General features: G+C 41.3%; 12 protein-coding genes and 2 long non-coding RNA genes across 22 annotated transcripts; 5 read left to right on the forward strand and 9 right to left on the reverse strand.

The window, feature by feature from the left end:
• Positions 1-30732: 30732 nt before the first annotated feature.
• Positions 30733-31795, reverse strand: LOC117486660. Its single transcript, XM_034135167.1, has 2 exons — positions 31790-31795; positions 30733-31575 (listed from the first exon to the last, which is right to left on the reverse strand). The coding sequence occupies exons 1-2, from the start codon at positions 31793-31795 to the stop codon at positions 30733-30735; spliced, it is 849 nt and encodes a 282-aa protein (XP_033991058.1).
• Positions 31796-201085: 169290 nt separating this feature from the next.
• On the forward strand, positions 201086-216640 carry LOC117486671 (F-box only protein 33). Of its 2 annotated transcripts, XR_004556303.1 has the most exons (7): positions 201086-201630; positions 205106-205216; positions 205906-206066; positions 206667-206875; positions 207094-207391; positions 208571-210712; positions 210779-216640. XR_004556303.1 is itself a non-coding variant. In XM_034135179.1 (6 exons), exons 1-6 carry the CDS (start codon positions 201197-201199, stop codon positions 208825-208827), a joined length of 1470 nt encoding a protein of 489 aa, XP_033991070.1. In that variant the 5' UTR covers positions 201086-201196; the 3' UTR covers positions 208828-216640. The 2 variants fall into 2 exon arrangements, 1 of the variants encoding a protein (XP_033991070.1); XM_034135179.1 differs by having other exon boundaries at positions 208571-216640.
• A 7268-nt stretch (positions 216641-223908) lies between these two features.
• On the forward strand, positions 223909-234903 carry pnn (pinin, desmosome associated protein). The gene is made up of 9 exons (XM_034135200.1): positions 223909-224042; positions 224504-224581; positions 225201-225272; positions 228451-228526; positions 228865-228959; positions 229236-229311; positions 231765-231920; positions 232575-232713; positions 233165-234903. Exons 1-9 carry the CDS (start codon positions 223930-223932, stop codon positions 234343-234345), a joined length of 1986 nt encoding a protein of 661 aa, XP_033991091.1. The 5' UTR covers positions 223909-223929; the 3' UTR covers positions 234346-234903.
• An 842-nt stretch (positions 234904-235745) lies between these two features.
• Positions 235746-241248, reverse strand: gemin2 (gem (nuclear organelle) associated protein 2). The gene is made up of 10 exons (XM_034135201.1): positions 240976-241248; positions 240207-240291; positions 239821-239910; positions 239186-239245; positions 238978-239097; positions 238640-238684; positions 238495-238563; positions 237033-237143; positions 236313-236371; positions 235746-236065 (listed from the first exon to the last, which is right to left on the reverse strand). The coding sequence occupies exons 1-10, from the start codon at positions 241095-241097 to the stop codon at positions 236026-236028; spliced, it is 801 nt and encodes a 266-aa protein (XP_033991092.1). The 5' UTR covers positions 241098-241248; the 3' UTR covers positions 235746-236025.
• Positions 241249-241607: 359 nt separating this feature from the next.
• Positions 241608-275534, forward strand: ctage5 (CTAGE family, member 5). The gene is given in 29 exon segments (XM_034135199.1): positions 241608-241777; positions 242087-242220; positions 242846-242932; positions 243048-243339; positions 248443-248703; positions 249369-249469; positions 251997-252128; positions 252487-252508; positions 253102-253190; positions 254868-254939; positions 255296-255406; positions 255494-255565; positions 255662-255766; positions 257692-257814; positions 259364-259531; positions 259625-259715; positions 259808-259875; positions 259966-260036; positions 261559-261660; positions 261757-261853; positions 264907-264974; positions 265115-265200; positions 268133-268246; positions 268755-268904; positions 270181-270266; positions 270268-270334; positions 270515-270567; positions 274013-274184; positions 274486-275534. Coding segments are annotated over 29 exon segments (3312 nt in total). The 5' UTR covers positions 241608-241656; the 3' UTR covers positions 274683-275534.
• Positions 275535-277019: 1485 nt separating this feature from the next.
• brms1la (BRMS1 like transcriptional repressor a) lies at positions 277020-283994 on the reverse strand. The gene is made up of 9 exons (XM_034135209.1): positions 283857-283994; positions 282666-282824; positions 282175-282265; positions 281947-282074; positions 281558-281637; positions 280492-280588; positions 280290-280379; positions 279680-279744; positions 277020-279302 (listed from the first exon to the last, which is right to left on the reverse strand). The coding sequence occupies exons 2-9, from the start codon at positions 282802-282804 to the stop codon at positions 279204-279206; spliced, it is 789 nt and encodes a 262-aa protein (XP_033991100.1). The 5' UTR covers positions 282805-282824; positions 283857-283994; the 3' UTR covers positions 277020-279203.
• A 155-nt stretch (positions 283995-284149) lies between these two features.
• Positions 284150-377148, forward strand: ralgapa1 (Ral GTPase activating protein catalytic subunit alpha 1). 6 transcript variants are annotated; one of them, XM_034135203.1, is made up of 46 exons: positions 284150-284761; positions 290978-291088; positions 291214-291263; positions 292405-292462; positions 293473-293516; positions 293658-293835; positions 293990-294105; positions 295337-295475; positions 296314-296522; positions 297147-297470; positions 297889-298062; positions 298578-298649; positions 298793-298941; positions 299289-299412; positions 299559-299705; positions 300274-300364; positions 300583-300747; positions 302223-302369; positions 306456-308291; positions 310721-310845; positions 310991-311225; positions 312445-312630; positions 313089-313253; positions 313335-313528; positions 313620-313718; positions 317925-318080; positions 320514-320642; positions 320771-320896; positions 323362-323420; positions 323738-323846; positions 326209-326319; positions 326600-326668; positions 326773-326910; positions 327819-328002; positions 330038-330156; positions 330645-330764; positions 331488-332112; positions 332933-333048; positions 333268-333392; positions 336212-336283; positions 336914-337037; positions 337242-337397; positions 342545-342703; positions 346424-346551; positions 368285-368409; positions 374349-377148. In XM_034135203.1, the coding sequence occupies exons 1-46, from the start codon at positions 284656-284658 to the stop codon at positions 374492-374494; spliced, it is 8340 nt and encodes a 2779-aa protein (XP_033991094.1). In that variant the 5' UTR covers positions 284150-284655; the 3' UTR covers positions 374495-377148. The 6 variants fall into 6 exon arrangements, with proteins under 6 accessions (XP_033991094.1, XP_033991097.1, XP_033991095.1 ...); XM_034135206.1 differs by having other exon boundaries at positions 306456-306659; XM_034135204.1 differs by having other exon boundaries at positions 293990-294096.
• Positions 377149-377979: 831 nt separating this feature from the next.
• LOC117486769 (insulinoma-associated protein 2) lies at positions 377980-380408 on the reverse strand. Its single transcript, XM_034135305.1, has one exon. The coding sequence runs from the start codon at positions 380391-380393 to the stop codon at positions 378459-378461; it is 1935 nt and encodes a 644-aa protein (XP_033991196.1). The 5' UTR covers positions 380394-380408; the 3' UTR covers positions 377980-378458.
• Positions 380409-386751: 6343 nt separating this feature from the next.
• LOC117486706 (calpain-1 catalytic subunit-like) lies at positions 386752-403805 on the reverse strand. Of its 2 annotated transcripts, none has more exons than XM_034135231.1 (22): positions 403706-403805; positions 402469-402722; positions 402219-402288; positions 401930-402045; positions 401690-401823; positions 401424-401598; positions 399112-399186; positions 398543-398628; positions 397403-397477; positions 397070-397230; positions 394754-394920; positions 394595-394606; positions 394277-394485; positions 393304-393352; positions 393101-393169; positions 392891-392948; positions 392744-392805; positions 392099-392167; positions 391892-391970; positions 391148-391264; positions 388581-388633; positions 386752-388360 (listed from the first exon to the last, which is right to left on the reverse strand). In XM_034135231.1, the coding sequence occupies exons 2-22, from the start codon at positions 402703-402705 to the stop codon at positions 388334-388336; spliced, it is 2100 nt and encodes a 699-aa protein (XP_033991122.1). In that variant the 5' UTR covers positions 402706-402722; positions 403706-403805; the 3' UTR covers positions 386752-388333. The 2 variants fall into 2 exon arrangements, with proteins under 2 accessions (XP_033991122.1, XP_033991123.1); XM_034135232.1 differs by having other exon boundaries at positions 403711-403804.
• A 6409-nt stretch (positions 403806-410214) lies between these two features.
• On the reverse strand, positions 410215-425668 carry LOC117486707 (calpain-1 catalytic subunit-like). The gene is made up of 22 exons (XM_034135233.1): positions 425563-425668; positions 424238-424492; positions 421351-421420; positions 421145-421263; positions 420742-420875; positions 420479-420653; positions 418934-419008; positions 418682-418767; positions 418121-418195; positions 417768-417928; positions 415974-416131; positions 415465-415476; positions 415152-415360; positions 415033-415072; positions 414836-414910; positions 413806-413863; positions 413574-413635; positions 412252-412320; positions 412038-412116; positions 411459-411575; positions 411297-411349; positions 410215-410840 (listed from the first exon to the last, which is right to left on the reverse strand). Exons 2-22 carry the CDS (start codon positions 424472-424474, stop codon positions 410814-410816), a joined length of 2091 nt encoding a protein of 696 aa, XP_033991124.1. The 5' UTR covers positions 424475-424492; positions 425563-425668; the 3' UTR covers positions 410215-410813.
• Positions 425669-450959: 25291 nt separating this feature from the next.
• LOC117486708 lies at positions 450960-456455 on the forward strand. The gene is made up of 14 exons (XM_034135234.1): positions 450960-451271; positions 451392-451478; positions 451678-452067; positions 452269-452370; positions 452546-452776; positions 452897-453075; positions 453200-453293; positions 453396-453734; positions 453837-453954; positions 454167-454258; positions 454350-454464; positions 454677-454946; positions 455092-455250; positions 455345-456455. The coding sequence occupies exons 5-14, from the start codon at positions 452744-452746 to the stop codon at positions 455548-455550; spliced, it is 1605 nt and encodes a 534-aa protein (XP_033991125.1). The 5' UTR covers positions 450960-451271; positions 451392-451478; positions 451678-452067; positions 452269-452370; positions 452546-452743; the 3' UTR covers positions 455551-456455.
• Positions 456456-459553: 3098 nt separating this feature from the next.
• On the reverse strand, positions 459554-461247 carry LOC117486710. Its single transcript, XR_004556307.1, has 4 exons — positions 461151-461247; positions 460977-461044; positions 460426-460469; positions 459554-459660 (listed from the first exon to the last, which is right to left on the reverse strand). It is a non-coding gene; the product is annotated as an uncharacterized LOC117486710 (long non-coding RNA).
• Positions 461248-461497: 250 nt separating this feature from the next.
• LOC117486709 lies at positions 461498-464263 on the reverse strand. Of its 2 annotated transcripts, XR_004556306.1 has the most exons (4): positions 464183-464263; positions 463144-463348; positions 462805-462970; positions 461498-461615 (listed from the first exon to the last, which is right to left on the reverse strand). It is a non-coding gene; the product is annotated as an uncharacterized LOC117486709 (long non-coding RNA). The 2 variants fall into 2 exon arrangements; XR_004556305.1 differs by lacking the exon at positions 464183-464263 and having other exon boundaries at positions 463144-463439.
• A 26477-nt stretch (positions 464264-490740) lies between these two features.
• LOC117486661 (calpain-A-like) lies at positions 490741-516316 on the reverse strand. The gene is made up of 19 exons (XM_034135169.1): positions 516080-516316; positions 515818-515887; positions 515517-515635; positions 515288-515421; positions 515036-515210; positions 503336-503410; positions 502709-502794; positions 501910-501984; positions 499515-499675; positions 496999-497165; positions 496666-496677; positions 496348-496556; positions 495938-495980; positions 495726-495794; positions 491700-491757; positions 491506-491567; positions 491301-491369; positions 491035-491113; positions 490741-490856 (listed from the first exon to the last, which is right to left on the reverse strand). The coding sequence occupies exons 1-19, from the start codon at positions 516314-516316 to the stop codon at positions 490741-490743; spliced, it is 2016 nt and encodes a 671-aa protein (XP_033991060.1).
• Positions 516317-576716: the final 60400 nt, after the last annotated feature.

The raw sequence follows: 576716 nt of genomic DNA on the forward strand, positions 1-576716 counted from the left end.
TGTTGGAAATGCAAATCGCACTGTACCAAAAAGGCTCTGCAGTTCATGGAGTCTCCGGAAAATCTCTCCGGAAGAGCCAGCCGTAAAGAGGAAGAAACAGCCTGGTTTGGGTTGACTGTGTCAGCAGGATTCTTGACAAGGAAACCCCCAGCTGTGGATGACGTCACCGGAGGAGCAGTCTGTAGGTGAGTGAAGAATTGATTCATCTCTGCAGTCAGCTGTTGCATCTGCGTAAAGATGGCTTCCTGAAACTCTGCCTGTCGTCCTCCCAGCTCTTTTATTCCCTGGTTGGCTATGCCCAGCTGTTCCTCGTGGTGATAAATATTCACGCCTTGTGCTGACAGGGCGGCGTGAAGCGTTCTTGGGTTGGCTGGGTCCATAATGGTCAGTTCGTTCTGTTACGAACTCAGGGTATAGGACCCAATTGCACTACCCAGGAGACAGAGGTAAAGTATTTGTAAGATACTTTATTTTCAAATAGATGAACAAAATAAACACTTTCTAATCTCTGTATGAGATGACAAAAAGAGAACAAACGAAAATCGCTCATGTAGTGAGGAACAAAAACATCTTGGTATCAAGGAGAGCATAGATCTGACCTAGGCATGAGACAAGACGAACTGACGAAGAACACATGGGGAATTTAAACACACGACAACAAGACACAGGTGGAAACAATCAGGGGCGGGGCTGGTGCTGATGAGCGCAGGAAACACACAAACAGTAGACAATCAGGAAGCCTGGAATGACAGGTAAACGGTGAGTGACAAAACAAAACAGGAAGTGGAAGACAATACAACCATAAAACAACATAAAATGTGACTAACTCAACATTTCTGTCGGTGCCCAACAATTGGCCCAGATACAGGTACTTTAGCTCTCAAGAAGTAGGCCATTTTAGCTTCATGCGCCACAAAGCAACTTTCATAGGAATGAACAAGGTCCCGCCCCCAACGCATGTACCCTTTGTTCAGACCTCTTTATTAATGTTCTTCAGTTACCACCAACCCTCTGAAAATGGCAATAATTTTACTGTAAGTGCGTGTGGCTATTAGTGCTGTTCCCTCTGTAAATTGGACTGTTTTCCAATGAGGCACATTTGCATACAAAGGAGCTGATTTTGCCCCAAATGTATGCATATTACCTTATAAAATATGTGATTATAGCGCAAGAGTCTGAATTACATGCTGCCCTTGGGTCATATGTGCACAGATTTAGCAGCGTGCCAAAAAACGCACAATGCTCTTTTGAACTTTCATTTTTGTGTGTTTTAAATGCAAAATAAACACATGTTATAACAACTCAAATAAGTTGCTCTCCTTTCTGTACCAATGTAATGAGGGTCAATTGAAATCCAGATAAATACATCATGAAGGTAAATCATGTTTGAGAGGAAATGGAGAGAATAAGGGAGAGTGTGTGTGTGTGTGTGTGTGTGTGTGTGTGTGTGTGTGTGTGTGTGTGTGTGTGTGTGTGTGTGTGTGTGTGTGTGTGTGTGTGTGTGTGTGTGTGTGTGTGTGTGTGTGTGTGTGTGTGTGTGTGTGTGTGTGTGTGTGTGTGTGTGTGTGTGTGTGTGTGTGTGTGTGTGTGTGTGTGTGTGTCATCTCATCAGAGCTCTGATAGCTTTCTGATCCCCACATTTCCTCCTGCAACCATCTCCCCCCCCCCCCCCCACACACTGCACAGGATGTAACGGCCATATCAATGCTAGACTGATTCATTCCTCAGTCATAATCCCATATTCATTCTCTACGGATATCTGGCTTAGAGGGAGAAAGAGTGCGGGAAAAGAAAGAAAGAAAGAAGATAAGGGAAGGAGCAACATCACAATGGTATGCCAAACATAATCTCCATCTGCTCGAATTGAAATAAAAAAACACGACAAATAACAAGACATGTAATCCCTTGTTAAGACTTTTTATAATGCCAGATCTTAATTGCTTGTTTTTTGCACCCCTCCCTCATTACCAATACACTTAAGACCCCCAACTGTTCCAATGGCACTATAAGCCAAAAGTGTATATATTGGTCATTCTAGGTTAGTCACTGTGTGGTCAATGAACGAACAGTATTGTTAAAAAAAAAAAAATGGATCTCCTGCCTCAAAGGTTTGATTAGGCGCAGTCAGGTATTTTGAATTAATTATTTTTTTATATAAAGATCAAAACACTCCACAATGGTTCAAGCAGACTGACCATGTAAACTCAGTACAATTGAATAGGTTCATTCAACTGATGCAACCCAAAGCAACGTGGTATTTTGGTGGAAATTGGGTCTTAGACATTGTGTTGAAAATAAACGTCTCCAAATCACGCATGTTTCTGTTGCAACTTCAGTCTGTTGTATTGCAGATTAAAGTAAGTAAATATGATTTTAATAGCATTAGGCTGATGATTTCTATCATTATTTGAATGATAAACTGCATAAAAAGCGCACCATGTGGCTGTAGATTGTGGTGCAGCATGTTCACATGGCTCTACACAAATCACACTAATAAACTTCGTCCATCCAAAAGTTGCGGCAGCTGAGTCTGAACCGAAGTGGAGGACTGACAGACCAGCAGTGTCCTCCCTAAAGCCAATAGAATATTACCAAAAAACGATTAGCCTTTTGAAAACATGGAGTGTAAAATGTGTTACATGTCAGTGTTAACTTGTCTTAGTGAACTTTATTATGTTTGCAGTATAACAGCTAATATTAAGCATTGAGCTGATTCAGTAGTCAATGGTCTTCAACAGGTGGATTGTAAAAGTCATATCCCATGGAAATAACAGTCTTGTGCTGTTAGTCATATTAATTTAATTCCACTTGTCAGAATACTGTTGTGCTCTTTTCAGTTTTGCCATAATTGGAATCAGAGTTTAAATAAGAAGAAGAAAGAAATCCAAGTGGTTTTATTGCCTGTAGAAATCGGTGTTGTGTGGTGGCATTGTGTGTGTGCGCGTGCGTGTCCAGAGTCAGGACTATCGGTTTTAGAATTAAGTCAAAAGAAAGAAACACAACATTGAGCTCCTGGTGGCCTGTTGCCTTGGTAATGAGGCGAGGCTGGGTTGTGAGATAACCAAATCTGTTGTATACGCACGCACGCACGCACGCACGCACGCACAAGCTGGGGACTACTTGAAGAGGGAGACAAATGTTTGTATAACAGTAATAAGTCAACAAGCAATACAAACACTCACATACTGAATGAGAAATGGAAATAAACACATTTTCTCTTATCGTTAAATGAAGGGTGAACTCAAGCACACGGAAGGTTGCAAATTCATCTAGATATCCTTATCGGACGGTGAGTAAGGGGTAATGTGCAGCAAGGCAGTCATTAATGAAAAAGAACACATGGTGATCATGATCCCTACGTGAAGCCAAACTTAAAATTCAAGCAACATAACTTAAAATGATGGCAGCACAGATCGAGGTTTCCTGTAACTGTCAAAGTTTGTTCACATTTTATTTTCCAATAACCGGTCTTTAAACACTGCCAGAGCCCATACGGGGTGTTTCTCAATGTCGAGTAAAGCTGCTCCAGAGCCACTATTTCAAGCATACTACGTCATCGAGTGCTGCCGAAGGACTGTTCCAATGTCCAGCATACTTGGAATTCTACCGAGTCCGGCGTACTTCTTAGCGAGAAATTTCGAGGCTGCACATGTGTAGACTCCGCGGTCTTAAAATCCCCACAATGCTTTGCGCACGGACCAATTTCCCCAAATCTGTGGCGGAAAATGTAAGGCGGGGCCTCTCATATGATGCACACCTGCACACTTGCTAGCGTGTTCCACTCTTCGTTTTCCGAATGCCAGGAAGTATTCTTGCCTCGCTTCTGAAGCAAGTGACTCGGAAGACATGTGCTACCAAGCAAGCATACTCGACATGGAAAAACACCCACGGTGTCTGAGGGTGTTTCTCAATCGCGAGTACGCTTGCTTGGTAGCACATGTCTGCCAAGCATCTTAGTATGCTAGTAGTATGCTTGAAATAGTGGCTCTGAAGCAGCTTTACTCGCGATTGAGAAACACCCCCTGTTAGTGTTCACTTCCTGTCTGTCTTCTTCTGTTGTTCCTGTTAGTGTTTACTTCCTGTCTGGCTTCTTCTGCTGTTCCTGTTATGACGTCCAGCACTCTAGCCTCATCCCAATACCCCTCCTCGACTCCTCTCTTCCCCTCCTCCGGGACTTGACCCCGGAAATCGATCAAGACATGCCATTTTGAAGGACGTCCCAATAGCTGAAATGCACACGGAGGAGTCGAGGAGGGGTGAGGGAGGAGGGGTGCGGGAGGAGGGGAAAGGGAGGAGACGAAAGGGAGGATACACGAAAGCAGACTACGCGGAAGTGTTTTCACTACTCGCGTATAAAAGCCCCGCCCCCACCTTCACAGCTGGTCGATTTCAACACAGGAAAACGAAGAACTGGAAGAATGAGTTGAAAAGCGTCACATAAATGTATAAGTGCTCACAGCTCCGTGGGAATTATTATGTGCAATTCATTTCTTAAGGTTATACTAACAATTTAAGTCATGTTTAATGATCTTGAACGTCACTAAAACATAGCTATTAATCTGTTACGCACCGCCCCCCCGGTACCGGGCGGATAAACGCGTCATTTGCAGGAAACAACGTCTAAGGAATCTTAATATTTAATAAACTATGAATGTTTTATATCCATGTAACGGGAAGAAACTCAGCTAACTGATCTTTTTAATTTTTTTTCTCCAAAAAAAACCCACAATGCTAACACTCAGCCTCTGAATTAGCCACGAGCGAAAAAATGTAACCTAAAACTGCACCTAAACTCACTCATAACTCCCTTATTACTTATCCTAGATGCAGAGCCAACCCCTCGTTTTGCATCTCCTGGAGACACAGAATCTGTGTAAAAAACCTCAACACTCAGTGATAAACATTTGCGATGCTATAAACGAAAGCGTACATCATAACATGTGGAGCTAGGTAGCTAGAAACGCTAACATGGCTTACCTTGGTCAAAACTGGTCTTCAATGGCATTAAAACGATACAAAAACGATGCTGCAGTTAATCCATAGGTTAATCCAATGTGTTTGTGTCCTCTTTGAAATGATTTCTGATAATCCATAAACAATAAAACTGCTTTTTCGTTTCCAAATGTCAGAGCGAGAGATCGGTCCACTCTGCTGCAAAATTACATGCGCGAAGCACCCACCTCTTTTCTTCACAACGTGTGTGTGTGGGGGACTCCCCCTTCGATTCTATTGGCTCTAACGCCGCGGTCAGAAAGAGGTGTCAACCATCAAAATCGACCAAGGGGGGCCAGAGATATGGAAAAAAAAACATTTTCACCCAAATCACCTCAGAGGTGGGGTGGTTTTGGCTAAACCTCTCTAAAAAGGTCAAATGTCACTTGTTTTGCATCAATCTTGATACAGGGTACTTATTATATGTTGTACTTTGGATTCCTAAAGCTTTTAGTCTACTAACCCATCATCCAAGGGTAGTTTTCCCTATAAGTAAAAAAGAATGGACGGACACTATAATTTACAGTTTTTTACTATGTAAAATCTGAATTTTCTTTAAAATAAAAAACATCTATATTGATTCTGACAATTCTACATCCAACTCACAGATGTAACCTTGCTTTGATAAAATAAATTATTCATATAACCCTTTTAGAAGTTAAGTTGTAGTCATTTGTTTTGGGCATGTTGTTTTCGAGCCTGAAACATGAAAAACAGGCTTGGTGCTTAACAGGTTAAGAAAGCTATTTCATGAATGGCTAGATCTTGATAAATAACAATTATTTGTATTGTTTTGTGTTAAGATATTCAGGAGTTAAATTATTTAAAATTCACAGTCCTGAATGTGGGTTTGTGGTGAATGTGGGGATCGACTACAGGACACACATGTTCAGAGTAAAGGCTTTCACATTACTATAATTATATTTGTATTTAAATGTTATGGAGCTAATTTCCTGCCATAACTCCACAAACAAACTAAACAGGTTTTACAAATGCCTCATGATTCACTAACAAACACAATGTGGTTTGCAAATACAAAACACCATCTACAAACTAATGCATTTAGTTTTGCAAAGAAAAAACGTATCTATCAAATAAACACATACCATTATTCTAATAAATCATGTTTCATAGACAAATTCAGCATAGGTTTTACAAGTACACACATTTTTTTTACAACTACAACACTTATTTTTACAAGTACAAAACTTGTTTTTACAACTACAACACTTTTTTTTACAAGTACAAAACTTGTTTTTACAACTACAAAACTTTTTCTTCTCACGGCGGAATATTACTGCCAAAAGTCACGTGACTCACTCACGTGACTTTTGGCAGTAATATTCCGCCGTGGTTGTGCTCATACACACTCACACATGCTCACTCACACATGCTCCACGGCAGCAGGGGGCACTACTGAGTCCATTGGGAAGGCGGGAGGTTGAGCAGAGCATGGAACAGCCCTTGCCAGCCTGATGACAGCGGTGTTTCTAGCGATCCAGCGATCTGAATTTAGCGATCACAACGAAAACAGCCAAGACACATATTGAGCCCAGAAAATGAATGTTCTTAGGGCTGTAAATATAATAAGCCTTTGTCTAAAATAGACAACATTGTAACTAAGGAGATTTAAACTATACAGCGATTCTGCACTCGGTCAATCAGCTGCTCTTCATTTTCTTTCCTGCTATATTCAATGAGTGATACAAATATTTTTTACCATACGTTCTGAATAAAACTGATACTGTTGGACTCGGTACTAGTTGACTGCTACCAGAAATAAAAGGAAGTACTTTACTGTGTACTTTGTGAGTAATCCTCTGTCAGAGTCCCCTCCATAGTACATAATGTTTTTTGCTATCTTTGATGAATGATAAAACGGTCATTCCAGAATTGGAGGACAATTTAGACACCAACATTTTTGAAAAATTAACCTTTCATTTTATTATTTTTTGTTATGTATTTAGGAAAAACAGATAATAAACCATAAAAAAAAGTGATTTGCCCAGCTAAGGCATCAAATGTATATTTTCCAATGAAGAATTAACCCTGTTACTCTAATTATAGTAACAGGGTTGCAAGTAACAGGGTTGAAAATAAATGCTAATTTTAGCTTTTACCTCAGGAATTAATGCTAGCTGCACAATGTAATGCTATTGTCAAGGAATGGACACACTTTATATTATATTTATATTTATATATATTTAACAAAAGAAAGATACATTTGAAATTAATTTGTTTTTGTCTCATAATTTGAGTAACAGGGTTGCGTTTGTATGAGTGCCACACTCCTTCAAGAGTGACAAGATTGGAAATATATTACAAATAAAAGAGAGGACTTAGTTTTGGTCTACCCATGGTAGTAGCACATGGCTTGCTGATGTCCTTTCCACTGTGTCATGCGACAAACAGTTTTTTCACTTCCTCTGCCAAGCTAAAAAGGTTTCGGTAACAGGGTTGCGCGCATGTTGAGGGACACACCTTCTGTGCAAAATTACTGTTATTTAAAATGTGTTTATGATTTAACAAATTGATTTTACCATTACAAGACACATATATCAATAGAATAATACCAAAAAAGTAAATAAAAACCCTATTTTAAATGTTATAGTTGACATGCAAGTTGGTCACCAAGAAGCTGGGACAAGAGAAAAGGGCAATTTTAGGGGGTGTTCGAGAGCTATTTGATATTTTAAATAATATTTTGAAACCACTTTTTCTACAACTTTATATGCATCTTGTCTCAAGACAAGTATATTTAACACAACAAGTGCATGTCTTAGCTTTTTGGGCATGGATTATTAGATTTTTTATATGGGGGACATGAAATGTCCTCCAATTCTGGAATGACCCAAAAATAAAATGTTACCATTAGTTCTTAATGAAATTGATACGGTTTGACTTTGTATTAGTAAGCCTACTACTAACAATACATTGAAGTACTTTTACTGTGTATTTTTTGAGAAATACTCTGTCAAAGTCCCCTCCTGAGAACAAAATCAAGCCACTTCTTCTAAGTTTGATGAGGGAAAAAAATATTTTTTGGGTGATTTAATGGGTGATGTAACATTAATGACAGACATAATATGAGGTCCTTGGCACTCTAGAGGGGTCATTTTGTGATCATGGGGCATCACCCTTACAGCATCAGGACAATATCATATGGAGTCAGATACTGGAAGTGGGCTGGAGGCGTTAACTGGGACTGATGGAAGGATGAGGCTGATGAGACTGAAGAATCTGCGAGGAACGAACTAGCGGCAGAGGAATAATTATATATTAAAAGACAGCAGCATCATAAGAGGGCAACCATGTGACAGAGTGTGTTACTTTGCTGAAGGATATTTGTGACCAGCTATCCATTCCAGGCCAGACTCTAAAGACTTTCCAAGGTGTGAAAATGCTGCTGCCGGAGTACTGACTGGAAGTATTGCTGATATTATGTCTACCATCCTCTTAAAATACTCTGTCCAACAATATCAGTCTCAGGAAGAAATGTTTTTTAACGCTTATTAAAAGAAAAACATGCATTCTTGTACTCAGGAGGGGACATTGACAGAGGATTACTGGAAAAGTACACAATAAGTACTTCATAGTACTTGTGGGGGTAGTTTCAGTAGTACTGAGTCCAACAGGATCAATCTCACGAAGAACTAATGGCAACAAAAAAGAATTCCCTCATCAAACTTAGCAGAAGTGGCTTGATTTTGTTCACAGGAGGGGACTTTGACAGAGTATTTCTCAAAAAATACACAGTAAAAGTACTTCAATGTATTGTTAGTAGTAGGCTTACTAATACAAAGTCAAACCGTATCAATTTCATTAAGAACTAATGGTAACATTTTATTTTTATCATTCATCAAAGATAGCAGAAAACATGCATTATGTACTATGGAGGGGACTCTGACAGAGGATTACTCACAAAGTACACAGTAAAGTACTTCATTTTATTTCTGGTAGCAGTCAACTAGTACCAAGTCCAACAGTGTCAGTTTTATTAAGAACTTGTGGTAAAAAATATTTGTATCACTCATTGAATATAGCAGGAATAAAAATGAAAACAGCTGATTGACCGAGTGCAGAATCGCTGTATACAGGGGCGGACTGGGACTACAAATCAGCCCGGGACTCTCGACCGGCCCACTTCGGTACCGCCGGCCCAACTCGGTACCGCAAGTAAGCGGCCCACCTCGGTGGTGCCGCAAGTAAATACCGCGAGGAAATTGTCGACGGGGGGGAAGGGGGGGTGAGCAGTGACTTATCCGACCGGCCCACTTCAGTACCGGCCCATCGGGATTCGTCCCGAACGTCCCCTGGCTGTATATATAGTTTAAATCTCCTTAGTTACAATGTTGTCCATTTTAGACAAAGGCTTATTATATTTACAGCCCCTAATAACATTTATTTTCTGGGCTCAATATGTGTCTTGGCTGTTTTCGTTGTGATCGCTAAATTCACCTTGTTTATAATATTATCACTATAACACCTGTCATCAGACTGGCAAGGGCTGTTCCATGCTCTGCTCAACCTCCCGTCTTCCCAATGGACTCAGTAGCGCCCCCTGCTGCCGTGTAGCATGTGTGAGTGAGCATGTGTGACTGTGTATGAGCCAGCCACGGCGGAATATTACTGCCAAAAGTCACGTGACTCACTCACGTGACTTTTGGCAGTAATATTCCGCCGTGAGAAGAAAAAGTTTTGTACTTGTAAAAAAAAGTTTTGTAGTTGTAAAACAAAGTGTTGTAGTTGTAAAACAAATTTGTGCACTTGTAAAAAAAAGTTGTGTACTTGTAAAACCTAAGCTGAAATGTTATGTGTTTGTTTGATAGATACGTTTTTTCTTTGCAAAACTAAATTCATTAGTTTGTAGATGGTGTTTTGTATTTGCAAACCACATTGTGTTTGTTAGTGAATCATAAGGCATTTGTAAAACCTGTTTAGTTTGTTTGTGGAGTTATGGCAGGAAATTAGCTCCATAAAATGTAGGCTACATTTTACACCAAAACGGAACACAAAAGCAGGACCAACCATCATACATTGAATTCCTTGACTAACAAGAGAAAGATTCATTCATTTAAATAAATATTTAACATCAAATGGGCCGGTTCTAAAGGGTTATTCAGTTAAGCCCGATGAGAGGGGATACAGCTGTGCACATGTCATCATTAACAGACGTCGTTTAAAAGTGACGTTTGAGTGAACGAGGACATCCCAATTAATACCTGAGGACTCCTCTGTCCTCGCGTCTCCTCCTTGTGTCTCTCGCTCGCATCTTACGGAGGCGGAGCTAAGACGCAAGGAAGGGACGCGAGTGAGAGAAAGGAGGAGTCGAGGAGGGGTATTGAGATGAGGCTTCTGTCTTTTAACCTCTTTCCTTCTCTTGCGCTCTTTTTCTTTTCTTTACTGGGGAGAGTTTAGCTGTCATGACTCCAAAGCACTCTAGACAAATATAAAAGTGAATGTTAAGTGTGTAAATGTTGTCATGGTGTTTTCTGACAGAAGAAAACTGATGTTTGATCAATTGAACAGACTTTTTTCCGCGGGTTGATATGACTGCACAAAGTCCCTTGATCGTCCTTAGCAGAGGTCTGTTGTAGAAGAATAAACCATAAACAACCTCTGGAATATTCAAATCGACCAATCAGAATCAAGTATTAAACTAAGCCGTGTGATAAAGTTATGATATTGAACATTATGCACTAAAATTGATAAAAACAACTCTACATAATGTCATATACTGTGTTGAGTTTTATACATAAATGATGTATCATTATTAATGCAAAAAATCCAGTATTTTGTTACACTTACTTTTTAGACAGATGTTAAGGATACACCTTTTTAGATCTTGGTTGATTTTAGGTATATACAGTGTATTCAAACTAAATTGAGGATTGCAGTCATTGCACATCTGGATCTGAAGTTATCAGCAAAAAGGAGCAAACAATAGTGATCTTTAACATGATATTTCTTGTTTTTATACTGGTTTTACAGCGGGAGAGTTCTGCTTACCAATTGGCTCTAGGTAGAATCCTGCTGAATCTCAGATTATCAGCGAGAAACATGCTTAGCAAGCATTATCTACTACAAGGGTCGCAGCCCCTGCGTAACGCAATTTTGTTTGCATCAGAGAAACACACATTTTGATGTGAAACTGCTTTATTTAGTATATTCAGCTGTTTTAATCACTTCGTCCATTTCTTTTTCGGAGAGGAGAAGACCTCTAGACATTTCTGCCACTGGTAGAAAGCTCCTGGCCAATGAGGGTATCCTTACTGGGAAAAACTCACAGCAATAGAAGACAACAACTCCCATGATCCAACGCTTGGTTATTATTTTAGTTAGAGACACCTAGCAGCAAAAAAAACTGATATTGTGGGTTCAAGGTAGGCTAAAACATAACAGACTTGAGTGCTTCAGGAAATTGCATTGAAACTTATTTGAACACTTAACCTTGTAGAATAGACAGATTAGTATTAGAAAATATCTGCACAATATCAGCTAATGCAGCTGAACCAATGCTTAGGCTGAAATATAAGCTCTGTGAAAGCATGTAGTCTCTAAAACTCAATTTACTCTGCAAAAAAGTGCTAAACTCAATATTGTTCCCTATGTTTAATAAGTAGAACCAGCTTCCATCATTTAGCAAACAAGTGGGGAAAAAATACTGTTGTTTTAGGACAACAAGAGATAATTTTCCGTAAAAGGCTGATCAGTTTAGATTACAATGTGTGCTAAAGGTTGCTAAGTGCCTGGGAATACAATTATACACATCCTTAATAATATCAATGTCAGAGAGGGAAAGGGGATGGAAGTCGTTAAAGAGAAGGAGAGTGGTGTTTCCAGTTGTGTGTCTTTGTGTGGGTAATATTGACTGAAGGCACATGGATTAATTTAAGTGCAATACGTCCTGCAGCTAAAATCAATCACAGACACGATGGGTGATCCAAACACGGCGTATTCCTGCTGGCCCAGTGTGCGGCGCTGATTCAGGGCCGGGCCTGTGGAGTTAAGTGGTTTTGACAAAAATCTTTACTTGTTGACACAGTGGGTTGTGCACAGGTTTGCGGGGCTGACATTCACAACAGTTTCATTGCTAAATGAAAAACGGAAAGCGGTGAGTTGTTACATAAGCTCTTTCTGTTTGGCTTTTTTACAACTGCCTCAAACAGTCTTTTTTTTTTCAATAAAATATTAAAGTCTCCCAGTCCGTGACTTTTCCTGAAAGGGTGTTATGTACTACCCTCTGTTGTTAAAAATTGTCAATATGAAGTCAGATTGAATTTATTTTTTCATTTATACCTATATACGCCAGCGGGTAATATTTACCTCATAGAAAATGCAACGTAAACATGACGTGTTGCTATAGCAACGCCTTTTGTCTACTGCGGTTCCTTTATAGATAGAGAGATAGATAGATAGATAGATAGATAGATTGAGAGTTATAGATAGAGAGAGAGATAGATAGACAGATAGATAGTTATAGATATATCGATAGAGTTATAGATAGATAGAGAGAGAGATAGAGAGATTTGTACCTAAACAAAACACAAGTCTAACACCAAGCGTTTAAATCAGCACTGATAGCGATATTTTATACTTCATGCTATCTGCACAAACTATATCATATGAAAAGCTGAGAGACCACAGATTCGGGGCGAGCCTACCTGAATGTGCGCGCAGGCCCACAGTATATAAGGCGGCTACGCCTCCCGACCGTCATCCTTTTTCTCTTCAGCGAGCAGACAACTGAAGCTAAAAGATAGATAGAAGAAAGTGAAAGAATATGGACTCACCACTCCTTGAACATCGGCCTTGCCCTACATGCCCGGGCTTAATTGCGGGCGCTGATCCCCACCGCTTGTGCTTCGAGTGTTTGGGGCTCCTGCATTGCGCCAACATTGCCTGGAACACTTCCAGGCGTATTATGTCTCGTCGGACCAGGAGGAGCTTGAGGTGGTCGAAATGGAGGACCAGGAGGTGACCGAGGAGGTGCCAGTCGTGTTTGCCATTCTGACGGGCCGGGCGGCCCCGTTTGTCGAGGAGGAAGAAGACGAGGACTTCTCGTTGTCGGGCGCTTCTGAGTCCGGCGTCCACGAGGGTCCATCGCGCAGATCAGCCCCTCAGGATTTCCCACTGGTGATGGCCATGGCGGCGGAGCGTGTGGGTCTACCGCTCCCCCCTCCGCTACCACCCAAACCGGTGAGCCGCCTCCATCAGGGGTTTTATGGCCCGGTTCAGCCAGCCCAGCCGGCCTTTGTTTCGCCCCCGTTGCCAGATATCTGGCAGTGTGTGGAGACGACGTGGCGGCACCCTCTGAAGACGAGGGCTCCGGTGGCTGGCATGGCAGGTTTGCTCAGGGTGCAGGGCCGCACGGACACAGCGTGTCCCGGTGTGCCCCCCCTCGATGAGAGCCTGGCGGCCCATCTGCTCCCACAGGCAGCAGGTTGGGCGGAGGGGAGAAGACCCCTGCCCCCGCTGCCTCGTGACCGTGAAACGCTGGAGTATCTTGATAAGATATTCCGGCTCGGGCCACAGCTGGCGGCGGTGGCCAATACTCTGGGCGTGTTAGGGGTCTCGCTGATCACCCCTCAGCAGGAAGCCCCCGCCTCCCCGTCTCAGGAAGACCGGAGTGATTATTCGGACCGCTGCATCGGGCAGATTGATAATCTGGTCCATGGTGTAGCCGCCACAGCTGGCCGTGTGATGTCCCTGGCCACAGTGGGATCACCCCACGTGTGGTTAGGACTCACGGCGCTCTCCAAGAAGGACCGTGATGATCTCCTTGGAGCCGCTTCAGCCGCTTAGAGGAGGAAAGAGCGCAGCTCAGCCGTATGCTGCCGCTGGCTCTCCCTCAGCGGGGTGAGCGTGAGGAGGAGAAAGAGGCGCAGGTACAGAGCGCCCACGGCTCCCGCTGCCTCTCCTGCTCCCTCGGCTGGTTCTACGGGGCGGGTTCAATTCCAGCACCCGCGGGGACAGGCCGGGCGATCCAGGGCTTCGGGATGGGGTGCACCGTCCTCCCGGAGATGACGGGCGGTGGGAGGAAGTGTCCCGGCGGAGATGGCTTTCTCCACCCAGGACGCGAGGGCGAATCCCGCCTCCTCCCTTTATGATGTGTCAATACTAGGGCTGTCAGTCGATTAATCGCATGATTGTCCATAGTTAATCGCGATTAATCGCAAATTAATCGCACATTTTGTATCTGTTCTAAATGTACCTTAGAGGGATATTTTTCAAGTTTTTAATACTCTTATCAACATATGAGTGGACAAATATGCTTTATATGTTTGTTTATTATCATTTGAACAATGACAAATATTCTCATGAATATTAAACACAACAACCTCTGAACATTACAAATATTCGCCTCAATTCAACCTGGAACCTCTCATACAATAATACAATACAAAGTGTGTGTGTGTGTGTGTGTGTGTGTGTGTGTGTGTGTGTGTGTGTGTGTGTGTGTGTGTGTGTGGTGTGTGTGTGTGTGTGTGTGTGTGTGTGTGTGTGTGTGTGTGTGTGTGTGTGTGTGTGTGTGTGTGTGTGTGTGTGTGTGTGTGTGTGTGTGTGTGTGTGTGTGTGTGTGTGAAATGCCACTGAAGTTCCCACTGTGGGTCAAAATAATGCGCTGTGACCCCGAGGTGACTGTCATTACTGAGTGAAGTCCAATAGTCTCCGGTGAGCGCAACTGTGGAAGTCTTTCTTAAATCCTCATCTACTTTCGCAAGTTGTAGCCACCCATTTAGCGATCTTTGTTCAAAGTTTGCTGCTCGTAGACGTGTCCAGGCGTCTCCCCCGCACACTTTCAAGTGTGGTCTGCTGCAAGCGGGCGGCAGGAGCGGGGCTGTCGGCATCAGCAGTGTGCTTGGATTGTATAGATGGCATTTTAAACTCGATGCGCTCTGAAACTACGGGGCGGCCGAGGACAAAAAATGCACATGCGTTAATCGCGTTAAAATAATTAGTGGCGTTAATTTTTTATTAAATTAACTTGACAGCCCTAGTCAATACTGAAGAATGCTTTTAATAAAAATGCTTGCATTTATCCCAGTCTAAGAGTCATTCCTCTCCACAATTACACACTTCACCATAATGTTGTCTGTACAGATTCCCCACTCGCCGCCCCAGTTGTAACTCCAGTAGAGGAGGCAACCAGCGAGCACTCATGTGAGTGTGATAAACCGCAGGAAGTGCTATCAAAGTGCTATGCAAGTGCAGGGGCATGACCGACGTGTTGTTGTTAGGAGACACACGCACCTAGCATAAAAACTCCGATTAATGCTTTTTTCCCTCTGAGTGGAAACTGCATTATGGCGGAGTGCGCGGGATCTCAGTGGAAAATCGGCCCTTTCTGTGTCAGGCCCCCATGGGCCAAACTTCCTTTTATGGAGGGTTTGGCGGCGGAGTGGGCCACCAGAGAGTTCCACAGCTGATTGCATGCCCCCTAAAGCAGTGTTACGGGGAATGGAAGCTCAGCTGTGTACTGACAGAGTGGATGGACAGGACACTGAAACTGGGTTATTCACTCCAGTTTTGCAGCATCCCTCCTCCATTCAGAGGCATAAGAGAGGCAAATCCATCATCCCAAGAGGTCCTGTTGCAAAAACAGGCGGTGTGTGTTGTGCACTCTCAGGACAGGGAGAAGGGGCACTATTCCATGTACTTCCTGGTTCCCAAGAAGACAGGAGAATTCAGGCCCATTCTGAATCTTCGCAGCCTGAATCGGCACATTGCCTGCAAGAAGTTCCATATGTTAACTATAAAACAGTTACTGGGGCTAGTGCAGCCGGGCGATTGGTTCACAACCATCGACCTGAAGGACGCTTACTTTCATGTCGAAATTGCTCCAAAGCACAGAAAGTATTTGCGTTTTGCCTTCCAGGGGGTAGCCTACGAGTACAACAGACTACCGTTCGGCTACTCCCTATCCCCACGCACGTTCAGCAAATGTGTTGCCACAGTGCTCCAGCCGCTGCGCGACCATGGCATGAGGGTGTTCTTTTATCTAGACGACCTCATAGTCATGGCCAGGTCCAGGGAATGGGCAATGTTTCACACAGCCCAATTGATCCTACACCTAACCAAGTTGGGTTTTGCGGTCAATTGGAAGAAGAGCTGCCCCATACAATGCCTTGCAAAAGTATTCACCCCCCGTGGCATTTTTCTTGTTTTATTGCATTAAAACATGTAATTTAATTTGATTTTTGTAGAATTTGTATTATTTGATGTACACAACATGCCTACAACTTTGAAGATGCAAAACATATTTTTTATTGTGAAACAAACAAGAAATAATAATGAAAAAGAAAAAACACCACGCCACTCCAAAACGTTTCAATGTTTCCCCTTAAACCATTCTAGCGTTGCTTTAGCAGTATGCTTTGGGTCATTGTCCTGCTGGAAGGTGAACCTCTGCCCAAGCCTCAAATCTCTGGCAGACTGAAACACAGTTTCCTCAACTATTTCCCTGTATTTAGCTCCATTCATCACTCCTTCTATTTTTACCAGCTTCCCAGTCCCTGCCGATGAGAAACATCTCCACAACATGATGCTGCCACCACCATGCTTCACTGTGGGGATGGTGTTCTGAGGGTGATCAGAGGTGTTGGGTTTGCGCCAGACATAGCGTTTACCTTGATGGCCAAAAGGTTCAATTTTAGTCTCATCCGACCACAGGACTTTCTTCCACATGTTTGGGGAGTCTTGCACATGCCTTTTGGCAAACTCCAAACATGTTTTCTTATTTTGTTTTGTGACTCTTCCATAAAGCCCAGCTCTGTGGAGTATACGGCTTACTGTGGTCCTATGTACAGATTCTCCTCTCTCTGCTGTGGAGCTTACCAGCTCCTCCAGGGTTATCCTCGGCCTCTGATCAATGCTCTCCTTGCATGGTGTGAGAGTTTTGGTGGGCGGCCCTCTCTTGGCAGGTTTGTTGTCGTGGCATATTTTTTCCATTTTAAAATAATGGATTTAATGGTGCTTCGTGATGTTCAAAGTTTGTGAGATTTTTTTATAACCCAACCCTGTCTCATACTTTTCCACAACTTTGTCCCTGACCTGTTTGGAGAGCTCTTTAGTCTTCATGGTGTCGTTTTCTTGCTTAGAAAGGCCACTTGCTGTGGTATGGAAGACGGAGGCCTTCTACAACAGTTGTATAATAATAATTAATTAATATAATAATTAGAGATAATGAGGCACTTGATTGCACACAGGTGAACTTTATTTAAATAATTGTGTGACTGAAGGTCTTTGTTTGGGCTAAATAGCAAAGGGGGTGAATACATATGCACACACCACTTTTCAGTTTTACATTTTTTGTTATGTTTTAAAACGTGCTCTTTTTTTCTTTCACTTCACCAATTTTGACTGACTTTGTGTGGGGTCTTGCCATAAAATCCCCCCAAAATGATTATATTATTTTTGGTTTTAATGCAAGAAAATAGGAAAAATGGCAAGGGGGGTGAATACTTTCGCAAGGCACCGTACCTCACCAGCAGGTAGAATATCTGGGGGTTTTGCTCGATGCAGGCAGACTACGTGCCACCCTGACAAAAAGCAGACAAGCATCCCTGCTTCGGGCAGTTTGCAGACTGCGTCAGGGGGCGGCGGTGACAGCTTTGACCATCATGCAGACTTTGGGTCTCATGGCGGCTGCTCACTTTGTGGTGCCACTCGGATTATTGCATACACGTCGCCTGCAGAGGTGGTTTATCGGCCTTCGTTTAGATCCCAAGAGGCACAAACAACGTCTGGTGACCATCCCCCCCTCAGTAGAGAGCAACCTCCGATTCTGGGGGTCCCCAGAGCATCTGCGGAGGGGGGCTCCACTGGGGTGAGTGACCTCCTACATCGCGGTCTTGACAGACGCATCCGTGACAGGATAGGGGGGGAGCTGCCTAGAGAGAGCTATAGGTGGTGGCTGGCCTCTGACAGAGGCTCGGCACAGCAACCTCCTAGAGCTGCAGGCAGTGATGTTGGTCCTACAGCACTTCAAACCCTTAATACAGGGCAAACATGTGCTTGTGAGGAGCGACAACCGCACCACAGTGGCGTACATCAACAGGCAGGGCGGGGTTTGCTCCGCAGCCTTGTTGACCGCAGCAGAGAACCTGTGGTTGTGGGCTTCACAGAAGGTGTTGCCTCTAAGGGCCCTGCACATCCCGGGACGGGAGAACGGGGGGGCCGACCTCATGTCGAGAAGCGGGCCCCTGCCAGACGAGTGGAGGCTTCACCCGGAGGTGGTGAAGCAGGTCTGGACTCAATTCGGGAGAGCAGAGGTGGACCTGTTCGCCAATCGGCGCAACAGCCACTGTGCCCTTTGGTTCTCCCTGGCCCGGTGGGACAATCCCTGCTTTACGCCTTTCCACCGCTGAACCTTATCCCCCCCCTCCTGGAGAGGCATCCTAGTGGCCCCAGTTCGCCGCTTGGCGCCGTGGTACGCGGAGGTGACACAGATGATGGTGGGCCAGCCCTGGACGATTCCTCAGGTCTGGGGGGTGCTGTCTCAGGAAGCAGGTGCAATAGGGGCGTTACCCACTCTGGGCCAACCTCTCCAGGCTTGGCTCCTGAGAGGGACAGGCTGAGACAGGTGGGGCTGTCTGATAACGTTATTGAGACTATCCAGGCAGCAAGAGCAGGATCCACCACAGCTTGTTACAGGCCAAAGTGGGCGGGATTCCAGCGGTGGTGTGAAGAAAGGAGTCTAGAGCTGCTATCGTGTACGTTGGGCTCTATTCTATCCTACTTACAGATACTGGTGGATAGGGGGCTGGCTCATTCCACAATTAAGGTGTATGCAGCAGCCATTTCGTCCTGCCATGAGGGATTTGGAGGCAGGTCAGCCTTCAGTCAGCCGCTTATGTCGCGGTTTTTGCAGGGGGTCAGGAGGCAGCTCCCAGTAGTGCACACCTCCTCCCCGCAATGGGACCTGCCGTTGGTGCTCGAGGCTCTGGTCACAGAACCATTTGAGCCTCTGGAGCTCTCCTCCCTGAAAGCACTGTCATGGAAGACAGCGTTGCTACTTGCCTTGACTTCGGCCAAGAGAGTGTCCGAGCTGACCACTCTGTCGGTGCACCCAAGTTGTCTTTTGCTCCCGGGTGACCGTAGCGGGGCGACACTCAGATGAGGGCTAGGAGCCAACTTCTCAGAAAAACTAACATCCACACACATCGGCCATGCCATAGGGAGTTCAATCAATCAATCAATCAATCAATCAATGTTTATTTATATAGCCCAATATCACAAATGTTACATTTGTCTCAGTGGACTTCACAGTTTGTACAGAATATCAGTATGACAATACGACACCCTCTGTCCTTACGTTTCACATCATACAAGGAAAAACTTCCAGAGAAAAACCCACAGTTTAAAGGGGAAATGAGAGAAACCTCAGGGAGAGCAACAGAGGAGGGATCCCTCTCCCAGGACGGACAGACGTGCAATAGATGCCGTGTGCATTTATAAATGCAAACCGAGTCAAGCCGACTCCGGAGGTGGCGGTATGCACCTTAAAGTTGTTTGAAATCCGCCAAAAAACCGAGAGAAGAAGAAGAAGAAAAAGAAGCCGACTCCGAGCTGTCCGACTTCAGGCGAGCTTTTTGAGACCTCCCCCGGCTGCGATCGGCTATTCTCGTCTACTTTCGAGGCGAGCCGCAGCTCGTCTCAAACAAGCCTAATGACTCACCCAGACTGTGAAACGACACAAGAGCTTTGTGTCTCTCTGTAGTTATTAGTCTCTTTGTGGTTGTTTTGTCTGACTTTTGGGATGTTTTTTTTAATCTGTTTTCGGTCATTTTATCTCTTTGTGTTTCCTCCTTCTGTCTGTCTCTGGGGTATTATTTTCTTTTGCGGTTAATTTTATCTCTGTTTTCGGTCATTTTTCTGTCTTTCTGGTCAATTTCTGTCTCTTTGGTGTCTCATTTTTTATCTTTTAGGTAATTTTCTGTCTTTTAGTGGTCATCTTGTCTGTCTTTGTAGTTAAGCTGTGTCTCTGTGAATTTGTATTTGATGTCATTTTGTCTCTCTTTTTGGTTATTTTGAGGTGGATTGTTGGACTTTGTGGTTATTTTGTCTATGGTTTTGTTCATTTTACCAATTTTCTTTTTCATTTTGAGGTCATTTTCTGTATCTTGTGTCCTTTTGTCTTTCTTTTGGGTATTTTGTATCCCTCTTTGTGGTCTTTCTGTCTTATTGGGGGCTGTTACGAAAAGCGGTGAGCTGTTATATAAACTTTTTCTGTGTGGCTTATTTACAGCTAAATAAAGAAACACCCAAGAGACCTCAACTGAATCTGAATTCCTTTATTCGTCCCACAAAGGGGAAATTGACATTGTTACAGCAAAGTATAGATAGAGTCGAAGAAAATAGAACACTTTTATATAAAAAGGCATGCCATAGTATTTAAAGTAAAATACATATACAACTCTTTGTGGTTGTTTTGTCTGACTTTGTCTGTGTCTTTGGTCATTTTATCTCTCATTGTGTTTTTGTGGTCATTTGTCGCTCCAAGGTAAATATCTTTCTCTTCGTGGCTTTTCTTTTTGTAGCTTTGTCCCATTTTGTCTAAATGGGGGCTGTTACAGAAAGCAATGGGTTGTTACACTTTTTTTTGGGAGGCTTTTTTGCTGCCTCATACATTCATTAAAATAAAAAAAAAACAGACCAGCTCTTCGTGGTAACGACATTGTCTCTCATTGTAGTTATGCTGTGTCTGTTTGATAAATGTGTGCGTCTTTTTTTGTCATTCGATCTCTATTTGGTCATTTACGGGTCATTACAGATGAAGCGTCTTATTTTGGACAGTTTAAAGTGCGAGGGTCGTGATCGGTTCATGCACGTTCCGTGATGGCCGGCCGGCCCCCAGTCAGACTTGATACCGCCCCCATGATAAATACATTTAATTATTGTGAAGCCAGCTGCAATGGATCATTGATCCACCAGGGGGTGCAGTGGGGTTCCACACTGGAGTCATGTGAAATCAACTTCTAAATAATAGATGTTGTTTAGTCGGAAAAAACGAACGAGCCGGCTCTCCCGATTTTTAATCCTAATTTAATCATCATCATTGATGTTTATGTTCGCCGAATTGACATGAAATCACTGACAAATATGAATATTCTGTATTCAACTTCATTGAAACGATCAGGATGGGTGTTATTTTTCCCCACAATGACCAAGTCGCTGCAAATGATCCCATGTATTACATGTACATGGCCACATTCTCAACAAAGTTACGTAACGAAACATTCTGTATTCCTTGCTTACTTTTTATTTAATGCTTTATAACAGCTGGAATAGTTCGTTTAGAACAGGCACCTCACTCGCAATCTGCTCCTCCGCAACGCCTACCACCTACCTCCGGCTGAAATTATGAATGTACAGTAAGGCATAGTAATCATAGATAACACGGCAGGGTCCGTTACAGTTTGTTTTCATCTGATTTCAAATATTTCAAATGTCTGAAGTTAATAAATACATTCTCAGTGTTCAAGTCAATAATAGTCATATAAGAAAAGTACTGATCTAATAACAGAGATTTTATAAGGACTTTTCAATGTTCGACATCGCTCATGTGAAATACAGTAAACTGGATGTTGTGGTGCCGAGAGGCGGGGTATCAAAAGTACAAGCTAAACTTTTATTTAGCATCTGAACACACTTGTAAACAACGTGATGCCCGGGAAGCGAAGACCCGGCGGAAACAGCTGGTCTGGTTCACTAAAATGTCCGTGTACAGTATATCTGGTACTAATGTATAGCGGATCTTTGTTAAGATCCATATGTCACGGATAGAACTATATATTGAGCTTTAAAACAAATGATATATATTATAATAAAATAAACACCGGCTGTTGTTATGCCTGCTGTAACGTTTACTTTCTCCGTTCTCCGCTTAAGTAATTATTACTTCCTGGTTAGCTTTCCGCTCGAAATTTAAATCTGAAAATGGCAAAATAACGGAGAAAAAAAACGTTCACAGAGAAGACGACAACAATTGTCACTTGCACTTGTCATTTAGCATCTGAACACACTTGTAAACAACGTGATGCCCGGGAAGCAAAGACCCGGCGGAAACAGCTGGTCTGGTTCACTAAAATGTCCGTGTACAGTATATCTGGTACTAATGTATAGCGGATCTTTGTTAAGATCCATATGTCAGTAGAGATGGGATGGCAGAAGGTGCTATATATATATATATATATAATTCCAAAGCTGGTAAAGACCTTTCAAATTTAGCAATAATAGTCATATAAGAAAAGTACTGATTTGTTCTTGAATCAACTTTTTTATGGAAAATGTTTTATGTAATTTTATTTCATTTTAAATAAAATGAAAGACATTCACAGTTAATGTAATTAGATATACATTATTAATGCCATACATTTTTAAATGTAATTAGATATACATTATTAATGCCATACATTTTTGCATAAATATTTATTCAGTATGATAGCTGTCTAACAGAAGTTAAATCCATTTCTCACTTATTCTGACAATGTACTTAACCCCAAATAAAAGAACCCAATAAAAATAGTTGTTAAATAATAGTGAAGTCACGTTGTAATAACAATAACTCATCTCTCTCGTTTTTTTTTTGTTTTCTTTGTGTGCTTTGCCAAAAGCCACTGTGTCAAGTGTCCTAGTTGGGTTACCGTAACGAACAGCAGCCGGCTCTCGATTTTTAATCCTAATTTAATCGTTTATGTTCGCCGAATTGACATGAAATCACTGACAAATATGAATATACTGTATTCAACTTCATTAAAATGTTATTAACGTGCCTAAACTCAGTAATTCACTAAAAATTACTGATCCCTCCGCGTCGCGGAGGGATCTTGATCCCTGGGTGTTATTTTTCCCCATAATGACCAAGTCGCTGCAAATTATCCCGCTTATTACATGGCCACATTCTCAACAAAGTAACGACATGACTCCCAATATTAATTAAAATGCTTTTATGGATTTAGAAAATATTTTTATTGATTTAAAACATAGTTCTATGTATTGATTTAAATTTACATGCATCCGCTAAGAAAAATAGTCCGTTGTTACCGTTTTTTAAACAGTCAGAATGAAACGGCAGCTCTCAGCTGTGTGTTCACACTCCTAACTCTGATCTTTCTTTTCCAACAGTTAAGTTAACTGTAGGTTACTCTGAGTGACAAGCTTACAGTTAGTGAAGTAACACTTTTTTTTTGTGAGTCACGACCTCGCTGTTTCATTCTAACATAACGCTCCAAATATGACTGTTTCCACTCGGACTTCAATACAGCAACACCATTGTTTGGTTTCCATGGTAGCGTGTCTCTTTAGTAGCGTGCACTCCTTTCCTGTAAATTACAGGTCCAGCCAGGCAAAACAGTAATATGAAATATGAGCGTTAGTTTTTAACTGAAATGATCAAATAAAGTCAAAATGTCACAGTGTTTACAAACATTGACCATACCGTTCACCAGCCCCCACCCCACTCTTTGTTTAAAACGAATTGGCCATCGGAATGTGTGTGTCCCAACCCCCCCCTGTGATATCTCTTCACAGGGGGGAGAGAGTTAGACGCTCGTGAATTGTCAACGGGGGGGGGCCTCTCTGCACGGAGGAGCCGCGGAGAAGTGAATCACAGTGATCTGCTATTTTAAAGTAAATTCAACACATATCGACCCTAAATATAGCATATATTAAGAACGAGAAAGTGTTAACATCGTTTTTTGTAAACATATGACCAATGTGCGAGGGTGATGACATCAGAGCATCGTCCTATGGGCTTAGCCCCGGACAGGTACAACAGGTATTCACTCAGAGGGGGGTAGTTACTCATTTACATGTCAAAAAGCAACATACAGTAGGCGGGTGGGGGATGGTGAACGTTTACATTTCTCTACAGCAGTGGTTCCCAAACTTTTTGTGCCCAAGGCACACCAAAGGACAAGTAAAAATCTCAAGGCACACCTATTGTGCGAAATAGCCCTTATAACACGTGTTATCACTCATATCATGTAAAATATCTGTAAATGTGCATAATTATTTACTAATGCCAAATAAAATGTATAGATAGAACAATCAGTGGTTCAAGTTAGTATATTCCTCAGTGTAACATATCCACTAGTTGCAAAGCTTAAACATTTTTATATATTTTTTTATTTTAAGGGAAAGGATGTTTTCACTACTCAGTTTGTCAACTATGTTACGGACAAACTTGATGTCATTACAATCATTTGATTAAGTCCTGCACTTCAAGTAAAATCAAATTTGAAAGGCTCTTGAGTCTATTCTACCATATATCCAAAGATTTTTTAAAGTTTAAAAAATAATTGTATTAAAGTTTTGTTTTTTCATGTGATATGTTCAGCACTGTCATTAAGTTTAGGGATATTTTGTATTATAAAACTACCATACAGGTCATTTTGATAGTTTTAAGAGATGTCATGTAAAACTCCAACCTGTGTAGATATACATTATACTATAAAGGATATCAGAAGCACTATTTTAGATATTTTAAATTTGAAAAAATGAGGTGCAACATAGTTGACAATGAAAGTCAAACATTTGACGCAAATAACATAGTTGACTGGACACATTATTAACCATCAGCACTATGTTAATTTCAAGGCAGAAGTGCAAAATTCCATTGATAATGATGTGTAATGACGTCTACATGTCGTACAAATTGTCAACTAGGTTACCTGTCAACTAAGTTACTACAGTTATTACAGTACTGGGTAACTCAGTTGACAGGTAACCTAGTTGACAATTTCCCTATTTTGACCCATCATTTCAATGGTAGGCCTTGCCTGGATGACCACATGTCATTTTCTTGAACAGGTTAACATCACATTTGCACATATAATTGAATTAAAATCATTAAACAATTGTAAACCATAACAATGTACGTAACATTGTTGATTGTCAATGAGTATATTAATTGACCATGTGCTATTATACATAAAATATTGTAAAAATGTAGAGGACAATCACCACAGTGTGTTCAAAATGTCTGCCAAAGAGGAACATGGCATCATGTGATGCTGGTGACATGGTATTGGGACAAACAATTTTTGAGTTAAAGGGGGAAGTTCTGTTAGAAACATAGTTGACAGAACTTTTGCGGACATTCATATATTAAGATATTTAAATTATTTAAAGGGGGAAATCAATTAAAAATATGTTATTATTCTTTAGTATTTAGACTTTTGAAATAAATGAATCATTTTTTAAATTTACTTTAATGGTTTTTATTCATTATTTTGAATCCAAGACACCCTCAACTGAAAAACGGACATAGCAAAAACTGACAATTTAAGAACATCATGACACATTTCAAGCTAAATAAAGCATAGGATGCACATAATGTTTGTGTGATATTATAACATGCTTTCCAATAATAGGCAAAATATGATATTTTTGAAGAAAATAGTTAGAATAATTATAATTATCATCAATGGACATCAATGGACATGGAATGTACCCTAAATTGTAGAATCACTCAGCAGTTACATACACCAAACCTTCCAGTTATATTCCTATCAATATTATGAAGGCTTTTACAGAAGGGTTTGGTCATATATAATTCATAGCCTGAATTATATAACATTTTATACCTAAAAACATGGTGAAAATTGATATTTTAGGGCTGTTGACAGTATTTTCTGATTTATGGAGTGATACAAAGAGATATCCAAAATCCCTTCTGTAAAAGCCTTAGATACTAATATGACTACAAAATGAAACAATAATTTTGATCCTGGCTTTATCCAAAGTTCAGATTTCGGTTCCTGAAATGTGTTAAAATATGCGCATATTTCATGAGATAATGGTTCATTTGGATATTTAAACATGCTATTCCAGAAAACTTGTAATACAAAAAACAATTGCCTTATTGTAAGTAATTAACTGGAGAAATATTTAGCTGATATCTTTAAGTTAAAAATACCCTATTCACCTGGGGTGTCTCGCCTTAATTAGATGTTTGATAAGTGCAGATCACATAGTAAAACACGTACACAGATACATTATTTTGTATTTTTATTAAATTCGACAATGTCAATTTCACTTTCCACTATGTCCACCGTTGTTTTTCACAACCAATGGCAGAACTTTATTGAGGCCTGTAATTAGTCAACTACAGGTCTCTTGAGTCAGTCTTTTTCTTCCAAAAAGCTTGTGACAAGATGTTATTGCTCTTGGGGCATTAAAAACAAGATTTTAACTTTAGTTTTTTATATAATATCTGCATTTTCTATTGTGAAAAACTAAGTCTTAGTTATTTAATATATAGCGCCATCTCCTGGTTAAACCCTGAAATTGGAGAATAGTGGGAGGGCCTAACATTCCTGAATACTGGTCTTTGGCAGGCAACTGGCTGGCAACTGGCTGGCAGTCGGCAGGAAGCTGTATGCTGGAGTCCAAAATAAGAGGCTCCATCTGTATGTCTCTCTTTTGGGTCACTCTGTGTCCCCTAAGGATCGTTGTACTTCTTTGGCTAATTGTTGAGTGGATCGACAACTTAACGAACAAGTGTGCAGGGAAACGGAGCTCCGCAATGTTTTTTGCCAGAAATACGACTGGACAGACTTGACTTTCAGAATTAGCCTCCATGGTGATAGAAAATGACTTACTATTAGAACTGAAAACTCAGATACGATTCAATGGAGTAATTGAACTCTTCTTAAGGAAAGAAAGGAGGGTGGACTTTGTCTACAAATAATCAAACGTGTTGGTGAGCATAGGCTATACAGATGTAGGACTCCACCCAGTGGATTCCAACCGAAAACCCAGCGGATTGGGAGATTAAAGCCCTGCCACTATTTCCTAAGAGGGCGTTGCCAAATTTCCCCATTTGTTCAATTTCAGGATTTAACCATGAGATGGCGCTTCATTCACAAATACAACTGGGTGTTGTAGACCTTAGTTTGTTTGCAATGTTTGCAGCTCTGCAGTTATGTTTGCTGAATACTGTAGCATTTAATCACTTATTTGTTATGGTTTTCACAGGCTACTATAATGAAAAAACATCAATATTTTAGATCAAATAAAGTATATCTAATCTTATTATCTTAATTGTAATTCAATATAGTCTTTATATATTAAATAATCATAATAATAATGTAAATGTTTACACTTCTTTATTTGTTATGCTCATACTTTTACATTTACAATAGTTTGCTTTAATATGCAGTATATGTTTTGTAATATTGTTGTGGTGTTTTTACACAGTACAGTAGATCGAAGTAAATCAACTCATACATTATCACGTATTATACAGTAATGTGTTGTATTATTAAGTAATATCATAAATTAACCCCATTATAGCAGATGCCACATTGAATGGATGAACACATTTATGCATCAATAATTACAACGGATGATTTCTAAATATAAATTGTACAAATTATATGTATTTAATACTAACATAATGATTCATTTTACTTTCAGATGATAATACTTTTCACTTGGGCTATTGACCATTTTGAATGCAGGACATTTTGCTTCTAACACGTCTTTTTACCTAGGTAAATAATCTGAATACTTCTTCCACCTCTGATTTTAACCTGTCACTGTTTTTAAAACTTTAATTAAATGTTTGATATTTCCAGAGACCCTTTCAGACCGGCAATGCTGCCCTGCATGTAATTCCGATTGTCCATCGGAAAGTGACAAAAGTCAAAAGTCTTCCATCCCCCTTGGGAGACTTTCTCCACACATTCCGATGGGCAATTATTTGAAACAAAGAGAGTCCGCAACATAGGCTAGTATCTCTTGTTAACAGAGGGGGGATGGTAGAGCTTTGTCACACCGATGATGGCCGACAGACCCTTTCAGGGTTAATGAATAATGGATAGGAGAAACTCTGCTGCACGGTCCCCTCGTCCCTTGGAAGAGGCGGAGAGGTGGGTGTTTGTCATCTGCTGGTGGCAAACCGGAGAGAATTACAGCAGCAGGAGCAAACGCTTGCCTCAGGGAGGGAGAAAAAGAGCCAGAGCGTCCACAGCTGAGAATAAACAGAAGGGCAACCATGGCAACCATGCGCGGGAAGTCTTCTTCGCTGCTTTTGTGGCAGACTACAGCTTCACTTACAGGCCTGGCATATGTACTACAGCGTCTCCAGCGCTTTCGAGCGGCAATGGCCGTGGCCGTGACCCAACCTCTCATTCCCCTGATAGGTGGAGAGTTGCCCATATAGGCGGAGCACCCCTTTTCTGACGTCAGAAAAATTCAAATCTGTATCAGCTCCGTTGCAGCCCCGTTTCTTTTTTTAAGTGTTAAAAAGGACTTCCAACTTGCCATTCTATATGAAAAGTGCTCCGAGATAACTTCTGTTATGAATAGGCTCTATAGAATTAAAATTGAATGTGTCATTAGCCTGCATTTGATGAAAAGTAGGCTACATGCTTACCAAGTTAAAATAACGAAGGGAACCGAGTCGTACTTGGTGAGAGCCGTTCTTTTTATCGCTGGTTCACTGCCTGCCATAAATCCACTCGCCTTTACGGGAACTTGCTTTCCTGAATGCAAATTTGCCATAGATGATGGCATAACGCATGCTGCTTGAGTAGTAGTTTGGCTGACTGATTTCTGGCAATACAGTCAATCATTATCATGGTGATTATTTCGCAGATAAACCTATTAACCCCGCCCCTTAAAAAAAAACGTCTCTTTTGAACGGCTCTCGGAAAGGAAACGGAGCCATAAGATCCGGCTCCCTTCAAAGAGCCGTAATTCTCATCACTATTAGCTGCACCTTTACCAGCTTTGATAACATCTGCACAATGACTATTTTTACTGTAGGTACTATAACTATATTTTGATGATAATACTTTTGTACTTTTACTTGAGGAACATTTTGATTGCAGGATTCTTCCTACACTCTAGTACAGCATTTCTCAAAGTGTGGGGCCCGCCGAGATGTGATAGGTGGGTCGTGAATGGACGCGATGAACGGGAGATTATTATTTTATTTTTTAATACATTTTTTGGACCTCAGGCCGGAATCTAACCTGGGTCCTCACGGGCGGTAGTAGACTGTTACCGCCGGAGCCTCACAACGGCGAGTGTTTGCGGTGGCGGATGCGGCGTCGGCGTACCGGCGCTGTGAAAGTTCACGGCCCACCTATGCCAGAGCACGGCCCACCTGCTGACTTCAACTGAAGGCAGCAGCCCACCAACGGCAGCAGCCCACGAGAAAAGTCCCGAATCTCCCGGTGGCCAATCCGAGCCTGCTCTCACACACACACAACGGTCCGACGCTACTAGGATGATTGACAGACGTTCCCGCCTCATTCTCCCCAGGAGAGGGAGAATGAGACGTAACGGTGGAAAGGCGTAAAGCAGCATCTTTGGCCATGGCTCGTATGCAACGCGTGTACCCCCAAAGGCGGGTCGTCGCTCAGAGCCATGGAGCACCACAGTGCGCAGTGGGTGTTGCGCCAGCTGGCAAACAGATCCGCTTCACGACCTCCGGGTGAAGCGCCCACTCACCTGGCAGGGGTCCGCCCCTCAGCATGAGTTCGGCCCCCCTGTTCTCCAGACCCGGAATGTGGAGGGCTCTCAGAGATAACACCACCTCTGCAGCCCATAACCACAATTTCCCCGCTGCCACTGTGGTGCCGTTGTCGCTCCTGACCATTACATGTTTTCCCTGGATTAAGGGTTTGAAATGTTGGAGGACTAATACTACTGCCCGCAGCTCTAAGAGGTCGCTGTGCCGTGTCTGTTACGGCCCGTCCACACAGCGGCGTGCAATGAATCTTCAACGCTTCTGCCCATTCACGTTGAATGGGGTGACGTCACGATTCGCCGAACTGCATTGTGGGAGCGAAGCGGAGCTTTGCTGGCGTTGCTCGCTGCAAAAGTTGAGCAATGTTCAACTTTTGAAGCTTCGGCGGAAGCGTCAGCCAATCAAATCATATGCCAGTACAAGCTCTAGCCAATTAAACCGCTGCTTGTGTGTTAGGGGCGGGAGATTCATGTGATTGGTTGTTGGTCGAGTTTCAGACACGCCCACCGGCAAGCTTCAACGCACGCCGCTGTGTGGACGTACCGTTAGAGACCAGCGCCCCCCTATAGCTTTCCCCAGACAAAAACGCAAATACTTTCTGTGTTTCGGAGCAATCTCAACATGAAAGTAAGCATCCCTCAGGTCGATGGTTGTCAATCAATCAATGTTTATTTATATAGCCCAATATCACAAATGTTACATTTGTCTCAGTGGACTTCACAGTTTGTACAGAATATCAGTATGACAATACGACACCCTCTGTCCTTAGACTCTCACATCGTACAAGGAAAAACTTCCGGAGAAAAACCCACAGTTTAAAGGGAAAAAATGGGAGAAACCTCGGGGAGAGCAACAGAGGAGGGATCCCTCTCCCAGACAGACGTGCAATAGATGCCATGTGTAAATTGAAAAGATAATACATTTACAACATAGGTAGTCCAAATGTTTGGAAATGCATGTGTCTATAATAAGAAGATGAATCCGCGAGGATGTCCATCCAGGACTTATGATCCAGGAACACAGCAGCAGGCACAGCCACGACTCAAGATCCAGGGCTCGCGATCCAGGACTGAGGACCACAGCAACACGATCAGCCATGACTCCGGATCCCGGCATATATAGACAAATTTGGGGAAGCTGGGTTATTCGGAACATGAGAGTACACAGGTGCAGACAGAGAGAAGGAAGAAGTAAGGTGTCCCCCAACAAACTAAGCCTATAGCAGCAAAACTAGGGGCTGAGTCTAATCAGCCCTAACTATAAGCTTTATCAAAAAGGAAGGTCTTAAGCGCACTCTTAAAAACGGATAGGGTGTCTGCCACCCGAACACAAACTGGAAGCTGATTCCACAAATGTGGAGCTTGATAAGAAAAGGCTCTGGCTCCCATTGTACTTTTAGAGACTCTAGGAACAACCAACAACCCTGCATTATTGGAACGCAATGCCCTTGTAGGACAGTAGGGTATAATGAGTTCTTTAAGGTAAGATGGCGCCTGCCCATTAAGGGCTTTGTAGGCGAGAAGAAGAATTTTAAATTCTATCCTGTGTTCTATAGGGAGCCAGTGTAAGGCAGCCAGAACAGGAGTAATGTGGTCCCTTTTCCTAACTCTGGTTAGTACACGTGCTGCAGCATTTTGAATCAGCTGAAGCGACTTAATTGACTTCTTGGTACACCCTGATAATAAAGAGTTACAATAATCCAGCCTTGAAGTAACAAATGCATGGACTAGTTTCTCTGCATCGTTTTGAGGCAAGATATGCCTGATTTTTGCAATGTTACGTAGATGGAAGTAGGCGGTCCTGGAAATTGATTTTATGTGGGCGTTAAAGGATAAATCCTGATCAAATATAACACCAAGATTCCTTACAGTCTCACTGGAGGCCAAATTAATGCCATCCATAGTTAGTATATCTTTAGATAATTTGTTTCGTAGATTCTTTGGGCCAAGTACAATAACTTCAGTTTTGGCCGTGTTTAACATCAAAAAGTTTAAGGTCATCCACGTTTTTAAGTCCTTGAGGCAGTCTTGATTGTAACCCAATCGCCTGGCTGCACCAGTCCCAGTAACTGTTTTATATTTAACCTCTGGAATTCTCTGCTTGCAATGTGGAGATTCAGATTGTGAATCCAGAAAAAAAAAAGGGCCGACTCTCCACTGAGGTCCTTGAACGCGCCGCGGCACACTCCTGTGGGAGCGCGTGCTCCGTCATGATGTTCTCACCCAAACAGTGAAAAACATCCAGCGGAATTCTTACACTTGGCGTTAATTGTTTCCCAACCCTGCTACACCGGCCATAATGTCCCTGTACCCGCATAGCGCATTCTCCGCCGGGACACTTCCCTCCGCTGTGGTCAATAAAGTGGCGGGGCGGACTCCGTTAACATGCAGCTGCGTTTCCACTCCCCGTAACATTGCGTCAGGGGATGTGCAATCAATTGTGGGGCCCCAGCAATAAAGCTGTGATATTCCCTGGTGACCCGTCCCGCCGCAAATGTTCCCGTGAAGGGAAAATTCGCCCCTGGGGGGTCGACACGGAAAGGGTCGACTCTCTACTGAGGTCTTTGAACGCAGCATGACGCACTCCCTCGCGAGTGCGCGCTCCGCCATGATGTTTTCACTCGAACAGTGAAAAACATCAAGTGGAAAAATATTTTTTTACACATTTATTTGGACTTTTTTATTTTTTTTATTCTTGAAAAAAATGTTCTTTATTAAATAATACATCTGATTTGTACAGCATTTTAGTAGGATAGTAGTATTTTAAAGTGTCAAAAATATAATAATCAGACCCTGCAATAAAATAAATCAAGTTTCACTTTAGTTTTTCAAGTAACTCAACTCAAACTCACTAACTCACTCACTCAGCATCATCAGACAGGTTATTTTTTAGGAATATGAGCATGCCCACATTTCCAGGTAGAAGCTGGGATGTTTGGGCGTTTACAATATCCCCTGCTGTGGAAAAAACTCTCTTGCTTGGTACTGATGTCGCTGGGACAGAGAGATATGCTTTGGCCATGGGTGACAGCAGTGGGTAAAACTGTGCATTGTCTCTCCACCACTTCAAAAACAATACAGTTTTTGCCAAGAAGGTGAGGCTTATTGACAGGGCGAGATATACATATGTGACCTGCTCTATCGAAATCAGTCGCATTGACCCGAAGACACATTTTGAGTTGTATACACTGTTGGAAAGAGGAGATTCCTAGCTTTCTAATGATATCAAGATTGTTTTTGTACTCCAAATATTAAGCAAAATATGTCACATTATATAATGACTGTCACCGAGTCATCATTTTGAGAAAAAGGCCTTCAAAGTTTCCTCTTCTCTGGAATCCATCGATCTGATTGATTATTAGCGGAGCAAATGATCAAAATAGTCCGGAGGGGAAATATTTCCGTTTGGATTACTGGTCTGGGGGAAGCTCGCGAGTGTGTGTGTGTGTTTGTGTATTTTTGCGTTTGTGTGTATTGTGTTTGTTTCCCGGGGAAAACACTCACGAGAAACACCGGCTGTTGTTATGCTTGCTGTGACGTTAAATGACTCCGTTCTCCGCTTGTAAATATGCCGTTACAAGCTTCATAGTTGTATTTATCATCTAAATTTGCCGAAACAAGTTTAATATTCTGAAAGCCAAGACTTTGTTTAATTGAAATCAGATGAAAACAAACTGTAACGGACCCCGCCGTGTTATCTAGATAACTATATGCCTTACATTCATAATTTCAGCCGGAGGGAGGGGAAGCCGCGCTACGGAAGAGCAGATTGCGAGCGAGAGGTGCCTGTCATCTTCCCTTCACAAGCTTCACAAATGTATTTATCGTGTGATTTTGGAAATAAAAGTTTCATATTCTGAAAGCCAAGACTTTGTTTATTTAAAATCAAACAAAACACCCGAACCCCGAAAAAATAGTTTTTTACGCAAATCCACGTTTATTTTGAAATGAGCCGTTGCGACATCCGACTGATTTCGATAGAGCGGGTCACATATACTGTTGGTACTTGTCAATGTCTCTAGGTATGTAAATGTAGCCCTGTAAATACGATTTTTGTTGTGTTATCTGTTGTTTTATGTTCATGTTGTAACCTACTTGCTGCCATGTTGGTCAGGTCTCCCTTGAAAAAGAGATCAATGATCTCAATGGGACCACCTGGTTGAATAAAGGTTTTGATGATTTTGTCAGTCTCACGACGATATCGAGACATTTATTTATCGCGATATTCGATATATCGTTACATCCCTATTATATGAATCACACAAACGACCTATTTTGGATTCAAAACGGCGAATTTCGCTGAAAGGTGACAAGTTTGCATCCCTGTGAGTATATAAGACAAAATAGCATGGAATTGATCATCTGTTTATGATACTATATATGTGTAGCATGCTGACTAGATCACCGGCCAAAGTGCTCCAACAAACGAGCTTTGCGGTCTTCGTCTGACAGACACAGCCGAAAACAGGCTTTTCATGCAAGTTATACAGTGACAAAACTGTCGCCTTCCTGAAAAGTGGAAATATTTCAACTCGAGTGGTATTACAGAAAAGGTGTTGTGCTCTTGAAAAAGTTGCTGGTCGCTGCACTTTTTCTGGAGGCAGCCACTTCGGACGGCATGCACTCTGTTCTTATTGGGATTTATTAGGGGAAGAAAAAAGGGGACCAGAAAACCTGGGAAAGCAGACAGGAACATAAACGATGAACTGACAAAGAACACTGGACAGGACAAGATACAGGGAGAAAAGGCATTTTAAAATGAAACACAAAATCATGACAGTATGTGGACACAGGCCCTAAATATCTGACTTTATACACAGAGGTTTATGTTTGAGAAACAAAGTTGAAGAAACAAAGTCAAGAGGGCCATTTTCGTAAGTATTTGACATCCCATATAATGTACATTTTATTTAGTTTGTGTATCATTACAGGATGTATTGCATTGGTTGACAAAACACTGAGTCAGCTGGACCCCAGGGGGGAGTTTTCAGGGAGCACTTCAGAACCAAAGAGATCCATTTGAAGCACAGTTTATAGTACTTTTCACTTTATTATATAACGCACAGACACTGAGTCAGCTAAAGCAGCAAAGGGGTGAACTTCCATTAGCTTCTGTCACTTTCAAACTAAGAATTTGTTATGATGTATTTCTGGTTCTATTGTGTGATTTTGACTGTATCGTTTTCGTATCTATTATCTTGTCAGGGGTTTTCGGACACTGAATCCGCCATTACTCTTGCTTTGCCAGAGGGTTCCTTTACATAAATAAACAGTCAGCCTGGAAGCTTGTATAACTTTTTTTACTGACAGTGTGTATATCAAAAAGTCAGCCAGAGCCTCAGTGACACCTGGGGTAGCATTGGAAAAGAGGGTTCTGTTTAAATTATAAAAAAGGAATGAAGCTGGAGACTTTTGGAGCAGCTGCCAGAGCATCAGCCCTGCCCTGGACCCAGCTACATTCAACATTGGAATTCATATTTATGTTCTGAAAAGTACAAATAGACACAGAGGCACTGCTGAGTCCAGGGTGTGTTCATGTTGATACAATTTGTTTACACTGAGGAGGAGATGTTTGCAATCAGAGACATGCAAGTTGAATGACACAGATTTAGAAACACGTGAAATTAGTTTTCCAGAAAGTCCTATAGCCAATACAATGTTATGAAGTTACCTGGAATCACTTTGGTATTATGTTAAAGCAGCTATTGATCGTGGAGCGGAAGTTGGCTGTTGGACAATGGAGGTCAAACTACCCGGAAAGTTTCTTTCTATGCGGAAAATACATGTTCTCGAATGCAAATCCTACATTAAGTCTTTCATCACTGTATGGCAGTGGCGAGCCGTGAGCTTTATACCTAGGCCGTATACTTCAGCGGAATATCAAAACAACGGCCCAGGGTGCAAAACGCATCAATGACAGCGACCCTCTACCACACAAAACAACACCTGTGAACCCAATTTGTGTTCTTTGACATTGAAAATGATATTGCATTGTGTTTGTTACTTTCATTGCAGTTGTATGTCTTAAGTGTAATTTGGCATGCTTTTATTTTGAAGGCGAGTTCACGCTGTTGACAGGAAGTTGTTGTTGCTATGGAAACAAGAACAGTTTCACAGCGGGCGGAACTCGTCATAAAGTCCGCGATAATAAAACCCACCCATTTAGAGGGAAGATATGATTGGTCAATTGTACTGTCATTTGACATTACTCTCTCGTTCAGTTACTATAGCAACCCTCTGTGAATCGCAGAGAGGCCCGCTATAGTAACTGACATTCAAACAGAGACTGAACAGGCAGATTCGAAGGATTTATTTCTTTGGAAATGTTATTTTATTAAATCAAGTTTTTTTTCGGTAAAACTAATGAAAAATATAACAAAAATAATATTAAAAAAATATATATTTAAAAAAAATATATATTTTTTTAATGTTTTTAAATATTATTTTTTGGAATATCTTAGGCCCTCACAGAGGGCCTAGAGGGCCCTGACGGCTCGCCACTGCTGTATGGGGATGTGGATTCAAGAGATCATTACAGGTATCCCCACACATACCATTGTAACATTATCTTTAATACATCTAACCAACTTGTGTCTGTCAGTATTGTTGCATAAACAAACACAAGGCCATCCTATTAGTGATAAACATCTCAGATCACTGTAAATAGAAATAGGAAGCAGAGAAAGAGAGGACTGTAAGAAAGGAGCCTGAAAGCAGGCGTATGTTGAGTTTCTGAGGGTAACCTTCAGTTTAATCACTCAGCGTTTCTCTAACAACAGCGCTGATTACTCAGCCTCGCTGAGACATTACCCTGCAATCAAAGCAGCCCGCCCCTACCATCTCTCCAATCAGCTTTCATCCATTTCTGAATTATGCTAATTTACTTTCTCATTAAGGGGCCAACATAAACAAATTACTATGTGTTAATCATTCAGCTGGTGTAGGTGTTAGGATGTTACCTGCATGGTTGGGACAGTTACTTTAAATAAAAATGTGCATTTTTATTCCGTTAAAATGCTGGTTGCTAAAATGTCACAAAATATAATTGATGTAACCTGATTACTTCCTGTTTGGTTCTGATTCCCTAAATATCAAATGCAATGCAAATGAAGACGAGAAAAGATAACTGGACTCCAATAGTGACCCAGTTTCACAGTATAAAACAAAACATCCAGAAAAATGTGTGTAGTTTCTATCTGCTGGCCATCTGTGTGCCCTGTCTTTTACGAATACCTTTCATGTTTTACCATTGGCTAAAATAATTCTGTGTCTAATCGTCTCAAATGAACGGAAGAGTATCAGGGTCACATGTGAAATTTATCTGAGATCTGACCAGAAGTAAATTGTTCCAAAAATAGTTGGAATTCCGAGAAAAAATTTGGAATGACTTTTCTCAAAAGTCTGACTTTAGTCTCAGAATTCAGAATTCTTTCTCACTATTAGTCAGATCTCAGATACATTTTACATGTAGCCCAAAATACATGTAAAAGACTAATATTGTGATTAATTACAGATTATTATTGTGATAACGCAATTCATTTTTGTATTGATTGACAGCACTGTTAACACATATTAAAGGTCCTGTTACAATCAAAACTATGAATGACTGACCAACATGTTCTTGTACCAACTTTACTATTTATTATAAAATGTACTATTCACGTTGACTGTTGAAAATCCCCCTGCCTATTTGGTCTTGTGGGAGGCGGGGCTTAGCTTCCACCTACCAGGCCACATCTGATCCCATTGAAAGGTCACCTATTAAATTAAATCTAACGATTCATTAGATAGGTTGAACTCAACTAGATACGTAACATCACGTGTCATTTGGACTCTGACGTAGTACGTAGTTTATACATCTCTCTTGTACGGCCAACTCCTCGAGTATGAAATCAAATCAAATCAGGTTTTATTTATAAAGCACATTTAAAAGCGATTTTTGGTCGAGCCAAAGTGCTGTACATGTAATAAAAACTACAAATTACTACAAAACACAATAAACGACAATAAATTACAACAGATATAACTTAAAAAACAAAATAAATTAAGAATAGAACACACGGAATAGTCAGGAGTCGTGCTCCGCTCTAACTAGAAAGCCAGAGAGAAGAAGTGTGTTTTTAGTTTTGATTTAAAAACCCCTAGGGTCTGGGCCGACCTCACATGGAGGGGCAGAGTGTTCCAGAGCCTAGGGCCAGCTGCTGCGAAGGCTCGGTGCCCTCGGGTTTTTAGCCTGGTCTTGGGCACTACCAGCAGCAGCTGGTCAGCAGACCTTAAAGCTCTGGCTGGGGTGTAGCGCTGGAGCAGTTCAGTTATATAGGCCGGAGCCAGCCCATTTAGGGCTTTAAAAACAAATAAAAGGATTTTAAAATCAATTCTGAACCGAACTGGAAGCCAGTGTAGTGAGGCCAGAATAGGGGTGATGTGGTCGCGCTTTTTGTGACCAGTCAGCAAACGTGCAGCAGCGTTTTGGACTAGCTGTAAGCGTTTGATTGAGGCCTGGTCCATACCCACATACACACATACAGAGTATGGGAATGTCGCTTGGTCCCTCATGTACAAAAAGGATGCTGAGCTCATCGAGAAAATACAGAGAAGGGCAACAAAGCTGGTTCCAGAACTAAAGGACCTACCATATCAAGAACGACTGCAAAGTCTTAAGATCCCGAGTATGTATTATAGAAGGGCGAGGGGAGATATGATCGAAGTTTTCAAATATCTCCACAACATCTACAAAACATCATGCCCACTACAACGGGATTATAACACCAGGACTCGTGGACACTGCCTCAAGTTGAAGAAACAGTACTCAAGACTGGCTATCCGCCGCAACTTTTTCAGCCTGCGTGTGGTTGACTTGTGGAATGATCTGCCAGAAAGCGTTGTCACATCCAAGACGGTTAACTGTCTCAAGTCCCGCCTTGACCATTACTGGTCAAACATCACCTTCACTTTGGACTATGTGACTGTTGCCAGCATCCATAGTATATAAAGAACAGTGATCTACTTATTTATGAGTGACTAAAAGGCCTTACCCCTAGATTTCACCGGGTCCGTCTGCGCTGCGTTGCGGTTTTGGTCCGGCCTCCTCCGGCGTCATACCCTACCAGGCGCGTTTCAGAAGCATTTCAGAAGCGGAGCGTCTTGCCTGCCGGCTCGCAGTTTTTGTTGATTTGGGCATATTTCCTGGACAGGCTACTTTGTACAGACAAAGTTAATAATAACTGTAATATTCCAGTTATAAACGACATGAATAAAAGATATGTTGCTGTATTTTAGTGGTAAAAAAATGCATTCATCATCATAATTATTCTATATATATAATTTACACAGTGCCTGTAAACCGGAGGAGAACGCTGGCATTTCTCCTCCTACTTGAAAGACTACGGAGGGATAGGGTCTGCAAAATTAGTTTGTGTGTGTGTATGCCTGCCCGACCTTACGTTACGGCTGCGCCGCGACAAAAATAGGATTCGATCCTGTTAGAGCAGAACACCTATTGTGGTGGCTGATAGCCACCCCCTCTGCTACGCGCCGTTCGTTGGATGAGGCTGAATCTCTATTAAATAAAGAAAGGAATTGAAAACACCGGAATCAAAAGTTATAACAATTATCTGAGTTTACTCTGGTAGGAAACCAAACACATATACAAGTTGTACAGAGTACTCCGGGCTTCAGGCTTGTGATGCGGTTTTACAGGTAGACAGACCAGCTTTCAGAAAACGAGAAGTATGGACTCCAGGTTTGTGATGCGGTTTACCGTCTCTAGCACCAGCTTTCAGCAAACCAGAAGCATTTTTCATACAAAAACAACAGTATTCATAATCATATTTTGGGGCGGAGATGTGTTGACTTTTCCCTTCCCCTTTTACTCCAAAGCGAATTAGAGAGTCCGTGAGGAGGAGCTGTGTGAGCTGCTCACATCCCCCAGGTGTTTTTACTGGTTGGATTCACTTCTGGTCGGGTTCAATACAGCGAATCAGAGTTCTGACCAGAACGTGAGATTCTAAAGTTTCACAAGGTCAAAGTCAATCTTATCTCTGCACCGGTATTCACTCCCTTACTTTCCCATGGGAGTTTTTCACATAAATTATTCTTTCTCATACAATTAAACCTTTGTGCACAAATATAATGATGTCCATAAGGACCTTGAAAAAAGAACATGTGTGTGCGCTGGTGAAAAGGAGCGGTGTGTGTGTGAAACAGGATCTCTGGGTCAGTGAGTTGTAAGAGAGAATATCATTTCTATATATGTGATTACTTAAAACCGTTGTGATTACTTAAAACAGTTGTGATTACTTAAAACAGTTCAAACAATACATGTTCACTAAAATACAATTCAAAATAATACATGTTTACTTCAATACAGTGTAGAATCATATCTTTTTACTTCAATCCCTCTTTTGATCTCACCTCACGAGATCAACATATAGCATTTGAAACATTACCACTGTCATTCTTTTCTACTGTGTCCCAACATTTATATAAATCCATCAGAATCTGGGATTTAGAGCACTTTAAACCTTTAGGAACAGTCCACAACAACAACTTCTTATGACAGTGGAGGGAGAATAAAATATGTCTAAAAAAGTTCGTCCTTGTCAGCTGAGTCATCGTACTCTTCCCCCTCCGACGCATAGGCCAACAAGGGCATTCGGTACGAAGGGGAAAGGGCACTTTTCCCTCAATGGTGGAACTGATGAGTCTAACACACAATGAGCGGATACAAGGCACACAACAACAACCACATGTCACTAAAATGGTAATAAAAGTAGTCACAGAAATTAGAAAAGACATTATTAAACTTTTCCCTCTTTTGGTAACACATAGTTCTGTAGAATAAAAAATACAAATCCCTTAAATTATGGGATATAAAAATAAAGTTGAAAGTTCCTCCAAAAAATGGATTGTTCAGACAAAGTTCCACACCGGCTATATCAACCTGTTTCAGCGGGAAATGGAGTTCCCTGTGCCGTCTTGGTTTGCCGTGTCTTCGTCCCCCCAGCCCGCTGACGGCGGCTTCTGAGCTGCCTTCTAGAGAGATGTGTCCGGATTGTCCTCTCCCGGCCCGCTGATGGCGGCCTCCGGGTCGATGCTGGAGAGATGTCCCGATCCTCTTCCTCCGGCCCGCTGATGGCGGCTTCCGGGTCGACTGCTGGAGAGATGTCCTCCCGATCCTCCTCCTCCGGTCCGCTGATGGCGCCTCCTGGGTCGACTGCCTTGACGAGAGCCAGATCTGTCCTGATGTCGTCTAGGGTCCTCGCAACGAGGGCCAAATCTGTCCTGATGTCGTCTAGGGTCCTCGCAGGTGTTTTTCCCGACCGCACACTGGCTCCAGTGGTACCAGTTGTCTCCCTTTCCATCTAGGCGGACGGCATGGGAGGTCCTTTGGGTCACTCTGTAGGGGCCGGAAAACCTGGGGTTGAGCCACTTAGGCCTGATGGCCTTCAACCAGACGTAATCTGCTGTGTTGGCCTTGTGTTTCTCGGGTCCCCCTTTGGCATCAGCAACCTGTGTGGAGAAGTCTCATACCAAGCCCTTAAGTTGCTGGAAATATGGTTTTGAACTCATCTCTTCTACTTCTTTAGTGTTTATTGGCGGCACCAACTAGACTGGAGTGTGGACAAGAGACTATGCAGAAAACAATAAACAAAACAAAAAAATAAATAAATAAATAAAAATAAAATAAATAAATAAAAAAATAGAACAAAAATAAAACAAAAAAGGAACAAACAAACAAAACAAAAAATAACCAAAGCTAGATTATTTTAAATGTATCAATTTCTCTTAAAAGCAACAAACAAAACAAAAAATAGCCAAAGCTAGTATTTTAAATTGATAAATTTCTCTTAAAAACGTAATAATCTCACATACATATTGTCTGATGTATATCCTATCCCCCCTTTTTCTGAAATAGAATGCCGTTAACGGTGTTCTTATTTTCAGAAATATCGAGCCTTATACATCAGTTATTAAATATCAGCTATATATTATATATTATTATTACTTATATATCAGGCATTAAATGTCAGCCTTCTTCCATGATTGACCTCGTTTATATTATCTGACTTATGTTGATACGTGTTCGTTTGTTTGTATTTATTTAATATACTGGGCAATTATTGTCTTTACTCTCAATGTCCTGTGTATTTTTAGAATATTGTAACACTCCCTGTTCGCCACCAGAGGGCAGCAGCTGACCATGAATGAAGTTGTCCCCGCTCACTGGTACTCAGCAACTCTGTCTCCACTCAGTACTTCTAATTATTACACAGATTTGACGTAAAAAATCACACAGAGTTTATTCCCTTATACAGTCTGTCCGGCTTTTTGTACGATGTTTATTACAACAGATAATTGCGGTTTTTAAGCGCACTTCGACACCCCTCTTTAGAGATGTGACGCTTACATGGAGTTTAATCCCAAACCACAAAAATCCTTTATCGTCACATTCAGCCTTCCAGACTATTACTTCGTACTGTTTTCACACACATTTTATCTCATACAGTCAGGCAAATTTTTATTGTGCGATATATTTCAACAGATAGCGTGACTTCCTGAAGCAAGCTTCTACAACCCCCTCACGGCGATTGCAGCTTCAGGCAAGGAGTCGAAATTCAGTCAACAAAATCTCTTTATCGTCACGTTTAATGAGCCTGATTAACCCCACAGCAGTTTTGTGATGAGATTCGGTCGTTCCAAATAATTAGTTGGAGGTCGCGTCTCTCTCCTCCTCTATCACCCACCATATAACAATTACAGCAATTTTATACATTTAAATCCTAATTTTAGAGGAGCCCTGCGCCGAGCCGCTTCTGGGCCGCTTCTGGGCCGCTTCTGGGCCGCTTCTGAGCCGCTTCTGAGCCGTAACGCGCCGCGTGTGGTGGAATAGCACCCATTGACTAGAGTGGCCGCGATCGCCGCGAGCACCGCGGCGCAGCCGTAACGCGCCGCAGACGGACCCGGTGGAATCTAGGGGTTAGGCCTATTACAGCCGTATCCTATTGATTGATTGATAACGTCACGAGGAAGATGAACAACCGGTCACCTGGATGCAAGTACTCTGTTTGTTTGATCCATTAACGTTACCTCAAACTTGCCTTCATCTGACTTGCATGCTCCCTTGCTCCAAGTATTGAACAATAATGGATTTACATTGGATTAATCTGAGCCTGTAGCAGAGATTTACGGGACTCGGGATTCGACTCGGACTCGCGCACTGATTGACTCGGACTCGTGAATTCTCGCGCGCGATGACTCGGACTCGAGAATCTTTTGCACACGATGATTCGGACTCGACTTGTACATTGACGCTCCGACTTGGACTCGGATTCTAGCAAGTTTTGTCTCGAGTCAGATGTACTCTGTCCTGGTGAGGTGAGTGCAAGTTCTGGGCCCGCCCCCAAGTACTGGGCGCGCCCCCGCTATTTCAGTCTAAGATGTCCAGAGACACACCCTGAATCGTGCTGTATGCTTTCACAGATGTTGCTTTGGGAAAGAGCAGCGCAAAATGCTCGTTATGTAGAAAACATATTGAAGAGAAGGCTCCATAACACATTACTCTAAGGATCGAGTTCAAACATATAGGTAGGCTGTCTTGAACACTATCATCAGAGTAATGTGATCAAATCAATAAATGTAAGATTCAGCCGATAACACGAAAGCACATGGCTACTACAGAATGTCTTAATTTTGCATGCTAAGTAGCCATGTGCTTTCTGGGGCTTAATCTTTATTGATATCATTTAAAAATTCCCTAAAATTATTATAATAATAATACTATTAGTAATAAGCTTTATATTTGTATAGGGGGAAAGTCTCCTCCGAAGGGGAGACTGTGGCTCAGTGGAAAGTGTGCTGGACTTCAAATCAGGGGGTAGCATGTTCGAGTCCCACTGCAGTCAGCATGTCGTTGTGTCCCTGGGCAAGACACTTCACCCCAAAATTGCTCCTGTGGGGATTGTCCACAGTACTGAATGTATGTAAGTCGCTTTGGATAAAAGCGTCTAACAAATGACATATAATGTAATGTATAGCACCCTTTATACAAGAATTGTAGCCAAACTCGCTTCACAGCAGTTCAATAGACAAATTAGTATAAAATGACAGGATAAAAGCAATGTAGCGTAGCTACAGCTACATTTCAACAAATATATCCACTAAGATTAATACATGAAGACGTGTGACTCGGATTTGACTTTGACTCTTCTTGGGTGCCGCGGACTTGGACTTGAACACAGGTGATGATGACTCGGACTCGACTCGGACACTCCCTAGGTGACTCAGACTTGGACTCGGACTCGACTTCGACTCTCCCTAGGTGACTCGGACTTGGACTCGACTTCGACTCTCCCTAGGTGACTCGGACTCGACTTCGACTCTCCCTAGGTCACTCGGACTCGACTTCGACTCTCCCTAGGTGATTCGGACTTGGACTCGGACTCAAAGAGTGGGGACTCGAGAGTGACTTGGACTTGTGAATTGGTGACTTGACTACAACACTTGCCCAAACGCCCACTCTCCTACTGCCATTTGACTACCTTGGAGTCAGACTAGGCTGAAAAACACTGACCATTTTCCTGTGTAGACAAAAGGCCCTTTTTACTGGATTTGTTTTCTTCAGTACTCTCATGGAAGCAACTGAAAGGACAGAAGAGACAGAAGGAGGGGAGGGAACAACATTGAAAGTACTGGATGCGTGTCTTTCTACAGCCGCCAAAACGACACCCTGATTAACAGTTAACCTTTAACACTAAAGCAAAGTCAAACGGCAAGATATCGTGTGATTTTGTGAGCCAGGCTCGTTGCCAGACAGCTCTGAAAACACCCAGGTTCCATTTAAACTCTGAGCCAGGTTGAGGCGGAAAGGTCACAGCACACACAGCAACTGTGTTACATTGAGGGCAAAATGGTTTGAGGAGTGAAAGGGCAGTAATTGTGCTCGGTTTTTAGAAAACAGTGGATTTAAAAAGGTCATGTAGACAAAGTGAAACTGTGCATGTGTTCGATTCAATGGCACAGGTGTAAGTGAGAAGTGGACTTGCTATCTATCTCAATTGTTGCATCTTTACTATCTCATAAATGTCTTTAAATGACTTTTTACACTGGCTGTGATTTCGGTTTCTTTGGAATCCTAACTACCGGCCAGAGTTCTCGCTCAGGCTTCCAAAGCTGTTGTTAAGTGCTGACAAACACACTGGTAATGATGTGATTTTATTATTTTTCATAACCATATGGAGACACAGCTGGCTCCTGGACACAACTGCCTTATTAAACACATTTTATTACTCTTGCTTCGTAAATCACGAAACATCCCATTAGCCAAAATACCAATGCTTGGGTCGTAATTTCACGCATACATGGGACATATTATGGCACCAAAAGAACGGACATTTTTCTCAGCACACACTCTGGACATTGACCATGGGTAAAATGGTTGCACAGAGAGAGAGAGAGAGAGAGAGAGAGAGAGAGATTTGTTTGACATGGTGCTAAAATTAAAATCAGTAACATTGTTAGTTAGTTAGTTAGTGTGGCTGAAACTTTCTCTCCCTCTTCTTCTCATACTCCCTGTCACTCTCCTTTAACTCCTCCGGTGACTTTATTTTATTTGAAGATTGTTTTTTTCCCGGCGCTTGGCCAGTTACCGGTGGTTTTAAAAACATTTTGGCGAATGGTTAGGTTGCGCGACAGTCTGTAGTGAAGGAGCGCGCTCCCGCTCACGGGAGACTGCTCGCGCTGCGCTCCGCAGCAAACAGTTTGCTTTTCACCCTACAACGACAACCGCCTCACAAAACGCTATGTTGTAGCGTTAATAAACGAAACAATTTAACACAATTGCTTGTCAAAATACCAATACCACAGGACCATTTTTCTTTTTTTAAGCAATATTTTTAGTGGCCCGAGCGGGCAAGTTGAAAGTACGTTATGCTGGCTGGGGTGTCTAAATAGTGCTTCCAGGCCAGCGGGCCATTTATAATGTTGAGCCCTGTACATCATATGAAAAGCTGAGAGTCCACAGATTCTATTGGTATACGTTTCATCCTTGTGCGATCAAAACTCACTGTTCAATAAAAGAACATTTCACCTTGAAAATCAATGCATTCTAATAGCGGGTCAATTTGACCCGGTGGCGGTTTTAGGTATACAAAAACCTCTGGCGGTTCTAGTGTTAAATGTTCTAAGCTTATAACAACGGCGGTTGCTAACAAGTGAGTAAACTACTAAATGTCATCACGCCAAACAGAAGTCCGCCTTTAGCTTAGCCACGGTGAAGTGCAGCCATGTGACAGTGAGTTCGTTTAGAGCCTAGCATTAGCTTTTTATGTCTGGCGATTGCATTTAGACTTCAAAAACTGCAAATTTGCTGCAATATACCAAAACCCAATGGAAAAATCCCTCTCTATTTTCCTCCATACCCAAATCTCTAAAAAAGGGGCTGCAACGGATCTGATAAAAACTGATCCAGATTTGAACACTTCACTGACGTCACAGAAGTGGCGCTACGGCTATTGGGCCAACTCTCCACCTATCAGGGGAATGTGGGGTTCATTGCCGCTCGAAAGCGCTGGAGACGCTGTAGTACATATGCCAGGCCTGTAAGTGGCGCTGTAGTCTGCCACAAAAGCAGCGAAGAAGACTTCCCACTCATAGTTACCATGGTTACCCTTCTGTTTATTCTCCGCTGTGGCTTTTTTTCTCCCTCCCCGAGGCAAGCGTTTGCTCCCGCTGCTTTAATTCGATGCAATCCCTCCCCGTCGAGGCAAGCACTGTAATTCTCTCCGGTTAGTCCACCGCTATGACAAACACCCACCTCTCCGCCTCTTCCAAGGAACGAGGGGACCATGCGGCAGAGTTTCAGTTTCAGTTTCTTTCGCCGGTCAAGATGTCCGTTAAAGTTTAAATCTTCCGGACAAAATTAGAAAAGTGCCGGTCAAAGGTCTTCTTTGTTATTTATTGAGCTTTAAAACAAATGAATAACGACTCTATAGGCCTATAATAGAATAAAACACGGAGGACGGAGATCTTTTTTTCTCCCCCTCTTGACTTGATCAGAGCACGGCTCCCCTCTCCTGCAGGGGGGCGTGGTCAGCTGCAGCTCACAGAATCAGCCCCGTAGACAGCAAACAGCACATAGAGCGAAATGAGGCATGGCTAAAATGCATGATCTGTTTGGTATTTTGAAAACAGAAACGTATAAATATACCTTATATAGGTATGGCCCTACAATATATCATTTAAATATAGCATGATAGGTCCACTTTAAGTTCTGCTATTCAGACAAGTCTTTGTTGAATCCTTAGTTATATTCGGTTAGAATCCCATTTGACTTTCCTGCATATGGGTCTACCTGTTCCAAAAATGGGGTTGTGACTTTTGTCCTGAATATAAGATAAATCAATAACCACTGTAAAGCTCATTAATATTGTGGTAGTTGCGTACAGTGCATCCGGAAAGTATTCATACCCCTTAACTTTTTTCACATTTTGTTATGTTAGAGCCTTATTTCAAAATGGATTAAATTATTTATTTTCCTCAACATTCCACACACAATACCCCATAATGACAAATAGAAAACGTTTTTTAAGAATTTTTCGCAAATGTGTTAAAAATAATAAAGTGAAATATCACATGTATTCACACCCTTTGCTTTGACACTGAAAATTGAGCTCAGACGTTTCCACTGATCATCCTTGAAATTATAGAAATGTTTCTATAACTTGACTGGAGTCCACCTGTAGTAAATTCAATTGATTGGACATGACTTGGAAAGGAACACACCTGTCTATATAAGGTCCCACAGTTGACAGTGAATATCAGAGCACAAACCAAGTCATGAGGTCCAAGGAATTGTCTGTAGGCCTCAGAGACAGGATTGTATCAAGGCACAGATCTGGGGAAGGGTACAGAAAAATGTCTGCAGCATTGAAGGTCCCAACGAGCACAGTGGTCTCCATTATTTGCAAATGGAAGATGTTTGAAACCACCAGGACTCTTCCTAGAGCTGGCCGCCGAAACCAAACTGTGCATCAGGGGAGAAGGGCCTTAGTCAGAGAGGTGACCAAGAACCCGATGGTCAGTCTGACAGAGCTCCAGTGTTCCTCTGTGGAGATGGGAGAACCTTCCAGAAGGACAACCATCTCTGCAGCACTCCACCAATCAGGCCTTTATGGTAGAGTGGCCAGAAGGAAGCCACTCCTCAGCAAAAGGCACATGAAAGCCCACATGGAGCACCTAGTCCTAGAGGACTCTTAGACCATGAGAAACCAAATTGTCTGGTCTGATGAAACCAAATTTGGCCTGAATGCCAAGCATCATGTCTGGAGGAAACTAGGCACCGCTCATCACCTGGCCAACACCATCCCTGAAGCATGGTGGTGGTAGCTTCATGCTGTGGGGATGAACTGGGAGACCAGTCAGGATCAAGGGAAAGATGAATGCAGCAATGTACAGGGAGATCCGTAATGAAAACCTGCTCCAGAGCGCTCTGGACCTCAGACTGGGGCGAAGGTTCACCCTTCAACAGGACAACAACCCTAAGCACACAGCCACGATAACAAAGGAGTGGCTTCAGGATAAGTCTGTGAATTTCCTTGAGTGGCCCAGCCAGAGCCCAGACTTGAACCGGATTGAATATCTCTGGAGAGATCTGAAAATGGCTGTGCACCGACGCTCCCCATCCAAGCTGATGGAGCTTGAGACAATCTGCAAAGAAGAATGGGAGAAACTGCCCAAAGATAGGTGTGCCAAGCGTGTAGCATCATACTCAAGAAGACTTGAGGCTGTAATTGCTGCCAAAGGTGCTTCAACAAAGTATTGAGTAAAGGGTGTGAATACTTATGTGTATGTGATATTTGAGTGTTTTATTTTTAATTCATTTGCAAAAATTATTTTAAAGCTTTTTTCACTTTGTCATTATGGGGTATTGTGTGTAGAATGTTGATAAAACAAATGAATTGAATCCAATTGAAATAAGGCTGTAACATACAACAATGTGGAAAAAGTGAAGGTATGAATACTTTCCGCATGCACTGTATATCAACAAATGATCATAAGGCATATTGCGATCAACCCTAAAATTAAACAGCTGCACGTCACATATAATCAGGTGATTTGACACTATGTATCTATTTGAATATGACTGGTAGTGGAGAAGTCCCTGGATAATTCAGCTCTCCACTCACACTGCTGATTATGATACACCTTTGTATTTCACACTTAATATGTATCTCAGCACTTCCTAATTTCCCTGAAGGGAACGTCCTCAACTCCGGAATAGTAATTTAAGAGATCACTAGCATCTGTATAAGTGGAGGACACGGATCTCTGCTGTAGCCAAATGTGATTTACCCAGACTGAGACACTTGTGTTTTCTGTTAAAGGACAATTATTTGTTCGATTCCACTCATGCTTCTCTCTCTTTTTGTCTGACAAGCGAACGCTCCGAAGTGACACCAGCGTTTCAGTTCAGTGAGATCGGCAGTTTTAAAATGCACTCATTCAAGTTGTGCTGGCCACTGACCACTGCAGAACAGTGACTGAGAGGTGTGACTGGAGAAAATCCCTAGTGGGGCCGCTGTAAGTGACTGAGGCAAAACGAGAGGGATGGAGGCAGGGATGAAGAGGGAGGAAAAAAACACTGTGGGCAATCCACTTATTTTCTGCTGCCTACAGTTCTACTCAAATGAATCCACAACATTGTAATCCTTCATCATTATTAAGTACATAATTGAGGCCATAACATCAACCTCCCTCCTAATGATCAATCTTACATTTACAAGCTGCACACTAAAGAGTTAGATTGGTAACAGAAGAAGAGACAGTATGGCTGTTATTGTACCAACAGGGTTACTTTATATGTATTCTGTTCCGATACCTCTGAGAAAATATAATCAGTAACCTAATCTGAATATCAAGGATATTCAGGCAGTAGCCTATACACCAGGGGTCGGCAACCTTTTTGATATGGAGTGTCATTCAGCGTGCCGACGCTCGTGAACTGTCAACAGGAGGGCCGGGGCTATGGGGATCTTCCATTTAAAGAAATGTTTAAAACTCAGTTAATGGGGCTCATTCACTGGCGCTTCCACAAACAACAACCAACATAATTGTTACATTCAAATGAAGTAGCCTACATTATTCAAGTTTACATTAACTTTGGATAATAACACGGGAGAAATGAGCGGAAGCGCTCTCTTTTCCTCTCTCCTGACAGCCTGTCAGTATCTCATGCAGCTCACTGATCCAGTAATGAGTGACCCGACAGTGAAGAATACATATATTTATAACTAGTTCCAGAGGTAGATCAAATAGCTAAGTGTGTTAGGTCTAACTCTTGTGTGTTTTGCTCCGCTCACCGGTCCGTCACAGCGGGTGGAGCTGCAGGATTTCTGCTTCACACACATTGCATACCGCTATTTTATTGTCATTTTCGGACACCTTAAAATACTGCCAGACTGGTGAAGCCATTTTGGCGAGCTTGTTTTGCCGCACACAGAGAAAAGTGTCATGTATTTTACGTCTCAGGTTCGGCATTTTTAGAGAGCACCGATCGATCGGCCAATATCGATCGCCACGCAAAAACTGCGGCATTTTTACAGCTCCTTATGGGTAATGCAATTTGTGAAGTGCTTTCCTCTGTGGTGAAACTATCAGCACTGCATTACAGAGGAAAGCGGCAGAAAGTCGCCTGGAGTTAAAGAGAGCGGGGCTGCGTTGCGTGCATGGCTTCCTTCTGCAGGTAACGGGGAGACGCGCTCTGGCGGCGGTCTCGTTCAGGATCCGAATATAACATTTAAATATTTTGCACACTTATTCCACTTATTCCTAGAGTGCCACTGGTTACGGTGCCGCATGCCAATGGTGGCACGCGTGCCAGGGGTTGCCGACCCCTGCTATACACCAACAATGGAACACATGCAGGGGCGGATCTACCGCGGTGGCATGGGGTGACAACTGCCACCCTAAAAAATAGCCTTGCCACCCCAGTTGGAATCTTTGTTTTGAAAGAAAAGTTGTGGCTCATCGGACATTTATGAGAGGAAATCTCTAATGTCCGAGTGCAAGTGAACGCAGCACAAGACGCGAGTCTTGTAACCCCTCCCCCGTCCCTGGCGCGAGCTTGGAAATATGATTGGCGGCGATTTCATTTGAATGGGGGGATGGCGCAAAACGAGAAGCATTCGGACTCAAGTAGACGGAAGGAATGAGGTATTTGCGGTCTACAATGACAGAGAAGAGACTGTGAAGTTTGGCTGTACTCAGCATTGAATCAAAACGCACTAAAGCTTTGGATCTTAATAAGTTTGTGAGGCGTTTTGCTGAACAAGATGGTAATCGCCGCATTCAGCTGTAATAGACATGCCAACTTGATGCTCTGCTCACGGATGACTCGATGAGCATAAAAAACTGTTAAGATGATGACCTTACGTGTGTATAACATTTTTCTTCTTTTTGGGGGTCTGCCCCCAAAAAACAGTTTTAAGTCCTGAGAAAGTCAAATAAGACTGTGTGTAAAACTACACTGCCCAGCCAAAAAAAAGTAACCACTTTCATTTAACTAGGCCAGTAGGTAAGGAATTTCCACTGGATAATAACTTACTGCAGCGATGAATATGTTTTAGCTGAATACACGTTTTTTTAACCCTAACTGGTGCAGTTAGTCACTTCTTTAATGTTTGTTATTTCTGATGTAAAGTCAAGGTTGAGTCGTGGGCGCTGAACTGTTCGTTTGAATCTTTTGAATGTTGATACATGATATAATTACTTGTCTTTCAAATTTGAAGGAGGGTGAGCAAGCATCTTGAGGAACATTCATCATTAACTCCTCCAAAAAATATAGTTTATTCAATAATAAATGAATATGTGAATCATAAAAGTGATTGACAGCTGATAGGAATGATATGATTGTTAATATTATCATATTCATACAGACAAACATCGATGAGACAGTTAATTAATGTACTTATTGCAGCAGTCTGCATATATTTGGTACCCCTGCTGGTCGAAGAGTGAAACAAACTCATTCAGTTATTGTTCAGTTAAAATTCATTAAATGATGTCTGCCACCTTATATATTTATATGTAAGGCTTTACTGATGTGCCACAATAATGTCACCTAATGTTATTGAGTTAAAATATTAATATTGTGGCTTTCCAAGTTAACATTGATTGATATGACTGCGATTAAATCAGCATATACTTCTGCCAGGGGATGCCACCCCTCAAAATCTCCTGCCACCCTCTTGCCACCCCATGGATATTTGTCTAGATCCGCCCCTGAACACATGAGCACATACTACAGTTTAAAAAAGCAGAAATAAAATCTGAGCTGACAGAAAATGCTCCGTTTTAGTTTAATACACACAGTTAAGCTCACACCAGAGGTTGCGCTAGACTTTTTCGCTGCCCGTCATTTTGACGGACAGGATCGTAAAATTACCCGTCGGCCTTTACACAACTCTGACGAGGGGGGGGGAGAAACAATAATCCACACAAACACACATTCAGACACACTGAAACACACTCACATTCGCATACACACGCCTACAACACACACGCACACCCAGAGTGTTTCAGTACTCAAAAATAAAATGCCAGATGGATAAATACAAATTACAGCACATAGCTGTCTAAGACAAACATAAAAAAGGGTGTCATTGCCACTTGCAGACATTTGCAGATCAAAAGGCTTATGAAATTGCAGTGCATCAGGTTTGATGACTGAAAGACTATCCTGCTTAACAACATTAAAGGGAGAGAGAGCACACTCGTGAACTGTCAACCGGGGGGGGGAAGAACATGCTCGTGAACTGTCAACGGGGGGGGGGCGCCGATCGTGAACTGTTAGCGCCGTGTTATGCATGCCCACAGCACCTCGCGGGAGCGCGCACAGCGTAAAGCCAAAACTCACAGACATATCAATGATTTGTACGGCAAAGTTAGGATTGGAAACGGTATCATTTCCTTTTTGGCGAGCATGCATAAGCCATGCGGGCATGCGGAGCCTCGCTGCGGGGAAACTTTGGCGCTGTTCCGAGTTTGTTCTAATCTGTCAAAATGATGGACTGCTTTCAGATCTTTCCGTCATTGTTAAAATAAATCCGTCATAGACGGAAAATATTCGGTTAACGCGACCTCTGGCTCACACACACTATTTTATGAACACATAGGTTCACGTACTGAATTTAAAAAAGACAGGAAGTAGAACAAGACAAGACACACAGATAACATTTCAAAATAAAACAGAAACATTACTGATATCCCACTGTGATGCTGAAAATAAAAAAAGGGGCTAAGAGTTACATTAAAGTATTTTGTCATTTTTCAACAAACAAAAACTTCTCATCAGTCTATAACAAAATATGCTACAATCACTCAAAACTACATCTTGACACAAGGGCTTAAAACAAATACAAAGGAGGCAAATGTGCGTGTGGCACTTATTCACCTTAATGATACAACAAGACACTGACAGTCCTGTCAGAACACAAAGATAGAATAGCAGACAGATGTGTGAAAATAACAAATAAAGCTGAAGTTAATGTGCCAAGGCTGGATACACAATACAACACAGGTAACGTTCTTTAATCACCCCCATCAAGTAAAGCAACCTGTAGTTTAATGGCTTGCAATAAGTGAGAAAATAAGGCAATAACTGTCACATTTCTTTTGTGAAAATGAAAATGATTTAAACCTGCTTTACAGGAATTCATGTGGGTTTATGTCACTCAGTCCATTCAGTTGGCAAAAGGTGGAATAGGCACTTATGGTCAATGATGATGGGCCGGGGCAGGGAATGGTTCTCTGTGGGTTCTGCCAGCAGAAGTGTGTGTGTGTGTGTGCAGATGTGTGTGTGTCAGAGCCCAGCGACGATCCAGGGTTAAATTAGACAGGACGTTCAATCACTGGACACACACACCATAGCACGGTGTTGAAGGAGCAGCTGGTTTCTCTTCACACCAACAGACCTGTCAGTGTGAGGTGACACGCAGCTACACCCACACACACACACACATACGTTATAAAAGTTCTCTCATCAATGTAGGTCAGTGGATGACTAACCAGCTGACTCACAGCTATCTTACGATAAACCAATCGCCTGCCAATTTGAGTTTGGGGAAAAAATTGTTTACTTGAGTGCGAAAAACGCTTAATTGGTTCTTGTATCAAATTTCTTCTTATTTCTTCTTACATCTAGTTCAGTGGGTAGTCATAATGATGATTTAATACTTTAATTATAGCACTGAGCACTTAATCAGAAACACCTGTTACTAGAAGCAGTTATAATATCAGACTGCTCTGGCAGCAGGATCTAGGAGGAATAGAGGAACCAATAATCATAATATAACTGATGATTTACCCAAAAAAGCACTTTATATCCAAAGTTCCTCCACCAGGATACGTAATATTGTTGTTTATACTGTGTGAAAATAATATAAAATGTATAGCCACCCTCTCGAGTCTCTGCCGGTTAGAAAGAAAAACAAGATGGCGTTTGCGTTGTAAATTCCACACTTAATCACCTACTGGTAAGAAAAGAACAAATACGTGCTTAAACCAAAGTTGTGTTATTTATTAAAGAGTTATAGCATTTAAAGGAATCAATCATATTTCCAGCTGGAAAGGACAGATAACCCATTCCACTGATGTGGTAAGGAAATCTGACCCTGTTACACAGAAAAGCAATGTCATTTATACAGAGGAGACAAAAGTGAGGAGGTCTCAGCTAGGGAATTGACATTACAGGCCATTGAAATGTTGGCCAGATGGGCGAAACTTGCATTCATGCTAATTACAAACCTAAGATCCATATGATAATTGCCTGACAATGGTCAAGGCGCCACCCGTCTATCTGTCTGAGAACATTTAGTAGCTACACAGCAAATTTGAAATCTAAAATTCAACACCCATGTAGTTAATTTTAACACAATGAAAGAGTTTATATGGAAACCACCAACAAAGTGTTAAATTAACACTTTCCAAAGTGTTGATAATATAACACTATCATAGTGTTACAATTCCAACACTAAGAGTGTAAGATGTGAACACCAACACTGAACACCAACACCGATAAGAACAACACTAACAGTGTTGGCTGCAGCTTCAATTTTACACTGTCCTGGTGTAGAGTAAAACTACAGTAGTGATACATCTTCTCCCATCTAGGCAAGGCATCTTTGTTTTACCCAGAACCGAACCCGGAAAAAACGTTTGAAAAAATTCCACCTGCGGGTATACCGACCCGATGCAGGACTCTGGTGTAGAGTAACACTACAGTAGTGAAACAATTGATCCCATCCAACACCTTTAAGAGTTAGAAATGTACACTGAGCTAGTGTTGAATGCACATTATACTGGTGTTGCATTTTGCATTAGCCTCAACCCTCTGGGAGTTCAAAATGAACACTAATCTAGTGTCAAATGTAGTGTATTGGTATTATGATGAACAACAAACTAGTGTTAAAAGTTACAATGCCCAATAAATCATTCCAGATATCAGCATATATGAAGTGCTTTATTTGAATGCTGGCATGTCTCTTAAGACTGACAAATTCTCACAATATTCAACATTCAATATTGTTCAACAGCAAAAATATATATGTACAAAAATAAAAAATAACCCTCTATGGCAGTTGAGGTCCAAAAAGGTTGTTTGTTGCCTGCCGTGCCAGGCAACAAACAACCTTTTTGGACCTCAACTGCTTCCTGAGGTTCCACACAGAATCGGAAATCAAAGTGTGCTCTGTCAAAAAGAGAAACACTGATTCAAACAATAATCCACACAAACACACATTCAGACACAGTGAAACGCACTCACATTCGCATACACACGCCCACAACACACACGCACAGTGTTTCAGTACTCAAAAAAAAAATGCCAGAGGGATAAATAAAAATTACAGCACATAGCTGTCTAAGACAACATAAAAAAGGGTGTCATTGCCACTTGCAGACATTTGCAGATCAAAACGCTTATGAAATTGCAGTGCATCAGGTTTGATGACTGAAAGACTATCCTGCTTAACAACATTAAAGGCATGAAGATGCTCAACAAATAAACTTTCCATGTCTATAACCAAAAAATGAATTTGAGCTCTCATCAGAAAAATACAAACAATCTGCCCAAACACTGGTATCTCATCCATCAAGTCTAAGCAGACAACAAGACCGGTGTGATACTCAATACCTTGACATTTGACCCAAGGTGTGACACTTACTTCACTAGACAGATCAAGCTGGAAATGTTCTGAAATAATCTCACCATTTTCAAGATCAGTCCACATTTCTGTTTTAACCTGTTAAGCACCAACCCTGTTTTTCATGTTTCAGGCTCGAAAATGACATGCCCAAAACAAATGACTACAACTTAACTTCTAAAAGGGTTATATGAATAATTTCTTTTATCAAAGCAAGGTTACATCTGTGAGTTGGATGTAGAAGTGTCAGAATCAATATAGATTTTTCTCAGTCAGAATAAATTCAGATGGAACATGGTAAAAAAAGGTAAATTCTTACCTCCGCCTAAAGAAAACCCATTACTTACAGTGAAAACCACCCTTGCATGATGGGATGGTAGACTAAAAGCTTTAGGAATCCAAAGTACAACATATAATAAGTACCCTGTATTGAGATTGATGCAAAACAAGTGACATTTGACCTTTTTAGCCAGGTTTAGAAAAAAAAACCCACCTCTGGGGTGATTTGGGTGTAAATGGGCGTTTTTACAGTTTCTCTGGAACCCATTGGTCGATTTTGGTGATTGTAATCTCTTCCTGACCATTAGAGCCAATAGAATCGAAGGGGGGTCTTCACATAGACACCAACATTAACACAAAAAGGTGGGGGCTTTGCGCATGCAGGCTTGCATCAGAGTGAAGGATCTCTCGCTCTGACATCTGGAAACGGAAAATAAGTTTTATTGCTTATGGATTATCAGAAATAATTTCAAAGAGGACACAGACACATTGGATTAACTGCAGCAGTTTTAATACCATTGAAGACCAGTTTTGACCAGAGAAAGACCAAGGTAAGCCATGTTAGCGTTTGTAGCTACCTAGCGCCAAATGTTTTGATGTACGTTTTCGTTTATAGAGTTGAGAATATGTATCACTGAATGTTGAGGTGGGCACCCATCGATTCTGTGTCTCCAGACGATGCTAATCGATGGGTTGGCTGTGCATCTAGGATAAGTAATAAGGGAGTTATGAGTGAGTTTCGGTGCAGTGATAGGTTAGCATTTTTTCCGCTCGTGGCTAATTCAGAGGCTGAGTGTTAGCATTCTGGGTTTTTTTTTAATTTTTTTTTAAAAAAAGATCAGTTAGCTGAGTTTCTTCCCGTTACATGGATATAAAACATTCATAGTTTATTAAATATTAAGATTCCTTAGACGTTGTTTCCTGCAAATGACGCGTTTATCCGCCCGGTACCGGGGGGGCGGTGCGTATGAGGTTAACAGGCCCAGACTCTATGTCTTTGATGGCAAGGGATTCCCAGTGATATGCAATAACTATTTGGTGTTTCTTTGCAAGGGATTTGGTTGTGTTCTTAAAGTTTTTTATGCAGGACTTAAAAAACTTGTGTTTGGCTTCATATCTCATAGTCCACACATGTACCAACGGACCAATTTGGCGAATGCATTCAGGATAGTGGATCATAAAGTGATGCTTTGGAATGAGATTCTTTAGAGGATACAGCTCTTTGAACAAACCATGATGCTCTGCTATAAGATGTTTAAAAAATATTGTCATTCCCTCAGTAATGCTGGACGAAAATAAAATATTGATGATATGCAACAGTAAATACCAGTGTCTGTTACCTTCTGGGATTACATCTTGGATTACATCACCAAACATGAGCGGAATGTTCCTGATAAAACACCGTGTTTGACTGGCATTGAGTCCAATGCCGTTGCCAGATTGTTCAAGGTTTATCCTTGTAGGACGGTTCTTTTTGTCCAAATAGCCAAAGTTGAACGCATAGACTCTTTGGAGAATGCCCTCACGAGAAATTAAATTGGCACCTAAATAGAAAAACAGCAGCTTGACTTCATATTGTGCTACACCTTCTAAGATGTCATGCATTATGTCAAACACAAAGTTATCACATATGTTGAAGTATGTCAAGGTATTGAGTATGCTGTTACGTTTGATACCATAACAATGGCCTTCACCTGGGTTCTGAATGAGATGACTAATGTTCCTCATTTAACAGTTCCTCATTTAACAGTTCTCAGTGAGACACATCCTACAGTAATGGTTTGCACAAGATTCCACATATCCAAGAAGATCATTTAAGCCTAGATTGTCACCTGTAATCTGTGCAATGGTACCATAGATTGGTTGCTCAGCAAACAACACTTTCATTCCATGTTCCAGTACTTTTATGTCCTCAACCAATGGACTAAGTATTCTGTCAATGCCATACTTTTTCGCGTCCTGAGAGTGAAACAATGAAATGAGGTGGATAATCATTAGAGAAGAATTCAGGCACGGTGGCAAGTTACGAAGAGTGAAATATAAACATCCAAGTTTATGAATGCCTTGTTTAGACCCTAATGGGTTTGCCGTTTCAAAATCGTCGTAATAAACTTTAATTTTAAGTGCATTACTGTACTTGGAATACAAAGGATGTTTTTTATAATACTGTCCATCAGAAAACTCCTGATACATGTCACTGTGTTTGGCGTCATGAATGTGTTGACATACTTCCTCATTCTTGAAAATAAACTCCAAGGTCTTCAAGATGGGTACATAAATGAAAGTGTTGTTGACTGGTACCTGTTCATATATTCCAGAGATTTAGTTTCTCTTTGAATCGAATCGAACACCCAAGTGCATTTCGACTGGTTCGACAACCCCCCATTTGTCACTGAAATATTTCCTCCATTTACTGTCTGTGTTAAAGTCAGTGAAAGAATTATGTACATTTTTGAAAACTTCCTCAACTGCGATGCGACTGGCATTATCAGGAGGCACTACACTCAACACTTGTTCCCTCAGATTTGTGTGAACTTCATCAACATACTCTTCCATGCTCTCAACAACGGACAATATAACACTATTGGCAACACCACTGCCCTGTAATTTGGCTATAATAGATGCACACATTTCTTTGAACTGAAAAAGAAAGGGGCCACATAATGTTGTGGTTATCTGCTTTCTATCACAATATCTCAATCTGTTTGAAATGGTCACAGAACACTAACGTCTAAATGTCGCTACTGCTGTTGGAGCCGTGGAGCCGTGCAATGTCATTCCTCCGGTGGTGGCCCTTGCGCACCCGGGTACTGACTGGGCTAGAACGGGAGCCAGACCCAAGGCCCCAACTCTTACTTCCACACCAAATCGGTCCCACTGTGCGGTGCAGCCATCCTGGTCCGAGGTAGTTCGTGGCGGAAGGAGCTGCTCTGCTGCAGCGACACCATGGCCTCGTCTGGAGACATATCAGCCACTGCATAAGAATGCCTACAAAAGAAATCTATCAGATTCTGCTGTAGCAACATTTATGGAAGAAATTCCATCAGTGCTTAGCTCATTAACATCTCACAGTCCAAGGGAGGACTCCTTTACTAACCTTACGCCCCCCCAAATAGATCATATGATTGATAGTGTTACAGGGGCGCTAAAAATAACACTGGACTCTATTGCCCCTTTTAAAATTAAGAAAATTAAACTAAGAAGACTAGCTCCATGGCATAACAATGAAACACGCGTAATAAAGCAGAGGACAAGGCAACTTGAAAGGAAATGGCGCTCCACCAAGCATGAAGAATTTCGGTTACTCTGGCTTGATAACCTTAAAAAATATAAGAAAGCACTACGCACTGCCAGAGCAGCTTATTATTCCTCCCTAATAGAAGAAAATAAAAACAATGCCAGGTTTCTTTTTAGTACAGTAGCCAGGCTGACCGAGAGTCACAGCTCCATTGAGTCTTCTATTCCTGCAGGGATGCAAACTCATCAGGTATGAAAAAGGTGACAAGGATCCGAGGCCCGAGCCCCCCGACCCCATGGAATATCGGCTTTAAAATTAGGAATAACAGAGGATTTTAGCAGTCACAACAACTAAAGCAGCAGTGTTAATAATAACAGAAACGCCAAAGAGTCACATCTAATATAAATATATAAAAGCATTTATTTTAATTGTGTAGCAGTCAGTTTATAATTATGGCAGCACTGTTGAGCATTTTGAAAATGTATTTTCATGCCTCTGTGCAAGGCTTAGTCTTTCTATCTTTATAACCACTGGTGTAAAGTAACTAAATTCATAAACTCAAGTACTATACTTGGGTACAATTTTGAGATACTTGTACTTTATTTAAGTATTTCAATGTTTTGCTACTTTGTTCTTCTTCTCCTCTACAGTTCAGAGGTAAATGGTGTACTTTTACTCCACTACATGTATTTAATACCTTTAGTTACTTTACAGATGTGGATGAATGATGTGAAATATAATCAAGTGTTAAATCAGACTTTAGTTCCACCTGGAGTAAATTCACAAGCTACCCTGCAGTATACAAAGTCATTCAAACTAGCTGCACCTTTACCAGCTTTGATAACATTTTAATGATCAATCATTATAAAACATATCATATATATTATTCTGAAATGGACCAATCTGCACAATCACTACTTTTACTGTCGGCACTTTAACTATATTTTGATGATAATACTTTTATACTTTTACTTGAGGAACATTTTGAATGCAGTACTTTTACTGTAACAGAGTATTCCTACACTCTGGTACTTCTACTTTTACTCAAGTACAAGACCTGAGTACTTCTACTTTTACTCAAGTACAAGATCTGAGTACTTCTACTTTTACTCTAGTACAAGATCTGAGTGCTTCTACTTTTACTCAAGTACAAGATCTGAGTACTTCTACTTTTAATCAAGTACAAGATCTGAGTGCTTCTACTTTTACTCAAGTACAAGATCTATACTTATACCACCTCCGTTTATAGCCTATGAAAAAAACTATTAGAAAACGAAGGCTAAAGCTAACGTTAGCAGATAGTGACAATGTATGCTAGTTAGCTAGCTCAACGATTCCTTAAATACTATTGCGACAGAAAAACTTTTCAGTGCACATCACGCTCTGCCGCTCCGACAGGGAGCTCTGCTCTGAACACCTGAACGGCCCGTTCTAACAGCTGTTCACCAGCGGTCCAGTCTGTGCCACAGTGACTCCGGACCACACAGTTAATATTAACGAACGCACCCGTAGGTAATGTAGCTGCTGAAGCTAGACCCTCATCGTGGAGCATCAGAGCCTTATTATACATCCATGAGCAGAGCCGACAGGCAGGAAGACTCGAGCACACAGGTCGCGCTTCATTATAATATATAAAAAAAGAACACCATGCGTGTCATGATGGCACATAACAGCTCGCGGCCGCAGATTACTCCGGGTCCCAGACCCCCCCATACCCCAAAAATATTGTTATTGCAGATCTACATGAATCACACAAACGACCTATTTTGGATTCAAAACGGCGAATGTCGCCGAAAGGTGACAAATTTGCATCCCTGATTCCTACGTCCATCAGTAGTAATTGTCACGATCTGTCTGTGTTGTGTTTGTCTTGTCTTGATCTGTCTTTGGTTTCCTGTTTTATTTTGAAAAGTGTTCACCCCCCGTCTTGCCTGTTGCTTTCTGTCTCTGGGTGTTTCTCAATCGCGAGTAAAGCTGCTTCACAGCCACTATTTCAAGCATACTACGTCATCGAGTGCCGCCGAAGTACTGTTCCAATCTCCAGCATACTTGGAAATCTACCGAGCCCGGCGTACTCCGTTTGGAGAAATATCGAGGCTGCACATGAGTAGACTCCGCGGTCTTAAAATCCCCACAATGCTTTGCGAACGGACCCATTTCCCCAAATCTGTGGCGGAAGATGTAAGGCGGGGCCTCTCATATGACGCACACCTGCACACTTGCTAGCGTGTTCCACACTTCGTTTTCCGAATGCCAGGAAGTATTCTTGACTCGCTTCTGAAGCAAGATGCTCGGCAGACATGTGCTACCAAGCAAGCGTACTCGCGATTGAGAAACACCCTCTGTGTTCCCTCCTGCCTGATTACCCGATTGTGTTCACCTTGTGCCCCTGTGTTTTCTCCTCCCTCCTCACCTGTGTCTTGTTTGTGTGATTAGTCTTGTGTGCATTTAAGTTCTGGTTTTTCTGTCTGTCATTGTTAGATCCTTGTTTGTCTTTGACTGTGTTCACGGGGAAGAGTTCTGTATGTTACTATTTAGCCTTGAAATAAAGGTATTTTCTGTTTATTCTGCATTTGGGTCCTGCCTGCTTCACTCAACCCTAACAGAAGGATCTAACCAAAAATGGACCCAGCAGACAGCCTGTACGAGGTGACGTACAATTTAACATGCTTAAAGAATGACTCTCGTAATGCCTCCAGTAGTGAAGAGAGGCAGTCTATTATCTCTACGGCACGCCAAGAAGTAACCTCAAGGCCCTGGTTAAGGGAGTTACTACCCGAGTGGGTGGAGGACTTTTTTGGTAGCTTTGAGGTCAAACCTGTTTCCCGGCCTGCTAGCCCCTGACATGCTAGCCCCCTGCCGGCCACAGTTCTCAACAAGGCTCGCAGTGTCCCGCCAACACCGGTTCCTGTCCCGCCATCCCCAGCTCCCAGTGCTCCCGATTCCTGTGCTCCTGCTCCGGCGATCCAGCTGACCCCGGAGGGGCCCCATCGCGGCCTACGCCGTCTTCCTGCCCGTCCTCCGGAGCTGTCCCGGCGCTGCCTTCCTGCCTGTCCTCCGGAGCTGTCCCGCCTCCGTCCTGCCCGTCCTCCGGAGCTGTCCCGCCTCCGTCCTGCCCGTCCTCCGGAGCTGTCCCGGCGCTGCCTTCCTGCCCGTCCTCCTGAGCTGTCCCGTCGCCGCCTTCTTGCCCGTCCTTGTGCCCGGCCCCCTGAGTTCCCCAGCCGCGGCCTTCGCCCTCGAGCCCGGCCCCCTGACTTTCCCAGCTGATGCCTTTGCCCTCGAGCCCGGCCCCCTGACTTTCCCAGCCGCGGCCTTCGCCCTCGAGCCCGGCCCCCTGACTTTCCCAGCCGATGCCTTCGCCCTCGAGCCCGGCCCGCTCACTTTCCCAGCCGCTGCCTTCTCCCTCGAGTCCGGCCCCCTAATTTACCCCGACGAGGCCTTCGGCCCCCTGAGTTTCCCGCCGCGGACTTCCCTGCTCTGTTGCTGTTCCCCCGGGCCGTCCGCACGAGTCCCCCTTCTTGGCCTCTACATTGCCCCCGGGCCGTCCGCCCTCGGCCTAACGGGAAAGAAGGCGCAGATTATTTTATGAACCATGGGCCAAGAGAGAGTCGTAAATAGTCATATTGTGTTCGGACTAGAAGTGGCTGGCTTAAAAAATTACAATTTCTTTGAACTGCCACAAAGCTACACCCAAGAGTGCATGCCTGCCCACAGGTCCCATGTCATGGCCATTTCTACTGATCATAATTCCATTGTTGAGGTATACTAAAATAGATTTATATTGTGCAATTTTCCAAACTCACATTGGTTTCTCATACAGCATCTCTGTATAGTATGTGTATTCACCGGTATTCACTCTCTGTCCTAAACGGCTTGTTGGAGCTCCTGCCCCCCGCTCCCTGTGTGCCCAGTGTGCTCTGATTGGTCGGGACGTTGCGAGGCTCGCTGCTCAGTGAGCTGGCTTACTGGTGTGGTTTCCGGGTCGGCGATACAGCGCGAAACTCATCCTGAGCACCAGAGATGGAGTACTCGAGTGCCGATTTTTGGGACTCTACTCGGACTCGCGCACTGATTGACGCTCCGACTTGGACTCTGACTCGAGCAAGTTTTCTCTGGAGCCTGATGTCCTCTATCCTGGCGTGTGCACCTGCGAGGCGAGTTGACGTACTGGGCCCCGCTATTCCAGTCTAAAGATGTCTAGAGACACACCCCGCATCGTGCTGTATGCTTTCACACATTCTGCTTCCACATTGGAAAAGAGCAGCGCAAAATGCTTGTTATGTGGAAAAAAGGGTTAGGGTTAAGAGAAGGCTCCGTAACACATTACTCTAAGGATCGAGTTCAGATATATAGGCTGTCTTGAACACTTGAAAACTCGCTCGAGGCTCTGGTCACAGAACCATTTCAGTAGGTATCTGACCCCCCCCGGACATAATGCACTTGTTTTTCCCATGCTCCTTAGAGACCCGGGGAACATGGTTTAACCAAAAGCCAGTCAGGGGCAGTGTGATGGGTCGATGTTGTTGGGCGTTTATGCATCAGGGCTCCGCCCACTGTACCCATAGAGTCCAGTAGAGGGCGGAGCCTGTGTAAGATATAACGAGGGGTTACGTATTGTAACCCTAGTTATATGAGCACAGGCGGAGCCCTCTACTCGGGGCCCTGTCTGTCCTATGCCGCTCGCTGAAGAGGGTGTAGGATGACAGTCAGGAGGCGAGGCCGCCTTTTATACCCCATGTCACCGAGTCATAATTTTGAGAAAAAGTTCTTCAAAGTTAAAAGTTTCCTTTTCTCTGGAATCCATCGATCTGATTGATTATTAGCGGCTAATAAATGACCAAAGTAGTACGGAGGAAACATATTTTCGTTTGTATTACTGGCCTGGGGGAAGCTTGCGAGTGTGTGTGTGTGTGTGTGTATTTTTGCGTTTGTGTGTATTGTGTTTGTTTCCCGGGGAAACACTCACAAGAAACACCGGCTGTTGTTATGCCTACTGTGACGTTAAGTTACTCCGTTCTCCGCTTGTAATTATGCCGTCACAAGCTTCAAAGTTGTATTTATCATCTGAATTTGCTGAAACAAGTTTCATATTCTGAAAGCCAAGACTTTGTTTATTTAAAATCAAACAAAACACCCGAACCCTGAAAAACTATTTTTTTTACACAAATCCACGCTTATTTTGAAATGAGCCGTTGCGACTTCCGACTGATTTCGATAGACCGGGTCACATATGTTCCCTCCATGCTCTAACTAGTAAAGACATTTAAAACCATCTGATGACTCTGTGCTCTCTGACCGGAGCCCTGCCGTGGTCCACAACACCAGTTTAAAGGGGTCCAATACCCAACACATGTCCTCTTTAACCTGTTAAGCCCGAGAGACCCCGGTACCGGGGCACTGCCGCAACCAGAGTTGGGTGTAACGCGTTACTAGGTAACGCGTTACTGTAATAATATTACTTTTGTCGGTAACGGAGTAGTGTAACGCGTTACTTTTATAATTCAGTAATCACACTACAGTTACTAACATTGCCCCGACACGCGTTACTTCGTTACTTTTATAAAATCAGTCATAATCACACTGACAGACAAGAGGGGTTTCCGCCGCAGGTTTATATGTACGTAATCTGCGCGACTTGCACGTCCACATCACCGCGTGCAGTGCTGCATAAACATGGCTGAGTCAGCGATAACTTTCGAGGGGTGGAGGTATGCCCATTATTATTATTATGAGTTCGTCCGAAGAATAGACAGGAATGTGACGGTGAGGTGCAAACTGTGTCCAGGCCAGAAGCTGTTATCCACTGCTGTAAACACCACGTCAAACCTCAACAAACACCTGCAAAGAACACATGCTAAGGTGAAGCTAATAGCTAAGGACCCCCAAACCCAGAGTGAGGAGGATGTTGTGAGTGCGCCGCCGCAAGAATTTGGAGGACCGGTAACCAAAGCAGAGATGGACAGGCTTGTAGCATCCTTCATAGTAGAGGTAATGTTGCCCATTTGCACAGTGGAATCACCATCGCATCGTTCAGAGATATACTGCGCAAAATACAGATAGCAGGAGACAGAGGACAGCCATGGTCAGAGCTATCTGAATCAGTCTTCCAATGGAAACTGACCTAAAGAGAACATTTGAAACTTTAGCAGTCTGCATGATCTGCCTGCAGGGAGGGGCTGGCCGGCCCTGCGAGTAAAGTAACGAGTTACTTTATGTAGAGAGTAACGAAGTAGTGTAATATATAACTTTTTTTTAAAGTAATATGTAATATGTAATATATTACTTTTTTTTAGTAACGACCCCATCTCTGGCCGCAACATCTTGCAGGAAACAGTGTCTGAGGGCATGTTCATTTAATAAAACTATGAATGTTTTATATCCATGTAACGGGAAGAAACTCATCAAACTGATAATTTTTTTTTTTTTTTTCAAAATAAAACCCACAATGCTAACACTGAGCCTCTGAATTAGCAACGAGCGAAAAATGCTAACACCTTACTGCACCGAAAATCGCTCACAAAACCTTATTTATATTTTCACCACATCCAACACATCGATTCACATCGTGAGGTGACAGAGAATCTATTGACACCTTGACATTACCACTGAATTATACGTATTTGCGACGTTATAAGCAAAAACGGACATCAAAACAGGTGACGCTAGGTAGCTAAAAATGCTAACATTTTTACCTTGGCTCTGTAGTCTCTCCAAAGTGGTCTTCAATGGCATTAAAACGATAAAAACGCTGCTGAAGTTAATCCATAGGTTAATCTAATGTGTCTGTGTCCCTTTGAAATGATTTCTGATAATCCATAAGCATTAAAACTGCTTTTCCGTTTCCAGATGTCAAAGCTAGAGATAGGTTCACTCTGATTGAAAATTACATGCGAAGCCCCCACCTTTTCTCTTCACAACGTGTGTGTGTGTGTAGGTGTCAACCATCAAAATTGAGCAAGGGGGGCCAGAGATATGGAAAATCCACCCAAATGACCCCAGAAGTGGTTTCTTTTTGCTAAATCTCTCTAAAAAGGTCAAATGTCACTTGTTTTGCATCAATCTTGATACAGGGTACTTATTATATGTTGTACTTTGGATTCTTAAAGCTTTTAGTCTACCTTACCATCATCCAAGAGTAGTTTTTACTATAAGTAAAAAATAATTTTTGGACGGACACTATAATTTACAGTTTTTTACTATGTAAAATCTGAATTTTCTTTAAAATAAAAAACATCTATATTGATTCTGACTTTTCTACATCCAACTCACAGGTTTATCATTACTTTGAGAAAAAAGATTATTAATTTAACCCTTTTAGAAGGGAAGATATGGTAATTTGTTCTGGGAATGTCATTTTCGAGCCTGAGACCTGAAAAACAGGCTCAGGGCTTAACAGGTTCAAACCTGTTTGGTTTGTGTAATCTCTCACAGTGTGCATCAAGACTTTGCTTAAAGGGCCCATGTCATGCTTTTCCGGTTATTACACGTCCCCTTGTGTGTTATGAAGGTTTTTATGCATGTAAACGGTCTGCAGAGTCAAAAACCCTCAAAGTACACCCTGTAGGGAGTAAAACTCTAACACAGAAAAGACCTCCCCAAAACGCCTCGTTGGAGATTTCTCATGTTCTTCCTGGGCATCGTGACGTCTGGATACCCAGTAGCCACGCCCAGAGCTATAACGCACCCTCTGCCAGCCAAGCATATATACTGTTGGAATCTCAGGTTCAGTTCAAAACAGTGCTAACTGGGCTAACGAAGTTGCTAGCGTTTACATATATCAACTACAATGTCAGCAGATGGCCTTACATGTTTCTCATAGCAGGAGAATGTCTGCATTCACACACAAAATACTCATAGACAGTATACTCCGGGTGATTTACTCTACGGTCAGTACATTATAGTTGGCGTTCCTAACCGAGCAACCGTTCATAGCGTGTATGCTACCGAGATAAACAACGACGCTACCGAGAGGTAGACATGCATTGTTTTCATGCCAGCTACAATGAATGACCGAACGTAGCAGACTACCCGTATACGATTGCAATTGTAAACACGTTCTTCCTAGCCTAATATGAACCACTAGCTTTTGTTCATAGTGGTTTTATTACACAGAACAAGCCATTGACACAGTGCTAACTGGGCTAACGAAGTTGCTAGCGTTTACATATCAAATACAATGTCAGCAGATGGCCTTACATGTTTCTCATAGCACGAGAATGTCTGCATTCACACACGAAATACTCATCTACAGTATACTCCGGGTGATTTACCGTACGGTCAGTCGCGAAACTTAATTACATTATAGTTGGCTTTCCTAGCATGTATGCTACAAAGCTAAACAACAAGGCTACCTATAGCTAGACATGCTAGGAAAAACGTTGTTTTTATGCAAGCTAAAAAGAATGACCGACACGTAGCAGACTACCGTATAAGATTGCAATTGTAAACACGTTATTGCTAGCCTAATATGAACCACTAGCTTTTGTTCATAGTAGGTTGGCATATTACACTGAACAACTAGCAAACGTAGGTTAGCTTATACAAAAACTGATGCTCCGCTCAGAGCCGAAAAAACACTGTGTTAGACATGGGCGGAGCCTCTCTGGTGGTTGACTAATCAGAACAGAGTGGCCGAGCTGACCAATCGGAGCACACTGGGCTCACAGGGAGGGGGGGGGCAGGAGCTCAAACAAGCCGTTTAGGGCAGAGAGTGAATACCGGTGAATACACATACTTTACAGAGATGCTGTATGCGAAACCAATGTGAGTTTGGAAAATTGCACAGTATAAATCTATTTTAGTATACCTCAACAATGGAATTATGATCAGTGGAAATGGACATGACATGGGCCCTTTAATATTGTCTACTTTGCCGCAAGATGATTCAGCCCCACACGACAGCAGGAAAAAACAAACACCCTTTATCAGCCAGTGGTTGGAGTTTCTCTTTGTTCAACTTCCTCTGAAAGGAAAACCACTAAGTGTAACCTTTTCACCAGCTGATATCCTGCCCACATGCGCTCGCTCGACCACTCATTTTCTCATTCACAGCCACTTTAACCTATATTATCCAGTCAAATAAAATGTCCGCACACATGCCCACCGAGTGACTCACACCTTGAAGGTCGGCAGGTCAGTTTAACCACTGAGAGGACAATGAGAAATCAACACTGAAACAAACGCTGCTCGCACCCTGCGAGCCTCATTATAGAATGTGTGTGTAAATCCAAGAGTTACCGTGATGATATGGTGACCTTGAGCTGCTCAACATGCAAATGGGCCACTGCTAATGGATACACGTTGAAAGAAGAGTGCTGCAGGAAAAGGTCCTCCAAAGGGCAGGTGGTACTAATATCACTGACGACGGCTCAGTTCTATCCAAGTGTGAGAGTGACAGCCAGATCAAAGCAGCTAAAGGGAATCCAGCCATCATTAATTTTATTACACCTGTGCTTACCCTACTGTAACAAATGTCCACCATGAATAAGTCCTATTCACTTTTTTCTCCTTTTACTGATATGGCAGTGGCAGCAGCTTGAACTTTAATTAACTGCACCTTTTTTTTCCTCTTTATTCTTTGGTTTTTAATGGTGGCTGCCGTCCAAATGTTACATTGTCGCCACCTGTTGGATTTCAACTAAATTTCCACTTACTAAATAAAATAATAAATTCATCCCAAACATTTCACACTGCTATAATTTCCTTATTTTCGAGAGAGCCTTAAAGCTTCTTTAAACTGCTGAAACCCCTAAAATCCAGAAAAGAATAGAGTGGTGCAGTGATGACGTATTTTTGTAGGCCGATCCTGAAGTTATCATCGCAAGGGCTCACTTGACAAGTAGCAATGGGATTTTACAATTGGATTTCAGAAAATTGCAGAAAATAAGCTCTGTGGCAAACACATGTTTATGATACTTAAAATATTTTTTCCACATATTAACACCACTTTATGATTTTGTTAATGTATATACGATCGCCAGAGGTAAACAGCTGACTTTAGGTTATAAACAAACAACATCACGGTAGTATGGCTGTGCGTCACCACTGCTAAGCTAAAGGAAGACTTGTGTTGGCGTGACAACGTTTGGTAGTGTCTTTAGCCAATTGTTAGCAACTGAAATCTTTTATGTCGTCGAAAAAAATCTGGAAAATAACCTTTTTGAGCAAGACCTTATTCCAGACATCTTTAAACACCTTCAAAACAATGCTGACTTCAAGACGAGGGAATAAGAAGTTGTAAAGTGCTAACTCATTCCAACTATTGTTTTTTTGCCAATCTGAAAATGTACTTAATGTGTGTAATTATCCCCCCAAATCAAGATTTTAAGAGACCTTTTCCATTTCTATCCAAATCGTTTTTAATTGTCAGTTTACCTTCCCCCACTTCCCACTCCTCCAATCTTGCTACAGTGTGCCTAACTGACAAAGCTCCACTTCCAGCCAATTCTCTCAAACCCAGAATCTTCATTCCAACCATGTAGGTTTATTTTTACTGTATGAATTAATGAATCAAGTTTCTTTTCGTTTCCTTCTCCCATGCTTCTCACTTCAAAACACTCCAAATCTACTTCCCTTGCTCCATCCCATAAGTCGCCCATCTGTTGAAAGTCGGCTTCATTGCTCGCTGCTCCACTCCATCATTATGTCTGATACTGGCACAGTTCTCCTCATTATAATTATAATAATAATAATATATTTTATTTATAAGCGCACTTTTCATGTGCGTAAACAAAACTCAAAGTGCTACAAAATTAAAAAGGGTGAAACAAAACAATAAAAACAATTAAAGGTGGGGTAGGTAATTTTGGAGAAACCAGCTCGAGATCGCTAGGATTTGAAAATACACAGCCGGAAAAAATCTGCCACTTCCTTACAGAGCCCCTCCTCCAACACACACGAACACGCACATGACCAATGAGGGCACGAGATAAGTGTGTGCACAGATGGAAAGCTGACAGGCATGTAGGCCATCCAGTTATTTTAGCCGGGCCGGCTAAAATGATTGGTCGTGCTTTTTACAGTACTACGGCTTCCACAGATGAATTTTTGTTATGGATTTTTTGTCAAAGCACTTAAGATATTCATTTCATTGGATGTTAAGAGCATTCCATGGAATATAACAAAAAGTGTATCTCGAGCCGGTTTCTCAAACTTACCTACCCCACCTTTAAAAACAATTAAAAACAATTAAAAAAACAATTAAAACAACATAATAAAAGATGTGACATTCATGCCGGCATGGCATAATGTGGGGGATTTCAAAATCTAGTTAAAGGCTATTCTAAAAAGATGCGTTTTTAGGCCTTTTTTAAAAGCATCCACAGTCTGTGGTGTCCTCAGCTGGTTTGGGAGGGCATTATAAACCTCTGTACTGGATGGTGGAAAACATTTTTGGAGTGTAGAAAAGTACATCTGGTTTCCCTTTAGTAGACTCCAATGTCCTCGACCACACAAAATGGCTAGCATAACAATCTAGAAGGGCGCGTTTGTAGTCATTTGAGAACAATCTGAAAATTGGGATAAGGTCAAGAGATGGATATGACAACAAAATAGGAAATGTCTGTTATATGACAGAAATATCTATGTTTTCTAAACGTTTTTTCTCCACAATTATTTCTCCTGACCTTGTTACAGAATCATTAAGAGAAATAATTGCTCCCTGGTTTAATCCCAGCATTCCAGTGGGATTACTGGTTTTAATTTAGCATGTCTTTCCAATGTTTGGTTTCCTAATTGGGAGATTGTGTGAACTAATGAGATATCGCATAAGCCGTTATATCTTAATTATTTTAACCTAATGAGTTTACAGTCTGAGACGATGTTAACATACAGTATACCATGTCTTTATTGGTATTGTCTCATAAGGGATTAGTCGTATCAACTGCGATGTAATTTATACTGTACTTTGTTGTCATAATGTCATTATAATCCACAGCAATGGTAATCAAACTGCAAGCTGGATTTGCTGCTTCAGTTTTCAGCACTAAATGAATAGGGAACAGTTTGTAGACATTCATTACTTTTTTTTTAACAATATAACATGGACATTCTAGTATAAACAGGTTTGACTGAGTCTAAGAATATTAAATAATCACCTGGAGCTACAACTCAAAATCAAACTGGGATTGGCTGAAAGGACAGATAGTTAGAGAATAACAAATCTATTTCTCTAGGGTATTCTTTATGGTATTGTTCCCAATCTATTGCTCGGCAAATATAATGAATTGATACAATTTTCTGTCAGTGTGGCAAAATCTGTCTCTCCCCACTTAAGTCTGTCAGCATTTAGAGGAACTCAATATTTCATTTAATTCAATTTGTATTTGTTCCGTTCATGGTATGCACAACTTAATGTATAACAATTATTTACAAAACATGTCTCTATAAACACACCATACCCGAAAAGGAGCAGGGAGAAGAAAATAATCTTATATTACCTGCCCCTTTCTCCAAAAAAAAAAAAAATAGAAATATCACTGTTGTTGTTACGCTTCCCGAGAAGTGACTGGAGATGAGAACCCGCTACGCAAACACTAGACGGAGACAGTAGTGAAGTGTCAAACAATAGTCTTTATTTGACCACGGCACAGGCAAGGTGTAGAGAGGAGCTCAGAGAAGACAGACGTGGAGCTGGATAGCTCAGGGGGAGACGGAGGTGCGGAGATGCACGGAGGGAGCACCGGCGTGGAGAGCCGGAGATCCAGAGCTGGCGAATGTAGACAGGATGAGCTGGTGTGCGTGGAGGCACGGAGGAAACACCGACGAGGAGAGCCGGGAATCCAGAGCTGGCGAACGTAGTCTGGATGAGCTGGTGTGCGTGGAGGCACGGAGGAAACACCGACGAGGAGAGCCGGGAATCCAGAGCTGGCGAACGTAGTCTGGATGAGCTGGTGTGCGTGGAAGCACGGAGGGAACTCAGACGAGGAGTCGGAGGCTAGACGTGGCAAGCAGAGCGGCAGGTGTGTGTAGGTCACTGAAGGATAAACGAAGAACTGGCGAAGTCTGAGGATGGGAACCAGGGTTTTAAGCAGGTGCAGGTGAGTAGTGGCAATCAGTGAGATTTACAACAGCAGTGGAGATGAGTTGGCGGGAATCAGAATGTAGGTCAGCCACGCCCAGCCAGGAAGACAAACAAACATAGAAGTGGCAAAGAAGGAGGAAGTACTGCAGATCCTCACAGTACCCCCCCCCTCAACGGGAGCCTCCTGGCGACCACCAGGCTTGTCTGGATGAGCCCTGTGAAAGGCCCTTATCATTACAGGGTCCAGGACTCGGGAGCGAGGGACCCAGCATCGCTCCTCGAGACCGTAACCCTCCCAGTCCACCAATACTGTAAGCCCCTGCCCCGGCGCCTGACGTCCATGAGACGGTGCACTGTGTAGGCAGGATGGTCATCAATGACTCGGGGGGGGAGGAGGGGGAACGGCCGGAGGGCTCAAGTCACTGGTGTGAACAGGCTTAATCTGGGAGACATGAAAAGTAGGATGGACTCTCAATGTTCTGGGAAGCTTCAGCCGGACTGCAGAGGGGTTAATAATCCTTTGAATGGAGAAGGGACCAATGAAGCGTGGAGACAACTTCTTCGATTCTGTGAGGAGAGGAATGTTCCTGGAAGATAACCAGACAGACTGACCTGGGACGTAAGGAGGAGCAGCTTGTCTGTGGCGGTTGGCCGACTGTTGGTTCCGAGCTGAAGTCAGGAGGAGAGCAGAGCGAGTGTCTCTCCAGATCTTTTGACAACGACGAATATGCTGCTGGACCGAGGGAACTGCTAGTTCTCTCTCCTCTTCAGGGAACAGGGGCGGCTGGTACCCCAAAGAAGCCTCAAACGGGGAGAGACCAGTAGCAGAACACGTTAGGGAATTATGCGAGTACTCAACCCAGGGAAGATGGGAGCTCCAGGTAGAGGGGTTACGGTCAACGATGCAGCGGAGGGCTGACTCCAGGTCCTGGTTGGTTCGCTCAGTCTGACCGTTTGACTGGGGATGATATCCGGATGTTAAACTGACAGAAGCTCCCAGGGATTGACAGAACTCCTTCCACACTCGAGAGGTGAATTGAGGACCGCGGTCAGAAACTATGTCAGAAGGGATTCCATGTAGCCGGAAAACGTGTACAGAGAGGAGTTGGGAGGTCTCCAAGGCTGAAGGGAGCTTAGGAAGAGCTACAAAGTGGGCAGACTTAGAGAATCTATCAACAATGGTGAGAATTGTGGTGTTACCCTGGGAGGGAGGCAGACCGGTAACAAAGTCCAAGGCGATATGTGACCAGGGACGACTAGGGATGGGTAGAGGCTGAAGCAATCCTGCAGGTGTTTGGTGGGAGGACTTACTCCTAGCACACGTGGGACAGGAAGAGACAAACTCCTGAGTGTCCTTGTTGACAGTTGGCCACCAGAAGTGTCTCTTAAGAAGAGAGCGTGTGCGGTTTACTCCGGGATGGATGGAGAACCGGGAACTGTGGACCCACTGTAGAACCTTGGAGCGAGCAGCATCGGGAACGAACTGACGGTTCGGAGGACCGTTACCAGGATCTGGTTGCTCTCTCAAAGCCTCCTGGATGGTGTTATTAATCTCCCAAGAGAGGGCGCCTACAACACAACTCTTGGGCAGGATTGAACCAGCAGAGGGCTCGGGAGAGTCAGAAGAGTACAGTCTGGATAGAGCATCGGGCTTAACATTCCGGGAACCTGGACGGTATGTGAGACTAAAATTGAAGCGACTGAAGAAGAGAGCCCATCTGGCCTGTCGAGAGTTCAGCCGTCTCGCTGACTGGATGTAGGCGAGGTTCTTGTGGTCTGTCCAGACCAGGAATGACTGCTTGCTGCCCTCGAGCCAGTGTCTCCACTCCTCTAACGCCAACTTTACTCCCAGAAGCTCCCTGTTTCCAACGTCATAATTGCGCTCAGCAGGAGAGAGGCGGCGTGAAAAGAAAGCACAAGGATGAAGGATGTTATTAGAACCAGCAGTTTGTGACAAGACAGCTCCCACCCCAGTGTCTGACGCATCAACCTCCACAATAAACTGCTTCTCAGAGTCTGGCTGGATGAGGATGGGAGCAGAGGTGAACAGGGACTTGAGTTTGAGAAAAGCCTCATTAGCCTCTGGGGTCCAGAAGAACTTAATGTTGACAGAGGTGAGTCTTGAGAGAGGTGCAGCAACCTTACTGAAGTTCCTGATGAAGCGGCGGTAAAAGTTGGCGAAGCCCAGAAACCTCTGAAGCTCCCTCCTCGTAGTAGGGGCTGGCCACTCGACCACAGCCTCGATCTTTCCAGAATCTGCCTCCACTCTGCCCTGACTAATGATATAGCCCAGGAAGCTGATCCGGTTCTGGTGGAACTCACACTTCTCAGCCTTGACATAGAGCTTGTTCTCCAGCAGTCTCTGAAGCACCAGGCGGACATGGTTCTCGTGTTCCTCCTGGTCTTTGGAGAAAATCAGGATGTCGTCTATGTATACAAAGACAAAGCGGTTAAGGAAATCACGCAGAACATCGTTGACCAGAGCCTGAAATACTGCTGGAGCGTTAGTGAGTCCAAAGGGCATGACTAGGTATTCAAAATGACCTAAGGGAGTGTTGAAAGCCGTCTTCCATTCATCCCCTTGACGGATACGGACCAGATGATAGGCGTTCCTAAGGTCAAGCTTGGTGAACAGGGTTGCCTCATGGAGAGGTTCAAAAGCAGAGGTGAGAAGGGGTAATGGGTACTTGTTCTTAACAGTAATGTTGTTTAACCCACGAAAGTCAATGCAAGGTCGCAGTGACTTATCCTTTTTGCCAACGAAGAAGAAACCGGCACCCACGGGAGAGGAGGAAGAACGAATAATCCCAGCAGCCACTGAGTCCGTGATATATAGCTCCATAGCCTCCTTCTCAGGACGGGACAGGTTGTAGAGGCGGCTGGTGGGTAGAGGAGCCCCAGGAAACAGATCTATAGAGCAGTCGTAGGGCCGATGAGGAGGAAGAGAGAGAGCCCTCTCCTTGCTGAAGACCAATCTCAGGTCGTGGTAGGTCGCAGGAACTCCAGTTAAGTCTACAGAAGCAGCAGAGTTTGGGCAGACAGAGACAGGAGGTACGGCAGATAACAGACAGTTAGCGAGACAGTGCTGATCCCATTCAATGATCTTTCCCTTGACCCAATCAATGTGTGGGTTGTGGGTGCGAAGCCACGGATAACCCAATACCAGAGGTGTGGAAGGTGCAGCGATTACCTTTAACTGGATGAGCTCTCTGGTTGCCGGAGGTGATCAATGTCAAAGGGGCTGACTGTGCTGTTACAGAGGAGATTATTTGTCCATTAAGTGCATAGGCTGTTAGAGGTTCATCTAACGGCTCCAGGCAGAGTCCCAGCTGTTCAGCTAGCTCACGGTCCAAAAAACTATCCTCAGCACCAGAATCAATGAGAGCTTGGATAGGCAAAGTCATAGAATTAACACAAATCTTGGCAGGTATTAGAAAACGGCACAAAGAAGGAGGTAGAGAAGATGGCTGTGGACTCGTCAGGACCCCCAATCTCACTGACGAGCTCCCACGTTTGGGCGTACAGGACAGTTGGCAATGACATGCCCAGCGTTGCCACAATACATGCATTGGCCAGCACACGCCCGACGTTGACGCTCCTCCGGAGATAGTCTAGCGCGACCCAGTTGCATAGCCTCCTCGTGAGAAGAGGTGCGCCCGCTGGGCGGCGAGAAAACGGAGGGAGACTTAAACACAGAGGGAACAGGGTAGGTGGAAAAACTGGGCTTACTGTGTGAGACAGGTGGATTCCGCTGTGTCCGCTCAGCTCTGCGCTCCCGCAAACGACAGTCCAGGCGGGACACCAAGGAAATCAGATCTTGGAGATCCGCTGGAACGTCTCGTGCAGCTAATTCATCCCGGAGCTGATCCTTTAATCCTCTCAAAAACACCGCCTTGAGAGCCGCCTCGTCCCATCGAGCCTCTGCAGCGAGTGTGTGAAACTCGATGGAATATTCGGCCACACTCCGGTTTCCCTGTTGTAAACCGAGCAGCTGATTCTCGGCGGAGCCAGAATAATTGGGATGATCAAAGACAGCAGAAAAACGCTCAGAGAAGCATTCAAAACGCAGATTGTCATAGTCCACTGAAGAGCTCAAAGCCTCTGCCCAGGTTAAAGCCTTGCCACGGAGCAAACTCAGAACATAATTAATCCGGGTAACATCAGCTGCAAACGAAACAGGACGCTGGCGAAAAACCTTGTTACATTGGAAAAGAAATCCTCTGCATCTCTCCACCTCACCGTGGAATGGCTCAGGGTCGGTGATGGGGAAATCCTGGCGTGGAGTAGGAGAAAAAGCTGGATTGGGAGTGGCAAGAGAAACTGCAGCCGAGGTAGTTAGAGCTGAGATCTGGCAAGCTAACTCAGAGACATGATGAGCCATGGATTGATTGCTCTCGACTAACGCCCGAATGAGCTGGTCGTGTTGACCCAGAAGGGAACCCTGACTAGACAGGGCATGATGGACTGTGGCGGGATCCGCTCCAGTGCCTGCGGGGTTCATTGTTGGCCAGTTCTTCTGTTACGCTTCCCGAGAAGTGACTGGAGATGAGAACCCGCTACGCAAACACTAGACGGAGACAGTGGTGAAGTGTCAAACAATAGTCTTTATTTGACCACGGCACAGGCAAGGTGTAGAGAGGAGCTCAGAGAAGACAGACGTGGAGCTGGATAGCTCAGGGGGAGACGGAGGTGCGGAGATGCACGGAGGGAGCACCGGCGTGGAGAGCCGGAGATCCAGAGCTGGCGAATGTAGACAGGATGAGCTGGTGTGCGTGGAGGCACGGAGGAAACACCGACGAGGAGAGCCGGGAATCCAGAGCTGGCGAACGTAGTCTGGATGAGCTGGTGTGCGTGGAGGCACGGAGGAAACACCGACGAGGAGAGCCGGGAATCCAGAGCTGGCGAACGTAGTCTGGATGAGCTGGTGTGCGTGGAAGCACGGAGGGAACTCAGACGAGGAGTCGGAGGCTGGACGTGGCAAGCAGAGCGGCAGGTGTGTGTAGGTCACTGAAGGATAAACGAAGAACTGGTGAAGTCTGAGGATGGGAACCAGGGTTTTAAGCAGGTGCAGGTGAGTAGTGGCAATCAGTGAGATTTACAACAGCAGTGGAGATGAGTTGGCGGGAATCAGAATGTAGGTCAGCCACGCCCAGCCAGGAAGACAAACAAACATAGAAGTGGCAAAGAAGGAGGAAGTACTGCAGATCCTCACAGTTGTTGCGGCCAGCGCCTTCTCTCCTCCACTAACCCTTCCGTCAATGTCTGTGTATACACAGGCGCCGATACCGTGGGTGCGTCGGGGCCCGAGCACCCACGGAGAATTCTGAGCACCCACATGCGCCAGTCGTGGCCAATTTTACATTGATTTGATATCAAACTCCATGGTTGGTACTGGATTGGATCAACCGGAGGAACTGCACTGCTGTGATTGGTTGTTTCGTTGTCAGTCGCCTGCTTCTAACCCTAACCACCAATCAGAGAGCTCAACCTGGCCTAGCATACACTGCGCGTTCATGTCAGATTAACCGCCAATGTAGACCAAAGCTGTCTGGAAACTTTACAAAAATTTACAAATTTGTGATTAAAAAAACAAAAACATCAAGCGATGCTACGAGTACCTCCAGCAGTGCCCAGTCAACTAATGTTAGTAACAACGGTAACGAAGATAACGTCAACCACAGCAGCGAGGATGTACGAAAAAAGGGACGGTCTTATCAGGCGAGTTGGAAAATAAAATTCCCCTGGATAGCCTATGACGCCACAAAAAACAAGGTATTTTGTGAGGTTTGCACTCCAGCTAAACGCATGAATGCCCCGCTTCCATCAACAACACATGATCAAGAATATTTGAAAGGTTTGGTACAAGATGGCTTGGACTTCCTGAAAGGCGATCAGGGAGAGCACTTGAGAATCATGTTGCCAGACATGACCAAACTAGTTAAACTCACACTGACTGTCCCTGTAACATCCTGCAGTTCAGAAAGGTCATTTTCGGGCCTGCGGCGACTTAAAAACTATCTGAGGTCACAATGGGGCAAGCAAGACTGACCCATGTTGCTGTATTGAACTCTCACAAGGATTTATCACGAAATGGGAATCTGGATTTAATCGCAGATGAATTCATCAAGCGCACGGCTGCGAGGAGTGCCACTTTCCAAATAAAGAAATAGGCTAACGTCAATGGTGAGTGAAATCAAATCCAATTTTGATATTTAGTAGCTGTGTGGGCCTATGTGTTGTTGGTTAATTGACTGTATTTTACTGTGTGGGCTTGTATGCTTTCTTTTTATGTGTAACAACAACATATAGCTGATAACTTATTTGACTGCGGTCTGTGTCTGGGTGGTGTCTAATTTGTGTTGGATTGTGCACTTGGCCTATGTTCATGTGAGCCTTTTCACTAAATAAGCTTGGTGGCATTGATTATTACTTTCCGTGCATTTCATGTTGTGTTTCGTTAGTTAAACCTTTGATCTCCAATCATATTTTTTAAATTATGAATGGCCTTGTCAATCAATCAATGAACGAGTGGAACTGTCAACTGCTTTAATGGCTAAATGGCTTTAAGTGCCACGGGCGCGAGTGCGTGTGTGTCGTGTTCGTTGTTAATTTCCTATGCGCTGAAATGCATGTGTTTCACTACTTATTCTAAATTCACATGGCAGTCATGTAGGCTATGGTTTTTGCATAAGGTTTATCTTGGGAGTCGAGGGTAGGACATTCAAATTTTTAGAGCACCGACCAGCAGTAACATAAATTGGCGCCTATGTGTGTATATGTATATTAGCTGTACTGACGCTCAGATGCCATTGGCTGGCAGATGTGTACTTACCAGTTTGTCATGCATTTCTTTATTACAACAGTACTACAGTATTTGTTTTATCTCCCCCTAAATACAGGTCAATTCTAGTGTTTTAAACAAAAATCCCAGATTTGTTATTGTAAGTGACGCAATTAAAAAAATGTAATCGATTGACACTATATTCCTCGCTGGAAACAGCATACTGCTATAAGAAAAACTGCTTGCAATAAACATGTCATGAATCTGATGTGGCTGTTTGTTATGTCCTTTCTCAAGTTAAAAGAGCTGCCCTTTTTGTGCTGTTATTAGCCTGATTAAAAAAATAAAACTACTTAACCTGCCAACTAAAATGTATATTTCCTTTTCCCAAATTCAGCAAGCTCTTAAACTGGCAATGGGGATTGGCAGCAGCTCTGAGGCTTGTTTATTATCCATTTATTGAAAGTACCTCTGTACTCTTTCCTTGTAATTTTAGGTGTGAAAAAAAAACTGACTAGCATTGATGGAGAAAGATCAGAATGTGACAGAAATACAGATGGAATAAAAGGCAGTTACATAAAAGCTATTTTCCTGCAAGTAAAGGATGTACAACAAGGAGACAGAATGTTGGGAAATAAAAAGGCACTTTCTTATCCAATTATTTGTAAGAAAAATAATGAAACTTTTTAGCATTTATTTGTCTGAACTGCTGCATTCTTTTTCCAGCTGAGTTTTAAATGAAATCGCTTGGTACGAGTCTTTCTTTAATTCACAAAAAATCATCTTGTACCTGTGATTCACAGCGGCTTCCTTATTATGTGAACAAAACCACTCCAGCAGACTTCAAAAAGGAGACACTCAGAGTGATTCTCCCTCTCCAATCATTTACATCTTCTTTCTCTTCAGTTGTAGACGTCTCTATATATCGCACACACAACGCATTACCTTCATTTTCATTACTCAGAGAGCCCTTCAGTGTGTGGGGAGAGAAACAGCTATGGCTTTTCAAGTGTCCATCAGCTGAAATTAGTAGGGGGAGGAGGAGGAGGAGGAGGAGGAGGAGGAAGGATGCAAAGAAAAAATGGAGGGTATAGCCTCAGAAAGTGTTCTGTGTAAATCAACATAAGTGAAAGACACTGAGAGGATGAAGAGGAGAAAAGACAACGTGATAGAGCCACTCAAATATCATTTGGCATCAATCACAGCAAAATAAAAAAGCAGAAGCTGAAGAAAACAAGAGTCCAGGAAGTATGTTAAACATTGTCTGTCTGTTGTTGAAACGTGTGGTAGATTAATACCTTCGTTGAGCTGAAATTGGTTTTGTGACCACTACAGAATCTTACCACGTGGATTATCACGTTTTGGATTGGAAACATGGCAGATTCATATACCTACACACACTCTCTGCCGCCTAATATATTGGGAGTAATTCAATCCCTACAGCAGCAGAGATCTGTCGGGTAATATTTATCTTAAAATTGGAGACACCCTTACATTACATTCCATATAGCTGACTCGTTTATCAAAAGCCACTTAAAATAAATGCAATAAACCATAAGGATACAAACACAGAAAATCAAGAAACGCTTCAATTCAAGTGGCGCAGTGATGAAGTATTCTTGTAGGCCCACCCGGAATTTAGCATCGCAACGAAAAGTAATGGGATTTCGGCATTGGATTTAGGAATATTGTAGAAAATAAGTGTTTCGGCCAACACCCTTTTGTGATACTTAATACGTTTTGTTCAGCAGGATCATCTCCACATATTTACACCACAAAATGCTAACATAATGCTATAGACCGTAATACATCACGGTCACATGGCTGTGCATCACCACTGTTAATTTAAAGGTGGACTTGTGTCGGCGTGATGCTGTTAGTAGTTTATTCAGTCTCTTAGTAAAAATGGGGGGTTACGTATTGTAACCCTAGTTATATAAGCACAGGCAAAGCCCTCTACTGGACTCTATGGGTACTACCTCTCAACCATACTATGCAAGCATTCCCCTACTGAGATATCTATAAACGTAGCCGGCCCCTCGGGGCGGGCCTACCTGAATGCGCGTGCACGCTCACCGTATAAAAGGCGGCCTCGCCTCCTGACTGTCATCCTACACCCTCTTCAGCGAGCAGCATAGGACAGACAGGGCCCCAAGTAGAGGGCTCCGCCTGTGCTTATATTACTAGGGTTACAATACGTAACCCCCCGTTATATCTTACACATGCTCCGCCCTCTACTGGACTCTATGGGTACAGTGGGTGGAGCCCTGATGCCTAAAGGCCCTGTTGTCCAACAACATCGACCCATCACACTGCCCCTGACCGGCTTTTGGTTAACAGCCACTGCACCGCAACTTCTTCTCCTCCGGTTGTGACCGTGGAGAAGTCGGGGCCGCAGCTTACTTGGCTGGTAGAGCACACTCAGACACGCTTACCTCCTGAAGAGTGAAGCATGAAAAATAGTGAGGAAGGCTCTCCCCGCCTGCCTATGGGCAGGCGGGGAGAGCCTTCCAGCCCTGCATGGGGCTTACTGCGCACCATGTTCCCCGGGTCCCTAAGGAGCATGGGAAAACATAAGTGCATTATGTCCAGATACCTACTGACCCACAAGTCTCTCTTGATTGAACTGATGGACAGACTGATATTACATCCATAGAGCCTTTACTACAGATCTTAAAGCAAATGATCTGTTTCTAAACAAAATCACTCTAAATGCATTGATTGCTGCTCTGATTGTCCTACCAATGCCCTTTACGTAAAACCACCATCATTGTCCTGATTGATATAGAAAGGACATCCCAGTATCCTTGAACAAGATACACTGATTAATCTAATGGCACAATCATCAAAGCTGGAGACTCAGAAAGGCCGGAGCAACTACAACAGTCTGATTCTGTTGGAGAATACAGGACTGATTGGCCTGGTACTGCTCCGTTTGTAGAGCATGACATGTTTCCTGCTGCTCTTTCCCTCCACCTTTTCCCTTTTAGCACTAGAGATGTGTGCAGTGTTTTGGTCGAGATGTAACTCAGTTCTGTTGGAAATGCTGACACCTTCCAATCAGTCAGGTAAGACGCATCATGCAGAATGCGGCAGTAGTACGCACCACCAGCTGATCATCCCGCCATCTGACGGCTCATCAGCGGATCAATCAACTGACCTTTAGGATCATCCATCATACTCAGACAAGTCAATTAAGCACTCTTTATAATGTGACAGCTCAAACTCCTCACCACCTGTACACAAGATGCTGCCCAAGCTGTTTCTCAATGTCTTTTCTTTCTTTCATTTTGTGTTCAATTATATATCTATGTTTTCCCATGCTGTTCTTTGGGGATCATCATTTCCACCACATTTAGCTGTACGTCTGTGTAGTACATGGAGTCCTGTTCTTTTTCAAAGTCAATATTCTACTAAAATATTGAGATTGGACACGACTGCAGTGAGGTATGGGGTTTAAACAATGAAGTGAATTAGTTAACTTTAATTAGGGAACATGACCAGGCTGTAAGGGTCCTCTGTGTGCACAAGTATCATTATTAAAAACTGTTAAGGATCATCAATATTAATAATAAAACTATTCATTAAATCAAATAGGGTTGATGATAACAGGCACTACAGTAGGTGCGATCTTTTAAAGGAGAGGTATCATGGCCATTTCCACTGATCATAATTCCATTGTTGAGGTCTACTAGAATAGATTTATATTGTGCATTTTTCCAAACTCACATTGGTTTCTCATACAGCATCTCTGTAAACTACGTGTATTCACTGAATTTCACTATCTGCCTTTAACGTTTAACGGCTCGTTGTAGCTCCAATAGCTCCAGCCCCCACCCTCCCTGTGAGCACAGTGTGCTCTGATTGGTCGGGACGTTGTGAATTGCGCTGAGCTCCGTGGAGGTGTTGTTTCCTTGTTTAGGATACACAGCGAAACACAGCCAAACTCATCCTGAGCACACACAAAGTCACAGCCGAAGTAAAAACAATAAGTGTGGCTTGATATTGAGTAAGAAAAAGGTTGATAAACGCTGTGAGAATGGGTCTGCAGAGAGAATTTCGCTGCGATCCCAACTGTCTGTTATCAGCCTGCAGCCAGGGAGGAGAAATCAGCAGAGCTGTCTGTGTGTGAGGAAGTCCGTGGATTGGTCAATTTCGTTCCTGGCCATTCACACGTCACAGTGCACAGGAAGTAAACAATGGACAATGACGTATCTCCAACGAGGCGTTTTGGGGAGGTATTTTCTGTGTTAGAGTTTTACTCACTACAGGGTGTACTTTGAGGGTTTTGACTCTGCACACCGTTTACATGCATAAAAACCTTCATAACACACAAGGGGACGGGTAATAACCGGAAAAGCATCACATGTGTTCTTTAATAATGATCCAAATAATTATTAATTATATAATTTAACACAATTATCTATGTCAATTAATATGACCTCATTTACACTGAGCCACGTCTTGGGGCACCACCCAGTTACGGAGGGAAATGATAGCCAATTAATGTAGTTTCATCACCATAGTTTCATAAAGAATAATAGACTAGAGGTATTGGATGAATTTGGATTAATAATCAAAGAAATACCAATAAACAAATGACAATGTCAATAGCTAGAATTGGTTGACAGACTTTTTCCCTACATCACTTCATCTTGTCTCCTCATCCCTTCCTATTCAAATTGTGCACTCTTGACTAAATGTCTCCCTCTAGGTACCATCTGGGTAGCCTTTAATCAGTCCGAGCGAAAATGTACTTAGGACAAGTTCTGAGTACTTTTTTCACCAAATCCCCATTTCACATTAATATGCAATTCCTTACTTCCAGGGACACATACAGTATGTCTTTGGCATGTACAATTAAAAGGTCAATTAAAAAAGCAATTCATTCTAAGGAACTTATGGAAATAACCTTTAAGGAGTTCCTACTTTATCCCCTGCTTATGGAATAGCAGTGGAAAAATGGAAGTTCGTAATGAAGCTGGATTCTCTAGAGACAATCCATGTTCAGGGAGGAAATGAGTTCTGCTCTGTTAGAAAGGTCTATAGCGAGGAACTTAAACCTCTTCCTTCCCATGGGAGACGCATTCTTGTATTGGATGGAAATGTATTTAACCTTCTCGCGACCGCTGGCTGCACGACTCTGGGGAAGAAATGCATTGTGGTCGAAGAGTTAAGAAAAAGGCAGATGTGGGTTCAGGGTGTATGGACAATAGTTTTGAATCATTATTGTTTTATTTATTTCCAGCCACCAACACAGTTGTCTCAGTATTATTGTAATAGAAATCACCATGTATTTAGATCAGGGGTCGGCAGTCGGCTCTCGAGCCGCATGCGGCTCTTTAAGCCCTCTACTCTGGCTCCCTTGAGCTTAGACAAAAATAAGAAGGAAATAAAATAAAAATATTTGTAGGACTATTTATATTTTGTGGCACGGTTGAAAATGTTTCGTATCTTGTATTTTGAGGTGATACTGTGACACATAAAATAAAAAAAAAAAATGGTTTTAATTAGGTCAACTAAAATATGCTTCATATCCTGCTACGGTCCCGCACCAGCGCCTTTTCTTGCAGGCGAATAACCTGACCCCCGGCTCGATGAGCGAACTATGGATAAATCAAAGAAAAGAAAAGTATCTGAGGGTTTAATTCTGCGTGGTTAAGAGTTATCTGCTTTCACAGCAAACGATGCTGGCTTACCGGTATGTTTGATATGTGGAGAGAAGTTGTCAAAGGTGCTGCAGCCTTTACGTATTGGAGAAAAAATGTAAATTATTTGAACAAATAACATCAGTTCAAAAACTGAGAAAATCAATGACAAATAACAGTTCAGAAATAGAGAAAATAAAAGTGCAATGGTGTCAATCCTTGCCTCAAATGGGCTGAGTTCCAAAGATATAGAAAAAGGGCCTACTATGCAATTGTGTTATCAATGGGCCAAGGTTAAAATTGTCAAATGTATTTAAATAACGTCACGTTCTACATCTTATAACAAATAACATCAGTCAATAATAACAAATAAAATCAATAACAAATAACATCAGTCAATAATAACAAATAAAATCAATAACAAATAACATCAGTCAATAATAACAAATAACATCAATAACAAATAACATCAGTTCAAAATAGAGAAAATCAATAACAAATCAATACATTCAGGAAATACATTCAGCAATGCAAATGACCAATTGAGTGCATGAGTCTCATCACTGGATTATTAGTGACTGCAATGAGCCTGTTTTGCACTACACATCTTTTCAAAACGCGGTTGCAGGCTTGATAATGCCACTCTCAAGTCGTGCTCAATGTTGAGCCTAGATCTGTATTTTGCCCTCCGTTTCAACTGAAATCCCTCTCACACAAAATACTGACGCTGCCGTTGGTGGGCTGCTGCCGTTGGTGGGCCGCTGGCTCTGGCATAGGTGGGCCGTGGACTTTCACAGCGCCGCTGCACCGGTACCGCAGCTGCCGCCGCAAACACCCGCCGTTGCGAGGCTCCGGCGCAGCGGCGCTGTGAAAGTCCACCACCATTGCGAATCTCCGGCTGTACTACCGCCCGCAAGGACCTAGGTTCGATTCCGGCCTGAGGTCCAAACCATTTATTAAAAAATAATCTCCCGTTCATCGCGTACATTTGCGACCCACCTATCACATCTCTGTGCCCCACCAGTGGGGCGGGCCCCACACTTTGCGAAACGCTGCCGTAAGCCATCAAATGTCGTAAGCGTTGTTGCTGTAAACGTTGTCCGGAAGCAATGAATGGAAACATGTTAGATATATCCTGGTGCAGTGATTGTTCCGTGAAGCACATTAAAGGGGACCTATCATGCAAAATGCACTTTTGTACGTCTTTTATACATGAATATGTGTCCCCGGTGTTCCAGGGAACTCACCAAGTGTCAGAAAACACAACCCTCTCTATTTTCCTCCATACCCAAATCTCTAAAAAAGGGGCTGCAACGGATCTGATAAAAACTGATCCAGATTTGAACACTGTCCTGACGTCAGGACAGTGGCGCTACGGCTATTGGGCCAACTCCACCAATCAGGAGGAGACAGCCACGGCCATTGCCGTTCGAAAGCGCTGGAGACGCTGTAGTATATATGCCAGGCCAGTAGATGGTGCTGTTCTCACAGAATCAGCCCTTGCAAAAACAGAGCTAGAAATTGTCAAATTGAGCAAAATGAGGCATGGCTAAAATGCATGATCTGTTTGGTATTTTGAAAAAAAAAGCATAAATATGCCTTATATAGGTATGGTCCTACACTATATTATTCAAATATAGCATGATAGGTCCACTTTAAAATACACTCCAGATATTCCTTCTGACTCCTAGCTAACGCCTTTAGCTCACCCATTTCATTAGCTAGTTATCTAACATTGTATGATATCTCTTCAGTTTACCCCTGCATCCTATCTGCTTCAGATTTCAGTATGCATAGCCGTTGTTCCGACCACCATGCTAGCCTAATTGAGCGTGATTAGCTGTCCCTGGTGTAAACAAGGCAGCCGCTGCACAACAGGCGTGAATGCAAAACAGCAGCAACTCAACGGTGGGAAAACTAACTAAATCTCTCCGTACTAAAAGGTTTAGTGAGGGCACAGCTTCATACGTTAGTAATATAAGTTACTAATAGCAAAATAACAAGATCAAATAACAAAGCTCAAAGTTGAAAATAGCACAAATCTAGCAGGAGCAACTGTAAAGGCCGCTACACACCCACCTGAGACCAAAGAACGCGTACCGAAGGCGTCCCGACTTTTACGTCAGCTGCGTCGCCTGCGTCGGCTACGCCGGCCGCTATGCCGCCCGCCTACGAACACACCGCAAATACTTCAGTCGACGAGTGGCAATAACTGTCCTTACCAGCAGGCAGCGGTAGTGTGAACAGCCAATCAGAGTGATTGCTTGGGCCGACTTTCTCTGACCTCCCGCGGGAGGTGTGAAAAGGTGCCGTAAAGAGACGACGGTGCAGGACACACCAACCTCAGTAGAGCGCCGCGAATGCCTGACTGCCTCTGACTGCCTCTGACTCCCAAAATTGGGTTGGTGTGTAGCCAGCTTAACACGTTGCATGCATGGATTCCATGAAGAAGAGTACAGATCTCATGTCAATCTTTTGAAGTTCTACTACAGCCTCATTAACAGCATGATGTCCCTATGGGGATTATTGCTCACAGATATTTTATTTCTATTTTAGTTTTAGGAATTGATGGCATAAAGTATCATGCAATTTAATCTTCCAGGCCTGAAAACTCCGGTGTAGTACTTTTTGTGAAACGTTTCGTTTTTCAAATTTACTTCATTACTTCACAAAGTTTTCTGGGGTTTGATCACAAACTTCAGGTCTATTGAACCATAATACTGCAGGAGGACTTGGCAGCAACACAAAATGAAACTTTCCCTGTCAAAACCTTCTCCGGAATAATTCTACAGCCCAATTACATTTTCTCACCACACAACCTAAGGTCCTGGCCCAGCCTGTGAGAGAATAATCTACAGAGTTAATGTATAATTAACTAGAAAGGCCAAAAGATGTATCTGGTTTTCAATTAGACTGTTATCTCCTGAGAACGGATCTAGTATTCAACTTCTTTCTATAGAATGGAGGGCACCGAGGTCAGTGAAATGAACGTCTCCATGTCTGAAGCAATCCCCCGAGAGTATTCATCCTCAGTTATTCACTGAGTTGAATATGACATCTTCCTCATGTTGAAGTTCCTCCAGTATCATCTTTTCTTTACAGTGAAACCCATCCTCGGAGTGCAGTGAATTTACAGTGTATGACACATACCTTGTTTGACAATAGGAAAAATGCAGTTTACTTACATTACATTTTACAAATTATATTGCAACGGAAACATAAAAAAGACAAATGGAAAATAATAGTTGTTTTAAATGTGCTAATATGTCACCAATCAGTAGGTGACTGTATGTAAAAATAGAACCAAGATGAAAGGATTTTTTCTCAATACACATATGAACTTTTTTAAAGCTGCTGAACACCATTGTCTATGTGGCTTTGTGATTATACTCCATCAGAATGACTTGGACTGGCAGTCTGTTAATAACTGCAATGACAATGTTTTACACTTGAACACTTAACATTTTAAATTGACATTTCAGGTTATTTATTTGTACCCATAGGTAGATTTGGCTTGCAGTAAAAAGACAAGGTATCCAATATGACACGCTTTAAACAACACAGACAAAAGGCAAATCTCTAAATTAGTAATCCAGGCTCCAGCACATACAAAAACATCTACAACAAACACAAACAATTTAATAGATAAACAGGGTGTTGCCTCCACAGCATTTGTACAATTACTACAATTTGTTAATCCAAGCGATGGCTGCTGGAACAAAGCTGTTTATATATCACTTTGTTCTACAAGTTGGGACTATTAAAATCTGCCCCAATGGAAAGCTGAAATGTACTTTGTAAAGTGTGGGAATCATCATTTAACGTGGAGTTAGATACCAGTATGATGTGGGTTTAGCTGGGACTCACCAATCAGTCTACTAGACCAGGCAATCGTAGATCATTTGTTCTCTTTTAAGACCAAACTATGAAACTTGAGAAAAATACAGAATGGACTTAATTAAAGCACAATAGAACAAGACCCTCAATGTGGAAATAGGACAGCTTCCTCAAACAAAACAAATGGTGGTGCACCTTTTCTTCACATGGTTTCAAATCCACCAAACTACAGCTGCTGAGGCTTGAGAACAGCCTTTCCTCCTTTGTGCACCAATTTGTTAATTGTTTAACTTTACATACACATTTTAAGGAAACGTGTTATCATTAGTAGGATTGTTGGGATGTTGGATAGGAGGGCGTATTTCTCAAAGAATTACAACATACTGTAGGAACGGAGGCCTGTACTACGAAGCTGGTTCAACCTAACCTGGATATGTTTGAGTTAGCCGGTTGGCCCAATCCAAAACATACGCGCTCTCGCTAAACTGTACTACGACGCTGGATATCAAGTGGATCGCTCAAGCCAGCCGTGTCCTATCTAGTTAGGTGCGCGTTCACATGAAAGGGGTGGTATTTGGAGCATTCGACCAATCTCAAACACGGAGAAGCGTACTGACAGCGCAGCGTCATACTTCCTGAATGAAAAATGAACTTTAATATTAGTCAAATATGAAGAAGTTAAACTTTAAACATCCATGACTTAAACACTTTATCCAGGATAAAAGCCACATAGCTGCACCTGCAAGGTGAATACAGCTGGTAAAAGAAAAAGCGTTTGAATGCGTACATTAACTAAAATTAATTACATTTGACTCGAGTGTTTCGTCAACTTAATGTGTTGCTTAAAATAATACTTCTGCATACAGTATGTGACACTGTGAGTGTTGCACGGCCAGATACGGCTCAAGAAGCTGACTCAAATAAGGAAATATATGATACATTATGATGTGATATGATATGAATGATAATGGGACACATCGACGTCTGCACTCACAGTGCCGCGGACTGTACGTAATGTTACTTTGATCCGGTTACTTATGTTGTGGCAGATATTTAAGTAAGCTTTCTTAACGCTAATGTTATAATAGTCAGATTGCTCTGAAGATAGGAGGGGATATTCTATTAATTTTCACGTTCACACAGTCAGTAGATTTTTGCCGGCCGTCTTTCCTGCAACGGCAGTTTTTCTGTATTTCCTCTATCCTGTAATATGACTTGATAGCTTTAAACTCCGCACACTGAGCTCTGATTGGTCAGCAGGCGGTGCTTTCACTGAGTTGATCTCTTAGCCTGCAACCTAACCTCCTCCCGAGGAGGTTAGCCGCTCAGCATAAGTTACCATGGAGATCTAGCCCGCTAAAAAGAGAACCAGCGTCAGAGTCCTGCACGGGTCTGATTTTCAAGACCCGCTCCCGCCCCGCACCCGCGACATGCAATACCGAACCCGCCCCGCCACCCGCACATATTGCCAATTAGTTCCGCGACACGACCCGTCGGCACAAGATCCGCAACCCGACCCGAACCCGCATATCCTATATGAGCAGTGAAAACGTACAATTATTAACACACGCATATGCATATTTGTCTCAAAAAGCGTGGGATGTTTTCTCCATCTAGGATGACACCAAAAGCCTCCCAGACGTTGGATTTCACTCTTGAGGAACTGTTATTGAAAATGCTGTATTCTCCGCTAGAGAGCTTCACCTCAAACAAAATTATTATTATTTGAATATATTTATTATGCAACACCCGCGACCCGACTCGCATCATCTTTGTTTCACCCAGAACCGAACCCGGAAAAAAGTGTTTGAAAAAATACCACCCGCGAATCACTTCTTTTACCCGCGGGTACCCGACCCGATGCAGGACTCTGGCTTATGTGCTTTCATGATACACTGGTTAGGGTAAATGAGCCAAACATCTTGCTTTTTGTCAATTGTGGGTGAAAATGCCCTCCCTTGACTTTGTGTCATTCGGTTTTGGGCCATGTACCCAAACCAGAAGTTGAACATCCACTACTGTTGCTCCTATTCTTGCACTGTCTAATTACCACCATCTCTTTCTCGATACATACCGTACTATCAGAAGTGATTTTACATTCACAAAACAGTTTTTTAGTAATCCGCTAATTCTCCACTCTCCTATCCACTCGACACAAAAACAAGACGACCCATTTGAGTGCTTAACTATGTTAAGGTTACATCTGCAGCATGCCCCTCAGCCAGGAAAGGGCTAAATAGAAAAGAAAAGGCTTAATTTATTTCAGCAGGTCTATAAAGCAGTTAGTCTGAAGCAAATCCCTTGGCTTGTTTAGCAAACAAATACGATTACTGCACTCAAGTTGGTGTCCAAAGTCCACATCTGATTAATTCTCAATATAAACGTTCTGCTGCACTCATGGTTGTCTCTGATGAATAAAATCTAAGCAGTGAGCATAAAAGTTTTATTGGAGGAAAATGGGTTGGAGGTGAATCAATGCTATCTATCTGTCCGTCTGTCTTTCTGGCTGCCAGTGTCTCATAATTAACCAACAATCCATTGGCTTGTTGATTTGGTATATTGATTCTGATTGGCTTATATCCCACGGGTTTGCTTTAAAAGCTCTTTCTGATTGTCTCGCACTCTCCGTCATCTGATTGGCCTGTCTCGCCTTAACGCTGCAGGCTGATTGGTCCTTTGCAGACAGCCGTCTAAAAGAAGTAAAAATGTTCTTTTGGCCATCTGGTGACTGTGTGTGTGTTTGTGTGTGTATAATATTACAAACTACGACCAGGCCAAACAACAGTAATTCTGACAGTGTGCCCTCACTCAGAAATGTTAGCCCATTTTAGCTCTACACTCAGTCTCACACACAACTCTAAGCCAAAGAAAGGCAGTGGCAAACTAAACACACACAACTCACTATCCAATACGGAAATACAAACTGAAACTACACATTGGATGACCGATCTTTAATAGTATTACCCAGGTCTCCAGACGCACTCCATTTCCACTTTTCATATCAGTGTGAGTCATCCCTAAGCCTGCTAATATTGGTGAGTTAACCCCAGACATAATTCAACTGCCTCGGTTTCACTGGGATCAACAATACAATCTGATACTACTATTATGTATAAGAAAGCACACAGTATTTAATCATATTAATTAGGGATGCTCCGATCGCCAATTTTGGGGCCGATCGCCGGAATCAGTATCGGCCGATACCGATCGCCGATCCGATCGAGTGGGCGGGGCCTAAATGGAAGATTTAAACATCACTTTAAATCTTCCATTTAAAGTGATGTTTAAAACTCAGTTAATGGGGCTCATTCACTGGAGCTTCCACAAACAACAATCAACTTAATCATTACATTCAAATGATGTACATTATTCAAGTTTACATTCACTTTGGATAATAACACGGGAGAAATGAGCGGAAGCGCTCTCTTTTCCTCTCTCCCTCTCTCTCTCCCCCTCTCTCTCCCCCCCTCTCTCCCTCTCCTGACAGCCTGTCAGTATCTCATGCAGCTCACTGATCCAGTAATGAGTGACCCGACAGTGAAGAATAAATATATTTATAACTAGTTTAGCTTGTTCCAGAGGTAGATGAAATAGCTAAGTGTGTTAGGTCTAACTCTTGTGTGTTTCGCTCCGCTCACCGGTCCGTCACAGCGGGTGGAGCTGCAGGATTTTTGCTTCACAGACACGTTGCATACCGCTATTTTACTGTCTTTTTCGGACACCTTAAAATAATGCCAGACCGGTGAAGCCATTTTGGCGAGCTTGTTTTGCCGCACACAGAGAAAAGTGTCATGTATTTTACGTCATGCGATCGGCTCTCGCGATCGGCATGTTTAGAGAGCACCGATCGATGGGTAGAGAGTGAGTATCGGCAGATCTCGATCGGTGACCGATCGATCGGAGCATCCCTAGTATTAATAGAGTGTTTTGGATATTCAATTAATGCAATTATTAAGTGCTGCTGTTAGGGCTGCATGTACATCATTGTGTCATTTAGAATAATTACAGGAAACTTCAAGAACATGGTAAAAACACCAGCTGCAGATAGCAAAACGTTATAAAAATTGTTCAAGTTCTGAGAAATTAGAAGACACACTGTCTAAGGAGTCAATACCAGGAAATGATGTAAATTATGTTATATTTGTGACTACTAAACACTAGGGATGTAACGATACCAAACACTCACGGTACGATAATATCGTGATTAAAAGTCCACGGTACGATATTTATCGCGATATTGAAAAATAAAGAAGAAAAAAATGGTGACTTTTTTTTTTTTACATTATATTTTGCCTTTTTTTTTTCACTTGAATTTTTTTTTCTTTATTGAATAATAAATCTGATTTGTACAGCATTTTAGTAGTATTTTAAAGTGTCAACAATATAATAATCAGACCCTGCAATAAAATAAATCAAGTTTCACTTTAGTTTTTCAAGTAACTCAACTCAAACTCACTAACTCACTCACTCAGCATCATCAGACAGGTTTTTAGGAATATGAGCATGTCCACATTTCCAGGTAGAAGCTGGGATGTTTGGGCGTTTACAATATCCCCTGCTGTGGAAAAAACTCTCTTGCTTGGTACTGATGTTGCTGGGACAGAGAGATATGCTTTGTCCATGGGTGACAGCAGTGGGTAAAACTGTGCATTGTCTCTCCACCACTTCAAAAACAATACAGTGTTTGCCAAGAAGGTGAGGCTTATTGACAGGGCGAGATATACATATACTGTTGGTACTTGTCAATGTCTCTAGGTATGTAAATGTAGCCCTGTAAATACGATGTCCTTTTGTGTTATCTGTTGTTTTATGTTCATGTTGTAACCTACTTGCTGCCATGTTGGACAGGTCTCTCTTGAAAAAGAGATCGATGATCTCAATGGGACCACCTGGTTAAATAAATGTTTAAAAAACAAAATGTGTTTAAAAAAAAAAAAATTATAGTTTTTTTTTAAATCGCGGTAGATTTTGTCAGTCTCACGACGGTATTGAAACCTTTATTTACCGCGATATCGCGATATTCGATATATCGTTACATCCCTACTAAACACTGTGCAAAACTAATATATTATGGCTTTGATTGCAATTAAAGCACGTCAATTTCCCTTTCTTACGTTATCCATAATCTATACAGTGATTCGGTTTTAGGAGACATACTATAACATGACACATTTTATGATCTAAAACAACATTTTACACACAAGCTAGCAAGCAAGATATCCTCTATAATCCTAGCAGCTTGTTTAAGTATTGACGGTAGCTCATTAAAGGGTATAATACCCTACTTCAAATGGTTCTCCTCCTTTTTTATGTCTCCCTCTGAAGTGTTAATTTAAAGTTGCTCAGTTTTTATGGGCTGGTAATTATCTGAGCTAAACTGATCTCATATCAGCTGGGGAAGTGACTTGTGGAGTAAAGACGTCAAGAAACTAAAACTGAGTTTATATTCAGCACTCTAAAATCCACATTTGTTTTGAAAGAACGTCATATAAGAAGCAACAGAAAACAACACAAGCAAGGTATGTGGTTTCAGCATTCAACAGCGTTGAAAGCAACTACCAATTCAACGATAGAAAATAATGCATTCCAACAATTACCTGGCATTCAAGGAACGAGTTTTATTTATAAGATGGTAACCATTTGATGCAGGGGTAAAAAAAAAAGAAGCCTGACAGTCAAGGCGCTGTGCCATTGACAATGTAGCCATTACACATTTTAATCTGAGACTGGGTTTCTGCCAGCAGTGTGTGTGTGTGTGTGTGTGTGTGTGTGTGTGTGTGTGTGTGTGTGTGTGTGTGTGTGTGTGTGTGTGTGTGTGTGTGTGTGTGTGTGTGTGGTGTGTGTGTGTGTGTGTGTGTGTGTGTGTGTGTGTGTGTGTGTGTGTGTGTGTGTGTGTGTGTGTGTGTGTGTGTGTGTGTGTGTGTGTGTGTGTGTGTGTGTGTACCATTCCAATTTAGACATCATTAGATTGTCTGTGATCAACAAAGTCAAAGTTGAAAGTCATCTGTGACTTTGTTTCTGGTGAGTGCCAAAGGGAGGCCGTGTGTGTGTGTGTGTGTGTGTGTGTGTGTGTGTGTGTGTGTGTGTGTGTGTGTGTGTGTGTGTGTGTGTGTGTGTGTGTGTGTGTGTGTGTGTGTGTGTGTGTGTGTGTGTGTGTGTGTGTGTGTGTGTGTGTGTGTGTGTGTTCATGCTTGCAGAGCTCAAAATGTCAACAGCATGGCATGAGGGCACAGACATTGAAAGCTGTTTCTCTAATGCCAGCGAGATGATGCCAAGCCACAGGCTGAGCAAGTGTGTGTGTCTGTGTGTGTGTGCTGTGTAAGAGTTAGAGCAGCTGTTTGAAAGGTCACACTATCCACAGAGGGAGCAGATGAATGGATGATGGCAGGCGGGAGTGAACTGGGGCTGATAAAGAGAGAAAGGGAGAGTTATACTTAGATCACAAGAGAGGAAGAGCCACTAAGTAAAGTTATTGATGAGTCAGCTTCTCTCGTGGTGTTTGTATCTTTTGACTTTGAATTCATTAACAGAAAAAGGGCATCACAAATTCTCATTTTTTTAAGGATCCAAGGAAATTACATATTTGAATCCTACTGCTATGGTTTAATGTGATAAATGTGAAATACATAGTACACAGTTTGATTACAAATGATGTCCTTAAAAAGGAATAGTTTGACATTTTCATTGGCAAGAGTGAGATAAGATAGATACTGATATTGTATTGGTATAGGGAAATCACATTTTCAACAAGCAGCCTATTAGCTTAGCATTAAATCTGGACAGAATGGGAAACAGCTAGCTTAGCTACAACCAGCAGCCTATTAGCTTAGCTTGAGAGTTTTTTCCAGAATATAAAACTCTTGCTTTAATGTTAATTGTGGAGAACATCACCTAATTTTCTTCAAATAAGCAACATACACACAAACATACTTAAAATGTATTCTCAGAATAACAATAAAATACCCTGCTAAGCTGTCTTTCTTGGCCTTGACACAACTTGGACTTGTTCTTAAAGGAGAGGTGTCATGGCCATTTCCACTGATCATAATTCCATTGTTGAGGTCTACTAGAATAGATTTATATTGTGCATTTTTCCAAACTCACATTGGTTTCTCATACAGCATCTCTGTAAACTACGTGTATTCACTGAATTTCACTCTCTGCCTTTAACGGCTCGTTGTAGCTCCAATAGCTCCAGCCCCCACCCTCCCTGTGAGGACAGTGTGCTCTGATTGGTCGGGACGTTGTGAATCGCGCTGAGCTCCGTGGAGGTGTTGTTTCCTTGTTTAGGATACATAGCGAAACACAGCCAAACTCATCCTGAGCACACACAAAGTCACAGCCGAAGTAAAAACAATAAGTGTGGCTTGATATTGAGTAAGAAAAAGGTTGATAAACTCTGTGAGAATGGGTCTGCAGAGAGAATTTTGCCGTGATCCCAACTGTCTGTTATCAGCCTGCAGCCAGGGAGGAGAAATCAGCAGAGCTGCCTGCTCCCTGCACACAGGTGTGTGTGTGAGGAAGTCCGTGGATTGGTCAATTTGGACCAGTCAGCGGGGGCTTAACGTAACAGCTCCGCGGACGTAACGTAACGGCTCCACGGATTGGTCCATTTTGTTCCGGGTACGGCTTGACATCATGCCGTACCCGGAAGAATCAAATGGACAATGACGTATCTCCAACGTGGCGTTTTGGGGAGGTATTTTCTGTGTTTTACTCGCTACAGGGTGTACTTTGAGGGTTTTGACTTTGCACACCGTTTACATGCATACAAACCTTCATAACACACAAGGGGACGGGTAATAACCGGAAAAGCATGACACCTCTCCTTTAACATGGATGTAATTTTTATTTTATTTGAATAAATAAGCAAAGATACTAATATTTTGGGATATATGACAGATCTTCCTTCCAAGTATTTCAAGAAGCTTTGTAATGCTATAGGCTTCCTGCAAAACTAGTCAAGTATATCCCAGTCCCACAATGCTCTGGGGATGCCAACATCATCTCAAGTGTTGTTCTAACTTTAATCTTGTACTGTTTGTCTGGTTATTTCATAATGTCTTATTACATAATGAGTTGTTACAGAATATATGATTACAGTAGTCACATTCTAAGGGTGTGCCAATCAAGTGAGAATGTAGAGGTTGCTTTTTCTAAATCTTGGTAACTTCTTTTTCTTTGGAATAATCCAGGGAGTAGAAGTTATATTCCTCTTCTAAACTGGGCTATTTTCAGCTGTGAAACAGTGTCAAGTAAGGCCCTAAGCAGGTGTGTTTTATACACCTGACAAGGTTAAAGAAACGTGAGGCAATATAATTCCTTCCTGACCCAAAACGGAGAGAATCTCCAGAGTAATGCCACCCTCAGTCCAGTAAAGAAGTGTGCCTGTTTACACACATGCATACTTTTTCCTGCACATTTAAACCCTCATGTCCTCTTGAATGCTGCACTTACACCAGGTGGTCTTAATTACATTTTCTATAATTACTGGCCCATTTGTAAACCCCTGTATTGCTCGAATATATTAGAGAAATCACCCCATAAAAAATGTATGAGAGTAATGATATTACATGAGCAGCTCCACAGTGGTACATTTACATGATAAACAACGTACGGCAAAACAAGTTGTTATTTATCAGCAGAGGCTGGTTAATAATATGGGCGTTTTCATTTGAACCGATTACCTTAGAGATTTGATTAGAATTACAAACTTATTATATCCTTATTAATCTAATCAACTCAAATTAAAATACTTTATTAATTCGAGGGGGAATTGGATTTCATGGCAGTGGCACCATATTAGAATAAAATAAATAAATATTGATATTGTTATAAGAAATTGAAGGGGAAATGTGCAATGAAAGTCCTTGTAGTCACTGGAACACTGTGTCTCACAGTGACTACAGCACAGAGACCCTCTGAAGACTCATGATGAAGACATGATGAAGACTCAGGCTCACTTTGAAGACATGATGAAGACTCAGGCTCATGATGAAGACTCAGGCTCATGCTGAAGACATGATGAAGACTCAGGCTCATGATGAAGACTCAGGCTTGTGGGGAAGACATGATGAAGACTCAGGCTCATGGTGAAGACATGATGAAGACGCTGGCTCATGGTGAAGACATGATGAAGACGCTGGCTCATGGTGAAGACATGATGAAGACTCAGGCTCATGATGAAGACTCAGGCTCATGGTGAAGACATGATGAAGACTCAGGCTCACTTTGAAGACATGATGAAGACTCAGGCTCATGCTGAAGACATGATGAAGACTCAGGCTCACTTTGAAGACATGATGAAGACTCAGGCTCATGATGAAGACTCAGGCTCATGCTGAAGACATGATGAAGACTCAGGCTCATGATGAAGACTCAGGCTCATGCTGAAGACATGATGAAGACTCAGGCTCATGATGAAGACTCAGGCTTGTGGGGAAGACATGATGAAGACTCAGGCTCATGGTGAAGACATGATGAAGACGCTGGCTCATGGTGAAGACATGATGAAGACGCTGGCTCATGGTGAAGACATGATGAAGACTCAGGCTCATGATGAAGACTCAGGCTCATGGTGAAGACTCAGGCTCATGCTGAAGACATGATGAAGACTCAGGCTCATGATGAAGACTCAGGCTTGTGGGGAAGACATGATGAAGACTCAGGCTCATGGTGAAGACATGATGAAGACGCTGGCTCATGGTGAAGACATGATGAAGACGCTGGCTCATGGTGAAGACATGATGAAGACTCAGGCTCATGATGAAGACTCAGGCTCATGGTGAAGACATGATGAAGACTCAGGCTCACTTTGAAGACATGATGAAGACTCAGGCTCATGCTGAAGACATGATGAAGACTCAGGCTCACTTTGAAGACATGATGAAGACTCAGGCTCATGATGAAGACTCAGGCTCATGCTGAAGACATGATGAAGACTCAGGCTCATGATGAAGACTCAGGCTCATGCTGAAGACATGATGAAGACTCAGGCTCATGATGAAGACTCAGGCTTGTGGGGAAGACATGATGAAGACTCAGGCTCATGGTGAAGACATGATGAAGACGCTGGCTCATGGTGAAGACATGATGAAGACGCTGGCTCATGGTGAAGACATGATGAAGACTCAGGCTCATGATGAAGACTCAGGCTCATGGTGAAGACATGATGAAGACTCAGGCTCATGGTGAAGACATGATGAAGACGCTGGCTCATGGTGAAGACATGATGAAGACTCAGGCTCATGGTGAAGACATGATGAAGACGCTGGCTCATGGTGAAGACATGATGAAGACTCAGGCTCATGGTGAAGACATGATGAAGACGCTGGCTCATGGTGAAGACATGATGAAGACGCTGGCTCATGGTGAAGACATGATGAAGACTCAGGCTCATGATGAAGACTCAGGCTCATGGTGAAGACATGATGAAGACTCAGGCTCACTTTGAAGACATGATGAAGACTCAGGCTCATGCTGAAGACATGATGGAGACTCAGGCTCACTTTGAAGACATGATGAAGACTCAGGCTCATGATGAAGACTCAGGCTCATGCTGAAGACATGATGAAGACTCAGGCTCATGATGAAGACAGGCTCATGCTGAAGACATGATGAAGACTCAGGCTCATGATGAAGACTCAGGCTTGTGGGGAAGACATGATGAAGACTCAGGCTCATGGTGAAGACATGATGAAGACGCTGGCTCATGGTGAAGACATAATGAAGACGCTGACTCATGGTGAAGACATGATGAAGACTCAGGCTCATGATGAAGACTCAGGCTCATGGTGAAGACATGATGAAGACGCTGGCTCATGGTGAAGACATGATGAAGACTCAGGCTCATGGTGAAGACATGATGAAGACGCTGGCTCATGGTGAAGACATGATGAAGACTCAGGCTCATGGTGAAGACATGATGAAGACGCTGGCTCATGGTGAAGACATGATGAAGACTCAGGCTCATGGTGAAGACATGATGAAGACGCTGGCTCATGGTGAAGACATGATGAAGACTCAGGCTCATGGTGAAGACATGATGAAGACTCAAGCTCATGGTGAAGACATGATGAAGACTCAGGCTCATGGTGAAGACATGATGAAGACGCTGGCTCATGGTGAAGTCATGATGAAAACTCAGGCCCATGGTGAAGACATGATGAAGACGCTGGCTTGTGGGGAAGACATGATGAAGACTCAGGCTCATGGTGAAGACATGATGAAGACTCAGGCTCATGATGAAGACATGATGAAGACTCGGGCTCATGGTGAAGACATGATGAAGACTCAGGCTCATGATGAAGACATGATGAAGACTCAGGCTCATGATGAAGACATGATGAAGACTCGGGCTCATGGTGAAGACATGATGAAGACTCAGGCTCATGGTGAAGACATGATGAAGACTCAGGCTCATGGTGAAGACATGATGAAGACTCAGGCTCATGGTGAAGACATGATGAAGACTCAGGCTCATGATGAAGACATGATGAAGACTCAGGCTTGTGCGGAAGATATGATGAAGACTCGGGCTCATGGTGAAGACATGATGAAGACTCGGGCTCATGGTGAAGACATGATGAAGAATCAGGCTCATGCTGAAGACATAATGAAGACTCAGGCTCATGGTGAAGACATGGTGAAGACATGATGAAGACGCTGGCTTGTGAGGAAGACATGATGAAGACTCAGACTCATGATGAAGACATGATGACACTTGACTTCTAGCTAATGTGACGACCCCTCCACACCACTAGGCGTTCCGTGGTCTCTCTCTCTCTTGTTTGCAGGTTCCAGTCCTGTGGGTGATCATGGACTGACGAGCTGCACGTGGGCAGCTCCTATAAGACAGCCCATCGTGTTTCTGGAGGGCCCTCTCATTCCTCTGGGCACTCTCTCCGTGCCAGCCTCGGGGGACCTGCTGCTGGCTTTTGTTCATTTATTGTTAACATCAATAAATCATTGTTAATTGGTCACACCTCGTCTCGACTCTCCAGTTTATGTTATAGCCCCAGAGCCGGGCCGTAACACTAATGTGTTAGCTAGGAGTTCATAAGGTCAATTTGATTAGCCAGTGACCTTATGTTGCCCATGATTATCAATAGGATGGTGAGCATCCCCTTCCGTTATGTTCATTACTTGATACTATAATCCTAAACCAAATAGGCGTTTTCAGCATTACAGAGAAACTACTGGCCCCAATTTTCATGAAACTTGGGGTGAATACAAACAAACTACAAAGCAGCCAGGATAGGTGTTTCCCTTGCTTTGACTTTACACTAAGCGCATCCAGCTCGCATGATCTCGGTACAATGATACAGATCCATTTTCCCCTTTGCACTACCCCTTTATAAAGATAGTGAATTATAGTGGAAGTTACATTTAGCAACCTCAATTGTGTGAATTATAAAGATAACCTTAAAATGTCAATGTAATCATTTATGGGAGTATTCTTTTTTTTTTTTTATCATTTTAAGGTCTCATTAGTCATATAGGGTAGAACGTTTTTCCTTAAAGATGTAACACACATGGTGAAGAAATCGAGCATAGGGAAATGTGAAATGTTAATTGTCCCTTTAAACTGAACTCATTTGATGAACCTGTAACTCACATCGTGACATTCTGTGAAGGTTTACATTCTATATATATCTTCTTGGCATTTACTCTCAATCGTGTGACATTTAGGGATTCAAGTTTTATAAAAGGTCTCAACTTGTGTTATTCTGAATGCCTATATGCTCTGCTTAGCAGAGAATGTATCTGCCACAAGATGCAGCACTTGTTGTTGTTACTCTCTCATTCCTTAATAGAGTGGTGTATTGATCACATATTCTTGTAGGCCTACATGGAAGGTTGCATCCCAATGCCTTCGACAAAAATCCACACGATTTGTGGCATATATGTTTATGATACTAACATGTTTTGTTCAGTAGGATAATACATATTATTGCCAGAGATAAAAAGCTAATGTTAGGCTAAATGAACCATTTCACCGTAATATGGCTCCGCATCACCACCGCTAAGCCAAAGGTGGTTAATGTCCAGTGTGATGGCGTTTAGCAGTCCCATTAGGTCACCCGTTATCAACCACTGTTTTTATGACACATAGAAGCTTGGACAAGTAGGGATATTTCAAAAGTGACAGATTTTATGACATATTACAAAATGTGAAAATCTCAGCTTGACCACAGACCTTATTTCAGGCATCTCACCAAAAACAAAACAAAAATAGAATTTGAGCCAAGGGAACTGGAAGTGGTTAAATGCTTACTAATTTCTGGGTTTAAGGACACATTCCTGCACTAATAATGTCTGAAATATACTGAACCTTATATTGAAGTCAGAATATTAACTGTTGAACCTTTGAGTAGCCTGGAGTTGCTGCGGCTGAATCCACATCGCCTCTGATCTGCGGATCATAGTAAGCGACTGTGAGTAATCCTATGTATACACCGAGGACTGCGGGGCCCTGCGGTGCCGTGTGCCTTCCCTTCACATCACACAGCTCCAAGTGCTCAGGAGACATCAGACTGACAAGTGTTACCACAGCGCTTGGGGTTTTACTCTAAGTTTCATGTCGGATTTCAGACGGAGCGGTTCAAAGGTGCCGCGCCCAGATGCGGCCGTCACCTCAGGTGGAAAGCCTGTCGCCATTTACAGTGCCCGCAAATGCCAGTGAAATGCCACCAAACACGAGACGTTTAATGTGAGTGTGTGTGTGCTGGTGTGTGTGTAAGGGAATGTTTACAGACTTGTATTGAAGCATTTGTGGATTGTCTAGTACTAATCTCTGTGTGTTGATTTGTTTCTCGACTGATCCATCGATAAAGTCTGTCTGATTTCTGTGCTAATCCCCATATTACACACACACACACAGGCACACACACACAGATTCCTTTGTAGATTTATCTCGCTGATAAACAATAAAACTGCTTAAACAGACGATTTAACTCGTACGCCGACACACAAACACCATCATCCGCTATCATCATCACGGTGACATACAGAGACAATAGGTATCTCCTGGTTGCTATGGAAACAGCCAGGTGATAATTCATATATGAAGGTTATCGCCTTTCCTCTCTCCCTCTTCTCGTTCATTTGAATTCCCTTTCACCTCTTCTTCATTCTCCAATTCTGATTTCCTTTCCCTTTATCTAATCTCTTCTTCTGGGCTCGTTTTTTGCTTCCTCTTTCTCTTACTTTTCTTCGGTTGCCATTCCCTTTTCCTTACCTCCTTCCTCCGTTTTATTATAATTCATTTCTGACCCATCAACACTTTAAATCTCTCCTTTTCACTTTACCTCCTACGTGTGCCCTTTGCTCGCCTCCTTGCTCCCTTCCTCCTGACTTACAATTTCCATATTTTCTCATATTCCTCCTCTTTCCCTCCTTGTTTGTCCACTTATCTTTTCCTCTCCTGTCTCCTTCACTTCTCTCCTCCCTTCTGTTATTATCAACATCCTCTCCTTGCTCCTTTTCCTATTGTTTCTCCCCTCCTCTCCTCTCCTTCTTCTCTCGGTTTATCCGCAATAATCCAGTTTATTTGTGTTTTCCCATTCCAAATACTGTCGCCTTGCATTACCTCAGAGCTTCTACTGGCCGTCCCCGAGGGTTATTTATGTTCTCGTCTCTATATGTGCTTGCTCTTTCCTCCTGCCACCACACGCTCAAAGAGCAGCAAAGGACTTAACATTCAGGCCCTCCAGGCATTTGGTCCTGGATATATGTGGAAGAATATTGTTTCTTAAATCTATTTTCCATCTGTTTTTATTTCATTCCTTAGGAGATGGGATTGAACATAAGCTCAACATTTACGCCCGGAGGCATTTTTAAGGGTTGTTTTCAGATATTGGATGGATATTGTGGTCTTTTTTCTTTGTTTGGGACGATGCTCTTCTGGCATCCTACCCTCTGGTCCTTGTGTAATGGAATAACAGCAGTCATAGTCAATATAGCCTGTCTTGTAGGCCAGTAGCTGCTGCTTCTCTTCCAAATATCCTTTCAGGACTTGTGTTTGTGAACGCTTTGTATTAAACTCATCTTGTATTGTTTGTTTCACTGGTGTCGTGAAGTTTCTTTGGTCCTGCAGGGTTGGGAATAAAAAAAGAGAAAAATCAGGCTGATACCGTTCACATAATTCACCAACACAGTGTCGTGCACATCCAAATGATAAAGGTTTCTAATCAATTATTTATTTCATTCAAAAAGGTGGAAGAAGATCTTTTACTTCTGCTGCAACTCTTACTACTATTTGTGAATCCAAGCTGAAGACTTTTCTTTTTGCCGCTGCTTTTCATATCTTACACATCACTTTTATTCATAATAATAATAATACAAAATAATAAAGCTTTAGTTGTAAAGCACTTTTCATGCAGCAGGTGCAGCTCAAAGTGCTTTACAAAATGGCACACATTACAAAATAAAACAAAGTACGAGAAATTCCCCTCAGATCAGATAGTCATGTATTTTATACCTGTTTTTCTATATTAGCTTGTCTTATGTCTATTTTATTCTCTTTCATTTGTAATGACTGTTATAATGTGTTTCCACTGCACTTCTTCTTTATGCTCTTAATGTTTTTCTTTTTTGTAAAGCACTTTGAATTACCTTGTGTTAAAAGGTGCTATATAAATAAACTTGCCTCGCCTCAAGCGAAAGTAGAAATACTACATTGTAAAAATACTCTGTTACAAACTAAATTCATTCAAAATCTTACCTAAGTAATATTACAAGTATTGGCATCAAAATATACTCAAAGCTGCCCTTTTGGATCCTAAAAATGTCGGATTCAGCATCTGCAATTATTCTTTAAACCATTTCAAAAGTGTCCAAATCAGTCAAGCCATTTCTGAACCATTGTACATATTTGTTATAATGCTAATTGATGGTAATCAACACAACTTATGCTCATGTGAACATTGCCCAACATGTGTAAGACAGTTAGCATCTGGCAGTTTCTATGTGCTGGGGACCCGTACTATTCTTTTCTAACACAAAACTTTGGTGTACTCAACATTTCAGGGTTTACTATGATGGCAAGTAGACTTAGTGTGTGTTCATGGAGAAAAAAGAATGTCAAACAAATATATAGTAGCACAACAGATGATTACAATCCAGGGGGGCGATGGTAGTTTGTCACACAACAGTGGAGATACATTTTGGTGGATGCTCTACCCAGCGCCCTATAGACTACATCACTGAATCAAGTTAAACTAGGGTCAAGTCTTGCAAGCCAAGTTTTGCTTGCCGACTTAGTGTATCCTTTTTGTGCTACTGCGACATATAAAGTATCAAAACTCAAAAAGATACATACAATGAGAAAAGAGTTTCCTAGAGTTTCCTGTCGTTGCCCGAGAAGACTGTTATAATAATACTGTAATAAAATACTGTACTTTTTACTCGCAGTGTTTCATCAAAATAAGGATGTGTGTACGGTAACTCTGTTATCAAAATATATTACATATCTGGCCTTGATATTAATCCTTTTTGATTTTGTATGTGATGAAGTTTTAAAAAATGGTTTCTTTAGTGTCTAGCCCTAACTGTTTCCTGTCTGTCCGATTTTCAATTTGATTCAGGAACTATTTTTAATGGGATTTCAGATACATTGCTCTCTTGATTTAATAAGTCCATCTTGGATCATTCAAAGTAGGCTTGATTTGAATAGGAAAATCACTGTTTTAAATCCGGCCCTATTGTGAATTGTGTGCTATTTTATTGCCTGGTATAAAAACAGACTTCCTTGTATTAACAATACAATAACAGTATATTCGAAACCACTATGTGCAGAATGAGTGTAGGGGTTCCAAAGGCAGGAGGCGAAGATGGAAAAATGATGTTGTTTTCATGAGAGAAGATGACAAACAAATGAAGAGAAAACTATTTCTGATTCCGTCTTTACCCGAGACGAACATCCGAGTTTTCCCCTTTCAACACATTTGATCAAATTCCGTCATTTACTGCTGTCTGCCAAATTCCCACTGTGGATTATTCATCTGCCTGTAGTTATGTTAGCCATCTTCTGACGCCGGAGAAGATTGAATTCCGGATCCCGTGATTGCCTCTTCTTTTTTTTTACTTCTGCACTACGGATCGAGAAAAGTCACCGAGGGCAAACCCAGAAATTAAAGTTCCAACAGAGGAGATTCAATATAATGTTGTTCCGTTCGCTCTGTCATAGTCATATTTCATTTAAATCATTCACACACATGCTGATTCATTGATTATATCTTGTCTCCTGCAGTCATGTTTCAGTCAAATGTTCCTTCTGTAATAGTGCAGCTGGCCTACTTATGGCCTGATTGAAACCTAATGAAATCTTTTAATGAGCAGTCTCTGTGTGACAGCCTCTGGAGGGCCGGGCTGAATGTGTGTCTGTTCGGGCACGCTGCAACAAATGTTATTCGTGCAGCTGAGAGCGTAGTGCCTAAATGTGTGTGTGTGTGTGTGTGTGTGTGAGCATCCAGTGTCTTCACAAAAGAAAAACACACATTTCTGTCACCGAGACCTAGGAGGGTTTCCGGGAAAACATAACACACCCAAGACAGTATTAGCTCATCTTTAAGTGAACCCCAGAATAATTAAAATGTGCTTTTATTCCCGTAATTTTTATTATATTGAAAATCATGGGTGATCTCCAGGATTGAAGCTGTCGATTGTGAGAATTAAATTGACTTGGTTTGGACTGTTACACAGAATAGTTGAAAGTTGTAACACAAACAGATGATCATCATGATGATCTGAAAATGAGCTGATCAGATTTTGGCAATTTTTGTGTTGTGCAACCATTATTATGATTATTAGTTGGCTAAAATACAGGCAATTTCCCTTAAAACGTGAGATTTAGTTCCCAGCTTAGTTGGCCTCAAAACACAAAAACCTAGAGAAAATAGTTGCCTAAGTTTTTCATTTTCAAGAAAATTGGCCATTCAATAGTGTTTTTATTTGTTAGACAGTGTATAGATTTTTTATCTTCATGGTCATCTGTATATTTTTCTCACTCTCTAATGCTGGTTTATTTCAATTTTGAGAAGTTTTGAAGTTTCTATTTTAGAATTGTTTATTTCTACACTTTAGACCGCGGCGGTAGTGTGTATTCTTAATTCAAAAGAGGCAACCGGAAGACAGACTGCGTGATATATACAAACAACAAATAGCGTGCGTTCCATTTTCACTCTCGTCCATCACAGACTGTTTCACATAACGACTTATAATCGAAAACATGTTTAGTGCGGTACTGGAAAATGAAAAATAATAGCCGTCTGTGGGTGTTTCTCAATCGCGAGTACGCTTGCTTGGTAGCACATGTCTGCCGAGCATCTTGCTTCAGAATCGAGTCAAGAATACTTCCTGGCATTCGGAAAACGAAGAGTGGAACACGCTAGCAAGTGTGCAGGTGTGCGTCATATGAGAGGCGCCCCGCCTTACATCTTCCGCCACAGATTTGGGGAAATTGGTCCGTGCGCAAAGTATTGTGGGGATTTTAAGACCGCGGAGTCTACTCATGTGCAGACTCGATATTTCTCCAAACGGAGTACGCCGGGCTCGGTAGATTTCCAAGTATGCTGGAGATTGGAACAGTACTTCGGCGGCACTCGATGACGTAGTATGCTTGAAATAGTGGCTCTGAAGCAGCTTTACTCGCGATTGAGAAACACCCTGTGTGTGCCTTCTTCACTTCCGTTTCGCTTCTCATGCACTGATTCGCTAAGCTGAACAGCCAATCAGAGTGATTTCTTTTGCCGACAGCCTCCCGATTCAACATGTTGAATCGGGAGCGGAAGGTGTCGGCGGACACGACGGTGCTGGACACACCAATCTGAGTAGGGCGACAGGACGCTCATCGACGGCCAGACATCTATCGACGGCCGATTTCGTGACGTGAGGCGACACAACAATCGTGTTCTTTGGTGTCCGTTTGGTGTGTCAGGGCCTTAAAATGTGTCCTCCCATCACCCCCCCCCCCCCCCTCCCCCTCCCCCCTCCTGCATGTCATTTGAGATTTTTGAAATGTTTTCTCTGTCTCTTCTTCCCTCATGGAGAGCAAGAGCACATAAGTAAAGAAGGTCTTATCCCCACGTGGTGACGAGTAGATAAGAATAGGAATTACAGAGGCATTCACTGGAGAGAAGGGGAGATGTGGAGTAAAAAGAGAGGGATTGAGTGATCCAGACAGAAGAAGAAGAAGGTGAGATAGATAAAGGAAAAAGAGGTGGAGGGGACACAAAGAAAGGGATATTCAAGCTGTGCCGTGCCGCTTTGGGCTCGCTTGTGAATTTATTTGGTATTTTTCGTCGCGCAGCCTGAACTTTACGGAAGCGTGACAACGGGGGGACTTCTTAGACGGTTCATCCGAGGACAGGGCCAATCCTTTCTCCCTCTAGGCCCATCTAAGCACAGCGTATACAGGATCTGATGAAATGTCCCCTCATGCAATAACTAGAAAATGTCACAGGCAGAAAATAAAAACAAGGCCAATCTTCTCCGCCGTCCCTGTAGCCTCTAATGGTTATGCAATGCCTGCTACATCATTATACGTGTCTATAAATGGGTAGAAGATGTAAATTCACTTAAATTATATTTGATACATTTATTTTCTCCAAAGGGACATTTGGTTTTGGAGAGGCAGTGATGGGGTTGGGTTTAGGGATTAGAAATCTGAGGGTTCTCCAACAAACTAAGCTTTAGTGTAGGGTTGCACAGTGTTTTCGTGGCCAATAATTACAGCTTCTCATGACTGATACGCGTAATATGGCTGGTGATTTCATATGTATAAAATAAATTCATAACCTGTAGTTTATTCTCACCAGGACATGTGGCGAAGGCGGATTGAGAAGATGGATGATGTCATATTCCTGAGCTAAACAAACGTAACTATCATCAATATTGTTAACCAACAAAAATTAGCAAAAGGTCTGACTATAAATGTTATTTTTTTTTCGATTTATATAAATGCTGTTAATGGATTACAAATTTTATTTACGTCAATCACAACAATAATCTGTGATACAAGCATCTTAACGAGTGGCGTATAACGAATTACATGATAAACTGGTACCAATAATCAGAGTTGTTTTCTTTATTTTATTATAACATGATTCCTGCATTATTGGCCTGAAGTTTGACAACTTTTGTCAAGGATTAGGTGTGCCGTTGCTCATATGCTTACTGACATCCAGTGGTCTCCAGTGCCATACATGAAGCGTGTGCCAGTTTCTCAGCTTTCTTAGCCTTTTTTACTGCCATACAATTTATGCCAAACATCCGCACTGGTATTACTGGAGCAACTTTGTCAAAGTTTCCCATATTAAATCACGTGCTTCAACGTTCAGAGCCCTAATTAAAATACATTACAAAATAACTTAATTGCAAATTGCAGTAGGGTTGTTTTCCTGTAAAACTGAAAAACATCCAAACTGGTAACAACATACTGTACTTGGCTCTCTTGTCAGCATGATGCCCTTGTCCCTTCTTGGTGGTTTTGGCGAATCGCAAACCAACTTTAGGAGTGTCTTGACATAGCCTTTTGAATGAAGGTATATTCTGTTAACTCTTCCTGCCTCCTGCATCTTGGTCCAGCCTGCTCAGTCTTATCGTTGACTTGAGTGCAGTACTGTGCTTGAAGTGAACTCTAGCCACTTACCAAAAAGAACAAAAGGATATTACACAGATATATTGCTTATATAACAGGGAACAATGCACTCGGACAGCAAGCTGTGCTATAATGCCTTATTAATATTTCATATGTGTGCTGGGGCTCAGCTGACCCGGGCACCCAACTGTATGACTGACCATTGTAAATATATTCTGTTCCCATCCGGACAAAGAATGACAGAAATAGAAGCAAGGCTCTCATCCATTATTCCACACAACTCAAACCAACACAAACTCAAGGGGGCACTTAAGCAGGCTGTTAGAGTGGTGTCTGGTTGATGACAGTTGCACTATGAGATACCATCAGAGATGATTTAGAGCAGGGGTGGGCATTTTACGGCCCGCGGGCCACATCCGGCCCGTTGGCCGGCCTTGGCCGGCCCGTGTGAGGTTGATCATAAATTATAACATAATGAAAAAAAACAGCAACCTTTTCAAAATAAAAGCAACACAGCTGTATTGCTTGCATGGCGTAAATACTTTTCTAACTGTGTTGCTTTTATTTTGAAAAGGAAACTGCTGTTTTTTTTATTTATTTACGTAAACGCTTATGCCGTGAACAGCTACGAGTGATGCTGGCCGGCTAGTCCTCGAAATGTCCGCTAAGGGCAAAAAAAGAAAGATCGATACTGAATGCCGCGTTTTCAACAAGACATGGACCGCTAAGTATTTATTTACAGAAGTGAAAGGTAAAGCTGTGTGTTTAGTTTGTGGTGCGCAGGTCGCTGTGTTCAAGGAGTACAATTTGAGTCGCCACTATGCTACCAAACACGCAGATAAATACAAGAACCTGTCTGAGGAAGAGCGGGCAAAGGGGTCGGATGCTTTGCTAGCTAAGCTGCAAAGCCAACAACACATTTTCACAAAACATTCCACATCCAGAGATGCAGCTGTCAAGACGAGTTATGTCTTAAAAGTTAACCGTTTTCGGACGAAGAGTTCATTAAGGAGTGTTTGTTGGACACTAATATGCCCGGAGAAAAAGGAGGCATTTGAGAAAGTGCCGCTCTCCTGACGCACTGTTACGAGGAGAATTGAGGACATCGCGGGAAATCTGGAGCTTCAGCTGCAGAACAGAGCGGTCAACTTTGACTTTTTGACGTGCTCAGAAGATGATGGTCCTCTTTGGATCTACCTACATATGTGAACAGACATTCTCAGTGATGAAGTTCAACAAATCCAGATACAGATCCTCTATCACTGATGATCACCTCTCAGCTGTCCTTCGCATATCCACCTCAGACATTGAACCAGATTTCCGTGCACTTGTTCAAGCCCAAGACAGACTGGATTTTTCTCACTGAACAAGTAAAATTAACTGAAAAACAAAAATCAAAAGCACTAATTTCTTTTTGTATAAAGCTGATTCATTTCTTATCTTTAACATACTGTAAAACACCTTTTCAGCATTGGTATATTGAGCAGAATTAAGTTCAACTTATTTTTGATTCGGCCCCCCAACACAGCTCGAGTTTCTGAAGTGGCCCCTTGTAAAAAATAATTGCCCACCCCTGATTTAGAGGGATGATTAAAGTGTTTATTGGATATGAAATGTAAGTGGACACCTGCTAGCCAATCTGTGTTCAGATTGAACAGCACTGAAATAAAAACCACAAGGGGCTGGTTTGTATGTTGCTGCAGTTACATGTTGAATAATAATAATAATAATAATAATAATAATAATAATACCCAGATTGAGTAATGCATCACCCTTGGGCTTGAAAACCTCACACAATGCTTTATAATACTGTTGGAAAGAAATATAACAGCCACAATCCTCTCATTGATGGTTATAAAAATACAAAAGACATTTAAAAACTTGCACTACAAAGTAAGAAACACTTGAATATTAAATTAGTTTATGTAGTATATTTTGGTTACAAATAGTTGCCAGATGGCTCTGCATGTTTTTGTTTTGTGATGGCATATATGCTACGTCGAGGCACTGATCTCTACATTAACAACAAGCTCTTAAGCCAGGGCATATTAGCCACTCTTTGACCACCCTACATGAGGCTATATTCCAATGTCCAAACATTTCTAAAAGAGTGTAAGTCAAATAGTCCATCTTCAAAAGAATGAGACGCAGTAAAAAGAAGGCCAGACAGGTATATATAACAAAAGTGAGCTTTTATTTAACGAAAAGTGATAGAAAAAATGGGGACCAGGCAAGGTTAAACAAGTTTGCCATTTTCATAAATCTCCAGTTCAAATAAACAGCCAGTTCTCAACTTGGGAGTGAATGTGTAGACTCGATGTCATGGTCTATAGAAGAAACAGAGAGAACTAAGACTCTTATGTAATATCATTAATCATTAAACCCCTGGTGTTAATATTTCCACGTGTTCCATTCTGTGTCTCTGAACATCAGAGAAACCAGATAACACACAGGTGATTATGTGTTGTTCATGGGTTCAGTGCACCAGCAGATTGTTCCACAATGTTCTGTACTCCAGTATCTTTGAGATCCTGCGTAGATTAGTGCAAGCTATCTGAGCTGATCTGCTTTGTTTCAACTCTGGATAAGACTATTTTAGGTCACAGCCGCAGAGCAGGCAGCATAACTGATGCAGTGTTGAACAGATTAAATCTATTGTGACCTGGGGCAACCTGAATGCTAGATGAGGCCATGTGTCCCTGTCTGTGGACACTGATGACCTCAACACAGATAATCTGGTGCCTGCTGGCCCTAGGAGAGTTTTAAGAGATAGAATGACACAAAGGTCCCTCTCAAACAAGCACTGCAAACCTTGAAATGTTTTAGAAATGACCCGGAGGAGCTCTATGTGAAAACACAGACGTCCGAATCATTTGGACTTGACATAAAACAGAATTGACCAAGTCAGCTCACTAGTGCAAAATCTGAGGTCCGATTGATCCATGGATGTATAAAGAAAACAGTTTACACTTGTTTTGTTTTCCTTGAACTCCCAACGGTTACGTCACGTACGCTCTCGGCTCAGTCAAATGAATAGAGAGGGAATATAACTCTGGGTTCAGCTATAAGCAACCTCCGCTACTTTTAGGTCCTAATGATCTAGGGCTATTCATGTGACTGTGAAGTTGATTTACCATTTAAAATAAACTATATGCAAGGGGAAAGCCTTCTTGGGCCTCTACGGCAAGCGAATGACTATGTTGATGACAACTTCCTGTGTTATAATTCTGAGATAAAGTAAGCATTCTGACATTAAAGTCAGAACTCTACATTTTAATCCTCTTCCGTACAACCCAGCTTGGTATTTTCGTTGAGGTTTTCTTTTCAAGGACCGCTCAGTTGTTTGTTTTCTACCAGTTTAATGCCGCATTAAATGGTCATTCGCTTGCCGTAAATGCTCTGGACGATGAGCAGCTCTATACTCACACATGGGCCCAAACCAAGTTCCCAGGAAGCATGCTGGGCGTTGAAGCTAATTTTCGTAGTGGACAAACGGTGGTATATCAACTTCCTGTCAGTCCTGTGATGCCATTGGGTCCAAGAACACTTTTCTTCCCTTGACTTTCCCCTGATTTTGATCAAAGAATTCAGACTTTTCTAGCAGAATTCGGACTTAATAAATTCACTTTTTGTGAGATCTCAAAAATGTTTTCACATGTGGCCTTAATCCTCTTCCTATGAATCCCATGATTCAACTGCAGATGTCAACCTTCACACAATTCAAGAAGTGGCACGAGACATTATACACATATTTATGACCAAATTACAAACTAATTAAACTAATAAAATCTGTTACTCCCTGCCTCCTACACATTCCCAGGAGTCATACCATGCCTAAATCAAACCGAGTACTTTCAGTAAGTGAGAACGATTCTGACAATGCAAGCATTCTCCAAAGTTCATATTAGAAAAACAACTACAGACAGATTTACCGTCTGTTTACTGCCCCTGCATTCCCTACTAACAATATACAAAGGAAACAGCTATGGCTTAGTGCTCCTCATATAATATATATACAGCTGTGTACTCAGTCTCCAACACAATGGTATTAAGTGTGTGTGTGTGTGTGTGTGTGTGTGTGTGTGTGTGTGTGTGTGTGTGTGTGTGTGTGTGTGTGTGTGTGTGTGTGTGTGTGTGTGTGTGTGTGTGTGTGTGTGTGTGTGTGTGTGTGTGTGTGTGTGTGTGTGTGTGTGTGTGTGTGTGTGTGTGTGTGTGTGGGCGACTCATGCTGGCTTTGGCGTGACTCTCCACAGCAATAACAAATAAAGTAGTGTTCTTTGCCAAGTATCTCAATATTGTATCAGGTATGTCATCATCTATCTCCATTTCTCTGTTTCTCTCCCCGTAGTGGATATTGATGTTGTTGATGCTGAGGACAATATTAGAGGCAATATCAACACTTCTCTAATCTCTAAGCAACAACCCCTGTTCTATGAGAAAGAATATAAATATATATTTGCCAGTCAAGAGACCAAACTAGATCAGTGTCTTTCCCACCATCCCAAATTGGAAAACGTCATGTTTATATGATGTGTAGTTGATGTTTTTAGTACGAATGGCACTGTGAATCATAACTAGAATGTCATGCTGTAGCCACTAAGCTGCAGAGCTGTGTGTGTATTTAGGTGGCCATTGTGTACTGTATCTACAGTATATGCATTCATGCTCCCATTTTCTCACATTACCATCTATGATGCGGGTTAATTGTGTTTGCACACACACACACACACACACACGCACACACGCACACGCACACACGCACACACACACACACACGCACACACGCACACACGCACACGCACACACGCACACACACACACACACACACAGATTTAGATTCACTTAAAATGTCTATGCATGTCTTCATGAGAAACAAGTGTGATTCATCAGATGCTAGGGTAAAGGTACTGTACATCCTAAGTAAGCATATACATACAGTATGTATATTACTCTATCATATATTCCTTTGTAATGATAGACTTACAATATGTGTCTATTTTTATGTGAACATAAATGCTGAAAAGAAGACAATGAAACATAGTTTGTACCACCAGATCAGTCATTCTTCCTTTTCATTGTTTGTAGGCAGCCTTGCAATACATTTTGAGAGACAACGCGTCACTTTTGTAGCTCCTTGCATGCTTACATTTGAGGTCAATGCTACTTAATGCAAAGGATGGGCATCCTATGCTACTAGCGGCCTCTGAAAAATCCCCAAAAGTACAGAAGTGTCAATCTTAAATGAAGTATTAGCAACTGCATGGCACATTCGTGGCGTTAAATGTTTTCATAAACACAATTAATTACTTCTGTGATATAGGCAAAACATTGTTCCAAATCTGTGGGCACATCTTGGTAAATATTGCTAGCAATAATTTGTTCCTTTGTTATCACTGTTAGCATTGTAAGAAAATAAGTGATATAATCTCCCTGCTATATATTTATTTACTGGCCAATGCCATGCATCAGCCAAGGTCAGCCGTTCTAAAGGATGACCTTGCCTTTTTCTTTTCTTTTTGCCAGAAACCTGCAGTGGCATCTCTGCTGCACCACACCTGTGAAATGATGAAGCTGCATTTTTTGCAGTTCACTCTCTTTCTGGCTTGAAGGCCCTTAAAAACCTTTATTGTCAATCTGCTTACACTACAGTATGAGTAAAGGGACAAAGAGTGCAGGACGTCCTACATTGTGGCTTATCAATCCATTAACACAAAACGTTATAAAGACTTAGAGTCCCTTTTCCACAGCAGCAGTCAGTAACCATTGATGTTGTAAACATTGAATTCTCTAATGCATTTAGCTTTTATGTGTATTAACCCTCGTATGCACATGTTGCTAATGGTGTGCAGTGAGGTGGAATATTAGTTAAGTTTAATACATTTCATTATTACAGCTTTGATCATCACAATCGGAGTGATAAATCATTGACGCCAGCAGAATCAGAAGGTTACACATTTGCATACTGTGAGAAGAGAGACGTAATTCAATTAGTTGATGTCTGATTACATGATGTGCGTTGTGTCGGTTTATTTGTGGAGGCCAGATTTCAATTTACACACTCACATATGCTGGATCAAAACGTTGTTTTTATTCATGTTTCATTAACTTGGCGTTCTTTTGAATAGGCTGCGATGTGTGAGGGCGTGTTGTGTCCATACAATTGGATGAATGTGAAAATGTGCATCTATAAATGTGCATGCGTTTAAATGGAGACTTTAGCATGCAGATATTAAACTGAATATTGAATGAGCTGCATTGTGATTTAGTTATGTAGTAACAAAGTCCTACAGCTTTAAATGATAAATAACTTAAACAAAGAGTTAAACTGTTTTATTTAGGCAGTGTATCGTACAGTTTATAAGTGTGTGTTGTTGTAACACTCTCTTATGCACCACACACTGCTGGAACCTCTGCTACCACAGTTACTAACTTACAGGCTTATAATCAATGCATGCTTTGATTAAAGAGCCCCTATATGTTTTTTGGGGTATCCCCTTTCCTGTAGTGGGTTCCCAAAGACCCCAAAATCCTTGTGTTCCCTCCAGAGGCAGTTTATATGTTCCGCCTGAAACGCCTCCATTGGACTCCTTTGTTTACCTCTGTAACATAGTGACATCACTATGTAGCACTCACTGGGCTCTGGTTTCAGACAGAGGGTGAAAAGAGGTGCTGCAGCACAGGCAGTATGAGAAAAATAAAGAGCTTTTTGAACATTAAAGCATGGAGACATGTCCCAGTAGAGACACTACATACTAATATGAACCTGAAAACGAGCATAAGTCCTTTAACCCTGTCATATCTCCAAAAAGCTTGTGAATTCTAGGGAGTGTTCTCTACAGAAAGAAGTAAAGAAATTGGACAAGCTTAAATGTACATTGACACTTAAAGTCAGAATCCAAATATCGTCGCCCTTAGTCTCTAGCATAGCGCTGAAACCGTTTTTTAAGTCTATTTTTTCTGTTTAAATAAAAAACAATTGTCCTAATTGTGTTTTTAATTGTTACTGTAATTTAATAAAACATGTGTTTAAAAAATGCTTACCAAATATTCTTGCCTCACCTTAGACTTCCTGACATTTGTACACTTTGCCAGAGTTTTTGATTAAAAAAGAACAAACAAAAAACCTTACAAATTGATTCTGAAGCTCTTCCCGAAAATCCGATGCCAAAATAAAACTATTAAAAAAAGTCATAGAGTGCAATCATTGCATATACTGCATCTAAGAGTTAGTTGGATAAGTTAGTATCTAACTGTTATAAACGTCTACATTCCTTTGGTTGCAAATAACAGTGAAAATCAACAAAGTGGACTTTATTCAGTGTTTATCGCTGTCACTGTGAAGATGGAGGACCAGCAGAGGTTTGGAGCTGGAACAGACATGCGTGATGAGGAGGAAGCCTGAGGCGAGGTTTGAGTTCCAGTCTCTCGGGTCTGTTTCCTGTCTCTCTGCTGCCCACTTCCTGTCTGTCCGTCACAGCACGACTGGAATTGGCTATGACACATGGCCTCCACGTGGACAGCGAGGGTCACATCACGGAGACTTTTGCGTTTTGTTTCACGACAGATTGTGCGCCTGGAGGCATGCGTGGTCTCCATCAAACAGGGGACAATTTCCGGAACAGCACTTCACTTGTCTTGTGTTTGGGCCTTGCGTGTCATCAGTTATTCTCTCTCGTACTGACAACTTCAAGCCTAAACTCTGTCTAATGAATTGGTACAACAGCGATTTGGTATAGAAACTAATGATTGTGTATTTTGTGATTGTCCTGTTCACTTTTTCTTTGATTGTATGTATGAGGTTGTATGGCTTAAAGGTAGGCTAGGTAAGAATGGAGAAACCAGCTTGAGTAAGCTAGAATTTGAAAGTACACAACCGAAAAAAAATCTGCCCCTTCCTTCAGACTTCCTTACAGAGCCCCTCCTCCAACACACACGAACGCGCACATGACCAATGAGGGCACGAGATAAGTTTGTGCACGAGATGGAAGGCTGACAGGCAGGTAGGCCATCCAGTTATCTGCCGCGGGCCGAGGCAGATAATTGGACTTGCTTTTTACAGCGCCACGGCTTCCACAGATGAAATATTTGCATATATTTATTGTCAAATCATTTCATTTATTCATTGCTATCGGGATGTTAAGAGCATTCCATGGAATATAACAAAAAGTGTTTCTGAAGTGAATTACCTACCCCACCTTTAATGTACAGTACTGTACATGTTTGGCTTTGCCCAAAAAATGTGTGATATACCACATTTTTCTCAAAACGACAGAATGAATGGACTTACTTTAGACAACCCTATAGAGAACTTAAGTCAATAATATTGTTATTTGATGTACTTTTGATATTCATAAATCCAAACGCATTAAAACAAACCCTAAATTGTATGTATTTCACTATGAGTTTCTTTACCTTTTTAAACCCCTTAAATTAATGAAATATAAAAATGCAATTAAACTGTTAAGCACAATTGAAGAATACGATTTATGTAAGAAGCACTAGCTCTTGTTGTATGTACCTTACTTTATTTTTTACTTTTATGTCTTGTCGAGTTTTGTTATGTTTATTCTTGTCTTGCACCTGTCCCTTTTCGATGTTTTTCTTTGAAGACTCTGATGGCCATGTTGTTTGTACATGCCTTTTTCAAATAAATATCTTTTTTTTTACAAGCCTAAATAATGTTCTTTGTAAGTATGATTGATGACTTTACTAGAGTTCACAATTAGAGTAGGTCAAATTGTGCATTAAGTGACTTTGTAAATGCAGATGCATTAGAGCCACCTCCACCTTTAACCTCCACAGATGCCTGCTTCCCCTGATGTGCTGCTCCTCCACCTGCTGTAGTGTCCTGGGGTTCTTCCAGTCCCATAGGGATCTTCGTTAATGACTACTACATGGATTTTAAGAGAAATCATTGTATTCAGCTCATTAACAATTATCCAATGTATTAAAACCTGTCTTGGTGCTATACTGCATTTCATATGGACATCATACGATATATGAAGATATATATTCCTGCATTTACTTCACTTAGTTTATAAAATGTTTTGTATGAATATAGTTAACTTCATTTGTATTTCTTGCACATTGGTCTTGCAAGATAAGATGCAAAAAAGTGTTCCACTTTTGCACTATTTTATTCTACTCTGTTTGTTCTTGCACTATGTTATTGTAATTAGTTGTATTGTTTATATCTTATATATATTTATTTTTGCATTGTTGGAGGAGCCTGGGACATTTCCATTGACATAATTACACTGTAGCTACTGTGCATAGGAAAATGAAGCCTCTGAATCTTGAATCATCAGCAGCTTTCATGCAGAGGTTCAAATTATTTGTAATATTTTAGACATACTGTATCATGCATGTTGGTTTCAAATTACAGTACATTTTTGGTCAAACTCCAAATACCCTCATCAGAATTCTATTCATTGGCAACAATGGGGAGATGATTATTTCACCAAAAAAAACATTCAATTTGTAAATAAATGATCTTTCCAGTATTTCCACCATGGTTCAACTCTTGCATGTTTCCAAAAGGTTTACATTTTTAGAGATAACAATGTGAGCACCAGTTTAAATATGGTATATGGAGAAATGAGAATATGTTCACCAGTTAAAGAGCCTAATCAATGGAGTTCTTTCTAGATTAAAACAAGAATGATTCTCAGAGAAGGCTGAACCCATGGTCAGTGGTGCATTTATGTCCCCCTGAAATGGTCCCAAGTCGTTCTCCCAACTACTGTGAGTTTTTGAATTATTTTTTCCCAGTATTTGCATGCAACAGAAAGAAAGAAAAGAGACAATTTGAGAAATGTGCACACATTATTTTTCCAACTTTCGAAGTTGTTCTGGGTTTGTAAACTTTCCCAAGTAGGAACATGTTTCCTATTATTCCGAAACTACATGAAAGAAGCACAAATGCCCTGTGACAATGGGAACAAAAGAAAAACCTATTTGATGTCCTGGGTTTCAGATCAGTTATATCTTACACAGGCTCCGCCCTCTACTGGACTCTATGAGTACTACCCTCAATCATGCTATGCGAGCATTCACATACTGAGATACATAAACGTAGCCGGCCAATCGGGGCGGGCCTACCTGAATGTACGCGCAAGCCCACAGTATATAAGGCGGCCACGCCTCGTGCCTGTCATCCTTTTCTCTTCAGCGAGCGAGCAACAACTGAAGCAGAGAAAGTAAACGTTTCAAAGAAGAAGAAAGAGTTATCATACCTTCATGGAGTCGCCACTTCTAGAGACCCGGGCCTGTCCTTCGTGCCCTGGCTTAATAGCGGGCGCCGATCCCCACCACCTCTGCTTCGAGTGTTTGGGGGACCAGGATATGGCGAGGCGGTGCCATTCACGTTCGCCATTCCAGCGGGGCGGATGGCTCAGTTTGCCGGGGAGGAGGATGACGAGGACTTCTCGTTGTCGGGCACTTCCGGGTCCATGGAAGTCCACCGCCCAGGTCTGTACTTCCCCCTGGTGATGACCATGGCGGCGGAGCGTGGCAGCCCATCTGCTCCCAGCAGGCAGCAGGCTGGGCAGAGAGCCTCTGCCCCGCTGCCGCGTGACAGGGCGTCTCGCTCATTGCTCTTCCGCAAGATGCCCCCACCTCACCGGATCAGAGCGATTATTTGGCCACAGCATTGGCCGAATGAATAGCTTGGTCTACGGTGTGTCTGTTGTGCACTTTCAGGAGAAAAAAAAGGGGCTTTACTCCATGTACTTCCTGGTTCCCAAGAAGACAGGAGAATTCAGACCCATTCTGGATCTTCGCAGCCTGAATCAGCACATTGCCTGCAAAAAGTTCCATATGTAAACCAATTACTGGAACTAGGGCAGCCGGGCGATTGGTTCACAACCATCGACCTGAAGGACGCTTACTTTCATGTCGAAAATTGCTCCAAAGCACAGAAAGTATTTGCGTTTTGCCTTCCAGGGGGTAGCCTACGAGTACAACAGACTACCGGTTGTGTGGCCACAGCGCTTCAGCCGCTTCGCGACCATGGAATGAGGGTTTTATAATACGACCTCATAGTCATGGCCAGGTCCAGGGAAGGGGCAAACACAGCCCAATTGATCCAAGTGGATTGTGGTCAATTGGAAGAAGAGCAGTCCCATACCTCACCAGCAGGTGGGGTATCTGGGGATTTTACTCGATGTAGGCAGACTATGTGCCACCCTGTCAGAGAGCAGACAGGCATCCTTGCTTCAGGCAGTTTGCAGACTGCGACAGGGGTCTATAACCAGGGGTGCACATAACAGGTACGCAGGTACGCATGCGCGGCAACAATCTGAAATGCGTACCGTCACTTGTGTCACAAAGCGCATTTGCGTACCGATGTACTTGTGAAGCTTTTCCAGAAGGCGGTTAGATCACCGGACGACAGAGTCGGTCTCCGTGTGCACAGACAGGGCTGCTGTTAATGTCGGTCTGTACAATGGAATTGTGCCAAAAACTACGCCAAACGGCTGCGGAGGGAGACTCCCCCCCCTTCAGTGGAGAACTGCGCTAAAACAGCCGATCACAACGTTCACGCTCTGTGGTCACAAAGTACTCCACTAGCCCCCCACCCGTCGACTTTCCTGAAGTACTCCACTCCCCCCCGATACAGAGGGTTTCATCAAATAACTTTGAGTGGAGCCAGAAGTTGGAGTACCAAACACTGACTCCAGGTACTCATCTGAGTACCTCACTGAGAAAGTTATTTGCACCCCTGTCTATAACCCTAGTTATAGTTCATCATGCAGACTCTGGGTCTCATGGCGGCTGCTCACCTCGTGGTACCGCTGGGGTTACTGCATATGCGTCGTTGCAGAGGTGGTTTGCCGGCCTTCGTTTAGATCCCAAGAGGCACAAACGGCGTCTGGTGACCATCCCCCCCCCCCCCCCCAGTGGAGGGCAACCTCCGATACTGGGGGTCCCCAAAGCATCTGCGGAGGGGAACTCCACTGGGGCACGGTGTTCAAGATGCACCCGTGACAGGATGGGGGGGACCTGCCTAGAGAGAGCTATAGGTGGTGGCTGACAGACGGGCGGGGAGAGCCTTCCTCACTATTTTCCATGCACACTCTGCACGAGGTAAACGTGTGTGAGTGTGCTCTATCCAAGCTCCGGCCCCGACTTCTCCACGGTCACAACCGGATGAGAGGAAGTTGGGGTGCGGTGGCTGTTAACCAAAGGCCGGTCAGGGGCAGTGTGATGGGTCGATGTTGTTGAACGACAGGGTGTTTATCCATCAGGGCTCCACCCACTGTACCCATAGAGTCCAGTAGAGGGCGGAGCCTGTGTAAGATATAATAGGGGGTTACGTATTGTAACCCTAGTTATATAAGCACAGGCGAAGCCCTCTATCTGGGGGGCCCTGTCGTTCCTATGCCGCTCGCTGTGTAGGATGACAGGCAGGAGGCGTGGCCGCCTTATATACTGTGGGCTTGCGCGTACATTCAGGTAGGCCTGCCCCGATTGGCCGGCTACGTTTATGTATCTCAGTATGTGAATGCTTGCATAGCATGATTGAGGGTAGTACCCATAGAGTCCAGTAGAGGGCGGAGCCTGTGCTTATATAACTAGAGTTACAATACGTAACCCCCCGTTTCAAAATGTAATTGGTTCTTCCTTGGCCCATGCTGCACCATTCCACCAAATTCCATGAAAATCGGACCAATTGTCGTCCCGTTATTCTGATGACAGACAAACCAAGCTGGAAAATATAACTCCCTCGCCTTCCTGGTATAATGCATCATTTTCAACATTCGCCTCACTGTCCTTGCTGACCGCACCTATAGGAAACAATACGGGAAGAAAACGTCTTAAGAAGTAAAGTACTGTTTTATTATTAAAAACCCAAATACCTGCTATTTCAGAGCCGCAGCGCTGGTCTGTAATGGACTCTGGCTACGGAGCTAAAGTGCTTTGACTAAGTGCTCCATCTGTCTCACTGTATCTAACACAGGTATAACTGCTGTTCCCGAAATAGAACAAAAGGACAAGCTGATGTTGGCAGAAGCTCTCCAAACATAAAGATAAATATACTGATAAGGATAGTGGGAAGACGTTTAGAACAGTACAAAGACATATTTATACACAGAAATATCGGAGGCAACGTAAAGTCTGGTCGTGTGATTTATTTCTGAAAGGATGAATAAAATGCACTGCACTCAAAGCCTATTTACATTTTGATCTGAAGGGAAATGGGTAATGTAAACAGTAATTTTTAGATACAGCCCCTTAACGTTGCTCTTGTGTGCTCTAAAAGCTCAAGTTTTGTCAAATTCAAAAGACCATTCAGTGGAATTACCAGCTTCAATTCAAAACTGTCACTGCAGCCTTGACAAACAACAATTTTCTCTGACAAGAAAGGAGAGAAGAACAAAGGAGACAAAAAAGTTGAACCAGAAGATGACATGGTATTTGATGTTCCGGGATAATCTTGTGACCTTGTATTATATCAACCAGCCTTTCATCCGATCCTTGAAAGCTTTCCACTTTTATTCAAGTGTTTTCATTTCAGCTACTTCCACAAAAAGTAATTTGTAAGTTATTACTCAATCTGGCAGGAGTGATTGATCACACAGCACATTACTCTCTTCCGTTTCACCACTAAAATGGACAATTAGGCAAGTTTCAGATGGAAAACAACCTGCCTCGTTTGCCAGGTCTGACAAACCTCAGACCAACTGTGACGATAAATTGTTTGTTATGATGGGACTTTAAATCTATCGGATAAGTGTGTCTGACTCCACACAAAGGGAGATGGGTTTGACTCATACTAGGCAATGACTCATCATAGCAGCAAAAGCACAGCTGGAATTGATGACATGACCCTGATGTTATACTCCTGGGAGACGCTAGCAGAGCAATTCTGAAATCTTTAATTTCTAGAAAATGCTGGTATCATTTGAACGGACAAACAGGAACATCAAATCAAAAGTGCCAAAAGTACTGGCAGGGTCTAAAGTTCAAACATATAAGGCTTAAAATCAAACATTTGATTTATTTTGAGCAAATAAGGTTGGGCCCATTGGTGGTTATCACTGCCATTGTATTGCCTAAGCCGGGCCAAATGGTAGCGTTAACCATTGTTTCTAAACTGAAAGAACTTAAAAAAATGTTCACAAGCAAAATAATGTATTTTATGCAACAGAAAAAATAATTTTTAACAGAACAAAACGACTTGGTTAGGTTCATGAAGTTGGGATTGTGGCGTTAAGTCAAACTTAACGTTGTGAAGACAAAAACTACAACAAACATACAGAATCAGTCAGTATTCACCCATTCAATGTAAGGTGCCTCCTGCTCCAAAAGGTAACATTCACACACCATTGAAGATACCATGGAAGCAAGTTGGGGTAAAGCATCTTGCCCAGGGACACATTGAAATGTTGTAGGGCTGGGTTGGACCCCCACCACCTTGTGATTGAAAGGAGATCACACCACCTCACAGTTGCCCTTGAAGATGTATTCTTTGGTTCGCAGCCAGGAGAAAGTTAAAAAGAGACGAATGGAGTCTCGGAAAGTTCAAATGAGTAATTTAATAAAGTAACGTTATTATTCCCGTATTATATTGATTTTAATTTCTTACACCCTCCCTCTGCACCTTTATCCTGAGTCACCTGACTTCCACCTTTGCTCCTGTTATACTACGGTCGTTATATGATAAAAAAAATACATTTAAGGCTGATAACCAAATATAACTCCACTTTAATAGATGAACCATTAAATCACTTGAGGACTTTTTAAAACGTTTTAATGCTACCCCACTTTACCATGACCAAATTAAAGAAAAAAAGGCAAATTACTAGGGTGAGTAACAATATTACCTAAATGTATTTTTAAAACATAAATTGGGTTAGGTTTATGGTTGGTGTTAAGGGTTAAAGGTTCTGATTCTGGCCAATGTGTTGTGTAATTACCAGTTTTTGATTGTTTGTTTGTTTGTTTGTTTATTTAAAGGACAGTACACATTAATCCACATTGGTGTAAATGAGCTAGTATTAGCCAGCAGGCTCATTTTCAACTGTTGTCCTTGGCAAGATGTTAAATAACCACAATTGTGTTGATAGATGGTCTGGAATGGACAATTATGTCCCCCAGTGGCCTGGGTAAGGTTCTGTAAGGTGGAGCACGCTCGTGAACACGCTCGTACACCATTAGCGCCGGAGCCTCGCTGCAGGGAAACTGTGGTGCTCGTAATTGCGCTGCATTTGCACATAATATGAGCCCCCCCCCCCCCCCCCCCCCCCCCCCCCCCCCCCCCCCACCGCAAGATGAGGCCCCACGCAGTCTGCGTGATCTGCATGTAGGGAGGGGCGGCCCTGCCTACCTTACATTAGGTCGTTATCCTAAGAAGGGCGCAACTTGAGATAGTTTGAACAATCTGAGCAGAATGTCTCCTGGACGCCTCCCTGGAAGCTATTTTGGACAACTGAGACAGTCTAGGCTATCACTTGAAATGCCTCTATAACACTGCAAGGACAAACATTGGGTGCTCAAGTTTTTAAGCGGCTTATAGGGAGACATTGCCACTGGGAATGACGTGCATCTGTGTTTTGATGAATGATAAAGTGTGTCTGAAAACCATATTTAGCTACTTTACAATTACATAAAACGTGTTGCAGAAAGTGATAATGCAAAGTTAGTCTGTAGTACACACACACATACACATATATACAGGAGCAAGCCTTGCAGGTAAGTGCCAAGGGGGGTTAGGTTAGGGTTTTGGGGAACGTGTGGCGCTCCGTAGGAGCGCAGCGTGGTGCACGGGCTCTCGGGTCAATATTTTGTGTTGCTTTTAAAAACAAGTGCTAGTAATAAAAATCACATCAACCCAAATGTTAAAATATGTATAATATAAAACAAATATGTAAAATGTAAAATACACACGGGTTAGTAGGCACACAGGGAGGGGAAATATCTTAAAATAAAGTCAACCAAGTGTCCCTAAAAGCGTTTCAAACCCAGGCCGAGGTCTAGAGAGGTGGTGCAGGTGAGACATGGGACACGCCTCGGATTATGTTTAAAAATACTTTATTAAGGGCTGATTTCAGGGTGTTTCCCTGCGGGAGGCTCCAATATCCATTTAAAATAAAATTGAAAGTAATATCTAAAATATAAATAAAATAATATAAACAATGTTTAAATAGGAAACGGGGGATTAATAACATACAAAATAATAAAATATATAATCTCCTCATTTGGAACCTAATGAAATAGGAAAACATGCAATACAGTGCAAACATAAAATAAACTGTGATATGTAAAATATAAATAATAATATATAAAATATAAGAAAAATATATAAAATGGTAGTAATAATAATAAACAAAGAAACCCATGCATTTAAAAATCATAAAGGAGTCCAGATGAGGAGGATTTATAAAATAAGGATAGGAAATATGTATAAAGAATGGGGTGGCAAGAGGGTGGCAGGAGATTTTGAGGGGTGGCATCTCCTGGCAGAAGTATATGCTGATTGCAGTCATATCAATCAATGTTAACTTGGAAAGCCACAATATTAATATTTTAACTCAATAACATTAGGTGACATTATTGTGGCACATCAGTAAAGCCTTACATATAAATATATAAGGTGGCAGACATCATTTAATACATTTTAACTGAACAATAACTGAATGAGTTTGTTTCACTCTTAGACCAGCAGGGGTACCAAATCTATGCAGACTGCTGCAATAAGTACATTAATGAACTGTCTCATCGATGTTTGTCTGAATGAATATGATAATATTAACAATCATGTTATTCCTATCAGCTGTCAATCACTGTTATGATTCACATATTCAGTGTTATTAAATAAACTATATTTTTTGGAGGAGTTAATGATGAATGCTCACCCTCCTTCAAATTTGAAAGACAAGTAATTATATCATGTATCAAAATTCAAAAGATTCAAAGGAACAGTTCAGCGCCCCACAACTTTACTGCAAACAGTTACAACTACTTTACATCAGAAAGAACAAACATTAAGTGACTAACTGTGTCACGATCTTATGAAGGACCCAAATGCAGCACTCGAGAAACCAAGGAGTATTGGTAATGTACTTTATTGGTAATACTACCAGAGCAGAGGAATACCAGCAGAACAGTATCAGCCGGATGATGTGCAGGCCGACGAACCAGAGGACAGCGGGCAGAAGGTGAGTCAGGGCCGGGCAGAGGGTCAGGGAGCAGGCGAGGCGGTCAACGTAGGTACAGGCAGGGTCAGACAGCAGGCAAGGCAGGATAGTCCAGGGACAGGCAGGATCAGGGAACAGGCAGAGCAGGCAGGTCAGGGACAGGCAGGGTCGGAACCGGGTGGGCAATCTGGTGACAAACGCGTGAAAGACTAGCATGAAGACAAAGTACGATCTGGCAATGGGTGTGTGTCTGGTGAGGGTTTAAATACTGGCAGTAAAGCTAATGGGTGCAGAAGAGAAAGAGAGTGAGCAAAAACGTGGGTGTGGTTAACAGGTGAGACAGGTGAATGGAAAACTACTGGTGAATGATGGAGCAGAACTGTGACAGAACCCCCCCCTTAATGGACGGCTCCTGACGTCCCTAAACACTAATCTACAGAGGAGGGTGGGAGGTGGGGTTAGTACTCATCTGAAAAAGTTCTTTCGGCCTCCTTCTCCTGCCCCCTGTGGGAATCGGCGTCCTCATCAGAAGCAGGCCCCTCACTGTCCTCCTCGGAAGAGCTGACAGTATGTGGAGAGACTCTCCTAGTGTCTCTGCCCGTCGATGTGATGGCCTTAGAAGGTTGCTCGGGATTGCGCTGATGGAACTCTCTGATGAGCCGGGGGTCCAACACATGACGAGCTGGAACCCAAGACCTCTCCTCAGGGCCGTAACCCTCCCAGTCTACCAGGTACTGGACTCCTCTCCCTCTGCGACGGGAACGAAGCAGTCGATGGAAAGTGTACGTAGGTCCGCCGTCAATCATCCGGGGGGGTGGTGGAGGAGGGACCGCAGGAACCAGTGCACTCTCTCGGACAGGTTTGATCCTGGAAACATGAAAGGTGGGATGGACCCGCAGAGTCCGAGGCAGTCTTAGCCTTACTGCTGCGGGATTGATTATCCTTATAATCTCAAATGGTCCAATGAACCTCGGTGCAAGCTTTTTCGACTCCACCCGTAAAGGAATATCCTGGGTGGACAGCCATACCTTTTGGCCCACCTGGTAGACGGGTGCCTTGGAACGTCGGCGGTTGGCAGAGGAGGCGTACCGGTTGGCCGAACGAACAAGAGTTATCCGGGCTTGATTCCAGGTCTGGCGACAGCGACGAATGAAAGCCTGAACGGACGGACAGGTAACCTCCCTCTCCAGGGCCGGAAACAGAGGGGGTTGGAACCCGTATGCACACTGAAATGGGGACAGCTTGGTGGCCGAACTGATCAAAGTGTTGTGGGCGTACTCGACCCAGAGCAGTTGTTTAGCCCAGGCCGCTGGGTGCTTGGAGACTATACAACGTAAAGCCGTCTCCATCTCCTGGTTCTTCCTTTCGGTCTGACCGTTGGACTGAGGATGGAAACCGGAAGACAGACTGACCGTGGCCCCAATGAGCGTGCAGAATTCCCTCCAGAACACCGAGGTAAATTGGGGACCACGATCGGAAACCACATCGGTAGGTAGCCCATGGAGCCGGAACACATGGAGCAGGACCAGCTCCGCCGTCTCTTTAGCTGAGGGGAGCTTGGGTATCGGCACAAAATGAGCCATCTTACTGAACCGGTCTACCACCGTCAAAATGGCAGTGTGCCCGTTGGACGGTGGCAGACCAGTAACAAAGTCCAGAGAAATGTGGGACCAGGGGCGATGAGGGATAGGCAGAGGTTGTAGGAGACCAGCAGGAGCTTGGTGAGAAGACTTGTGTTGATTGCACACAGGGCAGGCATTAACAAATTCCCTGGTGTCCTCCTTAAGTGTTGCCCACCAGAACCTTTGCTGGACTACCTCCCGGGTACGTTGGATACCAGGATGGCAGGTGAGTCTGGAGTTGTGGGCCCACTGGATAACATCAGACCTCAACATCTGCGGAACGAACAGGCGGTTCGGAGGACAGGCACTGGGTCCCGGCTGGTCATCCAGGGCGGCCTTGACCCTCTCCTCCACTTCCCAGGTAAGGGCGGCGACGAGCTGAGGAGTCGGAAGGATGGTGTCTGAGCCTCTGGGAATGTTACCTCCCTCCCCAAACTGACGAGACAGAGCGTCAGCCTTAATGTTCCGAGAACCAGGGCGGTAGGAGAGGGAGAAATTGAACCGAGTGAAAAATAGGGCCCATCTAGCCTGTCGGGAATTCAGTCTGCGGGCCGACCGGATGTATTCCAAATTCTTGTGGTCGGTCCACACCAGGAAAGGTTGACTGGTCCCCTCGAGCCAGTGACGCCACTCCTCCAGAGCCAACTTCACTGCTAGCAGCTCCCGGTTTCCAACATCATAGTTTATTTCCGCTGGTGTCAAACGCCTCGAAAAGAAAGCACAGGGATGGAGTTTTTGGCTGTCTGTTGCTCGCTGAGACAGGATGGCCCCCACCCCCATATCAGAAGCATCCACCTCCAAAACAAATTGTCTTTCAGGATCGGGTACTCGGAGGATGGGGGCGGAGGTAAACCTGGCCTTAAGGTTCTGGAACGCCTCCTCAGCCGAGGAGGACCACTGGAACATAACCTTAGAGGAGGTCAGGGCTGTGAGTGGAACGGCCAAGGTGCTGTATCCACGAATGAACCTCCGGTAGAAGTTGGCGAACCCGAGGAACTGTTGTAGCCGCTTCCGGGAGTCTGGAACCGGCCAGGAAGTGACTGCATCGACCTTGGAGGGATCCATCTCAATGCTCCCCTGTCCCACGATGTATCCCAGAAAAGAGACAGAGGATGTGTGAAACTCACACTTCTCCGTCTTAACAAACAGTGAGTTCTCCAGCAACCTCTTGAGAACCGCCTGGACGTGGTGCACGTGTTCCTTCAGAGTCTTGGAAAATATCAGGATGTCATCCAAGTAAATAAATACGTGTCGGTCCAACATGTCACGGAGCACGTCATTTACCAACGCCTGGAATACTGCAGGGGCGTTGGTAAGTCCAAAAGGCATCACCAGATACTCGTAGTGCCCCGAGGCAGTGTTGAAGGCGGTCTTCCACTCATCCCCCTCGCGAATACGTACCAAGTGGTACGCGTTACGCAAGTCCAGCTTGGTGAATATGGTTGCTCCCTGCAGCAACTCGAATGCAGAGGAGATAAGAGGCAGTGGGTATCGATTTTTTACAGTAATGTCATTAAGACCCCGAAAGTCGATACAGGGCCTTAGGGTCTTGTCCTTCTTCTCCACAAAGAAGAACCCCGCTCCAGCGGGTGATGAGGAAGGGCGAATAATCCCAGCCGCCAGAGAGTTATTGATGTACGTCTCCATGGAAACTCTTTCCGGAGCAGACAGGGAGTACAATCGACCCCTGGGAGGGCTGGTACCGGGATGTAGGTCGATGGCACAGTCGTAAGGCCGGTGTGGTGGTAGGGAAGTAGCCCTCGTCTTGCTGAATACTTCCTTAAAGTCCAGATATTCCGGTGGAACCCCTGTAACATCCGGAACTTGGCTGGGGTTCACCGAACGCTGAGGCGCGGCAGCCTGTTTCAGACAGATCTGATGACAAGAGGGGCTCCACCCCAAAATGGCTCCCGTCTCCCAGTCAATGTTAGGGTTGTGGCGGCGGAGCCATGGGTAACCCAGGATAAGCGGGATATGTGGAGACCGGAGAACATGAAACTGAATAGTTTCGTGATGGTTCCCGGACAGGAGCATGTGAACAGGTACAGTCTGATGAGTCACTGTCCCCAGCAGGTGACCGTCTAAGGCGCTGGCTGGAACTGGGCGAGATAAGGGAACCCGGTCTATTCCCAACTGCAGCATAAGCTCTTCGTCCATAATACTCGCGTCCGAACCAGAGTCAATAAAAACTGCAAGAGCCTGAGAGCTATCCGGTAATAGCAACCTGGCGTGGCTCAATGGTCTCTGAGCGGGAACAAATCCAGGGGTTTGGCTCACCAGTATGTTCCCCATTACTGCTGAGCCTTGCCTTTTACCGGGCAGCGAGAAACAAAATGGCCGGCCCGGCCGCAGTAGAGACATAGGTTACCTCGTCTGCGATGTTCACGTTCCTCCAAGGTGAGGCTGGTGCGACCCACCTGCATGGGCTCATCACCCCCTGGTTGCGGCTCTGGAGTAAGGGGAGGAGTCCCAGTCGAACTCGGATGTTATTCCTATCAGCTGTCAATCACTGTTATGATTCACATATTCAGTGTTATTAAATAAACTATATTTTTTGGAGGAGTTAATGATGAATGCTCACCCTCCTTCAAATTTGAAAGACAAGTAATTATATCATGTATCAAAATTCAAAAGATTCAAAGGAACAGTTCAGCGCCCCACAACTTTACTGCAAACAGTTACAACTACTTTACATCAGAAAGAACAAACATTAAGTGACTAACTGTGTCACGATCTTATGAAGGACCCAAATGCAGCACTCGAGAAACCAAGGAGTATTGGTAATGTACTTTATTGGTAATACTACCAGAGCAGAGGAATACCAGCAGAACAGTATCAGCCGGATGATGTGCAGGCCGACGAACCAGAGGACAGCGGGCAGAAGGTGAGTCAGGGCCGGGCAGAGGGTCAGGGAGCAGGCGAGGCGGTCAACGTAGGTACAGGCAGGGTCAGACAGCAGGCAAGGCAGGATAGTCCAGGGACAGGCAGGATCAGGGAACAGGCAGAGCAGGCAGGTCAGGGACAGGCAGGGTCGGAACCGGGTGGGCAATCTGGTGACAAACGCGTGAAAGACTAGCATGAAGACAAAGTACGATCTGGCAATGGGTGTGTGTCTGGTGAGGGTTTAAATACTGGCAGTAAAGCTAATGGGTGCAGAAGAGAAAGAGAGTGAGCAAAAACGTGGGTGTGGTTAACAGGTGAGACAGGTGAATGGAAAACTACTGGTGAATGATGGAGCAGAACTGTGACAAACTGCATCAGTTAGGGTTAAAAAAACATATACATCGCTGCAGTTATTATCCAGTGGAAAGTCCTTACCTACTGGCCTAGTTAAATCAAAGTGGTTACTTTTTTTTGGTTACTAGTTCTCTGTCATTGTAGACCGCAAATACCTCATTCCTTCCGTCTGCTTGCGTCCGAATGCTTCTCGTTTTGCGCCGTCCCGTTCAAATGAAATCGCCGCCAATCATATTTCCACGCTCGCACCAGGGCCGGGGGAGGGGTTACAAGGCTCGCGTCTTGTGCTGCATTCACTTGCACTCGGACATTAGAGACTTTCTCTCATAAATGTCCGATGAGCCACAACTTTTCTTTCAAAACAAAGCTGCCAACTGGGGTGGCAACTGGGGTGGCAAGGCATTTTTCTGAGGTGGCAGCTGCCACCCCGTGCCACCCCGTAGAACCGCCACTGACACACACATACACATATATACAGGAGCAAGCCTTGCAGGTAAGTGCCAAGGGTTAGGGTTAGGGTAAGGGTGTACCTTAGAGTGCACCCTTACCCTACCCAACAGAGTGTTGTTGTTAGTTCTATCCTGATTTGCTTGATGTTATGCGAGATACATTCTGTTAATTATTTAAACCAGAGATATTACCAATTATTTTGATGAATCAAGACCTTTTAATGCTAAGACCTTGAGACATTATTTATCAATTGCCTTTCAAGACTTTCTAAAGATCCATGTGAACCTGGGTTGCAGTGCATAGAAATGCCTTTTTCCAGGTTCACAAAGTGCTGTTTTATTAATCAGACAGCCCTCAACCACTCCTTTCCTCAAACACGTATTGTGATTGATCAAAGTGTGAGGGGTTCAATGCTCAATGTTCAATTAGCTGGGACAATAGACCTGGTTCCTACAACTTACTGGCAACAATGCAAAACTGGGAAGAAACCATGTTGTTATGTTACTGATCAGTTTAACAATCCCAAATCAGGGAAGTGACTCTTAAATGTTAAACGTTAAATTTCTGTCTGATATTTGCAAGATATAATCACAGACAAGAAGCAGGGAATGTTCAGCTAGCATATCAAATGTATTTCAGTGTATTGTGAAAATGTCGATGTAAGGTAAGGTAAGAACTTGGCTTATGGTAGCCAACACAAATCTGACTGTGACACTATCTTCTTTCAGTAGTTTCCAGGCATCGGAGGGGACAAGGGGTAAAAGACTTCATCGTCATTGAAGGCGCTCTCATTTCACTGTACGAGTTCGGAGGAGAATGAAAGAGAGAAAGGCTGTTTATGTGTGTGTGTGTGCATGAAAGAAAGAAAAGAAGGGAAGAGTGTGTTTTTGTGTGTGAGAGGATGAAATCATTAATTCCTGGCATTGAGGAAGGGGAGCTGGGCCAGGGTGAGGAGAGAGATTGTGAAACCAGAATGTTTTTGTGCAGATCAACAGTGCCCCCTGTGTCATAAACATGATATTGTATCTTCTCTTCCTGTTTTCTACCCATCCATCTATACGGTGCTTTTCTAGTTTATATTCTACCTAGATAGTCTACTTGTAAATGAAGCCATCATTATCTGTTTTTTATCAGAACTCAGAAAGCCCCCGAAGGACGCGCCAAGGAAGTGATGGAAAGAATAAAAACAGAGACACAGGGAGACGAGTTTCATCACCACAGTGATGAAGACATCAGTCTGTCCTCTGAGGGGACTTTGATATTACATTTGAACCCCAGCAGCAGCAGTCACAAAAGACAGGCAGAGAATACTCAGTCTATAAGGGGAGCAGGGAGCACTTTTCAATTCTTTACGTTGTTAAAGATTTATTAAGCCAACGTACCTGGATAAGTCTTAGCCATATTCCCTTTGAAGCATTTGTCTGGTTGTATTAGGGTTCATATCAGTGCAGTCAGATGCGGATAGCAAGAGCTACGTTCCTCAACCAAGGTTAACTCATCGTCTTTGACATGAAATCATAGAGATATATTGCCTGTTCCATGATGGGTCTTCAAACCACTCCAATCAAAGGTTACAGGTGACCAAGTGGACTCAAACAAAGGTCTATGGATTTACCTTTAACTTTATCAAGTTCAACAATCTACTCTTATACCAATGATAATAATACGTATTTTGTGAATACATGATAAATAGATGTTTTGTTATCATTAAACACAATTGACCTTGTCATATGATACCCCACCCCCCACTAGATAGGCAGTACACACAAGCAAGTAAAGTAAAATGTAATGTTGTATTTGTATAGCACGAGTAAGAGTAGAATAAGTGCAAATAAAAAGTCAGAATTCTAAGATTTAAGTCAGAATTCCGAGATTTTTCAGAAAAAACTTGATTATTTTTTCTCAGAATTCTGATTTTTTTCTCAAATCTGAATTTTTTTCTCAGAACTCAAAATAAATATTCACTTTTGGTCGGATCTCAAAATAAATGTCACATGTGGCTCTAATCCTCTTCCACAGTATATCCTTTTTTTTAAATAAACAGTTACAAAGTGCTTCACATATCCACACTAAAAATATAAAATGAATAAACTAAAAATAGTATACAAGAAACAGACAACACAAGAACTAAGAAGACAGCGATGACACGTTCATGTTTCAAATCCATAAAGATGGGTTTTTAGAATCTGCTGAAACAATACAGATGATTCAGGATTATTATTAAAAGGCAAGGATTTGATGGTCGGAGTGGCAGAGAAGTTGGGTTATGCATGCCATATAAACAGGATCCTATAGTTTAGTCTGAAATTGATCGTAAGCCAATGGAAGTAAGCTAATGTAATACGGACAGATAGTTCTAGTTAATAACCTGATAAACTGCATTTTAAACCAACTGTAAGGTATTTAGAGCAGCTTGACTGAGGCACGTGTTGAGAGAATTATAATATGTGGGGAAAATGATGGTTTGACTTCAAGATCGGTAAAGACAAGATAAATCTGCCTTTTCTTAGCTGAAGAAAACAGGACTAAAGAGCTAAAGTCAACTGCAGTCTAAATAACTAAGGCACCACCGGAATAAGGGGCTGAAAGAACAAAAGCAAGAAAATGAAAGGAGCACAGGTGCCATATTTCTGACTAAAGAAAAATGTGAAGAAGCACCAGCTGACCGGGGAGGTGTTGGAGTTGGAATGGGTGTCGATTAGGGACCCAATTTGGAAAATGTTGTCACTTTGTCAAAAATGTGTAATGTCTAGCCTGCTTAGTATACATTTGCCATGCCAGCAGCTTATGCTCCAGACATCACAGCTCAGTCAGAGTCAAATGGACACGCATACCCTACAGAACATCAGGTTTTGGACAACTGAGACAGTCTAGGCTATAACTTTAAATGCCGCTATAACACTGCAAGGACAAACATTGGGTGCTCGAGTTTTTAAGCGGCTTATAGGGAGACATTGCCACAAGGAATGACATGCATCTCTGTTGTCTGACAATTTGACATATTCATCATCAGACGAAAAAACATATTTAGCTACTTTGCAATTACACAAAACGTGATGATTGTTAATGTTAATCGGTGTGAGCAGAGCGGAAAATCCTAATGCAAGGTTGGTCTGTACACACACACACACACACACACACACACACACACACACACACACACACACACACACACACACACACACACACCACACACACACACACACACACACACACACACACACACACACACACACACACACACACACACACACACACACACACACACACACACACACAGATAAATGTATGAGTCACTGATAGACTCAGATGCTGTCTTTCAGAAAAAAATAAATGACTCCATTAAATATTCACATCATTGGCTTCACACCTCTCTTGAATTGAAATGTAAAAATACACTCACTCACACAGTGAGTGAGTGTGTGTTGTATATGTGTTGTATATGTGTGTTGTATATATTTAGCCTATTTAGCTGTTAATGCACGGCTGATAGCACGTACTGTAACATTCCATTCTGTAAAACTATCTCTCACACACACACAGTGTATTCATGGCGTTCTTGGACTAAATTAATTACCAAAGCCTTAATCCAAACCTCCCTCCGTGCTCTAAATGTATCCTCATCCCCTGACCTATGGCTTTGTTCAATGCGGAGGTCACTCCGTGGTTAAATCCATCAGTGGAGTGAGACTAATCGCGTGAATATTTAATGGTTCCATTTCTATGGATAACTGCCTCTGAGTCACTCAGTGCATTCAGTGCGTGTGTGTGAGAAAGAGACGGTTTGAACCAGGCCGTCTTTCAAAGAAACCCAGTGATTTCTTAATGAGATTGTTGAGCGGAGGCAGAAACTGTTGTGACCTTTACAAGTGAGGAAGTGTGCGGGGGAGATAAAGGAGAGACCAATTAATGCACAACTTTTCATGTAGGGAAATGAATCCCTCTGGTTTAGAGCGCAAAAAAAAGAACTTTCAGAACTTCTGACTGATGCGCCTGAATGAGCATTTTCTTTACATTCTTAGACAATAAAATCTTAATGTGTATCCTTGGGCTTCAACCATGAACATAATTCAACTGTATATTTAACCACAGCTAAAATCTTGTTTTGTTTAGTAGTTTAACTTGCTGAAGTGATGTAGAAGTGTACTCTAGGGCGTGGCAGTACACGGTGACATCACTATTGGGTGTGGTTACAGGTGTAACAAAGCATGGTGAGAGAACGAGAACAGCATTGGTTTCAGTTTTGAATCTTGCTACTTGAGTTGAGAAAGTGTCATACTTTGACTGTATTGAATTGTTTGCAGCAAATGGATGATTACTGGACTTGTTTGTCATGCTATTAACGACAAGTAACTTTTGTGTAAGGGCCAATGTGCAGCAACACGGTCATAAATGCCAAAAGAACACCAACATGATGATCAGGATCCAACGACGTGCAGTCAGGGGAGGCAGGGGAGGCAGAGCCTCACCTGTCATACTCCAATGTAACGGAAAAACAACTAAAGAAAAACTAAATGGTAATAATAATAAAATGTCTCCACTGATCTGTGTTGTAAGTGTGATTTCTGTATGATTCCAATCGCTTTTTATAGTCAAAATCAGCAAATTTGCCGAGCTCCGCTACGGGAGCGATGAGAAGTGAGGCAGGGACGTGCTCTGCCTCTCATAAGCCCACAGTAACTTGCTGGAGCACGGGCACTAATGTAGCGCGGGCACTTATTTTGTGAGCGCGCTCAAGCCAGTTACTGTGAGGTAAGGTGAGGCACAGATGAGATCTGCCTCACCTCAGAATGCGTCACCCCACAGAAACTGGCTGGAAAGCGGGCCCTAAGCGCATGCCTGTTACCATCTCACTGTAGGTCACCAATGTAATGTTTGTAGATCCCTTTATTACATTTATCCTCGCCATCCATAGTCTCTAAATAACTTATTTCACGTATATATGATATTTAGGCCCACTGGTCTCATCATACAACGGCAATGAAAAAAGCGCAGCCATAACCTCTGCCACACTGAAGGGGGCGCACGTGAGCCCACAGGTTCTTGTTGCTACTGTAATTCTACGCAGAGACGGTAGAGCAAACAACAAACTAGACTTTTGAAACTACAGGAAGATAAGGAGGACTTTTACAAAAAAGTAATAGAGATTGTTGTCCAGAAGGATAGCATGGACTTCATCTTCAAGTCAAGGTAAGACCACATTTCTAATGAAAATGGGATCTTACTAAGAAAGAAGAATCCAATATTTAGATTTTGGGTATCCTTTTGTTGAACGGTCTGTTTAAAATGAATCGAAGCATCGGACTAAAAAAGCTTTTGAAAATAACCGAATATTTCGATTAAGGTCAAAATATAATATTTGTAAATCTGACTCAGTGAGTCAGTGCCTGACCAGCCATGAACCTCACCGCACGTGACAGGATCCCGACGTGAAGCGGCACGTTATCCTGCTTATTACACGGCTACTTACTGAATAACCCAACGACCCGATTCACAAAATTGATCTAAAAATGATTTCATTGATTGTCCACAGCTGACGTTAAATTCGCCAAAATTCTTTCTGTGGATTAATATGGCTGCACATAGTCTCTAGATTTTCCCTAGCAGCGGTCTGTAGAATTAACAATGTCCAGATGGACCAATCAGATTTGAGTATTCAACTTAGCCCTGCAATAACATAAGTCATCTTATAAATAAAGTACATCAGGTCAGAATAATGACAGAGAGTTTGTGTGCTCTTTGCAGCAGAACAAAGCAGAAATGAGCATCATGAGACAGATCAGTTTAATGCAAGTTGTGAAAATGAAAGTACTTAGTTGGAACAAATCATTTCCCCACATATAGAGCAAATATAGAACACACTGACAGGCTTTTATACTCATGCAGGATAATTAAGTAATCCAAGGTTTTCCTGAGGCAGCATCATGAGCTTGAAATGGGTTCGTTTTCATTGCATGTTGAACACAAGTATATCGCTGTGCTCCTTTTATATACGCCCTATTGATTTGCACACACCAAGCAATAAATCAATCTTGCACTGAGGCAGCTTAAATCCTCCTACTTGTATTTTTTCCCACACCGTTTTCAGGTCAATAGTCTAATTTATTACCTTATAGTAAGATATAGTACTTTATATAAGTTGTTTATGCAGCTTCTTCTTCTTGCCCATAAATATAACATCGCTACAACCTGAAAGAAGCACATAGGCAATCACAATTTGTGCTTGTATAAGGTATAAATGTACCATTATTCTTCTATTGCCCTTATGTTGACTCACTATGAAAAATAAAGTCACTATAATAATCACATCAAAGGATCCTGCTATCCATGCTATGATGTTTAGCAATGTCTAAAAGTTGTAAGTTAACCTCAAAATTACTTCATTAGGAATGAATTGCTTTGGCTTTAATTGGTACGAGCCTCAACATTTTTTGACTAGACAATTCAATTGATCTACGCACTCACTGAGACTAGAGGGAAGTTAATGATTGGACTTGGCACTGCAGGAGGCCCGTAACTGGGTTAATATTGATACTATTCCAGTCCAGTTCTCTGTAGAAAAAGGTTGCAGCAAAATTGCAGGAGATTTTCCCTAATGCAGCAGCTCTGTCTGTAGGGGCTGGGCTTTGGAACTGAAGGGTCACCGGTTCAAGTCCCGATCGGACAAAAATATGGAGTGCGGACTGGTAGGTGGATAGGTGCCAGTTCAACTCCTGGGCACTGCCGAGGTGTCCTTAAGCAAGGCACCAAATCCACAACTGCTTCCTGACAACCTGGCAACCCCTTCGCTCTGGCCTATAAGAATGCATATGTTGGTGCATATCTGTATTCAGACTGTTACAACCTTATTCAAGGCTGCCAACAAAGAGGGAGGCCACACAGAGTTATATGCATTAAAGTCATTTATTTAACACAATTAAAGAACATAACTCTTAAATGGTTAAGTGTGTAAGAAGGAGAGTGATCAGTCATGTCAGCAGTGCTTGGATGTGTGGAAGTATGATGTAAGCATGTTGGATATTGCATCAAACCAAACAAAGGAAGAAGGCTGAGGTTGGTTAATAGGCTATTCCCATACATGTATGCATTTGTCATTTGTGTGTATTCGATAATAGAGTGAAAAACTGAATTTTCCGCATGGGATTTAATAAAGGGTCATCTGATCTCATCCACATGCAACCTTTATTCCACATGCTTTCATCAGTAAAAAGAATGAGCTTCAGGATACTCTCCAATCATGATCTGTTTTCTGCACTTGTAACATGATGTGCTAGGAAGATGTGCTTGGACCTACCTGTTTATTTTTCAATAATCTGTTGATATAGTGTGCTGAAGGTTAGGTGGAACACAGTTGGTGGATATACAAAAGACAATAACAGCAAACTCCTAGAGGAAAGTATATGCTTTGCTTTAAAAGAAAGCTGTTTAAATTGCTCAAGTTAAGTACATTACGTAAAATAACTAAACGTATTGATGTTTAGTTTCACACAGAACACAACCAGCTTCACATGGATGAAAGTCCAATGATTTTACCTTTACCAACAATCTATAAATCTGCCCATGTTTAGAGTTGGAGTTGGACAGCTAAGATGGCGATCAACATTAAAGGTCCCATGTCATGCTTTTCCAGTTATTACCCGTCCCCTTGTGTGTTATGAAGGTTTTTATGCATGTAAACGGTCTGCAGAGTCAAAAACCCTCAAAATACACCCTGTAGCGAGTAAAACTCTAACACAGAAAATACCTCCCCAAAACGCCTCGTTGGAGATTTCTCATTTTCCATTGTTTACTTCCTGGGTATCATGACGTAGGGATGGCCAGTAGCCACGCCCAGAGCTATGGCCGCACCCTCTGCCAGCCTTTCACGTAACAAAGCTTCCCAAACCTTTCAGGATTCATGCCGGATATGTACAGCGTAGGGCACTGAAGAATGATGCTGTTCCTACTTTGTTTGGACCAGCGGGAGATTCGGGTACACAACCTGTAAGTATTCATTGTTGTTTGTGTATTTATGATGTTTAAAACAAACAAGGTATCTACCACGACTGTTTAAATGGGTAAACGTTTTTCGGTCTACTACGTTGAAATGCTCTCCGCAGACCCATGCTCACAGCGTTATAAACCTTTTTCTTACTCAATATCAAGCCACACTTATTGTTTTTACTTCGGCTGTGAGTGTTTGTGTGTGCTCAGGATGAGTTTCGCTCGTTCTAGCTTTATCGCCAAGCCTGTCTGCTCCTCCAGCAGTGTGTGTGTATGTGTGTGTGCGAGCAGTGCTAACTGGGCTAACTAAGTTGCTAGCGTTTCCATATATCAACTCCAATGTTAGCAGATGGCCTTACATGTATCTCATAGTTGGAGAATGTCTGCAATCACACACGAAATACTCATAGACAGTATACTCCGGGTGATTTACCGTACGGTCAGTACATTATAGTTGGCGTTCCTGGCGTGTATGCTACCGAGCTACCGTTCATAGCGTGTATGCTACATAGCTAAACAAGAAGGCTAGCTAGAGCTAGACATGCTAGGGAAAACATTGTTTTCATGCCAGCTACAATGAATGACCGAACGTAGCAGACTACCCATATAAGATTGCAATTGTAAACATGTTCTTGCTAGCCTAGACTAGCTGTTGTTCATAGTAGATCGGCATATTACACTGAACAACTAGCAAACGTAGGTTAGCATATTAGCTGGCAAGCTAACTGTGTTGATTAGATAGATAGATTAGATAGATACACACTCCTACCACAACTACTACTAACGAATCTAAAACAACTAAGTTTCTCTAATATTTTGTGATTTGCATTTCATTTCGTCCAGCCAGATCAGGAAACTCCTGGCGTATCTGGCGGACAACACACACACGGGATGACCACTCTGATGCCTCGTCCTAAAAAGCCCCAGCACCAGCTTACAAAGCTGCGAGAGGCAAGATGCCGAAAACGCCTATAAGGGGAGGAATGGATGATATACAGTGTATATATGTATATTTACACATTTTGTACATTTCTAAAAATAAAGTTTGATGGAAATACTTAGTAGGCCTATCCTTTCTTCCCTGAATTATTTGCTCCTATAACATATCATTCATATATAGCAAACCATGATTTGATTTGTCATCAAACAGTAGTAGTTTATTACAGGTAAAAATGACTTACTCTTCTATAACAACAGTTGTAGGTACAGTTTGGTTAGTTAGCGTATAAAATATACGGGTGTACTGACGCCATTGTACTGATGTTCCGCTCAGAGCGAGCCGAAAAAAGCACTGTTAGACATGGGCGGAGCCTCTCTGGTGGTTGACTAATCAGAACAGAGTGGCCGAGCTGACCAATCGGAGCACACTGGGCTCACAGGGAGGGGGGGGCTAGAGCTCCAACGAGCCGTTTAGGACAGAGAGTGAATACCGGTGAATACACATACTTTACAGAGATGCTGTATGTGAAACCAATGTGAGTTTGGAAAATTGCACAGTATAAATCTATTTTAGTATACCTCAAAAATGGAATTATGATCAGTCAACTCGTCAGAAACCTATAGGGTGAGGTCACAGAGACTATGTTGATGTTTGATGTCCATGTCTACAACTCAAACATCTGACTTTTTTCCTTCTTTGCTCCTGTCATTATTACTACAGTTGCTGGAGATCAACCTGAGGAAGACATATCAAAAATGTTTGGATTACTCCCAATTAAATGCTATTAAGTAATAATATCCCCACCATCATGAACAAAGACAAATATGTGATTCCGATGATGATGAATACTTTTCAGATGGCATGAATCATACCTTGTATTGATGTGGGACCTAAAAAGACCACAAAGAAGGGAATGATTTCAGGTGTATATACATTTCCAATACTAATATGCAGACACATGGGAGCAGTATCACCCTTACCCCAATTGAGAGGGACCAAATCTAGTCTGACTCTAGTCTACATCAATGTCCCAGTGTGTTTGGTTTAGAGTAATACAGCTGCAAATCCTTCACAGAGCATACATCACACCCTTTGAATTTGTGAACACTACAACTGGCAAAGGACTGGATCCGACATAAACTTTGTAAACAACAAACACACTTTTCTGTTGGCTCTATTTGTAAGTCCTGTACCTTAAAAGCAACCCAAGCTGCTAGCATGGCTTCACATATAGTATCATACACATGAAGTCCTTCACCTTCTTGCTTTCAAAATCCATTAGCTGGCTGCGGAGCAGACTTGATATAATTATAGGCAATAGTAGCTAACACGTTTTGACCTCTGCTTCACCCAACAAGTGATGAAAGTCATTTTATCCTCTAGGACTGAGAAATATCACAGGAATCAGCCGCTGATCAAACTCATTTATTGCGCCATATAACTTGATAACCTTTTTTGCATGTAAGATTAAAGTTGAAATCAAGCAAACATTTTTCATTATCAAGGTTAGGATGATTAAAAGTAAGGCATATCTAGTATCCTTACAACGAGAAAAACATGTGTGTGTTTTTGTGTGTTGTCTGTTGGGAATAGGGGAGCAGAGGGCAGTTGCAGCTGTTTCTAATAGGTTTTTACAGTTTCTCTCTGGGGAACAGGGACACACACACAGTCATTATTGCTCTCATACCTTTCTCCAGGTATTTGTTTGCCTTTGCTCCACCTCACAACAAAGAAAATGGCTGAGCAATAGAAGAAGACAGACTGAGGGGGAGAGAGGGCAGAAACAAATCTCAAGAGAGGGAGGCTCCATTTTGTAGGCTTTCATCTGGAACACTCCACTGGGGGTTGGCAGCTGTTGGTAGAGCCATTTTTACAATTTTCGTGAGTTGAAAATGATAGTCGAAAAAATAAAGCAGTTGAGCCACAATTTTAGGAGGGAGAACCGGTTCCTAGTTGCTCCTTCGACGGTAACGCTAGCTTGACTGTTAGCAGAGCCTCAAATCCCCCCCCCCCCATATTTAAGCCCGTCACCTGTTGAAAGTCCAAGGCCCTCTACTCCGGTGTTATCCAGCCACAAAGGCAGCGATAATAACGCGTTAACCCCTGAAACATTTCCACAATAGGGTCAGTTATTATATAACCTTCACTAGCACCACATCCCTGGATCAAAAGATTACAATTTCAGATCTACGAGAGACCAATAATAGTGAAAGTAATGGTGTGCTGTTCACATTACATTAGACCAATGCACTTCCTGGTAATTCAGTAATTCATGTATGCATTGCTGTTTTTCTTGAGCAAAGAACACCTTTAATTTTGTTTATAGATATCTACAGCATGTATGGACTTTATGTTTTTCTTGCCATCCAAATATACCAGACGCTAGATATGTCAGATGTCTTGTGTTAGCACAAAAGCTCATCTGTGTCTGGAATCTTGAAACTATATGATTTTTTTTCCTTTTCTTTTTCAGCGCACAACATTTAAATACCTGATAAACCAAATGATGTTGTGGGCATGACACGGGAGAAAGGACAAGAAAAGCTGCAGCAAAGAGAGACATTTTTCCTAAATCATATTGTCTTTTGCAGCCGAGAAGCAAACGTTTTGTTAAAATAAATACCTAAGAAGCTGTGTTTAAACATGTGAGTTTGAATATAGAGTTATACTCTGACCTAAGTGGTGTGAAACAAGGAGAGTCAGGTAGCTTTGCTCTGCTACATCTCATTAGTCTCACTGACATTGTGTTGGCAGAGCGAGGAAGGATGCTGTCTGGGTGCATGGGAATCCATTTTAGAATATTCAAAGCAAAACAATTCATCCCAGCAAACAAGAGTGTCCCTGATATCTCTCCACAACATGCCTGGAGATAACCAGACATTTAAAAATTATGATTTGTTTTTAATTTCTCTAAATGCAATAGCTTTCTAACGACTGTGACACCCATGGGAGGGGGTAAATATTAAGAGGCAATAACACAAATCATAGCCTGCTAATGAATTATTCATTAAGAACATAGAAAATTAGGTAATTAAAATATAAATACAAATTAATCAGCTCCGTGTTTTTCTTCGGTGTATGAAAAAGTCAATTTCCTGGTTCATTGCAACGTGCTTAAGGGAAATAATAATTATCCAGATTACTGCTTTATAGTGAATTTAAAATAGATTTGCAGGCATAATTTATTAATCTGCCACTAAATCCATTTTTACCAAGCTACAGCATGTTGTTCACACTGAGCAACAAGACATGTTTTATTTGTAAGTTCGTCCATATACTCTTGAAAAAAGTCATCAATGATCAGTAAATAAATTGCAGGAGTTATTATGCACTGATCTGTTTTAACTTGTCATTCTTGTAAGTGCTAAAAAGGTAAAGGAGAACCTACCTCTGTAGCCTGATTAGAGCCTTCAGCTGATAAAATAAGTATAAAACTGGAAAATTATGTTTTTGATTTGAAACTTTAAAAAGAGAAACTGAAAAGAAAGCTCTATCAATTTTAAATCAAGGAAAAAGTGGATGCGTTTGTAGAACCAAATACAATTTGGCAGAGAAGTCTGCATCAAAACTATTACATCAAATATATGGAAAAAAAGACGAAAATTGAATTGGCCAGAAAGATAAGATAAAAAATAATCCTTTAATGATCATCTCAGTCAAAAAGAGGAAATGTATTCATTTGATTTTGGTGTTTTAAGATGGTTGTGAAGCAAGCCTTCTTCTATCAAATAATTATTGTCTAACATGCACACAAAACTATATAACACACTACAGGAAAGGAAAACCACAAAAAGCATAATTGGTACTCTTTAATAGTGTCAAAAGGAAAGTGAAAGAGCATACTGTAATTCATTCTAACATTACATTTTGAAACTGCTTATCCCAGATCTCTGTGTGTATTTGTAAATCATATATTTCCCTTTAAAAGTTAGAGTCGGGATGAGACCTGAGACATGTATTCGGCAAATGTATCTCAAGCATAGTTATCTGTTACTAAACAAACTTTTGAAAGTCTATTTCAATGCACCATTTTCAACAAATTAGATGAGAGGGCATATTATGTCATACATTTAACTTTGTGTAAAATGTAAGAAAAGGACGCCTTATTGGTTCATTAAAATGCGCTTTCAAACTGGAAATATTCTGATTCACATTTTGTAATCATGTGTGACATCAAATGGGTTTCTGGCATTGTACAAAGAGTGATTTTCGGCTATAACTATTACATTCATTGGGATGAGATCACCAAGCAGTGCTCATGGCATCATTTGTGCAATTGAGAGAGCACGCTAATGCAAATTACAAATGGTGTTACTGGACTCCAACCCCTAAAATGTTGTATTGTAATCTAGAGGGTGTGATGAGCCATTCACTGTGATGTCTACCAGCTACAATTAACTTTGAAATACCTCTGCTCTGTAAAGACTCCCCTATGGGCCTGTGTCCAGTGCCTTTCTGCCAGAAAAAAAGGCGCTGGCAGGGCGCCTCCTCCCATCGTTTAATCGAAAAACATTCCCAGCACTTTTTTGTTGCGTCTAGGACAACAATATCTCGACAATGTATCACCGCTGTTTTAAAACTGATAAGCATTGCTCCTTTGATTTTATCATCAGTTTGTGGCACTATATTATTGTTTGACATTGTTTTTTCACCATGTACACCCACTGGAAGATGCTTGCTCAATGCTTCAATGTTCAGTCCGATACCGTAGAGAGAGGACGTTCCGTGTATGGAGATAAAAGTACAACACTCACCGGCAACATCCAAGGTCCAGTCAGCCAATCTACTCGAACAAACTGGCTTTTCGACATTTATTATTATAGTTCCGTCTGACAGACACGTGCAAAAACAAGCTTCTCGACCAATTACCAATGTGACGTCACAGATGCTTTTCTGAAAAGTTAAGATCTTTATTAACTTGAAGCACTAAAAGAATCTGGGCCGCTTGTCATTGGAATCTATTGAAAAAAGACGATTTCGCTCAGGAAAAGTCACTATGTGGACACGGCCACTAAATGTCTTATTTGCTGCAGCCTTTGCCACCATCTACACAGATTCTCCCAAGAATGCTGCAGCCATTGCAGAAGCAACATAAGGTGCGTTCACACCGGAGTACTTTGGTGTACTTTTCCCACAATAGTTCATCAGAACTACGATATATTTGCGTTCACACCAAAAAGCCCCAGGAACTAAAGTAGCTCAAATGAGTTCGTCCGACCCGCTTTTCAGTCCCTGCTACAGAGCAGGGTCTGTCGTGGGAGAAAGTAGTTCGTACGTCTGATTGGCTGTGCGGAATGCAAACCACGCCCGTTTGACTCTGATTTTTTTTTTGGAAGCGGCCATTGTATTTGCTCGTTTACCCGAAGAGATTACTTTTGTGAAAGCAGTTATTATAGCAACACTAAATAAATCATCGGAGCGGTGGAATTGATGAGGATGTCTCGGCGCTTCTGGCGATTTACTCGGAGGACGCGAAGTGCGGCATTCAGAAGCTTCTACTGCATGCAGTTTCAGTGGATCAGCAAAGTTAGCAGACCTGGCAAAGTCATGTCGTGACGACTACGAAGGTAAAATAAAATACATGCACTGCACTGTTTTAATCTGCACAATACTGGTCTTAGATGTACTTTTATTTGCTCAGTAGATCGAGCTAGCCATGCTAGAACTTGCTAACGTTAGGTCCAAGCTGGCTAACAACATCTAGCTAGCTAGCTATTCTCAGCCGTGCCCGCTATGAACACGTATTGACTTGTGAATAAGTGTGCAATGTTCTGTAATTTGCTTCACTAACTCATGGCACTAATCGTGTGTTTCAGGCGAGGTGTTTCTCTCAGGATTAGAAACTAGTTTTCCCCTCCGGGATAAAACGATAATATAACGTTAGCAATTAGCATGCTAGCTGGACCTCTGTGGCTACACTGAATGCATAGAGGTAAACAATAGATTGTAGTTGCTATAATTTCAAGTAATTTGCAACATTCATTCTACATGTTAATGGTAAAAGCTTAAACAGTTGATTACCTGCATGCCACAAAGACTGATGTTCTAATATTTTTGCACATTTAAGTAGAAATGTAATTGAAATTCTATTTACTGCCTAAACATTGTTCCTTGTATTATCCTAAATAGTTTGACCTTGTTTCCTCAGAAGGCTTCTCAGACTACATGGAGGATCCCTCAGAGAAACACAGTTTCCACGTTCAGTTCCCCCCCGCTGAGAGTAGGCAGCTCCACACCCTGTGCCCGGTCAGCGGACACCATCAGGACTACCATCCTGACCGCTGCTGCCATATTGCAGCAAACAGGAGGGAACGGAGGTGAAAACACACTTTATACATTTAGATATGTGGAGCACAAAGAAAAGCATTGCTAAAAAACATTTAGCAGCTAAACTGTGGATAACAAGTAAACCACATTGGTTTGTTATTCAATATTCAAAAGCTTTTTGAATCATTACATGTCACTTGTTAGACGCTTTTATCCAAAGCTTACATACTCAATACTGTGGGCAATCCCCACAGGAGCACTTTGGGGTGAAGTGTCTCAGGGACACAACGACATGCTGACTGCAGTGGGGTTTGAACCTGTGCTCCCCTGATCCGAACACCAATGCACTTATCCACTGCGCCACACGCCTCCCTATCATGTCCTGAGAGCCCTCCATCCCCCAATTGCTAGTGCCTTCACCATTTAAAATGTTAATAGTCAAATCAAAGGTGTTCCCCATGTTCCTCCTGTTGTGTGCCTGCAGAGACAGATTTGGACAATGTTGTCTCGTTGTTGCGATTAAACTGATCTTGTATCTTGCATATTTCACCTTAGGAAAGTGGGCACGCGATGACAGCTTCCTTGACACCATCATGGCGATGGACCGCCGTGCCATGGTCAGCAAGGAGAATGAGGACCTGCGTGCCAAGGAGATGCACGACGAACGGCTGCTGCATTCACACAAGGCCCAGGAATCGAGGTGGAGCAACAAAATACCTTTCAGGCTGGGCTTCTGGCAGTGCTAAGCGAGCTGATTAAATCCAACAGGCCTTCAATACAAAAATTAAGAAAAACTTGTCGTCGTTGATAAACTGTACAATGACTTGTTGGGAGGCGTGTAGTGCAGTGGTCTGGTGCGTTGGTGTTCGGATCAGGGGAGCACAGGTTCAAACCCCACTGCAGTCAGGATGTCGTTGTGTCCCTGGGCAAGACACTTCACCCCAAATTGCCTACACCTGGGACAGTTCATTTTGTATTATTGTGATTATATATATATATATATATATATATATATATATATATATATATATATATATATATATATATATGCCACTGTTATTAATACTGACACCTAACTTTGCACTAAGGTGTGTCTGCTGCTGAGCCTACCTATTGTTATTATATATATATATATATTGCCACTGTTATTATATTGTGTTGATACTACTGACACTTATTGATCTGCTGCTGATAAATAAAAGAGAACCTACATGCACGGCACTAGCATCATGACTGTCTTTGTTTAAACCAGCAGCAGTGCACAGACTAACCTGTGTGTAACGTAGTTCTTCAGGTGTGTATGCTTAACATGTATGTATTTATCACAGTAAAGATGGTATACAACAGTTTTTAACCTCATCCCATTGTCTTTAACACACATTTAACATAATAATATACTCATTAATATACAAATATACAGTATGAGTACTGTTTTGATACTGACATTTAATCTTTGCACTAAGGTGTGTCTGCCCTACTGTAATTGTGTCTGTTGACTGGTAAATAAAGAGAACCAAATGCACTACAAAAGATCAGCTTTATTGTCAATTTACAATTTCCATGCTGTTCAGATGCCTCTCCCCAACGTTGCTTCCAGGCGAATTGTTCACCCAGAGAGAGCGCGGGACACGACGCGTTCCGTAGTATTCGCATATCTGGAAACACATACAAAGACACAAATTAGCCCTACATAACTCCATAAATCCAACATTAGATAGTATTAATGTAATTTAATGAACGTACCATTGCTGTTCTTTGGGCGTGATAACGATCATCATGCTCAGCTCTCCTACGGCGAAAATGTCCATAGCGTGTGCTTTTCGTGGTCCAATCCTTTTATTAAGGCTTCTTAACCGCCTTCGCCTCCGACTCAGCATTTCTATTGCATTTGAATGGTCTATTTGTATTTGTGGTTATTGGCTTAAATAACTCAGTTACGAAGCTGTATAACACGAGCACCAAAACGTCAACTCCATACCGTGCCTGAGGTCGGAAGGTAAACAGAAGCATACAGCGGAAGCGGAAGTTTTTTTTCTTCTTCACTCGGTTTTTTGGCGGATTGCAACTTTAAGGTGCATACCGCCACCTACTGTACTCGCCGTGAAGTTGTTTGCGGCCTGCCAGGAAAACCAAAGCAGAAGAAGAAGAAGTGACGTCAGCGGCTCATTTGCCTAATCCACCCCCAGGAACTCATTTTGGTGTGAACGCGATCTGCTTTAGTTCATCAGAACTAAAAGAACTCTCATGAACTAAAGTTCTCATGAACTACTGTGGGAAAAGTACTTGGTGTGAACGCGCCTATAGTGTGTCAATGCAGGTTTAGAGAATCCCAACCCAGTCTCACATCTAAACGTGTAATAACTACGTTGGTCCACAACTTGGGACGTAGTATTTCTACAAAAACGCCTCTGAAATTGTAGGATCCCTACGTTTTTTTTCACCATTCATTTCCAATGGCTGGCGTCTATGTCACGTGATCTTCAACTTTCTCTCCGCAGAAATAAAAAAACATGGCCGACCTTCGTTTTATTCTCGGTAGAAAAGGCCTATTTTAAGGTTAGTTTGACCATTAAAATGCGTTTTGATGTCATTTGATGCGAGAAATATGAGTTGTTATTTCAGATTATGTGTGCAGTGGATGTACATGATCTTTAGTTTGCTAGTTATTACGAAGAATACTTCAGGACATTGTGTAAATACAACATTTTCATTGTTACCAAGGTGGTTGCTAGAGACGCTGCTATCGATATTATGTCTGTTATGTTGTGTAACTGTTTAATGGTGTTATCTTTATTGCTACCCCCTTCCCCGTCAATTTATAGTAAACAGTGTCTCGGGCTTTGGCTATAGGGCGGCTTAAAGTATTTTGTCCGGCCGTTGTGAAGACTGGTTTGTTTATTGTCCTTGTTTTTGTTTTAAATAAAGCATATTCAATCGAGACATGCCAAACATGTGACGTCATATGACGCGTCGCATCTGCGCACAGGGAGCAGGGAGACCCGAGATCCGTATTCCCCGTATTTTTTAAATAAAGAGATTTTCAATCACGGGCGCGCATCAAACGTGTGACGTAATGTGGTATTAAAAGTATTAAAAGAGGTGAAAATCACTACAAGTCTGGGCATGTTGAGAGCTGTACATACACACTGAAGTAAGAAGATATGATTCTACACTGTATTGAAGTAAACATGTATTGTTTGAACTGTTTTATGTAATCACAACGGTTTATGGGTAATCATATATATAGGAATGTTGTTCTCACTTTTAAACTCACTGACCTAGAGATTCTGTTTTCACACACCAACCTTGAGTTCACTCCTAAAAGCAGATGTCGTCATTGAGGTCGTTAAAGACAACATTACATCCTCCTTATCACCGCTAAGACCAGGTGCTGTTTTTAAGTCGTTAAAAGACATCGTTAAATATGTGGAGAACTCATGGGAAAGAAATGAAGTTAAGATTCTAATCACAGATAGAGGTTGACTTTTGACCTTATGGAACTTTATGGTCCGAACTCTGATTGAACCAGACCAGAAGGGAATCCAGCCAGTCAGGACACTTGGGGGAGGTGGTCAGCTTAAACAGCTCCTCCCCAGGGGTTCTCTAATTCGCTTGGGAGAAAAGTGGGAAGGAAGAATCGACAAATCTCCGCCCCAAAGACAGATAGAAATACTGACGTTTGTGTGTGTAAAATTGCTTTTGGGTTTGGTGAGTTTGTTGGTCCTGATATCTGTGTCCGCATCGAATCACAAACTTGAAGTCCAATTTCTTCTCGTTTGATGAGTTTGTCTGGTCCTGACGCTTTTATCCGCATCGCATCACAAATCTAAAAGTCCGGAGTACTCGAGTACTCTGTATAACTTGTATATGTGTTTGGTTTCCTACTAGAAGTAAACTCAGATAATTTGTTATAACTTTGATTCCGGTGTTTTCAATTCCTTTCTTAATTTAATAGAGATCCAGCCTCATCCAACGAACGGCGCGTAGCAGAGGTATTCTACTCCAACAAGTGGTGACCCCGACGTTTGTGAGCTGATCTCTAGAAAGGGACACCGACAGCCAGGGGACAGAATCCAGTCCAGGGGGAGGACACAGAGATACTGGTGACAACTAAACCAATGGCCATATACGAAAGGTGAGCAGACACCTGTTTTGATTATCAAAAATCTGTGATTGATTATACTAAAAAATGTAGAGTTGTCAGCAGCGTTCTCAGTGTTTTTAGTCACGGTGGGAAATACAATACATATTCTAGTTAAATTAGATTATTAGTGCTTAGAGTCGGGTAGTTCAGTCCTTACCTAAGGCACAAAAGTGCTCATAAGAGGCGGGTATTCAGTCCCGTCCTATGACCCACTAACAACGAACGCTGTAACGCTGTAAAAGATGTATGGGGTAAATTCCCCGCAAGTCAAAATAACATTGATTAATGCGGTTAGCTTGCAGTGCGTCTATTAAAGGCTGCAAAAGGTGTAAAAAAGGGTTGCATTCCCCGCAGATCATGATAAGATTGATTAATGCGGTTACCTTTCGTGGTGCTTTAAATATATAAAAATGTCTGTAATTGTAATATGGTGGGTGATAGAGGAGGAGAGAGACGCGACCTCCAACTAATTATTTGGAACGACCGTATCTCATCACAAAACTGTTGTGGGGATAATCAGGCTCATTAAACGTGACGATAAAGAGATTTTGTTGACTGAGTTTTTAACTCTTGACCTGAAGTCGCAATCACCGTGAGGAGATTGTAGAAGCCTACTTCTGGAAGTCACGCTATCTGTTGAAATAAACATCGCACAATAAAAATTTGCCTGAATGTGATATGATAAGGTATGAGAAGCTCTGTGTGATTTTTTTAAAGTCAAATCTGTGTAATACTTGAGAGACAGAGAGCAACGAGAAGGTGGTATAATGTCTGAGACCCTACCTCCACCCTAAGGAGATAAGGGCTCACAAATGCCACTTATGAGTATCCCATCTAATACTCCTAAAGGAAAACACATTGTTAGACCTGATATTCAGGGATAAGGAATGTTGGAAATAGTAATGGAAGATATTGAAAATCTTAAACTGGATCAACCAACCATGTTAGTGAACCCTGCTAATATGGAGCTAAAACATGTAGAAAGAATAGCAGCAGCTCTGGCAAAGACAATAGGTCCTAGCATGCAAGCACAGAGCGATAATATGATAAGGGCTATTAAACTGACCCTTTTTGGAAATGGGATTTTCCGTTACATAACGGAAGACTCAATTCAGGCCTTAAAGAACGCTTTACAAACAAGTCAGGGAGTGTTAAATGTGGAGCTATGTTGCTCAAAAGGAAGCTTACACTTTTGGGAAGAGATCTCCACTTTCTCTGTCCTGAGGTGCTGCAGAATCAAAGCAGCATACAGGGTCAAAGACAGGCGTGACCTCTGGAGAGGAAGAAAATCTAAATCTGAACAGACCACAGAGCCCATTAAAAGGTTTTATGGCCTCTACAATGAGAGGAAGATCTGGAGATTGTAAGGAACTCTCCCTAAATATCCACCCCCACACCATTGAGGGGAAGAGTGTTCCTTTCACCAATAAACGAATCATCTCTTAACCAAGTCAGATTTCAAAATAGCCATACCTCAAGTTGTTAAGAAAAGAGGGAGATTCAAAAGGTTATCAATAATTGCCCAGTATATTAAATAAATACAAACAGACACGTATCAATATAAGTCAGATAATGTAGACGAGGTCAATCATGGAAGAAGGCTGACATTTAATGCCTGATATATAAGTAATAGTAATAATAAATATATAGCTGATATTAAATAACTGATGTATAAGGCTCGATATTTCTGAAAATGGGAACACCGTTAACGGCGTTCTATTTCAGTAAAAGGGGGACGAAGATATGGCAAACCAAGACGGCACAGGGAACTCCATTTCCCGCTGAAACAGGTTGATATAGCCGGTGTGGAACTTTGTCTGAACAATCCATTTTTTTTTTGAGGAACTTTCAACTTTATTTTTATATCCCACAATATAAGGGATTGGTATTTTTTATTCTACAGAACTATGTGTTACCAAAAGAGGGAAAAGTATGATAATGTCTTTTCTGATTTCTGTGGCTACTTTTATTGCCATTTTGGTGACATGTGGTTGTTGTTGTGTGCCTTGTATCTGCTCATTGTGTGTTAAGACTCATCAGTTCCACCATTGAGGGAAGAGTAAAGATGACTCAGCTGACAAGGACTTTGCTTTTTAGACATATTTTATTCTCCCTCCACTGTCATAATAAGTTGTTGTTGTGGACTGTTCCTAAAGGTTTAAAGTGCTCTATATCCCAACTTCTGATGGGTTTATATAAATGTTGGGACAGACACAGTAAGAAGAAAATTGACAGTGGTAATGTTTCAAGTGCTATATGTTGATCTCGTGAGGTGAGATCAAAAGAGGGATTGAAGTAAGAAGATATGATTCTACACTGTATTGAAGTAAACATGTATTGTTTGAACTGTTTTATGTAATCACAACGGTTTATGGGTAATCATATATATAGGAATGTTGTTCTCACTTTTAAACTCACTGACCTAGAGATTCTGTTTTCACACACCAACCTTGAGTTCACTCCTAAAAGCAGATGTCGTCATTGAGGTCGTTAAAGACAACATTACATCCTCCTTATCACCGCTAAGACCAGGTGCTGTTTTTAAGTCGTTAAAAGACATCGTTAAATATGTGGAGAACTCATGGGAAAGAAATGAAGTTAAGATTCTAATCACAGATAGAGGTTGACTTTTGACCTTATGGAACTTTATGGTCCGAACTCTGATTGAACCAGACCAGAAGGGAATCCAGCCAGTCAGGACACTTGGGGGAGGTGGTCAGCTTAAACAGCTCCTCCCAGGGGTTCTCTAATTCGCTTGGGAGAAAAGTGGGAAGGAAGAATCGACAAATCTCCGCCCCAAAGACAGATAGAAATACTGACGTTTGTGTGTGTAAAATTGCTTTTGGGTTTGGTGAGTTTGTTGGTCCTGATATCTGTGTCCGCATCGAATCACAAACTTGAAGTCCAATTTCTTCTCGTTTGATGAGTTTGTCTGGTCCTGACGCTTTTATCCGCATCGCATCACAAATCTAAAAGTCCGGAGTACTCGAGTACTCTGTATAACTTGTATATGTGTTTGGTTTCCTACTAGAAGTAAACTCAGATAATTTGTTATAACTTTGATTCCGGTGTTTTCAATTCCTTTCTTAATTTAATAGAGATCCAGCCTCATCCAACGAACGGCGCGTAGCAGAGGTATTCTACTCCAACAACACACATTTCATAGTCTTATATTTCAACAGTTTTATGACAAACTGTGACTTTTTTGACATGGAAATTATTATTTAAGATTGACAAACATCATATGTGTAATTCGTGGCACAATTCAAACGGGATCGAAAGATCATCTTTCTCTCTCCATTGACTTCAATGCATACTTTTTCCGAAATAAGGTCCCATGGAGGAACCCGGAAGTTTGACGGACATTACCCACAATCCTCTGTAGCAACCATAGACTGTATAAAAAAATTAAATAATACATTATTCCGAGTGTGCTTGATTTTCTCTTTGAAAGTCATCACATAACGGCATTGTAATACACGTTTCGGCTGCATTAAATATTACATATCTGCCGTAGTTAACTATCTATTTATAGATCCCTGATGACAAGACTTCTAGACAAACAGGAACTGCCGCCAAAACTGAAAACTTGACGTGGATCTTAAATATATAAGCAATTAAACAACATCTTACATTTCTTTTCACACAATACGTCTCCTTGCAGTATCAACACTAATTCGGCTGACTTTTATATTTGATCCAATTGGTAGATAGGCTGTATTTACGCCATAACGGTGCACAGCTGATAGAAAGGGACACCTACTGGTTAAAGCACGTTATTGCATTTTATAATTTTATTATTAGATATGAATAGGATCCCTATAAAGTATGTTCTTTACTCGTCGTTATTCTCTACTAATAGTTAATTAAAGACTGTATATAATGACTATTTTGCACATCCCATTCAAGATTTCAAGATTTTCTAAGGTTTATTGACATTAAAGACTGTATATAATGACTATTTTGCACATCCCTTTCAAGATTTCAAGATGTTCTAAGGTTTAGTGACATATCATATTATACACAACTACGGTGTAGTTATGCAATGAATGAAAAACTTGGGTCACAGGTTCCTCAACAGTGCATTACAAGACATCTATCAATATGTGTGCATACCTCCACCATTAAACTGTCATATTCTGCACATTTCTTATACTATCTACATACATCTTATAAGAGTAATACATATGTATAATATCAGTTAAAATAAGTGCTTCAACATAGTTAGCATTGCTGGAGGTATAAACACATATTGATAGATGTCTTGTAATGCACTGTTGAGGAACCTGCGACCCAAGTTTTTCATTCATTGCATAACTACACCATAGTTGTGTATAATAGATTTAAGCAATAGCTCACGACAGGCCGTGGTATATGGCCATTATATCACAGTTAAGGGGCGTGACACTAACAACAGCTAGTGAACAAAGAGCGTTGATCCATTATTTGGCTATTTATTTACATTAATTTGTATGTTGCCGTTTATTGTGCACCCACTGAAAACCTGTCCAGCATCAGTAGCATGGCTTACGTGGTTACTTGTATAGGTTGAGGTTGTTCTAGGCTGTTGCTTGGCGTGGCGAGAATATTGCTCCACTTTCTCCGGTCCCCGAGATTCGGCTTCCAGTAGCTCTGGAGAGAGCTTTCGCACCTGTGGCCACTAACGGTCATAATTTCTCTGCTTTGTTTCAAGACCCGCATCAGAAAACTTTTGAATGGTGATACTTTTCCAGTTGGTCTACCTGCTCTTCACGTAGCTCTACATGTCGTCGTTTAGGTGCTTTTTGTTCTGGAGATAGGCACTCCTCAATCCACTCCTCCATAGTAAGACCCCCCCCCCCCCCCCCCCCCCCCCCCCCCCGGAGGTCGCAGTTAATCTTAAATGTTTTTGCGGACCTTTTTGATTACAGATTTGAAAACATCGTTGCTTGCTTTAAAAGTAGCACAATTCATTATGTCAAACCTTGGAAAGTATCTAAATATCCCTGCCCTAATGCCAAAGGAACTGCACACTGAATATGTTTTTGCCGTTTGATGTCTATGTCTGGACCGTTGCGTAAAAAGTAGGGTTTCTGCCCCGTTACTTCTCCGCTGCTTTCTTGTTCCAGATTGAAAAGCAAACTGCAGGCAGTTTGCTTTTCAGCCCAACTGTATACTGTTTATCTCAGACGCGGAGGGATACTGACTTGTTGTGAAAAGTAACTTACAATTCTACCCGTGGTATACGCTCAGTATACCACGGCTAAGAACCAATCAGATTGCTTGATTTGACTTGTCCGTTTTATAAATGTCAATAAACCTTAGAAAATCTTGAAATCTTGAAAGGGATGTGCAAAATAGTCATTATATACAGTCTTTAATTAACTATTAGAAGAGAATAACGAGTAATGAATGTACTTTATAGGGATCCTATTAATATCTAATAATACAAATAATAAAATTCAATAACGTGCTTTAACCAGTAGGTGTCCCTTTCTATCAGCTGTGCACCGTTATGGTGTAAATACAGCCTATCTACCAATTGGATCAAATATAAAAGTCAGCCGAATTAGTGTTGATACTGCAAGGAGACGTATTGTGTGAAAATAAATCTAAGATGTTGTTTAACTGCTGACATATTTATGATCGGGGAGGCGTGTGGTGCAGAGGAATAGTGCGTTGGTGTTCGGATCAGGGGAGCACAGGTTCAAACCCCACTGCAGTCAGCCTGTCGTTGTGTCCCTGGGCAAGACACTTCACCCCAAATTGCTCCTGTGGGGATTGCCCACAGTATTGAGTATGTAAGTCGCTTTGGATAAAAGCGTCTAACAAGTGACATGTAATGTAATGTAATGATCCACGTCACGTTTTCAGTTTTGGCGGCAGTTCTTCCTGTTTTCAGATAATAAACACCATTTCCCAACGTGCATTGCGGCTAAACCGTCCAATCACCGAGCTGAGGATCTTGCATACTCTGTTTCCGGTGTTTATGACGATGTGATGTGAGATGTGAGATGTGAGACTGGGTTGGAGAATTGCACAGGGGAAAATAACGTATCTATGCCGCGGATTTGTTAAACTAATACGTTTGCGCTGTGGACCCAACACTATAAATTGACGGGGAAGGGGGGTAGCAAATAAAGATAACACCATTAAACAGTTACACAACATAACAGACATAATATCGATAGCAGCGTCCCTAGCAACCACCTTGGTAACAATGAAAACGTTGTATTTACACAATGTCCTGAAGTATTCTTCGTAATAACTAGCAAACTAAAGATCATGTACATCCACTGCACACATAATCTGAAATAAACAACTCATATTTCTCGCATCAAATGACATCAAAACGCATTTTAATGGCCAAACTAACCTTAAAATAGGCATTTTCTACCGAGAATAAAACGAAGGTCGGCCATGTTTTTTTATTTCTGCGGAGAGAAAGTTGAAGATCACGTGACATAGACGCCAGCCATTGGAAATGAATGGTGAAAAAAAACGTAGGGATCCTACAATTTCAGAGGCGTTTTTGTAGAAATACTACGTCCCAAGTTGTGGACCAACGTAGTTATTACACGTTTAGATGTGAGACTGGGTTGAGAATTCTGGAGCAATGATCTATAAGCAGGATACTCCTCTCACACGCAGAGCAGTGTTGTAGTCAAGTCACCAATTCACGAGTCCAAGTCACTCCCGAGTCCCCACTCTTCGAGTCCGAGTACAAGTCCGAGTCACCTAGGGAGAGTCGTAGTCGAGTCCGAGTCCAAGTCCGAGTCACCCAAGGAGTGTCCGAGTCGAGTCCGAGTCATCTGATACTTAAGCACTAGACACCCTTTAGCATCTATATTAGACGTAGCCTACTGGGCTTTTAACTGACTATAATGTAGGACCAATCTGCGGCAATACCCAGAGATTAACTGCTCCAGTACTGCGGTGATGTGGTATAAATACAGATGAAATCTGTTAATGTGTGGTTGAGAGGCTAAATTAAATTGACCTATTAACAAAGGACTTTCATCCAGGAGAGTGCTGTTTGTCAAAAACAGCCTGAAGTTATTTTAAGTTAGATTACAATACTCATTTTTAACCAAAACCACGTTAGTTTCGGTTATGTTCAGTCTGTTTCCTGTTATTTTCAAGATTCAGCCCTTTTGTTTCTCGGCATGTTTTACTTCCTGCCTTTGTTAATTTTCCCTCCCTTGTAAGTAAGCTAGTTTGCTGAGAAGCTGCTTTGTGAACAACTTTATGTCTAGGGCTTTTATTGTGAAACTCCACTCAAAGGCAAAAGGAAATACAACAAAAAGTGAGGTTTGACACCAACATAATGCTGGTGTCAGCAAACATTTTATATTTTGCCACTTTAAAATGTCCTGTTTTTAGATGGAAACACTTTACATTGAATGCACTGACAGCAACCTGAGGTTACCTGACTGTCCAATGGCTCATAGACTGCATTGGCAGAGGAGGCAAACTGATTAAACCAGGCTTGGAATTTTGTCATTTTAGGGGCAAGGCCATTTGGCCTTTGGTGTCACACATTTCTTTAGGGCACAAAGGCCACATTGCCAGGGCACAAAGGCCATTGAGGGAAACATTTGGATTTGGAGCTTACAAACAAATAACTTAACTTTCTGATAAGAAAAACACACGAATGAAAACAAATCACTTTTTTAATATCAATAATGTCAAACATTATAATCATATAGGCCTATGCCTCCTTAGTATTACCGTATATAAAATAAAATACTCTACTTTGAATAATTAGTGTTTGGTATGTTTTCTATCTACTACTTCTTCCATTCACAAATCCGAAATCAAATCAAAAAATCTAAAATTATAATAATATGTAACAAATATATTCAATTTCAGAGCAGAAGAGACAGCCTTCAAGTCTCAAACTCTGCACATAAATCATTCAGCAGTGCACAGTGAAGCTCCAACATTCAACTGTATGAACAAGCAATACTTTGAAATGCAAAAGTGTGTGTCTGTGTCTGTGTCTCTGTGTCTGTGTCTGTGTCTGTGTGTGTGTGTGTGTGTGTGTGTGTAACTCGAGCCTCAAATTCGCGTGACGCGTTCTCGCGGTAGCCAATCAGCAGTGAGGATCTCAGCCACTGACGAATCAGAAAACCAAAACATCAGCCGTTAGCTGTTAGCACACAGAGCTCACAGCTCCTCATATCTGTTCAGAAACTGAGGCCTGAGGCCTGTACTACGAATCCAGTTCATCCAAGTCAGCAGGCGGTGCTTTCACTGAGTTGATCTCTTCTCCTGGAACCTAACCTGCTCCGGAGCAGGGGCCTATACTACGAAGCAAGATTTTCGTTAAGCAAGCTAACTTCAGGGGTTTCCGGTCCTACGAAGCTGGTTCACTTTTTAGCGGGCTAGATCTCCACGGTAACTTATCCTGGAACCTAGTCTGCTCGGAAGCAGGATAGGTTCCAGGATAAGAGATCAACTCAGTGAAAGCACCGCCTGCTGACCAATCAGAGCTCAGTGTGCGGAGGAAATACAGTTTAAACTGCCGTTGCAGAAAAGACGGCCGGCCAAAATCACCGACTGTGTGAACGTGAAAATGAATAGAATATCACCTCCCATCTTCAGAGCAATCTGACTATTAGCCTATAACTATTATACTATTATTATACTATTATGTTAAGAAAGCTTAATTAAATATCTGCCACAACATAAGTAACCGGATCAAAGTAACATTACGTAGCCTACAGTCCGCGGCACTGTGAGTGCAGATCGACGTCGATGTGTCCCATTATCATTCATATCACATCATATCACATCATAATGTATCATATATTTCCTTATCTGAGTCAGCTTCTTGAGCCGTATCTGGCCGTGCAACACTCACAGTGTCACATACTGTATGCAGAAGTATTATTTTAAGCAACACATTAAGTTGATGAAACACTCGAGTCAAATGTAATTAAAGTCAGATCCACTCGTGTCTTAGACGGGGCAGCAGTGATATCATAAACCTGTTAATGTACGCATTCAAACACTTTTTCTTTTACCAGCTGTATTCACCTTGCAGGTGCAGCTATGTAGCTTTTATCCTGGATAAAGTGTTTAAGTCATGGATGTTTAAAGTTTAACTTCTTCATATTTGACTAATATTATAGTTGACTTTTCATTCAGGAAGTATGACGCTGCGCTGTCAGAACGCTTCTCCATGTTTGTGATTGGTTGAATGCTCCAGATACCACCCATTTTATGTGAACGCGCACCTAACTAGATAGGACACGGCTGGCTTGCGATCGAGTTGATAGCCAGCGTCGTAGGACAGTTTAGCGAGAGCGTTTTTTTTTTGGATTAAGTCAACCGGATAACTCAAAACATATCCAGGATATGTTGGACTAGATTCGTAGTATACCCCCCAGGTTTGCCGTTCAGCATAAGTTACCATGGAGATCTAGCCCGATAAGAAGTGAGCCAGCGTCGTAGGACCGGAAACCCAGAGTTTTCCCTGAAGTTAGCTCGCCAAGCGAAAATCTTTTTTTTGTTCCGGAGCAGGTTTGGATCCAGGATAAGAGATCAACTCAGTGAAAGCACCGCCTGCTGACCAATCAGAGTTCCGTGTGCGGAGTTTAAAGCGATCAAGTCATATTACAGGATAAAGGAAATACAGAAAAACTGCCGTTGCAGGAAAGATGGCCGGCAAAAATCAACTGACTGTGTGAACGTGAAAATGAATAGAATATCCCCTCCCATCTTCAGAGCAATCTGACTAATATAACATTACCGTTAAGAAAGCTTAATTAAATATCTGCCACAACACAAGTAACCGGATCAAAGTAACATTACGTAGCCTACAGTCCGCTGCACTTTGAGTGCAGACGTCGATGTGTCCCATTATCTCAATCTCAATCTCAATCTTTATTTATTTATATAGCACATTTAAAACAACCTTCAGTTGACCAAAGTGCTGTACAGGCAATAAATATTAAATAACACAATGGGAGTACAATAATAAAACAATAATTAAAAACATGATAAAAAGCACAATAACTAGAAAAATATTTTAAAAAACACATACAAATGTAAAAATGTAATGTTCAACTAGTATTAAAAGCCAGTGCAAAGAGGTGAGTTTTTAGCTGAGATTTAAAAAGTTCAATAGACTCAGCAGTCCGGATATGTACTGGGAGGCTGTTCCACAGTCTGGGAGCTGCAACACTGAAAGCCCTGTCACCTCGGGTTTTTTTCCTGCACCGAGGAACCACCAACATATTTTGCTGAGCTGATCGCAATGCTCTAGCTGGAGCATGGCGGTGCAACAACTCAGACAGGTAATGTGGTGCCAGTCCATGCAATGATTTAAAAACAACAAGTAAGTACTTGAACTGGATCCTGTAACTGACAGGAAGCCAATGAAGGTCTGCCAAAACGGGTGTGATGTGGTCATAACGTCTCTTCCCAGTAAGAAGGCGTGCAGCCGCATTTTGGACCAGCTGCAGGCGACGGATCAAACACTTATCAACACCAATATACAGGGAGTTACAATACTCTATTTTTTTTATATATCTGCTGTAATTTATTGTCTTTTATTGTGATTGTAGTAATGTGTTTTTATTACATGTACAGCACTTTGGCTCGACCAAAAATCGCTTTTAAATGTGCTTTATAAATAAAACTTGATTTGATTTGACAATAGTCTAAACGAGACGTTATAAATAGGTGGATTAGCTGTTCAAATTCCTTACTAGGAAGATAGGCCTTTACCTTCCCCAGAAGCCGCATCTGGAAGAAGCTTGTCTTGACAACTGAGCTTATTTGTGTGTCGAATTTAAAACAGTTGTCAAAGATGACTCCAAGATTTCTGACAGAGGGACGGCTGTAGGAGGCTAAGGGGCCGAGTACACTATTAAAGCCATCCAGGAGTTCAGACTGTCCAAATATTATAATCTCTGTCTTGTTTTCATTGAGAGTCAAGAAGTTGATTTCCATCCATGATTTTATGTCTTTCAGACAGCTAAGCAAGGCAATCCTAGATTCCTTATTTGCTTTTATAGGCAGGTATACCTGCAGATCATCTGCAAAGCAATGGTAAGAAATGTTATGCTTTTTAAAAATTAAATTATCATTCATATCACATCATATCACATCATAATGTATCATATATGTCCTCATCTGAGTCAGCTTCTTGAGCCGTATCTGGCTGTGCAACACTTGAAGTGTCACATACTGTATGCAGAAGTATTATTTTAAGTTTAAGTTTTCGAAACACTCGAGTCAAATGTAATTAAAGTCAGATCCACTCGTGTCTTAGCAGTGATATCATAAACCAGTTAATGTACGCATTCAAACACTTTGCTTTTTTTTTACCAGCTGTATTCACCTTGCAGGTGCAACTATGTGGCTTTTATCCTGGATAAAGTGTTTAAGTCATGGATGTTTAAAGTTTAACTTCTTCATATGTCTAATATTATAGTTTATTTTTCATTCAGGAAGTATGACGCTGCGCTATCAGTACACTTCTCCATGTTTGTGATTGGTCAAATGTTGCTAACCCCGCCCCTTTCACGTGAGTGTGCACTCAGCCGGACAGAGAAACCCTGGCTTGAGTTACCGAGTTGATAACCAGCGTCGTAGGACCGCTTAGTGAGAGTGCGTTTGTTTTGGATTAGGTAAGCCAGCTAACTCAAACATATCCAGGGTAGGTTGAACTGGATTCATAGTACAGGCCTCTGGACAAAAGTTAAACATGAACAAAACACAGACTGTATGTGTCATGGCGAATACAGTCGCTGCTTTATTTCTGTCTTTAGGACGTTGTTGTGAGTTTGGACGGAGCGGCTACAGGTTAGTTTAGCCTGATCGATCCGATCTCCATTCCGAAAACACGCATTTTAAAAGGTTTTTCGCCTGCACACTTGTCAAAGCATTAATTCATGGTTTTTACTAACCATTATCAGTATTGTGTTACTTCGGCATCATTTTGAAACGTGTATTACAATTAAATCACGGTAAAATATGTTAATGTTGTTGTAGTTGAGTCTACCACAGTATTTACATGGATATAAGCCCCGCCCCCTCTCCAGCGCGTTCTGTTTGAATGACAGGAGTAAACACAGCTGACAGCCGCAGTGAAACTCCAGCGATTAGAGCAATGCGAATATTCGCATCGCGTCCGGTGTGAACGCAGCATAATGCAGTTCAGAGACCAGACCACTGCTCTGACGCCTTTAAAGCAACTTCGAGATTTTAACAGTTTGAGGGGCACAAAGGCCAGACCGAGGGGCAACGACGGCCATGGCCATGAAATTCCTACCCTGGATTCAACAATCCCACTGATTCATTAATCTAAATGTTAGTGTTCACTGATGAGAAGCTGCCCTCATGAAAGACATGAGTTAAACCATCTGTTTTTTTAGTGCCAATTTTGCCCCACTGCCATTTCTCAAATAGATTGATTTTACTATGCTGTAAATTTCACTGCAGTCTATATAACGCTCGGAAGATCAGTGTAATAAAACGCCTCTTTCCAAACACAGTCAAAAGGATCTTAGAAATATTTTCAAGTTTAGGCTGCTTCTTCTGTTTTTGTTAGTTAAGAGTTTAGATTTGGAAGCGCAAGGATCACAAATATAACTCATATGTGCCCGAAAAGGATAACCAGTATGAAGGTCTTAACATGCTTTCAAATCAAATCAGGTTTTATTTATAAAGCACATTTAAAAGCGATTTTTGGTCGAGCCAAAGTGCTGTACATGTAATAAAAACACATTACTACAAATCACAATAAACGACAATAAATTACAACAGATATATCTTAAAAAACAAAATAAAAAAATAAAACACACGGAAAAGTCAGGAGTCGTGCTCCGCTCTAACTAGAAAGCCAGAGAGAAGAAGTGTGTTTTTAGTTTTGATTAAAAAACCCCTAGGGTCTGGGCCGACCTCACATGGAGGGGCAGAGTGTTCCAGAGCCTAGGGCCAGCTGCTGCGAAGGCTCGGTGCCCTCGGGTTTTTAGCCTGGTCTTGGGCACTACCAGCAGCAGCTGGTCAGCAGACCTTAAAGCTCTGGCTGGGGTGTAGCGCTGGAGCAGTTCAGCTATATAGGCCGGAGCCAGCCCATTTAGTGCTTTAAAAACAAATAAAAGGATTTTAAAATCAATTCTGAACCAAACTGGAAGCCAGTGTAGTGAGGCCAGAATAGGGGTGATGTGGTCGCGCTTTTTGTGGCCAGTCAGCAAACGTGCAGCAGCGTTTTGGACTAGCTGTAAGCGTTTGATTGAGGCCTGGTCCATACCCACATACAGAGCGTTACAATAGTCCAGTCTCGAGGTTACAAAGGCGTTGATAACCCTTTCTAAGTCTTTAAAAGATAAATACGACTTGGTTTTGGCCAATAGTCTTATTTTAAAAAAGCAGGATTTTACTACGGTGCTGACCTGCTTGTCGAATTTAAAAGTGCTGGTGAAGGTCACTCCAAGGTTCATGATCGAGGGGAGGATGTTTTTTTTTGATGGAGCCCAGAATATCAACCGGAGAGGCTGGAGGTTGCGGTCCAAAAAAAATGACCTCGGTCTTGCTCTCGTTGAGGTTGAGGAAGTTTTTGCTCAGCCAGGATTTTATCTCTGCTAAGCAGTCCATCAGCTGCTGTAGTGAGTGTGTGACATTTAGACATAACTCTAGATTACAAGGGAGCTTTTAAGAGCTCTGTTTGTCTGTTCATTAGTGAAATTATTTGACAGGAAAACTATCCTCTTGGGGGACAGGCCCAAACTACATAAAGAAACAGAAACATACCCTGAAGGAGCAACACAGTCTCACGGCATTTCGTGTTATAGTCACGAAATTAATCTCTTGATTCGTGTTCACCAACACGATTTCGCCATTTTTTTCGTGTCACACAGAAAGATTTTAAAAGCAATGTAAATAATAACAAATTACATTTAAAAAAATACAGATTTAAGTATTCTGACACAGAACGATTTTAGAAGCAATGTATTTATATTGGTAGTATGTTTCGTGCCTGCACCAAATAATAACAAATTAGAAGGAAAGAAAGATGACATAAAATACAGATTTCAGTATTCTGAGGCTCTGAGCCATTTCTTTTCCTCACTGACGGCAAAAAAACTCAGACATTATACAATTTAAAATAAAAGGGATAGGGTTAGGCTTAGGGTAAGATATTGAGTAAGAACATGTTTTTATGAACCACACAGCTTCTGGTCTTCCAAGACCCGACCGGACAAAAAGACGTGTTGCAGGCACGAAACATACTACCAATAGAAATACATTGCATTTAAAATCGTTCTGTGTGACACGAAAAAAAGGTGAAAATCGTGTTGGTGAACACGAATCAATAGATTAAATTAATTTCGTGACTAATAACACGAAATGCCGTGAGACTGGGTTGGAAGGAGACAGTTATTGAAAAGCATTGAGTAGCTTTAATGATTTTCCATAGATTTTCGAGTCTACCAACACAAGTGTTTTATTATGAAGCCTTTAATAATGTTTGCCTTGATTAATGGAAAAAACATTTATGTTTGCTCATTAAACAACACAACTACAGACAACAGGCGACTAGCCTAGCTTAGTTTAACATAAGGACAGGATTCGGAAGGGAAACGGTTAGCTAGCTATGTGCCAGAGCTAATTAGCTTAGCTTGGTGCAGTGACTCTGTAACTACTTGTATAAACCCAACTTGTTACTTTAACATTTATATGTATATGACAAATAACGTGTTAAAGTGAGCTTAAGAGGTACTTAGAGGCAACAAGCTAGCTGTTTCCCTTTTGTTCTCAGTTACATAAAGTAACAGTAAGCTAATCCCCTGCTAGCTCCAGCTTAATGTTTAGCTTACAGACATGAGAGTGTTGTAAATCAAGGAAGTCATTTAGAATGTCAAACTCATGTACGCATTTAATGCTCTATTACATCAAAAAGAGTGAATCCTTGTTGCTATTGTCTCTGAATTGATAATGTAGAAAAAACAAAAAGTCAACCAAAAAAATGAAATACAAAGACATTACCTTTGTTTGTAACGGAGGTGATCTCTGGGCCGTAGATCTCGGTCTCCGTTACATATTATATAGCTTCACTATTGGCGAAGCATATTAATTTGTTCCTCGGTAAAACATTGCACAGGAAGCATTTGATTTATAAAAGATGACAAGAGCTTGTGTGGCGTTCAAACCCGTTTATTGGTTGACGTCAGTATGAGAAACACATTAATCCTTGATGTCGGGGGGCTGGATTGGCACGCCAACCTATGGGTGAGCAAAGTGTGATTAGCGATTCTAGTAATTTATAAGCTGTTTAGACTAAGCAATATACATTTCTGTTATATATTTGTCATATCATCCCTGCAGTAGTTAACATCATAACACTCACCTCCACCTGTTCTCCCGTCTCCGGTCCCAGGGTCCGTCACCGTAAAGAGTCCCCGGGGAAACGGCAAACCCTGTTTTATCGTTCCGGGTGGGGTTATTGGGCAGGATGGAGGCAGGGGTGGTTTTATATCGTGTACATTGATGTTGTTGGTTTATAATATTTTTCCTTTCATACATTAATTAAGTATACTTTAATTCAGTGGTTCTCAACTGGTGGGTCGCGACCCAAAAGTGGGTCGCGGACCCGTTTCAAGTGGGTCGCGGATGTGTGAGTGAAGAAAAAAAAAGTTGAAAAAAGCAATTGGAATTTTTTTTTTTTTTTTTTTGGGAAAAAATGCAAACTTTTATTTTGAAGGACCGATTTTCTAACGCTGTGCATGCAGTAGGCGTTGGACTGGAAGTACCGGAGACCATAAATGGTTTTGAAAACTTCTGTCACGTACTGATCATCTTCTCAATAAAACATCTCTGCTGATGTTTTTTCGAGTCTTCTGGCCAATCAGAATCAAGATTGTTGCCAGAAGTCCCCATGGAGAATAACTGCGGTAGAACTATTCTTTATACATCCATGGGTACAACTCCAGATAAAAATGAACACATAATGAAATATGACCCCCGGTTTGATGATTGACAGGTCACAGAACAATGGGAGCTATCTACCCTTACCCACAATTTAAAGTAAGTCACACAGAATCTCCTCTTTACTCTTCTCTAAGCAAGCTGTCAGAACTAAGTGAAAAACAAACAATGGCATAAAATATTATTAATATGTCGGGTAGTAATAGATTTATTTATTTTCTTCTCAGAGTGTACCAGAATGCGTAGTTTATGTTAGTATTTCTAAAAATCTCCTGGGGGAGAATCCCCCCAGACCCCCCTGCTGGGGTTGGGTTTCAGCATGTGTGCCTTTTTATATAGTTCAGCTTTGATTCCATCATCTCATTAAACCTTTTTTTAAAGCATACTTTAGTTCTGTGAAGGGATATAAGGGATATATGCACTGTACTTCACTTTAAATAATATTGTATTCTGAAAAGCGTATATATTACAGCACGATTTTTTGTTGAATAGATTTGAGTGCTTCAAAATGTTGGGTCGCGATGTATTGACCAAGTAAAAAGTGGGTCCCGAGGCCTGACCAGTTGAGAACCACTGCTTTAATTAATAGATGTTTGTTATTTCCAAGTAATGTTTATTTTTCTTTAACTGGTTTTCATTATCTGAGCTAACCATCTGTGCACATACCACCCCTTTTGATGGTACGGTCCAATTGATGGGCCTATAAAGAGTGGCATGTTAGGCTCATTGAGAGAAAGGGATAGTGCTGGAGACAGTCATATGGGGAAATTGATGTTGTTTATCATGTACCAACTGTTACGTGCTCCCTTTTCTGTTGTCTTCTCTGTCTCTCTGCTGCGCAGGTACACCTGGTCCGCGCAGGTACACCTGGTCCGCCCCTGGCTCCGCCTCCCCCAGGTGTCCTAATTCCATTCAGCTGGGGACTTAAAAGGAGAAGCTGGAGGAGAAGAGGTCTCTCCCCCGATCCTGATGCCGGAAGACACTGTTCGGGAACAAGCTAGCTGGTGTTTCGGATCTGTAGCTTCTGTGTGTGATAATGATAAACTTGTGTGTTCTGGAAGATCTGTTAGCATAGTTTTTTCGCGGCTTTGTTTCACCCGTAGTGACTTGTTGGACTTTTGGGTAGGGGAGGGACGTCTGGGTCCTACGGCCCGTGGTGTGGCTGGCCCAAGGCCCCCTTCTGCTTTTGTTTATTTCTTCCAGACCTCGTTCTTTTGCCGGTTGGCCTATGTGTATTACGGCTGTAACCCACAAATAAATGGTCGCTGTTAAGTGCTGAATGTTTGGTGTGTTTTCTTTTATGTTGCGGGTCTCCCCACGAGCCACTACCACTGAGTAGAGGGCGGGTCGTAACACCAACGATGAATAAATTCCCACACCGGGTTGTATCAAGACATTCTGCCTCTGCCTCCTTACTTGGTCGGGCCGCTCAATTGTGAGCTTCACAAGCCTACATGTTTAAAATATCTGATTTGCTTGTCAAACAATCATTGTAATTTGATTCCTAGTGCTTTGTACACTTGTCCTTTTTGCTTTTAATTAAATTCACATGCTTGAACTCTTCCAGATTTCTTTGGAAAGACCTGTACAGGCTGTCAGTTACATACAGACTTTTGGCATGTGGACACACTGACTGACTGATGCTGGAAAGGCATTGAAGCACAGCAGTGGATTGTCCAACATGGCATTCACACAGCACAGCTGGCATGACTAGCAAGTCTTTGACAGCTGCACAAGGGCTGTTCACAGATCTGCACACATGAATATCATTCACTGCAAACCCAAAGCCAGCTCAGATGACAAGCATGTTGCCCAGTCAGATAAATGATAGAGTTTAAAAGCTGTTTAGTTGGCAAAAATAACCAAAACATTTACTCCACTTGGATTTAAGTACATAAAACGGCGTTCAATGACAAATCCTTGAGCTACAACTTAGTACTAATGGAATATGTTCCAGTGATTAATGTGGTTACAAACTTTCCTATTAGCATGGCCAGGAATCATGGTGTGTGTGGGCTCAAATGAAATCACTCGTCCAAGAACAGTATGTTGGGTTTAATTAGCGTTTAATCAATAGAAAAAATAAATAAAGGGTGAACAGCAGCATATGTCCTAGAACACACTTGTAACACAAACACACCAAAGCCATGTTGGACAAAAACATACAAAGTATTTTCCAACAAAAATATAACCAAAGATGCTTACAACAAACGATTCAGCATTACAAGCTGTGCAAATGGTATGTAATAGTATACCTTTACCAGTCTCCTAAGTGGAGTGGGTCTAATGTATTTATTGATATTTTTTGCTAATATTAGATAATCTACATAGTTTAAAAAAACAAATGTAAATTACATTAAAGTGGACCTATCATGCTATATTTGAATAATATAGTGTAGGACCATACCTATATAAGGCATATTTATACTTTTTTTTTTTCAAAATACCAAACAGATCATGCATTTTAGCCATGCCTCATTTCGCTCAATAGAGAGGCGAAGTCCCGCCCATCTACTTCCGCTCCATGGGACCTTATTTCGGAAAAATTATGTATTGAAGTCAATGGGGAGAGAAAACTTATCTTTCGATCCCGTTTGAATTGTGCCATGAATTACACATATGATGTTTGTCAATCTTAAAAAATCATTTCCATGTCAAAAAAGTCACAGTTTGTCGTAAAACTGTTGAAATATAAGACTATGAAAAATACGTAACTAGAAAGACTACAAATCCCAGAGTCGCGTAAGTGATGTCACAATTGTTTACCTCCACCATTCAGATACCTAAGATCAGCGCAATATAGATATAATCTATCTATATGGCGCTGGCTAAGATAAGATAACTTTAACAAGATGCCTGTGTGCTTAGTACCAGGTTGTTATTATACCAGCAATGGGTCTTGCTCGTTCTTTTGCTTCCCGTCTGATGAAACGACCAGGAGTGGCTTGATCAAGTTAGCTACCTAGCTAGTAGCTAGCACGTTAGTTAGCATTACAGCCTTGTCATTTTTATTAGCCTTAACATGAAGAAACATTAAGTAACCCAAAATGTTAAACAGTAAGAGTAGTAGTCATATTTCGTGAACCCTTTGAATAGTACTGTCACCGGTGTGATCATTCTATAATACACCATTTAATTCCGGGGGAGAAATGCTAACGCTAACGTTAGCATCGGCGATCTTTTCTACTTCATGCTATCTGCACAAATGGTTGACATTAAACATTAAAACGACCAGGCAGTTCAGAGAGAATCAAAGGAAGGCAGGCAGGCAGGCTTTGCATGACATTCTTCAGGACGTGTTTCATTGTGGTGATAGTCAATCGTTTGTTGACAAGACAGTAGTGACGGCCATCTTGGTGACGTGTGTGGTTGACCAGAGATGTAGTTCATTGAGCCTTTCACACAAACAAATGTGTTACTTCACAGTTTTATGACACATTTTAATTTTTTTGACTTGCAAAATTATCTTTTAAATTGACAAACATCATATGTGTAATTCGTGGCACAATTCAAACGGGATCGAAAGATAATCTTTCTCTCTCCATTGACTTCAATGCATAACTTTTCCGAAATAAGGTCCCATGGGGCTCAACCGGAAGGGGAGGGACTTCGCCACTCTATTTGAAAATGTTTAGCTCTGTTTTTGCAAGGGCTGATTCTGTGAGAACAGCACCACCTACAGGCCTGGCATATGTACTACAGCGTCTCCAGCGCTTTCGAACGGTAATGGCCGTGGCTGTCTCCTCCTGATTGGTGGAGTTGGCCCAATAGCCGTAGCGCCACTGTCCTGACGTCAGGACAGTGTTCAAATCTGGATCAGTTTTTATCAGATCCGTTGCAGCCCCTTTTTTAGAGATTTGGGTATGGAGGAAAATAGAGAGGGTTGTGTTTTCTGACACTTGGTGAGTTCCCTGGAACACCGGGGACACATATTCATGTATAAAAGACGTACAAAAGTGCATTTTGCATGATAGGTCCCCTTTAAGTAACTTAAAAAGATCATGTACTAAAAAAACATATCAAGCATTAGAGAAATTCGTTTTTTTAAATGTTATTTTGATATTCGCTTAAATTACACGGTTTAGCTAACGTTGTTGCTCGGTTCACTACCTTGGTTTTACATACATTTAGTCCAAGAAGCTGGACATTCATGTTAGTCCTGTGGAGAAACCTAGGTTAATTTTTAGGAGTCGTTAAAACAAAGAAACAAAATCCAACTATAGGATAGTACTTGCTGGCTGATAAGGAATCTGGCCCAGGCCGCAAGATAGGGTTTATTTCCTGAATTACTTTAAACTCTTATGAACTTCATCTTATTCTTAAGTCGCACGTTTACTAAACATGAACTTGACTCCATTAGAAACAGCTATCTAGATTTTATTAGTGAATTCATCTAAAAAAACAGACCTATCATCAAGTAAGAAACACAATAAACTGTACAGCTGTTTTTCATATAGAGTTATTGCTTTATGACATTAAGACAAAAACAATATTTTGTAAGATGAAATGATAATGACTGGTGAAAAAAAAAAAACTCAAAGCAAAATTCAAAGGAGTGAGCCTTCCTGTGTAATTCAATTTCAGAGTTGAACTCAAATTTTGGCCTTCACAAATTGACAACTTGACAAGATATACTGATGCTTAAAATTGCTATATGGCATCTTTTAAATTATATCTTGTTTTGTATAGACAAATGTTTTGTATTTTGGGGCATATGATAAATATCCACATTCCTTCGTTTATTTACATTTTTGTATTGCCTGGATGAATGTATTCAGTCTCCGTGCACACATTGATGCTAGACTGTTGGCGAGTGATGAATGGATGAGGTTGTGCACGCCTACACACTCCAGTGAGCTTGACCTTTCAACAGTGAGAAGGAGAGATTCACAGATTCCAGGTACAATAAACACTCAACCCACTAGTTTCGAGAACACATGGAGAGATGCTTTTTAACTAGGTAGTACAACAACACACACACTATTGACACGGTTACAGTATGTGGGACCCAGTTGCTTGTGGATGAATAAGCCAGTGGTTCCCAAACTTTTTGTGCCCAAGGCACACCAAAGGACAAGTACAAATCTCAAGGCACACCTATTGTGCAAAATAGCCCTTATAACACGTGTTATCACTCATATCATGTAAAATATCTGTGAATGTGCATAATTATTTACTAATGCCAAATAAAATGTGACAAAGACAACTATATTACTCATGAAATATTTATTAACGAAATATTTCAGGAATTAATTTGAAACGTTATCAAATTAGGCTTCATCAAAGCAGCAACACACTCATTTAAACCAGACAGGTCACAAAATTAAAAATTGTGGAGGATCAGGCTTTGGTGGTCGGCTCCCATCTCGGCGCACAGCTGGGAGAAGAGGCGAGATTTCAGGGGCCTTGATTTGATGTAATTCACCATCTGCACAGCCTGATTCAGCACCTCAGTCAACTCCGGGGGCATGGTTTTGGCAACTAATGCCTCTCTATGCAAAATGCAGTGGTTTGTCACGATATGTGGGTTTTGTGCTCTCACCTTAGCAATAAATCCTTTCACTCTCCCCGTCATGCTTGTCCCACCTGTGCAAAGACTGACGCACATATTCCAGGTCAGACTGTTCTCTTTTAAATAGTTATTAGTTACCCTGAATATTTCTTCTCCCGTAGTATGGCTTTCCATTTCTTTGCAGAAGAAAAACGTCTCTTTGATAGAGTCAGCATCAACATATCTGACGTTTGCCAGAAGTTGGGCAGCCCCACTTATGTCAGTAGATTCGTCTATTTGTAGGGAAAATCTGCCGCTCGCCTGCAGTGCCATAAGACAGGTAACTTTCATGATACTGTCTGCTGACAGTTTTTTTCCTCTTTTCTTTCGGTGGTGGGTTGTCGGCAGTCTCTGCACTGGTGGTTGGTGGTTTGCTCCGCACAAGAAAGCGCTCAATTTTCCCTCTTGCGTGTTTCTCTGTTTTAATGTTGTCCTTCAGCCTTCGATGTGTCACGGTCTTATAATTCCCACCTGCAACTGCGTTAACAGCGAAATATGGGGTTCTGTGAGGATTTTTTTTTAAATAATTGTTTTTAGGTATAGAGTTTGCCTCTGTATTATGAAATGAGTGCATACAAAGTACTGATATAGTAAATTAAAAAATAATTATTTTTGTGTAGTTGTATATTGCAATAATAACGTATGGTTGTCACAAAATCCCACGGCACACCCGGACTTGCCTCACGGCACACCGTTTGGGAACCACTGGAATAAGCTATAGGCAAGCATTTTTTAGAAGAGACTTATATATGCCTTAAAAATTGCATAATAGGAGACCTTTAAGTCTAAAGTCTGATTAACGTGTGGCCAAAATGGTTTGGATATTCACATTCTCATATACAGCTCGTCTAGTTAAAGGTCTCCTATTATACTATTTTTAGGCATATATTATAGGTCTCTGATATATAAAAAAACATGTCTCTGAAGTGTTTCGACAGGTATAGACAGGGGAAAATGTTACAGGGTTTTAGTTGAAGTATCCCTGAAGCTGGTTGTATATTTTCTTTTTATATTTTCTTTTAGATTATTTTATGTATGAATACGATCGGAATACTTTTTCTGAATAGAGATTGGGATGGTTAAATCATGCATATGCATTCTGTTTGATCTTGCATCCTGACAATTGTGAATTTGTGATTAAGACACTGGCGGCAGAGCCCATCACCAGTAATGGCACATTTACAGCTAATCCCCTCTGATGAGTCTCTGAAATCAATCCTGGTGCGTCTAAATGAAATATGATTTCCACTGCTTCCTGATGCACACTCACTCGCAGGCAAGCGTGAAAATCTATGTCCCCTATGAACCACAAAGGTCAATATCATATTTGATAATGAGAGGCTATTGAGTATACATGTCACATAAATGTGTGGTATTTTATTCATGTGGTAGTGAATATATTAAACACTAGCCTTTCACTTTTGTATACCCTTCTATTCCTCTCTTTGTCATGCTTGCTCTGTCTATTACATTACTTATCCACCACAGTGAGATATGCTGGGATAAAACCTTACATCACTAATAAATAATCAATCTAATGTTCCCATCTTTCTGCCTTCCTCTCTGCTCTAGGGCTTCTCATGCAAGAGATGAATGGAGCAAAAGTGAGGCCCAACACGGTTTGTTTAATAAAAAAAATCCCTTGGCTTCGCTTATAGGATCTTGCTGGTGAAGAACTGGGATAAAAGGTATAGTTGGGCAATTTAATCTGAACGAGGCTACTACCAGAATCTCTAAAGCAGCAGAGTACTGGTCCTTTAGCTTCGAGGTAGTCTTCCAACTAGCTGGTGACCGGAGGAAGCTGCCTTGTTTCTGTAGAATGCTCACTTCCTTGTTCTACTCTCGAACATACAAACCAAAAAACAGCAGCACAAAAAAAAAGGCAAAAATTCACACCAAAGAACATCACAGCAGCCTCTTTACTTCGGCCTTATTTGGTGCCAGTGACTGGTTGACATTTTGCAGTTTACTTGATGTGATTGGACAATGCTAAATTGTATCAGATTAAGCCTGGAACAAAATGTACTGTCGTTCCCTGAAACTAATGCATTATCCCAGACATTCTGGTCCGTACTGTGTCAAGTTCATCATCCCAATCTTTTATGATTTTATCAAAAGATACCTCGGTGAGATGGGAAATTACGGGCTACTTTTTTGAGATGAGACATTTCTGATTCGTCAGAATGTCGAAATTGAGTCTTTTTTTTCGTAACCCAGTTTTCGTAACCCAGTTTACCAGACATTGCCAAGTGAAAGGGAACTTACTTAAACAGAGGTGAAATGTTCTGGAAAGAGGCAAAAAAGTTCCATTAATTGTCAAATAATTTGTGTAACTGAGCTCATTATTTTAGTTGTTAACTGACAAATTGATGATGCTTTCATGTTGTTGGTTTTTGACGATATATAAATCGGTCTAAGCCATGTGTCTGTATTGTTGCTGGTGTTCGTGGGGTTTTCTATTGGCTTGGATCAAACTGGACCTTTAGTAGAAAAGCAATATCTTCCTTCTTTGTCATTCCCACCATTGTGGTTTCCTTAAGTTCCTCTACTTTCAACCTTCCTTCTCTTGTACTGATTGTACATCTGTCTTCATTGACTCCCTTCCACTCTGTCTCGTATTCATTCAATCAGAACATTTCTATTGGTGTCGAACAATACCAACACACCTGCACAGAAAACATTTCAATAAGCTACTAGATTTCTATAAGCTTTTGTATACTCTTTAACAAAAGCAGCACATAGTCCTTATTACTTCTTTTTTTTCGCGAGAACATTTAAGTTAATCATTTATACTTTCTTCCAAAGTTTGAAATGTTTGTGAACAACTCTTCCCTGAAGGCTGGCTGGAGGTGATGTTCTTTCAGAATCTTATAAAGCTGTTGTTTTGTTGACAGTGAGCAGGGAAACTGTATGATCTCATGAAATGAATTGGTTTGAGATTTTACACCCGGGTGTGCTTTGTTGCATAGCAGCACAAACATTCCCTGATTCAGCCAATGTGTCCATCTGTCCCTCTTCCCAAACAAAGGCTGTTTAATGCCTCACTGAACACAACACTTGTAATCAGTAATCTAGGCTGAAGACAAGACAAGCAAACCTTTTTATCTTTTGGATTGACTATAGATTTTTTGGGTTCATAAAAAGGGGACGTGTCCTTTTTAATATATAAAATATGAAGCCACAACCCCGGCCCTTGAACCTACACAATTAGAAAAGAATGCTGTCAATGCTTTTCCTTAAAAACTAATATACCCAAATCGCTGGTGGCCGCCCATAAAATGTGTCAGTAAGTCATTCTTTACATTGGGCAGGTGGCAGGAAGCAGTGCTAGGTCTTGGGCTATCATGCTATTCAGACTTCCTCCTCAATAAATAATGTGTCCTTTTGTTGTGAAGAGCATCTCAGTTACAACATACTGTATTACACCACCCACACACATTTAACACATTACCCAGATGCTGGGAAGTAAATCCCACATGCATTACAAATTGCATTACTATAGCAATACTATAACACTAGGAGTGGTTGAAGCAATTTAGCAAATAACTCCTCATGGGATTTATATTGAACACTGATGGACTCTATTTGCACTTAAAGCATTTTTCACTATGGTCCTATTTTAAAGGACGCTGTATTGTCAAGCCACAGGCTTATTTTAAACCCAATCATCCACTTGAAGAAGATGAAAACACCAGACATCCTGCAGTTGAAAAGTTCAAAACGGCTTGAATCCGAATAATTCACCACCATATATGTTTGGTTGTTAGCTATTTTGGTTATTTACATCTAAATTTAACCTCAAATGTTTTAAATGTTTTAAATGTGCACTCTAGTGTTATAATCAATTACTTATCGTTATGCGTATGAAATATTTAAACATTTGAAGATTCTCTCATTCATTCTCTCGGCGCTGTCCGTAAAATCAGTCACTGACACTGAGAGCAGTTGCTTACACTGCAAAAACTGAAACGTTGACTTGACATAACTAAATGTGTTTTGTCAACATATTTCACATAACTGTATTAGGTTAGTTAAAAGCTGAAATATCAAGTTTAAATACAAAATATTAGGTTCAACTTAATATTATTGCTTTCAACTAACCTAATACAGCTAAGTGAAATCTGTTGACATAATACATTAAATTCTTGTTCTGTGTAGAACAGAAACTTTACTTTTGCCTCTCAATGATACAATCTCCGTTTATATACTGTATATAAAAGGTATTGCTTGACATATTTTTGTCTGCACTAAACATTCGGTAGAATAAGGGGCCTCATTTATAAAGCCTTACGTAGGATTGGCGTGGGAAGGTTGCTTACGTAGGACAAAGCAAATACATACGCACCGACATTCCGATTCATAAAAGACTGCGTACCGGCGCAGGACTTGCGTACGGCACATCCTACGCCGGTTTCCCTTTATAAATCACAATCACCTCGAAATGCGGCGCAGCTTTTGCAGGCTTCACGTAACGCCCATATTTGCCTATAAATAGTCAAAGAAACGCCCATTCATTCATTCATTCATTCTGACTGACTGCATGAAGAAGATCGCAGGAAATTACGACCGAACAGCTAAAAAAGACATCTCACACCGTGTCAGATTTTGGTTCTTTTGGGGAGGTGGAGATAAATCATATTGTTTGGTGGATGCAGTTTGAACCAGAGTAGCAGCATGGAGGTCGGATCGTCACCAAAATAAATAAATAAGTGGTCCGAAAAAGGTTAATGACAAAAAAAATACACATAACCTTCCTCAGGCAGTGTGTTTGTCCCGGGGACAGGAGACACCCCCTTGATGAGAAACTGTAAGAAATGATCGGGGAATCCCTCCGGAGTGGAGTCATGACGACTGGATCTGAATTATTTTGTTGTATTTGGTGGTTTGTGTTCCAGCTGTCGATCAGCAACTATATATCCATAATCCACCAGTTAAAGGAAATACAACTAATGGGTTGTGTTGTATTAGCTGTACAATTTACCACATAGTGTTCTTAGTTTCCATACCTCCTGTGTTTTATGAGCGATTTATCAAGTAGGCTATTGGCGAACGGCATAAAACCTGGTTAAACGTGATAGTATATAAAACCATGCTCGTATCTACAACCTATAGAAATGCAAAACGGCGTCAGTTTAGACGTAATTCTGTCCTCCTGCTTACCGCATCATTTATGAGAATACATTTCTTAACAAGAGAACATAATCGAGGGGTGATCAATAATTTTAAGATTGGCTTTAATCAATTTGTGAAAATGAATTCTTCATATACGATAAATGAGAGGTAACATTTTATTTATGGTATTATTTCCACATATTTCTCTCCATTCTTCCTTCTGCCAACGGTGTCGCAGTTTCTCGTCTCCCGTTTGTGTGCTTAGTGCGTACGCATGGGTCAGAGTTTGCGTGGAGGACCGCACATTTTCCCGTCAAGTTAGTTTTTTATAAATCGCAAAAAGTGCGTAGAAACTGGTGTACGCCATCTTTTGTGCGTACGCACCGTTTATAAATGAGGCCCCTGGTCATTGTATAACAATGACCATGCTGAACAATGACACTGGTGAACCAAACGTGTATCATAAATGTGTGTATGCCACAGTGCTTATTTTATGCAATACAACAAACTCCAATGGAAAAGTCCAATTGCTTTTTGTTGAGGGAGCCCTTGCCATTCTTACTTCCGGGTTGGCCGACAAAAAAACTTCATCGGTACACCACTCTATTCAAAACCCATGATGACAAGTCTCCAAGTCCCATGTCCTAAATGTTGAGTTTCGAGTGCTCAACAACTCATAATGTAACTACATTTTTTCATGGGTCTCCCCTGCAATTTGACTGGATGCTGTCAGATTGGTCAATTGGACAAGAATTTGAAATGTTAACATTAATTAATGAAAAACTATACATTTGTGGCACACTTTTTACATAACATACTTGTATTTGTCTTTGGGCTTGGGGAAAGGTATAAAGTATTTTCAAGTCACATGGCTCAAGTCCAAGTGAAGTCATGAGTCTTTGCTGTAAAAATCCTTGTCGAGTCATTTTACTGTAGACTCTTAACTCATCAAATGTGTGACTTGAGTCTGATTTCATAATTTGATCAACTATTTTGTTTCTGCTTCCACATAGTAGATGCAGTTCTATCTCCAAACTAGATCTGCTGTCCTCTTATACGTGGCTCATATGTCCTCATATGAAATGAATATCCTCCAGTATTTCTTCTGGCATCTACATCTGATAGCACTCTGATCCTCAACACAAATCTAGTGGTATTGAGGTCGATTTCTTCCCCAGTTATTGACTATAGTAATAATTCAGTCTTCCCTGGAAAGATGCTTTACTGAGGATCAGTCGGTTCTATAAAATGTACACATTGGGGCTAATAACAACTCATTTCCTCCACTGTGCCTATGTCCTACCTTTGTGATAAACAACATGTTCATTTTGGAATTACCCTAAATTATCACTCTTTTGCTCATAAATCTAGACTAAGTCAGCAGTAGCACTCTCTACGATGATATACTTTATTTTGGTGATGTGGAAAAGCTTCTACTTCATGCTTAGCTTGATGGCCTGTTACCTGTCAAGCATCTTCACTAAGCTCTCAATCCTACAGTTCTTTAGACAGACAGGCCATTCAAGGAGCTGTCTGTGAACTTGTCTACTCTTGAAAATGACCATCTTCCACTCAACAGTCCTCAAACTGCACTCCCTCAAGTCCTTAAAAGTCCTTTTTGTTATCCCTCTACCATCCTACTTTTTCTGGCCGTCTCTTAACTTATACAGTGTAATTTATACTGTATAAGTTATAAGACAATTAAGAAAGAATGTTGTTCTCTTAAGGTTTACACAGTGTAAACCTTAAGAGAACAACATTCTTTCTTAATTGTGTTTTAAGCAAGACTAGACTTTCTTTTCCTTCCAGATAAATAGTTCCTAAGCAGGGGCGGTTCTAGGGGGGGGGGGCAACAGGGGCCAGTGCCCCCCTAACACTGACCAGGGACACCCCTGTGGCCCCCCTCCAAAAAAGGTTTACAATATTACGAGTTATTGGAACTAAATCAAATCAGAGTCCCAGATGTACAGTGGATATAAAACTGTTCATTACCTTATATAAAAGCAAATACTGTTTATGTTTTTTAATTAAATTGTCACTTAAAGTTATAAAACAAACAGATGATAGTGAAATTTGCACAGATATGAAATATAGGCTGTTTTTGACTAATGTTAGCTAGCATACTTCGCTAACTTACATTGCTAGCTTTATGGCTCTTCTCAACCAATTGCCTTCTGTTGTACCATATTTGTATTCAAGAGCCACATAGTCTTGCTGTTGTTTAACTATCTCAGACTAGTGTAAATTGCAAAGATATTAAATAACGGCTGATTTTACTTTTTTTTTGTCTATAGATATTGCCAAATTACCTAAACGTTGAGGGTTTTTTTCTGGGACAAACTCAGGAATCCTTTTTATGGCATTCATTTTATTAAAGTTTTAATTATAATGTTGTTTAAAATAATATAATATATAAGTAAATATTATAATTAAATATAATTATTATAATTATTGTTTGTATGTTTAGCTGTTTATTACATTTCTGTTGTCGTTCAAACATTTTACACCATATGAATGAATATACCTGAACTGGTATATAAATATTTAGCTTACTGCATAGTATAAATATGTGAAATTCCCCCAAAAAATCACTGTAAGAACTAATGTGCATTATAGGCTATCATTAGCCATGTACATAACACTACCAGGCACAATAATAATATATTTAGTATCGCCCTCATTTTCTTTGTTAGTCCTAGTTAAGTCTTTATGCTATTTTATTTGTATATCTTGTGTATTTTCTTCCCTCAATGTGGCAGCTATAGTATCAGAGGCATTAGTAGCAGTCTCTAATAGAGCTCTACTACCACCCAGTGCTAAAGAGTGGGCCTGCAGCAGGCTGACGCCAGGTGATTCAGCACAAAATGGATCAGTTTGGCTCAAAGACACAGGTTTAACAAAACTATTATCTGCCACATTACAGCTCAACAGGATTTCTTCATACCCTATTTGAATATGTTTTACCCAATTTCCCCCATCGTATTCTGATTCTGAAAATGATCCCACGCACATGTGTGGCTGTTTGCTTGGTGGAAGCAAAGCTGATTAATTTTTTTAGATTATGACAAGAACCTGTCTGCAAGCAATCAGACCAAGGTACGTTTTAACCGTTTGTTTTTTAGTTCTAATTGAAACTAATAATAAAACAGAAACGGGTCGTTTTTTTGTTTTTCAATTTTGCCCCAAAACCAAAAAACGAAAATTCAGCTCGTTTTTTCGTTTTTCTGTTCTTACTGTTAAAACAAGTATACCACTCAATGTTTCGTTTCCATAGGTGGGTGGGTCTCCAGTGCCTCCTTGCTTCTGATTGGCTAGTTTGCCCTATGCTTACGCTGTACTCTTCAAAATAAAGGTTCATACTCTTTGCCTAGACAGTGCAGTGCGTGTTTGCACAACATTGAATATATGGCTAGATGCAAAACATGCAGAAGACAGTCTGTCCGTGTGTGGGTGCGTATGTGTGTGCGCGTCTGTCGGTCTGTTGGTCTGTCTGTCTGTCTGTCTGTCTCGCGATCTGTCTATCTGGCTGTCTGTCTTGCACTGTCAGCCATGAATCCCTATCTTATAAAGTATGAGTATCTCTCTGTTTGATGTTACTGACACTGCTGAATTGATGCGGCCGTCTTTCTCGTTTGCGTGGTCAAGTCAGCATCGAGGTTTTTTTCTTCAAATCTATATTAAAATAGCTTGGAGGTTGAGGATTGATAAATATTATTTAGAGTACTTTAATGGCGCATTTCCACTACAGCGCGGAGCTCGCTTTAAGCGTGCCGTGTCGTGCCGTGCCCGTTTTTGGTTGCGCTTCCACTAGGCCTAGTTACTTTTTCACCTCTTTTCTGGCCCGACAAAATTGTGGTTCTATCGGGGCCAACAAACAGGGCTGAGTCGGGCTGAGTATGCTAAACTAGAGAGAGGAGCGCTGGCAAGGGGGCTACAACTACAACAAGATGGACATATTTGACCGTGATTTAATTGTAATACACGTTTCAAAATGATGCCGAAGTAACAACATACTGATACCGGTTAGTAAAAACCATGAATTAATGCTTTGTCAAGTCTGCAGACAGACGGCAGGCGAAAAACCTTTTAAAATGCGTGTTTTTCTAGATGGAGATTGGCTAAGCTAACGCAGTATATGCTCCGACCGTCCACACTCACAACAACGGCCTATACAGACATAAATAAAGCAGCGACTGTATTCACCATGACACAGGCAGTCTGTGGTGTGTACTTGTTTAACTTTTGTCGAGTTTCTGAACATATATAAGGAGCTGTGAGCTCTGAGTGCTAACAGCTAACGGCTGTGTTGTGTTTCTGGAGTTCTCATTGAAGATGACGTCACGGCTCCGCCTACCCCAGTTCCTAAACTGTAATGGAAGCGCAGCATGAAGTGAGTCGGCCCTGTTAAGGCCCAACGCGGCCAAGCCGTACCGAGCCGTACCGAGCGTGGCCGAGGCCGACCGTGTAGTGGAAATGCGCCATTACTGTGTACTCTGTCAAACTCCCCTCTTGAGTACAATAATGCATGTTTTCTGCTGATGAGAGATAAAATGATGTTCTGCCATAAATTCTTAATGAGAGTGATACTGTTTGACTCAGTATACTAATTTAACTACACCAACAAGCACTTTTTCAGGTATTCTTTTTCAAATTCCCCTCCTTAGTACAAGAATGCATATTAAATAAAAATGTGTCATGACTTATATTGTTGGACAGAGTATTTTAAGAGGATATGGTAGACATGATACCAGCACTACTTCCAGTCAGTACTCCAGCAGCAGCTTTTACCCCTTGGGAAATCTTCAGAGAATATCCTGCATAGCTGGTCTATCCTTCAGCAAAGTGACACACCCTGTCACTCTTGTTGGCCTCTTATGATGATGCTGTCTGTTGGAGCAGAACACTTCTGCTACGCGCCGTTCGTTGGATGAGGCTGGATCTCTATTAAATTAAGAAAGGAATTGAAAACACCGGAATCAAAGTTATAACAAATTATCTGAGTTTACTTCTAGTAGGAAACCAAACACATATACAAGTTATACAGAGTACTCGAGCACTCCGGACTTTTAGATTTGTGATGCGATGCGGATAAAAGCGTCAGGACCAGACAAACTCATCAAACGAGAAGAAATTGGACTTCAAGTTTGTGATGCGATGCGGACACAGATATCAGGACCAACAAACTCACCAAACCCAAAAGCATTTTTACACACACAAACATCAGTATTTCTATCTGTCTTTGGGGCGGAGATGGGTCATCTCTTCCTTCCCACTTTACTCCCAAGCGAATCAGACAGCCCCTGGGGAGGAGCTGTTTAAACTGACCACCTCCCCCAAGTGCCCTGATTGGCTGGATTCGCTTCTGGCCGAGGTCAATCAGAGTTTCGAACAGAGTGAGATCCCAAACCACACCAGGTCAAAAGTCAATGTTTATCTTTACCTTATCTTACTCTACATTCCTTTCCCAGGGGATATTTTCACCTAACCTTCCCTCCTTCCGACATTTAAACTCTTCTCCACTTATTTTACGATGTCTTTTAACGACTTAATGACCGCATCTGGCTTTTATGGATGATAAGAAGGATGTTGGTGTATTGAAACACAGAATCTCTGAGCCAGTGAATTTAAAAGTGAGAATAACATTCCTATTCTATATATAATTACCCAAACCGTTGTGATTACATAAAACAGTTCAAACAATACATGTTTACTTCAATACAGTGTAGAATCATATCTTCTCACTTCATGTCTTAACCTTTAACAGCCAGCGCCACCATTTGGTAGAGCACATTTTGTGTTTTGATATCTTGTTGAAAAATAAATAAAAAAGTGTAACTCCATCTGATTCAGCCAGCTCTATCGTTTGGTTGACATGTTATGCACAAAACAACCTCTAGATGTCACTGTGGTTCGAACAGAATGCCCTTCAGCTAGCTTCCACTGAGAAAGTTGGCATGCTAAAAATCACTCCTGAAGAAATCACTCTTTTTGGTCAACTTTTGTAAGGTAACCATATCATTGTTGACATATTTTAGTGTCAGAGCACTTACTGAACAGAATTATATAACTTGATGCACAAAACATTTTTGTAATAAGGGTGTAATTATTTTTTTGAAAATATGCTCAACCAACCGGTCGAATTGGCCTTCATATTGTAAACTAGCAATACGACTTTTTCAGAGTTTCAGAGATGTTTTCCAATAAAATATGGTAAATAAATGGCTAGATTCATGGTAATATTACTAAATCTAGTACTGCCTTATGAGTCTAAGAGTGAAAGAGTGATAATAATTGATATAGCACCTTTCATGCATGGCATACAGCTCAAAGTTGCACACAGATGAGCAAGTTAGGCCAACACAGGATACAGACATTTGCTGTTAGGCCAATTGTTTGTTGTTAGGCCAATTCAGCATATACAATAAGATGAGCTTGTTTTTTTATTATTATGAAAAACACCTAACATTATACTTTTTTCCATTTCTTTTTTTTTTTACAATTATAATTTATTATTTTTTATGAATATGGTTGTATATATTGCTCATCTCCCATAAAAGAAAAACATGTATTTGAGTTTGTGTATTATTTGAGTTTGATGCATACAAAATACTGTAGCCTACTGTATGATGATTGTTGAAAATGCACTTTTACCAAGGCCAGCACGACCAGTTGGTAGAGGCTCAAAAAAACAAAATTGTGGTCAGTCAAAAAAAATAAAAATGGTTTGTGGTTATTTGTGTCCTATTTGATAAAAAAATGCAAAGAAATAATTTTTCCATAGATTTCTTCTTTGTCTGGCAGTTAAAGGGTTAAAATATGATTATTTATCGGCCCCTAGTTCGTTCTTCGCAGATTCTTCAGTCTCATCAGCCTCATCTTTCCATCTGTCCCAGTCAACGCATCAGCCTCCAGCACACTTTCAGTGTCTGGCTCCATAGAGATATTGTCCTGATGCTGTACAAGGGTGATGCCCCATGATCAAAAAATGACCCCTGTAGAGTCTGAGTGCCACTGACCTCTACATGTCACTTGTTAGTTGCTTTTACCTTAAAGCGACTTACATACACTCAATACTGTGTAGACAATCCTCACAGGAGCTATTTGGGGTGAAGCCCAGGGACACAACGACATGCTGACTGCAGTGGGGATTGAACCAGTGCCCCCCTGATCCAAAGATCAACGCACGATCAGCCACAGCCTCCCTAGCCATATTATGTCTCTCATTAATAACCCCTTATAACGATTTTCTTTCCTTTATTCTCTTTTCTCTTCTCTTGACTGAATTAAAAAGTCCAGTCTTTAAGTAATATTTGAAGTTCTTTTCCTGCACCTTTTTAAGGCGATGTTTGCAATATGTATTCAAAGGTCACTTATTTAAATAAATGAATATCTGAGGTTAGCAAACAGATACTGCCTTTATCTAGAGAGCCAATGACACCCATGAAGAATTGATCCTCCTGCTAATCTTTTCATCTGCTGTATTAATACAATTGCCATGTGTTTTCAAATTGAAAATAAGGCACCAGAACATTATACAAAATATATATATATATTAAAAGGGACCCGTAAGGCTTAATCAATGTTATATATAGATCTTTATATAATATCAATATTATAATAAACTTCAACCAAAGTCAATTTCAGGAGTGGTGTTTGACACAGTTTACGTTCAATTTCAACTATTTTAGTCTTATATTGACTCAACCTTTTTAAATAATTTACTTTCATTTAGAAAAGGTTTTTCTGAGAAAAATGTACAAAAAGATTGAAAAATACAAGTTGAATAGAACGATGTGGATCTATTTTCTCTCACCTTGTAATTACACAATGAGAGAATCTATAATACGGCTTTGGACTTCACTCACCAAAAAACATTTGTTTTTATGTTTTGCATTTGTACTATTTTGTAGTCAATTTGGACAAATATCTGTCGAACTAAAAATATCCTATGATTGCATATGGTGTGAATATGTATACCCTGCCCACTCAGTATTATTTTAGGTACAATTTATATTTTAAATGTAATGAAAAAGCCAACTCAATAGTGTGTTAAAAATAGGCTTTAGGATATTGTAAAACAAAAAACTGCTATATAATGTATTCTTAACCCTCCTTTATCTTCACATTTGCTTTACACCCTCTATCCTTGGTGGTCATTTTGACCCCAGGAGTTTAAAGCTCAAGAAAATGATCATATTCAAAATTGTTACCAAAATGTACGTTTCAAGTACTTTATGTTTCTTAGTTGACTATCTAAATATCCATTTAAATCAAACACTACTAGCCATTTTCATTACATTAGCAGCACTAAACGTACCCTGTTTTTCACGTGGGGAGCGGGACAGGCGCGCCGGATTCATTTTAGAAGTGGGGGGGCCAAAAAAGTGCGTGTGTATGGCCCAATCCCAAACCACACCCTACACCAGGGGTAGGCAAGTAAGTTTGGCCGTGGGCCAATTTTTTGCTGAGCCACAAGATGGCGGGCCAGAACATAATCAAAGCCTAATTCAAGGAATTAATTTTGGTAAGAGGGCGCAGCGCCCCTGTTCCCCGGTTCAGAAAAAACTCTGATATCGCTGATAACCCTCCCCATCAACACTCTGATGCCCAGTCAGATCCGCTGATTGGTTCACTGATGATATAGGCACCCAATCCAGAGCCTCTGGATAGACCCGCCCAAAGGGAGGATCGTCGTCTCTAGCCCCATTTCAGTCCCATGTTAAAAGTCAGGGCTATTATCTGTATTTTAACAGACTTATCTTTTAAATTGAGGTGCATTTATTGTTCTCTTCAAAGTTAATTTTTTTCTGAAATTTTAGGGAGGATGGTCCTCCCTTTCCTCAATGGACGAGCCTCCACTGAGTGAGTTATTAACTAGGTAGCAGTGTTATTTAACATACTTTTATTCTGATAAGTATTGTCAAGTTCTCTGGGTTTTTGGCATTTATTTGAGTGTTTGCCCACATTTGAGAGGCTTGAGGGGCAACAGAGGACGCATGGACAACTGGAATCCTTTTTCCTTTTCTTTATTTCAACTTTTCAAGGACACATTAGGATTCTTTCAGGTTGAAAACCTTTAAAAAATACAAAATAAATAAATTACAGTATGTTTTGCTATCAGTAACCAAGTATTTTACTCAACTCAATGTATTTAATAGTTAAAGGGGACCTATCATGCAAAATGCACTTTTGTACGTCTTTTATAAATGAATATGTGTCCCCGGTGTTCCAGGGAACTCACCAAGTGTCAGAAAACACAACCCTCTCTATTTTTCTCCATACCCAAATCTCTAAAAAAGGGGCTGCAACGGATCTGATAAAAACTGATCCAGATTTGAACACTGTCCTGACGTCAGGACGGTGGCGCTACGGCTATTGGGCCAACTCTCCACCTATCAGGGGAATGTGGGGTTGGGCCATGGCCGGCCATTGCCGCTCGAAAGCGCTGGAGACGCTGTAGTACATATGCCAGGCCTGTAAGTGGCGCTGTAGTCTGCCACAAAAGCAGCGAAGAAGACTTCCCGCGCATGGTTGCCATGGTTACCCTTCTGTTTATTCTCCGCTGTGGCTTTTGTTCTCCCTCCCCGAGGCAAGCACTGTAATTCTCTCCGGTTAGTCCACCAGCAGATGACAAACACCCACCTCTCCGCCTCTCCGCCTCTTCCAAGGAACGACCGTGCGGCAGAGTTTCAGTTAGGTTTTCTTTCGCCGGTCAAGATGTCCGTTAAAGTTTAAATCTTCCGGACAAAATTAGAAAAGTGCCGGTCAAAGGTCTTCTTTGTTATTTATTGAGCTTTAAAACAAATGAATAACGACTCTATATAATAATATAAGAATAAAACACGGAGGACGGAGATCTCTTTTTCTCCCCCTCTTCTGACTTGATCAGAACACGCTCCCCTCTCCTGCAGGGGGGCGTGGTCAGCTGCAGCTCACAGAATCAGCCCCCTGCAAAAACAGGGCTGGAGAACAGCAAATAGAGTGAAATGAGGCATGGCTAAAATGCATGATCTGTTTGGTATTTTGAAAACAGAAACGTATAAATACACCTTATATAGGTATGGCCCTACAATATATCATTTAAATATAGCATGATAGGTGTCCTTTAAATAAGTACTTTAATTGACGTCAGTGCACCCCGCTGCCTGATTGTGCCTGTGCTGTATGTCATTCATTCTCAACATAGATAAAAGTACAATAAGCATTCTTCAGGTGTAGGTAGATTCTCTATTCGGACATTATAGCCTATATGTGCGACTGTCGGTCCGATGTTGTAAAAAAAAAAAAAATCTCAAAATATTTTTTGATTTTTTATTCTCAAAATGACGGGCCAAATATTATTGCTGGCGGGCCAACAATGGCCCGCGGGCCGCCTGTTGCCGACCCATGCCCTACACCCTACCCCTACACACTCCCCCTCCGTGACGGAGTGAACTCCGTGGAGTGACACTAGAGATGGCAAATCCGGATCATTTTACGGACTCAGGGTCTTCTGAGTCAGTCATTGAAGAGATCCGGATCATACGAGTCATTTGAGTCATATGAGTCAGCATGACCAAGACCGTAGAAATCCTATTGGTGAAACCGAAAAGTTGTTGCATTTCACGAGCATATTATTATTCCATATATTTTGAATATATATATATATTTGTATATATATATATATATATATATATAATATCTGCATGTATATTTTCTATTTCGACATGTATATTTTATTTTTATTTCTATTCTTGTATATTTTGTAGTTTTGTTTTATTGTAAAATGCCTTTTATGCTGCTGTAACAACAACAATTTCCCAATTTGGGATCAATAAAGTACTATCTATCTATCTATTAAACTGACGTTATATTAACCTCCGCTACACAGTGTATTTTGCTTTAATAAAAAATGTTGATCACAAAAAAAAGGGTTATTTTGCGATTTGGCAAATCTGAGTCTGCTCGTGCATGAGGACGAGTCTGCTGGATCTGCTGCTATATACGGCTCCGAGTCCGCACGAGTCTGCTCTGCTGTGTGTTGCACACACAGTGAGTCAGGATTTGCGAATCCGAGTCTGCTGTGGACTCGTGCATGACGACGAGTCTGCTGGATCTCTGGATCTGCTGCTATATGGTTACGGCTCCGAGTCCGCACGAGTCTGATCCGCTGTGTGTTGCAGCGAGTCAGGATTTGCGAATCTGCGAATCCGAGTCTGCTGTGTGGACTCGTGCATGACGACGAGTCTGCTGGATCTCTGGATCTGCTGCTATATACGGCTCTGAGTCCGCACGAGTCTGCTGTGTGTTGCAGCGAGTCAGGATTTGCGAATTTGCGAATCTGCGAGTCTGCTGTTGGAGCCGTCGGCTCCTCTGAGTCCCCACGAGTCTGCAGGAAGTTTCACTGATCCGCGTCCCCTCCTCTGAGCCAAACGATCACTTCTGGCAGCTATCCTGTATACTTGCTAAAGGGTAGGTCGATGGACTTGGGGTACGTTGTAATGTGATTTTACATGTTATAAAGAGAGTAGCGAGTGACGCAATTTATAGTTTTAATTTGTACGTCACACCAAGTGTGGGACTCAAGGACAGGGGTTGCGTTCGAATACTCCAAAAAAACAGCTCCTAAGTTCTAACCCTATCGTCTATTCCTTGACCTCGGAGTGAAACGTCATGGGGTTAAGGGATAGTGGATAGGAGAATTCAAAAGGATTTAGGAGAAGAGACTGCGGTACTTTAGAGAATCCGACTGCACTTTCACTATCCGACGTGTTTATGATGCGCCAGCGGAGGTCATAAATGTGCGCCTGCTGCGGTGGGGAAACTATGGAAACTACAGTTTTCTATACAGCGGACTACAACAGGGATGTTTAATAAGAACGAGGGACTACTGTAAACTCTGCACCGTGCTCTGATGCTGTTGTTTTATGCTTTATGAACGGGGACAACAGAGAAACATATTCTCCATGACCAAAGTTGGAATTTAAATAAAAAAGGAAAGTGAAACTTATGCTCGTCACCCTCTCCCTCCGGTCCACATTAATACAAATGATCCCAATACGTATGATTGTATGAACTATGAAAAGATCTTAAAAGCAATACAAATGTATTTATTATAAACGTTAGTCCTTAACATCTATCACTGTGTATATCACCATTCAAACATCTTTTAAAAGTTGAACAAACCCCACACAGCTTAGTAAAGACTGTGAAATGTTGACTTTATTTGATCATTTCAGTAAAAACTAACGTTCATATTTGACTTTTTGATTATAATACTGATGAACGTTCAAAACAAAGCACTTTGGCAACTTACCACATAGGCTACGTTTTGAACCGTAACTTTCATGATATCATTTCTCGTTCATAATCGATTGTTTCCGTGAACGGCCGACTGTTCTGTGACGGCAAATGCCGCGGCCGCAAGGCATTGTGGGGCAGCATTTTCTCCTCTCCTTTCGGTTAGGTAGGTCCAGTGGTTCCTAAGCTAAAGGAGGTTATAAAGGAAGTTTGAAACCTCCTTTCCTTTTAATTTAGAGAATTCGAACGGCACTTATCATGGCTGCCACTGAGGGACTTCCGGGTCATTTCACTCCGTTAGGAAGGTTCCTAAGCTAAATGGACTATTCGAATGCAACCTCGGGTTAATGGAGAGGGGAGACTCGTCATGACCAGCTCATTTCTAGGATCCGGGTTAATGATCCGGATGAATCAGGACTCGCCCATCTCTAATGCCCCTTTCACACCAACGCAACTCCGGTTCAAGCTCCGTGCTAGAGCTTTTCTGGTTCAGAACCGGTTCTTCGGTTTAGCGCCGGCTCTTTTCACACCGCTCAGAGCCCGACTGGTGCTGCCGCTGCTGCGTCATGACGTCACAGTTTACGTCGCTGAGTTTCTCCCCAACGCCGGAGCTCACCTCACAACAACGGGCCGGGGACTGCGTTGCTTTTAATCATACGAAGCCAGATTAAATTAAATAACGACTTCTCCAACCTTATACTTTTCTCCAGAGTGCCGTAGTTCATTGTTTATTAATGTGTTTCAGCGGCATTTACCGACCGCTGCAGTGCTGGCCGGCTGCTCTTCAACGGGAGTGTATTCTCCCGTTAGCTCCGGGTTAGCTCACACGGCTCTAAAGTATTCACTGTCTGACTGTCACACAAGCAGCTGATACATATCCCCAGTTCCCCTTAAGTGAATGTGTGTCAGTCTGAATTGACGCTGTTTGGTGTCAGTCTGAATTGACGCTGTTTGGCATCACAACGCTGTTATGAAAGTTTCTCTGGTATAACATGGGTGATGTTAGCATAGCAACCGAAGCTAAACTGACTACTTGCTAAGCAGTTTTCTACAGGCACATTTTACCGGCGTATTTTTCATTATGATTCTACTTGTGATAGTCGGACATGACAACCTGTGCAGCCCATGTATTGATTCCATCCGATAGCTGCTATAATAACAAACAAAACGTCTGCCTGCTCTCCACAATGATCAATAACAGCGAACGGATGGTCAAAGTAAGGTACAAATAAACAGAATCACACGAAGCCTGGTTAGTGTTGCCTGACTTTATAAAGTGTGTTTTTTTTAACAAGTGTGTGGTTGCGTTCTAGTCACTTTGCTCAGCACTACTGCTTGTTACAACTTTTATTTGCCGTACTCGCCTTAAGTGTTAGCTCAGGTTAATCTCGCCCCCCTCCGACGTAAACGTGACGTATGCGGTTCTTGCTTCTAGACCAGACCTGGGCATCGTACGGCCCCCGGGCCACATACGGCCCTTTGGTTGACTCTGACCGGCCCGTGTAAGGCTAATTGGAAATTACAAAATAAACATATTTTCTAACTTTACCTCTTACCTTTAAAGCTGCATTGCTTTTATTTTGAAGTTGTTTTTTATTCACGTGCATAATGACGCAATACGTATATCAAGACGTGCACATTATTGGATCCTTGTCACAAGACGACTTTAGCCCTCAAAAAAATGTCCGCTAAAAAAAGAAAGGTAGATGCTGAATGCAGGGTTTTCAACAAAAATTGGACTGCTAAGTATTTATTTACTGAAGTCGGAGGTAAAACCGTGTGTTTAGTTTGCGGGGAGCAGATCGCCGTGTTTAAGGAGTACAATGTGAGTCGACATTACGAGACGAAACACGCGGAGAAATATAAAAACTTGACTGACGCTGAAAGGGCGCGGACATCGGAAGCTTTGCTAGCTAAGCTGCAAAAGCAGCAAGGCTTTTTTACCAAGCTTCACACATCCAGTGATGCAGCAACCATGACCAGCTTTGTGATATCCCACAAAATTGCTAAAAACAGTAAGCCGTTCTCGGAGGGGGAGTTTGTCAAAGAGTGCTTGGTGGACTCTGCAGCACTAATATGCCCTGAAAAAAAAGCCGCATTTGAGCAAGTCCCGCTGTCCAGGCGAACCGTGACTAGAAGGATCGAGGACATTGCGGGGATTCTGGAGCTTCAGCTGCAACGTGAAGTGGCAAGTTACGACTTTTTCTCCTTGGCTTTGGACGAGAGCTGTGATGTCCGCGACACAGCCCAGTTACTCGTATTCGTCCGCGGGATAACACCGGACTTCAAGATTACGGAGGAGCTGGCAGCAATGCGGTCGATGAAAGGGACGACGACAGGGAGCGATCTGTTCACGGAGGTAAACGAGTGCATGGACACGCATACATATGTGAACAAACATTTTCAATTATGAAGTTTACGAAATCCAGGTATAGATCCTCTCTCACTGATGATCATCTGTCAGCTGTGCTTCGCATCTCCACCTCAGACATTCAACCTGACTTTGATGCACTCGTTAAAGCCCAGCAGAGACTAGATTTCTCTCACTGAACAAGAAAAGAGAACTTAAAAACACCAAATGAGGTGGTTAGACTACAAATGTTGGCATGTAAAGGCACCAACTAGCAGTGAACTGGGACACTTTCTTTGGAAGCCTTTTTCTCAAAATCACAGTTCAGTGATGTTTAGTGACAGTTCAATATGATGTATCTTGCTTAATATTTGGAGTACAAAGACAATATTGTGATGTCTTTAGAATGCTAAGAACCTCTTTCCAACAGTAAATGAAACTCAAAATGTGTTTGAGTGAATGTGACTGAAAATGTTCACTAATATGAGTCACAAATGGTGAAAAACGTTCATTTTGTTTACCATTGTTTTGGGAAATTTGATTTAATAAATGACATTTTTTTGTAAGGCAACCTCACTTTTTCATTGCTTAACTATAACATATACTCTTACCAGCTTGTCAAAACAATGCTATTTACTGCTTTTTATAAAGAAATACAATTAATATTATGCAGAATTGAGTTCAGCCTTTTGGCCCGGCCCTCCACAATATTTTCAGTTTCTCATGTGGCCCCATGGAAAAAATAATTGCCCACCCCTGTTCTAGACGGACAACTTTTTGGTGCTCGAAACGAACCGGATTCCGGAGCTATGACGCTGCTCCGCTGCGGTGTGAACAGGAAAACCCGGTGCTTTTCAAGCACCAGCACCGAACCGGCCCTGAAACACCGTTGGTGTGAAAGGGGTATAAGTGACACATGAGGCTCCCTCCTGTCAGATGGAGGGAGTAGATACAGCAGCAAGCTTTGGGACAAACTCCCCTCTCTCCGGCAGAAACAGGAAATGCCGTAACTGTATCAACGGTATCAAATCAGCATCTCTTTGACAACAAATGTAAATTAATAACTAAAATAAAACTCCAAACATCTCTAATTGTGTTACTTTTTTGTAAAGCTCTTTTAGTTTTAAACCTGATGTTTATAAGTTTCTTAGTTTTTGCAACAGTCTGTAAATATACACAACTTTATAATAAAATGCACACATTTACCTTTTTCTAGACTAAACACAGGTAGATCCTCAGTTAAAAAAATATGAGGTTATCATGAGGTTGTTCACATCGCAGTTTATCAGTGGATGTTTGCTGGAAGCACAATAACTGCATGTTTTGCATTGCTTTTAAATTTCAGTTAATATAGTGGTGAGAGACTCCCGATACATTAGATTTATAAGTTCATTAATTGTCTCATGATGCATATTTCCCGGTGAGCATGAAGCTTTTCAGAGTGGGGTTTTTCTCAGCTATGAGTTCTTTTGGAAATTGCTCTCCTTATCCGCATGCCCCCTGATTGCTAGGCCCTGTCGGGTTAGAAACTGCAGACAGCGCAGTTGCTCCATCATTCCATCTCTTCTTTTTTCCTGCTCAATACGCTGTTTGACAAGCTGTATGTTGACTGGTGTTTGACTGAAGAAAGCGCACTTTTTTTTAATACACTCTCTGTGGAAATTAGACTTTTGTGGCTGTCCAGGAGGCTTGGGCACTTTTTCCAGTTATTAACTCCGATATTAACAAAGCTATCATCTCCACATTTTGAGAAAGTTACAAGCCGTTTGACAGCAGCAAATCTGCATATTTCACAGAAGGCCCGTTTAGTGGTTTTGCAAAGAATTAACCACTCTCTGTTTTTGTACCATTCTGCGTTGAAGTACCTTTCTCTTTGCCCAAATAATCTAGCGGTCAGTTAGCTGCAGCTTTACCCGTCTCAATGTCCCGACAACAAACCTCCATGCAGTCGGAACCAGCCTGTTTCGGTTCAACGACGGCGGTGGCGGCGGTTTTGACAGTCTCTGCGGCCGCAGAGCTGCTGCTTTTGGGTTTATCTGGCTCTATGATTGATGAAGGTCCAGGCTCCGGAGACGTGGATGTCAGGGATGTGACCTTCCAGTTGTTAATTTAAGTTTAGATTGACTGTATTTAGTTTTCTTCTGCGCTGGTTCTTCTGACGTGTTTGCAAGTGTATATATTTTTTCTATCTAGGTTAACGGCTGAGACACACAGAACAACGTAACAAATAAAGTAAACAACGTAACAAATAAACAAATCTAAGCTTTTTTATTGGTTGTAATTTACATGGATACATTTGAATGGTGTGACAATGTCCTATTTGATTGGGTTAAAATGTACATATTCTTCCTGTTATGTCTGCCTGCTTTATTTTACCTAATGCAAAGTGACCTGCTCCATCGAAATCAGTCGCATTGACCCGAAGACACATTTTGAGTTGTATACACTGTTGGAAAGAGGAGATTGATAGCTTTCTAATGATATCAGGATTGTTGTTGTACTCCAAATATTAAGCAAAATATGTCACATTATATAATGACTGTTACAGAGTCATCATTTTGAGGGACCAAGATAACTTTCCATTTTTGGAAATGTTTCTGCTTGTGTTTGACAGACAACAGGAGCATCTGCATGGGGTATTCAGGGTGGACAATTTGACAGAGGATTTCTCTGAAAGTACAAAATAAAAGTATTTTATAGTCTTTGCGCTAGTAGTCTAACTACTGAGTCCAAAATGATCAGTCTTCGAACTTAAAAGTATTTGTATTGCTCGTCACATATAGCAGCAAGACAGGCATTGTTGTACCATGGAGGGGACTTTGACAGGAGAGTATCAAGAAGTACACAGTAAAAGTATTTCATAGTATTTGGGATAGTTGTAACTACAACTGATTCCAACTTCATCAGTCTTATGAAAAACGTATGGCCAAAAATAATGTTATCGCTCATCAAAGATAGCAGAAGCTTGTCATTTTTGCACTGTGTAAAGGCAAAGAGTTAGAACCTTTATTTTGAAGAGTACAGCGCAAGCATAGGGCAAACTAGCCAATCAGAAGCAAGGAGGCACTGGAGACACACCCACCTATGGAAACGAAACATTGAGTGGTATACTTGTTTTAACAGTAAGAACAGAAAAACGAAAAAACGAGCTGAATTGCCGTTTTTCCGTTTTGGGGCAAAATTGAAAAACAAAAAAATGACCCGTTTCTGTTTTTGTTTTTGTTTCAATTAGAACTAAAAAACAAACGGTTCAAACGTACCTTCGTCCAATCAGAGTGAGGAGATGGAGTTTGTAAGGATGTCATTGATTAGCAGGCTGCAACACAGGCGAAGGCTCCAGTTATTGGAAACCACCACTGAGATGCCTATACTGGCAAGCATAAAAAAATACTTTACTTTTTGTTTCTGTGTTTCTGCATTCACCAAATGTTTAACCACTTACCTCCTTTGTTCTTGTTTCTTCAGCCAGAAATTCATCATTGGGGAAGTACTTATCTTTACAACAGAGTAATGTGTGAAGCATCATTAAAATATCAACATGAGAGCTGCCATCAGACTCTGCAGGTGGAAGTAAAACAGATTATACTACAATGAAGCGGAGATTGATAGTTTTGGCTCGTCCCTCCTGTATTGTTATTCAGCAGCATTAAGCTCTTTGGTTTGATGTACTTTAGTTATTGAAAGAGGGGAAGATTTTTTGCCTTATGAGCTATACTTTAAGTATAAGCTCAACGACATGTTAGAAAGAAGCAAGTTGATCTGACTTAAACTCTGCAGTCGGTTCAATACAAGGACCAAACAAATAATATCTGCACAGACCAAATTGAGAACACTTCCGTAAGTTCACTTCCATGTAGAACACTGTAAACACACTATGTACAAGTGACAATGTCCGTGCCTTAAAGTGGACCTATCATGCTATATTTGAATAATATATTGTAGGGCCATACCTATATAAAACATGTCTGTGAAGTTTTTTTTCAAAATACCAAACAGATCATGCATTTTAGCCATGCCTCATTTTGCTCTATTTGCTCTTTTCCAGCCCTGTTTTTGCAAGGGCTGATTCTGTGAGAAGTCTTCTTCGCTGCTTTTGTGGCAGACTACAGCGCCACTTACAGGCCTGGCATATGTACTACAGCGTCTCCAGCGCTTTCGAGCGGCAATGGCCGTGGCCCAACCCCCCATTCCCCTGATAGGTGGAGAGTTGCCCATATAGGTGGAGCTCCCTGTTTCTGACGTCAGAACAATTTCAAATCTGTATCAGTCTGTATCAGATCCGTTGCAGCCCCGTTTTTAGAGATTTGGGTATGGAGGAAAAGAGAGAGGGTTGTGTTTTCTGACACTTGGTGAGTTCCCTGACACACCTGGGACACATATTCATGTATAAAAGACGTACAAAAGTGCATTTTGCATGATAGGTCCCCTTTGAAGCTAGGCAAATGTATAAGTGCTTTAACCTGCATTCTTTCTTATTGCCAGCAGGGGGCAAATCCAACAGTCGCAAAAAAAAGTCAAATTGTATAAAAGTCTATGAGAAAATTAACCTATTTCTAATTTAATGTATTACCTTAGTACATATGTTTCTAATGAATGTGTTGTCTCAATAGCTAATTTCAAACCCTATTTAATACAGCAAGGTGTTCATTTTGGAAATGATGGTCCAAATTGCGGTAAAATAGTCGATAAAGTAGCGTATACTTTAGGGCAGTGGCGGTTCTAGACCAATTTTACTGGGGGGGCCAGGCTGGGGCCAGTTATTTAAGGAGAGGGGCACAATAAAAGCGGGTTAAAAAGACAAAGACAGTATAAAGTAATTGTGTAAAATAAACATAAAATACAGTAATTGGTATTTGTTTTTTTATAAAGTTATTTGTTTTATTACATTTAAGTTACAGTCCTTTGTTTCAGTAGTTTTTTTCATTTAGAGTATTTGTTTTAGTAACTTTAAGTGACAATTTCATTAAAAAACATAAACAGTATTGGCTTTTATAGGGTAATGAACAGTTTTATCCCCACTGTACATCCGGGTCTCTGATTTGATTTAGTTCCAATAAATCGTAATATTGTAAACATTTTTTGGAGGGGGGCCACAGGGGGGTCCCTGGTCACTGTTAGGGGGGAACTGGCCCCTGTTGCCCCCTAGAACCGCCCCTGCTTTAGGGCAAGGCTACCTTGTGCTTAAGGTTGCTGCCACAGTGTTGGGTGATTTCATTGTGTTCATCTCACAACTTTGACTCTTTAAGTTTGTTTTTAGTTCATGAACGTTAATTGTAACATTTCGATTGCCTGAAAATGACTAGAAAACTCTTTACTTAGGTGATCAATCAAGTGAAGAGTATGAAAATTGTCATAATGTAAAATAAATAGCCATTGGAAATATGATGGAAATACATATACAATACATAATGGAAAACATTAACCAAAAGCAACGAATATTAATTATTCAGGTATGATACTATGAAATACAATACAACACACATACAGATCAATTGAAGACAAGGCACTATAAATGCATATTTTAAATATAAACTAGTATGTTCACCAGTCTGATGTACATTTTATTTGGGTTTTCTCTCTAAGCAGTAGATGGCAGCATTTTTCAGTTTAGATGACACCATAAAATGTGTTGGACTCAGTTGATGATGTCAGGGTTGCTCGTTTGTATGCATTGAACTACATTTTGATCTCAGCGAGTCCCATCTCAATTAATGTAAAGACTGTTGTCACATGAGGGCACTCAAGAAAAACTGGATCTTCTTTATTTAAAAAGCCAGTATTGTATATAAGTAAGCATGCTAAGTAGGACAGTATGTCCTAAGCAATGATGATTTTTAACAAAGACAAATACATATTTTATTCGACAATGTTACTTAAAACGTTCTCTCTCCCTCATGTATTGGGGTCACATCTGTGTCAAATAATAACTAACAAGGCAACTGGATGTACACTCAAAAAAACTGTTGAACAATATGGTTCAAATTCAGAACTTCACTTATACCTTAATGAAGCATTTGACTTAAAATAATTAAAGTTTATTTATTGTTATTCTTTTTCAGTTTGTTCCCCTGCCCTGCAGTTTTATCAAATTCAGATTAATACATGTTCAACATCTAGCATCTATTTATGTGTATTTATCTTATATGAGTGGGTAGTGGTGGTCTAATGGATAGTGAGGTGGGCTGAAGATCGGAAGGTTGTGAGTTCAAATTCTGCCTGGAACACCACCACTAGTGTGCCCTTGAGTAAGGCACTTAGCCCTCAGTTACTCCAGGGAGAATGTCCCTGTAATTGGTAATTGTAAATCGCTTTGGATAAAAGCGTCAGCTAAATGAAATGTAATGTAATATGACCCTTCTATTTTGTTGTTGTTGTTGATGAAACTGTGAAATCCTTACTTTTCATGTTGGAAGTGTGAATCTACAAACGTCTTTAATATGAATTTACATGTGCATCAATGATCAGATGATTTATAAATTATTTGATCAATCAGTTATTTTAGCAGCTTCATTGCTGCGTATGCATATCCACAATGTCATTACATTGTGAATTAATAATATTTTGTCAGTTTAAATGTATTGTAGCGACCCGGTATAGGGTGCTGTGTGGGTCACTCAAGCATCCCCCGTCTCTCTGCCAATCACAGAGCTGCACAGTAATGCTGGTCGGTGTGCGGGCCTGTGGTTGGGGGAGCAGAGGGGGAGGGCTGGAGAGTGTGTGACGTTGACCCTGCTGTGTGTGTGTGAGTTAGGGAGTGGAGATGTTGAACCTGCGACCTGTAACCTGTGACCTATGAACCTATATCTGTATGCTATCAAAGGAGTTATTAAACCTAATAACTTGAGGCCTGTTTCCGACTCCTATTGTGGAACGTTACAGTATTGTTGTTAGTTATATGGCTTAAGATGTGTGTTGGTTTTTGAAATAATACATTAGTTTCTTTAATAAAAGGCTGAGGTGAAGGTTTATAGATACAGTATGATTGCAGTGTGGTGCACAGCTGTCAGATAAAATACCAGGAATGTTAATGCTTTCCAGTGCAACAGCCTACTGCCTGAACATTTTGTGAGGTACGGTACTCTGTCCCCCCCCCCTCCCAGTGAGCTGTGGTGTTCCACAAGGAAGCATATTAGGTCCGTTACTGTTCCTAATTTATGCAAATGACATGTCATCAGCATGTGACTGCAACTTGTTCCTGTTCGCGGACGACTCAGCCCTCTGGTCTCTGGCAGGAGCAGATTGCAGGTTGAAAAAACCCTCAGCTCCGAGCTCGGCAGAATCTGCACCTGGCTCGCCGATAATAAATTATCATTACACCTGGGTAAAACAGAGTCCATTCTCTTCGGTTCGAAACATAATCTCAGCAAATCCGACGACTTCTCAGTTGCAGTGGGTGACATTATTGTCACTAGTAAGAAGGAAATTACATACCTAGGATCTATTCTTGAGGCAAACCTCTCCTGTGACAAAATGGCATCCAATATAATAAAAAAAGTCAATCAAAGAACTGGATTCCTATACCGGATCTCCTCTCTGGTTAACAAAAACACCCTGAAAACTCTGGCAGGAGCACTCATTCAAGGGTACTATGACTATGCTTGCACGTCATGGTACCATAGCACCTCCAAGGCGCTAAAAATAAAACTTCAAACATCGCAAAATAAACTGGTCAGACTACTGCTTGACCTTTCATCTAGAACCCACCTCACCTCTGCCCACTTTGACAACCTAGGATGGCTTAGAGTAGACGACAGAGTACAGCTACTTGCAATGGGCCTGGTCTACAAGATCCACTACACCTCTATGGTACCCATGTACATGTCAAAATTCTTCCCAAAGGTCAAGGAATACCATGATCATAACACCAGAGGGAGCTCCACAAATCATGTAAAACCCAGATTTGGCACAAAAAAGGGGGAATACACGTTTCGCAATTATGCCACATCAAGGTGGAACGCTCTTCCCACAACTGTAAAGGAAAGTAAAACTATACTTACCTTCAAAACCTCTCTTAAAGAGCACCTTCGGGGGAGAGCATTGCAAAACTGGCCCCGGTAATGGTACAAATCTCAACCTGTCGTACAATGGACAGCTTCCCCCCCCCCATCTATGTATATACTCGCATTTTAGACTCTGTTACTAACTGTATATCTGTAGACTTGGTATGTCTTAAATGTCCGGTTAGGATGTATTAGAATGAAATCTAAAATGAAAATTGAAAATTGTAAATAAGCCATCTGTATATAAAAAAACACCTGTATGTAAATTGTAAATAAGCCATCTGTATGTCAATTATGTCTTATATGTCTTAAATGATATGATGAATTGGAAATGGGGGACCCTGATGTAAACAAGACGAAAGTCTTTCTCTGGTCTGCATCCCCTTAACAATTGTATGTTTTGAGCTGTACTGTACTGTACCCAATATACAAGCTGTTAATAAACTTTTCAATCAATCAATCAATCAGGCATAGGAGTTTGTTAGGACTGCCAAACTGTTATCACTTTAACTTTGTTGTGCTGTGGTTATTTCCACCTTGTGTAATACGTGTTTAAAGTGGAGTGCATAGCCTGGATGGGTTGTAATCATAGACTGTATATATAAAGGTTGTAATCCATTGATTATTAAGGAGAAGAGTTGTGTCTGTGTTGATACAACCAATTCCAAAATAAATATCACGTGTGTGAGTTTTTCTACTGCAGCAAAACAGCGCCCTCCCGCGGGGGTATGGCAGTATGGCAAAAATAACAGCACTTCAGGACTAAACCATTCACTGACAACGTTGCGATGCAGTCACTAGTTACCAAAAAAAAATATTTTTAAATCACAAGAGCCGTCATATTGTTAAATAAATAATATCTTTAGGTTAAAATTCACAAACAGTGGTACTTTTGCGGCAAAGGGGATTTGTGTAACCTGCGTGAGGATTGTTTTGTTCCCCTTCATTGAAAAGTGGTGGTACGGTCCAATAGTATTGAAGGCAACGCTGAAAAAACGACTTGTTTTCACCCAGAGGAAGAAGCGTTGCTGTTATCTGCAGAAGCACCAATTTTTAAAAACGGTTGTACCATTTATTTTATAGCTGGTTGGTTCTCGCAAAGCAGCTTTTATTGCTTGCCATGGCTCTGTGTGAGGGTATCGGAGCCATGGCTTTGCCCAGCGAGCTTATCGTTCATATATTCTCCTTTCTGTCCGACCGAGACAAGCTCCGGGCCTCGTCCGTGTGCTCACGCTGGAGGGAGTGTCTCTTCTACCCCGCGCTGTGGACTGAGCTCAAGCTGCGGGTAGGTGGTGGATGTAACGGTGGCGGATCCACCTCAGAGGAGACCCCGAAGCTGGAGTTCCTCATGCGTAAGTTCGGTTCATTCGTGCGGGAGCTGCAACTGGAGCTTGCCCCGGTGGAGGGTTACCTTAGTCCCCTGAGCAACGACCCGTCCCCCCCCAGGATGGACCAGCCAGACGGCGACCCGCAGCTCTCCGAGCGATGGAGGGACGCCATGGCCACCTACTTGGATCAGGTGTTATGTGTGTTCTCCAGCACCCGTAACAACAGGTAATGTTACAGAAAAACTTGCTCTAAAATCACTTTCTGAGTGTTTATTTGTATTCAATGTCTGTAATTTCCATGACACCCTCTGCTTTTTTTTAAATCCGTAGTATTTGGTGCGTCGCAGCAAGCTAGCATAGTTAGCTATAAACAAACCCTGACATTAGCCGTTACGTAATAGGGTCATGTCTTTGCAGTGCAGTTAGCATCCGACGCTAAATGTCTCTGAGGGCATTATCAATACAACAGGAGGCATTTCTTTGTCTTTCCTTTACAGTTTTACTTTTACATAATGACATATTTGTGGTGTATGCATATGTGACGACGTTTAAACGCTTGCCTGCGTTTCTATTGTTGCCAGTTCTATTTTCTGCGTTGCATTGGGGTCTTCATACCAGCAGATACAATGCAGCACTGCTGGTGGCTAGAGAAGGCTTTGTTGGCTGTAACGTGCTGATATCAGCACACATATACAGTGTATATGTATATATTTAGCTCTGGAATGTCGTTACATACTGTTGGATATAATCACCTATGTGCTGCGTACTTACATTCTAGCCACTTTCTGCTGTGGAAGTTGTTTCCTGTCAAATGTTTATTTAAATGGAAAAGTTTCCTGTTTCAGTGCAGAACTCCTCTATATAATACCTTCTCCCACATTCTTTATTATTCTCTGCTTTGTAGTGTCAAAACAGCATTCATCCAATGTTGTGCAGTCCATGTCTTAGTTCTGCTGAGGGGGCTTGAAACCGTTTCAGTTGTCACACTTCTCCTCATTGAACAGCTAACAACAATTTCCATTAAAAAAACACTGACAAAAAAGACCTGTTTCCCACATTCATCCTGGAAAGTATCAACATTCAATACACCTGGATGTCAGTTGTCATACTGCACTGTATCAGTGGATCATTTTGTTTCACAAAGTAAACTTCCTCTTTAGAATATGTACATCTAATTTTGCATTGGTTGATACAGGATTTGTATCATTTACTTTGTGTACTAAAGAATAAAGTTGGCTTATTTCTTGTATAGAAAGGAAAGCCATGGCATGAAACGTAGTATTTAGTACATTAAAGTAGCATGTTGTAGTACACTGCTAGAACTCTAGAAAATAGATATTGCGGCAGGTCCTGTGTAGTTTCCTAGTTCCAGACTTCTATTAGCGCACCAGCAATACAAAATGTTGACTTGGCGAGTGAGCATTTTTAGCAGTATGTTATGAGAAAATGTGCCAGACTAGATTATGTTATTCAACATTTTGTATTAAGTCCCAACGTAACCAAAAACCAAGCCAAATGTTGCAACTCTTTTCCAATGCAAGTAGCTTAAATTGCTAGCTCCAAAAGTCCGACATTTTGGGAAAAGTTGGCTACACTGACTGTCTGTCACTTCAGGTATCCTTCCAAGCTAATTCCACAAAAAGGACGTGTAATAATAATAAAACAAAACAGCAAACTTGGCTATTGTTAGTACTTTCAGAAAGGCAATTACGGCTACGGCAAATTGCACGCAGGTTGTAAGGCAAGTCGACTTATTACAGTCCATCACCAGCGACATATACTTTGTCAAGGATTTTGATATATTGATAGAAATGTAATTTAAGAAATATAACAAAATACATTTTAAAATACATTTCCCACCGTATCTTAAGGAATCCATGTTATCATATGAGGATACTGAAGTTTTTCATTCAGCTAACATCAGTCCAACTCTTTTGGTACTGTAACATGTAAAAAAAAAAAAAAATGAGAATAGATAACCCATTGTTCCTTTACTAGTGGTTTTTAGTGATGGGAATTATGGCTCTTTGAAGGGAGCCGGATCTTATGGCTCCGTTCCTTTCAAAGAGCCGTTCAAAAGAGCCGTTCAAAAGAGCCGTTTTTTTAAGGTTACTAGGTTTATCTGCAAAATAATCACCAGGATAATGATTGACTGTATTGCCAGACCTAATGTCAATAATCGGCATTGTAAACATGACACAAGGTGGCGCCATATCCATGTCATCATGTCAGTGAATGTACTTTGAATTTACCCTCTGTATGTGTTAAGTAAATAAAGTTGCCTTGCCTTGAATGAAATTCACGCAACTCTTAATATTAGTAGTGTGTTTTTAAGTGGCGATGGAGATTATTTGTTGATCCTGCTTTAAAGGATATTTTGCCTTTACAAATGGTGCGCTTTATCACTGACTGGGTTTTGGTTGAAGTGAATCCAAATGCTGCTGCGTTTTCGCGTTTGGCTCATTTTCCATCCGAAAAACACGTTGTCTACCTGTCCTGTACCACTTGTTATGACTTCTCTCTCTCGCGTATTCCGTTAAGACCCACCCCATCTCACTCCTCGTGCTGAAACCTACCAAACAGAGTAGGGGCGGATCTTCACAGAATACGTTTGGGGAACAAAATCAAGCTTTTTAAAAGGCGAGTGGATTTTGGCAGGCAGTGAGTGCGGACCAACGATTGAACGATAACAAGAACGGCTCTCACCAAGTAGGACTCGGTTCCCCTCGTTCGTACCAAAGAGCCGTTCAAAAGAGTCGGCTCGTTCGCGACCGACACATCACTAGTGGTTTTGCACACTAAGTAGCTGCACATAAGACTGCTGTTGGTTTCTGCAGAGGCTCTTTGTGAAGCTTAGCCCTCTGTTCATTTACAGGAAGTGGGCTACATCTAACATAATGAACATTGTACCATACAGGTACAAGCCTACATCATTGTTGCACACACTTATTTCCCTCAATGTACAACTTTTATCTTCTAAACATCATTTTTAAAACCATAACAGACATTATGTAATCAGATGCATTAGATAATAAAGCAGCAGACAATATTGCAAAAGATAATGTCACATCTATTTTGGGCACCAGGATGTAAAGGTCTCTAGACAGAAGGTGCAGCAAAGTGCAAGCTCTCGCATGATAAGCAAATATCCATTTATATACAGAACCAAGCTAGAATACATTTCAGGAAATCACTACAGTTCCAGGCGAAGGCTGGTGAAGGACAGGAAATGGTTAAACATGAATCCTAGTGTAACTACTGTTGCTTCTGTTTACAATATCCCAGGATCCCTTTGGCACTCCTTTTAATATAATCATATTCACAAATTACATAAGATAACATTCACAAATGTTGACTCGGCAAACATATGACAATGACCATCCTTTTTGTGATTTTCTCAAGTTACAAAATGCATCATTGTTTTTCTTTAGTTCAGGGGTCTCAGTAATGACTATCATTGCACGCTGTTATTTGGTAAGAATATCACTTGCTTACCTGTTGATGTAGAAGGCAGAATACTGAGGTAAATCAACCCATCTGTTTGTAATGTATTATTTAGGGATGCTCCGATCGCCAACTTTGGGGCCGATCGGCCGATACTGATTCCGGCGATCGGAGCATCCCTAATATAAGCATATGTGCATCTATTATTAAAACCTTTTTTCCTACATTTCTGACATTGGCTCTTTATCTTTCTCCAGAAACCTGCGGAAGCTGAGTCTTTATGGAGACACCTGCGTTCTCCAGCAAGAGGGACTATTGGACAGCTCCAACCTGCACCAAATTCACCAGGGGGATAAAAAGATCAATGAGTAAGCCTGAGCATAGCCACATGCAATCAAACTAAAAAAATCATATCCTCCCTTTGACAATACATCTTCAAAATATATAGGACAGTTTGTCATCATCCAGTCAGCAGGTTCCCGGCATCACCACACCACAACACACTAAACTAAACACACTGAAATTGAATTGCAAATCCTGATGTAACATTTTTAAAATAATCCACTAAGCCAACTTCTCCTAGAACAATGTTAGAATATGTGGTCGAATCGGAAGTATTGTTCATGCTAGTGCTCTCAAATATGAGAAAGATAACATAGGGTTTCCTTATAATGGCCTTTCAACATTCACAGCCCATTGATCTAGAGCAGAACACACAGCATTTCAATTGCCTTTCCTCTTATCGCATCAGTATTTCCTATTCCTAGCAGCCAGTGAGGGTTTGTTTTGCAGCTCTGTGGTAGTGAGGTGGGTGGCATCGCATGAAAATATCATGTTGATTCATACGTTCTATGTTCTGCTTTGTAGGACTACCCGCACATCTTTCACTTGGCACAAATATATAGTGACCCTTTTTTAAATTCTTCATCCACAAGGTTTACCTGGAGAATCACATGTTCTTTTATTTGGGCATATACTGCTTTTATGGTGTCAAGAAGCTGTAATCCAGCTGCTAAAGTGAGTATGAGCTAATTCTCCTCCCCTGTGCTCTCTGCAGAATCCAGCAGTTGTTCATGGAGCTGCTGTCTAACAGCAGGCAGCTGAGGTGGTTGTCCTGTAGCTTCATGCTGGGTCTGGTGACTCCCTGTTCCTTCGCCTGTCTGTCAAACCCCTCAGCTGAGACCCTGCGACACCTCAGCCTACTGGACCACCAGCTGGGTATGTGTTGGTGTCATTCTGGATGGCTTTGACTGTAACAGTTTAAATGCAGTTATAAAATAAAAACAAATCGATTGTATTCATTTAAATTATTAGCAGTTGTTCTCATAGAACAGTGTTTTAGTGCCATTCTACATGTTCGGGAATATTCTATTGCTGCCAACAAGATATTCCAGTTAAATATTATCTGTGTTTGTTATTAAGCTTGAAAACAATTGATAGGAAGGCTATATAAAGAATTACACCAGCGAGGCATGTCGATTTTGTATTTCCAATAAAACATCAGTAGGCTTTTCAAAAACATGAATAAGTTGTAACACTTAAAACAAAGAGTTTCACTCAGGCCTTCATATTCTTATATAAAATAAAATGGAATAAAAACTATTTGTAAACAGACCAACATACATATAGGTCTGTGTGCCGACTTGTCTATTTTAATATACTTCAAATTGTGCTTAGTGGAATTATTTTCACCGGACATTATAACTTAACATTTTCGGACTGATTTTTTACGTCCAAGTCCGTCAAATACTGCCATAGATATTCATTAGTAATGTGTTATGTTTATTCAACCTTTGCCCTCTCCTGAATCTCCCTCAGGTCCCCTCATCTCACCCTCAGAGTTGAGTCGTCTGTCTAATCTTCGTTCTCTGGCTCTGGATTTCTCCGATTTGACGTCCGAACTCTGCGCTCTGCTAGCATCTCCGCGCCGAATTCCACTGCACCGCCTGTCCCTGCTGCTCAACGGCGCCGCCCTGGAGTTCAAACCGCTGGAAGGGACCGCTACCGAGGAAGATTGGAAATCCCTGGTAATGCAAGATGTTTCTTTGTTTCCCGATATCGGGATATGACAATATATATCAACTCAGATTTCTCATACCGTAATAAGTGTTTTTTCCTGGTTTTAAAGGCTGCATGACTGTAATAGGATGTCATTTTCTGAATTTACCAGACTCATCTAGCTGTTTTCTCCACACAGAAAAAAAAATGTGCACACCACCACTCAAGTTTGCCTACTCCTCCCCAGATTCGTTCGAGCACCAACTTGCGAGTGTACCTCATGGCCCTGGAGGTCGACAGCTCCGAGCTCCTCCGAGTCCTGAAGCCCAGCCTCCCTCTCGAGCGCCTCCACCTGGACAGTTACAGCACACTGGTGACCGACGGCACCTTGGAGCTCATCACTCAGCAGTACAAAAAAACACTGACTCACTTCCTGCTCCTGAGGGACGACCCCGACTTCCCCGACCTCAGCATCAATCGGAACGAAGACCCCTTGGTCCTGTTGGCATGGAGATGTACTCAGCTGGCTGTACTGGTGATACATGGTGAGTTTGGCTTGTTTTACATGAGGTCCCTGTATCCACATAGTGTTTCAATTTCGAGAGCCTTTGTCCTTTTTGCGTGAAGCAACTTCCAGAAAAAGAGCTGCTTCACCTTTTTTGTGCGCCCGCCATGAGCCCTTCCAGTTGAAAATATGTAAACATACCACCAGAAGCTGCTTTCAGCCGTGTTTTTTGGATGGAAAGTATCATTACAAAGAGGGAAAATGAAATCTCTTTGAGTGTATCGGCTGGTATGAGCTGGATGTTGCTGTCAGACTGAAGCTTGAGAGCAAGAATCTTTTTGGTTGGTGCTTATGAAAGGCTTACAAAGCTAAAGAAATAGTTTATCCAGTAGATAAAGAAATGCATAAGCATTCATCTGAAGTTTTGAGATTGATTTATTTCCACTATTCCCCCTTCTATTTGCTCAATTTGCTCACCCCGAGCTCCTTTAGGAAAAACGATAAGCTCATTAGCTGCTAAATGCTATGTTCCTGTTAGTCTCTAACTTTGGCTTTCTTGGGTTTTTTTTTCTACAGTTTCATTTTCACTGAAAACCGCTTCCTGCTATGTTTGGAAACTTAATAGAGTGAGAGTGAACCAAAGAGTGAAGTTGCTGACAGCAAAAGAAAAATGAGAAAAATAAACATGCTGAGGACCAACGCAGAGTTTATAATTTGTGGTTTTGTTCTATGCAAGACATCTTTACCACAACACATAATGTTATCCATTGTTCACTAATTAATGAGACTTTTGAGAGTTTTATGGATTGCATATCGTGTTTGGGATAACAGTCTTGAACATGAAAAAGATTTGCTTATTGTTAAAAGTGTTCAAATTCTACAAAACAGTTGGTCTAGACATTGTGATTTATATTTATACTCTAATTTGTCTTCATATGCCGTTTTACAGCCATTGTGTTTGTCTCGAATTTTTTCATTGATTCATTTTTGCAGCAATGTGAAATAAAGAAGATAAAATTAACAAAAGATTACCAAATCCTAATCACTGTGAATGTGGAACGATTATATCAGTCATCACTATTATGTTATAGTTTGTACCCCTTGCTAGGTTGAGTATAGAGTTGTGCAGTGATGACATCTATAAATCTTTAAAACAATTATTTATCCATAATATTGGCAAACTTAGTCCAACCTCCCTGACAAATATCTCTCTCCGTAGGTTACACTATTTGGTCCCATAACCTGGTGGCCATCTCTCGGCTGCGGGGCTCCAGCCTTCGCGTCCTGACCGTCTCCGAGGAGAGCATCGACTTCGACCCGGACCAGTCCGTGTGCATGGAGGGCGATCCGGTCCACAACCTGGTGAAGGAGGTCTCTCTGGGCCTCGGCCGCGGGTGGCACCCCTCCAGCCTGGTTTTGTCCGAACCCACCCAGCACTTCCACCGCGAGCTGCTCGCCTTCAGCATGGGCATGTAGGCAGGGCCAACACATCACAGCCTATACCGTGTCAAGACCAGGCCAGACCAAACACACCTCTGAATCGGTCCCCAAAGCAGGGAGAAATGTAAACTGGATCTTAAAACAATCCGTGAATTACATTTAAAGGATTGTTTTTATTATAGTTTTATTCTTTGTGTTTCTTTTCACAGGGTTTTTAGCACACCATCAAGTCCTACCATTTTCAAAACTATTCCCTTTTAAGGTGCTTTGTCTCTTTGATTATTTAGTCAGCCAGTGACTTGGGGAAAACAGATCATCAATCTTTGATGTTTTAAATATTCAACAATATCCCTTTAAAAGTGGTTATTCTAATAAAACGTGATATTTATTTAGTTTAAAGGCAAACCAATCTCTGGCCCTGGACCATATACAAGACTTGAATCATAAACCCTTTTTGTCTGCAAAAATGGGTTACTGCAGCTCCAAATGCTCAATCTGGTCTGGTCTTGATAGACAAGTATTCATAGCTCAATGTTTCTATTTCACCTTAAAAACCTCCAGAGCCTCTCTGTATGATGTTTTTATTTTCTTTATTTTTTTTGTTGACTGTTTCTCATCGCTCCCCGCTCTGTGTATAATCTTGTTTTTCCTGTGTGGTGGTTCCCTTGCCTGTATAGGCTTTGTGTGTATTTAAATACAGATATATTATTATTATTATCCTGCTCACAGCTAGGACAGGACAGGCAGGTTGAGTGATGGGCCGGTGGGATTTATTGGGGGAGTGTTTTGGGTGTGAACGTGTTTTCTTTTTTTCCGTCTTTCATTTAAAACCCTTTACTAGAGTGGAGCAGACTGACATACCAATGCAGAGCAAAGGTTAGAGTTTGTAAGCTAACCACTCAATCACTTCCTTGATAACGCATCCGTAGCTGCTTCTTCTGTTGCTCACAAAGAGCACCTAGTTCACTTGTCGAGCTAGATTGAGCCTTCGCAGCAAGGTAGGAATATCCACTGCGATACTATGACCCTGATATATGTAAATGGTTTTATCAAGGATTTAGAGCCCCTTACCAATGGTGTATTAGAGAATATTGTTACATACTTTTAGCCAACACACTCCCCACTTGCCGACTTTTTGAGAAACCTTGCTAGTGAATCAAATGGAGAGCCTCTTCTTCCGACAGACATTCAGAGTGCAACTATAAAATCCACCCACATCAAAACAAAGTCCCCCACTTTGTTGGATCTGTAGTAAGCTAGTGCAATCTTTCATCTTCTTCTACCTTTGGTCGCTTTAGGTCAAGACTTACTGACGGGTATCACTGGTTACAGAATATTCAAATGTGAAATACCAGTTTAAATAGAAGAAAGGAAGTGTGCATCACAACATGAAGGACTCTGAGATTAGACAACCTGCATAATCCGGAAGAGAAAGTAGGTCTTCATTTCATTATGCCATGAATAAATATATATTTTAAAATCTTAGACTCCTTCCAAAGTCTAAAACCAGTACTCTGAAGGCACGACTTCCCTGAGTACCAAACGGAGGCTTTGCAAGTATGCTACGAGTCTTTTGGCAGAAACTAGCAGTAGGTTTTTCTTCTTCTGGTGTAAAACATTTCATGAATAAGAACAGGGAAAAGTTAAGGAGGCACTGAATGTAACTTAACTCTGTTAGCCAGTCTGCCCTTTTATTTCAAGGCCTACTGTAAAGCTATACTTTCTTCAGAAATGTGCTTTATCTTGCCACAATAGTCATTGCTGCTGAATAACGCATTTGGAAATCGTACGATCCAATGGCAGCCAGCATTTCGATATCTTAGGTTCCAATGGCAGCCAGCATTTCGATATCTTAGGTTCCAATGGCAGCCAGCATTTGGATATTGTATGAGTCATGGCAGCCAGCGTTGGGATATCCCAGGTTCCAAAGGCAGCCATTATTTGGATATTTTAGGTTCCAATGGTTTCCAGCATTTCAATATCCTAGGTTCCAAAGGCAGCCATTATTTGGATATTTTAGGTTCCAATGGTTTCCAGCATTTCAATATCCTAGGTTCCAAAGGCAGCCAAAATGTGGATATTTTAGGTTCCAATGGTTTCCAGCATTTCAATATCCTAGGTTCCAATGGCAGCCAGCATTTGGATACCGTGGGTTCCAATGGCAGTGGCGGAATATTTTTTCCGCGGCACCTACAGCACAACAAGGTTTTGGTTTATGCCGTATTTCTGTGGTGAAACATATTTTGTCAGTCTCAGGTAGGCTTTTAACATCACTATGACCAGGACCGCTGCAGTGATGAGTAGGGTGTGTGTGAAACAATCATTAAGCGTTAGATACTGTCGTTATTTTTATTTGAATCTCCTTTTCGATTCACAGTTGCCTTGGAAACAGCCCCCTTGTTTTCTGGATACAGATGTTGTTGTTATTGATGATGTTGTTTATCTTGCCATCTTTTAATCCCTCGCCCCACCTCGGTTGGCAGGGATCAGCGAACCTTATCATACATTTGTTTTCAAAGATTAAGGTTGACTAAAGAATGGCAGTCTGCTCATTGCACATGTTTTATGATAACTCCAGGAGATGTTGTGGGGGAAAGGGAGTGACCTGCTGGGCCCGAATAATGTCTGAAACTGAATGTAGTCCGTTTTCCGGGGTGAAATACCTTTGGCCTGGCACAAGGGATATTGGGCATGAGTCGCTTGAATCGTCGGATTCTATCTTTTGGGAAGAGTGAGATGCCTCTGTTCTAACAAACAAAATAAATGTTATTCAGGCTCTTGAAGTTCAACCATGCCATGGTCAGCCCTTAAGCCGGGCTCTACCAACCACATATCTTCCTTATTGTACAACCAGTGGATAACTCTGTTCCATCTGGATATAATTGCTGTTGTACTTAAATCTTAATAGGGTATTTCTTGAACTTGAGTTCGGATCTCAGCATGTAAAGAGTTGGGTCGGGCAGTAGAGCGCCTAACTTTCACAAGTAAGTGCCGTCAACTAGCCATCGCTTGAAAAGTTAGCCTCCCAGAATGGCGTCAGCTAGCTTGTTTTGCACACCACAGCACTTTAGAAGTCGGGGCAATGGCATCAGAGACTGTGAAGGTCCATATCCAGGTCTGTAGTTTACAAGGTTGAAGTGCGTTTCTTTTCATAGACTGATATGGATCCTGAGTTATACAGTGTGCCAGCACTTTGCTTGGTTCGGAATGAATTGGATTGCAGTGGTGGTTGGGCTGTGTTTACCAAATGTTAGGTCATCTGTTATCAATGGTTCTACGGTGATAATCTCTCCTTGGTCCATATCTCAGGACAAATGCACTCTGGTACCAAGAGTTTCTTTTAAAGGCTGTATATAGAGCACTCAGAGGGGAGAGCAATGCCAACATAACACTTTCAGACTGAACATGTTTTCAAATATTTTTTCTCTTCCTCCCTTCCTTGGATGTTTCCTCTCGTGTAGTTTTTTAGAACTCTACATCGCTCCTTCATGTGAGAGATTCAAGCTGTTTGTATTGTGTATAGGCATCACCTGATAAGAAGGGAAACACTGCAACAGTAGAATGTCATTTCAAACTAGAATTGAGCTGGTGAAATAGAAATGTACGAAAAAAGAGGATTTTACAAACACCAGCCTCACCTTCTGTGTGCGCTTCCTCTTATGGATCCTTAAGTCTTAAGTCCCCACATGTTAAAACAAATGGTCTGTGGTTTCTCTCAGATTCAACGGAAAAAGAAACATCTTTATAGGAATAATATTCCCAATTGAAATACATTTAACTTCTTAACACTTTCGAGAGAAAAAGTATTTCTATAAGCAGGCGCCAGTACATATTCTCTATCAAAAGTTAACGTTTTGACAATTGCAATGTAGAAATATTCCCAAATCACAGAGTTGCTGAGATAAACACTATGTATGATGTGTGTGGGAGCAGAAGGGATCGCAAAACAACCTTTCCTACTGTTTTTCTTCACCAAAACCAAAATTATGCTGAACAACTTAATACTGGCAAAATTGGTCACAGTATGGGATAGCATTTTAAGCTACCATATGCAAAAAAATCCCTGGTCCATTTTTGTCATCCCTCACATATTAACATTAAGCAGTGTGTGCCTGAAAGCTTCCAGAGTGCGAGTGCTTTTCAAACCTCTGCTCTCCAAGTTATCAGCTTTGTGTCGTTTGTAGTCGTTGCTGTGATTGTTAGCTTAAGGAAACGCAGCATTAGAAGCTACAATAGCTAGTGTTTGGAGTGTGCCTGTATTTCTTGCGCTTTTCATCTAACTTTCAAGTAGAAATACGTTTCAGCATGGATACCGAGTGTATGTACAAGGGGAGGGCTTGCTCACGTTCAGGAGTGTAGTCTTATCACGGCAGGAAACGGCATCGTTCGTTCTCAGGGTACAATCGGCTTTCAATAAGAGTGGGAGGAAGAGGTGGGAAGGTCACGATAGCTCAGGCCTTTGATCTCACTTGTATGGACCGTAGGAGTCTCTGGATCTGTTCTCAATACCTTGATGTGTTTTTAAAGCTGCCAAAGACCAGAGTGGAACAAACAGACACAAGTCTATCTGAAGTGCCCAAACACACACAGGAGGCTGGTCCAGTATTCTCCTTCTTTCTCCTCACTCTCAGTGGCTCCTAGTCTACTAACTTATACCAATCTGTGGATAGACTATACTGTGCTGGACCAGGTCACAACAGTGTGAAAAGAGACCAAAGCGGACCTGGCCAACGTTGTGCTAGTTCAACTTCTAGTGGCCAATTCCTATCTTGGGATTTTGGGTCTACACTGCATATAGCAAAGAGAGGCCTTGAAGTCCAGTGCCGTATGTAAGGCTTATACTCCTCTCTTTGTTTTCACTGTGAGCGAATGTAGGAGGACGGGGTCATCTCTGAACACTTCAGGGACTAAACACTCCCTTCCATGCTTCCTGGAGCTACTTTCTGACAGATTTCATTGTAGCTTCACCAGCTGGGACACAGGCCAGCGTTCTGATCTGATGTGTTGCCTGTGTCCAAGGTCATACTTGATGGAAAGGTTTTTGGCGCCAGGCTTGCGGAGCTGTAACGTGATTTGCTGCTAGAAATCAGCCAGGGAATGGGACATTCCATGCAGGGGTCGCTCAGGCCGTCAGACTTGCAAACAGTGTACGTCTGCGTGAAAACTAAGAATCTATATAAATATTATTTTTTTATTTTAATTTAGAGCTCTGTTTTTTTTAAGGGTTACAAGACGCAGATGGTGTTGACTACACACCAGATTACCAGCTGGTCTGAGCAGAGTGGAGGACTCTCTAAAGGTTTACCGTGGTTCTAACGCGCTTTCTGCTGAAACCATTTCTGGGTCTTTTTTGTGTCTGGCACACAAAAAGTTACAAGTGTTAGAAACATACCATACGACTGTGCTAAATACAGTTAATGGACTCTTCTTCTCTTTAACACATTAAATCAACCATCTAGAGTAAAGTACATCGCAATACGGAAAGGGGAAGTGTGAAAACACCTGGTGTCTGGGAATTATTTATACATCATGTGCAGACAGAGGTTTGTGTATGGCCAAACTATACTGTGTGTACACAGGAAGACTGATGGAGCCTTACCTTTAACGAGTTCTGCCACAAAAAAGATGGTTTTACGGCTAGAAATGAGATGCCGGTTATACAGGAGACCATTACCAGCAGTTACTGTACATCAATGCCCGTTCAAGCTGACCCCTTTTGACATGTTGGTTTTTTCCATGCCCTTTAATATGCATTCATAGAGAAATATAGCCTGATGTGATGGCAGAGCTGTAGGGGAAACAGGGATCTGGGTACATCTGTCCTGGAGTTGGGTCGGACACTTACTCACCAATACAAATCCTATCGAAACAAACAAGAGTGTGTTATTTTAGTACCAAAGCAACAGACTGTGTCAGATCTGCATCAGTCTAAACGGGCTCACCGCTCAGACTCAATGCCAACTTGAGTTTTATAATGTCGACTCTCGGGACGTTTGCAGTGTTTTTGACACTTAAATAGATGGAAAAGAGCTAGTTTAGATGGTTCAAGGCCTAAAACAGTGACAGGATTAGGAGACCGGGCGTCCTCATCACAATGTGAGATTTCAGACGGGTATTTCTTGTGTTTTTACCTAACACCATAGACTACTACCATTACATGCAAGACTTTGAATAGGCTCACACAGGGCTGGACTCAGGCAGGAATGTGAGAAAACATCCTGATGCATGTTTCTGTTACTTGGGAGGAAAAACACTGGATGTGCATTGCACTGGTATAGAATAACAGATGTAGGTATGTATAATATCTCAGCGGAGGGGAGGTTCACACAGAGCAGAAAGGCTTTACTTGCCACATTTTATTTCTAGAGAAGAAACAACAAAACGGCACTGATAGCATAACCCGGCCAAACTCCTGTCAGTCGCCGCGGCGCACACCCCCGGGGGTCTGTGTAAGCGCCCGGCTGCATCAAGGAACTGATAGATATTCATGCTCAGTGTCAGCCAACTATCTTCGTTTAGATCTCAGCTACTGTGGCTCCGATGTTTCTGGCCTCTAAACAAAGTCTTTCTTGTCAAGTCTGGAGAGCCAAACCTCCCAATTAGCCCGGCAGGCAGGCCAGCCGCACAACTATGCAAGAGGAATGCATATAATCCACACGCTTCTCTATTATTTTGTTTGTTTTTCTTTCTTTCTCTCACTGTCACGCAGTAGAAATGAACTATTAAGAACTTACAATGACAATACTTGGCCTTATGATGATTTCTGAAATCTTATCATTTAGTTTTAAGATCTTTATTTTTTGTTTTTGATTCTGGTCAGCCAGCCCAGCGACAGCAGCGGTGACGGCGGGCTCACTCTTGGTCTCTGTGAGACCAGCTAGACGGCCCCAGTTTTATCGTGGTACGAATGTTGTGCATTTGTTTAAAATCAGGACAGTTTGCAATAACAGCAGTCTTACTAGTGGCCACAAAGGGGCACGAGCAGTGCTGACAGCGCCCGGCTGCGTCTTTAGAAAACCATAGAGGAAGAAATATAAACTATATAAATAGATATATATATTAACTCACACAGTGCATATTTGTATTAGGTATCAACAATGCATTACCGTGGTATACTTATGCAACACATGTCCGGGTTCAATTTATGAACATGAAGTATATTATAAAGATCACACAGACTTTGTAAATCAGAAGCTATGTTATCGTGTGTTTTATGCGGGAAAAATGGTTTTACCATCCTTAATGTTGAATATTCTGAGCGTTATGTTCCTGTGTGATTGTGTTTGTTTGTTAAAGTGAGCACATAGCAGTACCTTATTTCTGTAAGTAGGGAACCAGACGTAACCCAAACACAGCTGGACCAGATTTCAAATCACACGGAGCACATTTTAAATACCTTTTTGTTTCTTAAATGGCCTAATCTGATCTGTATTATTAATGGCATGGATTAAGACCAGCCAAGGAAGTTTCCACTCCAAAAAACTGTTTGTCCACATAAGAGAATGTTTTAGTTGAGAACTTGGCTTAATCTATGCCTGTGAAACCGCTCTTGATTAATTAAATGTAGACTAATATAAAACCCGGATTTGAAACCTTTCCAGCTGTTTTTTTTTTTTTTAATCTGCAGGGAAAGAGTCCTCTCCAGCTGAGAGGACAGATTTTATCTTAGTGAACAGTGTTGATCCATGGTTGTGTTTTTGAGAAAAGGGAGGGGACGTTACAAACCTCCATGTAAAACCTCTTTACAAGGTGTACACTTGAGGGGTCAACCTGCCGAATGTTGATTTGAATTAATGTTGAATGAATGCTTCTCTTCTTTTAGTCAATTAATAAAAGCATTACAAAGTTATTTGTTTCCATTGTGTTATTTATTTCCTGTTTCCAGCTTCAGCTCCATCAGCCCTTGTCCTAAGAATACTGTGGTAGACCTGTCAATCACAGTGTAGACCTGCCCTAAAGCATACCCTGATTAATGATCTATTTTACTTTTTGCATATTTTACAAAAAGAACATCATGCTGTATTCAAAAACTTAAACTAGAGTCTGAGACCATAAACTTGACAGGGAAGTGTTAAAGGTCCCCTATTATACTCTTTTTCATCAATATATTATAGGTCTCAGTTATATACAAAACATGTACCAAACAGATCATGCATTGTAGCATCCCATCTCTGTTTCAGTCCTGTTTCAAAAGTGCTGATTCTGTGTCTGTTACTTTAGGTGAAAATAAGGAGCCACTCCCCACGCCCGTCAGAGAGATTTGGTTAAAAAGAACACAATGGTGCTCTAGGAGGAGATTTTGGCTAATGGTTACACAACCCAAAAAAACATTATGACATCACAAAGTGGCCAAAATCTGATCAGCTCATTTTCAGACAGGTTTTTTATATAAATGGATCAGGACAAAAAGAGAGGGAATCTTTTTTCCTGAAACTTTCAGAATCTCCCTACACAGAGGGGACACATGTTTATGTATAAAAGACATGAAAAAGTGGATTTTGCATAATATTTGACCTTTAAGTTGGGTAACAAATCTAATGAGAAGTACTCAAATTAGAAAGAATTTCCACATTAGCTTCACTTTTAAATCCAGATCAGTAGAAATCACTGTATGAAGAAGGCTTATCTATGACCTTGAGGTTGCTGCTTGGCATATGTTTATAAAATTCCAATACTTTCTGGGGTTAAAAAATGTCACTGTTTTGTTTAGAGGGTGCATTGAATATGCACCAATTTAACCTGTATGTATTTATGGTTAAAGAAACCGATGTAACAGAATATGAGCTCTTCTCAATGAAAAGGAGTGATAACCATAGAGCATATCCTGCTGTATTTTAAATTTGACTCAACATGGGAACATAATCTGCTAAATGAGCATCATGCTGTATTGAAGAAGACTTGAAACTAGAAAATGTATTTCCTGCTGAAAATGTGTGTGAATGCTGTAAACTGTGTACACTTGTTGCTGAATTTAGCTGAAAAAGCTGAATATTTTATTAGTTGAATGGTCTCTGTAGCTGTTTTTAGCTACAAAAACCAAGTAAGTGTGTTAGCGGAGAAATTCAGAAAAATGAAATGTTTTGAATCAAAATCAATGACTTTGTTGAAAACTTGAAAGTGAAATGTTAAACTGGAAGAGTAGGAAAATAGTGAAGAAGCTTAATATTTAAAAGAAAAGGTTTAAAAAAGGTATAAATAACTAAATGTATAGCCTCAATGTCCTGAAATAGCTGAATAATGTAATAGTTGAATGGTTTCTGCAGCTGAAAGTAGGCTGAAGGAGTTAGATATTAAATGTAAGTAGTAGTGAATGAATGTTTACAAACACCTGTGTGTGTAAGCCCAGAGATCAAAGGTTACCATGGTGACGACGTTATCAAACATCTGCGTACGTGAGCCCAGAGATCAAAGGTTTCCATGGAGATGTGCTGTGAAAGGAGAGCCTTTCCATTGTTCTGAATGAGAAATAAACCTCTTACATTTCTAACTATAGTTTAAAAATGGTAGCTGCTTTCGTAAAATGTCAACGCGTGGAGGATGTCAGGACCATGAGGAGCGTCGGAATCTGCTTTTTGTGTACTTTCGGGTCCATAATGTGGCATTTTTGGCAGATTTACTAAAGGTGTGCAGCTGCTGCTCTGAGGACAGATCAGACTCGATTAATGGGCCTTAATGGTGACATGTTGAAAGTTGTTGTCACTTCATGCCCTCAGGAGGCATTTTGTTTAATTAAAAAAAAAAAAATTATTTTAATTGTTCAACGTAGGAGAGGTTTTCCTATGTTTTTCACAAAAAATGATGTCCAAGGAGTGTAGGGTTTGGGACTTATGGCAGTTAAAAAAAGAAAATGTAAGGCGAATTTCAAGCTGTCCTCCACTCTAGCTGTGACATCACGCACTCTAATGCTGCGTTCACACCGGACGCGATGCGATGTTTGGGGGCGGCGCGATTACATGTAAAGTCAATGCAGAGACGCGAATTCGCTCCGACGGCGCGCATGAAGCGGTGGACGCGGCGCGAATCACGCGATTGAGGCGATTGAACGGTGCCGCGTTAAACGCGAGAGTTCAATTTTTTCAACTCGAGCGTCAAATTCACGTGACGCGTTCTCGCGGAAGCCAATCAGCGGTGAGGATCTCAGCCTGCCGTCACTGACGTTCAACCATACAACATCAGCCGTTAGCTGTTAGCAGTTAGCACACAGAGCTCACAGCTCCTCATATCTGTTCAGAAACTAAACAAAAGTTAAACAAGTACAAACCACAGACTGTCTGTGTCATGGCGAATACAGTCGCTGCTTTATTTATGTCTGTAGGCCGTTGTTATGAGTGTGGAATGAGCATATACAACGTTAGCTTAGCCTGGTCGACCCGATCTTCATTCAGAAAACAAGCATTTTAAAAGGTTTTTCGCCTGCCGTCTTGTCTGCAGACTTGTCAAAGCAATAATTCATGGTTTTTACTAACCGATATCAGTATGTTGTTACTTCGGCATCATTTAGAAACGTGTATTACAATTTAATCACGGTAAAATATGTTCATTTTGTTGTAGTTGTAGCCCCCGCGTCTTGTTTGAATGATGCGAGTAAACACAGCTGACAGCCGCGGTGAAACGTCAGCGTTTAGAGCGATGCGATAGGAGCGATTAGAGCGAAGCGAATATTCGCATCGCGTCCGGTGTGACTGTGAACGCAGCATAAGCCTTAACGAGCTGCGCAATACACATTCATGTTAACATCTGAAGAAGGCCTCTTTACCAAGCTCCAAACTAAGTTAAATATCTCAAAAAGTGTAAAAGATATGACAAATCTGAAGAACAAGTTTTATAGCTGAAGGTCTTGTGATCATTTTAAAGTTGGAATGAATGTGGTAGGAGAAGCATTTGGCGCAAGGTGTAGGTAGAAGAGGATTTTAAGGTTCCTCCCATTGAGTTACATGTTAAAAAAAGAGTTTAAAAAGCTGAATATTTCAAAAAGTATAAAATATTTTGAAAAAGTTGAAAGTTTCCCATCATGTGCTGAAAAGGCTGAATAGTTTGATATTTGAATGGTTTCTGTAGCTGAAAGTATGCTGAAGTTATTGAGAGCCAAACTATTGGTTGAAATAATAATAATAAGAAGATTAAAGATTCGAAGAACTATATTGGAATGCTGTAAACAGCATTCGCACCAATAAGAAGAGGATTTTTTCATAGACTTCTATCAAATCTGACGCCCCCTGCTGCATATCGGAGTGAATGCAGATTTAAATCAGTTCTGCATTGGCTTTTCAGACCTGGATTATGATGCTTATAAGATTCTGTAACCTCCTGGGGTTTAGAAATGTTGCAATGTTGTTCAGGGAGATGTAGTGCATTTAAAATGTACAATACCTTATATGTATATGTCTGAAATGTAACTCCATTCGAGGAAGGGCGGTTGAGGAGGGAACATCAAATATCAGCTCTCCTCACAGGAAGGGAGTGGAAACAGCTCTGCAGTGCAGGGCATCCCTAGTGAGAGGGCAACATGAAACACTTGTAAATGAGCTTCAACCACTGTCACCATGACAACACAGCGATGGGAAATGCAGAGAAACGTGCTGGATAATGATGAGAGGATTAAGAGATACTGAAAGCACCAAACCAGGAGGAATGATGGGATTTCCTGTGCTCTTTACATCAGTAGAAATGTAAGATATTGTAAAAATATAAGACATACTAGGAAATATTAGGAGAAGACAGGTACCTCAAGTGCTTACCTTCCCAATTAATCATTTTTTGGTTTTAAAAATATGTCATTTTGAGTAAATGGCAGAATTATATTGAAATAATATGACAAAAAGGCTTTTCCTTCTTTTGCTTTTATTAATTATAGCAGTAAAGATATAAATATGTGTCACTCATCTTGACCACAACATTAGAAAAATGCTCACTGCTCATTTTGTTCTGTGTTCTGCTTTGTTTATAGCTCTGACAAAGAGCTTTATTTCACATTTGGGTAATCAGATGATGGTGTTATGTAATTAATCTGGAGCAATACCACATTGTTGCGATGAACAAACAATACACAGGGTGACAGCAGAATGTTGATTAATTATAAAGACTTGCTCAACTTCATTGGGGTGTGTCCGACAATAGGGAGGAATTATTTAGTGGGAATGCTGTTAACAGCATTCCAACTATATGTTCTTCTACGCACAAAATTCTTTATTCTTATTATTCCACCCGTTATTTTGCTGGTCTTCTTCTCCCACATTCCACATCGCAGAAACTCCGTTCAAACATCAAAACGTTCAGCTTGGTCGGGAATCGATTGCTATTACTTTTCTCATTCATAACTTTCATAATTCCCAAGATATATCCCATAATTCATCACATTTTTAACCATTGAAGTCAATGGAGAAAATCTTCAGACTTGAACAATCTTCATGCGACTTCAACTGCTAACTGTTCATTCATACTTTCACTCAGAAACCTCATTCCAACTTTAAAATGTTACACATCTTTCTGACATTATTCGTGTAACACAACTTTTAAATCTGATTCTTACTTTTAGAGATATTAAACATTGTTCAGACCTTGGTAAAGAGGCTTTCTTCAGATTTTAACATTAACTAGAGTGTGTGATGTCACAGCTAGAGGGTAGGAAATCTTGAAATTTGCCTTCATATTTTTTTTTTAAACTGCCATAATTCCCAAACCCTACATTCCTGAGACATAATTTTTCATGACAAACGTAGGAAAACATCTCGTAGCTTGAAAAATGACAAATAATTAAGCAAAAATAATTAAACAAAATGCCTCTTGAGGACATGAAGTGACAAAAACTTTCAACATGTCTCCATTAAAACTCATTGTAATTTCAGGCTGATATTTCCTCACAGCAGCAGCCGCACACCTTTAGTTAAACTGCCAAAAAGGCCACATTATTAACCCGAAAGTACACAAAAAGCACACTTCAGATACTCAACTTCCTTGACATGCTTCACGTTTTGAAATTTCACAGATATCTGTTATGGTTCTTCCACAAAACTTTCACATGTAAGAGGTTTATCTCTCATTCAGAACAATGCAAACCTTTGATCTCTACAGAGCTCGTTAGCTCAAATATAAACACCTGTGTCATGGAACACGATGATGTCATAACTCCAACTGACATGCTCAGAGCAGCAGACTTCAGATAATGGTTAATGGTCCTGCCCTCAACAGCTCTACGTCAATTATGGGGTGTCATCATATGCCGTTTCCATGGAAACGCATCCCTCACCATAAAAGACGATGTCGCTATACATTAACTCCTATGAAAATGTTCAAAAAGTGCTCAAACTTCGCATGTGTGCTAACAGTCCAGCCGTGAAGACATCTACGGGACAGTTTTGAGATTTCTTCAAATGCCGTTGCCATGGCAACACAATGCTCGCCATGAAACACGGTTTTCTCATAACTTCAGTGAAAATGCTCCAAATGGCCCAAAACTTCACAGGTTTGGTAACCATGCAGCCATCAACGCATCTAAGCGTATTATGGGGTGTCATCAAATGCTGTTGCCATGGCGACAGACAACTCGCCATGAAACACGATGTCGCTGTAAGTCCAATGGACACGGTCCAATCGTCCCCCAATCTTCACTTGTATATCACCGGTCCATGCCTCAACAGCTCTACGGCAAATCTGAGATCTCACCATATGCCGTTTCCATGGAAACGCATCCCTCGCCATAAAAGACGATGTCGCTTTACATTAACTCCTATGAAAATGTTCAAAAAGTGCTCAAACTTCACATGTGTGCTAACAGTCCAGCCGTGACGACATCTACGTGAGAGTTTTGAGATTTCTTCAAATGCTGTTGCCATGGTAACACAAGGCTCGCCATGAAACACGGTTTTCTCATAACTTCAGTGAAAATGCTCCAAACGGCCCAAAACTTCACAGGTTTGGTAACGATACAGCCATCCACACATCTAAGCGTATTGTGGGGTGTCATCAAATGCCATTGCCATGGCGACAGATCATTCGCCATCAAGTTAGTTTTTATTCTGCTGCTTTTCCAAGCCTTTTTACTTACTCTCATCACACATTCAAGCCCCCAGTGTTCATGTATAATTTCAATCTAAATTCTTCAATTTCTTCTTACACATTACATTTCAGCATAGCAATTCAGCGTCAGCTTTTCAGCATAAAGCATTCCCACTAGCAATTTCTTCAGGAATTGCATTCTCTAGTTAGTAATTACTGTTTAATATGTTTGCACAGTTGCAACTCATCAAAGTAATATTATGGAGTATGAGTTTATATTATTAAAACTTAACCTTTCATCTTGAAATGTCAAGCTTATTCTAACCATTTTTCTCTTAGCATAACTTCTCAAAATGCATTTATTGATCCCTTGTCCCTTGGTGAAATGTACAACTACACAGCAATATAATTATTACAAAAAAAGCTCCCCCTACCAGCTGCACATTATAGCAATGAACACATTAAAGCTATAATTATAAAACAGTAGCCTACTATCATGTGAAATGCTAAAAAAAAAAGAGGTTGTTTTGATTAGTTTAACTTTTGGTACAGTAAAATATATTGTTATTTGTGTACAACTTTTAATTGTAACTGAGTATTTCTAAATGTTGGTATTAATCAGAATCAGAATACCTTTATTAGTCCCACAGAGGGGACATTTACATAGTATTAGTACTTTTACAAGCAGTAAAAGATCTTCACTTCCTCCATCTTTTACTTCTGATAGAAGGCACATTCCAACAAAAACAGTTTATATGTTTCAACCATGATAGGAACCGGAGAGAAAACACCCAAGGACAGACACAGTAAAGAAGTCATCAAGAGAGTCCTAATCGAAGGTCCCCTTTTACTATTTTGCATCAAAGCATTATGAAATTAGATAATGCTTGCTTCCCTTCAGCTGTTTGTCTGGAAGTATTCTGAAAAAACAGGGTTTTATTATTTTTGGTTGTGAAGATTATTCCAAGTAGCAACATATGTAGTAAAAGTTAAGTTATCGATTTTAGGAGAAAACCTGAGCAGCAGATGGCGGCAACGTAACCTCGCGTGACAGCCACCGATAAACCAAAGAAGAAGAAAAAAGCAGCCGAAGGTAGAAGAAGAAGAGGAGGAAACACGTGATTCGCGCTAACTGGAAGCAAGATGGCGGTGGTAGTGCGGAGCTTGCAAGACCAGCTCGAAAAAGCAAAACAAAGCCTGAAAAGTGTGGACGATAATATTCGTAAATTAACTGGACGTGACCCTAATGAATCAAGGTAAAGAAGAATAAAGCCGACTGATTATTTAGCTTTTGGGGGTGTGTTTAGAGTTAAGCTAACTAGCTTAACTAGCTAGCATTCAAATGAGTAGCGACGTGTGTTAGCATTAGTCGGCTAGCTAATAAGCAAACATAGCCACCTCGTTTGATTGTGTTGTGCTAGCTGACCCCACACCTGTGTCCAAACTAATGCATGACAAGCACTACAGTCATAAACACTGCATTGAACACACAACTGGCTTAAACCATGGAGTGGAATATCAAACGCAGTATGCTAACTATTGCTAGGCCCATCATGCGTCGTCCGGTGTCCTGTTTAGTTGAAGCGAATAGCACTGTTTCTAAAACGTTAGCATTACCAAGGAATCAATGCTAACAGTTTCCGTTGGAGCTGAATTACCGGAACGAACAGGTTCTGGTTCTCGCATGCTCTTATCTTGTGTATTGCTGTGTTTACAGACCGGGTCAGATCCGTCGGATGAGCGGCCCCATGGCAGGCCCTGGTGGAGGTAGAGGCAGAGGGATGAACCTGCTCAGGTAACTACTACATTATATAGCATTCATTTTCATTCAGGAGGCTACTATCAAATGGTATGCAACCTTTGCGCTTTTTAATAAAATATCAAGCTTTTAAAATCGGGACCACGCTTTGGAATTGTATTGCTTGAAATGTGAGAATTGTTTCACTTTTACTACAATACAGCAGATATGTGATTGAAAATACACAACAGGGTTTTTAATGAAGACATGTTTATGCTAGATGTATGTCCATTAAAACTTGTAAATATGAATGAAGATAAAATATAACTATACTTTTCTAACTGCACCTCAAACTAAATCTTCAAAAACAACCATGAATTTGTTTCAAACTCTCTAAAATCGATCAGACATGTAGGATGTGCAATACAATCAATACATTTTTGTATAATCATGCATTTTTAGTAGTTTGAACTGAATGAATGAAAACCAATTGGGATTATTTAAGGTATTTCTGATTCTCATATACTTCATATTGAGTCTTCTATAGCTACCCTTTCTACAGTTTATTTAGTTATATTTGTGTGCAATGCCTTTTAAACATGCTACTGTAACAAACTATTTCCCAAATTGGAATATGGATTATGTATCGAGTGCCTGTCTCTGTGTATTTCCTCAGGCGTAGTCTCTCAGACATGGGAAGCAGCGCCCCCCCCGCCAAGCAGAGGGACATCGAAGGAGCCCTGCTCAGGTGAGATTTTTATTTTATTTGTTATACTTGTGTGTATTTAAGATCATATGTGCTGCAATCAAGCTTCTATTTTGTTGTTTTTTTCAATCCCCATCAACCTTCCATTGTATGTAGATAGAAATCAGCCTCTATGGCTAATCTGTCACATTTACATGATGGACTCAATTGTTCATGTTAAATAATGTGCCTTATCCCTTCTTAATTACATAAATAGAAATATTGCTTTGATGTGATTTTAATTGAATCGCTTTTAATTATTTGATTCAGAAATGCTCTTAGCAGAGATCACAGCTATGCTTTTAAATCACTTCTTAAAACTCATCTCTTTATTAAAGTCTTGAACTAATAATGCCACTGCTCGGTTTTACTCAACATCCATGTTTCATTTGTTTTTACTTTATTTAAATTTTTCCATTTTGATTATGTTGCTTTGGTTGAAATGTCGTATAGTTCAGTGTTCATCTCGTCAACGAAAACTAAGGAAAAATGTTCGTCAACGACCTTTTTTACATGACTGAGACGATGACGAGCTAAAAATAGATTCTAGATAATAAAAACTATGACGAAATGTATATTTAGTTTTCGTTGACGAGACGGGACTAAGGTGTTAATGGTGGACTATTGGACATTCAAAACGCAGGGTATTTCCCCCCAATTGTCCGTCTTGTCTGTCAAAATGCATCTTACATTTCTAACTTGCAATATCATTATTTCCGCTCTCTTCACTCCAGAAGAGCGATCTCCCTCTCTCTCTGTGTGCGAGGGGCGGGGCCTAACAGACTCGCTGCAGCGGCACACAGAGATCTGCCGGGGACGGAGCGTTCAGAGAGTATAAAAAAAACTCTACAAGGCTCGATGTGGACAAAGCTCGTTTGCCATTAGTGTTTTCGCGTAAGGGCATTGACACAAGCAGTCTGTCCAAACAGCCGGCCAAAAGGCGTCATATTCAGTCGGAGAAAAACAAAATTTTCGACTTCCTTAACTCGTAGCTCTGTTGCCCCAATTACGAGTGACGTTATCACATCAGGTGTGCAGAGGTGGGAGAAGTACTCAGATCTTGTAGTTAAGTAAAAAAAGTACCAGAGTGTATGAATACTCTGTTACAGTAAAAGTACTGCATTCTAAATGTTACTCAAGTAAAAGTATTGGCATCAAAATATAGGTAAAGTACCAAAAGTAGTCATTATGCAGATTGGTCCATTTCAGAATAATATATATGATATGTTTTATAATGATTGATCATTAAAGTGTTCTCAAAGCTGGTAAAGGTGCAGCTAGTTTGAATGACTTTGTATACTGCAGGGTAGCTTGTGAATTTACTCCAGGTGGAACTCAAGTCTGATTTAACACTTGATTATATTTCACATCATTCATCCACATCTGTAAAGTAACTAAAGGTATTAAATACATGTAGTGGAGTCAAAGTACACCATTTACCTCTGAAGTGTAGTGGAGTAGAAGTACTAAGTAGCAAAACATTTAAATATTCCAGTAAAGTACAAGAACCTCAACATTTTACTCGAGTACAGTACGATATAATAACATAATTATATATGTTATAAATAAAAATCAAATCCAGCCTGAAAACACACCTTTTTAAACTGGCGTATTCAATAACTTAATTCTGCTAAACTGATTGTTGTTTTTAAGTCTGTTAAGTATTACTGTGTGATCTTCTTTGTTGCTTGTTTTTAATTATGCTCTGTAAGGTGTCCTTGAGAGCTTTGAAAGGCGCCCATAAATAAAATGCATTATTATATATTTGATTTATTTTACATTTAAATAAAGTAATGTTCATTTGTTTAGTTTTTCCCTTTTTAAAAAATAACAAAAAGTACCGATAAGAATACCGTTAAAGTACCGGATCGATAAGCAGTATCGATAAGAGTAGTAGCACCGTTAAAACCTTAGCGATACCATCCCTAGATATTACACAAGTAAAGTGTTGAGTGAAATGTTGCTTTACGAATTTCAACACTTGATGCTGTCACCTTGATTCCAATTTCAGATAACTGAATTTGCCTAACTGAATTGGTTTAACCTGTTAAGCCCCATAGCTCCCGCCGGTGGGGGCTACAGGCTTTTTTCCCCTGTTTTTTTCCGGTGTCTCAGGGCTTCTTAAAATGTAATAAAGTATTAATGTGTCATACTCACTTAACGGGAAGAAACTCGGCTAACTGAAGATATGAACCATTTTTACCGAAACAAAACACAAGTCTCACAAGAAGCGTCTAAATGAGCCCTGAGCGAAAAAATGCTGACGCACTTAGCACAGAACTCTGGGTATAAATCGATCGATATACTTATCGGATCTGCACAAACAAGCTTAGCTAGCAAGCTGAGATTCCACAGATTCTAGAAATATAAGTATCACTGAGCGATCAGAACTTGCGACAGGGGAAGCAAAAGCAGACAACACACAACGTAGCTTTAGGTAGCAAAACACGGAGATATGCTCACCTTTTGCTGTTATTCTGATCAAAAGTTGTGTTCAATGGCATTACAACGAGAAAAACGTGGCTGAAGGTTATTCCAATGTGTCTGTCACTATAAGTAATGTTGTTGTTTTTTGGACGGACTAAATAATTGTCTTTACTATGTTCAATCTGAATTTACTTTAAAATAAAAAAAATCTATATTGATTCTGACTCTTCTACATCCAACTCACAGGTTTATCATTGCTTTGAGAAAAAAGATTATTAATGTACCCCTTTTTAGAAGTGAAGTTATGGTCATTTGTTCTGGGAATGTCATTTTCGAGCCTGAGACCTGGAAAACAGGCTCAGGGCTTAACAGGTTAGAGAGAAAACATTTTGGCTAAAAGTTGACTGTAATTTTTCATCGACTGAAACGTTTTGAGTTTTCGTCGACTAAAATAGACTAAAACTATGAAGGATAGAAATGACTAAAATGTGACAAACTAATAACCATTTTCGTCTAAAGACTAAGACTAAATCAAAAATAGCTGCCAAAATTAACACTGGTATAGTTTACGGGTTAGGGTGAGGATTTTTGACCTTGTGTTCTGTTGCCGCCTGAACGGCTTGTCAAGCACTTAACTTTGTTTTCAAAAATGTATTGTATAAATACAATTATTATTATGCGAGCAGCAGCAGCTGTATTTGCTTGTGTTGTGAAGTGTCTGTGTCTTACGGGTGTCTCACCTTGTTGTCTGCAGGTTGGCGGGGGACCAGAGGGCCAGGAGAGACGCGCGCCACGACAGCGACGCCGAGGATGATGACGATGTCAAAAAGGTTGAGAATACAGTTTATTTTACTCTGTGAAGTTAGCACTGTTGGTAAGTGCAGTCAGAGAGGGGGACAGAGGTATAAATGTCAAATCTAGAAGAAGTTATCAGAAAAAGACATTCACTGTTTTAAGATAAGATGAGCCTTTATTGATCCTCGTAGGGAAATTCAGCCGTCATAGCAACACAGATAGTACACACAGGATAATAAGCATAAAAAAGGATAAACCTGTAGTAATAGTATGAATCGAAATGACATGAGTTAAACAGGTGAATGTACATTTATACAGAAAAAAGTGTTGAAGGACAAACAGAGCTAACACTGTTTCCCCCTCCTTCCCTCAGCCGGCGTTGCAGTCGTCTGTTGTAGCTACCTCCAAGGAGAGAACACGCCGAGACCTCATCCAAGATCAGACCATCGATGAGAGGGGCAAACAGAGGTAGGCTGGCAGACAAAAACTTGGTAGTAAAAAGTTCATCAAGAAAAAAGAAAACGATGCTACTCATTTGTCTATTCAATAAATGTATTTATTTTTGTTTTAGTGCCATTTTAAGTACAAACCCTTTTTTATTCATCAGGATGATATGGTGAATTGCAATTATTTTAGCCACGTTAATCCTGACATGACATTTCCAAACCGTGCTGTGTGGGAATGGCCCAAACTATAATTGTATTATTAAAGCACAGCTGGAAATATAATTTATTTTCTGTTCAGGAATCGGCGTATGTTCGGCCTACTCATGGGGACCCTGCAAAAATTCAAACAGGAGTCAAACGTCTCAACAGATAAGGTGAGGAAAAAACACAGAATTTCTGAGTGAACTGGTGGTTTTCACTGAGTAATGTTTTTCTTTTGGACGGACACTATAATTTACATTTTTTTACTATGTTCAATCTGAATTTACTTTAAAGGGGGCCTATCATGCAAAATACACTTTGTGATGTCTTTTATACATAAATATGTGTCCCCGGTGCGTCGGGGAACTCACGCAGCGTCAGAAAATAAAACCCTCTCTTTTCCTCCGTACCCAAATCTTTTAAAAACGGGTGTACAACGAGCGGATACAGATTCCATCCACTGTGACATAATAGCGGCGGCGGACCCACAGAAAGTTGCTATCAGAAACAATGCCTGACGTGTTTTGGACGTCTTTGTTTACATTAGCAAGCTTCGCTAACACTCAGAGCTAACCTGTCCTAGAGAGCACATGTGTTTAAAAAGCAGGAAATAAAAAAAGAACTCGCCTTGTGATAAACCCGCAAGAGAAAAAGCATTTGAGCTCCATACTATTTCAGAAATAATCCTTGACGTGGTTTAAACAGGATGGCGTTTTATCACAGCAGAATTTAACTGAATTCTGATCAGGCATTAGCTCCGCCTCCTCTTATTTATTTTTTTCAAGCTAAGGACCCAAAATCTGCGTTTCTCTAACAGGGCTTCAAAAGAGAGGTATGAGCAGTATGAGGGATGGCTACAATGGGTGAACTGTTTGGTATTTTAAGCAAAACACTTCACAGACATGTTTTTATATAGGTATGGCCCTACAATATATTTAAGCAATAGCTCACGACAGGCCGTGGTATATGCTCATTATATCACAGCTAAGGGGCGTGGTTCCCCCTTAGCTGTGATATAATGAGCTTATACCACGGCCTGTCGTGAGCTATTGCTTTTATAAAACGGTTACCAAGTGTGGCAATATGAAAGAAAAATACACACTCTAATTTAAATAGTTTTTATTAGTAAATAATGATGTTCAAAATAAAATAGTCCCTCTGTTGCCTTCTGCACGAAACTATGCAACAACACTAACAACAGCTAGCGAATATATTAGACAGAGAGCGTTGATCCATTATTTGGCTATTTATTTACATTAATGTGTATGTTGCCGTTTATTGTGCAGCCACTGAAAACCTGTCCAGCATCAGTAGCATGGCTTACGTGGTTACTTGTATAGGTTGAGGTTGTTCTAGGCTGTTGCTTGGCGTGGCGAGAATATTGCTCCACTTTCTCCGGTCCCCGAGATTGGGCTTCCAGTAGCTCTGGAGAGAGCTTTCGCACCTGTGGCCACTAACGGTCATAATTTCTCTGCTTTGTTTCAAGACCCGCATCAGAAAGCTTTTGAATGGTGATACTTTTCCAGTTGGTCTACCTGCTCTTCACGTAGCTCTGCATGTCGTCGTTTAGGTGCTTTTTGTTCTGGAGATAGGCACTCCTCAATCCACTCCTCCATAGTAAGACCCCCCCCCCCCCCCGGAGGTTGAAGTTAATCTTAAATGTTTTGCGGACCTTTTTGATTACAGATTTGAAAACATCGTTGCTTGCTTTAAAAGTAGCACAATTCATTATGTCAAACCTTGGAAAGTATCTAAATATCCCTGACCTAATGCCAAAGGAACTGCACACTGAATATGTTTTTGATGTCTATGTCTGGACCGTTGCGTAAAAAGAAAAAAGATTATTAATTGACCCCTTTTTAGAAGTGAAGTTATGGTCATTTGTTCTGGGAATGTCATTTTCGAGCCTGAGACCTGGAAAACAGACTCGCGGCTTAACAGGTTAATAGAAGAACGTGTTTTTGTCATCAAACGAGGCAAAGACAACAAAAACATTTTAATCAGTTTGAAGCTTTCACTTATTTAGATGATCACTAATTTCTGAATAAATAAATCAGAGCCTTGGTGTCACAGTTGAATTGATTTATTTAAAACAAGGGACAGTGTACATTAATCAACATATAAAAAACTTGTGAATGTACTCGAATTAGCCAAAAAGCTAGTTTTCACCGATAGTCCCTTTGCCAGATGGTGATAGGCATCCTAAAAGCAAGAATAAAAATACCAATACATTGTTATACAAAAAAAATGTACATATTTACAATAGACGACATCACTGAATACAGGTAAGGTGTAAGTCATAATAAAGAAAACATTCACAATATGCACTCACTCACACACACCTACACCCACACATCACTGTTGGTTGTCAATGAGCCACTTTTTAACACTGTGCTTGAATGAGTAGTAGGATGAGGACTCTCTTATAGATTGTGGTATTGAATTCCATTGATGGGATGCGTTGAATGAAAAGACAGCCTGGCTAAATGCACTTCTTTTCCTAAATGGGATGGTGCAGTGTTTTTCTGTTTCGTAAAGCACCGTGTAAAAATGTGATTCTTGTGCAATAGAACTGTGCTGACCAATTCCCTTCTTAAGCCTGTCTCTGTCCATCTTCTTCCAACAGCTAAAGCGGCGCACAGAGATCGAGCAGAAGCTCGAGGTTCAGGCAGAGACTGAGAAAAAGAAGGTGGAGACTGATAAGAGGGAGCTCTTCGAGGAGAGGAGAGCCAAACAGACTGAGCTGAGACTGCTGGAGCAGAAAGTGGAATTAGCTCAGCTGGTAAGCAAATACTCAAAAACCATTTCAGAGCCAGTAGAAACCAACCGACATGCCTTTTTTGCTATTTAAAAAGATTGTTTAGGTTTGGTTATTGTCCGAAAAATGAATGCACACAGAGTAGTGCAGGGATGATGGATTTGTGTTGGCTGTCCTTGATGTTAGCATCGCAACAACGTGTCCTTTGTCAAAAAGCAATGGATATTTTGGAATATTATGATAACGTATGTTTGTTCATCATAATAATCTCTACATATAAAAGCGAACGCTAGGATATAAACAAACTACATCAGTCAGATGACTTCACGTGACCACCCCAAGCTAAAGGAGGCTAGCGACGCGTTCAATGACTTTCAGCAGTCTCATTTAGCCATTTGTTACCAACCATCATTTAAGGGTAAAAGATTCAGACATTCACCCGTCGGGTATTTACTGATGTTTTTTTATGTTGTAAAACAAAACCTAAACATCTCCCCAGCTTGAGTTAACCACAGACCTGTGGTCAGGTATCTAACCCAAAAGAAACATTGATTTTGACACAAGGGAATATACAGTACTTGACTGCTAATGCATTGTTTTGTTTGTGACTGTTTACAAAACAAATGTCAGAGTTTGTCCTTTGCCTGTTTTTTTACATTGTCTTTGTTCCATCCACAGCAAGAGGAGTGGACCAGCCACAACAACCATCTGGTGAAATACATCCGCACCAAGACCAAGCCTAACATCTTTTATGCGCCTGGGAAAATGTGCTCCGCCACACAGAAACTCCTCGACGAGTCCACCAAGAAACTCAATGGTGAGTAGGGGGCTTCTTTGCTAAAGTTTAAGAGTTTACATTTTTGGTTCTTGTAGTAGCGAAAATACTTTTTTAACCTATTTAATTTTTCTAGTTATTTGTTTGGACTGCACATGTTGTATTTTGTTATCGTCACTTCTGTCAATTGTCCTCTTGTTGTGGTTTCATGGTACTAAGTCAACTTGTTCACACGTGTACAGAGGGCTTTTGGAGACGGAAAGGGCAGGCTCATCCATTTTCTAATGTTTCAAGGTCCTAATTTAGTCAATTATTTTTGTACTTTATTTAACGATACAATTATTGGAAATCTTTATTGTTTCGGGAGTGTTTTTGACTGTCACTGTAACGGGCCAAAGCAAACATTTTTATTAAACGTTTATTTGTTACATCTCCTTTTAAAATCCATCATTTTCTAATCTGTAACATCTTGTTCTTTTTTGTTTCTCTTCAGCTGTGTTTGATGAGAGGCGCGAGGCTTTTGCCGAGCACCTCAGTAAGATGGAGTCCCGCCCCCGGCGACAGCCAAACCGCGACCAGGACGGCAACACCGCGGCAACGGGAATGGACCGCCCGGCGGAGGGTAAGCCAGCAGGTCAGGTAGTCAAGGTGACAGGTAACAGGGGGGATGCAGAGATGGAGGAAGACGAGGAGGAGGATGAGGAGATGGAGGAGAGGGAAAAGGAAGGGGCTAAAAAGGAGATTAATATGGAGGAGGGGGAGAAGGAAGTGTTGCAGAAGGTTGAGGAAGAGGTAGAGGGGATGGAGTTGAGTGAGGAGGTTAGGAAAGTGGATGAGGAGAAGGAAGGAGAGGGGGGGGTTAAAGCTGTAGAGGAGAAGGAGGCAAGCCCAGGGTCAGAGGAGATGGAGGGAGAGGGGGAGGGAGAGAAACAGAAAGAGGACAGGACTATGGTAGACGAGGGGGATGCAGAGAAGAATCTCCCAGAGATCCAGAATGAAAAGCCCCAGGAGACCCCGTCCTCCGAACCAAGCGCACCCAGCCAAGCAGCAGACAGCGGGCCCCAGCCCCCCCCCATCCTCCCTGCGGGGGAGCTAGCAGAAAAGCCCTCCGAGATCCCAGAACCCCAAAAAGCCTCCGTGGCTCCCGAACAGGAAGTGAGCCCGCCTGGCCTCGTGCTGCAGAACTCAGCCGCTGAGAGCCACGCTGCGGAGGGGAAACCGGAGGAGGCTCCCCAAAAACCAGCCGAGGCCCCCGCCATCACCCCCTCACCCGCAAAGAAGGGAGAGGAGGGCGGGAGAGGCAGGAAGAAGGCAAAGGAGCCAAAGAAGAGCCGCAACACCTCCTCTTCGTCCTCGGGCTCCTCCTCCAGCGGGAGCTCGTCCTCTTCCTCCGGGTCCAGCCACTCCTCGTCTTCCTCCTCTTCTTCGTCCGCGTCGTCAAAGAGTCGCAGCCGAGACCCCAGCAAGCGCAAGAGGAGGCCGTCGGAGAGGGCGAGGGACAGGAAGAAAGGGGAGGAGAGGAGTCAGCGCAAGAGAGGGGGGAGCAGCGGAGGAGGGAGGGACTCAAAGGCGTCCAAGGAGAAGAAGAAGAGGAGGAGCGATGAAGGGAGGGGCAGGTCCTCCCGCGGCGATAGGGAGCATAAAGATAGAGACAGGAAGGACAAGAGACGCTAATCTGCTTCTCGTTCAGCTGTACGGTGACGCTGGCACACTGAGGGGAAATCAACTTCACTTAACTACATAACGTTTTTAAACTAGCATTTTCCCTTAAAATGCCACTTAAAGGCCTGGAGGATTTTTCTCCAGAGTAGGGATTTAAAAGTTGATAGAAATGGAGGATAAGTGGTTATAATTTCCCTTTTTTATATTTGGCAAAAGAAGTGTACCTGATTGGACGCCTTGCTAAACAGGGTCAGATTTAGCTAGGGTATTCGAGACACTTGGCTTTTAAAAGGCTCTCTGGACAGATGGTGTTGAATGTTCTCCATCCTAACGCCATAGGCTGGGGTTGCCGGTGGTTACGGTAGCACCATTCACTCACAGTACTGTTATTTTTAAGTCGATGTGACAATGTTGTCAATCGACGTTTATTTCATTGTTGGATCAATGTGAAAGCCCTTGTACCTTCACCCTGCGGGGACATGTGTGATTTGCTGGTTTTTGAAAGTGTTTTTCCATTTTTTGTATGAACTGATAATCTGCTTCAAATTAAAGGTGAGGTATTGGTGGAAATAAGTGTGATGTGCTTTTATTCAAATCATATTAAGGCTGGGACTGCTTAAATGATCTCCCATTAAATATTTAGGCTGTTAAGTGTCAAATCACCAGGGGTTAAGGTAACCTCTTCCAATGCTTTATGTATGTTCAACAATCCATAAAACACATTTGTTATTAACAATGAGTTGAAACGGCAAAGCATAAAATACACTCATTTAAAATAAAAACTTAGAGCAAGAGATGGTTTGGGATTTTAGCTTGTCTATTAATTTAAAACAAACGAAATGTCAACTGTTATCATTCTGTCCGTAGATCACGTCTTTCTTTGTAAAGTCTGCATTTTAAGAGGTTATAAATCAAAATGTCTCATTCTAAAAGAGATCATAGAAGTTTTGGAAAGTAACTCGGCACATCTACTGAAGTATTGAACAAAGGTAAAATGACGAGGTGTTTATAAGATGAAGTATTGTACTTATTACATTACTTTCTATACAACCAATAAAGATTTAAACAAGCCCAAGAGTCTATACAAATGTAACTAGAAAACAGTTTAGTCAGACATATTTAATTGGCATCTATAAACATTTAGATGGTTTTTATTTTCTGCATTGGGTACTTTAAATATGAAGTAATTTTACTTAAAATGCAGGACTTTGATTTTTTACAGTGTGGTATTTTCACTTTGCTATAGGATCTGAATACTTCTTCCAACACTGCTGAAGTTTAAACTGGGTTGTTAGAGATAACTTGGATTCATAATCTGTGGGTGATCTAAAATTAGGCCTATTGCTTTGTCTAGCAAAGATCCAGAAGGAACATCGGTGACTATGCAGAGACCAACAATAAGCTCCACACACTTAGGCAAATGAGTTTAATAGAACAATCAAAAATAACATCTTCTGCTTTGGTTGCTGTCCAGTCATGAGCAGGGATCCACGCTAATTGCAAATATATTTACAGAGTGAGTTCATGATCCGTTTGGTTTATCCTCAACTTTCATCACGTCATGCAGAATCCTCACAGCTCTCTACGTGTCCTGGTTACATTATCTCCACCTTCAAATGTCCATAAGTACATCCTGCTGTCCAAAGGCTCTGACATTTTCCTCAACATTGACACAGTCCAAGAGTTAAATCCTCACTCGGGCTGGTCTGCCAGGTCACTCTGCTCAAAGTACCTACAGGAAAGACAAAGGGAAATAAGCATGTGTCAAGTGTTTAGCACGCAAGTATATCTGATAGTAATATTTAATTTAAATAGTATGTTGGTGTTTTCAAACATTCAAATTGTATTTTGGTCGTGTAGACTAGGCCTTACACTCTTTGCATTTGATTTATTACATGACCAAAGGCAGACAGCCTGATGTATTAAAATGTCATATGGACTGACAAAGAATAAACTACCCAGGACACAGTGCTCGTTACCTGGCAACAAGACAGACGAGTAGGTTCAGGGCAGGAAGTTTCTCATCCTCCTCACTCTCCTGTGGAATCAGAAGAAAAAAAAGTCATGCTGTGAGAAGACATTTAAAAAGTCTTACAGCCCCCAGGAAGTGTGCCGGCCGTTGCAGCAAGTCTGTGACATCATTTGGCCCAGAAAGACTTCTTCCCATTGACTTACATTGAGAAAAAAAATCAACTGTCATGAAAATCAACAGATATTTGTTGTTTCTAACTACTCAGTGTGGACCCTTAAATAGCCTTATTCACATCATTAGGTCCTAGAAGTTGTATAATCCAGAGTTACTTTGTCTGTCCATTCATTTGACTGAGCCGAGACTGGCCATGTGGATTGGAGGCGGGGCTTAAGAAAAACACATGCCGTTAGTCCAGATTATTTATTTTCTCACTAGTCAAGTGATTATTTTCTTCATGTGCCCGAAGAAACATTTATATGAATGAACAGGGCCTCGAACACTGTATCCAGTTCTCTTAAACATCAATGCTGTCTTCCTACAGAAATAACAATGTACCAATAAACCGATCACAGTTATCCCTTCCTGTATTTAGCACCAAAGAAAAAATTAGGGGAAAAAGGCAACTTGTATATTTCCACTTGAATTCACAGGAAAGAAAGGAGGACGGCACACAGGTATTACACCTCTGAGGAACGGCAGCATTACAGTCTCAGCAAGGGAATCGTACCAGCGCACTGCGGAGCTGAGCACACCTCCTGGCCAGCTGTCGGATGCAGGAGTGGGCTTCAGGCAGCAGGGGCTTCTCCAGGCAGGCCAGCAGAGCGTACAGCCAGCGACCCTGTGTGACACACACACACACACACACACACACACACACACACACACACACACACACACACACACACACACACACACACACACACACCACACACACACACACACACACACACACACACACACACACACACACACACACACACACACACACACACACACACACACACACACAGGAAATAAGTTCTGTTAAAGTCACCTTTCATATTTTAATCGTGGAAAGGGCTGCAAACTAAAACAAGAAGTATTTATTCCCCACATTCAGAAAACTAGTGCTTATTGCTGCTTTACAACGGTTAGAATAATTTAGCAATGGGGCTGTGTCCTACAATAGCATTTCAGGGAAGCCAAATTATATTATGGAGGTTGGGAGGGGAGGGTAATACTCTAAGAAAAAAGTCTAAAATTCCCAGATGAAAAAAAACGAATGAACTAGAAATTAAATCACAAGATAAATACAATGAATTGAGAGTCTTTTCCTCAGACTCTGGCCTGCTTACCACCCCCCGCACCAAACTGCGAACCTTCGGGGACAGAGCCTACAGTGTGGCAGCCCCCACCCTCTGGAACGCTCTCCCTGCGGAGATTTGCAACATCCCCACACTCGACGCCTTCAAAAGGGCCCTCAAGTCCCATCTGTTTGCAAAGGCTTTCGGCCCCTAATCGATCTGTTGTTTTGTCTGTCTGACTTTTGTTTTGTTATGTTTGTTTTTGCCCTATTACTGTAAAGCGACCTTGGGTCCCTTGAAAGGCGCTATATAAATGTAAATGCAAGCTATTATTATAGTCGTATCCATTTTGCACTGAATTTCAACATCCTGTCTTTGTCCAACTTAAAGGTGGGGTAGGTCATTTTGGAGAAACCAGTGCGCTAGAATTTGAAAGTACACAACCGGAAAAGATCTGCCCCTTCCTTCAGACTTCCTTGCAGAGCCCCTCCTCCAACACACACGAACGCGCACATGACCAATGAGGGCACGAGATAAGTTTGTGCACAGATGGAAGGCTGACAGGCAGGTAGGCCATCCAGTTATTTTAGCCGGGCCGGCTCAGATGATTGGTCGTGCTTTTTACAGTACTACGGCTTATACAGGTGACATTTTTTCATGTATTTATTGTCAAAGCATTTAATGTATTCATTGCTATCGGGATGTTAAGAGCATTCCATGGAATATAACAAAAAGTGTTTCTGAAATAAATTACATACCCCACCTTTAATAGCCGAGTGTTAACTTAATCAAAGACACTTTATAAGAATTGAGCACGGTTTCCAATTTACAACATGGCAATACGATCACAGCTTTGGACATTTGGAATTGGAAAACAATTAAAAAGCAGTGACTAACTAAACTCACCAACTGTGGAGCAAAGTCATTTTCCTCAAACCAGCCGACTAGAGTTTCCAACACCATCAGCACCGTGGTCTGCAGACAAGAGGAAACTATTAATCAGACTGTCAAAGTGTTTCAGAATAAAATGTTCACAGAGAGAGTTACTGACCTGGTTCAGCCTGCTGACAATCGTGAGGAAGGGAGGGAAGCCCACCTGAGCACAGACACATGCTTTCATTATTATCTTTTAATACATAGTTGAAAACTCGCCAATTTTGCGTTATTGACCGGCTCGCTGCACATTCTCCCTTATTAACAACATGCTTTTAAATAAATAAACAATGTAACTGTTATTTCTTTAGATCAAGCTTTAAAAGGCATAGCTAACATTTTTACAGATTTTTGAAGGCTGTTCTTCAAACTCCATGAGTTGTAACGCTTTGTAAGAAATTCTGTCAGCTAAATAACAATAGTTCATTTATCTTTTTCTTATCACTATAACCCAACCTTGCTGTAGTCCAGTGCCGGCTCTGCTTCAGCTGCTTCTGTCCGGCTGGATGAAGTGCCCAGATAGAGCGTCTCTCCAAAACAAAACTTCTTCCAGCCCTCCTCGTCTGTTATATCCGGCTGGACGACACACAGAAAATGTGTATTTATAACAAATGCTAAATCTCTTAATCAGTTTGCACCATCGTATATTTAAGATCCTCCTCACCATCTCCACGTTGTCGTCCAGAGTGTTGCTGCTCCAATGATTCCTGTTCTTTGCAATGCTCTAAGGGAAAAAGGCAGAACTGACGTATTTATGTCATAGAACATTTCTTCTTAATATCTTAAGCTTGTGTTAACCATAGGGCTGTGCAATTAATCGTATTTTAATCTCGATTACGATTTTGGCTTGCAACGATTACGAAAACAACGTAATCGAAATAAAACGATTATTATTATTTTTTTTTTTTTTATTTATTGGTTTTTCAGTTGAATTATACTTAAAGTTCAGGGTAATCAACTGTTAAAAACATATTGTTCACATTTTTTCATCGTTTTTAATAATCGTGATCTCAATTATTGACCAAAAATAATCGTGATTATGATTTTTGCCATAATCGAGCAGCCCTAGTTAACCACAGACCTTATTTCAGGCATCTAACCACAAAGATGTTCAATAAAAACGTTGACTTCTAGACGAGGAAATCGTGCTTAAATGCTGACTCATTCCTGGGTTTTAGGACGCATGCCTGAGCCATTATTTTTGTCATCCTCTGATATGGACCAAACCTTTCCAGCATTGCTTTTTATATATTTTATGGACTTGAGTAAAAAAAGGAAGACCGGGTTGTTTTAGTTCACCTGTCTGACATCTGAAAAGTTACTGACTTGGTGCTGCTGCCAACTGAGGCTGGGGCAGAACCCCACCGGAGCAGCATGGCACCCCGCCACCTGAGAGACAGAAACACCAGGAACAGTCAGACAATAGAAGGAATAGATACATTTTATATCATCTCACAAGCTAGCATTACCCATGTGTCCCTGTTCGCTCATTTTACACTTCATGTGGGCAGCCTACTTCTAGTAAAACAATTATTGGAATTGCATATTTAAAAAACAACCATTCATAAATGTATTATTTATTTTTACCTTAACCAAAGCTACATTTAAACAGAGACAAATTGCATTAGAATTATTATTTATTGCACTTTATGTTGAGGTTTTTCTGTTTGTGTACTTTTACTCACAGAGGCATTAATTGTTTGTTTCTTCTTCAGTTTCTTGGGGTCAATCTGAGCCACCACCACCTCTGGACACTGTGACGCCTCCAACCTGGAGAAAAGCAAAAACATTGGTATTTCATTAAAATATAAATACTTTCTAAAATATAGGTTATTAAATGTTGTTATTTTCCCTCAACAGGTACTTTTTCTAAATCTTGATCAAGTGGAGTGAGTAGGCATGATAAAATAAATAATAAGAGTATACTGTGGTTTATATTATTTCATCACCTGTCAAAGTTGTTATGTTTTATCATATCGAAGTTAAACGCCTCCCATGTTCAAATGTAAATAATAGTACAACAATTTGGTTTTGTTTGACTAAATTAATCTATTTGCAGTAATACTAATACGATGTAACAAAATGACTGTGAAATCAATGGTGTTCCATAGGAAAAAGGAGGAAAAGCAAGTAGCCCACAGTACTTCATTCAAGCAACTTGCTCTGGTGACGCACTTCGTAATACACACAAAAATAGTGAATACATACAAAGAAATGCACTTTAACAGCCATGTTGTCTTATTTGCAAGTTGAGTATTTTTCAACCAAGTGTAGAAATGGAAGCATGAAAACAATATTCATTGTAATACTGGCTTTCGAAACATCACGTGCCCTCTACTATCCACCATGTTTACAGTGTTTCCGGTGCCAGTATCAGTGTAATAGCGTTACACTGATACTGCACTATCATTAAGGTTGAAAGGGGAGTGTGTCTCTGTTCAGAGGGCGACTTACTGGACCTGTCGGAGGTATTCCCGGGGGTTTCTCGGGGGTCCTTTCAGGTCCAGCTCTTCTCCACTGGCTCCAAACTCAACGGGCAGCAGCCTCGGCATTAACTCCTCTACGTCAGACTTCATTTTTAAGCTAATACCTTACAACAACCTTAATGTAAACTGTCGCCAACTGCGAATGAAACGCCAACTTGCAACAGAAAACGACCAAAACAATGAACTTTTCACAGGTGTTGAAAAGTGCTCTCCAACTAGGTGGCCATCTTGGTTGGTTTGACACGCGGAGTGATGACGCCGTATTTGCGCGCGGCGTTTGTTGTCATGGTGATGAACGCCACACGTGTTGACATATTTTTAGATAAAGGCTGAAGTCCATAAAACACACGTTAAACTTTCCAAAACGCTGTTGCCATCTTTGTTTATTTATTTCACGGTGAAATGCCAATATAGATGATCTTCTCTAACATTTAACTGAAATAAAACCAAATAAAAACCTTTGACCAGTGACCAAGCAGCAGCTGGATGTTAATGATTATCCCAACGCTGGCCTTATATCTTATCTCAGCTCTCCCATTTACTATTGAGTCTTCATGACAGCAGCAGCTTAGAGGCAATGTCCACATGCCAGCGAAGCAGAGTTATTATGGACATCTTCTCTTGATACGCTCCTATTAAACCATCAACTATGGCTGTTTCAAAGGCCAACATTATTCTGTGGTGTACAGGCATAGCATTTGTGATTTTACCTCACTTGAATCTGGGAATGTTGTCCGACTACAAGATCTGTGGAGACTCTGAATGTGAAAGTAAGTGTCCATTTGCTAATATATCCTTAAAGTTTATGATGGTCCACTAAACAGTTTTCTAAACTATTTAATTATGATAATACGGTTATTATTTCGGTTGTCATTTAGTGTTTTGTTTATTTATTCTTTGCACACAGCATAAAACTGCATGAGACCGCTCTTAAAATTCAGGGAAATTCACAAATAAATACAACAAAACAAATAATGACAATAAGAAGCATGCAAAAAACCATACCATTACAGGAAATATTTAATTCAATCATTTACTATTTCAATCACTGATGAGTGTGTCTGTGTGTGTTTGTCTAGGCCTGATGAGTAGAGTGCAGGCCATCAGGGACCACCGTGGTAAGGACTGTCGTTTCCTTAGCTTTAGACGAGGAGACACCATCTTTGTTTACCACAAACTGACTGGAAGAAGGAACAAGCTCTGGGCCGGCAGTGTGAGTCTGATATATCCCCTCTTCTCTCTTTAGGCCGTAACCCAACACACACAACTCAAGCCCTCATCTCAGGTTGTAGGTTAACGAGATTAGTCGTGATTACAATACAGATACTACAGGTTCTCTGATTGGATCTCACACTCCAGTTCATTGATATAATGATATAATTATGTACTTAACAGACAGAATGAGTAGATAAATCACCACTTATTTTGTATCTTTTATTTTGAAAACCCCTTTACTTAGGCTATCCCCCTGTAAGAGAACAGTCTTTTTTGTAATGTATTAAGATAACGTTTATTTTTCCTTAATGAGTTGATATCAATTATCAAGTGGATAATATAATCCACAAAGACCAATGCAAAAGTACCACTTTAAAATGTATGTTTACCAGTGATTTGCACATAAGTTTCTTGAAAATAAGTCCATCCTCATGAGAAAAGCTTTAAAAATGATGAATCGACTAAAGAAATCTTAGTCGATAAAGTGCCCAATAAGGGGAAACCCCAGAAAAAAGTGCTTCCTTATCTGGGTTTTTCCTGTCCTTCTAATGACTATGTGCCGTTCATTCCATTCCTCTACAATGCTGCCTTGGCTTTACACAACTGCTTACTTTTGATTTCAGATTGACAAACAGTTTGGCTATTTCCCAAAGGATGCCGTGCAAGAGGAGCAGGTTTATGCTACTAAGGAGAACATAGTGGAAACACAGGTAAACAGGCATTGATTTCAGTAAACTGATATATGGTATATTATTTACCCTGAGTAAGTAGTTTTTGAATCTGTACAAGATGAAACCGAATTCCTTATTTCCTTTCTTCATTCAGGAATCTGATTTCTTCTGTATGGATGAGTATGGTTACCCCATTGACTCTAGTCATCTGGACAGTGATGAGGAGGATGTTGATCAGAACATACAAAACCAGGAGTCTGAAAGCACCCAAACCACACCATACAACGATGACACAAATACTGAAAGTCCTTCAACACCTGCAGTTGTTTCTACAGAATTTCCAATCTCAGCACAGGAAGAGGACGAAAATAAAAACGCTGGGGATGCTGGCGATGCCGGGACTCAAGAGGAAGTACAGGAGCCTCCAGGAACTCTGAAGGAACAAGGTGGGTCTGAACCCTCTTCCTGGTTGGGTTCTTCAGTGACAGGATGGTTAGGTCTAGCTAAAGAGGAAGAAGAAACTGGCATTTTGGTGGAAGGAGAGAACAAAAAAGAGACAAAGGAGATGCAGGCCGATGCTTCTGCTGCTTCTTCTGTGACAGGATGGCTGGGGTTGGGAGGAGAACCTATTGATGATGCTCAGGAAAGTAAAGAAGAAGACATGAAGACTGATCATTCTTTCACTTCAACCATGTCTGGGTGGCTTGGTTTTGGAGGGGAGGAAAAAACCGATCCCTCCACAGAAAAAGAGCGAGAAGAAGAGCCAGCAGATATGTTCAGAAGTAGGCGGATGTCTCTGGACCTAGAAGGTAGCCAGTTACATGAAGAAGAGAAGGAAGAAATGGGGACATTGGGTTGGCTAGGAAATGGACTCTCAAACACGCTGGGGTTTGGTCGGACTGATCAAGAGTCAGAAAAAGAGACAACACGTGAAAAAAAGGATAGGGGGGTAATCAAGGAGGAGGAACAACCGGTGTCAGGTTCTTGGTTGAATATGGGGATTGGGGACATTTTAGGCTACAGGAAAGACGAGAGTGAAGTGGATGAGAGTGAAGAAGGTAGGTTCAAGGAGACAGAAGAGAACAACACTTTAGACCAAGAGAATGTGGATACCAGTCAATCTCAAGATGAACTGACAGATGAGGTAAGAACAGAACCTAGCAGTGAATCAAAGGTTGAAGAAACTCCAACAGACCAAAATGATGGCAGTAATTCTATTGATATGGGTACTTTAGACACTAAGTATAGTGTCTTACCTGAAGATGCAGAATCCAAGGTTGATGTAAAAGATATTTCTCCAAAGACTATAAATGGTAAAGATCATCAGATGCCCAAATCAATAGAAAAAGGGGGTGAGGATAGCAACGGAGAGTCAGGAGAAGATTTCAGAGCTAAAAGTGACACTGATCAGGATTTTTTAACACAACCTAACCTCACTTTAGGGCCTGACTCGAGATTTTTGGAGTTAAATTTGAATGCCGCGGGACAATCTGTAGGCGAGGCTGAGGAGGGCACAACAAAGGGTGTCCTCGAGGAAGGGGTCAAGGTACCGATTCAGATCATAAACACGGAAGCATCCACCAATATAGTCGGGGCGCATAGTCAGGAAAGTGAAAGGAATATCGCAGAGATGGAGGTACTTGATGATTCAGATTCTATGATTAATAATAACACAGAAACCAAGGGGGAGTTGCACCCTTTGGAGAGCAGCTCTCAGGACATTGGGTCATCCCATTCTAGAAATAGCGGTACTGACACTCTGTATGAAAATGCCTCAGATATCGAGAGAAGAACGTTATCCACAAGTGAGAGCACAACACAGATGGAAAACAATGCAGGTCAGGACTCTCCAAATTTGCCACAGGAACACTCACAAAGTGATGGCGATTCACATGAGCTTAAGGAAACGGTTAAGGAAATTGAGAACGATCGTGAAAACAAAATCCAGCCAGTTCAAACTGAGAGAGAAACATTGGAGTTTGGAGAGAACATTCTAAATGAAAGTGGTCTAAAGTCAGCTATAGGCCTGGAAACAGACATTAAGACTGAGGAAGTAGGGGAGTTAAAGGTAGAGGGAAATCAGGACGAGGTAGCAGAGTTAAAGGAAGAGGAAAAACAGCAGGAAGTGGTGGAAATAAAGGAACAGGGCAAACAGGAGGAAGCAAAAGAGATACAGAAAGAAGGGAGCCAACAGGAAGTGCAGGAGATACAGAATGAGGAGAAACATCAGGAAGTAAAGGAGACAAAAGAAGAGAGGAAACAGGAGGAAGTGAAGGACATAAAGGATGATTCGGAGCAACAGGAAGTGAATGAGATACAGGAAGAGGAAGAACAGCAACAAGTGAAGGAGATACAGGAAGAGGGGATACAGGAGGAAGTGAAGAAGATAAAGGCAGAGGAGAAACAGGAGGAAGTGAAGAAGATAAAGGTAGAGGAGAAACAGGAGGAAGTAGAGGAAAACAAGGAAAAGGAAGAACAGGAGGAAGTGAAAGAGATACAGGAAGAGGGGATACAGGAGGAAGTGAAGGGAGATAACAGGAAGAGGGGATACAGGAGGAAGTGAAGGAGATACAGGAAGAGGGGATACAGGATGAAGTGAAAGGAGATACAGGAAGAGGGGATACAGGAGGAAGTGAAGGAGATACAGGAAGAGGGGATACAGGATGAAGTGAAGGAGATACAGGAAGAGGGGATACAGGAGGAAGTGAAGGAGATACAGGAAGAGGGGATACAGGATGAAGTGAAGGAGATACAGGAAGAGGGGGATACAGGAGGAAAGTGAAGGAGGAGTACAGGAAGAGGGGATACAGTGAGGAAGTGAAGGAGATACAGGAAGAGGGGATACAGGAGGAAGTGGAAGGAGATACAGGAAGAGGGGATACCGGATGAAGTGAAGGAGATACAGGAAGAGGGGGATACAGGAGGAAGTGAAGGAGATACAGGAAAGAGGGGATAGCAGGATGAAGTGAAGGAGATACAGTAGAGGGAATCGGAGGAGTAGAGTACATGAATAGGGATACAGGATGAAGTGAAGGAGATACAGGAAGAGGGGAAACAGGATGAAGTGAAGGAGATACAGCATGAGGGTAAACAGGATGAAATGAAGGAGATACAAGAAGAAGGGACACAGGAGGAAGTGAGAAGGAGATAGAGGAGGAAGGGACACAGGAGGAAGTAAAGGAGATCAAAGTAGAGGCGAAACAGGAGGAAGTGAAGGAGATAGAGGAGGAAGGGATACATGAAGTGAAGGAGATAGAGGACAAGGAGAAACGGGAGGATTTGAAGGAGATAAAAGAAGAGGCCAAACCGAAAGAGGAGGAGTTAGAGGAAAAGGCAAAGCAGTGGGAGGAAGAGGAAATGAAGGAAGAGGAGGAACTGGATGAGATGCAGGATAAGAATATAGAGAAGCAGCAAGAGATCGAGGTAGAGGAGGAAAAACACAAAGAACTGGAAGGGTCAAAAGAAGATAACGAAAGAGAGGAGTTAGAGAAGATGGAAGGAGTTAAGGAAATAGAAAAGAAAGAGGTTGAACAAACAGTACAGTCTCAATTTAAGGTTGAGATTGAAAACAACGTCACATTTGTACCTGACACTGAAAGAGACAATGAGCATCCAGAGAATGTGGAGGGCGACATAAGGAACAAAGAAGAAGAGGGGAGCCTCAAATGTCCAAACAATCTTTGTCCTCAAGCTGGTCAATACGGATTTGTGAGGGCCAAAGATGGAGGTGACTCTCCGAACACATTGGGGTTTGTTCGGACCGATAAGGATTCAGAGCAAGAGACCACACCTGAAAAAGAGGATAGGGAGTTAATCACAGAGGAGGAACAAACAGTGTCAGATTCTTGGTTGAATATGGGGATTGGGGACATTTTAGGCTTTAGGAAAGACGAGAGTCAAGTTGATGAGAGTGCAGAAGGTAGGTTCAAGGAGATAGAAGAGAAAACAACGTTAAAACAAGAGAATACCAGTCAATCTCACGGCGAACTGACAGATGAGGTAAGAACAGAACCTAGCAACGAATCAAAGGTTGAAGAAACTCCAACAGACCAAAATGATGGCAGTAATTCTATTGATATGGGTACTTTAGACAGTAAGTATAGTGTCTTACCTGAAGATGCAGAATCCAAGGTTGATGTAAAAGATATTTCTCCAAAGACTATAAATGGTCAATTTCATCAGATGTCCAAATCAATAGAAAACTGGGAGGAGGATAGTAACGGAGAGTCAGGAGAAGATTTCAGAGCTGAAAGCGACACTGATCAGGACTTTCGGACACAACATGACCTCACTTTAGGGCCTGACTCAAGTTTGGGGGAGTTCAATATAAACGCCGTTCAAGAAGGATTTGGGAGGGCCGGAGATGGAGGTGATTCTGCAGATAAGTTGAGCCAAATAAATGAAGGGGCAATCGAGACAGGAAAGCAAAATCCTGACAATTATCAAATATTAGCAGATAAGACAGGAGTGAGTCTAAAGGTACCATTCAAAGGCATAGTGAGAGATGATGATGGAATACAGGAGAAGGGGAAAAGGGATGATAATAGGAATGGAAAGCAGAATGAGGCAGAAAACATTGATCTGCTCGATTTAGGTGAAAGTGGCCAAAGCTGGGAAGAGAGGGAGATAAACGTGAAGCATAATAATATACAGGGGAACATTTTAGATGGCAATGCATTTGGTTCTGAAGACAGGAAAGAGGGAGGAATCGAGGTTCCAGATGTCGTAAACCGGGATATAATATCTGAACAAACTCTTCCGTCTGATAGTCAGAATCAAAAGGAAGCAGAGACCGGAAGCGGCGGAGCATTTGGACTTTTCAAAAATGCCTTTAGCTTTTTTAGCGAAACCCCCGTTGCCGAAACCAAAGAATCCAAAGAATCTACCCCAAATGTGGACTCCAACACAGGTGAGACATCTGAGGAACCAGCATCTCTTACCCTTGATCAAGAACTGGAATCAACCACTGATTCGAATCAGGTGCAAGAGTTGCCTTCTTCCATCACCATGCCGCAGCAGCAACTTCAGCCTTCTCTTACCTCTTCAGAGACATCGCTTCCGTCCCCAGAAAGCCACCTCCAAACAAAAACCCTCACCAAACTTTACAAGAACCTCCACGCCCACATGAGCGACGACGAGACGACTATTCTCGTGGAACTCTTTGGGCCACACAAGCTGCAGTTCTTGGATTACATTTTAGGAAGCTTGGGAACCGTGAACGATGACCCGGACAATGATGAATCCATATTGCTGGATATAGAAATACTTTTGCTTTATCACAGAGAGGCACTGGTCGCTCCTAGCATGAGGCTCGCGGACGCACCTCAGGAGGATAAAGAAAAGACCAAAGCTCTCATCGCACTTCAGAAACTAGAAATGCTTCTGGAAAGAGTGAGAGAGACTTTCAAATCAGGTGAATCAGTAGCATCAAGTATTGTATGACTACATGTCCTTAAAGATCAATAATTATATCCGATGTTGGTATGGGTTTGACTTGCTATGATCTCAATTAATCTCATTGAATGCATGTGTTTCCCTATTAAATGCAGCCGAGGCCAGCTGTGTCGGTGAATCCTGTTCAACTCGCATCAAAGATAAGGATCAGACAACTGAGGAAGATTTGTCTGTAGGCCTGGATGACAACGCTCAAAGAGATGATTGGATGAAAGTTGATAAGGAGAATGGAAGACTGAGTGGAGATACAGGAAATGAGATGTCGACTGAGGATGACAGAAAAGCAGAGAAGGGACAAAGAGGGGAAGAAGAGAGAGTGAAAGAGAATCAGCCAGGATCACCACAGCCTCTAGAAGGTATGGGTGAATCAAGTATCCGTTAATCAAAAAGGGTTCCAAGATGATTAAAAGATATATAGTGAGATATGAAAAGACCGAGGTCTGCTGATTCTTCAAGCTGCTACACACAATCTGGAACATTACGACAGGGCCACAGACTATAGATTTGTTTCACACTAGTACATTAATACATGAAACAGAGATTAACTCAAAATCAGAAAATGTTTTCCCATACCTGTAAAGCTATTTATCAATCTAGATTGTTTTGTTTTGAGTTGCCTTATTTTGGAGTTATCGGCCGTTTCTTCTCTTGAATACAATGGAACTAGATGGCACTTGGCTTGCGGTGCGCAAATGCTCAAAATACATTTAGGAACTCAACAGCAATGACTATTTTCCAGAAATCATGCAGTTTCAGGAAAGTTTTTATTTCTACCGTAAAACACTCGCCAACCATATCATCATGCCAAAGGAAGCGTGCGTAATTCAAACACTCGGCTACTCACTTCAAAACTATCTAGACTGATAAATTACACTACAGCTAAGAGGAAAGTTCTATATTTGAATAGAAGTGAATTATACCTTTTTAAATATAAATTATTTGAATTTTGATAATATATCATTGTGACAAAAAGGGGAAAGCATACATTTTTAATTCCATTATGTTTGTGACTCTATTCCAGGGATAATGAAGCACATTTTGGATTTAGTTCATCAGATCGCTGAAGACTCAACCACTCATGTTCATGCAGTGGAGGAGCTCCTTATATGGCTTATTGTACAGGTAAGAGTTAGCTGCACATTAACATACATGGAAGTATAAGTGTTTGTCATACAACTTCAAATTCACAGCTAAAACATATTGTATGTTAAAAAGGTCAAAATGCACTGAAGCCAACACAAATATGTGATTTATCAGTCTATTTCCACTGCTAGCGTTACAGTATTTGCAAAAATCACAATACTGTCAGTTCTGCTCAGCCACATTTCATTCAATGTTTTCCCCCTGCAGCATTGCAACCTACCTATACAGTCTACAATTGTAACTGAGGTCATAGCAGGATGCATTTTGTTTACTCAAACTATTGCCTGACCCAGTTTAAACTTTTTATCAGATAACCTAACATAAACCTCCTTCTTGCCTAATTGGTCATTTTTCTATAGGGCATTTTTGGGATCTTTTGAAATTGACAAAAGGTACCTAACTATACCGTACTAAGCCGTGCGAGGCCCTGCAGTGGAAATGTGCCATTAGACACCTTTAGAGGTTCACACAGCTGTGTTTTCACCCTGTATAGAGAGTATACTTCTTTAAAGCATTAAACATGTTGCTCTGACTCTCTCTCAGCTGTCAAACTTGCTGTGCTCCGTCATCATAACTCGCATTCCTCAGTGCTGGTGGCTCTATTACACACGTTGAGCCAGCTGGTAACCCACTTGCTCTAAAGGCAAAGTGTTTAAAATGTTTTTAGGAGTATATTAATTCTGTAGTTTCAAATGGACGAAAAGGAGGCCAGGTCGGTAAGTACATTTCAAAACATTTGGTGACAGTCGAATCTTCCCCTACAGTGTGTCCTACCTATGTCCTACTTTTGACTGGCCTGTTCAGACCGGCCTGTTATGCCTAAATGTCTGCCGCCGTAACTCAACACAAGTGACACATGTTTCGAGAAACATGGTTTATGTGAGAAAAACATTTTACGATTTAAGAATACAAAAATGATGTTAGATATTTGAGAAGTTATTAAAGACGACATTGAAAACTCTCTATTTAGTGACACCTGTTTCTTTTGGTGTCACTTTAAAAGTGCTCCGATGTGCCAGTGTGGCAGTTTACAATTGGTGACGTTGCGTGTGAACCATTTACACCGGTGGGGGTGTGAGCATATCTACAGACACCTGTATATACTCAACCTAGTTTATAGGTATTTATAACTTGTGTACATATATTGTATTATGTGTATGTTCATGTTTGGAGGCAATAGCAACCTAGTGGAATCTCTACGAGGAGGTTTTAGAGAGTATCCAACATCCAGCCACCCCTACGAAGTTGAATGTGACGTGGTCCACTCTTGAGCTTCGGTGTTGTGAATAGGCTGTGAAATCCGCCGCTAGCTAGCCCGGTTGATGGCTATCGTTTCTTAAATGTCCGTTTTTAAATGACAGATATCAATAAAATAACCAAATGACCTAATTCGGTAATGGAGGAACTTACGGCAAGCGACCGGTTGGCTATTAAAGCGGTCGACTTCCAGACGACGGCAGAGGCTTACTACAGTATCGCCGTGGAGAAAGTGAAGGATGTACGTTATGTGGCAGGTTTTGTTAGCATTTATTAACTAGCCAACTGACATAAGATTGTCAAGCGTTGGAAAATAGCTCAGTATTATAACTAAGTTCATATGTTGTTTTTATACAGCTCATGTTTGACTTCATGTGTGTAGTGCCAGTGCTGTTCACCAGCTGTCAGCACTACAGGGATATTTTAAGTCGCTTTTTCAGAATTGTTTGTAATATTGTTTAGCTAGTAATGGTTAGCTAGCTAATTGATAGTAACGTTAGTTTGTCTGAGCAGGTGATGTGCTTTCCTGCGGTGTTTTCTGTTGTTATTCTCTTTGCATGAGATCATTTGCGCTAGATAAGCCACTATCTAATTCGTTTAACAGGGAGTACTGTGATCCTTTACTAGTACAAGTACAAATGCTATGATCTTAAAGTACTCCATTACAAGTAAAAGTACAAACATAATATCAAAATATACTTAAAGTAAGTACTTGTGCGTAATGCCCCAATTCATTATCATATTAAATAGCTTGATAGTTATTTTTGTTGCATTGTGTACATCACAGCTGGTACAAGTGGAGCTACTTTTACTTTACTTACTTTATATAATACTGCTGGATATTTTAACCTATAATTTTATAGCAGAGATTATTTATATTTTGTAATAGCTAATAAAATAGATATGTAAAGAAACTTGTATCTAATGTTATCAAATAAATGTAGTGGGTATAAAATAGCATAACAAAATACTCAAGTAAAGTACAAGTACCCTTAAATCGCACTTCAGTACAGTACTTGAGTAAACATACTTAACTACATCACATGACTGGTAGGATTACTAGTCATGGCTTACTACTTGCGATACCAAATGATATAATATACATTCAGTGGTCAATTTGAATAACAATAACATTCACCACAATGATTGGGACTCCTCTCAGTTAAATAGATTAAACCAAGGTTCCCCCATCTCTTTTAACTATGTTTCAAATCCTAAATTAACCAGATTTCCTCCCCTCTTTGTTCAGGTTGTATTGGCACTGCCTGATGACATCAGACCCGGGCCAGACCTGTACGGGTTGCCGTGGGAACCGGTCATCGTGTCCGGTCTGGTGGGGCTGGTGACGATGCTGCTGTTCACCTGTAGATTGTACAGCTCTGTGAGTACACACACATGTACTGTTCATATAAACACATCATCATCACACAACACACAACCCACTTGTTCCTATGGTCCATTTATAAACCAATGTATCCCTTTTAGGGCTCAGCAATATATTAATATTATATCCATATTGTGATATGAGACAAGTTATTGTATTAGATAGTCTTTTCCTGGTTTTAAGAGGCTGCATTACAGTTAAGTGATGTATTTTCTAGATTTTACAAGACAGTCCTAGGTGGTCTGTTTGACGTTACCCACATAGCCATTAATTCCACATAACTAATGATTATTTATTAAGAATGAATCTCTTTAGTACTTCTTGCTCACCATTGCTTTCTTCTTATTTTTCACAGGTCAAAAGCAGAATGTATCGAAGTAAGTTCTGACTCATTTTTTCACAATATCTATTTTTTTTATGACTTAAAGGTGGGGTAGGTAAGTTTGAGAATCCGGCTCGAGATACACTTGTTGTTATATTCCATGGAATGCTCTTAACATCCCGATAGCAATGAATATCTTAAGTGCTTTGACAAAAAAATCCATAAAAAAATGTCATCTGTGGAAGCCGTAGTACTGTAAAAAGCACGACCAATCATTTTAGTCGGCCCGGCTAAAATAACTGGATGGCCTACCTGCCTGTCAGCCTTCCATCTGTGCACAAACTTATCTCGTGCCCTCATTGGTCATGTGCGCGTTCTTGTGTGTTGGAGGAGGGGCTCTGTAAGGAAGTGGCAGATTTTTTCCGGCTGTGTATTTTCAAATTCTAGCGATCTCGAGCTGGTTTCTCCAAAATTACCTACCCCACCTTTAACACAAATACATCACAAATTATTAGAGCTGTACGGAATCGTGAAAAGCTTTGTAGCTTAATTTATTGCAATTACATTTGCATTGCCTATGCAAACTCTCCCAGAAATAACAAAACAAAGATTTGAATGTGTTCTGAGCATTGTTTTGTGTGTTTTCAGGTAGAGAGCGGAGGATGGGTGAGCAGGTTACGCAGCTCCTGGATGAGAAGTGTAAAGTCCTGGAGACTCTCAGCAAATGTCAACAAGAGGTCTGTACTCGTGCTAAAGCTGACTGACACTGAGGCACTGTTTACACGGGAACGTAACGGAACCGCGGAAAAGGACCCCTCAAACGATAACGGGTCCCAAGGTGGATAGATCTGTGGACGGAACTCTCTGGGGGGGTCAAACTGCTCCGTGTGTACGACCTATACGCCATATCCCCGCCTCTCCGCACCTCTCCTGCTCACCCCCGTGGAGGTGAGCAGGAGAGGGGGAGGAAAAGAGAGGCTCCATGTATTATTCTTATATTATTACATGGCTTAGTTGAATACTCAATTCTGATTGGTCAATTCAGAACACGTGACACGTCGTTAATCCAGAACAGACAGACCGCTTTCAAGGACTTATTGACCGTTTGTTAAGGACGCTCACATCTGCACAAAGAAGTCCGTTAGATTTAACTGTATACAGTTTGGCCGAAAAGCAAACTGCCTGCAGTTTGCTTTTCAAACTGGGACAAGAAAACAGCGGAGAAGTAACGGGGCAGAAACCCTCCTTTTTACGCAACGGTCCAGACATAGACATCAAACGGCAAAACATATTCAGTTGCCAGTTACTTTTGCGTTAGGGCAGGGATATCTAGATACTTTCCAAGGTTTGACATATTGGATTGTGCTACTTTTAAAGCAAGCAACGATGTTTTCAAATCTGTAATCAAAAAGGTCCGCAAAAACGCTATCGAAGCAGTTCCTGCCGTTGCTACGTAGTTCAAACGGACTATTTTTCTTAGCGGATGCATGTAATTTTAAATCAATAATAGCCTACTATTTTTTAAATCAATAAAAACATTTTCTAAATCTATAAAAGCATTTCAATTAATATTGGGAATCATATCGTTACTTTGTTGAGAATGTGGCCATGTAATAAGCGGGATAATGTGCAGCGTGGCGGTCATTATGGGTAAAAGAACACCCGACAGGCAGATCAGGAGCCCGACGCGAAGCGGAGGGATCTTGATCAGCACATTATCCCTTACTTATTATATAGAGTCGTTATTAATTAGTTTTAAAGCTCAATAAATAACAAAAAAGACCTTTGACTGGCAATTTTCACATTTTGCCCGGAAGATTTAAACTTTAACGGACATGTTGACCGGCGAAAACAAATTCTAACGGAAACTCTGCCGCACGGTTCCCTCGTCCCTTGGAAGAGGCGGAGAGATGGGTGTTTTTCATCTGCTGGTGGACTACCGGGGAAATTTACAGCAGGAGCACACGCTTGCCTCGGGGAGGGAGACAAAGAGAAACAGCCAGAGCCCTGCCTCTCCCCACCTCTGCTGCTAAATCCAGCGCGGAGAATAAACAGAAAGGCAACCATGGCAACCATGCTCGGGAAGTCTTCTTCGCTGCTTTTGGTGTATTTTGTGGCGGAAGTACAGCGCCACTTACAGGCCCGGCATATGTACTACAGCATCTCCAGCGGGTCGAACGGTCTCGTGTGAACAGACACGTTAATTGAGCCGATTGCGTGTGAACGGAAGACTTTTTTGATATTGAATTCGGTTCGTTTTCGTTTGCGTTCCCGTGTAAATGGGGCCTGAGCCTGCACACACAACACTGTTTGTTCATCTGAAATTCATATAAAGTGTTTTGTTAATCGTGGCTTTAAGTTTAAGTGCTGCCCACATTTCATCAGATGTATTCCTCCCTTTGTGTCTTTTGCAGTACGATGAGGTGGAGAGCTCTCTGAGGGACAGTGGAGTCTTGGCACAGACTCAGAAGACAGAAGAGCTCGAGGTAAGGCACACGGGAAAAGAGAATTAAAAGGAGAATAATACATTGAAACTTCTTCAAAACCAGGAGAAAACTGCTAGACGGCATTATGTGTTGCTTCAAGAAATCTTTGTACATAAGACATTATTTATTTATTTTTTGTCTTTGTAAATGTACCCAAAAACCTCATGGCATTTTGTTGTGTCCACTTCATCCCAAACTGTCCTGAACTTGAAGTAACTGATTTCTTTTTTTTGCCATTATTTGTGAATGCTTTATTTAGCAATCATCATCTTTACAAGTCGATATGGCGTTCAATCCTCACTCACTCTCACTCTTTTGCTCACACTTGGACACATGTTGTTTTCCCGCTCCCCCAGGTCAAAGCCAGGCAGTTGGAAGAATCTAAAAGGGAGCTGGACAGAGATCTGGAAGAACTGAAGGAGCAACTGGAGCAGCATAGAGAACACAGGATAGAGCAGGAAAAAAGGGTAGGAAGACTCAAAGTGACATTCAAGTAAGGAATCCGATATTTAAGTGTGCGATTGATTGGATTGTTTTTGTGGTTATCCTTTCAGATAGCAGTGCTTGAAGAGAGCATGACAACATTTGAAGAAGAAACCAAAGACCTCCAGTCACAGGAAGAGCAGGTACTTGTTCCTGTCTTTTCCTTCTCTGCTCAGTCTGTTCCTTTATTTGCGTTTCACATGACTATGGGATATCAATCTCTGCCTCTTTATCTCCAGGCACAGACCACTCTGAAGGTGTACAGCATGAACAGTGACAGACTGCAGAGGAATCTGGAAACAGCCGGAGAGGAGAACACACTGATGCGGGAGAGCAACGCTCAGGTAGGGTTCATTACACACTTGGGTCGCCCTGAAAAAAGTGTTTTTATTCGACCAGTAGTCGTCAGTTCAAGCCGTAAGTTGACTAGTCCTCGCATGTTTATGTTATATTCCGATTATTAATATTATTATTTCTGACTTCACAAAATGGTTTCAGTTCCCGGCTGAGGTAGAACGTTATTAGTAACATCAATACTAGTATGTTGTTCTACCTATAAAGATAATATAACAGTGTAATAATGCCTTTGAATGTTACACGTGCAAAGCGCATGACAGAGAAAGCGATCCGCCAGTTAGCAACAATGCTAATGGAACAATCGCCACAACGATGCTTCATGTGTGCCGGAACAAGCAGCTTGGACAAACACTGAACCTTAATTTAATTTTCCCTCAACACAATATAACATAATTACCACATCTCAAACACATTTTATAAAAGTATAACAAAGTTGTAACGCCATCAAAATAACTAAACAAATGCAAAAAAAACAACAAAAGTGCAAATAAACTTTATTTCTAATTTACGCCTTGAGATCATACACAATTCAAACAGAATTATATATATATTATTGGTCATTTTATATAGATCAGTTACTGCTGAGTTTTTTCCTCCCATCCATTTTCGCATATTATGAGAAAGGAGCAACGGTTATGTCACCTTCTTTGGGTCGTAAACGTATCCAACACTTTGAATAGAATGAACAGGCACCGCTCTGATGAAGTGTGAGGGGTTTTGTGGCTGACGCGGCTAAAAACACGAGCGCCCAGATAGTTTACTTTTTTTCATAGGACTTTAGCCAACTAACTGTCAATTATTTGGGGGCAGCCCTAGCGTACACACACACACACACACACACACCCACACCCACCCACAAGCATACAGCTACTGTGCTTTAAAGCAGTGGTTCTCAACTGGTGGGTCGCGACCCAAAAGTGGGTCGCGGACCCGTTTCGAGTGGGTCGCAGATGTGTGAGGGAAGAAAATATTTTTTGGTGGAAAAAAAGTCAAACTTTTATTTTGAAGGTCCGATTTTCTAACGCTGTGCATGCAGTCGGCGTTGGACTGGAAGTACCGGAGACCATAACGGTTTTGAAAACTTCTGTCACGTAGTGATCATCTTCTCAATAAAACATCTTTGCTGATGTTTTTTTGAGTCTTCTGGCCAATCAGAATCAAGATTGTTGCCGGAAGTCCCCACGGAGAATAACTTTGCGGTATAACTATTCTTTATACATCCATGGGTACAACTTCAGATAAAAATGAACACATAATGAAATATGACCCCCGGTTTGATGATTGACAGGTCACAGAACAATGGGAGCTATCTACCCTTACCCACAATCTCCTCTTTGCTCTTCTCTCTGTGTGGAGCAGCAAGCTGTCAGAACAAAGTGAAAAACAAACAATGGCATACAATATTATTAATATGTCGGGTAGTAATACATTTATTTATTTTCTTCTCAGAGTGTACCAGAATGTGTAGTTTATATGTTAGTATTTCTAAAAATCTCCTGAGGGAGAATCCCCCCAGACCCCCTGCTGGGGTTGGGTTTCCATCATCTCATTAGACCTTTTTTAAAAGCATACTTTAGTTTTGTGAAGGGATATAAGGGATATATGCACTGTACTTCACTTTCATTAATATTGTCTGCTGAAAAGCGTATATATTACAGCACCATTTTTTGTTGAATAGATTTGAGTGGTTCAAAATGTCGGGTCGCGATTTATTGACAAAGGAAAAAGTGGGTCCCGAGGCCTGACCAGTTGAGAACCACTGCTTTAAAGCATGTGGAGTTGTTTTGCTTTTGTATGGTTAGAATAAGTTTGAGCTAGTTTGTTCCATTAAGTCCATCCAATCACATACTGTACTAGTTCATGTTTTTTTCTAAATGAAGTCTTCACCCTTGCTCTGTGTTGCTCCCTGCAGTTGAGGCAGCAGGTGGAGGGGTGGGCAGAGAGAGTGAGTGAGCTGGAGGCGGATATGAGCCGGTGTGAGGTGGCTCACAGCGGGATGCTGCAGGACGTCGCCACCAAGGACGAGCGCATCATGGTATGTTCTGTACTAGCATTCATATTAGTATGTTGCAGCCTGATGTATATGGTTGCAGCTGGAAACTCTGTGTTATTTATTTAATCTGATTTAAAAACTGGAAATATCTTGAACTACTATCCAAGAAGACTCCACGTTTTATTTCTATAACTCAGTTGAATATATATAAATATAAATGTTGCAGTCGTCGATGGTACTTACCTTTCTGAAAATAAAGCATCTTTAGTACATACAGAGGATAAAATGAAACATTTACCAGCAACTACTCACGTTATAAAACCAAGAAAAATAAATAAAACATAAATAAAATGACTTAAAAGCAATTCTAATAGAACAACAGATTTAAAGAGCAGGCAGTTTCCAGCCCTGATCCTCTCAGGAGGGAAGATGAACTTAAAGTTGTTTTATCTAACATTTCAGCATGCACATTTCTAAAAACCACTAGACCTATGTTTTTTTTTGTTGAGTCATGTGTTTGCATTATCCCCAAAAAATAATTCAAACCTGGATATATCTGCAATTTTTTAAGTAACCTTTTGTTTCATTTTCATTCTAATGGAGACTTTTTCCCCTCCAGTCCAAGTTGTGATTTTCTGCAAAATCTACCGTTTATCCAGTTTTAAGACACATTTTGTCTTACAAAAGTGATATACATTTGGCAAACCCCACACAGCTCAGTAAAGACTGTGAAATGTTGACTTTATTTGATCATTTCAGTAAAAACTAACGTTCATATTTCTCTTTTTGATTATAATACTGATGAACGTTCAAAACAAAGCACTTTGGCAACTTACCACATACGTTTTAAAATGCTTAATAAGCACCGTAATTTTCATGATATCATTTCTCGTTCATAATCGGTTGTTTCCGTGAACGGCCGACTGTTGTGTGACGGCAAATGCCGTGGCTGCAAGGCATTGTGGGGCAGCATTTTCTCCTTTTCTTTCGTAAAGGAAGGTCCAGTGGTTCCTAAGCTAAAGGAGGTTATAAAGGAAGTTTGAAACCTCCTTTCCTTTCATCTAGAGAATTGGAACGGCTCTTATCATGGCTGCCACTGAGGGACTTCCGGGTCATTTCACTCGGTTAGGAAGGTTCCTAAGCTAAATGGACTATTCGACCGCAACCTTAGTGTGTCATGGCTGCATTCATGATTTTTACAGTTTTTACTCACCTGGTCTGTTTGTCTTGGAGAGAATAAGACATTTGCATTCTGAGCAAATATTAGTGGCAACTCGGCTTAAAGCTCCCTGGGATGTCGGCTTTCTACCAATCTGCATTGGGGAAACATTGATTTTTAATGTGAAACTGCTTCATTAAGGGTTTTACTACTTTTAATCCAAGAGACTGTTAGTTTTGGGGAGGAGGGGACTTCTGTATGCGTATCATTCGGTTCTCAGTAAAAACCTCCTGATTGATATACAAGACACCTTCTTTTGTTTTTGCCCTAGTGGCTGAAAATGGCATATTGTGCATTACAGTGATCATATTAGTTCACATGACTTTGTGTTGTTTGGCATAAACGTAACACCTATTATGTGTACGCCTCCAGTCTTTGACAGATCGCCTGCTGAGTATGAAAGCTTGGGATTCAGAACTGGAGGAGGGGGAAGGTGAGGAAGGAGGAGAGAAGGAGACGTCCAACGGTACAGCCCAGAACGGAAAAGGAGACACACAAGGCCATCTGCAGAAAGTCCAGAAACTCATCTACGCTGCTAAGGTATTTGACACAAACGGACAAAAAACATTGACTTGATCGGAAACATCTTTCCTCTTCACTGAGTGCTGACTTTTTGTTTGTTATTGTGTGTAGCTGAATGCAGACCTCAAATCTGTCGATGAAGACAAGGACAGATTATTTGCCAAACTGGACGATGAAGTCAAAGCTAAAGAAGACCTGCAAGGTGAGGCAACTACACAACAATTTAGATTTCCAATTCCAAATGATGTATTTCATCTGTACAACATAAAAACGTCTGTGTTTTTTCCCCTTTAGTGAGCATTAAGGAGATGGAAAGTGAGAAGTCCTCTCTGCAATCAGAAGCTGAGACATACTCGGATCAGGTACCTGCCTCATATTAGTGTGATGTTTTATTTTATTCTTGTTTCACATTCATTTGCTTTGGGATTCATTTATTTTCTCCACGTGTTTAGGTCCAAAGATTACAACAGAAACTCCAGATTATGACAGAAATGTACCAGGAGAACGAGCTCAAGCTACACAGGTAGGCTACATGTTTAGTATCAGAAATGATTTTATTCATAGGAAATCCTGCCCACAGTTAAGCTCTCACACACTATTTTATGAACATAAAGGTTCACCTGCTGAATTAAAAAGAGAACAAATGAAGCAAAGAAAGTGAAAATCATAAAGCAGATTCAGGCAGTAGGCGTATAGATTCCCACTTAAAGTATTAGCCTACAGAACAGTACAGCTTAAGGTCCTTACACACCAAACTGACACCAAAGAACACCAAAGAACACTTCCCGACGGAACGTCGCCTCACGTCGCCTCACGTCTCCTGCGTCTTGGCCATGTTTGGCACTGGAACACACCGCAAAGACTTCAGCCGACGGCCAAGAAGCACGTACGAACTGCGCATGCGTGAGTGGCAATAACTCTCCTTACCAGCAGGCGGCGGTAGTGTGTATTCGTCATTCAAAAGAGGCAACAACCGGAAAACAGACTGCGTGACACACCGAGAGAAGAAGAACAGACTGCGTGATACACCGAGAGAAGAAGAACAGACTGCGTGATATAAACAAACAACAAATAGCGTGTGAGTTCCATTTTCACTCTACAGCGAGAAGCTCATGGGGCTTTCCCGAACCTGTGTCGAGAGCTGGAGTTAAATGAAATCTCAGATTTGCCTTCTTAATAGTTTGTTTGGGTCCCTCACTTCCGTTTCACTTCTCGTGCACTGATTCGCTAAGCTGAACAGCCAATCAGAGTGATTTCTTTGGCCGACAGCCAACATGTTGAATCGGCGGCGGAAGGTGTCGGCACGGCCGAAAAGACACGATGGTGCGGGACACACCAAGACACACCAATCTGAGTAGGGCGACACGACGCTCATCGGCGGCCCGACATCTATCGACGCCGAAAATGGGCTTGGTGTGTAAGGACCTTTACAGAGAAGAGATAACATCTGATCCTTTACAACAAACACTATATGCTCTTTGTAATCCTGCTAGTAATCCATCATTTTTAGAACAAATTAAATACAAAATGATATAACGTAACTGTACGTCCATAGGATTTCAAATATTGCAGAAAATAATCTCTGTGGCAAACCAATGATATTTACACCTTTTGTTCAACAGGATAATCTCCACACATTAACACCACTTTTATAATAGTCTAAGCATTAATGCAATCACCAAATCACCGTTTGGCTATAAACTAACTATATCACGGTGACATGACTTCACGCCACCACCGCTAAGCTAAAGGCGGCTGATGTTCGACGTGATGACGTTTAGAAGTCTCATTTAGGAACTTGTTAACACCAGTGGGGTATTAACTGACATATTTGATGTCGTAGAACAAAAAGTTAACATCTCTTTAGCTCGTGTTAATCAAAGACTTTGTTACAGGCATCTAAAAAAACACATTTAAAAAACCATTGACTTTGAGGGAACCTGTAAGTGCTGAAATGCTGAGTCATTTCCGGCTTTAGGACTTATTCCTGAAGAGCAAATACATGTTTTGGTAGTTTCAGGATGTTGACGAGTGTTTGTTTGCAGGCTTCTGACAGTGGAGGAGAAGGAACGCATGCAGAAAGAAGATAAGTTAAATAAGGCGGACAAAAACATTGCGATGGCCATGGAAGAACTTATCAACTACAGGTAGCTGCTCCGCTAAAGTATCCCTAAACACATTGACAGCGGACATGTGTGAGGATGCACATGTTAAGTCTCACCTGTGTGTCTCTCTTTCTTCAGACAACGAGCAGGAGAGATGGAGGAAGAGCTGGATAAAACCAAACAATCTTACCAGACTCAGATATCAGCACATGAGAAGAAAGCACACAATAACTGGGTAAGTAACACACCAAACGTGAGCAAATAAAAGTAGAGAGATGTTTATTTTTACAGCCAAATAGTTTTCAGAAACAGAATCAGAAACAGGTTCATTGCCAAGTAGGTTTACACATATGAGGAATTTCCCTTGGTGCATATATAAACACAGTAAAGAAGATACATTGCAAGAAGAGGACCACAAAACAATTATAAAAAACTATCTTGAGAAATCTATTTTAACATTAAAATATATCAATATTCACATGAAATATAGATACACCCGTTAAAAATAAAATAAAATATGTGCAGTATTGCTGAAGTGGAAAACTGGGCAAATATAACAGGTAGCTGGTACTGTGAAAAGTATGCAGGATTCGGAGGGTTGTGCATGACTGACAGTATTCAAATGAACACCATATTATTTGCATTGTGTGCATTCTTACTCCATTTCCATACTCTGACCTTAGATCTGGGATCGTTTTTTTAGTAGGGTTGTAGGTATCTGTAAGCAGTATTTGACCTGCAGTCGATGGCAAAAGACAGGAGAGCCAGTAGGAAGCTAAGCAATGTACAGCTGTGGGCAGGGCGGCAGAAAAAGGTATTTTAGCCACCTAAAATAAAGGCCCACATAACATAATCAATATCAGTCAGCTATCTTTAGAATGCTTTTACCTTCCCTGGTATTGATATTTTAGGCTTGAATCAATGTTGCTGTCTCCCTGGCCACAGCAGTACATTGCTTAACTTCCTCCTGGTGCTCCTGTCTGTTTCTACAAACCGGGGTTGTACCGACTGTCATCCACTGTTTATAGTGAGATAGAGATTATTATCTAATATATGCATCCGATGAAGCATTGCATGAAGTCTGTTGATGAATCAGAGGCTGTTGTTGGGGCTGCAAAAACGTTCTTTTATTGTAGTTTTGTAGGCAGACCATGCAGGCCAGCCCGATGGTCACCAAGGTTCATGTTTTAATAGCATTTTTACAAAAAAAGCCCACGTGAGCCTAACATGTGAAGAAATGGCTTAGACCTCAGAGAGTTAAACTTGGGCCTGCGACCATAGTTTTACTGTATTTTGTTTTGAAAATCCACAGCGGAGGTTTGTGTCGTACTATGCGGTGTATTTTGCATATCTCTCAGTAGCCAACGATCTGTGAGTCTGTTGGACATAAACTCTGTAATAAATGTAGTCTACATTTCATAAGAGGTGTAAAACCTGAGCATTTTAAATCGCATTTGAACAAAATGCTTATGATCTGTAGTTGTATTTGTATTGTTGATTTAATGTGTGAACGAGGCGATACAGAGAAGGTTAAGCTGTCATTATTAGGCTGTCATTTGTTATATACTGTTGGAGTGGTAAGCAGGCCTATTGGTTTTGGATATTTGTGGAGTTAAGGTGGTCCGCGAGTGTTTTTGTATTGGTTAAGTGGTCCTTGGTATGAAAAAGTTTGAGAAACACTGGTGTAGGCAGACCCAGAAGTTGGCATCACAAGGGCTCCCTCGACAAAAAGCAATGGGATTTTTCCATTGGATTTTGAAATATTGCAGAAATAAGATTGTTGACAAACACTCATTAATGATACTTACACATTCATATCTTAAACTGCACTGTAACTTTTATTCATGTATTTTTTTCTTTTAATGTTTATTTTATTATCTTTGCTTTTTAATGACTGTTTTTAAATGCCATTTTCTTAATGTCTTTCATTTTTGTAAAGCACTTTGAATTGCCTTGTGTTGAAAGGTGCTATATAAATAAACTTGCCTTGCCTTGCACATTATGATCAGCAGGATAATCTCCAAATATGAAAACCATTTTAGGATTTTTGAAGCATAAATGCATCGCCAAAAAGTACAAGGCTAATGTAAATGCATCATGTTCGCATTTTAGGATTTAAGGAATCCTTCCTGCAGCTCTTGATACGGATAAGTACAACGCCATTTCAAACGTTGAGCTCTGTATTCACATTACATCGAGCTTAACTGTTTGTTTAGACAGTGGTGGAAAGTACATTCATTCAAGTATTGTACATTTTTGAGATACTAGATGCTACTTCTTACTTCTTCTCCACCACAATTATTTTTACTCCACTATATTTATTTGAAAAGATAGGTTACTTTGCTCTAGTTTGAGTACTTGAGTATATTTTGATGCTTCCACTTCTCTACTTTTTACTCAAGTAACATTTGGAATGCCTGAATTTAACTAGTGACACAGTATTTATACACTGTGGTATTTCTACTTTTACTTAAAGGTCTCCTATCATGCATAATGCACTTTTGAATGTCCTTTATACATAAATATGTGTCCCCAGTGTGTAAGGAGACTCACAAAGTGTCAGAAAACAAAACCCTCTCTCTTTTCATCCGTACCCACATCTCTCAAAACGAGGGTACGACCGAGCTGATCCAGATTTACTGCGGTCATGACGTAATATTGGAAATGTGGGAAATGTGGACTGGCTTTACACCCGCGGCCCTATCAGAAACGTTGCTATCAGAAACAATGCGCAACGTGTTTTGGACGTAATATGGTCTTTGTTTACATTAGTAAGCATGCTAACACTCAGAGCTAACCTGTACTGGAGAGAGCATGTGTAAAAAAGCAGGAAATATGAAAAGGAAATCACCTTGTGGTAAACCGGCAAGAGAAAAAGCATTTGAGCTCCATACCGTTTCAGAAATAATCCTTGATGTGGTTTGGAACGTGATATGGCGTTTAATCACGGCAGCATTTAGCTGTATCTCGTAGAATTCTGAGCAGGCATTAGCTCCCCTTCCTCTTTTTTTTTTTTTCAAGCTAAGGACCCGAACCTGCAGTTATCTAGCAGGCCTGAAATAGAGGGATATGAGGGATGTCTAAAATGCATGATCTGTTTGGTATTTTGAGCAAAACACATCATAGATATGTTTTTTATATATTTGTATATATCTGAGACCCTTAATATATGCCTAAAAATAGCATGATAGGAGATCTTTAAGAGAAATATTTGTGGACTTCTTCATTCTCTGTCTGTATAAATGTACGATTGTCATCCTTGTGACTGATCTCGGTTTGTTGTTGCAGTTGGCCGCCCGAGCAGCAGAGAGAGAGCTGTCAGACATCCGGAGAGAGAACGCCCTCTTCAGACAGAAGTAATCAAACAGCAGATAAACTGTGTTCTGAATTCCTTAGAAATGTTTAAGATGTTTCCTGTGTTGTTTCTACAGTACAAACTGTATTGCATAGCCGGTTCTGCTCGTCACATGTTGACTTTAAGTGTGTTTGTTTACAGGCTGACAGACACGCAGTTTAAACTCGACGCCCTCGACAAAGATCCCTACGCCTTGGACAGCCTGGCTAGACCTCTGCCGTTCAGAGGTGAGCACACACACACAGAAACAAACACATGCTCGTGTAAAGAGGAGTTCTGGGAAATAGCTGTGAGGGAAATGTCAACAATGTTTTGGTTATCTCCAATTAAGAACCCACTTATACTATTAGGCAGAGGTGTGGACTCGAGTCACATGACTTGGACTCGATTCAGACTCGAGTCACCAATTTGATGACTTTGGACTCGACTTGACAAAATCACAAAACACTTGCGACTCGACTTGGACTTGAACACCAATGACTCGGGACTTGACTTGGACTTGAGCCCTCTGACTTGAGGTGACTTGATCATTTAATTCAGAGGTCTCCAACACACCGATCGCGAGATGCCGCTTGAAGAGCAGACTCCCGTCGGGGAGAGCAGAATCTCCAGCCGCTGCAACTCTTGCTGAGAATCCTTGCAGGCAGGGGCGGGACTTTATTTAGCTGGGCCACCATGCGGCCAATCATATGCGAGGACACACTAGGATCATACCATTATGTGAAAGAAGGGTGGGGGGCAGACGCTCCAAAGACAGCAGGTGTAGTGGTACGGGCCAGCTACACAGAGCCACGGGGAGACGGATTTAAATGCAAGCGCGTCGGAAAAAGTCAAGAAATTAGCGAAAACAGAAAAAAGAAGCAGCATCTGGCTGCATTTCAATGATATTGGAGAAAGCAAAGCTGAGTACAGGATTTGTCAAATGAAAATAACCTTCAGGATTTATTGTCAGAGGTGGGAGAAGTTCAGATCTTGTACTTGAGTAAAAGTACCAGAGTGTAGGAATACTCGGTTACAATAAAAAGTCCTGCATTCAAAATGTTACAAGTAAAAGTACAAAAGTATTATCATCAAAATATAGTTAAAGTACCACCTGCAGAGGGATCTAGATTCAGGTGTTCTTTTCCCCATGAGACCGCCTCGCTGCACATTATCCCTTGCATAAAGATAGATTGTGGGTCCCTTATAACATGCTGTACACAGTGGAAATAAACATTCTGGTTACCTCAACATCAGGGATCTTATCAATTAAACTCCTTCTGAATCAAACCGTCACGGTAGCCTTACCTTACTGATCCCTCTTACAATAGAAGAAAACACGTTACTTTACCAGCAGAGAGAAAATGGATTATTAAATTATTAATGTGACTAATAAAGAGCAGTTTAATTATTAAGTATTATTCTGTTGATGGGTGTCATTACATTTGTTGAAAAGCACATAAGGACTTGTTTAAGACTCGTTTTGTCAAAGTTTAGGACTTGGACTTGACTTGAACTTGCCCATCCTGACTTGAGACTTGACTTGGACTTGAGCGCAAAGACTTGAGACTTGACTTGGACTTGAGCGCAAAGACTTGAGACTTGACTTGAATTTGCCCATCCTGACTTGAGACTTGACTTGGACTTGAGCGCAAAGACTTGAGACTTGACTCGGACTTGAGCGCAAAGACTTGAGACTTGACTCGGACTTGCAAAACAATGACTTGGTCCCACCTCTGCTATTAGGAAATAAAAAAAGAATGATACTTATTCCTTGTAACGTAGCAATTATTAAACAAATTACAAGGAAATAGTTCAGAGAAAATAACTTGGCTAACTCACAGAAATGGGTCACAAAACATTTCGAATGACCCTGTGGTAATTAATGTACATATGAGTGTTAATGATGTATCTGCTATCAATCCTATGAGTACGGCAAACAAGCTACATCCATACTTGCCAACCTTGAGACCTCAGAAATCGGGAGCATTTCAAAACCACCGTGGGGGGGGGGGGGTTGCTAGTGGTACGCCGGAGCTGTTAGATTAACATTAACATGCTCATTGTAGTTGTAAGTGCACTGTCTTGCGGCCTGTAGCACCATCCTTGATGGAGCATATGTGTGGGCTGGAAAGGAGTGAGCAGAGGGTCGAGTTGTCGATTCTTGTTCTGTTTTCTGTGACTATCTTCCTCACCCTCTCAGACTTTCAGTTGCGCGCGCTGCTAAAGAGACGCGCTACCATGGAAACCAAACAATGGTGTAGCTGTATTAAAGTCCGAGTGGAAACAGTCGCGAGTAAATCTGATTTTGTCAGAAATCGGGAGAAATGCGGGAGAAATATGACCCCGGGAGGAAACCGGGAGAGGGCAATGAAATCAAGTCTCCCGCGAAAATCGGGAGGGTTGGCAAGTATGGCTACGTCGGCCCAGAACATTTCCATTAGGAGAAATGCGCTGTACTTTCAAAAACATTATACAAGTATAAAAACACAAATGTGCCAAAACACAGGCAAATTTGTTTAACATCTTCAACAACTTGACAACACATGGAGCAATTAGAAAACATTCTCCAACTCGGTGAAACATGCGCTGCTAATAAAAAACGGAAACAGGGACACTAAAAAGTGATGCACACAGCTGGGACCGGAGCACTTGTTGACGTTCGGGGATTATAAAGTAAATTATGAGTTAGTCTGTTTCATATCTGTAAGTGTTTTGTCAGTATATTTGAAATGATTAGGTTAGCTTGCTAGCTTACAGCAGATCTGCAATAATATCTGAAAGAATCATGTGATCACATTGTTAAAATAAGACAATACAATGTACATTTAAAGTTTCCAGTGACAGTTTGCAAATGTTTTAATCCTGAACCTTAACGGCGTTTTGGTCCCAGCTGTGTGCGTCACTTTTTAGTGTCCCCATTTCCTTTGGGTTCTCAGCTTCTTGCAGCGTTTTGTGTATGCAGCGTTAGTAAACCCCTGTAAAGTCATTGTTATTCCGTTTTTTGTTTTTTTATGATGTGTGGAATGTTAAGTTATTTGATGTATTTGACCTTTATCTCATGTCGTCATGGAGGCCCTGTAACCGTATCATTTCCTAAAATACAAAAACAAAACAAAAAAGAAACAAACACATGCACACATTCCCTGGCCTCACTAAACTCCCCCCCCCCACCTGCAGCTGAGAGGTCCCCATACGGGCCCTCCCCTCTGGGACGACCTGCCTCTGAAACCAGAGCCTTCCTGTCTCCTCCCACCTTAATGGACGGACCACCTGCTCGACTCTCTCCTAGAGGTACACACACACACACACACACACACACACACACACACACACACACACACACACACACACACACACACACACACACACACTAATGAGCAGTAGAGTTATCAAGAGTACACCCATCCCTCTGTTATTTCTTATATGTGATTTACTTTATCACTAGGACTTAGCTGATTAGAATTTGAAAAACATCTTCACATATGGAACATTTATTAATTCAGTCACATAGTAATCACCATAACACTGGCAGCATGTTGGAGAGGAGCAGCTGGCTGCAGCATGATCAACTGTAGAAGCTTAAACATGAGTAGCAAGGTGTGGAAACTGTGGAAACTCAATGAAAATAAAAACTGTGATGCGACGATGTCTTACATCTCATCTCCTGCTTAATTTTCTGATATTTTGTCTGTTGCCGATTGGTTCTTCCCTTTCTGTCTCCCTCTTTCTCTCACGCTTATCCTCCATTACCTCTCCTTTCCTCCTCGTCCTCTATTTCCTCCGGTCCTCTCCTCCACAGTGCCTCGCGGTCCAATGGAGCCCCCCGGGGGCCAAGGAGAGATGGAGCGGATCGGAGGTCCTCATTCAGACAGCGGCTCCATCTCTCCAACATGGGAGAGAGATCGCAGGGGCCCCCCACCAGGACCCCCTGGGCCACTAGGACCCCCAGGTGTGTGTGAGAAAGACAGTCGCAGTCGAATATCAAACGATATATTTTCTTAACCACTGTTTCTTGTCCTTGAGGGAGAATGCCATAAAGTCAAGGAATGATAGGAAGGAAATCATGAGGGAAAGAAAACCACGGTGCTAAGAGAATCTCACTACATTGGGATGGATGTTGTCTTCTGTTCTTCAAAAATAGCAACTTTTAGAAAAGCAACAATTGAGTGTGTGTAATGTCCAGTAGGTCAGGATTTAGATCAGAAATGGCCTCAGGTTGCCCCAAAACTACCCAGGTAAGTGCTCCAGTGTAAACGAGTGCTGTCAAAGTGAATGATTTCTAAATGTGTAAGAACGCAGCCTGACTGTGTGGCACCGTGTGTTCAGGCTCAGTCTTTGCTGTTCTAAAGGTGTTGGTCTGCACAGGTGTGGCTCATCACATGAATGACTCTGAAGCAGACCTCATTAAGGTTGTGCACGTGAATGTCTAAAGCTTGTTGATGGTGCATGTGTATTTTCTTGCATGCATTTTGACACTGGGGACTGCAGTTGTCTGTGAAGCTCTACTTTAAAACATGTTGTGTCATTTATCACATGAACCTGAGGGAACTCCACCTACTGAATTATCAACATGACACTATCACTGTTTGCGAGCTAGCATACGATCGCCGCTAGCTAGCAAACAGCGGCTATCGTTACTAGCTGGCTATCTAGCTAGCAATGTTATTCTTATCATTTTTTAATTAACGTTATTAGTGCGTTTTTCTGTTATTCAAAGTTACTGTTGGAAGAAGTACTCGGATCCTTTACCTAAGTAAAAGTACTCATACTATGGTCCTAAAATACTCCACTGCAATTAAAGTCCTGATTTCAATATCTTACATTAAAAGTACAAAGGTCTTGGCATCAAAATATAATACTTCATTTACAAGATGTAATACAGGTCATTTTGCAGTTTTCAGAATATTCTATAAATGAACTCAAGAAATATCCGCTATATGTACTCCAAGTATCAACAGTAAAAGTACTTTTCACAGTATTTTATTTTTACAGTAGTACAAAGTGAAACATTTACCTCTGGAATGTAGCGGAGTAAAGGAATTAAGTATCATTAATGGAAATACCCAAGTAAAGTACAAATATGTACAACAAAAAGTACTATGCTTGAGTATATTGACTTAGTTACTTTCCACCTCTGCTCATAGTGCACTCCACATGGCAGATGGAGTCCAGAAGAACACAGATTGAGACACAGCTTTAATGTCCACCCCCTCTTTGTCTCTCAGGGTACATGTTCCCTGAGCCAGGCGGTCCCATGTACAGGAGACCTCCCCCAGGAGCCCTCGGCCCACTGCCCCCACCTGGAGCTTTCCCCCCCCGGCCCTCTGCATCCTAGGGGTCTCCCCCCCGGACCCCCTCACCCAGGGCTAGACATGATGGGTGAGTCACTGCCATCTGTATATATATTGTATTGTATATCGTATTTCACTGTAAATAGGTGAACCAAGGACATGTGTGTGAACTCTTTGTGAACTAGACAAGATGGACACTAAACCAAAAGCACCCATGACCCGTGTCCTTGATCATGGCTCATTTCCTCTGTTCTCTATGTCAATGCAGATGGCTCCTACAGAGAGAACCACCTCGGCCCTGGGGAACAGGAGCACCGAGAGGTAAGAGCTGGCAGAAATCCTTCAAAGCTGGTGACATTTAAAGGGAAAAATCACGGCTTAGAAAGTCAAACATTTAGAAATAAAGGCAAATGAACTTGAATGTGCAAAAGCAGAAATTGAAGTCGTTTTGATATTATTAAAGATCTGCAGCACATCCATTTGGACCCAAGCAGAGCCTCCTGGAAATCAATAACCATTCACACTATGACCATGACTTGGTTCCTACGGGTCCTTGAAATACTTGAACAGGGAAATAACCAGGGCATTGAAAGTGTTTAAAAAAAGATATAAATAGGCAGAGGTCATTGAAAACTTGAGTTCACTGGCTGCGTTCTGGCTACAGCCGATTGGTTCTGGCTACAGCCGCTTGGTTCTGGCTACAACCGATTGGTTCTGGCTACAGCCGATTGGTTCTGGCTACAGCCGCTTGGTTCTGGCTACAACCGATTGGTTCTGGCTACAGCCGCTTGGTTCTGGCTACAACCGATTGGTTCTGGCTACAACCGATTGGTTCTGGCTACAGCCGCTTGGTTCTGGCTACAACCGATTGGTTCTGGCTACAGCCGATTGGTTCTGGCTACAGCCGATTGGTTCTGGCTACAGCCGACGTCAAATCGACTTCTTTCTGCGTAATGATATGACTGCACATTCTCTTAGGTTCAGAGTGTCCTCAGCAACTTCCGAATTTCCGAATTGACCAATCCGAAACGAGTATTCAAACAAGCCATGTAATGACCCCTGATAACTACCATTGATCAGTGTCTAAGGCCTCCTTCACACGGGAACGTTTGCGTTTATGCACAGTATGCGTATTCAAAAAAGTCTTCCGTTCACATGCATTCGTTTCATTTAACGTGTCTGTTCAAACGAGGCCGCTGGAAACGCTGTAGTACATATGCTGGGACTGTAAGTGGCGCTGTAACTTCCGCCAAAATACACCAAAAGCAGCGAAGAAGAGCAGCCCGAAGCAGCCCGCAGCAATGTTGCCATGGCTACCCTTCTGTTTATGCCCCGCGCGGGATTTAGCAACATGTAGTTCATGTAATTCTCCATGTCCACTTGTTGCTGATGGTTGTGGTAGAGGAGCTGTAGATTTTGCACTAATATCTGTAGCATGGTCAGTAGCAGTAGCACTAGCAGTAGCTACTGACAGGAGGAAGTGTGTGGCGATTGCTGGTATTCAGCGGGATATAGTCATTTCCTCAGCATATGGATAAATGCAACGGGGAAGTTAACTGAAAGAAACCGAATCTGTGGATATTGCATCGACCGACCAAGAAGCACGTCTCTGTGGAGAGGACGGCTCAGAAAGAGAGATATTCTCTACAAACACCGGGTGAGATCCTCCTCTGGGACACGCTGGTCCTCTGCCTACAAACATTTCTCTTTTTGCCGCCGACGGGCGCAGGAGCAATGAACAATAATGGCCTGGATTAGGCAGTAAAGACAAGTTTGGTGTATCGCAGAGCGGACTGTTTAATTTTGTTTGTGTTGTTTGGCTGGAAAATTGTCAATATAATGGATCAATGCATGAAATCTGACTCTGTTTATTTTGTTTAAGGAGTATATTGGGCGTTAACAATTCTGGTTTGCCTTTTATAATATTATTTCATTCAAGAACCCCTTGTGCGTTTAATTAACACAGCTATTTTTGATAGTTGCTACAGCAGTGAGCAGGAGAGGTGGGGAGAGGCGGGGCTATCGTTATTTTTTCAGGAAATATTCGTATAGAGGTGATTACACGGACTCGGTTGACCCCCCAGAGCGTTTCGTTTGCAAATCTATCCACCTTGGGACCCGTTATCGTTTGTGGGGTCAGTTTCTATCGGCCTCGTGTAAATAATAGGGCTATACGCACGCAAAACTATGCAGATACAAGCAGTTTTCTCCTCGTGTAAACGGCGCCTTCGGCTGCCTTTACACGGGAACGTTTGCGTTTATGCACAGTATGCGTTTTCAAAAAAGTCTTCCGTTCACATGCATTAGTTTCATTTAACGTGTCTGTTCAAACGAGACCGCTGGAAACGCTGTAGTACATATGCCGGGACTGTAAGTGGCGCTGTAACTTCCGCCACAAAATACACCAAAAGCAGCGAAGAAGACCCCGGAACAGCCCCGGAGCAATGTTGCCATGGCTACCGTTCTGTTTATGCCCCGCGGTGGATTTAGCAACATGTAGTAGTTCATGTAATTCTCCATGTCCACTTGTTGCTGATGGTTGTGGTAGAGGAGCTGTAGATTTTGCACTAACATCTGTAGCATGGTCAGTAGCAGTAGCACTAGCAGTAGCTACTGGCCATGCTACAGCAGTGAGCAGCACGGGGCGGGGCTATCGTTATTTTTTCAGGAAATATTCGTATAGAGGCGATTACACGGACTCGTTTGACCCCCCAGAGAGTTTCGTTTGCAAATCTATCCATCTTGGGACCCGTTAGTGGGGTCCGTTTGTTACGGCCTCGTGTAAATAATAGGGCTATACGTAAGAGAAACTATGCAGATACAAGCCGTTTCGTTCTCGTGTAAAGGGCCCCTTATGGCGCAGTTCCACTGCAGCGCGGAGCTCGCTTTAAGCGTGCCGTGTCGTGCCGTCCCCTTTTTTGGTTGTGCTTCCACTAGGCCAATTACCGGCGCGGCACGGCGCGGGGCCACTTTTTCACCTCTTTTCTGGCCCTAGAAAATTGTGGTTCTATCGGGGCCAACAAACAGGGCTGAGTCGGGCTGAGTATGCTAAACTAGAGAGAGGAGCGCTGGCAAGAGGGCTAGAACTACAACAAGATGGACATATTTGACCGTGATTTAATTGTAATACACGTTTCAAAATGATGCCGAAGTAACAACATACTGATACCGGTTAGTAAAAACCATGAATTAATGCTTTGTCAAGTCTGCAGACAGACGGCAGGCGAAAAACCTTTTAAAATGCGTGTTTTTCTAGATGGAGATTGGCTAAGCTAACGCAGTATATGCTCCGACCGTCCACACTCACAACAACGGCCTATACAGACATAAATAAAGCAGCGACTGTATTCACCATGACACAGGCAGTCTGTGGTTTGTACTTGTTTAACTTTTGTCGAGTTTCTGAACATATATAAGGAGCTGTGAGCTCTGAGTGCTAACAGCTAACGGCTGTGTTGTGTTTCTGGAGTTCTCATTGAAGATGACGTCACGGCTCCGCCTACACTGCGTTACTATAGTAACTGCCCCAGTTCCTAAACTGTAATGGAAGCGCAGCATGAAGTGAGTCGGCCCTGTTAAGGCCCAACGCGGCCAAGCCGTACCGAGCCGTACCGAGTGTGGCCGAGGCCGACCGTGTAGTGGAAATGCGCCATTAGTGTGTGTGTGTGTGTGTGTGTGTGTGTGTGTGTGTCCCTGTGTGTGTGTGTGTGTCCCTGTGTGTGTGTGTCCCTGTGTAACACCACTCTCTCTGTCTCTGTGTGAGCAGTCCGGTCCCGGTGATCGAAGGACCCCCCCTGACTCTGATCCAAGGATGGGTGGACGCCCCATGGGTCCGATGGGCCCCATGGACGGTCCCTTTCCTCGTCGGGCCCCCTACGGACCACCCCATCCTGATTTCTACCCCCCGAGGGGACCTGGGGGCCCTCCCATGATGCCTAGTAAGCCGTCACCTCTATCATCACAACATTTTATCACATTATCTCCAAATGTCTTCAGAGTTAAAGGAGCCCTATTCTGTAGTGTGTTATAGGTGTTTGTGCATATAAATGGTCTGCAACCCCCCCCCCCCCCCTGCCTGTAACATCTCCTTTAGACTCCTATGTTTACTACTCTTACATAGTGACATCATAATGCTCCAACACATTGTATGTGAACCTGAAGATGAGCAGAATTTGGCCCCTTTAACCCTCTATCTCTCTCTCTCTCTCTCTCTCTCTCTCTATCTCTCTCTCTCTCCAGTGTGGGCCCCTCTCACTCCAGGGATGTTCCCTCCTCGTTTCCCTCCCGGTCCTGGACTCCCTCCTCTTCACTACGCTCGGCCCCTTCCACCAGACGGCCCCCCACATCCCTCACTGGGTCTTCCCCCTCCTCAGCAGTCCCCCCCACACAGCCAGTCCCCACAGCAGCACCCCCCCTCGCCTGAAGACGCCATCTGAGCAGGTTTTCCACTTGGAGCTGTGGGGTGTTCCTGGTTAAAAGTTAACTCAGCGGGCGGTGGATTTCCCCTCGTTCTGAACAGACTAACCAGGAGGATGTTTTAAATAAAGGTTGTCAGCGCGGGGGGGGGGGAAACCATCGGCCTTTATGAGCCCTTTTTATTTCTGTCTGTCCGCTGCACACTCTTCCTCCTCTCTTCTCCTCCTCTCTTCTCTTTTCTCCAGCTTTATTCCCTGTGAACTAGTTCCTGTCGTTGTGGAGTCACAGTGGCAGCTGAATCAGTGTGTGTGTGTTAATGTTGCCATGAGAACCAGCAACCAGCAACATTTGCTTTATAAGGGTTAAAAGCGTGCATGTAGAAAGGCTGTGTGTGTGGGATGTCAGAGAATGGGAGTGTTTTTACAGAAAAAGACATCAAGTAACATTTCATTCCGAGAAAATCTAAATTGCCCAAAGCTATACATTACTATAAGAAAGAAAACATTTGTGTTGTACTAAACCTCTAATGACACTGATCTTAAACTCGATTCAAATGAATCCTATCCTGTCAAGTTTTGTTTTGTCCTAAATCTGAGAGGCGTATACTTCCAAAAAGATAAATTTTCTTAAAATATGATAAAGTGCATATCTGAATCTCCCTCCTGTGAGGATCGTTCCTTCATCGACAGCTTTGATTTCAAACAGCAGCGAGGAATCAATGAAAGTGACTTGTGTGTTCTGTCAGAGCGCTGTGACTCCTGCTGACCACCAGGGGGAAGGGAAGGACTGCAAGAGACAGACAAATAACACTCATGTGAATTTTGTAAAAAGTGATTAATAATAGATACAAATAAAGACTGTCAAATGATCAATGCTCTCATCTTTCAATATTGTATCAAGTGAAACGTGTTGTGCATGGAGGAACATCATCAGAGCCTTCATCCTATTGATCACAGCCATTGATCCATTTTTAAAGCCAGATTCAAACTTCTCAACTATGTTGACGACTTAAGAACAGCTACAAAAATAAGGTTTGCTAGAATAATCTTTCTCAGTTCCTTTGAAAAAACCGTTTCTTAATGAATGCTTTGAGGAGCATTGAGTGGCTCACTGCAGCCTCTTGTGGCTACAATGAGTATTACAACAACAATCCGTTTCCACAGAAGAGGTGATTGTGCTTTGATTGATTGATTGAAAAGTTTATTAACAGCTTGTATATTGGGTACAGTACAGTACAGCTCAAAACATACAATTGTTAAGGGGATGCAGACCAGAGAAAGACTTTCGTCTTGTTTACATCAGGGTCCCCCATTTCCAATTCATCATATCATTTAAGACATATAAGACATATTTGACATACAGATGGCTTATTTACAATTTACATACAGGTGGTTTTTTTACATACAGATGGCTTATTTACAATTTTCATTTTAGATTTCGTTCTAATACATCCTAACCGGACATTTAAGACATACCAAGTCTACAGATATACAGTTAGTAACAGAGTCTAAAATGCGAGTATATACATAGATGGGGGGGGGAAGCTGTCCATTGTACGACAGGTTGAGATTTGTACCATTACCGGGGCCAGTTTTGCAATGCTTTCCCCCGAAGGTGCTCTTTGTGCCTGTTCTTCAGTGATTAACACGGTACAGAAAAAACACTTTAGATCAGACTTAAAGAATTTATCACCAAAAACGGTATTTCTTTCTTCATTTTAGGACTTGGTAGACAATAGACGGTTTTCAAAGGAGACACTCTGTCTTCTCGCTCAGCGTAGAGGTCAGGGGATTCACTTAGGATATGGATTACTCCTGCTAGAAAGGACATTTTGGGACAGTTGCTCCATTTTGGAATGTTTCTTTTGAAAACACAAGTTAAAGTAAAATGTCCTATAAAATAGAATAATAACAACAAAATAATCCAAAGATAAAGTTGAATATCCAATAAAATACAAGTATTAAATGAACATATACAATAATATTTAAATAAAAAATAAAAGTAATAGTAAAATGTTCAGTTAAATAAAGTAGAATCAAAATATTTATATAAACATTAAAAGTCATAGTAAAAATGTCCAATTAAATTGAATAATTGTACATTATTTATATGAACATTAGAAGTTATGATTTTAATTTCTTATTCAATTAAAATAAATAATATTTATATAAACACAAGAAATTAAAGTAAAATGTCCAATTAAAATAAAATAGAATAAAGATATTTATATAAATATTAGAAGTTATAAATCCAATAAAAGAATACATTTTGAAAACATTTATTCAGTAAGTTACATAAAGTAAAGTTACAAATATTAAAAAGTAAGCCTTTTTCAATTACAGCTAAAAGACGCAATGTATTTATAAAACAACTTTTATTGTAAAACCCACACAATCAACACAAATATACCTGACACAATATTTAACATTAACAGTCAAAAAGAAAATCATTTTTTTGATTTGAACATCCCCAACAACCTAATGTTCAGAAAGCTGTTTAAGAAAAGAATATGAATAAATGGCAGTTTGTTCAGACTCCGTTCTAAACAGTGGGCTGTATGTAAAGACTCAGTATGGTCCTAGTGATGGAAGCATTTGAACGTTTATGAGCCATAATGCACACGTGACGTTTGAAGAGAGGGGGTAGATGCCTGTGAATACCAACTTTCAAATCATTCCTTGGGATTTGATTTGATTTGTCACTCAAGTTCCAAAATGATTTTGTTAGCATGACTCATCGCTTTTTCATCACTGGTTTGCAATGAGCAGTCCTTAAAGGCTGTCATATCAGAGTGTATGCTATGTGTTCATAATGTTACACTGCTTTACCTCGCTGCATCAGAACGCCCTTCAAAGCCCCCAGAAAAACAGGTCTACCCATCCCTTCATTGGTCATTTAGTTTGTTATTGTGACTTCCTAGGTAACAAACTAAACGACTAAATGTCAAAAAGAAATATAAATCTTTATTTTTTCTTTCTTAATGTACTCACTAAGTCTGTCTTGCACGTATGCAACGTATGCACATGTTTTTTTATATGTATCGCCTTATTTTCATTTGAACTATTGCTCTCACTAATTAGTCATTTGTCTCGACCACAATCACCGCAACCAAGGCGTCAAAAAGCAATATGCAACATGCAATCAATTCAACGTGAAGAGTAGGCACTGTGGAGTGCTGGATGCAAAACGGTACACAAATTAGAAAAACAACAACGTAATAATAAGTCTCATACAAGTCATTTAAACTGATCCACGTAAAAAAAGGTTTTAATGGCACAATGAACCACCGGTGTTTCCTATTATGGCGCCGGAAGCTTCCACAATCACCCTCTAGGTTTAGCGTTACAAATCTCACATTGTTTACAATAACATGCAAACATCTGGATCATGTGAAAAGAAACGTTATAAAAGTACAGAGGAGGACTATGGCCACATTGTGATCGGATTAAGTCAGAAGTTAGACTTTTTTCTTAGACTTCTGACTTCAGATCCAAACTCAATTCAGAGTCCTAATCCTCTTCTGTATAAAAGCTCCATTATCCCAAAGTAAAAATGTGATGTTCTTAAAGGCTCTTGAACAGCTGGTGTAAACCATGTGACTCGTGGTGCGTGTGTTGAATGGCGTTCATGTCAGAGATGTTACTGGTCAAACACATTTGTAAAAAATACTTTGATCACATTTACTCTCGGAAAAAAGACGGAAACCTGGGTCACGCAGTCATTTCTGAAGCCTCACAATGTGATGAACAGTTTCAGTGTTTCCGTCTCTTTCCTCCGATAATGAAGAACCGGTAAATGAAATATGAGTGGAAATGATGCTTCTCTTCCTGTTGTCCTGAACAAGGGATTCAAACCCTGAGTCTTTATTGTGTTTGCCTGTTGGCACGAGAGGCAGCTTACCGACTGGTGTCGCTGTTCGCTAAGGAGTGCAGAGGATTCAGGGGAAGGTCCAGCTATGAGCTCTTTCATGTTTGAGGAATAAACTCTGTCCATGTGATATATCAACAGGGACACTTCAGTTTGAAGCGGGGTTGAATGAGGAACTTATCCCTACTGTACGCTATATTTTGAATATTTTCACTGCTTCCTGAATCACTGCCTTTTCCAACTGTAGTCGTTATATCCGTTTATGCCGTCTTCAAAGCCACCAGACAAAACAGCGATATGAGCAAGAAAAACAAAATAGTTGTTTGTCTAATGTTGTCTCCAACAATTTGCTTGTTTGTGTTATTCTTGGGAATAATATCTGAGGAAACCCCGCTGTAAAATGAGCTTTTTTGTCCCTGTGGCTTTGATCAGCAAGCAAAACGTCTTGTTCCCCTCCGGAAAGAGTTGGCAAACGGTGAAAACAGTCTAAATGTGGCGTCCAGGTGGCTCAAATAAATGTTGCTGCTACCCCGCCAACAGCAGTAAAGCCAATCGACTGTTACAAGGGATACATTACTGTACCTTATATCTGGTGTATTGTCTGTGTGTTTGCATTCCTGTGTGTTTAATGTGCTTTGTAAAGTGTGTGTGGTGTGTGTGTGTGTGTGTGCTCCTCAGCAGTTGAGAATGGGCCTGTTTCTGTCTTGTCTGAATGGGAACACGGGGCTGTCGGAGTCGGACTTCCCTCTGTGCGGCCCCAGCGTGGCCACGGCCTGGAAAACCACACACACACACACACACACACACACACACACACACACACACACACACACACACACACACACACACACACACACACACACACACACACACACACACACACACACACACACACACACACACACACACACACACACACACACACACACACACACACACACACACACACACACACACACACACACACACACACACACACACACACACACACACACACACACACACACACACACACACACACACACACACACACACACACACACACACACACACGTTAAAAAAGATTCACAAACCCCAAAACACACCGATGCCAAAGCCCAGGGGACGAAGACACAGCTCGGGAAATGGACACACACACACATCTGCACACCTTTCTGATGGCGGTCCAGTCCTCCAGGATGTCCAGGTCGGGGAGCATGTAAACTATATATGGGCGTGGGCGGAGTTAAGGGCGGTGCCACATGGAGCAGGGATTAATGACATTCTAAATATAAGGACATATCCAGAGTGCAGCATTTTGGATTAGGCAGTTTAAATAAATGAAACTCAATCAGAAACACAGAAGGGAACTTTATTCCCCTCCAGCGCCATGTCAGATGTTCTCTCTTCTCTGTATGCTGATACTTTCAGTGGGAATCTATACGCCTACTGCCTGAATCTGCTTTGTGGTTTTCACTTCCTTTGCTTCATTTGTTCTGTTTTTAATTCAGCAGGTGAACCTTTATGTTCATCAAATAGTGTGTGTGAGCTTAACTGTGTGTTAAACTAAAACGCAGCATTTCTGTCAGCTCAGGTTTGATTTCTGCTTTTTGAAACTGCAGTATGTGCTCATGTGTTTCAGTGTGTGTGAACAAGCTACTGCCTGGATCTGCTACCCATTGGGCCATTTCAATCACACTTGTGTTAGTTGTGCAGCTCTGGTGTAAATACTCTGGTATATAAACGTGTGTGTAGAAGGTGTATTAGCAGTGGAAGGATATCAGACACCACTGAAGGTCTCCTCCTCTTCTTGTCTGGACTCAGAGCGTCTTTCTTCTTCTTCCTTCCCGACAGCTCGTCATTCCACAGCTCTGATAGAGAAACAGGCACATAGAAATGTATTGAGCATGATTTCAATATAGTATACACTGCTGAATGTGTGTGTTGTGTGGATGACATCACACGATGTATTGAGTGTGTCACCTGATGTGATGTCTATGCTGTGTCTGTCTTCCTCCAGTCTGCGGATCTTCTCCTCCAGTTCACTCTGGACGGTGTCCAACAGCAGCAGCTTCTCACTCTGCAAGCACAAGCACATTGACACATGTTTAGAAAGAGAAGTAATAGTTTGTAGCTTCATTCATAACACAGTGTTTCCCCTACCATTGTCTTGCCAACGGAGCCCCGCGCCCCCCCCCCGGAAATTCAAGGTGTTTAAAAAAAGAAATTATAATTTTTTTTTTTTTATATATATATTTATATATATAGCACCAAATTGCAACTAATCTATATCTACTGTCACTTTTCACATTGCACATGTGCTCTTTTATTAAATAAACTTAACGCTTTCATTTTAAGTTGTGAGTTTAGTGGTTTTGACCCTAAGAAACAGGCAGCACCCCCCCAAAGCAGTAACCCTAGGGGAAACACTGAACATATACAATTCTAAATTAACATTGAAAAGCGGGGGCAGCTTTTTAAGTCTATTTAGCCCGGTATTCTGCCACAGTTGTAGATCAGGATGAGCCTACAATCATATTATTGGTAATATACTTCTATGAAATGAAATACCATGATGTTTGGAATCGAGTGATTCAACCATTTTCGATAATTCCAGAGCGTTAAGTCCAAAACAAAACAAATACAAAATAATTTTCAACTTGTTAAATAATCTGCTTCAATGTGTTTTTGTACATTCAGACCTAAAAAAAACAACTAACAAATCTTTTTTTTTGTACACAAAGTAAGGCATGCTGCTGTATTGATATGATAAAAGTCGTTTTTCTTGTCTTAATATTTGCCGATGATGTGAATGTAGCTGCTGTGATGCAAGAAAATGTCAGACTTGATCATCATTGATCATTCACTTGAAATCATTTTTGTACCCTATCTATCTGAAATAAAAAAATATCACAAAAGATTTGGAAAAGCCCTAAAACACCACATAAATACACCCAAAACCTTTGTTTGTAATTGTGAAATAACACAACAGTGAAGAACTAAAGGTAAATAGTGAGTGAGTGAGTGTGTGTGTGTGTGTGTGTCTCACCTCCCAGTGCTGGCACGCTGCCTGGATCTCACACTCATACTTGTTTTTCACAGACTCCAGACACAGCTCTCTGTAGATGCCTGATGAAGACAGAGTGAAACACAGGAGAGTGAGCAAGGAAACGTGTACGTGTGTGTGTGTGTGTGTGTGTGTGTGTGTGTGTGTGTGTGTGTGTGTGTGTGTGTGTGTGTGTGTGTGTGTGTGTGTGTGTGTGTGTGTGTGTGTGTGTGTGTGTGTGTGTGTGTGTGTGTGTGTGTGTGTGTGTGTGTGTGTGTGTGTGTGTGTGTGTGTGTGGTGTGTGTGTGTGTGTGTGTGTGTGTGTGTGTGTGTGTGTGTGTGTGTGTGTGTGTGTGTGTGTGTGTGTGTGTGTGTGTGTGTTTAGAGCTTACCTGCCACCTTGGTGCGGACCTGCATGTTCTCCAGCAGCACGGCCAGAGGCTCCAGATACTCCGCCGCCCTGCCGGCCTCCACCTCCGTCAGCTTGCTGTTCACCTGACTGAGGCGCTCATGATACAGCCTGCACACAAACACACGTGTTACCATGGCAAATTACTTTGAATTACTTATAGTTAATAATGTTACAGTCTCAAGATAAAAATAATCTATTTCAGTCTCACTGGTCTTTGAGATCGGTGAACTGTTTCTCCAGGTTGGTCATTTCATCCAAACACTCCGTCCTCCTCCGCTCACAGTCCTCCTCGTCCATTTCTGGAACATGATCAAAACACACACAAACCTTTACATTAGGGAATAGGAACTGGGAAGCTGTTTAATGAGCAGATAAGGAAGCAAAACATGGTATACATTCACTATTTCTGCCAGGTTATGCTTCTGCCAGAGAGTTTTTATTATTTTGTTATGATTTACAATTTTGGGGGCAAAAACCAAATCAAAATTAGATCAAATTCTGAATAAAGTGTTTAAGTTGATGACGTTTAAAAAAAGTTACAATAACTGATTGCAGACGTAAATAAAAGATAATACTTCAGTGAGTGCTGAAGAACAACACATTCATACACTGAAATAATGTGTATTTGAACCGAAATCATTAACATTTCTACTGAATAAGAATGTTGTGCTGGTTTTATAGGGTTTCAGACTCTCTCACCAGAGCTGTCTCCATCCTCGGAGACAGAGGAGGTGTCGGAGTCCTCCTCCTCGGAGCTGGACGCCTCCTGCTCGTGCTCCTCCACCTCCATCTCCTCGGCCGTGCTCTCCTTCTTCTCCCGGTCCCGGTGCACCGGCATGGCAGCAGCTCCACTCCAGACTGGTAGACAGAGAGAAACAATGTCATTTAGCAGTTTCATAATTCCATTTTTTAAGGCATTAATTACAATTTTCTTTCTGAACACTACAACGGAGTTTCTTTCGCCAGACATGAAAATAGCATTATTTATTTATCTAGGCAGTTGCTCCATTTTAGAATTTGTTTTAATAAAATTGATTCAATATATTTATACAACCGTTAGAAGTTCAAGTCAAAACGTGCGATGACATTTTTTTATAACATTTTTATATGTATATAAACACAAGAAGGTAGAGTAAAAATGTGCACGTTGTAGTAAATCATATACAGCAATAAATGCATAAAATGTTATATATTAATGTACATATTACAATAAATACAGTGGTGTATTAGTATTAATGCAGATAAGAATAAGGAACACCTGATCAGATGTACAGTGACAAACTCGTCATGTTAGTGTTGTTTGATGAGTGCAATATCAATAATAGCATAAAGCATAATTTCAACACTTTGTTAGATTTACATGTATTTTTGTATATATTTATTTGACTGTGTATTAACCCCAGGCAGTGGTGCAGGGATAGCCACTGACATTTTCTTCCGATCGAAAGATGCCTGAAAACATATACATTCCGTCATTTATCTGCATACCTATAATCGATCATGTTGGAAAATAACGTCTTATACGTTGCGCGAAATGCTGTTATCTCAATGAGTATCCCTAAAAACGAGAATGAACCCGTTTGTCAGAATCAGAATCAGAGGAATTTGACTTGATGTCATGGTGCATACATAAAATATACTGTAGATGGCTTTGTTATATTGCTTGAGATAATATATTAAAAATATAAACTATGCAAAGCAGTTTTAATTGACTGGGAAATCGGGTTTCCTTTAAATAATAAAAATATACAAGTTAAATACACAATAACAAACGAAAACACATCAGTTAGCATTGCTTTAGCATGTTAGCTATTAAGATAGCAGGCACCTTAGCACGACTTGATACACACACATATTAACAAGGACGTTTTAAATAAAACCGTAACTCACAATATGGGGTCGTGCAAGACGTTTGCAAGAGTGTTTAAATAATTCAAAATAAGCTTGAACTTATTTTCCCTCGCTCGGTTAGAATGTCACTCGTGTGTCTCAGCTAAGCTAAAAACAAATGTTCGTTGGGCGCTCTTATTTGTGTTGGGAGCTGTAGTCTTATGTCTTGCCAATGTTCACATAACCTAAGTTCTAAAAACCTGCCGTGAACTACGTTACCCATCAGCCCTGTACCTTCAGGAGGAAAGCTCGAGCAAAACTTGTCTAAACGCGTTTAAAACGTTACCACTAGTTACATTTAAAACAACCTTTGTTTAAAAAGTATATTGCCGTTTTGTTACAATTATACAGTTCTTATTTCGAATAGAGTAAGTAAAGTTAGCTTATTGTTGAACTACTATGACGTTGAATTTATCTGGTATCCATTATTTTGTTTTCCCTCCTGCCTCCTCCGCCATGATGTTTTCTACTGAACAGCAGAGCTAAGTAGCTACTAGCTAACCAGCTAGTTTAGCCTTCAGGCTGCGGACTGTTGTGGAAGGGAGGTGCAATGGATGGATGCTTTGCCCCGCTACGTTTTACATATCTGTTTTAGTATGAACACAATGCGTCGACGTCAATTCACCCGTTGATAAACTCCGCGCTGTGGCGGAGGGCTGCTAGTTCGCAGCGTTAATACATCATCCAGGCGCGAGGGTTTGTCGGTATAGTTACAGATTATCTCGAGCTGTCTGAGCGGCTACACAGCTAGCTTCTCCCTACTGTCTACTATCGCATTCTTGTGTCTCCTGCCCCAGGAATGTTCTCCAAAAAGCCTCATGGGGACGTTAAAAAATCAACACAGAAAGTGTTGGACCCAAAGAAGGACGTGTTGACAAGACTGAAACATCTCAGAATAGTCATAGGTAAGTTACAATAATAATTAAGCAGCTAACAGGTTAGCTTATACCTGCCAATATGGGGATACAGGGAATGCCAAACCAAAACCTCATCGAAAATCACGGAATTAAAGTTGCCTTACAATGAACAGAGAGGCAGCCTTTATATAACAAACTTTAAGACCGGTTCAGATTTCTTTTAGTGTATACGCATCAATTCGGCGTCACACCTGTAGTTCATTGCATGTAATTTGTTCACTTTTATCCCAAATGTATGATTGTTTTTGCTTGTTATTTCTTCATCAGAACGACTATCCTTGACAGTATTGAGTTTTGTGTATACACACTTAAAGTAAATTATGTTTAAAAGTAAATAAGGCCAAGTGTATCCGCTGTCAACGGACTCTATTGAGGTATAGGAGGGTTTAAATGCGTGCTCCACACCTTGTCTAAGTGACAGCTCTATTCAATTGGCAGGTTTTGGAATGGAGTTTGGCTTATGGTCTCTGCATGGATGAAAATCGGATGTATTGCTTTTATTACCCGGTGATAACATTTGATTATGAAGCTGTCTGCAAAACATTTATGTTATTATTCATAATGGCTTGTTGTGATTTCTCCAGGGGCGTGCCTATTTAAAAGTTAGAAATACTGAGTGTGTTAAGATGTGTTGCAACACTATACTAATTGTAGCATTTTGATTGTATGGAATAAAGGAGGTTGCGATGGGTATGAATAAGTAATGGGTGTTTGAGTGCCTATGTGATTTCTGTGTGTGTATCTTTCACTGTTACACACTTGCTTTCACACATGTAGTACACACCCACACAAACAAACTCTGACCGGAGAGGGGAAACTGCCTCTACTATTTCCTCTCTGTGTCCAGTACAGTAGCTCAACTTCCTGTTTCTATTGTGAGAGCTTCTGGGCTGTGTGTGTGTGTCTGTGTGCGGCAGAGAGAGAAAGGGGTGTGCCCCTCTATGTGCACCAGAGGGAAAACAAGACCTTGATAACAATCACAGAGGAAGACTAACACACTTGCACTCACATTGTTTGAGGAGGTAAAACAACTCAGACAGCTGAACAAAATCTAACAACCCAGTTTTACTTATCATGGTGCCAGAAGACCATTATAAGAAAATGGTCACTTAAAGTTGTAGCACTGATGAGGAGAACTGAAGCAAGGCCACTTTAGAGATTTAAAATGACCTGACACAAGAGCCTCCCCTGAAAAATGTTAACCTTTGCCATTTTAGGAAGTGAGCACAAAGAGTGTTGGATACTTTTTGAGTAGTTCATACCTGAGGCCTGTACTACGAAGCCGGTTCAACATAACCTGGATATGTTTGAGTTAGCCGGTTGGCCCAATCCAAAACATACGCGCTCTCGCTAAACTGTACTACGACGCTGGTTATCAAGTGGATCGCTCAAGCCAGCCGTGTCCTATCTAGCTAGGTGCGCGTTCACATGAAAGGGATGGTATCTGGAGCATTCGACCAATCTCAAACACGGACAAGCGTACTGACAGCGCAGCGTCATACTTCCTGAATGAAAAGTGAACTTCAATATTAGTCAAATATGAAGAAGTTAAACTTTAAACATCCATGACTTAAACACTTTATCCAGGATAAAAGCCACATAGCTGCACCTGCAAGGTGAATACAGCTGGTAAAAGAAAAAGTGTTTGAATGCGTACATTAACAGGTTTATTAAATCACTGCCCCGTCCAAGACACGAGTGGATCTGACTTTAATTAGGAGAATTTGACTCGAGTGTTTCGTCAACTTAATGTGTTGCTTAAAATAATACTTCTGCATACAGTATGTGACACTGTGAGTGTTGCACGGCCAGATACGGCTCAGCTGACTCAAATAAGGAAATATATGATACATTATGATGTGATATGATGTGATATGAATGATAATGGGACACATCGACGTCTGCACTCACAGTGCCGCAGACTAATGTTACTCTGATCCGGTTACTTATGTTGTGGCAGATATTTAAGTAAGCTTTCTTAACGCTAATGTTATATTAGTCAGATTGCTCTGAAGATGGGAGGTGATATTCTATTCATTTTCACGTTCACACAGTCAGTTGATTTTGGCCGGCCGTCTTTCCTGCAACGGCAGTTTTTCTGTATTTCCTCTATCCTGTAATATGAATTGATCGCTTTAAACTCCGCACACGGAGCTCTGATTGGTCAGCAGGCGGTGCTTTCACTGAGTTGATCTCTTAGCCTGCCACCTAACCTGCTCCGGAGCAGGTTTGCCGCTCAGCATAAGTTACCATGGAAATCTAGCCTGCTAAAAAGAGAACCAGCGTCGTAGGACCGGAAAGCCCGAGATTTCCCTGAAGTTAGCCGGCTAAGCGAAAATCCAGCTTCGTAGTACAGGCCTCTGTTCTTAAAAAATGTTTGCACAAGAAGCGGTTTCATCCTTTTGCAATCCCTTTGATGCAATCGGGTTATTAAGTAACTGATCCCAAACCCTTTTGGCCCTGCTGCTGCTTGCACAGATATGTTCAGGAAACCATGACTACATGTCTATAGAAGGTTATAATCTAATCATCGTCTAAAAAGAAAGTATTGTTTACAGGCTTTTTCGCCTGGTTTAGAGTTGACCCTACATGCCAACTCCATCACATCGCATTACAAAGTCATTTCCTTCCATTATGATAAGTCAAAGTTAATCTTTCTGTTCCTACCTTAAGTTTCTTAAAGGGGACCTATCATGCAAAATGCACTTTTGTACATCTTTTCTACATGAATATGTGTCCCCGGTGTTCCAGGGAACTCACCAAGTGTCAGAAAACACAACCCTCTCTATTTTCCTCCATACCCAAATCTCTAAAAAAGGGGCTGCAACGGATCTGATAAAAACTGATCCAGATTTGAACACTGTCCTGACGTCAGGACAGTGGCGCTACGGCTATTGGGCCAACTCTCCACCTATCAGGAGGAGACAACCACGGCCATTGCCGTTCGAAAGCGCTGGAGATGCTGTAGTACATATGCCAGGCCTGTAGGTGGTGCTGTTCTCACAGAATCAGCCCTTGCAAAAACAGGGGTAAAAAAGTGAAATGAGGCATGGCTAAAAGGCATGATCTGTTTGGTATTTTGAAAAAAAAGTATAAATATGCCTTATATAGGTATGGTCCTACACTATATTATTATAATATAGCATGATAGGTCCACTTTAAGGAACTTGTTTTGCCGAAAGGGGCCTTATTATGCTTTTGGAGTTTCCACTTCCCTGTAGTGTGTTATATAGGTTTTTGTGCATTTAAATGGCCTGCAAAGGCTGAAATCCCTGTGTTCCCTCCAGAGAGAGTTTCTCTCCAACACACAATGCTTTGCGCACGGACCAATTTCCAAAATCTGTGGCGGAAAATGTAAGGCGGGGCCTATCATATGACGCACACCTGCACACTTGCTAGCCTGTTCCACTCTTTGTTTTCCGAATGCCAGGAAGTATTCTTGCCTCGCTTCTGAAGCAAGATGCTCGGCAGACATGTGCTACCAAGCAAGCGTACTCGCGATTGAGAAACACCCACAGAGTCTGAGATAAGGATCTTTCCTCACCTGCAACTGTGCAAGGTCACTGAGCATTTCCTGTGGTCTCTCTGGAGATCCGATGTTGGGCCACCGGTGTCTTTATTGGAGGGACAGAGTTGAAAGAGGCATTGAAGTGCGGAAAGGTTCCAGGGTCCTATTTGCAAGCAGGTCATTTGATTTAAGAATTGCCTTTGTAAAAATATTATTCTTTCCAATTAGGAAACCTATTTGCCATTGGGGCAGGCGAACACAAAGGAACTGTAGCTCTTGTCATCATACATTCAAACTGCTGAGGTCTGAACTGAAGTAGCATTCAGTGCTTCTACCAAATATTGCATTGTCAATTCACGTAAAAGGGCGACTCAAAAAGGTCATACTGCCTTGGTTCAAATATAAAGCTTTCACAGATCTTCATGTTGTGGTTAAAATGTGGTCGCGTTACAAATGTCAGTCTGTGGAGAAAAAGAGTACAAGGGCAACCAGTATGGCATAGGACACAGATGGCCTCTCTGTGTGTGTGTGTGTGTGTGTGTGTGTACCTGTGTGTGTGTGTGTGTGTGTGTGTGGTGTGTACGTGTGTGTGTGTGTGTGTGTGTGTACCTGTGTGTGTGTGTGTGTGTGTGTGTGTGTGTGTGTACCTGGGTGTCAGTGCATAGCCTGATGTGCTGCTACATGCTTGTGGGGCAGGGCAGTGACTTGGCTTGAGAACCAGAGGGTTGCCGGGTTAAGTCCCGATCCGACCAAGTACAGTGTGTGGCAACCCCCTCCCTCTAATGCATGTTTATAGGCCCTGATTGTGCATGGGTGCAATATAATGTAAAATAGCGAAACATTTCACTTTTATATGAATAGTCTATTTCCTAATGTGTATTTCTTTGACTTTTGACTCTAAACTATCATAGTGGTTGTAGTGGTAGTGTGTTTTATCTCCAGAAACCAATAGGTACACTTGTCATTCTTTATACAGAGTCTTTATCACTACAGTTTGACATTTCACAAGTGTGTTTAGAGAACCTAGATGCTGCAGTGAGGTCACGTTGCTCAAGTATATGTTTCCTGTGGTGAGAAGTCAGAAATACAGTCTTTACAAGACTGTAGCTGTGTTTATACTTCTAAATTTAAATAATTTAGTTCCCATTTACACGGGAACGCAAACGAACCGAATTCGATATAAAAAAAGTCTTGCGTTCACACGGATACGGCTCAATAAACGTGTCCCTTCACACGAGACCGCTCGACCCGCTGAAGACGCTGTAGTACATATGCCGGGCCTGTAAGTGGCGCTGTACTTCCGCCACAAAATACACCAAAAGCAGCGAAGAAGACCCCCGAGCATGGTTGCCGTGGTTGCCTGGTTGCCCTTCTTTTTATTCTCCGCGGTGGATTTAGCAACATGTAGTTCATGTAATTCTCCATGTCCACTTGTTGCTGATGGTTGTGGTAGAGGAGCTGTAGATTTTGCACTAACATCTGTAGCATGGTCAGTAGCAGTAGCTACTGACAGTAGCTACTGACCATGCTACAGCAGTGAGCAGCAGAGGTGGGGAGAGGCGGGGCTATGGCTTAATCGTTATCAGGAAAATGATCGTATAGGACGTACACACGGAGCGGTTTGGCCCCTCAGAGTGTTCCGTCCGCAGATCTATCCACCTTGGGACCCGTTATCGATTTAGGGGTCCGTTTCCGCGTTTCCGTTACGGCCTCGTGTGAACGAACGGGCTATACGAAAGAGAAAAGTAGCGGATAAAACCCGTTTCGTTCCTGTGTAAACAGCACCTTAGACCAGCGGTTTTCAAAGTGTGAGGCGCGCCTCCCCAGGGGGGCGCCAGAGAGCTTCAGGGGAGGCGCAGCGTGAGAAAAAAATTCTGCAGCCAGAGGATGATCTGCGTTTATTCCTGTCTGCATTGCATCCCTGCATCATCTGCCTGTGTGCATCAAAGACGCAGACTCATTGCTCTCACTAAAGTAGGGGAGAGTCATAAGGAGGCAAGGTTGACATTCAGTGTGTTGCCGGGAGCATATAAGGATTTATCCACCATGTTGAAAATGCTAAAACAAATATGTTTAAAACATAAAGATAAAAAGGTTTAAAAAAGTTATTGTTTAATGTTTTAAGGAGGTGACTCTACTCAGCCAATCAAATCGGCAGTCAGTGAGTCAGCACGATGGATTCAAACACACTCACAGAGACGAGACAAGAAGAGAGAAACAGTCGGAGTCATTTCAAATGGCGTGCTCAATAAAGAGAAAGGTAGACAGAGAAAACAGAGCATAATGACATGTTCTCTCACTGGACCTCTTTGAAGTGCAATTGAATACCCCTGCATTATAGGCAACAACAACAATAATAATAATAGCAATAATAATTGGGAGGGGGGGCGCGGCTGTTCTTATGTTGTCTGAGGGGAGGCTCACCTTCCCACACTTTGAAAACCTCTGCTTTAGACTAAACTGGTTTAAGTAATGATTTTAGAATCACACTACTTACATATTACACATATCTGTCAGACTAAAGTCATAATAGCTTCAGAACATTGTCAGAATTATGTCATAAGAGTGATCGAATAGAAAAAAGATTCTAGAGGAATCAAAGTGAATGTGCAGTTTGGAGTTAACCTTGGTGGTCTCCTGCGTTTTTCACTAAATGTTTGTTAGTTTTCATCTTTATTTCCCCTCTGATTTCCCAGAGAACGCAGAGCCGTCAGAGCTGAAACAGTTCTTCGACCTGAACTACTCGCATATCTACTATGTGTTCTTCGAGAACTTTGTCACCATTGAGGTCAGCCTCAAACAAAAAGGTACGTTTTACTCACGTTCAACACGATGTACTCTGATTGGTCAGCTTTTAGAAGTAAGGCAATGCTCTGTTGCTATTAAGACTCGATCACGGTGCTTTGTTCTCAAGTTAGTCTGTGTGTTTCAGGTCACAAGTCTCAGAGGGAGGAACTGGACTCAATTCTCTTCATATTCGAGGTAAAGTATTTCTATGTGACTGTGATGTAGTTTGTTTATAGCCTAACCATAGCTCTTTACTCCTGGTGTTTGCATTTACACTTCTAAAAACATAAAAGTGTAAGTGTCATAAACATTTGTTAGCCAAAGATCTTTTTTCTGCAATATTTATAAATTCCCTTACTTTTGTGTCTAGTTAGCCTTTGTGATGCTATGATGGTATAATACTTATGGGTAGGCCTACAAATAAACGTAATCACTTCACCATTCTATGGTTGTGAATACTGTTTTGAGAGATTGAGAGACCCCTAGTAGACTGTGTTAAAAATAGAAATCCAGAGAAGACTGTTTCTAAGAGGCAACATGACTTCAGAATGGAGCTCTGACTTCCTGTTGGTCAGTACCACAGCACCAGCTGACTCTGACCTCAGACTGAGAGCGCTGGCATTCAGCTGCACTGGACTGGGTGGTGGAGCTTAGAGTAGCCGGGATAAGATAGCACAGTCAGTATGTGTGACCTTCATTTGGCCCCACACAACTCAAAACAAGGCTGGGCAAGTACAGTGAGTACTTGAACAAAAGATTCAAGGTTTCCCCTGAGAGGCATTAGTTAGGAAAAAGATGGACAATAAAATAGAACATTACAATGATGAAATAAGGGATAATTACAGTGATCCAGTCATCATAGGGAAATAAAGGAGGGTTTCCTTTCCATATAATTACCAGCTAGCTGCAGCATAGCTGTATATATCAATCATATACATGATATTATTGATTTTACAATGATCGTATTGCTTGCACTATCAATTGTGAGTTCTAGTAGCAACATTTGGAACTGTGGTGATAGCAATGCAACAAATTGACCAATCAGAATTAAGTATTCAACTAAGCCGTGTAATAATACTTTTTAATCCTACACTGACTCAAATATATTAATATGGATTTTTTTGCAACCAACCAATACAATCAAAAATAAATCAATGGGACAGCAGTAAATAAATACGCTCATTACATAATGGGCACAGGATCAATTCCGACTCAGGGACCATTCACTGAAGTCATCCTCTCCATCTCCCCCTTTCAAATCTGTCTCTGTAATAAAGGCACAAAATGTCATCTTAAAAAGATGGTCCTTAACATCAAAATGTTTCTTTTCCTTTAGAAAATCCTCCAGCTCCTGCCAGAGCGAATCCAGAGCCGATGGCAGTTCCACAGCATCGGTAACTCGCACACAAGCACCCACAACCCTTTCAAACCCGCTACATACATAGCTGTGCAGAATGTGTGCTGCAGATCAGATCCCTGTCAACTAGTTTTGGTTAGAGTATATGGGTCATATTATGTAATGTGAGATACAAACCTAAACTTTGCAGAAGAAGAAAACAGAGTGCCGCTGTTGTTGTCCTGTAATCCTGCATGTTTGTTATATTATTGCCCGGGTTGCTTAGCTTCACCGACACCCCGAAGGATTAGTAGTGCTGGTATGGGTTTTATGTAAGCTTATTACACAGCTATGTGCTAAAGACCTGCAATATTCATTTTATATGATTTCATTGGTTAAAAGATTATTGTGTTGCTTCTGCTAAGAAATATAGTCTGTTCTACTGCGTACCAACTACTGGAACTGGGGCGACAGCAGCGTTACTTAAAATGTCGGCAGCACTGATTGAGGTTTTCTGTAACTTTCCAAGTCTGTCCATTTTATTTTCCATTAACCAGTCTTTAGACACTGCCAGAGCCCATAGTGTGTTCCCTTTAGTGTTCACTTCCTGTCTGTCTTCCTCTACTGTTTACTTCTCTGACGTCCAGCTCTCTGTCTTTAACCTCTCTTTTCACTTGCGCTATCTTTACTTGGGATAGTTTAGCCATCATAATTCCAAAGCTGCTCTCCACAAATATAAAAACGAATATTTAAAAGTATTCCACTGAGTTTTCCGATTTTTTTTTTTTGGGCCACCGCTGATGTGAATTGACCAGACCTCTTTTTCGTGGATTGATATGACTGCACTTAGTCCCTTGATCGCAGCATCCTATTTAGCAGTGGTCTGCTATTAAAAAATAACAAACCTCTGGTATGTCGTATTGGCCAATCAGAATCAAGTATTCAACTGAACACAGATGTTTCACCAGAACAAAAGCGTGTGCAAAATGAGCTTTTGGTGGTTTTAGAGCTGGCTAGCTTTATGCCATTTTACTGTAATTGAATGCTGACATGTGTTTCTTTCTTCAGGGCTGATCCTCAAGAAGCTGTTGCACACTGGGAATTCTTTGAAGGTACACCTTTGACCCGTCATTACCTCTGTCACAGCCCCTACATCCTCCTCAGACGACTCTTTTTAATTGAAAGTCTTACTAAAAAATGAATGAGTAAATGCTGCAAGTAAAATCTGGATCTTCTTCTCGTCTACATTATAGATCCGTCGTGAGGGCGTGCGCCTGTTCCTGCTGTGGATGCAGGCGCTGCAGAGTCATGCCGAGCGGGAGCAGCTCTGCATGTTCGCCTGTTTGATTCCTGGCTTCCCGGCTCCACTCTGCCACGGGACCCCACGCACTCTGGACACTCTGATCAACCCCCCGCTGAGTCTAACAGAGAGTTAGTACAAGTCTTTTACTGCTCCTAGAAATCGTTGATATCCTGGTCACTATTTTCATCCCCATACATTGATTCTACACAGAGACATATGACTTCACATTCAGCAGTATTCATTGTATTATGAATATAAAGTGACCCCGTTTCCCTCCTACAGCTCAGGTCACCCCAGAAGAGATCACCCCATTGGTTCCCCCCCAGTCAGGTGACAAGAACCAGGAAGACCTCACCGCTTACTTTTTAGAAGCGCTACTTAAATACATGGTAAACCAGGTATTATCATCATTCCTTACTAACACAAATTACACCATTGAACATGTTGTAATGCCTTACTAATACACGGGAAAAGCAGTTATTAGGTCTGTTATTTACTAGGGATGGGAATTTGAAAGCAAATGTATGTTAGAATATTCGACCCCCAAAAAAACGGTTAACCGAAATGTACATATCCTATAAAAAAAAATGTGGGAAACCCTAACCTTGAAAAAGTAAATAAATACATGTTCAAATAAGTATAGAAACCAAGTCGAATTTGTCAAATGTATTGAACTGGTGATCACAGTTTGAACAGTTGACAGCTATAGGCCTACAGCTTTCATGCTTAAAACATAACTTGGTTTTTAAATGAAAGAGGGATCATACACGAACAACATAACCGGTTAGGGTAACGTAACCCTATTACAACAGAGATCAACAACCTGTAACAGGGCCTCTGCACAGAATGCAGCTATTCAATACTCATTCTTGTTTAAGAATATGAGCATGTCTACTCGGGGGAGAGGCGGGTGCGGAGGTGATTCACAATCAGGCCAGCTGTAGAGAAGACCCTCTCAGCTGGAATTTGGGCATAAGATGAGGTTTGAGTCTGCGTGATCTGCGTGTAGGGAGGGGCAGCAGCCATATCATTAGCTAGAACTAGCTAGATCTGATGGATTTGGACATAGACGCGAGTGAAGTATAACCGGACGCGAGAGAGAGATCAGCACCTGCAGCTCTGCCCGCTGTGAGGGACCGGTGAGCGGAGCAAAACACACCTTTAGACCTAACACACTTAGCTATGGCACTGTCGTATACATTGAATTATTCCATTTGATAATATGTAATCAACTTCGGCACCCCTCCCAAAAAAAAAAAAATAAAAAATTATAATAACAATATTCATAACTCATATTCGAATACCTGAATTATTTTGAATATTCGATTAATTGTTCCCATCTCTATTATTTACTGATGTTTATCATATTGATGGTAGAGGGAAGTATTCTTCTAATCTCTTACTAGTATCACTAACTCCTTTAACACTAATGTCATCCCTTATTGACTTTATTTCTGTATTTCCTCTTCCTGCTGCTGCTATCATGCACACAGACACACACTGATAACAACATTCTTTTCTAAAAACAATGGTGCTCTTCCCGCTTGACCCTGATTAGTGTGCGTCATGGTCTCTGTATAACACAAGCTTGTTTGTCTGTGTGTGTGTGTGTGTCTGTGTGTCCACCAGGCCAAGTCTCTCGAGTGGCGCTGCAAAGACAACCATGAACGCGCCTTCAGCTTCCTCTTCGGTCACTTCAGGAAGTTTTACCTTCCTCACATCTTTCCCAACTTCGCCATGGAAACCAGCCTTTACAACCCCATACTGGGTCAGTTACATTAGCTCTTAAAGGGACAGTTTATATTTTTTTGAACTCTGGTTGTATGAGGCACTTATGTCAATGTCAATAACAGTGAAAGTGTTCGCTATATTCAGAAAATTGACAACACTTGACCTTGTGGTGAAGCAGCAATACAGTCTTTGTGTTTGACGGGGAACCATATATATAGTCTCCTCAAAGCCACCAAACTCAATTGTTTTTGTTTGTGTTAATGTGTGACTAAGGTTAGTCCAGATTCACCATTTCACAGATTAACACAAAAGTAACTAACCCCAATGAGGCGGTAAGCCAGCAACTCCCATATTTTGCAAGATAAATTGACAGTTTTCAGTCTGGTGGCTTTGATGAGAGCATAGATAACAGCTTCCATCCTTGTTGGAAAGAAAAAACTGTCTCACAAAAGATTTGGCTGTTAAAATATTTTAACTGTATTCCACACTTAATTAATTCCCCCTAAATCAGTAAGCACATGAAGATATTTTGGAAAATGTATTATTTACTATTTTTATTCAAGTTACACTCTGCATCTTCCGAGATACGATATTGCGCCTGTATTACACCCATGTTATACCTCTTATACTCATGTTACACACATGTTTCACTGTTATTACACCTTTGTATCTGATTATCTGTATAGGCCTATACTCCAGGTAATACACTGAATATGAATTAGTACATCATACAACTCCGCTTCAAACAAACTGTAATATCTCTTTCAAAACGACTGGACACTATAAATCCACAGTGCATCGGAACACATTGAATAGTGTCGTTGTATTATTGTAACCATAGATAGCATAACTAAAGATGCTCCTCCGCCCCACAGACGTGCCCCCGATGCGTCCTAAGCCTTACTACAGCGTGGTGCGCAGGGAGCAGGACGGGGGGGAAACGGTGTACTGCACCAAGGAGAGCTTCCTCCAGGCCCGGGTCATCTTCATCCGCTGGCTGGTTTCCTTCTGGCTGGAGCCGCGGCCCAACGCGCAAACACACATCCCGGGAACAGAGGGGGAGAACGTCCCCAAGAACATACAGGTTCATACACACTGTACACACTCTGCTGATAGAAAGCATGTGCCTACAATGGTTCACTGCACATGTCCAATGACCCAGATGAATCAAGGTCCTGTATACAGTACCAGTCAAAAGTTTGGACACACCTTCTCATTCAATGGTTTTTGTTTATTTTCATTTTGTTCTACTTTGTAGATTAATACTGAAGACATCAAAACTATGAAAGAACACATATGGAATTATCTAGTTAACAAAAAACTGTTAAAAAAAATCCAGAATATGATTTATATTTTAGATTCTTCAAAGTAGCCCGCTTTTGCTTTGATGCCAGCTTTGCACACGCTTTGCTTCTCCCTCTACTGTATTTACAGACACGTTTGACTCCAGCTTGACTTATTGTTGAACCTCCACTGATATTAGATCATCATTATTTTAAAGGCTTCACTTCTTGTTGTTGAGAAAAAACGACTATGTGTAAACTGCCAATGTAAAAGATCCATGTGATGTTCGGTGAAAAGGATATTAAATAATATCAAATTGTCCGATATTTACACAACAGCAAAATATGACAAAAAGTCACTTTTAAAAACATTTCCAAAGGACAGTATTTTCTGATTTCGCTGTATTGTCCCGCCCCCTCCACAGCGTGCAGCAGCAGGACTGGCGGCTCGCTCGGCAGGCAGCTCTGAGGACTGCGGCGGAGGCGGGCTCCGATTGGACGCCCACCTGGAAAGTAGCGGGTGCTTGTCTGGGTCGGGCGGGGGCAGCATGGGGCTGTCCGGGGGTCTGGGGTCCGGGTGCGAGCCGGAACAAAGCCACTCCAACACCTCCACACTGACGGAGAGAGAGCCCAGCTCCTCCTCGCTCTGCTCCATGGATGAAGAGCAGCTCACGGACATGGAGGTGGTGAGGAGGGTCCTGACCTCCTCCAGAACCAACGTCAACTTCATCACCGAGATCTTTAGACAGGTGAAGGAGAAAAGAAACCTTTTCAGGGAGTGGGGAGGGTCCTATGATTTCAATCTTAAATGTTAGGTTGTGTCTGCAGTACATTTAAATTAAATGTAAACACTTATTACTTATAGATATTTTTGTCCAAAGTCTTTTCGTTCAGAATACAAACTCATATTTTACAAAAAATACAAGTAAAACCAAATAAAGAAACAGGTCTTATCATATGCCTTACATTTTAAACGAGAGAAAAAAAGTCAAATAATAACAATAAGTTACATTGAAAATACTATCATATTTAATTTGATATCAAATGAAAGCTGATTACAAAGCAGTGCTGAGCAAAGGGGTCTGAGATATGTCCTCATATGGCTGCAGTAGATCAGGTGGATTTAATGGCCACATTCAAGTCACATCTTTCTTTCTCCACCTATAGGCCTTCCTCCTCCCCATGTGTGAAGCTGCGGCGATGCGTAAAGTGGTGCGTGTTTACCAGGAGTGGATCGCCATGGAGGGCAGGCCAGTGTTCATGAAGGAGCCGGAGGAGGGCCCCTACCCCCCCACTGGCAGCCTGGACTCAGGCTCCCAGCTCGGAGACAAGGAGGACGAGGCGAGTTGTATTAGTGTGTCTGGGAGAGAAGGGGGAAGGGGGGAAGGGGACACAAATAAGAAAATATTTCTGATTCAGAGTTGGGTTAAGTAGGTAACAAACACAAGGGATTTGCTTACGTTTAAATGGGCCGTAGATAAACACAGTAAGAAGAGTCAATTGTGGAAAAGGAGCAAACACTTTAATAAAAACTGTTTTGTGTGTGGGTTAGGGTTAAAAGGGATTAAAGTTACTTAGCAAACCTGTGTCAGCTATACTCAAAGTACATATTGCTTACTGTTTAAGATTTAACCTTACACTTTTTTTATTGACTCAAAAACGAGAAATATTTAACATTTACATTTCTTCAATTAACACTGGAGGTGGCGTGCAGTCCCAATTTTAAATATAATTTTTTCACAAATGATATATTTAGTAAGATAGAAAATGTGTTTCACAGAGAATGTGTGTGAATGCCTGAATGTGGTTAGGTCATTATATCTTACTTTAAATGTGTTCTCTTCTCTCTCCCTCAGGGAATGAACAGAGCAGTGGATGAGGAACTGCTGGAGTACAGCGTCCATGCTGGAGTTCAGACCACACTACAGGTGTGTCCCTCACACACACACACACACACACACACACACACACACACACACACACATCCCTTCATACACACACATTCTCAGTCTCATCGTTGCAGTGTCAAGTTGTTACATTTCCTAATTGTAGTATCTCGTCTCCTTCTCAGGTATTCATCACCCACTCCTCCAACGTCTTCCTTCTGGAGCCAGCCAACGACATCAAGATCCTTCTGGAGGAGCACGTGGACATGTGCAAGCGCGTCCTGAACATCTACCGCAGCCTCGTCATGCACGAGACCATGGACCAGAAAACATGGTAAAAGAAATACCTGAAAGATGATTTACCTCCTGTTTTTCCATCATCATTTCATTTGAGCTATTGTTTGTATTTTCCTATAAATTGGGATTTTTAACACTGTTTCAGGTTCCAAAAAAGACAAATGGGTTTTCTTGCCTGTTCCTGCACTGTTTGTATTTTATGTGCGTGTATTTTTAATTGTGCAAAAATTCTTTAAAAAGATCTTGTACAGGGACGACAACACAAACATTTAATGTCTTGATTCAAATACGTTTCAAAAATGCGATCTTATTGGGGGAAATCTGGGAAGGTAAAGAAATGATCTACATGACTTTATATGAATGAATAGTGTTCTTTGATTACAGGGAGCAGGCTTTACTGGTTATGCTGAGGGTGACGGAGTCTGTGATGAAAAGGCCTCCATCCATCATGCCTCAGGGCAAGAAGAACAACACGCTGTCAGGCAGGCTGGCCGGACCCATCTTTCAGGTACACATATTTTTACCAAAAAGAAAAACATGTTTTTGAGGTAAATTAGGTTTAATTGTGCCGAGAAGACTTGTATTGAGTTTCAATGAGTAGAACGCTGGATTCCAGCCTTTCCTAATGAGGCTCTCTGTCCTCTCTGTGCTCAGACGCTGATCGTGGCGTGGATCAAGGGGAATCTGAACGTGTACATCAGCAGAGAGCTGTGGGACGACCTGCTCTCCGTCCTCTCCTCTCTCACCTGCTGGGACGAGCTGGTCACTGAGTGGTCTCTCACCATGGAAACGCTCACCAAGGTACTACAGTGGTCTCGGCCATGTTATCCTCCAGATGTATGCCTAAACTGGGTATGGTTATAAGTTAATCAGATACGATTTCATTAGATATTTGCTCTCACACGTTGTCTGAAAGAGCTTTAGTTTACACTCACCGGCAGCAACACTACCGGTTGCTATGCTACAGCAAACAGGTTTTCTGTCTTTTTTTATCACTGTTTTTGTCTCAAAAACAAGCTTCTCCACCAATTTCTACAGTGACGTCACCAGTGCTTTTCTGAAGGTCAAAATATATATTTTTTTTAAAAAGGCGAGGCGCTCTGAAATGAAGCTGCAACGCTTTTTCTCCAGGCGGCCCCATGTGACGGCATGCGCTCTGTTCTTATTCAGTTTCAAGTCAGAATGCTGAGAAAAAAGTCCGACCTGACCACTTTCCTCACATGCTTTGGTTAATGTTTACTCTATGAAAACATTCTTCCTCTGCATGAGAAAGCTTTTTGCCTTGAGCAGTAGTTTAAGCCACACCAGTTCTGTTGCTGCCATCTGAATCAGTAATGTAACATTAAATGTGTGTGTGTGTGTGTCTCAGGTGTTGGCCAGGAACCTTTACACTGTGGATCTGAATGAGCTGCCTCTGGACAAACTGAGTGAACAGAAACAGAAGAAGCATAAAGGAAAAGGTCAGTGAGTCATTAGAGAGCAGTGGTGCAATGTAACAAAGTACTGTATGTTAGTAAATGTTTACAAATCTTATCTACCTAATCTCATCTGCACATTACACACTTTCTTTACACACAATATCAGTGCATAGTTACAGAAAGATGTCAAATATGTCATTACATATGTAACACTTAGTGTGCATAGAGAAATGAAGTCCCTCTCCATTCTCCTCCACCAGGCATTGGCTCAGAGGGTCAGCGGCAGATTCCAGACCGTTCCTTCTCCAAAGGCTGGAGCAGAGACCAGCCGGTGCAGGCGGTGGCCATGAGGCAGCGCAGCGCCACCACCGCCGGGTCACCTGGCATCGAGAAGGCCCGGAGCATCGTCCGCCAGAAGACTGTGGGTCAGTATCTCTCCCCTCACACCTCTGACCTTCTGCGGGGGAGATTAAAGAAAAGATAGTGCTATCAGGGCTGCCATCGACCAGTCAATTCAAGCCATTAATCGACTAGTCTTTGCGTTTAATCGGAATATTAATAACATTTTTTGTCTTCGCATAAAAGGTTTCCGTGAAAGGCTTTTACACGTACATAGCCCATTTGAGTCACGTAGCACAAGCTGTTAGCGACAAAGCAAACTGCAGAATCGCTTGAATAGTTAATGTGTGTCGAAACAAGCAGCAAGGACACCGTTAAATCAATTAACATGTAATCAATGAAATACACTTGTTGGAAGAAAATGCCGATTCACATTAAGCCCTCAACATGGAATGAAAACTTGAATCTTTCCTACGATGCCACTCTTCTCATATTATGAGAAAGAACTAACCATTGTCGAGAATAAGTGAGTTCTTTGTCTCGTTCACAAATGAAGCCGGCTTTTAAGAAGGTGTGCTCCGACAGCTAGACCTGGAAGGCACATCTTTGCTTGCAGTTTGCTTGTCACCTTCTCGAGGTCGTCCTTTAAACGTTCAAATGATCTCACACTATGGTTTCCCTGCCTGACATAATACCTTAATGTTCCAGGCGTAGCTCCCACATTAAGTGTGGGTGGTTTTCCAGCAAACGTGACAAAGCACACGCCCAGAGGACGTTTTTCTTCCTTCGACTAATAAATGAATGAAAAATTGCTCGACTAAGACCTTTTTAGCTAACTAATGTTTGGTCGACTATTAGTGCTCTCAGGCACTGTTCTGTGCAAGTGTTGAGGCACACGTGTGGCCCTTCTTTCCTGAGTGTATTTAAGAAGGCTTCTCCTTCTAAAGTTATTATTATTTGACGGGACATCTGCACTTTTTTATCCTCCTGCTGAAATGGACATGAGGTATGCATACTGTCAGGGCTGCAGAATTGCAGATTCTTTCCTTGCTTAAGCATCAAAGTCTAACATGTCTAACAGTCTAACTCCTCCTGTAGGAAATGAGTCCACGTCTGCTAACCAACATTCTTGCAGAGCTGCAGTTGTTTTGTCACATTTCTTCAGTTGACTATTGAACTGTATATTTCATAGACTTGGTCAGACTTGCATGTTGTTGTGACTGTAAGTAAACAGTGGGTCTGACAAATGTGGAGTATTGTGGTTCTAAGAGGAGACATGAGCTGTAGTGCGTCGAGCTGCCACGCCTCCCCCCGTCTTCCCTCCAGATCCTTCCCTTTCCCTGTTTCATTCTATTCCCTCCCTTTAACCGTCATCTTTCTTATATTTAAATCTCTATTTTCTGGTCATGTTTTCATCCCTTTCACTTTCCCATCCTCGCCCATACATCCACTTTTCGTCCCCTCACCTCTTCAACATTCCTCTCATTTACTTCCTCTCCTGTCTCACACTCTCCCCCCTTTTATTCTGTCCCTTCCTCGTCTCTTCTCCCCCCTCTTGCAGCGCTGCGTAGCTGCTCTACGGGGGACTCTCTGCTGTCCTCAGCCTTTATCCGCAGTGCTAAGAGTGCTCCCACTCTGGCTCCGCCTCTTCCTGTCCTCCTCCACCACCACCACCCTTTACTACCCCCCCTTGCTGACCAGCTGGCAGGTACACTCTCTTTGCACTGCCTGTCTGCCTGCCTGCCTGGAAGCGTTCTCTTCGTCTGTCAGAGATTGAAACTTGATGTCTGTCCTCTCGTCTCTATCGATTTGATTTGTTTCATTAGTGGAACAGTTTGCATGGAATCATAAAGTCCTTCCCCTTTGGACCTGTTACAGTGTGATTCTTTTCTTTTATGCTTTAACATCAAATATGTCTTTTTCTGGTGAAATACTCTCTTTGTTTAGTTTGCATGTGAAATATGGATGATCATAGTTATTTTATTTTCAATACTCTTTTTAACCATTCTTCTACACAGTTCCCCAATTTTGTATGTCTTTGTTTTAGCATTTGGTGGTAAACTTGAATTTTGCCAAATGAGAGAATAAAAAATGGCCTTGACGACCCTTTAGAATGACATCTGCAGTTGGTAGTTAAAGATATGCAATAACTGTTTTTTCTAAAATAATGAATCACAAATAAATCACATAACCAAGTTGGACCAAGAAAGCAGAGGAACTTTATATTTCCAGTCAATGCGGAGAAATGGGCACAAGCTGTTAGCAGTTAGCAAGTGAGCAACAGCACATCTAATCCATGACAATAGTCTGCACTTGTTAAGGAAAGGCATTTCTCTGAACCACGCCCAGTTTCTTGAGGAGTGAGAGACAGTGCATAGGGTCACCACTGTAGGAGCAGAGAGTGCTCACAGTGTGATAGCAGCAGAGAGAAAATGCCCTGTGTAGTACACATTCACACTCTGTGACGGCAGCTTTGTCAATGCTTCAGATAAGTGTAAAAAACAATTCTGATTTAAAGCCAATAATTCAAAAATGATTTCATAATAGAATAAACAGCCCTCTGATTTCTCTTACCAGTTTTTCTTTCAATTATATATTACAACACTACATATTTTTGTATTATCTCCCCCCTAAAAATACAAGTAAATCATTTGTTTTTGATTGACAGTGATATAAATGATGATTGATTTTATAGGTAGATGAACATAGGTTGTGTATGTCTCTGTTTCTGTTGACTTGATGCATGAAACTTGCCAGTGTTCCAGTCTGCTTGCTTGTCCCCTGCACATTTGACTAACCTGCCTGCTCACATGCATGTCCCTCTGTCCTTTAACCTGCTGCCTGCGTACATTTCAAATGACAAGCATTTATATCAACTTTGTTTCTACGCCCTCTTCGTTGAGTTCTCTATTACAGATGTGTGTGAAGTTTCATTTGCCTTGTATTCTTGGGATGGCATTTTATTCAATTCCCTTCTTTTTTGTATGCAATGGTGATGCTTTTACTTTATCATGTCTTCTGATCGATTCATTTTCTAACTATGATTTTCCTTATTCTTTGTGTGCGTTTTGTCATGAGGTCTAAAAGATCATTCAGGCTCTCTAAAAGTTGCCTTTTTTTTTAACTCTATCCAAGTGAAAACTGCCAAATTGACATAGCAAATGTTTTTACAGGCCAGTCAAATAATAAGCTTAACATATTTTCCGTACAAATCCAAAATGCGATTTATTGTTTGCTATCACAGCCACAATTCTGCTCTGAATCCTATTTATATTTGATTTCACTTTTAGGCTAAATCAAATAAGGACCAAGAGCTACATTATCTTCAAATATAATTATAAAATATAATACAAAATATATATATTTTTTATTTTTTTTAAACAAAATATTTTATTTAATTTTTTTTATATAATAAAAATTAAATTCTAAAATGTTTGAACCCCCAGAGGTGACAAAGGACTCAGTTTTCTACTTAAAAGTAGTAATGCCACATTTGAAAAGTAAATGTCCTGCTATAAGTACTGTAAAGTGTTATCACTAAATTATTACGCAAAAGTTAGATTTTATTGTTGGATTATAGCTGCTTAACTTTACTTAACTTAAATGTTGCATCTGGTTGATCTTATTTTTCCTAGTCTAAATACTGCCGGATAGTAATTTTACCAAAGGATCAACGTTTGTCCTAACCTGTAATATGCATCCCAAATAATCATGCTAAACTGTTTGTTGATTATACTTTTTTACAATACACTGTATCTAAATATTCAACTTAAAGAGCAACTTGCAGGTTAGAGACCCCAGTGAATAAATGTGTAGGAAAATGATGTATACACTAGATTTTCCCCAAAAGATACATAAATATACACTACAGTGACATCTGGCGTCGTTTTTGTAAGACATTTTTACTTCCGCATAAAAAAAGACCACCCGCGTGTGACGTCACATCAGGGAGAGTGGCCGGTCTATCGTATTAATAAACATGGTTCACAATGCTAGTTTTGACACAGAAGAGGTTGAAAATGTATATTCGTATGCATATGACGGACCACAACCTTAGAATTATGAGCCAAGAGACCAGGAGCAGCCAAGGATTAGAAGAAATAACGGCCATCGGAGAGAAATGGAGCTGTGGTGTGAGGAGAACCAGTGGAGAACTGGGCAGCTGTCTTGGTGACTGACCGGCGTTAGCTACAGTTAATGTTAGCTAACGTCGGTCACATCACAACATTGTAAAGTTAGCTATCATATATCAGGCTATAACTAAAGTAATATAGTAACGTTACTGGCAGGACTGTTGATACTGATCCATAACAGAAACTAATGCGCAAGTATCAGCCGTATCTCGCGTTACCTAATGCAACTCCACACTACGTCATACGCAGCGTCCACACGGTGGCGTGCGTTGAAGCTTGCCGGTGGGCGTGTCTGAAACTCGACCAACAACCAATCACATGAATCCCCCGCCCCGGACACACAAGCACGCGGTTTGATTGTCTAGAGCTTGTACTGGCATATGATTTGATTGGCTGATGCTTCCGTCGAAGCTTAAAAAGTTGAACTTTGCTCAACTTTTGAAGCGAGCAACGCGAGCAAACAGAAGCAACGCTACCACAATGCAGTTCGACAAAGCGTGACGTCACCCCATTCAAAGTGAATGGGCAGAAGCGTTGAAGCTTCTGCTTCCATGTGGACAAGCCCTGTGGATGTTACGGCCCGTCCACATGGCGTCAAATCATATGCCAGTACAAGCTCCAACCGCGTGCTTGTGTGTCCGGGGCGGGGGATTCATGTGATTGGTTGTTGGTCGAGTTTCAGACACGCCCCCCCCACCGGCAAGCTTCAACGCACGCCGCCGTGTGGACGCTGCGTTACGGTGCTGTGTACCGGAGGGGAGAGAGAGAGGAGCGAAGGGGGGGAGAGAGAGAGAGAGCAGCGAAGGGGGGGAGAGAGATGTAATACGGTTTCCTGATAAACGTTTAGTTTGATAGGCCTCAGCTGTGGAGAGTATGTGCTGCAGGGAGGTGGATGCACCTCGCACAACACACCCAGGAACGAAAGCTAGCTCCAGTCCTTTTCCTGTTAGGGAAACTGTGGACTCGATGTCCTGACAGGTCATCAGCTCACCATGATTAAAAATGGTGAAATGCAATGTAAAATTACCGAAAAAACACCAGCTCACTAAATCACAACCACTCAAACCAACTACAAACTACTACCGCGGATTGGGCAGAGAAGGAGTCCGAGAAAGTTGCTCCCCCATGTGACGTAATATGACGCAGTTTTTAGTAGCAGAGCTCAAAACGTCTCCTTTCCCTCTGAATTCCTGCCCTTATGTCTCGTAAAACATATCAAATCCTGCATTCACTTTTTTAATTGTAATTTTCAGGCAAGGTTAAGCATAAATCTAGTAAAAGAAACAACCTGCAAGTTGCTCTTTAAGTTAGGTGGAGTTAAGTAAGTTAAGCGGTGTAAAAAGTGAATATTCACCTCTGAATTGTAGAAGTAGAACTAATTGATAGCAGGAAATGGAAAATTACCTCAAGTACAGAAGCACATCATTTGAGTAAATGTGCTTATTTACTGTCCACCACAAAGAATCAAAGGAATACTATTCATATTTACTTTGCTTTATGTTTTGGGCTCTATGCGTTTGCAATCTTTTATTTTAGGTGTCTTTTTCGGTCTTTGTTTGTTTCATAACTGTGTTTGTGTATATTTGAGTTTACATGTCTCCTCTCCCTCATACCCCTGCACTAACCTCACTCTCCTTCCTCCATCTTCCTCCAACCCCCAGACCTCGAGGACCCGCCAATCACACTGACAACCCGCTCCTCTCGGATGCGCCACTCTTCCCAGAGCGACGAGGCTCCTCCCACTTCCTGCTCGGAGGTCTTCCAGGGAGTGGCTTGTGACCTGGAAGCCGCCGCCCCTTCCTCCCTCCCGAGGAGCAGCAGTGCCTCTGACGTCATGGAGCCCTTCATCGCCGAGCGGGTCAAAGGTGACGACCCCGAAACGAATCCCACTTTGATCCAAAACCCCCCCCACCAACACCTCTCCACAACTTCTTCTTTACTCGCAGTCAACAGCCACGCAGCTCGTCCACTCTCACAACCCCTCACCCACTCCCCCTCCCCTTTAACCTTGTCCAATGGCGTTGTCTCGTCCCCCTCAGAGGGACCAGAAAATGCTAGTGATTACGAGCAGTTCTGGCAGCAGATTGGCTCTGAAAGCAGAGGTTCTAGTTCAGATTGGGTTAGCGACTGGGATTCAGCATTCGCCTTGTCATCTGAAAAAGAGATTGATATAGAGGAAGGGGAAATGGGGGCCGGGGTTGAGGAGGACGATTTATTCTCCTCAATTAGGGACTACCTCACTAACAAAGGAAATGAGAAAAAGGAAGGATCAGCAGAGGGAGAAGTTCCTGGTCATGTAGTAGAAAACAGTGTTGTAACTTTGACAGTTCAAACAGGAATCGCTAGAACACAAATGGAATACACGGGTCAGGCAGGAGAGGTGAGACAGGTGGTGAGGGAGGACAGACAGGTAAGTCAATCAGTGAGGCACAGCAGTGTGGACTCCACTGAGGAGAATGAAGGTGAGGAGCGGAGCATCTACGAGTGTCTGGAGTTGCAGTGTCAGTGGCCGTCACCCAACGCTAGGGGCAATGCTAGCTTAGAAAGACAAGCTGCGGATAAAAAGGGAGCAGGAAGTACAGGGAAAGCAGAAGGAGGAGAAGGGAAATGTGATGGATTAAGGGAAACGGGTGAAGAGAAAAAAGAGGATGGGTCTATTTTAATAAAACCTGACACTAACATGTTAGAATCCAGCACCGAATCAAATCCAACTCCCCAAACTTCAGACCCGACAAAAACTAAAATGTCCCGCAGTAGCGCCAAGAGGCACTCCGGTGGTGTTCATGTCAGCTTCCGGCCCTCGACTGAGTCTGTGCAGTTCCACAACCCCTTGGAGAGTAAAGAGGCCCACTGGAAATCCAGGCTGCGGCGCCTCAGTCACTTCCATACATACAGCAACTCTGCCGGGGAGAGGGTGGTATCCGGAGCTGGAGCGGGCTCAGGGGCAAAGCAGGGAGCAGGGGGCTCAGGTAAGTTTGGCGCTGTGACTGGGATTAGTAGCCACAAAGCAGGGGTGCATGACAAATCAGCCTCTGGGACTTTTACGGATAACTGCGGGTCAGGAAATGCCGCAAATAGTGGGGGCCTGGAAAACTGGACTGGGACTGGAGGGGACAAGGACAAGCAAAGCCCCGGATCCTGCTCGGGATCCAACCCGGGCTCCGAGGCTCACGCAGAGCTGGCGTCCAGCAGCTCAGGTTTCTCCGGCGTGTCGTCGGGAGTTCGCGGGCGCCTGGGACGCTCCGCCTTGCGATCGCGAGCTTCCCGCTCACGCTCACAGGAGCCCGGCAGCACCGCCTCACGACACCACCAGGGGGCTCTTCTCGGCGGCGTTTATAAGTCTGTCGTCCACGCTTTGTCTTCGAAGCCACGGCCCCGAGGCCAGGGGTCCTCCCAAGGCTCTTCGCCCCAGAGGCAGGGACGCGCCGCCATGGGTGACGCGTCGCTCAGGGACCTGTACTCCCACGTCCTGGGCTACTTTGGGCGAAAGACGACAGGTGAGGGTTGCAACGAACGAACCGTCACAAAGGACACAACTTCTGGGAAGACATACTCACAAACACCAGCAACTCTCTTTTTCTTTTTGGCTGTTTTTTATCTGGTTTGTAATGATGGAATGATGTTTTTTTTTTTTGGCTGACACTCATCATCTTGCTGCTGGACTGAAATTCAAACTCCTTGTTGATGTTTTTCCTCTTGAACGTAGCCCCCCCTCCAGCCTGCCTCCTCTCAAGGACCCCCATCCCCTTACTCCCATACCTTCCCACCTGTTCCTCTACCTCGGAAGCCCCCTCCCTCCTCCCTTCCTCCTCCTATCCTCTTCCTTCTAAGGGCTTTGGGATTTTTTTAACCTTCTCTCCTTCATTCCCCTCTTCTCCACCACCTCCACCCTCTACTCGATGTTGCATGCGGCCTCCTCGCGCCTCCTTCGCCCTCCTCCCCAGAGTCCGGCCCCCTCTTCAGCTGCATGGGAGGACACGGCAGTTTACAAAAAAACACGACTGTCTGTAGCAAAGATAACATTTCAGATAAATAGAAAACAGACTTGTCTTTACACGAGAGGTGACAGAAAGCACGCAAACGTTTTTGTTGCATATACCATCAGAGCTTTCTTATTCATGTACATAAACAAAAAAGTATATCTCTTATAAAGTAATAAAAGCATAACGATTTTAGAGTAGCAAACATTAGTTTATATGTGAACATGCAGTTCATTCTTAAGCCACTAGAGTGCAGCATTGGACCTATGAGAATATTTATTATTCCTCACTTATCCACACAGAATTTGAATCCATAAGAATAGGTGTACACTTACGAAAAAAATGCCATGAGATATTATACAACATGAAAAATGCACAATTGATTCGTGATAAGGCATTTTCACAACAGCTTGTTCTCATCTCTGGCTTCAGAGCTTGGTTTAAATGATTTTGTCAATAAGATCACAGGTTCGATAGCACAGCAATTCATCACCTGAATCTATCTTGATGTGGAATCACTGTTTCCAAGGACCCTTTTCCCCTGTCTTATTTCCTACAAACAGTTTATCATTTGTCTACTTTTGTGCCAGATGTGTGGAATTTGCCAAAGTAGAATAATATTATTTAACAGGACTTTTCAATCAATCAATATTGAACTTGACTTGTATATTTTTGCAATCACATTAGTCTGGAGATCCATGCAGTCTGGAGTCCATGCAGATATGATGTGCTCTGACTGTCTGCTTGTCTGTCTGGCTGTGTGTTAAACCTCTTAAACTCGGCAAGCTAACTGTTATGCCTGATCCTAGTTCTATGAACACAGTTGGAGTCCTCTATAAGCTCAACTACACAGATCATAGCACTAACATGGATGATCTATGCTCATGAGATTACAAAACCACATTGTAATCCTGCTAGTTATTTCTATTTTTTTTAATGTTTTATTAACAAGATTTAAATGTATGGAAGGTAATACAGTTACCTTTTTTTGTTGGTATCCTGATTATGTAATCTTGTTACATGTAATCTGTTACTCTTGTAAGGGGGATATACTGTAATGTTAATTCTTGATAATAACACAGCCACAACTCAAAAGACTAAAAGGAATTGTTGCACTAGCCTCTGTGTTTGAGAACAGGCTAGCTTCTCCACTGAGTGATGTTTAATACACTTTTCAGTACATATTGAGTTTGAACGCAGCCTGTCTTGTTCTGTAGCAAGTGGAGGTTCCTTTAATCTTAACTGAAACTGTGCAACAAGGTGACATTTTCCTCAGCTAGGGGGCAGCAGAGTACAGATTTAATAACTAAGATGTATTGATCAACTCCCTGGTGTTTAGGTCTGGATGATCAGACTCAGGTTTTAAACATCAGTCTGTTCAGTAGGCAGCGTATTAAAGCTCTGATAGTTTACTGCTCTCTGCTCTGAGTTCATACACTCACACTGACTGCTGTCATTGCTACCAAGCTAACAACAACATGGTCAACATAACTGCACTAATGTAGCTCCCGATGTGCTGCCTGTTCGGCCCTAACAAGGTGAATCTCTCTCTCCGTGCATGGTGTGAATTAACTCCTGCATTGCTTCTCTGGTGGGTTTGCCTGCTGTGTTGTCGCTTTTATTTAACAATCAGTCTTTTGGCTTACTTCCAAGGCCGACAGTACATACACATCAGGACGGTTATTACATTTAAGACAAAAAATACCGTTTGTTGTATGGATATTGTAACATTTAATATAATTATCAGCAGCAATGACTTAAAAATGTCATCTTATCCCTGATATTCTGGTACACATATATTATTTTAGCGAACATCAGCAAATAAGACTTGATTATATCATGGAACTCATTTTTTTGTTTATTTTCATACGTTTTTTCATCATTTTTGTGCTTTTGTGTATTGTGGAACTCTCCATCTTTGACTATCATCCTATATCTGCCTCTAGCTAACAAAGAGGAGGTGGTCCATAAGGCTCGTCCCGTCTCCAGTGACGTGGGAAGCACCAACCCAAACTTCTCCGACCTCATGGATGAGTTTATCCAGGAGAGACTAAGGGCCAAAGGAACAGCCGTGAGTAACACACTGATTTCAAGTTTAAATAAAAGAAAAAGAAAAAGAGCAACCAATCACGGCGGATGATTGAAAAACAGTGTGTGATTTACTAAAGACAGGGAAATACATTAAAACTGTGCTTCTTTTCTTTTCCGACACACAGGGTCGCCGTGGCAGCAGCCCAGGAAGCCTGGAGGTTCCCCGGGACCTGCCGGAGCTCCTGGAGGCAGGTCACAGTCCTGGATTTCGGGCCTCAGACGATCACCGGCCTATCGATGACCCGGGCGTTCCCTCAGAGTGGACGTCCCCTGCGAGTGCCAGTGGCTCTGATGTCGTCAGCTCAGACAGCCAATCAGACTCCTTCAATGCCTTTCAGTACTCCACCTGCAAGTTTGACAGTAAGGAAGTACACCCGTTGTTTGTTTGTTTTTTCCTCCGCTGATTGGTTGTTCATGATCTGTCTGCAGATTATCTCATGTACTTCTGAACCCATCTCCCTAATATTTGTCCACAGTTATGAATGTATTATAAATAAGATGGTGCAGGGAATGAGTCCTAAACCCGGGAATGAGCTGGCATTTTAGCACTTCCGGTTCCAGTTTAGAATTGGTTTAGGTTTGGTTACATGCCAGAAACAGGATCTGTGGTGAACACGTTTTTTTGTATTGTGTTCTACAACATTAAATACATCAGTAAATACACCACCCGTAAAGGTCAGAAGCTTTACCTGTCTTAAAAACAGAGCTTCATAACAAGTGGCTAAATGAAACTACTAAACGTAATTGCAACAAAGATTAGCCGTCTTTAGCTTAGCTGTTTTTACGTGAAGTCATGTGATTGCCATGTAGTTAAAACATGTAAAAGTGGTGTTAATATGTGGTGATTATTTTGCTTAAAGGTGGGGTAGGTAAGTTTGAGAAACCGGCTCGAGATACACTTGTTGTTATATTCCATGGAATGCTCTTAACATCCCGATAGCAATGAATATCTTAAGTGCTTTGACAAAAAATCCATTAAAAAATGTCATCTGTGGAAGCCGTAGTACTGTAAAAAGCACGACCAATCATTTTAGCCGGCCCGGCTAAAATAACTGGATGGCCTACCTGCCTGTCAGCCTTCCATCTGTGCACAAACTTATCTCGTGCCCTCATTGGTCATGTGCGCGTTCGTGTGTGTTGGAGGAGGGGCTCTATAAGGAAGTGGCAGATTTGTTCCGGTTGTGTATTTTCAAATTCTAGCGATCTCGAGCCGGTTTCTCCAAAATTACATACCCCACCTTTAATAATGTGTAAGTATTATATAGTTGTGTTTATCACAGAACTTTTTTTCTGCAAAATGTCTAAATATCCAATACCGAATACCGGCTAACTTCTGGGAGCGGCCGCTGCCCAGCGCCCTTGAGCGCTTTGACGCAAGAGAAAGGGGCTATGTGGACACAGGCCCTTACTCTGTTGTAGGCCAGATATTGGTCTTGTCATAAATCGTCAATCCAAAAAGAAAAATCTTTGTAAGTTGCTGTTATGGGGTATAAATATATGTCCATTATTTGCATTGATTTGAAAATCTTGCAAGCCAAAGAAAGAACTTTATAATGATCAACTTTGTTCTTTGTTGTAGACTTCACTTACAGTTCAGAAGCTGGTGGAGGAGGAGGTGGATCTGGGGGAGGAGGGCGAGGAAGCTCATTGGACCAGGACAGCCTGGGAGGAGGCGGGGTCGGGGACGAACACGAAGTAGCAAGTTTGACGACACTTCACATCGACTCGGAGACCAGCAGCCTCAGCCACACCGTCACTGTCACTGGTATTCACTCAGAGATCTCTCTTGAAGCTTAATATCCACACCCACAGACTAAACATTACATACATATCATACACCGTGGATGTTAATTTATATATAATTGTTTAAATTAAAGAGGCCCTATTATGCTTAGGGATGGGGTTCCTGCAGTGTGTTATATAGGTTTTTGTGCATGTAAACTATCTGCAAAGGCTAAAATCCCTGTGTTCCCTTCAGAGGGAGTTTCTCTGAAAAATATGACATATCTTTTATAGATTAATGTCTAAATTTAACTTTTAAAGCCAGCAATGAGGTGTAGTGTCAGATTTTCAACACCCATCATTCACATTTCAATCACTTCAGAAGCAGCTCTACATTTTAGCCAGTAAATCCTGAATTTAGCAAGTAATTCTGTCTCCTGGACAGTTTTTCAAATGTGTTTTTCCTCTCCTCATGTGTGTAATATATCAATCTTTGTCCAGGTTCTGAAAGTGCGTCTCCCATGCATTCCCTCGGGGGTTCTCGCTCCCAGACACCCTCCCCGGCCACGCTGACAGCAGACCACGCTGACCACACACACTCACACTCACACCTACAGCTGGACCAGAAGCTCCACAACTCAATGCTGCAGACTCCAGATGACCTGGGTAAGAAAAACTCACACACTCTCAAATATGTACTTCTTTATCTGAGCAACACTAACTGATCCTTTCATTGACTGGTTATAGAAACCAGTGAGTTCCCAAGCGAGGACTGCAGCGTCATGGCGGGCGGCTCTCTGACCGGATGGCACGCAGATGTTGCCACTGTAATGTGGCGACGGATGCTGGGTATCCTGGGCGACGTCAACACAATCAAAGACCCAGAGATCCACGCTCAGGTCTTCGACTATCTGTGTGAACTGTGGCAAAACCTGGCCAAGGTGTGTAACCAACACACACTAATAACTATATCACTAACTAAGATGGGACACTTTCTATTAAGAGTTTTTAAAATGTATGTTTTCTTTCCAGATAAGAGATAATTTGGGCATTTCTCTGGACAACCAGTCGTCTCCCCGGCCCCCTGATCTGATCCCGCCTTTGAGAATCCTCACGCCCTGGCTTTTTAAGGTAGGCCTGACCATGGGATCACTACAGGACCCTTGATATTTAATGTAATCATTTATTTTCAACTAATTCAATATTAATATATACAGTTATGGTACAAGAACACAAAGTAAGTTCGAGCGTGAGGGTAAAAAGCATAGCTCATAAAAAATAGCCCTCTTTTGAGTTATCAAGGGACATCGTTTTGGGTCAATGACGTCAAATATTATTGCAAAATATGTACAAACTCTGTGAAACATACGTTTCAAAACAATCAAAACATTTGCAAATTTCATTTTAGGAACATTATTACAATAACAGAAAATGAAAAGAAGAACCAGCACCTTACCGTGGTGGAGAGGTTTATGTGCCCTGATGAACCTGGGGGCTGTGTTGTCTGGAACATTGTGTTCCTGGTAGGGTCTCCCATGGCAAATTGGGCCCACCACCTACGGGAAACAGCGATGGGGTCGGGTGCGCTGCCAGAAGGGTGGCAGTGAAAGCAGAGGGTCTCGACGGACCAGACCCGGGCGACAGAAGCTGGCTTTGGGGACGTGGAACGTCACCTCTCTTACCTCATTCACACCAACGGTGTTTCAGGGCCGGTTCGGAGCTGGAGCTTGAAAAGCACCGGGTTTTCTTGTTCACACCGCAGCGGAGCAGCCTCTTAGCTCCGGAATCCGGTTTGTTTCAAGCACCAAAAAATTGTCCGGCTAGAGCAAAAGCACCGCATACGTCACGCTTACGTCGAGGCGGGAGCAGGGGCGGGATCAACTCCTGAACAACAACAAAAAGCCCGAGTTTTATCCAGTTTGTACACAACGATGGAGAAACTTAACAAGCAGCAGTGGTCCACTGAAGAGACCAGCTACCTACTGGTCTTCCATTTCGTTTCGACAGAGCAAAACCAAAACGAGTAGCGCTTCAACACAATCGGCCATTGTTGTTGTTGTCGGTGTGAGCTGTGAGGGGTTCCGCGCGGTTTGGCTTTATGAAGCAGGCACGCAAACGGTTACGTCATGACGCAAACGATGACGCAATGACGCAGCACCAGTCGGACTCTGGGCGGTGTGAAAAGAGCCGGAGCTAAACCGAAGAACCGGTTCTGAACCTGAAAAGCTCTAGCACGGAGCTTGAACAGGAGTTGCGTTGGTGTGAAAGAGGTATCTGGGGGGGAAGGAGCCGGAGCTTGTGCGGGAGGCGGAGCGTTACCAGTTGGATCTGGTTGGGCTCACCTCTAAGCACAGCGTCGGCTCTGGAACCTTACTTCTGGATAGGGGTTGGACTCTATTCTTCTCCGGAGTTGCCCAAGGTGTGAGGCGCCGGGCGGGTGTGGGGATACTCACAAGCCCCCGGTTGGGTGCTTCTTTGTTGGAGTTTACCCCAGTGGACGAGAGGGTCGCCTCCCTACGCCTGCGGGTTATGGGGGGGGGAACTCTGAATGTTGTGTGTGCTTATGCACCAAACAGCAGTTCAGAGTATTCGGCCTTCTTGGAGACCCTGGAAAGAGTCCTGTATGGGGCTCCTGAAGGGGACTCCTTAGTCTTGCTGGGAGACTTCAACGCACATGTGGGCAATGATGGAGACACTTGGAGGGGCGTGATTGGGAGGCCCACCTGATCTGAACCGGAGTGGTGGTTTGTTACTGGATTTCTGTGCTAGTCATGGATTGGCCATAACAAACACCATGTTCAAACATAAGGATGCTCATAAGTGTACGTGGTACCAGAGCACCCTAGGCAGAAGGTCCATGATCGATTTCGTTATCGTATCATCGGACCTGAGGCCGTATGTTTTGGACACTCGGGTAAAGACAGGGGCGGAGCTGTCAACTGATCACCATCTGGCGGTGAGCTGGGTCGAGTGGCGGGGGAAGCCTCTGGACAGACCTGGTAAGCCCAAACGTGTAGTGCGGGTAAACTGGGAACGTCTGGAGGAGGCCCAAGTTCAGGAGGCCTTCAACTCACACCTCTTGCGGAGCTTTTCGGGCATCCCTGTGGAGGCTGGGGACATTGAACCAGAGTGGGCGGTGTTCAAAGCCTCTATTGCCGAAGCCGCGGCGGGGAGCTGTGGTCTCAAGGTCTTAGGTGCCTCAAGGGGCGGTAACCCTCGAACCTCCTGGTGGACACCGGTGGTCAGGGAAGCCGTCCGACTGAAAAAGGAGGCCTTCAGGGATTTGTTATCCCGGGGGAGTCCCGAGGCAGTTGCAAGGTACCAACAGGCCCGAAGGACAGCAGCCTCAGCCGTGGCCGAGGCAAAGCAGCGGGTGTGAGAGAAGTTTGGAGTAGACATGGAAAAGGACTTTTGGGTGGCACCAAAGTTGTTCTGGAAAACTGTCCAACACCTCAGGAGGGGGAAGCAGGGAACCATCCAAGCTGTGTACAGTAAGGATGGGATGCTGTTGACCTCAACTGATGGAGTGTTAGGGCTTTGGAAGGAACACTTTGAGGAACTCCTGAACCCGACAACTCTGCCCTCTATGGTAGAGGCAGAGCTGGAGGATGACGGGGGATCAACACCAATCTCCCGGGGGGAGGTCACTGAGATAGTCAAACAACTCCACAGTGGCAAAGCCCCGGGGGTGGATGAGATCCGCCCAGAAATGCTGAAGGCTCTGGGTGTTGAGGGACTGTCATGGTTGACACGTCTCATCAACGTTGCGTGGAAGTCGGAAATAGTACCGAAGGAGTGGCAGACTGGGGTGGTGGTTCCCCAAAAGGGTGATCAGAGGGTGTGTGCCAATTATAGAGGCATCACACTACTCAGCCTCCCCGGGAAAGTTTACTCTAAGGTACTCGAAAGGAGGGTCAGGCCGATTGTCGAACCTCAGATTGAGGAGGAACAATGCGGATTCCGTCCTGGTCGTGGAACGACGGATCAGCTTTTTACTCTCGCAAGGGAGTATGCTTATCCGGTTTACATGTGTTTTGTAGATTTGGAGAAGGCGTATGACCGGGTTCCAAGAGAGTTACTGTGGGAGGTGCTGCAGGAGTATGGGGTGAGGGGGTCTCTACTCAGGGCCATCCAATCTCTGTACTCCCAAAGCGAGAGCTGTGTCCGGGTCCTCGGCAGTAAGTCGGACCCATTTCCGGTGAAGGTTGGCCTCCGCCAGGGCTGCGCTTTGTCACCGATCCTGTTTGTAATATACATGGATAGGATTTCGAGGCGTAGTCGTGGGGGAGGGGGTCTGTAGTTCGGTGGACTAAGGATTGCACCACTGCTTTTTGCAGATGATGTGGTTCTAATGGCTTCATTGGTCTGCGACCTTCAGCACTCACTGGATCGGTTCGCAACCGAGTGTGAAGCGGCTGGGATGAGGATCAGCACCTCCAAATCTGAGGCCATGGTTCTCAGCAGGAAACCGATGGACTGTCCACTCCAAGTAGGGAATGAGGCCTTACCCCAAGTGAAGGAGTTCAAGTATCTCGGGGTCTTGTTCTCGAGTGAGGGAACAATGGAGCGTGAGATGGGCCGGAGAATCGGAGCAGCGGGAGCGGTACTGCAGTCGCTTTACCGCACTGTTGTGACGAAAAGAGAGCTGAGCCAGAAGGCAAAGCTCTCTGTCTACCGGGCCATTTTCATTCCTACCCTCACCTATGGTCATGAAGGATGGGTCATGACCAAAAGAACGAGATCGCGGATACAAGCGGCCGAGATGGGTTTTCTCCGCAGGGTGGCTGGCGTCTCCCTTAGGGATAAGGTGAGAAGTTCAGTCATCCGGGAGGGACTCAGAGCTGAACCGCTCCTCCTTCGTGTCGAAAGGAGCCAGTTGAGGTGGTTCGGGCACCTAGTAAGGATGCCACCTGGGCGCCTCCCTAGGGAGGTGTTCCAGGCACGTCCAGCTGGGAGGAGACCGAGGGGCACACCTAGGACCAGGTGGAGGGATTATATATCTTCGCTGGCCTGGGAGCGCCTTGGAATCCCCCAGTCAGAGCTGGTTGATGTGGCCAGGGAAAGGAAAGTTTGGGGCTCTCTGCTGGAACTGCTACCTCCGCAACCCGACCACGGATAAGCGGGAGAAGATGGATGGATGGATGGATGGAATTTGCCATGTTTTTAATGTATTTATTTTGATAAACAGAACTCAAAATGCATTTGTTTGCTAAAAATCATTAAGACAGTTTAAACATCCATAGAGACAGTTATGCATCCAGAACCAGGCCGGTTAAGCCCTTATCTTGCATGGATACGTTTATCATCGTATGTATTTATTGTGTGTGTTTCCTCCAGGCCACCAAGCTGACTGAGCGTTACAAGCAAGGGAAGCTTCACGCCTACAAGCTGATCTGCAGGATCATGAAGAGACGGCAAGATGTTTCCCCAAACACTGACTTCCTCACACACTTCTACAACATCATGCATCAGGGACTGCTGCACCAAGACCAGGTGGAGTGTGTGTGGCTGTCTGACAAAACAATTATGTAGAGCAAAGTTTGTAAGAAAAAAACCCATTCAGATCAAGCAGGGATTTGTTTGTGCAAATGCTCTCTAGTCGGCGCTGCTATTGTTATATATTATTATTTTTTTTTTCCACAATACTTTATGAAAAAAATTCAGCCTTTTGAAATGTTGAAAAAACTAAACATAAAACACAAGAGTTTAGAAAATGCTGGAACATTTATATAAAATCAAACATGCTTTATCTGAATATAAAAATATAAAAATGATGACTGCTATTGTGATATATATTGTTTTCCACAATATTTTTATTTAAATGTATAACAACATAAAATACAGCCTTTTAAATTAATAAGGTCAAATTAAATCACAATTTTTTTTGCTGCATTCACTCAGGAGACAAACTAAAAACAAAAGGAAATTAAGAAAAAGTAAAAAATGTTAATCGAGTACACAGTGGAGTACTGTATATTAAAGGTGGGGTAGGTAAGTTTGAGAAACCGGCTCGAGATACACTTTTTGTTATATTCCATGGAATGCTCTTAACATCCCGATAGCAATGAATATCTCAAGTGCTTTGACAAAAAATCCATAAAAAAATGTCATCTGTGGAAGCCGTAGTACTGTTAAAAAGCACGACCAATCATTTTAGCCGGCCCGGCTAAAATAACTGGATGGCCTACCTGCCTGTCAGCCTTCCATCTGTGCACAAACTTATCTCGTGCCCTCATTGGTCATGTGCGCGTTCGTGTGTGTTGGAGGAGGGGCTCTGTAAGGAAGTGGCAGATTTGTTCCGGCTGTGTATTTTCAAATTCTAGCGCACTCGAGCTGGTTTCTCCAAAATTACCTACCCCACCTTTAATTGTTAAGGGTTCAAAATGTTTATAGGAAAACATATATAAGTCCACAAGCTCGCGTTGTTACTGCAACTAGTTGCCAGATTCATCGTCGGTTAAATCCAAATCTTTAACATAATTAATAAAGGGCCTCCTTATGTTGTCAAATAAATTCTGCCTTTAATATGTAAGATATCCTCTCAAATTGATTGCTTGTAACATCTGTCGTGAGCCTTTTGCCAAATCAATGTAATACATATTTTGACTTAAAGCATGTCTCGTTTTTAAAACATGTATTTATGTTTCGTCCAGTACAATTTGTTTTTAACCTGTTAAGCCCGAGAGACCCCGGTACCGGGGCACTGCCGCAACATCTTGCAGGAAACAGTGTCTGAGGGCATGTTCATTTAATAAAACTATGAATGTTTTATATCCATGTAACGGGAAGAAACTCATCTAACTGATCATTTTTATTTTTTTTTCAAAAGAAAACCCACAATGCTAACACTGAGCCTCTGAATCAGCAACGAGCGAAAAATGCTAACACCTTACTGCACCGAAAATCACTCACAAAACCTTATTATTTATCTTTTCACCACATCCAACACATCGATTCACATCGTGAGGTGACACAGAATCGATTGACATCGACATTATCACTGAATTATACGTATTTGCGACGTTATAAGCAAAAACGGACATCAAAACAGGTGACGCTAGGTAGCTAAAAATGCTAACATTTTTATCTTGGCTCTGTCGTCTCTCCAAAGTGGTCTTCAATGGCATTAAAACGATAAAAACGCTGCTGAAGTTAATCCATAGGTTAATCCAATGTGTCTGTGTCCCTTTGAAATGATTTCTGATAATCCATAAGCATTAAAACTGCTTTTCCGTTTCTAGATGTCAAAGCTAGAGATAGGTTCACTCTGATGGAAAGTTACATGCGCAAAGCCCCCACCTTTTCTCTTCACAATGAGTGTGTGAGGGGGACTCCCCCTTCGATTATATTGGCTCTAACGGTCAGAAAGAGGTGTCAACCATCAAAATCGAGCAAGGGAAGCCAGAGATATGGAAAATCCACCCAAATGACCCCAGAAGTGGTTTATTTTTGCTAAATCTCTCTAAAAAGGTCAAATGTAACTTGTTTTGCATCAATCTTGATACAGGGTATTTATTATATGTTGTACTTTGGATTCCTAAAGCTTTTAGTCTACTAACCCATCATCCAAGGGTGGTTTTCACTATAAGTAAAACAAAATTTTTGGACGGACACTATAATTTACAGTTTTTTACTATGTTCAATCTGAATTTTCTTTAAAATAAAAAACATCTATATTGATTCTGACTTTTCTACATCCAACTCACAGGTTTATCATTACTTTGAGAAAAAAGATTATTAATTTAAGCCTTTTAGAAGGGAAGATATGGTCATTTGTTCTGGGAATGTCATTTTCGAGCCTGAGACCTGAAAAACAGGCTCAGGGCTTAACAGGTTAAAAAGTCTTCTCTACTGTACTACATACTTATTGCCAGAATATTTTTCTGTCTATAGCTGTATTTTTTAAACAACATAATGTTTCTGCAGGACATTGTGAACACCATCATAAAACACTGCAGTCCCCGCTTCTTCAGTATCGGTCTCCCTGGAGCCACCATGTTGATCCTGGACTTCATCATCGCAGCGTCAAGAGTCACCGCATGCTCATCGCTCAACGTAAGAAACAGGATCACACTCATATGCAGCAATTATTATATAGTATATATTACATAGTGTCATGATTTCCTGTGTCCTTCTGTCTTCTATCTTTGTGTCTTTTCTCCACCCCTCCTCCTCTATCCCAGGCCCCCAGGGTGGAGGCCCAGATCCTGCTGGGTTCTCTGGTATGTTTCCCAAACTTCTACGAGGAGCTTCCAGCCCTCCACCCCACCACAGCTGATGTGGTGCTCACCAAGTTCCCTGACGTCAAGGTAGATAGTAGCAATAGCCGCGTTCACACCGGAGTACTTTCCCCACAATAGTTCATCAGAACTCAGATATATTTGCGTTCACACCAAAAAGCCCCCTGAACTAAATTAGTTCATCAGAACCATTTGTACCCCCTTTTCAGTCCCTGCTAGAGAGCAGGGACTTTCGTGGGAGAAAAAGGTTCCTATGTCTGATTGGCTGGGCGGAATGCAAACCACGCCCCGTAAAACTCCCAAAAGAGTTTTGTGAAGCTGCCATTTTATTATCCTCGCATTAGCATTATTAGCATTAGCATTAGCTCAGCGCACAAACGCAGAGAGACTAACTTATGGCAACACAAAAGAAAACATGGGAGCGGTGGAGATGAGGAGGTGTCTGCATTCTGGCGATTTACTCGGAAGGCTTCAGTAGAAGCTGCTGGGAGTCCCAGCAGCTTCTACTGTTCTACTTCTACAGCTTCCCAATTCCGGGGACTTCCGGCCGGGGACTCCGGGTGGCAGTATACGCCGTGAAGTGGTTTGCGGCCTGCCAGTAAACCCAAAGCAGAAGAAGAAGAAGAAGTCAGCGGCTTCATTTGCCTAATCCACCCCCAGGAACTCATTGCGGTGTGAACGCGATCTGCTTTAGTTCATCAGAACTAAAAGAGTTATCATGAACTGAGTTCTCATGAACTATTGTGGGAAAAGAACTTGGTGTGAACGCCCCTAATAATAATTAGGGATGAACCGATGCATCGGCCATACATTAGTGACTTGTTGACCATGTTTATGTTTTGCTTGGCTATGTGACTGGGAGATTTAACTTGAGTGTAATTTCATTAAAGGTCACCTATTATGCAAACTCCACTTTTTCATGTATTTTATACATAAACATGTGTCCCCTCTGTGTAAAGAGATTCTGAAAAAATATTTGCTCTCTTTTTGTCCTGATCCATTTATATAAAAACCTGAAAATGAGCTGATCAGATTTTGGCCACTTTATGATGTCATAACGTTTTTTTGGCTTGTGTAACCATTAGCCAATAACCAACCAAGGTTGAATCTAGAATCTCCTCCTAGAGCACCATTGTGTTCTTTTTAACCAAATATCTCTCAGAGGGGCGTGGGGAGTGGCTCCTTATTTTCATCTAAAGTAACAAACCCAGAATCAGCACTTTTGGAACAGGGCTGAAACAGAGGGGATTATGGGATGCTACAATGATCTGTTTGGTATTTCGAGCCAAACACTTCAGAGACATGTTTTGTATATATCTGAGACCTATAATATATTGATGAAAAACAGTATAATAGGGGACCTTTAAATTAAAAGGGACAACATTTAAAGTCTGTCATTTTGAACAGACTTTAAATGCTATCCTTAACAGCGGTCTGCTATCCTTAGCAACGGTCTGCTGTCCTTAGCAACGGTCTGCTGTCCTTAACAGCGGTTTGCTATCCTTAGCAACGGTCTGCTATCCTTAGCAACGGTCTGCTGTCCTTAGCAATGGTCTGCTGTCCTTAACAGCGGTCTGCTATCCCTAGCAACAGTCTGCTATCGTTAGCAACGGTCTGCTGTCCTTAACAGTGGTCTGCTATCCTTAGCAACGGTCTGCTATCCTTAGCAACGGCCTGCTATCCTTAGCAACGGTCTGCTATCCTTAGCAACGGTCTGCTATCCTTAGCAATGGTCTGCTGTCCTTAAAGGTGGTCTGCTATCCTTGGTAACAGTCTGCTGTCCTTGGCAGCGGTCTGATAGCGAAAAGAGCAGACCACAGAATGTTCAAAATTGACCAATCGGCATCGAGTACTCAACAAAGCAATGTAACAAACAGGTTCTGAGTTTGTTATAAAAGAAGATATGCTTTATAGGAAAAGTTCCTACGAAATGTTTTGATAAACAAACAAAAACAATTCTCTAGGTAGAAAGATGATAACAGTAATGACGTAAAAGTTGTATCATTACAATATCCTTACCACCTTCTAACATGTCAGGATACTTTAAAACTGCCCCCATCTCTGTGTGTAATCCAGGTCAGTCAAAACCCTGTAACACATCAGGCTGCTGTCAGCGGGGGGTTATAGAACCAAACTATTAGGTTAATGTCTCATTACTCATTCTTGTACCAGTCCAGAGCTATTGCAGTGATGTTGTTATTGTTGTTGTCGCCGTGTAAACAGATAATGCCATGCGTGGCAGCACCTCAGCCCCGCTCACTGGTTCCTTACAAAGCACATACTTGTTCTGAATCACTGAGCGGACATTAGCAGCGACCAGAGGGACGGGACCAGCGAGTGTGTTTGAAAGTTGATGTAATCCCATGCATCACTTTTCTCACTATCTGAAAAACCAATGCAAGTTTGAGTCTTTGTGACACACACCTAACTTTGTGTGTGGGACCTGTAGAAGAAGTTGCGACATGCATGTAGATATGTCTGATGTCTTGTATTGTGTGAATTCACTGTCTTTTTGTGTATGCTTTGCTTTTTAGGAGCACATTATCAAAACCATCCTGACCTCTGCCAGGGACGAACCCTCTGCTCCTGCTAGGTAACATATTTCATTTTTTAATATCATAGTTTGTGGTATAGAGTTGGATAGCTTTTATTTAAATGTGTTTCTATTTTTTAGTCCCCCAACATTTAGAAGAAGACGTATATTATTAATTCCAGAAGGGGAAATCTAGTTTTCACTCTGTTGTTATCCACCTTATGCTTGGCTTGCTTTAGGGCGCTTCCACATTTGATATTCCTAATATCTACGTGTGTAAAGCATGTTTACATATATGTGGAGTTTTGCAGGACTATCTATTACTGTGTGTGTATAACAGCATCACATGCTCACACAGTGTGTTTGTGTTCCTTCAGGTGTGTGGCTCTGTGCAGTCTGGGGATCTGGCTGTGTGAGGAGCTGGCTCACGGGACTCAGCACCCGCAGATAAAAGACGCTCTCAATGTCATCTGCGTCACTCTGAAGGTCAGTGACTATTCAAAATATAGCTTATTTAATGGTCATTGAAGGGTTGCATTTCATTTGGAATCCAATACGTTTTTATATTATTAAACAACATATTTGTTTTTTTATACCCAGATATTTTTAAGATTATGACATAATCTTTTAATGATAACAAGATTTTTTTTTTTTATATTAATCATACATCATATATAAAACACAATATTTGAATATTGTAACAAGATATTTGAATATTTAAACAGCATATGTTTATTATCAAAAATGTATTTTCATATTATGATAAGATATTTTCATTTGATAACAATACATTGTCAGGTCAAAACAAGATATTGTCCTTCATAAACATCATATTTTATGTTATAAAAATAATTTTAAACATTATACAAATATATTTCCATATTTAAATCGATATTTTAGCTTTTGACCAGATATTTGTAATGTCAAAACATTTTAATGTTGCTCTTGTATGCATAATTATAACAATATTATCCACCATGCTCAATTTAGTCTCACCATTGTCTCAACTCAAGAATGAATTAGAACATCATCAAGGAGAGTCAAATACGACTTTTATTTTTCCTCTGCACACCTTTCCTCATTCAAACCCCGAGTGTGACATCAATAGCTAGTAATATTAATAAACTGTTATAATAACAAAAACTTCCAATACAAACGAATACTGATATATTTTTCTTCTTGAATGTAATTCACAATCCTCTTTTTAAACAATGGTTTAATACCACACAATGAGAGCTGCATTGCTAGTGTTGTGTAGCCAAAGAGTGATAAACAAACATTTTCTTGTAAATTGCCTCAGTTGGTATTGTCTGTTTCAGGCCTGTGGATCAGAAACACTGTCCAACATTCACTGTCTCATCTGCCGCCAAGTGGCTCTAGATGGACACACACACATACCTCTTCCACCTTGGAATCCCTAGCCCGTGTATCGGCAGCCAATGGCCAGCTACAACATCACATCAACACACACACACACACACTAGCATTCACTGACTCCTGGGAGCAAACCCTGGACAGTCAATATGTTTGGTCCTCCTTCAGATAGGACACTAATCCAGAGGGAATGCTGCAAGCTGTGCACACATCTTGTCCACTTGCATCTCTTGCCTTCATACCAGCAGCCAGTAGCCCCACACACAGGCCCAGTGACATTCAAACACACACACACACAATCACACACACATAAACAAAGCTGTAGGGATTGTCATATTTCCATGTGGAGCCACTTCCTGCCGTCTTGTTCCCGCTACCCGCTCCTCCTCGTATCTAGAAGCATTTTTAGTTTCCATGTTGTAATCCTCATTGTAGCATCTGTTATTTATTTCTCTTGTCACTAATTGACCTGCATGCTATTGTATAAATAAAAGAAAGATTAACACCCTTATAATATATAACATTAATAATAATAATAATGGGTTTAATTTATAAACGCACTTCATATCTGAGTTCAGATCCCGAAGTGCTACAAGCATTTAGCATGGAACTAAATAAAAACAGTACACAACACGGTAGAATGATTAAAAAGCAGTAAAAACAAACAATGAAATAATAAAAGGGTAGTAATAAATAAAAGGTCTAGGGAAAGGCTCTATTGAACAGATGGGCTTTGAGGCCTTTTTGAAAAGCCTCCACGGTCTGTGCTCTCATGTGGTCGGGGAGAGCCTTCCACAGTCTGGGAGCAGCCGAGCAGAAAGCCCGGTCTCCCATAGTACGGAGCTTGGTCCTGGGGGGTTTGAGGAGGTTGGTTTTGCTGGAGCGGGAGGTCCGCAAGGAAGTATGAGGGGTGAGGAGTTCCTTGAGGTAGGGGGGGGGGCAGTTCCATGGATATACATTACAAGAATAAAGGATCACAATAAATTCGATTTGATAATATAGGATTATGACAAACGTATTTGTTGCCCCAGTTAAGAAGCAGTTGTGCATTATAGATTGATGCAGGAATGAGTCCTAAAACCCGGGAATGAGTTAGCATTTTAAGCTCTTAAGCTTCCATTATTTTAAAGTCAATTTATTTTTAAATGTTTTTTTTGGTTAGATGCCTTAAATAAGGAATGTGGTAAATATTCAGGATTCTTTTACGTTTTGTTCTAAAATATGTGTATGAAGAACTCAGATTTTATACTTTAAAAAAGTGGCGTTCCTTAATTGTAAAACAATTACAAGTAGAGACCTGCATTCAAATCTTTCTTAAGTATACTTTTAAGCCAATACTTTCATACTTTTACTTAAGTACCAAAAATTAGAGTACTTGTTTCCCGAATCATATATATTATTAAATGAGTGGATAAAATAATGCGTTTGCTCCAAAAACCTGTGAATGAACTCACTTATTTGATTGTGTTGGCAGTACCCCAATAAGAATGTAGCCCTGGTGGCGTCGGACATCCTGCACCTCCTGATCAGCCACGTGGATTATCTTCAGGAATTCCCCCCCGACACTCCAAAGAAGATCGTAGAGGTGAGACTTTATTTGTTATATAGATATATATATGTATATAAAAATACTTAGATAAACAAGTAGTAGGTATTTATCTAATGCAGTTTAACACGTATAGTTGTATTCCAACAGTTTCTGATTATAGGTGTGTAGATTATCTAGTGAGAAATGAAGTCAGATGTAATATAATATTTTCTTATTTTTGGATTTATTTTTACATGATTAAATTCTAACCAGAAGTAATCATTGTAACAGTTCTGATGTAGAAAAACAATTCTTCTCTGATTTGATTTGTTCTTAGATTCTGATCGCCACCATCACACACTTGCTGCCTACTACCGAGACTTCTCCTCATGAGCTGGATAAAAGGGTAACACACACATTCACTTTCCCATCTTTCACTGTATTCCTCTTTCTGCTTAGAAACTCACCTTTTACCCATGTGTATGTTTATTGTGTGCCTGTGTGTGTCAGCTGGTGGTGTCCCTCCTGCTGTGTCTGCTGGACTGGGTGATGGCTCTGCCTCCAAAGACTCTCCTCCAGCCCGTTCAGACCAGAAGCCCCCCGGAGAAGGAGCAGCCCACCAAGACCCTGCTCAGCTGTATTTATAAGGTACGAATGTGTGTGTGTGTCTCATCATCTTTAACATAAGGTCAATTATGCTCTTCAAACTATAGGGAAAAATCATATATTAAAGGGACAATTGAACCGATAATCACAATTAAATCCTCTAACATGTAGTGCTTGTTATCAATTTAGAATTTTAGAGTTTTGATGTGACTTGCTGAGGGCGGCAGATATCGGCCGTAGAGATGTCGGCTCTATCTCCAAAACACATTTCTGCCAACACTCACACAAAAACGTTAAATTGTAAAAAAAATCTAAACACTCGTACAGTTGGATTTATTAGAGGCATTACCTCTTTGTAGAGGTAATGCCTCTACAAAGAGGCATTACCTCTTTGTAGAGGTAATGCCTAACCCATCTAGAGTAACAAGAGGGGAGCAATTTGCTGACATTTTGACATGTTGACTGAAAGGATGTTTAAAGGGAACTGGATACAGTGTCGTAGGCGGGAGGAAAGTTGCTCAGTGGCGCATGGAGCCAGAATGCCCTGACTATGCAATTTACTGACGTCTCTTTCCCAATGTTTCTTAATGGGCAAATTATTTTTGGGCCGAATGACGTCACATACTGATATGGAAGTTGTAGTACCAACGGTTGACCCCCAGACACCCATTTACCTCCTGAGCCACAGCCACCCAATATCTCTGCATACAATACATACAAGTATTTGTTATAACAGCAACACTCTTCACATTCTGTTATTAATGTTAACCTGGTCATAACTTACACTTAGCACACTGTTAAGCATACATTCCCCCAAAACTAATCCTATATTGAAGATAAGTGTTCATCACATAAAGTGTAAGCATCAGGGAAGTAAAGCTGAACATGGGCTATTAATGAGGCTCAATGGAGTTAAATCTGATGTCCCTTTCCTTTTTGAAATATTCCAGGTGTTACACGGCTGTGTGTATGGAGCCCAGTCGTTCAACAGTCCTAAGTATTACCCGCTGCAGATGTCCGACCTGCTGAGTCCGGACTACGACCCGTTCCTGCCGCTAGAGAGCCTCCGAGAACCAGAACCGCTGCACAGCCCGGACTCTGAGCGCTCCAGCAAACTGCAGCCTGTCACCGAAGGTAGAATATCACACACTCAGAGGACACACAAAACACAACATTTACATGATCATTTGGTATCTTTTGTGAATGAGCATGAGGATATGTATTTTGCTTTTCACACGGTCAGAAACATTACAAAAATACAACCAGCAGAAACCTATATCCAGCAGGGTTGGGATTTTTTTTTTAAATATGGTGATTTTTCAGAAATTGTTCCCCTTTACCAAATCAAAAGTAGGTCATTTGGGATAATCTTGCAATTTTTGATAACTGAGGTGATTTCTTCGTAATTGTAGTTATTTTCAGAAATGAGGGAATTTTTTTTTTTATTGAATCATCATGAGAAATGGGATAAAAATGTACTTTGAAAAATACAATGATTTTTCAAAAGTCATTGAATTTTCAAAAGTGAAGTTAATTTTCAGATATTAAGTAATTTTTTTTAAATCACCTCATTTCTGAAAAACCCTACCCTTTAATGTATTTCATTACAAATACTAGTTACCTAAATATAATCAGTAACCTTATCAGAGTATACTTGTTTTGTATCCTGATTACGTCACCCCGTTACGACTCTGTAATACCTCTCTGTATGTAAAGTGATGTATTGGCACGCACGCTGACGTGTGTGTGTGTGTGTGTGTGTGTGTGTGTGTGTGTGTGTGTGTGTGTGTGTGTGTGTGTGTGTGTGTGTGTGTGTGTGTGTGTGTGTGTGTGTGTGTGTGTGTGTGTGTGTGTGTGTGTGTGTGTGTGTGTGTGTGTGTGTGTGTGTGTGTGTGGTGTGTGTGTGTGTGTGTGTGTGTGTGGTGTGTGTGTGTGTGTGTGTGTGTGTGTGTGTGTGTGTGTGTGTGTGTGTGTGTGTGTGTGTGTGTGTGTGTGTGTGTGTGTGTGTGTGTGTGTGTGTGTGTGTGTGTGTGTACCTGTCTGTCTGTATCCGTGTGAGAGTGTGTATTGTCCCCTGCTGTGATCCACCAGGATCAGCGTCTCGGCTAATGACCGGAGCACCACGATAGACCACGCTTCACTTCTCCTCTCTCCCTCTTTATTTCCATCTTCTCTTCCTTTCCTCTGTTATTCTTTTAGCTTCAATCTCTACTAATATTATTTATTATTTTCATTTTTTACTGAAATGTCCTTTCCCTTCCTCCTCCTAAAGCTCTCCTGAGGTTCAGGGAGATGTTGAGAATGTCTGGTCAATACATATCTGTACTCTACACACAGCCCTGCCAATAACAAGCTATAGTGTGCGTGTGTGTGTGTGTCACAGTGTGTGTGTCACAGTGTGTGTGTCACAGTGTGTGTGTCACAGTGTGTGTGTCACAGTGTGTGTGTCACAGTGTGTGTGTAATGATGTTGATTAGCCAGGATCTGCTGGCAGCACAGTGTGTGATGGCATTGGCTTCTGCTCAGCATGAGGCAAACTATGTACGAGCTGAATGTGTTTGTTTAGACCTCTTCCTGAAGTTTTCTCCTAACTTGCAAGTATAAAAAGTAAAGGTCTTTACACAGTGGGGCGTTTTGTCTGCACGTATCTTTAAGCATTTTTTTTGTCATTCTTTTTTGCTCAACAAGAATATATCAATGTTTTGTGAGAACACCATTTCTTTTCTGGGTTTATTGATGTCACGAAAAATGTATATATACGGAAAAGGATAAGGGCCACATTTTTTAGATCAGACCAAACATTTTTGTAAAAGATGAGATTAAAGTCAGAATTCCGTGTAAAAAGTAAGAATTCCAAGATATATAATAATATCATATTTTTGGAATTCTGACATTAATCTCAGAATTCTGTCTTTATCTCATTAAAAAAAAATGAATGCACGTGGCCCTTATCCTCCTCCTTAGATATCATGTTAAAAATACATATACAATAATATTCCAATTACTCCAGCGCTTCGCAAAATAATGTATTTTCTGTTTTCAACGCTCCACACACCAATTAGGTTCTTTTGTCAAAAAAGAGACAGTAAACAAAGACTGTACACTTTTAATATTTGCTGATTTAAATGTATTGTTCTAAAAAAACATGTCCTCTGTCCTCTTTCTGCAGTGCGAAGCCGAATTCAGCATGGCCTGGTCTCCATCGCAGCCAGCACTGTAATCACACACCTAGTCAACCATCTAGGCCATTACCCCATGTCCGGAGGGCCTGCCACTCTGTCCAGCCAGGTACTGTGGGATTGCTGCTAATAATACCAGTGTGATGTACTCTACGGAGTGATGCAGGGAGGACTTACAATTGTAGGCAACCTAAAAGTTAGCATTGCACTGGTTCCTCCAACGGGAACACCAATTTATAGACGCACAACTTTGGAATCCAAACCACTGAGATGATTTTCTTTGTGTTTGGCATGATGCCGTGAAATGTGCCCGACAACCGTTGAGTCTCATTTAGCCACTTGTTAGCACGCACCCTGTTTAGAAACTGGTGTTAACAATCAACCTTGTTTCAGACATCGAATTAAAACGAGGCAAAAAAAACGCAAAGTCCAACTATGCTGAATCATTACCGGGTTTTAGGACTCATTCCTTCACAAATCTATATGCTGATGGGACGTGTTTGTCCTTCGGGGAATACACATCATAAACCAGTCTTGATGCTTTAATCAGATCTTACATCTTTTGCTGTAACAACACACTTTTCTATGTTGTTCTAGGTGTGTGAAAACCAAGATAACCCGTTCTGTGAGAGTGCAGATCTCGGACCGGAGCTTTTCCATTCCCCTAACCTGCAGTTCCTGGTTCTGAACGGCTCCACGCTGCTCTCCGTGTATCAGGTAACCTCAATCAAAAGAAAGGGGCTGGAGAAATCTGACACTTAACCTATAAAACAAAACCAAGGTTGCACTAAAATACAGCCACTAACATTATCTGAACATCATGGTAGTTAAAGCGTCTTCATTTGTATTTAGCCATGTAAGAATGGAAATGTTACTTAGTAAGTTAACATGCCTACATTGCATATTTTCTTTTGTTAATTGCCTTAATGACGCCGCAACTGCCCGCCAAGAACTGGTACAGAATGTAACCGCAAAACGACCGACAAACACAAGACGCTGAAACAAATCACCGGTGCTGGATGAGTAGCTTTGGCTTCCGGTCCTTTTAGAACTTAGTTTCTTTATTAGAGATGCACACATGTCACATTTCTGTTTGGAGTCATATTTTGGCCAATATCGAAACCAATGTTTGCCGTAGCAATTTAGCTGATAGCGATATAGACGCCTATGTTTTAGTGTTTTTTTATTTTTTTCATATTAAGCCTTGTGTAGTGTACATTTGTTTAATTGTTTGTTATTATTTTATATTAAATGAACCCTCTCTACCCTGAGTTGATTGATCAAGTTAAAATCATTTTAGTTTTTCTGATCAAAGTTCTATCAAGTGTAAAGAAGGTGTAACTATGAGGAAGACGCTTTAGGGCAGTTGAGCTGTGTGGTTGTTTGAAGATTCATATTTGGTGGTCTTTAGTCTAAACGCTGTCCTCCTCTTTGTCCCAGATCCGCTCAGAGTCCGGTGTTCCAGGAGGCGGGATGACGGCCGGTTTGTCCTCCGCCCCCGCCTGCGTCCGCGTCATCGTCCGAGACGTGGCGGGGAAACACTCCTGGGACTCTGCCGTTCTCTACGGACCCCCGCCCTGCTCCCCGAACAGCCCCACACACACATTCATGCCACACACACAATCCCCTCACGGCGGCAATCTTCATTTACGCACTCCACCGGGAGGTCCGGCGAAAAAGATGGGACTGAAGAAAGAAGACAGCGAAGAGGAGGGCGGGCAGGAGGATATCGAGGCAGCAGAGGAGGGACGGAGAGGGACGGAGGGTGAAAGGCAGGAGTTACAGGGGGAAGGAGAGGAGGAGAGGAGAGACACCGAGGAGGGGATGGGAGATGGAGGAGAAGATGATGAAGAAGAAGAGGAGGAGGAGGGGATAGAGCATAGGATGGATGGTGAGCGGGATCAGGGCGAGTCGGGCCTGGAGCAGTTTCCCGCGCCGCCATTGGCTAAACGGGTGTGTCGGGAGGCGGTGCCAGCGTGGGACTCGCTGAGGGAGGGGGACGACTCGCTGGATGAAATGCTGCAGTACCTGGGGTACTCGAGCCCCGAGTGTCTACAGAGAGCAGGTACACACACACACACACACACACACACACACACACACACACACACACACACACTATGGACTTCCTATTAGAAATGTTCTGCATTAGTTACTCAATCTGAAGTCTAGGTTTTACAATAAAACAAATACTGGGCAAACATGCATTATCATGAACCTTTTGTAGCTACATTGACTGAAAAACTAGCTAGCTGGAGAATGACACGTTGATTCAAACAGAACACGGAAGTGTCCAGGCTGTATGTCAGTTCTGCCGAACTCTCCCTAAGACTGCAAATGTAACTGCTAGTTAAATATGTTGTATGGTGAACTCCCCTGTTAGCTTGCAATGCACATCTGTCATCTGACTTGTTGCACATTAAAAGGTCAGCGGTATTCAAGGACAAAGTTGGAATAATTGTAACTAAGTATTTCAGGAGCCGCTCTCTCCAAAGTAAAACAACGGCAACATAAGCCCAGAGCCATTTTACCACATGTCTTGTGAATGTAGCTCTAGACTGTCCATAAACATATCTGTCTTCATGCCAAATCAGAGGCGCCACCTGAACATTTGGATGAATTTCACAGCTTTTACTGTCTGACTGATCAGACCTAGCAGTGACTTAAGATCTACTTCAATTATGTATATCTAAATGAATAGTAATTCGCTCAGAAATCACTTCCGTTGCTCAGCAACCTATTGAGGCAGAGTTTCAATGAGAAATCTCCAGATTGACATCCCTCAACTAGTCGTGTATAAATATAGGAACGTGTTACTGTCAATTTCATCTGTTGTCCTGGATCTTCAAAGAGAATGAAAGCTTTGTCCCCTGATTGGTCCTTAGGCATGCCGCTCAACATCCCGGCCCCTCCTCCAGCGTGTGTGTCAGAAAAGCAAGAGAACGACGTGATCAACGCCATCCTGAAGCAGAGCGCTGCCGAAAGAGAGTTTGTCCTCCATGTACGTTGTGTCCAATGCATCGATTTCAATATTTATTATCTTTTTCAATCTTTCAATCCAAAGCAAAAATATCAGAATGTGCTGTTTCCAGTCCTGCTTTAAAACAGATGACATCACTAAAAAGAGTCTCTCACTCATAGCTCTCGCATATAAAATACATTTCTATTTATTTTATATTTTCCTAACATTTGTTTTTGCTTGAACTGTTGAATGTGTCAGAGAGGAGAGGATCTGAACATGAGGGCGGTGCAGCAGCCGGAGCCGGACACTGAGACGCCTCAGTCCGCCTTCTACTACTGCAGACTGCTCATCAACATCCTGGGCCTCAACTCCTGGGAGAAGAGGTGAGGACGCGCACACACACACACACGCACGCACGCACACGCACACGCACGCACGCGCGCACACACACACACGCACACGCACACGCACACGCACGCACACACACACGCGCACACGCACACGCACACGCACACATGTAACTAAATGTTTTGGAAGTTTTTTTTTTCATTTCGAAAAGGTCTGTGTATATTTCAGAGTGTAACCCTGTCTAATAAAAACTTAGCTGACCTTATTTTAAAAAGTGTATTAGTATTTTTGACATTCACTGTTTTCGAGACAAGAACATTTCAGCTGCTGAGTTAGTAACAGGGTACAGAATGCATAGAGATAAAGAGTAGTGAAAGTCTATCAGAGGTATTCATATCCGAATATATATATATATATATATATATATATATATATATATATATATATATATATATAATAAATAATATGAGCTTCATCAAAATGGAAAGTCTTAAGCCTATATCAGCACAACTATGGGCGGATTCAAGGTTAGCCTGAGCCAGCCCTATAAGCCTTCTCAAAAAGGAAAGTCTAAATAATAACAAAGAATTTGCCAAAAATGTAAAAACATGTTGTGGGTCCTACTGCCCAACTACCTAAAGTATAAACTATTGTAACGTCAATCTTCTGAAAGTCTCACAAATCGAGGGTTACTTAATAAACATGACCTCTTCAAAAGCAAAAATCCCAATTTAAAATAGCTGTTGTTTTACTACAGGTCATCTTGACATGTCAGACACAACTGAAAAATGTAATTCTTCTGTATCTATATCCGACAAGCACTTCTGTTTGTACACTGGCGACTGGACCGTGGAAATAAAGAATACGGCACATCATTCAAACACAACATTATTTCACGCACGACACCCCACTACCTCTTCACACAGAAAAGGACAGGACCCTATTCTTTAACCGAAACAAAAGCCTTTCATTGGAATAGTCCAGGCATCGGTGGAGAGGCCGAAGCCACCAACCTCCGCACCGCTGATATAAAAACGGAGACCTGGGCGGTGAGGCTTGGAGTGGACTGATAATGACACGTCATTCTTTTCACTCTCACACAGGGAGAAAAAGAGTGAAAGAGCGGGAGAGAAAGAGAGAGAGACGGCAATTTGCTCTTTATTAAACTGATACTTGGTAATGGCCTCATTCTCTGCTCTCAAAGACTCCATTTACACCCTGGATTATTGGGAAAAGCATAAAAGGGGACACACACACACACACACACACACACACTACTGTCAGTATCTTCGTGTCTGATGTCCAATTTGAATACCTGGAGAGACGTAAGGGGACAATAATAGATGATTAGACACTCTCTTCCTTTTTTTTATCCATATATCCCGCCATTCTCTTCCCTATTAATGCACTTGTTTTCTTTTTCGCCTCATGCACATGTGCTTTCTTCTGATTTGCCTCTTTTTCAACCATCTTTTTCAACTACTGCCCTTTATTCTAACTCCAAATGGCTTGAGTTCGATCAATAGAGTACTAAACTCATTATCACACTCTCGTCCACACACACACACAAAGGAGGCCATTGTGCAGGCTGAATGCAGGAGGTGTAATTCCCTGGATAAAGTATGAAGAGAGATGAGTGTCCATTAGCTGGCCAGATATATTTAAAGTGATACCTCGGCATTGTGTGTTCCAGGCCAGAGTCATTGAGAAGATGAAATGCTGTTCGGTGTGAGTGTGGAAAACGTTGTCTAATTGGCTCAAAATACTTTGTTGAATGTGAATCTTTTCTCTCGTTTGCATTCATCAGGCTTTGGGGTTGTTCTTAGGGAGATAAACATGTATAAAGGACTTCCCACACATGTATTGCAGCAACATGGATCACAGCTTTTTTCGTTTGTAAGGCATACATGTGTTTTAGTATTCCTAGTTTATTCGTTTTTTCCTAAAAATCTTTCGTGCAATATGCCAGCAAAAGTCTCTCTAAGAGATTCTTTTTTTTTTTTTTTTGGAGGGTGACAATGACAATACACTTTCAAATCTTCATTCTAAAACCCAATAGGATGTTTACATGTTAAAACAAAGACATACATGGGACATAAATATGAGACATAATTGCAAAGAGAGAAAGAAGAAGAAGGGAGGTGAAATGGCGCTGCCACAGGCGGCTGCCTGCTGCAGTTGCTCCGTAACATTGTCTGTTTTGATCTGCTCTTTTTACGGCACTGTTAGTGTGCAGTTTTATTATTATGCTGCTGTGTTTATTGTGTCTTTGTAACTCTGGCACAACCATTTCCTTCGGGATAAATAAAGTCCTCTCTTATCTAAAGTCCCCTGACAATCTGAGCTTATGGCAGCATAACTAGGGGCTGGTTCAAGGTAAGCCTGGGCCAGCCCTAACTATAAGCTTTAGTAAAAAGGAAGGTCTTAAGCCTAAAGCAGTTATTGATAGCCTGATAAAAGCAATTATGTTTGAAGCTTTCAAAACATTTAGTCTGTGGAGCCAGCTCCGCCTTTGTTTTAAGGAGGCCAATACCCTCTCCACATTTAAGATTAGTACTTTTAAATAGAGCTGATAGGTCAGCTGGTTTAAGGTTAGCCTGGGCTTGTTGTTTCGAAAGCTTAAAACGTCACCGCTTTTATTCGGATATGAATACCTCTGATTGATCTGTTTTTCTCATCCTCTTTTTTTAAACCTTGAACTCTTCGGGTCTTTTTCACTAGAATTCCTTATTTTACTAGGAAGCAGTGACAAAAACAAGCAAACAGCCAATTAAGTTGAAGGGTAGAAGATGGTGGAGAAGCAGGTTTAACCAATTCTTTGGAGAGTGGTTCCTAACCTGTTTCTGTGTTACAGGAGTAACTTCCATTTGTTGAGGAAGAATGAGAAGTTACTGAGAGAGCTGAAGAACCTGGACTCACGGCAATGGTAAGAAAATATGATCATTCCTACCTCCTTTTAAAAAAATCTCTTTTAATCTTTTCTACTTTTCCACTATTTATTATTTAATTTTAGGGCTGCACAATTATATGTAACTGTCAATCAAATGGGAATATGGTCTATTGCAGGAAACACAATATTTGTTAAAATGCCTTTTGTTAATGAAGTATTTTGGAACTGCTGAGATATCCCGGCCTAAAGATTCTATTTGACAGACTCAAACAACTTTGCTACAGATCCCCTTTAAAAATCACAGCATGATATTTTAATATATGTTTAAATGATATTGATAATAATGATGCAAAAATGATCACTTTCTTCTTTTTAGTAATCACAATATCAGTCAGAAATAATCGCAAATAATACATTTTCTTAAATTGCGCAGCCTTATTTTATTCCCTCTCTGACGTTTTTTCCTTAACATTCTATAAATATTAATTTAAATGCATTTAAAAAGTCTGACGAATAGTGTTCAGAGGGTTCGTAACAGTTATAATATATATCGTGTCATGCCTTTACTCTATATATATATATATGATATATTATATTCCTCTGTCTGCAACTGATATTCCGCAGCTGTCCTCTCGGTAGTGATTGGTTTCCTTCTTTTCCTTCTAGCCGGGAGACTCATAAAATAGCTGTATTTTATGTGGCGGAGGGCCAAGAGGACAAACACTCTATACTGACCAACACCGCGGGCAGCCAGGCGTACGAGGACTTTGTCTCCGGACTGGGCTGGGAGGTAAGAACACTTTCATCCACACAAGTGTACCAGCAGCAGGAACTGAGCCCGAGTGAAGGGGGGAGTAGTGAAGCAAGTAAACACACATTATTAATACGAGGCATGAGTTCGCTTCACGTCACGGGAACACATCTTACGACAGCACTAAGATCAAAAGGGAGTTCATATTTGTATACATCCTGATGGTGTGTGTTTCCCCTTCAGGTGGACCTCACCACCCACTGTGGCTTCATGGGAGGCCTCCAGAGGAACCGCAGCACGGGCCAGACCACGCCTTACTACGCCACCTCCACTACAGAGGTCATCTACCACGTCTCCACCCGCATGCCCCACGACCAGGACCACAACCTCACCAAGAAGGTAACGCAGAACCTTTCAGGAAAAGTATAGAAGTTTCCACGGTTTAATATCCTCTGTGCAGTTAAGGGAAAGGCCACTTACTAATTTATACACACTGATGTTTCAAAATGTTCTGATTTGCTTGACAGTTGAATGAATATGTCTCTTCTTTGTGTCAAGCACTCTACATTTGACGATCCAATCATATGCTGCGCTTCCTTCTTTCTAAATGCAGTCGAGTGAGCCTCTGTAGTGGCAAAGACACGGTTATTAGTACAAATAATCCTCCATGCTTCTTGTCTCTCTGGGTGTCTTTTATCCAACTTTTTTTTTATATGGATTATCAAATTGCACTTTTAAAAACCTGAGTGAAAACCTAAAGTTTGTGGAAAAAAACTGATATACGCATCAACAAAAATGTACCGCAAATTTGTGCACTAGAAACGGCTTTAACAATTAAAGGAAGACTTTCTGGTCAAATTGCTTTCTTTCCATATGATATATAAAATATATATATTTAATTCCATTCCTCAATGGAAGGTGGGTGTCTCTAATTTCAGCCACTTCCTTGTGAAATCTTTTTGCTCCAGAAGATTTTGATGTTCCAGCCATCAAATGAGATGTCTTCCACACAGGATACAATCCAAATGAATTATATTTATGTTTATGAATGTATTGCCAAAAATGCGCAATAGCCTGTAAGATATGGAACCAGTGTTAATTTGGGCAGCTATTTTAGATTTAGTCTTAGTCTTTAGACGAAAATGGTTATTAGTTTTAGTCACATTTTAGTCCTTTTTATCCTTCATAGTTTTAGTCCAGTTTTAGTCGATGAAAAATCATTACATTTTAGTCAACTTTTAGTCATGTGTTCTCTCTTCAAACCAATTCAGTTATCTGAAATTGGAATCAAGGTGACAGCATCAAGTGTTAAAATTCGTAAAGCAACATTTCACTCAACACTTTACTTGTGTAATATCTAGGGATGGGTATCGCTAAGGTTTTAACGGTGCTACTACTCTTATCGATACTGCTTATCGATCCGGTACTTTAACGGTATTCTTATCGGTACTTTGTTATTTTTTTAAAGGGAAAAACTAAACAAATGTAAACCAAATTAACATTGCTTTATTTAAATGTAAAATAAATAAAATATATTATAATTATGTTATTATATTTTACTGTACTTGAGTAAAATGTTGAGGTACTTGTACTTTACTGGAGTATTTAAATGTTTTGCTACTTAGTACTTCTACTCCACTACAAGTCAGAGGTAAATGATGTACTTTTACTCCACTACATGTATTTAATCCCTTTAGTTACTTTACAGATGTGGATGAATGATGTGAAATATAATCAAGTGTTAAATCAGACTTGAGTTCCACCTGGAGTAAATCCACAAGCTACCCTGCAGTATACAAAGTCATTACAACTAGCTGCACCTTTACCAGCTTTGAGAACACTTTAATGATCAATCATTATAAAACATATCATATATATTATTCTGAAATGGACCAATCTGCACAATAATTACTTTTGGTACTTTACCTATATTTTGATGCTAAAATGTCTACTTTTACTTGAGTAACATTTAGAATGCAGTACTTTTACTGTAACAGAATATTCCTACAATTACGTTACTCGTAATTGGGGCAACAGAGCTACGAGTTAAGGAAGTCGAAAATGGTGCATTTCTCCGACTAAATATGATGCCTTTTGGCCAGCTGTTTGGACAGACTGCTCGTTACCGCGCTTACGCGTAAACACTAATGGCAAACGAGCTTTGTAGAGTGTCACTATACTTTTGAATGCTCCATCCCCGGCAGAAAACGAAATGAACACTGTATGGAACTAATAGAACATTTATCTAGATAAGTCTCAAACATCTACACGGACCCGGAGGCAGGCCTGAATCAGTGGGTGGGCATTTGTTTTTCGAGGGCAGGCCCAGGGTAAAAATAATAGGTAGCAAGGGCACATCAGTTTGTTGATCTTGCTGATTAAATGTGATATGTCCGTATCTGTATGTGACATATGTGCGTCTGGATTTCACTGAACTGAAAATGGCATAGTTGCAGACATATATTCGAATTCATCTGGTTTTGAATAAGCAGAGCAATTCCGGGGCGATTCTCCCCCACGATTGTTTTATAAAAAAGGATCTATTGAAGTACGTAAATAATCTCGTCGAACCAATCCTTTATAACCGCATAATGGTAGTGGAAGAAAAAAGGATACATTTTGCAGATGGTCTCTAAATCCGTTAAAATGTGCGATGCACTTGTATTGAAACCTGGCTTATGTTCTTCCCTTACAATGTGTTTTTGTTTTCTGCCTCCCAATCCCTATATTTGCATCCAATGAACATATGTGGCTGCACACACACCTATCTGTTTGTGTTGGCGTGTCTAAAGCACACCGATGTTTCCAATAACTCTGAGCAGCAATCATGTCCGTGTTTGTGCGCGGTGCGGGTCGTATCAGCGTCCAGGCAGGCACTTTGATTGTGTGTTAGGGGGACACTTGTGTGTTAGTGTGTGTGTATGTGTGTGCGTCTCTGTGTGTGTCTCTGTGTGTGTACACCTGTCAACCCTCAGGCATTAGGCGCCCTGCACATGGCCATAATGTCCCTTTAATCAGATCATACTTCCTGCTTCTCGGCCTATCACGTCGCTGCAGGCTCCTGATTGGATTATCAGCGCCTGGTCCGACACCATCCGTCTCCCTGATCAGCTGATGGCCCCATCAAACACACACACACACACACACACACACACACACACACACACACACACACACACACACACACACACACACACACACAAGCACAAACACACATACACGCACACACACACACACACACACACACACACACACACACAAGCACAAACACACATACACGCACACAGACTATAAACCTGTATTTAACTTGACACAAACACACATCCACTAAGGGCTTTATTCACATCGGCCTGCACAAATAACCACGCGGCTATAAATGTGCGTTAATGTTGGACACAGACACACACACACATTACACTCGCACATGGTACAGGCTTACAAACACTCACAGTTTGACAAATGTGACCACAAAGAGGTTAAAGTGACAGACATACACATGTCCATACTGGCAGGCATTCATCCTCCTACTACACACACACACACACACACACACACACAGACACAGACACACACACACACACACACACACACACACACACACACACACACACACACACACACACACACACACACACACACACACACACAGCTCTCACTCTTTGCTGTGTGTTCTGTTTCCTCTCATACTACATCTGCTTGAAAAAGGATTAAAGCTGCATTACAGCAACTGATTGTGGAATCAAAGATGACGGCAATCCGATCTTCATTGTTGAAATATTTAAGAATGTAGAGATATTGATCAGAGACGCACATCAGACAGATTCCACCTTTCCTTATTCACACTGTGCCACTTTATTGTTCTGAAATTCAAAAATACAGCGTCATGGTCATAATGAGAATATCTTTAAATGTGATATGTGTCAGAAGATTCTGACATTAAAGTCATAATTCTGAAATGTATTTTCACGAATTCCCATAATTCTCAGAATTATGACTTTATTCTATGAATAATGACATTAATCTCTAAATTCAGGTTTATTCCCCCCAAATTCTAACTTTAATCTCAGAACTCAAAGTCTCTTTTGGTCAGATCTCAAAACAAAATGTGGCCCTAATCCTGTTCCGTAATAAATACACATGTTTTCCCTTACATATTTGCGACTTTGCCTAATCTGTATCATTAGTCAAAGGTAAAGTCAGGTTAATTAAAGCAATTACTATATTTAAAGTTCAAGTAGTGTCATTATGGCACTTCCAAACATGATGATTAACTAATGCACCATGTGAATCATTTTAACGAATAGACGTCACCTTGATACTTACGCATTTGATTACTTAAATTAAGACAATTATTTTGTGCAAATGCAGCATTATCTGATGAGAAATCTACAGACACAAATGAACACGTTCTTTTCCACTTGTTGAACATGTAATGGAAGCAAAATATCTCTGTTTTTGCTTTAAATCAACCTCAGACTTGCTGTATATGGCAATTAGTTGAGTTGCATGCGTGGAAATAAAACAACATTAAAAACATGTAATAAAATGCTGTGGTTCACCGTCGAAAGAAATATGTATGCAAACCATACGTCATCATCCCTAATGGGCATCACTCAAACATTAAATAATGGCTATTTTCTACATTACATCCATAATACACTGCTATTACACCAGCATCACACATTACTACACCCCTATTACTCTGTTATTACACCAATGTTACATAGTTATTACACCCGTATTATACCCATGCTACGCTGCTACTACACCCATATTACACCCATGTTTCTCCACTACTACACCCTTATTGCACCCACATTTCACTGTTATTACACCCATTTTACAAATGGACACAGCCTGTCCAATGACTATATCCCAGAGGATACAAAAAACCTTTAAGAGTAAAACATCTTCACAGGTAAAAAGAAACACACAACTGATTGCAATTTTCATAAAAAATAAATAAAAACTGTCTCCGGGCCGAGGCCAACAGCAACAGACATCTGAAGGTGTGAGACAACGCAGACAAGTAGAGAGAAGTGTGTGTGTGTGTGTTGCCAGGCATCAAGGTTAATGACAGAGCTGTCAGTGGCCCTTACTGTAGCCCACTGAGCAATTGTGAAACACGCACACACACACACACACACACACACACACACACACACACACACACACACATACACACACACACACACACACACACACACACACACACACACACACACACACACACACACACACACTCAGAATCGCACAGCACCAGATTTGATCCCATCTGTCTTCCAGCCCATACTCCATCTTTCCGGGGCTTCACTAGGTCTTCGTGTCCACTCTCCATCTTCACTCCATCACCCCCAGGGCCACCTTTACAGCCCGTACACACACAAGATAAAAACCCTTGGGTTTATGATGAATATCAGGCTCATTGCACCGGACCCTGAGTGTGTGTGGTTGTTGTTGACTGAGTTTGAGTTTGTGTTGTTTATACTGCAACAGATGTTTATTCCAGTTTTGATTCAGGTGTAATTCCTCTTGTCTCCCTGCAGCTAAGACACCTGGGTAATGACGAGGTCCACATCGTTTGGTCGGAACATTCTAGAGACTACCGGCGAGGGATCATCCCCACCGAGTTCGGAGACGTGCTAATCATCATCTACCCCATGAAGAACCACATGTACTCCATCCACATACTGAAAAAACCTGAGGTAAGAATGCGTTTAGTTTCGTCAGTGTTCCCTGAATACTTTAACATTGGGACAAAGTTCCTGCAGGACATTTAAATGTGTCATTAAAACCCAGGATGATAATGCCGTCCCCCTCTGGGCTAATCAGGGAAAACGACCCTCGTCACCTGTTGCAGTAATTGTGACTCATTGGCCAATCAGTGTAATGCCATCGCACAGTGGCACAGCTCTATTGATGGCACTCCTGCATCTATTAGATGGCTTTTTATGAAACTTGCTCCAATCATTCATGATCCCCAGAGTATGATCCCCACTGAGTCCTCCTCTCATGCCACCATCACATTTATGGTCTTTAGGGAAATATTTCAACAACTATTGTATGGTTATTCATAAAATGTTGTAAATAATCAATTGCCCACAAGACAAATGACATCCTTATCGGGTGGCGGTACTTTGTGTTCAGGCCTAATCGGTACTAATTTCAAACAAACAATCACCTCTTCATTTTTGGTGACAAAAAAAGATGAGATTTCTTTCTTTTTTCAATGTGCAGAACATTTATGCAGAACTTTATTTTTTTGCGTTTTGAAGAGCATGCTGACTCTGTAAACCAAGATAATGACCATGGCAAACATTATACCTGCTAAAACATGTGTTCGTCATTCTGAACCACAATTATTTCTGCTCATAAGCCAGTTTTATTACGGCCACTATGTTTTATAAACAGAACAACAAATGAAGAGAGACCAATCAGTCATCCAAATTAAACAATAATTATATAATTTAGAAATGAACACTCTATAACATCATTTCAACTGCAGATTAACATGGATTTCATATAGATTTTCAGTCAGTAAGCAGTTTGGTTATTGTTCTCAGCTCAGAGTGAGTGCTCTTTATTTTTGTTGGTACATTGGGGGTGTGTCCGAGTTAGCGCTCCGTGTTTATTGTGGGATCTTTGCTTACTGAGCTACTACAGAGTTCAACACAGAGGAGGAGGTGAGACGGAGTAGTGTTGCAGTGTGTGTGGCTGTCACACTTCTGCCCTGGGAACTATTTCTTTTTACAAATAACAAGTCATCAAAATACAACTTTAGTCAATTATAAGAAAAGACAAGCCTTGACTTTTTATTAGGGGACCATAGCTTTGCCAAGGAATAATGAAATAAGAATTGAGTTTAGGGGTGCAACAACTAATCGACTTAATCAATTAAAATCGATGACCAAATTAGTTGCCAACTAATTCAGTCGTCGATTCGTTGGTGACGTCATCACGTGTGTTTTACGCGCCGTTAAGCTCAGACGTTATCGGTCTTTTTATCGGTACTGGAGACATTTAAAAAAGATATGTCATATGTATTAATGCTACATAAACATTATATCACAGTCTTAGTGTCGCCAACTCGTTTCTAATATGCAAAAAGACAAAAAAATGCGTCTGATGTATTTTCGATCTTTCCAATCCAGACGAGAGATCTCTCTCCCGTCTGTGTGCGAGGGGGCGGGGCAGTTTACACACACGCAGCTGCTACATGCAGCAACACACACACGGAGGAGATGGCGGAGAGAAGCGCTCCGAGGTGTGGTTAAACTTTACCCGTCTCGATGTGGACAATGCTCGTTGCCAATAGTGCAATAAGAGTTTAGCATGTAAGGGCGGTAACACGAGCAATTTGTCTAAACAAGTGCACCACATCCAGACGGAGAAATGCACCGGGTTCGACTGTCTCTCTAGTAGCTCTGTAGCCCCATCCACGAGTAACGTTTCCACGTCAGGTATTATGTATGCTAGCAGCAACACACGGAGCTAACTCAATGATACAAACATGGGTTAATGATTAGAGGGAACTGAGTTATTTATTTTGTTAAAGTTTCAGCTATTCTGTTTACAGTTCTGTCATCACATTATTTAATACGATTTGTTAAAACATTGTTGTTTCTTTTGATGTGAAATATTATTTATTTAATTTAAATAAAAAACAATGTTAATTTTGTTCACAATTTGTTTAGTTAATTTAATAATATCTGTATTTTTGAATCAAGTATTCATCTTTATTGTCTTCATTGTTAGTTTCCACATGCCTAAAACAACCTCAAGCTAAATCTAAAAGTTGATGGCTAAAAAAGAGCGTTTGAGAAATTGTGCAAGGCATAATAGTCCGAATAGTCGATTAATCGTTTCATTAATCGATAGATGAATCGATTATCAAATGAGTCGTTTGTTGCAGCCCTAATTGAGTTGCACAGTGTTTTGCTCCATACTTGAATGTTCTGTAGCAGACATTACAGATGCATCCAGCTTGACGAAACAATCCTAAAGAGAGTGTTCCCCTGCGTTTTGCTGCTCTGGTTAATGTATCAGTGTAAAACACAGACATTAATACCACAGCACTGATAGCATAATTCTATTTCAAACAAGACCTAACACAATCAAATGCTGCTTTTTCTGTATGACATAGATACCACAGCACTAATAACATAACCTCATTCTGTTTCATTCATTCTACAAAGCAAAAACTATTGAATTATCAAAAAAAGCAGTTAGATAAGATATTCTTTGTGTGGTCGTCCTGAAAGCACTGCATTCGGTCATAGAGTGCATGGCTAAGAGACCTGGTCTGAGAATGAATTCAATAAAAAGGCTTCACATTATTCTCTTTGCTAGATTCCACAAGCAATGACTTACATTACATTTGACTTGTCAAAGTTGGTTGACTAAAACCTAGTGGCTCTTAAAGATTATTCATGAGAATATCTAGAATTGCAGTTCTTCAGGAGACTTGTATTGGCAGTAGATTCATTATTAACTGGAAAAGCTCACTCAGAAGAGTGCAGATCTCCTTCAGGTGACTCTCTTCCAAAAAGAGAAGAATTCAATCTCACTTAATTGTCCCTCCAGACTCCGTTACAGTAAGATGACGCCAAAGATAACACACACGAGGATTTATTCATCTCGTATCGGGCCTTCCATTAGTGGAACACAACATATCTGGCATGGAGTTAATCTGCAGTCGCATTGGTCCAAATGAGATCAAACTTTTCAATGGATGTCAGTTTTCTGAGCCCAGAGACAGGCCAAAAGGAGGCCTGCAAAAGGATAGCTAAGACCTGTTTTAGGCCTAGCCAACAGAGTGGTCTAATAATGAGTCCTAAAACACAGAAATGAGTTTACTTTCATGTTAGCCTTATTTCAAACCTGTTTTTTTATGCGTTTATGGTTAGAAACCTGAAATAAGGTCTGGGGTTAAGCTCAAGAGAGTAACTCGTTTTCTTCCTACGACATCAAATATGTCAGTAAACACCCTGTCTGAAGCTTCTATGTGTCACAAAAATGGCGGTTGCTAACAAGTGACTAAATAATCGCCGCATAAGTCCGCCTTTAGCTTAGCGTTGGTGATGCACAGCCATGCGACCGCAATGTAGGTTTCTAAATCCTTACGTTGGCTTTTAAGTTCTGCCGATTGCCTGAAAGCTTCAGAAATTAGTGTGAATAAAACCAATGGGGAAATCCCATCGCTTTTGGTGAAAGCTAACGTTCGGATTTAGAGAGAATGTATGGTAGCTACCTAGCTAAACGTTGTATTAAATAGTATAGTTTGTGCAAGATTTCCCTCTGGTGCTCTGTGTCCAGAAGAGTATGTGTGAGAGTGCGACTATCTGCCCGCACTCGGATGACCAAACCCAGCTGATCTATTGTTCCTGCTTTAATAACTATTTCACGACTTCTCTTTGTGTCTCTAGGTGCCATTCTTCGGTCCACTGTTTGACGGTGCCGTAGTGGACATGAACATCTTGCCCACCATGGTCCGGGCCACAGCCATCAACGCCAGTCGAGCTCTCAAATCACTGATTCCACTCTACCAGAACTTGTATCCTTTCTAAGCCCTACTGAGCAAAAGCAAAGCTAGACGCCAAAGGTAGGTCGCACTTCTTTCTCTTTCAGGGCTTCCGCCTCATGGTCAGCTCTTTAAAAGTGAGTTGTTTCTAGGTTTAAACTTGGATATACCTGTGCCATTGTGCTGAAGTCCTCACAGATGTAGCGAGAGTGTCGCCTCTCACTCAGCTCGAGTGTTAAGAATAACAAATCAATGTCCAGTGGGGTCGGGCTTTCAGAGTATAAGTGCTAGTTTGATGGAGCTGTATTTAGTCTGCTCTGAAGTGCCATATATCAAGTGTGTATGCATCTGTGTGTGCAGGAGAGAAAGAGAAATGGACAGACAGGTGTGTGTGTGTGTGCAGTCTGTCTGCTTGATCCGATGCGATGGTAGTTTGGTATGAACAAGCCCGACGGTCAATACTTATCGATGACTCTCCTCCCTAGCGCGGCTTCTAAACGAGGGGGCTTTGCTCTCTGCTCTCAAACACACACACACACGTCCACACTTCTACACACTCTTTATTCTAGAAGCGCGAACAGACGATTACACCTGATAGCTCCACAGAGGCACTGTCATGCACATGCAGACAGGCAGAATCACACACACACACACACACACACACACACACACACACACACACACACACACACACACACACACACACACACACACACACACACACACACACACACACACACACACACACACACACACACACACACACACCACACAGTGTCCCCTGTTGAGGCGAGCCGAGCTTCTCACTGATCGTTGGAATTTCTTCTAAGCAGCACTTAAAGCAATTAGATTTCCTAATGGTACTTTCTTCCTGTCTGCCCGCCTGTTCTTTTCTCCTTCCCCCTAATTCCTGCTCCTCAAATCCAAATACATGGCTTGTATTGGTGTCTTCGTGCCTGTACATGGTAAAAACTACAAATGGTATTCCACCAACTTAATTTGAAATCCTTGTTTGGTACAGATCCTCTTAAAAACATACATAATAAAAAAATGTATATATTTTTTTCAATGATAATTAGAAGAACTTTTCAAAAATGTTCATTCCCTCTAATCATTTCGCAATTGCATTGTCTGTCAAATGACGCAATTAGTTATTTATTCCAAAGCGCCAAGTCCCGTGCTGATTTCAAAAGACATTTCTTGCCCATAATGCAGCATTGTTGGGGACAAAATGTAGTTCTGTCCCCTGGACACATCAATGGCCAGTTGACTTGTTCCTTTCAGATTCAAATCCCTTAGTGCTCAGATAAGATTTCTATTTGTTAAGCGATTGTTTTACATGAGCTAAATCGCAATGTATTAAAAAAAAACTGTTGTCACAAACACGTACTCAGACGGGTCTATTTACTTTACATGTTTTCGATTCAATGTTTTTTCAGGGGGCTTTATTTAGAACTTACAGCAGATAGACAGACAACTGTGATTGGGTGGGGAAAACATGTGCTAAGGGTAAACAGCCACAGGTTGGATTTGAACCCCGGCCACTGCAGTAATCACTTTCCACCCTTTATCTATTTTTCTTACCTAAATAAAAAGTCTTCCTATCCTTACTTTTATTTATATCCTCTGTATCTCATATTCATTCTCCTACCTCCTTCCTGTCCTCTCTTTCTTTTGTCCTGCTTCACTTTGTTCCTCCTCTCCTTCGTCTGTTCTCTACTTTGGCTCCTGTTCTCCTCCCTCCCTTTTCTCCTTCTTCAAGGAGTGTGTGTGTGTGTGTGTGTGTGTGTGTGTTGTGCAATTAATCGTATTGTAATCTCGATTACGATTTTGGCTTGCAACGATTACGAAAACAACGTAATCAAAATAAAACGATTATTATTTTTATAAAAAAAAAAAAAAATGTAATTATTATAATTTTTTTAATTTTTTTTTTTGGTTTTTCAGTTGAATTATACTTAAAGTTCAGGGTAATCAACTGTTAAAAACATACTGTTCACATTTTTGTTTCAATAAATGGATGTTTTCAAAGTAAATGGATAATCGTTTTTAATAATCGTGATATCAATTATTGACCCAAATAATCGTGATTAGGATTTTTGCCATAATCGCACAGCCCTAGTGTGTGTGCAGCGATCCGCTTCAACACGTGTATTTCGGTTTATTCACGGCATTCATTTAGTTATTCTACAGTATTGTTGTTTTATAGTTATTTGTTAATGTAACCCAATTTGTGTTCTTTGAAATTGAAAAGGATATCGCATTGTGTTTGTTACTTTCGTTGCAGTTGTATACGTCTTAAGTGTAATTTGGCTTGGCTTCCTATTTTGTATGGACATGCTTTTATTTTGAAGGAGAGATAGCGCTGTTGACAGGAAGTTGTTGTTGCTATGGAAACAACGTGACGGAGTATAACGGAGAAAAGTCATATCTACATATAAAGACGGAGAAAGTAAACGATAAAGTGTATGGTTAAGTGTTAGCACCCCCCGAAGAGGCACAAGCTCTTACGTTGATATTGGAGATTTCAATAAATTGGGTTTTTACATTGTGTGTGTGTGTGTGTGTGTGTGCCCGGTGACACATGTGCCGCGCAGGCCTGTTCGGGTATTTGTGTGTGTCTGCCGGTGTCCTGGTGTGTATTGATTGGTAGTAGCAGCAGGTCGATGACTGTGACAGGCTGAATTACAGTAATCAGTCATTATTGACTCCCCATCTCTGCGACACACACACACACACACACACACACACACACACACACACACACACACACACACACACACACACACACACACACACACACACACACACACACACACACACTTTGTCACTCCTTGTTTCTTCTCTCTCTTCTGTCCCTCCAGTCCTGCCTCTCTGTCTTTACATCCATCTCTTGGTATGGCTCTGCCCCCCCTTATCATCGTTTCTCCTTTTTCCCCTCACTAATTCCTTCCCTGTATTTTCTCTCCTGTCTCTCTAACTCCCTTTATCTCCCTCCATCTCGGTCTGCCTTTCCTCTTTGTTCAGATTTCTCGACCCGTTCTCCTCGCTGCTCATTCTCATCGTCCTTAACCTCCAGAAAGTCTGACATCATGATGTCATTACAATCCTTAACAGTCAATGCTAAAGTTATAAGAGTTGATGAAGGATAAGACCATTAAATATCAGTAAAGTTTGGGGGGGGTACTAAAAAAACATAAAAGCATCCCAAAAGAAACAGAGATTTTGAATACAAGTAAAGAAAAGCCCAGCAGTTGGGTTAACGTGAAACATGATAGGGTGTGTATTTGCTTTGTAAAGAGTATTTCTTGCATCACTTATTTGGAATCTTAAGTATATTGATTGTTGTACTGTTGTCAGGGCCTGGGATTTAAGAGTTTCATTGGCATTACGTACACTATTAACAGAGATAATAAAAGCATCGAATCTTGAATTTTGAGCAACAGTCTCTGAAGCATCTGTTCTAATTCATGGATGCATCATAATATGGTAATTCAACTAAAGCAGAGATATGATGCCCTTCGCAGTTAGGTGGAAACAATATTGCTATAATATCTGGTATAAATCCAATATCCCTTAATAGCTTTTATTTCATCAAACATTCCTGGAGATTATCACACTTACTGCACATAGGGGTTCGATGCCCTTATGATTGCTGCACTGTGACATCAAGCATCCTCACATAGGGGCTGACACAGAAGCAAATTATGGGGGGGGGTGGGGGGAGATGGGAAGAAGGCTGGCAGGGCTCAGCGTGTCAGCGGTTAACTGGCATTTTAGTCTTCTTTCTTTTTCTGTCTATCTACGTCTGTCTTCCTCTCTGTCTCCTGGCCCTCAGGGCAGTCCATCTGCCTCCTCTCTCTCTCTGATCTTTCATTCACCATGACTAGAGCCATCCAGCAACACACACACACACACACACACACACGCGCACACACACACACACACACACACACACACACACACACACACACACACACACACACACACACACACACACACACACACACACACACACATGCATACATGAACATAGTGCCAGGCTACTGGGGCAGCTGTGTGTAAGCACAGCTCTATCTCACATATCAGCTCATTGCAGCAAGAAAAACAATCCAAGACTCCCTCACACACACACACTCCACACACACACACACACACGCGCACACAGCCCCAATCCATATAAGCCTCGCTATATACACACAAAGGTTTGTAAAACTTCCCTACCCTCTGCTGTCTCCTATAGAGTGGTACAGGAATGAGTCCCAAAAAGGTGGATATTAGTGAGCATTTGACCAGATCCGGGTTTCCTCGTCTTAGTCAACGTTTTTTTGATCATGTTATAGGTTGAAGGCCTGTAATAAGCTGATCCGCCATTAGCTTAGCAGTGGTAACGTGAAGTTATGTTACTGTGATGTAGTTCTTTTATAGCCTAACGTTAGCTTCTTTATTCAATCAATTGCAATTACGTTACAAAAATCATAAACAAATGTGTAACTATCATAAACCGTTGTTTGCCATCACACTATCCAATAATAACTTCCCGGTTGGCCTACAAAAATACTTAATTACTGCAGCAGTCTATTAGGGTTGGGTGGAGAAAATCTAATCGTGTAATAATGGAGATTCTTATCCCATTAGCAGCGATCCACAACTTCCAAAAATCGATCTTTGAATTATAAAATGAGTTATTTTTTCTACAAAAGAAGCCAGATATCGCTTCTGATGGACAGTAAGCCTACACTCCAGATCAAGCTTTTTTTTGCAATAGCGATGCAAATGGTGCAGTATCATTTTGGTGAGTGCAGAGAGCGATGGGTTCCTCCTGCAGCCCACCACAGTGGGATCAGCCCCTCTCTGTAGATCAGAGCAGATGAAAGTAAGGAGTGATATATTGGTTTCACCACTCCTTACGTGAGTAGCTCCCTCTGTACGGGTCCTATCAGGAAAATGTTAAGTTCCATCTTAACACCTAAAAAAGAGTGATACGGAGTGGACCCTAAGGGAGTATTTTAAGAGAAATATCAAGCCTAAAAGTGTCCAGTAAGACAAGAAAACGTATGTACTCAACATCTAAAAAAAATAAAATGTAATACATCGTTTTCATTAACATGATACTGACACATTTGTGCATTTATCAGCAGCTGAAAATAAGGCACTGTTGACTTCTGACTACATTTGTGAGTCATTTTTTTAAGGCTTATTTTCTAATTAGAAGGTTGACAGAAAGGACATCAGGAAGTCTAGCGAGATGATGCGAGAGTATGCATTTCAAAGCATAGTCAATAGCATAACAGGCTAATTATAGGAAGTACATGCTGATTGGTCGGATTCAGTAGGGGTGTGAATCATTGGGTAGCTAATGATATGATACAGAATGGAATCATGATACAGTACTTAATGGAGTTTTAATGCGTGTGTATGTTTTATCAACTGATTGTAATCATTTAAACACACAAAGACAAAAAACCTGAGAAAATGCAATAATAACACTTTTTAATTTAAAGTAATTATCTTGAATAATCACAAAGTTATACCAAAAATCTGTAAAATTGTTAAATAACATTGTTACGCTAAGGACAGCTGCTTTATTTATCAGAAATGTTCAAAATGAACGGTACAAAAAGTAACATGTAAAACTAGTACTTTGTATTTTTCAACTAATGGCACAATGATGCCTGACTAATTAAGTAGCAATATCCAGGCTCTTGAGTAGGAAAACGATAGAAGATAAGATACAATTGTCAATTTTTACAATAATACAATGAGTCAGGTATTTACGGAGTGTTAAGGACGACAACAACATTGACTGAAGTGGGTCATTTTTTTATCCATATGAACATATTTCTACTTAAGATCTATTTTTTCCCCGAGTTAAAGTGCAATCAAAGTTTGTGACCACAGAACCTCTGTGCACTGCTCACCTCTCTGGGCCAAGACTCTCCATCTCCTACAGCTGCTCCACCATCTGATAACATCTGAGAGACATGTGCATGTGAGAGGTCGCTGTGTGTGTGTGTGTTGTGTGTGTGTGTCCGTGTGTGTGTGTTGGGTGGTAGATGCATGGTAGTTTGGTGTTTAGTGTACGAATGTGTGTGAAAGAGAGCAAGCCGTGGCCGTCCTCCATCTGCTCCTGGGTGATTGTGGTGCCGGGGAACAATGTTGGAGAGACGCTAAGCTGCCACACACACACACACACACACACACACACACACACACACACACACACACACACACACACACACACACACACACACACACACACACACACACACACACACACACACACACACACACACACACACACACACACACACACACACACACACACACACACACACACACACAATCCAGCAAGTGTGTGTTTGTGTGCATGAATTTCTAAATCTTTACCAGTCCATATACACTTCACGGTGTGTGTGTTGCATGTGTATATATTTCACTCCTCTCAGTGTGTGTGTGTGTGTGTGGACATCCCCTCTAGTAGTTGATTGGCAGAGATAGCTGCACTGAGGCTGGGGTCAGCATATGGCTCAGTGTGATAGCGATGCTGTGTGTGTGTGTGTCGCTGCCTTTCCCTCTTTTTCACACTCTGTTCCCAGAGAAATGATGGCAGCTCTGGGCATGTAGCGCTATTATCCCCCATGTCCACACACACACACACACACACACACACACACACACACACACACACACACACACACACACACACACACACACACACACACACACGCAGCCAACACGCCTAGCGGCCTGCCTCTCTCTGCCAGCTCCCACAATAGAGCCCATTGTCCCACTAAGGCTACAATCTGCAGTGTGTGACAAGGAGTGTGTGTGTGTTCCTCACCACGGTGGAGAGGTGAGGGCGAAACCTTAGAAATTGAAGACATTTTGTTATTGCTGACGCTGAAATGGGGTCATGTTATCCTCCACCTCCTCTGAGCTCCTCTCCAGCCGTCACACATGGAGGCAAAATGCGTTTGACATGAGAGGAAGACGCCTTGATGGAACCGTGAGATTAGGAAATAACCAGGGTTAGGAGGGTTACTTTTACTCTGCTACAATCAATAGTTACATGTAAACTAGTGTGATCTTACCCCAATATCAAATGCAGTGAAAGAGAACACAGGTGTCCTCTGCTCAGAGCTTTTATTATAGGAAAACCTGCCTTTCATTAAAGAGGACATATTATTTTGAAAAGAGGTGCTGCAGCACAGGCAGTATGAGAAAGATAAAGAGCTTTTTGAACATTAAAGCATGGAGACATGTCACAGTAGAGCAGGGCTCTCCAACACGGCGAGCTACTGAAAAGCTGCCCGCGAGCTACCGGTAGCTCGCGGGCAGCTTTTCAGTAGCTCGCCGCTCGATTATCAATTATAGCATAGTAAGGTTTGCTTCTTGATTTTTCGGCCGCGGCTGGACAATAACGTTTTTTTATTTTAGAAATGTTTCTGTTACACGAATATCAAATTGGTCGGTGACGCAGATATCTAGGAACAGACGTGACAGCAGCACAGCGACACCACACACGGAGCAGCCTGCTTTCTCCACCAGCACCAGCACCAGTCCAGAACCAACAGCAGAATGACCCGCTCTGAATCAGGCCCTGTCGCTGTGGCTCAGAGACACACAGGGAGGGGTTTGTGTTTTTTGAAAAACACTCGTTATCGTCATGTCAGGTTTTTGGTGGATTTAATCAAGTCTTGGATTGCAGAGTATGAATGTCCTCTTGCTATTTTCAGTTGATAAATACGTAAAGTTTGTGAAAGCAGGAGGAAAGCTTCCGCGATCACCGTCTCCTCCGTTCCTCCAAACCCCGCCCCTCCCTGAAAATAATGAGTGACAGGCTGACAGTGACCCGATAGAAACGTTATTATTCACTTAATCACTGATTGAGATATGATGAAGCTAACTTAATCTCATACATTCATAGGATTTATGTAACAGTAAGACAGAGAATATAAGTGTGCACCCACATGCACTATTTTAGTTTTTATAATGCTGTTGTAAATACTCCTGTTGTCTGCTGTGTTCAGACTCAAGTCATGTGTGTGATGCCACATTCAGGACATTCAGTGTCTTTTTTTTAACAGAAGAAAAGAAGCTGCAGCTAGACTGCAGAAGCATTCGTTTTTTGTTTATGAGGATGGAACCATTTTCACACACAGATTAGGAGGCTAGACCTATACAATTGATTTATTATGGTTTATAATTTAATGTCAAGACGAAGAAGAAAAAGAAGAAGATGGCTGAACTGTTCAGTGTCAATCCTGTGGAGATGGAGGTTATAAATCTCCAAAATCATGTTCAGCTTAAGTCTCAGCAAAACTCACAACATTTCTGGAGCCTTGTAGACACCGAAAACTATAAGAACATTCACCAAGCAGCACTGAACATGTCTGCTTTATTTGGCTCTACATACCTTTGTGAAGCAGCTTTTTCTGACATGAATGAAATCTAAATACAGAACAAGACTGACTGATGAACATTTAAATGACTCTATTAGAGTGAACCTAAGTGGGTACACTCCAGCATACACCTGTATGGTGGACTCATGCAGTGCCATTCATCTCACTGACTGTGAAAAAGAGTGAATGCACTTATTTTATACATGTGCCATAAGATGCTTGTAAGGTGGTGATTAAGGACATTTATGCCAATTGTCAGTGATGCACTTATTATGAGGGCCATAATAATATGGGAGACATTGTCGTTTTCTTGGACCTTGATGTGAAGTTAAGATTTTTGATAAGCTTTAGGTATTGCAATTTCACACGTGTACAAAAGTATAGCTTAATTGAACTGATGAGTGATATGTGAATAAATGTAAGCGATGTGATGCAAGTAGCTCTTGGCCACTTTCATTTTTTCAAAGTAGCTCTCAGATGAAGAAAGGTTGGAGACCCCTGCTGTAGAGACACTAAATACTAATATGAACCTGAACATCTGAAGAATAGGGCCCCTTTCAATTACATTTCAAAAGTTACAAAATGTGCAGGTAAAGGTACAAAACATAAAGATTTAGTTTTAGTGTTAATAAAAACATGTAAAAAAAATACATTTATCTTTGTATTAATATGTCGATGCAGTTTTGGAGAGTTGGAGGTTTGATAGTGACATAAAAACATATTTAAAGACAACTGCTTGGACTTTGGGACAATTAAGTAAATATGTTTCTCTTCTTTCGGCCATGTTTTAAACCTAATGATTTATCTTAGAAGTAATTGGTAGATTAATACAAATAATCACCATTTTTACAGCCCTTTTTTCATAAATACAAATAGTGACAACAATCAAATGTCACATACTCAAGTCAGTTAGTTATTCATGAATTAAATATAACATTCTGCTTATTACACTTGAGCAATCAAAAAGTAAAAATAAATAAATCAAGTGAAAAAACTAATGAGCAAATTAAAACCACAGAATAAGAAAATATAAATTAAGCAAATTAAATAAATAAATGGATAAACATAAAAGCACTCAGCATTCCAGTAGCGTTGTACATTTCTTTCACACATACATTTTTGGAAGATATATACATTTTCTCCCAAGCTTGAGACATCATCCACCTGCAGGAGTGCAAAGTCAATTAAAGTTAACCCTATTGATATGAGAACATATTTTCTATTATATAATCATATTGTTATTATTTATAAGTTTGACAAATGAAGAAACATAAATGAACAGTCAAAGTACAAAGGAAATGAGTCTTTTTGAATTGAGGAATAGAGGTCCTGCACATTGTAAATACGGATACATTTAAATGCATGATGCCCATCCACTCTGAAATCACAGCGTCCTCTGAGCATCCTCCTGCAAATTGACAGCAGATCAGCGCGGCTCGTTGAGTGGTGTTTGATGCTTTAAAATACGATCAGGCTTGGGTTAAGGGTGTGTGTGTGTTGGGGGGGGGGGGTGAGGAAATGAATGTGTGCAGAGGGGAGGTGATTGTGGTTAATTGTTTCCCGTCGGGCAGATAGAGGAAATGAAAAGAAAAGGGTGAGGAGGAGGAGGGGTCACAGCTAATCTCTCCCGCTTCTCCCTTGGGGGGGGGGGGGGGAGATGTGTGTGAGTGTGTTGGTGTGTGTGAGAGGCTTTCCGGAGCTTTCACATGTTAGCACCATGGTGTGTGTGTGACACGGCAACATCTGCATCATTTCCTAATACAGCGGTACGTCTGCTATGTGATTTCATGTTTGATTATTAGTCGATTATTTTTCAAGCAGATCAACATGATAGGGTTTTAAAATATTTGTTTAACATAGAACAGCTGAGGACTCAAGGAAAATCATTAACAATCTATGACAAAATAATATATATATATTTAAAATATGAGCATAGTTACGGTTCACAGTGCATATACAAGAGGTGAGACAAAAGAATGGACATTGTACGGGTATCACTGTTTACGATATAGACACAGCTCTATCATAGACTCACAACGTCTACTGGCAGAAGTGTCTCACACACACACACTGACATTTTAACTTTGTGTAACATCAAACTCAAGTTACATTACATTTAGTTATGGCTTTTTATCCAACCGACTTACAATAAGTGCAATAAACTATAAATAACAGCAAGAAGCTCCGTCTCTGCACTGCGACTCTTATGCACTTTCTACGTGTAACATTCAATTTATATCTCAAAGGGTCATTACACAACAATTGTATTTAATATTTGATGTGAAGCACAACGTATCATGCTGTTATTATAACGATCTTTATCAGCCTTTGAAACTCAAACCGTTTGGGGAGAAAAAATCCATTGTATTAAAGGTAGGGTAGGTAAGTTTGAGAAACCGGCTCGAGATCGCTAGAATTTGAAAATACACAACCGGAGAAAATCTGCCCCTTCCTTCAGACTTATAGAGCCCCTCCTCCAACACACACGAACGTGCACATGACCAATGAGGGCACGAGATAAGTTTGTGCACAGATGGAAGGCTGACAGGCAGGTAGGCCATCCAATCATTTTAGCCGGGCCGGCTAAAATGATTGGTCGTGCTTTTTACAGTACTACGGCTTCCACAGATGACACTTTTTTATGGATTTTTTGTCAAAGCACTTAAAATATTCATTGCTATCGGGATGTTAAGAGCATTCCATGGAATATAACAAAAAGTGTATCTCGAGCCGGTTTCTCAAACTTACCATACCCTACCTTTAATAATAATAATATATTATAAAAGTGAGACGATTGGTTGACTAATCGTCTGAATTGACAACTATTGGTCGACTAGAACAATCTTTATTCGAGGGCAGCCCTTTTTTTTGTTTTGGTGTTTGATTGTAATAGCCAAGGTGCAGTAACAGGTGGATTTAGAGTCTGCAACGTGTAGAATTTGAGCAGTCCTGATCTCAATGAGGAGCTTTTTTTACCATTCACATGTCCCTCTAGTCTATGCCTTCAGCACAGAGTGGATGCACCTGAATCATAGAAGAAGAACAGACACCTTTCTGCTCTGTGAGAAGCCTCACGTTATCTATTACTCGTTTCCTTTTTTTTGGGTCTAATTTCCGAAACACATGATCCACGGTGTGTGTGTGTGTGTGTGTGTGTGTGTGTGTGTGTGTGTGTGTGTGTGTGTGTGTGTGTGTGTGTGTGTGTGTGTGTGTGTGTGTGTGTGTGTGTGTGTGTGTGTGTGTGTGTGTGTGTGTGTGTGTGTGTGTGTGTGTGTGTGTGTGTGTGTGTGTGTGTGTGTGTGTGTGTGTGTGTGTGTGTGTGTGTGTGTGTGTGGTGTGTGTGTGTGTGTGTGTGTGTGTGTGTGTGTGTGTGTGTGTGTGTGTGTGTCATGTACGCACGCGGCTTGTCACCGAGAGCTGTGCGGACACATGAGTTGGAGCCATCAGTGGCTTGATGACGCCTTGTTGGAGCAGACCCCCCTCTGACTGGTAAACAAGCTAAGCTGCAGCGTGCGTGTGTGAATGCAGTTTGAGGCGGGGGGTGTGAATGTAAGTATTTTGATGTGACGAGGTGTTTAAGATTCAGGTGGGATGTCCATGAGAGTACAGAACGGCACACTGACACACAGCTTCAATTTGGCCCTGAAAAGACAGGAAGTGGAGTATATAGTGCACACTCTGGGATGTAAATAGGTATTTGATGATTGATCAAACTCTTTATAACTTAACCAAAAGCTACTCCAACAGGTTTTTGTATGACCAAAAAAAACCTTTTATCCACATTATTGATCACGAGTTGCATTGAATTACTTATATACTATTATGTGTTTCTTATTGGGGCTAATGCAATTAATATATTTTTTTTTATGATGTAGTCTAATGTATATTACTTGTTTCGTCCAACCAATAGTACGAACCCCTCTTGCTCTTCTTCCTTCTTTTTCTCCTTCCTGCTGTGTGTGTGTGTGTGTGTGTTGTGTGTGTGTGTGTGTGATATGAATATTGAGCCTGCAGATAGGGACCAAGATCCGTCTCCTTAATCTGAGAATTATTATCAGGTCCTGTGTGACGCTCACTGGCACCCTGCTGTGTTTGTGCACTTTGCTGTGTGTGTGTGCGTTAAATAAAGCTTGTAATTGCGCTGGCAGCTTTAGGGCTCCCCAGTGGGGTGTGTGTGTATTCTTTCTCAAACACACACGTCAAAGGGTGAAATAATGGAGTGTCAAGGAGCCAATTAATGTATCACGTCTGTTTTCTCCTCCATGTGTTTCTCTGCAATGGGTTTAAGAGCAGATGATTAGGGGTAAACTAGATTTTGAGTGTGTGTGTGTGTGTGTATGTATGTTCGGCCCCTGACAATAAGTAGTGCATTAGACCTACCTATCTCTGCCCCCATCTTTGGCGTACGTGGACACACACACACTCGTAATGAAATCACAAAGCCTCCATATCATTGCTATCGCAGAAAGATATAAACCCATTAGCTTTTGTCCTTTGGGCATGGACACACACACACACACACACACACACACACACACACACACACACACACACACACACACACACACACACACACCCATTGTCAGACACGCACAGGTTTATCATTACACGCTGTAAAGCTTTTCCAATTGTATTATCCCTCTGATGTCCTTCTCTCTGTTGTCTGTTCCAATGCCTGGGGTGGAGAGGACAGATAGGGTGTGTGAGATGCAAAGTGAGATATTGTGTGTGTGTGTTTCTGAGGATAGGTGTCTTGAAATGCAGAAAATAGATCATATATAGGTTATACGTACGAGTCGAGATCTTGCTCACCCTGTCAGTGTTCTTTTCTAATCGAGGACCGGCTAGCTGCACACTATCCAGCTTATTACACGTCTGCATACTAAATAAACGAAATACTTAACTCACAATATTGGCTTAAAATGGTAATTGGTTTAAACATTGAAATAAGTCGGTTCCACTGTGTACCAACGGCTGGAACTGCAGCGACAGCAGTGTAACTTCAAATGATGTCAGCACTGATGGAGGTTTTCTGTGACTGTCCAAGTCTGTTCACTTTCCTTTTCCATCAAACCATTGTTTAGACATTGACAGAGCCCATTCCTGTTCCTGTTACTGTTCACTTCCATCTTCTTCTGTTGATTTTGCTGACGTCCAGCGCTCGGCCTTTTGACCTCTTTCCTTCCCGTCTTCTCTTTTTCGTTTCTTGACTGGGGTCAGTTTTGCCCGGACTTCATTCTGCGGATTGATATGACTGCACATAATATTGTCCCTTGATCAGAGCATCCTCCTTGGCTACGGGCTGTTATCCTTAGCAACGGTCTGCTAGCAAAAAGTGTTGGACTGAAAATTGAAATTGACCAATCAGAATAATGAATTCAACTTAGCCATGTAATAAATATACATGTTGCTTTGTTAACCTTCAAAAAACACATAGACAACGTTGTAGCTGGAGCTGCAACCAATGATCCTCTAATTCTTTCTCTGTTTTCTATCATTATCTAAAAATGTGCAGTCTCTTTACAGGGACATTCCATCGTTTGATTTCGTTTTTAAATCCTGTTTTACTTTGACTTGCCCTAAATCACAGTAATATGCATTTCTATAGATTTTGTCCAGTAATTGTGACACAGCACTTTTACGCCTTTGAATTAGAATTCGCCCACATGTGTTTATCAGTAGCGATAAGCACTAACACGCACTGACGTACCGTTGATTAATTTGGGTTTCAGTATTTGATACCCAAGAACATTTGATCACAGCCATATATAGTAAAGCAATACTGTGTTTTACCTTCAGGGTAGGAAATAATATATGTTTTCACCGGACAATTTTTGCCCTCAATGTTTGAAAATGTAAAGAACTTTCACGCAATAATTATTCTTCCCTTTATTGTGGTTTATGGGGCAAATAGCTTGAATTTGGGGGACATTTTGCCCAAACTTTTTTCTCAAACACGGTTTACAAGTTCTTTTCATTTGAATAATAACATCTTTTAGTAGAAGTTATGTCTCTTATTCCCAATTGGGACGAACAGAATGACTCTTTAACCCTCGTTGGTTTACAAACTGGATGGGTAACCTACTTGGGAACAGGAAGGAATTCACCCACAAACTATTTCAAAATACATTTATAAAATATCTTTATATATGAAATTTAACCAGGTGACCATTTCTGGAAAGAGTCTGGAAATGTACATTTCTACTTTAATAAAATGTATTTTCTTCCTTTAACAAACTGTAATGTAAACACCATATATTGTCATTCTATCACGCGGGGTGAAAATGTGAAGAACCATTAAATGAATAGCTTATTGATTCAATTGAGTGGGGTTTAAAGCTCTTATTAGGCCCTTTACATTCATAAGAAAAGCAGCATATTTACATCAGCCCACACACACACACACACACACACACACACACACACACACACACACACACACACACACACACACACACACACACCACACACACACACACACACACACACACACACACACACACACACACACACACACACACCCCAGCGGTGGTCCCAGCTCCTAATGCGCTCTTTCTCCTCCCCCCCTCCTCCTCAGTCTCCAGTGATGGCGGGAGTCGAAGCTCCGCCACAATGACCGGCGCTGTGGGGGAGAGAGGGAGAGAAAAGGGAATACAATAGAGAGAGAGAGGGAGACAGAGTAGGGACAAACACTTCACTCTCTCCTCTCTTTTCAGCCACACACAAGAAAATGAGTTTGTGACTTGATACAAAAGAGCCTTTTTATCCGCCCCCCCCTGCTCTGTCTCTCTCTTCTCCGCTTTCTCCCCCTTATAATTTCCCCTCTTTTCTTTTTTCTCTCCAAAAGAGAGATATCTTTTCTGCTAATGACTTAATAAGAGGAGCAGTCTGAAATTCAATTACAGTAGATTTCATAGCCACGGCTGCCATTTGGATGGACGGACGGACGGACGGAGGGACGGACGGACGGAGGGACGGACGGACGGACGGACGTGTGAAAGTCTATTTGCTCTGATCTCTCGTTGGTTTCTACGTTTTGATGCTCTTCATTTTATTCAGATACGGACCACAAAATGCCTAACAGAGCAGGATTCAATCTGGGAACATGTTTCAAGTATTCAAATTAAGAAAATGTCACACAACCTAAAAGTAAACGTGTTTTCGTGGGTCGAAAAAAACTTGCTCTCTGAGCTAACCAGCGTTTCTATGCTAACAATTCTACAATATTACGTTTAAATCCGCATAATATTGTGTTTCTGGCACCTATATTGAAAAAAAATAAACCTCTGAGCTGGTAACATAGCTAATGAAAACGAATGCTCCTCCGATTAACGGAAAATTCCCATATGGCGTACGTCCTCAAATAACTTAAATGTTCCCTGCTTCCATTGTGTCTGAAGGTAGGTGCTTGTCTCTTTCCGAAAATAATACGCTTGTTGTTGTGGACAAGCATCTTTGTCTCTCAGCTAGCTCACGTTGATTAGATTGTGGCGTAAAGGGGAAAGCGTGATCACTTGCGTTACCCTGAAGATGACTTTAAAGAATGCTCCTAAGAACCCGTATAAAATCACCATGACTTGAATTGGAAAAAGCTGCTTTCGCACTAAGACCCGATTCGGAATATCAGGCGACTGTGGCTCAGGGGGGAAATGGGCGTCTACCATTCAGTGATTGGGTGGTTCGATCCCCAGCCCCTGCAATCAACATGTCTAAAGTGGGCTAGATAAATAACCCCAAATGGCTCCTCTAGGCCATTCTAGGCTCAATATTAAAGTGTATGTAAATCTCTTTGGATAAACAAAATATCCAAACAGAATATTATTTTAACGTGACTATTCAGAATATTGGGCCAAACTAAAAGGTGACGTATCGTATCAGCCAGCCCCCTGGTGGCTAGCTGGTGTTTGTGACACAGTGCCATCAGGCCACAGGCAGAGACCCCACGCTGAGAGGAAGAGAGGGGGAGATAAAGAAGGCATACGAACACAGAGTGAAGGAAAGTAAAGTGATGTTCCCATCAGTTATCTCAGCGGTGGTGCCATGCCTGTGTACTTATTTCTCCGTCTCCTCCTTGTCCTTTCCTTCAGTCCGCCCTGCCTCTGTGCTCTGTCCAGCTGGAGTCCTGTAACCCTTTCACCTTCTCAGAAATGACGCAACACTGGACTTTTAGAATCAGAATACTTGATCTATCCTGGGGAATAGTGGGTTTCTTATTAAAGATATAAGTCATTAAATACAAATATGTATAAATGTAAGAAGTTAAAGTAAAAATGTGCAATAAAAAGATAAATAAAAAAGGATATCTTTATAAAAATAATTACATTTTCTGTAAAAAAAAAGTTGTATTCAATGTTTAAAGGTGGGGTAGGTAAGTTTGAGAAACCGGCTCGAGATACACTTTTTGTTATATTCCATGGAATGCTCTTAACATCCCGATAGCAATGAATATCTTAAGTGCTTTGACAAAAAATCCATAAAAAAATGTCATCTGTGGAAGCCGTAGTACTGTAAAAAGTATGACCAATCATTTTAGCCGGCCCGGCTAAAATAACTGGATGGCCTACCTGCCTGTCAGCCTTCCATCAGTGCACAAACTTATCTCGTGCCCTCATTGGTCATGTGCGCGTTCGTGTGTGTTGGAGGAGGGGCTCTATAAGGAAGTGGCAGATTTTCTCCGGTTGTTTATTTTCAAATTCTAGCGATCTTGAGCCGGTTTATCAAACTTACCTACCTACCTTTAAATGTGCAATAAAAATATAAATAAAAACAATATTTCTATAAACATAAGTAAAATGTTCTATAGAAAAATCTAATGTTTATATAAACATGAAATAAAAAATTGCAACAAAAAGATAAATAGATAAGGATATTTATATAAATATAAGTAAAATGTTTTTTGAAATATATATATATAAATATTTCCAAAAACATTTTACTGTTATATTTATAATATAAACGTAATGTAAAAATGTGCAATAAAGATAAATAAAAAAGATATTTATATAAACATCAGAACAATTTTCTTTAAAATCATATAATATAATATTTATATAAACATAAGAAGTTAAATAAAAAATGTGCACGTTGTACTAAAATATGTTACAAGTATAAAAAAATGTACTTCCATATTTGCTAATATTAAGGCAGTGCATTTATTATAAACCCTTCAGGGGCTGTTTCCCAAGCTGCTTCTTCATTCAGCCAGACACTCTGTAAACAGGATATAGAGATCATTGTGTGTTTTCGGTAATACATACAAGTTATCTGTCCTAATTGCACAGACAGACATTTCACCTCAGAGGGAAGTGTGATGCAGAGGAGGGGGGGGGGGGCAGGAAAAGGCAAACGGCGAGATCACACAGAGGCTCTGCGCTGTGTGTGTGACTGCTGCTCTTTTCTCCGCTCTCTCCGGGTAACACACACACACACACTGCATCATGTTGCTACTTAAACATCCTCCTCTCCCTGTCTCACCCGCTGTCCTCCCCTTCACCTCCACTATGACCTGCTCTAGGATTCTCACCCTTCTTCCGCTTTACCCTTCCACTTCCCTCTCCTGTCTTTTTACAAGTTCCTCCCTCAGCTTCTCACTGTCTTGCACTTCTAGCCTCCCTCTCTCCCTCTGCTGCTCCCTCCCTTCCCTTCTCAGTTTGACTTTAGTAAGACCTTTTGAAACAAGTGTTGCATTCGAATAGTATTGTTTGCTTAGGAAAGATTCTAACGGAGTGAAATGACCCGGAAATACCTTAAAGCAGCCATGATAAAAGCTGTTTGATTTCTCTAGATGATGGAAAGCAGCTTCAATCTTTTGAAGGATACAAAGGACTCTCCTTCATGAAAGAAAAGGAGGTAATGCCTTCCCAAAATGACTGTGACCCCAACATTTAAAGTGACGCTGCAAAGGGTGGTTCCACATTATCTTATTTTGTGTTGGTACTTCCGCTTACATTTCCTAGCGTCGCCAGCTTTATCAACCTTTACATGTCAAAGAAACTGCTCACAAGCTTTTGAATTAAATGTACTTAAGTAATTACACTTTTTAATGCGAGAAACTAACCATTTCGAGACTAAAGATGTGATATGGAATTACGGCAATGTATGGATTGTGAGAAGTTGCTAACTGTTTGAGAGCAGCCGGTCAGCTAAAAAATGCACTCAACAATGTTTTTATAATTACTCTCACGCCAGAATGGTAGACACAGGTCCGCACTGCAAATGTATTCATAGGATATAAAATATGAATTCAAATTTTTATTATGAGAGCCAGCAATATGGCCATGGCCGTAGCCAGGGGTTAAATTGGGCCGGGGCTGTCCGGGGCTCAGCCCCAGCCCATAGGACGATGCTCTGACGTCATCACCCTCGCACATTTGTCATATGTTTACAAAAAACGATATATATATATGTTCAAACTTTTTTTTTAATATAGACTATATTTAGGGTCGATATGTGTTGACTTTACTTTAAAATAGCAGATCTCTGTGACCGGATATAGTTTTTCGGCTTAGTGAACGTGTGTCTGCTCCGATCAGGAGCTGCAGCACCGCCCGGACTCCGCGGCTCCTCCTTGCAGAGAGTCTGCAGCAGTGTGTGTGTGTGTGTGTGTGTAGAAGGAAAGTTAGTGCCGCCAAACGACCCGACCGGTCCTGTAACACGGAGCCCGTTTCCTAAACCATGCTAAATGTATGTGTGTGTGCATAAAGCTGAGTTATGATCGGTCATAATTAAATAGTTTACAGTGAGATTTACTCACATACTTTTGGCCATACTCGTGCAGCCCTACAAATGAACTGAGATTACCACACAAATGTTCTTTAGCAAGTGTGCAGAGCAATGTTGATATAAAATATAAATTTGAAGGTTGGATATTTGTAAAAAATATGTTAATAATTTAAGATGTAATTTATTTATTTGTAGTACTCTCTATTTTTATTGTGTCATTTGGTGGCATCAATGTGGGCATTTGATACAGATAATGGAGCAGATACTTTAGGGCCTCATATACAGTATAGCCCTTAAGGTCAAATAATCAGACACCCTAACCCTAACCCCCCCCGCACCTTCAAACAGAGCCCCCCCACATATCAAATCCCAATTTAACCCCTGGCCGTAGCTAGATAGATAGCTTGTTGGAATGGTAGCTAACATAAGCTAGCTAATTAGTCATATAGCCAACTTGAATTAATATGTTAGGTAAATAGCTAACGCAAGCTTGCTAGCTTGTTTGATATATAGATATCTAACATTCACTAGCCAGCATGTTAAATAGATAGCTACAGTCTCTTGTCAGATAGCTTACGTTCGCTAGTTAGCTAACACTTGCTAGCTAAATAGAAAACTGACAGTTTAATTACATCAAGCTCTAAGTTTACTTGGTATAAAACATTTCATCACTTTGGACCTTTGTCTACCCTTCTGGCAGTGAAAGTTATTCAGAATCAGAAACGGGTTTATTGCCAGGTAGGTTGACACGTACGAGGAATTTGACTTGATGTCATGGTGCATACATAAAATATAAAACAAAAAATCTAAAAAAGGTACACAGATAGCGAACTATATTAAGAACACTGTAAAAAAATATATAGATAGATAGCAATAAAATAAAGCAGTAATTTACAGCGAAATAGAATGCAGTGAATTATAGAATATAAAATATGAAATATGTGCAGTAAGCAGTATTTGAACATTGTGTGCATTAATGTAATGCGTATAGAGTCTGGGTTGTGGCTGAGGTAAAGTGTCAGTGGGGGGGCCGGGCCTTGTTTAAGAGGCCGGTAGCGGAGGGGAAGAAACTGTTCAGGTGGAGAGAGGTTTTGGTCCTGATGGAGCACAGCTTCCTGCCAGAGGGGAGGGGGGTGAACAGTTTGTGTCCAGGGTGGGAGGGGTCGGCCACTATCTTCTTATAAAAAGTCGACCAGAGCTACAAAGTTTAATAGCATATTTGAGTAATAATAGGTTTATTTCACTTTCTTGCTCTCTTTTCCACTCATTCCCCAGTCTCTCCTCTACCCTTCCTCCTTTCTGTTTGATTCCGCCAGCGCAGTCTGTCCCTCCACTTTAAAGGAGCCATATTGTTGTTATTATCATTGTCTCTAACTGGATCAGTTACCATTAGACCTGAATCTTTCTCTTCTGAGGCCCATAGAGCGCCTCTCTAACCCAATAGAAAACCCATGGGAGCTATTTCAGAGGGTCGACCATTCACAACGCACCCCCCCCCCCCCCCCACCACACACACACACACACACACACACACACACACACACACACACACACACACACACACACACACACACACAGATTTCATTCTGAAGATTCATTGGCCTAATCCCATCACAAACACGGACACATGCACTTACATACACACCGTGCCTGTTCACAAACCACTCTTATAAAACACACACACACTCTCATTGCAAATCTTCAGTTATTGGAGCAAATGGTAATGTTATTGGGAGATGATGGCCCTGAGTTGTGAGTGTGTGTTTGTGTGTGTGTCCGAGAGACTGCATATGGCTGTCATTATGGCTGGATGAATGAGTAGGACTAAGGACGAGAGGGTAAATGTCATTCTATCAATGAGGTTATCTCTAATAGATGGACAGTTGAAGTCCTGGTTTCCATTTACTCTGCAGAATCCCTGCGCCTCTCTCTTTGAATTCGATGCTGAGAGGACTTTTTTTTCTTTCTCTTTTTTCATTTTTCTTTTTTATTTGGACCGCCGCATTCTCCGAAGATTCACATAGAAAACGCCATTAAGGCGCTTATTAATGGTATTTCTTTATTTTGTTTTCATTGTTTACCTTTTCTTCAGTTCTTTATTTTACATCGTCGAATCTCTTATTTTATTTTATATTTTTTGCTCATGATTTAGTTCAAATTTATTTGAGATATTTATTTATTTATAGATCAAGTAACCTTTCAACACACACTATGGTTTCTCCAGCAAACTTTTATTGCGTTTGCTTATATTTGATAGTAACAAGGATTCAGCTTTATAAAATAAAGTCTATATATAACCCATAATCCTTTCCAAAAATATTTGATATAATGTTTTTGTATTCATTTTTTTATTGAATAGATTGATTAATGATAAATGAAGCTAGCAGACTGTTGCTAAGGAGGACACTCTGACTAAGGACTATGTGCTGTCATATCCATCCGCAGAAAAAGGTCCAGTCAATTTTATCTCAACAATGGCCAAAAAACGAGTTTTCTTCCATCAGAAAACACCATGGAATTCTTTTTAATGTTTTTTTCGAGGTTTGATAACTGTTTCCTACCAGATTTGATATTTTTGCTCCTTCCATGTTTTGTTGGCGTCTGTCTCTTTGTTGCTTGACCTTGACCTTTGACCTCAGCTATGAGGAGCGAGCCCGATACCTGGAGACCATCGTGCAGCACCACCAGGAGCCGACCACCTTCGAAGATTACGCAGCTCGAGTGTACAGCCCGGCTCCCTGCACTCACCTGCCCTCTGACTCAGGTAAAACACAAATATGATACCGCTCAAACAGTATCACCTGTCAATCAAAACCTTGGGGCTAGGCTTTCACATTCATTGTCGAGGACGTAAATAAAAAATATGAAGACATTAGTATAGTCAAACTAAACATAAGTATTTAGGCTTAATACTTGTGTTAATTTGTGCTGACTGTCATTTCTTATCCGTATGTTTTGGATTTATTGTGTCCTTTATTTGCTTCCGTACACACACACACACACACACACACACACACACACACACACACACACACACACACACACACACACACACACACACACACACAGTGTGTTATATTCCACTGAATGACTCTCATATGTATCCTGTTAACTTTATTAGACACAGACTGATCATTTTTGTCTGTAACGTGTCCGGTTCAGTCGTATTAAAAATAGTGTGCTTTCCCTTTGACTCGCACATAATACAATTATTTAACGTGGCGATAATTTACAATAAAGTTAATTCTGCAGCTAAGGAGGTTCATGAAGCATAAAGGAACATGAGGACATAATGCTTTACTCTCTATTCTGGTCAAACAGAATATGTATATATCTAATCCCTGTTGTTTTTATTGTCCAACTGCCCGTGATCTGACAAATATGAATAGTACAATAACAACCTGCTTTGAGGCTGAATAACCATAAACACAACCTAAAATGATGATTGTATTGTGTGGTAGTAAAATCCCACACTTTAGTGGGTTGTCAGTGTGTTTCTCAGCCCCAAATGTCATCTCAGAACACAGGATCAATATGCCAGTCAGATAACAGGATGTTATTTGCCTGATTTCTTGTCTTAAAGGTGGGGTAGGTAATTCACTTCAGAAACACTTTTTGTTATATTCCATGGAATGCTCTTAACATCCCGATAGCAATGAATATATTAAATGCTTTGACAATAAATACATAAAAAAATGTCATCTGTGGAAGCCGTAGTACTGTAAAAAGCACGACCAATCATTTTAGCCGGCCCGGCTAAAATAACTGGATGGCCTACCTGCCTGTCAGCCTTCCATCTGTGCACAAACTTATCTCGTGCCCTCATTGGTCATGTGCGCGTTCGTGTGTGTTGGAGGAGGGGCTCTGTAAGGAAGTCTGAAGGAAGGGGAAGATTTTTTTCGGCTGCGTAGTTTCAAATTCTAGCGAGCTGGTTTCTCCATTCTTACCTACCCTACCTTTAATAGGTGCATAATGACTAAAGTTAATCATTGAAATGATCATTTAAAGACGGCATAATAATCCTGTGCTCTGAATCAAACCTTGCTCAAATTACTACTGCCCCCCCCCCCGACTCATATCTCTCTCTATATATATCTATCTCTATCTATTTATCTCCCTATATTAACTTACAGATGCCCCTCCCTTAACAGCACAGTGATCAAACATTTTTCTCTCTTTCTGTTATTATTATTATTTTTTTTCATTTTTCTTCCTATTTTTTTTCTATTTTATTTTGTGTTTTTCTTTCCTTTTTGTTCCCCCCCCTCCTTTAGATCGTTTTGTCTCACTTGCCTATAGCTAAAAGGTAAGCCTGGTCACATGATTGACTCGCCCCTCTCTGATTGGCTCTCCCTTTTCTCAGCCTAACCTGTGCTTCTCTCTGATTCCTCTGCCACGTTGTGTTTGAAATGTTTTCTCTTCCTGTGTTCTCCACCAGCAGGTCTGCATGTATCTATGGTTACAAACGATTTCAAAGGAAGTGTCTTTTCCATCTCAGCTGTGGGTAGCAGTTTGGTATGACTCATGTGGAGAGATGTATTCGCTTGGTTGTTAGCTCTAAAAACATCAACATTTATTATTGACATTCCAACATTAATTTAAAAAAGAAGACGTAAAAAAAAAAAGGTTCTCGCTTTCTTTTTTTAATGATCCAATATGTCAAATATTCACACTTCTTTTTAGCTCTGTTTTGGTCTCCATCACCTCCTCGGAAATCTGTCTCTTTAGCTACGTCCCCACAAAGAAACAGGGCTGAACCAGAGGGGCTTATGGCATTCCACAATGCGTGATACTTGGATTAGATCAAACATGTGAACAGGTAGCTACTTATACATGTGAAACCCTGTTAATACCAACCTGGACTCAGTCAGGATGAAAATGAGACTTCCTTTTTATAACAACGTGACATTTCTGCTGATTTGCCTGTTTACTAACGCGTGTTCCTGTTTGTTCTGTTAACCTGCACTGAAACCTAACCTCTAACCTGTTGTACGCTCCTCTTCCTGGTTCACTACACACACACACACACACACACACACACACACACACACACACACACACACACACACACACACGCACACACGCTATAGGTATCTCAGTGGTTGGTTTAGGCAGAATGAGTGTATTTAAAGCGACCAGTTTGACCGTGTTGCACAGTGCTTTGTGTGTTTACATCTTTCCATTCTGTCTCTTTACATGTGTGGCCATTTCTTATTCTATGTTTTTATTCATTTTCTTTTTGATTTCTTTCCTTCACTCTCCTAAACTGCTCCCTTTCCCTTTCCTCTTTCATCATTGTTTTCCTTTTTCCTTCTCTGTATTGTCTGTACATGTTTCCCTTTTTCTATGTTTCATTTCCCTTTCCTTCTTTCCTGTATCCTCCATGCTTCCACCTTCTCCTCCCTTTCCTTCTTTCCTGTATCCTCCATGCTTCCACCTTCTCCTCCCTTTCCTTCTTTCCTGTATCCTCCATGCTTCCACCTTCTCCTCCCTTTCCTTCTTTCCTGTATCCTCCATGCTTCCACCTTCTCCTCCCTTTCCTTCTTTCCTGTATCCTCCATGCTTCCACCTTCCTCCTCCCTTTCCTTCTTTCCTGTATCCTCCATGCTTCCACCTTCTCCTCCCTTTCCTTCTTTCCTGTATCCTCCATGCTTCCACCTTCTCCTCCCTTTCCTTCTTTCCTGTATCCTCCATGCTTCCACCTTCTCCTCCCTTTCCTTCTTCCTGTATCCTCCATGCTTCCACCTTCTCCTCCCTTTCCTTCTTTCCTGTATCCTCCGTGCTTCCACCTTCTCCTCCCTTTCCTTCTTCCTGTATCCTCCATGCTTCCACCTTCTCCTGCCCTTTCCTTCTTTCCTGTATCCTCCATGCTTCCACCCTCTCCTCCCCTTTCCTTCTTTCCTGTATCCTCCATGCTTCCACATTTCTCCTCCCTTTCCTTTCTTCCTGTATCCTCCGTGCTTCCACCTTCTCCTCCCTTTCCTTCTTTCCTTTATCCTCCGTGCTTCCACCTTCTCCTCCCTTTCCTTCTTTCCTGTATCCTCCGTGGCTTCACCTTCTCCTCCCTTTCCTTCTTTCCTGTATCCTCCGTGCTTCCACCTTCTCCTCCCTTTCCTTCTTTCCTGTATCCTCCATGCTTCCACCTTCTCCTCCCTTTCCTTCTTTCCTGTATACTCCGTGCTTCCACCTTCTCCTCCCTTTCCTTCTTTCCTGTATCCTCCGTGCTTCCACCTTCTCCTCCCTTTCCTTCTTTCCTGTATCCTCCGTGCTTCCACCTTCTCCTCCCTTTCCTTCTTTCCTGTATCCTCCGTGCTTCCACCTTCTCCTCCCTTTCCTTCTTTCCTGTTATCCTCCGTGCTTCCACTTCTCCTCCCTTTCCTTCTTTCCTGTATCCCTCCGTGCTTCCACCTTCTCCTCCCTTTCTTTCCTGTATCCTCCGTGCTTCCACCTTCTCCTCCCTTCCTTCTTTCCTGTATCCTCCGTGCTTCCACCTTCTCCTCCCTTTCCTTCTTTCCTGTATCCTCCGTGCTTCCACCTTCTCCTCCCTTTCCTTCTTTCCTGTACCCTCCGTGCTTCCACCTTCTCCTCCCTTTCCTTCTTTCCTGTATCCTCCATGCTTCCACCTTCTCCTCCCTTTCCTTCTTTCCTGTATCCTCCATGCTTCCACCTTCTCCTCCCTTTCCTTCTTTCCTGTACCCTCCGTGCTTCCACCTTCTCCTCCCTTTCCTTCTTTCCTGTATCCTCCATGCTTCCACCTTCTCCTCCCTTTCCTTCTTTCCTGTATCGTCCATGCTTCCACCTTCTCGCCTCGCCTTTTACTGGCCCTCCTTTCCTTCTTCCTTTTGTTTCCTCTCCAATCCTTAACTCTTCTCTCCTTTCCTTTTTCTTTCCTCTCCTATCCCTTTTTGCCTTTTATTTCATTTCCTTTACTCTCAAATCCTTACTTCTTGTTTCCTCTCATTTCTTTTCCTACACTTTCTTTCCTCACTTCTCTTTTGTTACTTTCTCCTCTCCTCTCCTCTCCTCTCCTCTCCTCTCCTCTCCTCTCATCCTCCTCCTCCTCCTCCCCTCCTGTAGAGGAGCACAGTGTCATGTGTATGATGGTCCCTAAAGCAGTAGACAGCGTTAACCTGCTCAGGGTGAAGGGGAAGGGTCTGAAGCAGAAGGTGCTCCATGCTAGCTGTGAATGGTATGATTCATGGACGTTTAGATAGAAAACCCTGTAGGTATTCTCCCTCATGTAGGATGTACGTTTTGAAGTATCACCTTTAGACCCAATAGTCACATTTCCTTGTTTTTATAGTTACATTTTAAGGTGTAGTTTGCCAACAGCTCAAGTAGAAATTGCTATTTATTGTTGTCTTTTATTAAAGTATTTACAATCAATGAAAACATAGAGGGTTACAAAACTGGAAATACTAAACAAACAAACAAACAAACAAAATGTACACAGCAAGAAGTACAGAAGATCATATGCTCTGTACAGTGAAATAGATTGTTTTAGTATTGGCAGAGCTGTATATTATATATATTAAATGCTATCGAGTATATTAAAATTTAAATATAGATTTTTATTTTCTTCTTTTCTTTGCACTTTTACACATTGTTATTGCTTACATGGCATACAGAGTCAAATGGAATACAGTTGAAGATACAATTACAAACCACAAAGCAGAAGAAGAGGGGGAAAAATATACAGATAATAAACATACATTTATTTCAGATAATGACAAAAAACACTAATATGTGAAAGTCCATTTGACAGGAAGCCAGTTTAAAGACCTCAGAACAGGAGTGATGTGATCCACTTCCTTAGTGTCAAGGCCCTGACACACCAGGCCGAAATCACCCGTTTTCTTTAGTCGGACAACGAAGCGTGCCCTGTCGCCCAAACTCAATTTGGTGTGTCCCGCACCGTCAGCTGTGACACGCCTTATTTGGCCTTTCATGGCCGACGCACGGTCGATTCAACATGTTGAATCGACCGAGCGTCGGCCACAGGCAGTCGGACAAAGAAATCACTCTGATTGGCTGTTCAGCTAGCGAATCAGTGCATGAGAAGCAAAACGGTTGCTTGAGAATGTCTTCCACAAGCAACACTCCAATGGCTGATAGCTCCAGTACCGCACGAAACATGTTTTCGATGGACGAGAGTGAAAATGGAACGCACACGCTATTTGTTGTTTGTTTAGATCACGCAGTCTGTTCTTCTTCTCTGTCTTCCGGTTGTTGCCTCTTTTGAATGACGAATACACACTACCTACCATGCGCAGTTCGTACGTGCTCGGCTGAAGTCTTTGCGGTGTGTTCCAGTGCGACACATGGCCAAGACGCAGGAGAACACGGCGACGCAACAGTCGGCGTTGGCGAGTTCTCTGGTGATTGCTTGGTGTGTCAGGGTCTTTAGCGAGCAGCAGCGTCCTGAATCAGCTGCAGCTGCCTTTATTATTTTTAAACAAATACACCTTCTGTTTGTCTTGTTTGTCTAGGCTTTCTGTCCTGTGTGTGTCCATCACTCTGTCCTGTGTGTGTCCATCACTCTGTCCTGTGTGTGTCCATCACTCTGTCCTGTCTGTGTGCCTAAGTAGATCATGATTGGACGTGATGTCATTTTCTTATTGCTGTATTATATAGTCTCCTATCTTACTCTCTTATTTGCCTCCTCCCTCTCCTCCTTTATCCCTCCCTCCTCCCCTTCTTCAGGCTCCTGCCTCGAGATTCTTCGGGGAGAAAGTCCGGCTCTTGGGGAGGCCGGGAGCGACTCGGCGTCCCCCATGTCGCCTCGGACTAGCAAGAGCCGCATGTCGATGAAGCTGCGACGCTCCTCCGGATCGGCCAATAAGACTTAAAGCCCTCACTGTAACTTTCTTTTGAAAATGGCTGATTATATCCTCGCAGTTGCTCCAGCATGCTGACCTTTGCCACAGTAGAAACAAGTGCAGTATTAGTTTATAACAATCTGTGCCATTTTAGAAAAGGGTTAGAGCAGAGGAATAAAAGCAGAAGTTGCTATCTGTATATTTGTACTATAGTCAGTCCATGTGTGCGCAGACAGAACCACGAGTTTTGATATAAAATTAAAAAAAGATCAGAACGTGTGCATCTGTAGTGTTGCATGGAGGAAGCAAGATAAAAGTATATTTTTGTTCTCAGCACAGCTTTAGGCTTGAGTGGGTTTCTATTAGTATGAATTGTATATAGAAACTCATTCATTTGCTTACAATGAAAGAAAGATGTTTTGTTGTGGATGCTTTAAAGCCAAAAAGTGAAGAGAATCAGTGTTAAATAGTTGAATTATTTGTCAAAATAGAACACAAGAGGCAGCACTTCCATTTAGTTTTGTTTTGCTTATGCTGTAAAATGTGGACAAGCACTGATGATTTTTGTCTTGAAATGTGTTTGGACCCGAACAAGAACATTGCTGTATTTTATTTGTCACTTTGTCATCTGATGCAATGGAACCACAGCTATTATTTTTGTTCCTATATTCTGTATATCTATATATGTATGGGTATAGATATATATATATAGTAGCTATATGAACATCTAATGGGATGTGTACAGTGGGTGTATATACTGAGAATAGCTGCCAAAGACCTCAGACCAGGTATCTGCTTAAAATGGATAGACACTACAAGATTTCATTTCTTTTTTAGATTTGCAAGGCAATTTAATTTCAGGTCACGGACTCTTCTTTACTTCAATGTTGCCACATTGGGGAAGTGTTAGGCCATCATTGTCCTCGTTTTTCATTGAGTATATAATGTACGGAAGAGGATTAGTGCCACATGTGAAAAAAAAAATTGCGATCGGACCTAAAGGGATTTATTTTCTTTTGTTCTGACTTGAAAATGAAAATATTGAGATTCAATTCAGAATTCTGAGATCAAATTCAGAAACAAAATCTGAATTCTGAGAAAATGTATTGAATTCTATGAAAAATCTGAATTCTGAGAGTACATTTAGAATTCTGAGAAAATGTCAGAATTCTGAGATTAATTTAAGAATTCTTTCAAAAAAGTCAAAACTATATATTAAAAAAAATTACTTTTGGTCCGATCTCAAAACATTTCCCTCATGTGGTTCTAATCCTCTTCTGTGCTTTGTGGCAGGTTTTGTTATTGAAAAGATAACTTCACCACCTTAGTGGTTTAAAGGTGGAAACAGTGTGTACAAAGGAGAGATAGTGTACAGCCAAAGAGGGGGGGAAAGCAAAGATACTTATCATAATTTAGATATTAATTCTTATGTTATTTTTTTTTTTATAACTCCACTCTTATATTGAGACTCATCCCCCTGCTCCATTCTTGACGAAGGGGACCCGTATGTAATCACAATCTATAAAAAGTAACACTACCAGTTATGTTTTTAACATCCTTATTTCAGCACTCCGTCAGTTAGCTCTACTAAAAACCGAATTGTCTAACATTGTTTAAGGTTTTTCTTTAGCTGCTGTTCCTCCATTTATTTTACATGATGGCTTCTTCTGTATTTAAACTCAAGTTTATTTGATGTTACTGTTTTTATTTCAGCCATAGATTCTCTGTAGAAATGAAAGGGATTGTTACACTTTTTGCACCTCTGTGTGTGGTGAATATAACTTTATTCGTGAATATTTGAATTCTGCTGAACTCTGAGTTGGCGCTTTAAATTATTGCTGTTACAATAATAATAATTATTGCTGCGGTTGGAGCACCATTGATTGGTGGTCACTCTGATCTGTTCATGCTGTACCTCTCACTCCATCCTGATTGGACACGCTGAGCCTCACACTCCCTTTGGATTAAACATACCTGTGCTTGATTATGAGTTATGGTGCTGCTTTCAAAATCCCATGGAGAAGATGGGACATTTCCAATTAGTTTTACAGATTGTAAATAATACGGAGGATTATAGTGTTTTATAATGACCTCGAAATGATTTGCTTACTCTAAACGTAATTAGCAGCAACCAAAATGTATTAAAACAAATTATTAACCTTTCATCATTACAAACTATTCATAGAAACTTTCCTGGACTGTTTATCTGGAGGATTTTGACTCTGAAAGTCTACAGATAAAGGATTAAGGCCACATGTGAAAATGTATTTCTGAGAAGAATTGAAGATTTAAAAAAACAAACACATTTGTACTTTTTGGAATTGTGAATAATCTCAGAATTAAAAAAATGTTTCAACGCGACCCTAAACCAAACTTTGCTTGTCTAAATAAGGGGTACAAAATTCAGATTAAATTTTTTTCCTTTATATATATAACATTCGGAAAGCTCTGTGGCCTGTTGTCCAGAGTGCATGTGCACTGACTGTACATACTGCATGACACCAGCTCAGCACTTCCTGCATGTGTTGATCATGTAACAGCTGTATTACGCTCAAACACACACACACACACTCACTCCATGTCACACCTGTACTATGTAAACCTGTAACGTCTCTTTTGGACACAGACAGAGAGCGTGGATGTGCGATGATGGGATTTGACAATAAATGATTCGTACCACTTGCCTGCCAGACCCATTCATTTATCGTGTGTGTATACAGCTTCAAAAGTATATGAATCAGTCCATTGATCATACTGTCTCACCATTTATTGACAATCATTTCAATTAAAATGCACATGAAACATGTCAAAATAGTAAAAGCTTCATAGAATCACAAATACACTTTAGCATCATGAAGGAAATATGTCAACAGTTATATATAATCAATAAAGATGAAATACTTTTTTTTTAAACTATTAGCATTAAATGTTCCTTTTTTGTATGAAAATATTTTTTAGCTGAGAAACGTACTGGCACATTTACTATAAAAGGCATATTACAGTCAATCTTCTTTTGTATTGTTCACTGTACATGAAATAGTCTTTGTAACAGAGTTAGGACATTGATTCTGTCTCCAGTTATAACGCAGCTTCAATATAATCTGATTACTTTGCCACAGGAATGTGTTGGGATGTCTGCCACGTTAGCCTGTCTATCTGCTTCAGTATATTCCATGTAAAATGACCCCGTCTTGCTCGAATTAGTTATAATCAAAATGGCCTTTTCTGTCAAACTTCCCTCTGTCCCCACTCTCCAGTCTAACAGCTGCTTCGGGCATGTCGGAGAAGCTGGAGAGATGGCTTCCTCTGTGCCAATACGGATAAGAAACAATATTGTCTATGAGAATTATTATAGAGACAATTATTGATATTTCATGTATAGCTCACTGTAAATTGCATCAGTAATAATAATCTTGCTGTTAGTTTATTTCATTATTTTAGATCTGCCACCTGAATGATAATGTCCCATTGTTAAAGTTGTATTTATTATTTTCATATTACAATACTGCTTGTAGTATAGACTGATCATCCTGTTGAAGATTACATTAGGTGTTTTTTAGTACATGACATCAGTGGTTGTGGAACATTTTTCCAAGTTTCTGTAGATCTTTACTTAGTTTCAGCACCATGGGCAGTGTCAGTTGAGCTGAGAGCATCGCGTATAGTTGTGTAGTTTCAGCAACAAAGTTTTGTTTCCGTTTGCTTTTGAATGGGTTCATTATTCTAGTATCACTATATTCTAAATGGGCCTTTTTGAAACAAAGTCAAGATGATTACTGACCTTTAAACAGAAACAGTGACTCCACTTCCTGTCGCACACTGATACACATTTTGCTTTTTGACCACAACAAAAATAAACTTTGCTTTACAATAAGCTTAAATTAATCATTTCTTTAATGTGAATGGATATAACTAAAAGTCAAATTCCATAGAGTCTCCCTTATGACTATCAATGAAGGAATGTTTTCACCAAATCAGAGTCTTTTACAGCGTATTATGGTCGCACGGTCATCTGCAGCAGCATCACCTGCCGGTTCTCGGTCGGGTGAGACTTATTGATGTGTCTCGCGAGACCCGGGGAGCTGAAGAAAGTTGACGGACATTGCTTGCACGTGAAGATCTGCTGCTGCTCGCTCTCTCCAGTGCCGCTCTCGTCTCCTTGCGCGTGGAATACTTCATGTCTGAGTCCTCCTCCCAAAGTTCCCGCCAGTAACTCATCCCTCATCGCGTGCCACATACGGTGCTTGTCCCTGATTTCACCCGACGGGAAGCGCGCGCCGCACAGGTGACACAGAAACACCTGGCCGCTGGTCTCGCGCGCCTGGTTATAAGGTGGTGGAGGCGGTGACGCTCGTGCTGTCATCTCGTGCGCGGCAAGGTGTTTCTTCAGGTAAGCTTGTCTGCGGAATTTCTTCCCGCAATACCTGCAGTCGTAAACCTCCTCTTCCGTTAGGGACTGCACGAACGGTAAAGCGGGAAGCGGGAAGGACGGCCGCTGCTGCTGCGACAGGTCCACGCTCTCTTCCGGATTACCGTTCAATAGAAACAGGCTCGAGGGTGGGCTGTCTGCCGCTCTCACCTCCAAACAACTTTCCACCGGGTTCCGGTAATGTAGAGAGTGCTCATAGTGAGGAGGAGCAAGACTGTCGGTGTCGGGGCTGTTTCGGGACCGGCCATGGAGCATCAACAGGGAGGGCTCGCGCCTCATGCGGGAGCTGTCCGGTGCTCCGTGGTGCTGGTTAATGCGCAGCAGCTCGTTCTCTTTGCCCTCCATGTCAACCGGCTGCCGCTCGTGCTGAATGAGCCCTCGTGTCTCCTTTAACGGCTGACTCTTGTTTGTTTGAGTCTCTCCTCCCTGGTTGTTCACCGGGCGAGGTTTGTGCCAGCGGCGGTGGGACGCCAGGTTTGCGGGGCAGCTGAAGACTTTGTCGCACTCCGGACACCGGTACTCCACGCGCACTATGCGGGAGCACTTGTGCTGCGCGAGGGAGAAGGGGTCGAGGTACTCCTCTTTACAGAGCTGGCAGATGAACTCTCCAAGCGGCTTGTTCCCGCTGAGAGCAGACTTCTCGCGCTGTCTCCTCAGCTCGGGGCTCTCCTTTTTGATCCGCAGACCCAAAACCGGCGAGGTCGTGACCTCATCCTCGAAGTTTAGTTTCCGGTTGACTTTTGGTTTCTTTGGCGGGTTTGACTGTTTGTTGTGTCTGTTGTTGTTCAAGCGTTGGTCCTGTTCGAGGAAGGCGCGTTTCCTCGCTGCTTGGTGCTGGTTCATCAGTGTCAGGGGCGGGAACAGGTGCCCCATACTCGGGTCATATTTGTCGTGGTGACCGTAGGACGGTGCTTGGCGGCTGCTGCTCGCCAGGAGTCTCTCGATAGAAGCGGAGGTCGGAGTGGAGCTCACCAGGAACGGCAGCTCCGGTAACTCCAACACCGGGGGTGATGTGAGGCATTTACCGGTTAAAAACGGCTGCTTCTCTCCTTCCTCGTGTTGTTCCAGCAGCCTCGTGCCGACCGGTTTAACGGGGCTGCAAGACGTTATTGTCAATTCGCGTGGGGGTATAGGAGGAGGCGGGAAGAAGCAGGAGAAATCTCTTTCGGGAGTCAGAACGTCCACCTCGCTCACCTGCTCCTCGGTCTCGGGTAACTGCGCGCTGCGGTCGGCTTCTGCCTCCAGCGCCGACTCCACCTGCGGGCTCCACGCCTCTCCTACACCGGCGGAGTCCTCGCGGGATACCGGGAACCGTCCGTCTGTCCGTTCAAATAGGACACCGTTCAACACGTCGGTCTGGTTCACTGACTCCGGTTCGATCCCTTTTGAGTTATTGTTGTTCCTGTCACCGTATGTTCCAGGTTGGTTATTGCTGGTATTTCGTGACCGGTATGACCCCGAACATCGCCGGGTTCTCTTCACCAAAAATCCTCGAGGCATGATGACGATGATGCTCCACCAAGCGCGAGAGAACAACAACTCTTGTCTCGAGCTCACTTTCAAGTACAGCTTTGAAGTGTCAGAGAGAGAGGGAGAGAGAGGGGGGCAGGTGTGACGAGAGAGAGAGAATCCCTGCCCTGGTGAGGAACACTACACACTTAGATATATTTTGTACAAGAAAAGTCCAACAAAATATAAAGGCTAATTAGAGTTAGCCTCTTCAATTTTGGAAACTAATAGGCATATTGGGGACGAAGTGGAACGACCATTGACTAAAAGAAAAATATTTAGTCACTGCGATGAATTTCAGAAGGAGATTCGGTTCAGTTTTACAAAATGTACTTTATATTTTCCTATCTTTTATAAACACAACTAAGAAGACTCTTTAAATGCTTAATCTAAAATGATGAAGTCCAATTAGGCTTTCCTGGTATAATTGTGAGCTATCAACCCACGTGCATCAAGATAAACGTATCAATGTTTTTCTTTATTTTTAATAATAATTTAATTGGATATCGTAAAATACACCGTAGACATTTTTTCCCCAAAATATACAGGCTTATTAGTAGGCTAATTGGAGTATTACTTTTTCAAACGAATGTTAAAGTGAATATTTAAAGCATCGAGCAATGACTGAAAGCGTTATTTAACAACTGCGAGGAACTTCAGCGGAGATTCGGTTCAGTTTTACTCCAAAAATAACTTCATAAACGATGTCATTCTATTTTAATAAGAACAACTAAGAAAACACGTGCCTTCACTTTAAATTCTTAAATGATGACATCTAATGAGGCTTTCAGCCTGTGTTTCGAGCTATCAACCAACATACATGAACATGAAGTTATGCGTATCAATGTTATTTTTTTATTACGATGTTTCATACCATGTGATACACAGCTAGTTGAGTCAACTGTTTATTTTTTAAGCAGAACTAATTTTATATTTTATCTGACCATTCTAATCTCGTAATTCCGTCAGGATGTGGCTCACGTGGTTCTTGAAATAAAAATCCAGCTGCAATATATTGTATTAATATTGTTGACATTTTTGAGGACTGCAGTTTTTACTCTAATAATTTATATAAGGAAAAGTTGGGTTCACATTTCATTCCAGTGTGTTTTATCTGCCATTTCTCCTGCTGAATTCCCACGGTGATGATGAGCGTCTGTCAGTGATATTTCCCCCTCGTATTTCCTCAAAACAATGCCCTTTTTACCTTTCACCGATATGTTTGTATTTAAGAGTAGATCAGATGTGTGTGTTGGAGTCCGTGCAGTGAAACAGCATCCGTGGGGATTCAGATAGCCACACATCATATCTTTTTAAGAACACTTGACCGATCCCTGCTGAAGTGTCTGATTATCTGCGTCTTTGTTGGCGGTGGGAATACCTCGGGCATAGCTTTCCCTGTGTGTGTGTGTGTGTGTGTGTGTGTGTGTGTGTGTGTGTGTGTGTGTGTGTGTGTGTGTGTGTGTGTGTGTGTGTGTGTATGAGGTGTATCTGCTCTGGCTGATAAGAGATCGGAGAGAGATTCATCTATCCATCCATCCTCTCCCCCCGGGCTTGGCCGGCCCCTCTGCGGGGACAGGCGCTCTCTAGCTCGGCCAGTGGGCTCCGGCCAGCCGGCGTCGCTCCCTGGAAATCAATCAAGGGGGCTGAGCGTGAGAACGGGCTTCAGGGTCGGGCTGTTGGCTGGGCGAGGGGCCGCCTGGGGAATAGAAACGAGAGGGGCGGCGGAGGGTCCAACACTACAAAACTAATTAAGCCCCAAGCCTCGTGGATCCTTAGTTTGGTTGGTTTTCACTGTAACCGACAGCTGCTGATGTCTAGACTATGAGCAACTGACCCAGGTTCAGCCTGTATTGACCTGACTGAGTGGGACAGTATTATGGCCAGGGTGGGATTTTCACGGCGGCCATGACGGCCATGGCCGTCGTAGCCCCTCGGTCTGGCCGATATGCCCCACAAATAATTGTAAGTCCTACGGCTACCATGGCCTTTGGGCCCCTCACACTGTTAAAATCTCGAAGTTGCTTTAAAAGCGTCAGAACAGTGGTTTCTGAACTGCATTATGTTGCGTTCACAACGGACGCGATGCGAATATTCGCATTGCTCTAATCGCTGGAGTTTCACCGCGACTGTTAGCTGTGTTTACTCCTGTCATTCAAACAGGACGCGCTGGAGAGGGGGCGGGGCTTATATCCATGTAAATACTGTGGGTTAGGCTACAAACCACAGACTGTCTGTGTCATGGCGAATACAGTCGCTGGTTTATTTATGTCTGTATAGGCCGTTGTTGTGAGTGTGGACGGTCGGAGCATATACAACGTTAGTTTAGCCGATCTCCATTCAGAAAACACGCATTTTAAAACGTTTTTCGCCTGCCGTCTTGTCTGCAGACATGTTGTCAAAGCATTAATTCATGGTTTTTACTCACCGGTATCAGTATGTTGTTACCAGTGGCGTAACAAGGTTGTGATTGGCCCCGGTGCAAATATTGTTTTGGGCCCCCCCCCCCCCATCGCCCCAAACATAAGCGCACGCTGATGCGCTCACACACGCACGGACATACACTAGGGATGGGAATTTGAAAGCAAATGTATATTCGAATATTCGACCCCCAAAAAACGGTTAACCGGTTAACCAAAATGTACATACAGTGTATCCTATAAAAAAAAAATTGGGTCAAAAAAAAATGTCTAACTTTTTTTCGAAAAATCTTTTTTCAATAACTTTTGGAAATAAATAAATACATGTTCAAATAAGTATAGAAACCAAGTCGAATTTGTCAAATGTATTGAACTGGTGATCACAGTTTGACAGCTATAGGCCTACAGCAGGGCTATTCAATTGGCGGCCCGCGGGCCAAATCCGGCCCCTGGGTGATATTTACTGGCCCTTTGAGAATAATGTTAGAACTACTTTTCTTTTTTTTTGGGCCAGAGTGCCTTTATTCCAGAGAGGGTGTTAAATTGAGAGATAGAGGGGAAGACATTGCCTGAAAACTTCGGCGGGCTCTGGTTTCGAACCCACCTAGCTACTGTAGTGACAAACTGTCATTTATTGCATCTCTGCGTGAACCCTCTCAGCTGGAACGGAGGTTGCGGGTATAGCAAGGTATAGTATGTATATATATAAGTTTAATTTGGCATAGTTTGCACTCTACACCGCACTCACTAACCTGGTCGAAATATTTCTACACATTACTCCTTTTTGACGCCATGTCTGTAGAGTGTAAATAATTACCGGACTATGACTGAACTAGCTAGATCTGATGGATTTGGACATAAACGCGAGTGAAGTACCGGACGCGAGAGAGAGAGATCAGCACCTGCAGCTCTGCCCGCTGTGAGGGACCGGTGAGCGGAGCAAAACACACCTTTAGACGTCACCTAACACATTTAGCTATGGCACTGTCGTATACATTGAATTATTCAATTTGATAATATGTAATCAACTTAGGCATCCCTCCCAAAACAAAAAAAAAATTTGAATACCTGAATAATTATTCGAATACCTGAATAATTTCGAATATTCGATTAATTGTTCCCATCCCTAACATACACAACCACTCAGAAGCGCCACATGTATAGGCTATCAACAACAGCCTGCCCTGGCCTCAGACCACCACAGACTGATAACGGCACAGCGAACTAAGAAGAGGATTAAACCTGTTTCCTTGATGTTTGTCTCTGGGGAATGGGCCGGTAGGCCTACATAGACCGGTTGCTATAATATAGCTTTTGATCTTGGCGTCGGGGGTCTCAATAGCGCCATAGAGTCCCCTATCGGTTGGGGCCCTTGGGGGAACTGTTGAACCACCGCCGGGCACAGCCAAATCCAGACACAGCCACGGCCACGGATACAGCTTCACTTGTGGAGCTAGATGGCAATGATGGTGGTGAGGCAGGTGAGCTATCGTTAGCCTCCGGCTGCCGCTGCACGTGAACATTGCTAACATTAGCGCTCGATTTCGAGGACAATGTATGACAAAAAAAACGGTCTCATTTTGTCAGTTTAGCTGTTACATCTCCTTGTTCTCTCTTGTCCTTTCTCTTTTGAGCGCTGCTCTTGTGCTTTGGTTTGCTGTACATTATAAATGCAAGCTATTACATTTTTTATAATGCTACCGAACTTGCTGCTGCAGCTACAGTACAGTACAGGTTGATTAAACGGTTCGCTCGTCACATGACATGAAAGGGAGCAAGGTCATTGGACAGACAAATTACAAATTAATTCAGGTTGCTTGGTTACTTTGAAGACTGCGTGAACCGGTCAATGCTTTTATTTTATTTTTTTGCATGGGCCCCTTGCCGGCTCTGGGCCCCGGTGCGTTGCACCGGCTGCACCGTCGATAGTTACGCCACTGGTTGTTACTTCGGTATCATTTTGAAACGTGTATTACAATTAAATCACAGTAAAATATGTTCATTTTGTTGTAGTTGTAGCCCCCTTGCCAGCCATTCTCTCACTAGTTTAGCATATTCAGCCCGGTTGTTGGCCCGGAAAGAACCTGGATTTTGGAGAGCCAGAAAAACTGTGAAACAGTACCCGTTAGCCGGAACTACCCCTAGTGGAAACGCAACAAAAAACGGGCCGGGTTTGGCACGGCACGCTTAAACCGTGCTACGCCGCTGCAGTGGAAATGCGCCATAAGTGACTGGAGCCTTTAACCCGCCATTAAAGTATGGAAGCTCATTGGCCTCGGAAAAAATAGATCAGATGTTACGATTGACTACTACAGAAGATGATTAGGGCCATATTAGAAACATTTTTGGGGATGTGACCAAAAGTACAAATTAAAAAAAGAGTTCTGACAACAACGTATTAGATGATGTGTCAAAAAAAGGACTTTAACATGGTGACTTTTCTTTCTTATATCATCATTTTAACTCGCTCTCTAATTATATATCATCATTTTGACCTAAAAGTCACAATTGTGAATTATTTGACATTCATTTTTAACGCATAATTGACTGACACTTGGTCGACGTGTACTTCCACATTTATTTATTCACTTGTTGTTTATGCACCTCACAGGATAAAATGTTCCTTCAAAATGTAAATCAAATGGAAAAGATTGAATAAAAACCCATATTTTAGGGAGAAAAGCTAATGGCAGGCTGGTGTAAGGAAGGACAGGAAGGAGCTTTCAGACATTATCAAACAGGGAACATATTCTCAGTCAATGTCCTGTAAAACAAATATGGATCCACAGACAGTCTGAGGAGGCTGTTGGCTGGAGGACGTGTGTGTGTGTGTGTGTGTCTGTGTGTGTTTGCGTGCATGTCCGTGTGCACGCATGTGTGTGTCATGAGTGGGCAGTGAGGTGGATAATCTCTCAGACTGCTGAAAATGACTCTATTGATCAGTGCTTCTCAGTCACACATCTTTAAGTACTGCAGTATTATACAGCTGCTGTCTGCCTGGGTTTAAAGGGAGTAAATATCAGGGCTGAGGGACTGTGTTTGTACATTGAGAATTTGGAAAATACACTTTATTATTTCACCTGGTTGTTATTGGAACTCTTAACAGTTTAGTTTAATGAATTCATGGTTATTAAGTCACATTTTCATTGGCTTGTCATTGCTCTTAAGTCATGAGCATATTAACTGATATCATTAATGAATCCTCATCAAGTCATTAATCCTATCATATTGAGAGTAATAGATCATGTCTCAGTGTGAAGGCTGTGTTGGGTGGCAGTGGATAATTGTCATGTTTTAAAAAAGAGGTCACCTGTCGCCATCTAGTGGTACAGATTTCCAAGACCCACATTATAGTTTGTAGCTGCTTTGTTGGCCTTTGCATTTAGAGAAATAAAATCATGCCACGTTAAAAAACTGCTATAAAAATATATAGTGATTTCATTTTTCAACTTTATTAGTCTTGATAACAACTATCAGATATTAATTTATTATCAGAATGTTAACTCTTTAAATAGCCGTTAGTTTACATAATGCACTTTTTGTTTGGTGAAGAAAAGAAAATCCCACAAAAACGGTATAATATGGCAGCATTATAGGTTACGTTGCTCGCTGCAGTTTCAGCCGTTGCTACGCAGCAAAACTGACTTATTTTTCATAGCTGAAGCTATAGATCATATTTAAATTAATAAGACCATTTTTATCAATAGCTTAAATAGCTTTTATATCAGGTCAATTTCAACACCAAACACCCGTTGTGGTGCTTCTCAGTTAAATGAGTAATTGGTGCATTTGTAGTCAAATGGATTGCTTGTGATAGTCCTGCGATAGCCACGATTTATCTGTGTGCCACATTCAGGGAGCCTCTTTCCTAAGGGATTTCTATTTAAAGAAATCTGCAAAGAAAGAAAGAAATATTTATAATCTACAACTGTTTGGAAAATGTCTTTATTTTGTAAAGTACAAAGTCTATTCCCACCAAAAACATAAAATGTATCCCATCATGAAGATCAGCTTATAGACTTAACAATTAGCCATGCTAGCACCAGTCTGAGGCTGTTTGTTTGTGCACAGTGGTGCTTTGAGCTAATGTCAGCATGCCATTGTCCCAATGTTAATATGCTATTACTGATTTGCATATTAGCGTGCCAAGATTTGCCAGTTAGAAATGTATATATATCAAAAATGTTTGGTTTGGACAATTATAAGTATGTCCAGATGGTGGGGCTAGATGTAAAGGTAAGGGATCACCAATGTGAATACAACATTTTAAAAAAGTATTCAGGGAGAATGCATGTCTGAACCAAATTTCATTGAAAATCCATCCAACAGTTGTCTAAGAAATGTAATCAACAAATGTATTATGCTACATACTGGTGGCACCATGGATATTAACATAAATATAGACAATCCATCAAATAGTTGTTGGGATATAAAATAGAGGACTGACCAGAGCTAGCATGGCTAAAAACACACACAAAATCCACAGTCACAGTATAACACAAAGATATTGAGATATACGATATATGTTAAAATCACAGTTTTCTTAACACCCATTACCCATAATTGTTGATTTGATACAATTGTTGTGGTCATCTTCCAGTTCTGTTTTTAATAAAACTGTGCTTTGTTGCTCAAATCTGTAATACATTGATTGAAATCAGATTTTCAGTTTGAACAGTATTTTTAACTAACGTAAGAAGTCTAAGCTTAGTTAGATTGACAATCATAAAGACAACATTTTCTGTTGCTTTAGTGACTACACCGCCCACCTCATGGCTAATCCAGAACTGGGCAGAGGCCAAGTGTCAGTTGCAGGGGAGTGTTCGGGTGATGACAGCTGTGACAGACACTTGTAGGTTTTGGAACATCAGCGTACACTTCTCCTTTGTTCACACAAGTTAGAGATGTTAATGTTTTGTTATGCAACATTAAATATGTCAGTAAATACCCCACTTGTGTTTTTCCAAAGCTGTCTTGTGTCTCCAAAAACACTGGTTGCGAGCAGGTGGCTAATTGACATTACTAAACATCTGCAAGTGGTTGTAAAATGTAGTCATGTTGTGTGTTGTTGGTTTGTAGCCTAACATTAACTTTTTACTTCCTTATGTACACACAAATCATAAAAACCACATGTGTAAGTAACGTTTGTTTGCCACAGAGATTATTTTCTGAATCAGTCCAATTGAAAACATCTCATTGGCTATTTGTCCATAGAACCAGAGCAATGCTTACTTTCGGGGTTTGCGTATACCAAATATGTCATGCATGTTCTTGTCAGCTTGTCTCACTTTTTGGAAAAGCTTGCAAAACCAATTCCTAAAGAAAATGTTTATTAATCTAATATTTGCCCTAAACCCTAAGAAATATACCTAAAGTTACCTCAAAACTTCAAACAGAAATGATTATTTTCTGTGTGAACATACATTTGTATGAACATAGGATTGTAAAACAAACTTTTCTTCAGCTTTATGTGCTGCTGTGATTCCAAGTGCATCCTGCCGCCATTTCAGTTTAAGTGTACATCGAAAGGTACATCCACTGCAAATTAAGGAAGGGTAAAGTATTATTTCATTGCATTTCATCACAGAAAATTAAAAGTGTAGTACCAGAATCCAACATTCTCTAGAACAAACTCTTAATATTGAATCGTATTGAAACAGACATTATTTTCTGCCAATATGAGGTTCCACCCTTAGTTTCAGATCAACAGCTGGGCAGGTTTGAATATTAAAAATCTCTGAAAATGTTATTTTTTTACCTCTGATTCAAGAAGAGTCATGTTCATCCCATTAGACAACTGGCCAAAGATTTCTGTTGAGAAAGACACACATTGTATTACAGCACTCACTCAACTGTAAATGAAACAGTAACTGTACAGTATCTGTCAGGGTGTCAAGAAATTCTAGCATTTACTTGTATTTTGGGGGGGAGATAAAACAAATACCCGTGTGGTGTTGTCATAAAAAAATGCATGACAAACTGGTAAGAAAGTATTTTATTTTATTATAACATGATTTCTGAATTGTTGTCATATTGACAAACCGCTGTTACAGAGAGCCCCTGTGGTCCCCCTCTGTATAATGTGGCTACACAGAACATATGCTCAGTATGTTGCTACCGCTAACATACTGCGAGCACTATCTGTTCCTACAGTGGTAACCGTGTCCACTATCCCCCACTCCTGTGTAACTTCAAGAAACTGGAGCATGGTTCAGCAAAAAACATTTCCTCTGTTTTCACCACACCTAACGCGAACAAGTGCAGTTGCCATTTCTTATCGATTAGGTCTGCTGTCACAGTGAGGTAGTGTGAGTGGTCTCCAGTCAGTGCAACACATGTAGCTTGTGTCGATGTAGCCCCTTCCTTTTCTATTTCACTGCCATTCAAAAAATCCGATCTGGAATAAAGGGGTCAATCTGAGTGATATAATTACTTTGCAGGGATTTTTTTTCGTTTTTTTTTTTTTAACTCTGCATGTGTCATGTCTGTTTTTTACTTCCTGTCTTTGTGTGTTTTCCTGCCTGTTTTGATTGTCTGTCCAGGGTTGCGAATAGTCCAAAAATCAGCTCCTATCGTCTATCCCTTGACCTCTGAGTGAAACGTCACAGGGTTAAGGGATAGTGGATAGGAGAATTCAAAAGGACTTAGGAGAAGAGACTGCGGTACTTTAGAGAATCCGACTGCACTTTCACTATCCGACGTGTTTATGATGCGCCAGCGGACGTCATAAATGTGCGTCTGCTGCTGTGGGGAAACTATGGAAACTACAGTTTTCTATACAGCGGACTACAACATGGATGTTTAATAAGAACGAGGGACTACTGTAAACTCATCTAGAGACTCTGCACCGTGCTCTGATGCTGTTGTTTTATGCTTTATGAACGGGGACAACAGAGAAACATATTCTTCATGACCAAAGTTGGAATTGAAATAAAAAAGGAAAGTGAAACTTATGCTCGTCACCCTCTCCCTCCGGTCCACATTAATACAAATGATCCCAATACGTATTATTGTATGAAAATATCTCAAAATAAATACAAATGTATTTATTATAAACGTTAGTCCTTAACATCTATCACTGTGTATATCACCATTCAAACATCTTTTAAAAGTTGAACAAACCCCACACAGCTCAGTAAAGACTGTGAAATGTTGACTTTATTTGATCATTTCAGTAAAAACTAACGTTCATATTTCTCTTTTTGATTATAATACTGATGAACGTTCAAAACAAAGCACTTTCATGATATCATTTCTCGGTCATAATCGGTTGTTTCCTTGAACGGCCGACTGTTGTGTGATGGCAAATGCTGCGGCCGCAAGGCATTCTGGGGCAGCATTTTCTCCTTTCCTTTCGTAAAGGAAGGTCCAGTGGTTCCTAAGCTAAAGGAGGTTATAAAGGAAGTTTGAAACCTCCTTTCCTATCATCAATTTGAACGGTTCTTATCATGGCTGCCACTGAGGTACTTCCGGGTCATTTCACTCTGTTAGGAAGGTTCCTAAGCAAAACGGACTATTCGACCGCAACCCCGGTCTCGTTAGTTTCCCCATCAGACCTTCTGTATTCCTACATTTATCTTCTCATTTGTTCAGCATTTAAGTCCTAATTTTAGTTAGTCTTTGTCGGATTCTTGTATGTTGTACTGTAAAGTTCGGTTCGGTTCCATTTGCCTTGCCTTTCCTTGCCATGCTTTGTCTTAAATTGAAGTCTTAAAAGTTCCTGTTGTTTACAATTGAGTCCCACCTAGCTCAGCTTTAGTTTTGTAGTCAACTTAACAGAGTCGAGCAGAACTGTCGGCCCTCAGCTGAAAATAATTAGGCTGGACCAGTGTTCTCTGCCATGTAAGGCCAGGAAGATAGAGAGACAGCGATCTGTAAAGTATCAAAATAACTTAACTCTAGATTCAGTTTACTGCTTACCCTGTTTAGGCAAAAACATTTACAGAATGGCTGTGCATGAAAACTGACTTTGGCATGCAGCGTAAACACTTTATCTGCTCTGTATTTACATTGTTTGGTCCCTTGGTTAAGCGCTCAATAACCCTTCAGGACTGCAGTTCCAGCTTCCGGGAGCCTCTCTGTGTTTTCCAGTATTACTGCTCAAAAGAATTTCCAGTACACATTCAACATTTCATTGAAAACCATCCGCTAGTTCTTGAGAACTGTCACTTTAAACCACAAGAGTACATCTGGTAGTCCATGTTTTGTCTATTGAGGTCATTTTAAATTGTGACAGCACAAGAGAGAGACTCAAAGTTAAATATAATACGAGTTTAGGTACTATTTAGTGTTGTTTCGCGTCATCGGTTACCCATCTGTACTTACGGCTCATGCAGTCGAAGCGCAGCACCATACTGATGAAGCTCTCCAGGGTGATGTGTCCAGAGGAGGCTCCGTAGCGCAGAGCCAACAAGTTCAGCATGTCATCGCTGACCCTCTTTCCTGACCGTTAAAAATAGGACAAGAGTTTAGGTATGGCTTGATAAGGGCTGCAAAAAACTATTGTGATTAAGAAACCGTTTACCAACAGCCTGCCTTGTGGAGGGGTTTGTTTGCTCTCTGTGTTAACATTTGGATTATACAAAATGCAAACGGGCAGCAGTGGGTTTAAGTAATTCAATGTTCAAGGTAAATGTCAGTCAAACACAAAAGCAGGGATTCACATTACACAATCGGAGTAAAGCTCTGTTTTTCTTTCGTTGACAGACAAGCATGCTGTACTATACTTAGTCAAAACTTTACCAAATCCTTCCTTTAAGATTCTCTGCTACATGCTTAAACTTGTCTGCTGCAGCTAAATACATCTTTTATACTTCGTGCCTGGAGGCCAAATGCATTTCTTTCATTGTAGACTTAAGACTAAAGCCCAGTAAAAAAGCAAAAATGTTGACAAATCCGTTAGCCATGCCATTCCGGAGCACCTTGGGGTTAAGTATCTTGCCCAAGAAAACATCGACATGTTGACTGCAGGGGCTGGGATCCAACCCATAATCTTCCAGTTGAAAGACGACCCCACAACCTAACAGCCCTAGTTGCAAAAAAGAACACACACAATAGGCTGATTGTTACCTGAAGCCATGACAGCATTCCTCAGCTCGCTCAGTAACAGTGTTCCTGTCTTTGAAACATCAGTGCGGAAGAAAATGTCCTGGTAAAACAGAAGACAGTGGGTTTTGTAGAACACAGTAAGAACATATGAACTCTCAATCAGGAAAGAATCTAACTCTATCACTCAAAGTTGTTGGTTTTCGTGAACCTTTTCTTGGTTATTTTTACCTTGTACGTGACGACCCTCTTCCAGAGGCGAATAAATTCCTCTCCATTCAGTTTGCCAGTGACTGATGTCTAACCAAAAATGAAGGTATATAACTTTACTAGATGTTGTTTCATGTCTCAGCCTGACCTTTAAATCTGTTCATGAGAGTGAAACTAGCAAAAGGGCGGGCAGGTTTTGGCAGGTACACTACTACTACTACATTTACTGTGAGAGATTTCCCCTTAAGCAGTATGTAAACTGATGTTCTCATTTATAGTGTTCGTTTCAATGTCTTACGTGCCTCCCTGCATATTCCTTAAAAGCGTTGATACCATTATCCCAATCCTGATCCTTCATCGACAAATCAGAGTCGGAATGCCCGTACTTCATTATAGCTTTTGCTAATATGAAGTGAATGAGCACATGTCAGATCCATTAGGAAACCACCAGTCATGCTATGTCATGCCTGGCCTTTAAATGTGTTCATGAGTGTGAAACTAGCAAAAGGGCAGGCAGGTTTTGGCAGGTACTCAACACTATGTGTTTTATGCAACTGCATTCACTGTGAGAGACCGCCTTAATAAAAAAAACGATATGGAGAAAAATGTCAAGCATGCAATGTATTCTATACAACAATACTCAAGGAATAAGACATTAGAGGATACATCCATCAGAGCAACCATGCTGCGACAGGCATCAATGCTGAAGCCTCCAGATTTCATGTCTCCTAAATAAAAGTAGAAAAGAAACAGGACTTTTAATTGAGCTCAAACCTCCTAGTGCGTGCTACTCAAGACTTTAATATTTGAAACCTTTTAGAATGTTTTCATTTAGAAGCCTCTGAAGCTGCTCAGCATCCACTTCTTCGTACTGGGAATGAGAACAAGAAAATACTTATTTAGTATTTGGCTCACATGTTGGCTGTCATAACTTACCTTTATATTTAAAGGTAGTTAAAATCACTGCATATAGAAAAGTCTCTGTAACTGTCCTTTTCTTTGCAAAGGGTCTACATCAATTACCTTGTCAGAGTATTGACGGAAAAAGATTTTCTTCTTTTCGTCGTTCTCCTCATTTTCAGTTCCTTTGTCCTGCAATACATTGAGTGCTTTCAGCTCGAGATGAACCAATGCAATAATGTTCAAATTATACAGTTTTGTCTCGTATGCTACAAATGTTAACAACATAATAATATAATCTATCTATCTATTGAAATCTTGCACACCTCTTCCATCGCTTCCTCCTGTTCGTGGTCATGGCCATCAGAATTTTCACTGAAAGGAAAGACAAGAGACATCAGGACATTGCTTGTGGCCAGTTCTGGTCAACAAGAACAGCAAGAGATAGTAAATTAAGTGTAAGGTGTTACAATTTGACATAATAGTTACTAGTCCTATGAACACTCTGTTACTTTAATAAATGTTGGGCTCAGCTTGTTAGTAATACTTCAACCCCTAAATAATAATCTGTACATCAATCACCGACCTGATGGTAACTTCAATGAGCGAAAAAAAGGTGCCTCTGCAGTTTACCAATCAGTAAAAGGTCCAGTTGAATGGAAGTAAACCCAAATCCTGATTGGCTGGTGATCGTAGGTTAACCCACTCACCCTTTTAATAGCTAACCATTCCAAATAAGCTTCTCCTCTCGCTTTCCCCAGCGAGAAGAGCTGTCTGGTCAGACGTCTCACGCTAAGTAATTGAGAACCAGGGTTCAAGGCTCAAGGTTCAAGGCTTGTATTTGTCATACGTACATAGCTACAGTGTAGTTATGACGATGAAAATCTTAGGTCACAGGCTCCACCAACAGTGTAACACAATAAAACAGAAAAAGATAAGTGAGTAAATACAAAAAAGAAAATAGTAAAATTGTGAAATAGTGCAATAAGAGTCTAAGTGATTGGAATATGTTACGCAAGTAACCTAACGTTTTGATATCGTTTTCGGATGATACAAATGATCAGTTCAGGGTTGAAGTATACCTTAAACAGGTGTGATGGAGTACTCAATAATCAGTGGTTCTCTGTGCTTTGCAGTTGTAATGTAGATTTAATGCACTGTCAATTGATTGAAGTGTTCAAGTAACTTCCCCAACACTGCTTGCGGAACTACCATTTACTCTTTGATAGGCTCATATTATGTGTTGCGTATATATTTGTACAAGCCTTTAAAGAGTTATTGTATGTTTAGAATGCTTACTGGACGTGGGTCTCTGACTTGGAGAGGATGGTCAGGATGAAGGAGGCAGTCTCATTGGGATTAAAGGTGGACGGTACGATCAGGTACTCGCCAGGCTTTAGCATCAGGAACCCCATCACCTCACGTGCATTTGCGTAGGTTTTAGTTTGGTAGACAGGTCTGTTCTTGTTGAAGAACGAGGCTGGGAACTTTCCCTTCAGTGACTTGTACTGTAAAACCAGTCATAAATAATGTATAAACATGTTGTTTTATATTATAGCTTTACAATTTAGGTGGGCATGAACTGTGTATGAGGATCGGGATAAAAATCGTACTTACTTCTTCAGTCACCTTTGAATAAATAAGAGGAAAATAAATTAGTTTAAAGTTTGACGTATACCAACATTCTAAAAAAATAGGCTCTTAGTGAGTGAATGTTGTTTTCTTTGTAGAATGTCATGAGCCACATACTATAAATGCAAAATGTGTAATATTTACCTCAAATACAGAGAATCCAATGTGGAGACTTTGGACCAGACGTCTGTTCCTCTTGTCAGGCTTTTGCATCAGAGATACCAGCATGTTCTTCTCACCCTGTTTCCCAGAACATTCACTGAGTACTTCATCAATCTTGACCCGGTACTGCGGATTTGTCCAGAAAAGGTCTGGAAGGCAAAGATATATATAAAAAAAAGGTCTATTAGTTTACTACACGGCTTAGTTGAATACTTGATTCTGATTGGTCAATTTAGACATTCAGCCCTTTTTCGATAGCAGAACGTTGCTCAGGACGCTCTGATCAAGGATCTGATCAGGAGGTTAACACTCAAGGGAACATGATGTGACTGACTTGGATTGAATCAATTAAATGATTTTAAAAATCAATATTGTGAGTCAAATCTTTCAATCATTTAGTAAGTAGCCCTGTAATAGGTGGGTCATTAATGAGAAAAGAACCCATTCCGGGTGAGCTATACCCTGTAGCAGCACATTATCCCTGACATGGTAATATGTTAGTGAGGGCTTGTTGGGGAGATTTTAAAGCCAGACAATTAGAATTTAATAATATTATACGTCCTGTTTCTCTTTTGAAGCCAGGAAAAGGCTAGTCACTGTGACCTTTTTACCTGTGCTAGACTATGGTGATTTGTTGTATATGAATGCACCTGCCCATTGCCTGGAAAGGTTAGATGCCGCCTATCACAGTGCTCTGAGATTTGTTACTAACTGTAAAGTACTTACTCATCACTGTACCCTGTATGCCAAGGCAGGTCTGCCTTCACTTACTGGTCGGAGGCTCAGTCATTGGTACATGTTCATCTACAAAGCCATGCTGGGTAAACTACCTTCTTATATCTGCTCTTTGATCTCACGGACAGTGGCAAGTAGCTATTGCCTGAGATCACAGGATGTGTTTTTATTACATGTGCCAAGTGCTAGGACTGTTTTAGGTACTAAAGCTTTTATGTGCGCTGCTCCTCTGGCTTGGAACACCATGCAACAAATATTGAAACTGAGCATTTTGATTCCCTTGCATCGTTTTAAAGCACGGCTGGATGAAATATTATTGGATACCTGTAAATGTAAATAGGTTGCTAATGTATACCCCTGTAATTATGTTGTGATGTCCTTTTGTTTTCTGTTTGTTTTTATATGTGTAACTAAATGTGCCGCAGGTCTCCCTTGTAAAAGAGATCGTTGATCTCAATGGGATTTTTTAACCTGGATAAATAAAGGCTACAAACAAACAAACAAACAATACATAATTAAAGTTCACTTATTATGCTATATAATATATCACATTAATCTCCCGCCCCGGACACACAAGAACGCGGTTTGATTGGCTAGCGCTTGTACTGGCATATGATTTGATTGGCTGGCGCTTCCGTCGACGCTTGAAAAGTTGAAAAGTTTTCTCAACTTTCAGCATGAGCAATGGAGGCAAAGCGAGGCAAAGCGAGGCAAAGCGAGGCAAAGCGAAGCAACGGAACCACAATGCAGTTCGTCAAAGCGTGACGTCACCCCATTCAAAGTGAATGGGAAGCGTCTCCGTTGAAGCACGCAACGTGTGTATAGTCCGTAAATGTAACCCGAGCTGCTGATGGCTCCGCCCCTTTGGAGCTGCTGCTGACCACGCCCCTTTGAAGCGTCCGCATGCAAGCAGTGAGCTCTGTGAAGAGAAGAGTGTCTACCAGCAGATACTCAGCTGAATGCTGCCATGATTAAACCCCATATCATGTTCCAAACCACATCAAGCATTATTTCTGAAACAGTATGGAGCTCAAAGGCTTTCTCTCTCGTGGGTTTACCACAAGGTGAGTACCTTTTTTATATCCGGCTTCTTTACACATACTCTCTCCAGTACAGCGTTAGCTCTGAGTGTTAGCGATGCTTGCTAATGTAAACACACCATATTACTCCCAAAACACGTTGCGCATTGTTTCTGATACAGTATAGCGACGTTCCTGATAGGGGATGATAGGTTAGGTCGGAACGTTGCCAGGAGTTCAACGTAAAGCCAGCCCACATTTTAGTAATGTTGTCATGACCGCATTAAATCTGGATCAGCTCCGTTGGAGGAAAAGAGAGGGTTTTATTTTCTGACACTTTGTGAGACTCCTTACACACCGGGGACACATATTTATGAATAAAATACATCAAAAAGTGCATAATAGAATACCTTTAAGTTGCGATTGAATTATGTATTTTTACAATTCAATTTAAAAAAGATCACACTTTAAAAATACATTTTTGAATTGGCTCAAATCATGTCTCCACATTCTGCAGTTTTGAATAAATCCAGATTGTAAATACCCAGGTTATTCATGCATCCTCCGGCAGTTGTTCCTGCAACCCATCGGCCCTCATAGAAGGAGGTCTTCCAGTGGCAAGATGTATTTCCATCAAGGAAGTCGGGACACAGACAGCAGATGTCCAGATCACTATAGAACCTACAGAAGTCTTCCAGGGTCATCCTGGTGACATCAGAGATCCATTTAGATGACTCATTGTTGTTTTAGTTCATTCACTTCATCCATAAAATTATTTAAGTAAGACAATGTTTACAATCAGCGCTTTTCGTTGCTACTCTGTATTTGTAGAAAGAAATTACTTAACTTTGTCAAATCTACATTGAGGCATGCTTACCAGAACTCCCCATTATCAGCCACAGAAAGGAACATCTCGCGTTCTTGAGGACTCACGGTCTGCCACAAAGGAGACCTTAAGAGAAGATTTATCAGTGAAGCATCCTTATTATACATGTTCCTTCACATTACAGTAAGAGTCAAGTAACGTTTCTTGAAGTGGGCACAAGTTCCAAAACGTGCGCCTCGTGGGGGTGGCCGGGATTTTTTGAACAGATGCTTTTGAGGAAGAAATATACAGTATTTCCGCTTGGGCTTAAACTCAACAATTTTGCAGTTAAAATAACTATAAACTATAAATATGGGCTCCATTGTTTTTGGAGCATAATGCATACTAGGCACTTATTGTCAGGATATCTCAGCCTCCATTACGTTGCCTTTCTTTTTAAATTTGCCGTTTTGGAAACCTCCAACAATATACAGTACATATATTAAATAATTTGAGCAGTCTTTAAAGGGGCCTTAATAAGAAGCAGTTCTGCCATCATGATTCCATAATTCAGTTGGGTTCATTGGATACCTTAGTTATTGGTAATTTAGCACACTTCAAAACCAATGCCGTTTCTGGTAAAAATAAAATACATTATTTTTCATTACAACTGATAAAGCCTTAGAGATATGAACGTAGAAGGTCTGTCAAAACTTGGCATCCCTAGCAATGGTCTGCTGTAAAATGGTACAACCAGTTTATTAAAGGTTGTTATAAAATGGTTGTGCGAGTTTGCAGTGAAAGGCTTCAGAAAGGATCCCATTGCTCTGATCAGAATTTCCACAAGCGTGTTACATTACATTACATGTTACTTGTTAGACGCTTTTATCCAGAGCGACTTACATACTCAATACTATGGGCAATCCCCACAGGAGCAATTTGGGGTGAAGTGTCTCAGGGACACAACAACATGCTGACTGCAGTGGGGTTTGAACCTGTGACCCCCTGATCCCAACACCAAGGCTATATCCACTGCGCCACACGCCTCCATGTTAAAACACGATGAACAAAAGCTAATGTAGTAATTTGCCTTTGTGCTACAATAAACATGTATGCAATACTATTTTGTCATTGAAAATAAATCTCAGTTTATTTCCCAAGGCAACAGATCAAAGCAATGTCTCTGTGAAACAGTCACTGTGTCATTTTTACTTGTCACTCCAGTCTCCGATCCACTCTTTTTCGCCCCAGGGGTTCCACAAACGCACCAGGTGTACCGGTTGCCCTTGGCTCGTCATCTGATCAGCATGACCAGAGGAAACACACAGTTATTTGATATGAAAATAATTACACTTTACTACGAGTTTACAGTAGAGGCCAGCCTAAAGGTGCTATAAACGGCAATGTGCATATGGGGGGGGGGGGGGTGTTGAAGGTGTGGGAGAGAAACACAGGGATTTTAGCCTTTGCAGACCATTTACGTGCACAAAAACCTATATAACACTACAGGAAAGGGAAAACCCCAATAAGCAGAATAAGGCCGCTTTAACACTCTACGCGTACTTTGTTAGCACTGTTAGCATCGTTAGCAGCTCTGTTGTAGCACTGTGAGAGCCGTGGGGAAGCAATCCCAGCTGAGAATAATACATATGCTCTGAATGTCGTGTATTGCACCTTTAAGCTTTTATTATCTCAAAACTCTGAATATCAACAAAAGACATTTGCAGGACCTAAATTATGTATACTGGATATAATGATAATATAATAAAAAAAACCTTCACCTGTTTCACACCTGTGACAGTGTAGGCATGTCCTTGGACGATTCCATTTGGTAAAACCGTGTTGGCAGATGTGGCCTAGAAGATTTAGATACATGTTATTATTGGAGTCAGAATAGTGCATAATTATCACTCGATAAATTAAGTAAACAGAAGACCATCATTTGATATTGTTTTGAGCCAAATATAATGTTAGAATAATGTGAAGAATAGAATGGCACCTGTAGAGAGCAGACCTCCGCTGAGGCAGTTTCGATAAGGGAATAATAATTTGTACAGATCCGCTCCAAAACGAAATGGGTTCTGCCTGGGCTCATAGTCACATACTATACCGGTTCACCAAGTTTCAATAAATCAAGCCGGTAGATTTCCGTAATCCTACTTACAAAGAAAGAAACCAACTAACCGAACCTAAAACATAACTAATCTTTAAAAATAATATACTGGATTACCCTGAGTGACAGGTGCATCAACCACACACACTGTATAATTAGACTGCGCCCACTGGCACGCTATCTTTAATCTCTTTATTTAAATGTAAAATCTGTCACTAGCCTCTAGTTATCATAATGTAGGGACATTTGTCACGGTCGCACCGATATGCTCATTTAATCAAACGGATGTACACATATAGCAAACAGGAGAGTCATCAGGTGTGTTCATCTGGTATCCTAATTACTCTGGGTAGGATGTTGAGCTGATAGGAGTTACAGTTTTTTACTTAGAAGCAATAATGCAGCACAATATGATCAATACATTCTCTGACAGGCTGTCTCTCGTTCACTGGCAGGGCATTGCCGTGGAAATGCTTTAATCTTTGAACACGCCTGTCGGATTTATCAAGTGGTGATCTAAAGATGTTCAGAAACGATGCAGGAATCGGGTACAAGAATCCAAAAATGTAATAGATAAACAGTTAAAATAGTCAGCTAAAAGTGAGCTAAAATTTATGGATATTCTTTGTTGTACCTTAACAATACAACTAATGCTATTAATACTAACTCAGCAGGGGAATTGTTAGCATCGGGACGCACACCCAAGTTTCAGTCACACAGTCAACATTTCTCTGAATTTTCGAGTTCACACATACTGTACAGAATCAAAAGCAGCAGTATGTTCCTTGCTTGACAATTAAGTAGTCATTTCCTGAATGATATCCCTTGTCATTGTCATATCAACTATGTACTTCTGTTAGCTGCAGGGATTAAGAAAAATGGGTACCACTTTACAATAAGACTACCCTTATAAAGGGTTTACGAATAGTTTGTAATTCATTTATTAATTAGGTTGTGAACACTTTATAAATCATTAATAAGCTTTTATAACACATGAGATAAACAGGGCAACTGTGACCGGTTGCTTGCCAAATAGTGAGCCCACATTTATCTGTACTGCTAAGCCTTGGCTACTTAGCGTATACTTTTTGTTCTTCATCAGCCAGCATCCTTAGTATCTGTTGCTCACTGAGTTGATTCTCGCTAAGTAGCCAATATAAGGCTTAGTCATCTTGCCAAATAGTGAGCCCACATTTATCTGCACTGCTAAGCCTTATTAGAAATGGTAGTAACTCATTAATAAATGGTGATTTGTTTCACACTTTACAATAAGGCTCCCTTTTGGCAACTATAAATGTTAGTAACTCGTAAATAAATGGTCATAAGAGATGCCAAGAAACATCAAGATGGATGGGGGGAATCAACTCAGTGAACAACAGATACCAAGGATAGGCTACCATAGCTTACTTCGTCTTCTTCATCAGCCAGCTTCCTTGGTATCTGTTGTTCACCAAGTTGATTCTCGCTAAGTAGCCATATAATAAGCCAATATAAGGCTTAGTCATCTTGCCAAATAGTGAGCCTGTGTTGATGTATGAAAAGGATGTTAGAACTGGTCTATGAATGGTTCTTAATGATTAATAAAGTGTTTACAACCTAATTAATAACCTAATTATAAACCCTTTATGAATCCTTTATAAGGGTAGTCTTATTGTAAAGTGGTACCGAAAAATGTGTCAAACCCCTGATTTATTGAGACTTGGCAGTCCCCATGTAAACAGGCAGTTATCGACACACATAAATCACCATAGTAATGCTTTCAGTTATCTGTTGTGACAAGTGAAAACGTTAAAGCAGCCAGAAAGATACTTTAATAATCTTTCTAACTATGACATTCTAACCATGTACTTGGGCCATGATCATTTTAGCCTTAAGATGCTTTGGTGAATCGGGGCTTTGGTCTATTGGACAACCCAAAAGGTTTGAGCACATGAAGCAAAGGGAGCTAGTCAGTGTTGGTTATGGTATATTTGTTCTTACCCCCTGAGGTGTACCACAGCCCATCAGTGACTTGGATTGGCCAGCTCTGCACATCAACTCCCACAGATGTGGGGGAGGTTCTGTCAGATCAATACACATGTGAACTCCACCGGTGAAGTCCACTAAAGCCTCGGCAGGAGTTCCAGCATTCATGTCTAAGTAGGAACCGCACACTCTGACAGAAGTGGGCGTGAAATTAATGACACATATCGACTTCTGAGAAAATGCATTTCAGGAATGAGAAACATAACATTGTTTTTCCATACTTTGCATAAGCTTTCTCCAGCAAAGCAGGCCAGAACTCAGTTGGGTCTTTGGAGTGAACAAAGACCAGTCTGCCATCGATAGTTGGTAGTTTGTCATCAATGACAACATCAACCCATCTTCCAAACCTCCAGAACTGAGTAGTTGTGAAAGGAGATAATATAAATAATTAAATAGCAATATATGACAAGATGAGATGGGTTATCATTTAGGATATACAGATGGCAAGGTTGTTGATGTACCCTGAAGTGGAATATTCCGCAGTACTCCTCATTAAATGTTTGAGGTGGAACAACCTGCCTAAGGATGAAGTCCTGGAATGTCAGAGCTCCGATTGATGCAAGAAACCAGCAGTTTCCTGAGAGGGAAATGGACATTTGTTTTCAGGAAGGTGTATAAGAAGGAGAAGGCATGACAGTTAAATGTGAACAGAAGGGTTTCCAGATTACAACCTATTGACAATGCTAACACAGCTTGAAAAACAATTTATGGATTATGGATTTATGGTTATAAATAAAGCAGTTTCCATACCAAGCATGCCTTGACCAAAGTCAAACCTGGAGACCCCATCAACTTCAAACATTGGATTGGGAACCATTTTCTGAAAGAGAGGAATTGTTGACATTACTCGTTAAGAACAACTAGCACAAGAGCTAACACAAATGACTTGTGCCAGCCCAACATTAACAAGGATCAACATTAAACACGTATGAACGGATGAACAGTTGAACATTTAGCAGAGAGAAACATGTGATTTGAAATTGAAAGCTGAAACACTCACATGTGGTCTCAGCCACACCACTCGCTTCAGGTCATCAGCCTCCAGTAACCCAGTCCCGATGGACCTCGCGTCAGGGGGGAACATGTCGTCGATGTACCGTACCCGTTTAATCATACAGTACTGTTTCAGCTGCTCAAAGTCTTGGTCCAGAAACTTCTGAGGGTTAGTGACGATCCCATTACCATCTTTCAGGTGACGGGCGTTGATGATGTTCATACACACACCTGGATGAGGCATTCTGCAGGGTTTGAACTCTGTTCAGAAAAGGGAGCATTTTAAAATGAGAAAGGGTTCTTTGAAAAAAGTTGGCTTTGGATGTTGATGTGAAATACATTAGAAAGAGTTGACATATCGCCCATCATCCATAGCTGTTTCATTTCCTTTGTCCACCATGCCATGTGCGTGGGGCATACAAACAGCAGATTAAACCAGATCATTATAACCAACGTAAGATTTGGATAAATACGACAAATAATTAGCATGTAACTGTTCAATTTGATCCAAAGGCATTGATCCTTGGCATTTGGACTTCAAGTTTGAAACAAAAAACATGAAAAACACTGTGAGACGCCTTCGTCTACCCTCATAAGACCCCCATACTGATCTTTTATTTTGCTAAGCAAAATATGTCCAACTGCACTTAATGTTTGGCATCATAGATCAAAGCAGCACAGACTCTTCCAAAGAAAATAAACCAAACTATTTGTTGTCCTCTGTAACATTTAAGACATTCATATCATATTAGTTTGTGTCCTAAACCAACTAATTATTATCTGAGTTTGCAAAGACCTGCATGCCAGGGCATTTGGACCCTAAAAGTCAATATGCATGTTAATACCTGTCTTACGATGTATGTAAGTAGCGTTTGGTATTACATGACATTTTTTGTTCTGTGTTGTGTTTTGCTGTTTGTTGTAGCTGCCACGTTATTGGCATATATAAAAAAGAAAAGAATGAAAGACTATACATTTACGCTGCCACATAGCTTTGTGAAAAAAGAACACTTAAAACCAACGCATGACTGAATAGAAAGGAATAAAATAAGACTTAAATAACAATCATACAAAAATAACCCATTATACTGAGATGTGTAGTGCAGGCCCCTTATACCATTGTAGTGTCTCTAAGGAGGAACAGTTAGAACTGGGACTACAACTAGGATAATATCAGTTGCTAAACAATTTGAGAAAGTGTAAATCGACTTGTTACCTGGCATGTTAACTACAAAAAATCTTACCTCACCAGCTGGAAAGAGAAAGTGTTGGGTCTTGGTGAAAGAGCAAGTATGAGAAAAGACGCCCCAGTTTTTGTATTAAACCTGTAGCAAACGCCTCAGGCTGCTTCTGTCAAGACGGGATGTTCTTTTTAGAACTGCACCTACTGTAAGTGTACAGGCAGATGAGAGCTAGACAGACAGGAGGATAAGGGAGGGGAGGGTGATTAGATAAGAGCGACTGACAACATTTCATTAGCTTCATTGTTTTATCCTTTTATTCCATTTATTTTTCCTTTTATTACCATGCTCCTTGACTCTCCTCTCAACCCCCCTTTAGACCACAAAGGTTGTTATCAGTATTATTATTATTATTATCGAACACTCATTTGTCAATATTAAGCCTGTCGATGTTGTTATCATTATCATATTGTTGTTCATACTAAGGGTGTTGCTGTTGATGCTATACTAATTACTAACTTATTATTATTCTACTTACATAAATATATATATTTGTTCTCCTTTCTTCACGAAACGCACAGTAACACCCACAACCCCCACAATCCCCTGCCCTCCTGTGCATTGTGATATAAAGTGGCACGGGCCCCAACTCAGACCATCATTCGGAGCACCCATGGTGTAGGCATGTCCAGTGCGGTGAAGGGATCCATTTGTACCTCCCAAACCCAAAACCACAACATCAACAACAATTGGTTTTATAAAATGAAACTTATACATTATTGGGGAAAGAAAAAAGTGGGACAAAGCTCGATCACGCAGAGTAAACGCCCTCCTAGGGGTCAGGACGTTGCCCCCCAAAGCATCAGCCACCGCCAGTCAACTCTGAACAAAAATCCATTAAAAAGGTACTGCAGGGTGAGCAAACCCCCTCCTGAGGGTCTGAGGGTTGCCCATGAACAGATCAGCATCCACTGAACAAGGTTTGGGTGTAGGAGGACTTCTGGCCTCCCTGTCACTGCACCCCACCACCCACAATTTGGGCTTACTCCTTTAAGGCCCTGCTACTATCATTTGTATTCTACATTTGTCATTTATTACTGTTTTATGTTGTCTAATCTCTCTAACACAGACAAGCAAACACACACACCATTTTTCTTGTCTCCATGTATATTTTGTCATTTGTTATTTGTCTTTACTTGTAAATTCACCTTACTGTCGTATGTGTATCTGTGACACTGTACTTGTACACACTTGTCTTGTAACTCCTATATTACTAAATAACAATCTAAAAAAAACCGAAGTGTTGGGTTTCAGTGAAAGAGCAACTATGAGAAATGATGCCCAAGTCTTTGTATTAAACCTGCAAACGCCTCAGGCTGCTTCTGTCAGGATGGAATGTTCTCGATGTTTAGAACTGTACCTACTGTAAGTATACAGGCAGATGAGAGCGAGACAGACGGGAGGAAAAGGGGAGGGGAAGATAATTACACAAGAGTGACTGACAACATTTCATTAGCCAACTTTTCACGTTCCAAAACTGTGCTTGTCACATTAACACCTTTTCTGTGCACGTAAAGACATAATTTGCTCAGGGTTGGCTGCCTTGCATTGGCAGAAAAACTAAGACCTTTGTTAGGCCCTTTATTTGAACTCCAGAGAGTGACCAAATGCCATCATTGTGTGACGTTTATAATCTGTTATTTTACACCTAAGGCTACTGGTGATTATGGTTGGAAGGAGTGTACCCAAGCATGCATCAGGTGAGAGGTGAGGAACACCCACATATGTTGATTGATATGCATTGACAAATAGGTGTTTCACATGCACTTTGACTTTCATTCAAAAAGTCTATGATGCAATGTGTAACGCCACCTAAGAAAGATGATGGGATTTTGTGAATTGAGATGCAGAAAACAAGACATTCTTAAGTGCAGTTTGCCTGAAGTTGGATGTATTTTCATGTCAAGTGAGAGAGTAATGAGTCTCACTGTGTTTTATGTTTTTCGTTTCAAATTAGAAACCCCTTTTATCATAGTATATGTTTCATCAAAAATCTGTCGTATAAAATGTTTTATCTGCATTTGTTCGGGTGTACTTTGATGATCTTGTGTCTGCTGAATAAAGTGCCTGAAATGAGAATGGACATTTTGGACTGGTGCACCCATTTTGATTGATATCAGAGGATTACATTGGCTTTACAATTATTAATCTGCTTGTGGGTCAGATAGAAACAGCTACATCAGCTAGTCATTCATTTGCATGGCACACACTTGCACATGAAACTGACTGAGGGGTTAGGGTTGTGACCACCGAGCAACCTCCGAAAGAACAAGGGTCTCGACTCAAATACTGTTTCCAGTTCTCTTTATATAGTCTTTTTGCACTACTTTTTATTTTGTATTTTCGTATTTTATTATATATGTTGCATTGTTGGAGGAGCTCAGGTCAGAAGAATTTCATTGCCATTTCTACACTGTAGCTTTGTGCATATGACAATAACACCTTTGAATTTGAATCCTTTATACATTCATGAGGTTGCCGCCAGGTTACTCCATAAACTTCATCACCTGACCTACGCCTTTTCTCCTGTCCTGAATACTCTGGTTGTTAGAGATCAGTGTTTTCTTCTTGTATTGCTAATTATGCTGTTCAACCCTCTTTACAGATGATAAATCAGACTAGTTGTTGTTGCAGCTCCTTTCTGACCCACATCTTTCAAGCCGATTACCACACATGACATGTACCAGCTGATGAATTGAAACCCCACACAAGGCATTATGTTGACATTATGACTGTATTACACTATGTACATGTTAAGCATTATTGTAAACGTTTTTATTTATTTTAATGCTTTTATTTTTCATTTTAAAATGCATCAACTGTTAAAATAACATTGTCTGATTCTGATGAAACCAGGTGGCTGTACTGTCATTAGCCACAAGAGGGCAGAATTGCAACAGTACTAGATGGAGAACAGGTAATCCTATAGATCAGGGGTGTCAAACTCAATTTCATGCGGGCCACATTCACATAAAGGTTGCACTCAAAGGGCCGGTTGTAACTATATAAATATATAATATATATATAAAATAATGTATTATATTACATTATTGCCTCTGAATTGGATTATTATCGGATAGGATAATAACTTAGTAATTAACTACTTCTGAAAGCAGAAGTCCACGGCAAATAATTGCAAGTCTCTTCAGTGCGCATGTCACAAAACAAGATGCATTGTGGGACATGTCGTATATGGGCAACGTGCTTCTGTAAAGTGGCATGTAACCGTATAATAAACTTATTATATTCTTTGCAAGCTCTTGCTGGGCCACATAAAATGAAGTCGCAGGCCGGATTTGGCCCCCGGGCCTTGAGTTTGAGACCCCTGCTATAGATAGACTGTATAAAGGTAATACCCCCGACACAACCTGTACTTACTTCCTCCCTCTGGTAACGGATTTTATATTTTGTTAATACACTTGTGGTTTTGGCCTTACAGAGGCTGTGACTGTAGTTTCTTCACAGCTGAAATACACATGTCTGATGTCAATCATCTGGTAAACCTGTTGCTCAATCATGCCTCTGTGTTGTCGGTCGGGAACAGCTGTTGATACGAGAAGTAGTGATTTGCTGTTTTACATGGCGGGAGCCTAACGACAGTTATTGTAACACTCGCTAGTTCCTGTCATGGGCCAGCACGCCTCTGTCGGACACTTACTGAAGAAAGGGTGAGTGACAAAGTTGTATTCTCCCGACAGAGAACGGGATCATATTTATTTGAATCATTGCCATATATGTGCAGAACAAGTTACATATTATATGGTGTCAGTTAAAGGTGGGGTAGGTAAGTTTGAGAAACCGGCTCGAGATACACTTTTTGTTATATTCCATGGAATGCTCTTAACATCCCGATAGCAATGAATATCTTAAGTGCTTTGACAAAAAATCCATAAAAAAATCCGGCTAAAATAACTGGATGGCCTACCTGCCTGTCAGCCTTCCATCTGTGCACAAACTTATCTCGTCCCCTCATTGGTCATGTGCGCGTTCGTGTGTGTTGGAGGAGGGGCTCTGTCAGGAAGTGGCAGATTTTCTCCGGCTGTGTATTTTCAAATTCTAGCGATCTCGAGCTGGTTTCTCCAAAATTACCTACCCCACCTCTAAATGTATAATCTACAATAAAATATCGATAAAATGTCTTTAACGATGTCTAAAGTTACTGATAAGTCACGTGTTTCCTGCTTGGGGCGCAGAAATCTTTGGCCATTGACTCTTGTTATAAGTGGTGCATGCGCAGTCCGCACCTCTTCAATGCAACAGATAGGAGCAGCTCGGGGCGCACCCAACTGCGCCCAAAGCAGCTGTTGACACCGCCAACAACTAGGGGGCAGCAGGAGCACCAGAGTGAGTGATTTACGTTTGAATGAGAGAGAGTTAGACGGAGACGGAGTGTAAACAAAACTAGATAGCGAATATGGAGAAGGAAAATGATGTTTCATCACTTAAAGAAACACCCTTTGAGAGGACACTGGAGGGAAAGCTAAAAGTAAAAGAGCTCGGACCTGATCAGCCTGACATAGGCAGGAGTTAAGGACAGAGGAAGGCAGTATACCTGCTCTTTTTCAAGGAGCTGGTTTGGCAAGAAGGCTGGGCTAACTACCTGTAGCAACACCAGTGCTATATTTTGCTTCCCCTGCCTCCCTTTTCAAACGTCAGGATCAGACCAGTCTATGGACCAGACCCAGCATGGATCCAGACAGATGTGAGTGACTTAAAGCACATATCAGAAAAAACTAAAAAGCATGAACAAACTAGAGTCCACATGGATAATGCTATGCGACTAGCCATGTTTAGGAAAGTAAACACTGCTGTCCCATAAGTGCTACAGGATAGGGATCTGTAACCATAATAAGGAGGTTGACAAAAGCAGGCACTAAAATAATAGACTGTATCAAGCAGAGGTGTGGACTCGAGTCAGACTTGAGTCACCAATTTGATGACTTTGGACAAAATCACAAAACACTTGCGACTCGACTTGGACTTGAACAGCAATGACTCGGGACTTGACTTGGACTTGAGCCTTCTGACTTGAGGTGACTTGATACTTTAATTCAGGGGTCTCCACTCCAACACGTTGATCGCGAGCTGCCGGTAGAAAAGCAGACTCCCGTCAGGGAGAGCAGAATCTTCAGACGCTCCTACTCTTGTTGAGAATCCATGCAGGGAGGGGCGGGACTTTATTTTTGCTGGGCCACCATGCGGCCAATCATATGCAAGGACACACTAGGATCATACTGTACCATTATGTGAAAGAAGGGTGGGGGGCAGACGCTCCAAAGACAGCAAGTGTAGTGGTACAGGCCAGCTACACAGAGCGTCAGAGAAACGGGGAGCCGTCGGAAAAAGTCAAGAAATGAGCGAAAACCACAACATCTGGCTGCATTTCAATGATATTGGAGAAAGCAAAGCTGAGTGCAGGATTTGTAAAATGAAAATAACCTTCAGAGGAGGGTTTTTCTTTTGGTAACCACTCAGGATTTATTGCCAGAGGTGGGAGGAGTTCAGATCTTGACTGTACTTTTACATTACATTACATTACATGTCATTTGTTATACGCTTTTATCCAAAGCGACTTACATACATTCAATACTGTGGACAATCCCCACAGGAGCAATTTGGGGTGACCGCCTCGCTGCACATTATCCCTTGCATACACAGTGGAAATAAACATTCTGGTCACCTTAACATCAGGGATCTTATCAATTAAACTCCTTCTGAATCAAACCGTCACAGTAGCCTATTTATCCCTCTTAAATTAGAAAAAAACACGTTACTTCACCAGCAGAGAGAACATTGATTATTAAATTATTAATGTGACTAATAAAGAGCAGTTTGATTATTAAGTATTATTCTGTTGATGGATGTCATTACATTTGGTGAATAGCACATAATGACTCACTTGTTTAAGACTCGGTTTATCAAAGTTTAGGACTTGACTTGAACTTGCCCATCCTGACTTGAGACTTGACTCGGACTTGAGCGCAAAGACCTGAGACTTAAGGCCCTGACACACCAGGCCGAAATCGGCCGTTTTCGTTAGTCGGACGACGAAGCGTGCCCTGTCGCCCAAACTCAATTTGGTGTGTCCCGCACCGTCAGCCGTGACACGCCTTATTTGGCCTTTCATGGCCGACGCACGGTCGATTCAACATGTTGAATCGGTCGTGCGTCGGCCACAGGCAGTCGGACAAAGAAATCACTCTGATTGGCTGTTCAGCTAGCGAATCAGTGCATGAGAAGCTAAATGGTTGCTTGAGAATGTCTTCCACAAGCAACACTCCAATGGCTGATAGCTCCAGTACCGCACGAAACATGTTTTCGATGGACGAGAGTGAAAATGGAACGCAGACGCTATTTGTTGTTTGTTTAGATCACGCAATCTGTTCTTCTTCTCTGTCTTCCGGTTGTTGCCTATTTTGAATGACGAATACACACTACCGCCGCCTGCTGGTAAGGAGAGTTATTGCCACTCAAGCATGCGCAGTTCGTACGTGCTCGGCTGAAGTCTTTGCGGTGTGTGCCAGTGCGACACATGGCCAAGACGCAGGAGAACACGGCGACGCAACAGTCGGCGTCGGCGAGTTCTCTGGTGATTGCTTGGTGTGTCAGGGTCTTTACTTGTGACTTGAGTGCAAAGACTTGGTCCCACCTCTGGTATCAAATGCTGTGTGCCTTTGAGCAAGCCCTGCGTTGTAATATGACATATGTTTTGAGTTTGTGTATAAGTTTGCTTACAATGCACCAGCCACCACTGCCTGTGCCCCATTATCATCATCTCCCTGTGTATTTAGTTCGTCTTTGTACCTCCGAGTCAAGTGTTCGAGTACTTTTTATTCCCAGTGTTTAGTGTTTGTGTACCTGCTTTGCCTACTTCTCGTGTGTTGTGGTTGCCTGTCTGAGTGATCCGGCATGTACCGACGTTTTGCAAAAAACTACTGCCTTTGTTTCTGAGCGCTGTTGAGTCTGTTGCCTGTGTTCACTGCAGTCATTACATAATTGTTACAAAATGTATTAGCTCATTATGTAATATGACAAATCAAAGAAAACACTTTTTTGAAATATCTACTCCTGTATTTCTTGAAGAATTGTTCCGTCCATCTCCCTTGTTGGGTTAAGTGTACATGGAAATGTACATCCACTGAAAATACAGAACAGACATGTTTTTCTATAATGAATCATTATGAATAAATGTTGATTGTTGGCTGCATTATCAGAATTAAAATCTGAATTAGAAAACTATTTATTTATTGACATTTACTTTTATATAAACTTAAAAAGTTTAAGTCAGAATGTGTAATAAAAAGATAAAATAGAGTAAATATATTCATATAAACCTTAGCAGTAAAATTTCCAATAAAAGATTAAATAAAATGGAATACAAATGTAAGAATAATGACACCATCAGCATTTCACTTGGTTTCTTCACTACATTTGGGGTATTAACAAAAGTTGGTCTATTGCCACTTTTAATAACATTATGTCCATTTTTATCCGAGACAAGTATTTATTTCTTCTGTCTTCTAGTCTATCCCAAAAATGGTGGTATGTAAAACAATCTTAAATGAGCTTCTAAAAGAAGAATACATTTCATTACCTCCGACTCCTGAAGAGTGATGGCTTGTCCCCCAGACAATTGTTTAAAGATTTCTGTTGAGTAATACATGCTTCGTAAATCAATTGTCATAAGTCATATGTATTCTAAATATGTCTTCATCAACATGTTTAGAAAGCAAGAATGGATGTCTCCGGTACTTACTGTACATGCATTCGAAGCGGAGGATGAGACTGATGAAGCTCTCCAGAGTCAGGTGTCCAGAGGAGGCTCCGTAGCGCAGCGCCATCAAACTCAGCATATCATCCTTCACCTTAATGCCTGTTCAACAAGATGTAGGAGTTTTGGCATTTAGTTATTTTGAGGATATTACATGTTTTGCACAAGCCACATTTTCACTTGCACTATTTGACCACACTGAATGAATTGAAACGTTGACTTTAATTAAATCTGGAAAATAAAAAATATTAGGTTCAAGTTGATATTATTGCTTCCAACCGACCTAATACAATTATGTGGAATCCGTTGACGTAATACATTTAATTAAAGTCAACTTTTACTTTTTAACAGGTTAGCCCTTGTTTGTATCACTTATTTTGTCTTTTCCCGGCAATTCTTACAAGAAATAGCAATTATGATTGCAAAACATACACTCCTGCACACTGCCCTTTTTTCATGCTTTAATATGAATGTTTCTGTAGAGAGACCTTTATCCGATTATTTATCATCAATAAAAGAGGAAAGTCTGTCTATCGAATGAAATTTTGAATTTAAGCTTTGTACCTAAAGCTAGGAAAGCGTTCCTCAGCTCGTTCGTTGACAGTGTTCCAGTTCGTGAAACGTCAGTGCGGAAGAAAATGTCCTGGTAAAAGAAGAAAGCACCATCAATGATCATCCCATATCTGTATTTAAATGTCCTACGGTAGAATAAAGAGACTACTATATAGCAATTCCAAAATATATTATAACAATTTATTTTTTACAACACTCCTTTTACCTTGTACATGAGGACCTTCTTCCACAGACGAACAAATTCCTCCCCATTCAGTTTGCCGGTGATTGATGTCTAAACAAACATTAAAGGTCACATATCATGCAATTTTTAGGCATTAGCATAGGTCTCAGATATATAAAAATGAATAAAAAACATGTCTATGAAGGGGGCGGGGCTTATGCCTGCTCATGCGGGACCCGGCAGATACTGTCAAAAATAAATGCTGCGGTGATGAAACGCCAAAACCACATCCAGGATCATTTCTGAAACAGTACGGAGCTCAAAGGCTTTCTCTCTTGCTGGTTTACCACAAGGTGACTTTATATTTCCTGCTTCTTCACATATGTGCTCTCCAGTACAGCTTAGCTCTGAGTGTTGGCATGCTTGCGAATGTAAACAAAAACCATATTACATCCAAAACACGTCGAGCATTGATTCTGATAGCGAGTTTCTAATAGGGCCGTGGGTCCACCACGTTGGTGCCATCCGATATGAGGTAAATAACATCAATGGCAAATCTGGATCAGCTTGTTGTAGCCCCGTTTTCAGAGATTTGCGCACGGAGGAAAAGAGAGAGGGTTTTATTTTCTGACACTTTGTGAGTTCCCTGACACGCCGGGGACACATCTGTATGTATAAAAGACATCAAAAGGTGCATTTTGCATGATAGGTCCCCTTTAAGGTATTAAGAGCTGTATATGATGATTCATGCTTTAGCCTTTCATTTAATATGTTTATTAGAGGTAAATAAATAAAAAGTATAAATCTTTACTTTATTATTAATTTAAAGGGGACCTATCATGCAAAATGCACTTTTGTACGTCTTTTATACATGAATATGTGTCCCCGGTGTTCCAGGGAACTCACCAAGTGTCAGAAAACACAACCCTCTCTATTTTCCTCCATACCCAAATCTCTAAAAAAGGGGCTGCAACGGATCTGATAAAAACTGATCCAGATTTGAACACTGTCCTGACGTCAGGACGGTGGCGCTACGGCTATTGGGCCAACTCCACCAATCAGGAGGAGACAGCCACGGCCATTGCCGTTCGAAAGCGCTGGAGACGCTGTAGTACATATGCCAGGCCTGTAGATGGTGCTGTTCTCACTGAATCTGCCCTTGCAGAGCAGAGCTAAAAAAAAGGGCAAATTGAGCGAAATGAGGCATGGCTAAAATGCATGAAAACAGAAACGTATAAATATACCTTATATAGGTATGGCCCTACAATATATAATTTAAATATACCATGATAGGTCCACTTTAAATTAATTTGGTATCAATACCGAAATCAACATCAATGTTATCAAATGCATCAACAGGATACATCCATCAGAGCGACCATGCTGCGACAGGCATCAATGGTAAAGCCTCCAGATTTCAAATCTCCTAAAGAAGAAGAGAAGAAAAAAAAGAAAAAGCATCATTAGGCATGGTTACTTTGGCCTTTACTCTGCAATAGCAGTGCCCATTTCACTTTAGATAATGACCATACTGTATATTAAGACTCTTGTTTTGTTTTTTTATAAAACCTGCTCATATGATTTTACAGTTCAAACCTTTCAGGACGTTTTCATTCAGAAGCCTCTGCAGCTGCTCAGCATCCACCTCTTCGTACTGGAAATGGATGAAAGCAAGATTAAATAGACTGATGTAAACTTGTCCAAATATTTTGTAAGTGAGTATGCTGTTAGCCACAAGCTAAAAGAAAACAAGATTGACCTGTCCATACGTCCAGCTAGCGAATACTGTTACCGTATTTGGCTAACATTGGTCTTGCTGCAATCACAAAAATCAGGCTAAATCAGCAGGACATGTTAGCCTCTTAGCTAAAGGCCAAATCATTCAGTTGCTTTTGCTGTGGTGCAAATTACATTATCCGCCATAAGCGACCTTAAGGTTATGAAAGGCGCTATATAAATTCAAGTTATTATTATTATGTCAGCAAAGGAAGTGTTCAGTTAGCATGTGCTTTGACTACACGTATGCTGACGTTTAGTTCCACAGTCCAGTACCGTTCGTGTTGTAAGTACCTTAAGCTGGTTTGCCAAGAAGAAGATAACAAAACAAACGATTGTTTTCAAATTAGTTTGTGTAAGGAGGTCCCCGGTTACCGAAATGTACATCATTTGTCTTGAAATGAATACAAAGACAGCCAAATTGCTCTTGGCAAACAACGTAATAACATCGTCACCAAGTGGAGTGGTATGTGGACTAGCATAAGCGCATGTAAGGAACACCAGGCCGGATGAATTGAACGGTTAGCGCATCGACGTTACAGCAGCTCCCTTCGAAACAATTAAGATATGTTTGGAGGCTTAACACTAATGCTGATGTTGCTCTGTCAGCCTACATCCAGCAGACACAAAAAAACACAAGCAATTCAGTCATGTTCCTGTCCACCTGATGAATGGACCTATGTGGACTGTTTAATCAAAACAATCAGCTGAAAAACACAAAAATGCTAAAAGGGAACTGCAGTAATCACATGTTCACTATGTGTATTTATTAGATATTCAAAGAAGTAATCAATGACAATTCCATTTTTCAATTAGGTATTTAGCTAGGCAGTGAGAATGAAAATATTACCTTGTCGGAGTTTTGGCGGAAAAAGGATATCTTATTCTCGTCGTCCTGTTCATTTTTGACTTGTTTGATGTTGAACTTAAATAAAGATAAAGTGCAAGAGATTAATTTTACCCCAAATGACATTTATAAAAAGTTATAGTTAAGGACATAGAATCAGAATAATAAACAACAATGGAATATCATTATATCTTACACACCCTTTCAGTTGGCTCATCTTGAGGGTCACCAGAGTTCTCACTGTCAGGAAAGATTTAGCAGGTTTTATTGTCTGATGTACAAAGCGAGTTGGTTAATGGTAGTAGAGAGAGGGACTTACTAGACCATGGCCTCTGCCTTGGACATGATGGTCAGGATGAAGGAGGCCTTCTCATTTGCATTGAAGGTGGACGGTACGATCAGGTACTCACCAGGCCTCAGCATCAGGAACTCCATCACCTCACGTGCATTAATGTAGGTTTTACTTTGGGCAACTGGTGCGTGGCTACTGAAGAAGGAGGCTGGGAACTTCCCCTTCTGCGCCTTGTACTGTAGTCATAAATAAAGAGGGTTAACCCTAACCCTAACTCTTTAAATCAGTCACCTGAGCTGCAAAATGTGGATGGAGGTTTAATAAGGGAAACATTTCTTACCTTGTCTTTCACCTTGAGGGAAATCAGTAGAGTTCATGTTGGCGACAAAAAGGAATTCATTTAATATATTAGCGTCAAATGTTCAATTAAATTACTGTATTTTTCTAACAAGCATATGCTTTCACACACATAGAAAGCAGACACTGCCTAAGTCTTAGATCTACCTCACTAACCAACTCTTGTGTAACCCAAAAACGGGTTATATGGACTTTTACTGTTGTCCTCAGGTTACTGTGGTTACATTTGATTTACTGCGACCCTCTGATTCCTTTGACTTTCATTGAGATGTTCTGTCAATTGATAAACGTTGAAAGTATTCTAAACCTGATTAAGATATTTATTCCTTTACTCATTCATTCTCTCTATGGACGCTCTATGGACTTCAGCAAGACGTTATAGTTGTTTTCACTTAATCTGACAACCTCAGCTGCCTTCCATATCTACTGATTGTATATCCATAATAGTCCTTATACTTTGACAACAAAAGCAAAAGGAACAACAGTATTTACCTCAAATACACAGAGACCAATGTGGAGGCTTTGAACCAGGTGTCTGTTTCTCTTGTCAGGCTTTTGCATGAGAGACACCAGCACATTTTTCTCTCCATTGTTCTCCGGACTTTGACCGCCAATCTTGACCCGATACTGTGGATTGGTCCAGTAACTGTCTGCAAGACAAAGAGAGTACGATTTATTTGCATGTATAATTTTGTAAATAGTCTGATATGTGATTTGATATATTATCAAGGTTAAATTAAAACGTTTTAGGGTTTACTGATGAACAACAAAATGGAGTAACAAGGCAAATTGAAGTTTAAATTGTCAACTATCTATTACTGAATCTACATTATCATAGCTTGTGGAAACAAAGAAATGTGAATTGTTTGGTTATTCTGTGCTTTACAAGATTCTAAGTCAAGCTTTCCCATGAAGAACAGAACATAACTCTTTATCACACACAAATTGAAATTTGATCCCTGCATTTTAACCAATCTAGTAATAGGAGTGGACAAATATTGTACAGCGCTCAGGGAGCAGTAGGGAGGGTCTGGTGCATTGCTCAAAAGGCACCACAGGGGGGTGGTTGTGCTGGATGTGTTGGGGGGCGTGTCTCTTCTGCCTGGGGCACCCAGAGTGTCTTGCAGCGCCACTGCCGGCGACCCTCTGGTTCCCAGCCAAGCCATTATTGATTCAGGTACTGCCGCCCCAGAATGCTCCAATGCTCTTACATAAAGGTTAGGGTTGGGGCTAAGATTAAGACTAACCCTAGTCTTGTTTAGTCACTTCCTAGACAAAAGGGACATTAAAAAAACTAAGCAGGAAAAAGGAGTGTGACCTCTGTTGTCAAATTATGTTATCTGGTGATTCGACAGGTGTAATTTGTTTTCCTAGTCCTTTAAAGAGTAATCGATCACATAATATGGCACATTTTATCCAGCCTTATTAATTGTAAGTCCAGATATCCTTAAAGGACACATGTCATGCTTTTCCGGTTATTACCCGTCCCCTTGTGTGTTATGAAGGTTTTTATGCATGTAAACGGTGTGCAGAGTCAAAACCCTCAAAGTACACCCTGTAGCGAGTAAAACTCTAACACAGAAAATACCTCCCCAAAACGCCTCGTTGGAGATACGTCACTGCCCATTTGATTCTTCCATTTGATTCCGGGTACGGCATGACATCATGCCGTACCCGGAACGAAATGGACCAATCCGTGGAGCCGTTACGTTACGTCCGCGGAGCCGTTACGTTAAGCCCCCGCTGATTGGTCCAAATTGACCAATCCACGGACTTCCTCACACACACACACTCAGTGCAGGCAGCTCTGCTGATTTCTCCTCCCTGGCTGCAGGCTGATAACAGACAGTTGGGATCGCGGCAGAATTCTCTCTGCAGACCCATTCTCACAGCGTTTATCAACCTTTTTCTTACTCAATATCAAGCCACACTTATTGTTTTTACTTCGGCTGTGAGTTTGTGTGTGCTCAGGATGAGTTTGGCTGTGTTTCGCTGTGTATGCTAAACAAGGAAACAACACCTCCACGGAGCTCAGCGCGATTCACAACGTCCCGACCAATCAGAGCACACTGTGCTCACAGGGAGGGTGGGGGCTGGAGCTATTGGAGCTACAACAATCGTTAAAGGCAGAGAGTGAAATTCAGTGAATACACGTAGTTTACAGAGATGCTGTATGAGAAACCAATGTGAGTTTGGAAAAATGCACAATATAAATCTATTCTAGTAGACCTCAACAATGGAATTATGATCAGTGGAAATGGCCATGACATGGGCCCTTTAAAGTACCTCTATTATTCATGCATCCTCCAGCAGTTGTTCCTGCAACCCATCGGCCATCATTCATGTAGGTCTTCCAGTGACAGGACGAGTTTCCATCAAGGTAGTCTGGACTCAGGGAGCAGATGTCCAGATCTGTGTAGAACTCACACAAGTCTTCCAGGCTCATCCTGTGGAGATTCATTTGACGTAATATATTTGCCCTCTGGATATGATGCTGGAACTATGAAACCCTAACCTGACATATTTTCAATAGGTACAGATTAATTATCTTTCTTTCCAAAGAGTTTTGAAGTAGTTGCTACTGTATATTCAAATCCAGGTGCATAAAAAGGTTTCAACATTTAATTTAATTGGCTTACCAAAATTCTCCATCATCAGCAACTGAAAGGCACATTTCCCGATCTTTGGAACTCACGGTTTGCCACAGAGGAGACCTTAAAGAGGGACAATATTTTATTTCAGTTGATTCTAGACATTCAGGGGCATGTTATTACAGAAACATAATATGTCCTGGAGATTAGAACATTAGGCCTCTCCCCATGTTCTGCTTATATGCAAATACAGTGGCACAGTACAAAGCTTAGGTTTTAAATGACAGAACTACTTTATAATATCCATAACCAAATGACTGTTTCAAGTCCTTAATAGGTTACCTATGGGAATGTACAGAAAAGGTAACACAAGTGATTTTTTATAAAAATAAAAAAAGGATCCTGGCTCTCACGCTTCATTCTTGAAAGACCTTTTTAATCCTTCTAAATACTACCTTTAGGAATGCACCACAAAGGCCATTGCATTGCGTATATTCCAATACAGCAAAAGACCCATGGCTGCTGCCAATCTTTATTTATATTATCATATGGAAAACAATCTCAATATGTCTTCAAATAAGAGCCATGTCTCTCTGAAGTTGTTCTCACCGATCGCTCCAGTCTCTGTTCCACTCTCCTGTGCCCCAGGGGTTCCACAAACGCACCAGGTTTATTTGTTTCCCTCGGCTCATCATCTGAACAGTCATCATGGCAGACAGCACCACAATTATGTATCATACACTCATCAAAATGCAATAAATGATTCCAAATTATTAATGCAAAGGTAGTAAAAGCTTAAAAACCTATTTAATAGCTGTTGTTTATGTTATCTTCTGCAATGTCTTCCGTTTATTTCCTTACCTGTTTCACACCCGTAACAGTGTAGGCATGGCCTTGGACCAATCCATTCGGTAAAACGGCGTTGGCAGATGTTTCCTACAAGCCAAAAACATTTATCATTGATGAAGTTAATGGATTGTACACAAGTGAAAACTCGTCCAAACAGAACTCAATTACTAATTCTTACAGTAGTCTAGAAATGATTTGACTGTGAAGTAATTCACAGTCAAATTATAACCTATATAATAAAGGTTAGCTAAATGTAAAATTACAGAAAATAAATGTGGTTGGACCAAAGAAATATTTTTTAAAAGTTGGAATATAAAGTTACAGAGAAGATCTACTTTCATGTGTGTACAGCCAACAGCCATCACATAAAGAATATAAATGGGAGGCAAGTCTTGACCATTGATACTGGACTTCAAAATGGCGCCCATTCATTTGAATGAAAAATGCTCCATAAGTGCATACAAATTGCCAAAAAGTGTTGCTTTTCCTCAAGGTACGTTACTTACTGCTCATGATTAGTAGTGTTTTCTATGCCAAAACCTATTCCGTCTATAGACTTTACATTGGTATGATGTTTTGCAAATAAAGCGCTACTATAGGCTCTTGGAATGTTTTGCAAATATAATCTATCAACCAGAGTAGGGTTATAAATGAAGAACCGCAAAACCCAAATGTTCATGGGATATGAGTAAACATTTTGAAGTTATGGCAAAATTGCAGCTAAACTTCTGCTACAACATAGTTGAATAATATCCAGCCAGTGATGGTTTTGTGTGGTAAATGTGTCCTTACTAGGGATGGGTATCGTTTGAAATGTATCGATTCCGGTTCTGCTTATCGATTCCGGTTCTTATCGATTCCCTGTTTCGCTTCCAAAATTGTAAAAGAAAGAGGTCAAACGTTTAGATAACAAAAATATCTTTATTCTTTTAAGCTTTAACTGACATTTTTACAAATAAAAAATATACATGCAATACAAATGTATTGCACAATAGCTGTGCCTTATTTTAACTGAGCTATGCCTGTGGCAAGCTATTAACAGGCATTACACTGTGCCTTGTCTTTTTATTTGTTAGTGTAGTGGAGCCTCACTTTAGAGCGTTTACCGCGATCCATCTTTGGTGTTATGAAGTGACTGAGCTCGTGAACTGTCTACGGGAGGGCGGGGGGAGCCTCGCTGCGGGGCATCTGTGGACCTCTGTCGCCTGTCAGCGCAACTTACATGATGCCGTTAAAAATTAAGGGCGGTGCCGGCCGTCAGCGTACCGAGCCGGCCGTCATCGGCCCGCTGACGACCCGCTGACGACCCGCTGACGACCCGCTGACGACCCGCTGACGACCGGCCGTTCTGTGATTCTCCAGAACACACAGATGGCCAGTCCGCCCTTCCACCGGGTCACTGCGGCCAGACGGACGCGGTGGAATACAGGGTCTACCGCGTTTAGGAACCGTTAAGCAGAACCGAAATTGTGTATTTTGTATGGGTACCCGGTACCCGGCATTTTCTAATCGGTTCTCATCTAGAACCGAGTTTCGGTTCCCAACCTTAGTCCTTACCCCCTGAGCTGTACCACAGCCCATTAGAGACTTGGTTTGGCTAGCTCTGCATATCAGCTCCCACAGGTTTGTGGGGGGATTTGACAGCGCGATCGACATGTGAATACCACCAGTGAAGTCCATCATGGCCTCGGCAGGAGTTCCAGCATTCATGTCAGTATAGGAACCACACACTCTACAAAATGGATTTGAAAATATTGTTACAGATACTCCAATTCATGCTGAGATACAAAAAATGTTGAGAAACAATGTCATTGTCATACTTGGCATAGGCTTTCTCCATCAAAGCAGGCCAGAACTCATTTTGGTCTTTGGAGCGGACAAAGATCAGTCTGCCATCAATTGTTGGTAGCTTGTCATCAATGATGACGTCAACCCATCTTCCGAATCTCCAAAACTGATCGGTTAAACCAAGACGGAATGAAATATCCATTTAATACCAAGTAACTATTCAAAGTAAAACATCGCATTGTGTGTCTCATTATTTAAGTTCTGTGTCAATGCGCAGTCATTCATTATTTTTGCAAAAATATTCCTTTTACTCATTGCACACATTTCTTCAAAAGTGCGGTCCACAAGAGTTTGGGAATTGTCTTTTGGCATATTAAGTTTGATTACAATCATAGTTCAATGAAAAAATAAGAAATATTTGTTGTGAATATTTACCCTGAAGTGGAACATCCCGCAGTATTTCCCATTAAATGTTTGCTCAAGAGGGACGACTTTACAGAGGATGTCATTTTGGAAGGTCAGTGCTCCAATAGAGGCCAGAAACCAGCAGTTTTCTGGTTAAAAAAACATATTGAGCCAATGAGTTGTTGAGACAAGAAAGCATATTATTAGAAAGATCAAGACAGAAGAAATGTCTTTACCAACTAGTCCTTGACCAATGTCAAACCTGGAGACCCCGTCAAGTACAAAGGCTGGATAAGGAGCCATTTTCTGAAACAGGGGGAGTGTTGAAGAGTGAACAACGAAAATACATTCACATTTTTATGCAATGAAATTACCAATGATTCTTCATTTAGAGTTAGACATATGAACATATGAGTATTGTTAACATTACATATCAATACAAAAAATGTTACATATCAATACAGTCCTGTAAATATTAGGTTTCTATACCACAAAACTGCATTCTTAATTGTGTTTTGAGGAATATTTTGTTCTCATCGCTTAGGTTTTCTTATTACAACTATTACAAATACAAAGTCTGCAATAATCCAATTTGAGAGTTGATTGGTATGGGTCAAACAAACACACTTTCACACACACTGTAACCCTGAATCCAACTGAGTAGATTGGTTTAAATTAACAACCTCAAGGTTTAAAATGTGTGACTGTTATTATGTGAACATAAAGGTTCATAATGTAAGGAAAGCACAGGTTATTTATAACTGATTAGGCTGTATGGTGGGGTCGTCCATTTTTGTTACCAGATAGTTGAAAATGAGAACAGTGGTAGTAAGATTTTTTTTATCTCCGGAATTGGTCTAGCTCTATGCTGATGACAGACTTCTATTTATGACTAACTTGATAAAACACACATATAAACTCTCATCTATAGCAAGCCGTGTATGGCAAGCCATTTGAGTATTTATTCCATATCCTTGATATCAGATGGCAGCTGCCTACAGTTGGCTCTTTGATTTCACTTGTTAGATATATGGTCAAACTAGTTTGGCACTCTGCTTTACTAGTTAAATAAAACATTACACTAGTCACTCTTTTTCAGCAACTAGTGGCACTTTTGTCCGACTAGTTACCACATAAGCCTTACTAGTGACGCCAGGAGCAGCACTAGTAGCACCAAAGTTACTAGTAAATTCTAGCGATCTCGAGCCGGTTTCTCAAACTTACCTACCCTACCTTTAAAGTGGACCTATCATGCTATATTTGAATAATATATTGTAGGGCCATACCTATGTAAAACATGTCTGTGAAGTTTGTTTTTCAAAATACCAAACAGATCATGCATTTTAGCCATGCCTAATTTTGCTCTATTTTGCTCTCCTCCAGCCCTGTCTTTGCATGAGCTGCAGCTGACCACGCCCCCCTGCAAAGGTGGGGGACGAGGCACGAGCGTCATGTTACCATGCTGTTACCATGCTGTTACCATGCTGTTACCATGCCGCGGCAACCTCTCATTCCCCTGATAGGTGGAGAGTTGGCCATATAGGTGGAGCTCCTCGTTCCTGACGTCAGAGAATTTTCAAATCTGTATCAGTCTGTATCAGATCCGTTGCAGCCCCGTTTTTAGAGATTTGGGTATGGAGGAAAAGAGGGAGGGTTGTGTTTTCTGACACACCGGGGACACATATTCATGTATAAAAGACGTACAAAAGTGCATTTTGCATGATAGGTCCCCTTTAACCTCTTAAGGACGACGGTCCCCCCATTGGACCCCTCCCACCGTTTTTTTTTCGAGACAATGTCTCAGGGCTTCTTAACATTTATGAAACTATTAATGTGTAGCACCAGATTAACGGGAAGAATCTCAGCTAACTGAAGATATGAACCATTTTTACCAAAACAAAACACAAGTCTCATAAGAAGCGTCTAAATGACCCCTGAGCAAAACAATTCTAACGCACTGCGGCACACAATTCAAGATAAAGATACCCTTATTACTTATCGTAGCTGCACATACAATATAGCCGATTAAAGCTGAGACTCCACAGATTATTTAGGTATAGTATCATCACTGAGCGATCCGAACTTGCGACAGGGGAAGCAAACACAGACATCACAACACGTACCTTTACGGAGCATTTACGGCAGATCGTCTCACCGTAGCTGTCAATTAGGTCAAAAGACGTGTTCAATGGCATTAAAAAAAAAAAAAAATGCTACAACTGTTGATCCATAGGTTGATAATGTACCTGTGCCTTTGAAAAAAATATTTATAATCCATAATTCCATTTTTATGTAAAAATCGGAGCGAAAAAGTTAGCTGCTAATGGTAGCCACCAGAGTGTATGCAGCTTCCGGTTTTGGTCACGCGTCACTCTCACTCCTTATTTGTTAACGTTTTGGTGTGTATATAACTTTCCCTCGATTCCATTGGCTCTAGCTGTTATAAAGAGATTTCATTCATCAAAATCGAGCAAGGGGGGCCAGAGATAGGTCAAATCCACCCAAATGACCCCAGAAGTGGGGTTTTTTGGCTAAATCTCTCTAAAAAGGTGAAATTTCACTTGTTTTGCATTAATCTTGATACAGGGTACTTATTATATGTTGTACTTTGGATTCCTAAAGCTTTTAGTCTACTAACCCATCATCCAAGGGTAGTTTTCACTATAAGTAAAAAATAATTTTTGGACAGACACTATAATTTACAGTTTTTTACTATGTAAAATCTGAATTTTCTTTAAAATAAAAAACATCTATATTGATTCTGACTTTTCTACATCCAACTCACAGGTTTATCATTACTTTGAGAATAAAGATTATTAATTTAACCCTTTTAGAAGGGAAGATATGGTAATTTGTTCTGGGAATGTCATTTTCGAGCCTGAGACCTGAAAAACAGGCTCAGGGCTTAACAGGTAAGCATATAATAATGTTGAAATGTGCTAAATATATACACTGCAAAAACAAAAAACAAAAAAAACAAAAGAGGAGTAAAAGTAGCTCACGACTAGTCAACTAGTAAAGTCAAAATAAACTCCTACTATTTACGTGAGCATTTTGGCATACACTAGCTAAAAGCACTGTAGGAAACTGCCGGCTTCTGTTGAGCTCTTCCAAAACACTCACCGCTGGTCTCAGCCACACCACTCGCTTCAGGTCAGAAGGCCTCAGTATCCCTTCGCCGATAGATTTCCTGTCGGGGGGGAACATGTCGTCGATGTACCGCACTCCTCGAATGTTGCAATACTGTTCCAGCTGCTGGTAGTCTTGGTTTAAAAACCTCTCAGGGTTGGCAAAGCAACCATAACCGTCCTGCCTTTGACGGGCCTCCATAATGTTCAGACACACACCGGGGGGAGGCATCGCTGCAGTGTTCGGGCTCTGGTGAGGAAAATGGGAAGCAGAACCATTTTGACATGCAATCATTTTGTATATGCATTTAAGAGATGGGAAAGAGGTTTAAGAAAAAACAGCATCGGGTGAAATGAATTGACCATACTGTAACACTTCAATGCTTCATTGGATCTCAGCTTTCTCATTTGCTGTCTAACATCTTCCACATTTATTCAGTCAGGTTGAGATTAACACCCAAACCAATTTTTCTAAGAATTACATTTACATACTCAGAGGTCAAAAGGAGTAACAATGTGATCACATTGCAAGTACTGTGAATTACATGTATGCTTAGAACAGGAATAACAAGTAATGTAATGTGACATTTAAAAAACTAATTATAAAAAGGGATACGATAATAGGAATGTTTCGAAAAAATAAAATAAAAAGAAAAGTCAATTCTTGACGAAGTGGCATGTTAACATGACGATGAATGACAAATGCAAATTAAACACGTTTTTACACACCTTAAAACTATAAAACAGAGGACAAATGGTGTGACATTCTATCAAATGTACAATTAATAAGCAAATAATAGGCTAAGGTTTGCCTTATTTGTAAATACCAGTATTTTAAAATCTGTATTTTAGAGTAAAATATGATTTGCAGTTATGTTAGTAATACAGGCCATGGGGATTAAAAAGCCATGTGGCACATGATTAATATATATTATTAATATTAATTATATCATTCAGTGACCTATTTGTTCCCCATATAGAAACATTGCCTTACATTTCTTTCTCTACTTTTTATTTTATTTGTCACACATCTGTATCAGTGTCACACTGACATTACATGAGCATATCAAATTAAATTAAATAATACAAATGTTTTGTAATGTATGAAGCACATTACACTGGTAGTACTAGTTTTAGAATGATATATCCAGGAGGTCACTAAACATCCTCATAACATATCACTGCACAGTATAGTGCAGCACTATTTCTCAACATTGTCACAGTCCTAAGATTTTAAATAGAACATTTTAACATGCCTGATTTCCTGCACCAAAATGCATTGCTCTATATGGCTATATCATTGGCTTTCGAAAATCTTACCTCAAAGGCAGGAGAGAGGAAGTGGATCTGCAGGTCAAAGCCGGAGAGGTTTTGTCTCCTTTAAACAGCCTGTGAACACCTGATGCTACCCGAGCTGACAAGCTGTGATTTTCTTGAAACTGCAGAAGTGAATATACATATCTTGAAACCTGACCTTATCTCCATAGCGGATCTTTACAGTGGTTGTCAATGATTAGCCAAAAGAATACAGCGTCACATTAATAGTAGGTTGCAGTAAAATTCCGCTGAAGGTGTTTACAAAAGTGTAATACCCCTTTAAACTGTGGGTTTTCTCCGGAAGTTTTTCCTTGTACGATGTGAGGGTCTAAGGACAGAGGGTGTCGTATTGTCATACTGATATTCTGTACAAACTGTGAAGTCCACTGAGACAAATGTAACATTTGTGATATTGGGCTATATAAATAAACATTGATTGATTGATTGATTGATAATACTGGGATCAAGGTCCCTTCTTTATTATATTGCCATTAATTGCAAAACATAAATTAACCAACATTTACGACAGCCAATTAGATGCAGTCATCACTTTTCGTTAGATCTAATCAATAACAGTATAAACTTTATATCAGTCTACTACTGAAACTGTCAGAAATGATTTAATATTTAGTTTGAACAGTCGCTCAGCTTTAGAGTGGAAAATAAGTATCCAATTTATGATCACTTTAAAACCAACTCCTACATAGGGAAAACGCTGTTTAATATGAATTGGGGTATATTTGAATAGAAACAAAGCGTTCATGCGTGCGGGTACAAAAATAGGTCACTATCAATTTTTCACTTTGTTTACTGTTACTTTGTCTGCATTATGTCTTGCTGAGATAAAGCTTGATGTTTGTCTTTATTTTTCTGCTTGACATCAAATATTGTCATAACAATGTAATATGAGTGTAATATGGTTGTTATATAGGTGTAATTATTCAATTTGTATTCTACTCTTTATTCGATCATTTGAACAGATACATTTGTTTTGAGGCATTACAAAGAAATAATACAAATAAACAGATAAAAAGGTGTTTGATATGGTTGGGATAACAATGTAATATGGGGGTTATAAGTGTGAAGTGCGGGTAAACGAGTGTTGTAACAGTGTAACATGGATGCAATATGGGTGTAGTATAGGTGTAACTATACAATTTGCATTCTACTTTTATTTCAACATTCCGACAGATATATTTTAGGCCTATGCTAAAAAAACTATAATAAGGATGCTTGGAAAAAAAGGTGTAATATGGTTGTGAAAATGTTTTAATATGGCGATAATAACTGTGCAGAATGGGTGAACAATGGGTGCAATAACAGTGTAATGGGTGTTATTATACAACTTTTATTCTGCTCTTTACTCTGCTTTCCATGCCTCGTGTTTTACTAGCTGAGGTATTGGTTAAGCATAATGGCCTTTTGAGATTAATATATATTACATTACTTACTTTGTATCCTGCTGCTGGATTTCTGAACCTACACTTATATGTCAATGTGTGGTTATAAGTTGATTTATATTTTGGATTTGTTATTCATTTCAGTCTGTAAAGTACTACTTACAAAAGCTGTCAGAAAATGTAGAGGAGTAAAAAGTCATATATATAATTCTGAAATTGACCAATCTGCATGATGACTGTACTTTTACATTTGGTACTTCAAGTATATGCTGACGCTAATACTTTTGTACTTTTACTTGAGTAACCTTTTGAATGCAGGAGTTTTACTTGTAACAGAGTACTCTTGTATTTCTACTTCAACTCAAGTACAAGATCTGAGTACTTCTCCCACCTCTGGGAATTAGTTTAACTTAAAAAATAGCATTGTTAATTTCCTTTTGGTAAATCTTTCCCTGTTAATCACATCAATGCAAATCTTATCTCCCTCTAAAGTCGATAGACTTACACAGAAGTAACATGGAAGGTTTGAATAGTACTGATAACACAGTTAGAAACACAACAAAGGCTCTATTCATATTTTATGACCAATAGGCTGATAAAGAATGTATATCAGTTGATGATATTAATATTACTGCTATCAATATTAAATGTAGGTGGACAGTCAGTTCCGAGGAAAGCTGAGTAGGCATTATCTAATATTGAGTTTTGTTTTAATCTACATATAAAATTAATAAAATAAACAGCTAACATTGGTATTTTGGATATTTTCTTTCCATTAGCTCCCGCTGCAATGCAATCCCTCCCCGTCGAGGCAAGCACTGTAATTCTCTCCTGTTAGTCCACCAGCAGATGACAAACACCCACCTCTCCGCCTCTTCCAAGGAACGAGGGGACCGTGCGGCAGAGTTTCAGTTTCAGTTTGTTTCGCCGGTCAAGATGTCCGTTAAAGTTTAAATCTTCCGGACAAAATTAGAAAAGTGCCGGTCAAAGGTCTTCTTTGTTATTTATTGAGCTTTAAAACAAATGAATAACGACTCTATATAATAAAACACGGAGGACGGAGATCTCTTTTTCTCCCCCTCTTCTGACAGCCCAGCAGCTGATCAGAGCACGTCTCTCCTCTCCTGCAGGGGGGCGTGGTCTCACAGAATCAGCCCCGTAGACAGCAAACAGCACATAGAGCGAAATGAGGCATGGCTAAAATGCATGATCTGTTTGGTATTTTGAAAACAGAAACGTATAAATATACCTTATATAGGTATGGCCCTACAATATATCATTTAAATATAGCATGATAGGTCCACTTTAATGTAAAAATGCTCAGGTAAAGTACAAGTACCTCACTTTTTTTACTTGAGTAAAGTACTTGATGTACCATTCTTGATCCCTCAAATCTCTACATTTTCAAATTGGCTCAATCTATTCACCATATTCTGCTATTGAGGAGACAGTTCTGCATTAAACCAGAAATCCTGGAGGTACCTATATTATTAACGCATCCTCCAGCAGTTATTTCTGCAACCCATCGTGTAACATCCTGTCATGTCTGCTAATGCAGTGGTTCTCAACCTTTTTACACCAAGTACCACCTGAGAAAATAGTTGGCTCTCCAAGTACCACCATATGACCAATGTTAAAATACAGTCTATGCACAGTTCATGCAGGACTCGGAGGCAAATGTATTAATAATAACATTATTTGTTGTCAGCCACAGCTACATGTACAAAGGGCAGTCTCTCTCTCTCAGGGCCGGCTCTAGACAATTTGCAGCCCTAGGCGAGATTTTAGCTGGCGCCCCCGCCCCCAGCCAGAGAATCGTACAGTAGAAAAGATAAAGATCAATAGAGTATCCAAGGAATACACAATAAAGTAAAATGCTTCAATCTGGTGCACTTTGAGCATAATTACTACTAGATCTATGGGGGTACAACTCTAAAACACCCACATGAAAAAGATCGGTTTACATTTTAATAACCAAATAAGTATGTGAACATAACCAATCACCTACCATAGCCAATAACAAATGAATGTAACTTATTTTATTTTTGTTGTTCATCATCTTATTTTACCTAGTTAAAATTTATTTATTTATGCATATTTTTTTATCTCTCCAGTTTTAAACGATATTTTTGGTTACTGTCCTATAGTATACATTGAAATGATTTCAAACCTGTTCATCCCAATAATTATAAAGGAGTGCCTTGGAAATATGTGTTTACATCAATTGTGATCAAACCGTTTGAGACCCACTGAGATAACTTAGACTAAAGTGAACTATCTAAACACTCTAGCCTCATCCCAATACCCCTCCTCGACTCCTCTCTTCCCCTCCTCCTCGACTTGACCCGGAAATCGATCAAGACACGCCATTTTGAAGGACGTCCCAATAGCTGAAATGCACACGGAGGAGTCGAGGAGGGGTGAGGGAGGAGGGGTGCGGGAGGAGACGAAAGGGAGGATACACGAGAGCAGACTACGCGGAAGTGTTTTCACTACTCGCGTATATAAGCCCCGCCCCCACCTTCACAGCTGGTCGATTTCAACACAGGAAAACGGAGAACTGGAAGAATGAGTGGAAAAGCGTCACATAAATGTATAAGTGCTCACAGCTCCGTGGGAATTATTATGTGCAATTCATTTCTTAAGGTTATACTAACAATTTAAGTCATGTTTAATGATCTTGAACGTCACTAAAACATAGCTATTAAGAAAGCTATTTCATAAATGGCTAGATCTTGATAAATAAAAATGATTTGTATTGTTTTTGTGTTAAGATATTCAGGAGTTAAATTATTTAAAATGCACAGTCCTGAATGTGGGTTTGTGGTGAATGTGGGGATCTACAGGACACACATGTTCAGAGTAAAGGCTTTCACATTACTATAATTATATTTGTATTTAAATGTAGGCTACATTTTACACCAAAACGGAACACAAAAGCAGGACCAACCATCATACATTGAATTCCTTGAATCTTTCTCTTGTTAGTCAAGGACCTTGACTAACAAGAGAAAGATTCATAATTTAAATAAATATTTAACAACAAATGGGCCGGTTCTAAAGGGTTTTTCAGTTAAACCCAATGAGAGGGGATACAGCTGTGCACATGTCATCATTAACAGACGTCGTTTAAAAGTGACGTTTGAGGGAACGAGGACATCCCAATTAATACCTGAGGACTCCTCTGTCCTCGCGTCACCTCCTCGTGTCTCTCGCTCGCATCTTACGGAGGCGGAGCTAAGACGCAAGGAAGGGACGCGAGTGAGGGAAAGGAGGAGTCGAGGAGGGGTATTGAGATGAGGCTTCAGAGTCCTTTACCTGTTGTGCACCGACAGAAATGTTAAGGGAGTTTCATTTTCATGTTGTTTTATGTTTGTTTTGTCACTCACCATTTACCTGTCATTCCAGGCTTCCTGATTATCTACCTCTTGTGTGTCTCCCGTGCTCATCAGCACCAGCCCCGCCCCTGATTGTTTCCACCTGTGTCTTGTTGTCGTGTGTTTTAAATTCCCCAGTCTCGCATGTGTTTTTCGTCAGTTCGTCTTGTCTCATGCCTAGGTCAGATCTATGCTCTCCTTGATACCAAGATGTTTTTGTTCCTCACTACGTGAGCGTTTTTCTTTTGTTCACTTTTTGTCATCTCATACAGAGATTAGAAAGTGTTTATTTCTGTTCTTCTTTTCAAAATAAAGTATCTTACAAATACTTTACCTCTGTCTCCTGGGTCGTGCAATTGGGTCCTATACCTTGAGTTTCTGAGTTCGTAACATTACCTCACTGAGCGGTAGTTATCAGCCTCTCAGTCTGACAGGAGAGGACTCTCCCTCCACATTATTGTAGAAACATCTTCTTCTTATATCCGTTAGAGCAGCTAGCACCAGATTCTAATAACAACAGCGCCGGTACCGGTGCGCTCTTCGCTCGCTCCCACGCTCACTCGCCCTTTGGCTGTGAGCTGCGGGCGCCTGATAAGCCAACATCCCCCATCTTCATCACTTACAGCGCCCATCGTACAGGGCAAATGAAAAGTGTAACCGGGGGGAAAAGGGTGTTACATTTTCTTAATTATGAATATTGTTACATCAAGGCCGAAAATTAGGATGAGCACCAACGCTAAAAAAAATGTGTTTCCCTCCCAGAGCTACCAGCGCAGCGCCCCCCAGATCTGGCGCCCTAGGCGAACATCTATAACGCCAGTGCTATGGGCCGGCCCTGCTCTCTCTATCTCACTCATCACTCCCTCACTCACTCACACACTCACTCACACACACACCACAAGTGAGAATATAAAGAACAAAATAACTTGTTCTCACACAACAAATGACAACTGTCCATGTCATTTCCTATACCAAAGTTTGAATGTAGGCCTCCTGCAACAACCTACATTGTAACAGAAAATGTCCTCTTGGGAATTCAGTTCCACAATAATAATGAAAGCCTCCAGGAGCAGATGAGCCTAAAGGCCCAGACACACCAAACTGACACCAAAGAACACGTCCCGACGGACCCGATTGTTGTGTCGCCTCACGTCTCCTGTGTCTTGGTCAACAGTCGCACTGGAACACACCGCAAAGACTTCAGCCGACGGCCAAGTAGCACGTACGCACTGCGCATGCGTGAGTGGTAATAACTCTCCTTACCAGCAGGCGGCGGTAGTGTGTATTCATCATTCAAAAGAGGCAACAACCGGAAGACAGACTGCGTGACACACCGAGAGAAGAAGAACAGACTGCGTGATGTAAACAAACAACAAATAGCGTGTGAGTTCCATTTTCACTCTACAGCGAAAAGCTCATGGGGCTTTCCCGAACCTGTGTCGAGGGCAGAGGCTGGTTCACTTCTTAGCGGGCTAGATCTCCATGGTAACTTATGCTGAACGGCTAGCCTGGAGCCTATACTACGAAGCAGGATTTTCGCTTAGCAAGCTAACTTCCTGGATTTCCGGTCCTACGACGCTGGTTCACTTCTTAGCGGGCCAGATAACTTATTCTGAACGGCTAGCCTCCGGAGCAGGATAGGTTCCAGGATAAAAGCACTGCCTGCTGACCAATCAGAGCTCAGTGTGCGGAGTTTAAAGCGATCAATTCATATGACAGGAGAAAGGAAATACAGTTTAAACTGCCGTTGCAGGAAAGACGGCCGGCCAAAGTCACCGCTTGTGTGAACGTGAAAATTAATAGAATATCACCTCCCATCTTCAGAGCAATCTGACTATTATAACATTAGCGTTAAGAAAGCTTACTTAAATATCTGCCACAACTTAAGTAACCGGATCAAAGTAACATTACGTAGCCTACAGTCCGCGGCACTGTGAGTGCAGACGTCGATGTGAGTGCAGACGTCGATGTGTCCCATTATCATTCATATCACATCATAATGTATCATATATTTCCTTATCTGAGTCAGCTTCTTGAGCCGTATCTGGCGTGCAACACTCACAGTGTCACATACTGTATGCAGAAGTATTATTTTAAGCAACACATTAAGTTGACGAAACACTCGAGTCAAATGTAATTAAAGTCAGATCCACTCGTGTCTTAGACGGGGCAGCAGTGATATCATAAAACTGTTAATGAACGTATTCAAACACTTTTTCTTTGACCAGCTGTATGCACCTTGCAGGTGCAACTATGTGGCTTTTATCCTGGATAAAGTGTTTAAGTCATGGATGTTTAAAGTTTAACGTCTTCATATTTGTCTAATATTAGTTGACTTTTCATTCAGGAAATATATGACGCGCTGCGCTGTCAGTACACGGCTTGTCCATGTTTGTGATTGGTCGATCACTCCAAATACCACCCCTTTTATGTGAACGTGCACCTAACTAGATAGGACACGGCTGGCTTGAGCGATCGAGTTGATAGCCAGCGTCGTAGGACAGTTTAGCGAGAGCGGGTTTTTTTTTTTATTAAGTCAAACGGATAACTCAAAACATATCCAGGATATGTTGAACTAGATTCGTAGTATAGGCCACTGGCTAGCCGTTCAGCACAAGTTACCATGGAGATCTAGCCCGCTAAGAAGTGAACCAGCCTCTGCCCTCGACACAGGTTCGGGAAAGCCTCATGAGCTTTTCGCTGTAGAGTGAAAATGGAACTCACACGCTATTTGTTGTTTGTTTACATCACGCAGTCTGTTCTTCTTCTCTCAGTGTGTCACGCAGTCTGTTTTCCGGTTGTTGCCTCTTTTGAATGACGAATACACACTACCGCCGCCTGCTGGTAAGGAGAGTTATTACCACTCACGCATGCGCAGTGCGTACGTGCTACTTGGCCGTCGGCTGAAGTCTTTGCGGTGTGTTCCAGTGTGACCATAGACTGTATATATAAATGGACGTAGGGTCCGTGACGTCACCCTTAGGATTCTGCAGAGTTGCCGAGAAGCCCTTAGTAGGCGGAGTCGGCCACTAACGGCTCGACAGTGACGTCTGAGTCTAACTCCCGCCTGCTCCAAATAAGGGCAAAGAGGCGGAGCCGAGGCGGGACCTGCTGCCTCCAGCTGGGAAGTAACAGAGCTAGCTCAAGCTAAGAAGCTAAGCTAACATGCTCCCCATCTCCACACTGCCGTCACATTTTACGTTTCTAAGGTAAGCGGACATGAAACTATTCAGCAAAACTATAAATAATAATCTAAGTTATTGAGTTTTTAGCATAATACTTCAGAATCTTAAAATCCCTTAACGTTTGTATGCAATGTGCTAAATGCAACACTGGAATCAAGCAAATTAATATGTTTGCATGACATTAGTTATTTATACTAACAGCTAGTTAGTGCTCTTACCTGTGAGGCCTCCTCCAAACAGCATTATAACCAGACTGTATCATTAAAACTATAAGTACCAGTTCTAGATCCTTGACTTTAGACAAACAATTCAAAAGACAAAATGTATTTAAAGACCAATCTTTATTTGAAGGTGCCTCTTAACCTGAGATATTAGTTATACAGTAATAGTATTCACAATCTAAAAAAACTGAGCAACTCAACAGTCAACTTTATATTTCTTATTGTCTAAAGCATTTATTATTTTCATTTTCCCCCACTCGTATTCAGTGTGGATGGATTGAGACAGCGTGGTGTCCAGAGAGCTGCAGAGACTTCAGAGAGAAACCTCCGTGTGATGGACGTCCAGTCTGTTGGTTTGGAGAGGACTGAGGGTCTTTCCTCTGCGAGGAGGACCAGGCCTGATGGAGGAGCCCATGCATAGCTGATACCAACTGCACAGGCCTTGTCTGTCACTTTATTTGACTAAATGTGTTTACTTATACATTTAATAGGTTTACACCTTCTGTCCATATGTGCTTTTTTATTTAAAACATGTTTGATTAACTTTTGGTTCAGATTTCAATAAATTGAATTTGTATTTGCACTCCTTTTGTCCATTATTCTTACTGAAAATGTTAGATTACACATTCACATCTGACTGAAGATTGGCCCCATTTATTTGTGACGTTGCAAACTCTGCGGTACAAGGTACATGTTGTGAAGCTCATAAAGTGAGGCAAATAGAATTAATCAGCTGATGGAGTGTAGATGTGGAAATAGGTGCATTCGATCAGCTGACTTCACAATAAAAGTAGTTTCTTAGTGAATGTCCTGTACTGGTCTTAAAATCTCATAACATCAGCTTTTAATTTTCCTCTTGGATGTTCTTCTTGACCCTCAGAGAAAGAGGAGATGCTGAATCGTGTCTTTCAGGCATGTCCTTTCCTAACAAAAATTACAGGAAACATAAAACATATTATTGCAGAACAAGTGTGTTATTTATGAAAGAGGTGTGCTTGTGTTTAGGGGCTGAAGATATAATTATTTTGTAATTGTAATGTTTTATTTTATTTCAACAGTGAGCTACAAAGACAATCAGATTATGAATGAACAGTATGACATTCATCAACATTGAAATATATTTTATTATCAAAATAATATTTAACTGTTATCAAAACTTAGTGCAACTGTAGAAGCTTGCTCTGTTCTCTCACTGAAATCATAACTTTTACCACGTTTTTTACAGAGAATATTGAGAGATAAATAGTAGCAGTTCTCACTAATAGCTTTGCCTTCAATACCTTTAAATTAGAAAGCTGACAAAGTAATATTGCTTGTTAACATGTAACCCTTTGCATGGAAAAAAACCTCAACTTCACTGATGTGTAGGTGATCTAGTATTTAGTATTGTTTAATGGAATGTATATCAGTGTATTAAAGTCAATACTTCATTTATTTAAACCAATATCTTTCTTGATTCTTTGTACAGTATGAAAAAAGAGTATTTGTACCTGTGCTGAAGTTCACTGCTGTGAGGAGTCCAGTTCTGTCTCTCACTCTCTGGTCCAGCCTGTCTGCATCACCTGGAAACTTTAAACAAACAGATATATATGTAAAGAACCATGTGTACAAACAATATAACTTATTATCTTCTGTTGAACATGTTGGATTGTGTATTGGCCGAGTCAGGGTCCTTTTTATTTTACTGTAACTTTGGAAGTTGTGTTACCAATGCTTACTGTTTATTTGATACCAATTTGGTAATGCAATTAATAAAAACAACAAGGTTTGGGTTCGTTCTTCAGATGACTGTGACGTTAACGTGTAAGCTCAATAATGAACTCCAGCTCAACCAACCATATTGTAATATCTAAGTAATCATCTTGAAATATGACATTAATAATTGTAATATACACACATCTTATTGTGAGGTTGATTTCACATACACTACTTCGACGTTAGCTTGTCTACATACTTGAGCATAGCCAATTTAAATTAACCTTAGCAATGCATACAGTTCCTACCTACATAATAACATATCTCTCTAAGTTACAAGGATGACCTTATTTTACCAACCTCAAACAGAAGCCTTTTGTTCTACAGTACTATCTCACTTAACGCTTAACACTTGTCTATTTCATTTTAACCTTTATATATACAGTCTATGGTTTTAAGTTAACTTGGAGGATACGATTAGCATCGTTAGCACCGATGTAGCTACCACTCGCTTACACGCTAACCCAAGCCTTAACATTCATTACGTAGCTGATTAAAATCATAAACACATAAATAAAGTACTCGAATTTCACTTACCGCAAAACGGCATTCATGCACCGTCTGTTTTAACCGCAGAGCGAGTCACAATAGTCCGATATATAAGCATGAAGAACAAACAAACACGGCCGGGGTCAAGTTGTGTTCCCTGGATGAACTGGGCAGGCAGAGTCCCTGTAGCTTCACGGACGGAGCAGCTAGCAGAGAGACAAGAAGCTAACAGCAGCAGTCACTTGACAGAGCTGTCACTCAATGTGACCACGCCCTAATTTATGCAAAAACTTTAAGACCTAATATAAATAAAAGGGTCATGTTAGAAAACAATTCACTCACAGATCCATAATCATGAAGGTGGAATCTAACTATATCTATAATAATATTTATTGGATCCATGGGTAGAAACATGTTTTTTTAGGCTGTAAAATTGGACATTTTAACATGGGGGTCTATGGAAATTGCTCCTTTCTGCAGTCAGCGCCTATCGGCCAATATATGAACTGCAGTTTGTGGCACTTCCGTATTGGCGTCCCGGCTCTTCCCCAGAGTTTGCCGCTTGAGTGCGACACATGGCCAAGACGCAGGAGACGTGAGGCGACACAACAATCGGGTCCGTCTTGACGTGTTCTTTGGTGTCAGTTTGGTGTGTCTGGGCCTTTAGGCTCATCTGCTCCTGGAGGCTTTCATTATTATTGTGGAACTGAATTCCCAAGAGGACATTTTCTGTTACAATGTAGGTTGTTGCAGGAGGCCTACATTCAAACTTTGGTATAGGAAATGACATGTACAGTTGTCATTTGTTGTGTGAGAACAAGTTATTATTTTGTTCTTTATATTCTCACTTGTGGTGTGTGTGTGAGTGAGTGATGAGTGAGAGAGAGAGAGAGACTGCCCTTTGTACATGTAGCTGTGGCTGACAATAAATAATGTTATTATGAATACATTTGCCTCCGAGTCCTGCATGAACTGTGCATAGACTGTATTTTAACATTGGTCATATGGTGGTACTTGGAGAGCCAACTATTTTCTCAGGTTGTACTTGGTGTAAAAAGGTTGAGAACCACTGCATTAGCAGACATGACAGGATGTTACACGATGGGTTGCAGGAATAACTGCTGGAGGATGCGTTAATAATATAGGTACCTCCAGGATTTCTGGTTTAATGCAGAACTGTCTCCTCAATAGCAGAATATGTTGAATAGATTGAGCCAATTTGAAAATGTAGAGATTTGAGGGATCAAGAATGGTACATCAAGTACTTTACTTAAGTAAAAAAAGTGAGGGACTTGTACTTGAGCATTTTTACATTAAGCTAATTTATACTTTTACTGATGATGCAAATGTACTTTTTACTCCTCTACATTTATTTAACATATTTAGTTGTATAAAGTAATCAAATAAAACCCAACCAAGTGCAGCATTGAAGTAATGAACACATAAATGCAAAAATAATGTTTTTAAAATAATCAAAAAAGATCTGATTCTTTAAATAGCCATTTTGCGTAACAACTTAATTTACTTTAAAGTATTTTTTAATGCTAATACTTTTTTGCTTTACTAAATTACGAATGTAGGAATTTTACTTGTAATTGAGGAATTGTACACTGTATTATTGCTTAAAGTGAATATTTTTGAGTCTTTCTTCCACCTCTGTGTACAGCACAGTCTTTGCCGCAACACTATCAGAAATAGTATCATCATAAAGTGCTCTTATGTTCACGCCTTGTGTTGAATATACTACTAAACATACTTTATGTTTTTTCTATTTAACTATTATTTGCACAATGAGCGTTCAGCTGAGTCACCCAAAAACATTTCATACAGTATTTTGCTTCCATAACAAGTGTTCTTTTCGACTAATGGAAAGAAAATATCCAAAATACCAATGTTAGCTGTTTATTTTATTAATTTTATATGTAGATTAAAACAAAACTCAATATTAGATAATGCCTACTCAGCTTTCCTTGGAACTGACTGTCCACCTACATTTAATATTGATAGCAGTAATATTAATATCATCAACTGATATACATTCTTTATCAGCCTATTGGTCATAAAATATGAATAGAGCCTTTGTTGTGTTTCTAATTGTGTTATCAGTACTAATCAAACCTTCCATGTTACTTCTGTGTAAGTCTATCGACTTTAGAGGGAGATAAGATTTGCATTGATGTGATTAACAGGGAAAGATTTACCAAAAGGAAATTAACAATGCTATTTTTTAAGTTAAACTAATTCCCAGAGGTGGGAGAAGTACTCAGATCTTGTACTTGAGTTGAAGTAGAAATACAAGAGTACTCTGTTACAAGTAAAACTCCTGCATTCAAAAGGTTACTCAAGTAAAACTCCTCTACATTTTCTGACAGCTTTTGTAAGTAGTACTTTACAGACTGAAATTAATAACAAATCCAAAATATAAATCAACTTATAACCACACATTGACATATAAGTGTCTCTCTGGCTCCATTTACATTTAAACTTCCCACTCTAAAAGTGTCCATTGCGAGTGAGATATTAAAAGCAAAAATAAAAACAAATAAATTAAACACACACATTGAGGCTTTTGAAATCACCGCTGCCCATTTGCTTCCTTACTTTCATCACAAGTTTTTTTAGTCTAAAAATGTCCTGTTCAGTCAAGCCAGACTCCTCTTTTTGGCTCATGTGTAGTCTTGCTGAGGCACAAAAAACAGCCAAATCTGGGAAGTAGTCTTCTACTATGACCCCATGTTGGTTTTTTGTCTGCACCAGGTAATTTCTTATCATTTCAGTCGTGTATAAAAAAACCTGGCACATCGCTGCTGTCAGACACACATTCATCCCAACAAGTCCTCCAACTCATACGACCAAATGGGCCGATTGTTCAAGCCCTCATTACGACCAAATGTGTCGTTTGTTCAAGCGCTTAATACGACCTATAATTACGTTTGAACGTTTTCGCCCTCTAGTGCTCCCGTTGAATGCAAACGTTACAGATGGTCGTTTATTCACAAATAACCCTCTCTGTAAAATCCTAAATTGTAGGATAGTTTGGCCATTAAAACGCTTTTTGATTAGATTTCTAGCGAGAAGTGTATATTGTACTTTTAGAATCCACGTCCAGTCGATATGTAGGATCTATAGTTTGATAGATATTACGAAGATGATTTGAGGTATGCGGTAGCTTCCATGTAAAGTTACGGGTTGAAAACAGTATTTCCGGTCTCGACGTTTTCATAATAAAACCAATGATCAAATGATTTAACAGTGATATCTGCAGTACTCATCCACTAAAAAACATCAGTTTATCCTTGTTAATTATACAACATTAATTGGTTTAAATTGTGTGCAATGCTTTTGTGTTTTTCCCATAGGTTTTTCTCTTTCGATTCTGAGAGACACATTTCTTTTTTCAGAGGTTTTGATAGGCTAAAATCACGCCGCAATGCATGGTGTTTATGCGATATGAAATCGGAAAACATTTAAAAAAAATAATACTTTATTCCGAGTGTACTTGCTTTTCTCTTTGGAAGTCATCACATAACGGCCTTGTAATACACGGTTCGGCTGCATTAAATATTACACATCTGCCGTAGTTCTTTATTTATAGAGCCCTGATGAGAAGACTTCTGGACAAACAGGAAGAAGTGCAGCCGAAACTGAATATGTGACGTGAATCATAAATATATCAGCAATTACACAACATCTTACATTTATTTTCACAAAATACGTCTCCTTGCAGTATCAACATTAATTCGGCTGACTTTTATATTTGATCCAATTGGTAGATAGGTCATATTTACACCATAACGGTGTACAGCTGATAGAAAGGGACACCTAGTGGTTAAAAAACGTTACTGAATTCTTTTGTTGAAATTATGTTATATTTTGTTGAAATTATGTTATATTTGATGAAAACAATATTAAGAGTACATACTTTCATCGGGGGAAATTAGAAGGTCAATGATAGAAATATATAGAATAGATAATATCAAGAAGATACTGTAGTGATCTCTACAATAAAACAGTTTAGTGCAGGACGTCCAAAGATATTAATAGGAGGATGTGCAAAACAGACAAACTAATAAGGCTTTATTTAAACATGAAAGAATACTTTAAGTGAAGGTCTTCTTTTGAATAAGAAAAAAAACGTTAGGGGTATCCACAGATAAATATTAAGTCTGACAAAGGACAATCACCTTCCCTGAATTTGACTCAGGTGTAACTAAAGTCTGATTTAAGGGTTGTTTATATTTCACATCATTAATCAGAATCTGCAAAGTAACTCAAATAAATGTAGTGGAGTAAAAATACCAGGTTAACCTCTGAATTGTAGTGGAGTAGAACAAAGTAGTACATGCTGCTGTAACAAAAACATTTCCCAACTTGGGATCAATAAAGTATATCTTATCTTATCTTAAGATGATCGATGGCTACTGCCATATTTGCAAAATCTGCCTCTGAACCTTGACAAGTGCATGTTTCAGGCTTATCAATGAACAACAGGAGGGGTCACAGACACAAGCAATTTTCACCCATTTATTAATTATATGTTTTAAATTTGATAACACCACTGTGTTTCGTATCGTAAAGCTTTTGATTAAACTTTTGTTTATTTTTGTTTGTTTTTATTATGCCTCCTGTAGCACCTTGGGATTGCTAACAGCAATGAAAGGTGCTTTATAAATCGAATTTATTATTATTATTATTATGTGTTTCGTATCCCCTAAACCTCCAGGGTGTACACAGTTTAATACTGGCAACTTCTAATTGTGGGAAATACGAAAACGTCTTATGAAACTACAATTCCCAGTAGAGACTTGCCATAGAACATGTTGCAAAACACACAATAGAGTGGCGAAGTCACGCCCATCTACTTCCGGTCCATGGGACCTTATTTCGGAAAAATAATGTATTGAAGTCAATGGAGAGAGAAAACGTATCTTTCGATCCCGTTTGAATTGTGCCATGAATTACACGTTTGTCAATCTTAAAAAATCATTTCCATGTCAAAAAAGTCACAGTTTGTCGTAAAACTGTTGAAATATAAGACTATGAAAAATACGCAACTAGAAAGACTACAAATCCCAGAGTCGCGTAAGTGATGTCACAATTGTTTTCCTCCACTAAGAGATAGCTAAGATCAGCGCCATATAGATAGAATCTATCTATATGGCGCTGGCTAAGATAAGATAACTTTAACAAGATGCCTGTGTGCTTAGTACCAGGTTGTTATCATACCAGCAATGGGTCTTGCTCGTTCTTTCGCTTCCCGTCTGATGAAAGGACCAGGAGTGTCTGGATCAAGCTAGCTAGTAGCTAGCACGTTAGTTAGCATTACAGCCTTGTCATTTTTATTAGCCTTAACATGAAGTAACATTAAGTAACCCAAAATGTTAAACAGTAAGAGTAGTAGTCATATTTCGTGAACCCTTTGAATAGTACTGTCACCGGTGTGATCATTCTATAATACACAATTTAAGCCCGGGGGAGAAATGCTAACGCTAACGCTAGCATCGGCGATCTTCTCTACTTCATGCTATCTGCACAAATGGTTGACATTAAACATTAAAAAGACCAGGCAGTTCAGAGAGAATCAAAGGAAGGCAGGCAGGCAGCTTTGCATGACATTCTTCAGGACGTGTTTCATTGTGGTGATAGTGAGGGTAGCAGAGGTGGGACCAAGTCATTGTTTTGCAAGTCCGAGTCAAGTCTCAAGTCTTTGCGCTCAAGTCCGAGTCAAGTCTCAAGTCTTTGCGCTCAAGTCCAAGTCAAGTCTCAAGTCAGGATGGGCAAGTTCAAGTCAAGTCCAAGTCCTAAACTTTGACAAAACGAGTCTTAAACAAGTCCTTATGTGCTTTTCAACAAATGTAATGACATCGATCAACAGAATCATACTTAATAATCAAACTGCTCTTTATTAGTCCCATTAATCATTTAATAATCAATTTTCTCTCTGCTGGTAAAGTAACCTGTTTTTTTCTATTTTGAGAGGGATCAGTAAGGTAAGGCTACCGTGACCGTTTGATTCAGAAGGAGTTTAATGTATAAGATCCCTGATGTTTATTTCCACTGTGTACAACATGTTATAAGGGACCCACAATCTATCTTTATGCAAGGGATAATGTGCAGCGAGGCGTTCTCTATGGGGAAAAGAACACCTGAATCTAGATCCCTCTGCAGGTGGTACTTTAACTATATTTTGATGCTAATACTTTTGTACTTTTACTTTGATTAACATTTTGAATGCAGGACTTTTTATTGTAACCGAGTATTCCTACACTCTACAGTGCCAGGGGTGGGCATTTTACGGCCCGCGGGCCACATCCGGCCCGTTGGCCGGCCTTGGCCGGCCCGTGTGAGGTTGATCATAAATTATAACATAATGAAAAAAAACAGCAACCTTTTCAAAATAAAAGCAACACAGCTGTATTGCTTGCATGGCGTAAATACTTTTCTAACTGTGTTGCTTTTATTTTGAAAAGGGAGCTGCTGTTTTTTTAATTTATTTACGTAAACGCGCATGCCGTAACAGCTACGAGTGATGCTGGCCGGCTAGTCCTCGAAATGTCCGCTAAGGGCAAAAAAAGAAAGATCGATACTGAATGCCGCATTTTCAACAAGACATGGACCGCTAAGTATTTATTTACAGAAGTGAAAGGTAAAGCTGTGTGTTTAGTTTGTGGTGCGCAGGTCGCTGTGTTCAAGGAGTACAATTTGAGTCGCCACTATGCTACCAAACACGCAGATAAATACAAGAACCTGTCTGAGGAAGAGCGGGCAAAGGGGTCGGATGCTTTGCTAGCTAAGCTGCAAAGCCAACAACACATTTCCACAAAACATTCCACATCCAGAGATGCAGCTGTCAAGACGAGTTATGTCTTAAAAGTTAACCGTTTTCGGACGAAGAGTTCATTAAGGAGTGTTTGTCACTAATATGCCCGGAGAAAAAGGAGGCATTTGAGAAAGTGCCGCTCTCCCGACGCACTGTTACGAGGAGAATTGAGGACATCGCGGGAAATCTGGAGCTTCAGCTGCAGAACAGAGCGGTCAACTTTGACTTTTTTTCCTTGGCTTTGGATGAGAGCTGCGATGTACGTGACACTGCCCAGCTACTCATCTTCCTACGTGGGGTAACTACAGACTTCAAAATCACGGAGGAGCTGGCAGCCATGCAGTCAATGAAAGGTACAACAACAGGGAGTGATTTGTTCACGGAGGTAAATGCATGTGTGTAAAAAAGTTGGGACTGAAATGGGACAAGCTGGCAGGCGTGACAACGGATGGTTGTCCAAATCTGACAGGGAAAAATGTTGGACTATTGAAGAGAATGCAGGATAAAGTGACAGAAATTAACCCTGAGCAGAAATAGGTATGTTTGCATTGTATTATACATCAGGAAGTGTTGTGTAAGTCAGTGTTAAAAATTAACCATGTTGTTGATGTTGTAACTAAAATAGTTAACTTCATCAGGGCAAGAGCATTGAATCACAGACAGTTTGTTGCACTTTTGGAGGAAAGTGAGACTGAACATCGTGACATACCCTACCATGCAGCTGTCAGGTGGCTCAGCCTGGGCAAAGTGCTGAAAAGAGTATGGGACCTGAGAGAAGAGATTCAAGACTTCTGTGTGAAGAAAGGAAACGACATCCCACAGCTTTCAGATGCAGACTGGATGGCAGACCTTGGTTTTGCTGTAGATGTGACTGCACTAATGAGTGAACTAAATGTCAAACTGCAAGGCAAGGGCCTTTTTGTGCATGACATGTACAGTGCAGTGAAGGCTTTCATGAGAAAGCTGCAGCTTCTCTCAAGCCAAATGGAGGACAACATTCTCACGCACTTTCCAACACTGAAGGAAGCCACACCATCAGCTGATCACCTCCAGAGGTACTCATCCATGTTAGAAGCACTGCATGGTGAGTTTTCAAGGCGATTTAAAGACTTCAAAACAGTTGAGAATGAAATGAACATGATCTTTTCCCCATTTACATGCCATGTGGATGATGCACCCAGTGATGTTCAGCTTGAACTCATTGACCTGCAGTCTGACACACTTCTGTCAGAGCACTTTAGGTCAGTCTCACTGCCTGAGTTTTACTCTTCCCTGAAAGAGGAGAACTTTCCACACATCAGGAGACGTGCTCAGAAGATGATGGTCCTCTTTGGATCTACCTACATATGTGAACAGACATTCTCAGTGATGAAGTTCAACAAATCCAGATACAGATCCTCTATCACTGATGATCACCTCTCAGCTGTCCTTCGCATATCCACCTCAGACATTGAACCAGATTTCCGTGCACTTGTTCAAGCCCAAGACAGACTGGATTTTTCTCACTGAACAAGTCAAATTAACTGAAAAACAAAAATCAAAAGCACTCATTTCTTTTTGTATAAAGCTGATTCATTTCTTATCTTTAACATACTGTAAAACACCTTTTCAGTATTGGTATATTGAGCAGAATTAAGTTCAACTTATTTTTGATTCGGCCCCCCAACACAGCTCGAGTTTCTGAAGTGGCCCCTTGTAAAAAATAATTGCCCACCCCTGCTCTACACTGTACTTTTACTCAAGTACAAGATCTGAACTTCTCCCACCTCTGACAATAAATCCTGAGTGGTTACCAAAAAAAAAGGTTCTGAAGGTTATTTTCATTTTACAAATCCTGCACTCATCTTTGCTTTCTCCAATATCATTGAAATGCAGCCAGATGCTGCTTCTTTTTTCGGTTTTCGTAAATTTCTTGACTTTTTCCGACGCGCTTGCATTTAAATCCGGCTCCCCGTCGCTCTGTGTAGCTGGCCTGTACCACTACACCTGCTGTCTTTGGAGCGTCTGCCCCCCACCCTTCTTTCACATAATGGTATGATCCTAGTGTGTCCTCGCATATGATTGGCCGCATGGTGGCTCAGCAAAATAAAGTCCCGCCCCTGCCTGCATGGATTCACAGCAAGAGTAGGTGCGGCTGGAGATTCTGCTCTCCCCGACGGGAGTCTGCTCTTCTAGCGGCATCTCGCGATCGGCGTATTGGAGACCCCTGAATTAAATTATCAAGTCACCTCAAGTCAGAAGGCTCAAGTCCAAGTCAAGTCCCGAGTCATTGGTGTTCAAGTCCAAGTCGAGTCGCAAGTGTTTTATGATTTTGTCAAGTCGAGTCCAAAGTCATCAAATTGGTGACTCGAGTCTGACTCGAGTCCAAGTCATGTGACTCGAGTCCACACCTCTGGAGGGTAGTCAATCGTTTTGTTGACAAGACAGTAGTGACGGCCATCTTGGTGACGTGTGTTGTTCTGTGAGACCAGAGATGTAGTTCATTGAGCGTTTCACACAAACAAATGTGTTACTTCACAGTTTTACGACACATTTTTTTTTTTTACTTGCAAAATTATCTTTTAAATTGACAAACATCATATGTGTAATTCGTGGCACAATTCAAACGGGATCAAAAGATAATCTTTCTCTCTCCATTGACTTGACTTCCGAAATAAGGTCCCATGGAGGTCCACCGGAAGGGGAGGGACTTCGCCACTCTATAAACCCCACAGCGGGCGGAACTTGTCATAAAGTCCGCGAAAATAAAGCCCACCCATTTAGAGGGAAGATATGATTGGTCAATTGTACTGTCATTTGACATTACTCTCTCATTGAGTTACTATAGCTGGCCCTCTGTGAATGTACAGAGGGACCAACAAGCTCTCCCACCGCAGAGACGGCATTTAACCCTTCACATTCCAACAAAAACTGAACAGGCCGATTCAAAGGATTTATTTATTTGGAAATGTTATTTTAAATACAATTAAATCAAGTTATTTTTGGTAAAACTAATGAAAAATGTAACAAACATTTTTTTTTTTTCATTTTTTTTTTTTTTTAATGTTTTCAAATATTATTTTTTAGAATATCTTAGGCCCTCACAGAGGGCCTAGAGGGCCCTGACGGCTCGCCACTGCAGGAGAAAGGAAATACAGTTTAGACCGCCGTTGCAGGAAAGACGGCCGGCAAAAATCAACTGACTGTGTGAATGTGAAAATGAATAGAATATCCCCTCCCATCTTCAGAGCAATCTGACTAATATAACATTATACCGTTAAGAAAGCTTAATTAAATATCTGCCACAACATAAGTAACCGGATCAAAGTAACATTACGTAGCCTACAGTCCGCCGCACTGTGAGTGCAGACGTCGATGTGTCCTATTATCATTCATATCAAATCATATCACATCATAATGTATCATATATTTCCTTATTTGAGTCAGCTTCTTGACCCGTATCTGGCCGTGCAACACTTACAGTGTCACATACTGTATGCAGAAGTATTATTTTAAGCAACACATTAAGTTGACGAAACACTCGAGTCAAATGTAATTAAAGTCAGATCCACTCGTGTCTTAGACGGGGCAGTGATATCATAAACCTGTTAATGTACGCATTCAAACACTTTTTCTTTGACCAGCTGTATTCACCTTGCAGGTGCAGCTATGTGGCTTTTATCCTGGATAAAGTGTTTAAGTCATGGATGTTTAAAGTTTAACGTCTTCATATTTGTCTAATATTATAGTTGACTTTTCATTCAGGAAGTATGACGCGCTGCGCTGTCAGTACGCTTGTCCATGTGAACGTGCACCTAACTAGATAGGGCAAAGCTGGTTTACAGTTTTTCTCGATTGCTAACACACCTTTTTTTTTAATTGCTCAGTTTCTCAGTACACTAAACACAATTCACAAAACCACACACCCAAAGTGCAAAACACCTAATTTCTCCTGCTAAGTGAAGAACTGCACTCAAAACTACATAAACACTTACCAAATGCAAACCTTTGCACCAAATATAACACACTTAATTCATAATACTAGATTGTTTGACCACCCAACTACACACTGCTGAGCATAATCTAAAGCATTTTCATCTGTTATGGGCTATGCTCTGTACACAGAGGTTTCTGCAGAGAAAGATTGCTTGCTTATACAGAAATACAGTAAATGAAGAAATACAAATGAAAAATCACATTTTATTCAAAAATAACATTATGCAACATGCATCTCAGCACATGGTTACTATGCTTCGGATCTCTCGAAGTGTGATGCGTTGTTTGCTAAAACCCAGTTTGTAACTGCTGCTTCCTGTGCCTCATTGAAAATCCTTAACCTTCCACCTGCACCTCTTTGTTTCTCAGTCCTTCAGATAAACAACAAAGATATAGTGGTTGGTCAATGTCTGTGTTGCATACAAGTAAGTTTACCACAGTAAATTGTGCAGGATTTTTGTACAGTTATAGTATGCAACATGCCAACAATTCAATTACGGTAATGAAGTAAATACATTTCACACAACAGATATAAGCACCCACTGATATATCATGAATTATGCAGAGCTAAAAACAGGTAACTAACCTGTTTTCAAGTTTAAGTGTCCGGATTACAGAGGCAACAGTACATCGGCTTAGATTAGGCTGAACCCTCTGTCCAGCCTCTCTCATCCTCAAACCGTGGTTGATAACATTTCATTTCATTAGAGAGTATTCTTCTTTGTCCACGTCCTCTCCCTCCAGCTCTACCTCTACCTCTCATTCTTCGTCCTCTCACTCTCAGCCCAGCTCTTCCTCTTCCTCTTGCTCTTGCTTCCATGTTGGCTTCCATTGTTGCTGTAAGAAAGTACTCACCTGTGGTCTTTTTATAGTGCTAACATCCTGATTGATGAGCCAACAATTATGCTATCAGGTGTTTGGTCAGGTGGAACGTGTTTCTTGATCATTGGTCCATGTGTGAGGCATTTTGAATATCTGTGTTTTAAACCTGCTAACACGTGACTTTATGTCAGATTCCTGTGTTTTACGTGGAGAAACGTGTGCAGTGGTTTCCAAAAAGTGCCATGTTGATTTGCAAATTGTGTGAAAAGCTGAAAACGTGTTTAGAGTTTTAGAGATTTGAGCTGATGTTTTGCTCTTTGAGTGTCAGTTAAAATAATTGTGCTTTATGTATAATTTTAGTGTGTTAGCAATCGAGAAAAACTGTAAGTTAACGAGTTGATAACCGGCGTCGTAGGACAGTTTAGCGAGAGCGCGTTTGTTTTGGATTAGGTAAACCGGGTAACTCAAACATATCCAGGATATGTTGAACTGGATAGTACAGGCCTCTGGAGTTAAATGAAATCTCAGATTTGCCTTCTTAATCGTTTGTTTGGGTCCCTCACTTCCGTTTCGCTTCTCATGCACTGATTCGCTAAGCTGAACAGCCAATCAGAGTGATTTATTTTGCCCGGTGTGTCCGTGCAAATATATATATATAAATATATATATATAAATATTGTTGGAGTAGAATACCTCTGCTACGCGCCGTTCGTTGGATGAGGCTGGATCTCTATTAAATTAAGAAAGGAATTGAAAACACCGGAATCAAAGTTATAACAAATTATCTGAGTTTACTTCTAGTAGGAAACCAAACACATATACAAGTTATACAGAGTACTCGAGTACTCCGGGCTTCTAGATTTGTGATGCGATGCGGACAAATGCGTCAGGACCCGCCAACTCATCAAACCAAAAAGAAATTGGACTTCAGGTTTGTGATGCGATACGGACACAGTTCTCAGGACCTGCCACTCACCAAACCCAAAAGCAATTTTACACACACAAACGTCAGTATTTCTATCTGTCTTTGGGGCGGAGATTTGTCGATTCTTCCTTCCCACTTTTCTCCCAAGCGAATTAGAGAACCCCTGGGGAGGAGCTGTTTAAACTGCTAACCTCCCCCAAGTGTCCTGATTGGCTGGATTCGCTTCTGGCCTGGTTCAATCAGAGTTCGGACCATAAAGTTCCATAAGGTCAAAAGTCAATGTTTATCTTTACCTTATCTTACTCTACATTCCTTTCCCAGGGGATATTTTCACCTAACCTTCCCTCCTTCCGACATTTAAACTCTTCCTCACCTATTTAATGATGTGTCTTTAACGACTTAATGACCGCATCTGGCTCTTAGAGATGATAACAGCCAATGTTGGTGTGTGAAACACAGAATCTCTGGATCAGTGAGTTTAAAAGTGAGAATAACATTCTTTTTCTAAGTGATTATCAAAACCCGTTCAAACAATACATGTTTACTTCAATACAGTGTAGAATCATATCTTCTTACTTCAATATATATATACGCGGCCGCTGCGGTGGTGGGGGGACCCCCTCCGGAGGCGGCCGCTGCTGTTGACAGCAACGCTGCTCCTGAGCAGCCGGCGGTGGCGCGCGGTGTGATGCCTCGCACGCGGAGCGGTGCTGCTGCTGTGTCCGTGCGGTGTTGTTGAACAGGGTGTGGGTGATAGTGATTATGTTCAGGAAAGGGAGGTGGTGGTTTTGTGTGAAGTAGAAGAAAAGGAGGATGGGAGAGAAAAAGATTAAAAAAAAAAAAAAAAAATGGTGAACAAAACATTAAAAAAAACCTGAGATAATCAATGAACCACAAGGTGATTTGGCAACACACTCTTACTCCCAACGCGTCCAGGAGCGACGCTTGGTCAGAATTCCGTGGCGTCCAGTTGTGACGCGCCGAGTTTCCATCAGCGTCATAAACGGATGCAAAGAGCTTTCAACTGATTGCAATGTATTCCCATCGGCGTCGGTATTTGACGCTTAGGGAAGCACGGCATTCGTTTGTGTCGGCAGCTGTTAAAGGCAATGTGAGCGTCCATTCCCATTGGATAACGGAGAATTGTACACCCGGAAGTAAGTATTCTCCTTACTGTCGATTGATTTGACAGTGATATCTCCATTACTCATCCACTCAAAAACACCAGATTACCTTTGTTAATTAAACGACATTGATAGGTTTAAATTGTGTACAATGCTTTTGTGTTTTTCCCCTACAATTCTGAGACAACTTGTTTTCTCTGAAATGTGGAGCGCCAAAGAGACTACACTACCCACAATCCCCAGCTATTGTTGTGACGACTTTTGAGTTTTGGATGGCCGAAGACACTACACTACCCACAATCCCCAGCTATTGTTGTTACGACTTCTGTCCGCTTTGCGATTACATTACCCACAATCCTCAGGTACCGTCGTAAAGACGGCATACCTTTGCACTTTACGTGACCAAACCTGGATGAGAGAGTCGCAGTTCTTCAGAATCAAGGTAAGAGCATGGGTAACACATAGTTATAGGAAATAAACTTAGCCACGAATAATAATAATAATAATAATAATAATCTAATCGGCGCCAATGTTGCTTCTGGCACCTTTCTGAGGGGTATAGTAACTAAATAATATAGGGTATTACCTAAATATAACAAATGAACTCGCCTGAGCTAGCTTGCTAGCTAGCTAGCTAGAACACGCACTGCAATTTCTCCATAGAATTTTGGAAAATAGCTCGAAATAAGGTCTGTGGTTGACACACATTTAAGAGACGGATCACGTTTTGTTCAGCCGGATAATCTCCACTCTACTAGGGTATTACCTAAATATAACAAATGAACTCGCCTGAGCTAGCTAGCTAGCTCAGAGACGGATCACGTTTTGTTCAGCCGGATAATCTCCACATGTCTACTCTGCTTTTATAATTTTCGAATCGTAATACTATTAATAATACTTTGTATACATGTGTTTTTAGTATTAATAGTAATAATACTTTTATAATTTTTGTACAAATTACTTATTTAAATGACTGGTGGCAGTGATTTTGCTGTGCGATGGTGTGAAAATACCTTTAATGACAACAGTAGTAAGCATTAATTGGTTATTAGCCAAGTAGAAAATTGTAAACAACAACAATTACACTGGCATTGTTATTTTATTTTTGAGTTTCTAAATTATGTTGTTTTCTCTCAACAGATCCTGCAATTTGTTCTCCAAAAAACAACCCTTTGTTTTTCCAAACTCCAAACAACCCAAAGGCACTTTTAAGAGCCAAGTCTGTCTTGTTAAACTGTCCTTGCTGTGTTGTACTTGATAGTCTCTTCCTATCTCTCTATTTATTTCTCTGTCTAACTCTATTGTCAGTCTTTCTTCTGTGTCTCTGTCTGTGTCTCTTCACTATAATGAGTGATTCTGATCTTGAGGATCTCCTGAGAAGCGCAGATGAGCTGGTTGAGCAGAAAGAGTTAAGGGATGACCTACGGAGTGCTGATGATTTGCTTTGTACTGCTACTGCTGCTGTTGTTGCTGCTTCCACTTGGAAGCGGCAACAACAGCAGCAGTAGCAGCAGCAGCAACAGTGCCAGCAGTGTCAATGATGTGCTGGAAGAAGAGAGACAGTGAGGGAAACTTGATCTTTGCAAGACCACGTTCAACCCGGAATGTCTCAAATCAGGGTCAGTATAAGATATATATTTCTAGGCACTTGAGTATATGAAATGAATGAAAACATAACTCTTGGTAAGGGAAAAGTAGTACAATTTAATGGTATAAAATAAATGTTTTTTCTGATACAGCTGGCTGCAGTCGTAACACTGATCCCCCCGTTGCTGCTCCTGACTGTGATCTGATCTTTGCTCCAGTTATCGCTCCAGAGACTGTTGGTATGTACTTCATTTGGTCTGGTTAGCCCGAAACACATATTCATACTTGTATCTTTATGTGATACGTACTTCATTTTTAAACTTCATAATTTGCTAGAATTAAAAACACAGTAGTTACAGCTTTCAAAACCACTCCATCCAGTATGTTTTAAAGAAAACTAATTATTGTGCTTTGGACTTTATTGTACCGTTTTAACAGAGGGGTTTCTACGAGATCTCCAGCAGTCTCTGAGCGATACTACAGGAGATGAGGTGGTAGCACAAACCCCAAGTGCTTCTCTGCTGGCATCGACCAACTGGAGCACTCGAAAAAGTTTTTTTTCAGAGAGCTGGAGGGCAGCGAGACCACATCTAGTTAACACCGTAGTGGCCCAAGCAAATGTGGGAACACACATTTGCCAACAGTGTTGGGGCAAAACGTCTGTTGTCCGGTGCCGGGATTGCCGACCACATCCCTTCTTCTGTGCTGACTGTGATGTCAGCATGCACTCCAGACACCCCCTCCACAACAGAGATGCTACTACTGCAGGTTACTTCCAGCCATTGGCCCCAACAACACATGTACTAAATATGGCCCTTTGCTCCTGTGGTAAGTTCTGGTTTGTGAATGTACATTTTCTTGCTGGACTTGTTGAGAATTTCATTTTGAAAATGTGAGCTTCCCAGCAGTGTGCTTAAGTCTCTTTTTAATGTTCTGATGTAAAGTTAAATCCTAAATATGTCACATAACAATGTAGTATTTTTCAAAAGAGACAAATTATTTTTAATTCCCATTTGAATTTTTTTCCAGTGCGGTTTGTACCTGTGGAGATCCCGGACAAAATCTGTGGTTGTGCATCAGAGTCATTGAGCCTCAAGCCAGGAAAGACTGTGACTGTGATCACAATGAATGGTAAGAATGGGAAGAATGTTTGTCTTGTTTCTTAAGATAGATGTTATTGAAGTTTCTTCTTGATAATATCCAACCCTTCTCAAAGACATGTGGGATAGCTTGTCTATTAAACCTTAACATGGGTATTGAGTAAAGAATACCAAATGTATTAAAAACACCTTGTCTGTTTTTCAAGGACGACATGAGCTAAGCATGCCAGAGTTGGCTTGTGAAGCATGCGCTGCGACATGGACGACTGGGGTTGACGACCTTCTTCGGAGTGACTACTGGCCAGCTACCCTTCACTTCGCCACCATTTATGCCACAGATGTTTTCTTCTCATTTGAAGAAATGAAAATGGCTGCACCTGGACTATCCTTTCAGGCATTTAAGGATGCTCGATCAGCGAACGTTGCGCTTCGGCCGTGTGAGTATTGAAGTTACTTGTCCTTTTTGATCTATTTGTATTGTACAAATTGTAAGCTGTGTCCTTATAATTTATAATTTATTTTTGACATTATCTGTTGATGTCCTTATTTTGTTATAGACTGGGAAGATCTCAACTGACAGCTTCATCAAAAGTTTCTTTGAGTGGGAGGCTGTGCGTTATGAGGTCGACATCATGTGCAAGGAGGAGCCCTTCACCTGTCCTGCGTGTAGCCCTGATATGCTTGCAGTTTCCGTGGATGGAAACCGCAAGCATTACCGTTTCAAGAATGCAGCTAGGTACTATAGAAAATATATAATGTCACAGTATTTGAACAAATAACGAAACAAAACTATCTTGATGTGAACCAATCAATCAATCAATAATCTGAGATGTCATACATTGCTCCTTTGATTTATTTAGATCTGAGGAACAGGCCATCTTTGACGGTGTCTTTATAGCCAGGGATGAAGACGTCTCAAGATTTGTGGACTATATACACACCACAACCAAACATGTAATATTGCAGACTCTAATTATGTATAATATAATATCCTAATGAAGGGTTTGGTTAGGTTAGTCTTTGCACCATTTTCATCAATACATTTTTATATATTAGGTCTCCGGAAGAGGTGTTTGTGGAGGACAGTGGTCGGCAGCCAGAGAGACCTCCCAAAAATCAGCCGGCAAGCTGGATGAGGAGGGACTAGAGCTTGCCGTCTGTCGACATGGAGTGCTCCTCTGTGCTCTCAATATGTACAGGGGAGAAATCTTTGCTTATCCCCTGTACCTACAGAAAAAGCTGGCCAGTAGTATGTTCTTTTGCATGGATGTGACCTGCAAATATTGGCCCTACCTCCAGAGAATCACAAAAAGCTGTCCAGAGCTCCAGCATCTTCTCGACATGAAGCCCTTTCTCTCAGTGTTTCATGCCAAAGTGCATGACTTCAAATGTGAAGTAAGGAATTGTTACCATGTGACACAATCACTTTATGTAAAAACCTCCTTGTGAATAGTGACAAGTTGTAACGAGTCGTACTTTTGAATATATTTTAAACAGGTGAAATGGAGTGGGGCATATCAAGAGGGGGCTGGACTAACCCTAGGGGAGGAGGTGGAACAGGTCAATGCCTTCCTCTCTCGGATAGCAGTGACCACAAAACACATGTCAAAAGCAGGTGAGTTACGATAGAACCTTTACTGTCAGTTTTCAAAAAATGTTCAGAAAGGCACAGATTACACTAACAAATTACACCAACAACAGAAACTCATAAAAGCTCATTGACGGTTATGACCATAGAACACCATTTAGGATGGCAATATAGTATAAACCCCAGTTACAGTATAAGAAGTAAGAGGAATAGTAATAATGTGATATTCTCTTTTGCAGGACGTACAGACATGCTGACGCTGATGGCCATGCGCTGGAATCAGCAAAAAGTCAGCAACTTGGCCACCTCACTGTCCCGCAGATATCTGAAGGTAATAACATAGTTTTAGAAGAATTATTTGTGGCTGCAGCCTAAATGTAGATTTCTGTATTTATTTGTCTTTAATTGTTTGACGTTTGTAGACCACAAAAGCTCTGGAAAAGCAATTGCAGAACCTGGAGTCCATGAAGGCTGAGTTGGCAGTGACTGAAAAGCAGCTGGAAGACTGGGTCAGAGATGTGAATGAGTGGGCAGAAAGTGAGGACAATCTTAATGACGTTTTTCAACTTTTTTGTAGTCATGATTTATCAATTTATTTTAAATCTTCAGAATTAGTGATAACCCTCTATTGACATTTGCATTACTTATTTTTCATGAAGCATATGTAATAAAATAATATTAAAACATTTGATCAAATGTCACTGTTATTGTGAATTACTGTGCTTAATACACCTATTTCCTCTAAAAAGCAACAACAAACAACCCAAGGGATGCTGCTGCCTTGGCCAGCAAGATCGAAATGCTGACAGTAAGTGTCAAGAGACGTTCGCAGCGTCTCTACAAAGACACAGACAGCAACAAAGGTCGTTCCCGGATCCGCCGCAAGATCAGGGATGAGAAAGGGGTCCTGACAGCCACAGTTGAGAAATACAACTCAATGGTTCCAAGCACAGAAGCGCTGTGCCTCGAAGCCATTCTGTCTGTGGAGAAAGCTTGGCCATGGCAGCTACCAAACAGTGGTAAGTACACCAGTCTGCTGAATGCTCACAGCAAATGTGGAAAACCTTCATGTCTGATATATAAATCTATTTAAGACTTCATAGATTCTTTGAATCTTGATCTTTCATACACATTCATTCATGTTTTCTCATAAATGCTTTCCAGACTCTTTCGACCTCAGGACAAAGAGAAGAGCATTCGACCTTGTCATGGCAGTGAAGAGACTACAGGAGGAGAAGAAGATTCTCGTCACAGAAATGAACCAACACTGGAAGGTCCTTTCAACCCGCAGTGATTCCCTGAAAAAGATGTCCTGCCTGCAAAGTACAGTATATATTACATTTTTACTTTGCATGACTTTACACATCAGTGATAGGTGATGAAGTAACTCATATTGTCTTTATCTTATACATTTAAGATTCACCATTGGGCCTGAGCGAAGACGGGATGAAAGGTCTCCAGAGCATGTTTAGGAAAAAGCAGCACGACATCGGAGAAATGAAGACTCATGCTAGACGATGCTATCTGCAGCTTTTGACTGGAGCAGAGACCATCAGCTTCTTGCAAAGTCTTTCAGATGAGTCTTCTGACTGCGACTCTGACAGCTCTGATGACACACGGTGAAGCCCCCTCCAGACTACCTTCTATTTAACATCTACATGCTCCCCCTCTGTGAAATACTCCGCCAACATGGTCTCAACTTCCACTCCTATGCCGACGACACCCAACTCTACATCAGTACCAATCCATCATCCCAGCTGTCACTAGTCAACTGCCTCCGCAACATCCAAACCTGGATGTCAACAAACCTACTGAAATTCAACAAAAACAAAACAGAGCTCATGGTTGTGGCCCCAAAAACACTGCTCCGGGAGGTTGGAGATCTGCTCCTCACCGTCGATGGCTGCTCCATCCAGCCTGGGCGTCACTCTGGACTCTAGCCTCACCTTCAACTCCCACATCAGGTCTACTGTCAAAACTGCTTTTTTTCACCTTCGAAACATCTCCAGACTCCGACCCTCTCTCCCCGACCCCGTTGCAGAAACATTAATACATACCTTCATCTCCTCACGCCTGGACTACTGCAATGGAGTTCTGTTCGGGGTCACCTGCAAAGCCCTGGACAGGCTCCAGTACGTCCAGAACTCTGCAGCCAGGCTCCTCACCCGCACCAAGCCCTGGCAACACATCACCCCCATCCTCCTCCACCTTCACTGGCTCCCGGTCAAGTCACGCATCCAGTACAAACTCCTCCTGCTAACCTACACATCTCTCCACTCCCTAGCCCCTGCATACGTCTCTGACCTCTTTCAGCCCTACACCCCCTCTCGTCAGCTGCGGTCCTCCAAAAAAAAAAAATGACACATTTCTTAATGTCTTAATATGTATGTCCAGTAAGTTATTCTTCCGGTTGTTGATATGCTGTTGAAGGCATTTTCTATCATTTCATTTTATTCAGATGTTATTACATGTCTACTCTGAAACACTATGTAAACAAGGTCCCATAACAATAAAGTTGATAAAAATTGTTTTGACTGTTCACTCATGTTCTGTTTGTATCTCTGTTTAGCAAACACACATACTGATTAGCACCATGAGGGGGCAGATACACCTTTTTGTCTGATGTTTTAAAATATGTGCAATAATATAGCTATATCCTGTATATATCACATTTAAAACAACCTTCAGTTGACCAAAGTGCTGTACAAGCAATAACTACAATATTAAATAACCCAATGGGAGTACAATAATAAAACAATAATTAAAAACATGATAAAAAGCACAATAACTAGAAACATTTTTTTTTAAACATACAAATGTAAAAATGTAATGTTCAACTAGTATTAAAAGTAATGACTAACATGAATAAAACATCTTCAGGTGTTATATATACATATCTGTCCTACACTAATAATGAAACAGATAAAATGGCATTGTATTCTGTGTACCTCATTTGTTTGATCCTCATAAATTACCTTTCAAACACCTCATCAGTTGCCTGTTTTTGACTTAGCCTACATAATTAGCCTACACCTGGTACAATGCCTTAGCCTCATATAGTCCATATTTAGCTTGATAATAGTAGTTAGATATGTAAATTAACATAATGTGTTTTTGATAGCATTGTATACCATGTGTACTTTATACGTCTGTATTATTCACCTAGTGGTTAAAGCACGTTATTACACGTTTACAGTCATTGCAATGCCGGTAAGGTTGTGTTGCTAATCTCTGCTGCATGTTTTGTTGAATGGGTTACATTTGATGAAAACATTTAAATATTAAGAGTACATACAAATAGGGGGAAAGTAGAAGGTCAATGATAGAAATATAGAATAGAAATATAGAATAGAAAATATCAACAAGATAGGCTACTGTAAGTGATCTCTACAATAAAAGTTTAGTGCCGGATGTACACAGATATTAATAGGAGGATGTGCAAATCAGGCAAACTAATCAGGCTTTATTAAAACATTAAATAATACTTTAAGTTAAGGTCTTTTAAATACATGTAAGCAAAAAGCTTTGGTAAATCTACAGATAAATATTAAGCCTGACAAAGTACTTAAAGTCTAATATTCAGGGTTGCCAACTTTGGGTACCTGGCTGGAGTGAGATTTTGATATCATGGGTTTAATTACACATATGCGCACTAAATGACTGCTATCATGTCAGTAGCGGGACCTTAGCATATATATTGGATATATATACAATATATGCAAATACACAATATTGGACACAGACTATAAAGGGCACAAAGTTTCATTCACTAATGAAAGTCAAACACATGTTTGTTTCCACTATTTTATTGTGCCTGTAAGCAAAATAAGCAAATAATTGACTTATCGTACGATAAATAAAAATGAACTCGATAAATTGCCATTTACATGAGGATGTGACAAGCAGTTTGAAAGGATGTACTTGAATTATTATTATATATTATCATTATGTCAGTGGTCTAAAATGGTCATACAACGGTGCCGACAATATTATCGTTTATCGCAATAATTTCCGGGAAAATGTATCCAACAAAATAAATTATCGTGAGAGGCCTATACATGAAACACACACACACACACAAATCTACAGACTTACTCCAAACTGCCAAATATATTAATTAACACACTCTCACTCTCATATACTCTTTGACTCTATTTTGGCCTAGTAGAACAATAAGCAGCAGACTTTTACTTTTGATCATTTCTACTGGATCTTAGATCTGCGCATGCGCAATACGGGTCGGGGATTGACCAACCGGCTCCCACTGCTCTGCTGTCTGTTAACGTTGTTAAGAGTGGTGGGGGCGGGGAGGGAGCGGATTGACAGCTTGAGCAGCTGTCAACTCAACATTGTAAATAACCAACCAAAAAGGATCGCCGGTTCATCTTGTTTTTGGCGTGAGAATAGTTTGGGCAGCGTGAGAGCGTGAGATTGAGAGTGAAAGCGTGTGTCACACGCCAGATGCGTGAGAGTTGGCAACTGCATAATTTGTTTTGGGACTTGACAATCAACTTTCCTGCAATGTTAACTACGTTTAAGCACTTATTTTAACTGACATTACATATTAATTATACTCTTATAAGATGTATGTAGATAGTATAAGAAATGTGCAGAATATGACTGTTTAATGGTGGAGGTATAAACATATTGATAGATCTCTTGTAATGCACTGTTGACGAACCTGCGAGGTTTGTCATTCATTGCATAACTACACCGTAGTTGTGTATATGATATGTCAATAAACCTTAGAACATCTTGAAAGGGATGTGCCAAATAGGTTAAGGTTACCCTCTGAATTGTGGTGGAGTAGAATTACAAAGTAACAATAAATACTGCTGACAGTTAATGTATCAACGTCTCCATTACAAGTTTCAAAAACTAAACCTTTCTTATTTACACTATTGTCTTTGATTTATTTCCCAAATTATGTTTGTGAATTTAATGATTGTCAAATACAGTTCAACTGGGGAGTAAAACTGTTATAGCAAACCAGATAAGTCACATGTTGACCTGACAAATCTACATTTTCAAATAGTGCTTTTAACAGGAGCCAAATTGTGCTACATTTCAGGTGAATACTTTGATAGTAGGTTTAGAATAAGTTTCTAGGTTTTAACATAATGTTTCTCATATGGTCCGTTGCTGCAGGACTGTCACATATCGTCTTTTAGAGATGCTCCTGATGTTCCGGTCCCTGGCATTTAGAAGATCTGGTCTGCGTTTCCACGTTTTGGGGCAAATTCAAATTGTACCAGTATTATTCATGACATATACAGAAGACCATAACAAAAATTGATATCTATCTTGTGTTTTAAGACTGAGGCAGCCCGAAAATAATGATTGTCACATTTGCATTAACATACCAAAACTAAAACATTTTAAATGGCTTTACCCTATTGAGAAATAATTGTACAAAAAATACACAACAGAAACAACAATTTATTGAAACAATTTATTGAAAAAATGTATTGTGTGTGTGTGTGTGGTGTGTGGTGTGTGTGTGTGTGTATGTGTGTGTGTGTGTGTGTGTGTGTGTGTGTGTGTGTGCGTGTGTGTGTGTGTGTGTGCGTGTGTGTGTGTGTGTGTATGTGTCTGTGTGTGTGTGTGTGTGTTGTGTGTATGTGTGTGTGTGTGTGTGTTTGTGTCTGTGTGTCTGTGTCTGTGTGTGTGTGTTATTATGTTGAGCTGCTATAGTTTTGGGCAGGCTCCCATGTGTCCTCCCAGTCCTTGCCACTGCAAAACACACATAAAGAACAGTTGAATAATTATTAATATGTCATGCTATATATATTTCTGATGCTTAATCAGGCAAGTAAGTCAATTTAAAATAGGATTTGAAACATTAGCTTCAGCTCAATGTCCCTCTTCGACTCCTCTCTCCCCCTCCTCCGGGACTTGACCCGGAAATCAATCAAGACACGCCATGTTGAAGGACGTCACAATCGCTTCAACGCAAACGGAGGAGTCGAGGAGGGGTGAGGGAGGAGGCTTCCAGAGGAGACGAAAGGTAGGATACACGAGAGCACACTACTCGCGCATCAGACCTCCGCCCCCAGCTGCACAGCCTCTGCTCACTGCAGCTGATCTTACCGTTAAAGGAGTCATTAAATGTTTAAAGTGCTTCATTAAGAGTAAAATATATTAAATCTCTTAAACGAATCAGGAGATCGAACTCTATAAAGACATTAAAGTGTGTGAAATATACTTACAAATTCTATAATAATTTTTTGATTATAAAATAATAACGTACTGTTCTTACTTGTGGTTTGTGATGCATGTGTGGTAGACCCACAGCACGTCAAACATTTAGGATATATACAAATACGGGTAGCATAACTAATACATATGTTAGTGATTTGTGTCTCTCTTCTGTAGGACAAATTACATAACAACATACAATACAAAAGTATTCAATTGAGATGAGCCTACTGTATCAGTGTATAAACCCTTTGCTTCCAGTACAACACATACATGTATGGTCATTAAGGAAAAACTTACCACTTGGAGCATGGTGTCCAGCGAATTTTCACTTCTTGTCTTTGCTGAAAGGCATGATATGAAATGGACAGAAATATTAATGAGAGATACTTTACAAAGTTAGGTGATACAACTTTACAGAACATTATTTGTACCATTTATAGACCATCAATAAGGTTAGATTTCTACACATAAACAATACTAACAGACAACAGCATCTGAAACCAGAGATACAGAAGAATCCACTATCGTACCAGTATGGAGCAGCTTCTTTAAGACTGGGAGTTTCCTACAACACAAGGTTATAAGGTGATGCAAAACGTAGTCCTGTAATGCTTACAATGACAACAAAAGGTGCAGTGTCGAGGATGGATTGAGGAACCTCACTGCTCCATACTTGTACGATAGTGGATACTTGTGTATCTCTGGATTCAGAGGCGTTATATGTTAGTATCGTTTGGGCTCTGTGCAGATATCTCACTGATGGTCTGTAGACGGTACCAATAATGTTCTGTACGTTTTTATGTTATTTAACAAGAAAAACAAAAAGGAAGAAATTATAACACACTTACATTAAAAACTCTTCTTTCCCCAATGCTCTCATAGAGGAACACCTTCTGGGTCCTGTGTTTCCTGCATTCTAAAAATAAATAACACCATTTTAATAATTAGGTAATAAGTCTTCCAAACAATCATTTAAAGAAATGTATTGTATAGTATATAGTATAGTATAGTGCAAATCAAACCTTTTCGACTTTTCTTTGACGGTGGAGGCGGTGGAGGAGAAGACAAGGAGGAGAGAGAAGGCTGGGAGCATGGAGGAGGTGGAGGAGAAGACAAGGGGGGGAGAGAAGGCTGGGAGCATGGAGGAGGTGGATGAGAAGACAAGGGGGGGAGAGAAGGCTGGGAGCATGGAGGCGGTGGAGGAGAAGACAAGGGGGAGAGAGAAGGCTGGGAGCATGGAGGCGGTGGAGGAGAAGACAAGGGGGAGAGAGAAGGCTGGGAGCATGGAGGAGGTGGAGGAAGAGAAAAAAGATGGAGAGTAAATGTCTCCGGAAGCTCTGGCTCTGGCTCTGGCTCTGGCTCTGGCTCTGGCTCTGGCTCTGGCTCCGTCTCTGTCCCTCGCTCCGTCTCTCGCTCTGGCTCTTGCTCTGGTCCAGGGGGGGCTGGTGGACCAGCAGATGTCGATGCAGCTTGTTGTGCAGCACACACTGCAAATGTTGAAAATAATACAAGGGAAAATTAACAGAACACATTTTAAGGAAGACTTATTTTTGGCCTTACTTGCAAGAAATTAATTAAATGCATTGAATTTCCCTCTTATTAGAAATCAACCAGGTAGTTCTTAAGTGAATGAAATGCAGGTAGTGTGAAAATAATGTTTTTAAGCTACCACAGCTGACTGTAGACATATTGCTATGTTTCTCATATCAGTGTTTAACACAACAACTTATCGTATTTAGTTAAGACCATGATCATAATAAAAATGTAGTTGCAGTCTGGAGCAGCTTCTCTCATTAAACTAGAAATAATTTAAAACTTGCAGATAAATACATTAAATCTGTAATGAAACATGGTGATAAGACTTTTGACAGGTTGTTGCCGGGTATGTTTTTGCAAAGAACCACGTGCGTCTCACAGAAGAAAATAGGCATGACTTTTCGGATGCCCAGATAAAAAGCATAAGCCGTAATGATAAGCACACGTGCAGCGTACGGCACCATGTGTGTCCTGGACATTAGGGTGCGAGGTAGGAGTGTCATGATGTCTAATTTCATTGAATGTCTTTTGCCTCAACTCGTCTCTCGAGGTGTCTCCTCCTCTTCTCCCATCTCATGTGAGAGGGATTAAGACATGAAGAGAGGAGGCAAGAGTTACAAACTGGGAAAACAGAGCAGCCTCATATCTTTATGATGCCTGCAGAGATGTGTTTGTATTACAGACACATGCATAACGTGCATGCTTGCTAACTACAGGTGAGTAATGTCGACATTTGCATTCAATTCAACCCTTTAAATATTTGTGTATAGCACATTTCAATGTTGTCCAAAGTGCTGTACAGGCTTAAAACACAATACAAAATAAAGAAATATGCATACAAATAATTAATTATAAATAAAAACTAAAAAGTAGGTAACTGCAATACCATTAGTGTGGTACCCTCATATTAGTATCTTAGTGTTCACAGTGATAACATGCTGGCCCTGACAAGCCCATGTTGACAGCCTTTGTTCTATAATACAGCATAGGTTGTATTATATAAAAAAGGCTCAGGGGGGGGATGACATTTTAATGATATAACGGGATAGATGTAACAGAAGTGTGAATTTGATGAATGCATTGACACAAAGCCCATGGACGACTACACAATGAGATAATAAAGTACAAGTATGATCTTACTTTTCAGGAGGTACTCATAGAGTTTCCTCATTTTGAGTAGGATCTCCCTAACGACCCCATCAGCATTTCCAAAATGGTGGACCAGATCCCCACGGATCTCCCCACTGCGGCCCTTATTGGAAAGGAAAAGGACCGGGCTGGAGCCAAGGGTGTGTAGTTTAAGAACCTGCAAGAATTGGAGCGAAAAAGATTGCATACAGGCACATTGATCAATGATACAAATCTTTTTAAAGCCAGAAAAATGGTTTCACATTCACTGAGGGCAAGGCTGTTTGACAAATAAGATATGTAATCGTCTGAGAGGCCAAACATCTTAAATAATAAGTCATTTAAACTCACAGATAGCTCGGCCGACTTAACGGTCCTGCTGGCGTTCCTGTTGCTCTTCACAGAAGCCCCCCAGCTAGAGTCCTTTAATTCCGCTTCTTTTTTTTAAAATGTTTTATTTATTTGAAGGGGGCAGACACACACCACACATGTTTTACGCCCAAGGGAATTTGGGGCCTGGCAGGAGGGGCACAGTTGTTTTTTGGGCTTTGTCATTCTGCAAATGAAAGTTAAACATAGAGGGATTATCTCAAAAATGTTTGCTGTCAGTTGATCAATTTGTTCTCAAATACACAAATATGTTATTAAGTTCATGCTCTATATTAAATGCAATTGGAGAGACAGAAGATACAGTCTAATATGCTGTGAATACTTGAGATAGTGCGCAAACTTCCAATGGTTTGAATCAAATTAATATATTCATATGTGAATATTCAATATATTCAAACACAAATGACAAGTGGGGTTTTTGTATAATAGAATGTAACATTTAAACGCCAATTAACATTCTGTTAATAATTAGGCTAATGTGTACTGACTTCTAATGTACTGTGTAATTTGTTCACATATAAACATCATGACATTAAATTATGGCATTCCTTCTTGATGACAGCTTATGGTAAAAAAAACAAATGACCAGCAACCGCAGTGACGCGTCCTAAACATTTTACGTCATTACACCGAACATGTAAAACACTCCCGCTAAGTAATAAATAATAAATAAATAATAATAATTACAAATACTTTCGCTCCAGAGAGTCCTCTTTGTTTTGATGAGCGATACAACTAACAGTGCTAGCTCCTTTGATGACTACGACATTGTACTAACACAGCTAGCTAGCCACACGGTGGCTAATGCTAGCTTCTAAATGATCCGTTATTACAAAAAAGAAAATAACTGTTACAGACTACATTTTCTTTAAGTTTCTCGTACTGTCTTACGAATCCTGCTGCCTGGGTGGGACTTGAATACATAACCCAAATATTTTATTTGAGTTATATTTGAATATTGTCGAAAATTAAGTGAGCAGTCGAGTTTATTACAGCTTACCTTGCTGGTGTCTCAAGGTTCCGAGCAATGTATCACGTGAACTACGTGACCTCGAGACCTGGCCTTGCGAAGATAGCTGAGGATTGTGGGTAGTGTAGTGTCTTCGGCCATCCAAAACTCAAAACTACTTGTTTCTCAGAATTGAAGGGGAAAACGTGACAAAAGCATTTTACACTAAAGCCTATCAATGTCGTTTCATTAACAAGGATAATCTGGTGGTTTTTAGTTAATAAGTAGTGCAGATATCACCTATTTATGTTTAATCCAATCACAGAGCTTGTTGACTTATCACGAGGTTTTGTCGCAAAGCGGACAGACAATCACAACAATAGCTGGGGATTGTGGGTAGTGTAGTCTCTTTGGCGCTCCACATTTCAGAGAAAACAAGTTGTCTCAGAATTGTAGGGGAAAAACACAAAGCATTGTACACAATTTAAACCTATCAATGTCGTTTAATTAACAAAGGTAATCTGGTGTTTTTGAGTGGATGAGTAATGGAGATATCACTGTCAAATCAATCGACAGTAAGGAGAATACTTACTTCCGGGTGTACAATTCTCCGTTATCCAATGGGAATGGACGCTCACATTGCCTTTAACAGCTGCCGACACAAACGAATGCCGTGCTTCCCTAAGCGTCAAATACCGACGCCGATGGGAATACATTGCAATCAGTTGAAAGCTCTTTGCATCCGTTTATGACGCTGATGGAAACTCGGCGCGTCACAACTGGACGCCACGGAATTCTGACCAAGCGTCGCTCCTGGACGCGTTGGGAGTGAGAGTGTGTTGGATTTGGCAAAAGAAAATGTAGAGACAGGTGAAGTCAGTAAAACAAAGGAGGAAGATATGGATAGTGAAACGCATATGGAAAAAACAGGAGAGGAGAAGAAAACATGGGGTGAGCAGGTGGAGGTTGCTGAGATGCAGGGGCGGACTGGGACTAAAATTCAGCCCTGGAAACTGACCCAGTCCGGCCACATGAAATGTCAAATGTTAGAAATCCGCTGTTTATTATTTAAAGTTTTACGTCCGATTCGCTCCTTTTTTCCTCTCTGTACACAGCTCCAGTTTGGGCATTGGCCTGTCATCAGATTTAATTTTTAGTTGCTGCTGTAGCGGAAGTTTAGTCAAATTATTTTTGATGAAACCCTCCATAATTGCACTTGCTTCAGTTGCTTGCTACTTTATAAGGGCGGTGATGACAGTTACAGTACGAACTGAAGTTGAGGCAAGGGAAGCCAGCCGCCTCTGGATTGGCCTTAGCATGGCCCTGACCAATCACAGGTTGGCAGGGGCATGACGTGAGCCTCATCTGATTGGTCAATCCCTCAATTTTTTCAAGGGAAGCCAATTTCGGCTAGCCTCCTCTCGCAACAGAGAGTGCAATCTATTGTTTCACCATAACATCTAGAGGGGCGCTGTTTCACTCTTTGTAAAATACTCAATGAGAATGGGGGAGAGATGGGCCGGCAGCAACACACAATACAGAATAATTACCGAAACTAAACGAAGTGTTTTTATTCATTTATTAAAATTATAACTACAATCCAAAAAAAAACCTTGGCCTCCAGGAGAAAACGCCACTGAGTTCAAGGGATCATTCTCACCCACCTCTTGCTCTTGCCCTGCAGTTGTATGTGCCAGTTGAGCTGGTTCTTCCACCAGCTCAACTCTGTCCCACATCATGAACGCAGGAGGCTGGCTGTATATCTGAACTCGCGCCCTCATCATTCTCTTCATCATCTTGCACTTGTTCTAAGCTGCTGATGATAGTGCTTGTAGCAGCACTGCTGCCAAAAAGGTCTGTCAATTTGCGACATTTATATGCTTCACCTGCGAGTGACTTCACCTTTTTTTCTCTTGCCTTCTCGGCCCCACCTTTTTCCTTTCGTTTTCTTTGATTTGTATCCATGTTTATTCATTCTCCCTGTCTGCCGCGGCGTCTAATCAAGCCCCCAGGAAGTGCGCTGGACTCAGATGAAAATATTCGTGGTGGCCAAACTTCGGTACTACACTTCCGTTTGGTTGCCAGGCCCGGAAACACTTTTTCCCATTGACTTACATGGGGAAAGAGTGGTTTGTAAATCGTTGGATAATTTTTTTTAAACTAAATAAACTACCCAGTATGAACACTTGTATAGCCCTTATTAAAAACATTCGTTCCTCAAGTTGTAAAAATGTGCTAATAACGTTATTCTGAGAGTTATTTCCCTCTGCATTATGAACGCGCATCTAACCCACGGGACCGCGCCGCCCGGCACGTTCATGTGATGTGACGTGTTCAGTACTACATGAGTTTTACCTCTACCCATGGATGCACAATAATAACGGACCCATATCGCCTTACCGTTCGGGTGTTCAGAGCAGAGCTCCCTGTTGGAGCGGCAGAGCGTGATGTGAACAGAAAAATGTTTCTGTCGCAATATTATTTAAGGAATCGTTGAGCTAGCTAACTAGCATACATTGTCACTATCTGCTAACATTAGCTTTAGCCTTCGTTTTCTAATAGTTTTTTTCATAGGCTATAAACAGAGGTGGTATAAGTATAGATCTTGTACTTGATTAAAAGTAGAAGTCCTCAGATCTTGTACTAGACAGTAAAAGTAGAAGTACTCAGATCTTGTACTAGAGTAAAAGTAGAAGTACTCAGATCTGGTACTTCAGTCAAAGTAGAAGTACTCAGATATTGTACTTGAGTAAAAGTCGAAGTACTCAGATCTTGTACTTGAGTAAAACAGAAGTACTCAGATCTTGTACTAGAATAAAAGTAGAAGTACCAGAGTGTAGGAATACTCTGTTACAGTAAAATTCCTGCATTCAAAATGTTCCTCAAGTAAAAGTAGAAAAGTATTCTCATCAACATATACTTAAAGTAGCGACAGTAAAAGTAGTCATTGTGCAGATTGGTCCATTTCAGAATAATATATATGATATGTTTTATAATGATTGATCATTACAGTGTTCTCAAAGCTGGTAAAGGTGCAGCTAGTTTGAATGACTTTGTATACTGCAGGGTAGTATGTTATCAGCGTAATATAAAAGTACATAACGATTTATGGTCACATTAGCATAATTACTAGCTAGCCGCTAACTGCTAACTGCTGCGGCCGCCTCGTTAATATCAAATCCATCATAACAATCCAGTACCATGCTAATCCAATGTGTCTGTGTCACTTTGAAAGGATTACTGATAATCCATCATTGCATTTTTATGTAAAAAACGGAGATTTCATATTATTTTTATTTTTATAAACCTCTCTAAAAAGGTCAAATGTCACTTGTTTTGCATCAATCTTGATACAGGGTACTTATTATATGTTGTAGTTTGGATTCCTAAAGCTTTTAGTCTACCATCCCATCATTCAAGGGTGGTTTTCACTATAAGTAATGTTTTTTTTTTAGGCGGAGGTAAGACTTTACCTTTTTTTACAATGTTCCATCTGAATTTACTCTGACACAGAAACATCTATATTGATTCTGACTCTTCTACATCCAACTCACAGATGTAACCTTGCTTTGAGAAAAAAGATTATTAATTTAACCTGGTCCCACATCAGAGAGAATAGAATCTCATCAGCTAGACTAGATCGTTTTTATTGTTTTAAGCATCATTTTAACACTTTTAAAATGTGCAGTATATCACCTGCTGGTTTTACGGATCACTCTTTGCTTTTATGTAATGTTTTTATTAGAAATGTTTTGCCAAGAAGTGCATATTGGCATTTTAACTCGGTTTTAACATTTGATAAACATTTTAAAGAGGCCCTTATTTATTTCTGGAGTGTTTTTAGGCAGAGGAAGGGAGATTTGAGCAGTCTTAGGCAGTGGTGGGACCATGGTAAGACTGAGATAAGATTGCTCTGCCAACAGCACACCCTCAATGTCACACAAGGCAAGGCAAGGCAAGGCAAGTTTATTTATATAGCACCTTTCAACACAAGGCAATTCAAAGTGCTTTCAAAAAATGAAAGACATTAAGAAAATGGCATTTAAAATCAGTCATTAAAAAGAAAAGATAATAAAATAAACATTAAAAGAAAAAAATACATGGATAAAACACAAGGCATCATCAGATCTATGAAAGACCTGGAGAGCAGGGGCGGATCTAGAAAAATATTCATGGGGTGGCAAGAGGGTGGCAGGAGATTTTGAGGGGTGGCAGAAGTATATGCTGATTTAATTGCAGTCATATCAATCAATGTTAACAATCAATGTTAGACCCCCACAAAGAAAAAAATATATATACACAGATACAAGGTGTTGAGGTTAAGGATGGCAGCTTCCTCATACGTTGCACTCGGAGAGAAATAGTTGAGACGGAGACGATGAACTGTTAAGCCCTTAGGCATGGTTTATTTTACTCTGCACTGCAGGTGCATCCTTTCGCTCAGCCGAGCTAACTTAGAATAACAACACCTATTGCCTCACAGTGGTACAATAATAACATGACATCCCTTTGACATCCCTTTGTGAGCTTGAGTACAGAATATACAGAATATATATATTTAACAACTGAGGACATATGTACACATTTCCCTTAACACAAGGTTATCACGTTAACAGTTTTCTATGCTCATCGAGTCATTCGTGAGCAGAGCATCAAGTTGGCTATAACAGCGGAATGCGGCGATTTCCATGTTGTTCAGCAAAACGCCTCACAAACTTATTGAGATCCAAAGCTTTACTGCGTTTGGATTCAATGCTGAGTACAGCCAAACTTGACAGTCTCTTTTCTGTCATGGTAGACCGCAAATAACTCTTAATGATCCTAAGAGTTGAACAACTTTTTTCACAGGATGCACTGCTCACCGGTAAAACTACTGCTATTTTACACAATCTGGACAACTCGTAAAAAACATCCTGGTATGGGTCCAAAAATTGAGCAAACTCCATCAGAGTGGTAGGACTCCCCTTTTCCTTCTTCTTTCTTTCTAGTACTCTCCTCGTCTGATGTAATTCGTGTTTAAGATCCTCAATATTAGAATCATAGGCATTAGCCAATAAAAGAACAGCCTCCTCTCTCAAAAAAGTAGCACTTGATGGATTTAGTGCCTGGACACCTTGCATTATGTTGCACTTTGTGTGAGAAAAGCGTCTTCCTATTTCTCCAATCATGTTATCCATAACTGGATAGTACACATTGACGCAAAAAGAGCGTTTGCCATCTGGAACTACATGCTGTCCCAAAGTGGAAGGGATGACACTATCTTGAAGGGTCCTTGTTGTCTGTCTTGACCTCTTTGGCTTTCGCTGAGCTGTTTCAATGCTACTTCTTTCACACAAAACAAGTGCTTCACTCCACACTTCATCAAAGGAGGCTCCACTGCGATATTGTACCAGTGTCTCTTTAAGTGCTTCAACTAGTTCCACGGCCTTAGCCAAGTCCAATGTTTTAGACTGGAGCATGTCTGACAAAAATGTAGAGTCACTCAAGACCTTTCGGAACAGTACAAGGCATCCAACAAAATTCAGATCAATCTGAATTCTGAACCCTGGCTTCAACAGCTCTATGTGGATGGTTCTCAGAGGAAATCTCTTCAAGCAGCTGTACTATTGCAGGTAACCTATCCATAACATTGCGACATGCTACATGCCTGCAGGCCCAACGTGTATCACTAAGGTGCTTGCCCCACGGGAACGCATACGACAAAACGCATAGGATTAACGCAATCACAATCGCAAAAAAGCTTCCGTCCACTCGCAATATACACCGGATAGTGTCTGTTCACACGAGACAGCTCCGTTTAGCTCCAACCACTGGAAAAAGCTGCAGTACATATGCCGAGCCTGTACGTGGTGCTGTAACTTCCTCCACAAAAAGCAGCGAAGAAGCATGGTTGTCATGGCTGCCCTTCTGTTTATTCTCCGCGGTGGGGGCCGAGGGAACCGGGCAGAGTTTTTCGCCGGTCAACGTGTGTTAAAGTTTAAATCTTCCGGACAAAATTATAAAAGTGCCGGTCAAAGGTCTTCTTTGTTATTTATTAAGCTTTAAAACAAATGAATAACGGAGCCTGTCCTCTCTTTTTCCTCTCTTCTGACAGCGTCAGTGTCTGTCTCATGCAGCAGCTGATCCAGTAATGAGTGACCCGGCCGACAGTAAAAAATAAACATATTTATAACTAGTTTAGGTAGTTTGAGAGGTAGGCTAATTAAAATAGCTAAGGGTGATGATCTGACTTGAAGTGTGTGTTTTGCTCAGCGGGAGGAGCTGCGTGTCTCCGCCCTGTCAGATTAGACTTCACTCGCGTTTATGTCCATATCGAGATAAAGATAAATAATCTGAATTCAGTGTGCAGTTTACTTTGACGCAGCAGAGGTGGGGGGAGGCAGGGCTATTGCGTCATCATTATCACAAAATGATCGTATAGAGGCGATCACACGGAGCCGTATAACCCCCCAGAGCGCTCCGTTCCCATCTATCCACCTTTGGACCCGTTATCGTTTGCGGGGGCCGTTTCTATCGTTTAGTTACGGCCTCGTGTGGCAAAAAGGGCTATATGCAAGAGAAATATGCGGATTCAACCCGTTTTCGTCCTCGTGGGGCACCAGCCTAAGCCTTTGGAGTTCCCTTGGTGCACCGTCAAACATCTCCCGCTGCACTTCCAGCCATTTGTTGTGTACATAAGACCCAGATATGAACACATACAATCGTTCCATCAATGAGAAGAAGTTTCCCGCACTTTTGACAGAGTCTACTATGACTAAGTTTAAGCAGTGTGCACTGCAATGCACATAGAAAGCATTTTGGGCTACTTCTTTTATTTTCGCTTGAACACCAGCATGTGCCCCGCTCATCACTGCAGCGCCATCGCAGCCCTGACCGACAAGGTTTTCTTTATACTCCAGCCCATGTTTCTCAAGAAAACAAATAATCTTACCACTTAACGCAGCAGCATCCAGGCCTTCTGCCACGTCAAACTCCAGAAAGCTCTCGTGAACAACACCATTGTAATAGTATCTCAGAACAAATGAAATTTGCTCTTTTTTCTGAAGATCTTTAGTTTCGTCTACAATAACTGCAAACTGCCTGCTCTTTTTAACCTCTTGAATGATTTCTTCCTTAACCATTGCAGCCAAACATTCCAGTATCTCGTTTTGGATAGTTTTACTGGTGTATGTTGCATTTTTAGCTTGCTGTTCAAATCTTTTTTTAATCATAGGATCATGGTTTCCCAGCAAATCTAACATAGCTAAAGAAACACCTTTTTTTTCTGAGTCAGGATTCTCCCTGTGACCCCGCTGGGCTGTGTTTTCTGTGGCACTTAGAATCAGAATCTCAGCTAGTGTTTTAATGTAGTTTTGATTTTCAATCACCTGTTTCTTATTTTGATCATCCATTATTCCCATCATTGAGGTATTTCTGTCACTCATTTTCTTGTTTTCTCCCCATGCAAACATTGCATATACATGGCTTTCAGATCGGGCATGAGAACAGAAACCACTGTCTTTCATTGTGGCCTTTTTCCAGTTACGATACCCGTCAATTGAAGTGAAAACAGTCTTGGGGGCATCAGGTAAAGAGAAATGTCTACAGGGGAAACAATACACTGAATCATTGGACTGTGAGTACTCAAGCCATGAATGAGTTTTGTACCAGTCCGTTCTGTAGCTTCTTCTGGCTCCTCCCTGAAGGGTCTTGGGGAAACTCTCCCGTGTCGGCTGAGCTGGCTCCTCACACCTGGACTTGGATATGTCTAGAAAATGGGAGTAAAACATATTCAAACTGTAATAGAGCTTAACTGATACACATTATAATCAACTAATTATAACACAGTTTGGAGCTGTCATTTATTCAATATGTGTTTAACCTACTGGCTTTGTTAATGCGTCCAGCACAACATTTTGGCCTGGGTGTGTATTGTTTATTGTTTTGGGTAATTTTTGAATTTCAACCTCAGCTGCTATAATAGGTCTAAAATACATTGTACACAAAATACTCACTATCTACCCTTTTCCTCATACTCAAAACTATCTAAGTAAAGCAAACATAATTTTTTTGAATTCATAATATATTTATTAGACTGAGGCTAGCCCTGTCTCTTAAAGGACACCGATCATGCTATATTTAAATGATATATTGTAGGGCCATACCTATATAAGGTATATTTATACGTTTCTGTTTTCAAAATACCAAACAGATCATGCATTTTAGCCATGCCTCATTTCGCTCTATTTGCTGTTCTCCAGCCCTGTTTTTGCAGGGGGCTGATTCTGTGAGCTGCAGCTGACCACGCCCCCCTGCAGGAGAGGGGAGCGTGCTCTGATCAAGTCAGAAGAGGGGGAGAAAAATAGATCTCCGTCCTCCGTGTTTTATTATATTATTATATAGAGTTGTTATTCATTTGTTTTAAAGCTCAATAAATAACAAAGAAGACCTTTGACCGGCACTTTTCTAATTTTGTCCGGAAGATTTAAACTTTAACGGACATCTTGACCGGCGAAAGAAAACCTAACTGAAACTCTGCCGCACGGTCCCCTCGTTCCTTGGAAGAGGCGGAGAGGTGGGTGTTTGTCATCTGCTGGTGGACTAACCGGAGAGAATTACAGTGCTTGCCTCGACGGGGAGGGATTGCATTGAATTACAGCAGCAGGAGCAAACGCTTGCCTCGGGGAGGGAGAAAAAAAGCCACAGCGGAGAATAAACAGAAGGGGAACCATGGCAACCATGCGCGGGAAGTCTTCTTCGCTGCTTTTGTGGCAGACTACAGCGCCACTTACAGGCCTGGCATATGTACTACAGCGTCTCCAGCGCTTTCGAGCGGCAATGGCCGGCCGTGGCCCAACCCCACATTCCCCTGATAGGTGGAGAGTTGGCCCAATAGCCGTAGCGCCACCGTCCTGACGTCAGGACAGTGTTCAAATCTGGATCAGTTTTTATCAGATCCGTTGCAGCCCCTTTTTTTAGAGATTTGGGTATGGAGGAAAATAGAGAGGGTTGTGTTTTCTGACACTTGGTGAGTTCCCTGGAACACCGGGGACACATATTCATGTATAAAAGACGTACAAAAGTGCATTTTGCATGATAGGTCCCCTTTAAATAAACTGTTTTGCAAAATGTCCTTTTGTGTGATTTAGTGGGAATGCTGATACAGCATTCCAAGTATATGTTATTCTACGGACAAAAATTGTATTGTTCCGCCGGAATTTTGCACCTCTTCTCCTCCTGCATTCAACATCGCAGAAACTCCGTTCAAACATCAAAACGTTCAGCTCGGTCGGGAATCGATGGATATTACTTGTATTATTCATAACTTTCATAATTCCAGAGATACATCCCATAATACATCACATTTTTAACCATTGAAGTCAATGGAGAAAATCTTCAGACTTGAACAATCTTCATGCGACTTCAACTGCTAACTGTTCATTCATACCTTCACTCAGAAACCTCATTCCAACTTTAAAATGTTACACATCTTTCTGACATTATTCGTGTAACACAACTTTTAAATCTGATTCTTACTTTTAGAGATATTAAACATTGTTCAGACCTTGGTAAAGAGGCTTACTTCAGATTTTAACATTAACTAGAGTGCGTGATGTCACAGCTAGAGGGTAGGAAATCTTGAAATTTGCCTTCATATATTTCTTTTAAACTGCCATAATTCCCAAACCCTACATTCCTGAGACATAATTTGTCATGACAAACGTAGGAAAACATCTCGTAGCTTGAAAAATGACAAATAATTAGGCAAAAATAATTAAACAAAATGCCTCTTGAGGGCATGAAGTGACAAAAACTTTCAACATGTCTCCATTAAAACCCATTGTAATTTCAGGCTGATATTTCCTCACAGCAGCAGCCGCACACCTTTAGTTAAACTGCCAAAAAGGCCACATTATTAACCCGAAAGTACACAAAATACACTTCAGATACTCAACTTCCTTGACATGCTTCACGTTTTGAAATTTCACAGATATCTGTTATGGTTCTTCCACAAAACGTTCACATGTAAGAGGTTTATCTCTCATTCAGAACAATGCAAACCTTTGATCTCTACAGAGCTCGTTAGCTCAACTATAAACACCTGTGTAATGGAACACGATGATGTCATCACTCCAACTGACAGCAGAGATAGAAGAGAGAGAGAGAGAGAGCGAGAGAGGAGAGAGAGAGAGAGAGAGCGAGAGAGAGAGAGCGAGCTAGTCTCTCTCTATCGCTCTATCTCAATCTAGCTCTCTCTCTCTCTCTCTCTCTCTCTCTCTCTCTCTCTCTCTCTCTCTCTCTCTCTCTCTCTCTCTCTCTCTTTTGTTATGTGTAATTACACATAACCTTCCTCAGGCAGTGTATTTGTACCGGGGACAGGAGACACCCCCTTGTTGAGAAACTGTAAGAAATGATCGGGGAATCCCTCCGGAGTGGAGTCATGACGACTAATGTGTATATTAGCTGTACAATTTACCACATATGGTGTTCTTAGTGTCCATACCTCCTGTGTTTTACGAGCGACTTATCAAGTCTTGGCAAACGGCATAAAAACGATTAAACGTGATAGTATATAAAACCACGCTCGTATCTACAACCTATAGAAATGCAAAACGGCGTTAGTTTAGACGTTATTCTGTCCTCCTGCTTACCGCATAATTTATGAGAAAACATTTCATAACATTAACACAACATATTCGAGGTGGTTTTAAATAACATATACGTATTTATTTATTTCTCCAAGTTATGTTTTTGTCTGCACTGAGGAGTCTCAAACAGGCGTTTGTTTAATCATTTTAAGATTGGCTTTAATCAATGTTTGAAAATGAATTCTTCATATATGATAAATGAGAGGTATCATTTTATTTATTTCCACATATTTCTCTCCATTCTTCCTTCTGCCAACTCGTCTCTCCCGTTGTTGTGCTTAGTGCGTACGCATGGGTTAGAGTTTGCGTGGAGGACCGCACATTTTCCCGTCAAGTTAGTATTTTATAAATCGCAAACATTGCGTAGAAACTGGCGTACGCAGTGAGCGTATATCCCTTTATAAATGAGGCCCCAGATCTGGCAGAAAAAATTAAAACCATAGAAACAACTAAAGGGGAAGATACGGACCTCTGGAATGAAAACAATAGCTCTTTCTTCCTCACACCAGAAAAAGAAATCATAGACACTGTGCGAAAATGTAAAAGCAAATCCTCGACCGATTGGAATAATATTGATATGATTATAGTAAAAAACATTATTGAAGAAATTGCAGAACCATTGACTCATCTCTTTAACTTGTCTTTTCAATCTGGTAAATTCCCAAATAAAATGAAAATAGCAAAAGTTATACCATTATATAAAACTGGGGATAAACACCATTACACAAATTACAGACCTGTTTCATTGCTCTCTCAGTTTTCCAAGATCCTTGAAAAGCTTTTTACAAAAAGACTTGACAGTTTCATGGAAACACATCAGCTTTTGGACGAGGTAAGGACACAGGTGGCAACAATCAAGGGAGGGGCTGACAATCACATGGGGAGTAAGACACACAAGGGCAGGAGAGCTCTGATATGAGAGAGAAAGGTAAGTACAAAAGAAGAAGAAGACTTTTTGACTTTTGCAAAAACACTTTATTTACATACGATCAATTATACATTCTTCAAATAAAGTGCTTCATTGTGCAATAAAAACGTTTCACTTAAAATAATACATTAAAACCTATGTCATAAAAAACTGTGCAAAGTGCAAATCCTCATTAACAACAGAACACACAATATCTTTATAACACCAACGTTGTTTAACATTTTCCAAGTCCCCAATAAGTTTATAAAACTATGCTCCAGCCAGAGTCTGGCTCTGATGTTGTCCAGCCAGATCGCTTTTGCCTCTTCCCCTTTCTTATTTTCTACTCTGTTTCTCCTACTTAAATAAATTGCCATTTTTGCTTCGCCAGAGAGGTAATTCAGGAGCTGCCACTTTTCTTTATTTGTTTTTTTGTATGGAGCTCCCATGATAAAAACACTCTCGGTAAAAACTATACTAAAAAGACTAAAAACCAATGTTAAAAGAGAGAAGAAACCCGTGAGTCTCTTGCACTCTGTAAAAACATGGAAAACAGTCTCTCTAAAACCACAACTTGTTTTGTTAAATGCACATTTGAAATGACAAACAATTTGCTTTAACAACACTTACAGCAAAGTAAAAGCTTTGCTTACAGTTGGATATGTTCACACTCTTTAATCCCTTTCTAAATAGGATTGTAAGTGATGGATTCAACCCCTGTGTTTTAAGTCAATTGCACAGAGAGACAGTCTGACACACTACGCACTACAACATCCATGTGATCCAGAACCCTGAATGTAAACAACATGTCGTGATTGGCTAGTTTACCTGAGGCCTGTACTGCGAAGCTGGTTCAACCTAACCTGGATATGTTTGAGTTAGCCGGTTGGCCCAATCCAAAACATACGCGCTCTAAAGCAAATTGTTTGTCATTTCAAATGTGCATTTAACAAAACAAGTTACATTAAACACGATGGCAATAGACAATATTTGTATTATATTGAACAAATAGCATTAAATCCACAAATTAGTTCATTCTATCCCACACTACTGTAACACTCAACTTCCCTGCCAGTGGTTCTTAACCCTAAATACATTTTTATTCCCACTGAAAGTGATAATCTTAAAAAATTAGGCAAGACGCTTTGAATACATTTTTTTAAGTCCAAAAATATCCAATCTTTTGCCGACATTACTTCAACAGGAAGACAAAAAAATCTGTATTTGAGGCAGAGGGATGGTGTATTACATTACATTACATTTCATTTAGCTGACGCTTTTTATCCAAAGCGACTTACAATTACCAATTACAGGGACATTCTCCCTGGAGTAACTAAGGGCTAAGTGCCTTACTCAAGGGCACACTAGTGGTGTTGTTCCTGGCGGGATTTTGAACTCACAACCTTCCGATTTTCAGCCCACCTCACTATCCATTAGACCACCACTATGTATGTGGGACACATTTTTATAAAGTGTGTGATCGTAGGACATAATAGTTTGCTTTTATTTATTTGTGCATGCCCGACATGACACATGACCCTGAAAAGGATTTTTAACTTATAATCAAAATGCTTAGGAAGCTTTTTAGAATACCAACCAATTCCATTGACTTCTATTTAAAGTGAGCTGGACTGTCATGTTTTTTACTCTTACTTAACATGCATTATGGTATGGATGCACTCACAATATATGTCAGTGGAATAGACATTGAAAAGCAGTAATTAAGAAAAAAGGGATGGAGATCTGGCAGAAAAGGTGGGAGAAAGACCAGAAGGCAAAGAGTATCATAAAGTACAAAAGACAATCACAATTAATATTTATAAAGAAAGAAACAGAAGGGAGGAAATCATGATAGCGAGACTCAGACTGGATCACACAGCATTGAATGGTACGCTGTATATCATGGGGAAAAGTGACAGTGACAAGTGTAGGAACTGTGGAGTTAAAGAACATGTGGAACATATTTTATTACATTGTGTCATCTATAAAGCTGAAAGAGAAAAACTAAAGGATGAAATTTTAGAGGCAGAGAGGGAGAGGGAGTGTGGTTGGTGTTCTGGGATCAGAAGGAGTAAGAGCTACCAGAAAGGCACTGTTTACCTTTCTGAGGAAAACTGGGGGAGGACAAATAATGTGACATTAGGTCAGGAAAGATCATAGATTTTTATTTTGTTTTGTTTTATTTATTTTATGTTTTTTGTTGATTTATTTATTTTTTGTTTAGATCATAGATAGATACGTCCATGAGTTAAGAGATGGAATGATATGATGATTCACATCACACTCATGTACAGTAGGTGGCGGTATGCCCCTTTAAAGTTCTTTGCAATCCGCCAAAAACCGAGAGAAGAAGAAGAAGAAGAAGAGGTGAGTGGATTAGACACCTGCAGAGGTTTCATTAAGTGTATTTACACCTGAGAGACAGTCTGACACACTACGCACTACAACATCCATGTGATCCAGAACCCTGAATTTAAACAACATGTCGTGATTGGCCAGTTTACCTGAGGCCTGTACTACGAAGCTGGTTCAACCTAACCTGGATATGTTTGAGTTAGCCGGTTGGCCCAATCCAAAACATACGCGCTCTCGCTAAACTGTACTACGACGCTGGTTATCAAGTGGATCGCTCAAGCCAGCCGTGTCCTATCTAGTTAGGTGCGCGTTCACATGAGAGGGGTGGTATTTGGAGCATTCGACCAATCACTAACATGGACAAGCGTACTGACAGCGCAGCGTCATACTTCCTGAATGAAAAGTGAACTTTAATATTAGTCAAATATGAAGAAGTTAAACTTTAAACATCCATGACTTAAACACTTTATCCAGGATAAAAGCCACATAGCTGCACCTGCAAGGTGAATACAGCTGGTCAAAGAAAAAGCGTTTGAATGCGTACATTAACAGGTTTATGATATCACTGCCCTGTCTAAGACACGAGTGGATCTGACTTTAATTACATTTGACTCGAGTGTTTCGTCAACTTAATGTGTTGCTTAAAATAATACTTCTGCATACAGTATGTGACACTGTGAGTGTTGCACGGCCAGATACGGCTCAAGAAGCTGACTCAGATAAGGAAATATATGATACATTATGATGTGATATGATGTGATATGAATGATAATGGGACACATCGACGTCTGCACTCACAGTGCCGCGGACTGTACTTAATGTTACTCTGATCCGGTTACTTATGTTGTGGCAGATATTTAAGTAAGCTTTCTTAACGCTAATGTTATAATAGTCAGATTGCTCTGAAGATGGGAGGGGATATTCTATTAATTTTCACGTTCACACAGTCAGTAGATTTTTGCCGGCCGTCTTTCCTGCAACGGCAGTTTTTCTGTATTTCCTCTAGCCTGTAATATGACTTGATAGCTTTAAACTCCGCACACAGAGCTCTGATTGGTCAGCAGGCGGTGCTTTCACTGAGTTGATCCCTTAGCCTGCAACCTAACCTCCTCCCGAGGAGGTTAGCCGCTCAGCATAAGTTACCATAGAGATCTAGCCCGCTAAAAAGAGAACCAGCGTCGTAGGACCGGAAAGCCCGAGTTTTCCCTGAAGTCAGCCGGCTAAGCGAAAATCCAGCTTCGTAGTATAGGCCCCTGCAGTTGATGATATGCAACAAAATACATTTCTAGCAGAGGAAGTAGCTCTACTGGGTGACTGACTGACTGATTTAATAAATCACCCCCAACTAGATAAAATCTCATCCACAGGAAAACCAAGTGAATCAAATCAAAACCCCAGCCCCAACAGTGACAACAACAGAAGGTAAGCAACTATGCTTGGCTTCCAATTACCCACTGTTAATATGTATGCTTGGGTTTGATTTCTATTTAATACCACTGGCTGTTCTGCTGTCCTAGCACTATCCTAACGTCTGAAATAACATACACAGAATGAATTGAATAGTAATTTCACTACCACATTTGTATGACATTATTATCAATAATTATAATAATGAATCATAGTTTTGATAACAGAGTTTGCCCCATGTTTGCCACATGTGAGGGGCCTGATGTAAAATCCGTGCTGACCTGAATTCATCGCGAGCGAAACTTCAATCGTCCATCAGAACCGTGTAAAAGTCAGAAACAAAGTAAAATACAATTTAAAGTTTTTTCATAAAATAAGCATTTATTAGGTTTAGACCAAAACAAAGATCTCCCTTAAATAAGAGTTCATATTTGAAATGCTTCACAACCTTATCTGGTGCTTCTCAAACTCTCAACTTTTGAGCAGTGCATTGATCTATTAAAGTTTGATTTATTGGGTAAACCCCCAACAAAGATATCATTCAGTGATTCTACCTGCTCACATGGTCCGCTTTATACATAACTGTTCATCGATATATTAGTTGTCATTTCTTCATTCATTCATTTTCTTCATCATTTATCTTTCTGTTAAATAATTTTGTAGTTATTAGTTTTCTAAAGAACTAACTTCATTAATTATTGCTATCAATGTATTCTTTTGATGGGTGGTGCTCCACAAGGTTTGCTTTTCCGTTTCTACATGTAAAGAGTGATGGGGTTTAAAGTCTCATTACTCTCCTTCACCTTTTATACAAATGAGTGTTTTTAGTTATTAATCATCAATACACATTTGCTATTAACTAATACATCTGCAACAAGCAAATCATGCCACATCATTTTAGTCCTAACCTTTATGTATAATGGACTTCACATCTCTAAAGCCACGATTTTGTGTTGTGCCATATTTAAGGATTATTTTTCACAAGGGATATGTATTTAAGGAAATCTGTAAGGCATTTTATAAGGTGTGAAATAAATAGTTATGCACAACTGTTTGAAAATGTCTTTATTTTTAAAGTACAAAGTCTATACCCACCAAAAACATAAAATGTATAAGTATCCCACCATAAGGATTAGCTTATCGACTTAACAATACTGAGTCTAGCGCCATGCTAGCACCAGTCTGAGGCTGTGTTTGCGCACAGCGGTGCTTTGAGCTAATTGCTAATGTCAGCCTGCCAATAACGCCCCAATGTTGATGCTTATATACTGATATTTAACGTTTACCATAGTTACCATTATCGTTTAGCATTTTAGCCAACATTCAGCATTTCGAATTCAATAGTTATTTTGGATTTACAAAAGTTAGTTATTATGTTGGACAATTAAAATAATGTCCAGATGGTGGGGCTAGATGTAAAGGTAAAGGATCACCAAGGTGAATACAACTCATTCAGGGAGTGTTACGACTGAATAAACGGGTTTGAATCAAATGCACGACTCACACAGGTTTTAACAAAAAAAGGTTTATTCAAACCAAAGCTCAACTCCAGTGGTATAAAAAACTAAATTACTCTTAACGAGGAAAAACAGTATCAAAACAAAGTCACTCTTAATGAGGAAAAACACTAACAAAACAAAATCACTTCAATGAGGAAAAACACTAGGAGCATGAATAACAAAATACTCAGACAAGACGTGGCTCAAAGCTCTGCTTGGGAGTATTCCTGGCATGATACGCTGGTAGATTGTCACAAGAAACGAAACGAACTGGCACAGGACAAAGGGAGACGAGGACAATAAATACACCAGGTAATGGGGAACAGGTGGAAACAATCAGGGGCGGGGTCGACAATCACAGGAGTGGGAGACACACAAGGAAGGGAGGTCAGAGTATCTGAAACGAGAGGGAAGGTTACTAATCAAAAAATAAAGGGGAGAATCACTAGACAAAGACAAAAACACTTAACTAAACTAACATAATTTGCGAGAGATGACAGTGAGAATGCATGTCTGAACCAAATTGCATTGCAAATCAAACCAACAGTTGTAAAAAAAAAAAAAGGGGGGTATCACCATAGTCAGTATGTTTCATATCCTAATCACCATGGATATTACCACAATTATAGACAATCCATCCAAAAGTTGTTGGGATACTAAATAGTGGACTGACCAGAGGCCTGTACTACGAAGCCGGATTTTCGCTTAGCGAGCTAACTTCAGGGAAAACTCTGGGTTTCCGGTCGTACGACGCTGGTTCTCTTTTTAGCGGGCTAGATCTCCATGGTAACTTATGCTGAGCGGCTAACCTGGGGCCTGTACTACGAAGCAGGATTTTTGCTTAGCGAGCTAACTTCCTGGATTTCCGGTCCTACGACGCTGGTTCACTTCTTAGTGGGCTAGATAACTTATGCTGAACGGCTAGCCTGCTCCGGAGCAGGATAGGTTCCAGGATAAGAGATCAACTGTGCGGAGTTCTTCTTCTTCTTTGCTTTAATGGCGAATCGCTTCCACTTGGAGCATATATCGCCACCAACTGTTGATTTATTGAATGTCCATGTTAAATCCTTCTCCTCAGACCGTTTCAATAAGGATACATCTATTACAGGTTGAGGTAGCAACCATGGTGGAACAGCTGATAACAACAGTGTGCAGAGTTTAAAGCGATCAAGTCATATTACAGGATAAAGGAAATACAGTTTAAACTGCCGTTGCAGGAAAGACGGCCGGCCAAAATCACCGACTGTGTGAACGTGAAAATGAATAGAATATCCCCTCCTATCTTCAGAGCAATCTGACTATTATAACATTAGCGTTAAGAAAGCTTACTTAAATATCTGCCACAACATAAGTAACCGGATCAAAGTAACATTACGTAGCCGTGGCACTGTGAGTGCAGACGTCGATGTGTCCCATTATCCTGTTGATGTACGCATTCAAACACTTTTTCTTTTACCAGCTGTATTCACCTTGCAGGTGCAACTGTGGCTTTTATCCTGGATAAAGTGTTTAAGTCATGGATGTTTAAAGTTGAACTTCTTCAGATGTCTAATATTATAGTTGACTTTTCATTCAGGAAGTATGACGCGCTGCGCTTGTCCATGTTTGTGATTGGTCGATCGCTCCAAATACCACCCCTTTTATGTTAACGCGCACCTAACTAGATAGGACACGGCTGGCTTGAGCGATCGAGTTGATAGCCAGCGTCGTAGGACAGTTTAGCGAGAGCAGGTTTGTTTTGGATTAAGTCAACCTGATAACTCAAAACATATCCAGGATATGTTGAACTAGATTCGTAGTATAGGCCTCTGGTCCGGAGCAGGTTTGGTTGCAGGCTAAGAGATCAAGTCAGTAAAAGCACCGCCTGCTGACCAATCAGAGCTCCGTGTGCAGAGTTTAAAGCTATTAAGTCATATTACAGGATAAAGGAAATACAGTTGAGACTGCCGTTCCAGGAAAGACAGCCGGTGTTGTGTCAAATGATGCACCCCCGTCGTGAAATGCACCCCTTGACACGGGAACGCGCATTTGAACGTATAGTCCGCTATTCTATGTTGTCTTTTTGATGGTTGGGTGGTCGAATCCTGGATTTTGCATTCATTCGTCACTTCATTTTTTATTTAATATACGTTTTTATTTAATTGTGACGTCCTGTCTGTATTCTTGTGCTTGTACTAGTGCTTTACAACGTATTGTTTATTTTTACATCAAGTGCTTGAGGGTGGGATTAATAGAAACATTTTTATTTTGGGGGGTGCTTTTTATGAACAGCCTGGTTGCCACTATATGCACCCCTTGCTATCTCTGACAATAAACGTGTCACATACATGAAACTTGCTCCATTTATTGGTACTAGTCCTACAAGTATACACTCCAAAGTGCTTGAGGGTGGGATTAATAGAAGCATCTTTTTTCGGGGGGTGCTTTTTACGGCAGGCCAGGGGGTGCATTTCACGAGGGGGGTGCATCATTTGACACAACACAGGCAAAAATCACCGACTGTGTGAACGTGAAAATGAATAGAATATCCCCTCCCATCTTCAGAGCAATCTGACTATTATAACATTAGCGTTAAGAAAGCTTACTTAAATATCTGCCACAACATAAGTAACCGGCTCAAAGTTTCATTACGTACAGTCCGCGGCACTGTGAGTGCAGACGTCGATGTGTCCCATTATCATTCATATCACATCATAATGTATCATATATTTCCTTATTTGAGTCAGCTTCTTGAGCCGTATCTGGCCGTGCAACACTCACAGTGTCACATACTGTATGCAGAAGTATTATTTTAAGCAACACATTAAGTTGACGAAACACTCGAGTCAAATGTAATTTGGACGGGGCAGTGATATCATAAACCTGTTAATGTACGCATTCAAACACTTTTTCTTTTACCAGCTGTATTCAGCAGCTATGTGGCTTTTATCCTGGATAAAGGGTTTAAAGGGGACCTATCATGCAAAATGCACTTTTGTACGTCTTTTATACATGAATATGTGTCCCCGGTGTTCCAGGGAACTCACCAAGTGTCAGAAAACACAACCCTCTCTCTTTTCCTCCATACCCAAATCTCTAAAAACGGGGCTGCAACGGATCTGATACAGACTGATCCAGATTTGAACATTTCTCTGATGTCAGGACGGAGGAGCTGACCTATCAGGGGAATGAGAGGTTGCCGTGGCATGGTAACAGCATGGTAACACGACGCTCGTAACTCGGCCCCCTGCAGCTGCAGCGCATGCAAAGACAGGGTGGAGGAGAGCAAAATAGAGCGAAATGAGGCATGGCTAAAATGCATGATCTGTTTGGTATTTTGAAAAAGAAAACGTATAAATATACCTTATAGGTATGGCCCTACAATATATTATTATTCAAATAGATGATAGGTCCACTTTAAGTCATGGATGTTTAAAGTTTAACGTCTTCATATTTGTCTAAATAGTATGACACGCTGCGCTGTCAGTACGCTTGTCCATGTTTGTGATTGGTCGAATGCTCCAAATACCACCCCTCTCATGTGAACGCGCACCTAACTAGATAGGGCATGGCTGGCTTGAGCGATCCACTTGATAACCAGCGTCGTAGGACCGTTTAGCGAGAGCGCGTATGTTTTGGATTAGGCCAACCGGCTAACTCAAACATATCCAGGTTATGTTGAACCGGCTTCGTCGTACAGGCCTCAGCTCTAGCATGGCTAAAAACACATAATAAAATCCCACGTCAGTTTAATACAAAATGCAGTAACCTAAAAACAACAAATGAAGTATACCAGAGAGACTTGCACATAGAAAAACGATTGAATAGGTTAATCTTAAAATCACTGTTATTCTTATCACATTTAAAAGGGATGCAACAATACACATCATGTTCGATTTGATACATTTTTTGTGATACTGCTTTGACAAAGCTGTGCTTTTCTGCTCAAAAACTGTAATACAATTGACTTGAAATATGTTTTTCAGTTGTAAATAGTATTTTTAACAAATGTGTAACCCTAGTTAGAATTACAACCGACACTGCCTAACTCATGGCTAATCCTAAAATGGGCGGATTTAAAATGTAAAAGTAAGTGCCCTGTTATGTCATACCATGTAAGAACTCAGTTGCAGGAGAACACCTTTTCTATTTTCTGCTGCTACATTTCCAAAGCAGCAGACATCTTCTTGTCAGTTTAAGAGTACATCGAAACGTACATCCACTGCAAATTATAGAGGGATATTATTGTATTGCATTCCATCACAGAAAAGTAAAAATGTAGTACAAGAATGCCATATTTTCTAGAACAACATATTAGGGGAATGGTATTGAAACTGATTTTTCTTTTGCCAAAAACAAATGTCCTTCCTTTTGTTTAAGTCAACAGCTGTGCAGGGTTGAATGATTACAACCTGAACACATTTGAAGAAACACCTCTGAATAACCTTTATTACCTCTGATTCATGAAGAGTCATGTTCATTCCATTTGACAACTGGCTGAAAATTTCTATTGAGAAAGACACAAATTGTTATTGCAGTATTCCACAAACTGTAAATGAAAGTAGAGGGAGTCAGACATGTCTATTAAAACGCCATGATAGATTTTCGTAATGTCACCCGGATACGACCATCTCTTCAATAAGTTGCTTGACTCCTGTGCTGCTTTATACAGGAATCAATGGGGTGCTGCTGGTACAATGCACATTTACAGTAGTCCACCCAATGGTGCACTGTAGCCTCCACTTGCTAACCCATGCTATGTCTTAATTACGGATACGTGTCTCAGTACACTTTATGTCTTTGATTCAGAACACTTATGCAGTGAGTGAATTTTGACCTTAGGTGCGTTCACACCGGAGTACTTTGGTGTACTTTTCCCACAATAGTTCATCAGAACTACGATATATTTGCGTTCACACCAAAAAGCCCCAGGAACTAAAGTAGCTCAACTTAGTTCGCGAGACTCACTTTTCAGTCCCTGCCACAGAGCAGGGTCTTTCGTGGGATAAAGTAGTTCGTACGTCTGATTGGCTGTGCGGAATGCAAACCACGCCCGTTTGACTCAGAATTTTTTGTTGTAAGCGGCCATTGTATTTCCTCGCTTCGCAGCACACACGAAGAGATTCCTTTTGTGAAAGCAGTTATTATAGCAACACTAAATAAATCAATTGGAGCGGTGGAGTGATGAGGATGAGGATGTGTCTGCGCTTCTGGCGATTGACTCGGAGGACGCGAAGCGCCACATTCCGAAGCTTCTACTGAATGCAGTTTCCGTGGATCAGCAAAGTTAGCAGACCTGGCAAAGTCATGTCGGGACGACTACCAAGGTAAAATAAAATACATGCACTGCACTGTTTTAATCTGCACAATACTGGTCTTAGATGTACTTTTATTTGCTCAGTAGATCGAGCTAGCCACGGTAGACCTTGCTAACGTTAGGTCCAAGCTGGCTAATAACATCTAGCTAGCTAGCTATTCTCATCCATGCCCGCTATGAACACGTTTTGACTTGTGAATAAGTGTGCAATGTTCTGTAATTTGCTTCACTAACTCATGGCACTAATCGTGTGTTTCAGGCGAGGTGTTTCTCTCAGGATTAGAAACTAGTTTTCCCCTCCGGGATAACTCGATAATATAACGTTAGCAATTAGCATGCTAGCTGGACCTGTGTGGCTACACTGAGGTAAACAATATATTGTAATTGCTCTAATTTCAAGTAATTTGCAACATTCATTCTACATGTTAATGGTAAAAGCTTAAACAGTTGATTACCTGCATGCCACAAAGACTGATGTTCTAATATTTTTGCACATTTAAGTAGAAATGTAATTGAAATTCTATTTACTGGCTTAACATTGTTCCTTCTCATAGTATTATCCTAAATAGTTTGACCTTGTTTCCTCAGAAGGCTTCTCAGACTACATGGAGGATCCCTCAGAGAAACACAGTTTCCACGTTCAGTTCCCCCCCGCTGAGAGTAGGCAGCCTGCGCCCGGTCAGCCGACACCATCAGGACCACTATCTGATCACAGAGGATCCCATCCTGACCGCTGCTGCCATACTGCAGCAAACAGGAGGGAACGGAGGTGAAAACACACTTTATACATTTAGATATGTGGAGCACAAAGAAAAGTGTTGAGTTTAACTATAAAAATATTAGTTTCAACTAACTTATACCGTTATATGAACTTTGCTGTGTTTTCAGCGTAGCTTTGTAAAGGTAACATTTAGCAGCTAAACTGTGGATAACAAGTAAACCACATTGGTTTGTTATTCAATATGGCCACCAAAAGCTTTTTGAATCATTACATGTCACTTGTTAGACGCTTTTATCCAAAGCTTACCTACTCAATACTGTGGGCAATCCCCACAGGAGCACTTTGGGGTGAAGTGTCTCGGGGACACAACGACATGCTACACCCTACCCCTACACACTACCCCTCCGTTTGCGCGTTCGCGCGGAGGGTCCGCCACATTAAGTGCTGTTCCAAACCAACGAGTGTGGAGAGGTGTGGAGGGGGAGTGGGCTATCAAGCCCTCAAACAGCGAGTCTGCATCGGTGCTGACTTGAGACCGGTCTCTACCTGACCGGAGTCACGCTGTGTGTGTCCGTCAGGAAACACGCTGTTAAAAAGTAGTTCCAGCAAACATCCACTGATAAATTGCGATGTTAACAACCTCATGATAACCTCATATTTTTTTAACTTAGGATCATACCTGTGTTTAGTCTAGAAAAAGGTAAATGTGTGCATTTTATTATAAAGTTGTGTATATTACAGACTGTTGCAAAAACTAAGAAGCTTATAAACATCAGGTTTAGAACTAAAAGAGCTTTACAAAAAAGTAACACAATGAAAGATGTTTGGAGTTTTATTTTAGTTCTTAATTTACATTTTTTGTCTAAGAGAAGCTGATTTGAAACCGTTGTTACATACAGTTACGGCATTTCCTGTTTCTGCCGGAGAGAGGGGAGTTTGTCCCAAAGCTTGCCGCTGTATTTACTCCCTCCATCTGACAGGAGGGAGCCTCGTTGAGCTGCGAGTGTGGCTACAGACGGAGTTCACTCCGTCACGGAGGGGTAGGGTCGAGGGAGTGGTTTGGGATTGGGCCTCAGAGGTGGAGATCGCCCACAGTGATGACTCTGACGTGGGGGGCTCTCTGTTATGGGCTGCTCCCCTTCTGGTATTGGACAATGTGTGTCGTTTGTTGCGATTAAACTGATCTTGTATCTTGCATATTTCACTTTAGGAAAGTGGGCACGCGATGGACAGCTTCCTTGACACCATGGACTGCCGTGCCTATGGTCAGCAAGGAGAATGAGGACCTGCGTGCAAGGAGATGCACGACGAACGGCTGCTGCATTCACACAAGGCCCAGGAATCGGACGACCAGCTGCTCATGTTGATGCAGCGCCATGCTGACTCGGCGGCACCAGGTGGAGGTGTCGGCGCGCCAGGTGGAGCAACAAAATACCTTTCAGGCTGGGCTTCTGGCAGTGCTAAGCGAGCTGATTAAATCCAACAGGCCTTCAATACAAAAATTAAGAAAAACTTGTCGTCGTTGATAAACTGTACAATGACTTGTTGGGAGGCGTGTGGTGCAGTGGTCTGGTGCGTTGGTGTTCGGATCAGGGGAGCACAGGTTCAAACCCCACTGCAGTCAGGATGTCGTTGTGTCCCTGTTATTATATTGTTTTGATACTACTGACACTTATTGATCTGCTGCTGATAAATAAAGAGAACCTACATTGCGATTAAACAGAAAATGTATCTTGCTTATTTCTCCTGACACTTTATGGTGACCTGTGTAGCATCCTATACATCACATGTAAGTGATTATTCTGATACCATCATGACACCATGAAACTGGCGAAGCTTTATTTATTGTGTCCCACCCCATATATGTGTCTTTGAAAAAGATCATTCAATTGTATTTCAAAATGGCGTCCATCAACACAACACTATTTATAGAAAGATAAATGGTTAAGTTTGTAATTAACAGTGTTGTGAGTTCAATATTTTAATTAATTATAGTAAGGGAACATAGGAGGATATATAATAAAGGTGTTAACTGCTGAGCCTATTTACTGTGCAATACTACAGACATGTTAGTGGTATTATTTCTTATCTAACTCTTTCCTATGGTCAGACAAATCAGAAGTCATTTAAACAATTTCAGATTGTTCTTTTTGTTTCTCAATTGATTTTCCAGAATATGCACCACCTAGGCACAGACTTTATATCACAAATAAATGAATGACATGTACTACAGTAATTGATTATATTGATATTGCCTACTCGGATATAAATGTGTATAAAATGAAATCAATTCAAAGTTTCTTGCTGCTTTTAATGCAATTCATGGCTGCAGGGCAAACGTCCAAAATCCTTATTCTACAATCATTTCATCAAGACACTTGTGTATATTTTACTTTCATTTGTAATAAACAAAAAAATATGAATGGTTGTCATCAAGCTGGGTCGCCGGTAAGGCAGTCCATTCCTCCCTGTACTCATCACCACGACGCTCACACAGGTTATGCAATACGCAACATGCTGCCACCTGGATTTTGATATTGTCCATGTTGCAGTCGTTTCGCTTCAAGCACCGCATATCTGGAACACATACAAAGACACAAATTAGTCCGACATAACTCTATAAATCCTACATTAGATAGTATTAATGTGATTTACTGAACGTACCATTGCTGTTCTTTGGGCGTGATAACGGTCATCATCCTCAGCTGACGAAACATGTCCATAGCGTGTGCTTGTCGCCGTCCAGTCCTTTTGTTAAGGCTTCTTAACCGCGATCTGTATTTGTGGCTGAGTTATTGGCTTAAATAACTCAGCACCAAAACCACAACTTCAGTCAACTCCATAGCGTGTCTGACTGAGGTCGGAAGGTAAACAGAAGCATACAGCGGAAGCGGAAGTTTTTTTTCTTCTTCTCTCGGTTTTTTGGCGGATTGCAACTTTAAGGTGCATACCGCCACCTACTGTACTCGCCGTGAAGTTGTTTGCGGCCTGCCAGGAAAAGCTAAGCAGAAGAAGAAGAAGTGACGTCAGCGGCTCATTTGCCTAATCCACCCCCAGGAACTCATTTTGGTGTGAACGCAATCTGCTTTAGTTTGTCAGAACTAAAAGAACTCTCATGAACTAAAGTTCTCAGGAACTACTGTGGGAAAAGTACTTGGTGTGAACGCGCCTCTTGTAATGTTGTCTTGAATTGCACATGGCTTCTGTACCCTCATCGAGATTGACGATTGCCGTTAGCAACGATTGTTTGAGTTACCAAATTATTACTGACTGCTCCTTTAAACCCACATTAAGCCAACAGCTGATAAGATTCAAGACTTGCATAGTATTTTCTGAAATGCAAGGCCAGCAATATAGATAGTCAGAGAAATTGTTGACACAGGTGTCTTGCTAGGAATTTGTTGTAGGATTCGAGGAGCCATCAAAATAACTCATCCTTAGTTAAAGAAGTTTACTGCTTGCACTGTTTAGGGAAAATATTGACAGATAATGGCTATGCATGAGAACTGACTTTTGACCTTTGCCAAAGCTTTTAATAAACTTTCATTTCCATAACACATTTCATGGCAAACCATCCGAAAGTTATTGAGAATTGTTACAATAAACGTAACATGTCCTGTTATGCCTGAATATTCTTCCATTAATATCCTGCAAACTATGTGTGCAAGAGGCTATTGCAATTGTTTGCTGACTACACAAAAAAGACACTCAAAGTCAATAAAAACATTTCAATACAATTATTCTGGTACTTTTTGGATTTGTGTACTGTCATCGGTTACCCATCTGTACTTACGGCTCATGCAGTCGAAGCGCAGCACCCATACTGATGAAGCCTCTCCAGGGTGATGTGTCCAGAGGAGGCACCGTAGCGCAGAGCCAACAAGTTCAGCATGTCATCGCTGGCCCTCTTTCCTGACATAAAAAATAGGATCAGAGTTTAGGTTATTGCATAATTAAGGGCTGTTGTTTTCATTACATGTTGCAAATGGTTTTCAACTTCACTAAGCCATGATACTGTCACACTTGTATTGTCACACAATTCAGTTTATGTTTTGTCAATGGAAGACAAAAGAATAGGCTGATTGTCTACCTGACGCCATGATAGCATTCCTCAGCTCACTCAATGACAGTGTTCCCGTCTTTGAAACATCAGTGCGGAAGAAAATGTCCTGGTAAAGAAAACAGTGAGTTATAAACAACACAGTAAGAAAACACAAACTCTAAATCATGACAGAACCTAACCCAATCATTCATGGGTGGTGCAATGAGCACACTCATACTGTCATGTCCTTTAGGTATCCAACAATCTGCTTTGTTTTACTGTGACATTTTTAAACTTTACTGAGTTCCTTTTACCTTGTACGCGACAACCTTCTTCCAGAGACGAACAAATTCCTCTCCATTGAGTTTGCCAGTGACTGACGTCTAGTCAAACATTAAGGTATATAACTGTACTAGATATTGTTTCCTGTCTCAGCCTGACCTTTAAATCTGTTCATATGTGTGAAACAAGAACAAATTCTACACAATGATTCTCAATGAAAATGACATTAGAGGATACATCCATCAGAGCAACCATGCTGCGACAGGCATCAATGCTGAAGCCTCCTGATTTCAAGTCTCCTAAATAAAAGTAGAAAAAACCAGCACTTTTAAATGTTAATAAATCCAGCCACTTCACTGAATAATTGATTTAGTTTAGTAATAGTTTTAGATCATATGTTGTCAAGCCTCTCTGGGTTTTAAAGTTCAAACCTTTCAGGATTTGTTCATTTAGAAGCCTCTGGAGCTGCTCGGCATCCACTTCTTCGTACTGGAAATGAGAACAAGAAAGGACTTATTCAGTATTTTGCTCACATGTTGGCTGTCATAACTTCGGTTACCTTCTATATTAATCGGAAGTTAATGCATGCCCACATATTTCGGTTGGTAGGCCTATAACAAATCTTAAGGCGAGACACGGCAGGCAAAAACATCGTTTTTCAAGCACTTGTCAATTTTGAGATTTTGTGCTATTTTGATTCTATAACATGTTTTCTTTCAGGCTTTTGGAAGGAAAACGTACAAAATACACATTTAAGTGTTTATTTACTATAGTTTGTCTATTTGCGTCTGTAGATTTTCTCCTAAATTCACCAAAAGTTAGCATTCTAACGTAACATAAAGTACCGCGACCGCTGTTTGCACCATGTCATCAGAGGTATCGTTGGAAAGCTCAGTCTCGTGCACAATCTCATCGGATCCAAATATGGTCATTTCCTTTGTATCAGCAACCAATCGTGAAAGTACAAAGGGGTCTTAAACCAAGAAACGAAATCTCATTGGCTGGTGTCAATTTCTGACAACGTGATTCGTTCAGATGCGTCACGTGGTGTGCTAAAACACTTCCTGGTTAGCTTTCCACCAGAAATTTAAATCTCAAAATGGCAAAAGAATGGCGAAAAAAACGTTCACAGAGAAGACGACAACAATTGTCACTTGCACAAAGCAAGGTTATACAAGAAACAAATGACCCCGAACATGAAATACCTTCACGGAGTGCGTAGATGCGCAAGCTGTCATCCAAAGAACAGGAGGGTTTAGCTAGCGTCACACTGCAATCTTTAAAGGTTGTTTTCTCAAAATGAGTTTTTTCTCCTATACTCTGAGTCAGAAATGTCCACTTCAGTACCACGTAGACACACCAAACCTTCCAGTTATATTCCTATCAATATTATGAAGGCTTTTACAGAAGGGTTTGTTTATATATCATTCATAGCCTGAATTATATAACATTGTATACCTAAAAACATGGCGAAAATTGATATTTTAGGGCTGTTTTATGGAGTGATAAAAGAGATATCCAAAATCCCTTCTGTAAAAGCCTTAGATACTAATATGACTACAAAATGAAACAATAATTTTGATCCTGGCTTTATCCAAAGTTCAGATTTCGGTTCCTGAAATGTGTTAAAATATGTGCATATTTCATGAGATAATGGATCATTTGCATATTTAAACATGCTATTTCAGAAAACTTGTAATACAAAAACAATTGCCTTATTGTAAGTAATTAACTGGAGAAATTTCTAGCTGATATCTTTAAGTTAAAAAAATTACCCTATTCACCTGGGGTGTCTCGCCTTAAACATGCTATTTCAGAAAACTTGTAATACAAAAAACAATTGCCTTATTGTAAGTAATTAACTGGAGACATTTCTAGCTGATATGAGGTTAAATTGTTAACATAGGTTCAGGAGCATGGCCACGCCTAAAACTCCGCCTCGAACCACGGCCACCCCTATTTATATCCGGCAAAAACTTCCGGCCACCGCTTGTCTCATCTTCCAACCCACCCTCCCTCACCCTTCTACCCATACAGTTCCCCTTCCGACTCACACCGAGCGATACATCCATCCCTCCCTCCCCTCAACATCCCTACATCCCTCATCCCTCATCCCTCCATCCCTCCATCCCTCCATCCCTACATCCCTTCATCCCTCATCCCTCCATCCCTACATCCTTACTTATACTTTATTAGGTACACCTGTTCGACTGGTCGTTAATGCAAATATCTAATCAGCCAATCACATGGCAGCAACTCAATGCATTTAGGCATCTAGATATTGTCAAGGAGACCTGGGGCCTCATTTATATCGCCTTGCGATGACAAAAAAAATACACATAACCTTCCTCAGGCAGTGTGTTTGTACCGGGGACAGGAGACACCCCCTTGATGAGAAACTGTAAGAAATGATCGGGGAATCCCTCCGGAGTGGAGTCATGACGACTGGATCTGAATTATTTTGTTGTATTTGGTGGTTTATGTTCCAGCTGTCGATCAGCAACTATATATCCATAATCCACCAGTTAAAGGAAATACAACTAATGTGTTGTGTTATATTAGCTGTACAATTTACCACATAGTGTTCTTAGTTTCCATACCTCCTGTGTTTTAACGGCATAAAACACGATTAAACGTGATAGTATATAAAACCATGCTCGTATCTACAACCTATAGAAATGCAAAACGGCGTCAGTTTAGACGCAATTCTGTCCTCCTGCTTACCGCATCATTTATGAGAAAACATTTCATAACATTAACACAACATATTCGAGGTGGTTTTAAATAACATATCCGTATTTATTTATTTCTCCAAGTTGTGTTTTTGTGTGCACTGAGGAGTCTCAAACAGGCGTTTGTTTAATCATTTTAAGATTGGCTTTAATCAATGTTTGAAAATGAATTCTTCATAATTTGATAAATGAGAGGTAACATTTTATTTATGGTATTTGTCATGTCTAAGAAACTTATTGTGAAAGTTTATTCTTTATGTTAGTTTTGTCATGTCTTTCTGTCCTGTGCTTTATGTTTATGTGAATAGTAATTCTCCCTCTCATTTCAGACCTCCACGCTCCCCGCCCCTATCTGTCTCCTGCGTCCGTGATTGTTTTCCCCGCCCTGATTGTTTCCACCTGTTCCCATTACCCTGTGTATATATTCTGCTAGTTCCCTCCTGTCCATTGTCGGTTCGTTTCCTCATTCAGGACTTTGAGCAAGCTTACTTCACAGACGTGTTACGTACCTCTAAGCTTCAGAGTATTGTTATTGTTTTTCCTCGAAAGAGAGTTATTGTTTTCCCTGTTTTTGTTACTGTGTAAACTCCAGTAAAATCTTTATTTTGAACCTCTCCTGAGTCTGAGTTTGAGTCGTGCATTTGAGTTCATGCCTCAGAGTTCACTCCTTGACAGTATTATTTCCACATATTTCTCTCCATTCTTCCTTCTGCCAACGGTGTCGCAGTTTCTCGTCTCTCCCGTTGTTGTGCTTAGTGCGTACGCATGGGTTAGAGTTTGCGTGGAGGACCACACATTTCCCCGTCAACTTAGAATTTTATAAATCGCAAACATTGCGTAGAAACTGGCGTACGCCATTTTTTGAGCGTATATCCCTTTATAAATGAGGCCCCTGGTCTGTATGAATGCACCTGCCCATTGCCTGAACAAGTTAGATGCCACCTATCACAGTGCACTGAGATTTGTCACTAATTGTAAAGCACTTACACATCACTGTACCCTGTATATCAAGGCAGGTTTGCCATCACTTACTGTACGGAGGCTCAGTCATTGGTACACGTTTATTTATAAAGCTATGTTGGGTAAACTCCCGTATTATATCTGCTCTCTGATAACACAGAGAGTTGCAAGCAGCTATTGTCTGAGATCGCATGATGTAGTCTTGTTAGATGTGCCAAGAGCAAGGACTGTCTTAGGTAAGACAGTTTTTATGTGCGCAGCTCCACTTGCTTGGAACAGTCTACAGCTAAAATTGAAACTGAGCAATTTCATTGCTCTGCATGTTTTTAAAGCAAGGCTAAGTGAAATGCTTTTTGATACCATGGGTACTTGTAAATGTCGATAACTATGTAAATGTAGCCTGTAAATATAATGTATGATGTCCTTTATTGTTTTATGTTTGTTTTATGTTTCATGTGGAACCTATTTGCTGCAGGTCTCCCTTACAAAGAGATCTATGATCTCAAGGGACCAATCTGGTAAAATAAATGTTTGAAATTAAATGAAATGAAGTGTAGAAATGCAAGCGCAGACGATTTAAATTGGAGGACATTTCCAAATCGCTTTTGGCTTTATGGTACTTTTTACAAGAGCAAGATGATCGGAACGATTCCAATCTCAATTCGTACGGACACTACAACTGTTAGCATAGCACAACAATGGAGGCAGTACAAAAGACAACAAAATCTCTGAAACTTTTCTTTGCAAAGGGTCTACATCAATTACCTTGTCAGAGTATTGACGGAAAAAGTGTTTCTTCTTTTCGTCGTTCTCCTCATTTTCAGTTCCTTTGTCCTGCAATATATTGAGTGCTTTCAGCTCGAGATGAACCAATGCAATAATGTTCAAATTATATCAATGTTATCAACCTAGTAAACAACATGTAACAGAACATCTATATATCTATCTATCCATCTGTATTTAAAAAACATGCACACCATCACTTCCTGTTGTTCGTGGTAATGGCCATCCGAATTCTCACTGAAAAGAAAGACGAGACATCAGGACATTGCTTGTGGAAAGTTCTGGTCAACAAGAACAGCAAGAGGTGGTAACCAGAAGTGCGACAACACCGCGTAAAAAATAACCTTTAGTACTCCATAGGTGTGATGGAGTACTCAATAATCAGTTGTTCTCTTGGCTTCGGAGTTGTATAAATGAATTTTTAAGAAATTATTTGTGCGGCTAATGAAGTAATGTAGTTTTAACTTGCTATGCCAGTGATTGAACAGTGTTTGGGTAACTCCCCCAACACTGTTGAACAGCCGTTTACTTTTGACCAGGAACTCATTTTGTGTTGCATATATGTCTTTACAAGCTTTTGAAGAGTTAAGTTGAGAATGCTTACTGGACGTGGGTCTCTGCCTTGGAGAGGATGGTCAGGATGAAGGTGGCAGTCTCATTGGGATTAAAGGTGGACGGTACGATCAGGTACTCGCCAGGCTTTAGCATCAGGAACTCTATCACCTCACGTGCGCTTTCGTATTTTGTAGTTTGGTAGACAAGTCTGTTCGGGTTGAAGAACGAGGCTGGGAACTTTCCACTACGTGACTTGTACTGTAAAACCAGTCATAAATAATGTTAAAGAATATTGTTTTATATTATAGCTTTACAATGTAGGCGGGCATTAACTGTCTATGAGGATTGGGACAAAAATGTTACTTACTTCTTCAGTCACCTTCGAAGAAATCAGAGGAAAATAAATTAGTTTCAAGTTTGAGGTGTACAAAAATAAAAATAAAACAGGCTCTTGGTGAGTGAGTAAGCTGTACTCAAAGTTTATATTACAGGTATGATTATAATGTTGTTTTCTTTGTAGTGTCATGAGTCACATTACTGCAGATTTTTTAAATGAAAAATAAATAATGGCTTAATCTAAAAAACAGCATTATGTTTGCTTTCATTTAATGTCAGTATCTCTAAAAATGTTGTATCATGTCTTTGCATTATATATCATAAAGATCTCTGCAATGGGACAAAAACAATGAGTGATATTTACCTCAAATACATAGAATCCAATGCCGAGATTTTGGACCAGACGTCTGTTCCTCTTGTCAGGCTTTTGCATCAGAGACAACAGCATGTTCTTCTCACCCTGTTTCCCAGAACATTCACTGAGTACTTCCTCAATCTTGACCCGGTACTGCGGATTAGTCCAGAAACTGTCTGGAAGGCAAAGATTACAGATTTTAAAAAGTTATAACCAAATGATCTCCTTATGTCAGAGGTGTCCAAACTTTTTTCAAAGAGGGCCAGATTTGAAAGTGTGAATATGACGGGGGCCATTTTTAAACATGAAAGTAACGTACAAATACACTGTAATATCACCATTTTCATTGTCACGATTATCTTTATTTTTGAAATGGCAATGGAATCAAATACAAGCCTCTCAGACGTGAACAACTCTAAAAACACAATTCTGCCTTCCATTCATATCTGGAGAGTCAGACAACATTGAATAGATTATATGGAATACCTCAGACTTTGAAGCTGGTTTGACCTATTTTGAATAAAGTGGGGTGCCAGTCAACATCAAGTCGGACAAATAGTAATCTAAAATATTAAACGAAAATGTTTCAGTCAAACCACACACAAATTAATCAATTCAGGAAATATCTCCTCCATCACTGAAAAGCAATACAAAATAAATCACACATCAATTTCCATTTTCGTCAGATATATTTCATGGGGGAAAGTAACACATAAAAGATCAGTGTGTGTGCAATGTGTGTGATGAAAGGAGTCAATATATACAGTTCAATCCTCTTAATCAAAGAGTCCAGTTGGTTAAAACCCCAACATAAATTCAATCCAGTTCATAGGCCCAGAAACAGGCAATTAAAAAGGTCCGCTCCGGGTTTTAGAGCGGATCCACCCAAAACAAACCAGGAAATACCAAAACCAAAATACAGCGTCTTTAAGAAGAAGACATACTTTATTAATCCTTCACAGGGGAAATTATTTTCTCGACTCTGTTGTGTTTAACAGAAAAAGGCAAACGCAAACACCATCGGCTTAAATTCTGGCATTTGTAAGGCCCCTTAGAGAGGTGCTGCCACCATGCGGTGAAAGGAGGGATTACATTTTAAAGATTTATTCTGTTTGACAGTGCTAGTGGGCCATAAGTAATATATTATAAGACCGAAGCTGCGGGCTGTATTCAATCTGACCACTGGAATTATTCGTCAAATTAAAATTGAGCAGGACCCAAAAAGACGGCACAACAATGGTCTTATTCACAACGTGCGATTGGATGAAACTTCATAAAACTTAACCTGTTACGCACCGCCCCCCCCGGTGGATAAACGCGTCATTTGCAGGAAACAACGTCTAAGGAATCTTAATATTTAATAAACTATGAATGTTTTATATCCATGTAACGGGAAGAAACTCAGCTAACTGATCTTTTTAATTTTTTTTTCCAAAAAAACCCCACAATGCTAACACTCAGCCTCTGAATTAGCCACGATCGAAAAAATGTAACCTATCACTGCACCTAAACTCACTCATAACTCCCTTATTACTTATCCTAGATGCACAGCCAACCCATCGATTAGCATCTCCTGGAGACACAGAATCTGGGGGTGCCCACTTCAACACTCAGTGATAAACATTTGCGACGCTATAAACAAAAACGTACATCAAAATATGTGGCGCTAGGTAGCTACAAACGCTAACATGGCTTACCTTGGTCAAAACTGGTCTTCAATGGAATTAAAACGATAAAAAAACGATGCTGCAGTTAATCCATAGGTTAATCCAATGTGTCTGTGTCCTCTTTGAAATGATTTCTGATAATCCATAAGCAATAAAACTGCTTTTTCGTTTCCAAATGTCAAAGCGAGAGATCGCTTCACTCTGGTGCAAACCTGCATGCGGGAAGCCCCCACCGTTTGTTTTCACAACGAGTGTGTGTGGGGGACTCCCCCTTCGATTCTATTGGCTCTAACGGTCAGAAAGAGGTGTCAACCATCAAAATCGACCAAGGGGGGCCAGAGATATGAAGAAAAAAACCATTTTCACCCAAATCACCAGTGGTTTTGGCTAAACCTCTCTAAAAAGGTCAAATGTCACTTGTTTTGCATCAATCTTGATACAGGGTACTTATTATATGTTGTACTTTGGATTCCTAAAGCTTTTAGTCGACTAACCCATCATCCAAGGGTAGTTTTCACTATAAGTAAAAAAGAATTTTTGGACGGACACTATAATTTACAGTTTTTTACTAAAATAAAAAACATCTATATTGATTCTGACTTTTCTACATCCAACTCACAGGTTCATCATTACTTTGAGAAAAAAGATTATTAATTTAACCCTTTTAGAAGGGAAGATATGGTCATTTGTTCTGGGAATGGCATTTTCGAGCCTGAGACCTGAAAAACAGGCTCAGAGCTTTAACAGGTTAAGCTGTTTCTGTATCGTCTAATTAAAAAAGACTATAGCTGCTTTAGCAAGTGATTTAAGTTTTTAGTATAGTATATTAGTTGAGTATTAGTTTTCTAAGTAGCCTACCAATATTATTCGTGCATCCTCCGGCAGTTGTTCCTGCAACCCATCGGCCCTCACAGCGGGAGGTCTTCCAGTGGCAAGATGTATTTCCATCAAGGAAGTCGAGAGATGGGCAGCAGATGTCCAGATCACTATAGAACCTACAGAAGTCTTCCAGGGTCATCCTAGTGACATCAGAGATCACTTTTGATTACTCACTGTTGTTTTAGTTTGTTTACTTGATCCATCAAAGAAAAAGACAATTCAACTAGTTTAAGAAAGCCATCCAAATACAATCTGCATAGATATTCTATAGATGTTACTGAACATATAATCAATTTATAATCTAGAGTTACAATATCAATCAGGATTATTACACAGCTAAATCAAATACTAAATTCTGATTGCTCAAGTTGGACATTTCAGAGGTTGTTATTTCTTGTTAACACACAGCTATTAAGGAAAACAAACAGTTGCTAAGGAAGATCAAGTCACTATGTGCAGTCATATCAATCCGCAGAAAGAAGTCCGGTACATTTAAAGTCAGTTGTAATTTTTATATTTCTTGAGAGCACAAAACGTTGGATTCATGATGGATAGCCTGTCGCCAGGACCTCAGATAAATCTGACAGAGAGGAAGTAAACACTAACAGGAACAGTAGAAGAAAACAATAACAGGAACAGCAGAAGAAGAAAGACTGGAATTAAACAGGAACAGCAAAAGAAGACAGACAGGAAGTGAACACTAACAGGGACACCGTATGGGCTCTGGCAGTGTTTAAAGACTGGTTAATGGAAAAGAAAATGTGATCAGACTTGGACAGTTACAGAAAACCTCCATCAGTGCTGCCGTCTTTTTAAGTTACGTTGCTGTCGCCCCAGTTCCAGTAATCGGTACGCCGTGAGACTCACTTTTTTTTCTTAGCACATGTAAAACAATCAATTTTAAATCATTAAATTAATTTCTCAATCAATTTGTTGGTTTATTTAGTATGTAGGCATGTAATAAGCTAGATAATGTGCAGCGAGGTGGTCATTAATGAAAAAAGAACACCGACATTGGCCTCAGGAATATATATTGTATATATCTACGTACACTGTACCTATTATATGTTAAACTATAGTTTCAAAATACAAACTAGTTAATGTACTAATGTTTTACAATTAGTTTTAGTTGCTACAATGTATTTGTATGAGTATTTCAGATATAATACGGGAGTTTACCCAACATAGCTTTATACATAAACGTGTATCAATGACTGAGTTTGTAAGTGATGGCAAACCTGCCTTGATATACAGGGTACAGTGATGTGTAAGTGCTTTACAATTAGTGACAAATCTCAGTGCACTGTGATAGGCGGCATCTAACTTGTTCAGGCAATGGGCAGGTGCATTCATACAGACCAGAGGCCTCATTTATAAAGGGATATACGCTCCAAAAATGGCGTACGCCAGTTTCTACGCAATGTTTGCGATTTTTAAAATTCTAAGTTGACGGGAAAATGTGCGGTCCTCCACGCAAACTCTAACCCATGCGTACGCACTAAGCACAACAACGGGAGAGACGAGAAACTGCGACACCGTTGGCAGAAGGAAGAATGGAGAGAAATATGTGGAAATAATACCATAAATAAAATGTTACCTCATTTATCAAATATGAAGAATTAATTTTCAAACATTGATTAAAGCCAATCTTAAATATTACACATTAGTTATTTTATTGATATTTTTTGGCCTCCAGTTCCTTTTATTGACGAGAGTTGAAAGGGGGAGTCCGAGGGTATAACACGGGGAATGGTCCCAGGCTTAATTTTGAACCCGGGTCCTCCCCACGGGGATTGGTGACCGAGTGTCACAGCGTTATAAGGGTTGGTGTAAAATCCTTGTTAAATTGGAGAATTACGCCATCTGGTGTCACAAACGTGTGCCCGCATTAGCTATGTTATGGCAATGGGTTGTGGGAGATTTTCCCAACAGAACGCAGCTCACGTGTCCTTTTTATGTTCTGTCCACTGAAATGCAGGTATGTGAGTTTTGTATACCAGTTTGTTTATGTTGAATGTTTCACATTGCTTAGGAAAAATATACTACCACTATACGATCACTGATGTTTTGTTGTTAACTGAACATTTCTTTTGTGAGGAATGCAAACATTTTGTAAAAGATATAGCGTGTGAGGATCTCTTAAAAGGAACGCAGCCCACATGTCCTTTTTATGTTCTGTCCACTGAAATGCAGAATTAAACTGAAGTAATCACCAGCTCTGAGTGATCTGTTGCCGAGGGGACACTACACGGGGGTTACACGAGCACCATATGGGTCGCCAGCTCTACTCTAAGTGAGCTATACATCAGCATGCACATTTCTTATTTTAGAAATGAGTGTAACATTTGTCAACTGTAGATTTCAGCATGCTTACCAAAACTCCCCATCATCAGCCACAGAAAGGCACACTTCACGATCTTGAGGACTCACGGTCTGCCACAAAGGAGACCTTTTTTTTCACGAAGCCAAGAGAAGAGGCAATATTATTATAGATTTTTTCTTAATATATCACAGCAAAAGGCAATTACATTTGTTGTGCACAAGTGGGCAAACTCATGATCAAGAGCATATAAGGGTTGGCAGGTTGTTGTTTTCTTGACCAGACGCACTTTTGCAAATATGGGCAAAGAGTAGATGGTTTCGAGGAGCAACAGTATTTTAGCTTAGACTTAAAGCAGCAGTTAAAAGCCCTATTTATAAAGTTTACATTGAGTTTGAAAAAGCTAAAGAATTGGCATACTAGGCACTATTGTTCAGGATATCTCACCCTCACTAGCATATATTTTCATTAACTGATATAAAATAATGTACATTCTTAAATAATACAACAACAAAAAAGCCTTAGAGATATGATCAAAGAAGACATAACTTGGCTTCCATTGCCATGCTTTACTTTTAATCACTGCTAACAGTTTATAAAGGTTATTATAAACTGCACATGGTTGCAGGAAAGATTCTCATGGCTCTGATCAAAAGCATCAATAAGTGTGTTTGAACTCTTTAGAGGTGATTATCATAACATGGATTGTTGGCAAAGCACTCTTAGTAATTTGCCTTTGTGCTAAAATGAACATGTCTGGAATGTATTGACTTGAACAATTATCTCAGTGTTTTATCTCCGAAGCAACAGATAAAAGCAATTTCTCTGTGAAACAGTCACTGTGTCTTTTTACTTGTCACTCCAGTCTCCGATCCACTCCCGATGGCCCCAGGGGTTCCACAAACGCACCAGGTTTACCGGTTGCCCTCGGCTCAGAATCTGACCAGCAATGACCGGAGAAAACATGAATATTTTTCGTCCCATAAAACTCAAATGTACTGTAAACTTAACTGTAAACACATACGAGTACAGAATGGATGCCAACCCGAAGGTGCTGTATATGACTTTCAGATTCACATTAATATAGCATACTGTATGTACGTATTGATATGGAAGACATCTGTATTCGTTGTAAATAGGGCTTCCATGATTTTTGTGTTGATAGCTGATCCGGCCCCGCATGTGAACCCCTTCTTTCATGTCTGACTGGCTAGTAATTAGCTTCCTAACCCACGGTGTCAGGAGCATCGCCTACCCTCCACTTCCTCATGCAGGTTAACACTATTGTTAGTATCGTTAGCAGCTCAATTGTGCGACCCGTGTGCAGGCAATCCCATCCGGGAATCTGAATCATAGGTATACCCTGATAGCGTATATATTGCAAATTAAGCCTTTATTACCATAACACTTTCAAAATTCAGAGCCCAAATAATGTATACTGGATAGATAGAATGATGTTAAAATATTTAAAAACCTTCACCTGTTTCACACCTGTGACAGCGTAGGCATGTCCTTGGATGATTCCATTTGGTAAAACCGTGTTGGCAGATGTGGCCTACAAGATAAAGATACATGTTATTATTGGAGTCAGAATAGTGCATAATACTTTATCACTTCATAAGTTAACTAAACAGAAGACCAACATTTGATATTGTTTTGAATCAAATATATTGTCAGTATTTACTGATTTAGCTAATGAGCGATAGTGTGAGTTTTGTGTAGGAGACGTTAGGTGAGGACGCTCGCACGGTCTGTTGCTGCTTCTCCCTCTGAGACAATTTCAGTTCTCTCTGCACTCTAGCAGCCTACTTTGCTACATAGTTATACTATTATTATTATTATTATTTACTTAGTAGTATTTTCGCTTTGCAAACTACAATTTTTTTTCCCCAGGAATATTTTTCTCATTTACCAACCACCCAAACCAAATCCAGCCTTCATCTCAGAGATAAATTAACTTCACTCTGTTCAACATCTGTCATACTTGGGGGTTTGAACATCCACGTTGACACCCGTCCTGCCCCCCTGGAGCTGAGTTATTACAATTACTGGATATTCCCCACACACATGCATAGACATCAACAGATTATCGAGAACATCAAAACGCCTATTCAAAGTCACACAACAAAACACGGTCACAGTTCTACTCCGACATCATCAATAAACATCTGTGAAACTCCAAGCAGCCTTTCTCCACTATTTATAATTTCCTCAAGCCACAAACTCTTTCACACACCAATACCACAGAAGAGCTGTGCAATAGCTCCATTACGTTCTTTAGGACCAAAGTCGACACCATTTACTCTCTTCTCTCCAGCTCCTGCGCTCTTTCTGAGTCTACTGTCGACCCACAGCCTGGGATTCTCCAGCCTCTCTGCTGCTTCCTGGAGATCTCTCAGCAAGAGGTTGATGACATCATCCGCAGGATGAAACCTTCCACTTGCACCCATGACCCTCTACCCCAGGGTTCGAGTTATGTGGGAGCCAATGGGAGCTGAGCTCCCATAAGGAGGGGTCTGACTCTGAGCTCCTATGAAAGCAGTGAAATCATACATCTGTGGGGGTCACTAATACATTACCAACAACCATTATTTTAATCACAAATAATGCATGTGTCAATGTAATGAGTATTATTTACGTTAACGAGGTAAATAGGCTAAAAGAAAAACATGTTTCCAAAACAACTACGCATTGTATTCTCTCTTGAATGACAATATGCCTGCACTTCACCTCCAAGGTGCGCAATCAATTATTACGCAATATATGACTGTGAGCGTGCTGCGCAAGCCGAGATGATGTGTTATGTGGTGTGCGTAGTTTAACCTTTTCATATTTAAGTTTGTAGCAAGTAGAGGGCTGCTGCTGCTGTTTGTGTGTGTCTTTGTGCGTGCGCACATGTTAGTTTTAAAGACCCCCATAAAGCTCAGATTATAACTCAAACCCTGCTCTACCCACAGCCCTGGTAGAATCCAACATCCATGCTATAAGTCCCCTGATCACCCAAGTCATCGACTGCTCCCTCCAGGCTGGTCATGTTCCATCTGCTCTTAAAACTGCCGTCATTTGACCCCTTCTCAAAAAACCCTACCTAGACCCAGACGTCCTCTCCAACTACAGGCCCTTAGGATCAAAATGGCCGTTTTGAATCCCCTAAAACTTTAAATCGACCCAAAATGTATCAAAATACCCACCGGGAGTACAAATATGGCCTTTCTGGTAAATTGCCATTTTTTATCCTGAAAATGACAGAAATGTATTCAGCATCCTCAATAACCGCTCAAATTGTCCAGATCGGCAAAGCCATTTTTTAAATATTGTCTGCCTATGCTAATTAATGCAACTTATGCCAATTGTGCAAATTGCACCGGCAGTTGATATGTGCTGGGGACCTGTACTATACGTTTCTATCATCAAATGTTGGGGTACTCAACATCTCCGGGTTCATAATAGGACTCTATGAGCTGGCAAATAGACTATGAGGCCGTTTCCATAAGTGAATAATAATATGTTCATTGCCCCGCTCTAAAATGGTTTTGGTTCTTCCTTGGTACATGCCTCACCCTTCCAACAAGTTTCATGAAAAGTAGCCTGGTCGGTTTTCTTCACTCCTTCTTACAAACAGACAAACCTATGAACCAGCAAACCAAATAACAAAGATGACTTTGTTGAAGGGAATGTGCAATTTAACTTGAGTGGCAGCCTCATCAACAATATTTACCGCTGTAATGTATCATTAGACTGCACCCATTCTGGCAAGCTATTTCTTATCTCAGGGGTTCCCAAAGTGGGGGTCGTGAGCTGAAAAGTCTGGGAACCCCTGTCTTATCTAATAAATCAAATGTCAATACATGATTGTAGCCTTGAGCTCTACCATGGAGTGAACAGCCTTTTGTCTAAACAATCATAAACAAAAAATAACATGGACTATCAAGGCAAAAGATTTAAAGTGCACCTGTCATGCTATTTTTAGGCAATAGCATAGGTCTCAGATATATACAAATATATAAAAACCATGTCTATGAAGTGTTTTGCTCAAAATACCAAACAGATCACCCATTCTAGCCATGCCTCATGGCACTTTTGAAACTTCCTGTTTCAAAAGTGCTGATTTTGGGTATAAAGCTTTTTAACCCTTACAGATGGAGCAGTTTATTTCAGACTCCAGCTTACAGCTTCCTGCCTGCTACCTGCCTGCTACCTGCCTGCTACCTGCCTGCTACCTGCCTGCTACCTGCCTGCTACCTGCCTGCTACCTGCCAAAGACCAGTATCTGGGAATGTTAAGCCCTCCCACTATTTTCCAAGAGGGCGTTGCCAGATTTTCAATTTCAGGATTTAACCAGGAGATGGCGCTTCATTCACAAAAACAGGAAGACAACTTTCATGGACTTTCAGTTTTGTTGAGAAGAGCATTTGAACACATCAATATTTTAGATCAAATAAAGTATATCTAATCTTGTAATTCAATAATATATAGTCTTTATATATTAAATAACTATGGCCAAACTAAGACTTAGTTTTTCAAAAGAGAAAATGCAGATATTATATAAAAAACTAAAGTTAAAATCTTGTTTTTAATGCCCCAAGAGCAATAAAAACACTTGGTAAAAAAATCCTGAGTGCGGCTTTCATAAATTGCATTTAGCTGACGCTTTTATCCAAAGCGACTTACTATTTAATAAATGATAAATGATTATTCATAACAAATATGACTGATGTGTGATTATTATTCATGCTATATACTGATATAGGGCTAAGTAAGCAATCAATCCTGCAAATTAACCCTTAGTTGTTCAATATATTTATTTAGACAATGTGAGTAGAAATACAGAAATTCTGCTCCCACCTAAGGCCAACGTTGCAATATTACAACATTTCCCTAAAAACTTACCAAAACGTAAACATTTTAAAAACGCTTTCATTTCTGCTCCAGAGGCTATACAACAACATCTGAAAGGTCAAAAAAACAAACAGGGCTAGACAGCCATTTGTAACATATGGGAGAATGGTGAAAAGAACCAACTGGACTGGGACCAATGGGAAAATGCCTCTTCCCCTCAATGTGAAGCAAAAGATTGAGTCCTATGTTTCCAATCGGTTCCCAAATGTGAACATTATTTTGTATTTTTATTAAATTTGACAATGTCAATTTCACTTTCCACTATGTACAGGTATCTTGGGTCAGTCTTGTCTTCCAAAAATCAGGAAGTAAAGTCAAGATGTGAACTCAACCCGTAGTCACTCAGAGGGGGGTACTAATTATTTTCAAATGCATATAGGCAATGCCATCCATTTACATGTACTGTAGGCTCTTTCAGTCAAGAATTTGAATTTGAATGGGATGGGGAGACGCTCTGCCAACACTGACCCAATCTTCTGCTCCTTACAACCCACTGCCTGTGTTTTAACATGTTCTTTTGTTTTGTTTTATTTGTTTTGTTTTAATGTTCTGTATTTCAAATTGTTTTATTTAAGTATCCCAGTAATGTATGTTGCATGTTTTAAATGTATTGTATTTACTTGTTTAAAATGAAATGTGTTTTAGATTGACTTTTAAAATCTAACTAACTACAGATGAAAAATAGCCTCTTGGCTAACTCTGGCACATTTACAGAAATGTTCATTAATGTGCACTGTCCCTGTTAAATAAATGAATAAATAAATAAAAACACCATTGCCACCGGTCATTCCAGTGCCAGTGGTCACTCCAGGGTCGGCGGCCACACCTGATGAACCCACCAGGGCAGTTTCCTCAGAGCGAGAGGAACATTTTTATCAGGACAGCTTTTTTAAGGGACAGCATCGCCCTGAGATCTATGCTGCTAATATTTTCATGGCGGCCATAACGCCATTTGTAACATATGGGAGAATGGTGAAAAGAACCAACTGGACTGGGACCAATGGGAAAATGCCTCTTCCCCTCAATGTGAAGCGATCTAACTAAGTTCTATTCATATTCTTGACGGGAAGAGCAGTGTAAATAGTGGCCTATATGCATTTGAAAAGCAATATAAATCACACAGTTAGTATACAATAGGCTTTAAAAGCACCATCGATAACCATTGCCCTTCTCCAATTCAAACCAAAAGAGAAAATGCAGATATTACACTCTGAAAAGAAAGGGTAGACATATCAGTACTCTTAGTGCCAAGTAGCTAAGCTGGGAAAACCTCTGTAAACATGCAAATGCTTGTCTTTTTTACAAGATTGTCAACGGCCTTACCTCACCTCCTCTTAGACAGTTTATTAACATACGCACAACTGCAACTAGGGTAACAAGAGGTGCAGAGAGAGGAAATTGCATTATTCCACTCAGAAAAAGTTATTTCAGTCAGTCTTCATTTTCTGTTAAAGCTGCTCAGCAATGGAACTCAATCCCATCTCCAATCAGAGACCAGTCCACATTCACTTTATTTAAATCAAAACTCAAAATATGGTTAGTGAGGAATCAGCTCTGCCAACAGTGACCCAATCTTCTGCTCCTTACAACCCACTGCCTGTGTTTTAACATGTTTTAACATGTTCTTTTGTTTTGTTTTATTTGTTTTGTTTTAATGTTCTGTATTTTAAATTGTTTTATTTAAGTATCCCAGTAATGTATGTTGCATGTTTTAAATGTATTGTATTTACTTGTTTAAAATTAAATGTGTTTTAGATTGACTTTTAAAATCTAACTAACTAACAACAGGTATTCACTCAGAGGGGGGTAGGTACTAAATGCCACCCGTTTACATGTAGGAAAACAAAGTCAAAAATCAACATACAGTAGGGGGGTGGAGGATGGTGAACGGTATGGTCAATGTTTGTAAACACAATCCCCAGGATGTGTCCTAATCAAACCAAAATAGCAGCACATATGCCGAGCCTGTACGTAGCGCTGTAACTTCCTCCACAAAAGCAGCCTTCTGTTTATTCAACGTGGTGGGGGCTGTCACTACCTGATCTGTCCGCCTGCCCGATCTGTACTGCACATGTGCGAGATGGTCCGCCATATTGGACAACTACATACGGCAACTCTACTAGGACACTTGACACAGTGGCTTTTGGCAAAGCAGAAAAAGAACCGAGAGAGATGAGTTATTGTTATTACAACGCGACTTCACTATTATTTAACAACTCTTTTTATTGGGTTCTTTTATTTGGGGTTAAATACATTGTCAGAATAAGTGAGACATGGATTTAACTTCTGTTAGACAGCTATATGCCATACATTTTTGCATACATTCACAGTAAATATTTATACAGTATGATAGCTGTCTAACAGAAGTTAAATTATAAATTATTATATAAAAAACTAAAGTTAAAATCTTGTTTTTAATGCCCCAAGAGCAATAAAAACACTTGGTAAAAAAATACAAGCTGTAAAAATACTTATATGTATTTAATACTAATAACATAATGATTAATTTCAGATCATAATACTTTTCAGTGTCTGTCTCATGCAGCAGCTGATCCAGTAATGAGTGACCCGGCCGACAGTAAAAATAAATATTTATAACTAGTTTAGGTTGTTTGAGAGGTAATTGAAATAGCTAAGGGTGATCTGACTTGAAGTGTGTGTTTTGCTCCTCCCGCTGCATCACAGCTATATATATCACCATTCTTTAATTAAATGTTTGATAAGTGCATGCAGATCACAGTACAGTAAAACACGTACACAGATACATTATTTTGTATTTTTATTAAATTTGACAATGTCAATTTCACTTTCCACTATGTCCACCGTTATTTTGCACAACCAATGGCAGAACTTTATTGAGGCCTGTAATTAGTCGACTACAGGTATCTTGGGTCAGTCTTGTCTTCCAAAAATCCTGTATCGCTTGCATCAGCTCCTGCTTCGAGCCTGGTTTAGCCTCCTTCCGAATGAAGTCTTTCATCAAGTGCCAGACCAACTCGATGGGATTAAAATCCGGAGATTCGGGTGGAGTTTTAACCCAGTTTATTCCCTCAGCCGCAATTGCAGCTGCAGCCGCGCTGTGTTTCGGGTCCTTGTCTTGGAAGAAGCGGTGATCCGACCCAAAATGTTCCCTGGTCGAAATGTCCTTAAAATGAAGTCCGAGTTCGACATTTGAATTCATGTCCTGCCAACACTGGCAGGACAGAAGGCGACACGCCCGTTCTAAGCCGTGTCCCTCACTCCTCACATCCCAAGCTGCATCCCCAAAAAGTGTATTATGTTGTTACATCGTTTCAGATGTTATGTTTCAGTTGTGCTCTTGATAAGCCATTAAAACAGTAAACACACGTTCAGTTTCCTTTTGCTTTTTGTGTCTCCTGTTCACCAAAACATACCCATCTGTGATGGATAAAGAAAGTAATCCAAAAGTAATCTAAAAGTAATCTGATTACGTTACTTTTTTAAGACGCGTAACTGTAACTGTATTCGGATTACTTTCAGAGCCATGTATTCAGTAATCAGTTACTGATTACATTTACAAAGTAACCCTCCCAACCCTGTTCATATCGCAATATATTCCAGAAGTCTGAAATGCAAAACATTTCCCACATTAGGGCAATTCACCTATACTTAACCCCAAATAAAAGAACCCAATAAAAACAGTTGTTAAATAATAGTGAAGTCACGTTGTAATAACAATAACTCATCTCTCGGTTTGAGTGTTCTTTTTCTGCTTTGCCAAAAGCCACTGTCTAGTGACTATTTCTCTTAGCGGATGCATGTCAATTTAAATCAATACATACAACTATTTTTTAAATCAATAAAAACATTTTCTAAATCCATAAAAGCATTTAAATTAAGATTGGGAGTCATGTCATTACTTTGTTGAGAATGTGGCCATGTAATAAGCGGGATAATTTGCAGCGACTTGGTCATTGTGGGGAAAAATAACACCCAGGGATCAAGATCCTGATCGTTTTAATGAAGTTGAATACAGAATATTCATATTTGTCAGTGATTTCATGTCAATTCGGCGAACATAAACATAAATGATCGTGGTGAAGATGATGATTAAATTAGGATTAAAAATCGAGAGCCGGCTGCATTTCCTCTCGTTCGTTTTTTTCGACTAGACAACATTATTTTGTTAAATAACAACATGGTGATGTTTTGTAAATGATTACATATCTCTTATTTAGCACAGACTATGATCCTATCCGTGACATATGGATCTTAACAAAGATCCGCTATACAGTAGTACCAGACATACTGTACATCCAGCTTACTGTATCGAAGTTGATTTCACATGAGCTCCAGTGTGGAACCCCACTGCACCCCCTGGTGGATCAATGATCCATTGCAGCTGGCTTCACAATAATTACATTTATTTATCACAGGGGCGGTCTCAAGTCAGACTGGGGGCAGGATCTTCATCACGGGCCGTTCACGGGCCGACCGCGACCCTCGCGTTTCAAACTGTCCTGAATAAGCTGCTACATCTGTATGTTGTGTTTGGGTCTCCCATGACCCGTTTCAAGTTAAAATTATATAATAACTACGCTCTAGTTTTTTGTATCAGAACAAGGCTTCATGATATCCTCCACAACAGCTATATAAACACTACAAAACAGATTTTGACAATTTTTGCCAAGTCTGAAGGTCTCTAAAAAGAAAAGTGTATAATTTGGTGTTCGGGTCTGGGGAGACCCAGCAGAATTGTTTTGGGTGACTCAAGGTCAAATTTGGCCCAATCAAGATTCATCTTTGACTTTGACATCAACTGTAACAATAATTTTTCGCAACATGCACCTGGTCTCCTCTCCCTCTGCCCCCCTCACCCCACGGGAACTCGACCTTTCTCAAAGAATATGTACACTAACACTTGAACCTGAACACACATATGCACGTGTGCAATATGTGGTGTAATGTGTTTTGGGCCAAAAAAATAATTTACAACAGGATTGTACGGTTATGAATGCATTATAAGTTAGTTATGATGTAGTTAAAACAATATTGGATGATAGTGATTTTTTGTGTGTTTGGAGACAAATCATGGGTCAAAATTGACCCGCGAACACCATGAACGGTAACAGCTTTTGAACACAACACAAGGGTTAAAAATTAAAAAAAGGAGGGGGCTGAGCTCATGCGGGACCCGGCAGCTACTGTCTAAACTAAATACTGCTGTGATGAAATGCCATATCATGGATTATCAAGGATTATTTCTGAAACAGTATAGAGCTCAAAGGCTTTCTCTCTTGCCGGTTATACCACAAGGTGAGTTCCTTTTTATATCCAGCTTCCTCACACACATGCTCTCCAGTACAGGTTAGCTCTGAGTGTTAGCGATGCTAATGTAAACACCGACCATATTACGTCCAAAACTGTCGGGCATTGTTTCTGATAGCAACTTTCTGATAGTGCTGTGGGTCCACATTTCCGATATTACGTCATATCGGACGCAAATCTGGATCAGCTCCGTTGTACCCCCGTTTTTAGAGATTTGGGTACGGAGGAAAAGAGAGAGGGTTTTATTTTCTGACGCTGCCTGAGTTCCCTGACACACCGGGGACACATATTTATGTATAAAAGACATCAAAAAGTGCATTTTGCATGATAGGTCCCCTTTAAGAGACCATAGAATAGGTAGATTCTATGGAGCTACTAGTTTGAAAGAAAAAGATTAACAACCTTTTTAATCATCCAAAATACTACAATGGCAGGGAATTGAGAGAAATATTATAAGCAAAGGACATTGGAACATTAGTTTGTCTTTCTCTTTTTACCAATAATATATAGGCGCGTTCACACCGGAGTACTTTTCCCCCGTACTTTTCCCGTTTAGTTCCGTTAGTACCCCTTATGTCGCATTCACACCAAAAAGAGTACTTATTAGTGCCGGGAACTTTTACCCCCATTTTTTGTGCCTGCTAGAGAGGTGGTACCAAAAAAGTACCAACAAAGTACCAATTTCTATTGGCTGGGCGAATTGCAAACCACGCCCCGTAAAACTCTGAAAAATGTTGTGAAGCCGCCATTGTATTTGTGGCATTAGCATTAGTAGCATTAGCATTAGCCCCGTGCACCAACGGATAGAGAATAACCTATGGCAACACAAAAAAAAACATGGGAGCGGTGGAGTGATGAAGAGGTGTCGGCGTTCTGGCGATTTACTCGGAAGGCTTCAGTAGAAGCTGCTGGGAGTCCCAGCAGCTTCTACTGAAGCCAGTCCCCAACTCCGGGGACTTCCGGCCGGGGACTTCGGGCGGCAGTATACGCCGTGAAGTTGTTTGCGGCCTGCCAGTAAACCCAAAGCAGAAGAAGACGAAGTGACGTCAGCGGCTCATTTGCGTAATCTTCCCTCAGGGAAAAGTACTCCGGTGTGAACGCGATTGGTACTTAGTGCCCTGGGGTACTAAGTGCCGGGGCACTAAGTGCCGGCACTAAGTACGGCAAAGTACTTGGTGTGAAAGCGCCTTTTGTACACTGGTTGTGCCATTGCCCAGATGCCATGCATACTGCTTACTAACTCACTAGCATACTAACCTGGTTTATAACTCATTCAAACATAGATAATCAAAAGCAGTGTGTTCCTTACCTTACAATAAAGATTTCATTACCTGAGTGATACCATATGTCATTTTTGTCTTTATAGCCGCAGAATAGGTTATTCAAGTTATAACGGAGAGAACTGGGTGGCCATTGAAGACCATGATCAGTTTTGTTTGAATAGTTTAATCTTAATAGATCGAGTAGAGAATTTGGAAAAATCCTTCCCTTCATAAGTATCAAATGGAATTAAAATATAGCTTAAATATACTAATGTTCTTCTTGGCAGTCTTTCGTCCATGTACATGTATGAACAGGGAGTTAGACAAAACGTAAAATGAATTGTACCATGCCATCGTAGTGCTTTTTGTTTTCTGTTGTGACAAATAAACGTTAGAAGCCAAAAAGATACTGAAATTATCTTTCTAACTTTGGCAAACTAACCATGTACTTGGCTAATATAATTGTAGCCTTAACCTGTTCCACCCTGAGCCTGTTTTTCAGGTCTCAGGCTCGAAAATGACATTCCCAGAACAAATGACCATATCTTCCCTTCTAAAAGGGTTAAATGAATAATCTTTGTTCGCAAAGTAATGATAAACCTGTGAGTTGGATGTAGAAAAGTCAGAATCAATATAGATGTTTTTTATTTTAAAGAATATTCAGATTGAACATAGTAAAAAACTGTAAATTATAGTGTCCGTCCAAAAGTTCTTTTTTACTTATAGTGAAAACTACCCTTGGATGATGGGTTAGTAGACTAAAAGCTTTAGGAATCCAAAGTGCAACATATAATAAGTACCCTGTATCAAGATTGATGCAAAACAAGTGAAATTTGACCTTTTTAGAGAGATTTAGCAAAGAAAACCCACTTCTGGGGTCATTTGGGTGGATTTTCCATATCTCTGGCCCCCCTTGGTCGATTTTGATGAATGAAATCTTTTTATAACCGCTAGAGCCAATGGAATCTAGGGAAAGTTCTCTACACACCAACACGTTAACAAATAAGGAGTGAGAGTGACGCGTGGCCAAAACCGGACGCTGCATACACTCTGTTGGCTACCATTAGCAGCTAACTTTTTTTCTCCGATTTTTACATAAAAATGGAATTATGGATTCTAAATAATTTTTTCAAAGGACAGATACATAATTAACCTATGGATCAACCGATTCAGCCGTGTTTTTTCTTGTTTTAATACCATTGAACACGTCTTTTGATCAGATTGACAGCTACGGTGAGACGATCTCCCGTAAAAGCTCCGTAAAGGTACGTGTTGTGATGTCTGTGTTTGCTTCCCCTGTCGCGAGTTCGGATCGCTCAGTGATGATACTATACCTATATAATCTGTGGAGTATAAGCTTTAATCGGATATATTGTATGTGCAGTTACGATAAGTAATAAGGGTATCTTTATCTTGAGTTCTGTGCTAAGTGCGTTAGCATTTTTTCGCTTAGTGCTAATTCAGAGGCTTGGTATTACCCTTGTGTTTTGTTTTGGTAAAAATGGTTCATATCTTCAGTTAGCTGAGATTCTTCCCGTTAATCTGGTGCTACACATTAATAGTTTCATAAATGTTAAGAAGCCCTGAGACACAGTCTCGAAAAAAAAAACGGTGGGGGGGGTCCACTGGGGGGACCCTCGTCCTTAAGAGGTTAAGATGCTGAATTAGGGTTTCAGCACTTAAAAGCAAAATGAGCTAGTCGGTGTTACTTGTGGTATATTCATACTTACCCCCTTAGGTGTACAACAGCCCATCAGTGACTTGGATTGGACAGCTCTGCCTATCAACTCCCACAGAGTTGGGGGAGATTCTGTCAGATCAATACACATGTGAACTCCACCGGTGAAGTCCACTAAAGCCTCTGCAGGAGTTCCGGCATTCATGTCCGAGTAGGAACCGCACACTCTGACAGAAGTTGGTGTAAAATTAATTGCACCGATACAAAACAACAAAAATCTCAAGACATTTTTTTTTTTTCATACTTGGCATAGGCTTTCTCCATCAAAGCAGGCCAGAACTCAGTTGGGTCTTTGGAGTGAACAAAGATCACTCTGCCATTAATAGTTGGTAGTTTGTCATCAATGACAACATCAACCCATCTTCCAAACCTCCAGAACTGAGTAGTTGTGAAAGGAGATGAAATAAAGAATGTAATAGCAATATGAGATGTGAACCATTTTAGCAGAATTGCTGCCAAGATTGTTGGTTTACCCTGAAGTGGAATATCCCGCAGTACTCCTCGTCAAATCTCTGTTCAAGAGGAACGACCTGCTTAAGGATGGAGGGCTGGAACGTCAGAGCTCCGATTGATGCAAGAAACCAGCAGTTTCCTGAGAGGGAAACAAAGTGACTATTGAGAGTACTAACAACCAAGAGGGCTTCAACATACTGGTACAAATTTTCCACCGCCCTGCTTTATTCTGTTTCCTGTCAATTGTCTGCACTTGCATCACAAAATTACATTGCTGGAAAAACAATTTATGGATTGTTATAAATCAATCAATTGCCATACCAAGTATGCCTTGACCAATGTCAAACCTGGAGACCCCATCAACTTCAAAACAAGGATTGTCAACCATTTTCTGAAAGAGAGGAATTGACCATACTTGTTAAGTCTTAGCTTGTCAGAAAACCACTACCACAAGAGCTAACACAAGTTAAGTGTTCCTTCCATCCCAACATTAACAAGGATCAACATTAAACAAGTGACAGATCAACAGAGTTGAAGTAGCAAAAGAAACATGTGATTTGAAATTGAACACTGAAACACTCACATATGGTCTCAGCCACACCACTCGCTTCAGCTCAGAAGGGGTCAGTACCCCAGGCCCGATGGACCTCACGTCAGGGGGGAACATGCCGTCGATGTACCGTACCCGTTTAATCATACAGTACTGTTTCAGCTGCTCAAAGTCTTGGTCCAGAAACTTCTGAGGGTTAGTGACGATCCCATTATCATCTTTCAGGTGACGGGCGTTGATGATGTTCACACACACACCTGGCGGAGGCATTGCTGCAGTGTTTGAACTCTGTTCAGAAAAGGGAGAATTTCAAGGTTATCAGTACTACAGGAAGTGTTAACATCTCGACCATCATCTAGAACTGTTTAAATGACCCTGTTCCCACTATAACCATGGGCATTTGGATGATACAAACATCAGATTTAAATAATTACAACGGACATAATATATGGAGAAATACAACAAATAATTTGCATGCAAATGTTCAATTTAATCCACAGGTGTTTGGACTTCACTTGGATTTGGCCTTAAATGTACAGTTATTAGGGTTCTAAGCATCACTTTTGTCATTGAATGGCCAGCAGTTGGCTGCCACCCAAGCCCCTCAGAGTCTCTTGCTGAGGTCCCTCCCTCGTAAAGTTTCCATCTTTGAAACGGAAATTGTTTTTATCCCCTGGTCCTTTTTTTTTTGTTCACTGGTTGTGGGATGGGCTATAACAACAACACAACAGTTCTTACCGACCACGTTTAAAACGTTTATATTGAAAGGGTTAGGATAATATGAGAGGCCGTCTAGCTCACAACTCATACTTGGTCTTACAAACAATATCAGAATCTCACATGTACACCACCAGATTCTTTAACACACAGTATCATACCGTCTTTAACGTACTGTCATTCCTTCCTTCATTTACTATCAAACTATCATACATAAATAACTATTCTCTCTCACACACAAAAACAAAATCTCTTAAACGCACCATCATACTCTCGTACACACACCACTATCGTCTTTCACAAACAACTATAATCTAATTGAACATTATAATAGTGTATGTGAAAGAGGATAGTAGTATGTGTGTAATCGGTAAACAATGTATGTAAGACAGAATAATAACCTATATAAGAGGGAATAGTATTTCATGTTTATAACAATAGTCATATATGTAAAACAGAATAGCAGTGAATAAAAGGCCGAACAATAGCTTATATAAGAGCAGTGTTTCCCCTAGGTTTACTGCCTTGGCAGGGTGCTGCTCGGGTACCCCCCCAACGAAATTTGAATTTCTTTTTTTTATCGATAACGGCTTGAGGTTAAAAAATAATAATAAACAAATTTGAAACTGGGGGGGGACACAAACGGGCAGACAGCAGAGCTCGGGGCAATAATGCAGATTTGTTTGACTTTTTTACACTTTGTTGTTCTCCTCCTTCCTCCGCTTGTGTGTGTGTGTGTGTGTGTGTGTGTGTGTGTGTGTGTGTGTGTGTGTGTGTGTGTGTGTGTGTGTGTGGAGCCCCGCCCTTCAGAAACAGAGCGGAGGGAGAATGTGAATACGCAAGGCAGTGGACACTGAAACATGTACATACATTGGATAAATAACATAGGCGTTTAGTTTATTTAATAAAAGAGCACATGTTCAATGTGTAAAGTGACCATAGATAGATTACTTCAGTTGCAATTTGGTGCTATCTATATTATTTTTTTTAATTAAAAAAAAATACAAAAAAATAAATAAAATAAATAAAAAAAAACACCTTGAATTTCAGGCGGGGCGCGGGGCTCCGTTGGCAGGGCGCAGCGCCCCGCCAAGACAATGGTAGGGGAAACACTGAAGAGGTAATAATAGTTCATGTGAATGACAATATAGGTATGTATATAAAACAGAATGATAGGGTGTGTGCATAAGTATAGTTATGAGTGTGAGAGAGTATGATTAAAAAGGAAGTGAGTTTGATTGAAAAGGAAGTTGGACTAAATTCTCAGTTCCTGATTGGCTCTACGTTTTTCGTTTGACGGACACCGTCCAAGAAAGGCAGTAGAATGCTACTAATGTTCCCTATGCAACCTGAAGAGTAAAAAAGCAATGACTGTAAGTGTAAGCCTTACACTTACACTGTAAGGATTAGTAACATGTATTGTGTTTATGTGATGACATTTGGAGATGTTTAAACTCAATGAGAAAATGCGTTAGCATTCGCGATAGCGTTAGCATTCGCGCTAGCATGTTTTATTTAGATGCTTTTATTTTGAAGGCAAGTTTACTCTGTTGACAGGAAGTTGTTGTTGCCATGGAAACAACATGACTGCGAAAATAAATATCTTCTACATATAAAGACGGAGAAAGTAAAGAGTATGTTTAAATGTTAGCACCCCCCGAAGAGGCACAAGGTTGGTATTTACTATAATATAAAATTGTAGGTTGTGTCCTAATTCGTTTATAAGCTGTTTTGTAGCTTTGCTGTCTGTTTACAGTTAACTTTTGGTAGTATGCTAAAGTGATTCTAATACGGATTGGGCCTAAATGTATTTGTTATTTTTGTGTCTTTATAGCTCTTACGTTGACTCTGGAGTTTCAATAAATTCTAAATCATCAGTAAAGTCTACGACCATATTTCGGAGGGATATGCTACAGCTAGCATCAGGGGCGGCGCCAGGGGGGAGCTAGGGGTTTTACGGCCCGATGCATCCGGCGCAGCCGGCCTTCATCTCACCCCCGTTGCCAGACATCTGGCAGTGTGTGGAGGCGACATGGCAGCAGCCATTAAAAAACGAAGGCCCCAGTAGCCGCAATGACAGGCATCATCAGGGTGCAGGGCCGCTCGGACACGGCGTGTCCCGTTGTGCCCCCCCTCGATGAGAGCCTGGCAGCCCATCTGCTTCCGCGGGCGGCCGGTTGGGCGGAGGGTAAACGACCCCTGCCCCCGCTGCCCCGGGACCGAGACACCTTGGAATATCTTGATAAGATATTCAGGCTCGGTACAGTGCGCAGATGAGAGTGATAAACCGCAAGCAGTGCTATCATAATGCTATGCGGGTACAGGGACATTATGGCCGGCGTATTACTGTCAGAGAACACACTACGCCTAGAACAAAGACTCCAATTAATGCAGTTTACCGTAGTGGTAAGGGCTGCATTATGGCAGAGCCCGCACTCACACAATAGCGTGCGGCGGTGCGTTCAGGGACCTCAGTAGAACACACTACGCCTATAAAGACTACGATTAATGCAGTTTACCGTAGTGGTGAAAACAGCATTATGGTGGAGCGCGCGCTCGCGGTGCGTTCAGGGACCTCAGTAAATAATCGGCCCTTTCTGTGTCGACCCTCCATGGGCAAATCTTCCCTTCACGGGGAGTTTTACGGCGGAACGGGTCACCAGAGAGTATCACAGCTTCATAGCTGCGGCCCCACAGCTGAGGGCTTGTCCATTAACACAATGTTATGGGGAATGGAAACTCTCAGGTCTGCGTGGCTGGACTTTCCAGCGGTGATGACCCTGGCGGCGGAGCACGTAGGCCTACCGCTCCCCCCACCGCTGCCACCGAGGCCTGTAAGCCGCCTGAGACAGGGGTTTTACGGCCCTGTGCCTGGTTTATCACTGCGCCCCCACAGCTGAGGGCTTGTCCATTAACACAATGTTATGGGGAATGGAAACTCAGCTGTGTGCTAACAAAGTGGATGGACAGAACGCTGAAACAGGGCTATTCACTCCAGTTTTGCAGCATCCCACCTCTATTTATGGGCATGCAAGAGGTACATCTATCATCCCAGGACAAGATGGGTTTCCTCTCAGCAGAGATTCAGGCTCTGGTGCAGAAACAGGCTGTGTCTGTTGTGCACCCTCAGCACAGAGAAGAGGGTCTTTATTCCATGTACTTCCTGGTTCTCAAGAAGACAGGGGAATTCAGACCTATTCTAGATCTGTCGCGGTTTTTACAGGGGGTCAGGAGGCTGCGCCCAGTAGTGCACGCCTCCACCCCGCAGTGGGACCTGCCCCCTGGTGCTCGAGGCTCTGGTCTCAGAACCATTTGAGCCTCTGGAGCTCTCCTCCCTGAAAGCACTGTGGTGGAAGACAGCTTTGCTTCTTGCCTTAACGTCAGCCAAAAGAGTGTCCGAGTTAACCGCTCTGTCGGTGCACCCGAGCTGTTTACTGATTCGGGGTGACCGGAGCGGCGCGACACTCAGACCGAACCCCTCCTTTGTGCCCAAGCGCCTAAGGAGTGCGTTCAGCTGTTTGTGTGCGTCGGAGGCGGGGTGATCGGGAAAGCTCTGTCCAAGAAACGCCTGGCAGGCTGGGTCTGCGAGTGCATTGCACATGCCTACGGACAGGCGGGGAGAGTCTGCCCCACGGGGATTTGTGCGCACTCCACACGGGCTGTAGCTGTGTCAACAGCCTTATTCAACGGTGTGAGTGTTGAGGATATATGCACAGCGGCATCTTGGTCAACGCCAGGCCCCTTCATAAAGTTTTATCTCTTGGACATGTCTGGCTCTTTCTCACTGTGATCCTTAGGGACTCAAGAGAGGTAGGTGCACAGTGAGCCCATACAGGGCTGGGGATTCTCCCCATCTGCCTATGGGCGGAGGGGGCCCTCAGCACTGTTTTGAGCACACTTTCTGCGAGGCAAGCGCAGCAGAGTGTGCTCTGTCAGCCGCAGCCCAGACTTCTCCACGGTCACAACCGGGTTAAAGGAGAATGTGGGGCAGCAGCTGCTGATCAGAAAAGCCGGTCAGAGGCAGTAGGGTGGAATGATTTTGTTGGACGACAGTGCGCGTATACATCAGGGCTCCACCCACTGTACCCATAGAGTCCATTAGAGGGCGGAGCCTGTGAGAGATATAACGCCGGGTTACGTATTGTAACCCTTGTTATATTAACACAGGCGGAGCCCTCTACTCAGGGCACTGTCTGTCCTATTCCGCTCACTGAAGAGAGGTGTAGGATAATAGTCAGGAGGCGAGGCCTCCTTTTATACGGTGAGATGCGCACGCATTCAGGTAGGCCCGCACCTAGGGCGGCTACGTCTATAGAAGTCTCAGTAGGAGAATGCTCGCAGGATAAGGTAGTACCCATAGAGTCCAGTAGAGCAGCGGTTTTCAAAGTGTGAGGCGCGCCTCCCCTGGGGGGCGCCAGAGAGCTTCAGGGGAGGCGCAGCTTGAGAAAAGTATAACGAGAAACAGTGAAATCTAGCTAGTTAACTTCAGCTAACTTTATGCGAGCGGCAAAATGGATCGATTTTGAGTGAAGTTACCTAAAGTGAAAGAGGAGACAGTGTCTGGCAGACCCCAGTTGGCAGCTTTGTTTTGAAATAAAAGTTGTGGCTCATCGGACATTTATGAGAGAAAATCCCTAATGTCCGAGTGCAAGTGAATGCAGCACAAGACGCGAGCCTTGTAACCCCTCCCCCGGCCCTGGCGCGAGCGAGGAAATGCGATTGGCGGCGATTTCATTTGAACGGGACGGCGCATTCGGACCCAAGCACACGGGAAGGAATGAGGTATTTGCGGTCTACAATGACAATGAAAGTTTGGCTGTACTCAGCATTGAACCAAAACGCACTAAAGCTGTTGATCTTAATCAATTTGGGAGGCGTTTTGCTGAACAAGATGGTAATCGCCGCATTCAGCTGTTATAGGCATGCCAACTTGATGCTCTGCTCACGGATGACTCGATGAGCATAAAAAACTGTTGAATGATGACCTTACGTGTGTAAATATATTTTTTTCTTTGTGGGGGTCTGCCCCATAGACTGTATATATGGGTCTGCCCCCAAAAAACTGTTTTAAGTCCTGAGAAAGTCAAATAAGACAGTGTGTAAAACTACACTGCCCAGCCAAAAATAGTAACCACTTTGATTTAACTAGGTCAGTAGATAAGGACTTTCCACTGGATAAAAATACCCCTGCATTATAGCAACAACAACAATAACTAGAGAATGCAATTCCTGAAGAAATTGCTAGTGGGAATGCTTTATGATGAAAATCTGACGCTAAACTGCTATGCTGAAATGTAATGTGTAAGAAGAAAGTGAAGAATTTAGATTGAAATGATACATGAACACTGGGGGCTTGAATGTGTGATGAGAGAAGAAAAGAGAGTAAAAAGGCTTGGAAAAGCAGCAGAATATTTGAAGAGAGAGAGAGAGAGAGATTGATTTGTGTGTACTTTTGGGTTAATAGTGTGGTCTTTTTGGCAGTTTACCTAAAGGTGTGCGGCTGCTGCTGTGAGGAAATATCTGCCTGAAATTACAATGGGCTTTAATGGAGACATGTTGAACGTTTTTGTCACTTCATGCCCTCAAGAGGCATTTTGTTTAATTATTTGTCATTTTTCAAGCTACGAGATGTTTTCCTACATTTGTCATGAAAAATTATGTCTCAGGAATGTAGGGTTTGGGAATTATGGCAAAATAAAATATGAAGGGAAATTTCAAGATTTCCTACCCTCTAGCTGTGACATCACGCACTCTGCCTTCACGAGCTGCGCAATGTTAAAGTTCAAATGTTAAAAATTTGATGAATTATGGGATGTATCTCTGTAATTATGAAAGTTATGAATGATAAAAGTAATAGCGCCCGATTCCCGACCGAGCTGAACTTTTTGATGTTTGAACGGAGTTTCTGCGATGTTGAATGTGGGAGGAGAAGACGGACAAAATAACTGGATGGAATAATAAACTTTTTGTCCGTAGCATAACATATAGTTGGAATGCTGTATCAGCATTCCCACTAAATAATAATAGCAATAATAGGGGGGGGGGGGCGCGGCTGTTCTTATGTTCTCTGAGGGGAGGCTCACCTTCCCACACTTTGAAAACCCCTGCAGTAGAGGGCTCCGTCTGTGTTAATATAACAAGGGTTACAATACGTAACCTGGCGTTTTTATTCACTACACAGTTCAATTCCCCTTTAAGAAAGGGCCTAAATATGTCAGTCTGCATGTCCGTGGTTACTGTGAGCAATTCCAGGGTACATGATGTTCAGCAAAGTAAATCTTAACACAGTATTTTACATAATATGTATTTTAATTAAGTAAAAGATCGGAGTACTTCTACCAGCACTGCTTTTGCCTTCATTACTTCTGCTTATAGTACAGTAGCTTGTTTTTACATCTTCTCACTTTGGTTATCATGGAGACGTTAGCGACACATAACCACACTAAGAGACTCAGAGCAGATAATAGGTTGGCATGCAATCTAATGAGTATCTTTAAGAAAATCAGTTATAGTAAAACCCATTGTCTTTAGTCACACTACTACGCAGGCTTTTAGGGGTTATAGAGCCATCACAATGTGCATCAAGTGAACAGCGATGACCGTTGAAGCAAAAAGTGAGCCATTATTTAATGGACCCCTCCAAAATACCCATTAACAAGAACTCCAACTCTACGATGGTTAATAAGCTCAACCTTGGCTCTGGAAATGTGGACAAGACAAACTATAAAGGATTGTAATTTGATTTTCAGTTGTTTTTAACTGGACTTTTATTCGTCTTTAACATTTTCTTATTGCAACTTTTCTGTGTTACCTGCCATTTCCTATTTTATATGTTGTGTTTTGTTGTTTATTGATTAGCTGTTACCTTAATGACGTTTCATTCTATCATATAAAGAATAATAGAGAGTGAAAAACTACATTTACATGGTGGTCAGAGTGTGTTGGGTGGTCAAATTAATTCACTGATTGACCATGTACAATAAAATACATAAGTCACTGAGGTAAATAAGCCATTGTACCGAGACAGAAAGAGTGCATGCACCTTATACCTTTGTAGTATCTTTAATGTAAAAACATTGAATACACAGTAGGATCTGGCCAGAAAACGTTGATAATACCATGAGTTGCTAAACTGTTTGAGAAAATGAAAACCGTTTCCTTAATTGTTACCTGACATGTTAACTACAAAAAAAGATCTAAAGCTTACCTTACCAGCCAGGAAGGGAAGTGTTGGGTCTGGGTGGAGGAGCAAGTATGAGAAAAGACGCCCCAGTCTTTGTATTTAACCTGTAAACGCCTCATGCTGCTTCTTTCAGGATGGGATGTTCCCTTACATAACTTCACCTGTGGTAACACGGGATTTCCCTGCACCAAAATAAACAGGTCGATACACATAGGGAGAGATGAGAGCAGTGTAACTGACTTTTTACAGCGCCACAGCTTCCACAGATGAATTCTTTTTATGTATTGATTGTCAAAGCATTTAATATATTCATTGCTATCGGGATGTTAAGAGCATTCCATGGAATATAACAAAAAGTGTTTCTGAAGTGAATTACCTACCCCACCTTTAATCGAAATATTCTACGGAGCCCCCCTGGTGACATTGGTGAGAAAAATATGAATGCAAATTAATAATGCATGGCCACGCATTAATTATTGAGCGCTGTAATGAGGAAACTGAGGTGGATGTTGATCTTGTTGATCATGTTGATCTTGCATTGAATGAAGGTAATTATACTTTATATGCCTATAAACATTTCTGGGCTGGACTCATGCTGTGAAATCTATGCTTGCAACAGCTTAATGTGATTTAAGAAGCACCATTGTTCGGTGTTGTTTGGTGGTAGAGTACGCTCGTGAACTGTTGCCGCCGGAGCCTCGCTGCGGGGAACCCGTGGCGCACATAATTGTGCCGCATTTGCGCATAAGAAGTGGCCCCCTGCGCAAGATGAGGCCCCACGCACTCTGCATGACTTAAGAATTTCATCGACATAACTACTATGGTTGTATGACTAATAAAGAACCTTGAACCTTGATCTGCGTGTAGGGAGGGGAAGCCCTGATTACATGTTGCCGACGCTTTTATCCGAAGTGACTTAAAATAACATACTGTAATGATGAAACGGATAGGCTAAGTCAGCCCATACTGTATAGAGCAGACGTGTCAAACTCAAGGCCCGCGGGCCAAATGTGGCCCGCCACGTCATTTTATGTGGCCCGCGAGAGCTCGCAAAGAATATAAACAGTTTATTATACGGTTACATGCCGTTTAAGCACGTTGCCCATAAACTGCATGTCCCAAAATGCATTTCGTTTTGTGACGTGCGCACTGAAGCGACTTCCTATCAGCAGCGGCACTCTGAGGCGGTGAGTGAGCAGTGGGTGACTGTGAGTGACACAGAGTTGAAGGAACATAATTTACAGCGGCACAGAGACACCAAACACGGAGCAAAGTCTGCTTCAGCAACCGAGACAAGCAACTCCAGTCCCAGAACAAACAGACAGAATGACCCGCTCTTTAAGAATCAGTCGGTGTTGCTGCGGCTCAGAGACACACATGGATTTATTATGTTTTAGAAAAACTCGCGTTACGGTTATTTCCGGTTTCTGGTTGATTAAAATATATGAGGTCTTGGCTTGCAGAGTATGAACGTCTTTTTGCTATATTCAGACGATAAATACTTATAAATACTTGTGTAAAGTTTGTAAAGGAAGGAGGAAAACTTCCGCGATCCCTGTCCCCTCTCACTCTGTTCCTCCTCAACACGCCGCCGCCCCCCCCCCCCCACTCACTGCTTACTGAAATAGTGAGTGACAGGTGATAGTAACACAGCAGGATCTGGGACAGGGGGTTCTCAAAGTCTTGGCTTTCAGACTATTAAAATATTATTGCTGAATTCAAATGAAATATAGCCTTCTTAAATAATGCTTGATATACAAAAGAAAAATACTTTATTATTCACAAAAAATAGATTTCACAAACATTGTATCTCTTTTTGATAAGATATGATGAGGCTAACTAAATTTCATAAATTCATGGGATTTATGTAACAGTAAGAGAGTGAAATGTTAGTCTGAGCCCACATACAGTATTTTTGTGTCTACGTGCACAATACATTAATGCACAACCATGTGCTTTCAGACGTAGTTATTGCCAAAACCAATAATACTCCAATGCAGAGGCAATATTGTTATACAGTATAAAACATTATTTTGATATTTATATATGTATATTTATATAGTGTTAAAATTACAACCGGCCCTTTGAGGGCAACCATAATGCTGATGTGGCCCGCGATGAAATTGAGTTTGACACCCCTGGTATAGAGGCTGTGAATGCTCAAACAATCATTCTAAATATAAGTGAGATACGTAGTGACTAATTTGCAACCAACTTCAAATCATACGAGAGGAAGCATCACTAAAATGAAAGTGTGGGAACATAAAGTATATTTTATAAACACATGTCCTAACATCCTACTTATTAGGTTGTTCCCCTGACCCCTGATAGGCAATACACTCCATCAGCTGCCATGTACCTGAGGCCTCCCATGTCTTCATATCAAGGGAAAGCCTAACAACACCGCAGTTCATATTTATAAAATTCCTTTATACAACCAAAGGTCAAACATTTAATTTTAAGTCGGGGTTTTGATCTGTTGCCCTAACATAATTGTAGCACTGCAAAATTGTACATGCCAAAGTGCAGCGAGGTGTGTATAACAACAAAAGATCTAGGTCAGCCACTGGTTGAAACTACACCAATTTAGCTAATTATATTCCTCTGGAATTACTTAGTGATTCATTCAGGTTTTTGAAAACCTACTAGCATCAAGCTGTAAGTGAAACTTTCAACTGTGGTTTTGAACAAATACTAAACTGTGTTACATTGTGCAGATCCCCTATAGGCAATATGTGGCCAATTGTTTTTTGTTTTCATTTGGGTTTAATGACATTTGTGCCTTTCCAGGTACCAAATATATGATGGAGAGACAGGAAGACCCCTTGTTGCAGTTTCTGCGATATCGTGGAACTGGAGAAGAAATCCGGAACAAACTAAAAAACAACAAGGTATTCTTCAGAAAATATTCATGAATATCATCTACACCAGGGGTACTCAAATACAAATCTTAAAGGTCCAAAAAAATTGTTTCATTAAGACAAAGGTCCGTTTATTACGGTCATTCAAACTTTTAAACAATTGCAACAAGATTCTTAACACCAGGTTGCAAAAACAAAAATAATCTGTATGCAGCAGTTTTCATTGTTATTGTGTCTGTGCTTGATCCCTCAGAGTCGCAGTGTAAGAGCTGCACAGTTATGAATAAAGGCAGCTGCACCCTCTTTCATTCAGCATTCCCATTATTGCTTTATACATGTCTTGCCCCCTTGTGTGTCCACTGAGGTTCGTCAGGCCCCCTTCAACAAACTCCCCCTTTGCCTCATCATAAAAACTCACAAACACCAGCAACTGAGCATTGTCAGTGGTGTCAGTGGACTCATCCACAGCTAAGGAAATGCACTGTGCATGTTCTATTCCATTACAAAGCTGATTAATCAAATCACCAGCCAGTATTTATGTTCTTCTGGTTGCTGTGGAATCTGAGAGGGGGATTTGCTTGATTTGACATGTTATTTTCTCTTTTTGTTTGCCTTCAAACAGGGTCTCCATCACTTCAGTCATGCATTCTTTTATACTTCAGTTATTATCCAGTGGAATGCCCTTACCTACTGGCCTAGTTAAATCAAAGTGGTTACTTTTGTTTGGCTGGGCAGTGTAGTTTTACACACCGTCTTATTTGACTTTCTCAGGACTTAAAATTGTTTTTTGGGGGCAGACCCCCACAAAGAAAAAAAAATATTTACACATGTAAGGTCATCATCTTAACAGTTTTGTATGCTCATCCGTGAGCAGAGCATCAAGTTGACATGTCTATTACAGCTGAATGTGGCGATTACCATTTTGTTCAGCAAAACGCCTCACAAAATTAGTAAGATCCAAAGCTTTAGTGCGTTTTGATTCAATGCTGAGTACAGCCAAACTTGACAGTCTCTTCTCTGTCATTGTAGACCGCAAATACCTCATCCCTTCAGTACTTGGGTCCGAATGCTTCTCGTTTTGCGCCGTACCGTTCAAATGAAATCAGGGCCGGGGGAGGGGCTACAAGACGTGCGTCTTGTGCTGCATTCACTTGCACTCGGACATTAGAGACTTTCTCTCATAAATGTCCGATGAGCCACAACTTTTCTTTCAAAACAAAGCTGCCAACTGGGCCTATTTTTAGGGTGGCAGTTGCCACCCCATGCCACCCCGGTAGGTGAAACTAGGCTACTAGCTACAGTACAGATGCAACTAGATGAGCTGTTAACTCTCGCTCTGACTTTTTTTTTTAAACACACACGCATTTTTCCCACCCGCATTCCGCGAAGACCCGCCCTACTGTGCCTCTGATTCGCAGACTGTTGGTGGGGGGAAACAACGCTGACGGGATGCTGAATGTGATTGGACCAATGCGTTGACAGACACACACAGACAGTGGAACAGTCGTACATGCAGAGCGCTGTTTGCAATGGACATAGCGGAGAATTTTGACTCGTTGCGTTGTGGCGATGTCTCACAGATAACACAGATAATACAGATAATACATATGAAAAGTATAATTTGCTCAGAGTCCAGAGACGGTTCGGTCCGGATCCGGACCGGAGTCCGGACTTTGAGGATGCCTGATCTACACAATGAAGAATCTACTTCAGCATATAGAGTGAAAGAGTAGTACATTCTCATGCCATAGCCTGTACAGTACATTGCCTCTTATAGATTTTAATATCTATATGCTACCACTGGCTAAAATTATTAAAAACAACGATCTAAGCTATCATATCTATGCAGACGACACCCAGATTTTTTTTTAAATTACACCAGGAGACTATTCTCCGATTAGAACACAGAGCAAGTGCATTGAGCACATCAATGACTGGATGACTCAGAACTTTCTCCAATTGAACAAACAAAAAACTGAGATCATTGTTTTTGGAGCAAAGAAGGACCGATTAAAAGTAATCGCAGAGCTTCAGTCGGCAGACTACAAAACAACTAATAAAGCTAGAAATCTAGGTGTAGTGATAGAATAGAATCGGAGGGATGAAACCCTCTTTAATGGTCACACATGCAGAGCACACAGCACACACAGTGAAATGTGTTCTCTGCATTTAACCCATTGTTGTGCACCGACAGAAATGCTAGAGAGATGCATGTTATTTACGTTTGCTTTCTCTCATTCCAGGCTTCCTGATTATTTTCACCTGTGTCTCCTGTGCTCATCAATGTCAGCCCCGCCCCGGATTGGTCCCACCTGTGTCTAGTTACCCTGTGCTTATATTCCCCTGTCTCCCAAGTGTTCTTTGTCAGTTCGTATTGTCTCTTGCTATGGTCAGGTCTATGCTCTTTGTACTCTTGTAAAGTTTGATTCCTCACTACGTGAGCGCTTTCATTTTGTTCCTCTATTTTTGTCATCTCGGTTAGAGATTTGATAGTTACCTTTTTTTGTTGTTCATTGCTGTATTTTGGAAAATAAAGTATCTTACTAATACTTTACCTCTGTCTCCCGGGTCGTGCAATTGGGTCCTACATCCTAAGTGTCTGAGTTCGTAACAGAACGAACTGACCATTATGGACCCAGCCGACCCAAGAACGCTTCACGCAGCGCTGTCAGCACAGGGCGTGAAGATCTTTCATCACGAGGAACAGCTGGGCCTAGTCAACCAGGAAATGCAAGAACTAAGAGGACGCCAGGCCGGGATTCAGGAAGCATTATCCACACAGATGCAACAACTGGCTGTCCAAATGAATCATTTTTTCACTCACCAACAGACTGCTCCTCCGGTGACGTCATCCACAACTGAGAGGTTGCCTGTCAATGCTCCAGCTGATTTCCCAAGTCAGGCTGTTTCTTCCCCTTTACGGCTGGCTCTTCCGGAGAGATTTTCCGGAGATTCTTCTAATTGCAGAGCCTTTTTGGTACAGTGCGATCTGCATTTTCAACACAACCCAGGAGCCTTTTCATCGGACCATGGTAAAGTGGCGTTTATTGTGTCTCATTTAACGGGAAGAGCTGCAGCCTGGGCTACTGCAGAATGGTCAAGAGAAACTGAACTATGTTACTCATTGACCGATTTCATAGAGACTATGAGTCGTATTTTTGACCACTCATCGCCTGCTACAGAGGCCAGCAGAAAACTTTTTCATATACGCCAGCTCAACCGCCAGGTGGTTGATTACGCCATCGAGTTTCGCACAGCAGCAGCGGACAGCGGATGGAATGTTCCGGCTCTTCGTGACGCCTTCATGACGGGACTTTCGGAACCGATAAAAGACCAGCTGGCTCCACTGGAGACACCCCGGGATCTGGAATCTCTCATCGCCGTGGCCATCCGGATCGATAACCGTCTTCGGGAAAGAGAGAGGGAGCGTCGACGCAACCGAGACGTTATTCCCAGCTCCCAGAATGCATCTTGGTGGGTCGCGCCGTGTTGGAGTAGAATACCTCTGCTACGCGCCGTTCGTTGGATGAGGCTGGATCTCTATTAAATTAAGAAAGGAATTGAAAACACCGGAATCAAAGTTATAACAAATTATCTGAGTTTACTTCTAGTAGGAAACCAAACACATATACAAGTTATACAGAGTACTCGAGTACCCCGGACTTTTAGATTTGTGATGCGATGCGGATAAATGCATCGGGACCAGACAAACTCACCAAACCCAAAAGCAATTTTACACACACAAACGTCAGTATTTCTATCTGTCTTTGGGGCGGAGATTTGTCGATTCTTCCTTCCCACTTTTCTCCCAAGCGAATCAGAGAAGCCCTGGGGAGGAGCTGTTTAAACTGACCACCTCCTCCAAGTGTCCTGATTGGCTGGATTCGCTTCTGGCCGAGGTCAATCAGAGTTTCGAACAGAGTGAGACCCCAAACCACACTAGGTCAAAAGTCAATGTTTATCTTTACCTTATCTTACTCTACATTCCTTCCCAGGGGATCTTTTCCTATTTTACGATGTCTTTAACGACTTAGAAACAGCATCTGGCTCTTAGTGGTGATAAGGATCAATGTTGGTGTGTGAAACACAGAATCTCTAAGTCAGTGAATTTAAAAGTGAGAATAACATTCTTTTTCTAAGTGATTATCAAAACCCGTTCAAACAATATATGTTTACTTCAATACAGTGTAGAATCATATCTTCTTACTTCAATCCCTCTTTTGATCTCACCTCACGAGATCAACATATAGCATTTGAAACATTACCACTGTCAATTTTCTTCTTACTGTGTCTGTCCCAACATTTATATAAACCCATCAGAAGTTGGGATATAGAGCACTTTAAACCTTTAGGAACAGTCCACAACAACTTATTATGACAGTGGAGGGAGAGTAAAATATGTCTAAAAAGCAAAGTCCTTGTCAGCTGAGTCATCTTTACTCTTCCCTCAATGGTGGAACTGATGAGTCTAACACACAGTGAGCAGATACAAGGCACACAACAACAACCACATGTCACCAAAATGGCAATAAAAGTAGCCACAGAAATCAGAAAAGACATTATCATACTTTTCCCTCTTTTGGTAACGCATAGTTCTGTAGAATAAAAAATACAAATCCCTTACATTATGGGATATAAAAATAAAGTTGAAAGTTCCTCAAAAAAATGGATTGTTCAGACAAAGTTCCACACCGGCTATATCAACCTGTTTCAGCGGGAAATGGAGTTCCCTGTGCCGTCTTGGTTTGCCATATCTTCGTCCCCCCAGCCCGCTGACGGCGGCTTCTGGGGTGCCTGCTAGAGAGATGTGGCCTGATTGTCCTCCCCCGGCCCGCTGATGGCGGCTTCCGGGTCGATGCTGGAGAGATGTCCTGATCCTCCTCCTCCGGCCCGCTGATGGCGCCTCCTGGGTCGACTGTTGGAGAGATGTCCTGATCCTCCTCCTCCGGTCTGCTGATGGCGCCTCCTGGGTCGACTGCCTTGACGAGAGCCAGATCTGTTCTGATGTCGTCCAGGGTCCTCGCGACGAGGGCCAACTCTGTCCTGATGTCGTCCAGGGTCCTCGCAGGTGTTTTTCCCGACCGCACACTGGCTCCAGTGGTACCAGTTGTCTCCCTTTCCATCTAGGCGAACGGCATGGGAGGTCCCCTCCAACCAGACGTAATCTGCTGTGTTGGCCTTGTGTTTCTCGGGTCCCCCTTTTGACGTCAGCAGCCTGTGTGGAGAAGTCTCATACCAAGCCCTTAAGTTGCTGGAAATATGGTTTTGAAATCATCTCAAAAAATCAAAATCTAAATAAAAATCAAAAATAGAACAAAAATAAAAATAAAACAAAAAAAGGAACAAACTAACAAAACAAAAAATAACCAAAGCTAGATTATTTTAAATGTATCAATTTCTCTTAAAAGCAACAAATAAAACAAAACAAAAAATACCATAACTAGTATTTTAAATTGATACATTTCTCCTCAAAACGTAATAATCTCACATACATATTGTCTGATGTATATCCCATCCTTTTCCCCCTTTTACTGAAATAGAACGCCGTTAACGGTGTTCCTATTTTCAGAAATATCGAGCCTTATACATCAGTTATTTAATATCAGCTATATATTTATTATTACTATTACTTATACATCAGGCATTAAATGTCAGCCTTCTTCCATGATTGACCTCGTCTATATTATCTGACTTATATTGATACGTGTCTGTTTGTATTTATTTAATATACTGGGCAATTATTGATAACTTTTTGAATCTCCCTCTTTTCTTAACAACTTGAGGTATGGCTATTTTGAAATCTGACTTGGTTAAGAGATGATTTGTTTATTGGTGAAAGGAACACTCTTCCCCTCAATGGTGTGGGGGTGGATATTCAGGGAGAGTTCCTTACAATCTCCAGATCTTCCTCTCAATGTAGAGGCCATAAAACCTTTTAATGGGCTCTGTGGTCTGTTCAGATTTAGATTTTCTTCCTCTCCAGAGGTCATCCCTGTCTTTGACCCTGTATGCTGCTTTGAGTCAGCAGCATCTCAGGACAGAGAAAGGGAGATCTCTTCCCAAAAGTGTAAGTTCCCTTTTGAGCAACATAGCTCCACATTTAACACTCCCTGACTTGTTTGTAAAGCGTTCTTTAAGGCCTGAATTGAGTCTTCCGTTATGTAACAGAAAATCCCATTTCCAAAAAGGGTCAGTTTAATAGCCCTTATCATATTACCGCTCTGTGCTTGCATGCTAGGACCTATTGTCTTTGCCAGAGCTGCTGCTAGTCTTTCTACATGTATTAGCTTCATATTAGCAGGGTTCACTAACATGGTTGGTTGATCCAGTTTAAGATTTTCAATATCTTCCATTACTATTTCCAACATTCCTTATCCCTGAATATCAGGTCTAACAATGTGTTTTCCTTTAGGAGTATTAGATGGGATACTCATAAGTGGCATTTGTGAGCCCTTATCTCCTTAGGGTGGAGGTAGGGTCTCAGACATTATACCACCTTCTCGTTGCTATCTGTCTCTCAAGTATTACACAGATTTGACTTTAAAAAAAAATCACACAGAGCTTCTCATACCTTATCATATCACATTCAGGCAAATTTTTATTGTGCGATGTTTATTTCAACAGATAGCGTGACTTCCAGAAGTAGGCTTCTACAATCTCCTCACGGTGATTGCGACTTCAGGTCAAGAGTTAAAAACTCAGTCAACAAAATCTCTTTATCGTCACGTTTAATGAGCCTGATTATCCCCACAACAGTTTTGTGATGAGATACGGTCGTTCCAAATAATTAGTTGGAGGTCGCGTCTCTCTCCTCCTCTATCACCCACCATATAACAATTACAGACATTTTATACATTTAAAGCACCACGAAAGGTAACCGCATTAATCAATCTGATCATGACCTGCGGGGAATGTAACCCTTCTTTTACAGCCTTACAGTCTTTAATGAAAGCACTGTAAGGTAACCGTATTCATCAATGTTATATTGACCTACGGGGAATTTAACCCTATTTTGACACCTAAGTAGTCTTTAATTAAAGCGCTTGCAAGGTAACCGCATTAATCAATCTTATCATGATCTGCGGGGAATTTAACCCTCTTTTTCTAGCCTTGCAGCCTTCGTATTTAGTGAGTGAAGGGCTGGGATCTACCCGCCACACTCAAACACTATTTTTGCTCTAGATCCAGGACTGAATACCCTTCTCTAAGCACTAATAATCTAATTTAACTAGAATATGTATTGTATTTCCCACCGTGACTAAAAACACTGAGAACGCTGCTGACAACTCTAAATTTTTTAGTATAATCAATCACAGATTTTTGATAATCAAAACGGGTGTCTGCTCACCTTTTGTATATGGCGCCTTGGTGTAGTTGTCAACAGTATCTCTGTGTCCTCCCCCTGGACTGGATTCTGTCCCCTGGCTATCGGTGTTCCTTTCTAGAGATCAGCTCACAAACGTCGGGAGTCACCACTTGTTGGAGTAGAATACCTCTGCTACGCGCCGTTCGTTGGATGAGGCTGGATCTCTATTAAATTAAGAAAGGAATTGAAAACACCGGAATCAAAAGTTACAACAATTATCTGAGTTTACTGGTAGGAAATCAAACACATATACAAGTTATACAGAGTACTCCGGGTACCCCGGGCTTTTAGATTTGTGATGCGATTCGGATAAATGCATCGGGATCAAACCAACTCATCAAACCAAAAAGAAATTGGACTTCAGGTCTGTGATGCGATTCGGACACAGATATCGGGATCAAACCAACTCACCAAACCCAAAAGCAATTTTACACACACAAACGTCAGTATTTCTATCTGTCTTTGGGGCGGAGATTTGTCGATTCTTCCTTCCCACTTTTCTCCCAAGCGAATCAGAGAAGCCCTGGGGAGGAGCTGTTTAAGCTGACCACCTCCTCCAAGTGTCCTGATTGGCTGGATTCGCTTCTGGCCGAGGTCAATCAGAGTTTCGAACAGAGTGAGACCCCAAACCACACTAGGTCAAAAGTCAATGTTTATCTTTACCTTATCTTACTCTACATTCCTTCCCAGGGGATCTTTTCCTATTTTACGATGTCTTTAACGACTTAGAAACAGCATCTGGCTCTTAGTGGTGATAAGGATCAATGTTGGTGTGTGAAACACAGAATCTCTAAGTCAGTGAATTTAAAAGTGAGAATAACATTCTTTTTCTAAGTGATTATCAAAACCCGTTCAAACAATATATGTTTACTTCAATACAGTGTAGAATCATATCTTCTTACTTCAATCCCTCTTTTGATCTCACCTCACGAGATCAACATATAGCATTTGAAACATTACCACTGTCAATTTTCTTCTTACTGTGTCTGTCCCAACATTTATATAAACCCATCAGAAGTTGGGATATAGAGCACTTTAAACCTTTAGGAACAGTCCACAACAACAACTTATTATGACAGTGGAGGGAGAGTAAAATATGTCTAAAAAGCAAAGTCCTTGTCAGCTGAGTCATCTTTACTCTTCCCTCAATGGTGGAACTGATGAGTCTAACACACAGTGAGCAGATACAAGGCACACAACAACAACCACATGTCACCAAAATGGCAATAAAAGTAGCCACAGAAATCAGAAAAGACATTATCATACTTTTCCCTCTTTTGGTAACACATAGTTCTGTAGAATAAAAAATACAAATCCCTTACATTATGGGATATAAAAATAAAGTTGAAAGTTCCTCAAAAAAATGGATTGTTCAGACAAAGTTCCACACCGGCTATATCAACCTGTTTCAGCGGGAAATGGAGTTCCCTGTGCCGTCTTGGTTTGCCATATCTTCGTCCCCCCAGCCCGCTGACGGCGGCTTCTGGGGTGCCTGCTAGAGAGATGTGGCCTGATTGTCCTCCCCCGGCCCGCTGATGGCGGCTTCCGGGTCGATGCTGGAGAGATGTCCTGATCCTCCTCCTCCGGCCCGCTGATGGCGCCTCCTGGGTCGACTGTTGGAGAGATGTCCTGATCCTCCTCCTCCGGTCTGCTGATGGCGCCTCCTGGGTCGACTGCCTTGACGAGAGCCAGATCTGTTCTGATGTCGTCCAGGGTCCTCGCGACGAGGGCCAACTCTGTCCTGATGTCGTCCAGGGTCCTCGCAGGTGTTTTTCCCGACCGCACACTGGCTCCAGTGGTACCAGTTGTCTCCCTTTCCATCTAGGCGAACGGCATGGGAGGTCCCCTCCAACCAGACGTAATCTGCTGTGTTGGCCTTGTGTTTCTCGGGTCCCCCTTTTGACGTCAGCAGCCTGTGTGGAGAAGTCTCATACCAAGCCCTTAAGTTGCTGGAAATATGGTTTTGAAATCATCTCAAAAAATCAAAATCAAAAATCAAAATCAAAATAAAAATCAAAAATAGAACAAAAATAAAAATAAAACAAAAAAAGGAACAAACTAACAAAACAAAAAATAACCAAAGCTAGATTATTTTAAATGTATCAATTTCTCTTAAAAGCAACAAATAAAACAAAACAAAAAATACCATAACTAGTATTTTAAATTGATAAATTTCTCCTCAAAACGTAATAATCTCACATACATATTGTCTGATGTATATCCCATCCTTTTCCCCCTTTTACTGAAATAGAACGCCGTTAACGGTGTTCCTATTTTCAGAAATATCGAGCCTTATACATCAGTTATTTAATATCAGCTATATATTTATTATTACTATTACTTATACATCAGGCATTAAATGTCAGCCTTCTTCCATGATTGACCTCGTCTATATTATCTGACTTATATTGATACGTGTCTGTTTGTATTTATTTAATATACTGGGCAATTATTGATAACTTTTTGAATCTCCCTCTTTTCTTAACAACTTGAGGTATGGCTATTTTGAAATCTGACTTGGTTAAGAGATGATTTGTTTATTGGTGAAAGGAACACTCTTCCCCTCAATGGTGTGGGGGTGGATATTCAGGGAGAGTTCCTTACAATCTCCAGATCTTCCTCTCAATGTAGAGGCCATAAAACCTTTTAATGGGCTCTGTGGTCTGTTCAGATTTAGATTTTCTTCCTCTCCAGAGGTCACGCCTGTCTTTGACCCTGTATGCTGCTTTGAGTCAGCAGCATCTCAGGACAGAGAAAGGGAGATCTCTTCCCAAAAGTGTAAGTTCCCTTTTGAGCAACATAGCTCCACATTTAACACTCCCTGACTTGTTTGTAAAGCGTTCTTTAAGGCCTGAATTGAGTCTTCCGTTATGTAACGGAAAATCCCATTTCCAAAAAGGGTCAGTTTAATAGCCCTTATCATATTACCGCTCTTTGCTTGCATGCTAGGACCTATTGTCTTTGCCAGAGCTGCTGCTAGTCTTTCTACATGTATTAGCTCCATATTAGCAGGGTTCACTAACATGGTTGGTTGATCCAGTTTAAGATTTTCAATATCTTCCATTACTATTTCCAACATTCCTTATCCCTGAATATCAGGTCTAACAATGTGTTTTCCTTTAGGAGTATTAGATGGGATACTCATAAGTGGCATTTGTGAGCCCTTATCTCCTTAGGGTGGAGGTAGGGTCTCAGACATTATACCACCTTCTCGTTGCTATCTGTCTCTCAAGTATTACACAGATTTGACTTTAAAAAAAAATCACACAGAGCTTCTCATACCTTATCATATCACATTCAGGCAAATTTTTATTGTGCGATGTTTATTTCAACAGATAGCGTGACTTCCAGAAGTAGGCTTCTACAATCTCCTCACGGTGATTGCGACTTCAGGTCAAGAGTTAAAAACTCAGTCAACAAAATCTCTTTATCGTCACGTTTAATGAGCCTGATTATCCCCACAACAGTTTTGTGATGAGATACAGTCGTTCCAAATAATTAGTTGGAGGTCGCGTCTCTCTCCTCCTCTATCACCCACCATATAACAATTACAGACATTTTATACATTTAAAGCACCACGAAAGGTAACCGCATTAATCAATCTGATCATGACCTGCGGGGAATGTAACCTTTCTTTTACAGCCTTACAGTCTTTAATGAAAGCACTGTAAGGTAACCGTATTCATCAATGTTATATTGACCTACGGGGAATTTAACCCTATTTTGACACCTAAGTAGTCTTTAATTAAAGCGCTTGCAAGGTAACCGCATTAATCAATCTTATCATGATCTGCGGGGAATTTAACCCTCTTTTTCTAGCCTTGCAGCCTTCGTATTTAGTGAGTGAAGGGCTGGGATCTACCCGCCACACTCAAACACTATTTTTGCTCTAGATCCAGGACTGAATACCCTTCTCTAAGCACTAATAATCTAATTTAACTAGAATATGTATTGTATTTCCCACCGTGACTAAGAACAGTGAGAACGCTGCTGACAACTCTAAAGTTTTAGTATAATCAATCACAGATTTTTGATATTCAAAACAGGTGTCTGCTCACCTTTTGTGTATAGCGCGCTTGCAGTTGTCAACAGTGTCTCTTTGTCCTCCCCCTGGACTGGATTCTGTCCCCTGGCTGTCGGTGTTCCTTTCTAGAGATCCGCTCACAAACGTCGGGAGTCACCACTTGTTGGAGTAGAATACCTCTGCTACGCGCCGTTCGTTGGATGAGGCTGGATCTCTATTAAATTAAGAAAGGAATTGAAAACACCGGAATCAAAGTTATAACAAATTATCTGAGTTTACTTCTAGTAGGAAACCAAACACATATACAAGTTATACAGAGTACTCGAGTACCCCGGACTTTTAGATTTGTGATGCGATGCGGATAAATGCATCGGGACCAGACAAACTCATCAAACGAGAAGAAATTGGACTTCAAGTTTGTGATTCGATGCGGACACAGATATCAGGACCAACAAACTCACCAAACCCAAAAGCAATTTTACACACACAAACGTCAGTATTTCTATCTGTCTTTGGGGCGGAGATTTGTCGATTCTTCCTTCCCACTTTTCTCCCAAGCGAATCAGAGAAGCCCTGGGGAGGAGCTGTTTAAACTGACCACCTCCTCCAAGTGTCCTGATTGGCTGGATTCGCTTCTGGCCGAGGTCAATCAGAGTTTCGAACAGAGTGAGACCCCAAACCACACTAGGTCAAAAGTCAATGTTTATCTTTACCTTATCTTACTCTACATTCCTTCCCAGGGGATCTTTTCCTATTTTACGATGTCTTTAACGACTTAGAAACAGCATCTGGCTCTTAGTGGTGATAAGGATCAATGTTGGTGTGTGAAACACAGAATCTCTAAGTCAGTGAATTTAAAAGTGAGAATAACATTCTTTTTCTAAGTGATTATCAAAACCCGTTCAAACAATATATGTTTACTTCAATACAGTGTAGAATCATATCTTCTTACTTCAGCCGCCAGCCGAGGATGTCCAGCCCATGTTACCACACCGTCAGAGGATTACACTTCCGAATGACTCCGGGGAACCCATGCAGCTGGGAAGAACCAGGCTTTCTCTGGAGGAGAGGCAGCGCCGTCTACGGGAGGGTTGTTGTTTCTACTGCGGCCAGTCGGATCATCAACTCGCTTCATGCCCGGGAAAAGATCGTGCTCACCAGTCAAAAGGAGGGCGCTGGTGAGCAAGTTTCCCGCAGACTTTCCTCCTCGACCTGTTACGCAGGTAAACATTTGTATTAACAATCAAACCATTGACCAGGGTGTGTTAATAGACTCAGGGGCTGACGAAAGTCTTATGGACTGGGGCGTAGTAAATCAGCTAGAAATAAAGACTGTTCCGCTATCTCATCCTATTAATGCCAGTGCCTTAGACGGCCGCTTGTTGTTCACAGTCACCCATTGCACTGAGCCCATTCAGATTACTGTGAATAAGGACCATACCGAGAGCATGCAATTCCATATTTTTGAGTCGGCTCAGCACCCGATTATTTTGGGGTTTCCATGGCTAAAGATCCACAATCCTCACATTGACTGGCGTTCAGGGAAAATTAAGGAATGGGGAGAGGATTGTATGGGCAGGTGTAAACTTTCACAACCTGTTAATGCACCAACAGACTCTCGTAAAATCATTATAGATCACCCCGACTATCCTGATCTACAGAAGGTACCTTCCTGTTACCATGATTTAAAGGAAGCCTTTAACAAATCCAAAGCCATGTCGCTACCTCCTCACCGAGATTTTGACTGTCCCATTGATCTCTTACCGGGAGCCCCCATTCCCAAGGGGAAACTTTATTCGATTTCGAGACCTGAGAGAGCAGCAATGGACGAATACATTTCCTCTTCACTCAAATCAGGAATTATCCGTCCTTCATCTTCTCCAGCCGGAGCGGGATTTTTCTTTGTGGGAAAGAAAGACGGGTCTCTGAGACCTTGCATAGACTACAGTCCACTAAATGACATTACGGTGAAGAACCGCTATCCTCTGCCACTCATGACATCTGCCTTTGAACTACTTCAAACTGCCAAAATATTCACCAAGTTAGATTTAAGAAATGCATATCACTTGGTTAGAATAAGAAAAGGGGATGAGTGGAAGACAGGATTCAACACTCAGAGTGGTCACTATGAGTATCTAGTAATGCCCTTTGGACTATGCAATGCACCGGCTGTGTTTCAAGCTCTTGTGAATGAGGTTTTACGGGAATTTTTGAATATTTCAGTGTTTGTGTATCTGGATGATATTCTGATTTTCTCCCCAGACACTAAGTCTCATGTTAACCATGTCCGTCAGGTTTTGCAGAAACTGCTAGAGAATCAGTTATATGTCAAGGCAGAGAAGTGTGAGTTCCACACAAAAGAGGTATCCTTCTTAGGATACATAATCTCACCTAATCATATGCAAATGGATCCGGCTAAAATCAGTGCAGTATCCCAGTGGCCTACACCAGACTCCAGGAAGAAGGTCCAACAGTTTCTAGGGTTTGCTAACTTCTATAGGAAGTTTATTAGGAATTTCAGTTCTGTTGCTGCTCTCTACATGTTCTGACTTCTCCTAAGGTTCCCTTCAAGTAGACTCCCCAGGCGGACTTCGCTTTCCAACGTCTCAGAGAGAGATTCACATCAGCCCCCATACTCACCATTCCAGATCCCCAGCGCCAGTTTATGGTCGAGGTTGATGCTTCCAATGAGGGAATTGGAGGAGTACTGTCTCAACGTTCTGCAGAAGACAACAAGATGCATCCATGTGCTTACCTGTCGCGGAAACTGACAACGGCAGAGCGGAATTACGACGTGGGAAACAAGGAACTGTTAGCTGTAAAAGCTGCCCTCGAGGAATGGAGACACTGGTTAGAGCAGGGGTGGGCAATTATTTTTTACAAGGGGCCACTTCAGAAACTCGAGCTGTGTTGGGGGGCCGAATCAAAAATAAGTTGAACTTAATTCTGCTCAATATACCAATACTGAAAAGGTGTTTTACAGTATGTTAAAGATAAGAAATGAATCAGCTTTATACAAAAAGAAATGAGTGCTTTTGATTTTTGTTTTTCAGTTAATTTGACTTGTTCAGTGAGAAAAATCCAGTCTGTCTTGGGCTTGAACAAGTGCACGGAAATCTGGTTCAATGTCTGAGGTGGATATGCGAAGGACAGCTGAGAGGTGATCATCAGTGATAGAGGATCTGTATCTGGATTTGTTGAACTTCATCACTGAGAATGTCTGTTCACATATGTAGGTAGATCCAAAGAGGACCATCATCTTCTGAGCACGTCTCCTGATGTGTGGAAAGTTCTCCTCTTTCAGGGAAGAGTAAAACTCAGGCAGTGAGACTGACCTAAAGTGCTCTGACAGAAGTGTGTCAGACTGCAGGTCAATGAGTTCAAGCTGAACATCACTGGGTGCATCATCCACATGGCATGTAAATGGGGAAAAGATCATATTCATTTCATTCTCAACTGTTTTGAAGTCTTTAAATCGCCTTGAAAACTCACCATGCAGTGCTTCTAACATGGATGAGTACCTCTGGAGGTGATCAGCTGATGGTGTGGCTTCCTTCAGTGTTGGCAAGTGCGTGAGAATGTTGTCCTCCATTTGGCTTGAGAGAAGCGTAGGAAGATGAGTAGCTGGGCAGTGTCACGTACATCGCAGCTCTCATCCAAAGCCAAGGAAAAAAAGTCAAAGTTGACCGCTCTGTTCTGCAGCTGAAGCTCCAGATTTCCCGCGATGTCCTCAATCCTCCTCGTAACAGTGCGTCGGGAGAGCGGCATTTTCTCAAATGCCTCCTTTTTCTCCGGGCATATTAGTGCGGCAGAGTCCAACAAACACTCCTTAATGAACTCTCCGTCCGAAAACGGTTTACTTTTGTTTGCAATGTTGTGGGATAAGACATAACTCGTCTTGACAGCTGCATCTCTGGATGTGGAATGTTTTGTGGAAATATGTTGTTGGCTTTGCAGCTTAGCTAGCAAAGCATCCGACCCCTTTGCCCGCTCTTCCTCAGACAGGTTCTTGTATTTATCTGCGTGTTTGATAGCATAGTGGCGACTCAAATTGTACTCCTTGAACACAGCGACCTGCGCACCACAAACTAAACACACAGCTTTACCTTTCACTTCTGTAAATAAATACTTAGCGGTCCATGTCTTGTTGAAAACGCGGCATTCAGTATCGATCTTTTCTTTTTTTGCCCTTAGCGGACATTTCGAGGACTAGCCGGCCAGCATCACTCGTAGCTGTACGTAAATAAATAAAAAAAACAGCAGCGCCCTTTTCAAAATAAAAGCAACACAGTTAGAAAAGTATTTACGCCATGCAAGCAATACAGCTGTGTTGCTTTTATTTTGAAAAGGTTGCTGTTTTTTTTTAATTATGTTATAATTTATGATCAACCTCACACGGGCCGGCCAAGGCCGGCCAACGGGCCGGATGTGGCCCGCGGGCCGTAAAATGCCCACCCCTGGGTTAGAGGGTGCAGAGCAGCCGTTTTTAGTCTGGACAGATCACAAGAATCTGGAATATATAAGAAAGGCTAAGCGTCTCAACTCCCGTCAGGCCAGGTGGACACTATTCTTTAGTAGGTTCAATTTCACCCTCTCTTTTCGTCCCGGGTCTCAGAATCAAAAACCCGATGCTTTGTCTCGTCTTTATGATCCGGAACCACTTGCGGTAGAGCCCAAGACCATCCTTCCACTTAACCGTGTGATCGGAGCCTTTTCCTGGCAAGTGGAGTCGGACGTAAAAAAGGCGAATGTCAAGAATCCAGCACCTAGCGAGTGTCCCAACAATCTGCTGTTTGTTCCTGAGGCTCTTCACTCCAAGGTCATCCACTGGGCTGTTGGAGTAGAATACCTCTGCTACGCGCCGTTCGTTGGATGAGGCTGGATCTCTATTAAATTAAGAAAGGAATTGAAAACACCGGAATCAAAGTTATAACAAATTATCTGAGTTTACTTCTAGTAGGAAACCAAACACATATACAAGTTATACAGAGTACTCGAGTACCCCGGACTTTTAGATTTGTGATGCGATGCGGATAAATGCATCGGGACCAGACAAACTCATCAAACGAGAAGAAATTGGACTTCAAGTTTGTGATTCGATGCGGACACAGATATCAGGACCAACAAACTCACCAAACCCAAAAGCATTTTTACACACACAAACAACAGTATTTCTATCTACTTTTGGGGCGGAGATTTGTCGATTCTTCCTTCCCACTTTTCTCCCAAGCGAACCAGAGAACGCCTGGGGAGGAGCTGTTTAGACTGCTAACCTCCCCCAAGTGTCCTGATTGGCTGGATTCGCTTCTGGCCGAGGTCAATCAGAGTTTCGAACAGAGTGAGACCCCAAACCACACTAGGTCAAAAGTCAATGTTTATCTTTACCTTATCTTACTGCTACATTCCTTCCCAGGGGATCTTTTCCTATTTTACGATGTCTTTAACGACTTAGAAACAGCATCTGGCTCTTAGTGGTGATAAGGATCAATGTTGGTGTATGAAACACAGAATCTCTGGGCCAGTGAATTTAAAAGTGAGAATAACATTCTTTTTCTAAGTGATTATACATACAACAGTTCAAACAATACATGTTTACTTCAATACAGTGTAGAATCATATCTTCTTACTTCAATCCCTCTTTTGATCTCACCTCACGAGATCAACATATAGCATTTGAAACATTACCACTGTCAATTTTCTTCTTACTGTGTCTGTTCCAACATTTATATAAACCCATCAGAAGTTGGGATATAGAGCACTTTAAACCTTTAGGAACAGTCCACAACAACAACTTATTATGACAGTGGAGGGAGAATAAAATATGTCTAAAAAGCAAAGTCCTTGTCAGCTGAGTCATCTTTACTCTACCCTCAATGGTGGAACTGATGAGTCTTAACACACAATGAGCAGATACAAGGCACACAACAACAACAACCACATGTCACTAAAATGGCAATAAAAGTAGCCACAGAAATTAGAAAAGACATTATCATACTTTCCCCTCTTTTGGTAACACATAGTTCTGTAGAATAAAAAATACCAATCCCTTATATTGTGGGATATAAAAATAAAGTTGAAAGTTCCTCAAAAAAAAAAAAAAAATTGATTGTTCAGACAAAGTTCCACACCGGCTATATCAACCTGTTTCAGCGGGAAATGGAGTTCCCTGTGCCGTCTTGGTTTGCCATGTCTTCGTCCCCCCAGCCCGCTGACGGCGGCTTCTGGGGTGCCTGCTAGAGAGATGTGGCCTGATTGTCCTCCCCCGGCCCGCTGATGGCGGCTTCCGGGTCGATGCTGGAGAGATGTCCTGATCCTCCTCCTCCGGCCCGCTGATGGCGCCTCCTGGGTCGACTGTTGGAGAGATGTCCTGATCCTCCTCCTCCGGACTGCTGATGGCGCCTCCTGGGTCGACTGCCTTGACGAGAGCCAGATCTGTTCTGATGTTGTCCAGGGTCCTCGCGACGAGGGCCAACTCTGTCCTGATGTCGTCCAGGGTCCTCGCAGGTGTTTTTCCCGACTGCACACTGGCTCCAGTGGTACCAGTTGTCTCCCTTTCCATCTAGGCGAACGGCATGGGAGGTCCCCTCCAACCAGACGTAATCTGCTGTGTTGGCCTTGTGTTTCTCGGGTCCCCCTTTTGACGTCAGCAGCCTGTGTGGAGAAGTCTCATACCAAGCCCTTAAGTTGCTGGAAATATGGTTTTGAAATCATCTCAAAAAATCAAAATCAAAAATCAAAATCAAAAATAAAAATAAAAATCAAAAATAGAACAAAAATAAAAATAAAACAAAAAAAGGAACAAACTAACAAAACAAAAAATAACCAAAGCTAGATTATTTTAAATGTATCAATTTCTCTTAAAAGCAACAAATAAAACAAAACAAAAAATACCAAAACTAGTATTTTAAATTGATAAATTTCTCCTAAAAACGTAATAATCTCACATACATATTGTCTGATGTATATCCCATCCTTTTCCCCCTTTTACTGAAATAGAACGCCGTTAACGGTGTTCTTATTTTCAGAAACATCGAGCCTTATACATCAGTTATTTAATATCAGCTATATATTTATTATTACTACTACTTATATATCAGGCATTAAATGTCAGCCTTCTTCCATGATTGACCTCGTCTATATTATCTGACTTATATTGATACGTGTCTGTTTGTATTTATTTAATATACTGGGCAATTATTGATAACTTTTTGAATCTCCCTCTTTTCTTAACAACTTGAGGTATGGCTATTTTGAAATCTGACTTGGTTAAGAGATGATTTGTTTATTGGTGAAAGGAACACTCTTCCCCTCAATGGTGTGGGGGTGGATATTCAGGGAGAGTTCCTTACAATCTCCAGATCTTCCTCTCAGTGTAGAGGCCATAAAACCTTTTAATGGGCTCTGTGGTCTGTTCAGATTTAGATTTTCTTCCTCTCCAGAGGTCACGCCTGTCTTTGACCCTGTATGCTGCTTTGAGTCAGCAGCACCTCACGACAGAGAAAGTGTGAGATCTCTTCCCAAAAGTGTAAGTTCCCTTTTGAGCAACATAGCTCCACATTTAACACTCCCTGACTTGTTTGTAAAGCGTTCTTTAAGGCCTGAATCGAGTCTTCCGTTATGTAACGGAAAATCCCATTTCCAAAAAGGGTCAGTTCAATAGCCCTTATCATATTACCGCTCTGTGCTTGCATGCTAGGACCTATTGTCTTTGCCAGAGCTGCTGCTAGTCTTTCTACATGTATTAGCTCCATATTAGCAGGGTTCACTAACATGGTTGGTTGATCCAGTTTAAGATTTTCAATATCTTCCATTACTATTTCCAACATTCCTTATCCCTGAATATCAGGTCTAACAATGTGTTTTCCTTTAGGAGTATTAGATGGGATACTCATAAGTGGCATTTGTGAGCCCTTATCTCCATAGGGTGGAGGTAGGGTCTCAGACATTATACCACCTTCTCGTTGCTCTCTGTCTCTCAAGTATTACACAGATTTGACTTTAAAAAAAATCACACAGAGCTTCTCATACCTTATCATATCACATTCAGGCAAATTTTTATTGTGCGATGTTTATTTCAACAGATAGCGTGACTTCCAGAAGTAGGCTTCTACAATCTCCTCACGGTGATTGCGACTTCAGGTCAAGAGTTAAAAACTCAGTCAACAAAATCTCTTTATCGTCACGTTTAATGAGCCTGATTATCCCCACAACAGTTTTGTGATGAGATACGGTCGTTCCAAATAATTAGTTGGAGGTCGCGTCTCTCTCCTCCTCTATCACCCACCATATAACAATTACAGACATTTTATACATTTAAAGCACCACGAAAGGTAACCGCATTAATCAATCTTATCATGATCTGCGGGGAATGTAACCCTTCTTTTATAGCCTTACAGTCTTTAATGAAAGCACTGCAAGGTAACCGTATTCATCAATGTTATATTGACCTACGGGGAATTTAACCCTATTTTGACACCTTCGTTAGTCTTTAATTAAAGCGTTGCAAGGTAACCGCATTAATCAATCTTATCATGATCTGCGGGGAATTTAACCCTCTTTTTCTAGCCTTGCAGCCTTCGTTTTTGCTCTAGATCCAGGACTCAAATACCCTTCTCTAAGCACTATTAATCTAATTTAACTAGAATATGTATTGTATTTCCCACCGTGACTAAGAACACTGAGAACGCTGCTGACAACTCTACATTTTTTAGTATAATCAATCACAGATTTTTGATAATCAAAACAGGTGTCTGCTCACCTTTTGTATATGGCGCCTTGGTGTAGTTGTCAACAGTATCTCTGTGCCCTCCCCCTGGACTGGATTCTGTCCCCTGGCTGTCGGTGTCCCTTTCTAGAGATCAGCTCACAAACGTCGGGAGTCACCACTTGTTGGAGTAGAATACCTCTGCTACGCGCCGTTCGTTGGATGAGGCTGGATCTCTATTAAATTAAGAAAGGAATTGAAAACACCGGAATCAAAGTTATAACAAATTATCTGAGTTTATTTCTAGTAGGAAACCAAACACATATACAAGTTATACAGAGTACTCGAGTACCCCGGGCTTTTAGATTTGTGATGCGATGCGGATAAATGCATCGGGACCAGACAAACTCATCAAACGAGAAGAAATTGGACTTCAAGTTTGTGATTCGATGCGGACACAGATATCGGAACCAACAAACTCACCAAACCCAAAAGCAATTTTACACACACAAACGTCAGTATTTCTATCTGTCTTTGGGGCGGAGATTTGTCGATTCTTCCTTCCCACTTTTCTCCCAAGCGAATCAGAGAAGCCATGGGGAGGAGCTGTTTAAACTGACCACCTCCTCCAAGTGTCCTGATTGGCTGGATTCGCTTCTGGCCGGGTTCAATAGTTCTCTCCAGGACTTGAAATTCCAAAGTCCCCTAAGGTCAAAAGTCAATTCTTATCTCCGTCCCGATCTCCCCTCCCTACCTTTTCCAGGGGATCTTTTCCTATTTTACGATGTCTTTAACGACTTAGAAACAGCATCTGGCTCTTAGTGGTGATAAGGATCAATGTTGGTGTGTGAAACACAGAATCTCTGAGTCAGTGAGTTTGAAAGTGAGAATAACATTCCTATTCTATATATAATTACCCAAACCGTTGTGATTACATAAAACAGTTCAAACAATACATGTTTACTTCAATACAGTGTAGAATCATATCTTCTTACTTCAGTGCATAAAGCTAAAGAGTTATGATCGGTCATAATAACACAGAATTTGGTGATGATTCAATCGTTTACAGTGAGATCTACTCACATACTTTTGGCCATACTCGTGCAGCCCTGAAAATGAACTGAGATGTCCATGCAAATGTACTTTAGTAAGTGTGAAGAGCAATTTTGATTTAAAATAGCAATTTGAAGGTTGGATATTTGTAAAATAAAATGGTGTGTAAATAATCCAGTTTATTTGTATTACTTTCTATTTGTATTGTGTCATATAGTGGCATCAATGTGTGCATTTGATACAGATAATGGAGCAGTTGCTTAAAGTTTAGGGCCTTATATACAGTATAGCCCTTAAGGTCAAATAATGAGATCCTCGAACCCCCGACCCCCTGCCCTCCCACCGTCCGCACCTCCACACAGAGCCCTCCCACCATATCAAATCCCGACTTAACCCCTGACTACACGTATGCTGAAGTTTAGTTCCACAGTCCAGTACCATTGGTTTTGTAAGTACCTTAAAGGGGACCTATCATGCAAAATGCACTTTTGTACGTCTTTTATACATGAATATGTGTCCCCGGTGTTCCAGGGAACTCACCAAGTGTCAGAAAACACAACCCTCTCTATTTTCCTCCATACCCAAATCTCTAAAAAAGGGGCTGCAACGGATCTGATAAAAACTGATCCAGATTTGAACACTGTCCTGACGTCAGGACGGTAGCGCTACAGCTATTGGGCCAACTCCACCAATCAGGAGGAGACAGCCACGGCCATTGCCGTTCGAAAGCGCTGGAGACGCTGTAGTACATATGCCAGGCCTGTAAGTGGCGCTGTAGTCTGCCACAAAAGCAGCGAAGAAGACTTGGTTACCATGGTTACCCTTCTGTTTATTCTCCGCTGTGGCTTTCTTTCTCCCTCCCTGAGGCAAGCATTTGCTCCCGCTGCAATGCAATCCCTCCCCGTCGAGGCAAGCACTGTAATTCTCTCCGGTTAGTCCACCAGCAGATGACAAACACCCACCTCTCCGCCTCTTCCAAGGAACGAGGGGACCGTGCGGCAGAGTTTCAGTTTCAGTTTGTTTCGCCGGTCAAGATGTCCGTTAAAGTTTCAATCTTCCGGACAAAATTAGAAAAGTGCCGGTCAAAGGTCTTATTTGTTATTTATTGAGCTTTAAAACAAATGAATAACGACTCTATATAATAAAACACGGAGATCTCTTTTTCTCCCCCTCTTCTGACAGCCCAGCAGCTGATCAGAGCACATCTCCCCTCTCCTGCAGGGGGGCGTGGTCAGCAAAATCAGACCCGTAGACAGCAAACAGCACATAGAGCGAAATGAGGCATGGCTAAAATGCATGATCTGTTTGGTATTTTGAAAACAGAAACGTATAAATATACCTTATATAGGTATGGCCCTACAATATATCATTTAAATATAGCATGATAGGTTTCCTTTAAGCTTGTTTGCCAAAAAGAAGATAACAAAATGAACGAGTGTTTTCAAATTAGGTTGTGTAAGGAGGTCCCCGGTTACCGAAATGTACCATTTTTTATTTATTTATTTATTTTACAGTAGGGGTGCAACAACTAATCGACTTAATCGATTAAAATCGATGACCAAATTAGTTGCCAACTAATTCAGTCGTCGATTTGTTGGTGACGTCATCACGTGTGTTTTACGTGCCGTTAAACTCCAACGTTATCGGTCTTTTTATCGGTACTGGAGACATTTAACCTCTTAAGCACGGCGGTCCCCCCATTGGACCCCTCCCACAGTTTTTTTCCGAGACAATGTCTCAGGGCTTCTTAACATTTATTAATGTGTAGCACCAGATTAACGGGAAGAATCTCAGCTAACTGAAGATATGAACCATTTTTACCAAAACAAAACACAAGTCTCATAAGAAGCGTCTAAATGACCCCTGAGCGAAAAAATGCAAACTGACTTTGGCACACAATTCAAGATAAAGATACCCTTATTACTTATCGTAGCTGCACATACAATATATCCGATTAAAGCTGAGACTCCACAGATTATTTAGGTGTAGTATCATCACTGAGCGATCCGAACTTGCGACAGGGGAAGCTGATGTTGATCCATAGGTTGATAATGTACCTGTGCCTTTGAAAAAATTATTTATAATCCATAATTCCATTTTTATGTAAAAATCGGAGCGGAAAAGTTAGCTGCTAATGGTAGCCACCAGAGTGTATGCAGCTTCCGGTTTTGGTTACGCGTCACTCTCACTCCTTATTTGTTAACGTTTTGGTGTGTATAGAACTTTCCCTCGATTCCATTGGCTCTAGCGGTTATAAAGAGATTTCATTCATCAAAATCGACCAAGGAGGGCCAGAGATATGGGTCAAATTTTTTCGAGCCTGAGACCTGAAAAACAGGCTCAGGGCTTAAGAGGTTAAAAAATATATGTCAAATGCATTATTGCTACATAAACATTATATCGCAGTCTTAGTGTCGCCAACTCGTTTCTAATATGCAAAAAGACAAAAAAATGCGTCTATGGTGTATTTTCGATCTTTCCAATCCAGACGAGAGATCTCTCTCCCCGGGCCCCGTCTGTGTGCGAGGGGGCGGGGCAGTTTACACACACGCGGCTGCTACATGCATGCAACACACGGCGGGGATGGCGGAGAGAAGCGCTCCAAGGTGTGGTTAAATGTTACCCGTCTCGATGTGGACAATGCTCGTTGCCAATAGTGCAATAAGAGTTTAGCATGTAAGGGCGGTAACACGAGCAATTTGTCTAAACATTTAGCAAAAGTGCACCACATTCAGACGGAGAAATGCATCGGGTTCGACTGTCTTTCTAGTAGCTCTGTAGCCCCCCCATCCACGAATAACTTTTCCACGTCAGCAACACACGGAGTTAACAAAATTATACAAACATGGGTTAATGAGAGGTAACTGAGTTATTTATTTTGTTAAAGTTTCAGCTATTCTGTTTACAGTTCTGTCATCACATTATTTAATATGATTTGTTAAAACATTGTTGTTTCTTTTGATGTGAAATATTATTTATTTAATTTAAATATAAAACAATGTTAATTTTGTTCACAATTTGTTTAGTTAATTTAATAATATATGTATTTTTGAATCAAGTATTCATCTTTATTGTCTTCATTGTTAGTTTCCACATGCCTAAAACAACCTCAAGCTAAATCTAAAAGTTGATGGCTAAAAAAGAGCGTTTGAGAAATTGTGCAAGGCATAATAGTCCGAATAGTCGATTAATCGTTTCATTAATCGATAGATGAATCGATTATCAAATGAGTCATTTGTTGCAGCCCTATTTGACAGGGACAGTGCACATTGATTAACATTTCTGTAAATGCAACAGAGTTAGCCAACAGGCTATTTTTCATCTGCAGTCCCTGGACAGATGTTGAAAGTCATCCTAAAAAAAAATGTCACTTCAAATGACAGGTAAATACAATCAGTAAAACAACATTCAACATAGATACTTATATTAAAACATAAAAACAAAACAAAAATACATATTCACGAAGCAGACAGATAGCAACAGGTCAAGGTACATGTGTACAAAGAGAGCGTTGTAAAGTGCAGATTGTGTCAGTGTTGACAGAGCTGATTTTCCACTAACCATGTTTTTAAATTAGATTTGAATAAACTGCAGGTGTTTTGTTCTCTAAACTGTTTTGCAGCTTTAAAAGAAAAAGAAGATTGGCTGAATGAACTCTTCCTTAATGGAACAACGCAGTCTCCTCTTGTTGCAGCTCTTGTTGACCTAGTTACAGGTGTGTGTATGGTGAACAAATGTCTGAGCGGAGGTGAGGTAAGGTCGTGTATTATTTTGTACATGAGGCAAGCATTTAGATATCTTATTACATTTTCCCAGCTCAACAAGTTGTATTTTGGCAGTATTTGGGATGCACCTTTACATAACTTCACCTGTGGCAACACGAGATTTCCCTGCACCCTAATAAACAGGTAGATACACATAGGGAGAGATCATTACATGTGAGCAGTGTGAGTGACAACAATTGATTAGCTTTTTTCATCTTCCAATTCCTGCTGCCTTGGCTTGTTGTTTTGGCCTGTTTGCTTCAAGCTGTTATTTATTATAACATTCTGTGCATGTAGAGACAGAAAACTAATTCCGAACACAGGTACAGTATTATTCATTAACTTTGAAAATATCCATTTATTGAACTTTAAAAAAAAAAAATAATAATAATTTGAACAGTATGTTTTTAACAGTTGATTACCCTGAACTTTAAGTATAATTCAACTGAAAAACCAATAAAAGAATAAATTATACATTTATATCTACATTTAAATAAATAATATAAAAATAATAAATACCAATAAAGAAGATCAACACATATTTTGGAGCGCACTTCCACAACCGACTAAACATATATAAATATGATAACTAATGTCACTCACAACCTGTCATGTTTAATTATACTGCTACACGCAGTACTCTTATTTTGGTAACCCCTTATCCGGAAACCGGAAGTAGCTAAGAGGTTCCGGCTTGACTAGGTTAGTAAAACTTGACTGTACGCTAGAGACCGGAGATTCTCCGGCGGAGAATAAAGACACGGCAACTAAAGCTTCCCTTGTAACGTGTTCATATGGATTTATTAAACAGACTGCAAGTCACAACACAACCTGGCGAGAGGGCTTTTAGGGAGGGGCGAAAGCGCACGCAGGATGTATAACGCAAGACAAATTGAGAGCATCATTACGAAAGATTAGAGCGACCATGCTGCGACAGGCATCAATGGTAAAGCCTCCAGATTTCAAATATCCTAAAGAAGAAGAGAAGGAAAAAAATGAAAAAGCCTCATTAGGCATGGTTACTTTGGCCTTTACTCTGCAATAGCAGTGCCCATTTCACTTTAGATAATGACCATACACTGTATATTAACAAGACTCTTGTTTTTGTTTATAAAACCTGCTTATATGATTTTAAATTATAAACCTTTCAGGATTTCTTTGCGAACACAGGTATAGCGTTCAAACTCTGTTGGACTGTTCACAGCATAAACCAATATGAAATAAATGTCTTAAAGGTTAAAGGAAAAATAAACAGTTATGTTAACTTTCTTAAGAAAAGTCTGTGCTGCAATGTGTAACGCCGCAGCACAGACTAAGCAAAATATTGGGATTTTTGTGAAATAGGATGTAGAAATTAAGAGCCTAATTCGTTAAATGCAGTGCATGCGTTTCCAGACTAATTCATGTGACACTTACCAGGCTTGGCGCTCATTAAAGGTGGGGTAGGTAATTTTGGAGAAACCAGCTCGAGTGCGCTAAAATTTGAAAATACACAGCCGGAAAAAATCTGCCACTTCCTTACAGAGCCCCTCCTCCAACACACACGAACACGCACATGACCATTGAGGGCACGAGATAAGTCTGTGCACAGATGGAAGGCTGACAGGCAGGTAGGCCATCCAGTTATTTTAGCCGGGCCAGCTAAAATGATTGGTCGTGCTTTTTACAGTACTACGGCTTCCACAGATGACATTTTTTTATGGATTTTTTGTCAAAGCACTTAAGATATTCATTGCTATCGGGATGTTAAGGGCATTCCATGGAATATAACAAAAAGTGTATCTCGAGCCGGTTTCTCAAACTTACCTACCCCACCTTTAAAGGTCAGTAGGAATGCTTATTTGGATGAAGTACGAATTCTCAGTTTTTTTTTAACCAAGACAGGCTTGGAATTTCGTCATTTTAGGGGCAAGGCCATTTGGCCTTTGGTGTCACAACATTTTTTAGGGCACAAAGGCCACATGCCAGGGCACACAGGCCATTGAGGCAAACATTTGGATTTGGAGCTTACAAATAAATAACTTCACTTTCTAATAAGAAAAACACACAAATGACATGGAAAACAAATCACTTTTTTAATATCAATAATGTCAAACATTATATCATCATATTAGTAGAGGAACAAACCCCCCAAAAAAGGCTTTAGTTATCGAGATACCCCTACCCGAGTTAGAACAAAGCACAACCATCTTTTTTCATTTGGCCTAAATGTTCACAGAGAGGTAAGGCATACAATAAAGCAAATATTATTGTTCTGTTACAGCTAAGTTTACTCTTGTTTGCATTTTCTGGGCTATTCTTTGTGTGCCTATTGTGCCTAGTCGTGGTCCCTTTAAGAATCAGGATGACATCATCAGATGGGTGTGTCAGGTGATCATTAGAGAGGAAATAGGCAAAGCATGGCTCTGTGAGCAATGTGTTATTGTTTGTAAGAAATCCAGCTACATCTGCATAGTCTTAATGCCTTTGATCGCATCGTATGTAAGTATTGTTTATGTTTATGTTATTAACAATTACAGATGATTCTTTTTAGAAAATATTGTATTCTGTGGTGTTTAATGCTGGAGATCTTCGGAGTTGTCTCAATATTGTACAAGGTTAATGCAAGGAGAGTTAAATGAATACATGTACAAATGGTTGATTATATGTTTAAAATATGATGCCATTTATAACTGTTTGAGTTCTAGAATTACAATAAACACATTAAAAAGCTTACGGTAAATATAACAAGGCAATTCAATTAATGTTAAAGCTGTGTTGATTTATATACATTGTGCATATTTGTGTATGTAGAAATGATCATAGAATTGATTATATTTTGTCTTGTTTATTTTTAGTTTCACACCATCCTTATATCATTAAACCTGTGGGCAAAGGATTCACGTCTTCAGAGTCTTGGTGTACGGAGGGAGTTTATCTGGCTGTTAAGCTATATACACTACATATAACGGGGACAGCACAATTATATCAATACCTTTTACCATCTTTGTAATATTAACACTTAACCCTCTGAGACCCACGGGGCCGTATACGATCCCAAATATCACGTTCAAGGTTCAAGGTTCTTTATTGTCAATCTGACATAGCTACAGAGTAATTATGCAGTTGAAAATCTTATGTCACAGGCTTCTCCAACAATGCAACATAATAACATAACATAATAACAATAAGAGTATGAGCAATACAAAAATAATAATAGTTATAAAAATGAAATAAAGTTATGATGTGGAATAGTGCAGTACGAGTCTATATACAAGTTATTGGAATGATATATATATATTAGGTATTAGATACATACTACTGAGTAGCAGATGAATGTTTGAAGTTGTTTCAACAGTTCAATTTTTTAACAATCTCACTGCCCGCGGGAAGAAACTGTCTCCGAATCTTCTTGTCCTTGCCAGGATGCTGCGGTAACGTCTGCCAGACGGCAACAGAAAGAACAGTTTGTGGCTGGGGTGATGGGGGTCTTTGATAATCCGTAGTGATTTCTTCCTGAGCCGCTGGGAGTAAAGGTCCTCCATGGATGGCAGCTCCGTCCTGGTGATGTGCTGTGCAGTTTTCACCACCCTCTGTAAAGCCTTACGATCGAGGTCGGTGCAGCTGCCGTACCAGGCCGTCATGCTGCCAGTGAGGATACTCTCTATCGTGCACCTGTAGAAGTTGCAGAGTATCCTGGAATCCATTTTGAACCTCCTCAACCTGCGGAGGAAGAAGAGCCGCTGTCGAGCTTTCTTGGTGATGGTGGTGGTGTGAAGAGACCATGTCAGGTCCTCAGTGATGTGGACCCCAAGGAACCTGAAGCTTTTGACTCTCTCCACCGTAGTCCCATTGATGGCGATGGGGGCGTGTCCCTCTCCCTGCTGCTTCCTGTAGTCCACAATCAGCTCCTTTGTTTTGCTGATGTTGAGATGGAGGTTGTTATCCTGGCACCAAGATGTCAGGTTTTCGACCTCCTCTCTGTACGCCGTCTCGTCATCGTCTGTGATCTGGCCGATGACGGTCGTGTCATCAGCAAACTTCACGATGGTGTTGGAGCTGTGTGTGGCCACGCAGTCGTGGGTGAACAGGGAGTAGAGGAGAGGGCTGAGCACGCAGCCTTGAGGGGCACCGGTGTTTAGAATCAGGGTGGAGGATGTGATGTTTCCCACCCGCACTGCCTGGGGTCTGCCCGTCAGGAAGTTCAGGATCCAGTCACAGAGGGCGCTGTTGAGCCCGAGAGCTTGATGGCCAGCTTGGAGGGCACAATGGTATTGAATGCTGAACTGTAGTCAATGAACAGCATTCTCACATATGTGTTCCTGTTCTTCGGGTCCAGGTGTGAGAGGGCAGTGTGGAGGGTGAGGGCTATGGCGTCGTCTGTGGACCTGTTTGCTCTGTAGGCAAACTGCAGGGGGTCCAGAGATTCAGGGAGGGAGGAGGTGATGAATAATTTGACTAACCGCTCAAAGCACTTCATTATGATGGAGGTGAGTGCTACTGGGCGGTAGTCGTTGGGGCAGGTGATTTTTGTCTTTTTGGGGACAGGAATGATGGTGGAGTGTTTAAAACATGTGGGGACTACAGACTGCAGCAGGGACCTGTTGAAGATGTCTGTGAACACCTCTGCCAGCTGAACTGCACACACCCTGAGAACACGGCCAGGGATGCCATCAGGTCTTGTGTGGGTTAACCCTTTTAAAGGATTTACACACATCTGCCCTATTTAAAACAAAAGGGCAGTGTAGCTCCTCGTCCCTCTGTACCTCCACAGCCCGGCTGCTCTCAAAGCGTGCAAAAAAACTGTTTAGCTCATCTGGGAGAGATGCGCACGCAGACACTCCCGCAGCACCCCCCGCTGCTCCTTTGTAGTCAGTCATTGTCCTTAGTCCCGCCCACATATTCCTAGTGTTACAGCCTTTGAAGTCAGATTCCACCTTGTCTTTGTACTGTCTCTTTGCATTTTTAATTGCTCTCCGGAGATCATACCTAGACTTCCTGTACTCCTCCAAATCTCCTGCTGTGTGCGCGATAGTGCGCGCTTTCAGTTTGCCGCGCACCTCACCGTTTACCTAGGGCTTTTGATTTGGGAATGTCCGTACAGAAACCTTCGGTACCACGTCATCGATGCATTTCCCAATGTAGCAGATGACAGTGTCTGTGTGTGTGTTGATGTTATTGTCCTCAAACACACTCCAATCCGTAGATGCAAAGCAATCCTGCAGTGCCTCATCTGACTCCTCACTCCATCGTTGTACTGTTCTTGTAATCGGTCTGTCCCTTTTAAGTTTCTGCTTGTACGCAGGCAACAACAGTAGTGAGATATGGTCTGATTTGCCAAAGGGAGGGCGAGGGAGAGCCTTATATCCATTCCGGAAAGGGGAATAAACATGGTCCAGTGTGTTTCCCCCGCGCGTCGGGAAGTTGATGTGTTGGTAATATTTTGGCAAAACCTTCTTCATGTTGGCGGTGTTGAAATCTCCGGCCACAACGAACGCCGCATCTGGCCGTGAAGTCTCGGTTTTATCAATAATCCCAAACAGCTGATCGAGTGCCGTGTTGTTGTCGGCGAGTGGCTGCGGCGGGATATACACTGCTGTTATCACAACAGATGTGAATTCCCTCGGCAGATGGAAGGCCCGACATGAGATCATGAGGTGCTCTAGCTGTGCGGAACAGTCCGATGAAATAATCTTCACATCTGAGCACCAGTTGTTGTTAGTCATTACACACACACCGCATCCCTTACTTTTCCCCGAGTTTGCAGTCCGGTCCTGACGAAAAATAGAGAATCCCTCAGGGACAATGGCGGAGTCCGGGATAGCGGGGTTGAGCCAAGTCTCAGTGAGAATTAACACGTTACAGTTCTTAATGTCCCGTTGAAAAGCAATCCGGCTTCTGAGTTCATCTAGCTTATTTTCAATGGATTGAACATTAGCCAGAAGAATACTCGGAAGAGGGGGCCGATTCTCTCGTTTCCTCAGTCTGACCAGCAACCCGGCCCGGCATCCGCGCTTTGTCCTCTTCTTGCGTCTCTCAGGTAGAGCAGCAACAGGTAGCCATGGTGAATCTCCATTGTTTGTCGGAGGGTTATTATTGTCCACGAAGTTTCGCAATTGGAGAAGTTCCTCTCTGCTATATTGTATGGCAGAGTAGGTGCGGTCGGCTAGCATGTTGCGAACCATATCAAAAGTAAACCGGCAAAAGTAAAAAAAATATGTACAAAATACGAAAATGGGCAAAGTTGGAGAGGAGCACATAGACGATGCGGCCATCTTCACCGGCGCATCAGAACACGTTGTGTTCAAAGCGTCATCATTTCTCAGCTGTTTCAGCCAGAGACATGCCGTGTTTTTCCTCTTAAACTACAGAAACGGCAATAAACAACTGCATACATTTTTCATTGAGAGGCGTTTACTTATTTCGGTGAAACGAATGTGCGTAAAGTTTTAAAAGATGCAGATAGTCTTATGGAGCTAATTTCCTGCCATAACTCCACAAACAAACTAAACAGGTTTTACAAATGCCTCATGATTCACTAACAAACACAATGTGGTTTGCAAATACAAAACACCATCAACAAACTAATGCATTTAGTTTTGCAAAGAAAAAACGTATCTATCAAATAAACACATACCATTATTCTAATAAATCATGTTTCAGAGACAAATTCAGCATAGGTTTTACAAGTACACACATTTTTTTTACAACTACAACACTTCTTTTTACAAGTACAAAACTTGTTTTTACAACTACAACACTTTTTTTTACAAGTACAAAACTTTTTCTTCTCACGGCGGAATATTACTGCCAAAAGTCACGTGACTCACTCACGTGACTTTTGGCAGTAATATTCCGCCGTGGTTGTGCTCAGAGCCGTATAATAGAAGAGTTACGACATCTCCGTTCACTCCAATGGACCAGTTTTTTTATAGCAATGGCGGATCGTGGAACCGTCAATAGTTCCCCGGAAGTTAGCTTGCCGCTGACTTCCGGGGAACTATTGCCGCCAGCAACACAGTACAGTTGCAGCATAATAGACCGTTCGTGATGGACTTTTAAAGGTAAGAAGACGTTTAAAGATTTATATTGCGGATATTATCAGCACATCTGAGTCAAATGAACATGTGTATTAAAGGATGTTAGTGGATTATCCCTAAATCAGTAGATTTAGGGAACGTTTACAGATAACAGATTAGGCTAGGATACCGGATAAAGTTAGCAACACACGTTAACCATGAACAGCCATTAATCCGTTCTCCTAATGTTATTTCATCCAACGTTGTGGAATTAGAGAAAAAGGGCTTCTGAACGTGATTTTTTTGTGGGGTGGAGGAATATAATATTAGTTAAATATAACATTGGGGCACGTGTGATTGTAATGAGTGGAAGTGGAGAAATTACGATCTCCATTTTGGAGTAGACCTACAAGCTAGTATAATAGTTAACGTTACACAATAATAAGGAAGAGAGCTATTTGATATTAATTTAGAGTGCATATTTGAGACTTCCAAACAGTAAACAAAAACGTAATTTATGAGTGAGTGTTTTTAGTGTATTCTGTTGATTATTACCTGTCTGTATTATGTTGCAGCTCAGCTGATTTTGAAATGATGGCAAAGTGAGAGTGAAAACACAAGGTAAATGTAATACTACTGTTGTATATAAGTAAGCATACTAAACATGTATTCTATCACTGTATTATATAAGTAATCTTGTTAGTGTATATTAGTAACCTACTGTATGGCAGGTGGAGGGGCAGTGGTGTTACAGGTGGAGGACTTACTGGACATGTATACACTCATTACATACTGTACGTAAAATACGACCAAGAATGTGAGACAACTTTATACAAATTCATATCACATCCATTACTGATGCCATTTGTCATACTTTGTTAAACTCACAAATAATAAAGTTCCATAACTTCAGTTGGAAACAAAGACCACACCTTATCTCCCCAAGGCAATTTCCCATCCAATAGATGTGCTATATAGGTGTGTATAACCCTTTCTCCTGTCTGTTTCTCCCTCTTTCAGCACAAGAACCAGAGGGGGATTCAATAGAGCCTGAATACCTGCACTGAGACCCTCACCCTGCACCCTGAGTCTCAACTCTCAGAGTTCTTCAAGCCTTTCCCTGTTATTTGTATTAAACCAAACATTAAGCTTCCCAATGGTGTGGTCTTCGTTTTGTGAAAAAGTGCAAATGCAGTGTTTGAATATGATTACCTCACATATTTTGTTGTGGCTGTCTGTTTTGATTGTTAAATTGCTCCTGCTGACTTGAGCTAGCCATTTTTCCCTCCTCTCTGTGTCAGTGGGGAAGCCGTACATTCTGATTCTTACTCCTTTCTCTGAGCGATTGGAGCATCCCCAGGCAGCACAGCAAACCATGGTGGAGACGATATGCCAGGGCAACACGGAGGAAAAGGCACGGACAAACTGCATGACATGCTATTCAATGTTTATTGAATTCCATGTATTTACAATGGATGTTCCTAAAACAACACTTTTAACGTCATCATGTTGCTGCTAGTCCATTGATAGTCACCTGTTGGTCTCCTGTCCTTTCTGAAAGTCATAAAGAGTACATTAGTCATTTTAGATTACTTATGTCCTCAAGTACCATGGGATTACTGAAACCACCATGAATTAAAAAAATGGTAGAAATGAATCTGATCTAAATTTTGAAGCATTCCTTACCATCCCCTCCCTCTAAATATATCAATAAACATTAGGAAGTGATGCTCCTGACTACCATACCCGTTTAAGAAGATAATATTTGTTTTAAATAATTCAAAGCAATACACAACAGCAACAGGCTCTTTAACCAAGGCAACAGCCTACCATGTATATGTTAACAAGTAAACTAGCTGTTCACACTATTCCTAATATTATCCATAAATATTAGCAGATTCTATTTTATTTTTAAAATATATTGATGTAAATACATGCACATATCGGTATGTTGTATAAATATTGCAAATCAAGACCTTTATTCACTACTTATTACCAAAAATCGTAGTTCTATCTCCGGTAATCATGCATTCATATGTCCCGCCACGAACTTCCGGGGAACTATTGATTCTCCCTGAACCACGTGACGATCAAGCATTTTGGACTTCCGCTGTCGTAACTCTCTCTATTACCCCTTTCACACTGTTGGAGCAGAACACTTCTGCTACGCGCCGTTCGTTGGATGAGGCTGGATCTCTATTAAATTAAGAAAGGAATTGAAAACACCGGAATCAAAGTTATAACAAATTATCTGAGTTTACTTCTAGTAGGAAACCAAACACATATACAAGTTATACAGAGTACTCGAGTACTCCGGACTTTTAGATTTGTGATGCGATGCGGATAAAAGCGTCAGGACCAGACAAACTCATCAAACGAGAAGAAATTGGACTTCAAGTTTGTGATGCGATGCGGACACAGATATCAGGACCAACAAACTCACCAAACCCAAAAGCATTTTTACACACACAAACATCAGTATTTCTATCTACTTTTGGGGCGGAGATTGGTCATCTCTTCCTTCCCATTTTTCTCCCAAGCGAATCAGAGAACCCCTGGGGAGGAGCTGTTTAAACTGACCACCTCCCCCAAGTGCCCTGATTGGCTGGATTCGCTTCTGGCCGAGGTCAATCAGAGTTTCGAACAGAGTGAGATCCCAAACCACACCAGGTCAAAAGTCAATGTTTATCTTTACCTTATCTTACTCTACATTCCTTTCCCAGGGGATATTTTCACCTAACCTTCCCTCCTTCCGACATTTAAACTCTTCTCCACTTATTTTACGATGTCTTTTAACGACTTAATGACCGCATCTGGCTTTTATGGATGATAAGAAGGATGTTGGTGTATTGAAACACAGAATCTCTGAGCCAGTGAATTTAAAAGTGAGAATAACATTCCTATTCTATATATAATTACCCAAACCGTTGTGATTACATAAAACAGTTCAAACAATACATGTTTACTTCAATACAGTGTAGAATCATATCTTCTTACTTCAACACCAACGCAACTCCGGTTCAAGCTCCGTACTAGAGCTTTTCAGGTTCGGAACCGGTACTTCGGTTTAGCTCCGGCTCTTTTCACACCGCTCAGAGACCGACTGGTGCTGCCGCTGCTGCGTCATGACGTCACAGTTTACGTCGCTGATTTTCTCCCCAACGGAGCTCACCTCACAACAACAACGGGCCGGGGACTGCGTTGCTTTTAATCATACGAAGCCAGATTAAATTAAATAACGACTTCTCCAACCTTATACTTTTCTCCAGAGTGCCGTGGTTCATTGTTTATTAATGTGTTTCAGCGGCATTTACCGACCGCTGCAGTGCTGGCCGGCTGCTCTTCCACGAGTGTATTCTTCCGTTAGCTCCGGGTTAGCTCACACGGCTCTAAAGTATTCACTGTCTGACTGTCACACAAGCAGCTGATACATATCCCCAGTTCCCCTTAAGTGAATGTGTGTCAGTCTGAATTGACGCTGTTTGGCATCACAACGCTGTTATGAAAGTTTCTCTGGTATAACATGGGTGATGTTAGCATAGCAACCAAAGCTAAACTGACTACTTGCTAAGCCGTGTTCTACAGGCACTTTTTACCGACGTATTTTTCATTATGATTCTACTTGTGATAGTCGGACATGACAACCTGTGCAGCCCATGTATTGATTCCATCCGATAGCTGCTATAATAACAAACAAAACGTCTGCCTGCTCTCCACAATGATCAATAACAGCGAACGGATGGTCAAAGTAAGGTACAAATAAACAGAATCACACGAAGCCTGGTTAGTGTTGCCTGACTTTATAAAGCGTGTTTTTTTTTTACAAGTGTGTGGTTGCGTTCTAGTCACTTTGCTCAGCACTACTGCTGGTTACAACTTTTATTTGCCGTACTCGCCTTAACTGTTATCTCAGGTTAATCTCGCCCCCCTCCGACGTAAGCGTGACGTATGCGGTTCTTGCTTCTACACGGACAACTTTTTGGTGCTCGAAACAAACCGGATTCCGGAGCTTAGAGGCTGCTCCGCTGCGGTGTGAACAGGAAAACCCGGTGCTTTTCAAGCACCAGCACCGAACCGGCCCCGAAACACCGTTGGTGTGAATGGGGTATCAATGGCGCTGGTTGTGCTCATACACACTCACACATGCTCCACGGCAGCAGGGGGCACTACTGAGTCCATTGAGAAGGCGGGAGGTTGAGCAGAGCATGGAACAGCCCTTGCCAGCCTGATGACAGCGGTGTTTCTAGCGATCCAGCGATCTGAATTTAGCGATCACAACGAAAACAGCCAAGACACATATTGAGCCCAGAAAATGAATGTTATTAGGGCTGTAAATATAATAAGCCTTTGTCTAAAATGGACAACATTGTAACTAAGGAGATTTAAACTATACAGCGATTCTGCACTCGGTCAATCAGCTGCTCTTCATTTTCTTTCCTGCTATATTCAATGAGTGATACAAATATTTTTTACCATACGTTCTGAATAAAACTCATACTGTTGGACTCGGTACTAGTTGACTGCTACCAGAAATAAAAGGAAGTACTTTACTGTGTACTTTGTGAGTAATCCTCTGTCAGAGTCCCCTCCATAGTACATAATGCATGTTTTTTGCTATCTTTGATGAATGATAAAAATAAAATGTTACCATTAGTTCTTAATGAAATTGATACGGTTTGACTTTGTATTAGTAAGCCTACTACTAACAATACATTGAAGTACTTTTACTGTGTATTTTTTGAGAAATACTCTTGTCAATGTCCCCTGCTGAGAACAAAATCAAGCCACTTCTGCTAAGTTTGATGAGGGAAAAAAATATGTTTTGCCATTAGTTCTTCGTGAGATTGACACCGTTGGACTCAGTACTAGTGAAACTACTCCCACAAGTACTATGAAGTACTTTTACTGTGTACTTTTTGAGTAATCCTCTGTCAATGTCCCCTCCTGAGTACAATAATGCATGTTTCTCTGCTATTTTGAATAAGCGTTAAAACACCTTTCTTACGAGACTGATATTGTTGGACTGTCACGCTCACAGATACAGATCAGAACCCAATAGCACGACACAGACACAGGCAGTGTTTCAGACAGTGGCGAGCCGTCAGGGCCCTCTAGGCCCTCTGTGAGGGCCTAAGATATTCCAAAAAATAATATTTAAAAACATTAAAAAAAAAATGTTAAAATATATATTTTTTTAATATTATTTTTTTTTGTTATATTTTACCGAAAAAAAACTTGATTTAATAAAATAACATTTCCAAATAAATAAATCCTTCGAATCTGCCTGTTCAGTCTCTGTTTGAATGTGGGTTACATGAAAGAAGCTGTCTGGCCCTCTCTGCGATTCACAGAGGGCCCGCTATAGTAACTGAACGAGAGAGTAATGTCAAATGACAGTACAATTGACCAATCATATCTTCCCTCTAAATGGGTGGGTTTTATTATCGCGGACTAGATGACAAGTTCCGCCCGCTGTGAAACTTTTCTTGTTTCCATAGCAACAACAACAACTTCCTGTCAACAGCGTGAACTCGCCTTCAAAATAAAAGCATGCCAAATTACACTTAAGACATACAACTGCAACAAAAGTAACAAACACAATGCAATATCATTTTCAATGTCAAAGAACACAAATTGGGTTCACAGGTGTTGTTTTGTGTGGTAGAGGGTCGCTGTCATTGATGCGTTTTGCACCCTGGGCCGTTGTTTTGATATTCCGCTGAAGTATACGCTGTGACGTAATAACTCTTTTTTTTTCTTTTTTTCAAGGGAAGGGGTGGGGGTCAGAGGGCCTAGGTATAAAGCTCACGGCTCGCCACTGGTTTCAGAAATGTTCCGTTTATTCCAGTCAGGGACAGGCAGGGTCAGAACCAGGAAATCCAGCAGAAAGGCAAACAATCCGAGAAGGGGCAGGCAGAATAGGGCTCAGAACCAGGCGATCCGTCAGAGAGGCAAATTAATCCGAGCAGGGAGCAGGCAGAGAACTCGAGGTCCGATTACAGGCAGGTAGGAGTCAAAACCGGGCAGGACAGGAATATAGGCTAGTGACTAGCAATCACTGGAGAGCTTGGCAGAACTGACAAGACAATCTGGCAAAGGGCAGGTGAGAGTGAGGTGATATAAATACTGTGGAGTAATGAGGGAATGAGTAACAGGTGAGGGGAAGGGCTGGGGAGACCAGGTGAGGGAAGTGAGCTGATTGCAAGAGCCTGGAGGAAGGCGGGATCTGAAATGACAGGAGAGTTAAAGGTGTGCCAAACCAAAACAACAACAATAAAAGTGTCTAACTTGTGACAAAACCCCCCCCTCTATGGACGGCTCCTGACGTCCCACGTGGTTGATCGGGATGAGCCTGGTGAAAGTCAGTAATGAGGGATGGGTCAAAGATACTGCGAGCGGGCACCCATGAACGCTCTTCAGGACCATAACCCTCCCAGTGTACCAGGTACTGCAAACCTCTTCCACGTCGCCGGGATTTGATGAGGCGACGGACAGTGTAAACAGTCTCCCCGTCAATAATCCGGGGTGGTGGTGGCGGTCTAGAGGGGGGCTGAAGAGGGCTCACATTAACTGGTTTGGTCTTGGACACATGGAAGGTAGGATGAATCCTCATAGAAGGGGGCAGACGCAGGCGGACAGCTGCAGGATTGATGACTCTTGATATGGGAAATGGGCCTACAAAACGGGGAGACAACTTCTTCGACTCAACTCTGAGAGGAAGATCCCGTGTGGAGAGCCAGACACGTTGCCCAGGGGAGTAATGTGGAGCTGGCTTGCGACGACGATTGGCGGACCGTTGATAACGGTCGGAAGAGCGCAGTAGCGCAGAGCGGGCCTTTAACCACATGCGTCGACACCGGTTTACAAACGCCTGGGCAGATGGGACGCTGGCCTCACGTTCCTGTGCAGAAAAAAGTGGTGGCTGATATCCACGGGAGCATTGGAATGGGGAAAGACCAGTAGCAGAACTAGGGAGGGTGTTGTGGGCATACTCAACCCATATAAGCTGCTTAGCCCAGGCGGAGGGAGTGGAGGAGGCAAGACAGCGTAAGGCAGTCTCCATCTCCTGGTTCATTCGCTCTGCTTGACCATTGGATTGGGGATGGAATCCGGACGAGAGACTGACACTGGCACCCAGTAATCTGCAAAACTCGGTCCAAAACGAGAAGTAAATTGTGGACCCCGATCAGACACCACGTCACAGGGAAGACCATGCAGCCTGAACACATGTTGTAGCATGATTTCAGCCGTTTCCTTGGCAGTAGGTAACTTGATTAATGGAATAAGCAGAGCAGACTTGGAAAACCGATCTATAACTGTGAGTATGACTGTGTTACCGTCTGAGGGTGGTAGACCAGTGACGAAATCCAAAGAGATGTGGGACCAGGGACGATGAGGAATAGGCAAGGGATGAAGAAGACCGGAGGGAGCTTGGCGTGAGGTCTTATTTTGGGAGCAGACTAGGCAAGCAGCAATGAATTCCTTGGTATCCTCCTCCATGGAAGACCACCAAAATCGCTGTCGAATCAGGGCTAGAGACCGTCTCACTCCTGAATGACAAGCCAGACGAGAATTATGACCCCACTGGAGAACCTGGGTACGGAGGGTAGCAGGAACAAACAGAAGGTTATCAGGACAAGCACTTGGGGCTGGATGTTCGGCATGGGAGCGCTTGACCTTATCCTCCACCTCCCAGGTCACCAGACCAATGACACATGTGGGAGCAATGATACTCTCAGGATGAGATGGAGAGCTCTCTGGCTGGAACTGGCGAGACAGGGCATCAGGTTTGATGTTCTTAGAACCAGGTCTGTATGAAAGAGAGAAATCAAAGCGCGTGAAAAAGAGAGCCCACCTGGCTTGACGAGAGTTCAGCCGCTTAGCTGAACGGATGTACTCTAAATTTTTGTGGTCAGTCCAGACCACAAAAGGCTGCTCTGTTCCCTCCAACCAGTGTCTCCATTCTTCCAGGGCAAGCTTCACCGCCAACAGTTCTCGATTTCCAATGTCATAATTTCTTTCTGCTGGGGACAGCTTCCGAGAGAAGAAGGCACACGGGTGAACTTTCTGATCCTCGGCCGACCGTTGAGAAAGAACTGCCCCAACTCCAGTGTCCGACGCATCCACCTCTACAATAAACTGCCGAGTAGGATCTGGAAAAATCAAAATAGGAGCAGAGGTGAAGCGTGATTTTAACTCACCAAAAGCCCCTTCTGCTACGAAGGACCACCGGAAGGGAATGTTCTGAGAGGTGAGGGCTGTGAGAGGGGCTGCCACCAAACTGTAGTTTCGAATGAACCTCCGGTAGAAGTTTTCAAAACCCAGAAAGCGTTGGAGCTCCTTGCGCGTGGCCAGTCAGTCACCGCCTTGGTCTTGTCAGGATCCATCTTGATGTTTCCGGTGGTGACCACAATCCCAGGAAAGGGACCTCTGTGGTGTGGAACACACACTTCTCTGCCTTGACGAACAGGTGGTTCTCCAGAAGCCTCTGGAGGACTAGGTGAACATGGACCACATGTTCCTGTTCAGACTTGGAAAAAATCAAAATGTCATCCAGGTACACGAAAACACAGACATTGAGTAGATCCCGCAGAACATCATTCACCAACCCCTGGAAGACTGCAGGAGCATTGGTGAGTCCAAAAGGCATGACTAAATACTCATAATGTCCACTGGGAGTATTAAATCCCGTCTTCCACTCGTCCCCCTCTCTGATTCTCACTAAATGGTACGCGTTACGTAAGTCCAGCTTAGTAAAAATAGTAGCGCCTTGTAACAGTTCAAAAGCAGAGGAAACAAGTGGAAGGGGATACCTGTTCTTGACAGTGATGTTATTGAGTCCTCTGTAGTCAATGCATGGACGCAGAGTTTTATCCTTCTTACCCACGAAGAAAAACCCTGCACCAGCAGGAGATGAAGGCCGGATAAGTCCTGCATCCAGAGAGTCATTGATATATTTCTCCATCGACTTAGTTTCAGGAGCCGATAGGGAAAAAAGTCGACCTCTAGGAGGAGACGTACCAGGTAACAGGTCAATAGGACAGTCATAAGCACGATGAGGCGGGAGTGAGGTGGCCCGAACCTTGTTAAAGGCCTCTTTAAGGTCCCAGTAATCCTTTGGAACTCCGGAAATGTCTTGACACTCAGAGGTAATCGGCTGACTGGAATCAATAGAGGAACTAGATTTTAAGCAGACAGCATGACAATGAGCAGTCCACTCTCTAATTGTCCCTGAAGCCCAATCTATATGAGGATTATGCCTCCTTAACCAAGGAAACCCCAAAATGACAGGCTGATGTGGTGCATGGATAAGGTGAAAAGAGAGTGTTTCGCTGTGATTGCCTGACATGCTCATTTGAACAGGAGTTGAACGGTGTGTGACTCTGCAGAGAAGACGGCCATCTAGAGCATTGATGGGCTTTTCCAAAACTTCCCGACCAAGTCCCATCTGGAAGGCCAGTGTTATGTCCAAAAGGCTGGCATCAGCACCAGAGTCAATAAGAACTGCCACAGTGTGCATCTTCCCAGAGCAGCTCAGCTGAGCATGGATTAGGGGTAGAGAGGGCATTTCTAAATTCATAATTCGGCTCACCAGCGCCCTCTGGATGACTGGTGAGCCCTGCCTTTTACAGGACAAGAGGAGGCAAAATGACCATCCTGGCCACAGTACAAACAGCTGTTTTCCCGCAGGCGGCGCTGTCGCTCTGCCTCTGAGAGCCGGGTCCGCCCCAGCTGCATTGGTTCAGGAGTTAGAAAATCCTCCTCTCACCTGTTCAGGAACATGCGCAGACGGAAGAGGCGGAGCTTGCGGAGCGGCGGAGAAAACCCTCTCTTTCCTCCGCTCCCGAAGACGGCTGTCAATGCGAATGGAGAGAGCCACCAGCTCATCTAAGTCAGCAGGAAGATCCCGAGCTGCCGGCTCGTCTTTAAGGCGATCCGACAGACCGTTGTAGAAGGCATCGAGGAGTGAAGAAGCATTCCAGTTACTCTCGGCGGCTATGGTACGAAACTCGATGGAATAATCTGACACGGATCTGCCTCCTTGTGCCAGGTTAAACAGTCCCCGAGCTATCTCTCTTCTGGGCGTAGCGTGATCAAAGACTTTCCGCAGTTCATCGGTGAATAAGCTTACAGACGAGCAGGCAAGGGATTGTCTCTCCCATTCGGCGGTACCCCAGTCTTTAGCTTTGCCCGTGAGAAGAGAGACAATATACGCCACACGAGACCTTTCTGTTGGGACGGCGGAGGACTGGAGCTCGAAGGCGAGGGAACATTGGACCAGGAATGGTCTGCACGAACCTGGGGCTCCGGAGTAGCGTTCCGGAGGAGGCAAGCGTGCATCCGACACCGGAGGAGTCTGGACTCGAGTAGCAGAAGCTGGAGTTAGATCCGGACTTAGGACCGTAGGAGGACGGTTCAGAAGATGATCACGGAGATTCTCAAAGGTCCGTTCGTGACGAGCTGCCATCGCCTGCATAGCTTCAGCCATGAAGGTAAGCTGCTGCTCGTGGCGTTGTAACATGACATCTTGCGTCGGCGGCTCTGTCGCTGAGTCGGCTGGGTTCATGTTGGCCAGATTGTACTGTCACGCTCACAGATACAGATCAGAACCCAATAGCACGACACAGACACAGGCAGTGTTTCAGAAATGTTCCGTTTATTTCCGGTCAGGGACAGGCAGGGTCAGAACCAGGAAAATCCAGCAGAAAGGCAAACAATCCGAGAAGGGGCAGGCAGAATAGGGCTCAGAACCAGGCGATCCGTCATAGAGGCAAACTAATCCGAGCAGGGAGCAGGCAGAGAACTTGAGGTCCGATTACAGGCAGGTAGGAGTCAAAACCGGACAGGAATATAGGCTAGTGACTAGCAATCACTGGAGAGCTTGGCAGAACTGACAAGACAATCTGGCAAAGGGCAGGTGAGAGTGAGGTGATATAAATACTGTGGAGTAATGAGGGAATTGAGTAACAGGTGAGGGGGAAGGGCTGGGGAGACCAGGTGAGGGGAAGTGAGCTGATTGCAAGAGCCTGGAGGAAGGCGGGATCTGAAATGACAGGAGAGTTAAAGGTGTGCCAACCAAACAACAACAATAAAGTGTCTAACTTGTGACATGGACAGAGTACTTTAAGAGGATGGTTGACATGATATCAGCAATACTTCCAGTCAGTACTCCAACAGCAGCATTTTTACCCCTTGGAAAGTCTTTAGAGTCTGGCCTGGATAGCTGGTCACAAATATCCTTCAGCAAAGTGACACACCCTTGTGACTCTTGTTGGCCTCTTATGGGGCTGCTGTCTTTTAAATACGATTATTTCTCTGCTCCTAGTTCATTCCTCTCAGATTCTTCCATCAGTCCCAGTCATTGCATGTCTGTCAATAGAGCTTGGAAAAATGTGTCCAATTCAACAAAATGTTTTTGTGAAGGTCAGAGCTAAATTATAGATTGTTTGATTGTATAATTACAAGGTGAGAGAAAATAAATCCACATCCTCCTATTAAACTTATTTTATTTACTTTTCCATGTTGTACATATACTTACTTGTATTACATGTTGAAACCAACATGCTGGATATCTTCCCCAGCCTCAAGGAAATACAATCAAAATTAATGGATTTAATAATTTAAAATGTTTATAAAATGTATAAATTAATAATGTTGTGTGCAAACATTTCAAATTGAAATGAAAATAAGTTTACTTTTGAAATGATTTCTCACAAAAACCTTTCTAAATTATAGTAAATTATTAAAAAAGGTTTCGTCAATATACGTTTTCTTCTGCCTAAAATAGTTAAAATTGAACGTAAACTATATCAAACACCACATCCATGGCAATTATCCCATTTTTGTTAAGTTAATAACAATATTGATATTATATATATATATATATATATATATATATATATATATATATATAGCATCAGTGGCGACTGGTCATTAGGGGCAGGTGGGGCACAGCCCCACCTAGTGTCAGCAGAAAGTATTACAAATAATGATTACAAAAATGCAAAAAAATAAATAAAAAAATATATAAAATATATTTTAAGATCATGTTTAATCATCTGATTCGTCTGTACATTGCTGTTTTAGTCTGTGGTTCTTCTAATTAGTGTGTCTACAGTCACAGTGTGTGCCTATTGAGCTGTTTAGAGCCATGTGGGACAAACCTGATTATGCCCCCTCCCTCTCGCTGTGAAGTCAACGGTGACTGTAAAAACTACACTGCGCATTGCTCAGAGTATTTTGTAATGAAATGTGTGTGGCAAAAAAATAATGACCAGAGGGGCATGGAGCTACCATCCCCACCATACGTCATCTCAAATAATTCAGAGCTGATTGGCTGTAAGTACGTGTGCCGCGAAAAGTGTGGTGTGTGAAGAGGAGACGAGAGAGCTGCAGTGACGCGTCCTAAAACCAGGAAGTAAGCTGCGCATGGCTTCCCTCGACAAAAAAGCAATGAGATTTCTCCAGAGGATTTTAGAAAATAGCTGGAAATAAGATCTGTGGGGAACGTACCTGTTAGATAAATGCACGTTTTGATTAGCCGGATAACATCCACATGTCTACCCCTACTTATATAATTTTTTTATCATAAATCTATGGATTAGATTTATGATAGACTTTTGAAACTACAAGAACATAAGGAGGACTTTTACAAAAAAGTAATAGAAATGTTTGTCCAGAAGGATAGGCAAATGGACTTCATCTTCAAGTCAAGGTAAGACCGCCATTTTATTGAAAATGGGATCTTACTAAGAGAGAACAATTCAATATTTAAATGATAAAATTACATTTTTTGGGTATCCTTTTGTTGAACTGTCTGTTTAAAATTAATCGAAGCATCAGACAAAAAAAGCTTTTGAAAATAATATTATATTTTGGTTTAGGTCAAATTATAATATTTGTAAACCTGAAGAGTCAGTGCCAGTGCCTCAGCAGCCATGAACCTCACTGCACGTCACTGCAGAAGCTTATATATAGACATCTAAGTTTTTTGTGCCCCACCACTTTTGTACATATAAAAACGCCACTGTATAGCATATAATTGATGCAGTCTTTCTGAACATTTTTAAATACTGCAAATGAAGAATATTTGTAATGTTTTACACAGATAGTTCCTTAACTTGAATTTGAAAACACGTGGCAACTTTATTAATACAGCAGTTGAAAAGATTTGTGGAAGGATAAATTCTTCATGGGCTTCAATGGCTCTCTAGATAAAGGGTGTTTTATGGTTGCTTGTATTATCCTCAGATAGTGGTTTGTTTAAATAACTAGTGACATTTGAATAAATATTAAAAAAAATTGCTCCAAAAAAGGCATATATATATATATATATATATATATATATATATATATAACCTGGCCGGCTTAACCCGTCTGTATTTCTTCAAGCACCACAAGATTCATAGTTTATAAAGTACAATTCTGGGCCATTGATTGTGTTATTTCTCCAAACACATACAGTAAACATGCCTGTTATGAAGCCTTAAAATGGTGCAGGAAAAGGACTTTACATTGGGTTATACTTAAAGACAGGACTATTCAGTTAAGAAAAGAGAAAAAAGGAAAGAAAATTGTTATAATGGGTGATGTAACATTAATGACAGACATAATATGAGGTCCTTGGCACTCAGACTTTAGAGGGGTCATTTTGTGATCATGGGGCATCACCCTTACAGCATCAGGACAATATCATATGGAGTCAGATACTGGAAGTGTGCTGGAGGCGTTAACTGGGACTGATGGAAGGATGAGGCTGATGAGACTGAAGAATCTGCGAGGAACGAACTAGCGGCAGAGGAATAATTATATATTAAAAGACAGCAGCATCATAAGAGGGCAACCATGTGACAGAGTGTGTTACTTTGCTGAAGGATATTTGTGACCAGCTATCCATTCCAGGCCAGACTCTAAAGGACTTTCCAAGGTGTGAAAATGCTTGCTGGCCGGAGTACTGACTGGAAGTATTGCTGAATCATGTCTACCATCCTCTTAAAATACTCTGTCCAACAATATCAGTCTCAGGAAGAAATGTTTTTTAACGCTTATTAAAAGAAAAAACATGCATTCTTGTACTCAGGAGGGGACATTAGACAGAGGATTACTGGAAAAGTACACAATAAGTACTTCACATAGTACTGTGGGGGTAGTTTCAGTAGTACTGAGTACCAACAGGATCAATCTCACGAAGAAAACTAATATGGCAACCACCAAAAAGAATTCCCCTCATCAAACTTAGCAGAAGTGGCTTGATTTTGTTCTCAGCAGGGGACTTTGACAGAGTATTTCTTCCAAAAAATACACAGTAAAAGTACTTCAATGTATTGTTTAGTAGTAGGCTTACTAATACAAAGTCAAACCGTAATCAATTTCATTAAGAAACTAATGGTAACATTTTATTTTTATCATTCATCAAAGATAGCAAAAAACATGCATTATGTACTATGGAGGGGACTCTGACAGAGGATTACTCACAAAGTACACAGTAAAAGTACTTCCTTTTATTTCTGGTAGTATCAACTAGTACCGAGTCCAACAGTATCAGTTTATTCAGAACGTATGGTAAAAAAATATTTGTATCACTCATTGAATATAGCAGGAAAGAAAATGAAGAGCAGCTGATTGACGCGAGTGCAGAATCGCTGTATAGTTTAAATCTCCTTAGTTACAATGTTGTCCATTTTAGACAAAGGCTTATTATATTTACAGCCCTAATAACATTCATTTTCAGGGCTCAATATGTGTCTTGGCTGTTTTCGTTGTGATCGCTAAAATTCAGATCGCTGGATCGCTAGAAACCACCGCTGTCATCAGGCTGGCAAGGGCTGTTCCATGCTCTGCTCAACCTCCCGCCTTCCCAATGGACTCAGTAGTGCCCCCCGCTGCCGTGGAGCATGTGTGAGTGAGCATGTGTGAGTGTGTATGAGCACAACCACGGCGGAATATTACTGCCAAAAGTCACGTGAGTGAGTCACGTGACTTTTGGCAGTAATATTCCGCCGTGAGAAGAAAAAGTTTTGTACTTGTAAAAAGAAGTGTTGTAGTTGTAAAAAAAATGTGTGTACTTGTAAAACCTATGCTGAATTTGTCTCTGAAACATGATTTATCTAGAATAATGTATGTGTTTTATTTGATAGATACGTTTTTTCTGTGCAAAACTAAATGCATTAGTTTGTAGATGGTGTTTTGTATTTGCAAACCACATTGTGTTTTAAATGCTTAAATGTCCCATGTCATGGCCATTTCCACTGATCATAATTCCATTGTTGAGGTATACTAAAATAGATTTATACGTGCAATTTCCAAACTCACATTGGTTTCGCATACAGACTCTCTGTAAAGTATGTGTATTCACCGGTATTCACTCTCTCCACTAAACGGCTCGTTACAAGCTCTTGCCCCCCCACTCCCTGTGAGCCCAGTGTGCTCCCGATTGGTCAGCTCGGCCACTCTGTTCTGATTAGTCAACCACCAGAGAGGCTCCGCCTATGTCTAACAGTGCTTTTTTTCGGCTCGCTCGAGCGGAACATCAGTCTTATAATGGCGTCGGTACAGCCGTATATTTTATACGCTAACTAACCGAACTGTACCTACAACTGTTGTTATAGAAGAGTAAGTTATTTTTACCTGTAATAAACTACTACTGTTTGATGAGAAATCAAATCATGGTTTGCTATATATGAATGATATATTATAGGAGCAAAATAATTCAGGGAAGAAAGGATACTAAGTATTTCCATCAAACTTTATTTTTAGAAATGTACAAAATGAACATGTGTAAATATACATATATACACTGTATAATCATCCATTCCTCCCCCTTATAGGGCGTTTTCGGCATCTTGCCTATCGCAGCTTTGTAAGCGGCTTGCCGGTGCTTTTTAGGACGAGGCATCAGAGTGGTCATCCCGTGTGTGTGTTGTCCGCCAGATACGCCAGGAGTTCCTGATCTGGCTGGACGAAATCAAATGCAAATCACAAAATATTAGAGAAACTTAGTGTTTTAGATTTGTTCGTAGTAGTTGTGGTAGGAGTGTGTATCTATCTAATCTATCTAATCAACACAGTTAGCTTGCCAGCTAATATGCTAACCTACGTTTGCTAGTTGTTCAGTGTAATATGCCAATCTACTATGAACAACAGCTAGTCTAGGCTAGCAAGAACATGTTTACAATTGCACTCTTATACAGGTAGTCTGCTACGTTCGGTCATTCATTGTAGCTGGCATGAAACCAATGTTTTCCCTAGCATATCTAGCTCTAGGTAGCCCTTGTTGTTTAGCTATGTAGCATACACGCTATGAACGGTAGCTCGGTAGCATACACGCCAGGAACGCCAACTATAATGTACTGACCGTACGGTAAATCACCCGGAGTATACTGTCTATGAGTATTTCGTGTGTGATTGCAGACATTCTCCAGCTATGAGATACATGTAAGGCCATCTGCTAACATTGGAGTTGATATATGGAAACACTAGCAACTTAGTTAACCCAGTTAGCATTGCTCGCACACACACAGACACACACACTGCTGGAGGAGCAGACAGGCTTGGCTATACAGCAAGAACAAGCAAAACTCATCCTGAGCACACACAAACACTCACAGCCGAAGTAAAAACAATAAGTGTGGCTTGATATTGAGTAAGGACAAAAGGTTTTATAACGCTGTGAGCATGGGTCTGCGGAGAGCATTTCAACGTAATAGTCCGAAAAACGTTTACCCATTTAAATAATCGTAGTAGATACCTTGTTTGTTTTAAACATCATAAATACACAAACAACAATGAATACTTACAGGTTGTGTACCCGAACTCCCGCTGGTCCAAACCGAGTAGGAACAGCATCGTTCTTCAGTGCCCTACGCTGTACACTATCCGGCATGAATCCTGAAAGGTTTTGGGAAGCTTTGTTACGTGAAAGGCTGGCAGAGGGTGCGGCCATAGCTCTGGGCGTGGCTACTGGCCATCCCTACGTCATGATACCCAGGAAGTAAACAATGGAAAATGAGAAATCTCCACGAGGCGTTTTTGGGGGAGGTATTGTTCTGTGTTAGAGTTTTACTCGCTACAGGGTGTAATTTTTATTTGAGGGTTTTTTGACTCTGCAGGACCGTGTGTACATGCATTAACAAACCTTCATAACACACAAGGGGACGGGTTAATAACCGGAAACAAAGCATGACACTGGGACACTTTTAATAAGGCACCGTAACTTCATGCATTCTCCCACCTTTCTTCGGTCATAATCGGTTGTTTCCCGTGAACGGCCGACTGTTGTGTGACGGCATTTTCTCCTCTCCTTTCGTAAAGGGAGGTCCAGTGGTTCCTAAGCTAAAGGAGGTATAAAGGACAGTTTTGAAACCTCCTTCCTATCATATAGAGAATTCAAACGGCAACTTATCATGGCTGACCACTGAAGGGTACTTCCGGGTCATTTCACTCCGTTAGGAAGGTTCCTAAGCTAAATGGACCTATTCGACTTCAGCCTAACGGCCGTCTCCACAGCAGCGTGTTAAAAAATCTTGAAACGCTTCTGCCATTCACTTTGAATGGTGGGTGACGTCACTTTCCCTCACTTTTCGCCGGAATGCATTGTGGGCAGGCGAGCGGAGATTCTCAGGATTTTCAAGATTCAAAGTTGAACAATGTTCAACTTTTGAAGCTGAGGTGGAAGCGGCAGCCAATCAAATCCCGTGTACGCAAATCTGGCAGTTCAAGCTCTAGCCAATCAAACGGCGTGTATGGGAGAGACATACCGCAGTCATTTCCTCATATTCCAAAAATGGAGGAGAAATTAGCGGTAGCGAATCAATCACCCGGTGCTTTATGACCAGACCTACCGGGATATAAACCGGAGGAGCCAGGCATGGAGGGAGGTGGCAGAGACAGTGGTATGTTTTCGCCTGTTTTGGGGAGTTTATATCCAGTTTACTTCTGGCTTTTGGCTTCGTATGTCGCGGGCGGGAGATTCATGTGATTGGTTGATCGCAAAAAAATCCC

Source organism: Trematomus bernacchii, unplaced genomic scaffold (assembly GCF_902827165.1).
Source record: "Trematomus bernacchii unplaced genomic scaffold, fTreBer1.1, whole genome shotgun sequence".
NCBI lineage: Eukaryota > Metazoa > Chordata > Actinopteri > Perciformes > Nototheniidae > Trematomus > Trematomus bernacchii.

Coding starts and splice junctions, on each gene's coding strand:
- LOC117486661 (XM_034135169.1), bottom strand. CDS start 516,316: ATGCCTCCGCCAGGTGTGTGTGTGAACATCATCAACGCCCGTCACCTG. Junction 501,985..502,708: donor ATCGGAGACTGGAGTGACAA/GTAAAAAGACAC, acceptor GTGAAAAAAAAG/GTCTCCTTTGTGGCAGACCG. Junction 495,981..496,347: donor AAGGCAGAGACCCACGTCCA/GTAAGCATTCTC, acceptor CTTTCTTTTCAG/TGAGAATTCGGATGGCCATT.
- ralgapa1 (XM_034135203.1), top strand. CDS start 284,656: ATGTTCTCCAAAAAGCCTCATGGGGACGTTAAAAAATCAACACAGAAA. Junction 298,650..298,792: donor GAGTTCAGACCACACTACAG/GTGTGTCCCTCA, acceptor TCTCCTTCTCAG/GTATTCATCACCCACTCCTC. Junction 368,410..374,348: donor TCACCTGCCCTCTGACTCAG/GTAAAACACAAA, acceptor CCCCTTCTTCAG/GCTCCTGCCTCGAGATTCTT.
- brms1la (XM_034135209.1), bottom strand. CDS start 282,804: ATGCCGGTGCACCGGGACCGGGAGAAGAAGGAGAGCACGGCCGAGGAG. Junction 280,589..281,557: donor CAGCGTGCCAGCACTGGGAG/GTGAGACACACA, acceptor TTGTGCTTGCAG/AGTGAGAAGCTGCTGCTGTT. Junction 280,380..280,491: donor CAGCATAGACATCACATCAG/GTGACACACTCA, acceptor TTTCTCTATCAG/AGCTGTGGAATGACGAGCTG.
- gemin2 (XM_034135201.1), bottom strand. CDS start 241,097: ATGAAGTCTGACGTAGAGGAGTTAATGCCGAGGCTGCTGCCCGTTGAG. Junction 238,685..238,977: donor CGGCACTGGACTACAGCAAG/GTTGGGTTATAG, acceptor GTCTGTGCTCAG/GTGGGCTTCCCTCCCTTCCT. Junction 237,144..238,494: donor ATGACTTTGCTCCACAGTTG/GTGAGTTTAGTT, acceptor TGTGTCACACAG/GGTCGCTGGCTGTACGCTCT.
- LOC117486706 (XM_034135231.1), bottom strand. CDS start 402,705: ATGCCTCATCCAGGTGTGTGTATGAACATCATCAACGCCCGTCACCTG. Junction 392,168..392,743: donor GCATGGTTGCTCTGATGGAT/GTATCCTCTAAT, acceptor ATTTTTGGTTAG/ACATCAGTCACTGGCAAACT. Junction 388,361..388,580: donor TGACTCTTCTTGAATCAGAG/GTAAAAAAATAA, acceptor CTTAATTTGCAG/TGGATGTACCTTTCGATGTA.
- pnn (XM_034135200.1), top strand. CDS start 223,930: ATGGCGGTGGTAGTGCGGAGCTTGCAAGACCAGCTCGAAAAAGCAAAA. Junction 224,582..225,200: donor AGAGGGATGAACCTGCTCAG/GTAACTACTACA, acceptor GTATTTCCTCAG/GCGTAGTCTCTCAGACATGG. Junction 232,714..233,164: donor GTCCACCAAGAAACTCAATG/GTGAGTAGGGGG, acceptor GTTTCTCTTCAG/CTGTGTTTGATGAGAGGCGC.
- LOC117486769 (XM_034135305.1), bottom strand. CDS start 380,393: ATGCCTCGAGGATTTTTGGTGAAGAGAACCCGGCGATGTTCGGGGTCA.
- LOC117486707 (XM_034135233.1), bottom strand. CDS start 424,474: ATGCCTCCCCCCGGTGTGTGTCTGAACATTATGGAGGCCCGTCAAAGG. Junction 416,132..417,767: donor AGGATGCATGAATAATAGAG/GTACTTTAAAGG, acceptor TTTGTCTTGCAG/ACAGTTACTGGACCAATCCA. Junction 413,636..413,805: donor GAATGAAAACGTCCTGAAAG/GTTTGAACTGTA, acceptor CTTCTTCTTTAG/GAGATTTGAAATCTGGAGGC.
- LOC117486671 (XM_034135179.1), top strand. CDS start 201,197: ATGGCTCTGTGTGAGGGTATCGGAGCCATGGCTTTGCCCAGCGAGCTT. Junction 201,631..205,105: donor TCCAGCACCCGTAACAACAG/GTAATGTTACAG, acceptor ATCTTTCTCCAG/AAACCTGCGGAAGCTGAGTC. Junction 206,067..206,666: donor CCTACTGGACCACCAGCTGG/GTATGTGTTGGT, acceptor AATCTCCCTCAG/GTCCCCTCATCTCACCCTCA.
- LOC117486708 (XM_034135234.1), top strand. CDS start 452,744: ATGCTCGATCAGCGAACGTTGCGCTTCGGCCGT. Junction 452,777..452,896: donor GAACGTTGCGCTTCGGCCGT/GTGAGTATTGAA, acceptor ATTTTGTTATAG/ACTGGGAAGATCTCAACTGA. Junction 453,735..453,836: donor TGCATGACTTCAAATGTGAA/GTAAGGAATTGT, acceptor TATTTTAAACAG/GTGAAATGGAGTGGGGCATA.